The 576716-nt window shown below is 44.2% G+C and overlaps 1 protein-coding gene across 1 annotated transcript; it reads right to left on the bottom strand.

Moving 5' to 3' along the window:
• Positions 1 to 167917: 167917 nt before the first annotated feature.
• LOC126092637 (uncharacterized) lies at positions 167918 to 543271 on the bottom strand. The gene is made up of 2 exons (XM_049908360.1): positions 543073 to 543271; positions 167918 to 168147 (listed from the first exon to the last, which is right to left on the bottom strand). The coding sequence occupies exons 1-2, from the start codon at positions 543269 to 543271 to the stop codon at positions 167918 to 167920; spliced, it is 429 nt and encodes a 142-aa protein (XP_049764317.1).
• Positions 543272 to 576716: the final 33445 nt, after the last annotated feature.

The following is a 576716-nucleotide window of genomic DNA, read 5'->3' as shown; positions in this document are numbered from 1 at the left end:
GAAGCAAATTCTCATCGCCAGAGGGCAGCACACAATTGGAAGAGAAGAAGAGGTGTGCAGAATCTACTGACTAGATGGTTACGAATATTGCTCCCTCAGTACTGACTCAAAGCAAGGTACACTGTCAGCGAAAACTCACAAATATTATTATTGTTATTGACAATAGGGCTCTACTGTGCCCCCAAACAAACAACTCTGGGAATTTTCATAGTTCTGTTAAAGATTTTATTTCGGCCCATATTAATCTCAATCTCTCGGAATGGGCTGTATCCCGCATGACAAACCAAATACTTTTCTGCCAAGCAAGTTGTCACGTTGTCAATTTTCTGCTGAAATAATTTTTATGTCTGGTAAATCAGGTTATGTTTTTCTTGCGTTCCTTGGACTTCTTTTACTGCATCGATCTATGTTACCGTTTCTATTTTACCGTCACTACGAGTGTCGTATCCACAACCTGTCGTGTTAATCTGCTTGGTGTCATTGTTTTCATGTGTCCATAAAATATTAGACTGAGTTTTTCTTCATACTCGAATAAACAAATACTGTTAAACTTGACATTTTTTTTCCCTCCTAGCCTGTATGTTTCTTCAGCAGTATAACTTTTACCTAAATTTCCTGATTACTTTCCGTTCTCTCTTTTGGATTCCCTGTGTATCTTTCTTTCTGTTTTAAGATCAGTGTCTCAGCCCCATAAACATACTCGGGCTTCACGGCTGTGTTCTTTTGTCTCATTTATGTACTTAAAGAAGCATTTCTTGTTATAGACATCTTTCGTATGACCGAAGGGGGAACGTACATGAAAGCGAGAAAAAATGTGAAAAGCTTTTTATTAGATCTTCATTTACTAAATGGTACTGAAATTCCAATTCCTGAATATTACGTTTCAGTTTCGCAGCTAAGTGTGATGCAAATAATAATTAACAAAAGCTTGCACGTGGCCACGCCCCTCTGTTGTTCTGTGTTTTCTCTTATTATTTTATTCCTGCGGTGTTTTATTGCAGTTTCATGAAGTCACAATGTGGGGCATATTTCGTTGTTTAGGAGGTCCAGAAATTATACTGATGTTTTTGCACGGAAAAATACGAAATCCTAATGAAAGCTACAACTTTCTGATAGGAAAACTCTGCTCCAAGACAACATTTGTTCCCACAACTACTGATGGAAGTTGTGGCGTTTGATTCTTGTTCAGTTTTTAATTGTGCTAATCTTGGCAGACTGCAGACTCTACAGAGGCTATTATTTGATCCAGGAACTTTCAGACTGTTGATATTGAAGGAAGTCGATAACAGGAGAATTGATGCAGCTGACATTATTATTAATGAATTTGAAAATCAGTTTAAACTGAGAGGATAAGCAAAAACTGAGTACTTGATGATAAAGAGGAGAATGCATATGGTTTCCACTAGATTGCCCAGATAAGGCGAGGCCTAATATAAACTATGTCAAAGTTTTTATTCAGGTTTCCCGTAAATTAAGTTTTCGCAACTTTATATATCTTTTCCTCACAAACCACTGACATTACACTATCCAAATTTGCCATGCAAATAGTCAATATTATAGTCAAATATTCTGTGGAAGGAATTTTCATTTTCATTTCCTACAAAAGTAAGGCATTTAAGTCAGATAAAAGACCTATTTTTATTTGTACAGAAATTTGGAGAGCTGTAAAAATGTAGCAAAAGAGGATATCAATATTCTGTTCCACAGATATTTGTAATAATGGTATATCAAACTTTGTACAAAAATACTTTAGTTCTTACAGATTTTTCCAAAAATATACATTTGTACTCATCTTGTTGACAAATTTCAATTGTTTGTAATTATGAATATATAACTTCAATATGCATGAAAAAGTATTTGTGTAAGCATATAACTTTCTTAACAACTGGGCCAAATTTAGTTACATTGCCTTAAACTTGAGTCTTTATAAGGTTTTCTTCAAAGTATTGCAAGTTTTCATTTTATAACAACGAATTTCGAAAGGACTCTTTTCCTTGGCAGTTTACTTGATGGTTTCGCTTCAGTCTTTGAACAAAGAAATTGTTGACGAATTTTTCATGTAAACTTTTTAGATTTTTTTGGTTCTGGGTTTATCATAGACATGCTTTTTGTTTTTTAAATGATATTTGCAGGCCTACTCTTTCGACTTTATCGTTAATAATTTCTATTTGTTTTTGTGTTGTTGGAATGTCCTGACATAGAATCACTATGTCTTCTGGAAGAACAAAGCAGTCTCTCTTACTGCTGGTTCTCTCTAATTTGACTGGTTCGTCACTTTTAAGATTTGATTTCATTATTCCCTAAAACACAGGTGAAAAGTAAATGAGAAAGTCGATCTCGCTGTTCATTACTGGTTTTATTGCAAAATGTTCGGAAATTTTTCCCTGAAATTTAGTTCAGATTTTGCATCATTTAGTGTTTCAGAAATAAGTGCAGTCATTTTGCGGTGCTGACCTTATTCTGTCATATGTTGGAAGAGAGATTTCTGGTGGTTGGGGTCGAAAGCTTTATTAAAATCTATGTACGTACAAACTACTTTCTTATTGTAAAGTTTTCGATATCTAAGGGTTAGTTTCAGAAAATTAGAACTGATATTTGCTTTGTGGAATTTCCACCAACTTTGTCTTAACGTTGTTGCTATATTCAGTCCAGGAGACGATGATGGGACACGAAGAAAGAAAATCCTTATATAATTTCTAACATCCGTTCTGCCTCCCTTCTTACGTGGTGGATGTATGAATGCAGTTTTCCAGTAACACAGAATTTTCTATTTCCCAAATGTTTTGGTGAATCAGTGCAAATTCCTGTAACATATTTGTGGCATGTCCATTATAATTATCCGGGCTGTTATGCCGTGGTCGGTTGATGAATTCTGAATCACCACAGCATTCATCAACCGACCACGGCATAACAGCCCGGATAATTATAATGGACATGATATTTCCGGCCGTGAAAGTCTACATTTTAGTATATTTGTGGCTGCTGATTTAAGGATTTCTGCAACAATTCCATCCTGATCAGTGCTCTGTTATTTTTTGAAACTTAATTTGTGTACGTGAATGTCGATTGGTTTGTAGATTTTCTAGTGGTAATCGTTCTGTGGGCTCAGGACAATTTAGAACCTCCCTAAAATACCAGCAAATTACTCCGCTATTTTCTTGATTGTTAAGTGCCAATTGTCCATTTTCGTCCTTGAAGCAGAAAATTCACCAGTTAAGCTCCATTCTAAATATATTACAAGAGTCCGTGAAGTTCTTTAATTTCTTCTCCGATTTTACGGATTGTCTATCCTCTCATACTTTTGTTTTCTCAATTAATTCTGAATATTTTTTTCTTGTTACCAGGAACGTGATGTAATTTGGGCATTTTGCAACGTAAGATGCAGCGCGCTCATTAGCTACAAGCGTCAGTTTCGTGTTTTGTAAGCAAACTTAGAGATTATAAAGCACAGCATCTCTACATTTAACATTTTGTATGAACATTATGACGTAGAGGCACGGTATTTAGAGCCCACACCCATGTCGTAATCGTGAAGTGAACGAGGCAGCAACTTTACGTCGCAAACCCCGAGACTGGAAAAGCTTCGTGCTTCAGAAGCGGTCGTCAAGATCGATGGATCCCTCACCGCGTATCCAAAGGCAACGGCCGTCCATTCCCCCCCCTCTCCCGTTTTCCTTCTCTTAGTTCTATATTGGTGCCCAGGAAATCAGAATCGGTATCGAGACGTGGCACTGGGAGTTGGCACATCACCCAGGGCAAGAGGCACGTGAAACTAGCGTGAAATAAAGACACTGAGCCAAGTGCGAATCGCTGTTCGTTTTGCTAGTGAATCCACCTACCTGAGAATTCCAAGTCCTATTTTAACTTATCGTAATGACAGTGACTGCTTAATCGCTGCCAAACTCTTTTTATATGACTATCACTACTTCAACTGGCCCAATCTTATACCAAGAATACACATGTACGAGGGCAGTTCAATAAGTAATGCAACACATTTTTTTTCTCGGCCAATTTTGGTTAAAAAAACCGGAAATTTCTTGTGGAATACTTTCAAACATTCCCGCTTCGTCTCGTATAGTTTCATTGACTTCCGACAGGTGGCAGCGCTGTATGGAGCTGTTAAAATGGCGTCTGTAACGGATGTGCGTTGCAAACAACGGGCAGTGATCGAGTTTCTTTTGGCGGAAAACCAGGGCATCTCAGATATTCATAGGCGCTTGCAGAATGTCTACGGTGATCTGGCAGTGGACAAAAGCACGGTGAGTCGTTGGGCAAAGCGTGTGTCATCATCGCCGCAAGGTCAAGCAAGACTGTCTGATCTCCCGCGTGCGGGCCGGCCGTGCACAGCTGTGACTCCTGCAATGGCGGAGCGTGCGAACACACTCGTTCGAGATGATCGACGGATCACCATCAAACAACTCAGTGCTCAACTTGACATCTCTGTTGGTAGTGCAGTCACAATTGTTCACCAGTTGGGATATTCAAAGGTTTGTTCCCGCTGGGTCCCTCGTTGTCTAACCGAACACCATAAAGAGCAAAGGAGAACCATCTGTGCGGAATTGCTTGCTCGTCATGTGGCTGAGGGTGACAATTTCTTGTCAAAGATTGTTACAGGCGATGAATCATGGGTTCATCACTTCGAACCTGAAACAAAACGGCAATCAATGGAGTGGCGCCACACCCACTCCCCTACCAAGAAAAAGTTTAAAGCCATACCCTCAGCCGGTAAAGTCATGGTTACAGTCTTCTGGGACGCTGAAGGGGTTATTCTGTTCGATGTCCTTCCCCATGGTCAAACGATCAACCCTGAAGTGTATTGTGCTACTCTTCAGAAATTGAAGAAACGACTTCAGCGTGTTCGTAGGCACAAAAATCTGAACGAACTTCTCCTTCTTCATGACAACGCGGCACTACGCGGATGATGAGGAAGTTATTGATGCAGTACGACGTTGGCTCCGACATCGATCAGTGGAATGGTACCGTGCAGGCATACAGGCCCTCATTTCAAGGTGGCGTAAGGCCGTAGCATTGAATGGAGATTACGCTGAAAAATAGTGTTGTGTTGCTAAAAGATTGGGGAATAACCTGGTGTATTTCAATGCTGAATAAAACAACCCCTGTTTCAGAAAAAAATGTGTTGCATTACTTATTGAACTGCCCTCGTATGTGGCAATCCCGGCGTATTAGCTAGGCCACTGAAGTAGGTAATAGTGATCTATGATATCGTAATAAATAGAAAAATATGAAGGTGTACACAACTAATTAGTGACAGTGTTCAAAGAATATCGTTTCAGTCTGTAGAGAAGTGATGAAAATTAAAATAACGGGTGACACCTTCATACAGAGTCTTTCTCACTTTACTGACACTCTCAACTTCAAACATAATGCTAGCACGTTGGAACCATGGAGTGAGGAAATAAATTTCTCACAGATTTTGACAATTTTGTAAGAATTAAATCTTTGAATCGGATGTTCCCGCGGTCAGGAGCACTTCTGCCAAGAAGTGGCGGTGCACTGAAGTAATGGACTGTAGTGTCAGATACAATTACAGAATGAAACTCTCGAACTTTTTAAAATGAGCCTTCACTTAAAGAGCAAACACACTTAAAGAACAAACACGTTATAGAAGCGAGCAGCTATTGTGATACAGTACATGAATGTCACATCATTGTCCTGGATTGGGATGTCCTTGAGCATCTTAGCAGCTCAGTTTCCCTGCATGCGGGGCCATTTGCGCTGACAACACTTCTTCCAAAGTCGTCACAGACAGCTTATACACAATATCCTTTTTTTGTCATTTCAGCTTATTTTCAATCCAATGAAGTATATAGTTAACCCAGATCACCTTTTAGGTTCTGGTAATCCAGTGGTTGAGCACCTCTCCTCAATCCATCAGTCATACTGCGGCACAATACAGTACGTTATTCGAATATTGTATGGTTTCTTCATTATACTAAACCACTCTAGCGACTCTACCAGACGAAGTTACGCAAGGTGAAGAATCACTTCATTCACTGACTTCGGCAAATAGGCGTTTGTTTCCCCCGTAGTATACAGCAAGAAAAAATATGATATTCCAACTGTAAACGTAAAGCTCCAGAGGGCCTCTATAAATATACTTTTCCTTCATTATTTTGTTTTATTAATTGTACTAAGTACCAAGTGTAAATATATTCAAACATTACATCTCTCAGGACGTAAATTTTACGTTGTATGTATACAAGGTGGTCCATTGATAGTGACCGGGCCAAATATCTCACGAAATCAGCATCAAACGAAAAAACTACATAGAACGAAACTCGTCTAGCTTGAAGGGGGAAACCAGATGGTGCTATGGTTGGCTCGCTAGATGGCGCTGCCATAGATCAAACGGATAGCAACTGCGTTTTTTAAAATAAGAATGGTTTAAAATAAGAATGGTTGAAGGCGTAGGCGGCCGAATTTTACGACGAAGGAATTTCCAAGCTCGTCCATCGCTACGATAAGTGCCTTAATTTAAATGGCAACTATGTAGAAGAGTAGTATTTGAGTGTGGCTTTCATCTGTATATAATTAAAAAAAATTCCAATACTTTATATATTTTTAATTCCAAAACGTAATGTACTTTGTGGATAGCCCTCGTACACCATGCTGTGATTCAAGAAGCTACAGTACAATTTATTTAAACGTAAGGAGGACAGACTCGTAAGTGGGCGAACGGTCACAGGAGCATAATCCCTAAATGTCCTGAGAATGTTACGGGAGGCCTCCAAGTCAGTGCCTCACAAGCAGATATTGAGGGAGGTTTTTCTGTTCCACGACAACGCCCAAACTCATTCTGCTAGAGCCCAAGTCACACATATTTCTCCTTCGAGCTATCAAATTTTACCTCAAGCCCGCATTGTCCTGACTTAGTACCCAGCAATTTCTTCTTCCTTTCTCGGATGAAGAAACCATCTCGTTCCAGATGTTTCCAGAACGAGGTGATTTTCGGGATATAACGTTCCCAGAATAGACACCCTCCCTCCCCCCTCTGAAGATACCACCACAGGACGATATGGATATTTTTTCCTTTTTCCTCTGCTTTCTCTTTCCTTGTCTTCTTCTTTATCTTCTTGATACGTTGGAAGATTTATTTTGGGATTAGTTTTCCAACTTTTTTCCTTTGTGTAAGTTTGTTTTCGTGTACGTCATGGAACTGCAGTTATTTTTTCTAATATTGTGTGTTCGCACGTCTAAAATTGCTCAAAATGGTTCAAATGGCTCTGAGCACTATGGGACTTAACATCGGAGGGCATCAGTCCCCTAGAACTTAGAACTACACAACCTAACATCACACACATCCATGCCCGAGGCAGGATTCGAACCTGCGACCGTAGCAGTCGTGCGGTTCCGGACTGAAGCGTCTAGAAGCGATCGGCCACCGCGGCCGGCTTCGCACGTTTAAAACATTACTTAAATTTTCCACGGACGTAATAATGCGAAGCTTTAGCATTATGTAAAATTTTAAATTGATGTACTCGGAAATTTGAAAGTGTAGTGTTAAGCCAAATGTATTGAGCAGTAAAAACATATCCATAGGTCGACTGAAAATAACACCAACAAAGAGTTTGGAGCGAGGAGAGGAAGTGACTGTCGTGGTGCGAGCGAGCAAGTGTACTGCGTCGTGGCCAATGTTAAATACACTCTAAGAAAAAAAGAAAAAAAAGACGCACCACGAACGAATTTTAAGAATGGGTCGGAATTCGGTAGATGTTATATAATGTATAGACAAACAAACGATAACAAGTACTGAAAAATTTGAAGATTTTTTCAACAGAAAGAGCTTCAAAAATTGAGCAAGTCAATAGCACGTTGGTCCAACTCTGGCCCTAACGAAAGTAGCTATACGGCTTGGCACTGACTGATAGAAATGTTGTATGTCTTCCTGAGGGATATCGTGCCAAATTCCGTCCAACTCACTCGTTAGATTGTCAAAATCCCGAGCTTCTTGGACGGTCCAACCCATAATGCTTCAAACGCTCTCAGTGTGGGAGAGACCTGGCGACGTTTTTGGACAAGGTAAGAATGTTTGTCTTTCAGTGTCTGACAAGAATATTATTATTATTATTATACTTCGCTTATATACTATTTGTCATGAGCAGTATCTATTAGAATATGTAGTACTAATTTATGCTTTTGCAGTTTGTGATCGCGCGTTTGTGACCATGGAATCGATCTACTGTGTTGAAATTTACTCACTGAAGATTCAGTAATTTTTAATTAGGGATTATTTCCCATCAATATGAGTTCCACTGGATAAAACAAAAAAAAAAAAAATTGGCGATCTCTTGCATATCAACAGACCCCAGAAATTTACAGTAATTTTACTCTAATGAGCGCTGAAAGTCTTAGCCAGATGACATCTTTAATAAAAACATCTTCTAAACTACTAATGTGTGGGTTAATGTAATACTTAAGTGAATAGTGGAAAACAGCTCTTCAAATTCCAAGTGATATTTCCTTCCGAATGTACTTATGAACTCATAATATTTTTCCTATTGCTAGAAGTACAAAACTTTATAATTAGAATAACTTTTGATTCTATTCATTTCCGGCGAAACTAATTAGCTCATTCCAACTAGCACAACAAATGAACTATCTGAATAATAAAACTTTATGCGGGAAATACGCTTTTACCATTCTGATAAGATGGGTGCTATATGCTAACATAAGGCATAAGAGTGGAGGGGCATGGCAGGGAAGCAGTGGTTGGGAAGGGAGTGAGACAGGGTTGTAGCCTATCCCCGTGTTATTCAATCTGTATATTGAGCAATCAGTAAAGGAAACAAAAGAAAAATTCGGAGTGGGTATTAAAATCCGTGGAGAAGAAATAAAAACTTTGAGGTTCGCGATGAAATTGTGATTCTGTCAGAGACAGCAGAGGACCTGGAACAGCAGTTGAACGGAGTGGACAGTGTCTTGAGAGGAGGATATAAGATGAACATCAACAAAAGCAACACGAGGATAGTGGAAAGTAGTCGAATTAAGTCGGGTGATGCTGAGGGAATTAGATTAGGAAATGAGACACTTAAAGTAGTAAAGGAGTTCTGCTATTTGGGGAGCAAAATAACTGATGATGGTCGAAGTAGAGAGGATATAAAATGTAGACTGGCAATGGCAAGGAAAGCGTTTCTGAAGAAGAGAAATTTGTTAACATCGAGTATTGATTTAAATGTTAGGAAGTCGTTTCTGAAAGTATTTGTATGGAGTGTAGCCATGTATGGAAGTGAAATGTGGACGATAAATAGTTTAGACAAGAAGAAAATAGAAGCTTTCGAAATGTGGTGCAACAGAAGAATGCTGAGGATTAGATGGGTAGATCACATAACTAATGAGGACGTATTGAACAGAACTGTGGAGAAGAGAAATTGTGGCACAACTTGACTATAAGAAGGGATCGGTTGGCAGTACATGTTCTGAGGCATCAAGAGATCACCAATTTAGTATTGGAGGGCAGCGTGGAGGGCAAAAATCGTAGAGGGAGACCAAGAGATGAATACACTAAGCAGATTCAGAAGGATGTAGGTTGCAGTAGGTACTGGGAGATGAAGAAGCTTGCACAGGATAGAGTAGTATGGAGAGCTGCATCAAACCAGTCTCTGGACTGAAGACCACAACAACAATAACATGCTAACAACGGGACTTTGAAAAGGAATTCAGCGGAAACTTTATATAGACTTCAATACACTAAACAGGAGTACACAAAAAGTAGGAGGGTGGTGTTCGAACTGCTTTGTCACACGATGAATAGAATTCTTTCATTAGCTTTTAGAAATAATGATTAAAAATCATCTTCATTCACTAAATAAATTGCTATTGCAGATGTCCGTATACTGCAAGCGCATTTTCTTTAGACATGTCCTCATTATTGCTAATAACGTCAGTTACTATCAATGAGACTAAAGTTATTCAGTCTTAACTTTTATTTGATTTTAATCGCTTATTTATATTTATCTGTGTCATTTGCGGGTACAGCGTTTCTGAATTTATATGTTGTTTTGTTTAGTGCCAAATTTCCTGTTAATTACTGTCAAGCTCTGAGCAAATCCATGCACTGTTCGTGTTCGCCATTACGTAGGCAGTTCGCAGCACCCACGTGTAGTCATTTGGTTGATTTTAAATGCGGTTACAATGCCCAGGTCAAGCGAGCGTCGCAATGGAGAGGAGTAATATAGGGGAAGCACGTTTTGTAACAAGTGCCCACCCTCACTGTGGGTAGTTAGCTTTCTTTCGTGACAAGAAGTTGTGGGTAGCATTTGCGATGCACCATGAACTCCTTGGTCTTCATTCTAACACACACACACACACACACACACACACACACACACACACACACACACACTCAAACTAAATATCATTCATCTTTCATCATTTTGAAAGCAAAAGTGATCCAAGCAATTTCTTTCATTCTACAGTTTTGTTAGGTACTAATGTTGGTGATAATGTGGGGGTAAACAGACGACAGGGGGGGGGGGGGGTACTAACTAATGAAGAAATGTTGGGAATCACTGATGAAGAGGATGAGTACTAGTCAAGATTAATAGACGCTGCCTGTGCTTTTCGAGCTGATAACTACACTACTGGCCATTAAAATTGCTACACCACGAAGATGACGTGCTACAGACGCGACATTTAACCGACGGGAAGAAGATGCTGTGATATGCAAATGATTAGCTTTTCAGACCATTCACACAAGGTTGGCGCCGGTGGCGACGCCTACAACGTGCTGACATGAGGAAAGATTCCAACCGATTTCTCATACACAAACAGCAGTTGACCGGCGTTGCCTGCTGAAACGTTGTTGTGATGCCTCGTGTAAGGAGGAGAAATGCGTACCATCACGTTGCCGACTTTGATAAAAGTCGGATTGTAGACTATAGGGATTGCCGTTTATCGTATCGCGACATTGCTGTTCGCGTCGGTCGAGATCTAATGACTGTTAGAAGAATATGGAATAGGTGGGTTCAGGAAGGTAATACGGAACGCCGTGCTGGATCCCAACGGCCTCGTATCACTAGCAGTCGAGATGACAGGCATGTTATCCGCATGGCTGTAACGGATCGTGCAGCCACGTCTCGATCCCTGAGTCAACAGATGGGGACGTTTCCAAGGCAACAACCATCTGCACAAACAGTTCGAAGAAGTTTGCAGCAGCATGGACTATTAGCTCGGAGACCATGGTTGCGGTTAGCTTGACGCTGCATCACAGACAGGAGCGCGTGCGATGGTGTACTTAACGACAAACCTGGGTGCACTAATGGCAAAACGTCACTTTTCGGATAAATCCAGGTTCCGTTTACAGCATCATGATGGTCGCATTCGTGTTTGGCGACATCGCGGTGAACGCACATTGGAAGCGTGTACTCGTCATCGCCATACTGGCGTATCACCTGGCGTGATGGTATGGGGTGCCATTGGTTACACGTCTCCGTCACCTCTTGTTCCCACTGACGGCACTTTGAACAGTGGACGTTACATTTCAGATGTGGTACGACCCGTGGCTCTACCCTTCATTCGATTCCTGCAAAACCCTACATTTCAGTAGGATAATGCACGACCGCACGTTGCAGGTCCTGTACGGGCCTTTCTGGATACAGAAAATGTTCGACTGCTGCCCTGGCCAGCACATTCTCCAGATCTCTCACCAACTGAAAACGTCTGGTCAATGTTGGCCGAGCAACTGGCACGTCACAATACGCCAGTCACTACTCTTGATGAATTGTGGTATCGTGTTGAAGCTGCATGGGCAGCTGTACCTGTACACGCCATCCAAGCTCCGTTTGACTCAATGCCCAGGCGTATCAAGGCCGTTGTTACGGTCAGAGGTGGTTGCTCTGGGTATTGATTTCTCAGGATCTATGCTCCCAAATTGCGTGAAAACGTCAGTTCTAGTATAATGTATTTGTCCAATGAATACTCGTTTATCATCTGCATTTCTTCTTGGTGCAGTAATTTTAATGGCCAGTAGTGTAATATAATTACGCGTCGTACTTCAAGGTAGCTAACCGAGCACAGGATCGGATTTTAAGGCAAACCTAGATTCCATCAGTTGTGGAGCTGTCGATCGCCAGGAGTATTCCTAGCAGCCATCTTTGCGTCATTAGTTCGGCATGTCGCCGAACGGAGTCGTCAAGGAGGCAGCGGCAAGTGTTTGGGACTTTAATCAATGTTCGAGCTGGGGCCGCCATTGAAAAACTCATTACGGCGTGGAGGCCGCGACCGGGCTGCCCCATCCCTCTCCGCCGACCCAGACGTCTCCCGGTGGCCCGCGATTCGCTTCCTAATTACTGGAGTCCCCTCACGGGCCAGGAATCAGAGCGGTCCTCTCAGCCATAGTGTCTCTTGCCGTCTTGAAGCAGCTCTCCAGCCTCTTCCTTGTCGAAATGAACTGCAGCTCTTTCGCTTTGTGTAGCTCTCCTTGGGTCTTGGGAAGTATTTGAGATCAATTCGTATGTCTTCCCGGGGTCTGATGAGGACATTTAATATTTTAAACGCAACTTCTGGCGATATAGATCTCTAGTTGCACCGTACACTTGATAGTTTACTGCTGCAGATGCTTCGTTAAATATTTTCTGTTGAGTACTACTACGTCTGCCTACGTTGCTGTGTGTATCATAAATACAGCGAAAAAAGACAGTGGCGGAAATGTGCGATAGTGGAACAGCATTCCAGTAACGTGGGGGAGTTGTAAGATGTGTAATATTTAAAAAATTGGGAATTTAGTGCAGTAGTCTGGTACTTAAATTATTACCTTATGAATGTAAGAGTGTTGCCCAGAAAGTAATGCACCGCATTCTTTCTTCAACAATTCTTTATTGAACATCTACATCTACATCTACATTCATACTCCGCAAGCCACCCAACGGTGTGTGGCGGAGGGCACTTTACGTGCCACTGTCATTACCTCCCTTTTCTGTTCCAGTCGCGTATGGTTCGCTGGAAGAACGACTGTGGGAAAGCCTCCGTGCGCGTTCTAATCTCTCTAATTTTGCATTCGTGATCTCCTCGGGAGGTATAAGTAGGAGGAAGCAATATATTCGATACCTCATCCAGAAATGCACCCTCTGGAAGCCTGGCGAGCAAGCTACACCGCGATGCAGAGCGCCTGTCTTGCAGAGTCTGCCACTTGAGTTTGCTAAACATCTCCGTAACGCTATCACGGTTACCAAATAACCCTGTGACGAAACGCGCCGCTCTTCATTGGATCTTCTCTATCCCTTCGTCAACCCGATCTGGTACGGATACCACACTGATGAGCAATACCCAAGTATAGGTCGAACGAGTGTTTTGTAAGCCACCTCCTTTGTTGATGTACTACATTTTCTAAGGACTCTCCCAATGAACCTCAACCTGGCACCCACCTTACCAACAATTAATTTTATATGATCATTCCACTTCAAATCGTTCCGTACGCATACTCCCAGATATTTTGCAGAAGTAACTGCTACCAGTGTTTGTTCCGCTATCATATAATCATACAATAAAGGGTCCTTCTTTCTATGTATTCGCAATACAATACATTTGTCTATGTTAAGGGTCAGTTGCCACTCCCTGCACCAAATGCCTATCCGCTATAGATCTTCCTGCATTTCGCTACAATTTTCTAATGCTGCAACTTCTCTGTATACTACAGCATCATCCGCGAAAAGCCGCATGGAATTTCCGACACTATCTACTAGGTCATTTATATATATTGTGAAAAGCAATGGTCCCATAACACTTCCCCGTGGCACGCCAGAGGTTACTTTAACGTCTGTAGACGTCTCTCCATTGATAACAACATGTTGTGTTATGTTTGCTAAAAACTCTTCAATCCAGCCACACAGCTGGTCTGATATTCCGTGGGCTCTTACTTTGTTTATCAGGCCACAGTGCGGAACTGTATCGAACGCCTTCCGGAAGTCAAGGAAAATAGCATCTACCCGGGAGCCTGCATCTAATATTATCTGGGTCTCGTGAACAAATAAAGCGAGTTGGGTCTCACACGATCGCTGTTTCCGGAATCCATGTTGATTCCTACATAGTAAATTCTGGGTTTCCAAAAACGACATGATACGCGAGCAAAAAACATGTTCTACAATTCTACAACAGATCGACGTCAGAGATACAGGTCTATAGTTTTGCGCATCTGCTCGACGACCCTTCTTGAAGACTGGGACTACCTGTGCTCTTTTCCAATCATTTGGAACCTTCCGTTCTTCTAGAGACTTGCGATACAAGGCTGTTAGAAGGGGGGCAAGTTCTTTCGCGTACTCTGTGTAGAGTCGAATTGGTATCCCGTCAGGTCCAGTGGACTTTCTTCTGTTGAGTGATTCCAGTTGCTTTTCTATTCCTTGGACACTTATTTCGATGTCAGCCATTTTTTTCGTTTGTAGGAGGATTTAGAGAAGGACATAATGACAATTACACACACGAAAGAATGGTGTTTTATCTACACACCCTATTTCTTCAAGGCCTTCCTCCAGCGCGTAACGTCCGCAGCTCGTGGTCTCGCGGTCGCGTTCTCCCTTCCTGAGCACGGGGTACCGGGTTCGATTCCCAGCGGGGTCAGGGATTTTCACCTGCCTCGAGATAACTGGGTGTTTGTGCTGTCCTCATTATTTCCTCATCATTCATGAAAGTGGCGAGTTCCGACCGAGCAAAGGTTGGGAATTTGTACGGGTGCTGATAACTGCGCAGTTGAGCGCCGCACAAACCAAACATTATCTTCATCATCATCATCATCATCATCATCATCATCCAGCCCGTAACAAGAGCGTGTATGCCCCGCCGGCACCAATCCTTCTCCTGGTGGCGGAGCCAGTGCTTCACTGTGCGAATCACCTCCTCATTGTCCTCAAAATGTCTTCCACGAATGGTATCCCTTAATGGCCCAAACAAGTAGAAATCCTAGGGGGCTAGGTCAGGGCTGTAGGCCGTGGATGGTCTCCCCGACCGCTGCAAATCGAGGAGCTCCGTAGAACCACCTTCTGATGACCTCACCCTACGTACCCAGCGACTAACTGTATTTCTGTCGACAGCTGATGTTCCATATACTTTGCACAAGCGTTAGTGAACATTCACCACAGTTTCTTTCTCAGAAGTGAGAAATTCTATGACGGCACGTTGCTTGTAACGGACATCACCTACAAACGCCCTTTTGAAACTGTCCTGCAACTACACTATCTGTCGGAAGTGACGGAAACTTGGCGCGCTTGCTCACGAGACTTAAAAGAACACATACGTAACGTTTCGCATTCGTAGCATTATATTTCGACTGAGAAAAAAATGCGATGCATTACTTTCTGGGCAATCGTACATGTGACAGATCATGTAAAATGAAAACGAGTGTTTTTTCAGTCAGCGCAAAAGTTATCTTCCACAACCGACCAGAATCTCTATAGGAAGGTTTTCAGGATTTATTGATAACGAGCATTACACAAGTAAAGAAAACCATTAAACACATTGTTGTATGAACAAAACTCACTAATTTCAAAAACCACTGTTCACTTATTGCAGTGATCAGTAATAAAGTACAATATACTTTCTTGGTCTACACAACCAGCATGTGCCCATCCTTTACATTTAGCACATTGTAGGCATCCTTCTTCAAACGATTCACAGCATATTGTGCCGTGGTCCGTAGTTAGTGTGTCCCCGCCAAATTCAAGCTTCTTTTGACGCATCCTATTTGTTGCATCACTATTTGCGCTGTTTACTTGACTGCTTCTGTTAGATGCATCTGACGTTTCTCTATTGAGAGCACTGAGCGCTTGATCGGACTCCCAAGTCTCTTTCTGGCTTCCTTTTCTCTGCTCTCTGACTTTTATTCGATCACCTCAAGTGCTCCTCGGGACAGGAAAAGATTCACCTGCCTGTCTTGCTGTCATTTTCCCCAATATTACTTCATTTATTGCCAACCTCATATTATCTTCAGTCCATTTGCCTTTCATTTTCCCCCTGTTCTCAACCATTTCACTCTGGAAAGTGAAGAGACAGAGTTATTATTATTTTCCCCCTAACGTTCTGACCCGTCAGTACTGAAGACAACGAGGTGGTCGGTACTGTGTCATTGGACTCGCATTCGGAAGGATGATGGTTCAAACCAGTGTCCGCCCATCGTGATTTAGGTTTTCCGTGATTTCCCTATAGCGCTTCAGGCAAATGCCAAGATGTTTCCTTTGGAAGGGCACGCGGACTTCCTTCCCCATCCTTCCTCAATCCGATGGAACCGATGACCTCACTGTTTGGTCCCTTCCCCCGAATCAACCAACTGGACTGTGCGATGATGATTTAATAAAAACGATAGCGGTTGCGTATTGTTTAATACACGATGCCTTGAAAGTGATATCCTTAAACAATACAGCTGAGACGAATGTAAAATATAATTCAATTACTCATCTCGTAAAGGTGTACCACAGTTCTGAAGGTAATTTCTTGCGTGTTCCTCTCACACAAACAACATTAAACACTCACATCTCACAAATAAACTAAAGCAGGACGCAGTGAACCACGTATCTGGGCTGTGATCATGGCGCCTTTCAGCTCACTCGTTGTATGTGCTGACACCTAATACTAGAAACGAGAGCTAGCTATGGCCGGTATTGTAAGACTGTCGGTCCTGTAGGACTGTCCTCTACAGTATCTGTTAAATAGTTTACGGACAACTATCAGTGGATGTTAATATGGGGTGCGTCCATTTATCATCTTCATGACGACTTCACCTCTGGTGGGGACCTGCTGCGGTGGCCGAGCGGTTCTAGGCGCTTCAGTCCGGAACCGCGCTACTGCTATGGTCACAGGTTCGAATCCCGCCTCGGGCATCGATGTGTGTGATGTCCTTAGGTTAGTTAGGTTTAAGAAGTTCTAAGTTCTAGGGGACTGATAACATCAGATGGTAAGTCCCATAGTGCTCAGAGCCATTTGAACCATTTTTTCACCTCTGGTGGGATCATTTTCAGTGAGGGGTCTGAAGTTATTCAGTGGAGGAACAGTAGCCTATTCTTCCTCAGAATCCAAAACCAGAGAAAGTAGTGCTGTTGAACGCTAGGGTGTGGGGCAAAGTCGACGTTCCAATGCATACAAGAGGTGTTCCATTGGGTTCAGGTCCAGACTCTGGAAGGTCGGTCCATTTCAGGAATGTTATTGTCCATAAACCACTGCCTCACGGGTGATGCTTTATGACAGGGTGTACTGTCATGTTGATGTAAACAACCATCGTCCCCTAACTGTTCTTCTGCTGCACGCAGTATGCAAGCTGTAAAATGTGTTCGTGTCCTTACGAATTTAGAGTTTTCTTAAGCGCAGTTAGAGGATCACAACATAACCATGAGAAACACTTCCACATCGTAACATTAACTCCTCATTATTTCACTGATGACACTACACACAATGGCAGTTACAGTTCTCCAGGTACAGGGTGGCGCACGAAATGTGTTACCAATTGTTTCTTTCACAATTTACGACGCACATTAGATATCCCGCTGGGATCTCTACAGCAGTACCAGCAGAGCTTGGAAAAACAAATGAGTTACGAAATGACGTATAATTCACGATACTGCCGCTAGGAGACTAGTAAGCAGCAACGGCTGACAATGGAAGACTGATGACACAGTAACGATCGGCAATTGTGTTACTTTTTCATGAAACGAAAAGCCTTGTTGTGACTCAGAGGCGTTTCCGACAACAGTTTAACACACGATGGGTCCCTTGCAGGAAGACCATCCACAGGTCGTACGATAAACTTCTACAGGAAGGAACAGTATTGGGAGCGAAGCGACCTCGGCCTAAGCCTGTTTGTTCGCCGGAGAACATTGAAGCGGTACGAGTTGCTGTACAGAGAAGTCCCGGAAAATCGTGTAGGAAATCGTGTAGAAAGGCAGCAATGCAACTGGGAATGTCCAGACGCTCCGTTCAACGCATTCTTAAAAGTAACCTTCATATGTAACCATACAAGATGACCTGTGCACAGAAGCTCACTGAAGAACACAAGCAGCAGAGACTACTGTTTGCTCAGTGGGCGGAGGATAGGGAAGAAACTCTCATCAACGTTTGGTTTTCAGACGAGTCGCATTTTCATTTAGACAGCGTGATTAACAAACAAAATGTACGCTTTTGGGTCACTGAAAACCCACAAGTGCTTCATGAACGACAACATTATGCTCCGAGGATTACAGCGTGGGCAGCAATTTACAGTCACGGACTTATTGGACACTTTTTCTTTGAAGAAACTGTGTACATTGAGCGTTATTTGAGCTTGCTTCGCAATAGCTTCATTCCACAGCTTCTTTCATCTGCCTTGCCCTTCAACACACAGTGGTTCATGCAAGATGGAGCAAGGCCACTTACTGCAAACACTGTGTTGGAGTTTTTACACGAGCATTTCGACATGCGGATCATTTCACTCAGGTTCCCAGGTCGCTTCAATGACGGACAAAATTGGCCCCCCAGTAGTCCAGACCTCAATCCATGTGACTTTTTTCTTTTGGGGGTACCTAAAGGAAAAAATTTTCCCGAAACGTCCACGTGATTTAATGGAGCTCAGAAGACTTATTCTTCAAGCTTGCAGTGATATTACGGAAGACATGTGCCGTAGGGTAATCACTAACTTCAGTGTTCGTTTGAAGGAAGTTAGGAAACGAAATGGTGGACATATTGAGCATGTGCTGAGTTAGAACAAATCTCCATGGACGGCTCTTCTTTGTAGTATATGTTCCTTTCAGATTGTATTGACAATAAAGTTTATATTAAAAAACAAAATGGTAACACATTTCGTGCGCCACCCTGTATTAGCCAAAATCAAACCCTTTCACTGGACTGCTATGGGATACATCGCGCTTCATCACCCCAAACCAGTCGTTTCCTGTCATTCACTCTACAGTGACGTCACTCTTTACTCCACCTCAAGCGTCGCTTACAGTTAACTGCAGTAACATGTATCATAAGAGGAGTTGCTAGGCTACTATATCCCATTCTTTCTCAATTCCTAGGCTCAGTCATTGCGCTAGATGAACTGCTGGTACCACATTAGCACTCGTGAATGATTCATACTGCGGATTTCGTGCGGTTTTCACTATCACCGTCCTCAGAGGTCTACGGTCCGTGTCCGCTAGTACATAATGCCTACCTGGACTTGCTTTACCTGCGGTTGTTGCTTCGCATTTCCACTTCTAGTCACATCACTAGTATTCGGCTTTGACAGCCTTAGAAGGTTTAAAATGTCACTTTGGATTCGTTACTCAGGCAATATCCAATGACCGCTCCACGTGGTAAATCTCAGAACTCTACCGAACTGTTCTCCTATTACTGCTTCTCTGCTTAAATTCTTTTTGGTTAATTCTTAAATTTCATTCATGGCCCAAGGTGGTATCTGTGAACCAAGCATGTTGGAGCAGCGACACACTTTGCTGTTGGCGTAAGACTTCTTTTTGTCCCCTTGTTCCAAACAAAAAATGCGTGAAGAGCGACTTCAATCACCTTACGAAGCAACTGACTCTTAAAGAACCATGGTTTAGCAATACTAACATCATACCAAATAAATGTTACTGGGATTATCTTCGATATAGGTGAAATATTATAAACGTTTAAGGCGAATATTTTGAGAAAGAGTTTAACTATTTGGAACAACAATATGTAATTGTTTCACCATTTTTGCAACCTGTTAACTGGGCAGTCCTAGTATTTGGAGCGGTAGGACCTCTTGACTGAGCAACAAGTGTGAGTGAAGCCAACGTTTTTAGAAGTGTTAGTTATAAAGTTTTAGTTATCACCTCGAAAAGATAGATGTAAATAATTCTGGTACCACCGGTAAAACAACGCCACAGTACCATATACAGTACGCCAGTAGAGGAATCGAATCAACATGGCAAAGCCCATTCATAAAGTGATTCTCTACGTGATCAAAAGTATCTGGACACCTGGCTGAAAATGACCTTCAAGTTCGTGGCGCCCTCCATCGGTAATGCTGGAATTCAGTATGGTGTTGGTCTCCCCTAGCCTTGATGACAGCTTTCACTCTCGCAGGCATACGTTCAATCAAGTGCTAGAAGGTTGCTTGGAGAATGGCAGCCCATTCTTTACGTAGTGCTGCGCTGAGAAGAGGTATCCATGTCGGTCGGTAATGCCTGGCACAAAGTCGGAGTTCGAAAACATCCCGGTGGTGTTCTATAGGATTCAGGTCAGGACTCTGTGCAGGCCAGTCCATTACAGGAATGTTATTGTCGTGTAAGCACTCCGCCACAGGCCGTGTATTATGAACAGGGTGCTCGCTCGTGTTGAAAGATGCAATCACCATCCCCGAATTGCTCTTCAACAGTGGGAAGCCAGAAGGTGCTTAAAACATCAATTTAGGCCTATGATGTGATAGTGCCACGCAAAACAACAAGGGTTGTAAGCCCTCTCCATGAAAAACACAACAACACCATAACACCACCACCTCCAAATATTACTGTTGGCACTACACACGCTGGCAGATGACGTTCACCGGGTATACGTCATACCCACACCCTGACATCGGATCGCCACATTGTGTTCCATGATTCGTCACTCCACACAACGTTTTTCCACTGTTCGATCGTCCAATATTTACGCTCCTTACACCAAGCAAGGCGTCGTTTGGCATTTACCGGCGTGATGTACGGCTTATAAGCAACCGCTTGGCCATGAAATCCAAGTTTTCTCACCTGCCACCTGTCATAATACTTGCAGTGGATCCTGATGCAGTTTGGAATTCCTGTGTGATGGTCTGGAGATGTCTGCCTATTACACATTACGACCCTCTTCAACTGTCGGCGATCTCTGTCAGTCAACAGACGAGGCCGGCCTGTACGCTTTTGCTCTGTATGTGGCCCTTCCCGTTTCCACTTCATCATCACATCGGAAACGGTGGACCTAGAGATGTTTAGGAGTGTGGAAATCTCGCGTACAGACGTATGTCGCAAGTGACACCCAATCGCCTGATCGCGTTCGACATCCGTGAGTTCTGCAGAGAGCCCCATTCTGCTCTCTCAGGATGTCTAATGACTACTGAGGTCGCTGAAATGGAGTACCTGGCAGCAGGCGTCAGCACAATGCACCGAATATGAAAAACGTATGTTTTGGGGGTGTCCGGATACTTCTGATCACATAGTGTATGTCCTACTGTAATGCCGGAAATGCATATCCTCCTATTTCCATCTATTGCACTGCAAGTTTTTTTCCTTATTTTGTCACCTGATGATACGACATTTCTGTCTCTTTATATATTGTAATTGCTTTACTCTTTATATATATATATATATATATATATATATATATATATATATATATATATATATATATATATATATATATATATATATATATATATGCATTTATGTTGGTTTGTTTTGTGAATATTATTTGTATTTATACGCTGGGTCTGGCCTAGGGAAAACTATGCTATCGAACGAATACATCGATAGGTCGTGTGGAGAACCAAAGTGTTTAGGATCTTTGGTAGTGTTAACTCTGTCGCGTGGAGCGCGGGCAGAGGGGGAGTCTGGCTGGGGTGGTGCAGTGGAGCAGGTGTGTTGTGTGAAGCTCCCGCGAGTTGCCGCGCTTTCGGGGTTTGGCAGCATGTAATTGCGCTCGACTTGCGACGATAGTTTCTGACATGGTGTCGCGGACGGGAAGCATTAGCTGGCGCACATCAAGAGCCCGTTTCGCCTGGTGACCGTGTCGAGAAGAAGGCGCGCCAACATCCAGCTTCTGCAACAGTGACGGCCGACAATGAGTGACTGTCGCCACCTCCTCGACCGACGGTTTCAAACCTTCAATCAACCAACAAGGAAGACTGGAAGCACGTAAAGTTTTAGAACTGTATGGCAGACCTCAGCTTTTCAAACTTTTAAAATTGTTGCATCACAAAATTACAGCAACGTAGCATGAACCTTTGTTGCTCATTGTCCCAATTGCATTACCAAGCAGGGTCCCTTCCTTTCCCAGAATGAACCCGAGTGTCGTTGAAATTAAAACGCCAGCATCATTCGATTTCACTGCTTTAATTTCAAAGTTCAGTTAAGGTATTCATAGCTGGCTACAATATTTAGATTACACAAGCACAAATTAAGAGTGCGAGTTTTGTTACCGTATTTTAGCTTATCTGTGACTGCAGCTCAGCTTGGTACGTACTAAATTTTACTATTGTTACTTGTTCAGAATCATTTAATTCAAGTTCAAAGTTAAATCTCTTATTTCTAAATTGCGTAGATTCAAGTAGCTTTTGAAATGATTGTTGAGGTAGTCCAAGACTAACCATATTTTACTGAATTTCGATGTGCTTCAGAAAGAAAGCTGACTATTAACTTCAGTCACTAAATTAACTTTCGATTTTCCAGTTTTATTAATTCTTTTGCTAAATTAAGTCAGAGTGTAGCGAAATTTATTACTTCTGACAAACTTTCAGTTTTCACACTACACGTGTCAACCTTCAGTTGCCACACTTCTAGTGCTAATTATATGTGTAATAACCTTTCTTTTTCAGTTACTATAGTAATTGTCCTTAGGACTGGCGACCGTAATTTCTCACAGATCTCAAATATCTAATTACCGCTAGTTAATTGTTAACGTAACGGCCGCACATTTACTTTCTTTATTAACTTTACCCCTTTTCAAAATTAATTTCCACCAGTTTCATTGGCATTTTCCTTTCATTTAGATGTAACCCTTTCCTCCCTCTTTACCGACAGATTAACTTCGGTGACGATTGCTTTTCCCAAATTTCCATTAGGTACACGCGGTTTAATTTTTCACTGTCATTAAGGTCGTTAAGTGAGGGGAGGTTACGCTACGGTACTGTGGTTTCAGCAGCAACGGAAATGTCTTTAAACGTCTGGATTGGTCTCAGACAGTGTAACATTTTCACTGCTGCCGGAAATAAATTACCGCCCCATACTCCAGTACATAAAAGGGCAATGCCATTTTGTCTAGGGCCGTGCTATGGTACAGTGACGCGACGATTTGTGTGTTTACCACTTCTGCAGACTTGTAACAGCGGAGAAACAAAAGTTAATAACGAAACGATGGTTTTCAGATGGTTATTATTAAAATTTTATTAATATCCCCTGGAAAATATGTTTATGTGTCATCGCAAACAATACCTCAGGTACGGCTGGAGTGAAACTCGGTCTCTCCTCACACAAAGGAGTCCAATTACGTTAACTGCTGTAGTCAGAGAGAAACACTGCACGTATAAACCCCCTGTAAATTTATTGCACAGAATAGTAATGCACGACACTTTATGTATCGTCTGGTGTATTTCTGGATAGGATTTCTCTCTTCCTGGGGCGTGCTCGATATATAGCTGCGATACATATTCATGCGAATAGATGAGATCAGGATCAGCATACGAACGCGTAGACAGCACACGCTCTTTGCTCGTTAGCCATATCTGAGCGTTTGGCGCTTTCTACTGTACGTTGTGGGATTTGACGACACTTCCTCCTAATTGAACCTATGCTACAGCGAGACTTTACGAAAACGTGCTCCAGCAATATAATTCACATTCCAGTATACAAAACGTTTATTCACTGACACTCGCTGCTCGCAACATATCTCATTCGTAATACCACTTAAATTCTCAGGAAGCTTCTTCAGTCGCATCACCCACCAAGACTGTTTTATAACTAATTCAATCTGCAGTTTAGTATTTTCTACAAAAGTAAAAAAGAATGAGAACATTGTCCATTCATTTACATCCAAAGCCGTAGTCCTACTTTGAGCATTTGCTATAGCTTTAAAATTAGTCAGCTGATGTCACCGTAATAGCGTAAGCGAGTCATGGTACGGTGTTTCCAGAATATTGTGGTAATACGCAACTGCGTGTATGCATTTCTCACCCGTACATCTGCCAACAGGCAGAAGAAACTTCTTATTTGACGGTACACAAGTTTTCCAGAATTCTCCGTAAGAAGATCAAGTAATTCCATGTGCACTTGCACACGATTCGTAACCAAATAAAGCCTAAACCAACACGTGTATTAGGTAATTATCTGAACAAATAACAGTTTTATAATTTAAAAACTTAGTGATAAGACTATACACAAACGCACTATTTTCATTTCTATTTTTTTTCCGCATCGGCACTCGACTTTGTACAATACTGTTTGCAAAAAGTAAAACACTCACAAGCAGATTAAAACTGTATGCCGGACCGAGACTCGATCTCGGGACCTTTGCATTTCGTGGGCAAGTGCTCTACCAACTGAGCTACCCTAGCACGACCCACGCCCAGTCCTCATAGATTTGTTTCTGCCAGTAACTCGTCTCCTAGAGCACTTTTTCGCGAAAGGCAAAGGTCCCGAGTTCGAGCCTCGGTCCGGCACACAGTTTTAATCTGCCAGGAAGTTTCATATCAGCGCACACTCCGCTGCAGAGTGAAAATCTCATTCTATTTTCAGTTTTATTATTTTTTTTCTTACATCGGCACTCCACATTGTGTATCGCTGTTTGTAAGAAGTAAAACACTCAGAAGCAATTTCCTGCAGCATGCTACGATAAGGGGACGTGTAGAGAAGCGGAAGTGTAATAAGTGATTTAAATGACAGAGAGGTGGAATGCACATTGGCCCAACAGCTCCCTCCTTTGTGTGAACGGATATCTGAGTGTTACTCAACGCTCAGTAGCTGCGGAGTAGTCATACGAAGGAGAAACGCGTAATCTAGTGCCACTGTGCTTTGCCGACATCACAGGATGGTCTATCGGCATGCGAGTGCATTCGAACAGGGCCTAATGATTGGTCGCCGGGAGGCGCGTCTGTCGTTCCGTGACATTGCGGCTCGTACAGGGCACGCTGCTTCAATAGTGAGGCCTGTGTGGAACCATTGAGGAGAAGAGGGCCATACTCAGCGCCGGCAGGGTACTGGAAGACACAAAGTGACCATAGTGCAAAATGAACGCCATCCTGCGCACTTGGCCGTAACAGACAGAACAGCTTCACCCACTGTGTTGGCGCGACGTTGGAGCACTGCAGCAAGTGTGAACATGTCTGCGTCGACGGTTCGACGCCATCTTCTGCGGGCTTGACTACTATCAGGCACGCCATTGAGTTGGTTTCCACTCACCAGAACCCACCAAAGCCTCAGACTGCAATGGGCACGTGAGCGCCGACGCTGGCGTGCTGAGTCACTAAATTTAGTGTTTTCGGATGAGTCCGGCTCAAACTTGTCCTACATTGATGGCGGCATACCCAATGACACCGTCGTTAACAACGCAATCGGACAGACTATATTGCTGAGCGGCATAGCGTACAAACGCCAAATGTGATGGTTTAGGGCGTCTTTGCCTCTTACACGCAGTCTCGCCTCTTACGTCTTGGGGGCAGTCTGAACAGCTAAAGTGCGCGCCATTTACTACGGCGCCCGATTTTAGGTTCGTTCTGGTCGAAGTAGAGAGGATATAAAATATAGACTGGCAATGGCAAGGAAAGCGTTTCTGAAGAAGAGAAATTTGTTAACATCGAGTATAGATTTAAGTGTCAGGAAGTCATTTCTGAAAGTATTTGTATGGAGTGTAGCCATGTATGGAAGTGAAACATGGACAGTAAATAGTTTGGACAAGAAGAGAACAGAAGCTTTCGAAATGTGGTGCTACAGAAGAATGCTGAAGATTAGATGGGTATATCACATAACTAATGAGGAAGTATTGAATAGGATTGGGGAGAAGAGAATTTGTGGCACAACTTGACCAGAAGAAGGGATCGGTTTGTAGGACATGTTCTGAGGCATCAAGGGATCACCAATTTAGTATTGGAGGGCAGCGTGGAGGGTAAAAATCGTTGGGGGAGACCAAGAGATGAATACACTAAGCAGATTCAGAAGGATGTAGGTTGCAGTAGGTACCGGGAGATGAAGAAGCTTGCACAGGATAGAGTAGCATGGAGAGCTGCATCAAACCAGTCTCAGGACTGAAGACCACAACAACAACAACAACAACTGCGCATCTGACGTCACAAAACACAGTCAGCCAATGAACAGAGAACGACGTTGCCAGAGCTCGACTGCAGTGCAGAGCATGGACGAGTGTCTTCAGTTTTAGAAACGTTCAGTCATAAATAAAGTAATTGAACAAAAGCAATGTCTTGATAGCAGAATTTCTTTTATAGAAAGTTTGGATAAAGCATTCTTTATACAGATTGCTTGATATTCTATTAATTAATTAAACCAAACAAGCAATAAGCCTCCTAATTCAGGCGATAACAAGGAAAGGTGTTTGTATTATTCTCACTAACCGCTTTTTCGCAATAAAGAACAGTGGTTATTGTTTATTTCCTATTGTACTTCAACGAAGCGTGAGTAATTCATAGTCATACCAACAGTGATTGTCGGTATTTTGCGTCATATTTTAAAATACTCCAGGAAGTCAGTTGGATGACGAGCTGCGTTAGCGTAATGGTTAAAGTGTTTGGCTGCTGAGCAAACTGTTCTGAGTTCAAACCTTGTTTGGTGCTTAATATTTTCTTTATTTAAGAACAATATCGAAGTGTCTTACTTCATGAATTTTATGCATTTGAATGTAATTTTTTGAAATTTCTAGTGGCAATTAAAATTGACAGTACAGGAAGTATATGCTATGGACGTCTTGGGGGCAGTCTGAACAGCTAAAGTGCGCGTCATTTACGATGGCGCCCGAGTTTAGGTTCGTTCTGCGCATCTGACGTCACAAAACACAGTTAGCCAATGAACAGAGAACGACGTTGCCAGAGCTCGACTGCAGTGAAGAGCATGGACGAGTGTCTTCAGTTTTAGAAACGTTCAGTCATAAATAAAGTAATTGAACAGAAGCAATGTCTTGATAGCAGAATTTCTTTTATAGAAAATTTTGATAAAGCATTCTTTATACAGATTGCTTGATATTCTATTAATTAATTAAACCTCTGCAAACTCTTCAAAATTTCGTGCCATGGTTTACTACATTTAATGCTGCACAATAACTGCGTTGAACATCGAAACAAAATTAAGTCATTTATGGGGGAAGATATCAGTCAAGAAGAGGTGTAAAAATCAAATTTTTGGACCAAATATTTTTTGTGAAATCGAATGATAAGTGTGTCAAAGCAGTCGGAACACCATGTGTCTGCACAGGCGAGCAGTGCAGTGATGATAAAATCGCGCACAGCGCAGAATGCAGGGAGCACGTCTGTGTAGCAGGGAAAGGGTTAATGCGGCTGAGATGGCTTTACTTCATAAACTGTGCGCTCCCCCCTAAATGTAAGTTTGCTTGGCACGTGCAACTGGCAACGCAGCAATCTCCCGCGTCTGGGCGGGCATGCGCGAACCACCAAGATAAAAGAATTGAACTATAACGCTACATCGTGGAGATATTACAGCTGGAGGCACTGCAGCTTCTGCAGACCGTTACATATGCCATATTTCAGGATGATAATGTTCGACACATGTGGTGAGGAATGTGCAAGCCTTCTTTGAAGAGCGATGGTCACCACTGCTTCCCTGGCCTGTCTGTTCGAGTAACATGTCGCCCACTGAACATATCTGGGATATGGTAGGTTGGAAACTGCCTCCTGCAGCCACAGTTGATGCTTTGTGTACGCGCCTACAAACGGCGTGGCGGAGTATTCTTCAGTAGCATATTCAGGCGCTCTTTGCTTCCATCTCATGATATCTAGCGGCTCTGATGCAGCACGTGGGGGCGCTACTTCATACCGAATTTCCACAATCACAGCGCATGTACAAGTGTGTAATGCTAAACATTTCCCGAGAGAGTCATGTCCCTAATCACTGAAAACATTTTATTGTGGTCACACGCGTCGGTCATGGTGTTTCACTTTCTCCAAACAGTAGAGTATAATTAGCTCATACCTCCACACAAATACGCTCGTTTTTCAAGAGTTAATATGTGTGATAAATATTAATTTTTTACCTACTGAGGCACTTTGTTTAGTGCTAAATAAAAGCCAGTTTAAAATATCTAGCATCTGGCCTTACGCAGTATGATTACAAACAATCAGATAGGCCTATGCACCTATGCATTAGAATACGTCCCAAATAGTGAGATACAAACATTTTATCACAGCAAAAATCTGTGTGTTTGTGTTTGCATCATGCAACTTGTAGTGTAAAAGACTACATTATACTCGATCGAAAGATTCTTGAAAACTGCTCTCAAGTTGGGTCAAGGGATCCAAAGAAGAGCGGAGCATTTCTTCACGTGTTAGTACGCGCAATACCATTATCGAGATGGTCATCAAACTCCAGTGGAAGACGCTACATTCAGTAAAGGTTTACAATTAAATTCCAATGCGAACGTTGCAAGAACAGCCAGGTATCGTATTACTTCCTCCCATTTACATCTCGCAAGAAGATCATTACGGAAAATTCACAGAAATTAGAGCCCATACGAAGTCTTACTGGAAGTCAGTCTTTCCGGGCACCATTCGATAATGGAGCAGGAAAGGGAGGGTGTGGGGGGGAATGACACTGCTATCTTAAGTACACCCTGCCAACAAGGAAGGTGACCGGCGGAGTACAGGTGTAAATAACTTTCTTCCTGAATACTATTCATCGTGGCCTTTTAGGCTGATTTTGCAGCTAGTAGTCAACGAGATAATATTGGAAAGCAGCAGCGCGCCAAAGAAAAATACGTAACTGGATCCTTAGCAAACTGAGAACCACTTCGCAGACTGAATGCCGAGAGCTTCTTTCGATGGACGGAAACATGAGATGGTACTCAAAGAAAGAGGCAAGTAAAATTTTTTCATGTTTGAAGTTCTCGTGTTGTCTATAAAGCAAGTATCAACATACCAGATGGAACATTTGTGAGAGAGCTTTTCCTGTAAAGTGTGCACGCCAATACTGTTGCCATGTAGCAGCAGCTGACGAGGGTGGATACAAAATCCTTCGGAGGAAGAGTGTGCCACGAACAGCCGATGTTGGAGTCTGACTGGAAAACATTTTTTTCTTGTGCAACAATATAATTCTGAACTCGTGATGTCTGAAAGTTCTGTAAACTGTGTGTGAAGAATGATAGAGTTCTTGTGTTTACATTTCAGTCGTTCCCGCTGACCTGATCTGGATTGATCACCTTCCCGGGATTTATTTTGAAATATTCATGTTTCAAATGGTTTTATGTCGCTTTTCATCTTTCCCATACTATACATTACGATGGGTAATAATGTTGGTGATGATGACGATGATTGTTACTTTACACCTTCCTCGACGGCGGTTCCTGCGACTGCGGAATGCTCACCAATCGCCTATAATCCAAAGCAAAACCAATGTCTGTTTTCCCCACCAGGAACACGATGGCGAAATGTTCAAACAAATTGGCTCTGAGCACTATGGGACTTAACTGCTGAGGTCATCAGTCCCCTAGAACTTAGAACTACTTAAACCTAACTAACCTAAGGACATCACACACATTCATGCCCGAGGCAGGATTTGAACCTGCGACCGTAGCGGTTCCAGACTGTAGCGCCCAGAACCGCTCGGCCACTCCGGCCGGCCAAATGATCAAACAGATCCAGTGAGCGGAGCGGAGTGAAATGGAGGGTGGCACATTGTCTGATGCAGTGCAATAGTAGGAGTGCCTGGGGAAGGGAAGAATGCGGGAGTGATGCGCTCTAGGTTGAAACTGCGGGGAGGTTGTCACCCTACAAGCCCACTGTGTGCATCACCATAGATGTAGATGGACAAAATAGTTGTGCAGTCATGGACTGTGCGGCTGGTCCCGGAAGAGGTTCGAGTCCTCCTTCAGGCATTGGTGTGTGTGTTTGTACTTAGGATAATTTAGGTTAAGTAGTGTGTAAGCTTAGGGGCTGATGACCTTAACTGTTAAGTCCCATACAATTTCACACACATTTGAACGACTAAATAGTTGGACTAAATAGATGGACTAATTAGTTCATGATAATAACAACATGTCGTCATAAAATGCAGGATACCTTTTGCAGCTATGTCATTAGTCCCAAGTATGAGATGTAGGGAATCATCCACTCCAGTTCCTCCGTCATGTTGACCAAAACGGCCCCTTAAACTGGTTCGTGCATCCCTCACGGGAGCACCACACTGACATCGGGATCGATCTTCTAGTTTTAGGATTCTATTATTGGTGCACCTGGTGAGCCCAATGTGTAGTCTGCATAGCACAACAGATTTTTTTCCGAGAGCCTCTTTGTAAAATTGTCAATGAAACTGTGCTCTCCTTAATCAGTCTTAATAATTTGCTCGTTGCAGACTGCCATTCCTCTTACTGTACTTTTAAAATTGTCAATGAAACTGTGCTATCTTTAATCAGTCTTAATTATTTGCTCGTTGCAGACTGCCATTCCTCATACTGTACTTTTAAAATAAGATGATTTAGCTGAATGAGTACAGCGTTAGCAAGTATTCTAACGTCTAATTGATATTTTGTCGCAGCATTCTTGGTATTTTGATCAACCAGATCACGTGGATTGGATTCCTATAAACGTGACGTAGATTCTAGCACCACGTAGCTCTACTAATCACTCCTGGTTGTTAGATACCAATAAGTTACGTAGTGTAACAATTGCCAGTGGTTTGTAGGCATCTCGTTGGATTACATCACAAAAGGAATGGAGTTCCTGGGTGGGGGACGCAAGTTACGCTCTCAATACCATACAATCATTCAGTGGAGACCTCTGTTCAGAGTCACCAGTGCAAATGAAAATGAAGCCAACATGGTTGTTGATTCCGGAGCTGTCAATGTAGACATTTTGGGATAGCTATTGAAAACAAGAGCGAAATAGACGGCTGGAGATCGCCACATTAGTATTCTCCTTTGACCTTCAGTACAGGTCTAGATGATTGATCGCAGATTATAAGCCATGAAGGGATCTGAGGGAACAGATTTGTGTGCAAGCGTTTCACTAGTTCTTATTGATCAACTAAACATTTTCTCATGGCTATATATTGAACACATCTACTCTCCTTCTTTGTCTCATTTTCCGCCTCTATCTGTTTATCTCCTCCTTCCCACTCTCTGTGTCTGTTCACCTCTTCTTGACCAGTTCTTTATCTATTTCCTCTGCCCCCTCTATCTGATCATATCTTTCTTCCCCACCCACTGACCATATCCTTCTCATCTTCTCTCTTTCCATCTCTGCACCTCCTTCTTCGTTTTCCACCTTACCACTAACCCTCTACACCTTCCACATGCCTCATGCATCTCCCTTTTCTCCCTTCCCTCAGTCCATTTCCTCCTCCTCCTCACTCTACTCATCCCCTCCTCAATCCATCTCAACTGGTCCTCAGCCATACTCATCAGCACATGTAGCGCCTCTAATACAGTTCAGTAAATCAGGCTGTTACTACTCCATTATGACACACCTGTAATGCAGAACAGCCTATATTTTGGGGCCTGTAAATCAGTTTCCAGCTCCTGACATGTGGGCTGACCTGCAAAGCAGTTTGTTTGGGCAGGCTAATAATGTTGCCATGTTATATGCTTGTCATGCAGGGTAGCCTATATTCCACAGGTAGGAAAAAACACATTCTTCACCATATCTCTGCTCCTACTAGAGCTATGAGATTATATAGCTCGTGATGCCGATATACCTGGTCATGCTGCCTGCTGTTTCTGAGCCAAATTTGGTCGAAATTTATCCAGCGATTTGGGAGGAGATCCTGGTAATTCATACATGGACCCTTCTTTATTTATATAACAGACACAATCTCTCTTTTGGTACAACTACACCACAAAGACACAATGAAGCTCCACACTTAAAATTCATGAGGGAGCCTTAAGACAGAGCTGTCACTCTTCCATAGTGTGTCGTTATTGTTGTTATTGGTAGTGGTGGTGGTGCTAATGGTAATGGTTGTGGTGATGTAGTGAGCAAGCTTCTACATCACTAAATATACATTTGAAGGTGCTTGTTGTAGTCTACCTTTGCTATCCCTCCGTATTTTTTGCCATCAAACAGACACATCCATTACCAAATTAATATTTCTTGATGTCTCAAGATGTTCTGTATCAACTTAATCTATCTTTTAGCCAAGTTAAGTCATAAACGTTTTCTCCCTCTACTACAACTCAGTACCTCTTCATTAGTGATTCGATGTATTCTTCTAATTGTGTAATGCCACATATAACAGCTTCTTGTTTGTACCTTTTCTTCCTATAGCCAATCTGTATTTGATATACCCTTTACTGCCGCCTCCGTCAGTTACTTTATTGATCAAATAACAAAACTCGTCTACATCTTTCAGTGTCTGCGTTCTAATCAAATTCCCTCAGAAACACCTGATTTGATTACACTACACTGGTTTACTCTTGTTTTACTTCTACTAATGTTCAGCTTACAAACACTTTTCAAGAGATAATCTATTCTCTTCAACTCATCTTTCTAGTCCTTTGCCGTCTCCAACAGTATTAAAATGTCACCCGCACACTTAAAGTTTTTATATCTTCACTTTCAATTTCAATTCCTTTTCTGAATTTCCCCTCGATTTCCCTTACTGCTTGCTTTGTGTACAGATTAAATAACATGGAGGACAAGCTACAACGGAGTCTCATTTCCATCACAATAAGAGTCTTAGTTGCATCTCCTTCGACACTTTATGTCTGCAGTCTGGTTTCTGTAGAAGTTGAAGATAACTTTTCGATCACTGTGTTTTATGTCTGATAACAACAAAATTCTATAGAGGGCATTCCACACATGCATATAGATACAATCTACATCTATATACAAACTCCCAAAGCCTCCATACAGTGCATGGTGCACGGTACCTAGTTCCACTGTTAGTTATTCCCTTTCCTATTCCACTCGCCAATGGAGCGAGAGAGAAACGTCTGATTGTATGCTTCCGCAAGAGCTCTTATCTCTCGTATCTTCTCTTCGCGGTCCTTACGAGATATGTAACTTCTGCAGTAAGCCGAAAATGCAGTTTCCTTAAGTTTTCTCAATATAATTTCACGAAGAGATCATCATCTTCCCTTCAGGAATTCTCGCAAGAGTTCATGAAGCATGTTCGAAACACTCGCATGACGATCGAACCTACTAATAACAGATGTCGAAGAACGCCTGTGATGTATTTCGATGTCTCCCTTTAATCCGACCTGATAGGGGTCAAAAACACTCGAACAGTACTCAAGATTTGGCCACACTGGTGTTATGTATGCAGTCTCCTTTATGATGAGAGACGCCTTACTAAAATTCTACTTTGAAACTGAAGTCGACAATTCGCATCCCATACTACTGATCCCACAAACTCGTTCCATTTGATGTCGCTTTGCAACGTTATGTCTACATATTTAATCGACTTGACTGTTTGACTGTGTCACACAGCGCACCACTAATACTGCATTATACCATAAAAGGATTGTTTTTCCGAGTCATCTGCGTTCTTTACTTTTTTCTACATTTATAAAAGCTTCCATTCATCACACCAAACAGAAATTCTGTATAAGTTATTCTCTGTAATTCTACATCCACCGCCGCGCGGGATTAGCCGAGCGGTCTGAGGCGCTGTAGACATGGACTGTGCGGCTGGTCCCGGCGGAGGTTCGAGTCCTCCCTCCGGCATGAGGGTGTGTGTTTGTCCTTAGGATAATTTAGGTTAAGTAGTGTATAAGCTTAGGGACTGCTGACCTTAGCAGTTAAGTTCCATAGGATTTCACACACATTTGAAGATTTTTTTCTACATCCACCGAACGACGATATCTTCCCGAATAATGCAGCGTTATCAGCAAAAGTTGCTAGACTCTGGTACATCCTATCCGTCAGACCACTTATGTATACAAAGAATACCAAAGGGGGTATCGCACTTTCACGGTTTATTCCTGACGCCCTTTGTCTGTGATCCCGTCCAGAACAAAGTATTAAGTCCTGTTACTTAAGAAGTCTTCGAATCTGTCATAAATCTGGGAACCATTATCGTACGATCGTTAACGTTCCGCCGGCCGTTATGGCCGAGAGGTTCTAGACGCTTCAGTCCGGAACCGCTGACTGCTACGGTCGCAGGTTCGAAACCTGCCTCAGGCATGTATGAGTGTGAGGTCCTTAGGTCAGTTAGGTTTAAGTACTTCTAAGTTCTAGGGGACTGATGACCTCAGATGTTAAGTCCCATAGTGCTCAGAGCCATGTGAACCATTTTCGTTAACGTTCCGCACTGGGACAGTGTGTCAACCGCCCTCCGGAAATCTAGGAGTATGAAATCTGCCTGTTTGCCTCTCTTCCATGCTTCACAGGATATCATGCGAAAAAAGGCCAGCTGAGCTTTGCAGGAGCGATGATTTGTAAATACGTGGTGATTTGTGGTCAGAGGCAAATACGGTGGTTATTTGACTGATAGTGACGTACGTTTACTAATAAAGTATGAAGTACATTTTTTTTTTGTTTTAATTTGAAGGTCTCCGTCAGATATAGTTGTATATCAAAATTTCACAATTTTCCTGAAGTGAAAGTAATTGTTATTTTCCTTTGGTATTATTTATATACTCCTGGAAATGGAAAAAAGAACACATTGACACCGGTGTGACAGACCCACCATACTTGCTCCGGACACTGCGAGAGGGCTGTACAAGTAATGATCACACGCACGGCACAGCGGACACACCAGGAACCGCGGTGTTGGCCGTCGAATGGCGCTAGCTGCGCAGCATTTGGGCACCGCCGCCGTCAGTGTCAGCCAGTTTGCCGTGGCATACGGAGCTCCATCGCAGTCTTTAACACTGGTAGCATGCCGCGACAGCGTGGACGTGAACCGTATGTGCAGTTGACGGACTTTGAGCGAGGGCGTATAGTGGGCATGCGGGAGGCCGGGTGGACGTACCGCCGAATTGCTCAACACGTGGGGCCTGAGGTCTCCACAGTACATCGATGTTGTCGCCAGTGGTCGGCGGAAGGTGCACGTGCCCGACGACCTGGGACCGGACCGCAGCGACGCACGGATGCACGCCAAGACCGTAGGATCCTACACAGTGCCGTAGGGGACCGCACCGCCACTTCCCAGCAAATTAGGGACACTGTTTCTCCTGGGGTATCGGCGAGGACCATTCGCAACCGTCTCCATGAAGCTGGGCTACGGTCCCGCACACCGTTAGGCCGTCTTCCGCTCACGCCCCAACATCGTGCAGCCCGCCTCCAGTGGTGTCGCGACAAGCGTGAATGGAGGGACGAATGGAGACGTGTCGTCTTCAGCGATGAGAGTCGCTTCTGCCTTGGTGCCAATGATGGTCGTATGCGTGTTTGGCGCCGTGCAGGTGAGCGCCACAATCAGGACTGCATACGACCGAGGCACACAGGGCCAACACCCGGCCTCATGGTGTGGGGAGCGATCTCCTACACTGGCCGTACACCACTGGTGATCGGCGAGGGGACGCTGAATAGTGCACCGTACATCCAAACCGTCATCGAACCCATCGTTCTACCATTCCTAGACCGGCAAGGGAACTTGCTGTTCCAACAGGACAATGCACGTCCGCATGTATCCCGTGCCACCCAACGTGCTCTAGAAGGTGTAAGTCAACTACCCTGGCCAGCAAGATCTCCGGATCTGTCCCCCATTGAGCATGTTTGGGACTGGATGAAGCGTCGTCTCACGCGGTCTGCACGTCCAGCACGAACGCTGGTCCATCTGAGGCGCCAGGTGGAAATGGCATGGCAAGCCGTTCCACAGGACTACATCCAGCATCTCTACGATCGTCTCCATGGGAGAATAGCAGCCTGCATTGCTGCGAAAGGTGGATATACACTGTACTAGTGCCGACATTGTGCATGCTCTGTTGCCTGTGTCTATGTGCCTGTGGTTCTGTCAGTGTGATCATGTTATGTATCTGACCCCAGGAATGTGTCAATACAGTTTCCCCTTCCTGGGACAATGAATTCACGGTGTTCTTATTTCAATTTCCAGGAATGTATATAGGTTTTGTTGTTTTACTTTGGTACTATTCATATGTATTTGTGATCAAGTGATACAGTACGTACGTATTACACAACAGTAACTTTTATTAAGCATATTTTATAATATTTAGAGAGTTATCTTAATTTCTATGTATCTTTCCATGTAAGAATGGATATTCTGTAAAAGTGCAATGGGGAATATCGTTGTATCTTACAACGGCAAAAATAATGGGAAGTATTGAGAGAATATATTATCTGACCTACTGAAATACCGTACTGAAACTAGAAGAAGGGATCGGTTGGTAGGACATGTTCTGGGGCATCAAGGGATCACCAATTTATTATTCGAGGGCAGCGTGGAGGGTAAAAATCGTATAGGGAGACCAAGAGATGAATACACTAAGCAGATTCAGAATGATGTAGGTTGCAGTAGGTACTGGGAGATGAAGAAGCTTGCACAGGATAGAGTAGCATGGAGAGCTCCATCAAACCAGTCTCTGGACTGAAGACCACAACAACAACAAGTGAAATAATACGGTGATCTTATATAATCAGCCATAAAAAACGCTAGTTCCATACAGGACAAGAAACTATCACAAAGAAAAAATTAAACAGAGGAAAAATAAACTGAGCCCCTCATTTTCTATGTCGATAAAGGAGGAAGCTCTTTATACAACAAAGGAATTTAGGACTAACGGATGTCATCGAAAAAGTTCGAAGAAGGACAGTTTGTTTTGTATTACCACAAAACAGGGGAGAACGTGTCACGTGTAAATTACGCGAGTTGGGGTGCAGTCATTAGAACAATGGCGTTTTTTATTGCGGAGAGATCTTTTCATGATATTTCGGTCTCCAACGTTCTCCTGAGTGTAAAAATATTTTATGGCACTCATCTACATAGCGAGATGTAATTATTGTAACGGTGGGAAGGAGCGCCTGGTCCCCGGCATGAATCCGTCCGGCGGATTTGTGTCGAGGTCCGGTGAACCGGCCAGTCTGTGGATGGTTTTTAGGCGGTTTTCCATCTACCTCGGCGAATGCGGGTTGGTTCCCCTTATTCCGTCTGAGTTACACTATGTCGGCGATTGCTGCGCATACAAGTTCTCCACGTACGCGTACACCACCATTACTCTACCACGCAAACATAGGGTTACACTCGTCTGGTGTGAGACGTTCCCTGGAGGGGGGGGGGGGGGTCCACCGGGGGCCAAACCCCATAATAAACCTGGGTTCGGTGTGGGGCGGCGTAGGGGTGAAGTGGACTGCGGTATTCGTTGTGGGGTTGTGGACCACTGCGGCTGCGTCGGGGACGGAGCCTCTCCGTCGTTTTTAGGTCCCCGGTTAACAAACAATACAATAAAATACATCTATTATAATAAAATAAGAGACATCAGTGCTCTCAAGGGGGGATTTAAGTGTTCGTTTTCCCTGCGTGTTGTTAGAGAGCGGGAGGGTACAGGAACAGTGTATAACTGTTTGGATGAACCCTCTGTCAAGCACTTAAGTATGAACTGCAGAGTATTCATATAGATGCCGATGTAGGAAACCAGTTAACAGGTACAGCGATGTTAACTTGAGGTTGACTTTCTATCTTATTTTTAGCAGAGAATGACGTGGGCTACGGTGAATCACATTATGACTGAAACGCCGATAAACTGAATTTCTATCATCTGCATTGATATTCAACCTTGTAAATAGTAATTTTCAGGTTTGGGTCACACTTCCTAATTCATTCAAGAACAGTGACAGGTAGTTATACAAAACTGGCGTCCCGTTGTTGTTTTGCCCGTACCAACGGCAGACCAGACAAACTGACATACAACGTTCTTGCACATACCAAGTTTGATGCACTTTTTTCAGGCACGTCTTTTACAGCTGTATAGAAATATAACATTTTCCACAACTCCTCCTACTTTTCGTGACACTCTGATTCCAGTTTTATTGATCTGATGTCTTAACAGATGTTCTATCATCCTGATTCTTCTTCTAGCCTATGTTTTCCTTATACTGCTTTCCTCTCTGATTCTGCGGAGAACCTCGTCATTCTTTACCTCATCAGTCGACCTAATTTCCGACATTCTTCCGTAGCACCACATTTCAAGGGCTTCGATTCTCTTCTGATCGGTTTTCTCACAGTACATGTTTCACTACCATACAATGCTGTGCTCCAAACGTACACATCCTCAGAACATTTTTCCTCGCATTAATAACTGTGTTTGATACTTGCAGACTTCTCCCGGCCAGGAATGCCATTTTTGCCAGTGCTAGCCTTCTTTTTATGTCCTCCTGGATCGGTTCGTCATGGGCTACTTTGCTGCCTAGGTAGAAGCATTCTTTAACATCATCTACATCGTGATCACCAATCCTGACGTTAATTTTTACGCTGTTATCATTTATGCTACTTCTCATTACTTTCATCTTTCTTCGATTTACTCTCAGTCCATATTCTGTATTCATTAGACTGTTCATTCCATTCAACAAGTCCTGTAGTCCTTATTCGCTTTCACTGAGGAAAGAAATGTCGTCAGTGAATCTCTATCACTGATATCCTTTTACCTTAAATTGTAATACAGTTATTAAACCTTTCTTTAATTCCGTGATTGCTTCTTTGATGTATAAGTTTAACAGCAGGGGCGAAAGACTACATTCCTGTCTTACGTCAATTTTAATCCGAGCACCTCGTTCTTGGTCTTCCACTCTACTTGTTCCCTCTTGGTTCTTGAACGTACTGTTTTTCACCCGTCTTTCCAAATACCTTATGTGGTGTCAGCGCCAGACACCACACTTGCTAGGTGGTAGCCTTTAAATCGGCTGCGGTCCGCTAGTATACGACGGACCCGCGTGTCGCCCCTGTCAGTGATTGCAGACCGAGCGCCGCCACACGGCAGGTGTAGAGAGACTTCCTAGCACTCGCCCCAGTGTACAGACGACTTTGCTAGCGATGCTACACCGACAACTACGCTCTCATTTGCCGAGACGATAGTTAGCATAGCCTTCAGCTACGTCATTTGCTACGACCTAGCAAGGCGCCATTACCAGTTTATATTGAGATTATATAATGTATCAACAAGAGCGATGTTCACCAATTATGGAATAAAGTTAAGTATTACTTCAACTACGAACTTTATTTGCTATATTAATTACATTGGAATGTTCCAGACCTCACGCCAGTCTGCGTGAGCTTGACGCGTGCCTTTCGGCATCCTCGCATAGTGACTTGGCTGCGTTGCCAGGTCACAACACCTTACCCTATTTTTCTCAGAATTTCGAACATCTTACATTATTTTACATTGTCGAATGTTTTTCCAGGTTGACAAATCGTGTGAAAGTGTTTGATTTTTCCTCAGTCTTGCTTCCATTATCAACCATAACATCAGAAATGCTTCTCTGGTGCCTATACCTTCCCTAAAGCCAAAATGATCGTCATCTAACACATCCTTCATTTTATTTTCCATTATTCTGTATAATATTCTAGTCAGCAATTTTTATGCATGAGCTGATAAGCTGATTGTACGATAATTCTCGAACTTTCCGGCTCTTGAATCTTGCTAACTGTGTGTATGACGTTTTCCGAAAGTCTGATGGTACATTGTCACTCTCATACATTCTACACATCAACGTGCATAATCGTTTTGCTGCCACTTCCACAAATAATTTTAGGATTTCCGATGGATGTTATCAATCCTTTCTGCCTTACTTGGCCTTTAGTCTTCCAAACTCTCCTGAATTTGATTCTAATACTGATTCCCATCTCTCTTCCCTGTCGACTCCTATTTCTCCTTCTACCACGTTATTTAACAATACAATATCCTTCTACATCTACATCTATACCCTGCAAGCCATACAACGGTGTGTGGCGGAGGGCACTTTACGTGCCACTGTCATTACCTCCCTTTTCTATTCCAGTCGCGTATGGTTCGCGGGAAGAACGACTGCCGGAAAGCCTCCGTGTGTGCTCGAATCTCTCTAATTTTACACTCGTGATCTCCTCTGGAGGTATAAGTAGGGGGAAGCAATATATTCGATACCTCATCCAGAAACGCACCCTCTCAAAACCTGGACAGTAAGCTACACCGCGGTGCAGAGCGCCTCTCTTGCACAGTCCGCCACTTGAGTTTGCTAAACATCTCCGTAACGCTATCACGCTTACCAAGTAACCCTGTGACGAAACGCGCCGCTCTCCTTCGGATCTTCTCTATCTCCTCTGTCAACCCGACCTGGTACGGATCCCACACTGATGAGCAATACTCAAGTATAGGTCGAACGAGTGTTTTGTAAGCCACCTCCTTTGTTGATGGACTACATTTTCTAAGGACTCTCCCAATTAATCTCAACCTGGTACCCGCCTTACCGACAATTAATTTTATATGATCATTCCACTTGAAATCGTTCCGCACGCATACTCCCAGGTATTTTACAGAAGTAACTGCTACCAGTGTTTGTTCCGCTATCATATAATCATACAATAAAGGATCGTTCTTTCTATGTATTCGCAATACATTACATTTGTCTATGTTAAGGTCAGCTGCCACACCCTGCACCAGGTGCCTATCCGCTGCAGATCTTCCTGCATTTAGCTGCAATTTTCTAATGCTGCAACTTCGGAGTGAAACTTACACCATCAGCCATATCCGCCATTTTCGTTGATATACAAAATGCATTCGAGGTGGGCAGCTTAACAACTACAAGTAGCTCAACTTTTAAACAGAAAAAGACACGTCCATCGCTACTGTAGCACGTCTAATGTGATCTACCTCTTTATCCCAGTGAAAACTCAATGTTGCCAAAAATGTGTTGACAACCATCTTTGAGGGAGATCTAAAAGTCGTGAAACTAACATGTTCCGCTACTGAAATCTATGAATCGTATGACGCAGAAAGGTAAAAGAATTTTGTGGAAAGGTTTTAGGGTAGCGCGGTGGCGACGGCACATCTCCTATTGCGATAGGGGGGCTTGCCGCCTTATCGCCGTATCGGCGCTGGCGAGACCGTGGTCGGACCTTCCAGCTTCCTGTATTCCCCGCGGACGCAAGTTGGGCCGGCGGGTCGGCGGCGGCCTGCTACGGCCTCCGATAACCAGTTTTGCGACGCAGGTTCCCCTCAGGCTCGGCGGAAGCGGGGGCTAGCCAGGGAATTGCTAATAACGCCAGCGCCCCTGACCAGTGGCCGGGGGATCGCCGCACGCATGCGCACAGCCGATCTGAAAGTGTCGACAGCGCCGCTCTGAGGCGCGGAATATTCTGCCAACAGGAGGAGGACTTCCTACTGCCGCGCACAGTATCGTAGTAAACCAAATGCTGAGGCAGTCTTGACGATGTGCTGCAAGGGAGTCAGACAGCAAAATTAGGGATAAACGTTTGGTCGATGACAGAGCAAATGCGAGGTGCGGCTAGAAAAAAACCGGACTGATGCTGGAAAAAACATTTATTTACAATTATTTACAATTTCATATTATCTCCTTCAATGTACTCTCCTCCTCGGTCTCTACACCGCTCCATACGAATTTTCCAGTGTTCATAGCAATGCTGCAGATCATTTTCGGTAAGTCCATATATTACTTCCGCCGCTTTTTCTTTTACTGCTTCAACAGTCTCAAATCTAGTTCATTTCAAAGCTGACTTGACTTTAGGGAAAAGAAAAAAGTCACAGGGGGCCAAATCAGGTGAGTAGGGTGGATGATCTAAGATGGGAATGTTGTGTTTTGCCAAAAACGTCTTCACTGACAACGCACTGTGAGCTGGGGCATTGTCTTGGTGAAGGATCCATGACTTTTTTCTCCACAAATCGTTCCGTTTTCTCCGTACTCGCTCACGTAGGGTAGCCAGGACGCTAATGTAGTAATGCTGATTCACTGTTTGTCCCTCTGGTACCCAATCAATGTGCACAATCCCTTTGATGTCAAAAAAAAAACAATCGTCATTGCCTTGAATTTCGATTTTGACATTCGTGCTTTTTTTTTTGTCTTGGAGAACCAGGAGTTTTCCAATGCATCGATTGGCGTTTAGTTTCGGGATCGTAAGTAAAAAACCACGATTCATCGCAAGTAATTACATTTTGTAAGAAGGTGGGATCACTTTCAATGTTTTCCAGGATGTCAGAACAAATCATTCTTCGGCGTTCCTTCTGTTCAATTGTGAGACACTTTGGAACCATTTTTGAACACACTTTGTTCATGTTGAAACTTTCATGAAGAATCTGCCTAACACTTTCCTTGTCAACTCCTGTTAACTCGGACACTGCTCTGATTGTTAAACGGTGATCTTGTCGAACAAGTTTACCGATTTTTTCAATGTTTGTATCAGTTTTTGCTGACAATGGTCTGCCAGTGCGAGTGTCATCACTGGTGTCTTCGCGGCCATCTTTAAATCGTTTAAAGCACTCAATGTCCGCCGCTTGTGGTCTCGCGGTAGCGTTCTCGCTTCCCGAGCACGGGGTCCCGGGTTCGATTCCCGGCGGGGTCAGGGATTTTCACCTGCCTCGAGATGACTGGGTGTTTGTGTTGTCCTCATCATTTCATCATCATCCAGGAAAGTGGCGAAATTGGACTGAGCAAAGGTTGGGAAATTGTACGGGCGCTGATAACCGCGCTGTTGAGCGCCCCACAAACCAAACATCATCATCACCATCTAAACCACTCAAACACTTGTGTTCGCGATAAACAATCATCGCCGTACACTTGTTGTAACATTACAAACGTTTCACTTGCAGATTTTCCTAGTTTGAAACAAAATTTGATGTTAACACGCTGTTCTTTCTGTACACTCAACATTTTCCGACGCACAGACAAAACGTCAACTACTTGAAACAGACGCCACGGGCAGACTGAGTGCAGGAGGCAGATGAAACTTGAGCAGTAGGCGGAGCGAGAGTCACGTGACAGGCCACGCGACTTTCAGCCTTATTGCATTCGTTTTATTGTTTCACCAGTACTAGTCCGGTTTTTTTCTAGCCACACCTCGTAGAGTACACGAACGATTCATTGGATAGAGTCAGCAGCAATATGAGACTGTTCACTGAAGATGCCATTGCCTACAGCATATTATCGCCGTTGGACGTGGAACAAAAATGGTTCAAGTGGCTCTGAGCACTATGGGACTTAACATCTTAGGTCATCAGTGCCCTAGAACTTAGAACTACTTAAACCTAACTAACCTAAGGAATCACACACATCCCTGCCCGAGGCAGGATTCGAACCTGCGACCGTAGTGGTCGTGTAGTTCCAGTCTGAAGCGCCTAGAACCGCTTGGCCACACCCGCCAGCGGATGTGGAACACAAATGTTTTATACCACCCAGATGGTGTTACATCAACATTGTATACTATAGTCCGATTAAAATTACTTGATATTTGACGTCTGTCACCTGTCGATACAGTATTGCCACATCAGCTTCTAGCTAAAGTTCAGTTGTAGGTTGTAAGGAGGCTATAATTTCGCACCTTGCGAGCACTCATCTACATACTTTGCCGTGATTCACAATCACAATTAGGAACCATTTGATAGGCTGTACATCGTATATTTGAATATTTAAAGAAGACTGGCATTGTCACATACACTTTGTAAATACTTGATCACACTTATTGCATGAAAGGTGACGGAGTGTCTTTATAATCAAAATGGCGTAATTAATGATTACCTATACTAGTAGAGGTGGGAACGCCAGTGCAAATGAAACGGCAGACCCTGGGTGGAAAAGCCTGTACAGGTGTTTTGGTACTGCTTCACACAGGAAGTAGCCAAGACGGACCGTCGGGGCACCTGGGCACTGAAGCACAATACAGCGGCGGCCGGCCGGCTTTGTAGCGGGGCCGAAAGGATAACCGGATAATACTTCGGAACTCTGAAAATCTTGGACGCAGCAGGGGGGAACGAGGAAGCGTCACCTCGGAAATCACGCAAGCTGGGTTATTTCCAAGGATTTTTACTCTGAGAAGTGTACTATCATATATACGAGGTGCATTCAAGTTCTAAGGCCTCCGATTTGTTTTCTCCGGACTGGAAAGAGATAGAAACACGCGCATTGTTTTAAAGTGAGGCCACATTCATTGTCAATACGTCCCAGAGATGGCAGCACCGAACAGCAGATGGAATTTTACCGCCAGCGGCGAGAATTAGAACTGTTTTAAATACTTAAAATGGTGACGTTTTCCTTACTTGAACATCGTGCACTCATTCGTTTTCTGAATTTGAGTGGTGTAAAACCAATTGAAATTCATCGACAGTTGAAGGAGACATGTGCTGATGGAGCTATGGATGTGTCGAAAGTGCGTTCGTGGGTGCGGCAGTTTAATGAAGGCAGAACATCGTGTGACAACAAACCGAAACAACCTCAGGCTCGCACAAGCCGTTCTGACGACACGATCGAGAAAGTGGAGAGAATTGTTTTGGGGGATCGCCGAATGACTGTTGAACAGATCGCCTCCAGAGTTGGCATTTCTGTGGGTTCTGTGCACACAATCCTGCATGACGACCTGAAAATGCGAAAAGTGTCATCCAAGTGGGTGCCACGAATGCTGACGGACGACCACATGGCTGCCCGTGTGGCATGTAGCCAAGCAATGTTGACACGCAACGACAGCATGAATGGGACTTTCTTTTCGTCGGTTGTGACAATGGATGAGACGTGGATGCCATTTTTCAATCCAGAAAGAAAGCGCCAGTCAGCTCAATGGAAGCACACAGATTCACCGCCACCAAAAAAAAATTTCGGGTAACCGCCAGTGCTGAAAAAATGATGGTGTCCATGTTCTGGGACAGCGAGGGCGTAATCCTTACCCATTGCGTTCCAAAGGGCACTACGGTAACAGGTGCATCCTACGAAAATGTATTGAAGAACAAATCCTTTCCTGCACTGCAACAAAAACGTCCGGGAAGGGCTGCGCGTGTGCTGTTTCACCAAGACAACGCACCAGCACATCGAGCTAACGTTACGCAACAGTTTCTTCGTGATAACAACTTTGAACTGATTCCTCATGCTCCCTACTCAACTGACCTGGCTCCTAGTGACTTTCGGCTTTTTCCAACAATGAAAGACACTCTCCGTGGCCGCACATTCACCAGCCGTGCTGCTATTGCCTCAGCGGTTTTCCAGTGGTCAAAACAGACTCCTAAAGAAGCCTTCGCCGCTGCCATGGAATCGTGACGTCAGCGTTGTGAAAAATGTGTACGTCTGCAGGGCGATTATGTCGAGAAGTAACGCCAGTTTCATCGATTTCGTGTGAGTAGTTAATTAGAAAAAAAATCGGAGGCCTTAGAACTTGAATGCACCTCGTATTCCTAATCGACGAGGATAGGTATTTCCTCGCAACCTTTCCGCCCTGGTCATCATTCGGTAGAGTCTGTAGAGAGGGAGAATATTCGGTGGTTTTGAGAAGATGATACGCCTTCTGCAGTTAAGAGGGAGGGGAGCCGTGCTTCGCTGGGAAGCCAGCGGTGGAGAGAAAGGGGTCCTCCGTTTTGAGCGCCTGTGTCTGACGGTCGCCCAGTATCAGCTTTATTGCTACAGACGGCCTTGCTGTCTTTGGTCTCAGGAGATTTTATAGTTATAACGGTTGGGCACAGTACCATTGCGAACTTATACGATTCTGGACTTTGCCTCCAGGTAGGAAGTCATCGTTGAGTATGCAGCGTTCAGTGACTGAGAGCACTTCTTCTGCCTATACTCACGTTGAGACGTTACCTGAACTCTGTCCTTGTGGCTGGGAGTTTACGTTTCTCGTCTGTAGAATACAGAGAGCAGAAGACAGCATTAGATTATGCTAGTCAGAGGATCGTATTCTGCCGTACTAGTGTTTGAATGACTTGTTTACATATTTTGTGGCTGGTGTTTTTCTGTCGACGCAGACGAGTACGAGAATCAGCACTCCGACGCACCAGACGCAGTAGATACGGTGATATAGCTAACTGCTTCAGCTTATTAGGCTTATTAGTGCTATAAAGCTAAACAGCTGTGATCACGTACCTAGCCGGCCGTGGTGGCCAAGCGGTTAAAGGCGCTACAGTCTGGATCCGCACGACCGCTACGGTCGCAGGTTCGAATCCTGCCTCGGGCCATTGATGTGTGTGATGTCCTTAGGTTAGTTAGGTTTAAGTAGTTCTAAGTTCTAGGGGACTGGTGACCTTAGAAGTTAAGTCCCATAGTGCTCAGAGCCATTTGAACCATTTGAACCATCACGTACCTATATTTCGCGTTATTTATATTAGATCACATAGCCATAAAACGGTACAGATTTGGACAATTGATCACTAATACTAGTTAGGAAATTCATATGTATCTCTTTATGTCCATTGGACATTAATATATAAACATTTGTAATATATAAAGGGTTTTTAATCCACAATTAATGTATAAGCAGAACCAGCATTTTTCATTTTGTAGTTACTAGTTCCCTTAATCATTCATTTAAGTTTATGTTGTAATTTATATGTTAAAGAGAAAGAAGGAGATCCTAAAATCTGCTTCAAAGGGTTGTCAGACAGCGCCAAATCTTAGTTTTCGCGTTTTTCGCGTTCAGTATTTTCCGTTGCGCACATTTATTTTACACCCTCCTGGAGTGGCATCTTGGAAGGTGACACAATCACGGTGTATCACCTCGCATGTGGTGTTAATGTATAGCGCGGACCAGTGTCGGAAGTGGTCGCTGCGCGATATGCCGGAAATGCGATATGCTCTTTTGACTTCTGCTTTTAAGTGACCAATGACTGAACTGCCGCAGACGATGACGCATTTTGTAGCCTTGAATTTAAACTCATGTCCTAAGCTAACCACAACCTCGTGATGTGCAATGTATACCAGAAAACGGCGGTCAACAATATACGGTGGAACTAAATTCACAATCGCTTTATTCGCGCCGATTGCGGCTAACCTCTACGAGCAAAATCAAGTCAGAAAAAGGTCAGTTTCACAGCTAAAGTCAAACTGTGATTTCCCACTATCACTGGTTGCCTAAGACTATCCTCACACTCACTACACGCGCTGCCGCTTTACCAACCGATGACCAGTCCTGGGCGCCACTTGGCTGCAGATTATAGGCGAGGCAAGCAGTTACAAGAAAGAAAAAGAATAATAGGTCGAAAAATGAGAGCAAACAAAAAAGTGAATATGATGATGAAAATGACGCGGTAAAGAATCAGAAAAAAATACTTTAGACCAATTAATTGAATGAAAATAACAATCAAACTCTTTGGATTAGCCTTTTTTATGGGATCTTCAGTTACTTGTTGGTAGAACAATTCCATACTTAAGCTTGAATAAGCAGGGCAGTGTTTAGGTTCTACTGATTTTTGTTTATTTCAAACTAGTTTTTGGCTTATTAGCCATCTTCAGAAAACAACCGGCTAACGTGTATAAGGGGCACTAGTTCTTAGGTTACCAAACATTATAATCAAGGATACAGTCCATTTGCATCAAACTTGTTTCTTAACGTTCAAATTAACCTTTAGCCAGTAGACAATAATTAAACTACAAAATATTGTAAGTTACATGGTTATAACACTACGGATTGTGAGGTCTCGACATAGGCTGAGAAACTGTTAAAGTTTTGATTAGATATAGAAATGAAAAGAAAAATTCGCTAGATTTGACTAGATTCGAAACTTGTGAGATGCCGTAACCCTGGGTTGAATGCGTGTTACTCGTATTATGACTGAGGTGACGAGTCGCAACGATGAATTGCAGCCTTCAAAGTTTCGGCTTCACGCAATGTCGTGCGAAGCTTACCTAATGTAAGCCGATCTCTGTGATTATAACAGTAGATGTAATGCTGTATCGCGTCTTATTCAGAAGTATCTAGTAATGTTTGGTTCGTGTTTAGTATGATATGTACTTCCTTAGCATCACTGTGTGCGTTTGTTGATTTTCGTGCGATGATCATGTTTGATAAAATATGAAATAAATGTGCCAGACCCATTATTAGGGATCCAAAAACACCAAGAAACGATTCCGGACGAGGAACTGGAAGTGAACCGACCAATTGTTGTGGTATTCTGCAACGGCCAAACGTTCGGGCGTGATGTTGAGCACTCTGATTGGAGGAAATCAGCTCCATTGCGTGAAGTGTCAATTATCATGTAATTTCATTCAAACTGTATTTATTTAAATAACAATTTACTGTGAATTATGAAACTTTCTGGCAGATTAAAACTGTGTGCCCGACCGAGACTCGAACTCGGGACCTTTGCCTTTCGCGGGCAAGTGCTCTACCAACTGAGCTACCGAAGCACGACTCACGTCCGGTACTCACAGCTTTACTTCTGCCAGTACCTCGTCTCCTACCTTCCAAACTTTACAGAAGCTCTCCTCTCGCAGGAGAGCTTCTGTAAAGTTTGGAAGGTAGGAGACGAGGTACTGGCAGAAGTAAAGCTGTGAGTACCGGACGTGAGTCGTGCTTCGGTAGCTCAGTTGGTAGAGCACTTGCCCGCGAAAGGCAAAGGTCCCGAGTTCGAGTCTCGGTCGGGCACACAGTTTTAATCTGCCAGGAAGTTTCATATCAGCGCACACTCCGCTGCAGAGTGAAAATCTCATTCTGGATACTGTGAATTATGATGGTTTTTATATTTATGTATCCATATTACTGATGTGTTGGCAGAAGAGCCAACACCGTATAGCTAGAGGAGGCCGAAATGCACGCGTTAAAGCTCACGCAGGCTGGCGTGAGGTCTGGAAAATGACAATAAATTATAGTAGCCAAAAATAGTACATAGCTTCTGGAATACTTAACTTTAATCAATAATTGTTGCACATCGTTTTTGATGATACATTAGTGCAATCTCAATATACACTGGTAATGGCGCCTTGCTAGGTCGTAGCAAATGACGTAGCTGAAGGATATGCTAACTATCGTCTCGGCAAATGAGAGCGTATTTGTAAATGTAGCTTCGCTAGCAAAGTCGGCTGTACAACTGCGGCTAGTGCTAGGACGTCTCTCTAGACCTGCCGTGTGGCGGCACTCGGTCTGCAATCACTGACAGTGGCGACACGCGGGTCCGACGTATACTACCGGACCGCGGCCGATTTAAAGGCTACCACCTAGCAAGTGTGGTGTCTGGCGGTGACACCACAATTACTGAATGTTATTACGAGATGTATTTCCTTTAGCATCTTAAATGTGAGAAACATTTTATACACTCCTAGAAATGGAAAAAAGAACACATTGACACCGGTGTGTCAGACCCACCATACTTGCTCCGGACACTGCGAGAGGGCTGTACAAGCAATGATCACACGCACGGCACAGCGGACACACCAGGAACCGCGGTGTTGGCCGTCGAATGGCGCTAGCTGCGCAGCATTTGTGCACCGCCGCCGTCAGTGTCAGCCAGTTTGCCGTAGCATACGGAGCTCCATCGCAGTCTTTAACACTGGTAGCATGCCGCGACAGCGTGGACGTGAACCGTATGTGCAGTTGACGGACTTTGAGCGAGGGCGTATAGTGGGCATGCGGGAGGCCGGGTGGACGTACCGCCGAATTGCTCAACACGTGGGGCGTGAGGTCTCCACAGTACATCGATGTTGTCGCCAGTGGTCGGCGGAAGGTGCACGTGCCCGTCGACCTGGGACCGGACCGCAGCGACGCACGGATGCACGCCAAGACCGTAGGTTCCTACGCAGTGCCGTAGGGGACCGCACCGCCACTTCCCAGCAAATTAGGGATACTGTTGCTCCTGGGGTATCGGCGAGGACCATTCGCAACCGTCTGCATGAAGCTGGGCAACGGTCCCGCACACCGTTAGGCCGTCTTCCGCTCACGCCCCAACATCGTGCAGCCCGCCTCCAGTGGTGTCGCGACAGGCGTGAATGGAGGGACGAATGGAGACGTGTCGTCTTCAGCGATGAGAGTCGCTTCTGCCTTGGTGCCAATGATGGTCGTATGCGTGTTTGGCGCCGTGCAGGTGAGCGCCACAATCAGGACTGCATACGACCGAGGCACACAGGGCCAACACCCGGCATCATGGTGTGGGGAGCGATCTCCTACACTGGCCGTACACCACTGGTGATCGCCGAGGGGACACTGAATAGTGCACGGTACATCCAAACCGTCATCGAACCCATCGTTCTACCATTCCTAGACCGGTAAGGGAACTTGCTGTTCCAACAGGACAATGCACGTCCGCATGCATCCCGTGCCACCCAACGTGCTCTAGAAGGTGTAAGTCAACTACCCTGGCCAGCAAGATCTCCGGATCTGTCCCCCATTGAGCATGTTTGGGACTGGATGAAGCGTCGTCTCACGCGGTCTGCACGTCCAGCACGAACGCTGGTCCAACTGAGGCGCCAGGTGGAAATGGCATGGCAAGCCGTTCCACAGGACTACATCCAGCATCTCTACGATCGTCTCCGTGGGAGAATAGCAGCCTGCATTGCTGCGAAAGGTGGTTATACACTGTACTAGTGCCGACATTGTGCGTGCTCTGTTGCCTGTGTCTATGTGCCTGTGGTTCTGTCAGTGTGATCATGTGATGTACCTGACCCCAGGAATGTGTCAATAAAGTTTCCCCTTCCTGGGACAATGAATTCACGGTGTTCTTATTTCAATTTCCAGGAGTGTATAAGCTCGCTGATTCATGCAGAGGAAATCACAGAACTGTAATCGATAGGAAAGATGGAGGACAGTCCCTCACTGCTTGGTAACTGAAAACACGCGAGAGGGAAAGGTGGATGGTTGTGAATGAGAGAGTCCACACTATGACGGCCATTAGCCTGTGGCCAGCTATTCAAGTGGGCCACAATTTGGAGTTGAAGGAGAGGCTAAATTGTCTACTAATATCAGATCACCTATATATTTTGTAAGGTGGAGTTTTGTGGAATGCTCTAAATTATTCTGATGTCACCAACAAGCAGATCGTATGAAGAGCTACAGTTGCATATTCCTGTCCGCCGCCATCGCAGGCAACTTAATCAATTATCAGAAGTGCAGTAATGCGTCAATCAATGGTTTCATTGCATTTGATTAATGGAAGAAAAAAGTTAAACCACACGTGCTAGGTGTACATGATCGACCTACGTCGCATTACCTGTGACAGGGTCCTGTTCATAATCCATGAATATTTCCAAGTGAACGTAAAAGTGAAGGTCTTTATTTGAGAAGTTAATCACATTAAGCGCTGAAGTGTTGAAAATCTTGTATGAAATCATTCTTTCAATCTGACAGGTAATGCAGTCAGCTACACCCCGTCCACTGAAAGTTAAATAACTGCTCAAAATATAATTAATTTGTTTGCTTTTGTTTAAATAAATATTAAAAGGATTTTTTATGTGCTTTATGTCTATAAGTAAGGAAAGTGAAGCTTAGAGAGTTGTTGAAAGTCATATAAGATTTAGGGGTTTCATATTCTATGCACTGCGTTCATCAGAAATTAATTACTTTCCACGAAAGAATATTGTGTTTTCATAATGAACCATTACGCATAGGAAAAGTGCTCCTAAAAGTAGTACTGAAAACCAAAGCACTTTCGGAGTTCCCATTTTCTGTAAGCTTTGTGGGTCAGCAATTAATCGACTTTCATTCACAAGTATTATGTTTGTAGTATGTTTGTTTGTGAATTGGAAAAGTGCTTATAAAAGTATAGTTAAACGCTTCCAGAGTTTGCCACACACTGTGCTATTCAGCAATAAATTAATTCTGATTAAAGAGCAATTTGTTTACTAGACTCACCAGCTAGTAAATGTTACAGTGTGATAGGGTTTGTTGCTTCGCTCATCATTAACCATAGACAACTTATGGTGACAGTAACTGAGTGATGCGGCTAGTATGGTCTCATCTAATCCCAGATGTATTATGCATTTTGAATTTAAAGAACGTTAAAGCTTTAAATTTCATTTTCGAAGTTTGAAAGCTATTAACATTTTCCAGAATGAACTTTTTATTCTGCAGCGGAGTATGCGGTGACATGAAACTTCCTGGCAGGTTACAACTTTTTGCCGGACCGCGACTCGAGCTCGGGACACGGGCATGTGGTCTACGGACTGAGGAGTGCTTGTCCCGCAAGTTACGCAGGACCGTTTCTGTGAAGTTTGGAAAGTAGGAGATGACGTACTGGCGGATGTAAAGCGGTGAAGACGGGTCGTGAGTCGTGATTTGGTAACTAGGTCGGTAGAGCTCTTGCTCGCGAAAGGCAAAGGTCTCCACATCGGACCTCGCTCTGAATCACAGTTTCAATCTGCCCGGAAGTTTCATTTACTAATATTTTTTCTGAGACCATTTGAGCAATATGGGCCGTCGGCCGTTTTCATATATTTTGCCCTATAATATTAATATTCCGTGAGAAGACTTGGTTCTAATCCCGTTAGTCGTACACTCTCTATCTTCTTAATACGATGCCATGTTAGGAAACCAAGTTCACAGTCCAGTCGCTTACACCCTTCAGACACACAATAACGGCGTAAAATTGGATAACGCTGATGTATTTTGCATATAGTAAAAGACAGCAGTGAGTGTTACACAAGATCCCTGCGTGTTTGCATACAGTAAGTTAAGCCACAGTATTATAAAAGATGGTAAGGAAATGCAGGAATACCTTGAAAACATTCTCACTTAGTGTAACCAATGGCAACTACACTACTGGCCATTAAAATTGCTACACCAAGAAGAAATCCAGATGATAAACGGGTATTCATTGGACAAATATATTATACTAGAACTGACATGTGATTACATTTTCACGCAGTTTGGGTGCATAGATCTTGAGAAATCAGTGCCAAGAACAACCACCTCTGGCCGTGATAACGGCCTTAATACGCCTGGGCATTGAGTCAAACAGAGCTTGGATGGTGTGTACAGGTACAGCTGTCCATGCAGCTTCAACACGATACCACAGTTCATCAAGGGTAGTGACTGGCGTATTGTGACGATCCAGTTGCTCGGCAACCATTCACTAGACGTTTTCAATTGGTGAAAGATCTGGAGAATGTGCTGGCCAGGGCAGCAGTCGAACATTTTCTGTATCCAGAAAGGCCCGTACAGGCCTTGCAACATGCGGTCGTGCATTATCCTGCTGAAATGTAGGGTTTCGCAGGGATCGAATGAAGGGTAGAGCCACGGGTCGTAACACATCTGAAATGTAACGTCCACTGTTCAAAGTGCCGTCAATGCGAACAAGAGGTGACCGAGACGTGTAACCAATAGCACCCCATACCATCACCCCGAGTGATGTACCAGTATGGCGATGACGAATACACACTTCCAATGTGCGTTCACCACGATATCACCAAACACGGATGCGACCATCATGATGCTGTAAACGGAACCTGGATTCATCCGAAAAAATGACGTTTTGCCATTCGTGCACCCAGGTTCGTCGTTGAGTATACCATCGCAGGCGCTCCTCTCTGTGATACAGCGTCAAGGGTAACCGCAGCCATGGTCCCGAGCTGATAGTCCATGCTGCTGCAAACGTCGTCGAACTGTTCGTGCAGTGGTTGTTGTCTTTCAAACGACTCAGGGATCGAGACGTGGCTGCACGATCCGTTACAGCCATGCGGATAAGATGCCTGTCATCTCGACTGCTAGTGATTTGAGGCCGTTGGGGTCCACCACGGCGTTCCGTATTACCCTTCTGATCCCACTGATTCCATAATCTGCCAACAGTCATTGGTTCTCGAGCAAAGCGAGCAGCAATGTGGCGATACGATCAACCGCAATCGCGAAAGGCTAAATTTCGACCTTTATCAAAGTCGGAAACGTGATGGTACGCATTTCTCCCCCTTACACGAGGCATCACAACAACATATCACTAGGCAACGCTAGTCAACTGCTGTTTGTGTATGAGAAATCGGTTGGAAACTTTCCTCATGTCAGCACGTTGTAGGCGTCGCCACCGGCGCCAACCTTGTGTGAATGCTCTGAAAAGCTAATAATTTGCATATCACAGCATCCTCATCCTGGCGGTTAAATTTCGAGCCTGTAGCACGTCACCTTCGTGGTGTAGTAATTTTAATGGCCAGTAGTATACCTTAAAATGTGCATATATCTAATTTAATTATTGTCACAAAGAGAAACAACATGTTCGTATATGTGTGGAACATCACCTGAGAACCTTCTGAGTATATTACACCTTGTGAACTTTTTCGGGTAGTACAAAGAAGCGATATGAAATGGTATAGTCACGTAAAATAATCACGAGGGAGTGCTGGAAAGCAATGCCTCGAATATTTTCATGAAGACTCTTAGCTTTTTAAATAAAACTAATCTTATTAACATTCTGCATATTTATTCTTCATGTCTAGATATAAAATTTCTCAATTTTGTCACATTGGAGACGAAAGCATTTCTCCCATCGCGAGACCAGTTTGATGATAGCATCACTGTCGAATGTTTGACTTTAATGTCGGAGCAACAACCACACCTCTGCTTGCAGCGCTTCATCACTGTCAAAGCAAAGTCGTCGAAGGTCTTCTCCTTTTGGAGACATATGAAAACCAGATGGGGCCAAGTCGAGACTGCATGGAGAATGATCGAAGATAGCGAAGCCAAGGTGTCGGACTGTTGCAGCTGTCGCAGCGCACGTGTGTGGTCTGGCATTGTCCTGCTGAAAGAGAGGGTGCTTCATGTGTGGACAACCTCTTCGAATTCGAAACTCGGCTACAGCTCGCTGTTTCTCGCGCACCGACGTAACTACGTTACATGTTGGCAAGCTACACTCTGCTGTTTTGAGGCCTCTAGTGGCAGAGGGTTCCAACTTTCGTCAGTGAAGCAGGAAAGTCGACGGAGTAACTTCGATGGCATATAATACCTCAAACGATATTGGGAATAGGCTAATAAATTCGCAGGCATTACTTTTCACCAAGCCCTCGTACTATGAAAACGATAGGAAGAGTTAACCTTTTTGGGAGTTTTCTGGGAATGAGCAATCCATTTATACATTAAATCCCATGCACGACGCATGTGCGACCAATTAGAGAGAGACGCTTTCGTGTGCTATAGTCAAAAACAACAGAACCAAACACGACTGTAATAAGAGATCAACCCCTTGCTAACGCGAGATGCGGATTCAAAAAGGACATTGCTCCTCTTAATTGTAATTGATGGTTCATTACGGTTTCGGTCTTTTTATTTGCGACTAACCTCCTACTTCCCAACAATTACAGCGTGTAGTGACGAGGGCGGATTAGCAGTATTAACGTTGCGTGCAGAATCCACAAGACTCTAATTTGTCTGTGTCTGAGGGGCTCGTGGCATGCTAAAAGCTGTTAGATTGTCATCGGCACGCAATCTGCCCTGCGTAATTAATAGCGTGGCACCTACGCACTCAAGTAACTGGACGCTGCCATCCTACTGGAGCAAACTATAATACCTTCACATTTACATTTTATGTATAGAAAGGCATTCTTCGATTTACTGTGATATCAAGGTGGGATTAACTACTGTTCTCAACAACCCCCGAACGCTGCTGCCTTCCAGTACACGCTAGCTAACACGCCGTAGTGTTACACTAATGCTTCTCATTGCTGGCAATTGTCCCTCCCACCCTCACTCGTCTGACCCAAATAGAAACCTACTAAATATCACAAGATTTTCATGTCGTAATTACTTTCAGATGAAGTCTTCGTTAACAAATGAAACTTGATTATCAATGGTAGCGCACATAACCTCCGATTTCAGATTAAAATATTTTGTTGCGCGTAAATTTTTGGTAAACAAAATAAACTGCTTGACAAGAAAAGGGAAGCCCCAGAAAGGGGAGAGCGAATAAAATGGAACCTGACGAGTTGAGAGGGTTTGTGACGTCATTTCAGTGATTACAATGTCGAGCCAAATTTAGAAGGGACTTGAGAGTATGGGCCCTCTCATCAGTATGACGTGTCACCCGTTTCGCCTCGGTGTATGCACTTATTCGGTTGGAAAGGGTCTCATTAAGCCGTTGTATCCTCGCATCAGCATATCTGGTCCACAACTGTTGTATCTGGTCCCTGGTATTCTGAAAACTGGCACAGGGACGGTCTCTCGATGTCTGAGATGCTCCCACACATGTTCCACTGTTCCACCAGAGACGATCTGGAGATGTTGTTGGCCATGGGAGTACCTTAACATCACGCAGGCAGTGCATAGAGATGTTCCGTCTGGAAACGAGCACTTCCCTATTAAAAAGTGACAGCACGTTACTGTCGCAGGAGAGGTGACACCAGGAGGCAACCTGTCCGTGAGGTACCGTTGAGCCATCATGGTTACCTCAGTCACTACCATCCAATACCTGCAGTCATACCTGATGGCTCTCCGTGCGAAGACGGCAGGAGCAATACCGCTGTTTCTCCGTTACACATTGGAGAGATGGTACCTGTCCGCGGATTGCCACCACACTCGCCGATGATGGTCATCCGGTTCAAATGGTTCTGAGCACTATGGGACTAGCCAAAAGACCCGCCAACATGAATAGAGAGGACGGGTACAAGCTTCCGAGGTCTTGGCTGCCTGCAATAGCAGGGCTCAGGGCTACGGAGCGGCGGCAGAGCCGTGGCGGCCCATGCAGACACGCGGAGAGCCGCAGTAGCGGTCGCGAGCACACAAAGCAATGGCACGCCGCAGCCGGCTTCTGGACAGCATGTAAACAGTGTGACGTCACAGCCATCACCTCTTCGATATTCGTCCGTCTCCTCCAATGGGGTGGATTAATATAAAGACCAATAGAAAACAGCTATTTCAGCCAATGACAGATAATAAAGGAAACACCAATAAAACATACCTTTCACCCCTCCTCCTCCTCCTTTTACAGCCAATCAAGTAACGACACGGTTTTCTCGTGCAGCTATTTAAGGAACCAAGTAAGTTTCATTTAGCAGTTTAACGTAAGGCCCTGATGAAGGCTAGCTGCAACGCTGGCCGAAACGTTGGCGCATTTTAAATTATGACGATGCGGTCTGATACCCTGAAGAATTTTATTGAAGATGACAACGGCCGCGGAAGCCTACGCTTACGTCACTTGGTTCCTTAAATAGCTGCACGAGAAAACCGTGTCGTTACTTGATTGGCTGTAAAAGGAGGAGGAGGAGGGTTGAAAGGTATGCTTTATTGGTGTTTCCTTTATTATCTGTCATTGGCTGAAATAGCTGTTTTCTATTGGTCTTTATATTAATCCACCCCATTGGAGGAGACGGACGAATATCGAACAGGTGATGGCTGTGACGTCACACTGTTGACATGCTGTCCAGAAGCCGGCTGCGGCGTGCCATTGCTTTGTGTGCTCGCGACCACTACTGCGGCTCTCCGCGTGCATGCATGGGCCGCCACGGCTCTGCCGCCGCTTACATCTGAGGTCATCAGCCGCCTAGACTTAGAACTAATTAAACCCAACTAACCTAAGGACACTACAAACACCCATGCCCGTAGCAGGATTCAAACCTGCGACCGTAGCAGGCACGCGGTTCCGGACTGAAGCGTGTAGAACCGCTCGGCCACAGCGGCCGGCGGACATCCGGGGTAGCTCAGAACCGCAATTAATCGGTTAACACATTAGGATCTCATTCACCTGCAGTCTGTGGTTCCTTGTCACGGTACCGGACGCAGCCGTTTGTTACGTGGCGTCTTTGGCAGCCTACGCATATGCTGCAGTTAGATGACACGTTCGGAAGACGCTAGATGTTACCGCATTTGGCTCCAAGCAGTTGCTGCCTAGAGCCTCGTTGCAGTTTTACTGTTAATAACCTTGCACAAGGAAGGCGTAATCACGCCCGCGGTTAAGCGCTACCGTTTTAATGTGACGCGAGCAGCTGCTTCCGGTTGGAGCGCTGTAGAAGCCGCTTAAATTTAGCTCCTAGTGCAACGGCATGTTGTCTGCCACTCTGTAACCTCTACGTGTTTAGTAAATGACTCACAACGCCTATTTCTTTTTAAATTTCAGCTCTTTGCATATGTTTGTCTCCAGTGAATTATCGACTGCAACCGTTATGTTGTGAATGGTGGTTCTAGTGTATGAATTGTTCTTTGTAAGGGAACACCAAGACTAGTACGGAAAAGAACGGATTTAGGTGGCTGATGATCCGTGAAACAATATTTTAGCTCTGTATGCTTCCGCTTTTGTTTCAATAAATTACAAAAATTATGTACATCATGCTTTAGTGTTTACGCCATATTCAAATATTAACCTCACTTAACAATCGATACTTACGTTTATAGTTCGTTACTTTAAATATTCCTTAATGACCACTTCCTTAAAAATCTGGTATGAAACCTTCTCTACTGTTTGACGGTCTTGAGACGCGCAAGTGTGGCATTGTTGAAGATAAGCCCCACCATTGGATCGAAACGTTGAATTAAGAGTACGAGGACGTGCTCAAAAGTAATGCGTCGGATTTTTTTTTCGTGAAAACTATTACACAATTTTAAATAAAAGTGACGTAGTTAACACTTTAAATCTTTATTCTTCAGTCATGTATCTAATCTTGATAATAGTCACCCTGGCGACGAGCACAGTTCCCCCAACGAGAAACCAGTTTGTTGGGACCGTGGCCGTAGAATATCTGACGCTGTTGACGGAGCCACAACCTCACCTGTGCTTGCACCGTTTCATCACAATCAAAGTGAAGTCCTCGAAGGTGTTCTTAAAGATTTGGAAACAAATGATATTCGGATAGGACGAAGTCGGAGCTGCATGAAGAACGATCGATGACATTGAGACGGAGGCGTCGGACTGCTGCTGACGTCGTAGCGCTCGTGTGTGGTCTGGTACTGTCATGCAGAAGGAGATGGTACTCCATTTGTGGGCGAACCCTTTCCGTTAGAAACTCGATCACAACATGCGGTTTTCTTCCCACACCCACATTGTTACGTTACACACCGCCATGTTACACAATACTGTTCGGAGCCGTCTAGCGTCAGAGAGCTGCAAATATGAAGACATGGAGTATAAACATGTGTGATGCTAGTAATGTTTGTTTTATTTAAAAGGCATCAAGAGTTTTCACATAAAGAAATTAAGAGGCATTACTTTCCAGCACGTCCTCGTACACTACTGGCCATTATAATTGCAAACACCACGAAGATGAAGCGCTACAGACGCGAAATTTAACCGAGAGGAAGACGATGCTGTGATATGCAAATGATTAGCTTTTCAGACCATTCACACAAGGTTGGCGCCGGTGGCGACGCCTACAACGTGCTGACACGAGGAAAGTTTCCAACCGATGTCTCATACACAAACAGCAGTTGACTGGCGTTGCCTGATGAAACGTTGTTGTGATGCCTCGTGTAAGGAGGAGAAATGCGTACAATCACGTTTCCGACTTTGATAAAGGTCGGATTGTAGCCTATCGTGATAGCGGTTTATCGTATCGCGACATTGCTGCTCGCGTTGGTCGAGATCCAATGACTGTTAGCAGAATATGGAATCGGTTGGTCCAGGAGGGTAATACGGAACGCCGTGCTGCATCCCAACGGCCTCGTGTCACTAGCAGCCGAGATGACAGGCATCTTATCTGCGTAGCTGTAACGGATAGTGCAGCCACGTCTCGATCCCTGAGTCAACAGATAGGGACGTTTGCAAGACAACAACCATCTGCACGAACAGTTCGACAACTTTTGCAGCAACATGGACTATCAGCTCAGAGACCATGGCTGCGGTTATCCTTGACGCTGCATCACAGATAGGAGCGCCTGCGATGGTATACTCAACGACGAACCTGGGTGCACGAATGGCAAAACGTCATTTTTTCGGATGAATCTAGGTTCTGTTTACAGCATCATGATGGTCGCATCCGTGTTTGGCGACATCGCAGTGAACGCACATTGGAAGCGTGTATTCGTCATCGCCATACTAGCGTATCACCTGGCGTGATGGTATGGGCTGCCGTCTCGGTCACCTCTTGTTCGCATTGACGGCACTTTCAACAGTGGACGTCACATTTCAGATGTGTTACGACCCGTGGCTCTACCCTTCATTCGATCCCTGCGAAACCCTACAGTTCGGCAGGATAATGCACGACCGCATGTTGCAGGTCCTGTACGAGTCTTTCTGGATACAGAAAATGTTCGACTGCTGCCCTGGCCAGCACATTCTCCAGATCTCTCACCAACTGAAACCGTCTGGTCAATGGTGGCCGAGCAACTGTCTCGTCACAATACGCCAGTCACTACTCTTGATGAACTGTGGTATCGTGTTGAAGTTGCATGGGCAGCTGTACCTGTACACGCCATCCAAGCTCTGTTTGACTCAATGCCCAGGCGTATCAAGGCCGTTATGACGGCCAGTGGTAGTTGTTCTGGGTACTGATTTCTCAGGATCTATGCACCGAATGTTATCACTTGTCATTCCTAGTATAATACACTCCTGGAAATTGAAATAAGAACACCGTGAATTCATTGTCCCAGGAAGGGGAAACTTTATTGACACATTCCTGGTGTCAGATACATCAAATGATCACACTGACAGAACCACAGGCACATAGACACAGGCAACAGAGCATGCACAATGTCGGCACTAGTACAGTGTATATCCACCTTTCGCAGCAATGCAGGCTGCTATTCTCCCATGGAGACGATCGTAGAGATGCTGGATGTAGTCCTGTGGAACGGCTTGCCATGCCATTTCCACCTGGCGCCTCAGTTGGACCAGCGTTCGTGCTGGACGTGCAGACCGCGTGAGACGACGCTTCATCCAGTCCCAAACATGCTCAATGGGGGACAGATCCGGAGATCTTGCTGGCCAGGGTAGTTGACTTACACCTTCTAGAGCACGTTGGGTGGCACGGGATACATGCGGACGTGCATTGTCCTGTTGGAACAGCACGTTCCCTTGCCGGTCTAGGAATGTTAGAACGATGGGTTCGATGACGGTTTGGATGTACCGTGCACTATTCAGTGTCCCCTCGACGATCACCAGTGGTGTACGGCCAGTGTAGGAGATCGCTCACCACACCATGATGCCGGGTGTTGGCCCCGTGTGCCTCGGTCGTATGCAGTCCTGATTGTGGCGCTCACCTGCACGGCGCCAAACACGCATACGACCATCATTGGCACCAAGGCAGAAGCGACTCTCATCGCTGAAGTCGACACGTCTCCATTCGTCCCTCCATTCACGCCTGTCGCGACACCACTGGAGGCGGGCTGCACGATGTTGGGGCGTGAGCGGAAGACGGCCTAACGGTGTGCGGGACCGTAGCCCAGCTTTATGGAGACGATTGCGAATGGTCCTCGCCGATACCCCAGGAGCAACAGTGTCCCTAATTTGCTGGGAAGTGGCGGTGCGGTCCCCTACGGCACTGCGTAGGATCCTACGGTCTTGGCGTGCATCCGTGCGTCGCTGCGGTCCGGTCCCAGGTCGACGGGCACGTGCACCTTCCGCCGACCACTGGCGACAACATCAATGTACTGTGGAGACCTCACGCTCCACGTGTTGAGCAATTCGGCGGTACGTCCACCCGGCCTCCCGCATGCCCACTACGCGCCCTCGCTCAAAGTCCGTCAACTGCACATACGGTTCACGTCCACGCTGTCGCGGCATGCTACCAGTGTTAAAGACTGCGATGGAGCTCCGTATGCCACGGCAAACTGGCTGACATTGACGGCGGCGGTGCACAAATGCTGCGCAGCTAGCGCCATTTGACGGCCAACACCGCGGTTCCTGGTGTGTCCGCTGTGCCGTGCGTGTGATCATTGCTTGTACAGCCCTCTCGCAGTGTCCGGAGCAAGTATGGTGGGTCTGACACACCGGTGTCAATGTGTTCTTTTTTCCATTTCCAGGAGTGTATATTTGTCCAATGAATACCCGTTTATCGTCAGCATTTCTTCTTGGTGTTTTAATTTTAATGGGTAGTAGTGTACATTATTGGACTACGCGACCTGACAGGTCAGTGGTTTTTAGACTTTGGTATATTTATTTTTATACCTCAGTGGCAGGCATTCTCTCCTCCAGTTCTTTCTATGCTATGGTAAAGTTTCAGTCTATTTGGCTTCGGGTTGCATTTTTATTAATTTACACTGTTTTCCGTCATGCTTTTTTCAGAAATATAGGCAATCACAGTTGAAAAACCAGACGATAATGGAGATGGTTACGAATTAGAAAGCATTGACAACTTCGACAGAATTTCAGTGCTGTAATAGCTACCATAACAAATCTAACTAATTTCTGAAGTAAAAGTGAGAGATCTCGATTGTTGGCAGACCGACTGGAAGTATAGTTTTTGTAAATGGCAAGGATTCCTAACGTGTTGTCCGTCGCCGTTAGCTTAGTCGTCAGCCCGGCGGAATGCCACACCAAGGGGCCCGGATTCGATTCCCAGCTGGGGCAGGAGATTTTCTCCGCTCAGGGACTGGCTGTTGTGTTGTCCTCATCATCATTCCATCCCCATCTCCGACGCACAAGTCGCCCCATGTGGCGTCGAATGCAGGAAGTAGTTGCCCTCGGCAGTCGAACTTTCCCGAATGGTTGGCTCCCAGCTACCAATACCGTTCGCTCATTTCCATTCACTAACGTATTAACGATGGCACTATTTCTACGATTTTCGTGTCATCATATGTAATGTATAACAATTCGTTGTACACAGTAATTCAATAAGAAAGATATATTTTCTGAGAATGAAAGAAAGATGGCCATGTTCGTTAGGCGGCAGAGCTAGTTCGTTGGTGATTAGTACGCGTAACTTGATGCACTGAGACCACTGGAACTTCTGATCAGTATAGTGCTCAAATAAAATGATCAGAAATTCCTGGAGCACACCACGCTACCACCATGCGAAACTCAAATATCTTATCTACATCTACATGGATACTCTGCAAATCACATTAAGGGGCCCCGGAAAGGCTCAAAATCATGAAAAGTTCGATTTTTACTTTTTTGCGTTTTCTGAATCTGCAGACTATTACCTTTTAATAGATATATAATTTATTCAATTCCGAAGACTACAACTATTTTTAAATTTTTTTTGAAATGTGTTCTACATGGGCGTGACCCACTGTGGCGCTGTTAAACTGCTGTCAAATGGTGTTATTATTAACGTCCGTGTTCATCAGGTACATTTTAGTGATGTGAGATAAAGTATGTGTTGTGGCTAACCTGTGATGGTTCAATATATATCGCTGGTGTCATTGTCGATTGTTTCATGTTTATTTACTCTGTCGTTATCTCGAAAATATTCGTAATTAATTCTGTTTCTTGAGTCTCTGTTTTGTTGAAGTATAATAATGAGTAAAAGTAAAGTTATTATAAATCTTCTGAAAGCTTTTAAGAAAAGGAGAAATGTTGGAAAGCCAAAGGTATGTGTTATTACTGTAAATAATAACATTCTAACATGGTACGAGCGATGCTTGCTTTAGACAAGGAACGCCTTCGGGCTGCAGACAGGGCTGTAAAGAGTCTACAAATACAAGCAAGAGTAAACAGGAGGAGGAACAAGAGGAAGATGGAGGAGGAGTTTGCAGAGGATGAAGATAATCCTTCCTATGGACCTGGAATGCACTAAAAAGTTAATCCAATCTTTGTCGCTCGATTCCCAAAACTTTTATTTTCTCATACTAATTACATGTTTTCTAAGGATCTTCCAAACATATTTGTTTCAAACTTGCAGTAAATGTTACACAGTACCTTCTGCATGATTTAACACTGGCTTTTTCCAAAAAACTGTATATTTTTGAATATATAAATAAAAAATTGCAAAAAAATGTTGTGAATTTTCATTACAATTGAAAAAAATCTTTAAAGCTGAACTAAAATTTTGTAAAATCCCTGTGTTAAGTTGTAGCCCATATTCCAATAAATAATCTGTAAAAAGTTCAACTTCCTGCCTCAAATACTTTGTGAGGAAAGATGTAATTTATAAGCGTTATTTTAACATTGCAAGTATAGGGAGTTCCGGAGCCACTTAAAGTGCCCGGCAGTGGGTTCATCGAACCACCTTCACAATTCTCTATTATTTCAATCTCGTATAGCGCGCGGAAAGAGTGAAAACCTATATATTTTCGTACGAGCTCTGATTTCCCTTATTTTATCGTGGTGATCGTTTCTCCCTATGTAGGTCGGTGTCAACAAAATATTTTCGCATTCGAAGGAGGAAGTTGGTGATTGGAATTTCGTGAGAAGATTCCGTCGCAACGAGAAACGCATTTCTCTTAATGATGTCCTGCCCAAATCCTGTTTCATTTCTCTGACACTCTATCCCATACTTCGCGATAATACTAAACGTTCTGCCCTTCTTTGAACGTAGGTATTTAGTTGAATTTACGGCTTTTAGATCAGACTGATTTGTCTTGTAACCGAAGTTTAACGAATTCCTTTTAGCCCTCATGTGGATGACCTCACACTTTTCGTTATTTAGGGTCAACTGCCTATTTTCGCACCATTCAGATATCTTTTCTAAATCGTTTTGCAATTTGTTTTGATCTTCTGATGACTTTATTAGTCGATAAACGACAGCGTCATCTGTAGACAACCTAACACGGCTGCTCAGATTGTATCCCAAATCGTTTACACAGATAAGGAACAGCAAAGGGCCTATAACACTACCTTGGGGAACGCCAGAAATCAGTTCTGTTTTACTCTATGACTTTCCGTCAATTACTACATACTGTGACCTCTCTGACAGTAAATCATAAATCCAGTCACATAACTGAGACGAGATTCCATAAGCGCGCAATGTCACTACGAGTCGCTTGTGTGGTACAGTGTCAAAAGACTTCCGGAAATCCAGAAATACGGAATCGATCTGAAATCCCCTGTCAATAGCACTCCGGAACCGTTTCTGAGAAGGAAACGGACAATAATTCGAACGAAGCAAACGGCAGTCGTTTCACACTGGTACAGTTGTGTGCAGAGCTCAAAGGCTAAAATAACTTTCACATTATCTGTCTCTACAGAGTACCATAGTTCGAAGAAACTAGGACCATACAAAATTGTTCAGGCTTTCGTGGCCACTTGTTGACAAACTGCCTATTGGCTTCTGTCTCGGGTTCTTCGGACGACGTGCATCTAATGATTTTTCTGACGTTTCGCCAGCACGAGTGGCTGGCATTGTCAAAGCTTCACCGTCCATTGTCGGTGGTGAACTGGAGGCGAGCTCGCGGCCGCAGACTATATGTACCTGGCGCGCCAACGTCCGAGGGCTTCTCACCGGTCATTTCCGGTGCGGTTCTCCTCTTGCTACCTGCGACGGTCGTTCGCTGCAGTACAGGAAGCCAGGATCCGTTTACCTTAAGGCTTTCCTCCTTCTTGTTGAAACTGTTCGCGTGTTTTTGGATTTCTACAGCTTCTCTGAACAAGCGCGTGTGATAGTGCTTCTCTACAGCCAGAACTTCCGTGTCGTCGAATTTTATTACGTGGTCGGTCTCATTCGAAGCACAGGCACTGGACTCGGCACTTGCAAACCTAAGGTGTGGTACAGGTACGTCGATGATACTTTCGTGGTGTGGAGCCATGGTGAAGAACAGCTCGGTGACTTCCTAAGACACTTGAACAGCCTCCATGCCAACATAACGTTTACCATCGAAGTAGAAAAGGACAAGAAACTGCCATTTCTAGATGTGCTGGTCACCAGGGACGGCGAAAACCTGGGACACAGCGTGTATCGAAAACCGACACACACGGACCGATACCTGCACAAACTGTCAAACCACCACCCGAGCCAGAAAAGAGGCATGATTAGTACGCTCGTAAAGAGAGCAGGACGAATATGTGAGCCTCAACACCTCAAACGAGAAATGCAACACCTGGAAACTGTTCTGAGGAGCAATGGGTACTCCACAAATTACATTAGAAGTGTAACAGAGCCAAACACTCGGCGAAGTAAGGAACCAGAAAAAGAAATGTCGGGTACGGCTTTTCTGCCATACATTCCCAGAGTGACGGACAGAATCGGCCGTATATTGCGCAAAAACGGCGTAAAGACGATTTTCAAACCGACAAGGAAGATCAAAGAGTGTCTTAGATCGGCGAAGGAGAAAAGAGACCCACTTGCAATGTCGGGAATATACCGTATACCTTGCACATGCGGAAAAGTTTATGTCGGAATGACTGGACGATCCATTAACACCAGGATCAAAAAGCATAAGCGACATTGCAGGTTGGGGCAGGTGAAGAAATCGGCCGTGGCAGAGCACGCACTGAATGAGACCGACCACGTAATAAAATTCGCCGACACGGAAGTTCTGGCTGTAGAGAAGCACTATCACACGCGCTTGTTCAGAGAAGCTGTAGAAATCCAAAAACACGCGAACAGTTTCAACAAGAAGGAGGAAAGCCTTAAGGTAAACGGATCCTGGCTTCCCGTACTGCAGCGAACGACCGTCGCAGGTAGCAAGAGGAGAACCGCACCGGAAATGACCGCGGAGAAGCCCTCGGACGTTGGCGCGCCGGGTACATATAGTCTGCGGCCGCGAGCTCGCCTCCAGATCACCGCCGGCAATGGAGGGTGAAGCTTTGACAATGCCAGCCACTCGTACTGAAGAAACATCAGAAAAATCATTAGATGAACGTCGGCCGAAGAACCCGAGACAGAAGCCAATAGGCAGTTTGTAAACTAGGACCATGTTCGATAGTTCTGGACGTGCTCTGATATGGCGAAAAATGGGAACACGCGATGCGCCCAGGAACGTTTTCGAACATGATTATTTTACTGGTCGTGGTGCTACGGCGTGGGGAGGCTTGATGTTGCCTGGGCGTACTGACTTCAAATCGGTGAACACGGTACATTTACCAGTCACAGTTACTTTGACACAGTGTTCGTTCTCTGTGTGCTTCTTTCCATCGGTGCTTTCGGTCCTGGCTACATTTATATTGATGACAATGTGCGACCGAATGGAACGGCTATGGTGAGGGAGCTCTTGGGACGAGGGGATATTCTTCGAATAAACTAGCCTGCCCCTTCTCCTCCGTCTTAAATGCCATCCAGCACATGTGGGATGCATTCGGGAGACATCCCGCAGCAAGTCCACATGCACCAACGAATGTCCAGCAATTGCCAACCGCGCTGGTGGAGGTTCAAAATGGTTCAAATGGCTCTGAGCACTATGGGACTTAACATCGGAGGTCACCAGTCCCTTAGAACTTAGAACTACTTAAACCTAACTAACCTACGGACATCACATACATCCATGCCCTAGGCAGGATTGGTGGAGGAATGGAACGCGCTACCACAGGAAGTCCTCATCAACATTGTGACATGGGAACACGTTGCAGAGCATGTGTTGCTGTTCGTGGTGGTCACATACCCTATTCAGAAGCATGTCCCGCAGTTTTTAATGTCCAGAGGACCATCATGAATCGCGATTAGTGTCATTGAATAAAAGTGGCATTTCTGTTCGTCTCTTTGCGTATTTCTTTCAGTTACCAGATGCACAGATCTTCTCTGTAACAGTTCTTTATGTGTACGGTCCAAGTTTCTTCGAGCTATGGTACGTGGCAGCGACACATCGTAAGTTACTTTCGTCCTTAAGTTTTGCACACCCCGTGTACCTTTAGACCCATTTCCTGCTGGCGTACTGGTACATATATGGGGAGATAAAAATCAAAAGCTTTCGGCATCTCTCTTTCTATACTTGTTGTCTCCTCTACCATACCTCCCCTCCGTCCCACATCGTCTATGAGCTAATATGCACATTTATGCGGCGTAACGTGTTCTACAGAATATACAGTACCTATCTACTATATACGTGAAAACTAAGACGGGTATTGCCGCCACTAACAGGTTTCCTCCACTCAGAGTTCTGTCCTGCGAGACTAACCTCCAGCACATCTGCTGGCTAGAGGCACAAATTTCCCAGGAGAGTCGCAGTCTGAAGGAGAGCTGGAGAACTCCACGAAATTGGTATTCTAGGAACGATAAAGCTTTTCCATCCGTTCAGATTTAAGGACACTGGGTCTTTCTTCCGTCGGACATTTAATCCATAACGACTGCCAGCAACCATTACGCACTTATAGTGGTACGTAAGAGATTAAAATTTCGTACCAGAGTGAGAGTCGGACCCGAATCGTTTCCTTTCACCATACGTGTTACAACCTTGGGGAGCTAGGAAAGCAGGAGAAAGACACTGCGAAACGTGTCTGTTAAACGGCACTTTCAATTTTTCGAAAATTTTTCTTTCAATAATTCGCGTACAGGTCTTTGCCGATACTTTGCGAATACTTTCTGTAACCAGCTATCGATATTTCTGAATGGGTTCTTTGAGTTCTGTGCCTGTCCTTCTCTGAGGTGTTGTGGAGGAAAAATGGACACCTTTTGGTCACTTATGCACCCTTTCGCCCAGTCACAGTAGTGGCGGTTAAGAGGGCATGTTTGCTGATAATTTCGAGACACACACGTTCTGGTATACCTGTTACGTACAGCCGGAGGTCAGATGCGGTGTGACGTGTTCGCAGCTATTGATGAGAACGTTTCTATTATTCGAAATGGTTGTTCATAGGGAAGGTTTTCCCAACAGTTCAGTCGCAGGGTGTTTGTCTCTTGCGACTTATTTTGAGCAGGTTTGCACGTTAAATTTGCTACGAAAATGTACCGACATTATGGCATGGTATTACAAACTTACGAGTGTTTCTGCTTTCCGTGATCTTGAAGTTGGTTACAGGATCGTGTTCTAGTGATTAAGTGAGAAATATTATGCAGTCACATCTACTTTCAGTGCCAAGCGGCTTGTGTTCTCTGTTTGCTTGAGTTGTCAATATATCTCTTAACTGCACCTGTTGTTTCTCGGTTCCATGTTCCTATATCATTTATTTAGTATTATGAGTATTTCGTGAGCGTGCACTGTCTTACGCCATTTCTTAGTTACGCACTGTAGGTCTACTTAATTGCTGTGCTTGGAAAACAAGCGAAGTTATTCAGTTCTAAGGTGCACTGTCGGAAAAAAATTACTGCATCTTTTTAGATGTTTTCAATTCACTCTACACACATTGTTGCAACAGTGCAAATGGATTACATGAAATGATTAGATTTACAGATCAGTAGTACAAGCGTTTGTGAGATGCCAGGGCCGGCCGTAGTGGCCGAGCGGTTCTAGGCGCTTCAGTCCGGAACCGCGCGACCGCTACGGTCGCAGGTTCGAATCCTGCCTCGGGCATGGATGTGTGTGATGTCCTTAGGATAGTCAGGTTTAAGTAGTTCTAAGTTCTACGGGCCTGATGACCTCAGACATTAAGTCCCATAGTGCTCAGAGCCATTTGAACCATTTGAGATACCAGGTATCGACCCACGCTGAAACACCGACATTAGTATGTGGTGTAGCCTCCTAAGGCGGCAGCGCGGGACCTGACTCTGGCATCAACGCGATCGTGCAGATGGCGAATACTGGGATCATTACACCACGCCTGTTCGATCTATTGACGCTTACTGTAACAGTTGTTGGCTGACGAGTCGCACGAGACCCACTTCTCGTCCAATCGTATTCCGCACGTGCTCGATTGGAGACAAGGCCCGAGATCGTATTGGCTAGCAAAGTTGCTGCAGGTCATGCAATCACGTTGAGTTTCGCTGGCAGTGAGTGGTCGAGCATTATCCTGTTGGAACAACACATAAGCTACCTGTTGCAAGACCGGGAAAAGGAAAGGTCTAACAACATTCTGCACGTATTGAGCTCTGGTTAGCATCCCCACAAGAAAAACCAAAAGTGAAAGAGAGTTGTAGTTAACAGAACCGTAGACTATAAGGTCTGGGATGGAGTCAGTGTATTTTGGACGGATGTACTCTACGAGACAGCACTCACCAGGCCTACCTCGCATCGCTGAAGACCACGGCGCGCCTTTCTCTCTTCCAAGCGATTTCCTGACGGCACCAGACAAGCCTGCTTGTTGAAACTGTAGGATGGAGCGGAAGCTGGGATAGAGGTGTGCTTGTCCATAGTCCCGCTGCTAATAGCCGGCTCGCAACAGTTCGTGTTAATACGTTTGGGCTCGCAAATCCTCTTATCTGTGCTGACGTAGCGGAACGATCTGACACTGCTGCCCTTACGACGATCCTGACGGACGTCTGTTCTACTCGTATGTCCAGAATCTCGTCTAAAGGTGTGAGAATGATCACGTGACCACCGATACCAGCATCTTTTCACAACTCACACAGCATATCCAACCTGTGTGGCAGGTCTCTGAAGTGACTATCCCGTCACTTGGAAACACACAATCTGACCCCTCTCAAACCCGCTCAGTTGGCTGTAGGAAGCACGACTGCAGCGAATTGACGCATGGTGCAGGGAATGGCAATTGAATCTCAATGTAGACAAGTGTAATGTGCTGCGAATACACAGAAAGATAGATCCTTTATCATTTAGCTACAAAATAGCAGGTCAGCAACTGGAAGCAGTTAATACCATAAATTATCTGGGAGTACGCATTAGGAGTGATTTAAAATGGAATGATCATATAAAGTTGATCGTCGGTAAAGAAGATGCCAGACTGAGATTCTAACAACGCTACCACAGCAAAGGTCAAAATTTAATAACGATTGTGGTGTTGTTCACGCTGCTGAATACAGCATTTTCGGGCAACAACTAGGTTATTATGTGGCAGGTGTCATTAGAGCACACTTAATAAAGTCATTTCATGTAATAATGAAAAAACTAGGCACTCATCTTTTCGTGTTTCCCACGCTGGTCTCGTAGTAAAGTCATGGCTCAATCGTCGAAAATCTAGGTGGTTAAGATTCCAAGCTCGGATGCAAAACGGCCTAGGTTTTATTCTGCTATATTCAAAAGTTTTGTAGATGTGCTTCACAAACCATTCTTGAAGATTAAACCTTTCAAAATTAGCACAATAGTGATGTAAAAAAAATAATCAGTGCTTCGAATTTAAGTTACACTTCCTTTTATTGCTTTTGTTGCAATATCACGCAACACACAAAACATCACTTCACAATACAAAACACACTTGAAAAAATTTTCCTCACAGTCACTGTTAAACTTCACATTTTATAAGCTGACTACGATATGCGTCTTTCCAACATGACGTCCAAGATTTGACTTTTTCAGGGTCCGACTCTCTGACAACTAACTAATAATGGCTTACGCGCCCAAAAATCAGAGTTACAAGTACGTCAAACATCATAGTGACAAAAGAAAGAATACACATAAGAATAATATCATTGCAATATATAAATATCGATGTATCACAAATGAAATCAAATCTGAATGTTGTCAACTACTTTACATAAACACAGTAAAATATTGCTGGTATCGAGAGGTTCAGGTGAGGTACCATTATGGTTACGTAATTCAAGTACCATTACAAGATTCATTGGAAGAGTCCTAAGGAAATGTAATCCGAAAACAAAGGAAGTTGGTTACAGTACACTTGTTCGCCCACTGCTTGAATACTGCTCGCCAGTGTGGGATCCGTACCAGATAGGGTTCATGGAAGAGACAGAGAAGATCATACGAAGAGCAGCGCGCTTCATTACAGGATAATTTAGTAATCGCGAAAGCGTTACGGTGATGATAGATAAACTCCAGTGGAAGACTCTGCAGGAGAGACGCTCAGTAGCTCGGTACGGGCTTTTGTCAAAGTTTCGAGAACATACCTTCACCGAAGAGTCAAGCAGTATATTGCTCCCTCCTACGTATATCTCGCGAAGAGACCATGAGGATAAAATCAGAGAGATTAGAGTCCACACAGAGGCATACCGACAATCCTTCTTTCCACGAACAATACGAGACTGGAATAGAAGGGAGAACCGATAGAGGTACTCAAGGTACCCTCCGCCACACACCGTCAGGTGGCTTGCGGAGTATGGATGTAGATGTAGATGTAGACTGCGTCTTCGTGGTATGGATGCCTGTTTGTTTCGCACATTAACACCACACTGATCCTTCTGGCTGTGAGCATTCCCCACTAAAGGGCAGATACAGATGGCGCTCTTGCAGTTATGCCACTACGCTATCTGTTGGTGACCGACGTTTAAACCGTTTTCAATACGTCCACTATCCCCTAGATGGTATACACCGTTATCGGACCAAAATCAACATCTCTTTGCAGGTTTACTGTATTTTTTCCGGCTGTGTAGTTTCTCATTATTTCTAGTAATAAATACCCAGTTATTTGCACGCAAATTTTCAGCTGTGAAAGATATCAGCGGTTGCTGAGTGAGAAATTGCTGTGGGTAATATGCGCGAAACGCTGTATTGATGGGTTCTGGTTTACATAATACTTCATGCATATTCAATGCCGCCTCGTCATTCAAATGATTTGGAGAAGCACGATCAGGAAGCCGGCCGGTGTGGCCGAGCGGTTCTAGGCGCTTCAGCCTGGAACCGCGCGACCGCAACGGTCGCAGGTTCGAATCCTGCCTCGGGCATGGATGTGTGTGATGTCCTTAGATTAGTTAGGTTTAAGTAGTTCCGAGTTCTAGGGGACTGATGACCTCAGATGTTAAGTCCCATAGTTCTCTGAGCCATTTGAACCACGATCAGGAGTTGGTCAACTTTCTTATTTGAGTATTGTGGTCTCAAACAGGGGCCACGGTACCACTGCACAGTGTTCGGTTATAAGTTGAGCACTATTACACACTTATAATTTTGTTGATAGGGTCTTACTAGTGATTTTCACTTTCCACTGTGTTCAAATATATTCGTGCTATGCCTGTTCCCCATTAATTGCGCGATTTCTTGTATGTGGTACCTATTTGTCTACCTTCCTTTTTTTCAATTTTCGAAATCAGATAGCGTTACACAGTTGATTACTAAGTCATGAATTTGTTCATAACAATACGTAGCTTCACGAAATAAGGATTAGTGCTACTACTTGCATAAGTAGTTCAAACACGGAAGCTTAGCTCAAAAATGGTTCAAATGGCTCTGAGCACTATGGGACTTAACTTCTAAGGTCTTCAGTCCCCTAGAACGTAGAACTACTTAAACCTAACTAACCTAAAGACATCACACACATCCATGCCCGAGGCAGAATTCGAACCTGCGACGGTAGCGGTCGCGCGGCTCCAGACTGTAGCGCCTAGAACCGTTCGGCCACTCTGGCCGGTAAACATGAAAGCATTAGCTCACGTAAAACTGATATGAAATTGCCTGGCAAATTAAAACTGTGTACCAGACGGGGTCGTTAATGCGAACTTTAACTTTCACTTATTATGCAGTCCACACATGAGCTATCCAGACGTGAGTAACGACCCGCCCTCGTGGCTTAGCTTCTGCAAGCCACTTTCTACTGCTTTCCAAACGCTACGCTCTCTATGGATTTGTTTCCAGTCTCTAAACAGTTCACCGTCCACTGAAGAGTAAGAAATTCATTCTGGAATCTAGCCTCTAGGCTGTGTTTAAGCTACTTTTCCGCAAAATCTTTCCTTCCAGGAATGCTAGTCTAGAAAGGTACGGAGGAGAACTTCTGTGAAGATTGGAATGTACCAGATAGGTACTGCCAGAAATGAAGCTCCCAGAGTTGGTCGTGAAACATCTTTGAATTGCCCAGTCGGTAAGATCGTTGCCCCCTAAAAGGTAAGGAACCGGGGTTTCATTCCCGGTTCCGTACACAATTTATGCAGTAATGAGCAAAAACTTTATGACCACCTACTTATCAGAATGCTGGTCCACCTTTTGAATGCAGTACAGCAATGATACTTGCGCAGCACGGATTCGAAATGTCCTCGGTAGGTTTTTGGAGGTACATATTACCAGATTGCACATGTCACGCAATTTATGTATATTATGGGACTGTCGTTCGTGGGTGCGGAGCTGGTGGCTGATATGGCTCCAGATGTGTTCAATCTCAACCAAGGGCGAGTAAAATTTGATGGGCAAAACATCAAGATGAGTTCACTAATGCACTCCTGGAGTCACAGTGGGACGATTCTGGCCTTGTTCCATTCTGTTATCCTGCAACAAAATGCCATCACCTTCAGAAAAGACATCATGCATGAAGGAATATGGGTGGTCCTGCAATAAAGTTCACATTGGTCACAGCCGTCAAGCTGCCTTTGATTACCACTGTAATCCCATGAATATATATATATATATATATATATATATATATATATATATATATATATATGTGTGTGTGTGTGTGTGTGTGTGTGTGTGTGTGTGTTTGTGAATGCCCTCTGCATGTGTGCTGCATGGGAAGAGTATAAGAGTATCGGCATGCCAAATAGACCTGCTTTGCAAGGCAGCCTACATGTCAGGGCCAATAAATGATTTTCCTGGCCCCAACATGTAGGCTGCCCTGCATGACAGACATGTTATGTTGTAATAGTATTAGACTGCTTTATTGACCTGTTTTGCAGTGTCTACAGGTACTGATGATCACAGCTGGGGACAGGTTAAAATGGATAAAGGTTGAGGTGGACAGAGTGAGAAGGAAGAGACAAAGGATAGAGGAGGAGAAGAGAGGGAGGTGCATGAGGCAGGTGTAAGGTATAGAGTGATTTTGGGCAGTTGGAAAAGGAAGATGGGGAGACCAAGGTGGAAAGAGAGAGGAGGAGAAGGATATAGTCAGTGGAAAGATGCGGGGAATATATAGTCAAAGAGAGGGTGTGGAGGAAATGGACAAAGTCAGGGCAAGGAGAAGATGAAGAGACAGAGAGTGGGGAGGAGGAGATAGATAGACAAAGGTGGGAGGACAAGATGGATAGACAGAGGGACAAAGAGGTGGATGCAAAAAAAAAATGGTTCAAATGGCTCTGAGCATTATGGGACTTAACTTCTGAGGTCATCAGTCCACTAGAACTTAGAACTACTTAAACCTAACTAACCTAAGGACATCACACACATCCATGCCCGAGGCAGGATTCGAATCTGCGACCGTAACGGTCACGCGGTTACAGACTGTAGCGCCTATAATCGCTCGGCCATCACGGCCGGATAGGTAGATGCAGAGAGGGGGAGGAAGTGACGTGTTCAGTATGTGTGTCAAGTGCATATGCAGGTGAAGCTGTGGGCAGAAGGCTAGTTGTTTAATACATCTCTCATTGGAGTATGTCCATGGTGTGGTGCATGTTTCAAGCAGCCATTTATCTGGGTGACCATATATCCAGATACGATCATCATATTGATGTAACAAGATATGTGATTTGTCACCAGGCAACACAGTTCCACAGCTCCATGTTCCAATCCCAGTGATGTCATGCACACTACAACCGTAAGTGACTATGTCATTGAGTCAACACGGGAATGCCTAGGGTACCTTTATTTCCATCACTGGGACTGGTCGCAATTAACTAAAACTAATACACACCACTGATGCTGTTATTGCATCTACACATTAATGCAAAAGCATTGTACTGTATCGTCAGATCAGCCACTGGCCGCCTGCTGTCCTGTGTTACAGACTGGGAAAGCCTCTGAACTCCATGCTCTCTGATGAGGCTCCACTTTTTTAGAGATGCTCTTTCCCAGGTGCCGGGCAATAACGAAGGAACCATTCGTCCATTTTCCTGGCGCTATTTAGGAAAATCACGAAAATAAATTTCAATAGCTGGATGGGGGTTCCGAACCGCCATCCTCCCGAATGTGAGTCCAGCACACTACCCACTGCACCACCTCGCTCAGGCTTTTGTTTCACGTAAGAATTCTATATTACGAATGTTCAAACCAGTTACAAACATCAACCCTAATTTGGCTATTGTGAATTGGAAGATCTGTGACGACTAAAGTCCACAATAAGAGCGGGGTGGGGGTGAGGGGGGGGGGACATATTCGTTTGGCTAGTTGCAAAACTTTCTCAGATATTAACGAGACAACTTAAGATGCGATACTGAAATTAAGTTAAACTACTGTTTTCAAAAGCTAGTTTCAATCAACTGACGATACAGGACAAAACATTATGTTTTACACACACAACTGTAGCCCACATATATCATTTGAATTAATATTAATAAATTGTTGACTGTAATATTAAATCTCTCACAATTTCGGAAATCATAAAGACTAGCACCACATTTCCTCTAAGATGATACTTTTGCATATCAATTTACAATTATTTTAAATTACGTAAGAACCACATTTATTTTATTTTGCTAAGATGGCAGGAACAGTTGTGGAGGGAACAGCTGACTGAAATACTTCGTCTACAGCCTTTCAGTTAATTTATACACAAGGAACAAACTTCTTGATTTAAAAACTAACACAACATAGTGCTAGCTATGAGGCAGCTTAATTCTAGTATGAAGTACATATTTATGCTTCGTTTTTGTGACTTTACATTCCTTAAACTGGACTGGAGGGGCATCTTTATATATAGGTTCTTAAGAGACGCCACAGGCAGTTCAGCGGAGGTTGATGCTGAGCTAGGTCACTGTGACGGACAGTATCTGCAATTTTGTGAAAGTCTGCCAAAGTTAAGTTTGGAATTATGCGAAATCGCAGCATATGTCTCTTGAGATTGTTATTGTATGTGTGAACTGTATGTACATAACTAATGTAATTGTATAGAAACGTACGTTGACTTACTCCTTGATACAAGGAACTCAATGCCAGGCCTAGGCCCAAACTCCTATAATGGACTACAAGCGCTTTAACTACAGGGTGATTCAAAAAGAATACCACAACTTTAGGAATTTAAAACACTGCAACGACAAAAGGCAGAGCTAAGCACTATCTTTCGGCAAATTAAGGGAGCTATAAAGTTTCATTTAGTTGTACATTTGTTCGCTTGAGACACTGTTGACTAGGCGTCAGCGTCAGTTGATGCTAAGATGGCGACCGCTCAACAGAAAGCTTTTTGTGTTACTGAGTACGGCAGAAGTGAATCGACGACAGTTGTTCATCGTGCATTTCGAACGAAGTATGGTGTTAAACCTCCTGATAGGTGGTGTATTAAACGTTGGTATAAACAGTTTACAGAGAATGGGTGTTGGTGCAAAGGGAAAAGTTCTGGACGGTCGAGAACGAGTGATGAAAATGTAGCACGCATCCAGCAAGCATTTGTTCGCAGCCCAGGAAAATCGACTCGCAGAGCTAGCAGAGAGCTGCAAATTCCACAATCAACTGTATGGAGAGTCCTACGAAAAAGGTTAGTTATGAAACCTATGGATCGGCCGCCAGGCAGCCTGTGACAGAGCACTTCATCACTGGCCTCCAAGAAGCCCTGATCTTACCCCCTACGATTTTTTCTTATGGGTGTATGTTAAGAATATGGTGTTTCGGCCACCTCTCCCAGCCACCATTGATGATTTGAAACGAGAAATAACAGCAGCTATCCAAACTGGTACGCCTGATATGCTACAGAGAGTGTGGAACGAGTTGGAGTATCGGGTTGATATTGCTCGAGTGTCTGGAGGGGGCCATATTGAACATCTCTGAACTTGTTTTTGAGTGAAAAAAAACCTTTTTAAATACTCTTTGTAATGATGTATAACAGAAGGTTATATTATGTTTCTTTCATTAAATACACATTTTTAAAGTTGTAGTATTCTTTTTGAATCACCCTGTATTTCATCATTAACTGTCGATGAAATCCATAATATGGATTTGTGACTTAATAGCGTGTGGACTTATATTTAATTGTTTATTGAACTAGAGTATAGAAAATGCCACAGTGTCCAAGACCTTATGAAGAATGGAACTCCATTCCTCAAGGTTTGATTCATGTGCCTTAACCTCTGTCATAACCTTATGTGGTTTTGTCAGACAGACCAAATTTTAGCTATGTTTCAATGTATTCGAAAATAAGCCATAATATGCACTTTTCTCTCTAGCACCAGTGAAGTTATTTACCGATCTCTTAACAAATGCCCACCCATCTTTTCTGTACATTGTTTCAGGAACAGTACAGTTGAGGAAATGGTTGAGTCTCATTGACAATATCTTACTACCATTTAACAATGATTCATAGTAATAAATTTAGAAATTCTTTCATTATTTGCTTCGAAAGATAATTCCCTAATTTTAAGACAGTTTTCTGTCTGACTTTGTGAATTATTTTCATTCAAATAATGCAAGCATAGTGGAAAGTTTGTCCGCATGCAGATATATGAAAGATATCTTCTTAAGGCATCATGGGGCAAGCCAATCTGCGTTGATGAAACATGTTAAACACCTTTACCTCCGATCCTCCCTGCGTGAAGAGCCAACTGAAAGCTAGCCAAATTGCGTGTTTAACGCCACTGTCCTCAGTTATTTCGTCGTCAACTTCAGCCAGTAATTTAACTATAGTGGTAATATTGCGTCCAATTAAGTGAGTTCAGGTGATCTTCTGAGACACATTGCTCATATTTCCTTAAATTTGCTACATACATGAAGTTTCATAACTCAACATCTAACTTTCAGGACCAGTAGGTTGCATACAGATGAACTGCCTTCTCTTTTCTTTATGGAACATTCCGTTCTAAATTCGGCGGTTATGAGTGACGCATGTCATTAATGGTTCACGAACTCAAGGGATCCGTGTGGTTGTTACCACAGAAGAGTGTCAACGGCGGGAATTTGGTGGATTCAATTCCGCCACACTATTATTTGCCAAAACATGCGTCTTAAATTTGTGTACACCGCCTGCCAGTGAATAGTACAAAATTTCGCAAGCGTGTTTCCATTTTTAATTATATCTGTATTGTGTTCCTGAGGAGGGTACTTGATGTTGGACACCATCTAAATATCCCACATACTCGCTGACGAGCCAGACAAAACGTCATGTATTCACCTCGCGGTAGAAAGCGATTTACGAGAAAAGTCATCAATCTTCTGGTTTGATGCTGCCCGTCACGAATTCCTCTACTGTTACAACCTTTTCATCTTAAAGTAGCGCTTGTACCCTATGTCCTCAATTATTTGTTGAATGTATTCCAATCTCTGTTTTCCTCTGCAGTTTTTACCCTCTACAGCTCCATCTAGTTGCATGGAAGTTTTCCATATATTCCTTTGCTCGCCGATTCTCCGGAGAACATTTTCATTCTTTCCTTGTCAGTCCGCCTAATTTTCAACATTCTTCTGTGGCGCCACGTCTCAAACGCTTCGATTCTCTTCTTTTTCGGTTTTTCCACAGTCCATGTTTCACTACTATCCAATACTTCGCTCCAAACGAACATTCTCAGAAATTTCTTCCTCACATTAAGGACTATGTTTCTCACTTGTAGACTTCTCATAGCCAGGAATGCCCTCATTGCTTACGCTAGTCTGCTTTCTATGTCCTCCTTGCTCCTTCCGTCCTGGGTTACTTTGCTGCCTAGATAGCAGAATTGCTTACCTTCATCTACTTCGTGATTACCAATCCTGACGTTAAGTTTCAGGCTGTTTTCATTTATACTACGTCTCATTACATTCGTCTTTCTTCGATTTACTCTCAATTTATACTCTGTACTCATTAGAATGTTCATTCCATTCGGCAAACCTTGTAATTCTTCTTCGCTTACACTGAGGATAGCATTGTCACCAGTGAATCTTACCACTGACATCCTATCGTCCTGAATTTTAATCCCACACGTGAAAGTGTCTTTTATTTCCATCATTGCTTTTTCGATATATGGGTTGAACACTTGGAGTGAAAGACAACATCCCTGTCTTACATCCTTTTTAATCTGCGCACTTCGTTCTTGATGCCCTCTTGGCTATTGTACATATTGTATATTACCGGTCCTTCAGTATAGCTTACCCCTATTTTTCTCAGAATTTTGAACGTATTGTAACATTGTCGAACGCTTTTTTCAGGTCGACAAATCCTATTAACATTTCTTGATTTTTCTTTAATCTTGCTTCCATTATCAACCGCAACATCAGATTTGCCTCTCTGGTTCCTTTAGTTCCGTTACCTTTCATAAAGCCAAACTCATCGTCATCTATTACATCCTCAATTTTCTTTTCCATTCTTCTGTTTATTATACTTTTCAGCAGCTTGGATGCATGTGGGTTAAGCTGAATGTGAGATAAGTCACACACTTAGTGGCTCTTGCAGTCTTCGGAATTGTGTTGATGATGCTATTCCGAAAGTCAGATGGTATGCGGCCATACTCATACAATCTACACTTCAGCGTGAGTAGTCGTTTCGTTGTCACTTCCCCCAGTGATTTTAGAAATTGTGATGGAATGTTATCTATCCCTTCTGCCGTGTTCGAGCTTAAGTCGTCTAAAGCTCTTCTAAATTCTGGTTGAAATACTGGATCCTCTATCTCTTCTATATCGTTTCCTGTTTCTTGTTCTCTCACGTCATCAGACAAGCCTCCCCCTTTAGAGAACCCTTCAATGTACTTTTTACTCCTACCTGCTGTATCGTCTGGATTTAACAGTGGAATTCCCATGGCACTCTTAATGTGACCAATCTTGCTTTTCATTTCACCGAAGGTTGTTTCACTTTTCTGTACGCTGAGTCAGTCCTTCTGACAACCATTTCCTTTGCGATTTCTTGACATTGTTCAAGCAGCCATTTCGCCTTAGTTTCCCTGCTCTTCCTATTTGTTTCGTTCCTAAGTGTCTTGTATTTCTGCATTCCTGAATTTCCCAGAAAATTTTTGTACTTGCTTCTTTCATCGATCAACTGAAGTACTTTTCCTGCCACCCATTGTTTCTTCGCAATTATAGTCCTTGTACCTATACTTTCCTTCCCAACTTCTATGAATGCCCTTCTCATAAATGTCTACTCCTCTTCAGCTGAGCTGCCTACTGCACTTTTCCTTCTCGCAGTGTCTGTATTCTCAGAGAACTTAAAGCGTAACTACTTCCATAGCCTACTTTCGTACTTCTTTGAGCAATGATTCTACCTGACTAGTCTCTCAAATTTCAGTCTACTCTACATCACTATTAAACTGTTATCTGAGTCCGTACCTGTTCCTGGGACCGCGTTACAATCGAGAATCTAATTTCGGAATCTCTGCCTGACCATGATGTAATCCAACAGAAATCTTCCCGTATTTCCCATTCTTTTCCAAGTATACCTCCGCTTATTGTCATTCTTGAGCAGGGTAGTAGCTTTTACTTGCTGAAATTTGTTGATTAACTCAATCAGTCTTTCTCCCCCTTCATTTCTAGTCAAAAATACGATATTCTCCCGCAACCCTTTCTTCTACAACTTCGTCTTCAACCACAATCTAATCCTCAATGATTATTAGATTTTTATCTCCTTTTACTTACTGAATCACTCGTTCAACATGCTCATATACCTTCTTTGTCTCTTCGTCTTCAGCTGGCGACGTCTGCATATGTACTAGAGTTTTGCATGACCGAGTAAGCGAGCACAAAATACGAGGTGGGGCGAGCACACCCTAACCAGATAGGCTACCCGCACTAGTTCTGGTTACCGAGCATAGAAGCCGTGACCGAATACGTAGCACATAACTTCAAACACATTACACGTGTTATTATCCGTGAGACACTGCAGCCAGTACGGGCTTCTCATTTGTGGTGTCTCTCTCTCTCTGTAATCAAGCAGCGCGAGGAAGCCAGTGTAGTAAGACGTAAGATTGAAACCAATGTTTACACATTAAAGAAACGGGAAGGTCTAAAAAGCCAAGTAAGGAGTATATTTCTGTTGGTTGTAGATGAAAACAGTGGATCTGCTGGGTACGTATCGTTCATAAACTGCTCCACTTTACTGTTTTTCAGTCGGGAACCACTCATTTAAAGAAACACAGTTGCAGGAAACCTCACAAAGATCGTTTCTTTGGCCGTCCTTCCGTGATCTTAGTATGCTTGAAATAAGTGAAAAGCAAGAAATTCTTAGCAATGTGCGACAATGTGTGCTACGTACTCAGGTACAACATGCAATCATTAACATAATCGTTTTTGCATAGTTAGTGGAAAGTGTATTATAGAGAAACGGGAATGTTGTGACTCGTATAATATTTCATTAACGTAAAACATCTCGTTTTTATGGGAACGGGGGTCGGGTTGTTTAGGGGAGAGACCAAAAAGGGAGGTCTTCAGTCTCTTACGGGAACTTTTCGACGATTTCCATATCAGTTCTGTATTACTTGTCTCTTTTGTTTATTATCATAGATCCTTCAAGTACTGTGTCATCACCACCCAGAAAGAGAGATCGTTTCAAGGAATGGAGGAACAACAAATCATCCGCAGCAGATGAAGTAGATCTGTACATTTTAATGCACTCCGGAGATGATGATGACATCTTAAAGTGGTGGAGCAGACATGAAACAGATCTGCCAGGTTTGGCTGCAGATGCAAGACGTATTTTATGTATCCCAGCAACAAGCGCACCTAGTGAAAGATGCTTTAGTAAAGCCGGCATATTACTAACAAATTGCCGCAACCAATTAAATCCGGAACGCGTTAGTGATTTACTGCTGATCAACAATAACTATAATTTTGTTTATGTTGCAAACATTTGAAAAGTATGACAAGTAACTTACGTCTGTAAATGTTTAGTGTTCTTTGTATGCTTTCTTTATGAAGATGGTTGACTTCTTGATTACAGGGAAAGCACTTATTTAATGTTTCCTATAAATGAAAGGAAAAATATATCTTTTGTTTGGAAATGAGACTCGTCTTCAGTCCGCGATTGTATTGAAATATCATTTTACTTTCCTGATGCTTTATGAATTTAGCTGTCTCACGTACCCGTTCTTGGAAATGTTACTTTTGTATTAAAAGAGAGAGAGAGGGAGAGAGAGAGAGGGAGAGGGAGAGAGATAAATACACTGTGTGTGTGTGTGTGTGTGTGTGTGTGTGTGTGAGAGTGAGTGAGTGAGAGAGGCGTTGGATTTGTACAGTACAGTACAGAGCAGCGAGGTGAGGCGAGACGTCAGCGGTGACCGGTCATGCTCGGTTATCCGCGTGTCCGGAAACCGGGCAACAGACATGGGTCGAGTACGTGGCCGAGCCGAGTGGTGTGGGGCCGAACACGAGCGGCTCGGCTCGTCCCCCCCCCCCCCCCCCCCCCGTCAACAGGCGAGCCGTGACCGGTCAAACACTGAGCGTTGCAGCACTCTAATATTTACATGAAATACAGTTTCCGGTGTTGGTTTGCCGTCGATTTGGATGAGAACAGCCGTATCACTTAACTGTTCACATTAACTCACTCTCCGCCTGCCCGGTTAGCCGTGCGGTCTAACGCACTGATTTCCGGGCGGGAAGGCGTGCCGGTCCCCGGCACGAATCCGCCAGGCAGACTAGTGTCGAGGTCCGGTGTGCCGGCCAGTCTGTGGATGGTTTTTAAGGCGGCTTTCCATCTGCCTCAGCGAATGCGGTCTGGTTCCCCTTATTCCGCCTCAGTTACACTATGTCGGCGATTACTGCGCAAACGCTTTCTCCACGTACGCGCACACCACAATTACTCTACCACGCAAACATTGGGGTTACACTCGTCTGGTGTGAGACGTTTCCGAGGGGATCCATTGGTGGCCGAACCGCACAATAACCTTGGGTTCGGTGTGGGGCGACTGTGGGGTGAGTGGACTACAGTAGCCTGCTGTGGGGTTCTGAGAGTAAACAATGAAAAAGTTACTTCCTGTTTCTTCCCGTAGTCGTATTTAGTTTTGATAAATAATCACACTTGATGATGAATTTTAATATTTCATAGTAATCACAGGCTATGGTCTATACAAAGAAAGAATTTTCAACATTCACATTACATAATGCAGCTACATGCTAGTATTGCTGCCACGCAATGCAGAAAAATTTCACTCGCCACGGGCGTGGCGAAATCCGTTGCGCCACCTACGTTTGATTTTGGTACCTACGTTTTGGAAAACAAAAGTTTCGACGCGCATTTCACTGTCATTTCAAAGTGCAGTGAATGAACTGCCTACACCGACGTTCAACGGCACGGGCCCGAAACAAACGCATTAATATCATTATTTCCTTCCAATCAGGTCTTTCTGTGCGCCGTTGCCCATTCCACTGTAACAGTTAATCGAATGCTAATGGACAAAAAGCGAATTCGTAAGCGCTAATTTTTTATCTGTACGACTTTGCGCATACAGAGCCAGATTTTGGTGAGGAAAGCCATGTTGCAGAACTTTAATATTGCGGACCGAATTTCGCGCTGACCAATCAGCAGGGAAAACAACTGCGACGGGCATTTAAGCCTTTTTTCCCTTTTTGCCAACAAAGCGATTATTCGGAACAATACTAGCTATTTGTTCCGTTGGACTGTGTTCCCAATAAAGCGCAAAAAACTGCTAGCCAGATGGAGGGCTGCAACTTGGCTGACAGGTGAATGACTTGCAAATTACGGACCATGCGGATAATAGGAAACTATTCAACAGCCATGATTAAGTCAGTGACGGTATTTGCATTGTCTCCAATTAATACTACCTCGAGTGTCAAAAGTCCTACGTATAAACGGAACAAACCGAATAGATTAAATGTGAATGGAGAATTAAATAAATTACAGTCCCCATGAACCATAGACCTTGCTGTTGGTGGGGAGGCTTGCGTGCCTCAGCGATACACATGGCCGTACCGTAGGTGCAACCACAACGGAGGGGTATCTGTTGAGAGGCCAGACAAACGTGTGGTTCCTGAAGAGGGGCAGCAGCCTTTTCAGTAGTTGCAGGGGCAACAGTCTGGATGATTGACTGATCTGGCGTTGTAACACTAACCAAAACAGCCTTTCTGTGCTGGTACTGCAAACGATGGAAATCAAGGGGAAACTACAGCCGTAATTTTTCCCTAGGGCATGCAGCTTTACTGTGTGGTTAATGATGATGGCGTCCTCTTGGGTAAAATATTCCGGAGGTAAAATAGTCCCCCATTCGGATCTCCGGGCGTTATTAGGAGAAAGAAAACTGGCGTCCTACGGATCGGAAGGTGGAATGTCAGATCCCTTAATCGGGCAGGTAGGTTAGAAAATTTAAAAAGGGAAATGGATAGGTGAAAGTTAGATATAGTGGGAATTAGTGAAGTTCGGTGGCAGGAGGAACAAGACTTTTGGTCAGGCGAATACAGGGTTATAAATAAAAATTCAAGTAGAGGTAATGCAGGAGTAGGTTTAATAATGAATAAAAAAATAGGAATGCGGGTAAGCTACTACAAACAGCATAGTGAACGCATTTTTGTGGCCAAGATAGATACGAAGCCCACACCTACTACAGTAGTACAAGTTTATATGCCAACTAGCTCTATGCCAACTAGCTGTGCTGTGTGCAGTCTGTGGCTAGTTTGCATTGTTGTCTGCCATTGTAGAGGGGCAGCTGGATGTTAACAGCGCGTAGCGTTGCGCAGTTGGAGGTGAGCCGCCAGCAGTGGTGGATGTGGGGGGGGGGGGGGGGGGGGGGGGGGGAGATGGCGGAGTTTTGAAATTTGTCATGAACTGCTATATATATTATGACTATTAAGGTAAATACATTGTTTGTTCTCTATTAAAATCTTTCATTTGTTAACTATGCCTATCAGTAGTTAGTGCCTTCCGTAGTTTGAATCTTTTATTTAGCTGGCAGTAGTGGCGCTCGCTGTATTGCAGTAGTTCGAGTAACGAAGATTTTTGATGAGGTAAGTGATTTGTGAAAGGCATAGGTTAATGTTAGTCAAGGCCATTCTTTTGTAGGGATTTTTTAAAGTCAGATTGCGTTGCGCTAAAAATATTGTGTGGCAGTTTAAGCACAGTCTTGTATAATTTTTCAAAGGGGACGTTTCACTGTCACCCTTGATACTGTACGCTGTGTTACACCGTTCCTCTGTTGCACCAGACCTGAGGAGGTCGCAGATCTGTTCTGGAATGACATTCGGATGATGTGCGGATCTTCTCGGGCTGGTGGTCTGGGGGATGCGACCTGTTCCATCTCATCGTGTTCTACGCCCTTCCGTGAACAATTCCGCACACCACCGGTTGCACTGCCGAAAACTTTGTCCCACACGAGCAACAATTCCGGGTGGATGCAAGACATTATCTCGTGCCAATAATGCGCCCGTCTTCCAAACTCACTGATTTGACGGTATGGTTCGCGCTCACGCCTGTGAGACATCCTGCACGTTTGCTAAAGTCACACTGATCCATCATCTTCGGTTTACAGCGACAACGTGGGGCGCAGGCACATTTTACCGGTATGTGGTTTTGCGCAGCGACATCGATGCTGACCTTGAACCCGCGGGTCGACAGGATTCAAATGCTAATCATTTCTCCAGAACATACACTACTGGCCATGAAAATTCCTACACCACGAAGACGACGTGCTACAGACGCGAAATTCAACCGACAAGAATAAGATGCTGTGATATGCAAATGATTAACTTTTCAGAGCATTCACACAAGGTTGGTGCCGGTGGCGACACCTACAACGTGCTGAAATGAGGAAAGTTTCCAACCGATTTCTCATAAACAAACAGCAGTTGACCGGCGTTGCCTGCTGAAACGTTGTTGTGATGCTTCGTGTAAGGAGGAGAAATGCGTACCATCACGTTTGCGACTTTGATAAAGGTCGGATTGTAGCCTATCGCGATTGCAGTTTATCGTATCGCGACATTGCTGCTCGCGTTGGTCAAGATCCAATTACTGTTAGCAGAATATGTAATCGGTGGGTTCAGGAGGGTAATATGGAACGCCGTGCTGGATCTCAACGGCCTCGTATCACTAGCAGTCAAGATGACAGGCATCTTATCCTCATGGCTGTAACGGATCGTGCAGCCACGTCTCGATCCCTCAGTCAACAGATGGGGACGTTTGCAAGACAACAACCATCTGCACGAACAGTTCGACGACGTTTGCAGCAGCATGGACTATCAGCTCGGAGACCATGGCTGCTGTTACCCTTGACGCTGCTTCACAGACAGGAGCGCCTGCGGTGGTGTACTCAACGACGAACCTTGGTGCACGAATGGCAAAACGTCATTTTTTCGGATGAATCCAGGTTCGGTTTACAGCATCATGATGGTCGCATCCGTGTTTGTTGACATCGCGGTGAACGCACATTGGAAGCGTGTATTCGTCATCACCATACTGGTGTATCACCCGGCGTGATGGTATGGGGTGCCATTGGTTACACGTCTCGGTCACCTCTTGTTCGCATTGACGGCACTTTGAACAGTGGACGTTACATTTCAGATGTGTTACGACCCTTCATTCGATCCCTGCGAAACCCTACATTTCAGCAGGATAATGCACGACCGTATGTTGCAGGTGCTGTATGGGCCTCTCCGGATACAGAAAATGTTCGACTGCTGCCCTGGCCAGCATATTCTCCAGATCTCTCACCAATGGAAAACCTCTGGTCAATGGTGGCCGAGAAACTGGATCGTCACTATACGCCAGTCACTACTCTTGATGAACTGTGGTATCGTGTTGAAGCTGCAGCTATACCTGTACATGCCATCCAAGCTCTATTTGACCCAATCCCCAGGCGTATCAAGGCCGTTATTACGGCCGTAGGTGGTTGTTCTGGTTACTGATTTCTCAGGATCTATGCACTCAAATTGCGTGAAAATGTAATCACATGTCAGTTCTAGTATAATATATTTGTCCAATGAATATCCGTTTATCATCTGCATTTCTTTTTGGTGTGGCAATTTTAATGGCCAGTAGTGTACTAATGTACATGTCCTGTGAATATGAACGTCCTATCTGTAGTCGTTCAAGGTGTTCTGTTTCTTTCTGCACATGAGAGTGGAGTGAAATGACTAAGGTTTCGAATACGTGTCTATTGTTATCACTTTAGAGTAGCAATATTTTATGAAAGCAGTCTCAGCAAACACAGCTCCACTTCCATTTTAAGGAAGATTGTTGGATTTTACTTTCTCGTCGCCAACGATGTCGCTGGTTACGGAACAATAGTTCAGTAGGAAAAGAACAGGCGAGAAGGTTACATTCTAGCATTTACTGCAGTGACTAGTGCACTTACTGGGAAACAAGTTGAGTATAGCTGGACATGGGTTTAAGCCCCAACTATCGTAAATATGAGTCAAACACCTGAGTTACTTCGCCGTTTCTTTCGGTGTAAGTATATGTACGAGATCCGTGAACATACGCGTATACCTTGTAAAAATGTGGATGAGAATACTCTCGCACCCATGGTCCATTAAATTTCTGACAAGAGCCGTGGGAATGTCATCTCTTCTACTGACATTTATTTTAAATTCGGTGGTGTCACATAGCAACATACACTGACAACAGATGTAGACTCCTAGTTTCTCTAAGATGTCGATAATTTGCAGCAAAGGAACTGTAGTGTTGAACGTCTGCATTTTGAGTAAATTCTCGTGGATTCGCCGATGTTCTTTTTCAGTCCTTCTAAACTCAGTAAACTTTAACATTAAGCTCAATTATAGTTCGCGCTGGACCTAGAAAGTTACACGCAAGCATCAGTTGGTAATGCACAGTAAGGGTAGAACACATTCTTACAAAAGAACTGTTTCATCTTTCTCTCTCTCTATCTGTCCCACTGAAATCTCCTCCGGTACCTTATAGAAAAGTAACATTCTTGACACTAGAGTTCAAACGTGCAGTACATATAAAACACCATAATTGTAGACGAGTCGTACACTAAAACCCAATGATATGAAACAGCATTTTTCACAAGATAAGGAAAATTTCCCTAGTTTAAGCCGTTGCTGAACTCAGTATCTCATATTCATCTACATTCGCACAACGAAATTTTAGCTACATGGAAAAATACGAGGTTGTTCGAAATTTAGTGATTCGTGATTCGCATCTTTCTTAGAATTGAAACCAAAATAAAGACAAAGAATCGAGGTAAGAGGAAGGTAAACTCATTTACATTCGCATGGTGAGAATATTAGCTGAACCTTCACCACCTTGGATATCGACCAGTAATACCGAAATTAGAACTAAATTCTAGTCGGCGATGGACGTTTAGGGAACGAGTTGTAAAATGCAGTCACCACCGTACCTGATATGTTAGAGCCGTAGCTGAAAGCCGTCTGCACTGAATGCTTTCTGATGACGCTTTCGTGCTTCACAGGCGTGAGACAGCTGCAGTTCTAGTCCTTTAGCCGTTACTTAGAAACGGCTAAACAATGACAGTCAACGACAGCGCATTTCACATAAGTAATACCGTTGGTGTATTATGATCTTTGGCAACAGCTTCCAAAACGTTTCTCTACGCTCACTGGCGGTACTAACGAGCTAATGTGCTGGCAAGATAACAGTTCCTGAAGACGCTGAGGTGTGAGACTTAAGAGAAACGTTATCCAGTATTACAATGTCCAGCCTAGTATCTACAATCGTTGTTTCTAGATTTGACTTCCTGACTTCCCCCAGACGGTACCTTTTGATTATGTACTACTGAGGAGATACAGCTAACAAAGTAAGGCTTCACTCACGTCCCAGAGGTTTCGATGCGACTTGACTTGTTGACAGCGCGTCACTCCAAAGCGGCATACGTGACAGGATGTCTGTTACTGCACTTTACTTTTCGGAAGGTTTAGTTGCTTATTCATTTTCCGTTTGACACAACAAATCACAGGCGTGCATTTACATACTTACTCAGCAAGCCACCGTACGTTGCGTGGTGGAGGATGCCCTGTACCACTAACCGTCACTTCCTTTCCTATTTCAGTCGCAAATAGGGCGAGGAAAAGACGACTGTCTGTATGCCTCAGTACGAGCTCTAATTTTTCTAATATTATCTTCACGGTCGTTACGCGAAATGTACGTTGGCAGCAGTAGAAACGTTCTGCAGTCAGCCTCAAATGTCGGTTCTCTAAATTTTCTCAGTAGTGCTCCTGGAAAAGAACGTCGCCATCTCTTCAGTGATTCCCATTTAAATTCCCGAAGCATCTCCGTACAGACGACAGTATACTTAAAGCAGGAAGATTACTTAATAAAAGTAATGACAAAAATCTAAAAAAGGAGGAAGACAACAATCTGGTCACAAACGAACAGATTCTACATGTGTGCGGTTTCATCTTGGAGGTTACATTGTTATCTGCTGAAATGGGTGCCGAAGAATAGGTGAGTGCCGAGGAATAGAAGGGTGCTTCGACAGAAAGCAGAAATATTAAGAGGTACACGTAATCTGAGTGGTATTAGTGTTCACTTAACTTTCAGTCAGCAAGTGCAGTTGTATTCCAGAAATCAGTTAGCCAGAGACAAGTAGTGTGTGTGTGAGTTCCTAACGGACCAAACTGCTGAGGTCATCGTTCCCTATACTTACACACTGCTTAAACTAAATTATGCTAAGAATAACACGCGTACTCATGGCCGAGGGAGGACTCTAACCTCCTGCGGGAGGGGCCGCGAAATCCGTGACATGACGCCTCTAACCTCTCGGCCACACCGCGCGGCAGCCAAGTAGTCATAAACAATGAAAGTGCAGAGAAGCTACGAAAAAGACTGATAATGTAGTCGAGAAATTCCGTTATCAAACTGAGCGAGACCGGTGCTGCGTCTTCCTAAGCCGTCTAGGTAGTGGCGCTGCTCTCCCATACAGCAGGTGTGGCTTCAAAGCCAGGCGCGGATTGGCGAGGCCGTCACATGATCTACTGTCATCCTCGGATTGGGTTCTGCCTGGTGTGGTATCGATGATGTACGACACCACATTTGCAATAAAGTGCGAGCTGTTTTGAATATGGTAGATAGTTTGTCTACTGATATAACATGGGCAACCAGGTGAAACGTATTTTTTCTCCCCATCGGTACAACAGTTACGCACGTCCACTGTTGTTTGTTCTTATCCCCCTGTCAGTCCTTATTTTACGGCCCAGACTTTTTCTGCAGTACATTGAAGATCTGAGGCACATACTGATGATGACTCATTTCACTGTTTTTGACACGCTGTGGATGTATCGAAGTTGTTGGTAGATACAGGGTGTTTCAAAAATGACCGGTATATTTGAAACGGCAATAAAAACTAAACGAGCAGCGATAGAAATACACCGTTTGTTGCAATATGCTTGGTACAACAGTACATTTTCAGGCAGACAAACTTTCGAAATTACAGTAGTTACAATTTTCAACAACAGATGGCGCTGCGGTCTGCGAAACTCTATAGTACGATATTTTCCACATATCCACCATGCGTAGCAATAATATGGCGTAGTCTCTGAATGAAATTACCCGAAACCTTTGACAACGTGTCTGGCGGAATGGCTTCACATGCAGATGAGATGTACTGCTTCAGCTGTTCAACTGTTTCTGGATTCTGGCGGTACACCTGGTCTTTCAAGTGTCCCCACAGAAAGAAGTCACAGGGGTTCATGTCTGGCGAATAGGGAGGCCAATCCACGCCGCGTCCTGTATGTTTCGGATAGCCCAAAGCAATCACACGAGCATCTAAATATTCATTCAGGAAATTAAAGACGTCGGCCGTGCGATGTGGCCGGGCACCATCTTGCATAAACCACGAGGTGTTCGCAGTGTCGTCTAAGGCAGTTTGTACCGCCAAAAATTAACGAAGAATGTCCAGATAGCGTGATGCAGTAATCGTTTCGGATCTGAAAAATGGGCCAATGATTCCTTTGGAAGAAATGGCGGGCCAGACCAGTACTTTTTGAGGATGCAGGGACGATGGGACTGCAACATGGGGCTTTTTGGTTCCCCATATGCGCCAGTTCTGTTTATTGACGGAGCCGTCCAGGTAAAAATAAGCTTCGTCAGTAAACCAAATGCTGCCCACATGCATATCGCCGTCATCAATCCTGTGCACTATATCGTTAGCGAATGTCTCTCGTGCAGCAATGGTAGCGGCGCTGAGGGGTTGCCGCGTTTGAATTTTGTACGGATAGAGGTGTAAACTCTGGCGCATGAGACGATACGTGGACGTTGTGGGCATTTGGACCGCAGCTGCAACACGGCGAACGGAAACCCGAGGCCGCTGTTGGATCACCTGCTGCACTAGCTGCGCGTTGCCCTCTGTGGTTGCCGTACGCGGTCGCCCTACCTTTCCAGCACGTTCATCCGTCACGTTCCCAGTCCGTTGAAATTTTTCAAACAGATCCTTTATTGTATCGCTTTTCGGTCCTTTGGTTACATTAAACCTCCGTTGAAAACTTCGTCTTGTTGCAACAACACTGTGTTCTAGGCGGTGGAATTCCAACACCAGAAAAATCCTCTGTTCTAAGGAATAAACCATGTTGTCCACAGCACACTTGCACGTTGTGAACAGCACACGCTTACAGCAGAAAGACGACGTACAGAATAGCGCACCAACAGACTGCGTTGTCTTCTATATCTTTCACATCACTTGCAGCGCCATCTGTTGTTGAAAATTGTAACTACTGTAATTTCGAAAGTTTGTCCGCCTGAAAATGTACTGTTGTCCCAAGCATATTGCAACAAACGGTGTATTTCTGTCGCTGCTCGTTTAGTTTTTATTGCCGTTTCAAATATACCGGTCATTTTTGAAACACCCTGTAGTTACCTGATTTTTAAGTCCTAGTGCATTAAGGAATGTAACTTGTTGATTTCCACAACAGTTGAGGTATTGGGGTAAAGGATTCCTTTATATTTTGGTGTATTCTCCGACACCTAGAAAACTTTCCCGTCGTATTTGGGGCCAGTAGCCCATAGATAGGTGTACACATCGTTATAATTCCTATCCACTTCGAGCATTTTAGTTCTACGTCGGTTTTGTCTGCACAGGCACCATTTAGAACGCTGTATTCTACAGCAGAGTACAGCAGACTCGGAGCTGAAATTCGGAGAGGAGAGTCACGGGAACCTCGTGTGCTGTCACTCCTGTATCGGAGTTCCGCCACGGCCTACATTATGTGTTAGCAATAGCTTCAGGTTCACTCCAGCGTGTGTTGGAGCCCTTTTGCAGAGAATAATGCAGATATGAAACGTAACGCAAATTTGTGGTTAGCTATTCTGTTGTTTAAGTGGAAACGTGTCACAGCAGAGGAACTATTGGCGAAGCATTTGAGCACCGTTCTACAGTACGTTCCCGAATGTGGCTCCAACGTAGCCCAGTTTTAGGAAGAAATAAATGGATAGCTATTACGTTTATTACCTCGAAAAAAGTAGAAATTAAGTCATCAATTTCTGTTTGTCGTAGGTACATGTCTGCAGACAGGGTACATACTGAAATTCCTGCTCCTCAGTAACGTCGCTCGTCGTAAGAGGAGCAGAAACTATGTGGCCAGCCCACCGATAAAGTGGAACATCGTGCTCCATTCGTTCTCTGCATTTGAAGGGAACAGCAGTGCAACATTTAATGTTGCGTTGTGGGAAGTTTATGGCAACCGTCGAATCACACAGAGGTTGTTCTGGCAACCGGTTCTGCAGAAGATGGAAACCCACCGGAGGTAATACACCTAGATGGCCTCTAGAGGGCATGGTCTCACCGCAGAGCTGCGCTCCAACGTCAGCGTGCCAATCGTCTCGCCAAGCGAATATGACGGCCATTAGCGGTCCTCGAGGCTGGTCTAAATACAGCCGCCCAGTGAACGTTCAGTCCGGCAGCTAACGTGAAAACCTCATCCGCTAACCATCCAATTGAAACCCCACAACAGACTAAAACTACTACATGGCCGAACCTGTGGATTGCATCCCTCCACTGTCCTCCGTACTACCGAGCGAGGTAGCACAGTGGTTAGCACACTGGACTCGTATTCGGGAGGACGACGGTTCAATCCTGCGTCCGGCCATCCTGATTTAGGTTTTCCGTGATTTTCCTAAATCGCTTCAGGCAAATACCGGGATGGTTCCTTTGAAAAGGCACGGCCGACTTCCTTCCCTCATCTGATGAGACCGATGACCTCACAGTTTGGTCTCCTCCTCCCAACTCCTCCACACCTATAATACCTTGAGGTGGCCCATCCTCTGCTATGCCAACTTTGCATGGATATCCACCCCACCACCCTCCCTCCCGCCCACTAAATTCTGTAAATCGTTGCAGATCCTTGAATGTTGTGCACTCCGCCTCGCCCCTTCTACATATTTCTACTTTTCCCCACATGCATCCCTTACTAACTCATAATATTCCCACCTCTCCTCGCTCATACTGAATACCGTTCAACAATCTATACCATCTGCAGACTCGACTCCAATAATCCCATTGGTTCCCCTTGCGCGCTGCCACACCTCTACCAACCCTACCCTTACACATCGTCCACATGCTCTCACGTTTCCCGTGATTTCCCTAAATCGTTTCAGGCAAATGCCGGGATGGTTCCTTTGGAAGGGCACGGCTAACTTCCTTCCCCATCCTTCCCTAAACCGATGGGACCGATGACCTCGCCGTTTGGTTTGGTCCCGTCCCCCATACCAGCCAACCAACGGGATACCAGCGCACCCGTCAGAACCCAGGACAGAAACACCTGAAGTCGCAAGGCGGAAGGGTCGCCGTCGGAAGAGACCACGACACCGAGCGGTAGCGGAACTAAACACAGCTAACTGTCGGCGGACAGGATACAGACAAGACCAAAGCAACCTATATAAATAACGAAGTGCAAAGCGGAAAACTGTGCCACAACGATGTCAAAAGGCCAATCCTAATCGCAACCACACAGAAAGACCAAGTGCCAAGCGAGGTTGTTATCCAGTAGTCCGTAGCACAGATATGATATTAACCGACTGTATCAGACGAGAGTACAGAAATGGGTGACCGTTCTTTTTTTCCTTTACCGTTTTTTCATCTACCCTTGCCCCGTATTGGCGGGGGATGGGCTGTTTGCGGTACAGTCAATCCGCTCTTCCCCCGATAGGCAAGAAAATCTAAATGAGATGAAAGAATAATAAACAGGAAGGTGATATATTTACAACTAATTTAAAACTTTTCGAAGACGAAAATGAAATGGTAGTCATCAGATACGACTTCCTTCATTTTTGGTCAAAAACAGTTGTAAAAAATCGTAAACACTAGACGATTACATTTAAAACATGCCTGTGTTGTTATGAAGAAAGATATTATGTTCCTTCGGGCATGCATGTAAGTTCCAAGGAACAAGCACTGCGACGACTATAACTGTTATGAAATACAGGGCTATTACAAATGATTGAAGCGATTTCAAAAATTCACTGTAGCTCCATTCATTGACATATGGTCACGACACACTACACATACGTAGAAAAACTCATAAAGTTTTGTTCGGCTGAAGCCGCACTTCAGGTTTCTGCCGCCAGAGCGCTCGAGAGCGCAGTGTGACAAAATGACGACAGGAGCCGAGAAAGTTATGTCGTGCTTGAAATGCACTCACATCAGTCAGTCATAACAGTGCAACGACACTTCAGGACGAAGTTCAACAAAGATCCACCAACTGCTAACTCCATTCGGCGATGGTATGCGCAGTTTAAAGCTTCTGGATGCCTCTGTAAGGGAAAATCAACAGGTCGGCCTGCAGTGAGCGAAGAAACGGTTGAACGCTTGCGGGCAAGTTTCACGCGTAGCCCGCGGAAGTCGACGAATAAAGCAAGCAGGGAGCTAAATGAACCACAGCCGACGGTTTGGAAAATCTTACGGAAAAGGCTAAAGCAGAAGCCTTACCGTTTACAATTGCTACAAGCCCTGACACCCGATGATAAAGTAAAACGCTTTGAATTTTCGGCGCGGTTGCAACAGCTCATGGAAGAGGATGCGTTCAGTGCGAAACTTGTTTTCAGTGATGAAGCAACATTTTTTCTTAATGGTGAAGTGAACAGACACAATGTGCGAACCTGGGCGGTAGAGAATCCTCACGCATTCGTGCAGCAAATTCGCAATTCACCAAAAGTTAACGTGTTTTGTGCAATCTCACGGTTTAAAGTTTACGGCCCCTTTTTCTTCTGCGAAAAAAAAGTTACAGGACACGTCTATCTGGACATGCTGGAAAATTGGCTCATGCCACAACTGGAGACTGACAGCGCCGACTTCATCTTTCAACAGGATGGTGCTGCACCGCACTTCCATCGTGATGTTCGGCATTTCTTAAACAGGAGATTGGAAAACCGATGGATCGGTCGTGGTGGAGATCATGATCAGCAATTCGTGTCATGGCCTCCACGCTCTCCCGACTTAACCCCATGCGATTTCTTTCTGTGGGCTTATGTGAAAGATTCAGTGTTTAAACCTCCTCTACAAAGAAACGTCCCAGAACTGCGAGCTCGCATCAACGATGCTTTCGAACTCATTGATGGGGACATGCTGCGCCGAGTGTGGGAGGAACTTAATTATCGGCTTGATGTCTGCCGAATCACTAAAGGGGCACATATCGAACATTTGTGAATGCCTAAAAAACTTTTTGAGTTTTTGTATGTGTGTGCAAAGCGTTGTGAAAATATCTCAAATAATAAAGTTATTGTTGAGCTGAGAAATCGCTTCAATCATTTGTAATAACCCTGTACGTGAAATGTATTCGCAGTTGCAAGAAAGAATAACCAACAGCTGTGTGATGGAACCATTGTAATGAAAATTTGCTCTGGACCGGAACTCGAACGGGGATCTCCCGCTCTACGCGAGCCGTCACCTTAACAGCTGTACGACTCACGACCATACACAAACTCCCATATGTCGTCGTTTATGGGTCACAGCCCGTTCTCGTAGATACACTGTCTAATTTTCGTCCTGGAGAAGAGATTTTAAATGAAAGTCCTGCATGGATAGCCAAAGCGGTTAAAGTGACCACTCCCGTAACGCGGGAAATCCGGGTTCGCGTCCGGTCCGAAACAAATTTTCAGAGTCGTCGTTCCCTTACGTCGCTGATGATTGTTCAGGTATTTAAAAATATTAAAAGAACTTTGAAGGAGAACGTCGATGTTAAAAAGAAGCACTTCAAAGACCTGCCCTGGAGTAGGTAGCCTGACGCTGAAAGGGAAAGGTTGGTCGTCGAGGAGGGTGAATATAGGTGCTATATGGATGGAGGGCGGGTGCGCATGTAACGATGGGGAAGGAGTGGCTGTTGGGATACAAGATGCATTGGGGTATAGGGTTATTAGTGAGGCTAAAATTTAATCATGGAAAGGTGCTAGGGAAAGAAGGATGGAACGGAAAAGAAAGCTGGGTAGGGAAAATATGGGGAAGGGAACGAGAGGGAGCAATGACGAGCCGGAACGAGTGGGGCGAGTTTAAACTTAATAAGAGGGATACATGTGATATGGGAGGGGATGGGTCAAACTCTAATCATTTCTGCAGAACATATTAATGTAAATGTCCTGTAAATATGAACGTCCTTTCTCTAGTCGTTCAAGGTGTTCTGCTTTTTTTATGAACATGAGTGTATTTCGATGTGATAATTAACACTGTAATACTACACCTAGTAATTTGTAATTAACATCTGTGGCGTATATACCTAAGAAGTTTTAGTACTTTCAGACGAAACCATGGCGCAGCCTTCAGCGCGGTCACCTAGCGAATGGGACTTGCCCGTCCGAAGGATGAGTAAGATGGGGTCCCTAGAGGAACGGAAGGTTCCAAATCATTGGAAAAGAGCACAGGTAGCCCCAGTCTTCAAGAAGGGTCGTCGAGCAGATGCGCTAAACTATAGACCTATATCTCTGACGTCGATCTGTTGTAGAATTTTAGAACATGTTTTTTGTTCGAGTATCATGTCGTTTTTGGAAACCCAGAATCTACTATGTAGGAATCAACATGGATTCCGGAAACAGCGATCGTGTGAGACCCAACTCGCTTTATTTGTTCATGAGACCCAGAAAATATTAGATACAGGCTCCGAGTTAGATGCTATTTTTCTTGACTTCCGAAAGGCGTTCGATACAGTTCCGCACTGTCGCCTGATAAACAAAGTAAGAGCCTACGGAATATCAGACCAGCTGTGTGACTGGATTGAAGAGTTTTTAGCAAACAGAACACAGCATGTTGTTATCAATGGAGAGACGTCTACAGACGTTAAAGTAACCTCTGGCGTGCCACAGGGGAGTGTTATGGGACCATTGCTTTTCACAATATATATAAATGACCTAGTAGATAGTGTCGGAAGTTCCATGCGGCTTTTCGCGGATGATGCTGTAGTATACAGAGAAGTTGCAGCATTAGATAATTGTAGCGAAATGCAGGAAAATCTGCAGCGGATAGGCACTTGGTGCAGGGAGTGGCAACTGTCCCTTAACATAGACAAATGTAATGTATTGAGAATACATAGAAAGAAGGATCCTTTATTGTATGATTATACGATAGCGGAACAAACACTGGTAGCAGTTACTTCTGTAAAATATCTGGGAGTATGCGTGCGGAACGATTTGCAGTGGAATGATCATATAAAATTAATTGTTGGTAAGGCGGGTAACAGGTTGAGATTCATTGGGAGAGTCCTTAGAAAGTGTAGTACATCAACAAAGGAGGTGGCTTACAAAACACTCGTTCGACCTATACTTGAGTATTGCTCATCAGTGTGGGATCCGTACCAGATCGGGTTGACGGAGGAGATAGAGAAGATCCAAAGAAGAGCGGCGCGTTTCGTCACAGGGTTATTTGGTAACCGTGATAGCGTTACGGAGATGTTTAACGAACTCAAGTGGCAGACTCTGCAAGAGAGGCGCTCTGCATCGCGGTGTAGCTTGCTCGCCAGTTTTGGAGAGGGTGCGTTTCTGGATGAGGTATCGAATATATTGCTTCCCCCTACTTATACCTCCCGAGGAGATCACGAATGTAAAATTAGAGAGATTAGAGCGCGCATGGAGGCTTTCAGGCTGTCGTTCTTCCCGCGAACCATACGCGACTGGAACAGGAAATGGAGGTAATGACAGTGGCACGTAAAGTGCCCTCCGCCACGCACCGTTGGGTGGCTTGCGAAGTATAAATGTAGATGTAGATGTAGGCGGCCTTATTATGCATGGTCGGTTCAGAGTTTCATTCTGAAGGGATGTAGGGACACTGCTGAAAAGGTAAATCAGAATCTACTAGACGACGACGAACAAAATTACTCACTGCCATAAAATGCATTAACAAATCCAGTTATCCCAGCACAACGACGGGAAGCACTTACAGTGGTCTCGCAAGATTTTTACCTGTGGAAATGCGAAACACGAACAAGACGATAAGTCCTTGTTCGCAGTGCATCCATGCGTGTAAATGTTAAGAAGTCATAACGTTTCACTCAAGTGCGTGTATTCTGACCAGGCGCCTCTTTTGTTCGGAGCGTTCTGACTTTGCTACTGCTGCTGCTACTGTTGCCTGCGCTAACTGGCGGAGGCCGACGTCTCCGCTGTATAATCGGGCCCTTGTCTTGCCGTGCCCCACAGCCCGCTCTGGCTGCCGGCATGAAGTAATTTCCCGCGGTTGGCGGCGGAGCCGCCGGCTGGATATTTTGCGGTCTCGGGCGGGGACACAGACAAGAGCGGGTAATAACGGGTCACCGCTTGCGACGGACCTGCCACAAGAGGCGGGTAATTCTTTCACTCCGCTGACGGCTCGCGAAGCCCCTGCAGTTGACTCGCTGGCCTACTGACACGCTGAACACGACGAGAATGCGTCGCACTATCTTCCCGTCTTTCGGTTCTTACGTCTCTCTTCCTATATTCCCTCGCAAAAATTATTTCAGCTACTGTACGAAAGTCAACGATGTGCAAAATTAGTTTTTTTTTCCATCACGAGTTTTTCGCGTGGTTTTACTCCGTCCGTTAGTTTTGTCTGGCCGGCGCTAATTCATATCTTCTCAGGCACCTTAACGAATAGGTTTTTACATTTACAGTGACACAGTGCGTCTCCTAAATTTCTTACGTCAACATTCCCAACATATGTCAGTTAATGAACAGTTATTGAATAAAATTACAATGAAATGAAAACCCGTAGCTGCATACAGGCGTTGATATAAGTCTTGGGGAGAGTTGAAAATGTGTGTCCCGACCGGGACTTGAACCCGGGATCTTATATGGCAGACGCTGTTCCAGTTTTTTTTTTCGGTATACTTCGTTGCGTTTGGTCTGGGTGGACGTCGCAAGACATCCGTTCAAGTAGATCGTTGATTCCTTGACTCAGTTTTTTTAAGTACAGAGAGCACGCAGCCCTCTGACCGAACACGCTGAGCTACAGTGCCGGCGTCCATCTGAGCCACCGAGGACACAGAGGATAGTGCGAGTGCAGGGACTTATCTTTGGTACGCCTCCCGTGAGACCCACATTCCCAACCCGCGCTATATTCATAGCACCCCTGGCCCACTATACTCATTACTCGCGGCTTGCTGCCGATTCCTGTAAGAGTTCGGGCGCTTTTTGCGCATCCGCACAGAAGAAGATGGTCAAATGGCCGGTGAACCTTAAGACGGTATCTGTTCTTTCTGGCTCAGATGGATAGAGCGTCTGCCATGTAAGCAGGAGATTCCGGGTTCGAGTCCCAGTAGGGGGGACACATTTTCAACTGTCCCCGTTGACTTATATCAACACCTGTATGCAGCTAGGGGTATTCATTTCACTGTAATTTCATTCTAACAAGCTTTACGGTCACCATATGTTATCTGTTCTTTCGGACATGTCCGAAGAGAGTTATTGAGTACATTATACAAGTCGCATATTCACTTTCTTTATCATGTGATGTTTCTCATGCACTTGCGTCTCCGCCTATTTATTTCGCACTTTACTTGTCGTTTTCAATTTTTGGCAGAACCCAGCTATTGCTTCTGTTTCCCTTGTTTCGTTCATTTTCTGTGTTGCTGCTGCAAGTACATGAAATTATTTTTCCTGATTTTTGTTGTTTAAGCAATGGCCGCACTCGATCATACTACTTTTCGTTGCGTTTCTCCTTGTCCCTTTCGCTCTTAACTGGAATCCGTTCTAAGTAACTTATATTGTAAGCAAGGTTCCAATATCACTGCATAAAACATTTATTGATTATACAATAACTCTTTCGGAAGATTTCCATTTTCAAGTACATCTACGTACATATATCATAACATCTGGTGTGACTGAATCTGGTAACTGTTCTCGCTATATTTCACGTGAAATTCTAAAATATCGATTTCACGTCGATTTTGTACTGTTTTATACAGTCTGGCGTATTATTTTGATACAATATTGTAGACGTTTTCCGTAATTTTTTTACCGTTCACAAAATGGTTCAAATGGCTCTGAGTACTATGGGACTTAACATCGGAGGTCATCAGTCCCCTAGAACGTAGAACTACTTAAACCTAACTAACCTAAGGAGATCACAAACATCCATGCCCGAGGCACGATTCGAACCTGCGACCGTAGCGGTCCCGCGGTTCCAGACTGAAGCGCCTAGAACCACTCGGTCACAGCGGCCAGCTACCGTTCACACCACAGTGGTTAATATAAAACATGTATGATGTGAACTGCTCTTTTGACAGTACACATCATAGATGTTCTATATTTGCCACTTGGTGTGAAGTGTAAAAAAATTACAGGAAATATCTACAATAATATACAAAAATATTACGCCACACTGTATAACACAGCACACAATCGACGTGAAATCGATATTTTAGGATTTTTCGTGGACTGTAAAGAGAACAGTCGCCAGATACAGCCACACCAAATGTTATATACACGCCAGGAGAACGTAGACGTACTTGAAAATGGAAATCTTCCGAAATAGCTGTTGTAATAATCAATAAATGTTCTAACCAGTGATACTGGAACCTTAATTACAGTGTCCTTTCAAGACTTATATTTTACTGCAGGAAGTAAATTACACTGAGGAGCCAAAGAAAATGATACACCTGCCTAATATAGTACAGGGCCACTGCGAGCACGCTGAAGTGCCGCAACAAAACAAAAAAAAAAAAAAAAAAAAAAAAAAAAAAAATGGTTCAAATGACTCTGAGCACTATGGGACTTAACTGCTACGGTCATCAGTCCCCTAGAACTTAGAACTACTTAAACCTAACTAACTTAAGGACAGCACACAACACCCAGCCATAACGAGGCAGAGAAAATCCCTGACCCCGCCGGGAGTCGAACCCGGGAACCCGGGCGTGGGAAGCGAGAACGCTACCGCACGACCACGAGATGCGGGCGAAGTGCCGCAACACGGCTGAAGTTGTGATGAGGGGATTGACATCATGAATGCTGCACAGCTGTCCATAAATCCGAAAGAGTAGGAGGGAGTAGAGTCCTCTTCTGAACAGCACAGTGCAAGGCATCCCAGATATCCTCAATAACTTTCATGGCTGGGGAATTTGATGGTCAGCGCAAGTGTTTCAATTCAGAAGAGTGTTCCTGGAGCCACTCTGCAGCAATTTTGGACGTATGGGTTGTCACGTGGTCCTGCTGGAATTGGCCGACTCCGTCAGAATGCACAATGGACATGAATGGATGAAGGAGATCGGACAGGACGCTTATGTACGTGTCACCTGTCAGAATCGTATCTAGACGTATCAGGAGTGCCGTGAGATGGTCGTACGGGAAAATCCGTACTTCATAGCTGCCTCGAAGATGCTGTGTCCCACCTTTCGTGCGACGACTATAACACCCGTTCAAACCCACTTAAATCTTGATAACCTTCTATTGTAGAAGCAGTAACCGATCTAACAACTGAGCCAGACATTTGTTGTCTTATATAGGCGTTTCCGACGGCAGCGCCGTATTCTGCGTGTTTACATATCTCTGTATTTGAATACGTATGCCTATACCAGTTTCTTTGGCGCTTCAGTGTAGTTTGTTCATGTAACAGTTAGTGTAATACTTCCATAGTACAATCTGTTACACAGAAGAATAGTAGTTAAGTGCAGGAATAAAATTTTGTTACAACCGACAGGGATGTCGCTAAGTGTAACACGTCCGTTGGGTACGCAACGGTAGCTTTGTCATCGTCAACACTCGCAGGAAATGAAGTACAGAGACTGAGCTTATTGCCCCATAGTGTGCGAGAGAGGACGTCAGCATCCCCTGATTCAGCACTTAGACAACAGTGCTGAGGAGGAGGATATTAGGAGGATATTAGTGTTTAACGTCCCGTCGCCAACGAGGTCATTAGAGACGGAGCGCAAGCTCGGGTGAGGGAAGGATGGGGAAGGAAATCGGCCGTGCCCTTTCAAAGGAACCATCCCAGCATTCGTCTGAAGCGATTTAGGGAAATCACGGAAAACCTAAATCAGGATGGCCGGAGACGGGATTGAACCGTCGTCCTCCCGAATGCGAGTCCAGTGTGCTAACCACTGCGCCACCTCGCTCGGTGACAACAGTGCTGAGCAGACAAAACGTTCTTCTGTAACTCTACCTGTGGATGTCACAAGAACGCCTTTCAGGGTGAAAAATTTGCACAAGGAACTCTCTGAAGCCATGGAGTTAAACATTAGGCCAGTTAAGAGCGCTGACAGGTTCAGAAAACAGAAACAAATTCGGTCAATCGTATTACGTAACTGACTGCTGCAAAACCCTTGTCTTGTGCCAACGGACTCGCCGCAGTGGTAAAACTGGTTCCCGTCAGATCACCGAAGTTAAGTGCTGTCGGCCTGGGCTATCACCTGGATGGGTGACCATTCGATCTGCCGCGCGCTGTTGGCAAGTGGAGTGCACTCAGCCGCTATGAGGCAAACTGAGGAGCTACTTCATTGAGAAGTAGCGGTTCCGGTCTCGTAAACTGACATACGGTCAGGAGAGCGGTGTACTGACTACATGCCCTTCATACGCGCATCCAGTAACGCCTATGGGTGAAGGACAACATGGCGGTCGGTCGGTACCGTTGGGCCTCCTCACTCTCAGAGTTGGGCTGTTTCATCTGCATCACGGATACCGATGGAACATCAGCTCTGCTAGATGCAGAATGCTCTGATGAATTTAATGACGTGTCTACATCTGCTGACAGCTTGGAGTCTACTGCTAAGAGTCCTCAGTCATCTGGCGCTGGAGGCAACTTCAAATCTGCGAGCTGTACTCTTGGTTACAACGGTGACCGATGGGAGACAAGGGCTGGGCCGATCATCTGTGGTTGAAGGACTGATGTACCCATCTGCAATCTGCTCACCTTGGGAGCAGGGTATTTGCGCTGCCAGTTCCACGCAGTGTAAGTATGGCCGTACCGGCTGTGTGCTGGTACTGCCTCCAGACTTGTCCTTCGTGTCACTGTTAGGGCTTCCGCCTATACGCCATCTTGACAGCCGACGACAGGGGAAATGCCATTTTTTGGGCCTAGCCTTAGCACAGCTTTACTCAGCCGGAGCGCTGAGGCCCTCGTAGCCGTCCACAGCGACGTCGGGGTGTAGCTGCGCGCCAGCCGTCGCTCCCTGGTACGGTGGGCCCACAGCACTGAACCTCGGACAACTTGAGAGCCCGCGCCTGTAAATTCCTCGCCGGGAACTGAGCCGGGAACTCAGCATTACCACTTCTAAGCAGACTCTACATCTTCATCTACATGACCCCTCTGCATTTCACGTGTAAGTTCCTGGTTCAAATGGCTCTGAGCACTATGGGACTTAACATCTGAGGTCATCAGTCCCCTAGAACTTAGAACTACTTAAACCTAACTAACCTAAGGACACCACACACATCCATGCCCGAGGCAGGATTCGAACCTGCGACCGTAGCGTAAGTTCCTGGCAGAGGGTTCTTCGAACTATCTTCAGACCATCTCTCTACCGTTCCACTCTCTCACAGTGTATCGGGAAATGAATGCTTAAATATTTCTGTACGAGCTCTGATTTCTCTTATTTTATTGAACTGATAATTTCTCCCTATGAAGCTTGGCGACGGTAAAATGTTTTCTTATTAAGGGGAGGTTTACTATCTTTGGCCCGAAAATAGCATGTCCTTTGAGAATTTTTTTCTCGTGATGTGTTACAGATATCAATGTCAAATTTGCTCAACATGTTTATTTATATTTCCTCTACAAACTGGAATTTTTTCGACCAGAAATGTCGAAGAGCAAAGGAGATAGTATCGACGGAACGAAACAAAATTTCGATGTAGACCTCCATGCGCGGTATGTAACACGTCAGCCGGCTCGTCTGAAATCAAAATAGAGTTGACGTTAGCGAAGTATATAAGATTCTTTAGAAGTTGTACCTCACTTATGTTATTTCGACCATAGGAAACAAAATGGCGACCATCTGAAAAAATAAGGTTTTCTTCAACGATTTTTCTACTTCGTCGGCCAAGTAAAAATATTTATCCAGAATGAGATTTCCACTCTGCAGCGGAGTGTGCGCTGATGTGAAACTTTCCTCGCAGATTAAAACTGTGTGGCGGACTGAGACTCGAACTCGGGACCTTTGCCTTTCGCGGGCAAGTGCTCTACCAGCTGAGCTACCCAAGCACTTCTTACGCCCCGTCCTCGCAACTTTACTTCCGCCAGTACCTCGTCTCCTACCTTGCAAACTTTACAGAAGCTCTCTTGCGAACCTTGCCCGCGAAAGGCAAAGGTCCCGGTTTCGAGTCTCGGTCCGACACACAGTTTTAATCTCCCAAGAAACTTTCAAAAATATTTATAGTTGGTGGATCGGAATAAAAGTGGTAAAACTCCTAGACAATTTAGTTATCTTCCTTGTTGTTGTTGTGGTCTTCAGTCCTGAGACTGGTTTGATGCAGCTCTCCATGCTACTCTATCCTGTGCAAGTTTCTTCATCTCCCAGTATCTACTGCAACCTACATCCTTCTGAATCTGCTTAGTGTATTCATCTCTTGGTCTCCCTCTACGATTTTTACCCTCCACACTGCCCTCCAATGCTAAATTTGTGGTCCCTTGATGCCTCAAAACATGTCCTACCAACCGATCCCTTCTTCTAGTCAAGTTGTGCCACAAACTTCTCTTCTCCCCAATCCTATTCAATACCTCCTCATTAGTTACGTGATCTACTCAACTTATCTTCAGCTTTCTTCTGTAGCACCACATTTCGAAAGCTTCTATTCTCTTCTTGTCCAAACTAGTTATCGTCCATGTTTCACTTCCATACATGGCTACACTCCATACAAATACTTTCAGAAACGACTTCCTGACACTTAAATCTATACTCGATGTTAACAAATTCCTCTTCTTGAGAAACGCTTTCCTTGCCATTGCCAGTCTACATTTTATATCGTCTCTACTTCGACCATCATCAGTTATTTTACTCCCTAAATAGCAAAACTCCTTTACTACTTTATGTGTCTCATTTCCTAATCTAATTCCCTCAGCATCACCCGACTTAATTTGACTACATTCCATTATCCTCGTTTTGCTTTTGTTGATGTTCATCTTATATCCTCCTTTCAAGACACTGTCCATTCCGTTCAACTGCTCTTCCAAGTCCTTAGAAACAAAGAATCATGCGAATCGGTTCAGTATATTTGAAGTTACCATACCGCGCCTTAAAAAAATAGTCATTTCGAGAAAACACCTTTGAAGTTTTGACTACATATAAATGCAATATTACGCAACGTACGTTCAATCTGCTATTCCGGGTCCATAAACTAGTCCTTCCTCTTCCTCGTAGAGGGTGTTCTGATCGATCTGGGCCATCCTCCGCGCGGCTGCTACGGTCGCAGGTTCGAATCCTGCCTCGGGCATGGACGTGTGTGATGTCCTTAGGGTCGTTAGGTTTAAGTAGTTCTAAGTTCTAGGGGACTGATGACCACAGCAGTTGAGTCCCATAGTGCTCAGAGCCATTTGAACCATTTTTTTGGGCCATCCTGCACTGCTCCAGAGCCGCTAGTACGGCCGGTGACAAGCGGTTTTCGACCGCTTGAATCCGGTGGTCGTCCGAATGCTTGCCGAACTGCGTCGAATGGAGAGTCCCTGGGTGACGTCCATCGCTGTCATGGTCTTGAGAATTGATGGATGCCCTTCGTTGAACCTGCTCACTGCCAGGAAAGTCGCAATCTCGACAGTCTTCGCCTCAGAATGCAAATGCTTGGGGGCTAACTTCCAAACACACGCGTTCAAACTTTCATTTGAATTTTCTTTGTTTCCTCCCAAGCACTTGTACAATAACTCGTCCTCCTAAAGAAAAAACCTGGTGCTTGAAAAAGGCCAATTTCAGGCACGTGCATTTTTTTTTCAACCGCGAATAACAAACATTTGCGTTCCGTATTCGGAAAAACCGTTTCAGGGGTGGATTCCAACCACTTTTATGGATCCAAAAACGAAATTTAATAAAATCGATTTTTTGAAACAAAAGATAGTAAATCTCTTAGAAGAAAGCTGGTGACTGACATTCGTGAGAAGAACTCGCCTCAGTGAAAAACGCCTTTCTTTTAACGTTTGCCATCCCAGCTGGCTTATCAAATCCGTGATGTTCTCTCTCCTATTTCGCGATAATACAAAACGAGCTGCCCTTCTTTGAACTTTTTTGATGACCTTCATCACTTGGATCTAACAGGGATTCCATCCAGCGCAGCAGTACTCTTGCTGAAGACGAACAAGCGTACTGTTGGCAGACGCTTTAGTAAACGTCATCTAAGTGTTCTGCCAATAAAACGTTGTCTTTGGTTTGCCTCTGCAGAAGATTATCTATGTTATCATTCCAACAGCCATTAAATTTGTACGATTTATCATTTAATCGAAATTTAACGGATTTCTTTTTGTACTCATGTGGATGAACTCAGACTTTTTCTTATTGAGTGACAACTGCCATTTTCCGCACCATTCAGATATGAAAGGAAATGAAACACTGCCAATAAAACGTTGTCTCTGGTTTGCGTCTGCACAAGATTATCTATGTGATCATTCGAACAGCCATTAAATTTGTACGAGTTATCATTTAATCGAAATGTAACGGATTTATTTTTGTACTTATGTGGATGACCTCAGACTTTTCCTTATTGAGTGACAACTGCCATTTTTCGCACAATTTAGATATGAAAATATAATGAAACACTGCAGTCTTATGATGTCATTTATTGTGTGGCTACCAGTTTCGGTGGTTCAGTGCACTAGGCCAGAGCTGATGCTAAAAGGGTTAACACCGGCTGTATACACGATACATCGGTGGACAACGTAACTGGTTTGCGCAGACTACCTGTAACTGTGATGTTGTTTCTCCAACCGTCAACTATCAACTATGAGTGGATAGTTGATTGCTTCGCCACACCGAGATATCTGCTTGTAAGTTAATCATGTTGACAACTATTCTCGCTGCGCGGGGTAGCCGCGCGGTCTTGGACGCATTGCCACAGTTCGCGCGGCTCGCCCCTCGGAGGTTCGAGTCCTCCCTCGGCCATGGGTGTGTGTGTGTTGTCCTTAGCGTAAGTAGGTTTAAGTTAGATTAAGTAGTGTGTAAACCTAGGGACCGATGACGTCAGCAGTTTGGTCCCATAGGAACTTACCGCAAAAAGTTGTTCTCAATTAGAATTCCGGAATATTTTTTTCGTCTTCTTCGGTGAAGGAATTTCGGAAAACTGTATTTAATAACTCTGTCTTAGTGTTCCAAACACTGGATTACGGACCGGTATCACTAACGTCGATTTGAAGTACGATTTCAGAACATGGATTGTGTTTGAACATCGCTAATACTACCTTTAGCACTGTGCGGTGAAGGTATTGATTGTGCCTTGCCGTGTCTTTAAAATATGATCAGAAACTCTTTCGATTTTGTGTTATATTTTGAGATAGAGTTTCACTGTGAGAGTTATTAACAGTATCTCGCATTGAAGTTCAAATGGTTCAAATGGCTCTGAGAACTATGGGACTTAACATCAATGGTCATCAGTCCCCTAGAACTTAGAACTACTTAAACCTAACTAACCTAAGGACAGCACACAACACCCAGTCATCACGAGGCAGAGAAAATCCCTGACCCCGTCGGGAATCGAACCCGGGAACCCGGGCGTGGGAAGCGAGAACGCTACCGCACGACTACGAGCTGCGGACTCGCATTGAAGTCCGAGCGTCAGTAACCACGACGAGTCTTGGAGATTTTCTGTTATTTTAAATTATGCTTTCTTTTTTTTTGCTTCTGTAACATTGTTCAGGCCTGTTTTGTGCACCTTGGGGGATCGTAACCATTATTTATTTAGTATAAATCTCCCAAATGCCCCAGATACTATTTCTCTGCATTTAAGTTACATATCGTCCACACTTACAGAATTAGTTGGGAAGGACTGGAGACTGTCTCTTAGGAAGACGTCAAACGAATCTTTTTCTGCTTTGTTAAATATGAGTAGATACATTTTGCGTTTCCTTTTGGTGGATTTGGATGTTAAGCTGGTCAGTCTCGATACAGTGATCTTGTGGTCACTAATGCCTGTATCCGTCATGATGCTCCCTATTTGCTCAGGATTGTTACTTTTTATATTATTTTTATTTCGACATGAATATCGATATTAGAGGAAAACAAGTTCTGCGTACAGCTGAAAATGAAATACTGTGAAATGATTAAGAAAAAACAAAACAAAAAACCTGAAAACGTTATGTTTGTTTTTGCTGCAGCCACCCAAGGTTTCCTTTTATTTCTTTTTTTTTCACGGGGAGTGTCGGGAAGCGATTCCTGCTCTCAAATACGTTTATCATGTGTTACGGCAATAATTAGTATGATTTTTTTCGATATGCGAGTCCTTATACACATTGAAAACATCGTAAAACACGATGAGCGCACTTGATAAAGTGAATTATTTTCGGAAACGGTTCCCGTATGAAATAAATATAACAAAACTGTGACTGGCGGTAGCCAAACTTTTGCATTAACGAACAAACCCATTGTTTTTACAGTCGCAGGCTCTAGCTAACTATTTTAAGGGATAAAATAAAATTGGATTCTTTTTCTCATTTTATGCTAAGTATTTGCTTTATGTCGAAATTTGAAACGTGTTGTCGAGATGTGACTGTTCACAATACGCAGAGTTGGTTAGGATTTGAAATAACCAATATTTATGTGTCTGAAAACAAGTCCGAGAAAATTGTTGCGCCGTTTAGCCTCTCGGACTGGTATATCAGAGAGGGTGGGCAGCAATCTGTGGATGTTCGCTGATGACGCTCTGGTGGAAGAGAGCTGTGTTGTCGTTGAGTGAGTGTACGAGGAAATTTCTAGTTGCCCTGATGGATGTCAGCCTGCAGTAAATGCAGAAAAATTTAACTTAATGCAAAAAAAATGGCTCTGAGCACTATGGGACTCAACATCTTAGGTCATGAGTACCCTAGAACTTAGAACTACTTAAACCTAACTAACCTAAGGACATCACACACACCCATGCCCGAGGCAGGATTCGAATCTGCGACCGTAGCAGTCCCGTGGCTCCAGACTGCAGCGCCAGAACCGCTAGACCACCGCGACCGGCTAACGTAATGAAGATGAGTACGAAAAACAATCCCGTTATATTCAAATACAACATTACTATTATGCTTCTTGACATAGTCAGTCGTTTGATTAACTGGGCGTAATGTTGCAAAGCGATATGAAATGAGACGAGCACTTAAGGGCGGCCAGTAGGAAAGATGAGTGGGTCACTCCGGTGTATTTGGAGAATTTAGGTAAACGTGGCTCTTCTTCAAAGGAGACCGCGTATAGAACACTAGAGTGTCGCATTCGTAAGTATTGCTCGAATATTCGTAATCTCCATCAGGTGGGTTAATGGAAGGCAATGAAGCAATTGACAGACGGGCTACTAGATTTGTTACCGGTAGATTCGATCAAAAGGCGAGTATTACGGAAATGCTTCGTGAACTCAAATTGGAATCCCTTGAGGAACGACTGACATACCTTCTGCAAAATATATTGAGAAAATTTAGAGAACCGGTATTTAACCGGAGAACGAAACTACTGTCACCAACGTAAATGTCGCGTTAGAACCACAAATATTAGAGAAATCAGTTGTTTTTCCATCGCTCTATTTGCGAGAGGAAATGGAAATAAAATGACTGGTAGTGACACAAGGTACTCTTCACCACGCACCGTACAGTGGCTTGCGGAGTACCTATGTACACTACTGGCCACTAAAATTGCTACACCAAGAAGAAATGCAGATGATAAACGGGTATTCATTGGACAAATATATTATACTAGAACTGACATGTGATTACATTTTCACGCAATTTGGGTGCATAGATCCTGAGAAATCAGTACCCAGAACAACCACCTCTGGCCGTAATAACGACCATGATACGCCAGGGCATTGAGTCAAATAAAGGTTGGATGGCGTGTACAGGTACAGCTGCCCATGCAGCTTCAACACGATGCCACAGTTCATCAAGAGTAGTGACTGGCGTATTGTGACGAGCCAGTTGCTCGGCAACCATTCACTAGACGTTTTCAATTGGTGAGAGATCTGGAGAATGTGCTGGCCAGGGCAGCAGTCGAACATTTTCTGTATTCAGAAAGGCCCGTACATGACCTGCAACATGCAGTCGTGCATTATCCTGCTGAAATGAAGGGTTTCGCAGGGATCGAATGGAGGGTAGAGCCACGGATCGTAACACATCTGAAATGTAACGTCCACTGTTCAAAGTGCCGTCAGTGCCAACAAGAGGTGACCGAAACATGTAACAAATGGCACCCCATACCATCACGCCGGGTGATACACCAGTATGGTGATGACGAATACACGCTTCCAATGTGCGTTTACCGCGATGCGACCATCTAGATGCTGTAAACAGAACCTGGATTCATCCGGAAAAATGACGTTTCTCAATTCGTGCACCCAGGTTCGTTGTTGAGTACACGATCGCAGGCGCTCCTGTCTGTGATGCAGCGTCAAGGGTAACCGCAGCCATGGTCTCCGAGCTGATAGTCCATGCTGCTGTAAACGTCGTCGAACTGTTGGTGCAGATGGTTATTATCTTGCAAACGTCCCCATCTGTTGACTCAGGGATCGAGACGTGGTTGCACGATCCGCTACAGCCATGCGGATAAGATGTCTGTCATCTCGACTGCTAGTGATAAGAGGCCGTTGGGATCCAGCACGGCGTTCCGTATTACCCTCCTGAACCCACCGATTCCATATTCTGCTATTAGTCATTGGAACCCGACCAACGCGAGCAGAAATATCGCGATATGATAAACCGCTATCGCGATAGCCTACAATCCGACCTTTATCAAAATCGGAAACGTGATGGTACGCATTTCTCCTCCTTACACAAGGCATCACAACAACGTTTCACCAGGCAACGCCGGTCAACTGCTGTTTGTGTATGAGACATCGGTTGGAAACTTTCCTCGTGTCAGCATGTCGTAGGTGTCGACACCGGCGCCAACCTTGTGTGAATGGTCTGAAAAGCTAATCATTTGCATATCGCAGCATCTTCTTCCTGTCGGTTAAATTTCGCGTCCGTAGCACGTCATCTTCGTGGTGTAGCAATTTTAAGGGACAGTAGTGCATCTATTCCAGTCTCACACATGCTGTACGGTTTCTAGATAAATTGTGAATTACAGTTCGCTCTCTGCATTTTATCCTATGAGAATTTCAGTGTCTTATTGCAGTCAACGATACTGAAAATTTCCTATAAATCTACAAATTTAGGTTTGCTATCTTTCAGACTGTCTTCTCATGTGTGGCAGAGTCAGAATGGTCACGCGTATTCCTACCCTTCACGGAAATAAAACTGATCATCCCCGGTATCGTCTTATATCAGTCTTCCCATTCGTCAGTAAATAATTCATGTTATCCCACATAACTATAACCAGGGCGAAATGTGGCACATCCCGTCTTATCTTTTTTTTATATACTTTGAGTCCTTCCGTCTACACGTGCAGGGAGATTTCAGCAGTTTAGTTTAAATATTCTAGAAAGGATTTGGCTTTGATTTGTCTGCAGAAACCAACATTCGATGGCAGTCAATAAGTCATCATCAGTGTTCTGCAGGTTTTCACATGTTAGTTCTCCGGGCTGTCCGGTCTTCTGCCATCCTCTTCAGGTCTGCATAATTTCCTCTTCCCTTTATGTCGTCTGTCATCTTGTATCTCCTTCTTCCTCTCAGTCTTCTCCCACAAACCAATCCTTCCCAATCATCTACTAGCAAGCACTCCCTTCTCAATGAATGTCCCAACCAGTTATTTTTCCTTTCTCTTACAACCTTCAGTACACATCTTCTCTCATGAACCATTTACAATACTCTTTCATTACTCACTCTTTACATCCAGCTTATTCTCTCCATTCTCCTCCACATCCACACCTCAAATGCTTCTAACCTTTTTTCATCGTTTCGTCTCAGCGTCCATGTTTCTGCCCCATATAGTGCCACACTCCAGACAAAATATTAGCCAAGCCTTTTCCTTAGTCCTTTATCTAATTTGCCACTTTCTGTTGAATGCCTCCTTCGCTATGGCAATTCGAGTTTTCATCTCCTGGTGACATCTCAAGTCTTTAGTTATTGTGCTTCCGAGATATTTAAATTCACTTACTTGGCTAATGGTAGATTGTCCCATTTTAATACTGGACAGTCTGCGTCCTGTACTGATGAGCATGCTCTTTGTTTTTGCTGTGTTTATTTGCATCTCGTATTCAAGTAATTCAACACTTTTTTTCTCCGCCAATTTCGGTTGAAAAAGCTACAGGATTTGTTGTGGGACATCGTGAAATATTCCCACGTCAACCCCCATAGTTTCATGAAGTTACGATAGGCGGTGACACTATGCGTAGCCTTCAAAATGGCGTCTGTAGCGGAGATGCGTCCCGAGAAGAGTTTATTTTGACGGAAAAAAAAGAGTTCCGAAAATATTCATAGGCACTTGCAGAATGCTACGGAGACCTGCCTGTAAACAAAAGCACTGTGAATCGCTGGGCGAGGTGTCTGTCATCATCGCATCGCAACAATGTCGCGCAAACCCGTCCGAAATCCCGCGTGCCGCAGGACGCACACAGCTCTGTCTCCTGCAACGTTGGAACGTGTGGACACTCTCATTCGAGGTGATCGACGGATCACAGTCAAACGCCTCGCTTCTCAACTGGACTAACAAGAGCTGGCACACTCGTCCACCATTTCGGGTACTCAGAGGTGTGTGACCGCTAGGTTCCTCGCTGCCTTTCAGAAGACCATGAAGAGCAACAAAGGATCATATGTGCGAAATTACTTGCGTGTTACGAGGTTGAGCGTGACAATTTTTGCCGAACATCGTTACAGGGGACGAAAGATTGGTGTATCATTTCGAACCAGAAACAAAACGGCAATCTATGGAGCGACGCCACACCACAACTTCTCTCTGAAGGAAAAGTTGAAAGACGCGCCCTCAGCCGCTAAAGTCATGGGGACGGTATTCTGGGACTCTTGTAGGGCTCATTCTGTTTGATGTCCTCCCTCATGGTACAACGATCTACTCTGAAGTGCTCTATGCTATTCTGAGGAAGTTGAAGAAACGTCTCCAGCGTGCTCGATGTCACAGAAAAGCAAATGAACTTCTCTTTCTCCACGACAACGCAAGGCCGCACACAAGTATGTGCACCCACGAGAAGCTCACACAACTTGATTGGAACGTCTTTCCTCATCAACCCTACAGTCCGTATCTCGCACATTCCGACTTCCGTTTGGCCCAATGAAGGATGCACTTCACGGGCGGTCGTACGTGGATGGTGGGGAGGATACCGATGTAGCAAGACGTTGACTCGTCGGAGGATACGTGCCGCCCCAGTAAGGTGCCACAAGGCTGTTGTATTGAACGGAAATTACGAGGGCAGTTCAATAAGTAATGCAACACATTTTTTTTCGGAAACAGGGGTTGTTTTATTCAGCATTGAAATACACCAGGTTATTCCCCAATCTTTTTGCTACACAACACTATTTTTCAACGTAATCTCCATTCAATGCTACGGCCTTACGCCACCTGGAAATGAGGGCCTGTATGCCTGCACGGTACCATTCCACTGGTCGATGTCGGAGCCAACGTCGTACTGCATCAATAACTTCTTCGTCATCCGCGTAGTGCCTCCCACGGATTGCGTTCTTCATTGGGCCAAACATATGGAAATCCGACGGTGCGAGATCGGGGCTGTAGGGTGCATGAGGAAGAACAGTCCACTGAAGTTTTGTGAGGTCCTCTCGGGTGCGAAGACTTGTGTGAGGTCTTGCGTTGTCATGAAGAAGGAGAAGTTCGTTCAGATTTTTGTGCCTACGAACACGCTGAAGTCGTTTCTTCAATTTCTGAAGAGTAGCACAATACACTTCAGAGTTGATCGTTTGACCATGGGGAAAGACATCGAACAGAATAACCCCTTCAGCGTCCCAGAAGACTGTAACCATGGCTTTACCGGCTGAGGGTATGGCTTTAAACTTTTTCTTGGTAGGGGAGTGGGTGTGGCGCCACTCCATTGATTGCCGTTTTGTTTCGGGTTCGAAGTGATGAACCCATGTTTCATCGCCTGTAACAATCTTTGACAAGAAATTGTCACCCTCAGCCACATGACGAGCAAGCAATTCCGCACAGATGGTTCTCCTTTGCTCTTTATGGTGTTCGGTTAGACAACGAGGGACCCAGCGGGAACAAACCTTTGAATATCCCAACTGGTGAACAATTGTGACAGCACTACCAACAGAGATGTCAAGTTGAGCACTGAATTGTTTGATGGTGAACCGTCGATCATCTCGAACGAGTGTGTTCGCACGCTCCGCCATTGCAGGAGTCACAGCTGTGCACGGCCGGCCCGCACGCGGGAGATCAGACAGTCTTGCTTGACCTTGCGGCGATGATTACACACGCTTTGCCCAACGACTCACCGTGCTTTTGTCCACTGCCAGATCACCGTAGACATTCTGCAAGCGCCTATGAATTTCTGAGATGCCCTGGTTTTCCGCCAAAAGAAACTCGATCACTGCCCTTTGTTTGCAACGCACATCCGTTACAGACGCCATTTTAACAGCTCCGTACAGCGTTGCCACCTGTCGGAAGTCAATGAAACTATACGAGACGAAGCGGGAATGTTTGAAAATATTCCACAAGAAATTTCCGGTTTTTTCAACCAAAATTGGCCGAGAAAAAAATTGTGTTGCATTACTTATTGAACTGCCCTCGTATGTTGCAAAATACGGATTTGTAGCCAAAAGATTGGGGAATAATATGGTGTATTGGAATCCGCAACAAAAGAAACCTGTTTTCAGAAAAAAAATGTGTTTCTATAATTATTGAAGGCTCCTCATGTAAGTCTACTTGCGGAACTACTCGCTGATGTTTATTCGGAGAATGATTTAAAGGCAGATCTGTTGTACCTTCCAGGATTTGGATGTTTGTCTCCCATTCCTCCAGTATTTTAGTAAAATTGCTTTAGATACACTGTGCTTACTTTTTCAGTGTGTAAGACATTCTGTGTCTATGAACCGTTTCTGATTAACAGACATGTGTCGTGCCAGAAGTTTGAATGATGATTCTCAGACAGATGAAGCCTATGGTTTTCTTCCTTGAGTTAATTGACGACTCTAGAGGCAGGAAGTGCATCCGGCTTCGAAATTAAAAGAAAGCAATGTACGCAGCGGATTATCCCCTAGGAAATAGAGAGAATCACAGTGTGTGTGTGTGTGTGTGTGTGTGTGTGTGTGCAAGGATAGGCAAATGAAACTGCAATAAACCAGTTGTTTGTAAAAAAAAAAAGCATTCATTTTCAAATTAAAATAATAGTGTTAAGCGTGACCATATTCAACTTTTCCAAATACAGATTTTTATTTTGGAAAATTTAATAATGAGTTCCGTCTACTTTCTTTTCGATAGCAAATTTTCTTCGTTCATGAACATCACGGCGTTAAAGGGTTTTGAAGGACCTAATTACGATGTCCACATGCCAGAAACGTGCTTCTATGAATTTTGCTGGTTTCTGTTGTATACGATCACAAAGACACATCTTCTACAGGCTGTTTTTGCTCTCATCTTAAAGCACCAAGAAAAGAGAACAAAGAGAACTAAACGATCTGAAGTGTAAAACCCGTCTACTCTCTTTTCAATAAGATATGACCGTCGACGTAACTTCGTACACGTACACACACCATCGACTGGTACACTATGTGATCAAAAGTGTCCAGACACCTGGCTGAAATGACTTAAAAGTTCGTGGCGCCCTCCATCGGTAATTCTGGATTTCAGTATGGTGTTGGTCCACCCTTAGCCTTCATGACAGCTTCCACTCTCGAAGCCAAACATTCAATCAGGTGCTACAAGGTTTCTTGGGGAATGGCAGCCCATTCTTCACGGAGTGCTGCAGTGAGGAGAGGTATCGATGTCGGTGGGTGAGGCCTGGCACGAAGTCGGCGTTCCAAAACATCCCAAAGGCGTTCTATAGAATTCAGGTCAGCACTCTGTGCAGGCCAGTTCATTACAGGGATGTTATCTTCGTGTAACCACTCCGCGACAGGCCGTGCATTATGAACAGCTGCTCGATCGTGTTGAAAGGTGCTATCGCCACCCCCGTATTGTTCTTCAACAATGGGAAGCAAGAAGGTGCTTAAAACATCAATGTAGGCGTGTGCTGTGATGGTGCCACGCAAAACAATAGGGGGTGAAAGTCCCCTCCATGAAAAACACGACCACACCATATCACCACCGCCTCCGAATTTTACCGTTGGCAGTAATACGCCGGCAGATGACGTTCACCCACACCCTACCATCGGATCGTCACATTCTCTACCATGACTCATCAATCCACACAACGTTATTCCACTGTGCAATCGTCCAATGTTTACTCTCCTTATACCAAGCGCGGCGTCATTTGGCTTTTACCAGCGTGGTTTGTGGCTTATGAGCAGCCGCTCGACCATGATATCCAAGTGTTCTCACCACCCCCGTAACTATTATAATACTTGCAGTGGATCTTGATGCAGCCGGCCGAAGTGGCCGTGCGGTTCTAGGCGCTGCAGTCTGGAACCGCGAGACCGCTACGGTCGCAGGTTCGAATCCTGCTGCGGGCATGGATGTGTGTGATGTCCTTAGGTTAGTTAAGTGTAACTAGTTCTAAGTTCTAGGGGACTAATGACCTCATAAGTTGAGTCCCATAGTGCTCAGGGCCATTTGAACCATTTTTTTTTTTTTTTTTTTATCCTGAGGCAGTTTGGAATTCCTGTGTGATGGTCTGCACAGATGTCAGCCTATTACACAATGCAACCCTCTTCGATTGCCGGTGGTCTCTGTCAGTCAACAGAAGAGGTCCACCTGTACGCTTTAGCACTGTACGTGTCCCTTTACGTTTACACTTCACTATCGCATCGGAAACAGTGGACCTAGGGATATTTAGGAGTGTGGAAATGTCGCGTACAGACGTATGACGCAAGTGACACCCAATCACCTGACCACGTTCGAAGTCCGTGAATTCCGCAGAGCGCCCGATTCTGCTCTCTCACGATGTCTAATGACTTCTGAGGTCGCTGATATGGAGTACCTGGCAGTAGGTGGCAGCATAATGCACCTAATATGATAAACGTATGTTTTTGGGGGTGTCCGGATACTTTTGATCACATAGTGTATGTAAATGATTAGATTTACTTCTCTGTGACCAGTAGAACAGAGTACCTTGATGCTCTTCATCTTTGGTGCTGTTGCCAGGCCTAGGATGATATACAATAGGTGTGAATGGTGTCAGGTGTTGAATGTTCACTGTGAATGACGTAGAGATGACGCGTACGCATGTGGAACATTGTTATCAGCAACTGGCAGCGTCTGGAAGGGACCTCATTGTGGGTATGAGTTTGGGCGTCCGGTCGAATTGTACAGTATACAGATTTATGGGGCCATTCAGATGTGACGATGGTCCGATATTGGGCTGCATGGGAACCTGAGTGCAAGCACACTCATCATGAATGTTCCAGTCAACCAAGTCTGACCGCCACACTGGAGGATCACCATATTGTGCATCAAGCACAGCGATTCATATCGGCGCTTGCTATCAGCGGACAAGCAACGGACTCAATACAATGTCCTGTCCCATCCTGCACCAGAGACTCGAGGCTAACAGGGAATTACTCTCCCAACAGCAGGCGGCTGTTACCATCACAACACAAACCGCTGGGCTTGGAGAAGTACCGTGACCGGAAAGATGGACTGCTGATGAATCGAGTCGCATTCTGTTCAGCCATGATTCGAGGTTCTGCACTACCTTGGTTTGCCGTTGTCGACGAATACGGTGGCGACCTAGGAAGAGGTTTCATTCTTCCACTGTTTTGGAGAGTAGTGGTGTTATTTCTGGTGGTGGTGGTGGTGGTGTTTAACGTCCCGTCGACAACGAGGTCATTAGAGACGGAGCGCAAGCTCGGGTTACGGAAGGATGTGGAAGGAAATCGGCCGTGCCCTTTCAGAGGAACCATCTCGGCATTTGCCTGAAACGATTTAGGGAAATCACGGAAAACCTAAATCAGGATGGCCGGAGACGGGATTGAACCGTCGTCCTTCCGAATGCGAGTCCAGTGTGCTAACCACTGCGCCACCTCGCTCGGTTGTTATTTCTGGCGCCTTGGTGTGGGGATGCATCGGGTATGATTTCAGGTTACGGCTAGCCTTGTGTGATAGAACTCTAAAGGCACAAGCATACATGATGGAGATCTTGCGTCTTCTTATGTTACATATCATGTGACAATATCGAGGTATCATATTTCAATAGGACAGTGCCAGTTTAGAAATGGCAAGCTATATAACCGTCTGTGTTATGTTGAGGTATCCCAGTGGCCAGTAAGCGCCCCAGTTCTGCCGTAGTGCCAATAGATGGGACATAAATAACCGGTTGGAGCAACTGACGACCAGATAGCCTCAGAAGAGGAATTAAGAACTGTATGACATCGTTGTCAACGAAATCACACATATTTTTTAATGGAACACGCCGTTTTATCGTTTATTTAAGTACAACTTGGGTTTCGGCCTTTTATGCCATTTTAAAGTATCTGATGTCTTTAAAATATATTGCAGGACACTTAACATGTTGTCAAGCTCACAGTTGACCATAAATTATGAAGCCTTTTTTAACTGCTTGGATCCTGTTTGCCGTTTGTTGTGTGAACTGTAAATGTGTTCCATTCCGCCTGTGAACTGTAAATGTGTTCCATTCCGCTTGTCTGCGTGGGTAGATTCTTGATCAGTACTAGATCAAGCATTTTACAGCTTCTGTACGGTGACTGGTGCTGGCAGGCATGCCTAATTGTCGTCATATTGCTGTTTATCATCTGGTAATAACATGGTCGAATCGGTCGGTGGGACATGGCTCAACGCCCTAAAAGCTCCATAAACGTTCACCACGACGTTGTCAAAAACGAAGTCAGTCCAGTATACCACAATAGGCCAACAAGGCGACTATTTCAATGAACCGATACTTAGGTCCCTATTACATGTTACAGCACTTTTAACGAGTTTGACTTTACTGCAGCTACATATTCCTTAATTTATTGTAAACAATTCACCGAGTTTCAAAAGCATTAATGTCTAAAACTGTAAATCTAGACGAAAGAATAACTTTAAATTCCTTTTTTTTCGCTTTAAGGGCAAGTGCTCACCTGTTATTTACCAACGCAAGCCTGTTCTTACTAAATACGACGTGCCCCCACGATTATTTACTGATCTGACACAAGATGGTGTTTTTACGTCCAGCATTTCGCGGGGAGCCAATATTTTTCTTAATTTGTGGCCAACTTTACGCTTGACAACATGTTTCATGTCTTGCAATATATGTTAAAGACACAAAATAAAATACTTGAAAATAGTATAAAAGGGTGAAACCTGGGTCGTACTTAATGCACAATAAAACACTCAAATGGCGATGTGTTCCTTTAGATTATATTGCCAAGTTATTTGTAAATCTGACTCGATTCTCTAATGACTGAAGTTACATCACCACATTCTCAACCAGTGAAGTTTGCTTCTCCCCTTCTGGGTGCTTGACTTTTCTTGTCAGCAGCTTATTATTATAATCTTCTTTCCACAGCCTCTATTATTAAGCTTTACATTCGTTACCCTGTCTCGGTTTCGCCATAAATGACTACTCAGAAGCATTTTGTTTTATTAATGCAATTCCATTCTTAGAATTTCTGAGTCGAATATTGCAAAACTTTTCTCGCTAAATTATGGTCGTGGAATACCAGTAGGGACGCGTTGCATTCCTTCCGGTAGTTTCGAGCCAGTGAAAGAAATTTTCCTCAGCTTGAATGGAAACGTCACCTGCGCTCGGAGACGCCGGCTACTGTTGACCTGCAAAACGCGGAAGCGAGTAGCGTAGTCGTAAGTAGCGCATAATGAACGCAAATGAGAAAGAGAGGAGGCGGATCTCTATTTCAGCGTCGTGGGCGGAGGAACAGAAACGCTTCCCGCCGTGACTGCAGTGGAAAACGCGGACATAATTCCCTGCCGTCGGGCGTAAGGCAGCGTGACTGCCGCAGAGATGCCGGTTCCAAAATTAGGGGTTTTTTTCATTGCAGAGGGCAGCCAGTTACCCTACAGCAGGCGTTATTAATGCAGGACCGGCGCGGATTGAAGAGTAAATAGCAAAGTGGAAAGTTGGATTTGTAGTAGCACCAAGGAAAATAACTCAAAAATATCTGCGTGACACGGGCAAGTCGTACACCATCAAGTGCACATTTAACACATACAAACTCTTTTCTTGGAGTAGCTTTAATCATTACTTTCATAAGGAATAGCGTAGAGCGACAATTCAGTCACGGTTCAGTCCCGACCATCGGAAAGGAACTACAGTTAGGTAAAAGGGGGTTCAGTACTTAATTCAACACATTTTATGTCTGGGCCAATTTCGACTGAAGAAAAATGCTGAATTTGTTATGGCACATTGTGGAATATTTCCGCTTCAACCTCTGTAATTTCAAGAAGTTCCAACAGGTCGTGGTTATACATAGCTTTAAAAATGGCTTCTGCAACCGAGGTACGTTCCAAGCAGAGATCCCATTGAGTTCCCTTTGGTGGAAAAACAGAGCATCGCAGATTGGTTGATTGACTGACTGAGAGGGATTATGGGACCATGTGGCAGGGTTAACAGTTCCGCGGTTCCGAAGTCAGTCACAGAAATGTTCAAATGTGTGTGAAATCTTATGGGGCCTAACTGCTAAGGTCATCAGTCCCTAAGCTTACACACTACTTAACCTAAATTATCCTAAGGACAGACACACACACACCCATGCCCGAGGGAGGACTCGAACCTCCGCCGGGACCAGCCGCACAGTCCATGACTGCAACGCCTTAGATCGCTCGGCTAACCCCGCGCGGCGGTCACAGAAGAAAGCTAAAAGTGGACAGGTCCAGTCAGGGGTGCTAAATCATAAAATAATAAACATTAAACACACACAGTAAAAGGCATAAAAGGTGAAACCAAATCTAAAAACTGGAAGAAAGGGGCGGTCATGGGGTCACAGACCGAGAAGATTGTGAAAGAAGTCCCAACCACAACCAGAGGATGGCAAAGTAAACGCCTTTCGGTCACCAGTTTTCAACCTTATTTTATTGACCTACTAGTTTCAGCGTTTTACTACGCCATCTTCAGGTCCCTGATGGACGTGTAGGAATAATCTACCTCACTGCCCCTGCTTCAACACTAAACTAGAACCTTATACCTGGAAATAAAAACCACTTTCACGGAGGAATCTGAGGACCAGTTCAATCGTCCGTGAATCGTCTGCTAGTATTAAATTTAACGAATCGGGAAGACGATACTTAGCACGAAGGGCCGGAAGAATGGGACATTCTGCCAATATGTGGGATACCGTCAGTCTGACTGCACAACCACATTGTGCGGGTGGGTCGTTACGTAGGAGGAAACAATAGGTGGGTCTGGTATGACCAATGCGTAGACGGCATAAAACAGAGAGGAGCGAAAGCAAGAGCGCCAAACTGCAGTAGACTTCTTGATTTTGCGGAGTTTACTGCTGTGAGGAGTAGCGGACCGGATGTCTTTCCATGTTTGGGCAAAGAGAGATTTGACGTAGATCCGCATATCCACAGCTGGAATCTTGAAAGGAAAGGGGTTAAGTATCTGCTTCTCTAGCCAGACGGTCAGACAGTTCATTCCCTGGGATGCTCACATAACTTGAGACCCAGAAAAGACAACGGAATTGGCGTCACAGCCAAGGGCAGAGAGAAGTCATGGATAGCAGACACATCGCAGATATTCACAGGCGCTTGCAGAATGTCAAAGGAGACCTGGCAGTGAGCAAAAGCACGGTGAAGGTCACATCATCCCAACAATGTCGGGCAAACCAGACCGATCTCCTGTAGGCCGACTGGCCGTACACACGCTAAGGAAATTGAAGAAACGACTTAAGCGTATTCGTCGCCACAAAAATGCAAACCAACTACTCCTTCTCCATGACCACTCAAGGCTTCGCACAAGTCTATCCACCCGAGAGCAGTTCACAACACTTCATTGCACTGTTCATCATCATCCACCCTATAGTCCGGATGTCGCACCTTCCGATTTCCTTCTGTTTGGCCCACTGAAGGATGCTTTCTGCGGAAAGCAGTACGTGGATGATGAGGTGGCTATTGATGCAGCAAGACATTGGCCTCGACTTCGGTCAGTAGAGTGGTAACACGTAAAGTAGCGCAAGGCCGTCGCACTGAACTGAGGTTATGTTGAATAATAGGGTTTTGTATTCAAAAGAGAGGGGATTAATATGATGTATTGGAATCCTGAATAAAACCAACCTACTCTCACAAAAAATGTGTTCTGTTACTTATTAATCACCCCTCGTAAATCAGTAATTTTTCCTTTCTTCTCTACGTGATTAATAAAAAAAATTATGTTGCAATATGCCCAACAAAATTGAAGATTCTGTTTTCGGTGGCAACGTTTCAACAAATTTATTGAAAGGCAATATTTTCACCTTAGACTTTAGTTTATACAATATTATTGCGGTTTTGTAGTACGCATCCATTAAGAAATGTAAACTACGTCCGACATAAATAAACACATCATGCCATAATTAACACATGTGAAGCAGTGGAACACGCCATCAGTTGCGCAGAAACATCACAAATATAGGCAAACCTGTGTACTCAAGTTATTGAAAGGCATAGTTTCTTTTAAAGTGACTGCACAGTCTTCTTCTTCTTCTTCTTCTTCTTCTTCTTCTTGTTTTAAATCCGAAAGTTCTTGAAGAGTACCACCGTTCATGGCAGACTGGATGAAAAAGATTGATCAACTATATGATTGTGCATCAGTCCCCACCAAACATTGACTTTGGCACTGTCTCTCTCCATTTGACACGTAACATGATACGACACGAACGCCGTTAGCATTGAAAGTCTACCTAAGAGTACCCTAAAACGAGCTAAAATTGAAAATCAAGGCTTGACGGAGTCGGCTGTTGCGGTGTGAACAACGCCACGAAGAGCCCTCACACCAGGCTCCGTCGATACACGTAGCCAGAAGACAGGCGTGCGTTATTAAGACTACGCATACTGCCCCTTGGCGTTACTTTATGCGGCCAAGATACGTAACCCGTTACGGTAACTATAAAGAGAACCACATGTTAACTAATAATACATCAGAAAAGGCTTAGGAACTCCAATCGAAAAGATAGAAACTGAAATATTCAGCACTAAGGTTCCACTAGAATATTTATTTTATATAGAATGGCACTAAGCACTACGGGACTTAACATCTGATGTCATCAGTGCCCTAGACTTAGAACTACTTAAACCTAACCAACCTAAGGACATCACACACATCCATGCCCGAGGCAGGATTCGAACCTGCGACCGTAGCATCAGCGCGGTTCAGAACTGAAGCGCCTAGAACCGCTCGGCCACAGATGTTTTATATAGAGGTTTCCCATAGTTAATCTTTACAACTTACGACTTCAATAACTTTAAAACTATACTAAATGTTAACAAATAATTTTCAACACGTTATATGGATTATATGGAAACTCACAAAGCTTTTTACGTCCCATGAGAAGTAATTTTGATGGAAAATTGAACTTGAAAACCTGAAAAAATTGGACACCACAGAAGGAAGCTCAGTGTGTGGTCTCCTTCATAAAGATCACGTCCGACACCCAAGTGCAACAAAACATTCGAACACGATATGAAAGGCAACCGCCGCCCCGGCCAACTATTCAAGTCTGGCATACGTCATTTATGGAAACAGGTTTCGTTTTGGAAAAGATTTGATTCACGGATGAGGCAACGTTTTCAGTATGCAGCAAACTGAATCGTCATAACGGTCGTATATGGGGTTCACAGCATCCTCATGTTACGGGTGAAACGGAAAGAGACAGTGCCAAAGTCAATGTTTGGTGCAGACTGATGCACGGCTATATAATTCATCCATTTTTTTCATCGAGTCTGCCATCAACGGTGTTATTTACCTGGACATTTTACAAGAGTCTGGTATGCCACTATTCGAACACCTGCATGATGACATATTACAGCAGGATAGGGCACCACACCACTGGTCCCAAAGTGTCTCTCAGTGTTTAGATGATAAGTTTCCGAGTAGGGGGATTGGACGAGATCGTCCAATTCGATGGCCGCCACGATCTCCTGACCTCACACACCAGACTTCTTCCTGTTGGCTTTTGTAAAGGATCTGGTGTACGTAACCAAGGGTAGGGACCCACAGGACTTGAAGACACACATTCACAACGCATTTGAACGTGTCACCGTGAAGATCTTGAGTCGTACGTGGTGAGAAAAGAATTCTGACCAGACGTTGTCCGTGGCACTGAGGGTCCACACACTGATGTCTTTGAATGAGGAAAGAAAATTTTACGAGTTAGCTTATCACATATATGAAAACCATTTGTTAATATTTTGTATTGTTTCAAAGGTATTAAAATCTTAAGCTGAAAAGATAATTTATGGACACACTGTATTATATTATGCGACATTAATACAGTCTTGTTTGTCTTTTGTCTTCATCTCGTACCTACACCCCTCGTACCCTGTTGCCACCCTCTTACGGCCTGCCTTCCTCCCTCATCCCCTCTCCGCTACCCACCTCCTCCAAGGGCAGAATTTGCGCACCCGAATTCTCTGTGTGCGACTTTACCCATTTAAATGCGCGTGGATGTTTTCTACATGTTTGCGAAACGCGTAACTGAGGCGGTACGTGAGTACCAGCCCAGTATTAGCATAGTCGGATGCGAGAAACCGCCTAAAAATCACATACAGGCTGTCTAGCACACCTGCCCTCGTCGTTAATCCATCAGGCGGATTCCATCCGAAGCAGGCGCGGCCTGCCCAAATCCGGAAGTTGAGTGCTAACACGCGCGGGTCACGAACCGTAATGCTGTGTATTTCACTTTTTAATCCGTCGATGATCCTCCAAGAACCGAGGAAATATACCGTAAATGTTATCCTACATGTATGTTCGTACTCATGTTTAAGTGAACAGCTTCTCTCAAAAAAGTAAATGTTCAAATTCAACGACTTATTCGGACATGAGACGCCCACACAGCATCCATTACACTGCAGCACCTGCTTCTGGCAACCTTGTCTTCCAATATTCGCGCATTTGTCAGCTATTTTTGTGAAAAGCTTCTAGATCAACATCAGCCACAGATACATCTCTGTACTCGTCTTCTGAAAGGGCTTCGAATGCTGTTAAAAATGTATATCGTTCGAGTTAAATTAACCATGCTAACTTCAGTATCTCTATTGATACAAGAGTTAAGAGGATTAAATACAGGCGAAAATCACGAGTGCTATTCGGAAAGTAAGGAACGATCGGTGGCGAAATGAAAACAACAGTGAAAATCCGATGAAGCTTTGGACAGATGTGTTGTGCAGGGTCTCTAGTTTGCCCACGTCGCAGTTCAGAGCGCACAAAGAGCGAATATAGATGACCACAACATAGTGTCTCCCACCATGTGTGGGTGCCTGCCGAGAGATTTCGCCTGATTTCATGCAATCCCGCATAACGTAACTGTCAAGCAGTTCCTTCTTTATGTCACTCCTCTGCCACGTCGGGGCAATAAAGCAGCTCTTGCAGCGTTTTCGACAGGAGTATTCGCTCATCCACCATACAAATGAACCGCTGGTTATGAAGACAACATTTAGACACAGACAACAAACTGCAGTCCAGGGTAGAAAATTGTTGGAAAGCACAAGATGCTGCATTCTATGACGAGGGTATTGGAAAGTTAGAACAGCACTACGAAAAATGTCTAAGTCGAAGCGGCGACTACGCAGAGAAGTCGCTGCAAGGTAAACTGTTGCAAATAAAGCAGTTCAATATATCTACTGTGGTTTCCACTTCGTGAGCAAGCGTTTCATAGCTTCCGATCAGCTCTCATTGCGAGCTATCGTATGTCGAAAACCTCGTTTCGGTATCTGGAACTAGTCATGAAATAAACTGTGACACGCTGTTTACCGACGCAAATATCTTGTCTTCATCTTTTCATTTTTTTATCAGTATCTGGGAAGTATGTATTTACATTAACCCATCCCTTGACCAGTAGATACGGGAGCCCAGGATGACGAAGTCTTCGTTGAGTTCCAGAAGGCATTCGGTAGAATTCCTTAATGCGGCCTAAAGAATAAAGTGCAAGTTTTCGGAATGTGACACCTGCTGTGTGATTACACCGAAGAGTTAAGCAGCAGACAGAACACAGCAAGTAATTCTCAACGTAAACGCAACTTGGGACATTTGGGGTGTACCCAAAGGGGGTGTTACGGCACTTTTCACAACATGTATAAACAACAGTGGATAACATCGTACAACCCATGAGGCTTTCCACGGACGAAGCAGCAAACGTCGACGTGCACGTAGTGGAATACCCAAAGTCACGAGACATGCTCCGTCGGCAAACGAAACGATCTGGTTAACGTGATTTGGCGCTCTCAGCTCTTTCCAGCGACAGTTGTCGGCTTCATTTAGCTCTGAAACAATTCAATTTGGTCACGGAACTGGACGGGCAAGTATTTCCTACGCTAGCTCTGTTAAAACGCACATTTCCTCCCTTGTCCATATGCTGGTCATGCTGTTCTGCTCTGGTATGCATAAATAAAAACTCTGATATCAGTAAAGATGTAATAAGACAAAAAGGAAATATACATCTCCATCTAGCTGAACATCTGTTTACCAACTCGAACAAACTTATTCCTGGTAGAAACGTATTTATATTTACATAATATCAAGTATTGCAGGAATTATTCCTATTAATTTCGTAAGAATGCCCGACAAGATTTTAGAAAACATTAAGATTTAAAAAAATGTATACAGCAAAATTCGAACCGTCAGACGACCTACCTTCGTTTCTAGAAAAGTGATACCTGTTCCCACTACGCTAGGCTATAGCGTCTCGGTAAGTGCCTTTGAATTTAATATGTGTTTTATAGGCTTTAATCGCCGAAATGCTACAGGTTTACATTTGACTGTAATAAGTCTAACAAGAAAGACAGATTTCACATGAATTTTGGATGCGCCGTTGACTTAGAACCACTTACTCTCATAACATGCGAACTATAACGCGGTAACAACGAAATACGCAAATTCCTTAACCACCAATGTGACGTTTCCTGTCGTTTTATTACAACGAATCGTACCAATTACGGCTGGCTCTAGAGACATTCAATTTGCTGGTGTTCAGGATACAGCATATATTCATGGGGAGGCCGCGCGGGGAAGCCGTGCGGTCTTGGGCACCTTGTCACGGTTCGCGCGGCTGTCCCCGTCGGAGGTTCAAGTCCTCCCTGGGGCATGGGTGTGTGTGTTGTCCTTAGCGTAAGTTTAAGTTAGAGTAAGTAGTGTGTAATCCTACGGACCGAAGACCGCAGCAGTTTGGACCCGTCGTCCTTACCACAAATTTCCAAAATTTATTCATGGGGTATGAGGTATAACTGAAGCCCCACTGAGCATGGGCTTCTACTGAACGCAACAAATACAATATGGAGTCTTGCTCTGCGGACCTCGAGCTTTCTTCTTGTGACATATGGAGTTCTTTACTTTACGTGACACGTCGCCGAAATAACGCAGAACTTATTTTGTGTTTCACGTAACTAAATGGCTTCTCAACACGAAATAGTAGGAAGTGACGTCACAAAACTTGTAGAGTGCCACACCAGCTTTAACCAACTCGTCCGTGTGCCGACGGCTATAGCCACCACCTTCGGTGCGGACGGGAGCGGGAAAGGAAGTGACCGTGGTACAGAAAATTCCGTCCGTCACACAGCGTACGGTGCTTTGCTTTATTGTACACGTAGATGGTCTATGGACCGTAGGAAAGAATGAAATAAAGAATAAAAAGTTACGAGTAAAAGTGTTTTGCAATTTTCTAACCAAAAGTCGCGATTTGAGAAGCACCCTCCAGGGACAGCCCGCCGCTGGCGGTGGAGACTCCTTCCTCTGGCCGCCGGCGCATAATTAGTGTTTACAGCCGGCGTGTCCGCCTAAAGTGGACTAAGTGAGAGTTAGAGGAGGCACAATTAAGGTGACGTCAGCGGGCACGGGGGCCGCGGCCTTTGCCGCCCGCCGCTTCTCGTCTCCGCTCGTCACGTCCCCTCACGTCGCCGCAGTGAGACATTCGTGCCTCCGGCGACGCACAGAGACTGTAACGCCGGAAATGCATATCCTCCTATTTCCATCTATTGCGCTGCAAATTTTTTTCCTTGTTTTGTTACCTTAAGATATGACATTTCTGTGTCTTTATATATTGTAATTGTTTTACTATTTGTATATATATATATGCATTTATGTTGATGTATAATTGGTTTGTTTTGTGAATATTATTTGTATTTATACGCTGGGTCTGGCCTAGGGAAAACTATACTATCGAACGAATACATCGATAGGTCGTGTGGAGAACGAAAGTGTTTAGGATCTTTGGTAGTGTGAACTCTGCCGCGTGGAGCGCGGGCTGAGCGGAGAGGGAGTCTGGCTGGAGTAGTGCGGTTGAGTAGGTGTGTTGTGTGAGGCTGCCGCGAGTTGCCGCGCTTTCGGGGTTTGGCAGCATGTAATTGCGCTCGACTTGCGATGATAGTTTCTGAGATGGTGTCGCGGACGGGAAGCATTAGCTGGCGCACATCAAGAGCCCGTTTCGTCTGGTGACCGTGTCGAGAAGAAGGCGCGCCAACATCCAGCTTCTGCAACAGCGACGGCCGACAATGAGTGACTGTCGCCACCTCCTCGATCGACGGCTTCAAACCTTCAATCAACCAACAAGGAAGACTGGAAGCACGTAAATTTTTAGAACTGTATGGCAGACCCCAGCTTTTCAAACTTTTAAAATTGTTGAATCACAAAATTACAGCAATGTAGCATGAACCTTTGTTGCTCATTGTCCCAATTGCATTGCCAAGCAGGTTCCCTCCCTTTTTCGAAATGAACCCGAGTGTCGTTGAAATTCAAACGCCAGCAATAAAGTAACATTATAGCATTTCACTGCTTTAATTTCAAAGTTCAGTTAAAGTATTCATAGCTGGCTACAATACTTAGATTACAGACGCACGAATTAAGAGTGCGAGTTTTGTTACCGTATTTTAGCTTACCTGTGACTGCAGCTCAGCGTGGTACGTACTAAATTTTACTATTGTTAATTGTTCAGAATCATTTAATTCAAGTTCAAAGTTAAATCTCTTATTTCTAAATTGCGTAGATTCAAGTAGCTTTTGAAATGATTGTTGAGGTAGTCCAAGACTAACCGTATTTTACTGAATTTCGAAGTGCTTCAGAAAGAAAGCTCACTATTAACTTCAGCCACTAAATTAACTTCGATTTTCCGGTTTTATTTATTCTTTTGCTAAATTAAGTCAGAGTGTAGCGAAATTTATTACTTCTGACAAACTTTCAGTTTTCACACTACACGTGTCAACCTTCAGTTGCCACGCTTCTACTGCTAATTATATGTGTAATAATCTTTCTTTTTCAGTAACTATAGTAATTGTCCTTAGGACTGGCGACCGTAATTTCCCCCAAATCTCAAATATCTAATTACCGCTAGTTGATTGTTAACGTAACGACCGCACATTTACTTTCTTTATTAACTTTACCCCTTTTCAGAATTAATTCCCACCAGTTTCATTAGCATTTTTCCTTTCATTTAGATGTAACCCTTTCCTCCCTCTTTACCGACAAATTAACTTCGGTGACGATTGCTTTTCCCAAGTTTCCATTAGGTACACGCGGTTTAATTTTTCACTGTCATTAAGGTCGATAAGTGAGGGGGAGGTTACGAGACAGCGTAACGCTGCGCCCGTCTCAGCATCGACGTTGGGGTCTGACCCTTCGTGCACGCCACACCACGACTAGGCATCGGATCCACGGCGCGGAAGTGTCACGCACTTCTATTCTGACCGGCGCTTTGGTTATACACTGATCAGCCAGAACATGATGACAACATACCTAACAGCCGGTATGTCCAACTTTGGCACGGACAACAGCGGCGACGAGTCGTAGCATGGAAGGAAAGAGGCCTTGGTAGATTGCCGGACGTAGCTGGCACCACATCTGCACACACGAGTCACCTAATCCCCCCTAAATTCCGGGGAGAGGGGGGGGGGGCGATGAGCTCTCTGGCGTCACATTCAATCACATCCCAGATGCGTTCGATCGGGTTCAGATATGGCGAATTAGGGTTGGGGGGGGGGGGGTCAGCACATCAATTGGAACTCGCTACTCAGTTGCCTGAACCACTCCATCGAACTCCTGGCCTTGTGACATGGTGTGTTATCTTGTTGAAAAATGCCACTGCTATCGGGGAAACACGATCGTCATGAAGGGATGTACAGGGCTATTACAAATGATTGAAGCGATTTCACAGCTCTACAATAACTTTATTATTTCAGATATTTTCACAATGCTTTGCACACACATACAAAAACTCAAAAAGTTTTTTTAGGCATTCACAAATGTTCGATATGTGCCCCTTTAGTGATTCGGCAGACATCAAGCCGACACTCAAGTTCCTCCCACACTCGGCGCAGCATGTCCCCATCAATGAGTTCGAAAGCATCGTTGATGCGAGCTCGCAGTTCTGGCACGTTTCTTGGTAGAGGAGGTTTAAACACTGAATCTTTCACATAACCCCACAGAAAGAAATCGCATGGGGTTAAGTCGGCAGAGCGTGGAGGCCATGACATGAATTGCTGATCATGATCTCCACCACGACCGATCCATCGGTTTTCCAATCTCCTGTTTAAGAAATGCCTTTTCCGTAAGATTTTCCAAACCGTCGGCTGTGGTACGTTTAGCTCCCTGCTTGCTTTATTCGTCGACTTCCGCGGGCTACGCGTGAAACTTGCCCGCACGCGTTCAACCGTTTCTTCGCTCACTGCAGGCCGACCCGTTGATTTCCCCTTACAGAGGCATCCAGAAGCTTTAAACTGCGCATACCATCGCCGAATGGAGTTATCAGTCGGTGGATCTTTGTTGAACTTTGTCCTGACGTGTCGTTGCACTGTTATGACTGACTGTTGTGAGTGCATTTCAAGCACGACATACTCTTTCTCGGCTCCTGTCGCCATTTTGTCTCACTGTGCTCTCGAGCGCTCTGGCGGCAGAAACCTGAAGTGCGGCTTCAGCCGAACAAAACTTTATGAGTTTTTCTACGTATCTGTAGTGTGTCGTGACCATATGTCAATGAATGGAGCTACAGTGAATTTATGAAATCGCTTCAATCATTTGTAATAGCCCTGTATATGGTCTGCAAGCAGTGTATGATACTCCTTGGCCGTCATAGAGCCTTGCAAGAGTTCAACTGGACCTATGGAATGCCCACGTGAATGTTCGCCAGAGCATAACGGAGCCACCGCCAGTTTTTCTCCGTTCCGCTGTACAGACATGAAGGAGCTGCTCCCCTGGAAGATGGCGGATTCGCGCCCTTCAGTCGCCATGATGAAGAAGGTATCGGGATTCATCAGACCATGCGCCATCGTTCAGTGCCGATGGTCACGTGCCTATTCCAGTCACAGTTGCCCGTATCGCGCTGTTGCCATTTCTATATGCGTGGGTCGTCGGCTGCGGAAGACAATCGTTTGGAGTGTTGGGTGCACTGTGTGTTCAGACACACTTGCACCCTGCCCACCATGATGTTAGTTCCAGCACAGTTCCCCGCCTGTCCTGTTTTACCAGTCCGCCCTGTGCACGAAGTGCGACATTTGTAATGAAGAGTGGCCGCCCAGTCTCACGACTTCTGAATTGTGATGGCGCCATCACATTCTGCCCGTAGCCAAACTTAGATAGATCGCGCACCTTCGACGCTCTACACAGGGGCCGGCCGGGGTGGCCGAGCGGTTCTAGGCGCTTCAGTCTGGAACCGCGCGACCGCTACGGTCGCAGGTTCGAATCCTGCCTCGGGCATGGATGTGTGTGATGTCCTTAGGTTAGTTAGGTTTAAGTAGTTCTAAGTTCTAGGGGAGTGATGACCTGAGAAGTTAAGTCCCATAGTGCTCAGAGCCATTTGAACCATTCTACACAGGGACAGCACGCCCACTGACACTACAAGAACCGTGCGTGTATTGACTAATAGCCATTCCTCTCCAGGCGACGCTGCTACCGCCTGGACGGGTTTATATCGATAGAAAATTTTAGTCGTCATAATGTTCTGGCTGACAGTGCAATCTGTTGGTGATCGGAAAGGGTTTTTTATCACCCAACACATAACACTACTACACTCTTCTTCACTATACGTCGAATTCTACCCAGGGTGTCTCATTCGTATTTACCACGCCTAATAAATTTTTGTCCAGAAGCCAAATAAAAAAGGTATCAAGCAAATGTTGTTAGAAAAAACTTAAAAATTTTCAGCAGGTAACCATATGCCACGAGAGTATAAAATACTCGTACCACATCATTACGATTTATCGTGCAACATGATCCTTGGAACATGGAATTAAGTAAATAACTATGACCTGCTCAAAAACATATCACGGCGCACATTTACGTGAACATGACGTAATTGAAAACTTAACAGAAGATTCAGTTTGACTCTTCTGTTCTGACGCACAAGGATAGTATTCTAGTAACGTAACTCGTTCACTTGCTGGAGCTAACATTAAAAAAATGGAAGCTCAAGGATAATGTACGCATTATTCCAATTACTGCTCTGCTAATTTACATTCTCCATAGGTGAGTATCAGTTCTTGCATTTTCTTCGCTGATGTACACTGTACTCATTCAAACATTAAACTGAAAACAGTTGACTGAATGACTGGTGTGCATTTTCCTAGTGTCTTCATTTATTAAATGACTTAGGAGAAAGTAGAAATTAATGCACCTTAAAATAGGCAGCTTTCATCATCAGTCCCTTGTGTGCGGCATGAAAGTTGTGTTGTCTATCTTAACGTGCATGATATAATTTGCGGGCCATTTTTATTTTATCAATCCCATGCTCTCCAAACTTAACAGAAATTCTGCTTCATATCTTGCAGGATTAGCATCACTGTCAGGATGAAGGTTTTTCTGAATGAATCTTTCAGACTGCAGTGGACCTAGTCTTGTTGCTATGGTATTCGGCAGATCAGAACTGGTAGATTAACTTACTAGTGCGTAATTCGGTAGACTGAACCTACATACAGTTGTTTCCACCAGCACCATAATCTCAGTGGATAAGTTCACATCGTGTATAGTATAGAATTCTACATCTACATCTACATCAATACTCTGCAAATCACACTTACGTGCCTGGCAGAGAGTTCATTGAACCACCTTCAGACTAATTCTCCATTATTTCATTCTCGAACAGCGCGTGGAAAAATGAATTTCTGTACCTTTCCGTGCGAGCTCTGATTTCCCTTATTTTACTATGATCATCGTTTCCCCCTAAGTAAGTCGGTGTCAACAAAATGTTTTCGCATTCGGACGAGAAAGTTGGAGACTGAAAATTCGTGAGAAGGTCCCGCCACAACGAAAAACGCCCAAACGCCTTTCTTTTAATGATTTCCACCCCAAATCCTCTATCGTGTAAGTGACACTCTCTTCCCTATTTCCGGATAATACAAAACGTGCTGCTCTTCTTTAAACTTTCTCGATGTACTCCATCAATCCTATCTGGTAAGGATCCCAGACTACGCAGCAGGACCCCAAAAGACGACGGACAAATGTACTGTAGGCAGTCTCTTTTGTAGATCTGTTGCATGTTCTGAGTGTTCTGCCAATAAATCGTAGTCTTTGGTTAGTCTTCACCACAACATTTTCTACGTGTTCTCTCCAATTTAAGTTGTTCGTAATTGTAATTCCTAGGTATCTAGTTGAATTTACAACCTTTAGGTTTTATTGATTTACGTGTATTCGAAGTTTAAAGGATTCCTTTTAGCAGTCAAGTGGCTGACCACACACTTAATTATTTGGGATCAACTGCCAATTTTCGCACCATACAGATGTCTCTTCTAAGTCGTTTTGCAATTTGTTTACTAGACGATAGACGACAGCATCATCTGCAAATAATCTAAGATTGCTGGTTAGATTGTCTCCTAAATCTTTCATATAGATAAGGACCAGCAGATTGCCTATAACACAACCTTGGGGAACGCCAGAGATCACTTGCGCTTTACTCGATGACTTTCCGTCAATTACTACGAACTCTGATCTCTCTGACTGGAAATCACAAACCCAGGCACACAACTGAGACGATAAATCCATAAGCATGCAATTTAACTACAAGCCGCTTTCGTGATTACCTTCTGGAAATCTAGAAATACGAAATTAATTTGAAATCCCTTGTCAATAACACTCAACGCTTCATATGAGCAAGGAGCTAGTTTTGTTTCACAAGATCGATGTTTTCTAAATCCGTGTTGACAGTATGGCAACAGATCGTTCTCTTCGAGATAAGTCATAATGTTCTAACACAATGTATGTTTCAAAATCCTGTTGCATATCGACTTTAATAAGGACCTGTAATTTAGTGGATTAGTTATTCATCATCATCTTGTTATGTGCGTGCAGTGGCTGAATATCATACGCTATTTTATCCACTGTCGTGGAGTTTATCGTCCAGAATGGATAAGGTAAATTTCGATTATAACTTTGAACCGGACTCTGGACCATTGGCTTTCGAGGGAAATGCCTTTACCGGTCGCGGTATCCTGGAACGACAGACGATCAGCCCTAACCGCTTCTTTCCTCACGGCGCTTCTCGCCGGATTTTTTTTTTTCCTGGAATCAAAAACTGGTTTCTGGCTAACGCATTTCTCGGAATTGTTCTTCCTTCCAGGAGTACTTGTCTAGCAATGTATTTAGAAGTGTTATGCCGAGACATTTCAGTCAGTAGGACATTTATGATGAAAGGCAACGTTCTGAGTTTGAGTCCCAGACTGTCACAATTTTAATGATCATGCAGCTGCAAACCAGCACACAGTCCACAGCAGACAAAATGATTTATGGTGATACGGAATGTTATTTTATCATTGATGAGCTTAGTAGCCTTATCACTGATATTCTTTGTTTTTTGGTGGACCAATGTCTTAAATGGTAGTGAATATAAAACTTGGAAGAAATGTCTGCCCCTCTACTGGATCATTAGGTAGTAATGTGTGTACTATCCGACATTTTATAGACTTCCGCACAATGGTTAAGTTAAACCTTCTCCACAGACGATGCTAGAAAGTCTAGCTGATGGCTGTGCCACCGCAGTGACCACTGCGGGCTACGTAGGAAACTTTCACACAATTTGTCAACGGTATTTTCTCTCAACGTGACCTCCGAGCGAATACTTTCCTTGATGCTGAGTGCGTCCCGTGCGAGAAGCTATTTGCAACACCTTGAGACTGGCATCACTGGTAAACTAAAGAATTTAATCTCATTAAAATCATTTTTATTGTACTGGCTCATCACGTTACAAAATGCTTAAAGTAATAGAATAAACCGACGTTTAGGCCTACTTACAGGGCCCTGCCTCAGGGCAAAGTCTTTTTGCTAAGGTAGGCCGGTGCACCTCGGGCGAAAGATGAACATCAACCAACAAAAGCAAGAATGTAATCGAATTAAATCAAGCTATGCTGGGTGAATTTTTTTACGAAACGAAACATCAAAAGTAGTAGAATGTTTAGTAATTTGGTCAGCTAAAATAACCAGTGACACAAGAAGTAAAGGTGATATAAAATGCTGCCTGGCTACAGCGATTCAATATTCTGTGAAAATGAGAATTCTGTTGGCGTTTTGCCGGCCGGGGTGGCCGAGCGGTTCTAGGCGCTACAGTTTGGAACAGCGCGACCGCTACGGTCGCTGGTCCGAATCCTGCCTCAGGTATGGATGTGTGTGATGTCCTTAGGTTAGATAGTTTTAAGTAGTTATAAGTTCTAGGGAAGTTATGACCTCAGAAGTTAAGTCCCATAGTGCTCAGAGCCTGTTGACGTTTAATAAAAATTCAAGCGTTGGTAAATCTTTTCCGAAAAGATCTGCTGGAACACAGTCTTATACGAATGTGAAAAGTGGCTTATAAACAGCATGAGCAGATAGAAAATAGACGTTTTTGAAATCTGGTGTTTCAGATGACGAATGAAGAGTATATGGATAAATTGAATAACTAATGAAGATGACTGAAGTAAAAATTGTGTCTCAGATCGATTAAACAGAGAGATCTATTGATAAAACTCATCCTGAGGCGTCAGGATTTCGCGGCCGGTGTGAATCCCGTTTAAATCCTGCCGGATATACTGACGTGCCATCTTATAAAATACTTAGAATATTAAAATAAACCGACATTTTGTCCCAGTTTTAGCGGCCTTCTTCGCACAAATATTTTTCTCTGAAGAAGTACTACTTTAGTATTGTAAGTATTTTATAAAATGACGCGCCTGCACACCCAGAAGTAGTTTCATGTGATTTTCACCGTCTGCGGAATCTTACATATTTGTATAAGTTATTTAAACTGTCGTCTGTATCCACATCGAACTCAATAAAGTTGTGTCTTCGCGTATATTATACACTAACTGCCATCCATTGGTTACAAAACCAACAGCAAAATCCACGTTTGCCGCAGATAAGAGATGTGGTAAAATTGTCAACGTAAAAAGTTTAAGTTGTCCTTTTCCATATACCAATAAGATTGTGTATTTCTGATTTTTGGCCAAAAATATACCGTTCGGAAATACATAGATTTTGTTGGAAGGTACGTAACTTAAAGTTATCTCTGTATCCGTATCCACCCAATGTTCTAGATAACACGAGCATCTTATTGGATATCCACTGGTATGGTATAACTGAAATCTATTTATGTTTCGTTGTCATATAAAGTAGCCTCTCTGTTCCTATTCTCGCTCCTGTATCTTTCGTTCGGACCTATCTAATTTTTCGCCCCTCCTGAAACAATAAATTAAAAACATTTCATTTCAACTCGTCACTGTTTTCTTTGTTTAACGATCGTAAAACTGTAATAACTGAGGCTACACCATTTGTCGTTTATATCATAATCTTTACTGTTGTCCTATTTTATTATTTCTCTTTCACTTAATTGTTTCAGTATTTTTGTACTTTCCTCTATCAGTTCTCATTATTTGATAAATTATATTATACTGCACACTATAGTGGCCTTTTTCGCTGAACGTAGATTACTCCAAAGCACTACAATGTTCCTAAGGACTTCCGTTCATTTCCAGTATACAATAAGTGTACACAATAAGACTTGGAATGAATCATCCACAATTATCTTTCCAAAATTTGTTTACTTCATAATAGAAAATTACACTAATGTAGTTACATGAAGTCCTGACTAGCTCGTACTTAGTTAAGTGTTTTGAATATATCTCATGCTCTTCTGTTTCATAGGTACCAGACGTTGAACGTATTCGCGGTAGGGTTTCGTTGTGTTTCGTAGCTATGAAGATGTACTCCTTGTTTTAGTTATAAGTAACAGCATAAACTGGAGCCAGATATGAGTAGCTTTCTGAGGAATAAGGGCCACTTCGATTGATGAAAGCATCAAAAATGCCTTAGAAAAGAAATGCAATGGAATAAGCTGTGTGTAATTCGTTCTGCTGACACGCTACTAACCGCTAGAATTGACAACAGGTCCCTAGAGGCAAGCGACGGAACATCAAATCTGTTTGGAAATGCAAATCCTACATTCTTCTTGAAGTCTATTATACCCGTCTCACACGTCTTGTATACCAGACGCAACAGTTTTGTAATGGCATGTTCTCGGAAGGACCTCAGTGATCGCGAGGAAATGTCGTGTGATACAGGTGCCTTGTTTCGATGTAATTATTTCAGTGGTTTGTTAAATTCACAATATCATATTTCCCATGTCATCTTCATCTCCTTTTTGTTCCATTTCCACAAACCTGTTTGCGGATTCATTTCTCTTGTACAGTCTTTAGATATATTACTTCCACCTTTCAGCTACCCCTTCTATCTTTAGTTCTACGAGGGGTGCCCAGAAAGTAATGGACCTCATTCTATTACTCAGCCGAAAACTTACCGTCACTTCCGACTGATAGTGTAGCTGTAGGACAGTTGCAAAATGGCGTCTATAGGTGATTTACGTTACAAGAAACGTACCGTCATTGAATTTATCACTGCAGAGAAAGAAACTGTGGGATATACTCACAAACGCGTGTGCAAAGTCTATGGAGCATCTGCTGTCTACAGAAGTACAGTTAGTCGCTGGCCACGGAGGGTGAGGTCATCAGAAGGCGGATTGGCGGAGCTCCACGATTTGCAGCGGTCGGTGAGACCATCAACGGCTGTCACACTTGACACACCTGACCTGGCCTCCTCTGACTTCCACTTGTTTGGGCCATTAAAGGGTGCTATTCGTGGAGACACTTTGAGGATGATGAGGGTGTGATTCATACAGTGAATCACTGGCTACACCTCCAGCAGGGACAAGGATTGCTATCAACAGGGCATACACTCCCTTGTTTCGCGCTGGAGTAAGACCCCATAGAATGTGATGGAGATTACGTGAAAAAACAGGGTGAGTAGATAAAACACCATTCTTTCGTGTGTGTAATTCTCATTATGTGTAATAAAGAATTGTTGGAAAAAGGAATGCGAAACATTACTTCCTGGGCAACCTTCGTAGCTTGCCAGCTGAGCTAATATTCGTAGAGCTACTTCTCTCTCTTCGAAAGGCCTCTTCATTTTTCCTATTAGTGGCATCTGTCTTTCCCAGACTCGAGCACGCTTCTAAAACTTTGCGCTTCTTCTTCCTTCATTCCTGCTTTACCATTTAGCACTCTCTGTCAGTTTCTGTATTCTGTTTAACCTGCTTCATTTCATGTATTTTCCTTCCTTCCATTAAATTAAGATAGATGGTACCATTCTGTAACACCTTTTTTAATTCGCTTTCTCAATAATTTGCAATCTCAATGAGGTTAGGAATCTGTATGGTATTAGAAGAAATTATTTTATACGTTTTAGTCCTTTTTAAAAACGTGTTACATTAAAAAGTTTTTATTTAAATAATAGTTTGTAGTAAGGATAAGCACGCTACACACAACGCTTACACCCAATTTTCGTTGAAGATTGCAATTTGATAGTCACTGTCTCACCCAACCTTAACAGACGTAAAACCTCAATACCTGCATATATATAACCCACACTTACATAGCAGGTCTTTTTGAATAAGCCGAAAAACTTCATACCACCAAGTACATGGAAGTGGTTAACAAATCATTTGACTTTCATAGCTTGCAAGTCGCTGTTTTTTAAATAAAATCGAGAAAAACGGCCATTACGGCGTATTATCGGAAACAGTACGAACTGTAATGTTCAAAGTGATGCGCACGTACAGGGTTCGCTAACTTAGATGGAAGAGTTGTAAGGTATGGATCACTTACATGCGAAGCCGTCGGCCGTTTCTCATGCGTCAGGCAGTAGCTGCGTGCAGCAGAATGCCACCGCGTAAATACCCCCGTGCAAGACGTCCGCTTTAACGCAGCTTCTTCTTTAAGAAGAAATGACACCCCGGAGCGCACTGCAACAAAGGCTGCACCTCTCTTTGAAGGAAGTTGAGCTCGGTTTTTCCCCTCGCCTGGAAATATCAGCGGCCTCGCGCGAAATATCAACGGCGTTGGGCTGGAATAGAAGGAACTCGGAAAGACTCTTCCTCCTCATGCAACCCACGCCCCTTCCCCCCCATCCATACAACAAAGCTGTTGTTCATAGTATGGGACATGCAAAGCGCTCCTAGCAATGTAGGGCGTAAAGTAACTCGGAGGGTTAGAGTTGCTGCGGAGTGAGTGTTCAGTAGCCAGATATGATTTGGCAGCACGAGCGTTGAGAACCGAAGGAACGATGTGTGGCTAAAGTACAGTCCTCATGAAGTAGCCACACACCTTAGCGATGTTGTTGTTGTTGTGGTCTTCAGTCCTGAGACTGGTTTGATGCAGCTCTCCATGCTACTCTATCCTGTGCAAGCTTCTTCATCTCCCAGTACCTACTGCAACCTACATCCTTCTGAATCTGCTTAGTGTATTCATCTCTTGGTCTCCCCCTACGATTTTTACCCTCCACACTGCCCCCCAATACTAAATTGGTGATTCCTTGATGCCTCAGAACATGTCCTACCAACCGATCCCTTCTTCTGGTCAAGTTGTGCCACAAACTTCTCTTCTCCCCAATCCTATTCAATACTTCCTCATTAGTTATGTGATCTACCCATCTAATCTTCAGCATTCTTCTGTAGCACCACATTTCGAAAGCTTCTATTCTCTTCTTGTCCAAACTATTTACCGTCCATGTTTCACTTCCATACATGGCTACACTCCATACAAATACTTTCAGACACGACTTCCTGACACTTAAATCTATACTCGATGTTAACAAATTTCTCTTCTTCAGAAACGTTTTCCTTGCCATTGCCAGTCTACATTTTATATCCTCTCTACATCGACCATCATCAGTTATTTTACTCCCCAAATAGCAAAACTCCTTTACTACTTTAAGTGTCTCATTTCCTAATCTAATTCCCTCAGCATCACCCGACTTAATTCGACTACATTCCATTATCCTCGTTTTGCTTTTGTTGATGTTCATCTTATATCCTCCCCTCAAGACACCATTCATTCCATTCAACTGCTCTTCCAAGTCCTTTGCTGTCTCTGACAGAATTAGAATGTCATCGGCGAACCTCAAAGTTTTTATTTCTTCTCCATGGACTTTAATACCTACTCCGAATTTTTCTTTTGTTTCCTTTACTGCTTGCTCAATATACAGATTGAATAACATCGGGGAGAGGCTACAACCCTGTCTTACTCCCTTCCCAACCACTGCTTCCCTTTCATGTCCCTCGACTCTTATAACTGCCATCTGGTTTCTGTACAAATTGTAAATAGCCTTTCGCTCCCTATATTTTACCCCTGCCACCTTTAGAATTTGAAAGAGAGTATTCCAGTCAACATTGTCAAAAGCTTTCTCTAAGTCCACAAATGCTAGAAACGTAGGTTTGCCTTTCCTTAATCTTTCTTCTAAGATAAGTCGTAAGGTCAGTATTGCCTCACGTGTTCCAGTATTTCTACGGAATCCAAACATCTTCCCCGAGGTCAGCTTCTATTAGTTTTTCCATTCGTCTGTAAAGAATTCGTGTTAGTATTTTGCAGCTGTGGCTTATTAAACTGATTGTTCGGTAATTTTCACATCTGTCAACACCTGCTTTCTTTGGGATTGGAATTATTATATTCTTCTTGAAGTCTGAGGGTATTTCGCCTGTTTCATACATCTTGCTCACCAGATGGTAGAGTTTTGTCAGGACTGGCTCTCCCAAGGCTGTCAGTAGTTCTGATGGAATGTTGTCTACTCCGGGGGCCTTGTTTCGACTCAGGTCTTTCAGTGCTCTGTCAAACTCTTCACGCAGTATCGTATCTCCCATTTCATCTTCATCTACATCCTCTTCCATTTCCATAATATTGTCCTCAAGTACATCGCCCTTGAATAGACCCTCTATATACTCCTTCCACCTTTCTGCTTTCCCTTGTTTGCTTAGAACTGGGTTTCCATCTGAGCTCTTGATGTTCATACAAGTGGTTCTCTTATCTCCAAAGGTCTCTTTAATTTTCCTGTAGGCAGTATCGATCTTACCCCTAGTGAGATAAGCCTCTACATCCTTACATTTGTCCTCTAGCCATCCCTGCTTAGCCATTTTGCACTTCCTGTCGATCTCATTTTTGAGACGTTTGTATTCCTTTTTGCCTGCTTCATCTTAGCGATACGGGTAGCTAAATAGTTATCTCGCGACAGCTACAAAATACAATAAAGAGCCAGAGAAACCAGTACACCTGCCTAATATCGTGTAGGGCCCCCGCCACCACGCAGAAGTACCGTAACACAACGCAACTATCTTAAGTAGTGATGGACTGACACAATGAATTCTGCAGGACTGTACATAAATCCATAGGAGTACGAGGGAGTGGAAATCTCTACTGAACAGCACGTTGCAAGGCATTCCAGATACGCTCAATAATGTATATGTCAGGGAAGTTTGTCGGTCAGCGGAAGTGTTTGAACTCAGAAGGTTGTTCCTGGAGCCAGTCAGTAGCAATTCTGGACGTGTGGGACGTCGCATTGTCCTGCTGGAATTGCCCAAGTTTGTCGGAATTCACAGTGGGCGTGAATGGATGCAGGTGATCAGACAGTGCTTACGTACGTGTCACCTGTCAGAGTCGTATCTAGACGTATCAGGGTTCCCCCTCCCCCCCCCCCACACAATAACTGCGCACGCCACACATCATTACTGAGCCTCCACCAGCTTGAACAGTCCCCTGCTGACATGCAGGGTCCATGGATTTATTAGGTTGTTTCCATATTCGTACACGTCCATCCGCTCAATACAATGCGAAACGAGACTCGCCTCACCAGGCAATATGTTTACAGTCATCAACAGTCCGACGTCGGCATTGAGGGGCCCAGGCGTGGCGTAAAGCTTTGTGTAGTGCAGTCATCAGGGATACACGAGTGGCCCTTCGGCTCCGACAGCCTATATCGATGATGTTTCGTTGAATGGTTCTTGCACTGACACTTGTTGATGGCCCAGCACTGAAGTCTGCAGTAATCTGCGGATCGGTTGCACTGCTGTCACGATGAACGATTCTCTTTCGTCGTCATTGTTCCAGTTCTTGCAAGATATTTTTCCAGCCGCAGCGATGTCGGAGATTTGATGTTCCACCAGATCCCTGATATTCACAGTACACTCGTGAAATGGTCGCACGGGAAACTCCCCACTTCATTGCTACTTCGGAGATACTGTGTCCCATCGCTCGTGCACTGGCTGTAACTCTACGTTCAAACTCACTTAAATCTTGATAACCTGCCACTGAAGCAACAGTAACCCATGTAATAACTGCGCCAGACACTTGTTGTCTTATATAGGCGTTGCCCACCGCAGAACCCTATTCTGCCTGTTTACATATCTCCGTATTTGAACACGCATGCCTAAACCAGTTTCTTTGGCCCGTCAGTGTAGGTGGCATTTATTACACAGAGTGTTCCATTAAGTTTCGGATGCGCAGCCGCAAGAAATCTTCTTCTTTTTCTAATATTTCGGCTGTGTGACGTACAGCCATCTTCAGAGTGGGCCGTAAGACTCTTGCGGCTCACTCTGAAGATGGATGAACGATATACAACCGAAATATTAGAAGAAGGAGGAGATTTCTTGCGGCTGCACACCCGAAACTTAATGGAACAGTCTTTGCGCCTCCAAATCCTGAAGATTCACATTACACAGAGTGTTTGGAAATAACCGTTACATACTTCTATAGTTATGTAAGTCAAAAGTCACCTTTCTTTTGCAATCTCTCTTTCATTATCCTAGCGTACTGATGTGTCTTCATCAATTCGTTTCCAGTGGGCAAGCTTACGATCGAAACGGGAAAAAGATCGTGGTTTAAAATACCGAAGAGGAGAAGGTTATCTGGCTGCGGAGGAGTGAGTACATAATATTGTGAATAGGAGCCCATGTCCGGAAAAGTGCCGTATCCATTAAATGGTGGTTTTACTTCAGAAGTGTAACGCGTCCACGTGTGCTGAGGGAAAGAGTAAAGTCTCGTAGTTGCTTGTCCTGGTGTGCAACAAGGTAGACAGGATGACGTGTAATACGTCAGACGGTCGCCTGCTGTCACTTAACGTCGTATGAGAAATTAAATATACGACACTCCTGTAGAGACAGAGGAATATCTGCTGGCATGAGTACTGCCCACTGCACTATAAACCGAACAGACACCACCAGGTGGGAGGGAAAGTATGTACGAGAACATGCTTCGTAGGTACAATGTCTTTAGCAACGTTGGTGGTCGCCACATCGTGCCGCTGTTGTAATGCATCACTACTGTTCCGTACATACAGTATCTGGATTCTTTTCTGTTTTGGAGTAATGTAAACATGTATAACTTTTAAATGTTAACACACTATGTGATCATAAGAATCCGGACACCAGGCTGAACATGACTCTTCTGTTCCTGACGTTTCGTGCAGGACTGCGCTGGACATCCTCAGAGACGCTCAGACTCAGCGGAGAAGCGCCTCTGAGGATGTCCACCACACTCTTGAACGAAACGTTTCATGGACCACGATCTCATATCCCGATAAATTTACCAGCAGCTAATACTTTCGCAGTTACGGACGGCTACAGAGGCAGCATGGCTCAATATTTCTGCAGGGGCTTCCAACTACTTGTTGAATCGTTCCACTTCGAATTGCTGCATTACGCTGGACAATAGAAGGACGAAGACGACTTTAGGAGATACACCATGAGTGTTGCCACCTCACTGTTTCCCTTCCGACTTCGTGATACACACACCAAAAAAAAGTTTTCCATCACATCGATTGCCAGAGTTCCGGAACCTGTACATAAAATTGGAATACAGATCATTTCCGCCCTTTTTATTGCTCATGAGAACCACACACTGCATGTTGTACCAGCATACAGCGTGACCTTAAGAGGTGGTGGTAATGATTGCTGTAAACACCGGTTCCTCTAATAGCAGTAGGATGACCTCTTGCACTGATGCACGCCTGTACTCGTCGTCCACAAGTTCATCAAGGCACGGTTGGTCCAGACTGTCCCACTCCTCAACGGCGATTCAGCGTAGATCCTGCAGAGTGGCTGGTGGGTCAGGTCGTCCACAAACAGCCCTTTCCAATCTATCCCAGGCATGTTCGATAGGGTTCATGCCTCAAGAACATGCTGGCGACTCTAGTCGGGCGATGTCGTTATCTTGAAGGAAGTCTTTCCCAAGATGTGCACGATGGAGGCGCGAATTGTCGTCAATAAAGACGAATGCCTCGCCTACACACTGTCGATATGGATCCACTATCGGTCTGTGGATGGCATTCATGTATCGTACAGCCACTACGGTCCCTTCCATGACCCCTAGCGGCGTACGTCGGCCTCACATAATGCCACCCCAAAACAGCAGGGAACCTCCACCTTGCTGCACTCGCTGGACAGTGTGTCTAAGGCATTCAGCGTGACCGTGTTCCCTCCAAACTCATCTCCGACGATTGTCTGGTTAAAGGCATATGCGACACTCATCGGTGAAGAGAACGTGATGCCAATCCTGAGTGGTCCATTCGGCATGTTGTTGGGCCCATCTGTACCGCACTGCATGGTGTCGTGGTTGCGAAGATGGACCTCGCCATGAACGTCGGGAGTGAAGTTCATCATGCAGCCTACTGAACACAGTTTGGATCGTAACACGACTTCCTGTGGCTGCACCAAAAGCATTATTCAACATTGCGGCGTTGCTGTGAGGGTTCCTCCGAGCCATAATCCGTAGGTAGCGGTCATCCACTGCAGTAGTGGCCTTTGGGCGGTCTGAGCGAGGCATGTCATCGGCAGTTCCTGTCTCTCTGTATCTCCTCCATGTCCGGACAACATCGTTTTGGTTCACTCCGAGACGCCTTGTTACTTCGCTTGTTGAGAGCCCTTCCTGGCACAAAGTAACAACGCGAACGCGACCGCACCGCGGTATTAACCATCTAGGCATTGTAGAACTACAGAGATCACGAGCCGTATACCTCCTTCCCGGTTGAATGACTGGAACTGATCGGCTGTCGGACCCCCTCTGTCTAATAGGAGCTGCTCATGCATGGTTGTTTACATTTTTCGGCGGATTTAGTGACATCTATGAACAGTCAAAGGCACTGTGTCTGTGATACAATATCCACAGTAAACGTCTATGGTTCAAATGGCTCTGAGCACTATGGGACTTAACTTCTGACGTCATCAGTCCCCTAGGACTTAGAACTACTTAAAACTAACTAATCTATGAACATCACACATATCCATGCCCGAGGCAGGATTCGGAACTGTGACCGTAGCGGTCACGCGGTTCCAGACTGTAACGCCTAGAACCGCTCGGCCACCCCAGCCGGCTAATGTTTATCTTCAGGAGTTTTGGGAACCGAGGTGATTCAAAACTTTTCTTGATGTGTGTATTTCAGGAAATCTGTTGTTTCCTTTACTCGTTTAAGCACGTCATAATTTCTTTCTCTCTTTACCCATTTCTTATTTTTTTTTCGTTCTACCGTTTCGTAGATAAATAGTTAAATCACTCAGGATCTGATGTATCTCGGCAACAAACATTTGAGGACCACCTATTCCTTATGTCATATCACTCCGCAAATATTTCTTAACAAAGAATGATAGTTTTTCAACAAAGCTTTACATCACACGATATACGTAAAGTTTATTCGGTTTAAAGTACAAGACGTTTCCACTTTACATTCTCATTTCTGTTTCTTCCACAGAGTATGAATATTAGTGCATTACATGCAAGAATACTGCTGGTTATTCACTCGTAGTCTTGTCTTTCATTTCTAACGAGACTTGCTTTAACTGTAGCGACTGTAAACAACGTCGTCTGCAGAAGACAACCCCTCCGACCAAAGTGGCAGTAACCACAAGTGCGTAGAAAGAGTGGCTCGAAACGGTCACAGCTCTCCCGACCAATGCATAGTAATTAAAATCCGAAACTGGGCTTTTTTGTCCAAAGAGTCCAATTAAAACCGTGCGCGGAAATTGAGCGTATAGGTTATACGCTTGCTGCAGAGAGCAGTCAATTGGACTCATTCAAATACATCGTTGCTGAAAGCTTTCACTTTGTACCTCCCGTGGAGAAAATTGGATTACCTGGTGTAACTGCGCGATACGCACCAAACAGATGAGGTTTTAAAAAATGCCGCCTGTCCACTTTGCCGTCTCTGGCGCTGATTCGGGCAACACCGAAACTGTGGCATTTCTCTTCACCGCTGTCACCCACTTTCCCTCAGATGGAATACAATTTGTTACGACGCTTCTCTTAGCCTATTTAGACTGAATGAAGATTTCTTACGCTGATGGTTTCAATGTTATTTTTAAGTTTCAATATAGGAATCATACAGCCAACCTGTTGTAAATAACTAGTTGCTGTATTGACCTAGGTACGACGCCTCTATGAATGTCTTCATCAGAATGAAATTTTAGGAAACCGTAAAGCTACAATGCAAGAAAGTAATGTTCAAAATTTGGAGCAGATATGCTCAAGTCAAAAATTAAAATTAAACACGTTCCAGTCTTTGCCACGTATGCCTTTCTAGGAGCAACAGTTTTAAGTGTTATCAGGCCAATGTTCTCACGTTCCGGCTGGTGACATTGATTTTTAAATGAAATATCCAATAAATCTCTTACTTGAAATAGCAGATGTTAAATGCTTGCCAGAAAAAAATTCTTCGAAAGAGGAGTTACAGTTTAGATGCTAGTATCCCACACTGCCGGACGGCAGAAATATTTATGAAGAGTATTAAATAGCAGCAGATTATTACATTAATGCTGTTCGTTGATAAGAAAACATTCAGTCGTACAGCGTTAAGAAAACGAGAAACTTATTATTTGTGCAGCTGAAGGTCAGCTGATATTATTCAGTCGCATTGTAAGCAATGACTAAAGATAAACGTATGTCGTCATTGTGACGGACAACAAGCGAATGATGTCTTCCAGTTTACACGCAGGTTGAGTCAGCTGCCCCTATCTATGCGTTTTATGCAACCTGCAATGCCTTCCGAAATCAAGTACGAGATTTTCGTTTTCTCTTACACGCTACACGCGAGCTATTAGTCATACAGGAAAAATGAACAGAACCATTTTGTAGGAAATGCAATTTAATTATTTTTGTACTAGAAAATGTCTTTGCCGGAGGCCACAGTTCTCGTGTTACCAAAAAAAAAAAAAAAAAAAAAAAAACTACAGCTTTCAGCGGAAACATATCCAGTAAAAAATTTAATGCTATTAAATTTCCTATAGAAATGTGTTCATTTTTTCTGTAGTGCTGGTAGTTCGTGCATAGCGAGGGGGAGAATATGATAATCTTGCTCATGGTATTGGAGTATGTTGTAGGTTGCATAAAACCCATAGGTAGGAGTAAAGTACATGCACCCTTCACATATACTTGTTTGAAAAATGAGCTGTACTATTGAATAATTTTCCTCTGTATACCAGACATGTGGACTATATCGTCCTTCGAACGCTAGATCAGTCGCAAGTGTTGCGTTCTTAAGTTAATCCACTCTGATTGTCTTACATCAGTATAAACTGTCATGCTTTAGGTTGATTCGAAGACAAAATTTTGTTGCTTTCTTCAAACAGTCAATAACAAGAACCACACAGCAGTAGAGTATTTTATTCAAATAGCCTGACACCTCACAGTATAGGGTAGTATAATGTCAGCAGTCTGATAGACTGTATGCATATCAGGGTGTCCACTAGACAGAACTCGTTCATCGATATAAACGTATGGAAGTTTTGACAACACAAGTCATAATAAGATGACTGCAAGTGGTGCACGCAAATGAAGTTGTTGGAACAAGAAGAAAGCCGTGACGGGACGCCTCCAACAAATCGAATGAGTGATGACTAAAAAATGTTTACAGGATATGTATAAACTCACCTGCCATTTTCTAATTTATTTAAAATAATATATTTATTCAGGTTGAACGTGACCGTGGTAAAAATCTCACGAAATATGCGCTAAACGAAAAAACTACAAAGAACGAAACTTGTCTAGCTTGAAGGGGGAAACTAGATGGCGCTATGGTTGGCCCGCTAGATGGCGCTGCCATAGGTCAAACAGATACCAACTGCGTTTTTTTAAATAGGAAACCCCATTTTTAATGCATATTCGTGCAGAACGTAAAGATGTATGAATGTTTTAGTTGGACCACTTTTTTCGCTTTGTGGTAGATGGCGCTGTAATAGTCACATGGCTCACAATTTTAGACGAACAGTTGGTAACATTTAGGTCTTTTAAATTAAAATACAGAACGTAGGTACATTTAACCATTTTATTTCGGTTGTTCCAATGTGATACATGTAACTTTGTGAACTTATAATTTCTGAGAACGCATGCTGTTACAGCGTGATTACCTGTAAATACCACATTAACGCAATAAATGCTCAAAATTATGTCCGTCAACCTCAATGCATTTGGTAATACGTGTAATAACTCTCAACAGCGAGTAGTTCGCCTTTCGTAATGTTCGCACATGCATTGACAATGCGCTGACGCATGTTGTCAGGCGTTGTCGGTGGATCACGATAGCAAATATCCTTCAACTTTCCTCACAGAAAGAAATCCAGGGACATCAGATCCGGTGAACGTGCTTCGACGACCAATCCACCTGTCATGAAATATGCTATTCAATACCGCTTCAACCGCACGCGAGCTATGCGCCGGACATCCATCATGTTGGAATTACGTCGCCATTCTGTCATGCAGGGAAACATCTTCTAGTAACATCGTTAGAACGTTATGTAGGATATCAGCATACACTGCCAATTATCCTTCCTCCCATAATGCCGCACCATACGTTAACACGCCAAGGTCGCTGATGTCCCACTTGTCGCAGCCATCGTGAATTTTCCGTTGCCCAATAGTGCATATTATGCCGGTTTACGTTACCGCTGTTGGTGAATGACGCTTCGTCGCTAAATAGGACACGTGCAAAAAGTCTGCCAACATCCCGTAATTTATCTTGTGCCCAGTGGATGAAATATACACGACGTTCAAAGCCGTCGCCATGCAATTCCTGGTGCATAGAAATATAGTACGTGTGCAATCGATGTTGATGTAGCGTTCTCAACACCGACGTTTTTGAGATTCCCGATTCCCGGGCAATTTGTCTGCTACTGATGTGCGGATTAGCCGCGAAAACAGCTAAAACACCTACTTGGGGATCATCATTTGCTGCAGGTCATGGTTGACGTTTCACATGTGGCTGAACACTTCCTATTTCCTTAAATAACGTAACTATCCGGCGAACGGTCCGGACACTTGAATTATGTCGTCCAGGGTACCGAGCAGCATACATAGCAGCATACAATTTTGATCATAATAGCCATACATCAACACGATATCGACCTTTTCCGCAATTGGTAAACGTTCCATTTTAACACGGCTAATGTATCAAGAAGCAAATAGCGTCCGCACTGGCGGAATATTACGCAATACCACGTACTTATACGTTTGTGACTATTACAGCGCCATCTATAACAAAGAGGAAAAAGTGGACAAACTAAAACATTCGTATTTCTTATGTACTTCACGAATATGTAATAAAAATGGCGGTTCCTATTTTAAAAAATGCAGTTGATATTCGTTTGACCTATGGCAGCGCCATCTGGCACGCCAACCATAGCGCCATCAGGTTTCCCCCTTCAAGCTAGACGAGTTTCGTTCTTTGTAGTTTTTTCGTTTGATGCTTCTTTCGCGAGATATTTGGCCCGGTCACTATCAATGGACCACCCTGTATATTCTATATATTTCCAAACACATAAAAAGTTTTCGTCAAATCGGTTCCGAGAGTTCCAGAACGTGTGCAGAAAATTCGAGTAGAAATCAACATAAACATCATTTCCGCCATTTTTATTGCTCACGAAAACCACACATTGCATGTTGTATTACCATACAGCGAGACCTGCAGAGGTGGTCGTCCAGATGGATGTACACACCGTGACCTCTAATACCCAGTAGCACGTCCTCTTTCATTGATATTTGCTTGTAGTCATCGTAGAAAACTATCCACAAGTTCATCAAGGCACTGTTGGTCCAGACTATCCCACTCCTCAACAGCGATTCGGCGTAGATCCCCGCGTGGCTGGTGGGTCACGTCGCCCATAAACAGCCCTTTTCGATCCATCCCAAGCATTTTCGATAGGCTTCATGTATGGAGAACATGCTGGCCATTCTAGTCGAGCGATGTCGGTATACTGAAGGAAGATGTGCACGATGGGGTTGTGAATGGTCGCCATGAAGACGAATTCCTCTCCAATACGCTGCCAATATGGTTACACTATCGGTCGGGGGATGGCATTCACGTATATTACAGCCTTTCCGGCGCCTTCCATGACCACCAGCGGCGTACGTCGGCCCCACATAATGCCACCCCAAAACAGCAGGGAACCTCCACCTAGCTGCACTCGTTGGACAGTGTGTTCAAATATGGCTCTGAGCACTATGCGACTGAACTTCTGAGTTCACGAGTCGCCTAGAACTTAGAACTAATTAAACCTAACTAAACTAAGAACATCACACACATCCCCGCCCGAGGTAGGATTCTAAGCTGCGACCGTAGCGGTCGCTAGGCTCCAGACTGTAGCGCCTAGAACCGCACGGCCACTCCGGCCGGCTGGACAGTGTGTCTAAGGCGTTCAGCCTGACCGGGTTGCCTCCAAATACGTCTCCGACGGTTGTCTGGTTGAAAGTATATGCGACACTCATCGGTGAAGAGAATATAATGCCAAACCTAAGTGATCAAATCGGCACGTTGCAGGGCCCATCTGTATCGCGCTGCATGGTGTCATGGTTCCAAAGATGGACCTCGCCATGGACGTCGAGAGTTGAGTTGCTCATCATGCAGCCTATTGCGCACAGTCTGAGTCGTAACACGACTTCCTGTGGCTGCACCAAAAGCATTATTCAACATGGTGGCGTTGTTGGCAGGGTTCTCGGAGCCATAATCCGTAGGTAGCGGTCATCCACTGCAGTAATAGCCCTTGGGCAGCGTGACCAAGGCATGTCATCGACAGTTCCTGTCTCTGTGTATCTCCTTCATGTCCGAACAACATCGCTTTGGTTCACTTCGAAACGCCTGGACACTTCACTTGTTGAGAGCCCTTCCTGGCACAAAGTACGGAGACGATCGAACTGCAGACAACACGAGCGGCGTGGCTACTTCCTGGTGGAATGACTGGAACTGATCGGCTGTCGGACCCCCTCCGTCTTATAGGCGCTTTTCATGCATGCTTGTTTACATCTTTGGGCGGGTTTAGTGGCATCTCTGAACAGTAAAAAGGACTGTGTCTGTGATACAATATCCACAGTCAACGTCTCTCTTCCGGAGTTCTGGAAACCGGGGTGACGCAAACCTTGTTTTGATGCGTGTATATGTTTGTATACAGGGTTAGTCACCTAACATTACCACTGGAAACATCTCCCAAACCACAACCAACACTGAATAATAAATTCCACAGACCGAAAGTGCGGAGAGGGACTGGTGTAATTGGTTAATACAAACTACTGAGAAATGCACGGAAGTATGTTTTTCAACACATACTTATGTTTTTTTTAAATGGAACCCTATGATTATTTGTAGCACAGCTGAAAATAGAAACAAATACTTAATCAATGCGGTTTGTTACATTGTAAAATTTTAAGTACACCCGGAGTAATTTGTAACGTACAGTTGACGCTTGAAACCCCAGTCGTTCAGTCGCGTGTTGTAATGAAGAAAATCTGTAGGGGTATGTTTACGAAGACTACGATGTTTACGAGTTTGGCTGTCTCAGTGTCTGCATGTAGCGATTGCTGAATTAGTTCTTGTACTCAGAGTGACTGTAGTACACTGTGTTACCGGACGTCTGTGATATTGTACTGTACACAAGTGAGAACAGAAGTACGCCCAGTATAAACGTGGGAAGGTCGCAAGTACAACACTGTGTACAGTGTTGCAAGAACTGTGAAAATGGTTTATTTTAACTCTAAAAAGGCAGACATGATACTCATCTTTGGCGAGTGTAGACAAAATCCAGCTGCAGCGTGCAGGTTGTATGCAGAAAGGTACCTAGACAGAGATTGTCCAACGAGCCGCACATTTGAAAGTATTTACAAACAATTGTATGCAACAGGTATGGTGTGAACGCGCTAACGGGTCCGTAACAAACCCATCACAGGAGAAGCAGGTACCGTTGGCGTGTTAGCTGCTGTTGGCGTGAATCCACACAGGAGTTCACGTGACATCGCTAGAGGCAGTGCAGTAAGTCAAAGTAATGTAATGCGCATACTTCATCGTCGCAAATTTCACCCGCGTCATGTGTCGCTGCATAAGCAATTACATGGAGATGACTTTAGTTGCCGGCCCGTGTGGCCGAGCGGTTCCAGGAGCTTCAGTCTGGAATCTCGCGACCACTACGGTCGCAGTTTCGAATCCTGCCTTGGGCATGGATGCGTGTGATGTCATTAGGTTAGTTAGGTTTAAGTAGTTCTAAGTTCTAGGGAACTGATGACCTCAGATGTTAAGTCCCATAGTTCTCAGAGCCATTTGAACCATTTTTTGACTTTAGTTATCGAGTGAATTTCTGTCAATGGCCATTAAAATAGAATTCGTTTTAGTTCTACCTGTTTACCGATTAAGCCGGTTTCACAAACCACGGTGCAGTGAATTTACGAAACGTGCATTACTGGTCCGTGGACAATCCTCGCTGGCTTCGACAGGTAGAGCGGCAGCGACCATGGAATGTAAATGGATGGTGTGGAGTAATTGGTGACCATCTTATTGGTCCTCACGTCATTGAAGACACCCAAATAGATGCCAAATACTTCGAGTTTCTACAAAATGATCTGCCAATATTGCTAGAAAATGTCACGCTGGAAACGCTTAGACGTATGTGGTATCAACATGATGGTGCTCCTGCACATTCTGCAATGAACACTAGGCTGACCCTTGACAGAATGTTCGACGAGCGTTTCATAGAACATGGCGGACGAATAAATTGGCCAGCCCGTTCTCCTCATCTTACGCCTTTAGACTTTCTGCTGTGGGGTACTTTAAAGGAGAACGTGTACCGTGATGTGCCTACTACCCCAGAAGATATGAAACATCGTATTGAAGCAGCCTGTGGCAACATCACACCAGATATACTGCGTCGTGTAATACATTCATTGCGCGGTAGATAGCACATGTGTGCAGAAAATGACGGGCACCACTTTGAACATTTATCGGCCTGAAATGTCAGGACCCACTCTTTTACATTCTGTAATTGAAAACAAGAAACAAATTTGTAAGTTCATCTACATTCGGATGTTAATGTACATTTTCTTCTAACACATCAGTGCCGTTTAGTATTCTTTAGAGAAGACGACTAATAAAAATGCTAGCATGTGGACGTAAGGTGCTATTCATCTCTCTTCTGTATCTAGGTTACATAACTGTTCTTTCTATATCTTTAATAATTCGGTTCTCTCTGATACACACGATTGAACTGCTGAGGAGTTACTCAAGCGTCAACCTTACGTTACAAATTACTCTGGATGTAATTAACATTTTACAATGTAGGAAATGGCATTGATTAAGTATTTTTTCTGTTTTGAGTTGTGCTAAAAATAATAACAGCTTCACATCAGCCCCTCTCCTCACTTTCGGTCTGCGGAATTGGTTATTCAGTGTTTCTTGTAGTTTGGGAGGTGTTTCCAGCGGTAACTTTAGGTGACACACCCTGTTAGGTTAGGTTCGGTTAGGTTAGTGTTTAACGTCCCGTCGACAACGAGGTCATTAGAGACGGAGCGCAAGCTCGGGTTAGGGAAGGATTGGGAAGGAAATCGTCCGTGCCCTTTCAAAGGAACCATCCCGGCATTTGCCTGAAACGATTTAGGGAAATCACGGAAAACCTAAATCAGGATGGCTGGAGACGGGATTGAACCGTCGTCCTCCCGAATGCGAGTCCAGTGTGCTACCACTGCGCCACCTCGCGCGGTCGACACACCCTGTATATAATATATTTAATTAAGAGACATGACGGAAGGAAGGAAGATTCACTAAATCTGGCATATGTTTAGAGTGTTTTGCACCACGTGTTGGCTCCAAGATCCAGAATGTGACTCTGATAGTCATATTCACGACAATTAACAGTTCGGGAAGTTACTTCGACCTTTTACAGATACTTCTTGTGAAGAGAGATATTGCACAGTGTCCTCGTATTAAAATGGCACTCGTTCTCTCGAACCTACACGTAGCTAACCAAGCAAAGTGGCGCAGTTGTTAATGAGGAGTTCATGAGAAACGCAGCCCAAACCTAATTCTCACCAATGAGATTTAGATTGTCCAGTGATTTTCTAAATCACTTCAGGCAAAGTGGGGAAGGCTCCAGACAAACGGATACGGCCAATCCATCCTTCTCCGATCCAAACATGGCTTTATTGTGTAATTACTTCGTCGTCGACTGGATGATAACCAACGTCATTCCTTTCATACAGTCAGGCATGTAGTTACGTAAGTCAAAAGTTACCTTTCTTTTGCAAGCCAATTTCCTCTGCCTCGTGATCACTGGGTGTTGTGTGATGTCCTTAGGTTAGTTGGGTTTAAGTATTTCTAAGTTCTAGGGGACTGATGACCGTAGATGTAAGTCCCATAGTGCTCAGAGCCATTTTTTTTGCAAGCCTATTTTAGTTATTCTAGCGTACTGGTGTGTTTTCTTCCTCATTTCGTATCCAGTGATCACGCCATAAGATCGAAACGGAAGGAAGATTACGATTTAAATGCCGACGAGGACAAGATCATTTGACTACGCCGTTCTGCTTCTCAGATCTGATGATGACTGCAAAGACAGAACCGGTTATCAATAAAGTATCATGTGACCAAGATATTAACTAATCTAACATCAGTAGAGACGGATAAATGAAAGAATTCCAGGATAGAAAGAGGAGGCAATCGGACGCGTTCTTTTAAAGAGAATAATCCCGGTATTTGCCTTAGGCAATTAGGGAAATCGAAATCTAGATTCCAGGACTCGGATATGAACCACTGTCCTCTCGAACGCGTGCCCAGTGTCTTAAAAAAAATGCACCGTCTCGCTCGATGCACACGTTTGAGTGTTGTTGGTATACAACAATAATTTCTTGAGGCTCAAATTCCAGGTGCAAATCTTTCAACTCAACGCCATTTCGGCGCCTTTCGTACCGCTATCCTTCCCCAGTTATCTAAAAATTGTTCAAATGGCTCTGAGCACTGTGGAACTTAACATCTGAGGTCATCAGTCCCCTGGAACTTAGAACTACTTAAACCTATCTAACCTAAAGACATCACACACATCCACGCCCGAAGCAGGATTCGAACCTGCGACCGTAGCTGTCGCGCGGTTCCAGAATGAAGCGCATAGAACTGCTCGGTCACATCGGCCGGCCCCAGTTATCGAATAAAAGAAAGGGCCCCCTACAGTTTAAAGTCGTCCTGGTGACTCCTCACATCGTTGAAAGGTGCAGTGCATACCAAATTTTCATGATCTGACCAGTACTGGGTCCCGTAACATCTTTGTTTCCATGCACGCTCGTAAGCACTGGAACACCTTACGATTGTAGAACACACACATACACACTCTGCGAATCATACACATTCTCATACTACACTTAAAACCTACACCCTTTGGAACTCACGAAATTTGCTTCACGAACTAACAACGTGATCTCGAGACCTCGAAGGCTGGCAGAATATTGTTCTTAGACCACAGGAGAAGCTATTAAGGGGCTCCGGAACGCCCTATACTTGCAATGTTAAAATAACGCTTATAAATTACATCTTTCCTCACAAAGTATTTGAGGTAGGAAGTTGAACTTTTTAAAGATTATTTATTGGTGTATAGGCTACAACTTAACACAGGGATTTTACAAAATTTTAGTTCAGTTATTAAAGATGATTCTTTTCAATTGTAATGAAAATTCACAACATTTTTTTGCAATTTCTTATTTATATATTCAAAAATATACAGTTTTTTGGAAAAAGGCTTGTCAAATTATGCAGAAGGTACTGTGTAACATTTACTGAAAGTTTGAAACAAATATGTTTGGAAGATCCTTAGAAAACATGTAATTAGTATGAGAAAATAAAAGTTTTGGGAATCGAGCGACAAAGATTGGATTAACTTTTTAGTGCATTCCAGGTCCATAGGATGGATTATCTTCATCCTCTGCAAACTCCTCCTCCAGCTTCCTCTTGTTCCTCCTCCTGTTTACTCTTGCTTGTATTTCTAGACTCTTTACAGCCCTGTCTGCAGCCCGAAGGCGTTCCTTGTCTAAAGCAAGCATCGCTCGTACCATGTTAGAACCTATCTTCATTCCCATATTTCTAAATACCTTGCACCTTACAATGTTGCCATCATTGAAAGTCGCAACAGCATCGTTCACACTGCTAAGTCTCTGAAAATAGGTTTTATCACCTCCATTATTGCATGAGGCAGACTATGCTTATGAGTGTACACTTCACCAGTTAGCAGTCCTTTGTTATATTTACACCAACTGTCTTCTTCTTTGGGACACAAGCTATGTTGGGGATTTTCATCGGTTGAAGAAGTATGAAAAAAAAAAGAGCCCAAACAGCCTTCTTCATTTCGTCGACACTTTGTGTATGTTGCGTAACAGCCATTCCATAATAGTTCTGTATTTTGTCAATTACACTGTCAGTTAACCTTCCCTTCCCATCCAACCCTTTACCATCACTGAGTTTTTGTTTTTTGTACGAAGCTTTCAGTCGCCGAAGTCTTGTTCCCATTCGCTTCTGTACGTGTCCAATACACTCAAATTTCTGCACTACAACATCATCACCATAGGGCTTCAGTCCTTGAACATGTTTGAAACTTTTAAAATCACCGTCGCCAAGGAAATTAACATATCGCACAGTGCCACAGTGGGTCACGCCCATGTAGAACACATTTCAAAAAAAATTTAAAAATAGTTGTAGTCTTCGGAATTGAATAAATTATATATCTATTAAAAGGTAATAGTCTGCAGATTCAGAAAACGCAAAAAAGTAAAAATTGAACTTTTCATGATTTTGAGCCTTTCCGGAGCCCCTTAAGGCACTTTGTGTATTTGTAGTTTGCCTTTCACACGGGCTTTTCAAGATAACGAAATGTCAGTTGAAGAAACGAGATAGCAGCAGTGGTACGAGCGCACACGCGCACGCGCCTGTATCTGTGTCTGTGTGTTTGGGCGCTCGTGCTGTCCCTGCAACGCCTCAGCGGCTGCCGCCTTTGTCTGCGCAGCAGCCAAGCGCATCAAGTCCTGGACGCGGACGAGCTGCAGTCAGCAAGGCGAATGGGACCGGCCCAGTTCCGGAGGGCCGCGTCGCCGCATCGATGCCTCTTGCGGTCTGCGCGTTCGCCAGGACGAGAGGAATTTGGAAAAGTACAGACTCCGCCCGCCTCCTTCCACAAGAGGAACAGCAGCGTCGAGGAAAGCAAAACAGCGAAACCCAGGACTCCCCCTCCCACTTCATCTTCCGCTACTGTTTTGGCGAGCAGCACGCACGTGGAGATTAGAAAGAAATTTTTCGAGGCTACTCACTTCTTTTTTTTAATTTCTTTATTCAATCCAATAATATCATACATCACAACCCACCACCTTAATATCTACAATACAAAAGAAAAATTTGGAGTATGTATTAAAATCCAGGGAGAAGAAATAAAAACTTTGAGGTTCGCCGATGACATTGTAATTCTGTCAGCGACAGCAAAGGACTTGGAAGAGCAGTTGAACGGAATGGACAGTGTCTTGAAAGGGGGTATAAGATGAACATCAACAAAAGCAAAACGAGGATAATGGAATGTAGTCGAATTAAGTCGGGTGATGCTGCGGGAATTAGGTTAGGAAATGAGACGCTTAAAGTAGTAAAGGAGGTTTGCTATTTGGGGAGCAAAATAACTGTGATGGTCGAAGTGGAGAGGATATAAAATGTAGACTGGCAATGGCAACGAAAGCGTTTCTGAAGAAGAGAAATTTGTTAACATCGAATATAGATTTAAGTGTCAGGAAGTCGTTTCTGAAAGCATTTGTATGGAGTGTAGCCATGTATGGAAGTGAAATATGGACAATAAATAGTTTGGACAAGAAGAGAATAGAAGCTTTCGAAATGTGGTGCTACAGAAGAATGTTGAAGATTAGGTGTGTAGATCACGTAACTAATGAGGAGGTGTTGAATAGGATTGGGGAGAAGAGAAGTTTGTGGCACAACTTGACTAGAAGAAGGGATCGGTTGGTAGGACATGTCCTGAGGCATCAAGGGATCACAAATTTAGCATTGGAGGGCAGCGTGGAGGGTAAAAATCGTAGAGGGAGACCAAGAGATGAATACACTAAACAGATTCAGAAGGATGTAGGTTGCAGTAGGTACTGGGAGATGAAGGAGCTTGCACAGGATAGATTAGCATGGAGAGCTGCATCAAACCAGTTTCAGGACTAAAGACCACAGCAACACATTTTAGTGATGTTAGCAGCATTTTTACTTTTTAATTCTAGTTTTAGTATGCTCACATGCTACAGGAAATAATGGGTTAGTTTCTTAATGGGTAAGATCTACTGTCTACTCTTAACTAACTATTATAAAGGCTACTTCCTGCAGCGTTACAGGCGTACCAGTTGTAATATAAACCTACTATGTAGCTGTGCCCACCGAGCTAATCCCAGTAGGCATGCCCCTGGCACCGGACTGGCCCTTTGGAAAATCGCTGCAGGTTCTGTCTGTGTGTGTGTGTGTGTGTGTGTGTGTGTGTGTGTGGGAGTAGTCTCTCGTGGTTTCAAATGGCTCAAATGGCTCTGAGCACTATGGGACTTAACATCTGAGGTCATCAGTGCCCGGGAACTTAGAGCTACTTAAACCTAACGAACCTAAAGACATCACACACATCCACGCCCGAAGCAAGATTCGAACCTGCGATCGTAGCGGTCACGCGGTTCCAGACTGAAGCGCCTAGAACCGCTGGGCCATATCGGCGGCCCCAGTTATCGAATAGAAGAAATGGCTCTGTTTAGGGATGTCGTTTCTACTATCTACTGAGAAATTAACTAACTGCTAGGTCACTATCAGTGTGCAGTTGTCGAATTCGGCTGTTAGCGCACCTTCCCCCTATTCCAGAGCGTGGCGGATCCCTACCGTCACGGCGATTGGCCAGTCCACGGCCTGGCGGAATGGGATGGGTCGCATTGACTCATGTCATGTTTAGTGGTTCATGTATTTTCCCTTCGATACTCTCGCAGCACCTTTGCTGATACCCCGCTGGCAAGGCGGTTTATTATGTCGAATGTGGTCGGGTTTCTGATTAGCTGATAGGTGTCGTTGTTTGGTAGCTGGTTTCTTAAGTCGCTGGCTACATCATCGAAGACAGGGCACTCGTAGATCACGTGACCCGGAGTACCCTGTTCGGCTCCGCAGTCACGCGAGGGGGGTAGCCCTTTTCCCGAACCGGCAAAGATATGGGACCGCCGGCCGCGGTCGTCTAGCGGTTCTGGCGCTGCAGTCCGGAACCGCGGGACTGCTACGGTCGCAGGTTCGAATCCTGCCTCGGGCATGGGTGTGTGTGATGTCCTTATGTTAGTTAGGTTTAAGTAGTTCTAAGTTCTAGGGGACTTATGACCTAAGATGTTGAGTCCCATAGTGCTCAGAGCCATTTTTTTGTTATGGGACCATTGCTTTTCACAATATATATAAATGACCTAGTAGATAGTGTCGGAAGTTCCATGCGGCTTTTCGCGGATGATGCTGTAATATACAGAGAAGTTGCAGCATTAGAAAATTATAGCGAAATGCAGGAAGATCTGCAGCGGATAGGCACTTGGTGCAGGGAGTGGCAACTGACCTTTAACAAAGACAAATGTAATGTATTGCGAATACATTGAAAGAAGGATCCTTTATTGTATGATTATATGATAGCGGAACAAACACTGGTAGCAGTTACATCTGTAAAATATCTGGGAGTATGCGTCCGGAACGATTTGAAGTGGAATGATCATATAAAATTAATTGTTGGTAAGGCGGGTACCAGGTTGAGATTCATTGGGAGAGTCCTTAGAAAATGTAGTACATCAACAAAGGAGGTGGCTTACAAAACACCCGTTCGACCTATACTTGAGTATTGCTCATCAATGTGGGATCCGTACCAGATCGGGTTGACGGAGGAGATAGAGAAGATCCAAAGAAGAGCGGCGCGTTTCGTCACAGGGTTATTTGGTAAGCGTGATAGCGTTACGGAGATGTTTAACAAACTCAAGTGGCAGACTCTGCAAGAGAGGCACTCTGCATCGCGGTGTAGCTTGCTCGCCAGGTTTCGAGAGGGTGCGTTTCTGGATGAGGTATCGAATATATTGCTTCCCCCTACTTATACCTCCCGAGGAGATCACGAATGTAAAATTAGAGAGATTAGAGCGCGCACGGAGGCTTTCAGACAGTCGTTTTTCCCGCGAAGCATACGCGACTGGAACAGGAAAGGGAGGTAATGACAGTGGCACGTAAAGTGCCCTCGGCCACACACCGTTGGGTGGCTTGCGGAGTATAAATGTAGATGTAGATGTCCCCCACCCGCACTCCCAAAATGCTCTCAGTTTTTTCTACATCTCCTCTTTTCAACCAATACCAGGCCGCCTGTTCCCGGATTTTGATGTCCAGGGGACACACCCCATGAGTGTTAGTAGTGCCCCTCCCGTAGATGTTCTGTATGCTCCAATGGAGCATAGAAGCATGTTGCGTTGCACCCTCCTCACAGCCATAGCAGGCAAGACCCCCGTGAGCCTGTGTGCCCAGACGCTTGATCCGTAACCTACGATGGAAGCAAGAATGGTGTTGTGGTACAGTTTAATGGGTTCCGGTGGAAGATGAAATCTGCTGTGCCCTATCATCATAAGACTGTTCAGAGCTTCTAATGATCTCTGAGTTGCAGTTTCGATGTGTTTGGCGAAATTCCACCTTTCATCAATTATCACTGGCGACGGCCTTGCAGCAGTGGATACACCGGTTCCCATGAGATCACCGAAGTTAAGCGCTGTTGGGTGTGGCCGACCCTTGGATGGGTGACCATCCTGGCCGCCATGCGCTGTTGCCATTTTTCGGGGTGCACTCAGCCTCGTGATGCCAATTGAGGAGCTACTCGACCGAATAGCAGCGGCTCCGGTCAAAGAAAACCATCGTCACGACCGGGAGAGCGGTGTGCTGACCACACGCCCCTCCTATCCGCATCATCAACTGAGGATGACACGGCGGTCGGATGGTCCCGATGGGCCACTTGTGGCCTGAAGGCGGGCTGCTATCAATTATCACTCCCAGATACCGGTCCTCGCGATGCCGAATTACTGGTGAGCTCTCAATTCTTACTGTTGAATTTCTGGCCAATTGGCCTTTCAGTTAAAGGTACGTCGACTTGTTAGGCGCAATGGTCATTCTCGTGTTGTGGCACCACTGTGTGACGATTGTTAGTGTCCTATTGATTTTGGGTTCGAGATCTTCGGCCCGCAGAAGGATCAGCTGCGTGATGTTGCATACCTTGGGTTGGTTCATCGGTATTGGTAACTCTCTATATGCATCCCTGAATTGACGAATTAAATCGTTAAGATTTGGCTTATAATACCAAAGTTCTTCAAGTACAATAATGGCTGCTGAATAATTTATTTTGTTTCCATAAAAGGTAATAGCTAATTCATCAATCCTTTCTTGGTTGGCAGGAACAAGCAAGGCGAGGCGCAGGTCGTCCGGATAATTTCTGATATGGTCCCAGTTGCCATAAAAAAACTCCAACGCACACATTAGCTGTAAACAACAAGCTTTATTCAGAAAGTAACAGTACCCTTCATTTTACAAAAAGTCATATAAACTCTATTTCTAACAACAAATGTTACATATTTAACTTCACTCTGTACTGCATCATTCTTCGCAGGTTCATCACCGGCAATTTGAAGGCCAATATAAAAAGGATTAATACCTTGAAACAACTTATTTTTAGCTCGACATTGGGTTTCCAAATCGGTCCACGATTTTACTTTTGATATATCAGCACTTGTCTCCGGCTTGGAATACGTTACAAACTTAAATCTATTTTTTCTACTATATCTACTCCATGGTACACCAGAGGAACGTTCGGGATTAAGACTAAATCCACCAATCGTATTACTACATGCTATACGCACTTTCTCCAAAGCACCTTGATCCTCAAATATTTTTTTATTAGCTCTATCATCCAATGTCAATCGTTCTATTCTAACATTAATCCTATACACATACGTAACAACTTTATTAATTATTACTGAGGAATACTTGTTAGAGAAAAACTTAAATTCATCTGTAATATCGTAGTGTTGTAATTTTGATAAGTTCATAGCAGTTTCATCATGCTTCTCAACAGCGCCCATTTTTCCATACTCGAACCTAACACCATCTGCCTGTGTATATTCTGTACGCCATCTGCACATACGACCGAAGTAAGGCCTACTCAGATTCGTCCGTCGGCGTATCCAACGCCTCGGGCGTGCAGCGCGAACCCTGCGGTACATCCTCATCCGACGATATGCAAACAACTTCCTCCGGGGTTTCCACATCCGACGTGTCCGACGCATCCAATTCCGGCCGCCAATTCCGGCCGCCAACCAGACAACTCGCATAAAAGCATTCTTGGACTTGACGAAAGATTTCACGGGTGAACAGCCGGGTCTTGGTGTCCAACGGGCACAGTATTTCGGCAAGCGACCACGTTGCCAGCAACATGTGCGCTGAAGAACTGAGCGCCGGGGCGCCGGCGCCGGGCTTTTATCTCCTCCCCCCCCCCTTCCCATCAGGTGTTCCGTACGCGGTCCGCGCCCAGATTTTTAATCAGACTCAAAGATGGTTCCCACGTCTTATTAACGATGTAAACGCTATCTCGATTGATCAGCTTTTCCCGTACTCGAATCTCGATGGATTCTTTAATTCTTTAATGAGACAGTCCCAGTATTTGGACGTCTGTGTCAGAACGTTGGTCTGGTCGTAATTCATTGTGTGTAATTCCGAGAGGCAATGATCAGCAGCCGCCGACTTTTTAGGCTGCTGCAGCCAGGTGTGCCGTTGATGTTCTTGGCGTCGATCTCCGATAGTACGCACCGTTGGACCTATGTACGTCATGACACATTTGCAGAGGTTCTGGTAGACTCAGGGATTTCCGTAGTCCTAGATCGTCCTTGACATTACCAAGCAGTACCTGTGTCTTAATTGGTGGGCGGAATACAGTCTTCACTTGATGTATTTGAAGAATTCCCGATAAAGCGCCACAGAACGGGATAAATGCTATGCCCCCATCCTGCTGAGGTTCCTCTTCTGTTTCCTCCGATTATGCAGTCGGTGTGAGACGTAAAGCTCTCCGAATTTGCCTGTCTGAGTAGCTGTTTTTTTCTGGAAAACCGACCTCAGATGTTCAAGTTGTTGGTTAAGGCTCTCTTTGTCAGGCAGGGTACGGGCCCTGTGAGCCAATGTTTTGAGGACGCCGTTCCTCTGCGCTGGATGGTGGCAGCTGTTTACATGAATCATACATTGGATTATCTCTGGACAATAGTAACAATAGTAGTTTATTCCACATTAATATTAAAGGGAATAATTGTCAACGGACAAAACATCGCGCTATGTTAAACGAACGCTGTAACTGTTGTGGATTGACAGGAGAGCCAACCCCGTGTTATTAGAGGAAGCCGAAAGGCACGCGTTTTAGCTCACGCAGACTGGCGTGAGGTCTGGAACAGGTCAAATAAATTAGACTTTAGCAAAAAAAACGTACGTTGCTGCTGGAATACTTAACTTTAATCCATAAATGGTGAACATCGCTCTTGATGGTACATTATTCATAATCTCAACAGTAACTGGTAATGGCGCCTTGCTAGGTCGTAGCAAATGACGTAGCTGAGGGCTATGCTAACTGTCCTCTCGGCAAATGAGAGCGTATTTTGTCAGTGAACCATCGCTAGCAATGTCGGTTGTACCACTGGGGCGAGTGCTAGAAAGTCTCTCTAGACCTTCCGTGTGGCGGTGCCCGGCCTGCAATCACTGATAGTGGCGACACGCGGGTCCGACGTATACTAACGGACCGCGGCCGATTTAAAGGCTACCACCTAGCATGTGTCGTGTCTGGCGGTGACACCACAGTAACTTTTGAAGAAATTAAGTCGGTGCTTATCCGCTACGCAAATCATGGCTGTCAATCCATTTTGAAACGCGAACCGGCCACTTAGTAAATGTTAATGAGCATCTATGGCGGCAACCACTAAAGAGCGAAGCTAGCCGATAGTAATAATTTGAATCTAAACTTATTAATGAAATTAGAGCAAGGAGCAGACCTAATCAACAAACGCTGACTGCAATGACAGATAGTGCTTTCACATACACTCCTGGAAATTGAAATAAGAACACCATGAATTCATTGTCCCAGGAAGGGGGAAACTTTATTGACACATTCCTGGGGTCAGATACATCACATGATCACACTGACAGAACCACAGGCACATAGACACAGGCAACAGAGCATGCACAATGTCGGCACTAGTACAGTGTATATCCACCTTTCGCAGCAATGCAGGCTGCTATTCTCCCATCGTGACGATCGTAGAGATGCTGGATGTAGTCCTGTGGAACGGCTTGCCATGCCATTTCCACCTGGCGCCTCAGTTGGACCAGCGTTCGTGCTGGACGTGCAGACCGCGTGAGACGACGCTTCATCCAGTCCCAAACATGCCCAATGGGGGACAGATCCGGAGATCTTGCTGGCCAGGGTAGTTGACTTACACCTTCTAGAGCACGTTGGGTGGCACGGGATACATGCGGACGTGCATTGTCCTGTTGGAACAGCAAGTTCCCTTGCCGGTCTAGGAATGGTAGAACGATGGGTTCGATGACGGTTTGGATGTACCGTGCACTACTCAGTGTCCCCTCGACGATCACCAGTGGTGTACGTCCAGTGTAGGAGATCGCTCCCCACACCATGATGCCGGGTGTTGGCCCTGTGTGCCTCGGTCGTATGCAGTCCTGATTGTGGCGCTCACCCGCACGGCGCCAAACACGCATACGACCATCATTGGCACCAAGGCAGAAGCGACTCTCATCGCTGAAGACGACACGTCTCCATTCGTCCCTCCATTCACGCCTGTCGCGACACCACTGGAGGCGGGCTGCACGATGTTGGGGCGTGAGCGGAAGACGGCCTAACGGTGTGCGGGACCGTAGCCCAGCTTCATGGAGACGGTTGCGAATGGTCCTCGCCGATACCCCAGGAGCAACAGTGTCCCTAATTTGCCGGGAAGTGGCGGTGCGGTCCCCTACGGCACTGCGTAGCATCCTACGGTCTTGGCGTGCATCCGTGCGTCGCTGCGATCCGGTCCCAGGTCGACGGGCACGTGCACCTTCCGCCGACCACTGGCGACAACATCGATGTACTGTGGAGACCTCACGCCCCACGTGTTGAGCAATTCGGCGGTACTTCCACCCGGCCTCCCGCATGCCCACTATACGCCCTCGCTCAAAGTCCGTCAACTGCACATACGGTTCACGTCCACGCTGTCGCGGCATGCTACCAGTGTTAAAGACTGCGATGGAGCTCCGTATGCCACGGCAAACTGGCTGACACTGACGGCGGCGGTGCACAAATGCTGTGCAGCTAGCGCCATTCGACGGCCAACACCGCGGTTCCTGGTGTGTCTGCTGTGCCATGCGTGTGATCATTGCTTGTACAGCCCTCTCGCAGTGTCCGGAGCAAGTATGGTGGGTCTGACACACCGGTGTCAATGTGTTCTTTTTTCCATTTCCAGGAGTGTAATTTGAATGTAAACTTATTAATGAAATTAGAGCAAGGAGCCGACCTAATCAACAAACGCTGACTGCAATGACAGATAGTGCTTTCACATATATCGACGAAGTGAAGAATACTGGCTGGGCACAGAAAAAGGTCGATACACTTTCGTTGATCGTGGAAGTGCCAGTAGGCAGCAATAGGAGACGTCACAACGTGTTATCGTTCTGGAGATTCTCGTTCGCGCACTATGTGAACAGAGCTGTTCAAGGTCAATTCGCAGTTAAATTCATAAGCCATGTACTGAATTTGTTTTTGTGATGAGAGTTTGAAAGTAGGCTACACTGAGTCACAGCGCCAGAGATTGCGCCAAAGATTATTATTGTGTGTGGTTGTGTGATTCAACGTACATGTATCTGGCACGGTTCTTCCTCAGTACGACAAGATATTTTAAACACCATTTATAATGAACTAATTGAAAAACCAGAAATACTATAATTGCACATAGAAACCAGAATTGCAAGTCTAATACATGAACACGAGCCAGATGCTTTGTTGACTGAACCTGTGACCAAGAGGCATTGTCATTAAGGAAAGCCCGCATCTCGTGGTCGTGTGGTAGCGTTCTCGCTTCCCACGCCCGGGTACCCGGGTTCGATTCCCGGCGGGGTCGGGGATCTTCTCTGCCTCGTGATGGCTGGGTGTTGTGTGCTGTTCTTAGCTTAGTTAGGTTTAAGTAGTTCTAAGTTCTAGGGGACTGATGACCATAGATGTTAAGTCCCATAGTGCTCAGAGCCATTTGAATCATTAAGGAAATGTGAAATAAATTTTTTTTGTTACCTCCATATATATATAGACGAAAAATACACTGTGACCATTGCATCATCTTCCATCTATACATTACACCAACCGAACAGCATCTACTCTCTCGCCCAACAGAACAACAACTGCACACGACATGCTCTGAAGAAGTTCTGCTCTCGACATCCTCTCAACAAGCACTGCCCAAGGAAACCTCTAAACTACTACTGCACCAGTGGAGGCGGCGGAATAATAATCTTTGGCGCAATCTCTGGCGCTGTGACTCAGTGTAGCCACCTTTCAAGTTATAGAAAGAACTTGGATCTAATAATGATAAATTAAAACGTACGGCAGCCTTCATTATAATGTGACCACCCAGATAGGTGACTCACCTACGCTACCCGCCACGGCGTCAAACTGCTGGAAGGCTAAGATGCACTCACCTGTGGCGACGAGGCGCTGCGTGAGCGACAGGTCGGGGTTCGAGTCCAGGCGCGTCTTCTCGGCCCGCAGCTGCTGCACGTACGTGTCCATGTCAGCTGGGGACGCGGCGGGCACCGCGGAGGCGCTCTCCTCCATCATGGCAGCACCTGCAACCACACCACGCGCTCACTTAGATAGCCGTCTGGAGCTGCCAAGTGTTGTGGAGAACCGGCCATCCGAATGTTTCCACGGAAACGCCTGCCATGATAGGGGTTCGTTCTTCAGTTTCATTTTATAGGTCGTTCTATCAGTGAAGTGTCAGATGAAATTAGAAATATACATCAGCAGTCGTTATTATTGGAAAATATCCATACCCTGCAATGCAGAATAACACAAATGGCCTATGAGAAACTTGTGTTCTGATATTGTGTACCAATGTACCGGGTGATTAAATAGTCAGTATAAATTTGAAAACTGAACAAACCACGGAATAATGTAGATAGAGAGGTAAAAATTGACACACATACTTGGAATGACATGGGGTTTTATTAGACAAAATAAAAAAAGTATTGCTAGACGCGTGAAAGGTCTCTTGCGCGCGTCGTTTGGCGATGATCGTGTGCTCAGCCGCCACTTTCGTCATGCTTGGCCTTCCGGGTCCCCATACCTCAGTCCGTGCGATTATTGGCTTTAAGATTACCCGAAGTCGCAAGTCGACAGACATCTCTAGCGATGCTGAAATTCAACATCCGTCGCCATTTACTCACCATAACTCCGGACATGCTTTACAGTGCTGTTCACAATATTTCGACTACAGCTATATTTGAGGAATGATGGTGGACATATTGAGCGTTTCCTGTAAAGAACATCATATTTGCTTTGTCTTACTTTGTTATGCTAATTATTGCTATTCTGATCAGATGAAGCGCCATCTGTCGGACATTTTTTGAACGTTTGTATTTTTTTGGTTCTAATAAAACCCCATGTCATCCCAAGCATGGGTGTCAATTTGTACCTCTCTATCTACATTATTCCGTGATTTATTCAGTTTTCAAATTCATACTGACTTTTTGATCACACAGTAAATGTAAAATAGCCCAGGTACCTATATTAATTTTACTAGTGCTTCTTTTATCGGGTTGGAATGATCCTGCCGATAAAGAACGTTGAATTTGTCCGTAAAACGCAAGTCTCAGAGTTATACATACAATAACTTCACCACATGATACAGTAACATTTTTCACACTACATTAATTTTTGATTTGATAGAACTGCCCCTACCGATATATTGTGCAACCCGCAACATCTTCAAAATTCAGGTACGAGGTATTCGTATTCTACTGGTCGCTCTTGGTCGCTGTGCGTGAACTATTAGTCGTACAGTCCTCGTATATACAAGGTTACTGGAGCATTTAAATTCACATAATTTGCTGTCAAATGTTCAGTTTGGTTTTAGAAATGATTTAACAACTGAAAATGCTATATTCTCTTTTCTCTGTGAGATTTTGGACGGATTAAATAAAAGGTTGCGAACGCTAGGTGTTTTCCTCGATTTAACGAAGGATTTTGACTGTGTTGACCACAAAATGTTACTGCAGAAGCTGGACCATTATGGAGTAAGTGGAGTAGCTTACAATTGGTTCGCCTCTTACTTTAAGAACAGAAAGCAGAAGGTAATTCTCCGCAATATTGAAAGTGGTAGTGATGTTCAGTCCCAATGGGGCACTGTTAAGTGGGGCGTTCCCCAAGGGTCGGTGCTGGGGCCACTGCTGTTTCTTATTTATATAAATGATATGCCTTCTAGTATTACAGGTGATTCAAAAATATTTCTGTTTGATGATGACACCAGCTTGGTAGTGAAGGATCTTGTGTGTAATATTGAAACAGTATCAAATAATGTAGTTAATGAAATATGGTTTTTACATTTCATTTTATCTGTTTCTAATATTGTGTTAAAATTTCATGTATTGGCTCGTTCCATGACCATGGAGACTTCTCCTTAATTTGGTCCCACGGAACAATAAATAAGTAAATAAATACAGAAATATGAACAGAACGTCTTTTTAGGAAATTTAATGTACTTAAATTTTGTACTGCGATACGTTTCGCTGGAGAATAAGGTTTTCGAGTTATTAAAGACGAACGTACAAATGTGCCCTTCAAATGTTCCTCCACCCCCCCCCCCACCCCTCCCCACTCATCTCATATCAATGGGATTTTCTAGTATGCTGTTCAGGGCCCTCTCTCCTACCACTGTACAAAACATTACGACTGTACGAGCTATTATAGATATTTGACCTGATTTTAGTCTCTATTGTTTTAGCTGTTACCCAACAACATAGCCGCCTATTACGTCAACATTATTAATTTACATGTGCCCTTGAGGGTAATGAAGGAAAAATGAGTTCTGAAAACGTTATGCTAAAACTAATTACGGTGGCAATTCGACTCAAACTTAGCCTTACAAGCAAGGTAGTTACGTAATCAGATGACCTGAAGAATATAACGATGTAATTGTTTATTTCATGCTGCGACAATTCACAAAATTCCGACAAGAAACTTACGCAAACGTCAAATTTACAACTGGTAAGTGCTCGACGCAGCTGGTGGCATAATGAGGCCAGCCAATGGACATAAAAAAATGGTGAATGTGGGAAATAATTCGTGAGTCGCAGACTTTTGTGCACTGGCAGAAGAGAGTCCCTTGAACAATAGACTAGAAATCCTGACCAGTTGGGGCTGAGTGTGGGAGTGGGGGTATATTTCAAGTTCACGTTTGTAGTTTTATCTTGAATAACTCGAAAACTACGGTCTCTAATGAAAAAGTATTGCAATTCAAAATTTAACATTGAATTTTCTACAGACGTGTCCTGTTTCTTTCCCTGTATAACTAATATCTTGTGCATAGCGAGAGAAAGAATATGTAAACCTTCCGTGTGGTATTTGAAGGTGTTGCAGACTGCATAAAACCCGTCGCTAGGAGCTACTGAATTACCATTTTATTTTCAGTGAAATGTCGTACTACTAATTTGTCTCCCATAGATTTGCATTTTCTAAAAACCGGTGATATCTATTATTATTATTCATAATTATCATTATGATAACATTGAATTTAAAACTGTTGAAATCGAAATAACAGATTGTGAATTACAAATATCCAAAGATAATTACGTTTGCATGTACCGATCATATTGTTAAATATTATCTTTTTCTAAGTGATCTTTGTTCACGTTTTGCGCGTGGTGTGGCCGAATCAAATTTTGAATAAGCTGTTATTGTCTTGAGGTAGACACGATTTTCCGAAAGATTTACGTTATTTCAAGTAAATGTTCTTTGTGAACAGTTATTGAAAGGAGCGTATTAAAATGGAGAAAATTACTAAAAAGGCTTTTAACGCTTTATTAAAAATATTAATACATATCAGCAAATACAACCCAAGATTTTTTTCTTCAATCAGAAATCATCATGCCGCCAGACTAGCTGTATCAAGAATACGAAAAAGCTGTAATGGACATGGATATTTCTTCTTCTGCCACTGTAGAGCATTCTCTTGAGCCTCTTCAATGTGGAAAGTGAGGTTTGCCAAATATTACTTTAATTTCAAAATTGTCGTTATTAAAACTTATTAGAATCCGTGACGTAATGATGATATGGTGCGAGAATCAAACAGAACACTGATAATATGTATTTTGCTTCTCTATTATTATTTAGCATGTAGCTAGTAGGAACACCCTGACTTGTAGCAGTTAGGCTAGGTTGGGAGCTGGCAGTCTGCTTGTGAGCCGGCCAAGTCAATGAGTTTGCTGTCATGAGAATAACTACAACTATTATTAGGCACATTTTTCATGAATCCTGAATTTCGATTAATGATTTATGTCCATTAGATCATGGATCAAATCAGACGAATGGTATAGGTAAGTAGATTCATGATTCTCTCTCTCTCTCTCTCTCTCTCTCTCTCTCTCGCTCTCTCTCTCTCTCTCTCTCTCCATTGATAGTGACCGGGCGAAATATCTCACGAAATAAGCATCTAACGAAAAAACTACAAAGAACAAAACTCGGCTAGCTTGAAGGGGGAAAACAGATGGCGCTATGGTTAGCCCGCTAGATGACGCTGCCATAGGTCAAACGGATATCAACTGCGTTTTTTAAAAAATAGGAACCCCCATTTTTTTATTACATTTTCGTGTAGTATGTAAAGAAATATGAATGTTTTAGTTGGACCACTTTTTTCGCTTTGTCATAGATGGCTCTGTAAGCGTCACAAACGTGTAAGTACGTGGTGTCACGTAACATTACGCCAGTGCGGACGGTATTTGCTTCGTGATAGATTACCCGTGTTAAAATGGACCGTTTACCAATTGCGGAAAAGGTCGATATAGTGTTGATGTATGGCTATTGTGATCAGAATGCCCAAAGAGCGTGTGCTGTGTATGCTGCTCAGTATTCTTGACGAGATTATCCAAGTGTCCGAACCGCTCGCCGGATAGTTAGTTATTTAAGGAAACAGGAAGTGTTCAGCCACATGTGAAACGTCAACCAAGGCCTGCAACAAATGATGATGCTCAAGTAAGTGTTTTGTTTTAGCTGCTGTCGCGGCTAATCCGCACATCAGTAGCAGACAAATTGGGCGAGAATCGCGAATCTCAAAAACGTCGGTGTTGACAATGCTACGTCAACATCGATTGCACCCGTATCATATTTCTGTGCACCAGGAATTGCATGGCGACGACTTTGAACGTCGTGTACAGTTCTGCCTCTGGGCACAAGAGAAATTGCGGAACGATGACAGATTTTTTGCACGCGTTCTATTTAGCGAGGGAGCGCCTTTCACCAACAGCGGTAACGTAAACCGGCATTATATGCACTACTGGGCAACGGAAAATCTACGGTGGCTGCGATAAGTGGAACATCAGCGACCTTGACGGGTTAATGTATGGTGCGGCATTATGGGAGGAAGGATAATTGGCACCCATTTTATCAATGGCAATCTAAATGGTGCAATGTATGCTGATTTCCTACGTAATGCCCTACCGATGTTACTACAAGATGTTTCACAGAATGGCGATGTACTTCCAACATGATGGATGTCCGGCACTTAATTCGCGTGCGGTTGAAGCGGTATTGAATAGCATATTTCATGACAGGTGGATTGGTCGTCGAAGCACCATATCATGGCCCGCACGTTCACCGGATCTGACGTCCCCGGATTTCTTTCTGTGGGGAAAGTTGAAGGATATTTGCTATCGAGATCCACCGACAACGCCTGACAATATGCGTCAGCGCATTGTCAACGCATGCGCGAACATTACGGAAGGCGAACTACACGCTGTTGAGAGGAATGTCGTGACACGTATTGCCAAATGCATCGAGGCTGACGGACATCATTTTGAGCATTTATTGCATGAATTTGGCATTTACCCGTAGCCACGCTGTAACAACATGCGTTCTCAAAAAAATGGTTCAAATGGCTCTGAGCACAATGGGACTTAACATCTTTGGCCATCAGTCCCTTAGAACTTAGAACTACTTAAACCTAACTAACCTAAAGACATCACACACATCCATGCCCGAGGCAGGATTCGAACCTGCGACCGCAGCAGTCCCGCGGTTACGGACTGCAGCGCCTAGAACCGCACGGCCACCGCGGCCGGCTGCGTTCTCAGAAATGATAAGTTCACAAAGGTACAAGTATCACACTAGGACAACCCAAATGAAATGTTCAAATGTACCTACGTTCTGTATTATGATTTAGAATACCTATGTGCTACCAACTGTTCGTCTAAGATTGTGAGCCACATGTTTGTGACTATTACAGCGTCATCTATCACAAAGCGATAAAAGTGGTCCAACTAAAACATTCATATTTCTTTACGTACTACACGAATATGGAAAAAAGTAGGGGTTCCTATTTACAAAAACGCATTTGATATCCGTTTGACCTATGGCAGCGACATCTAGCGGGCTAACCGTAGCGCCATCCGGTTTCCCCTTCAAGCTAGATACGTTTCGTTCTTTGTAGTTTTTTCGTTTGACGCTTATTTTGTGAGATATTTGGTCCGGTCACGATCAGTGGACCACCCTATATATATATATATATATATATATATATATATATAGAGAGAGAGAGAGAGAGAGAGAGAGAGAGAGAGAGAGAGAGAGAGAGAGTGAGAGAGATGGCATATTAGCGTTGTCGTCGCCAGGCACAGATCTGACTTTGTAACTTGATCTAAGCATATTATTGTGATTAGCAACAGACATAACACGAGATTCGCACTTTCGATGACTCAAATGGCTGAGAAATACATTTCACTGTATTCAGAAGCGGTGATTGTAGATCTCGATCGCACTCTTTGAGGATTCAAACGTCGTAACTGAACAATTTTACAGTGTTGCTAATTATGTATGTATATGTTCACCACTTCATCAGAACCGTTTGTAACTCACATTACGCTCACATTAAGTAAATATTGCTATAGGGCTAGGTGCTTAATGACGTAATCTCAAGTAAATTTTGACTAGTTAAGGATATTTGTAATCTCTTTTAACGTAGATAAAGAGTAACTGTGGACTCGTAAAATGAATACTCCAGATTAGTGACGCCAGGTGTCTCGCAAAATTTTGTTCATTACTAAGAACGCTCTTCGGCACAAGTTTTCGTAGCGACTGGCATAAAATACACTGTCCAGTCACGTTAATGGGACCACCTGTCAAAATACTGAACAACCACCTACTGCAACGAGGATCGCTGCCAGACCTTCTAGAAGGAACCGACTGGGAAGTGGAACAATGCCGACGCGAGTGCTGTGGCCACCTGCGCTAGGTTTCTCGGTTGAGAATCCACTGCTCGATCGGGGTGGTTCCATAAATTTTCGATTGGGTACAAGGGTTTGGTGGCCACGCGAGAACGGTTAACTCACCCTGGTACTCTTCGAACAACGCTCGTAAATTATGAGCTGTGTGACACGTTGCATTGTCCTGCTGGTAGATGACAGCATGCCGAGGAAAAAAACCTGCATGTAGGTGCGCACATGGTCCCTAACGACAGAGGCCTACGTGTTGATCCATTGCCCCATCCTGGATGACGAGGTGACCCAGGGAATGCCACGAAAACGTTCTAAAGACGATAACCGTTCTTCCTCCGGCCTGGTCCCTTCCGACGATTGGTGCAGGGCGCTTGTTTTCAGACTTTCCACGCCAACGAAGCGTAAAATATGATTCACTTGTTTGAAATAGCCAGCTGTCACCATCAGTGGACGTTCAGTTGCGGTTCTGGTGAGCAAATTCCAGTCTTCGTCGCCAATGAAGAGCGGTCAGCAAGGTTGCATGGAACAGGTGCTTGCTGCAGAGGTTTATACGCAGCGACGGACGTCGAGGAGGCACTGTTGGAAGCCATTTGGTTCATCTCGACTGCCAGTTGTTCACAGTTGCACGCCTATTTGCTAGTACACAACTGTGCAGCCACGGTTCATCCCTGTCATCTATGTCCTGTGATGCATCACAGGTGCCACGGCGCCGTTTTTGGATAGCGCCATTTTGCCAAATGGTGCAAATGGCTCTAAGCACTATGTCACTTGCACACTGGACTCGCATTCGGGAGGACGACGGTTCAATCCAGTCTCCAGCCATCCCGATTTAGGTTTTTCCGTGATTTCCCTAAATCGTTTCAGGCACATACCGGGGTGGTTCCTTTGAAAGGGCTCGACCGATTTCCTTCCCAGTCCTTCTCTAACCCGAGTTTGCGCTCCGTCTCTAATGACCTCATTGTCGACGGGCCGTTAAACACTAACCACCACCACCACCACTATGGGACTTAACATCTGAGGTCATCAGCCCCCTAGAACGTAGGACTACGTAAAACTAACTATCCTAATGACATCACACACATCCATGCCTGAGACAGGATTCGAACCTGCGACCGTAGCAGCCGCGTGGTTCCGGACTGAAGCGCCATTTTGTCATGCATGGTGCGCTTTACGCACGGCGGCATGAGAACCGTTTACAAACTTAGCCCTTTCGGAAATGCCTCCGCCCCTGGCCTCAAAGCCAGTGATAGTAACCTTTTCGATGTCAGATAAATCGCTCCGTTTTCCCGTTACGACAAGACTACACTGCCAACTGGCCGCACCCCAAACGCTTTACATACCCTCCATTGCTAGGGCTACCACTTGCTGTCTGTGAGTGGTTATTGCTCGTTAAAGCTGTTGTCAATGTATGTTTACTACGTAATAAGACCTACATAAGAGACAAATGGTTCAAATGGCTCTGTGCACTATGGGACTCAACTTCTGAGGTCATCAGTCCACTAGAACTTAGAACTACTTAAACCTAACTAACCTAAGGACATCACACACGTCCATGCCAGAGGCAGGATTGGAACCTGCGACTTAGCGGTCGCGCGGGTCCGGACTGAAGCGCCTAGAACCGCTCGCCCACCACGGCCGGCATAGCAGTTTATACTGATGTAAAATAATCAGAGTGGAGTAACTTAAGAATGCAACACTTGCGACTGATCTAGCGTTCGAAGGATGATATAGTCCACATGTCTGGTATACAGAGGAAACTCATTCAATAAAAAAAATGGTTCAAATGGCTCTGAGCACTATGGGACTCAACATCTTAGGTCATAAGTCCCCTAGAACTTAGAACTACTTAAACCTAACTAACCTAAGGACATCACACACACCCATGCCCGAGGCAGGATTCGAACCTGCGACCGTAGCAGTCCCGCGGTTCCGGACTGCAGCGCCAGAACCGCTAGACCACCGCGGCCGGCGAACTCATTCAATAGTACAGCTATATTTTCAAACATGTGTATGTGAATGATGGATATACTTTACTCCTACCTATGTGTTTCATGCAACCTACAACACATTCAAATACCACGAGCAATGTTATCGTATTCTCCCTCTCGCTATGCACGAACTACCAGCACTGCAGAAAAAATGAACACATTTCTGTAGTAAATTTAATGTTATTAAATTTTTTGCTGGATATGATTTCTCTAAAAGCTGTATTTTTTTTTTTTTTTTTTTTTGTAACACGAAAACTGTGGGCTCTGGCGAAGACATTTCCTAGTAAAAAATTAATTAAATTACATTTCCTACAAAATGGTTCTGTCCATTTTTCCTGTATGACTAATAGCTCGCGTGTAGCGAGTAAGAGAATACGAAAATCTCGTATCTGATTTCAGAAGGCATTGCAGGTTGCATAAAACGCATAGATAGGGGCAGCAGACTTACGTAGCGGTCGCGCGGTTCCGGACTGAGGCGCCTAGAAGCGCTCGGCCACCACGGCCGGCCATGAGAGACATCACCGAGTTTTACCCATCGGTACCTCCTATTCTGATGTCGAAAACGGTTATTGTCTTCATCAGGATACTTAATAAAGCTACGAAACCGCGTTTGTTCTCATGTTATCAGTCCCTGGTCTCTGTTCATCTACTGTGTGACATTCTTTTTGGTACTTCATTACGACACCTTTCAGCATTGAGGGTGCTGGTAGATACGTAGTTACGCCAGATACGTATCACATGTATGTATGACACACAAATATGTATAGAAATCTCAGATCTCCAACGCCCCCCCCCCCCCATCCCAGCGCTTCTAGGCGCTACAGACTGGAACTGCTACGGTCGCAGGTTCGAATCCTGCCTCGGGCATGGATGTGCGTGATGTCCTTAGGTTAGTTAGGTTTAAGTGGTTCTAAGTTCTAGGGGACTCATGACCTCAGAAGTTAATTCCCATAATGCTCAGAGCCATTTGAACCATTTGAATTGCTTCACTAGGAACCATAATTAAGTGAAAATATCTACGATGTAATCTGAGTCGCTACAGAAATGTACTTAATACCTGTCTCCATATTACATGTTTCAGGAAAGCCTGAAACTGTGTCATTCATAATTTAAATAATGAAAACTGTACCAGTTACTTATTTTCTGAAGGTTAACAAAACCCGTTTCGATAATTTATTCTCATTTTCAAGTGCATTTAAACACTTGTTTACGTGAGAATGTTTGGTGATGTTTGCATGTGTGATTTTCTGCCTCTGTCGAGTCTTCTTTGACATCAGAGTAGCCGGTATCGGTGGTACAAATTCAGAGATGTACTCTCCTATAGGCCTCATAAGCAACTACGCAGTAAAAATACATTGAAAACAGAGGATTTTGTTGTTGTTCTATGGTAGTATGAAAGGTAGGACTCGAAATACGTAGTCCAGTCACATTTTGTAAACACTGCCTAATTTTCCGATTGCAGTCTGACTTCAAGAAGACGCAAGTGAGGCAGAAAATCACACATGCAAACATCACCAAACATATTTATGTACAAAAATGCGCAAAAGCACTTGAAAATGAGAATAAATTCTCGAAACGCGTCTTGCTCCGCATCGGAAAGTAAATAACTGATACAGTATTCATTATTTAACTCATGAGCAAAAATAACGACTTTCACACACTTGACATGAGTTATTTCTCATAAAATTTACAATGGTAACTGTCGCCTTCGAAATTCATTTAGTGTGCTGTTTTTCTGTAAAAATACAACTTAATTGCTCAGCAAGTAAGTTGTGACATTTAATTATTAGAACAGTGATTAAAGCCAGAAGCTCATTTGCCCTACTGAATTAAATTACACCCTTCAACACTCAACGTCACAAAAGGGAGTGTCTGCCAACCAGAAAGAGCCTGTGATGTTTTATGTCGTTTAGCTTGTTTCTTTTTTCTTTTTTTCCTTTTTACTTTGTACGGCTGTCCCTCCTGTTCTTGAATAAAGCTACGACCAAGGATCCCGTCGTTAAGCAAATATTTCAATGGTAACCTTAATTAAATTGAAGCTATTACTGACGGGAAGTCATATAGCGTCCCATTTTCTTTCAAAGTGATGACAAGAGTGTAGTCGCTAAGTAACCACAGGGACGCCGCTGATTTGAAACGTCTCTTTGAGAGACAGAGCGACAAACGCGTTTGTTATTGGATGTCTAATTTAATTACCTTAATGGCTGTCGTCTTACGTTTCACATCTAGAGTAAAGAGGAAGCTGGAATATACTGGAGTGTACCTCTTACAATAGTTGGCAGTTACCAGACCGAAAACTTAAATTATTTTCTTTTGATGGCATAATGTGTAAAAAACGACGAACATTCTCTTCTTCTGTTCATTTACCCCACTGTTTAGTGGTATCGTGTATATTAACGTTCTTTGCTTTGATTAACTCCCAACTCCTCGCTATATAATCTCATAATTCTTGATAATAATGGCATTGTTCAGTACAGTTACTACCGCTTGGGGTTTTTGCTATCTCCAGTGTAATCACCGAGACTGATGGTTACAAGACTGAAGCACTAGATTCTTTAATATCTTGTCATCGACCGTTCGTTAGATGATATCTTCTTTTTTCTTTATCCAAACAGATTCTTGGTTGAGAAACAGTAATCTTTCACATCGTTCTTTCAAGCATAACGACAATCAGTCGGGTAATCCCATTCAACAAGAGGATGGACTTGAAACTGGGTCGAGCTATCGATTAAATTTTGAAACTATATATAAATTTTCTCGTTACCAGTCAGAAATGATAGCTAGCAGAGGTAGAGTGAAAGTTTGTCCTAATATCTCCCATCACAGACCACACATGGAAGAATTCACTGCGAGTACTTTATTTTTTATAAACATTGTAACATCAGTACAGCAATCAGCCACAATTATGGACTTCACATTTAACCGTTACAGGTATCGAATTTCTTAAAAATCCATTGCCAGCTGTTATGCTGGGAGTCTCTTAGTGCTCGTCACTTGTGTGGTGCTCTAAGATAACACAAAAAGTTGTTTAAAATTCAGTAAACGTACGAAAAAGATTTATAATTTTAGGAACCACAAAGGACACTGATTATTCGGGCTTGGTGGTCTACTGATGAGGCGCATGTTTGGAAGCCGAAAGGTCGCAAGATCGAATGCCGTTTAGAACAGGAAACTTTTCAGTCTGTCTTTACCATGTCAGTCAGTGAAGATACGTCAGGAACGACACGTGATTCAGATTCGACGTTTAACTGTACATCCTCTTTCCCATTTGGATAACTTGAGTCAGTTAGGGACATTTGAGTCGCCGAACTGAAGCCCAATTGAAAGGCGGCTGAAAATCCCTCTAGAGGGGACTCTCATACCATACGACTGTTTTTATGGTATTAAGATTGTGGTGTCACCGCCAGACACCACACTTGCTAGGTGGTAGCTTCAAATCGGCCGCGGTCCATTAGTACATGTCGGACCCGCGTGTCGCCGCTGTCAGTGATGGCAGACCGAGCGCCACCACACGGCAGGTCTAGAGAGACGTACTAGCACTCGCCCCAGTTGTACGGACGACTTTGCTAGCGACTACACTGACGAAGCCTTTCTCTCATTTGCCGAGTGATAGTTAGAATAGCCTTCAGCTAAGTCCATGGCTACGACATAGCAAGGCCCCATTAACCATTTCTAGAGAGAGTCTCACTTGTATCATCCAGAATGCTATATACAAATGATGGATTAAAGTTAAGTATTCCAGCAGCTACGTACTTTTCTTTATAGCATTCATTACGTATCCTGTTTCAGACCTAACGCCAGCCGGCGTGTGTAAACGCGTGCCTTTCGGTTACCCGTCACTGTGGACTGGCTGTCTTGTCAGTCCACTACAAAGATTCTATTGATTAACTTGTAATTTGGCGGAAACGTACCTGATGTTACTTCCTGAGAAAGGCATACGTCGAATATTGCTATTGTACTCTTTTCTTTTCCTTTGATTTCTCTGCTTTGCGCACGCAGATTTTATAAGTCATGTGGTTCACTAATAATTGAACTAGCGACTCCCGGTTTGTGAAGGGGTACCTCAAAGTCACAGTATTTTCATCGCTACTAGTAAGGAAGAAAGAGAGGGAACACGGGGTGTCGTATTAATGAATAATGTATAACAATATTAGAAATGGCTCATAGATATGAGTAGGGGAGATAGTTGTACTTAGAGGATAATGTAGTTAGGGGCACATAATGTTGTTTGGTCGGTACAGCAGTCTACTGACTGATATTAGAATCGCATGAAGGAATGCGCACTAGAAACCGCCATAAGCAGTTACCGCCATTTTCCACAGTTTTCGGTGCTGTTAGACATGAGGTTATATTTTGTGGACCAGTTGTAATTATTTCTCGTTAAAAGCTTTTAAGCGTTGCATAATATTATTAAAGCTATTTCCAATATATTGTTAATTCTTCAGGTGCGGAATTTTATGGTGAGTAAAATTCTATATATTTTAGAATTGTTTATATAACACGTGAACATGTAAATAATAGATTTCAGCTATCCGTCGTCGTTTTGAAATTTTATTGCCAGATCTATATTTCAGCTAGAAAATAGCCATTCTCAATGCACTATCATTTTTGATCAATGCATGTAATGCCTGCTGATCGGGCTTCATCCACAGTTCATCAGTATTCAATGAACTGTGGATGAAGCCCGACCAACAGTCATTAAAAGCGTTGTTCAAAAACGATAGTGCATTGAGAATGGCTATTTTCTAGCTGAAATCTAGATCTGCCAATAAAATTTCAAAAGTACGCCGGATAGCTGAAATCTATTATTTACAAGTCAATATAACAGTCGCTGCGTGCAACAGCGTTCTGTATGGATGGTAACCTGATAACACGTGAACCGTTAAGTCATCCTTCATCGGTCATGCACCATTTTGTACCTTGAAACAGAATGTCTTTTATCATGGAACACGCGATACATGCAAGAAAACTGAGTTTCTTTAACAGTTTTAGCTGTCTTAAAAACAGAAATTAGTTCTGATATCGAGTAGTTTCTATCTTAAAATGTATTTTACTTCTAGGCCGTTTTTGACAATACTTATGCCTAATTTCACTGCAATTACTGATTACTGATGTGTAGCAGAGTAGTAGTACATCAGACAAACGATTACATACAATACTGACAAGATTTTTGCAACGGCAACGCTTTTATATGGCAATAGAATATTTGTTCCTAGGTACTTGATAATATTGCAGCTTGGAACACGTTTTCACATATGCGAAAAACTTAATATTGCGTAGTAATTTTTATAATTTCAGAAAAGGCTCCAGCACATTAAAAATTGATAACATTATTAAAATATGGAATGTGAAAGTATAGTGAACTTCTAATACAGGGCGGAAGTCTCGAAAGATACAACTCTTTCCCATGCTGCGCGATATTCCAAATGTAAAATTAAATGCGTTTCATACAACAGTAGAGCTAGTAACTACTACCATCTCTGCTACTTCACACGCAAGCATCTCCTCACCTGGTCTCTCGAAGCTGAATCTAGAGAATTATAGTCCTTCTAACAAAACCAATGTCCGTAGCAATATTAGGAGCTTAGTGGGGTCTACTGCATGACACTCAGATGCGTCGGCCGCCTAGCTATGGAGCGGGACTGTGTGTGATGGCGAAGGGGAATCCCCGAGAAAATCAGTTCCTTTGCAGAAATCGATTTTTCCTCATCGATACGTGTGTAATATTACATGCATCCAAATTTAAAAAGCTCTTATTTAGTACACTAAGGGGAAGTACTAGCCTAAATAGTTCTCCTCCTCCTTTCGATAATCCAGTATATCTTCAGAATCGGCAAAGAAAGGCACAATTGGAACATACTTACTTAAGGAGACAGCTGATAGAACATATTTTAAGACGTATGGGAATAACTGACATAATATCTGGAAGAACTGTAGAGAGCAAAATTAGAGAATAAGTCAGAGATATGAATATAAAATAAGGGTTTTTTAAGAACATTAGATTCCCAATTATTCTTCCTTGGAAACATTAGCTTCTAAATGAAATATTTTCTCTTTTCAAGCTGCTTCAATTCGGATTCAAACTGGTGACAAATTTGTTAGGATACTTCCCAAGAACAGTATCGGTTACTAGTCATTAATGTGTAAGGGTGTTTTGTAAATCTGGAAGGGAAAAAAGTACTACTATTTGCAGAATATCGTAAGAGAAGAAAAATCGAACTGTATATCAGATGAGCTCCTTTCCCGATTTAAGACACAAGTGCACCGATCTTAGCACCTTACGACCGCTGATGGTAAACCCATGTTCCCGTAAAGTAATAATCATGTGTTTGTACAAAATGTGTGATTTGATGTCTTTGGTAATAGATGTATGTTTTTGCACGCCTGTTCTGAGGCTTCAGCTCAAACCTAAAACCAGGGTAACGGACTTATGATAAAAGGGAGCTTTCATTCCATTAAACTGTCATGCTGAAACTGGTTGTGGAAATAATTCCTCATTGCAGATAGTAAACTGAAACACTAAGGCGATCGTTGTTCTCTGTAAGAAATGTCTCCCTTGCTGTATGATGTAGTTTTTAGCTCGCTGTGCAATCTACTGTATGGGGTCTTATGCGGCTGTGGAACAGTAAAGGAATGATATTAAGCCGTATCTAGTCAATACTGACATTAGACCACATCTAGTCAAAATATCGGCGTTACAGACAGTCAATAGCGTTATTTTTAAGGCAGCATTCAACGACTGTCGATATGCTGCACCAACCTCCGTATCACTTACATTTATTTTTCTTGTTCTCAATTCAAACGACTGCGAACTCGTAATAACTGCTGACTGTGATCAGTCATAAACAACCTCTGTGTCCATCCTCACCATCAACGCGCACGCCGTGGTTGTCTTCTGCCGTACCGTTGAGAAATTTGCCTAACAGCAAGCAGTGGCAACTTATTCCGAACCAGGCGGCTGAAAGCAGTGGCGCGGTGCTATTCCGCAACAGTTACTGCCGCCCACATTCTCGTGTTGAACGATGTGGTGTCGTAGCCAAGGCAAGTGACATTTACGAACGCGGCGACAAATTATGCTGATCACTCCCTAGTGGTCCTGGTTTCGTTCCCCGACTGAGGTGTCTGATGCCAGCGTGGTAGCTGAAGATACCTAGAAGGAGGTGGAAATAGTAAAAATAGCCCTGCGAGTGCGACTGGCTTTTAGTTTATGAGCAATATACTTAAATGCGAAAACTTTTGAGTTAGACTTTATCGTGACTGTTGTTGATACCGAATGAAACAACAGATTTACTGTAACCAGTAATAATTTCCGTATTTCCATAACGCAAGTGGATTTACGTGGAGAAATGTGGCATATACGTGATGTGTTACGAATCTGGAATAAACTGTGACACTGTGTACAAGTATCACAGGCTCCTTTCTTTGTCGTGAGTGAAACACCATAACACTGAGTGTTTCCTGTTTCATCCGCTGAAGAACGTCGCCAAACTTTTGCTTGGCGAGATACATCCACATGGAGTGCAAGAGGTAGATAAAAATAATGGACAAACAATTACGGCGACTACACAGTCCAACAAAGGCTAAAAGCAAGGGGAAACTACGGCCGTAATTTTTCCCGAGGGCATGCAGCTTTACTGTATGGTAAAATGATGATGGAGTCCTCTTGGGTAAATTGTTCCGGAAGTAAAATAGTCCCCCATTCGGATCTCCGGGTGGGAACTACTCAGGAGGACATCGTTATAAGGAGAAAGAAAACTGGCGTTCTACGGATCGGAGCGTGGAATGTCAGATCACTTAATCGCGCAGGTAGGTTAGAGAATTTAAAAAGAGAAATGGATAGGTTAAAGTTAGATATAGTGGGAATTAGTGAAGTACGATGGCAGGAGGAACAAGACTTTTGGTCAGGCGAATACAGGATCATAAATACAAAATCAAATAGGGGTAATGCAGGAGTAGCTTTAATAATGAATAGGAAAATAGGAGTACGGGTAAGCTACTACAAACAGCATAGTGAACGCATTATTGTGGCCAAGATAGACACGGAGCCCACGCCTACTACAGTAGTACAAGTTTATATGCCAACTAGCTCTGCAGATGACAAAGAAATTGAAGAAATGTATGATGTAATAAAAGAAATTATTCAGTTAGTGAAGGCATGGGTGACTGGAATTCCGTAGTAGGAAAAAGGAGAGAATGAATCGTAGTAGGAGAATGTCGATTGGGGCTAAGAAATGAAAGAGTAAGCCGCTTGGTAGAATTTTGCACAGAGCACAACTTAATCATAGCTAACACTTGGTTCAAGAATCATGAAATAAGGTTGTATACATGGAAGAACCCTGGAGATACTGACAGGTTTCAGATAGATTATATAATGGTAAGACAGAGATTTAGGAACCAGGTTTTAAATGTAAGACATTTCCAGGGGCAGATGTGGACTCTGACCACAATCTATTGGTTGTGAACTGTAGATTAAAACTGAAGTAACTGCAAAAAGGTGGGAATTTAAGGAGATGGGACCTGGATAAACTGAATAAACCAGAGGTTATACAGAGTTTCAGGGAGAGCATAACGGAACAATTGACAGGAATGGGGGAAAGAAAGTAGAAGAAGAATGGGTAGCTTTGAGGGATGAAGTAGTGAAGGCAGCAGAGGATCAAGTAGGTAAAAAGACGAGGGCTAGTAGAACTCTTTGGGTAACAGAAGAAATATTGAATTTAATTGATGAAAGGTGAAAATATAAAAATGCAGTAAATGAAGCAGGCAAAAAGGAGTACAAACGTCTCAAAAATGAGATCGACAGGAAGAGCAAAATGGCTGCGCAGGGATGGCTAGAGGACAAATGTAAGGATGTAGAGGCTTATCTCACTAGGGGTAGGATAGATACTGCCTATAGGAAAAATTAAAGAGACCTTTGGAGAAAAGAGAACCACTTGTATGACTATCAAGAGCTCCGATGGAAACCCAGTTCTAAGCAAAGAAGGGAAAGCAGAAAGGTGGAAGGAGTATATAGAGGGTCTATACAAGGGCGATGTACTTGAGGACAATATTATGGAAATGGAAGAGGATGTAGATGAAGATGAAATGAGAGATATGATATTGCGTGAAGAGTTTGACACAGCACTGAAACATCTGAGTCAAAACAAGGCCCCGGGAGTAGACAACATTCCATTAGAACTACTGACTGCCTTGGGAGAGCCAGTCCTGACGAAACTCTACCATCTGGTGAGCAAGATGTATGAGACAGGCGAAATCCCCTCAGACTTCAAGAAGAATATAATAATTCTAATCCCAAAGAAAGCAGGTGTTGACAAATGTGAAAATTACCCAACAATCAGTTTAATAAGCCACAGCTGCAAAATCCTAACGCGAATTCTTTACAGACGAAGGGAAAAACTAGTAGAAGCTGACCTCAGGGAAGATCAGTTTGGATTCCGTAGAAATATTGGAACACGTGAGGCAATACTGCCCCTACGACTTTTCTTAGAAGCTATATTAAGGAAAGGCAAACCTACGTTTCTAGCATTTGTAGACTTAGAGAAAGCTTTTGACAATGTTGACTGAAATACTCTCTTTCAAATTCTGAAGGTGGCAGGGGTAAAATACAGGGAGCGAAAGGCTATTTAAAATTTGTACAGAAACCAGATGGCAGTTATAAAATTCGAGGGACATGAAAGGGAAGCAGTGGTTGGGAAGGGAGTGAGACAGGGTTGTAGCCTATCCCCGATGTTATTCAATCTTTATATTGAGCAAGCAGTGAAGGAAACAAAAGAAAAATTCGGAGTAGGTATTAAAATCCATGGAGAAGAAATAAAAACTTTGAGGTTCGCCGATGACATTGTAATTCTGTCAGTGACAGCAAAGGACTTGGAAGAGCAGTTGAACGGAGTGGATAGTGTCTTGAAAGGAGGATATAAGATGAACATCAACAGAAGCAAAACGAGGATAATCGAATGTAGTCGAATTAAGTCGGGTGATGCTGCGGGAATTAGATTAGGAAATGAGACAGTTAAAGTAGTAAAGGAGTTTTGCTATTTGGGAAGCAAAATAATTGATGATGGTCGAAGTAGAGAGGATATAAAATGCAGACTGGTAATGGCAAGGAAAGCGTTTCTGAAAAAGAGAAATTTGTTAACATCGAATATAGAGTTAAGTGTCAGGAAATCATTTCTGAAAGTATTTGTATGGAGTGTGGCCATATATGGATGTGAACATGGACGATAAATAGTTTGGACAAGAAGAGAATAGAAGCTTTCGAAATGTGGTACTACAGAAGAATGCTGAAGATTAGATGGGTAGATCACATAACTAATGAGGAGGTATTGAATAGGATTGGGGAGAAGAGAAGTTTGTGGCACAACTTGACTAGAAGAAGGGATCGGTTGGTAGGACATGTTCCGAGGCATCAAGGGATCACCAATTTAGTATTGGAGGGCAGCGTGGAGGGTAAAAATCGTAGAGGGAGACCAAGAGATGAATACACTAGGCTGATTCAAAAGGATGTAGGTTGCAGTAGGCACTGGGAGATGAAAAAGCTTGCACAGGATAGAGTAGCATGGAGAGCTGCATCAAAACAGTCTCAGGACTGAAGACCACAACAGCAACAACAGTCCAACACAAGTTTACCTTTGGTCATTCCCTCTTCAGGAGCTTAATCCGACGTCCGATGTAACGTTACACCTGGGAGGTTCCTAGCACTGCTCCGAATCACGTTGCAATACTCAAGAGTTGTGTGGGAATATAAATAGTGGTACGTAGGATGGTTTCGCCTTAAGTTTGCCTTTCGTCTACACCGGGACTTTCCTCCGAAGCCTTTTATGACAAGACTCGACGATCGCTGAACCAAAAAATTCGAGTTACACGAGACTGAATCCACAGTGAAGTCCCGACCACCGTAAATAAGACAGATGGAACATTAGTAAGTTTTAAACTCAACCACAAATTGATAAGAAGAAACGAACAGAAAAGGTAGCCTGAAGTCGGTTCCCAACTAGCATCCCTCAACTCATGTTGAGTCGTCTCTAAGTTCAACACTAGTGCTTGAAGTTGGCACTGATTTTCAGTTCCCGTCCTAATTATCACCACTGTCACGATATTATTCTTCATCTTGTACTGAATCCATTGCTATTTTTAATTCCAAACTGTGTTCACTGGTAATCTGATTCTCGACACCGTCATTTGATTGGTACACAGAACTAACGTTCCTTTATATGATTTCGCCCATTGGTTTTATTGCCTACGTATCGTGCGATTCTGGAAAAAGGCTTGCTTATTTCTAACATTTCATCATAATACCACTATACTTTCCGAAACGAAGTCTGTCAGTTCTTTCATTTGAATTTTATCAAGCATTGAACTGATGGCAGGACATTGGTAAACTACAGTTTCTCTTTTGGAGAAGAGATTGATTACTAACTCTTGTACAGGCGATTGGGAAATATTGCTGAAGTATGCGTGACCGATACAACATGGGACCAACAGCAGACGCCTAGAGTACACGTACAAGCGTGGAGCGAGTGGTCATGGGATTAAATCTGAAGAACCAGAAATTGGGTACAATAAGCATAGAATCTCTCGAGGAAATAGTTAGAAAAGACTAAGAAACTGTTGTCACGGTGACTTGTACAATTAACAAAGTTCGGCACAGATAGATCCAAAGTAACAGTGAGGCAAATGTCAGACACATAACTTGTACGTTGTCACTTACGCAGATATCCTATTGGAACTCCTTACATGAGAGGATTAAGAGCCAATTCTAACAGGTAGTACAATTAAAAATAGTTTTTCCTACGTTTTGACTGGATTTGCAACGTTAAAAATTACAGAAGCTAAAAACAACTTTTCCATGTTCTGTTCGACATTCAAGACGCGTAGTAATCTAATGTACACTCCTGGAAATGGAAAAAAGAACACATTGACACCGGTGTGTCAGCCCCACCATACTTGCTCCGGACACTGCAAGAGGGCTGTACAAGCAATGATCACACGCACGGCACAGCGGACACACCAGGAACCGCGGTGTTGCCCGTCGAATGGCGCTAGCTGCGCAGCATTTGTGCACCGCCGCCGTCAGTGTCAGCCAGTTTGCCGTGGCATACGGAGCTCCATCGCAGTCTTTAACACTGGTAGCATGCCGCGACAGCGTGGACGTGAACCGTATGTGCAGTTGACGGACTTTGAGCGAGGGCGTATAGTGGGCATGCGGGAGGCCGGGTGGACGTACCGCCGAATTGCTCAACACGTGGGGCGTGAGGTCTCCACAGTACATCGATGTTGTCGCCAGTGGTCGGCGGAAGGTGCACGTGCCCGTCGACCTGGGACCGGACCGCAGCGACGCACGGATGCACGCCAAGACCGTAGGATGCTACGCAGTGCCGTAGGGGACCGCACCGCCACTTCCCAGCAAATTAGGGACACTGTTGCTCCTGGGGTATCGGCGAGGACCATTCGCAACCGTCTCCATGAAGCTGGGCTACGGTCCCGCACACCGTTAGGCCGTCTTCAGCTCACGCCCCAACATCGTGCAGCCCGCCTCCAGTGGTGTCGCGACAGGCGTGAATGGAGGGACCAATGGAGACGTGTCGTCTTCAGCGATGAGAGTCGCTTCTGCCTTGGTGCCAATGATGGTCGTATGCGTGTTTGTCGCCGTGCAGGTGAGCGCCACAATCAGGACTGCATACGACCGAGGCACACAGGGCCAACACCCGGCATCATGGTGTGGGGAGCGATCTCCTACACTGGCCGTACACCACTGGTGATCGTCGAGGGGACACTGAATAGTGCACGGTACATCCTAACCGTCATCGAACCCATCGTTCTACCATTCCTAGACCGGCAAGGGAACTTGCTGTTCCAACAAGACAATGCACGTCCGCATGTATCCCGTGCCACCCAACGTGCTCTAGAAGGTGTAAGTCAACTACCCTGGCCAGCAAGATCTCCGGATCTGTCCCCCATTGAGCATGTTTGGGACTGGATGAAGCGTCATCTCACGCGGTCTGCACGTCCAGCACGAACGCTGGTCCAGGCGCCAGGTGGAAATGGCATGGCAAGCCGTTCCACAGGACTACATCCAGCATCTCTACGGTCGTCTCCATGGGAGAATAGCAGCCTGCATTGCTGCGAAAGGTGGATATACACTGTACTAGTGCCGACATTGTGCATGCTCTGTTGCCTGTGTCTATGTGCCTGTGGTTCTGTCAGTATGATCATGTGATGTATCTGACCCCAGGAATGTGTCAATAAAGTTTCCCCTTCCTGGGACAATGAATTCACGGTGTTCTTATTTCAATTTCCAGGAGTGTATTTGTCACCTATCAACACTCCACTGTGTATGCGGTCACAGCTGACACAGTCTGAACTCTGGTAAAAAGGAGTAAGAAAATAAAAACGGACAATGTCCCTGTTACCTATTCAACACCTTCTTGAATAAATTTGTCACGGTAGAGGAATGCTGCTGACAGCTCATTGGCATCACATTTGCTCTATTATTCAGTGCCTTACAGAACTGCTAAATTTAGACAAAGCTCTTAAGTCGAATACAGTCTCTAAAATTCTAATACTAGCAGGTATAAAGTGCAGAGAGCGAAGGTTTAACGAGGCTGCATTTACAAGAGTCGAAGAACACGAACGGAAAGCAACACTTAATATGAAAGTGAGACGGGGTGGCAGCATATCCCGGATGTTATTCAATATTACATTGGGCAAGCGTTAAACGAAACCTAGAATTTACGTGGAACGGGAATTAAAGTGAAGGGAGAAGAAATAAAAGCTTTCAGGTGAACCGAAGATATTGTATTTTACAATGGTCTGCTTATACATACCGCATTAATTTACTTTGCTACCCAGTCGTTAACGGTGTTGGTTTTCTGTTGATTCTGATAAGAATAACTCTATCATTTAACTGTTCACATTAACACACTCTGTGCCCTACCTTCCTATTCATAATGAATCCTACTCCGGTTACATAACGTTGTGGACGAGCGATTCTAGGCGTTTCAGTCCGGAACCGCGCAACTACTACGGTCGCAGGTTCGAATCCCGCCTCGGGCATGGATGTGTGTGATGTCCTTAGGTAGCTGAGAAAGCAACGATGGTCTATAATGAAGGGAAATTTCTGTCTCAGATCGTAGCAGTAAAAATAAAAATAAAAGAAGAAAACGTTTCACAAAGAGCGATTTATAAATCGGCACCGCTGTGTGCGTTCACCCCGTCGGCCGGTCTAGTGGACCAGGCCACTAAAAGCGTGCAGCCGACGTCGCGGCGAGAATGAGGCAGCCGTCAAACAAAACATTACTTCGCGGCTCGTAGAATGAGTTTATACAAAATACTGTAAAATAAAACTCCTCTGTTGTACGTGGTCTTGTAGGGACATACGTAAGTACCAAGTACGAAGTGATTTCTAATTGTAACTTCTGAGTGAGTTCACGTTAGAGAATAGTAACGGCGCACTGCTGCATAAATAAAAGAGAATATAGTGATGTGTATTTAAACTAGTGTCGACTTTCATTCGTATTCTAAATTTAGAAAATAGTTTAGATGAATTCATGGGATGAGTGCCTTTTCAATAGGGAGTCGAAATATTTGAAAGTTTTTTATGTAAGTGAGAAGCTGTTTATTCTGTGGAAGACTGTTAGTCGGTGGTTTTGATGACCTTTGATAGTGCAGCTATAGGCTCTCTTATCCTTCGACCCAGAGTACACAGACAGATTTTGATTAATTCAAGACTGAGTTTCCTGTTATTAGGTAGAATTTGTGCATGGGATTTGTGCAAGTCCCTTTATTGTGTGGCATTTCCCTGGGTCCATGACTCGTACATGGTGCGTCTAGATGCAGTGAGCTAATTAGTGGATCAGATATCTGCCACCCAAGTACAGTAAGCGTTTCAAGGACGGGAGAACCGCCACAACTTAAGTTAGAGACGGCAAAGCAAAGAGAAGATAGTGCCTTGGAAGGAGGTTAAAGACGATTATCAGTAGTATTAAAATAAGAGTAATGGAATATACGCAAACTGAATCAGGCTATGCTGATGGGACTATACTAAGAAATGTGTCCTTAAAAACGGTATTGCTATTTGGGCAGCAAGATACATCACTATGGCCGAAGAGGACTGGGACTGGCAATAGAAAGATGAGCGTTTCTGAAAAACATAAATTTGTTAACATAAAATATCAGTGTAAATCTTATGATCCCTTCACCGAGTACATTTTTTTGGAGTGCAACCTTGCGCAGAAGTGAAAAGTGGAAGATAAACAGTTCCATCCAAGATGAGAATACAAGTATTTGGGCGCTACAGATGAATGCTGAAGATTATATCAGTAGATCGAAAGACAAATTAAAAGGTACTGAATGAAATTGTGGAGAAAAGAAATTTATGACACAACTTGAATAATAGCGGGTAATAGTTCACAGGAGGCAGTTTGACGCATTAAGTAATACGGTTGGAGTAGACTCTAGCCTAAAACCTCATTTTTTTTCAAAACAGAGTGTAATAACTATTTCACATCTTTGGAGTGTTTAGATTCGGATCCCAAAACGATTTGGCTGTTACAAGTACGTCTAAGAGATAGTAGCAAAATGGATTGCACCAGGGGCTGCGGCACTGACAGCTGACAAAGTGATTAAGATGGCACCATTTGTCAGAGACGTGCATCTTATGCACTACTGACAAGACGCTCTGATAGCAGGACACAAAATTCAAATGAAAGTTTGCATAATTTCATTTGCCTCAAGTGTCCCAAAGGAAACAAAGGTCCTTTGGGTGTAGCAGAAGCCGTTTCTCAGTTCAATATCGACTGTTTGAAGAGTGAAGAAAGCACGAGTCCAGCACTCCTTTATTACAATCACAAAAGGAGATCAATGACAAACCAGGTAATCCACAAGATGCTGCCTGGGGAAGTAAAAATTCATTAAAGGGCTAACCTAGGCTCAAAATTACAAGAAAACGAAGCCCTACAGGAGCAGTAGTGGAAAATGTATGGTGCTGGTGAATTTTAATGGATATTTATCGTGTGCTAGTATTCATATTTAACAAAATTTTTAAATCCATATTGCGTGAATTTGTTTTACTAACTATGTTATCTTAAATATTAACCAATCTCAATGAAATTTTTGCAGGAAGTAGTCTTGGTGTATTTGCATACCCCTTTCCATTAATATACCGGTAACGTGGTTTTGCTATTATCACATTTATGTACCGATACTTAAAAAAAAATTTAAGTTTGAAACTCGGAAAATGTGCTGAAAATGAACTAATAACATTTCCCATAAAATGAATACATAGAACTGATGAACAATATCTTCTGAATGTATTTAAAAATCTGGAACATGAAAACTAGGTGCGAGTATCAAAAGCTCAAAAATACTGTTGAAACTGATTTTAATTTTAATAATCAACAGCCTCATTTGCACCGTTTCCCTAGAATTTACCTAGGTATCAGTCGGGATAGCCCAACCTTCTTCAGAATAACAGTAATTACAGTTTGTCCATAGTGGAGATCGTCAAGCTAAAGCTACAAATCCATAAATTATCGTCAGACTGTAGAAACTTATCTGAAACTGCCTCGGCCCCACTTCGCGACCGCGATGCGGCAGCCATAAGTGCTGTATTGGAACTGAAGAAGGTCGGGTTATCCCGACTGAAACCTAGGTAAATTCTAGGGAAACGGTGCAACTGAGGTTGTTGATTATTAAAATTAAAATTAATATTTATACAGTTGCTGACAGGGCCGCGAAATGTTGAAGCTATTTACTGTTTAAATTCATATGAAATATCGAAACTCAAAGACCAATGAAGTACTGGAATTGAAAGGTTGGGTACTGCAACATCTTTACGTAATAGACATGATATAATTCGGTTGAAATCGTCAAAACAGAAGAAAAGTTATATATTTGGGTGAAGTCTCCCGTTAAGTATAAGGGTAAACATTGTGGAAGCGACCAAAGCTTAATTATTCGAAACAGGTTCAAATGTATTTTAAGGAACCATTTGCACTCGAGCACAGACAATATTTAATTTAGTTAACTTAGATTATATGTGTCGATTTTTTAAGACAAGAGAATGCAAAATAAAGCAATTAACACCGCTCTCTTGTCACAGCCAGTAGGCATCAGCACACTTTTATGTCATTCGTTGTCCTAGAAGGACGTAATATTTTGTGTGGCTCCACAGTTAGCCATTTCATACTTATTTGCAGAAAAGAGGCGCAGAATTAATAAGTCGCTCTCATTTTTGAATTATCTGCCATTATTTATCTAGAATTTCACGTTAGTGTAATTTATATCGTAATGTATATGTTAAAATGAATATATCTTTATTTAATCGTATGCTTTGCTTTGTTTTAGTAGTTTTAGTCACTCCATTTTCATGATTGATGCTGAGGTCAGATATCAGACTTTGTCTACAAAAAATATACAATGAGCCCTGGCTACGTTCCGTACATCTTCGGACGTGCGAAGCTCGATAAATTCACGGCGTAAATTTTAATCTCTCAATTACTTACTCAACCAAACAAACAAGTATTATTATTATTATTATTATTACAAATTATTATTATTATTACATTATTATTATTATTTTAATTTTTTTTTATTTGCTAAAGTATGTAGGCTTCACTAGTTACGCAGAAATGAAAAGGCTGTCATAGCGCAGACTTAGCGTGGAGATTTGCATCAAGCCAGTTTTCGAACTGAAGGCCACTGCAGGAACAGGAATAGATGCATTAATCTAAAATTGTGATTGCTTATGTCAATTGCTGTTGGTCGCACGTCATAAGATATTCAAGCTGTACAAGCTGATTCTTCCAAGAAGCTATGAAGTTCATCTGCCAAATACCGTAATGTTTTCAATCATTTGAGCGCTGCCTCCAGCACCAAATTTTATTTACATCTTTTTTTCCCCTTCTCTTTCTCTTTCTGCTTCATTTGTACAAATATTCAACACATGTTCTGCCCGCCTGTCTTCACAGTTGGAGTCATTCGCAGTTGGAGTAACATCTTTAATAACTCACTTAATTACTCTTCATTATCCGCTCCATTATTCTCGTGCGCTTTTCCTCAAGCGCAAGCAACATCGCGTGACGGTTTCCGCTATGTCTTAGCGGCAACCACCGGGTTCCCACACTAGCAGCCGGCAGTAGCTGCTGCAGAAAGGAAGATTGTATCTCAGGAGGGTAACAAACGATTCTCCGCACACCACGACTGACGAGCGTCACTGCACGAAACGCCGCGGCGGTATCTTATAAAACCCTACTGCGGTTGTCGCAAGTATGAAGACTAACACGCCAGGTTCTCTTCAGTAATATAACGGGGGATTAAGAAGAATCTGTTAGAAAGCCGTGTAGTCCAGGATTTGTATGCCTATCTGGCAAAACTGCCATGAGCGTTAAGGCACTTATTCCACAGACACACCAGGTTGAAGATAACCGTTTGGTGAAAGACCGTGTCTTGCTGCGTGAAGAAGTGCATAACTGCCTCCTGCATATCCTCGTCCGATCCTGCAAGGCCTTTTTTAAGGTACCCAATGCATCATATCCGTATAAGGAGAGATAAAAAAGTGTAGAACTGGTGCTCGAGTGCCTACCACGTGATACTGTAAGTGCGACTCAAAGTCGTGAGTTAGGCGTGCGACTATTTTTATTGATTTTTATTATGAATCTGAGAAAGGTGATAGGTCGCGTAAAGTGGTCACTAGATGTTAAAGGTACTCCCTTATTTTCATAACGCGTTTCGGGCGTGACCCATCATCAGATGACCTGCACACACTGCAATATGAGTAAAATTCTGTGACAAAAAATAGTTCAAATGGTTCTGAGCACCATGGGATTTAACATCTGTGGTCATCAGTCCCCTAGAACTTAGAACTACTTAAACCTAACTAACCTAAGGACATCACACAAATCCATGCCCGAGGCAGGATTCGAACCTGCGACCGTAGCGGCCGCTTGGTTCCAGACTGACGCGCCTAGAACCGCTCGGCCACACCGGCCGGCTATTCTGTGACAAAGAGGTCTTTCGAATTACAAGACGCGAAGTTACCACATCGTTTGCTGTCTATATGTCATATCAGTATTTCTGTTCTTCTACGAATAGAGTAACTTCGTGTCCAATATGTCGTAGAAACTCTTTGTCGCAGCAATGTGGTCTTATTGCATCGTGCAGGGCATCTGATCATGAATAACGGCGGAAACGAGTTACGAAAATAAAGTGTAAGAGGTGCATGATTAAGGAATTTGTTGCTAGCGCACTCGAGCAGATGTAATTTCGATGGATTGCTCACGCGCTGCCTGCGATATGTAAGCTGTAAGAGAATCTCAGACCAGAGAGCAGTGTTGACTGCAGTAGGAACTGTGTAGCAGTAGGAGTAAGTAGTTGCTAGCGAGCAGTCTGGTCTGGTGTATCGTGTTGGCTGGGCCGGTCGTGGTGGAGCGATGGCGGAGCCTGAGCGATATAATATAGGGTACAAGCAGCCTCGCACATATGTAGTATTGTTATGTCAAGCCCCATGTAAATGTTTTTAAAAAATCTCTTAATAATAATCTTTCTTATAAAAAATTAACTTTTGATAATCATTCATCTCAGTTTAAAGAACTTACTAATTTCTCCAATCCATGGTCATCCCGATTATTGTAAAGAAAAATCAGTTGTTTCTTTTTATACATCACAAATCTATCGGGCAGCATTGCACAGGGCTGTGCCAGAAAAATTTCGTATAGGAGCAGATATATACGCGTTATCCGGCGACCTTAATGAGGAAAGAATTTTCAATTTATTCAGAATGATCTTTCAGGGCCATGACGCAGCACTGCTGACGTCCAAAATTTACCAGTTTAAATTCACAGTCAATTATTGAAAGGTAATAACTGAGCGACAATTTTATTGAGAAGTTAGTCACATTGTATTATTGGTAGGTTACGAAATTTTACTGTTGGGATGTATCTGTTGGAAGGTTACGCTGAATGTGAATCATATACTTATATCTTTAACTGTTGGGAGGTTATTAGACCTATTATTTATCTATGGGGAGGTTACAAAAGGAGTTGCTTTATCGTCTAATACCTACTTTTGGTGACCTGTCAGAAGCAGATTAAAAGTTTTCCCACTTGAGTTGGCATAATTTCTGTGTTACGACATTTGTGATATTGGGAAGAGCATTATTATGAAGCTGTAGAAACCCTTGGAAACATGACGCATCATTCCACAACGGTGATGTTTGACAGATACATTCTTCATTCTCCAATGGATGCCCACCGACGTTTGTGCTTCAGCTGCCAAGAACAGAAATAACAGCACATTGGTCCCGTTTCAACGCATCTGGTAATTACGTCGTCATAGTCCACGTTTCTGCATTTACTGCATGCACTTCGAAAAGACACGAATGTCGCTGTAATCTTTTTCCTACACGTCGCTGCTTATATACCCGCACCGAAGTCCCGCTGTGTTGCATATGTGCTGCACCAAAGCCCTCAAATGGAAACTTTTTGATCGCCCCTTGTATTTTTCACCAGCTGTGATAATCGAGGAGCGAGAACCTGTGATTTTCAGCATAAGAGGGAAACTTGTTACCTTTTTACTAAACAAGTACATTCCCTTTCATTCTCAGTACGTAACGTCGTATTCAGGACATTTTAGGTTTCCCTGTATCATTGTAGGCGAATGCCAGGTGGTTCGTTCATAAGACGTTGACCGCTTTTTTGCTCCATCCTTTTCTCAACATAGGTAAATCTCTCTCCCAAACTGCCCCTGACGACGTTTTGTATCCCTGCTTGCTTCCTTCCTTCTCTCCTGAAATATACGGTTCGAATCCCCGTAGCAGAAGAAATTTTCAGCCCTAGATTACACAAGGAAAGGAGAAAATTTCGAGATGAACGCTTCGCTGTCAGCAATGTCTTGCGCTAACTGGTTCGAATTTCCCTAGTAGAAGAAATTTTCGACCCTAGATTAGACAAGGAACGGAGAAAAACTTCGAGACGAACACTTCGCTGTCATCAAGGTCTTGAGCTAATACCGTATGTCTTCGTACTCTCTTTTTGACTGAGGTCATACAACATCGCTGATTATGAAATTTTATTTGAGCGGAATAGGTTTCCCATTGCCACATGATATGTTTACTTTCAACTTCGCAGTCAGCCACAGTGTCAAAAGCCAAATAGCAACCATCTTAAAAACTAACAACAATAGTCGCCAAGACTTATATACACGCGTGACACAGTAGGAATTAATTCGTCAATATTACACAGGTAGTTCCAGTCTTCAAGAAGGGTCGTCGAGCAGATGCGCAAAACTATTGGCCTATATCTCTGACATCGATCTGTTGTAGAATTTTAGACATGTTTTTTGCTCGCGTATCATGTCATTTCTGGAAACCCAGAATCTACTCTGTAGGAATCAATATGGATTCCGGAAACAGCGATCGTGTGAGACCCAAGTCGCTTTATTTGTTCATGAGACCCAGAAAATATTAGATACAGGCTCCCAGGTAGATGCCATTTTCCTTGACTTCCGGAAGGCCTTCGATACAGTTCCGCACTGTCGCCTGATAAAAAAAGTAAGAGCTTACGGAATATCAGACCAGCTGTGTGGCTGGATTGAAGAGTTTTTAGCAAACAGAACACAGCATGTTGTTCTCAATGGAGAGACGTTTACAAAAGTTAAAGTAACCTCTGGCGTGCCACAGGGGAGTATTATGGGACCATTGCTTTTCACAATATATATAAATGAACTAGTAGATAGTGTCGGAAGTTCCATGCGGCATTTCGCTGATGATGCTGTAATATACGGAGAAGTTGCAGCATTAGAAAATTACTGCGAAATGCAGGAAGATTTGTAGCGCATAGGCACTTGGTGCAGGGAGTGGCAATTGACCCTTAACAGACAAATGTAATGTATTGCAAATACATTGACAAAAGGATCCTTTATATGATAGCGAAACAAACACTGGTAGCAGTTACTTCTGTAAAATATCTGGGAGTATGAGTACGGATCGATTTGAAGTGAAATGATCAGATAAAATTAATTGTTGGTAAGGCGGGTGTCAGGTTGAGATTCATTGGGAGAGTCCTTAGAAAATGTAGTCCATCAACAAAGGAGGTGGCTAACAAAACACTCGTTCGACCTATACTTGAGTATTGCTCATCAGTGTGGGATCGGAACCAGGTCGGGTTGACGGAGGAGATATAGAAGATCCAAAGAAGAGCGGCGCGTTTCGTCACAGGGTTATTTGGTAAGCGTGATAGAGTTACGGAGATCTTTAGCAAACTCAAGTGGCAGACTCTGCAAGAGAGGCGCTCTGCATCGCGGTGTAGCATGCTGTCCAGGTTTCGAGAGGGTGCGTTTCTGGATGAGGTATCGAATATATTGCTTCCCCCTACTTATACCTCCCGAGGAGATCACGAATGTAAAATTAGAGAGATTCGAGCGCGCACGGAGGGTTTCCGGCAGTCGTTCTTCCCGCGAACCATACGCGACTGGAACAGGAAAGGGAGGTAATGACAGTGGCACGTAAAGTGCCCTCCGCCACACCCCGTTGGGTGGTTTGCGGAGTATAAATTTAGATGTAGATATTTCGACACATCCCACAAACACCTGCGAATGTAGAACGGAGCATCGGGTTCTGAGGTTTCACTAATGCGAGCGCGGTGAGGAAGTATGAGCAGAGCAAGTCGAAAAACGTGTAAAAGCTAGATGTCGTCCAAAAATTAAATAAAAACGTTCAAACGAGTTCTAAAAAGCACTGCACTTGCGCTTGAGTCCACGTACAAACTGAGAGAAACGCGGCACGTAAAGACTTTTTCCGTAGGAGCCAGGAAAGCAGAAAATCTTCTCTGGGGTAACTGAATTCTTGGTGTTACTGGATGCCGGTTCGGTGTAGATCCAATCAGCACTCCGCTGACGACGCTCTTGGTCTTCGTGCTTCGTCTCAGACGAAAAAATAGAAGGAAGAAAGACTGCAAGAAAAGCCGCAGCGCTAATTACTTGGCTCTTGGCGTAAAACAAGAACCCGATACGGCTGTTCGTCAACGCGATAGGCCACGGAGGGCAGAGTATATGATGAGTAATTGCACACGAAGATTCATTGCTCCTTATTTACGCAACTAGATTCTAAACATACGAAACTCGGTTCTGCAGTGAACAGATTACACCAGCACTAACAAAAATTTTAGTGCTTTTGAGTCACGCCGTCAAATATCAACTACAGCGAGTTTCAGATCTATGAACACAATAAGTGAAACTAAGAAAAACTAACGTAACAACAATAAACTTACAACAGGTGTGTTACTTTTTTAAAAACTCGATTGCGTTTAGAATCTGATTTGCTTATAGGCTTCGATTGTCAGCTGGTCAAATAAATGAAAGTAACTGCATAGATCACACAATTTCTCCGAAAGGTCAATGATATAGCATTTAAGAAATAGCACAACCTTCACAGAATTTTTACTGTCAATTCTTCTTCACCGTCGCTGAATATGCTCAAAATAATCGTCTGGATGTTGAATGGAAGCATTCTGTACATATTTTGTAGAGTTGTAGAGTACCACATACTTTCTGATTCGAATGGCCGCAAGTTTTTAAGGAAAATTTGCTCGATAAGTGGACAGAACTTGTAACAATCTGTATATAGCTTTACATATAGATTATTATTCGTGTACTTTTGGAAGAAAAAGCATATAAAGATGTCTCATACAACACGGCAGCAAAAAAAAAAAAATCTATCTTAGACTATGTCAATGCGATCCAAATTTCGGCAAAAGCTGCACTTCAGTTTATTTATTTATAGCCGGCCGGACTGGCCGTGCGGTTCTAGGCGCTACAGTCTGGAACCGCCAGACCGCTACGGTCGCAGGTTCGAATCCTGCCTCGGACGTGGATGTGTGAGATATCCTTAGGTTAGTTAGGTTTAAGTAGTTCTACGTTCTAGGGGACTGATGACCTCAGAAGTTGAGTCCCATAGTGCTCAAAGCCATTTGAACCATTTTTTGAACCATTTGAACCATTTATTTATGATTTCACCGGAATTGTGGTGGAACAGAGCTCAATCTTCAGCTGAAATTATAAAAGTTTTTACGTTTTATGCTATACATAGCGCGGTGTGTGATCAGGATTTGCATGGGTGTCGAACATCGTTCCAGATCACGTGACGGATTGTGCACACTAAAACATAAGTAGCTTCGAAATAATGAAGTTTTATGCTGAAGACTGGCATTTAATTCGATACTGGTCCGGCTTACTTGTTAATAAGATTCATATGACGTTGGCCGGCCGTTGTGCCCGAACGGTTCTAGGCGCTTCAGTCTGGAACCGCGCGACCGCTAAGGTCGCAGGTTCGAATCCTGCCTCGGACATGGGTGTGTGTGATGTCCTTAGGTTAGTTAGGTTTAAGTAGTTCTAAGTTCTAGGGGAATGATGACCTCAGATGCCAAGTCTCATATTGCTCAGAGCCATTTGAACCATATGACGTTGTCCAGGCTGAAGAGCGCCGGGTGTACAGAAGAAACCTGACTAACTACTAATATCAAGATTAAATAACTGAGTGAATGTGCAGTGCCTTACATAATAGCTGTCACTGTACAATGCTAAATGAACGTTTACCAAAGATTATGGTTAGTGACGGATGAATCACGAATTTCACACAGTCATGATGATTCGCATTGCAACCACGTTGGCAATAATGAATAGGAAGATGGAATTTTTGCATTGTTTTCATACGATCATGATTAATTCAGAAGATTTTGCTTCTCGTCTACGTGCGAGTTTAGCAACCGTCTTGCGCCATATGCTGACAAAGTAACACACTGTAACTGTGAGATGCAAAACAGGCGTCGTTTCCAAATTAAACTTCATCCCAAACTTTGGATATCGCATGTATGGAAATGAATCAAAATGAGGTCCGTTTACATTTCTGTATGTGTTTTACAACACACGTCCACAGCTCGTGGTCTTGCGGTAGCGTTCTCGCTTCCCGGGCACGGGGTCCCGGGTTCGATTCCCGACAGGGTCAAGGATTTTTCACCTCCCTCGAGATCACTGGGTGTTCTTGTGTCGTCTTCATTATCATCATTCATCCCCATTACGGACGGAGGGAGACAATGGCAAACCACCTCCACTAGGACCTTGCCTAGTACGGAGGTGCGGGTCTCCCGCCCCGTTCCCCTACGCTCTGTCAAGGAGTAATGGACTTCATCATCATCACTGCAACACACTAAATTCTAATTTTCTTATAGTCGTATTGTGAAGTCATGACTGTTGTGCATGAAACCATCTCTTTGGTTCGTGAACATAATACAAAAGGGAATATCACTGCGTCCATCTGAATGTGTACTCTAGTTTTCTTTATGAAATCGGTTTATCTTCTGCCATTGAATACAATACCTGCGACTCTTCTGAAGCGCTATCTTGTTCGATTTCTTAATGCGAAGGTCGGATAAAGAGATGATTCTAATAACTAATACAATACGTGGTTTTTATAATGCAGGTGAGGATGCATTTTCCTCTGGAGTTTCTATAAATATCAGTCTCCCATGCTTCAAGAATTTCCAGTGATCATCACGATTGCCATTTCTGACGCCTATTATTCTTTGCGTCTTGTCATCACAATCTCATGATGTCAACTGGAGTAAGCAACTTCGGGAAAAGGAAAAATCTGCCCTACAGGACGTGTCATTAAGATTTCCGCTTTGTTTCCTCTTCATTCAACAGGTGTTTCCTATGTGTAGAGAAGCGCTTTTCAACTTCGGTTGTGTTTTACCGAAATAGCTTTAATTATTCCTAGTCGTGGAATCAGTTACAACTTTTTTTTCTCTCATTTCTGCTTACTCTTCATTTTTATGGTAATCTAGTACCTCTTGTTGCCCTTAAATTGTATTAGTTAAGTTGCTACGTTTTCCAACATATTCTGTGGTACAATTCGTATTATTTCCCCTAGCGTATCCCACTCCCTCTCGACTTTCAAACGTCTGCATATTTTATTAATTTCTGAATTTTCTCGCGTACGCTATTTTGTCACCATAATCTTACGACATAAACATGAAAGGCTACACAGAGAAAATACTGTGCCCGTTGTAGTAGCTCGTTTTCTTAGTTACCACCATTTTCGTACCCTTTCGAGAATAAGTTCGTCAATCATTGGGGCTGCAGAAATTATCCTGAAATTGCCATGACAGAGGGTCCATTTTTTTCTCTCTACATCCTAATTACCGTTCTTTCTCTAATTCACCCAACTTCCTCTTCAGGTTTTTGACTTCAGAACTTCTAAAACTCCACGTACTCAACTGTAGAACCTCATTAACGAAGATCATTATTATGTATTCCCTTCCGATACTGAACGGTGCCCTCCAGGCTTTTCTGAAATTATTTGTGTGGAGTATAGACACGCATGGAAGTGAAATACGGTCGATAAACAGTTTACGCAAGAATAGAATCGTAGTTTATGAAATGTGGTGCTACATAGGAATGCTGAAGATTACATGTGTATTAAGTAACTAATGAGGAGGTACTGAATAAAATCGAGGAGAAAAAAGTTTGTGGCAGAATCTGACTAGATGAAGGGATCGGTTGGTAGGACGCAGTCTGAGAATCAAGGGATCACCAATTTAGTATTGGAGGGCAGCGTCGGGGTAAAAATCGCAGAGGGAGACCAGAGATGAATACACTAAGCAGATTCAGAAGGATGTAGGTTGCAGTAGTTACTCAGAGAGGCTTCCACTGCATACCGTAGCACGAAGAACTGCATCAAACCAGTCTTCGGCCTGAAGACCATAACAACAACAACAGTATGTATAGTACAACAAACTGCTATAAAACTAGTCATCATCTTTACATTATTGAAGTACGAAGCTACTATATAAGCAACGGAAATCTATGGGACGCACTACGTCTTCATTCTGTCGGTTCCGACTGTTCAGAAAGAAAGTTGAAAGTTACTGATTCTCCATCTGTTTCTATTATTGCGTTTATTTATTTGCTATGATCTGTTATTTCGATTCAACAGGTCCTTTTACTAATGTGTTTTCACTTTAATGTAGTTATTGTAACCCTGAGTCCCCCCTTCCAATTTTAGAACGATGGGCAAAGGGTCATTTTTTTTTTCCAAAACTTCGATCTTGCCTGCAAAATTTGGTGGTGCGCCATTACCGCTGCCTTTTGTTCCGGCAACAACGGAACTCTTTATGTAATTTTTACATCTGTATGATAATACTTGTATTGTATTCTCAACAGTGCTAAGACAACGTTAAATCTATAATCTCAGAAACATGCTCTCATTATTTTTACCGATGTGTTTAATGGTCCAAGTACTGCACAGTGTTTTCCTAACAATCCTTTGCATTAATGGAACTTTCGCGAGGCTCTTGACAGGTGAGTAGATATGGGTAAAAAATTACTTAGGTGTATTGACTGTTTATGTTAATGAATTCATAGTCTAGGTATTTCCTCTGCTTTTCTACACAAACAGTTTCCAGCTCGGGAATCCAATAAAAAGAGTAGTAATATTTGCGAGCAGTGATTTGCCACGTGCCTCTCACAAACGTCGCACACGAGTGTGGAGAATGTAACTCACTCCGCACGGCCACTAAACAACCCTGCCACGTCACAACAGAGAGAAAATGTTCTTTACACGTAATTATCTCGAGGTTCAAGAGGTACTGTGCTGGGCGTCCTTCAAGCGATGTGTTTTCTTAAACTGTTTTACGAGCGCTTTCTAATGGCGCATTCGGCAGTCATCGCGAGGCTCTTTTCTTCCACTTTAACCCAGACGAGAACTGGGAAAAGCTAGTTTCACTCGTCGTTTAGTTTGAAATGACGAGTCTTCCATAAAGATCGATACGACCACAAAACTCAATAGTAGTCGAATAACGAAGAACTTGAGTGATGGCATATTGGATTTCGCTGTTTTCGTACTATTATATAACTTGAGTATTATGACTGTGTGTCGTTTCAAGACAGCGACACGTCGAAGCTATGTCACAAACACGTCACTCTCGATGCTACTTGTTACAACGAAAAGTCAGTTAATGACGCATCGGTAGCAAAAGCCTTCAGGAGATCGTAAGATGACAGACACTGTTGTTGAAAGCTGCAATGATTAGAGAGACACGGAGTAACAAATTTGAATGAAATGTTTTTCAGGCGTGCTATGTTCTAATAACGTTTTGAACATTTTCGCGTTTGTAAAAGATCATGAGACTTTCTAACTCTGCAATATTCGATATTATTTGTACATACGAGTACGTGCGATCTCTTTCAGGATGAGGACTTCGTATGACTTTGTGACTTCAGTCCGATTAAAAAACATATGATTAAATTGCTGAGACTGGAACGAGTAGCAATCACATATTTTTTCTTGCTTGTGACAATTATATTCCTGCTTGGCACAAATATTTCGCCTGTTCTTGCGAATCTGTCGCGACTGTCGAGGATCCCCTCACATACCTTACTTCTTTAAAACTCGATGGCAGTCAGCCATGTGGTAGACAAATACACGTCATTTTGAGGTAATTTTCAGACGAAACAATCTCCCCTCTACAAGAAAAGAGTCAGTGTTTGTCGGTACCCACGTAACCAGCTACACCGTTCCGTATCGTGAAGTACATTGCATTTTACGGAACGTGGCAATCCTTTTACTAATGTTTTGTTACAATGTGGTTCGAAAATTTGAAGAATCGGGGGAAAATGTATTAATAGAAGTGTCCCCCACTCGCTAACAAATGAGAAGTTGAACGCTACCAAACTGAAATTCGCTTTTTGTGTACAAACGTGTTTACCGCCAACAGGTAACGAGTACTTATAAACTTCATCCGTAAACCCCTGATTCTCTAAAGAATCCAACTCTCATGTATTAGGCAGATGCGTAATACAGAAGCGTTTTTATTTTGCATGTTGGTATTCTGAGCCGGCCGGAGTGGCCGTGCGGTACTAGGCGCTACAGTCTGGAGCCGAGCGACCACTACGGTCGCAGGTTCGAATCCTGCCTCGGGCATGGATGTGTGTGATGTCCATAGGTTGGTTAGGTTTAATTAGTTCTAAGTTCTAGGCGACTGATAACCTCAGAAGTTAAGTCCCATAGTGCTCAGAGTCATTTGAACCATTCGGTATTCTGGTTGTTATGAGTTTATTTATTGATCGTAATTTTTATTTGTAGTTCACTGTTACCATTAGACATGGGTATTGTAATTTTGTCATTTGGAGACAGAGAGTGGAGCTGTCGATGCCAGAAAATGGAATGCCAACTGGAGAAATCGGAACATTTCCGACATACTCTTCTGAGTTCAGCAGCGGGGTGACAACAGCGGAGATAGCCAGAAACATTTGCGAAGTGTATGGGGATAATGACACTGGATAGAGCACGTCAAGAAAATGGTTTTATGCAATGGGGAAGGTTCAATAATAGAGTGTTTCGGTACCGCATGCTCAAAGCCAAAATCACAATCTTCAGTGGGTGTCCACAAGTGCATCTCTGCTTACTCTGCTTATACGTCATCAGTTGACTCGTGAACAATACGTATTCTGTATCGTTAATGGTGACGAGAAATGGTGCCTTTGTCCTAACATGAAAAAAAAAGGAATGGCTGAACCCAAGCAAAGCAGCAACTCCTCGTACAAAGGCCTTCACGGGTTCACAAAAGATAGTGTTACGCATCTGGTGGAACAGAAAGGGTGTGATGTACTGCCGACCGGAGTGGCCGAGCGGTTAAAGGCGCTACAGTCTGGAACCGCACGACCACTACGGTCGCAGGTTCGAATCCTGCCTCGGGCATGGATGTGTGTGATGTCCTTAGGTTAGTTAGGTTTAAGTAGTGACTGTTCAGTGCTGTTTTGTCTTTTCCCGAGTTGCGAACAGAAACAATGCTGTCGCTGGGTGTGAATTTCATGTCTTTTGCGAACAGAAACCACACTTTCGCCGTGTTTTTTAATTGTCGGTCTATTATTTTACCTGTCTGCTTCATATTTTATTTTATTACCATCATCATCCCTTTGTTCTCTGTTTTAAGTTCCACGATTTTTTCGCCATGTTACCCTTCGTCTCTGATTTTGTCGCCTGTTTTTTATTATATATTACCTTCTCCTTTTTTTAATACACAGTCTGTAGGCTGAAGAGCGGCATACTAAACTGCTGCCAGCCCGAAATTCAATAAAGAAAAGAAAAATAAAAAGCCCATGGGGGTAGGCACGGAGTTTGGGGATGGCGGTAGCGTGGCGACAAGAGGTGGCCACGAGGCCCGAGCGGCCGAAGCCACGAGCTGCCCAAGGAGGGCCTGCGCAGAGCGAAGAAACCGGAGTGCTTCACCGGGGTCAGCGTCGACTACAAGCAGCGGGCCGACATCCCGTCGGTTGGTTGGCAACAATCGTGCTGTACGGCCGCTCGTGGCCTGGCTGCCCTCTTCTACCTGGCTTTCATCGGCACCGCTCAGTAACCGCTGCGACGCACCGTGGATCCATGGAACTGCTTGCTGATAAAGGAGAGTAACATTCTGTAATCCTCGTGGTGATTTGTTCCATATTCTACCTGCCCTCCTTATTATTTGTTCAAAATGTGTGTGAAATCTTATGGGACTTAAATGCTAAGGTCATCAGTCCCTAAGCTTACACACTACTCAACCTAAATTATCCTAAGGACAAACACACACAGCTATGCCCGAGGGAGGACTCGAACCTCCGCCTAGACCAGCCGCCCTTATTATTTTCTGGTTTGAACCCAACCCTCAGAGTTTTACTCTGTCGGCTATTTGATGGTAAATATAGGCAGTAGTATGTACTAAGTTGTCGTTTAAAAATTTGTCCCGGTATTGTATTTTCTTCCCTCTCTGGTTTCCCTCTCGCCTTAGATAAGTTCGTACCGACTAAGGTCCAAAGCGAGGGGAAAGATCCACCGTGGTATAACAATCATGTACGAAAGGTACTACGGAAACAAAGAAAGCTTCATCATAGGTTTAAGAGTAGTCGAATCATAGCTGATAAGGAAAAGCTGAACGAAGCGAAAAAGAGCGTAAAGAGAGCAATGAGAGAAGCATTCAACGAATTCGAACATAAAACATTGGCAAACAATCTAAACAAGAACCCTAAAAAGTTTTGGTCATATGTAAAATCGGTAAGCGGATCTAAATCCCCTATTCAGTCACTCGTTGACCACGATGGCACCGAAACAGAGGACGACCGAAGAAATGCAGAAATACTGAATTCAGTGTTCCGAAACTGTTTCACTGCGGAAAATCGTAACACGGTCCCTGACTTCAGCCGTCGCACGGACGCCAAAATGGAAAATATTGAAGTAAACGATATCGGAATTGAAAAACAACTGCTATCACTTAGTAGCGGAAAAGCATCCGGACCAGACGAGATACCCTTAAGATTCTACAGCGATTATGCTAAAGAACTTGCCCCCTTTCTATCAGCAATTTATCGTAGATCGCTGGAAGAACGTAAAGTACCTAGCGACTGGAAGAAAGCGCAGGTCGTTCCCATTTTCAAGAAGGGTTATAAATCAGATGCGAATAATTATAGGCCTATTTCGCTTACGTCAATCTGTTGTAGAATAATGGAACATGTTTTGTGTTCTCGTATTATGACGTTCTTAGATAATACAAATCTCCTTCATCATAACCAACATGGATTCCGCAAACAGAGATCATGTGAAACTCAGCTCGCCCTATTTGCCCAAGAAATTCACAGTGCCGTAGACACTGGCGAGCAGATTGATGCCGTATTCCTGGACTTCAGGAAGGCATTTGATACGGTTCCGCACTTACGTTTAGTGAAAAAAATACGAGCTTACGGAATATCGGACCAGGTTTGTGATTGGATTCAGGATTTCCTAGAAGAAAGAACACAACATGTCATTCTTAACGGTTCAAAATCTGCGGATGTAGAGGTAATTTCGGGAGTACCGCAAGGAAGCGTGATAGGACCTTTATTGTTTACAATATACATAAATGACTTAGTTGACAACATCGGTAGCTCCGTGAGGCTATTTGCAGATGACACGGTTGTCTACAAGAAAGTAGCAACATCAGAAGACTCGTACGTACTCCAGGAAGACCTGCTCGGGCGCTGATAACCACGCAGTTGAGCGCCCCACAAACCAAACATCATCATCATCAGGAAGACCTGCAGAGGATTAATGCATGGTGCGACAGCTGGCAGCTTTCCCTAAATGTAGATAAATGTAATATAATGCGCATACATAGGGGCAGAAATCCATTCCAGTACGATTATGCCATAGGTGGTAAATCATTGGAAGTGGTAACGACCGTAAAATACTTAGGGGTTACTATCCGGAGCGATCTGAAGTGGAATGATCACATAAAACAAATAGTGGGAAAAGCAGGCGCCAGGTTGAGATTCATAGGAAGAATTCTAAGAAAATGTGACTCATCGACGAAGGAAGTAGCTTACAAAACGCTTGTTCGTCCGATTCTTGAGTATTGCTCATCAGTATGGGACCCTTACCAGGTTGGATTAATAGAAGAGATAGACATGATCCAGCGAAAAGCAGCGCGATTCGTCATGGGGACATTTAGTCAGCGCGAGAGCGTTACGGAGATGCTGAACAAGCTCCAGTGGCGGACACTTCAAGAAAGGCGTTACGCAATACGGAGAGGTTTATTATCGAAATTACGAGAGAGCACATTCCGGGAAGAGATGGGCAACATATTACTACCGCCCACATATATCTCGCGTAATGATCACAACGAAAAGATCCGAGAAATTAGAGCAAATACGGAGACTTACAAGCAGTCGTTCTTCCCACGCACAATTCGTGAATGGAACAGGGAAGGGGGGATCAGATAGTGGTACAATAAGTACCCTCCGCCACACACCGTAAGGTGGCTCGCGGAGTATAGATGTAGATGTAGATGTAGATTAATGTCATAATTAATCAGCTCTTGGTCGTAAATACAGCCGGAACAATTGTACTAAGGAACAGGTTGCCTTTAAACAAAGAGGGACCTTGCGGTTAGATTTAGCTCTTAAACGGTTCAGTTCTTTGATTGTCATTGCATTTCTCAGCCATTATCTATAATCTGAAAAACCTGTTGTAACAAGCAGTTCGTTTCTTTGTTTGAAAGACCAGTTCATTATTGGTGTATTTTAGCTGGATCTTAGGCTCCGCCGAGTGAGTTCTCTTGTAATAAGTGTTCACGAGTAATGTTTACCGGCTGGGTCGCGGATTTTCTCCGCTCAGGGACTGGGTGTTGTGTTGTCCTGATCATCATCATTTCATACCCATCGACGTGCAAGTCACCGAAGTGGCGTCAAATCGAAAGACTTGCACCCGGCGAACGGTCTACCCGACGGGGGGCCCTAGTCACACGACATTTAGATTTACAAGTAATGTTTTAAGACGTTCCTTCACAGCGGTCTTAATAAGTAACTATCAGTTTAACTTTGAAAATTAGGGTGTTTCAAAAATGACCGGTATATTTGAAACGGCAATAAAAACTAAACGAGCAGCGATAGAAATACACCGTTTGTTGCAATATGCTTGGGACAACAGTACATTTTCAGGCGGACAAACTTTCGAAATTACAGTAGTTACAATTTTCAACAACAGATGGCGCTGCAAGTGATGTGAAAGATATAGAAGACAACGCAGTCTGTGGGTGCGCCATTCTGTACGTCGTCTTTCTGCTGTAAGCGTGTGCTGTTCACAACGTGCAAGTGTGCTGTGGACAACATGGTTTATTCCTTAGAACAGAGGATTTTTCTGGTGTTGGAATTCCACCGCCTTGAACACAGTGTTGCTGCAACAAGACGAAGTTTTCAACGGAGGTTTAATGTAACCAAAGGACCGAAAAGCGATACAATAAAGGATCTGTTTGAAAAATTTCAACGGACTGGGAACGTGACGGATGAACGTGCTGGAAAGGTAGGGCGACCGCGTACGGCAACCACAGAGGGCAACGCGCAGCTAGTGCAGCAGGTGATCCGACAGCGGCCTCGGGTTTCCGTTCGCCGTGTTGCAGCTGCGGTCCAAATGACGCCAACGTCCACGTATCGTCTCATGCGCCAGAGTTTACACCTCTATCCATACAAAATTCAAACGTGGCAACCCCTCAGCGCCGCTACCATTGCTGCACGAGAGACATTCGCTAACGATGTAGTGCACAGGATTGATGACGGCGATATGCATGTGGGCAGCATTTGGTTTACTGACGAAGCTTATTTTTACCTGGACGGCTTCGTCAATAAACAGAACTGGCGCATTTGGGGAACCGAAAAGCCCCATGTTGCAGTCCTATCGTCCCTGCATCATCAAAAAGTACTGGTCTGGGCCACCATTTCTTCCAAAGGAATCATTGGCCCATTTTTCAGATCCGAAACGATTACTGCATCACGCTATCTGGACATTCTTCGTGAATTTGTGGCGGTACAAACTGCCTTAGACGACACTGCGAACACCTCGTGGTTTATGCAAGATGGTGCCCGGCCACATCGCACGGCCGACGTCTTTAATTTCCTGAATGAATATTTCGATGATCGTGTGATTGCTTTGGGCTATCCGAAACATACAGGAGGCGGCGTGGATTGGCCTCCCTATTCGCCAGACATGAACCCCTGTGACTTCTTTCTGTGGGGACACTTGAAAGACCAGGTGTACCGCCAGAATCCAGAAACAATTGAACAGCTGAAGCAGTACATCTCATCTGCATGTGAAGCCATTCCGCCAGACACGTTGTCAAAGGTTTCGGGTAATTTCATTCAGAGACTACGCCATATTATTGCTACGCATGGTGGATATGTGGAAAATATCGTACTATAGAGTTTCCCAGACCGCAGCGCCATCTGTTGTTGACAATTGTAACTACTGTAATTTCGAAAGTTTGTCTGCCTGAAAATGTACTGTTGTCCCAAGCATATTGCAACAAACGGTGTATTTCTATCGCTGCTCGTTTAGTTTGTATTGCCGTTTCAAATATACCGGTCATTTTTGAAACACCCTGTATTAACTGCTCACTGTGACCGGGGCTTTAGTTATTTGTCAGAAGGGAGGGGTTGGGGTCCAGTCGCACCTTGGTTGCCGATTGACTTTAAAAGGTTGGTTGCTTTGAATTAAGCCTTATCATTGTCATATTGTTTGCTAATCTGTTTAACCTTGAAGCACAGGTGCGCATCTTTACTCCCGATTCTTTCGACATACAGCTTTCAAATTAAAAGTTAAGTCATCTGTTTTGAGTAACTGAATCACTCTTGTCATCAATGGTGCTTATGTAGTTTTCATGCGTTGCAGAAAGGCATTGTAGACTGTGTCCAGCGCGATAGCGAACACCGCCGTTTCACCCGATAACGGGTGAGCTGCAGGTCCGACCGTCTTGTAATCACTGTCATATTGTTTTCTGTTTTGCAATACAACACTTTAGATTTCATTTGCAAAGATTAAAAGCTTATTCGACTTAAGGTTTAAGGTCAACAGACTTTTGCAAAGTTGTTCATTTTGTTGAAGAAAATTTTATGGTTAAATGCTTCGATTATCTGTAAAACACAGTTTCTATATTGTTAATTAAACAGGTTGTGTGAAAGGGAAGTTATATTTGTGGGTCCCCCCCCCCACCCCGTTTTCCTTGATTCCACTAAGTACCACGCATCACTACATATTTAAAACTTTTCATCTATGGTTTAACAGTGTGTGGACAATGGGAGTATGCAACCAGTGTGCCACCGAAAGGTGAGTGACTGCAACAAACTGTGTCGTGCTCCGGTTGGCCAATAGCGAATATACAAATGCACGAAGCACGCTTTTATTTCGTATTGCGCCTGTTCAGGTATAGGCTACGCCATCAAATATTATAATAATAAACAATACCGATATGGCATTAATTACTAGAGGCGCCTACGTAGTGGCTTCACCCAGGATGAACTTCGCACAGTGGGGGGAAGTAAGATACACACTCCTGGAAATGGTAAAAAGAACACATTGACACCGGTGTGTCAGACCCACCATACTTGCTCCGGACACTGCGAGAGGGCTGTACAAGCAATGATCACACGCACGGCACAGTGGACACACCAGGAACCGCGGTGTTGGCCGTCGAATGGCGCTAGCTGCGCAGCATTTGTGCACCGCCGCCGTCAGTGTCAGCCAGTTTGCCGTGGCATACGGAGCTCCATCGCAGCCTTTAACACTGGTAGCATGCCGCGACAGCGTGGACGTGAACCGTATGTGCAGTTGACGGACTTTGAGCGAGGGCGTATAGTGGGCATGCGGGAGGCCGGGTGGACGTACCGCCGAATTGCTCAACACGTGGGGCGTGAGGTCTTCACAGTACATCGATGTTGTCGCCAGCGGTCGGCGGAAGGTGCACGTGCCCGTCGACCTGGGACCGGACCGCAGCGACGCACGGATGCACCCAAAGACCGTAGGATCCTACGCAGTGCCGTAGGGGACCGCACCGCCACTTCCCAGCAAATTAGGGACACTGTTGCTCCTGGGGTATCGGCGAGGACCATTCGCAACCGTCTCCGTGAAGCTAGGCTACGGTCCCGCACACCGTTAGGCCGTCTTCCGCTCACGTCCCAACATCGTGCAGCCCGCCTCCAGTGGTGTCGCGACAGGCGTGAATGGAGGGACGAATGGAGTCGTGTCGTCTTCAGCGATGAGAGTCGCTTCTGCCTTGGTGCCAGTGATGGTCGTATGCGTGTTTGGCGCCGTGCAGGTGAGCGCCACAATCAGGACTGCATACGACCGAGGCACACAGGGCCAACACCCGGCATCATGGTGTGGGGAGCAATCTCCTACACTGGCCGTACACCACTGGTGATCGTCGAGGGGACACTGAATAGTGCACGGTACATCCAAACCGTCATCGAACCCATCGTTCTACCATTCCTAGACCGGCAAGGGAACTTGCTGTTCCAACAGGACAATGCATGTCCGCATGTATCCCGTGCCACCCAACGTGCTCTAGAAGGTGTAAGTCAACTACTCTGGCCAGCAAGATCTCCGGATCTGTCCCCCATTGAGCATGTTTGGGACTGGATGAAGCGTCGTCTCACGCGGTCTGCACGTCCAGCACGAACGCTGGTCCAACTGAGGCGCCAGGTGGAAATGGCATGGCAAGCCGTTCCACAGGACTACATCCAGCATCTCTACGATCGTCTCCATGGGAGAATAGCAGCCTGCATTGCTGCGAAAGGTGGATATACACTGTACTAGTGCCGACATTGTGCATGGTCTGTTGCCTGTGTCTATGTGCCTGTGGTTCTGTCAGTGTGATCATGTGATGTATCTGACCCCAGGAATGTGTCAATAAAGTTTCCCCTTCCTGGGACAATGAATTCACGGTGTTCTTATTTCAATTTCCAGGAGTGTAGATACGAATCCTTATTACGCATATAATTCCTTACGCCAGTGCAATCACTGATCGACACTCCACCACACATGACTAATATCCTAAACGGAACACAATATGCTGCATGGAGAGGACGGCTTCTCCCCAAGATCTGCAGCATAAAGGCTGTATTTGTGATGTTCCTGGCAGTCTTGTTCGCCACAAAGTAAGCAGTTTAGTAAGGGGAAGCGATAGTCACTTCCTATGGAGATTAAGCAATGCAAAACTGAAAACACAATAGGTTAAATAATAATCGACATACTGAAATAATACAGCCATTTCCACTATATTCCCTAAATTTTAAAAATATTTATTTTCTTCCAGAACAAACTTTCACTCTGCAGCAGAGTGTGGGCCAACGTGCTACTTCCTGCCTGACAAGATTAAAACTCTGTCGGACCGGAACTCGAACACGGCACGTTTACCTTTCGCGAGCAAGTGGTCCACCCAGTGAGCTACCCAAACACGATTCACGACCCGCCCTCGTAGCTTTATTTCCGCCAGCACATAAGCTCTTATCTTCGAAACTTTTTTTTTTAGTAGGCTGTCAAATGGTTCAAATGGCTCTGAGCACTATGGGACTTAACATCTATGGTCATCAGTCCCCTAGAACTTAGAACTACTTAAACCTAACTAACCTAAGGACAGCACGCAACACCCAGCCATCACGAGGCAGAGAAAATTCCCGACCCCGCCGGGAATCGAACCCGGGAACCCGGGCGTGGGAAGCGAGAACGCTACCGCACGACCACGAGATGCGGGCAGTAAGCTGTCATTTCGGTCGTACTGAGACATCACTATTCGTTCAAATGCTTGTTTCGAAAATGCTTCATTTTTCCACCACAATTACACAAAATATAAACAAGGAATTATCGGTTTTTTCTGTTACCTGGTTTCTCTGTCGTTGCAGTGGATTACTGAATACGTCTTACGATATGAAGAAGGGTAATGGCAGACGTAACCAGTAATTTCTTATTGAAATTGTGTGTGGCTGTACCGAAAAAAAATCCAAAGAAGAAAATAATTCTTTTCTATACTTTTCGTATTTCTCCTCAATTGCTATGGTCCTCAGTCCAAAGATTGGTTTGATACACCACTCTTCTCTAGTCTATCTTGAGCAAGCCTCTTCATCGCTACATTGCAACTCAAACTTACAACTTCTTCAGGCTGCTTATTATTGTCAAGTCTTGCCTCTATCTGCAATTTTAACTCACTACACTTCAATGCGAAAGTGGCTATTAATTCATGCCTCGGGATGTGTCCTGTCAAGGGAACCCTTCGTTTGGTCAAGTAGTGCCTTAAATTTCTTTTTCCCCAATTCGATTCTGTGCCATTTGTTACTCGGTTACCCATGTAACCCTTCAGAACTCTTCTCTTGCGCCACGTCTGAAAATCTTCTGTTCTATTTTTGTCCGAACTGCTTATCGTCCACATTTCACTTCTGCTCTGCTACTCTCTATAGAAATATCTTCAGTAAATTCTTCGTAACACACAAATTTATTTTCAGTGTTAACAAATTTCTCCTTTTGCATTTTATATCGTTTCGACTTCGGGCTTCATCAGTTATTTTGATGCCTAAATAACAAAACGTAACTATTACTCTTAGAGTCTCATTTACTAAACTAATTCCCTCAGTATCGCCTGATTTGTTTCACTTCTGTTGATGTTGATCTTACAATCTCGTTTCAAGACAATATCCATTCCGTTAAACTGCTCCTCCACGTCCTTTGCCGTGTCTGACAAATATTTTGTCTTCGGCAAGTCTCAACGTTTCTATTTCTTTTCACAGATCTTAATTTCTTCTTGCATGTTTGCATGCTCAGTGTACAGATTGGATAAAATAAGACTGAGGCTACAAATCTATCTCACTCCTTTCTTAACCACGGCTTCCTTTTTATGTCCTTTGACTCTTTATAACTGCAGTAGGATTTCTGTACAAGTCGTAAATAGCTCCCCGTATTTTACGGTAACCGTTGAAAATATTGAACCTTGCCCAAATTTTGAGTCTATTAACGCACACTGCCTCGGTCTGTCCTAGGCCACTCTTCCGCTACGTCGAGAATGCAAACCCGGTACTCTCCAGGGAAATGGGTCAGGCCCGATCTGCGCGGTAACGCCTTCTGAACGACGTAATCGCCTCAGACGCGGCACCGGAACCGAAGCTGGGGTGACGCCTCCTTTCATTACGGTCTAGCGGATCCGGCTGTTGGCGCCGTTAGCACGATCTCTGACTTCGTTTTTACGTCTTATTTTTCTGCCTGTAGCTCAGTACTGGGTCGAATTTATTAAAACGGCGCCTCCGTTCCCAGATAGCAGGTGTGCACGTCTCTCCAACACAGGATTGTGGTTCCCTCGTTCAACATTGTACCGTTACAGTGTTGATTTCTGTATGCAGGGAACTTTAATTTTATAACTTCAAAGTTGTACAGACAGTAGACGATTCTAGGGTAAGGAGGTAAGGAAGGAGCAGCTGCTACGAAGTGCTGCGTCGAAATTGCGTGTGAAGCACCTGCTTGTGAACTTCCCAACTTGTTTTTTCTTGCAAATAACTGCCCTCATATGAGAAATGGTAGTATTCCGTTGGAAAACAGCACATCATTATGTTATATATCCACACACCTATTAAAGTATATAAATGTGGTGGGTATCCACCGTTCGCTTTTATGGTGGCTTGAGATCCGCTGGCGACACTTCCAGTGAGGTTTCTGAACATCTGTGCAGGAACTCCATACCAACTTCCTCAAAACCCGAAATCAGAAAAAGTTTTTCTTGTGGTCTTCAGTCCAGAGACTGGTTTGATGCATCTCTGAATGCTACTCTATCCTGTGCAAGCTGCTTCATCTCCCAGTACTTACTGCAACCTACATCCTTCTGAATCTGTTTAGTATATTCATCTCTTGGTCTCCCTCTACGATTTTTACCCTCCACGCTGCCCTTCAGTACTAAATTGGTGATCCCTTGATGCCTCGGAATATGTCCTACCAAGCGATCCCTTCTTCTAGTCAAGTTGTGCCACAAATTACTCTTCTCCCCAATTCTATTATGTTATTCAATCTGTATACTGAGCAAGCAGTAAAGGAAACAAGAGGAAAGTTCGGAGTAGGTATATAAATCCATGGAGAAGAAATAAATACTTTGAGACAGCAAAGGACTTGGAAGAGCAGTTGAACGGAATGGACAGTGTCTTGAAAGGAGGATATAAGATGAACATCAACAAAAGCAAAACGAGGATAATGAAATGTAGTCGAATTAAATAAGGTGATGCTGAGGGATTAGGGAATGAGACACTTAAAGTGGTAGATGAGTTTTGCTATTTGGGGAGCAAAATAACTGATGATGGTCGAAGTAGAGACGATATAAAATGTAGAGTGTCAATGGCAAAGAAAGTGTTTCTGAAGAAGAGAAATTTGTTAACATCGAGTATAGATTTAAGTGTCAGGAAGTCTTTTCTAAAAGTATTTGTATGGAGTGTAGCGATGTATGGAAGTGAAACGTGGACGATAAATAGTTTAGACAAGAAGATAATAGAAGCTTTCGAAATGTGGTGCTACAGAAGAATGCTGAAGATTAGACGGGTTGATCACATAACTAATGAGGAGGTATTGAATAAACTTGGAGAGAAGAGGAGATTGTGGCACGACTAGGAGAAGGGATCGATTGGTGGGCAATATTCTGAGGCATCAAGGGGTCACCAATTTAGTATTGGAGGGCAGCGTGGAGGGAGACCAAGAGATGAACACACTAAACAGATTCAGAATGATGTAGGTTGCAGCAGGTACTGGGAGATGAAGAAGCTTGCTCATGATAGAGTAGCATGGAGATTTGCATCAAACCAGTCTCAAGACTGAAGACAACAACAACAAGAACACTGTTGACAACTTCCATATCAGCTCGACGCTACCACGTTCTTCTGACTGATTTGATGCGGCCCGCCACGAATTTCTCTCCTGTACCGAACTCTTCATCTCAGAGTACCACTTGGAACCTACGCCCTCAACTATCTGCTCAATGTATTCCAATCAAAATGTTTTTACCCCCTACAGCTCCCCCTCGTGCCGTGGAAGTCATTCCCTGATGTCTGAACAGGTGTCCTATCATCCTTTCCTTCTCCTTGTGAGTGTGTTCCACACGTTCATTTCCTCTCCGATTCTGTGCAGGATCTCCTCACTCCTTACCTTTTCAGTCCACCTAATTTTCAATACTCTTACGTAGCACCACATCTCAAATGCTTCGATTGTCTTCTATTCCGGTTTTCCCTCACTCCATTTTCACTACCATACAATTCTGTGCTCCAAATGTACATTCTCAGAAATGTCTATTCTTTGTGTTCATTCTGGTAGCGGCACTCCGTTTCTTGCTGTGTTACTTATAGTGAGTATTAGTACGTTTGGAAAAGTGCAAGTAAATCTTCTACTTGCTGTGTTACTTGTTCGCTAATCGTTTCTGCTCCTGTTCAGATTTTCTACGACGACAGTTGCCAAACCAGTCTGTACCTTACGAGGGCTTACTGAAGAGTATTGCCTCCGCATTTTTTATGTATAAACTCACTATGCTCTTTCAATAAAAGAAACGTTATTAACTTTCTACATCTTTATTCCTCATGTCGACATATCTATTTCTCAACTAAGTCACCCTGGCGTGAACACATTTCTCTCAATAATAGACCAGTTTGAGACTGTCAGTGTTGAACGCTTGCTATTGTTGACAGAACCACAACCTCACCTCTGCTTGCACCGCTTCACGACCATCAAAGTGAAGTACACGAAGGTAATTTTTATTTTTTAAGTTTTGGAAACAGATGGAAATCGAAGAAAGACGAAAGTAATGAGAAGCAATAGAAATGCGAACAACGAAAAACTTAACGTCAGGACTGATGGTCACGAAATGGATGAACTTACGAAATTCTACTACCTAGGCATCAAAATAACCAATGACGGTCGGAGCAGGGAGGATATCAGAAACAGACTAGCACTGGAAGAAAGGGCATTCCTCGCCAACAGAAGTCTGCTAGTATCAAACATATAGGTCGTAATTTGAGGAAGACATTTCTGAGAATGTACATTTGGAGCACAGAATTGTATGGTAGTGAAAATGGAGTGAGGGAAAACCGGAACAGAAGTCAATCGAAGCATTTGAGATGTGGTGCTACCTAAGAATATTGAAAATTAGGTGGACTGAAAAGGTAAGGAATGAGGAGATCCTGCACAGGATCGGAGAGGAAATGAACGTGTGGAACACACTCACAAGGAGAAGGAAAGGATGATAGGACACCTGTTCAGACATCAGGGAATGACTTCCACGGCACGAGGGGGAGCTGTAGGGGGTAAAAACATTTTGATTGGAATACATTGAGCAGATAGTTGAGGGCGTAGGTTCCAAGTGGTACTCTGAGATGAAGAGTTCGGTACAGGAGAGAAATTCGTGGCGGGCCGCATCAAATCAGTCAGAAGACTGATGAGTAAGAACGTGGTAGCTTCGTGCTGATACGGAAGTTGTCAACAGTGTTCTTGTTGTTGTGGTCTTCAGTCTTGAGACTGGTTTGATGAAAATCTCCATGCTACTCTATCATGAGCAAGCTTCTTCATCTCCCAGTACCTGCTGCAACCTACATCATTCTGAATCTGTTTAGTGTGTTCATCTCTTGGTCTCCCTCCACGCTGCCCTCCAATACTAAATTGGTGACCCATTGATGCCTCAGAATATTGCCCACCAACCGATCCCTTCTCCTAGTCGTGCCACAATCTCCTCTTCTCTCCAAGTCTATTCAATACCTCCTCATTAGTTATGTGATCAACCTGTCTAATCTTCAGCATTCTTCTGTAGCACCACATTTCGAAAGCTTCTATTATCTTCTTGTCTAAACTATTTATCGTCCACGTTTCACTTCCATACATCGCTACACTCCATACAAATACTTTCAGAAAAGACTTCCTGACACTGAAATCTATACTCGATGTTAGCAAATTTCTCTTCTTCAGAAACACTTTCTTTGCCATTGACACTCTACATTTTATATCATCTCTACTTCGACCATCATCAGTTATTTTGCTCCCCAAATAGCAAAACTCATCTACCACTTTAAGTGTCTCATTCCCTAATCCCTCAGCATCACCTTATTTAATTCCACTGCATTTCATTATCCTCGTTTTGCTTTTGTTGATGTTCATCTTATATCCTCCTTTCAAGACACTGTCCATTCCGTTCAACTGCTCTTCCAAGTCCTTTGCTGTCTCTGATAGAATTACAATGTCTTCGGCGAACATAAAAGTTTTTATTTCTTCTCCATGGATTTTAATACCTACTCCGAATTTTTCTTTTGTTTCCTTTACTGCTTGCTCAATATAAAGATTGAATAACATCGGGGATAGGCTACAACCATGTCTCACTCCCTTCCCAACCACTGCTTCCCTTTCATGTCCCTCGACTCTTATAACTGGCATTTGGTTTCTGTACAAATTGTAAATAGCCTTTCGCACCCTGTATTTTACCGCTGTCACCTTCAGAATTTGAAAGAGAGTATTCCAGTCAACATTGTCAAAAGCTTTCTCTAAGTCTACAAATGCCAGAAACGTAGGTTTGCCTTTCCTTAATCTTCTTTCTAAGATAAGTCGTACGGTCAGTATTGCCTCACGTGTTCCAACATTTCTACGGAATCCAAACTGATCTTCCTCGAGGTCGGCCTCTACCAGTTCTTCCATTCGTCTGTAAAGAATCCGTGTTAGTATTTTGCAGCCGTGGCTTGTTAAACTTTAATTTTGGCGAGTTGATACTGTGAAAGATTGCGCAAGCACATTTCCATTCAAACCGTTACCGTTGCGACTGTTTACTAATAAAAACTCGTAACGCCAGAAATGCATATCCTCCTATTTCCATCTATTGTACTATAAATTTGTGTTCCTTAATTTTGTTACCTGAATATATGACATTTCTGTGTCTTTACATATTGTAATTGTTTTACTATTTGTATATATATATTAATGCATTTATGTCGATGTATAATTGGTTTGTTTCGTAAATATTATTTGTATATTTACGCTGGGTCTTGCCTAGGGAAAACTGCTATCAAACGATTACATCGATAGGTCGTGTGAAGAATCAAAGTGTGTAGGATCTTTGGTAGTGTTAACTCTGCCGCGTGGAGCGCGGGCAGAGGGAGTCTGGCTGGATTAGCGAGTGGAGCAGGTGTGCTGTGTGAAGCTCCCGCGAGTTGCCGCGCTTTCGGGGTTTGGCAGCATGTAATTGCGCTCGACTTGCGATGATAGTTTCTGACATGGTGTCGCGGACGGGAAGCATTAGCTGGCGCACATCAAGAGCCCGTTTCGTCTGGTGACCGTGTCGAGAAGAAGGCGCGCCGACATCCAGCTTCTGCAACAGCGACGGCCGACAATGAGTGACTGTCGCCACCTCCTCGATCGACGGCTTCAAACCTTCAATCAACCAAAAAGGAAGACTGGAAGCACGTAAAGTTTTAGAACTGTATGGCAGACCTCAGTTTTTCAAACTTTTAAAACTGTTCAAATCACAAAATTACAGCAACGTAGCATGAATCTTTGTTGCTCATTGTCCCAATTGCATTACCAAGCAGGGTTCCTTCCTTTTCCGGAATGAACCCGAGTGTCGTTGAAATGCAAACGCCAGCATCATTCCACTTCACTACTTTAATTTCAAAGTTCAGTTAAAGTATTCATAGCTGGCTACAATATTCAGATTACACAAGCACAAATTAAGAGTGCGAGTTTTGTTACCGTATTTTAGCTTACCTGTGACTGCAGCTCAGCTTGGTACGTAATAAATTTTTCTATTGTTAATTGTTCAGAATAATTTAATTCAAGTTCAAAGTTAAATCTCTTATTTCTAAACTGCGTAGATTCAAGTAGCTTTTGAAATGATTGTTGAGGTAGTCCAAGACTAACCGTATTTTACTGAATTTCGATGTGCTTCAGAAAGAAAGCTCGCTATTAACTTCAGTCACTAAATTAACTTTCGATTTTCCGGTTTTATTAATTCTTTTGCTAAATTAAGTCAGAGTGTAGCGAAATTTATTACTTCTGACAAACTTTCAGTTTTCACACTACACTTGTCAACCTTCAGTTGCCACGCTTCTAGTGCTAATTATATGTGTAATAATCTTCCTTTTTCAGTTACTATAGTAATTGTCCTTAGGACTGGCGACCGTAATTTCCCCCAAATCTCAAATATCTGATTACTGCTAGTTGATTGTTAACGTAACGGCCGCACATTTACTTTCTTTATTAACTTTACCCCTATTTCAAAATTAATTTCCACCAGTTTCATTAGCATTTTTCCTTTCATTTAGATGTAACCCTTTCCTCCCTCTTTACCGACAGATTAACCTCGGTGACGATTGCTTTTCCCAAATTTCCATTAGGTACACGCGGTTTAATTTCTCACAGTCATTAAGGTCGATAAGTGAGGGGGAGGTTACAAACTGGCACGCAAGGTGCTCTTCGGAGTGTGTTGAAATACACGAAATGCCTGTGTGACGTACGATAAGAACGGGGAGAAAAACAGAGGAGAGACTCTGGAATTTGGCGGCTCTATAATTAAAATAAAAGTGAGCCTCGTTGAGCGTAGCGCGTCCCTTGAGCGGCGAGTTGCTGCGGCCCGTGAGCGCAGAAGGCGCGTCGGCTTCTTACGGCGCAGAATAGCGGACTTGACGGCGGTCGTTACTGTCGGCGGCGAGCAACGGTGGGAAGGGCCGCAACGGATCGTCATTAATAACTCTGGATGGCGCTGGTTAATGAGCGCCGACGGATGCGCCGCAACGGCAGGGACCAGCAAAAACTTGCGCGGTGACGCGGAGGGCCTCTGGCACCCAAAGATCAAGGACAGCCGATGCGGGGGCGGACGGGCTGTAAGCCGCGTCGGGCACGCTGGTGCAGCCGCCGATGCGTGGACACACCGTCCGGTATTGTCTACGGGGGCGGAAGTGTGGGGCGGGGGGGGGGGCGAGCGGAGGGGGGCAGGGAGACCAGGTGTTTGGTTCGGTCCATAACTGGCTTACGAGGGCGCCACACCGCGGTTCTACATCTACGTGATTACTCTGCTGTTCATAAAGTGCCTGGCGGAGGGTTCAATGAACCACCTTCAAGCTGTCTCTCTACTGGTGCGAAATGTGGCAATTGACCTTGTATAAGGCAGAAGTAAAGCTGTGAGTACCGGGCGTGAGTCGTGCTTCGGTAGCTCAGATGGTAGAGCACTTGCCCGCGAAAGGCAAAGGTCCCGAGTTCGAATCTCGGTCGGGCACACAGTTTTAATCTGCCAGAAAGTTTCATATCAGCGCACACTCCGCTGCAGAGTGAAAATCTCATTCTGTCTCTCTACCGTTCCATTCTCGAACGGCAAGCGGGAAAAATGAGCACTTAAATTTTTCTGTGCGAGCCCTGATTTCGCTCATTTTATCGTTATGATCATTTCTCCCTATGTAGGTGGGTACCAACAGAATTCGCAATCGGAGGAGAAAACTGGTGATTGAAATTTCATGAGAAGATCCCCTCGCAACGAAAAACGCCTTTGTTTTGATGGTTGCCACTCTAGTTGACGTATCATGTCTGTGACACAATCTGCCCTATTTCGCGATAATACAAAACGAGATGCCCTTCTTTGTACTTTTTCGATGTCATCCCCACCTGATGCAGATCCCACACCGCACAGCAGTACTCCAGAACAGGGCGGACAAGCGTGGTGTACAGTCTCTTTAGTAGACCTGTAGCACCTTCGAAGTGTTCTGCCAATGAATCGCAGTCTTTGGTTTGCTCTACCCACAATGTTATCTATGTGATCGTTCCAATTTAGGTTATTTGTAATTGTAATCCCTAAGTATTTAGTTGAATTTACAGCCTTCAGATTTGTGGGACTTACCGCGTAATCGAAATTTAGCTGATTTCGTTTAGTACTCATGTGAATAACTTCACACTTTTCCTTATACAGGGTAAATTGCCACATTTCGCATCATACAGATATCTTATCTAAATCATTTTGCAAGTCGTTTTGATCATCTGATGACTTTACAAGACGGTAAATGACAGCATCACATGCAAACAATCAAAGACGGCTACTCAGATTGTCTCCTATGTCGTTAATATAGATCAGGAACAATAGACGGCCTATAACACTTCCTTGGGGAACGCCGGATATTATTTCTGTTTTACTCGATGACTTTCCGTCAATTACTACGAACTGTGACCTTACTGACAGGAAATCACGAATCCAGTCGCACAACTGTGCGATACTCTGAAGGCACGCAGTTTGGTTAGAAGACCCGTGTGAGGAACGGTGTCGAAAGCCTTCTGGAAATCTAAAAGTATGGAATCAATTTGACATCCCCTGTCGATAGCACTTATTAGAGCTAGTTGTGTTTCACAAGAACGATATTTTCTGAAACCGTGCTGACTATATGTCAATAAATGGTTTTCTTCGAGGTTCTTCATAATGTTCGAATACAGTATATGTTCCAAAACCCTACTGCAAATCGACTTTAGTGATATAAGACTGTAATTCAGCGGATTACTCCTGCTTCCCATTTTGGGTATTGGTGTGACTTGAGAAATTTTCCAGTCGTTAGGTACGAGTCTTTCTGTGAGCGAGTGGTTGTATATAATTGCTAAATATGGAGCTATTTTATCAGCATACTCTGAGAGGAACCTGACTGGTACACAATCTGGACCGGAGGCCTTGCCTTTAAGTGATTTACGCCGCTTTATTACTCCGAGGATATCTACTTCTATGTTTCTCATCTTGGCAGTTGTTCTTGATTGGAATTCAGGAATATTTACTTCGTATTCTTTGATGAAGGAGTTTCGGAAAACCGTGTTTAATAACTCTGCTTTAGTGGCACTGTCATCAGTGACTTCACCGTTGTTATCGCGCAGTGAAGGTACTGGTTGCGTCTTGCCACAGGTGTGCCTTATGTATGACCAGAATCTCTTTGGGTTTTCTGCCAAATTTCGAGACACAATTTCGTTGTGGAAATTATTAAAAGCATCTCGCATTGCAGTACGCGCCATATTTCGAACTTTTGTAAAACTTTGCCAATCTTGGCATACTACATTCCTTGCATACTGAGAGTACATAAATGTCTAACAAAACCTTGCACTCTTTGTATCTGACGATCAGATCTGATGATGCTGTAAAGCGAAACGCGTCATAAGGAGAGGAAAATAAAGAAACTTTGCGCCGCAGACAATAAATATATCTGAGGCAAACATGGTCGTAGTAGACGCCCTAAAGGAATTCCTAGGCGCTTCATTCTGGAATCGCGCGACCGCTATGGTCGCAGGTTCGAATCCTACCTCCGCCACGGATGTGTGTGATGTCCTTAGGTTAGGTTAGGTTTAACTAGTTCTAAGTTGTAGGGGACTGATGACCTCAGCTGGTAAGTCCCATAGGACTCAGAGCCATTTGAACCATTTTTGAAGGAATTCCTGTCCAAAAGAAAGTAAATAATTTTGAAATAGCAAATGTTCATTTCAAAATAATAGAAAATGTTTGTGTTTTTCTTTTTCTTTAATGTCCAACGTGGGCCATGGCATCGACGAACGGATCTTCTTGCGTGGTTAGTAGAATTCGAGATGGGCGACAAATTATTGCCGATTCGGAATGCATTTGTCACAAGCAGAAGAGTTTAGCTGCGACAACAAGCCGCTGGTTATTGTTGTATCAGTTCTTTAGCGACTGCACATTACTGACAACTAGGCTGCATACTGCCACTCAGCAATAAAATTATTGGAATAGTTAAAATTTGCGCTGTTGTTGTGTGATTATATTTTATGGACACATTTTACCTAAAATACTTGAAAACTGTCTACTGAAGAAATAATTGTTCGTGCTTTTGACAGTACTGACTATAAAAATCTATTAAAAATACGCTGCTGAAGTCGTTGCCGTCGTTTTTGTTTCCCCTTCAGCCAACCTCAGCCCCGGTTGGGGAATTTATGATGCTTCTTCACTTCTCTCTGTCTTTCTACGACTCTTCTAAAAATATTTTGTTGTCTTTTTATACTTATCCTCCATCATTCGTTTTGATATTCGTACATTCTCTTTACGTGTTAAGAACATTTGACCCTCTTCTTCCTTTTCTAAATCAGCTTTACTGCTCCTATTTCTTTCCCAACACGTTTATTTCCCACTCTTTTTCCCCTCCATTTCCATAACATACATCTGACGAATTTCATTTCACAGGGTTGGATTCTACTCTCACCTCCTCGTCATTATCCAGGTCTCCGACTGTCAGCATGGGTCACAGGGTGTCGAAATTGTGAATAATTCTAAATATTTAGAAAGTGTGGTAATGGTTGGTTGGTTTGAGGAAGGAGACCAGACAGCGTGGTCATCGGTCTCATCGGATTAGGGAAGGATTGGGAAGGAAGTCGGCCGTGCCCTTTCAGAGGAACCATCCCGGCATTTGCCTGGAGCGATTTAGGGAAATCACGGAAAACCTAAATCAGGATGGCCGGACGTGGGATTGAACCGTCGTCCTCCCGAATGCGAGTCCAGTGTCTAACCACTGCGCCACAAAGTGTGGTAATGGAGAAAGCAAGAATGGAGGCAGGTATTAGGAAAATGGTACAGAAGAGTGTCGATTTTACCACTGTGTGATGAGGTCTGTCTGAGAAAGGGAGGTGCCAATGAAGTGTAAGAAAGTGGTCTACAAAACGTACTTTATACTCATGCTTACGACGGTGAAGTGTTACTGCAAATGTGAGTCTGTTTTTACCAATTTAGGACAACTTGAGTTTACAACAGCAGATTTTAATGTGATATGACATAAAAAATCTACAAGTTATCTGTTACTGAAGTACGACGTTAATGACCTCCAAGCCATCAGTCATTCAAAAATTCTAAAAGTGAAAAGATTAATGTAAATCATTTGAGTAACCAGTCTAAGACACTGAGGTTATTTCAAGTCGCTGCAGTGCAGTCACTGAACGTCTGCGGTGTCATAGCAAGTCATAAAACAACAGCATAAATCCAAAGCGACTTCGATGCAAAATTTGTAGATGGTATGCTAACCTCTTTGGTATACGAGTAAGTGAAAGTCGAAAACGTGGTGTATGACAGTACAAAGGTTTAGTGGCGTACGGGAATCTGCTGCTTCTTAGTGAGGGCGATAAGGAGCCGTAATGCCGAAAGGCAAATACCTAAGTGACAACGTCAGGAATATTATATGCATGCCATTCTAGGTTTTTACTGTCAAGAACAGAAAGCACACAGTAAGCATGCCTCATTTCTCAGTTCATTACGCCATTCACAAGTTCAACTTCTGAGCATCGATAACGCATGAAAAAGTAACGTCGCATACGATTTGAAGTGAGACAGAAGGCGTTTTATTCAACACACAGAAGAAAGAACGAAGCCGTTTCTTATCTGTAATGTTTGTGACAAAACTTGACGTCCACTAGAGTCACTGAATAAGAAAATTCGTAGTGCTTCATCCAACTGGTCGGAAACGGATCTATTTAAGGATTCACAGATTATTGTTTACGAAGAAATTGTTTAACACATGGTTCAAATGGCTCTGAGCGCTATGGGACTTAACATCTGAGGTCATAAGTCCCCTAGAACTTAGAACTACTTAAACCTAACTAACCTAAGGATATCACACACATCCATGCCCGAGGCAGGACTCTAACCTGCGACCGTAGTAGTCGTGCGGATTCCGGTCTGAAGCGCCTAGAACCGCTCGGTCACTGCGGCCGGCAATAATTTAACAATGTCAAGGCATTCTGAGGCAGTATTATGCAAAAACAGCAAAACACTTTCTCGAATAATGGAATATTTGGTTTATTGAGAATGACCGGCGTGAAAAGGGAAGTGACGAAATCATTTCCCACAGGGTAACAAGGAAATAAATTCAGAGGTAAACCTCCTTAAAACAATTTAAACTGGAAAATTATCGCAGTTCGGACAAAAACCCACTAAGCTTAACAAGCATTTTATGGACATGGTTCATGGAAAGTAAGGAAAGCGAAAAGCAATAAAGAACATCATTGGAGAACATGTGGAGAAACGAAGGAATGTAGGGAAAGTTCAGACACAAGACAAGAAGTGAATCGTTGCAGTAGTAAGGCACTGCCTCTGGAAAATATGCTATCCATTACGGTGATAATGATAGAGGTTGATGGTTACGATGAGATTATATTAAGTAAATTATGTAACTCGTGCAATATGCGTTTCGTATCGTTATATTAGGAAAGTGCAACATATGGTACCGGTATGCATATTATTTTAGCCTACGGAGCTTCACTAATTAACAAGAATAAGTGTAAAACAGCCTTACTAATTGTCCTCTAAGGAAAATGGTTTCCAAGCAAAGAGTTGTCATTCAGTTTCTTTTGGCGAAAAATCGTAGCATCGCAGATATTCACAAAAATGTTTACGCAGACCTGGCAGTGGACAAAAGCACGGAGAGTCGTTGGGCGAGGCGTCTATTATCATAGCAACAAGGTCGCGCAGACCTGCCGCATCCATCCTACAGCCCGGATACGGCACCTCCGAACTTCCACGTGTTTGGCCCAATGATGGGTGCGCCCCGCTGGAAACAGTGCATGGACGATATGGAGGTTATTGATACAGCAAGACATTGGCTCCGACCTCGACCAGTAGAGTGATACCGTGCCGGCATACAAACCCTCCCAGTATCGTGACGTAACACCGTCGCATAGAACAGAGATTATGTTGAAAAAATAGGGTTTTTTAAACGAAAGAGTGGGGGATAATGTGACGTATCCCATTACATACAGATCGCAAGTCACATAAACGCTTTTATTATTACTATTTTTACACCTCAGGGGATCTTTGGACCTGCAACTGTTGGAGCTACGTTGGATCACTAGTTAAGGGGCTCCGGAAAGGCTCAAAATCATGAAAAGTTCAATTTTTACTTTTTTGCGTTTTCTGAATCTGCAGACTATTACCTTTTAATAGATATATAATTTATTCAATTCCGAAGACTACAACTATTTAAATTTTTTTTAAATGTGTCCTACATGCGCGTGACCCACTGTGGCGCTGTTAAACTGCTGTCAAATGGTGTTATTATTAACGTCCGTGTTCATCAGGTACATTTTAATGATGTGAGATAAAGTATGTGTTGTGGCTAACCTGTGATGGTTCAATATATATCGCTGGTGTGATTGTTGATTGTTTCATGTTTATTTACTCTGTCGTTATCTCGAAAATATTCGTAATTAATTCTGTTTCTTGAGTCTCTGTTTTGTTGAAGTATAATAATGAGTAAAAGTAAAGTTACTGTTGCGACTTTCAATGATGGCAACATGGTAAGGTGCAAGGTATTTAGAAATATGGGAATGAAGATAGGTTCTAACATGGTACGAGCGATGCTTGCTTTAGACAAGGAACGCCTTCGGGCTGCAGACAGGGCTGTAAAGAGTCTAGAAATACAAGCAAGAGTAAACAGGAGGAGGAACAAGAGGAAGCTGGAGGAGGAGTTTGCAGAGGATGAAGATAATCCATCCTATGGACCTGGAATGCACTAAAAAGTTAATCCAATCTTTGTCGCTCGATTCCCAAAACTTTTATTTTCTCATACTAATTACATGTTTTCTAAGGATCTTCCAAACATATTTGTTTAAAACTTTCAGTAAATGTTACACAGTACCTTCTGCATAATTTAACACAGCCTTTTTCCAAAAAACTGTATATTTTTGAATATATAAATAAAAAATTGGAAAAAATGTTGTGAATTTTAATTACAATTGAAAAAAAATCATCTTTAATAACTGAACTAAAATTTTGTAAAATCCCTGTGTTAAGTTGTAGCCCATATTCCAATAAATAATCTGTAAAAAGTTCAACTTCCTACCTCAAATACTTTGTGAGGAAAGATGTAATTTATAAGCGTTATTTTAACATTGCAAGTATAGGGCGTTCCGGAGCCCCTTAACCAAATGCCTAGCCGAGCATTTTGTAGCTGTGTTTTATTTATATTGTGAACGTGTTCAGTTTAATATTTTTGTTGTGATAAATAGTTCAGTAGTTTTATAGTGTTGTTTTATGTATTCTGCATAACAGATAATGGTATAACAAAGTGATACTACACACACAGCGTCAAGCTGATTGCTGGAAAATCCGGTTCCTTGCATCGCGTAGTCCATCCGCAGTGCGACCTACGACATCGACGACGTAAAGTACGCCACTTGTCACAGACAATGTATTCTCAGTACACGGGTATAGCCTTCCAGCTCTGTTTACACGAGAGTCAGAGATAATAGATTCAAATGGTTCAAACGGCTCTGAGCACTATGGGACTTAACATCTTAGGTCATCAGTCCCCTAGAACTTAGAACTACTTAAACCTAACTAACCTAAGGACATCACACCCATCAATGCCCGAGGCAGGATTAGAACCTGCGACCGTAGCAATCCCGCGGTTCCGTACTGCAGCGCCTAGAACCGCATGGCCACCGCGGCCGGCAGAGATAGTAGAGTAGCTTCCATTACATAGTAACAGGAGCACCGTCTATGTGAGCACAGACAACTGCGTATCCTCGAGTCCTAATACACGCTCAGAACATAGAGCAGGCACATCGCCCATCATTTGCATTACTTAAGTGGAATAGTAAATGACGTAGTATTTCAGTTAAAAATGCAAATATTTTTACAAATAATTCACTACCTTAACGGAGTCCGCGGCTCGCTTCCCGCGCACGGGGTCCCGGGTTCGATTCCCGGCGGGGTCAGGGATTTTCTCTGCCTCCAGATGACTGGGTGTTGTGTCTCTTTCATCACCATTTCATCCTCATTCACTCGCAAGTCGCTGTAGTGGCGTTAAAGAACTTGTGGAGCGGCGGCAGAACCGCCCCGCGAAGGGTCTCCCGGCCACCAATGCAATACGCTAATTATTACAATAACGGAAACAGTGGGACCATAGCAAACATTCCCATGGAAAAGAATAATACTTAATGTTAAGATCCACTTAAGGCAAAATGATTTTTTTTTTAAATTTTGTTCATGGGAGCCACTCAGTATCATGGATATTAACAACTGTTATATTCAATACTTCTACAGGTCAGCAACATTCTCTGTCATTCATTTGCACGACTCGCCTCATTATTTTGCTGTAGATTTAAGTCTCTTCACAAACACTGGACACACTTAACTGCAGCTGTAAAACTGTCAGGGATCGCTAAGAAGTAGTGTAAGATGCCTTACAAACGATGGAATCTACTGTAATATCTGCTGCACTATGTTAGCGATTTACACATGTTCATCGAGATTTTGTACTTCTGCAGTTTGGGAAGCATTCTATCGAGAGCGGAACTGATTTGTACCAAACAGAAAATGGAGAAAGGGGGGAATATTAACAAAAGGAAATACGAATATAATAAGCCACGCGTTTCTATGAGGGAAAAAAAGAAGTTAAACATAATACAGAAAAGTGGTGTAGAATAGTTACATAAGCCGAAAGGAGATTTACTAAACCATAACCGGCCGGAGTGGCCGAGCGGTTCTAGGCGCTACAGTCTGGAACCGCGCGACCGCTACGGTCGCAGGTTCTAATCCTGCCTCGGGCATGGATGTGTGTGATGTCCTTAGGTTAGTTAGATTTAAATAGTTCTAAGTTCAAGGGGACTGATGACCACAGCAGTTAAGTCCCATAGTGCTCAGGGCCATTTGAATTTTGAACTAAGCCATTCCTAATCAAAGAAGTTACTATAGAAAGTTTACAGAATTGCATCAAGAAGACGCAGTATACGAGGGCGTGAAATGTAGTGCCTCTGAATTTTTCATGTGAAAAACCTTCAAGCTTTTTAAATAAAACAAATGTTATTAATATTGTACTTCTTTGTTCTTCATATTTATGTCTCACCATAATCGCCCTGGCGACGAACACATTTCTCCTAACGAGAGACCAGCTTACTGACGCCCTCACTGTACAATGTTTTACTCTGTTGATGGAGCCACAGTCTCATCTCTGTTTGCACCGCTTCATCACAACGTAAGTAAAATGTTTTTTAAGTTTGGGAAACAGATAAAAATCAGATGAGTCCAAGGCGGGACTTTATGGAGGACGATCGATGACAGTAAAACCAAGGCTGAACGTTACAACTCGGGGCCGTCTTGTGGCAGAGTGCTCGCAACTCACAACCAGTTAACACCATAGAAAAGGAGAAAAAACATCCTTGATACACAGATTACAGCGTCATTGCTTTAGAAGAAGCATTCCACAACAGGAATAAAAACAGAACTGTGAGATCCTGTACTAATTATAGTCCAATCCTATGGTAGAATACGAGGTGCATTCAAGTTCTAAGGCCTCCGATTTTTTTTCTCCGGACTGGAAAGAGATAGAAACATGCGCATTGTTTTAAAATGAGGCCGCGTTCATTGTCAATACGTCCCAGAGATGGCAGCACCGTACGGCAGATGGAATTTTACCGCCAGCGGCGAGAATGAGAACTGTTTTAAATACTTAAAATGGCGAAGTTTTCCTTACTTGAACAGCGTGCAATCATTCGTTTTCTGAATTTGCGTGGTGTGAAACCAATTGAAATTCATCGACAGTTGAAGGAGACATGTGGTGATGGAGTTATGGATGTGTTGAAAGTGCGTTCGTGGGTGCGACAGTTTAATGAAGGCAGAACATCGTGTGACAACAAACCGAAACAACCTCGGGCTCGCACAAGCCGGTCTGACGACATGACCGAGAAAGTGGAGAGAATTGTTTTGGGGGATCGCCGAATGACTGTTGAACAGATCGCCTCCAGAGTTGGCATTTCTGTGGGTTCTGTGCACACAATCCTGCATGACGACCTGAAAATGCGAAAAGTGTCATCCAGGTGGGTGCCACGAATGCTGACGGACGACCACATGGCTGCCCGTGTGGCATGTTGCCAAGCAATGTTGACGCGCAACGACAGCATAAATGGGACTTACTTTTCGTCGGTTGTGACGTTGAGACGTTGATGCCATTTTTCAATCCAGAAACAAAGCGCCAGTCAGCTCAATGGAAGCACACAGATTCACCGCCACCAAAAAAATTTCGGGTAACCGCCAGTGCTGAAAAAATGATGGTGTCCATGTTCTGGGACAGCGAGGGCGTAATCCTTACCCATTGCGTTCCAAAGGGCACTACGGTAACAGGTGTATCCTACGAAAATGTTTTGAAGAACAAATTCCTTCCTGCACTGCAACAGAAACGTCCGGGAAGGGCTGCGCGTGTGCTGTTTCACCAAGACAACGCACCCGCACATTGAGCTAACGTTACGCAACAGTTTCTTCGTGATAACAACTTTGAAGTGACTCCTCATGCTCCCTACTCACCTGACCTGGATCCTAGTGACTTTTGGCTTTTTCCAACAATGAAAGACACTCTCCGTGGCCGCACATTCACCAGCCGTGCTGCTATTGCCTCAGCGATTTTCCAGTGGTCAAAACAGACTCCTAAAGAAGCCTTCGCCGCTGCCATGGAATCATGGCGTCAGCGTTGTGAAAAATGTGTACGCTGCAGGGCGATTACGTCGAGAAGTAACGCCAGTTTCATCGAATTCGGGTGAGTAGTTAATTAGAAAACAAATCGGAGGCCTTAGAACTTGAATGCACCTCGTAACAATTATTTTTCACAGCTATGTTGAAGTGGCAACAGAAAAACCCCTAGAATCAGAGTAAAAGTACACAGGAAACAAATCGTAACCCTATGTTTCGAATATGGTGGTACCCTTATGTCAAACATTACTCAAATTGAATAAAAAGACTATTCAATACATAATTCACATTATGAATTAAGAAAACAAAGCAAAGGATGAAACAAATCCCAGACAGTAGATAAAAACTTGCTGAATGTAATACTTGTGTAAATAATAGGAGTAAATCTGTAGTACGTATGCAACGGCATCCAAAGATAGTTAACCGAATATAGAGGGAATAATGAAAGGTAAACTGCAGATGCGATAAAGATGAGAATGTCTTGTACCTATTATTGAGAAACTCTCATGAGAGAATCAAGGAAAAATAACAGAAGTAGATTTTAATAATGACATGACGGACGATAATTTGAATCCTGCCATAGAATAAACACAAATATTTACAAAGAAATAGATACCAGAATAAAACTGTGCGTGTCCAGTATAATCATCTTTGTGTGATTTCAGCCATGTGTGGTAACTAGCAGCAGGTGCGAGGATGATCTGTTCTAAGTAATAATAAAGTAGCATCATGTACACAGTTCAACAACATAGTTAACAACAACCGTGCATCCCAAGTGGAAACTAGAATTTCATACCCACATATGACGAGGTTGAGCAATCGAGGGAAAAAATCGATCACAAAAATTGCTTTGGTGAAAATTAAACACAGTTACCTTCATTTCCACGTAACTAGAAAATCTATGGAAATAACTGAAGTGTAGAATAAAGAGGCTTAAGAACGACTATGTAACATCGTCTGTATACTGCCGTACATCAGTTCTAAGGCATCTCTTAACCCTTTCAGTCCGTGTGACTACAATCATTTACATTAACTTTTACTGTATCTTAGTTGCAAGGAAAGTATTTTTGCCTGAGGTACACATTTGTGGATGTTCAACCTTTTCACCAGGATCAAGTGATAACAACTGTTAGGCATCACTATGAAAACATCACTAAGTCAATGTAGCACTGCGCAGCAGTTAGTGACCCCCAGAATACACGGATATGCTTGGTTCGCTATATTTCACGTACAACTAAATATTGTTATTGCTGTACTGCGCCGGCCGCGGTGGTCCAGCGGTTCTAGGCGCTCAGTCCGGAGCCGCGCGATCGCTACGGTCGCAGGTTCGAATCCTGCCTCGGGCATGGATGTGTGTGATGTCCTTAGGTTAGTTAGGTTTAATTAGTTCTAAGTTCTAGGTGACTGATGACCATAGATGACTTAAGTCCCATAGTGCTCAGAGCCATTTGAACCATTGCTATTCTGCATGGTAATTATTGAATGATCATTTTACTGTTTATTACAACTGAGAATATTCCGTAATTAGTTATTTTAGTCTATAAAAAATGAGGCCAAGTGTACAAAGTATGTTTTGAAAACAGGTATATATTTTGTATAAATCATTAAAAAAGGGGTCACATAAAGAAAAATTTTCCTTCCTCCAGGTCTGAAAGCGTTAATACATTTTCATGGCTACATTGACTGGTTGAACATCGTAAGGGGCTGCCGCATGTATGATTCAGAATAACAAGCAATCAGCTAAACTGGCCAGCGAGAACATGCACGTCATGTGTAGTCTACGGCATATCATTTTACAAAGGCGTACACATTCTCAGTCAGTGTCTGTCTCAATACAGTCGTACTGGGTATAATTTAATACAATGATATTCGAAGCAGGGGACATTTTCATCCAGTACAGAGTTCTTCACTTCCAAGAGATTTAGTTTGGCTGTGACTAGTGGTTATGCGTGGTTCCAGTCTTACTGCTTGGGTGAGGGCAGAAGTGATTACTAACACCGAAAGTAATCGCTGAGAACGAAAGATAAATAAAGTAATTTTCATTCAAATATAATGGCGAACATCTTGTGAAGTTGATTGGCGACTCCATGTTGTCCTGTGCACTACGTCCAGATAACAGGTATACTTGAAAAAAGAGACAGCATTGGTCGTATATTTTTTACTATCGCAAAATCGATTTTCTGTCACTGAGTGACCATCTTCAGTGCTAGAAGTTAAAAATTTTTCACATTACGATCAGAGAGTATAACATAGAAAATCACAATTACATCTGCATATGAGCATAACACTTGTTAGAAACAAACCTATATTGTATAACTTAAATTAGGATGCACTGTTGTCACTAAGCTTGCGGCAATCACATAGACTGAGGTCGCTGTTTACCTGCACTCTCTGATCGTAATGTGAAAAAATTTTAACTTCTAGCACTTAGGATGATCACTCAGTGACAGAAAATCGATTTTGCGATAGTAAAAATGTAAGTTGGCTGTTTAGGTTCTTATATTGGTAACGCCGCCGCCACGTAGCGCTCTCTGTATGAATATCACTGGCTGTGCTGTGTGCAGTCTGTGGCTAGTTTGCATTGTTGTCTGCCATTGTAGTGTTGGGCAGCGGCAGCTGGATGTGAACAGCGCGTAGCGTTGCGCAGTTGGAGGTGAGCCGCCAGCAGTGGTGGATGTGGGGAGAGAGATGGCGGAGTTTTGAAATTTGTAAAAATGGATGTCATGAACTACTGTATATATTATGACTTTTGATGAATATTAAGGTAAATACATTGTTTGTTCTCTATTAAAATCTTTCATTTGCTAACTATGCCTACTAGTAGTTAGTGCCTTCCGTAGTTTGAATCTGTTATTTAGCTCGCAGTAGTGGCGCTCGCTGTTTTGCTGTAGCTTGAGTAACGAAGATTTTTGTGAGGTAAGTGATTTGTGAAAGGTATAGGTTAATGTTAGTCAGGGCCATTCTTTTGTAGGGATTTTTGAAAGTCAAATTGCGTTGCGCTAAAAATATTGTGTGTCAGTTTAAGCACAGTCTTGTATAATTTGTTCTAAGGGGACGTTTCAAAAAATATACGACCAATGCTGTCTCTTTTTTCAAGTATATCTTGTGAAGTTCTTCCTCGAATCTTACATGATAAAGCAATGATTTAGGTGCTACTTATGGTTCGGATCGTTGTCAGAAACATTCGACACCTCAGATGTTCCTTCGGTGTAAATCACAGTCACGGTGGAATGGCTTCCGCTTACCGTAAAGCCGCAGTAAGAACTGCACAGCGCCATGTCGCAGCTTACACAATACTTTCCCAGGTTCGTTCCAGAAACGTGGACGGCCTGAATTTGCCAGCGCACACACACGGCGCCGTTGTAACGTCCCACCGAGCGAGAAAAGACGCCGGGCGACGTGCGCGTGGCAGGCAGCGAGCAGGTTGTTCCCCTCAGGTGTCGCCCACAGGCGCCGCCCACCCGCAGCCGGCTAGGGCCACGTCATGGGCGGCAGCGTTCGGGCGATTTCTATCACGACTGTCGAAAACGGCGCTCCCTCTTGCATTCACGGGACAGCGTTTTCAGACGCGGACACGTGGCTCGTGGGTAACAATATTACCGAAAACATCAAAAATAACCATTACAATAATCAGTTGTACGAGGAATGTAGAGAACCAACCACATCCGTGTATGCTTCTGGTCACGAATTGCTGCGCAATGCCACAGTCATTTACTGATATCTTTTGACTGATCTGTTCAGAGTGCCGACCTGGACCCAGTGGAACACCTCTGGGATGAGTTAGGATGTCGACTACAGACCCTGGCCTCCAGCATCACTACCTTCCCTGGTTTCGGCTATTGGGGAAAAAGGGGTTTCTGTGCCTCCATTGTTGTTGTTGTTGTGGTCTTCAGTCCTGAGAATGGTTTGATGCAGCTCTCCATGCTACTCTATCCTGATCAAGTTTCTTCATCTCCCAGTACCTACTGCAACCTACATCCTTCTGAATCTGCTTAGTATATTCATCTCTTGGTCTCCCTCTACGATTTTTACCCTCCACGCTGCCCTCCAATACTAAATTGGTGATCCCTTGATGCCTCAGAACATGTCCTACCAACCGATCCCTTCTTCTGGTCAAGTTGTGCCACAAACTTCTCTTCTCCCCAATCCTATTCAATACTTTCTCATTAGTTATGTGACCAACCCATCTAATCTTCAGAATTCTTCTGTAGCACCACATTTCGAAAGCTTCTATTCTCTTCTTGTCTAAACTATTTATCGTCCATGTTTCACTTCCATACATGGCTACACTTCAAACAATTACTTTCAGAAACGACTTCCTGACAATTAAATCTATACTCGATGTTAACAAATTTCTCCTCTTCAGAAATGCTTTCCTTGCCATTGCCAGCCTACATTTTATACCCTCTCTACTTCGACCATCATCAGTTATTTTGCTCCCAAAATAGCAAAACTCCTTTACTACTTCAAGTGTCTCATTTCCTAATCTAATTCCCTCAGCTTCACCCGACTTAATTCGACTACATTCCATTATTCTTGTTTTGCATTTGTTGATGCTCATCTTATATCATCCTTTAAAGACACTATCCATTCCGTTCAACTGCTCTTCCAAGTCCTTTGCTGTCTCTGACTGAATTACACTGTCATCGGCGAACCTAAAAGTATTTATTTCTTCTCCATGTATTTTAATACCTACTTCGAATTTTTCTTTTGTTTCCTTCACTGCTTGCTCAATATACAGATTGAATAACATCGGGGAGAGGCTACAACCCTGTCTCACTCCCTTCCCAACCACTGATTCCCTTTCATGTCCCTCGACTCTTATAACTGCCATCTGGTTTCTGTACAAATTGTAAATAGCCTTTCGCTCCCTGTATTTTATCCATGCCACCTTCAGAATTTGAAAGAGAGTATTCCAGTCAACATTGTCAAAAGCTTTTCTTTAAGTCTACAAATGCTAGCAACGTAGGTTTGTCTTTCCTTAATCTAGCTTCTCAGATAAGTCGTATGGTCAGTATTGCCTCACGTGTTCCGATATTTCTACGGAATCCAAACTGATCTTCCCTGAGGTCAGTTTCTACTAGTTTTTCCATTCGACTGTAAGGAATTCGCGTTAGTATTTTGCAGCAGTGACTTATTACACTGATAGTTCGGTAATTTTCACATCTGTCAACACCTGCTTTCTTTGGGATTGGAATTATTATATTCTTCTTGAAGTCTGAGGGTATTTCGCCTGTCTCATACATCTTGCTCACCAGATCGTACAGGTTTGTCAGGACTGGCATTCCCAAGGCTGTCAGTAGTTGTAATGGAATGTTCCCTACTCCCGGGGCCTTGTTTCGACTTAGGTCTTTCAGTGCTCTGTCAAACTCTTCACGCAGTATCATATCTCCCATTTCATCTTCATCTACATCCTTTTCCATTTCCATAATATTATCCTCAAGTACATCGCCCTTGTATAGACCCTCTATATACACACATTCACAAACTTTATGAAAAGTTTCCTCAGCACAGTTCAAGCCATCACCAAGGCGAAGAATGGACACAGACCATGGTAATTCCCACTAATAAGCGCTCAAATAGTTTTCATCAGATGAAAGTTACACTTATATTAGTTGTCTGACGTCACTTTACCTCTGAACGCTGATGTCGATTAATACGGAAGTCGTACTAGCACGGAGAGAGGTACAACTGCAGGACTGCTCCATCTCGTAACTACATCGACGCTTAGAATGTACACTACCCGAACAAAATCATCTGCACACCACTATATTATGCAGAATTGACCTCTAGATGATAAGAGGGGAGGGCCCGCCAGAGTAGAAGGTGGCGGGGATTACTGTCTTGTCAGTACGCAAGCAGAAACAGCAGATGGGTCGGACAGGATAGCTCAATGGCTTCGAAAGTGGAGTAGTCACTGTATGTCATCTCGGTTACAAATCCATCACAGACATTTCAGCTCTTTTAACGCCACCCAAGTCGATTTTTGCTGATATGACGTGGAGTCTAAGCGCAAATGAACAAGGAAAGGAAACCAAGACCAAACAGACATCATGCTCTGACGCACACGGACCGCCGAGACTGTCGAGGGTGATTGTTTCGCTTGAAATGAGCGAAAGAAACCAGTTGTGAGGTCCACGGTGCCCCAGTAGTCCAGTTAGTACAATGAGTCTGCATAGGGTTTTAAAAATGATCAGGTACTGCACATAAATACATGCACCGCAAACCAAAGTGCGGTGCACGGGGTATGGTACGTTGCAACACTAATAATTTCCTCTCCTGTTTCTGAAGTCAGTGCTAAGACAAGCTAGAGGCAGTGTATAGATCGACACCACTGGATTGGATGACTGGAAGCGAGTAATCTGATGAATTACCCTGTAACCAGTAGAAATCAGACGTATGTGCCCGCCCCTGGCCAATCCCTGGAGACCATTGCCTGCCGTCATATGTAGCGGCAACAATGAAGTACAGAAGCCGCTTCAGTCAAGAACCGTGCGACCGCTACGGCCGCAGGTTCGAATCCTGCCTCGGGCATGGATGTGTGTGACGTCCTTAGGTTAGTTAGGTTTAAGTAGTTCTAAGTTCTAGGGGACTGATAACCCAGGTGTTAAGTCCCGTAGTGCTCAGAGCCATTTGAACCATTTGAAGTACAGAGGAGGTGGTGTTTCGGTATGGGAGTGTTTTTCATGGTTAGGCTGTGGTCCCCTTATTGCACCTAAGGAAACGTTAAATGCGGAAGGATATGAACACTTTGTACAGCATTTTGTACTGTGTACAGTAGAGAAACAACTCGAAGATGACGGTTGGTTTCAGCCTGAGAATGCGCCCTGTCATTTTCTGTGAGGCTATTATCTGTGGACAATAAGTATCTTGAAATGGACTGGTCTAGCCAGTGCCTCGATATCTTCCCAATAGAACACCTTCGGGATCACTTAGAGCGTCATCTTCGTTTTAGGCCCCTGTGACAAACGTGAGTACTTTCCCTGTTTCGAGTCTTGAAGGAGATTGGGCTTACATTATTCCACAGACATTCGGGAAAAGTGTCCCCAGCATAGATGAAGGAGTCATAAAGACGAGGGGAGGATGTACTGCATATTAATGTCCACTAACAGATGTCCGTATACTTTTGATCGGATAGTGTATAAGCGCACATATACTGCGGCTTACCAATAATGCTTTTAATTCTTAAAATATTTAGTAAATTTTAAGTCCTGAAACTGTGATCAGCTTCATCTTTGCTACTGTAAACATATCTCTTAAAACAAAGGTTCGTAGCCATTAAGATATACATTTTGGAGCCCATGTTTAATTGATAATTTCTTTCTTGTTTTAGTCCATGCTACCTGCTCCTAAAAGATGGAAAGCAGAAAGCTTCCAGCAGAAAATGTTCACTGTCAGAGGTATCAGAACAGTTTTCGTAAACTTTCGACTCTGTCTTTCTGGTAAAGGGCCCCTTAGTTCAAAATGATACAGTTACCTTTTTCCACCACCCCTGAAAGTCTATAACATCAATACGGAATCACCCTGTAAATGAGGTTCAGTTAGGGTTTTGCCGTTCGGTGCTTGGTTTAGGCTGCCCTGCCTGAAAATGCGTAAACAACAGGAGCTGCATGGCATCTCACATATGCAGTAACCATGTACCACTTTGTAAGGAATGCACAAATGTGCATGAATACCAGTCCCGCGACAATGTTCTATTTGGGTTAAAGTAGTTAATAAATAACACCTATGAAAATATGCCCCCCACACACACACACACACACTATGACGACAGGAGTAACAGCACTGTACTTGTCCAAAAGACTGGACGAATGGAACCTTTCTTCCAGTCGCCACCATAGTCTGGGACGGTGGTTATGATTGGTAGTGCACAACCAAGATTCATCGCTAAAATGAATGCGTCGCCATTAATCAACAGTCCCTGCTTCCAAGTCACAGCACCACTCCAGACACAGCCGCTTGTGCTAACCTGCTGTCGAAGCTACACAAAGTGTGGTAATTCCTTCGTCCGGCTGCCAGAACAACGGCGTGGGACACCTCAAAATGTTGTGTAGAGTCATTACTTGTTCCCAGAAGACAGGTGCAGTTGTGAAAAGGTTAACGTGTGCTTGGTGCACAATACGGTGATCCCCACCACCTTGAATACGAGTACGCCGGTTCTCACGCAGTGTAACATCAGGCCTTCGAATGTCCCACAAATCTGGATACTGCGCGATTTGGCCAGCCGACTAAAAGGAGATACACAGAGAGGCAACCTCCAACTGTCAAATGATGATGAAGCTGTCTCTAACAAGTACGTGGGATCTCAGCATCTGACGCTGTTACCGCCATTTATGTACCCTTATAGGCCTGTGAACAACGCTGATGCACTCTGGTTGAACTTCTGCTTGTCACAGACAGCTGCAACACTAATCATTGACATATCCGCCGATGGTGTGTACGAGTGGGAACTTACGTTGATACCCGCCTCGCGGTTAGAGGCTCCATGTCACGGATTTCGCCTGAGGTTCCAGTCCTCTCTCGGGCATGGGTGTGTGTGTGTGTGTGTTTTGTTCTTAACATAAATTAGTTTAAGTAGCATTTCAGTCTAGAGACCTGTGACCTCAGCAGTTTGGTCCCTTAGGAATTCACACACACATTTATGTTGAAATAGGATCACATTCGTGGAAGTGGAAAAAATGGTCAATAGAGTGCAGTGCAATAAAGAGGCCGGGGTGGATGAAATTAAGTCGGAACTCATCAAATACAGTGGAATGTCAGGTCTTAAATGGCTACACAGGATAATTGAAATGGCCTGGGAGTCGGGACAGGTTCCATCAGACTGGACAAAAGCAGTAATCACACCAATCTTTAAACATGGAAACAGAAAAGATTGTAACAACTACAGAGGTATCTCTTTAATCAGCGTTGTGGGTAAAATCTTCGCAGGTATTGTTGAAAGGAAAGTGCGAGTATTAGTTGAGGACCAATTGGATGAAAATCAGTGTGGGTTTAGGCCTCTTAGAGGTTGTCAGGACCAGATCTTTAGCTTACGGCAAATAATGGAGAAGTGTTATGAGTGGAACAGGGAATTGTATCTATGCTTCATAGATCTAGAAAAGGCATATGACCGGGTTCCTAGGAGGAAGTTATTGTCTGTTCTACAAGATTATGGAATAGGAGGCAAACTTTTGCAAGCAATTTAAGGTCTTTACATGGATAGTCAGGCAGCAGTTAGAGTTGACGGTAAATTGAGTTCATGGTTCAGAGGAGTTTCAGGGGTAAGACAAGGCTGCAACCTGTCTCCACTGTTGTTCATATTATTTATGGATCATATGTTGAAAACAATAGACTGGCTGGGTGAGATTAAGATATGTGAACACAAAATAAGCAGTCTTGCATATGCGGATGACTTAGTTGTGATGACAGATTCGATTGAAAGTTTGCAAAGTAATATTTCAGAGCTAGGTCAGGAATGTAAGAACTATGGTATGAAGATTAGCATCTCCAAAACGAAAGTAATGTCAGTGGGAAAGAAATATAAACGGATTGAGTGCCAAATATGAGGAACAAAGTTAGAACAGGTGGACGGTTTCAAGTACTTAGGATGCATATTCTCACAGGATGGCAACATAGTGAAAGAACTGGAAGCGAGGTGTAGCAAAGCTAATGCAGTGAGCGCTCAGCTACGATCTACTCTCTTCTGCAAGAAGGAAGTCAGTACCAAGACTAAGTTATCTGTGCACCGTTCAATCTTTCGACCAACTTTGTTGTATGGAAGCGAAAGCTGGGTGGATTCAGGTTACCTTATCAACAAGGTTGAGGTTACGGAAATGAAAGTAGCTACGATGATTGCAGGTACTAGTAGATGGGAACAATGGCAGGAGGGTGTCCACAATGAGGAAATCAAAGAAAAACTGGGAATGAACTCTATAGATGTAGCAGTCAGGGCGAACAGGCTTAGATGGTGGGGTCATGTTACGCGCATGGGAGAAGCAAGGTTACCCAAGAGACTCATGGATTCAGCAGTAGAGGGTAAGAGGAGTCGGGGCAGACCGAGGAGAAGGTACCTGGATTCGGTTAAGAATGATTTCGAAGTAATAGGTTTAACATCAGAAGAGGCACCAAAGTTAGCACTGAATAGGGGATCATGGAGGAACTGTATAAGGGGGGCTATGCTCCAGACTGAACGCTGAAAGGCATAATCAGTCTTAAATGATGATGATGATGATGATGATGATGATTTATGTTGACATCCGACCATGTCTTTTGTGTGTTTCACTAGCTTTGTCAGGCAGCGTAAACTGATATTCGGTAATTCAAAATTCTCACCAGTTACACTAAGAGCCTTTGAATGAAATGGAAAGACGAGTACGGTGAGCAGTTAGTCCAACACGAAATACTGGACCGGCCATTTCCATCAAAGACAACTTTTAATATTTGTGGAAACAAGGTACTGCAACCTTCAGATTATAAAAAGTAATGAGAAGACCTACGGTTTTTCTATGCAGGACGCTCGAAGAGCTCCTGACCAGCAACGCAACTGCGGTTTTGCGTGGCAAGTTTCCTCGCGCGCCAACGGAGACAGTGCTTGCTTTAAACGTGAAAGCTGCTACGCTATTGGTTCTTCTGTACCGGGGGAGTACCTCGAGTGTGATACATACTGCAAAACAGAATGAAAGAATAATGACGTTCTTGCGGCAACGAAAACGACGTAGCAGCTCGGCGCGGCCGTACAGCAAGTACGTACGTCACCTGTGCTTTACGTCCGTTGTGTAAAACTCCGAAGGATATGCACACGAGCGTACGACTTCGGGAGCCAGCACAAGAAGCTGGGCTAGGTGGACGAGTTAATTATGCAGCACGCATTCGCTTCGCAAAGGACAGGCCACGGAGGGGCGCCCAGTGCTCTTCTTGGTGGAGGGGGACAGGAGGGGGGGCTTTCCCTCGCCGCCCCCCCCTCCCCCCGCCATCCTTCTGCCGGCAACATCCGATGTAAATATTTGAGGTCGGAAGCCGCCGGCCGTCCGGCGCGTGACCCGACTGCAGAACCAGCGGCCATCCCTCCCGTGACGTCTACCGTCTGTTCCAGTGTGACACGACCTGACGTCTCTCAGGGTCTGTACGCGGCAGGTCAGAAATGAGCTCCGTGTATCCGTCTTAAACGCGCCAGCGAGTCCTACGACATTCTCTCCAAACTCGCTGTCTCCGTACTCGGAAATTCCACTCGCCGGTCTCCATCGCTGACCATTTAACTGAAAACAAGGCCGGACGCCCTTGGTGATGCAACCACTTCCCCCTGGGATGGTGTTTTCTAAATGTTTGCGAATCGTGTAAATGAGATGGGATATCGGTACCAGACCGGTATTCACCTTGTGGGACCTGGGAAACCATCTAAACACTACATACAGGCCGGCTGACACCATGACCGTTGTTGTTAATTCACTGGGCAGACTCGATCTGGGGCTTGTGCAACTCCCTGTGTTGCAGGAGCCACCCTATGCTATATGGATGGGTCAATATACAGGGTGTCCCAGCTATCTTGTCCACACAAAATATCTCTGGAACAATAACAGCTATTGGAAAACGACTTTCACCGGTATCAATGTAGGGCTGGGTCCCATGAATATACATACACTCCTGGAAATTGAAATAAGAACACCGTGAATTCATTGTCCCAGGAAGGGGAAACTTTATTGACACATTCCTGGGGTCAGATACATCACATGATCACACTGACAGAACCACAGGCACATAGACACAGGCAACAGAGCATGCACAATGTTGGCACTAGTACAGTGTATATCCACCTTTCGCAGCAATGCAGGCTGCTATTCTCCCATGGAGGCGATCGTAAAGATGCTGGATGTAGTCCTGTGGAACGGCTTGCCATGCCATTTCCACCTGGCGCCTCAGTTGGACCAGCGTTCGTGCTGGACGTGCAGACCGCGTGAGACGACGCTTCATCCAGTCCCAAACATGCTCAATGGGGAACAGATCCGGAGATCTTGCTGGCCAGGGTAGTTGACTTACACCTTCTAGAGCACGTTGGGTGGCACGGGATACATGCGGACGTGCATTGTCCTGTTGGAACAGCAAGTTCCCTTGCCGGTCTAGGAATGGTAGAACGATGGGTTCGATGACGGTTTGGATGTACCGTGCACTATTTAGTGCCCCCTCGACGATCACCAGTGGTGTACAGCCAGTGTAGGAGATCGCTCCCCACACCATGATGCCGGGTGTTGGCCCTGTGTGCCTCGGTCGTATGCAGTCCTGATTGTGGCGCTCACCTGCATGGTGCCAAACACGCATACGACCATCATTGGCACCAAGGCAGAAGCGACTCTCATCGCTGAAGACGACACGTCTCCATTCGTCCCTCCATTCACGCCTGTCGCGACACCACTGGAGGCGGGCTGCACGATGTTGGGGCGTGAGCGGAAGACGGCCTAACGGTGTGCGGGACCGTAGCCCAGCTTCATGGAGACGGTTGCGAATGGTCCTCGCCGATACCCCAGGAGCAACAGTGTCCCTAATTTGCTGGGAAGTGACGGTGCGGTCCCCTGCGGCACTGCGTAGGATCCTACGGTCTTGGCGTGCATCCGTGCGTCGCTGCGGTCCGGTCCCAGGTCGACGGGCACGTGCACCTTCCGCCGACCACTGGCGACAACATCGGTGTACTGTGGAGACCTCACGCCCCACTTGTTGAGCAATTCGGCGGTACGTCCACCCGGCCTCCCGCATGCCCACTATACGCCCTCGCTCAAAGTCCGTCAACTGCACATACGGTTCACGTCCACGCTGTCGCGGCATGCTACCAGTGTTAAAGACTGCGATGGAGCTCCGTATGCCACGGCAAACTGGCTGACACTGACGGCGGCGGTGCACAAATGCTGCGCAGCTAGCGCCATTCGACGGCCAACACCGCGGTTCCTGGTGTGTCCGCTGTGCCGTGCGTGTGATCATTGCTTGTACAGCCCTCTCGCAGTGTCCGGAGCAAGTATGGTGGGTCTGACACACCGGTGTCAATGTGTTCTTTTTTACATTTCCAGGAGTGTATTTGGAAACATTCTAAAACGAAAACACATGTGTTTTTTACGACCAACTTATGCTTTTTTAAATGGACCTCCTATATTTTTTCTTCAGCAATCCATAGCATGACAAAGCACATACACAATGGCGTTGATTGCATCGCAATATTCCCATTACATCCCGAGATATTGAGACGCGAAGTTGACGCTTGAAACACCCGACATGCGCTGCTAGCGCACCGTCTGAGGCTCTGGCGTGAACCCCGTGCTGCTCGTAATCGCGATGGTCCGAAGCGAATAATACGATCTGCTGCCATCCTCTTGATAAGTATGGAGGTGTGATTACACATTTCAATCACATCGCGATTACGGGCAGCATGGGGTTCACGCCTGAGCCTCAGGACGTGCGCTAACAGCGCATGTCGGGTGTTTCAAGCGTCAACCGCGTCTCAATATGTCGGGATGTAATGGGAATATTGCGATGCAGTCAACGCCATTGTGTATGTGCTTTGTCATGCTATGGATTGCCGAAGAAAAAAATATAGGGGGTACATTTAAAAAAACATAATTTTGTGTTAAAGTCACATATGCTTTCGTTTTAGAATGTTTCCAAATATGTACATTCATGGGCCCCAGCCGTACATTGATACCGGTGAAAGTCGTTTTCCAATAGCTGTTATTGTTCCAGAGATATATCGGGTGGACAAGATAGCTGGGACACTCTGTATATACACTCCTGGAAATTGAAATAAGAACACCGTGAATTCATTGTCCCAGGAAGGGGAAACTTTATTGACACATTCCTGGGGTCAGATACATCACATGATCACACTAACAGAACCACAGGCACATAGACACAGGCAACAGAGCATGCACAATGTCGGCACTAGTACAGTGTATATCCACCTTTCGCAGCAATGCAGGCTGCTATTCTGTCATGGAGACGATCGTAGAGATGCTGGATGTAGTCCTGTGGAACGGCTTGCCATGCCATTTCCACCTGGCGCCTCAGTTGGACCAGCGTTCGTGCTGGACGTGCAGACCGCGTGAGACGACGCTTCATCCAGTCCCAAACATGCTCAATGGGGGACAGATCCGGAGATCTTGCTGGCCAGGGTAGTTGACTTACACCTTCTAGAGCACGTTGGGTAGCACGGGATACATGCGGACGTGCATTGTCCTGTTGGAACAGCAAGTTCCCTTGCCGGTCTAGGAATGGTAGAACGATGGGTTCGATGACGGTTTGGATGTACTGTGCACTATTCAGTGTCCCCTCGACGATCACCAGTGGTGTACGGCCAGTGTAGGAGATCGCTCCCCACACCATGACGCCGGGTGTTGGCCCTGTGTGCCTCGGTCGTATGCAGTCCTGATTGTGGCGCTCACCTGCACGGCGCCAAACACGCATACGACCATCATTGGCACCAAGGCAGAAGCGACTCTCATCGCTGAAGACGACACGTCTCCATTCGTCCCTCCATTCACGCCTGTCGCGACACCACTGGAGGCGGGCTGCACGATGTTGGGGCGTGAGCGGAAGACGGCCTAACGGTGTGCGGGACCGTAGCCCAGCTTCATGGAGACGGTTGCGAATGGTCCTCGCCGATACCCCAGAAGCAACAGTGTCCCTAATTTGCTGGGAAGTGGCGGTGCGGTCCCCTAAGGCACTGCGTAGGATCCTACGGTCTTGGCGTGCATCCGTGCGTCGCTGCGGTCCGGTCCCAGGTCGACGGGCACGTGCACCTTCCGCCGACCACTGGCGACAACATCGATGTACTGTGGAGACCTCACGCCCCACGTGTTGAGCAATTCGGCGGTACGTCCACCCGGCCTCCCGCATGCCCACTATACGCCCTCGCTCAAAGTCCGTCAACTGCACATACGGTTCACGTCCACGCTGTCGCGGCATGCTACCAGTGTTAAAGACTGCGATGGAGCTCCGTATGCCACGGCAAACTGGCTGACACTGACGGCGGCGGTGCACAAATGCTGCGCAGCTAGCGCCATTCGACGGCCAACACCGCGGTTCCTGGTGTGTCCGCTGTGCCGTGCGTGTGATCATTGCTTGTACAGCCCTCTCGCAGTGTCCGGAGCAAGTATGGTGGGTCTGACACACCGGTGTCAATGTGTTCTTTTTTCCATTTCGAGGAGTGTATATGAGGATTATTCAGGAAGTAACGTCTCATGGGGTGCGAAAAATCCGATGAAGCTTTGCACAGATGCGTTGGCCAGTGCCTCTAGTATGCCTGTCGATCGCGTCATGTCACTCTTTTTAGGTCTGAGCACACAGTGATCATGTACAGATACTTAGAACAATAGTGTCTTAGTGTCTCCCATGAAGTATGAGAGCCTGATGTGAGATTTCGCCTGAAGTCATGCAGCCCACATAACATAGCTGTCATGCGTTTCCTTTTGGATGACAATTCTCAGCCACACTCTGCAGGGGCAATGAAGATGCTCCTGCAGTGTGTTCGGTGGGAAGTGTTTGATCGCCCACAATAGAGCCTGCAACTGACTCTCTCTGAGTTTCATCTCTGCTCACATAAACCACTGGCTATGAAGACAATAGTCTGGCGCAGACAACGAGCTGTAGACCAGCGTGGAGAATTGGAAGGAAGCACAGGAGGCTGCCTTCTATGACGAAGGTATTGGGAAGTTAGTACAAGGCTACGACCAATGTCCAAATCGGAGCGGCGACTATATACAGAAGCAGCTGAAGACAGAGCTAACTGTTTCAAATAAAACATTTGTGATTTTCACAGTGGTCTATATTTTGCGACCGGTTTGACCGGACTTTCCGAATAGGCCTCGTATTATGTGATTGTTTTCTCTCTCTCTTTCTCCCTTTTTTTTTCTTTTGTTCGGAACCCATGTCTGTGTCTGTACGAACGGGAAATCCCCAAATCATCTCTGGCTCGCCCCTTGCACCCCTCAACCGCTCTTTGCTAGCACTGATCTTTGTTTTGAACTGTATTTTGCATCGACGAGTGCGCGTGTTAAGTTGTTGGTTGCGTTTAAAAGATTTTATTATAATCCTAGTATAATTACTGTGAGGCATTTCATCATGGATGCGTCTTTCGTAGTAGACAAGCCAATGAAAACCTGTGGAGAGAAAAGTTTCTGGAGGAAATTCTGCAGAGTAAAGCCAAAAAGAGTTATCATTATAATGCGTTATCAGTAGACGAAGACGCGGATTTGGTTAAACAAGTAGAAGACGCGGAAAAGCTGTAAAAAAGAACATCATTACAAAAAAGAAGACTGAAACGATTTGATAATTTGAAAATTGGTGATGTGAAAAAACTCATTGCATGGTATGAAGAGCATATAACAATACTTTGTTCCAGCTGATGAACTTTATGATGTGATTAACGCAGCTCATGTAGCTGTGGGTCATGGCGGTCGCGATAGGATGTTAGCCGAGACATCAAAAAAATAGGCCAATACCAGAAAGGAAATGATATGCCTCTATTTATCATTGTGTGATGTTTGTCAATAAAATAAGACAAAAAAGAAAAGAGGGCTAGTTTCAAAGCCAATTCTCCATTCTGAAATGAATAGCAGATGCCAAGTCGATTTAATTGATTTCCAAACACAACCAGACGGGAAACTAAAATTCATTCTGGTAGTTTAAGAAGACCATCTCAGAAAATTTGTTCTTCTTCGTTCGGTAACATCAAAGAAGGCTGAAAAAGTGGCGTATCATTTGAATGACATATTCCTTACTGTAGGGGTGCCGTGCATTCTTCAATCTGATAATGGCGAATTTGTGAATAATGTTATAAGTGAACTCGGAAATCTTTGGTGGGAACTGAAAACTGTGCATGGAAAACCAAGGCACAGCCAAAGTCAGGGTTCTGTTGAACATGCCAACCAAGACATTGAAAATATAAGTTGTTGGTTAAAGGACAACAATTCGACGAAGTGGTTGGAAGGTATGTCCAGTTCATGAAAAATCGAGCTTACCACTCTATCATAAAACAATCACCTTACAAAACATTATTCGGAATCGAACCTAGAGTAGGACTTTCCACTTCCTCGTTGTCTCAAGAAATAATAAATGTCACTCAGGATGAAGGTGACCTAAGGAAAGCAATCGAAGATGACAGCAGTACTGAACAGTAGAAAACAGTGATGTTGATAACATGGTGAAAATTGACACAAACGGCATTCAAAATGCTACAAAAATTGCGACAGAAAATTTAAAAAACAAGCTAAAAGAATGAAAGCTTCCTCTGACAAATCCCATCTACAAGCTGACATTGGGGACAACGTAACCACACCTATTCCAGATGCAGATAAAGGCAGGGGTGACTTTCGAAACATAATTGGAGTAATAGTTCAAAAGACTGATGAGGGCCTCTACAAAGTTGGCACCAAACATGGTGTACTTCAAAAATATTATTGCAGGTACAATTTTGTTAAAATTTTCCATAATTTTTTGTAATAAAATATTAAAAAGTATTTGTTTTAACATCTTTTTTTATTTTTTTGGATGTGATTTCGACGCCTGCATTCAGAAATTTTTAGATATGGGAGATATTAACCAGGGTATTTGAATATCTTTAAGGGCTGCAGCGACAAAACATTCTGTTGGATCAGGATAAGGCTTCATGAAATGCAGTTGCATGAAAAACTGTACAACAAACAAATGCAGTTGCAAGATAAACAAAGTACTCTGCAATTCTAAGAGCCACCAAAGTTAACCTAGGAAAAATAAGTAAATAAGCTAACTGTACATAAGGTAATTTCTATGGATGGATATGTGTAAGTTGATCTAGTGATAGATATGAAATTAAATAACTTTATTGAATTATATTGACTATTTTATTGCTATTCCTTTATTCAGTTTACTTTGAAAAGCTTATAGAAGATACAAACTAGGTGAAATTAGTTAAACTAGGACGTACCATTTTATCCTAAAGCAGATAAATTCTGACTAGGATAAACCGACTCGACCTAGGCTAAACTGTTTTATCCTATCGGTAACAGGATGAACGAGTCTGACCTATATATATATATATATATCAAACACACACACACACACACACACAGAGACATATATATATATATATATATATATATATATATATATATATATATATATACTCATGGAAATGGAAAAAAGAACACATTGACACCGGTGTGTCAGACCCACCATACTTGCTCCGGACACTGCGAGAGGGCTGTACAAGCAATGATCACACGCACGGCACAGCGGACACACCAGGAACCGCGGTGTTGGCCGTCGAATGGCGCTAGCTGCGCAGCATTTGTGCACCGCCGCCGTCAGTGTCAGCCAGTTTGCCGTGGCATACGGAGCTCCATCGCAGTCTTTAACACTGGCAGCATGCCGCGACAGCGTGGACGTGAACCGTATGTGCAGTTGACGGACTTTGAGCGAGGGCGTATAGTGGGCATGCGGGAGGCCGGGTGGACGTACCGCCGAATTGCTCAACACGTGGGGCGTGAGGTCTCCACAGTACATCGATGTTGTCGCCAGTGGTCGGCGGAAGGTGCACGTGCCCGTCGACCTGGGACCGGACCGCAGCGACGCACGGATGCACGCCAAGACCGTAGGATCCTGCGCAGTGCCGTAGGGGACCGCACCGCCACTTCCCAGCATATTAGGGACACTGTTGCTCCTGGGGTATCGGCGAGGACCATTCGCAACCGTCTCCATGAAGCTGGGCTACGGTCCCGCACACCGTTAGGCCGTCTTCCGCTCACGCCCCAACATCGTGCAGCCCGCCTCCAGTGGTGTCGCGACAGGCGTGAATGGAGGGACGAATGGAGACGTGTCGTCTTCAGCGATGAGAGTCGCTTCTGCCTTGGTGCCAATGATGGTCGTATGCGTGTTTGGCGCCGTGCAGGTGAGCGCCACAATCAGGACTGCATACGACCGAGGCACACAGGGCCAACACCCGGCATCATGGTGTGGGGAGCGATCTCCTACACTGGCCGTACACCACTGGTGATCGTCGAGGGGACACTGAATAGTGCACGGTACATCCAAACCGTCATCGAACCCATCGTTCTACCATTCCTAGACCGGCAAGGGAACTTGCTGTTCCAACAGGACAATGCACGTCCGCATGTATCCCGTGCCACCCAACGTGCTCTAGAAGGTGTAAGTCAACTACCCTGGCCAGCAAGATCTCCGGATCTGTCCCCCATTGAGCATGTTTGGGACTGGATGAAGCGTCGTCTCACGCGGTCTGCACGTCCAGCACGAACGCTGGTCCAACTGAGGCGCCAGGTGGAAATGGCATGGCAAGCCGTTCCACAGGACTACATCCAGCATCTCTACGATCGTCTCCATGGGAGAATAGCAGCCTGCATTGCTGCCAAAGGTGGATACACACTGTACTAGTGCCGACATTGTGCATGCTCTGTTGCCTGTGCCTATGTGCCTGTGGTTCTGTCAGTGTGATCATGTGATGTATCTGACCCCAGGAATGTGTCAATAAAGTTTCCCCTTCCTGGGACAATGAATTCACGGTGTTCTTATTTCAATTTCCAGGAGTATATATATATATATATATATATATATATATATATGTGTGTGTGTGTGTGTGTGTGTGTGTGTGTGTGTGTGTGTGTGTGTGTGTGTTTGAGAAATACATTTAAGGAAATTACAGGGTAGGTTGTACTTAGAATTTAAAGAAAAAATTCGAGACGTTGCACCGTTTCCGAGATAATTAGCATTAAAGTTATACAACCAGGCCGTTGGGTGGGCAAATTCAAGCGGCGCTCCAGATACAGTTACCGTCAGTTGTTCTCACAGAGAACGTTAGAGTGCCAGAGACAGCTCAGCCTTTGGCTCGGGTTCGATCCTTACTACCGTCCCATCAAATTTTAGTATTGCTCTCTTGTCTGGTCTTAGGGAGCCAAATAAAGAACACGTTTGGCAACACTGTCTGTGACGGGCAGGCTTGAATTTGCGCTCGCCACGGCCAGACTGTCTAACTTCAATGTTAATTAACTCGGAATCGGCGCAACGTATAGCATTCTTTTCTCTCAATTATTTTTCCTCACAAGTTAGCCTGCTTGTTTCTGGTGTTTCAACGGATATTTGAAGGAGTCAGCCCTATCAAACAGTGCTCATCAGCTCTTCCATGCGATGCCCATTAATGACGAAAAGCTTCAGTGTGTTTCCCACTACACACAAAATGATTTTTAAAGCTGAAATTTACGTGTGCATTCGGCAGAGTAGTAACAGATTAGTGTAGTCCCAATATTTGCTTTATCAATATTTGTTAACAGGGACAGTAAACACAAAGAATAAACAGCAATCCAGCAGCGATTAAGCATCGCTCCATACTTGGAGATAGCAGTCGGCGCGGTACAGGACAGTGTTGTCGCTCCTGGAGTACTGGGTAGTCTTCGAGTTTTGCTGTCTCTGTTAATACGGGGTGTTCAAGAAGTCTCTCCGCAGTGCAGTATGATTGTTCGCCTGCCTGGGTTACTTTCCTTCAAGTGGACTCTCCCAGCATTCCACTGTTGCGTTTATCTCAGCCAGCGTCAGTAGTATCGTTGGTGTGTGTCGTTACGTGTTGACGTGAACGTTTAAGTTCTTTGTTCGTCTGTTTCGTTTTTGTCACTGTTAAAATGCTAACCGTTGAAGAACGTGAGTTTTTAGTCGAACAAGTGTTCTAGCTGGCGGCAAATACACAGTTTCAGTTCGTCAAACATTTAATTCAGTTTTCCCAGAGGCAACACTCGCGATACTGTGCGAGAGTTGATTAACAAATTTCGAAGTACGGATTCAGTGACAGATGAAACGAGAAGTGGTCGTCCTAGCGTTTTGTCTGAGGATAAACTACTCGATATTTGGAGTCTGGATTGCAATTTCTAGACGTCGGATTGTGGGTCCCATATTTATCAACGAAACAATAAACCCACAACGATACTGATGTGATATTCTGTACCCATTCACAGGAGAACGCGTGTTAAGTGAAATGCTGAACGGTTATTTTCAACAAGATGGTACAACCGCACATACAGCTCGCGTTTCAATGTCACTGCTTGCTGATGTTTTTGGTGATCACATAATTTCACAGGGACTTTGGCCTCCACGATCGCCTTACCTAACAACTCCTGACTTTTTCTTCTGGGGTGCACCCGAAAGTAACTGTCTATAAAAACCATCCAAATTCCGTCGGTGAATTGAAAACTGCAATATCCACTTTCACTGCTACTGTTACAGAGCAAATGTTACAGCTTGTGTTTGGAAACATGATTACACGAATTGAATTGTGTATACAACAACAGGGGGGACACTTTCAACATTTAATGCGAAAATGTATCAGAAAAAATGAATATTCAATAAATTAATAACTTGTATTTCACTGAGTTTCATTTCGGTATATTCACTGTGAAAGATCTCTGTTGGATTCGTTTCATGTTAATTTCTTAGATCTGTTGTCATTTACGGCATAAATTCCTCTTCTAAATTTACTGCGGTGTTTCTGACTATCTGGGAGGAGACTGAGTAGTGGAACGTGTTACTTTTACACATAAACAAGAACGATCTGTCACACTACTACACTTTAAAACACAGTTTATATGTAATTCATGTCACACAGTCTCATACGGAACCTACATCCGCTTTCTTTTATATACTGTATATGATAAGATACTGTCATCCCCATTCCCTTCTGTGTGAGAGGATGAATGAGCAAATGTATTTCTAGTTGCATGCCTCAGGGTAGCAGACAAGCCTGTCTGCTAGACAACAGTAGGACCAAAGTCGGAACAGGTAGCTACGCTTTCTAAAAGCAAAGAGGTTTCTATCCTTAGTATGGTCCTGTCCGTCTCTTGTCATGTTGGTATAGGAAGCTGCCCCTCTGGCTACTTCCGTTTGTATTTGTGAGCCACCCTCAGAAAGGGACCAGTCAGTCTGTCTGTGGCGAGCGTCTGAAGTGGTAAGATCTCCGGCTAAGCGCGTGTCTGCTAAGTCCGTAGGACAATGGATTTCTTAAGTTCAGCCTAACTGAAAATTTAATCACCTTTATTTCAGGTTTAGCTCTAAAATATCTAATGTTATCTTAAATTGCAACGCAGTGTAATTCGCGTGTGAATTTCAGATTATTTTCCGGTTGTTGCTTTGTCACAACTTTGTGAGTAAAGTGGAACCACGTGTTGATCAGTAACTCTAACTAAGATCATCAATCTTGAATGCGAATGTGCGTGAGATTATAACGTCTCGTCTTGACAGTATTTTTCAATATAGCAACTTTTCTTTATGTTCAACCCACGTGGGGTGTACTTTGTGAGACCAGTACCACGTGCTTATACAATTGTTTGACCCATCAGGTTAATAGTAAGACGTTAGTAACCAGTTCGAGGTTTTTCTTTCGTAAATTGCTTTTCGATCTAATTTATTTTAATTATCAAAATTATTGTGGAGTTACACTCTTTGTGTAAACCAAGTTGACCACGTGAAGCATGTGGTGCAATCATCAAAGTAGCCCTCAGCTATTCTTTTCGGGATGATTTCACAGAGAGTTAGTATGAATTTAGTATACCAGTGTGTGGTAATTACATGAATGACAGGATTGTGCTACGAACGTAACTTCTTTGGGTGAAAATTGAATCGGTTGGTAGTGGTTAATTTTCTCTTGCATATGTTTCAACGTTCTTTGTGTGTTGTTTTATGAATGCAGTGTTGTATGCAGTCTCCCAATCTTGGCTTCATATTTGATGTGTTCTGTAAGATTACAATCTCACATTTTCACAATCCTAACTAAGGCACCAGTTTATTTATGAATCAAATTTAATATGCGGAAATTTCAATGATCAATGTTAAAATAAATTTCCAAATATAAACTGATTTATTTCTTTTCATTTAAATTCTCTCTTTTATATATATATATATATATATATATATATATATATATATATATATATATATATATATATATATATATATATATATATATATATATATATATAATCACCGGTTGTCGTATGACTATCAAAAGATTATAATTATGTTAGTCTGGTTGGGAATTTGGTAAGCTAGACTTGATACCTGGTGAAACAGTTGCGCAGTAATGCAAGGTTAACTTCCCCAGGCAGCTCACAGCTTTTAACCCACTTTTATGGTCTTGAATAGCAGCACCGCTTACATAGCAAATTAAAGCAACAACGTTACAACTGTGCCATACGACACGAGCGGCTAACAATCATACGGCACTGCGGAGAGAATTTTTGAACACCCGGTACATATCGATAAAACAAATATCACACTAGACTAATCTGGGATCACTCTGTTGAATGGGCACGTAAAATTCATCTTTAAAAACCATTTCGAGTGTAATGGTAAACATACCGGCGCTGTCCGTCGACAACGGGAGTCGCGTGAAGGACTTGACAATTGTTGTTTGTTTCAACTGACTCCAGCTGCACAATACCGGAACCAAACTGCAAGTATCTGCTGAAACACCAGAGAAAATTCGCCTGGCGACCCTTAGGAGTGTGTGACTGTGTGAAAATTTCGGAGACAGTCGCAAATTTAGTAAAAGAGGGTACAACCATTGCACTGGACAAATTTTATGGTTTTCTTCCGAAGTGTGACCATTTTGAGACATCACTCTTCCTTTTTAAGGGGCTCCGGAACGCCCTATACTTGCAATGTTAAAATAACGCTTATAAATTACATCTTTCCTCACAAAGTATTTAAGGTAGGAAGTTGAACTTTTTACAGATTATTTATTGGAATATGGGCTACAACTTAACACAAGGATTTTACAAAATTTTAGTTCAGTTATTAAAGATGATTTTTTTTCAATTGTAATGAAAATTCACAACATTTTTTTGCAATTTTTTATTTGTATATTCAAAAATATACAGTTTTTTGGAAAAAGGCTGTGTTAAATTATGCAGAAGGTACTGTGTAACATTTACTGAAAGTTTGAAACAAATATGTTTGGAAGATCCTTAGAAAACATGTAATTAGTATGAGCAAATAAAAGTTTTTGGAATCGAGCGACAAAGATTGGATTAACTTTTTAGCGCATTCCAGGTCCATAGGATGGATTATCTTCATCCTCTGCAAACTCCTCCTCCAGCTTCCTCTTGTTCCTCCTCCTGTTTACTCTTGCTTGTATTTCTAGACTCTTTACAGCCCTGTCTGCAGCCCGAAGGCGTTCCTTGTCTAAAGCAAGCATCGCTCGTACCATGTTAGAACCTATCTTCATTCCCATATTTCTAAATACCTTGCACCTTACAATGTTGCCATCACTGAAAGTCGCAACAGCAACTTTACTTTTACTCATTATTATACTTCAACAAAACAGAGACTCAAGAAACTGAATTAATTACGAATATTTTCGAGATAACGACAGAGTAAATAAACATGAAACAATCGACAATCGCACCAGCGATATATATTGAACCATCACAGGTTAGCCAAAACACATACTTTATCCCACATCACTAAACTGTACCTGATGAACACGGACGTTAATAATAACACCATTTGACAGCAGTTTAACAGCGCCACAGTGGGTCACGCCCATGTAGAACACATTTCAAAAAAAAATTAAAAAATAGTTGTAGTCTTCGGAATTGAATAAATTATATATCTATTAAAAGGTAATAGTCTGCAGATTCAGAAAACGCAAAAAAGTAAAAATTGAACTTTTCATGATTTTGAGCCTTTCCGGAGCCCCTTAAGAGAAAATATTGAATTGTATACGCTGCATTATTTAAGTTTCGTTTTACACCTACTCAAAACACAGCTTCAATAGAAGCCATCCGATTCCAAAGTATATCATTTTCGTTTTGTCTGTGCTACACTACAAAAACCAGACTATGCGTTTGGTTACGGTGTTATTCACATGCTAGGTTTAATAAGAGGAAACGAGTCGATGAACTGGAGGCTATCGCAACCCCTCTGTTTTGAGACTCCTCATATTTGCAGTACCACAACGGAAACGAAGGAAGGCTGATATAAAAGTGGCATTTTGAATCCTTTTTGTATGCAACCCGCAATGAAGGACTCATACTCGCTCTTTTTTCTGATCTCTATTGTCCAGCTAACAGCGGATGCCGCTGACTCACCCCCTGCATCCCAGCGATTTGGCTAAATCATGTTACATTGCGGATGTCACTTGGGAAAGCTATTGTCCAGCTGGTACACAGCAGGCTCGCAAGCGTTGTTTATTATGCGTGAACAGAAGAGTCAAAAATGAATACGCTGGGTGAGACAGCCTAAGGCATGCTACCCCCAGATGTACGCAGAATGAGAAAATATTTCGGACTGTAGTATTCGCTACATTATAGCAGATAATGCAATGAATTTTATGGTGAAGGGAAGTAATTTTTCAAAAAATGGTTCAAATGGCTCTGAGCGCTATGGGACTTTAACTTCTGAGGTCATCAGTCCCCTAGAACTTAGAACTACTTAAAGCTAAATAACCTAAGGACATCACACACATCCATGCCCGAGGCAGGATTCGAACCTGCGACCGTAGCGGTCGCGCGGTTCCAGACTGTAGCGCCTAGAGCCGCTCGGCCACCCTTGCCGGCAGTAATTTTTCATGTTTATAGCTTTCGAAATAGTACTCCGATCAAAATGAGAAACGATAAGATACAGGATGATTTTGCTAAATGGGCACAAACTTTATTAAACAATCCCCGAGAAGAAATGGAGCAACAGAAGGTCTTACCGACATATGGTGTCCCAAGTGTGGTATTTTTGCTTGGAGACAGTGGAGAATTCAGACGACCATGTGCAACATTCTCTGACAGCTGAGACCTTCCGTATCACTTGCGGTGTGCAGACATTGTTACCAGCAGACCTGCCACTGCGCTAGGATTTCTGTCATCCACCCTATTCACACGTGAAACAATCTCCGTTGGTGGCGGTACCGCTAACCTCGAAAACACCCACATGTATGGTGGCAGTGAACCATCAACACTGGTTCAACCTCAGTGTGTGGATGGGGATTATTGGCGACCACCTCGTGGGACCAGTCATCCTTCCACACCACTTCACAGTCGAAGCATATCTATACTTCCTGCGGGTGACTCCGCCTCCCCTGCTGGAAGACGTCCCTTTTGTGATACAGAGGATAAGGTGGCTAATACATGATGGTACTGTAGCTCACTGTCCTCTTGAGCTAAAACGCTAGTATAGACAGAGCATTTCCAATCGCCTGGTGCGTTCTCAAGCGCGGTGTTTATCATTGAAACACACAGTGCCAAAGGACTTTCACATTCACCTTCAAGCTGGTATATCTCTCTTGGAACACCATGTGGTCGTATGACCCGTTTTACTCATTATCCTGTCAGGATTCGTTTCCTACAGTTTGTTCCCTTTAGTAAAACCACCCTGTGTGTGTCCGACACTGACAATGTTGAGTGTTAATGGAAAAAGTTCAAGGCAATCGTAAAATGCGATTTAGACAGGTACGTGCCGAGTAAAACTGTGAGGGACGGAAAAAACCCACCGTGGTTTAACAACAAAGTTAGGAAACTACTGCGAAAGCAAAGAGAGCTTCACTGCAAGTTTAAACGCAACCAAAACCTCTCAGACAAACAGAAACTAAACGATGCCAAAGTTAGCGTAAGGCGGGCTATGCGTGAAGCGTTCAGTGAATTCGAAAGTAAAATTCTATGTACCGACTTGACAGAAAATCCTAGGTAGATCTGATCTTACGTTAAATCAGTAAGTGGCTCGAAACAGCATATCCAGACACTCTGGGATGATGATGATGGCATTGAAACAGAGGATGACACGCGTAAAGCTGAAATACTAAACACAGTTTTCCAAAGCTGTTTCACAGAGGAAGACCGCATTCCAACTCCTTCTCTAAATCCTCGCACGAATGAAAAAATTGCTGACCTCGAAATAAGTGTCCAAGGAATAGAAAAGCAACTGAAATCACTCAACAGTGGAAAGTCCACTGGACCTGACTGGATACCAATTCGATTCTACACAGAGTACGCGAAAGAACTTGCCCCCCTTCCAACAGCCGTGTACCACAAGTCTCTAGAGGAATGGAAGGTTCCAGATGATTTGAAAAGAGCACAGGTAGTCCCAGTTTTCAAGAAGGGTCGTCGAGCAGATGCGCAAAACTATAGGCCTATATCTCTGACATCGATCCGTTGTAGAATTTTAGAACATGTTTTCTGCTCGCATATGATGTCATTTCTTGAAACCCAGAATCTATTGTGTAGGAATCAACATGGATTCCGGAAACAGCGATCGTGTGAGACCCAACTCGCTTTATTTGTTCATGAGACGCAGAAAAAGTAGATACAGGCTCCCAGGTAGATTCCATTTTCCTTGGCTTCCGGAAGGCGTTCGATACAGTTCTGCACTGTCGCCTGATAAACAACGTAAGAGCCTACGGAATGGATTGAAGAGTTTTTAACAAACAAAACACAGCATGTTGTTCTCAATGGAGAGACGTCTATAGACATTAAAGTAACCTCTAGCGTACCACAGGGGAGTGTTATGGGACTGTTGCTTTTCACAATATATATAAATGACCTAGTAGACAGTGTCGGAAGTTCCAGGCGGCTTTTCGCGGATGATGCTGTAGTATACAGAAAAGTTGCAGCATTAGAAAATTGCAGTGAAATGCAGGAAGATCTGCAGAGGATAGGCACTTACTTGATGCAGGGAGTGGCAACTGACCTATAACATAGACAAATGTAATGTATTGCGAATACATAGAAAGAAGGATCCTTTATTGCATGATTATATGATAGCGGAACAAACACTGGTAGCAGTTACTTCTGTAAAATATCTGGGAATATGCGTACGGAACGATTTGAAGTGGAATGATCATATAAAATTAATTGTTGGTATGGCGGGTGCCAGGTTGAGATTCATTGGGAGAGCCCTTAGAAAATGTAGTCCATCAACGAAGGAGTTGGCTTACAAAACACTCGTTTGACCTATACTTGAGTATTGCTCATCAGTGTGAGATCCGAACCAGGTCGGGTTGACGGAGGAGACATAGAAGATCCAAAGAAGAGCGGCGCGTTTCGTCACAGGGTTATTTGGTAACCGTGATAGCGTTACGGAGATGTTTAGCAAACTCAAGTGGCAGACTCTTCAAGAGAGGCGCTCTGCTTCGTGGTGTAGCTTGCTGTACAGGTTTCGAGAGGGTGCGTTTCTGGATGAGGTATCGAATATATTTCTTCCCCTTACTTATACCTCCCGAGGAGATCACCAATGTAAAATTAGAGAGATTCGAGCGCGCACGGAGGGTTTCCGGCAGTCGTTCTTCCTGCGAACCATACGCGAGTGGAACAGGAAAGGGAGGTAATGACAGTGGCACGTAAAGTGCCCTCCACCACACACCGTTGGGTGGCTTGCGGAGTATAAATGTAGATGTAGATGTAAAAGTAGCAGTCGAGGAATAGGCGGAAAATTTACAAAATCGTTACTGGAATGAAAAATATCAATGTGCACTGCTACAATAAAGCTGATTTCGGAAGTATCAAACGACAAAGCGAAATGACTAAAATACAGGGAAGTGATGGTCAGTCGTTCCTTACAATCTAATAAGGAACATTTACTCATGTTTCTCTCCGATTAATAAGAGAAGGACAAAGAGTATGGCGAGAAGTGCAAGAAAAGTAAAGAACACTATGATGTTTGTACGGAAAGACACAGCATAAGTTAGTGCTTTCAGACATCTGGGAAGTACAATAGCGGACTACATGAGAAGTAAGAAGGTGAAAACGGGTATAGGAGTTGCAAAGAAGGCTATGTGGGTACATGGACAGTGGCATGAGGAAATTACTTGCGAAGTGCTTTATATGGAGCGTTGCATTATATGGAGCTGAGACACAGACGCAGGGAAGAGGAAGAAAGAAGAATAGAAGCATTTGGGATGTGAATTTTGAGGAAGGGATGAAATGGGTAGATAAAGTGAGAAATGAGATGTTGAGAGGAGTGGGGGAGGAGAGAGAAATTTTAAAAGTTATCAGGAAGAGGAAACACAATTGACTTGGACACGAGATGAGAAAGTTTACTGATGGATGCTGTGGAAGGAACGATGAGTGAGAAGAGAAGAATAAAAAGAAGAATAAGAAGAAACGCACAAGATACCAGTTGCTGTGTAGCATAAGGACAGAAAATAATTCTGAGAAAACGAAGAGTGTAGGAAATGACAGGACTGTGTCCGACAGCTATATGTGAAGACCTGCCCTTGGGCAGAACACTGATGACGGCGGTGATCGCTCTGATCTACTGTAAGTTTCGGAGCGAAAAACATATGTACGGACAGAAACCATCAGCTTTTTGACAGTAACGCAGCAGGTACGAAAGTATATTCCATTCTGTGAGAGAGCAGTTAGCAACTTAATGGAACTTGGTTAACGGATCGCAGGAAACGCTGCTGTGCGCCGTTGTAATTGTGTGAAAACTAGCGGCAAAGTGCGCCCGAGATCCGTGCGACGACTTGCTGGGAGGTTCAGCTGGTCGTTTCATCTCTCTCTCTCTTTCTCTCTCTCTCTCTCTCTCTCTCTATTTCTCATGGTTCACGCTCTGGCTTGTGAAACTTCAGAGGCACGAGCGCGCTGCGGAGCATTTCGCTTCTCACGACCGCAGCACTGCTCCGCCGGATCAGTAAATCCGGCTGTGGCACCGTTACTCGATGCGGGATGCGGCTTTCGCAGTCCCTCCGGTAGCAGTTTCACTAACGACGCTCACCCGGCAAATCGACTACAGCTGAAAACGATTCACACAACCAGTAGGAGGAGTGGTTAATGACTGCTTCGTGCGACGGAGCATCGATGTTGGAGTAGACAAAGGGCGGAGATTTAAGACAGCTGTACGTATGCTTCCATTACGAAGGCGTAAAGTGAGTGCAAACTACAGAACGAAGGTAAAAATTAAATGGCCCCTCGACTTCGAGGTCGTTCATGATATGGCGTTAGATCATGGAATGTCACACGGGTCTCAAGGAAACGCACCGGCATTTTGAACAGATGCTTTTAGAGCAAAAAATTACAACTTGAAGATAAAAGTAACGACTATTGTAATTTATTTGCTTAATTTAATCGTATGGCAAGGAGACATTAATTATTGTATAATTTTGGATATGCTGCGACCCATGCCTCTTACACTGATTGTCATCCGACGTCGAAGCCGGCAAACCCGCAGCGGAATATCATCTTCACAGCAGCCTGTCTGTAACAGCCTGTTCATATATCTTGTACAGGAGAGAGAAGCACTGAAATCAAAAGTTTTCATGCAAGATGGAGCCCCACCCCACATAGCTGGTGAAGTTCACCTGCTTCTCCGAAACGCGTTCGGAAACGATCGACTTATCAGCCGATCGTTTCCAAATGCTTGAGCAGCACGATCACCTAATCTCATTCCCTGTGATTTTTGATTGTGGGGCTACCTGAAGGACAGGGTTCACCAGGGGGACATTCACACATGTGCTGACCTGAAGCGCAGCATATCAAGAGAGGTAGCCACCATACTTACGCACACGCTTCGTTCTTCTGTGCAGAATGCAATCCTGCGCTTTCAGACTATTCTGGACACCGATGGGCGCCATATTGACCTCTTTTGTAGCGGCAATGGTAGCGGTATGTAATGGTATAATGTACCGTAGCAGCAAGTTAAGCCGGCCGCTGTGGTCGAGCGGTTCTAGGAGCATCAGTCCGGAACCACGCGGCTGCTACGGCCGCGGGTTCGAATCCTGCCTCTGGCATGGATGTGTGTGGTATCCTTAGGTTAGTTAGGTTTAAGTAGTTCTAAGTCTAGGAGACTGATGACCTCAGATGATACGTCCCATAGTGCTTAGAGCTATTTCGTTTCTGCAAGTTAAAAGTGTTCAGCTGAATTGATTCCGCATTATTTCTCTTACCCATGTCCTGCGCGGCTTCCCCAATCGGAGGTTCGAGTCCCCCCTTGGGCATGGTTACGTGTGTCTAACTTAGTTTAAGTTAGATTAAGTAGTGTGTAGGCTTAGGGACCGATGACCTCAGCAGTTTGGTCCCATGGGATCTTACTACAAATTTTCTTACCCACGTCCCTGACATTAACAGTATCAAGTTTGGTACTCGTAAGGTAATTAGTTTCCGTGTTATATCGTTTTAAATAGGGAAAATTTAATCACCCGGTACTATTACATCACATTCCGTGTCAACCCGTGAATTTTAGTTTTGTTTCCTCCTCCACTTCTGGGTACTTCAGTCTTGTCAGGCAGCCTGCATAGAAGTATACACAGATATCGGTAGGGTTCTTAGGGCGTCGCGAGTATATAACACACAACTGCACCGTTGTGTCTCATGGACAAACCTGCTGACCATCAAACTGTGTCAACAGACAGCCGTTGTCAGGTAGTGTTAGTGCTGTGCTCCAACTGCACTTTCGATGCATATTCACTACGACTGCGGATTTGACGCTGGCTTTTCAATATTTGTAGTTAGGTTGGGGACGGGCTTTGGCAATACACACAAACTATCTTATTTCTCTGCAGGACAAGACGGAACCTTGAAACTTCCTGATGGGCTAAAACTTTCGGCCCGACTGAGACTTGAACACGTAACTTGTCATTTTACAGGCACTTCTCTTACCAGCTGAACTATCCAAGCATCACTCACTACCTGGCCACACAGTTTCTGTTCTGCCAGTATCTGTCACCTACTTTCCAAACTTTACAAACATTCTCCTACATAACTAGCAAAGTCGCATGTTATACTCTCAAGTAAAGTTCAGTGCAACGATTAACGTACATTACTATCAGCTATTATCGCTGATAACTGATACGTTCTCAAACTAAGAACATGCTGAAGGTACCGCATTTCAGTTCCGGCTGCTATGCAAACTGTTGTTACTAAACCCAAACATAGTTCGGCATATTTGTGTCATCCATTTATTCATTATTTAAATAATGAAAACTGCACCAGTTAATGCTTAGCACAACGCGTTTCGAAAGTTTATTCCCATTTTCAAGTGCATTTGTGCATTTGTTTGAATGAATTTCAAGCTCCTTCATTAAATCCATTGTATGAGATTTTTGGTAGTGATTGTATATCTTTCAGATCTTCTTCTATGCTTTCGAATGAGTGTCCAGAGTTTTTTATGTGTGTTCCTGTTGCCGATTTTGTAAACTGGTTGTGTGCGTGTCAGTTGATGTTTTCAGTGCATTTAATTTGAAAATTCCTGTCAGTTTGTCCCACGTAGTATCTGTTACATGTTATTTTGTTACATTTGAGAATTTATCTTTTTTATTGTTTGAGGTGTCGACTAATTTCTGTTTGTTTATTTTTTGTGGAGAAAGCTACTTTCACTTTATGTGACATAAGTAGGTTTTTTTTTTTTTTTTATAGAAATGTTACCTACGTAAGGTATGCTAGCCATACATTTGATTGCATTATTGATTCCTTCTGAAGAGCCAGGGATTTCTTTCTTTTTTGTTATTCGTCTTTGAATAGTGTCTACAATTGAGCTGTGGAAGTCATTGGCCACTGCAATTTGCTTAATGGCGTCTAATTCTTTCTCTCTTTGTTCGTTGGGATTTTAGTTGCTCTGTGTATCTTCGTTTTGTATGCAGCTTTCTTGTGGACATGTGGGTGACATGACGTGGCAGGGTTTGTGTTGTTAGAGGTTTATTTCTCTATATATTTTGAAACTGTGCCTGTTGTTTTTGTTTTCTTTCCCGAAACATCTGATATGATGAACATAATTAAGTCTCTTTATTCAGTTTTAATTTTCCTACGTTGCGGCGTTTTGTAAGACCTTCCGTGCATCATTGTACACTGACAGCTTGTGTAAGATAGTTTCTAGATGTCCGTTCTCATGTGCATTGTCATCTGTTGTTGAAATGCACAAACACATCATATGTTATTTTTGCCGAATTTCATTCTCAAGTAACACTTTTTCACTTTTAGAAACACAGTGCTCCTGTGACTGACAATGCCACAAATCTGCTGAAACATGTTTGTGTTATGTAAAAAACAGCTGTTTGCATAACAGGCGGATGTGAAATATAGTAATTTTGTCTGCAAACAAGGACCCTGAAAGAGGTTGAGAATCAAACTTTGGAGATTATGCCTAAATTCCTCAAGAAAAATGCATTAGTTCATAGAAAGCCTCGAAGATATCAGTATCATTCTGGTTTTACATATTTGCGTGAAAACCTACATGTAGTGTCGCTTACCTGCTCCTATGCTTCACATCGTGCGCATGTTAATATTTCCGCACGTCCTATCCTCAGTCTGCAATGGAAAATTACAACAATCCTCTTATGTCTTCCTCCTAAACGTCTGCCATCTCGTCAGCTATTATATTAAAATCCAGATACGCTTTGTGCGTTTAGCCTACTAAGGAAACGAGACTTTAAAAGTCTGTCTTCACTTAACCAGCCAACAAACAATGGGTCCGGCCCTTTAGAAAGCTGGCGTGAACGTCTCCATTGTATTCAGAAACGGAGTCAGCGCCATGAGACGTTCTCCAGCCGTGCAACCACAGACGGACGTTCTCTTCTCAGTGCATACCGGATGTGACGTTTTTATTAGCTGTTTAAAAACGAAAAACGATAAAGAGAGGATTAGAGCTTATCCTGTCGACATAGCACGCTGCTTTAAGAGTGCTCGCAAATGTAACACCACCGGTTTGGGGAGGTCTGGGTATATTCTAAATCTGACCCTGAGTGGCAGAAACCGGTTATGTTTTATGTAATCACAGAATGAAAGATAAATTAAATTACTTTAATTCATATATCTGAGTGTAAATACTAAAATTCACACACACACACTGAATTTTAATTTTTGTCTGACACAACTGATAGCATTGTCTTCGAAACAAAACACAGTGCCCAATTTATTCAAGATTTATTGTTGCAACACTGCTTACGGATTACATGAAATAATTACATTTACAGATCAATAGCACAAGCGGTTCTGAGGTGCCAGGTATCTACCACGCTGAAAGGCCATATTAGGACGCAGTGTATCATCCACGTTAAACCAAGCCTGCTCTATCTGTTCTTGCAGTCCTGTAAGAGTTGTTGGTTGGCGAGTCGTACGAGCAACTTCTCGTCCAATTATATCCCACACATGCTCGGTCGCCGGCCGGGGTGGCCGAGTGGTTCTAGGCGCTACAGTCTGGAACCGCGCGACCGCTACGGTCGCAGGTTCGAATCCTGCCTCGGACATGGATGTGTGTGATGTCCTTAGGTTAGTTAGGTTTAAGTAGTTCTAAGTTCTAGGGGACTGATGACCTTAGATGTTAAGTCCCATAGTGCTCAGAGCCATTTTAACCATTTGAACATGCTCGATCGGAGACAAGTCCGAAGATCATGCTGGGCAGGGAAGTTGCCACAAGTCGTGCAGAAATGATCAAATGTGTGTGAATTCCTAAGGGACCAAACTGCTTAGGTCATCAGTCCCTAGACTTACACACTACTTAAACTAGCTTAAAGTAACTTATGGTAAGAACAATACACACACCCATGCCCGAGGGAGGACTCGAACCTCCGGTGGGAGAGTCATGCAGAGCACGTTGAATTTCCCGGGCAGTGTGCGGGCGAGCGTTATCCTGTTGGAACAACACATCACCTTCCCGTAGCAAGAACGGCAAAAGAAAAGGTCTAATAACATTCCGCATATACCGAGAGGTGGCCAGGAGAGTATGGTAAATTTATCCTGGTGCTCTTCGAACCACATACGTATCCTGCGACCTGTGTGACACGTTGCATTTTCCTCCCGGCAGATGCCATCTTCCTGAAGAAAACGAAGTGTACTTGTGGATGGGCATAGTCCCCAAGATTGGATGCGTACTTTTGTTGATCCATTGCGCCTTCCAGAATGAAGAGGTCACCCAGGCAACGCCACAAAAAGATTCCGTAGACAACAGCGCTCACTGCCCCTCACCCAAGCCTGGACTTTTACGATAGTTGTTCAAAATGGTTCAAATGGCTCTGAGCACTATGGGACTTAATTTCTTAGGTCATCAGTCCCCTAGAACTTAGAACTACTTAAACCTAACTAACCTAAGGACATCACACACATCCATGCCCGAGGCAGGATTCGAACCTGCGACCGTAGCGATCGCGCCGTTCCAGACTGTAGCGCCTAGAACCGCTCGGCCACCCCGGCCGGCTACGATAGTTTTTGTGGGGCGTTTGCGTTCAGACGTTTCACGTCGATGGAGCATGAAACGTGACTTATATAAGAAAGGCCACACGTCGGCACTCAGTGGACGTCAAGCTGCGGTAGTGGCGTGTAAATTCCAGCCTTCGTCGCCGATACGTAGCAGTCAGCACAGGTGCATTGGCAAGGCGCCTACTGAAGAGTCCTATCGCAGCAACGTTCGCTGGACGGTCGTAGAGGAGACGCTGCTGGTAGCCCCTTCGTTCATCTGGGAGGTCAACTGCTCAACATTTGCATGTCTGTTCCCTAGTACACATCTACGCAGCAGTCGTTCACCCCTGTTATCTATGGTCCATGGTTCACCAAAGTACCTCGGCGCCAGTTTTGGATAGCGCCCGCCATTTTGCAATGCACGGGTACTTTAACCACAACGGCACACGAACAGCTTCCAACTTAGTCGTTTCATAAATGCTTCCACTCTTGGCCAGAAAGGCGATGATCGTGCTCTTCTGGACGTTAGATGAATCTCTCCGTTTGCGCATTACGACAATGACTGCACTGATTTCCGCGTTCCCCGACACGTTTCCCATGCCCTTCACCACTATTGCTGCCATCTGCCGTCTGTGAGAGGTTATTGTACGCTGACGTCGAACATAAGCGACGATCGCATTAATGTGTCTGTACAGTGTATTTGGCTGAAAAGAACCATAGTTCTACTTTGCACCGGATCTCGGACAGCCCGTTCTATCCCTTGGGTAGAGAATGCAAAACGAAAAAAAGAGTTACATCTAAATGCCTTTTTGTACATTTTTACAACATCTGCACTCGTCCTTATTGGCAAAACGAGATGATGTGGGCTGGGTGTAAGAGCCAGACAGATCACACCGGTGTTGCAGGTGCACATGCCCACTGCAGGCAGGCATCACGAATTTGCATGTACGTATAAACACCTGAGGATGGGCACAAGCCCGAAACCGATAGTGTGACGAATGAATAAATAATATTTTATTGTGACTGGTAGCGGAAACCTTTCGAAACCCTATAAAGAAACAGTCACGGATTTCAACAGTATCCACTATGGATAAAATTCACGAATTTTCTTTACTCTCTTCTTTGTGACGAATCGCCTAATACGACAGTCTTGATTTATTCTGATAGCTGTCCTCACCATCACCAAATTTTCCGCCTGGCGAACATTTTGTGTATGAAGTAAATTCCTTAGGTTCCTTTCAGAGTATGCCGATGCAATGGCACCATACTTGACAATCACATACAACCACTCGCTCGGCAAAAGATCCGTAACCAAAAACTGAAAAGTTTCAGGCCTCACATCAATATTCTAGAAAGGCAACAGCAGTAATACAATAAATTACAGGCCACTATCATTAACGTAATATGTGGCAGGAATTTGGAACACATATTATGTTCGAACATTGTGCATTACCTACAAGAGAACGGTCTATTGACATACAGTTAATACGGACTTAGGAAGCATCGTTCTTGTGAAACACAACTAGCTCTTTATTCACACGAAATGTTGATTCCTATTGAAAAGGTATTTGAAATTTATTCCGTAGATTTCCTGAACTCTTTTGACACTGTACCTCACAATTTGATTGTAATCAAATTACATGTTTATGGAATATCGTCTCAGTTATGTGACTGGATTCGTCATTTACTGTCGTAGAGGTAGCTGCTCGTGGTAACTGACGGAAAGTCATCGAGTAAAACAGGAGCGATTTCTGGCGTTCCTCAAGGTAGGTTCTCTGCTGTTGCTTATCTATGTAAACGTTTTAAAAGACAATCTGAGCAGTCGTCTTGGGTTATTTGCAGGTAATGCAGTCGTTTATCGTCTAGTAGTCATCAAAACAAGATCAAAAAAATTGCAAAAAGATCTCTGCATGGTGCAAAAATTGCAACTGACCCTAAATAATGAAAAGTGTCAAGTCTCCACACAAGGTATCTGTTAAACTTCGGTAACACGAGAAATCAGTCAAATCTAAAGGCCGTACGTGCAACTAAATACCTAGGAATCACAACTACGAACAGCTTCAATCGGAAGGATCAATAGAAAATATTATGGGGAAGCCGAACAAAAGACTGCGATTTATTGGCAGAAAGCTTAGTAGAGGCAACAGATCTAGTAAAGAAAATGCTTACATTACGCTTGTCCGTCCTCTTTTGGTGTATTGCTGCGTGGAGTGGGAACCTTGCCAGCCAGGATTAGCGAAGTACATCGAGAAAGTTCAGGCAAGAGCATCACTTTTTGTATTATCGCGAAATAGCGGAGAGAGTGTCACGGACATCATACAGGATTTGGGGTGGACATCATAAAAACAAAGGCGTTTCACGTTGCGGCTCCATCTTCTCACGAAATTTGAATCAATAATTTTCTCCTCCGAATGCGAAAATAATTTTCTGACGCCGAGCTACATAGGGAGAAACGATCACCATAATAAAATAAAGGAAATCAGAGCTCGAAAGATATAGGTGTTCCTTTTCTCTGCGCGGTGTTCGGAAGACGAATAATAGAGAATTAGTATGAAGGTAGTTCGACGAACACTCCGTTCCATGAACCCCATGTCAGGCACTTAAGTGTGATTCGAAGTATCGTTTAGATGCAGATGTAGTTGTGAAAATGTTGTGATCATCAGTCCAGAGACTGGTTAGATGCAGCTCTCCATGCTACTCTGTCCTGTGCGAGCTTCTTCATCTCCCTGTACCTACTGCAATCTACATCCTTCTGAATCCACTTAGTGTATTCATCTCCCCGTCTCCCTCTACGATGTTTACCCTCCATACTGCCCTCCAATACTAAATTGGTGATGCCTCCGAATATGTCCAACCAACCCCAACCGATCCCTTTTTCTAGTCAAGTTGTGTCACAAACTTCTCTTCTCCCCAATTCTATTCAATACCTCCTCATTAGCTGTGTGATCTATTCGTTTAATTTTCAGCATTCTTCTGTAGCACCTCATTTCAAAAAATTCTATTATCTTCTTGTCGAAACTATTTATCGTCCACGATTCTCTTCCATACGTGGCTACACTCCATACAAATACTTTCAGAAACGACTTCCTGACACTTAAATCTATACTCGATGTTAAAAAATTTCTCTTCTTCAGAAACCCTTTCCTTGCCATTGCCAGTCTACATTTTATATCATCTCTGCTTCGACCATCATCAGTTATTTTGCTCCCCAATTTTACTACTTTAAGTGTCTCATTTCCTAATCTAATTCTCTCAGCATCACCCGATTTAATTCGACTACATTCCATTAGCCTCGCTTTGCTTTTATTGATGTTCATCTTATATCCTCCTTTCAAGACACTGTCCATTCCGTTCAACTGCTCTTCCAAGTCCTTTGCTGTCACTGACAGAATTACAATGTAATCGGCAAACCTCAGAGTTTCATTTCATTTCCATGGATTTTAGTTCCTACTCCGAATTTTTCTTTTGTTACCTTTACTGCTTGTCAATATACAGATTGAATAACATCGGCGACAGGCTACAACCCTGTCTAACTCCCTTCCAACCAATGCTTCCATTTCATGCCCCTCGACTCTTTGTAAGTGCCATCTGGTTTCTGTACAAGTTGTGGATAGCCTTTCGCACCCTGTATTTTACCCCTGCCACCTTCAGAGAATGCTACAGAATACTTCAAGTGACTGGGCTCTGCTGCCACTGCTGCGCCGATTAAAAAAATGGTTCAAAGTGGCTCTGAGCACTATGGGACTCAACATCTTAGGTCATCAGTCCCCTAAAACTTAGAACTACTTAAACCTAACTAACCTAAGGACATCACACACATCCATGCCCGAGGCAGGATTCGAACCTACGACCGTAGCGGCCGCGCGGTTCCAGACTGTAGCGCCTACAAGCTGCGCCGATTCCTGGCAGCGGGCAACGACATCATGGTGATAACGTGGGAGACTTCACGAATCATTACCATGCTGTCGGTTCTGTTCTGTACGACCTTCGGTACTGAAAACTACTCAGACCATAGCCACATTTGATTAATATCACCTTTGAATATATAGGGGTCAGTCAAATGAAAGTGGGACAGATATATAAAAGAATAAGTAAACTGTTCGTTATTTCGAACGTAAACGCCATAACTGTTAACAGAATTTATCTCACTGTGCGGCAAGACGGACAATGCCTTCATGGAAAAATATTTGCGGTTGCCTACGGAACCGTGGTTGTATCCAGGCTTGCACCTCTAAGTTCGAAACACAACGACGGATTCGAATGTCGTTCTTCAGGGATCCAAAAATGAGGACATTCGGTGGGGAGGATGTGTAAGGCCTTCCCAACTGAACTTCTGCAGCGTATCGAAACAACCTTGGCAGTATTTGGGCGGGCATTATCCTGGATCGCAATTCTTCATTTCGACTGCAGAAGTGTCCTTGGAAGTCATTTACGCTCCTCCATACTGTCCCAATCTCTCCCCAGGCGATATCCACATTTTGGAACCCTGAAGAAAGACATTCGTGGCCGTCGATTTGCATCCAACGAAGAGGTGCATGCCTGGGATCAGTCATGGTTCGACAGGCAACCGCACACATGTTTTGAGGAAAGGATTGGCCATCTTGTCTTAAAGTGGAATAATTCATTAAGTTACTATAATTGCTATTGAAATAATAAACAGTTTACTTACCTTTTGTGCATCCATGTCGTTTTCATTTGATTGCTACTTACATTTATACTACCTCATGACAGCTAGGGACAGAAATGGAGCTATGTATGTATAGAATTGGAAAAATCCGTCATTATGTATAATTTGGTGACTTGTGATTGCTTTACTGAAGTGACTTGACTACTGTGTATACTGTGTGGAAGTTAGGTTTAAGCAATTCGAGTTCATTTGTGATTTAGAATCATCAAGACGAAGTGACTGTTTATTTTCTCTTCAGAGAGGTTAGATACACTATGGAAATTGCGAATTTTGCAATCATGACAGTTACGAGTACTCTCCGCATTTAAGTACGGTAATTCGAAAAATATTCAGGGGTTGTTAACTGAGACAGTTAGCAATTACCAGGAGATAACGTTTTGGACGCTTTATGGGGAATGTGTTGTGTACAACTTCATACATAAAGTTAAGGAGAGGTGGACTACAGAGTGGCGTGGCCACGGTCGTGTCCCGTCACACCTTTAAAAATTGGAAATATGTTCCTGATTTTATGTAACAGTAAGATTTGATGTGAATTTTGATATTCTATTTCTAGTTCAGATAGTTTGTACTTTCATATCCTTTGGGGGTCGATTATTCTGTTAGTTCAACAATCCAACAGTCAACAGTGAGGAATGATAATACATAGAACAAAATCAGTAGGGCGTTGGAGCTCGACGCACCTCGCCGATCATTTTGTGGACGTGAGCGTATGCCAACGTTTTCCTGTCTCACAGTCGTGTGGCGGGATAATCCCGTATTGCGTGTGTATCATTCCTGTTTTACAAATTTTTATGTAAAGAAGTGCAGCTACAAGTAGTGAGAACCGTTCATTGATTCAGGCAAAATGAATTTCTGTTCCCTTTCACGAGCACGAAGGAAGCAACATGAAAGGGAACAAACTGTTGCGTACAGTCTAAAAATGTATTTTATCGACGTCACCGCATTTTCATTTAACGCCTTGTCCATATGCTGTGAGAAAGACTTTTTTCATTGTGGGGCGGTGATTTTCTTCGGAAAAACATTAGAGTCTGCCACTTTTAATTGAGTTTTGAAAACTATACCTACCATATAGTGACCTGACAGATGACTTTACGTGTGTTGCATGGTGAGAATTTATGGATTTTGTGTTCTGCGCTGTCGCAGAACGCACAGCAGCCTATTATATTTTAGCCTACCGCCAGCTGAAAATTATCTCTTTGGTACTTGCTGAGATGTTGAATGGCTTCATCAGAAGTCAGAATTGCGACAGTGGATGGGTTGGGCTGGGTTGTTTGGGGGAAGAGACCAAACTGCGAGGTCATCTGTCTCATCGGATTAGGGAAGGACGGGGAAGGAAGTCGGCCGTGCCCTTTCAAAGGAACCACCCCGGCACTTGCCAGGAGTGATTTAGGGAAATCACGGAAAACCTAAATCAGGATGGCCGGACGCGGGATTGAACCGTCGTCCTCCCGAATGCGAGTCCAGTGTCTAACCACTGCGCCACCTCGCTCGGTCTAGCTAAAACAGTATCAATAACGAAGAGGCTCTCTGAGCTGCAGCATGAACGATGGTGTCAGAGCCATTATTGGGCAGCGTTGGTATAGCGTCTCACAGCGAAGTTCCTCCGAGTGTGAGTGGGCTGTGTGGCTGCCGCGGACATCCCATCTGGTGGTGGCAGAGGGCGCTCGTGGTTCTGAGCTGCGGGAGATATGGCTCAGCAGGCACGCCCCATTGGGTCCGCCAAATTCCACACCACAGCTTTCGGCAGCTGACGGAAATTTGCAATTCCACTGCCAACGTTTGAAATACCTGTGGGTTGGTAATGTTACGTAATACTACAGAGTCTCCTTGACCGATGACACTAGCTAGGTGCATCCAAGTTCGTATGGATGTTGTAAACTGCAAAGCCAATCATCCAGAATAATTTATAGCGCAATCAATACGTGATCTGCTAGATCTTGTGTAGCATAGAACTGCGTCCTTTATGTAGAAAACGTGTCAATGATCATAGCTCCACTGATAGCACAAACGTTAACTGCAATGAGAATCACTACAATTGGCAACTCACTTTTAAATAATTTTTTTAGGGGCAGCATGATGCTTTTTATTCGTCGCAAGAACTACTGCTGTGAAATCACCTGTAATCACTGGTTCGTCGGAAACAATGACACACAGCTGAAACAGAACGAAGTATAATCTTGCAGTATGTTCATTCTTATGAATGCACGTACACCCTCAGGCTGAAGCCGACCTTTCACGCCACGCTATTCTGCAGTCTCTGTTCTCAGAAATTAGTCAGAGGACACAAAGGGCAACGCTTATTTATATGGGCGTATTCTGGACGGCATATGGAGACGTGGAAACATATTTTACAGTTGTTTCATTGGATCGAAGCACCCAGCCCGTGATCTGGACGCAGTGCTCTGTTTATCCCACATTGGACAACATTAGCCTCTCCATATACCGCATTCTTTCGGCTGGAGTAACTGTCTCCAAATAAACGAACATCAAAAATGGCTCCAAGCACTGAGGTCATCAGTCCCCTAGGCTTAGAACTACTTAAACCTAACTAATCTAAGGACATCACACACAAACATGCCCTAGGAAGGATTCGAACCTGCAACCGTAGCGGTCGCGTGGTAAACGAACATCATACACTCCTGGAAATTGAAATAAGAACACCGTGAATTCATTGTCCCAGGAAGGGGAAACTTTATTGACACATTCCTGGGGTCAGATACATCACATGATCACACTGACAGAACCACAGGCACATAGACACAGGCAACAGAGCATGCACAATGTCGGCACTAGTACAGTGTATATCCACCTTTCGCAGCAATGCAGGCTGCTATTCTCCCATGGAGACGATCGTAGAGATGCTGGATGTAGTCCTGTGGAACGGCTTGCCATGCCATTTCCACCTGGCGCCTCAGTTGGACCAGCGTTCGTGCTGGACGTGCAGACCGCGTGAGACGACGCTTCATCCAGTCCCAAACATGCTCAATGGGAGACAGATCCGGAGATCTTGCTGGCCAGGGTAGTTGACTTACACCTTCTAGAGCACGTTGGGTGGCACGGGATACATGCGGACGTGCATTGTCCTGTTGGAACAGCAAGTTCCCTTGCCGGTCTAGGAATGGTAGAACGATGGGTTCGATGACGGTTTGGATGTACCGTGCACTATTCAGTGTCCCCTCGACGATCACCAGTGGTGTATGGCTAGTGTAGGAGATCGCTCCCCACACCATGATGCCGGGTGTTGGCCCTGTGTGCCTCGGTCGTATGCAGTCCTGATTGTGGCGCTCACCTGCACGGCGCCAAACACGCATACGACCATCATTGGCACCAAGGCAGAAGCAACTCTCATCGCTGAAGACGACGCGTCTCCATTCGTCCCTCCATTCACGCCTGTCGCGACACCACTGGAGGTGGGCTGCACGATGTTGGGGCGTGAGCGGAAGACGGCCTAACGGTGTGCGGGACCGTAGCCCAGCTTCATGGAGACGGTTGCGAATGGTCCTCGCCGATACCCCAGGAGCAACAGTGTCCCTAATTTGCTGGGAAGTGGCGGTGCGGTCCCCTACGGCACTGCGTAGGATCCTACGGTCTTGGCGTGCATCCGTGCGTCGCTGCGGTCCGGTCCCAGGTCGACGGGCACGTGCACCTTCCGCCGACCACTGGCGACAACATCGATGTACTGTGGAGACCTCACGCACCACGTGTTGAGCAATTTGGCGGTACGTCCACCCGGCCTCCCGCATGCCCACTATACGCCCTCGCTCAAAGTCCGTCAACTGCACATACGGTTCACGTCCACGCTGTCGCGGCATGCTACCAGTGTTAAAGACTGCGATGGATATCCGTATGCCACGGCAAACTGGCTGACACTGACGGCGGCGGTGCACAAATGCTGCGCAGCTAGCGCCATTCGAGGGCCAACACCGCGGTTCCTGGTGTATCCGCTGTGCCGTGCGTGTGTTCATTGCTTGTACAGCCCTCTCGCAGTGTCCGGAGCAAGTATGGTGGGTCTGACACACCGGTGTCAATGTGTTCTTTTTTCCATTTCCAGGAGTGTATTTAAGATTTGGCAGATCTCAGCGTAGGGTGTATTAGCCATACATATTGCACAGATAGCCCGCTCTGTCCGTTGGAGCAGCGAATGAAGAGTGGAAAAAGTAATACATCCAAATTCCTTTATGTATGCTGCCTTCTGTACTGAAGCGTTTCATTCTTTACGCTGCCACTGGGCTGTGGTGCGTCATTCAAACAAGGTTTGTGCGTTACCCTCCGTGTTCCTGCGTGTAACGACGACTGCACTTCTCCGGTCGAATAAATTGCACTCTGAACAAAGCGGCGGACGTGGCGAGTACTTTGTTTGGCGCAACAACTTGCTAGCCGCTCTCGTTCTCGCCTCTCGTCGGACAATGGTTCGGATGCGGCGTAAATTCCGCAGGCGAAGGCCGGCAGAGCGGCGGGTTAAGTAACAAATTGTGCTCAATGGAAAGGCCAATGCGGCGCGTGACGTGGCGCGCTGCGTGCTGAGTTGAGCCCTTCTGTTCTGTTCTGTTCCGTTCTGCGCCGATCCCAGCGGGGGGCAGGCGCCGCAGGAGCGCTTCTCCCCGTGGGCAGTAACGGCGGAGCTCTCCTCGCCACGATGCCATACTTGAGACCAGTTTGCTCAAGTGCTGATATTGACATCGTGGAGCGGCACACCTGGCCATATATGCCCCGATCTTATTATCTATAATTGGTAATCAACATAAATTAGTGTGTTATGAGCCCCGAGCAGGCAAGCTATAGTAAGCGAGCAATACCTTTACCGCTTACCGAAGTGTACTAATCACTAAGGGCAGATGTAGGGCAAAATTCGTGAAAAAAATTGAATTTTTTCTATGTAATTTATTAGATTGTTTCTTTAAGAATAACATCGTAAAGTTTCATAATCGAATTCTGGCTAGAAATACGTTTTAAGAAAGTACGCTTGGGCGTCTACGCCTGGTACACTCCCTCTTTTTTTCGTTAATTTTTCGTTCACACAATTGAAACGAACTGCAGATATGTCTAGAAGGCTGTGAGAAAGGATATCTTTGTTACTTCCTTTTTTTACAACATGATTTTTTTGGTTCAAATGGTTCTACGTCCTACAAACCTATTTCAATTTTTATTTTGCATATATAAACATGTTTAGAAATGTATTACCGAAAAGCTATCAGGGATTAGTGTGAAAACAATGCAGTAAGCTATTTGGGCAATATTCTTTCACAAACTTTCCACATACGATTATCCTCAACATTCCCTTTATGACATATCGTGGTTCAAATCTCTCCAGGCAGAAGCCAGCGGAAAGCCATACACCCAAAACCATGTTTGTCACTTTCTGTTTTAGATGTTATGAAACCAACTATCAGGCACCTAGCCAAACCGGAACTGCTGAAAAAATGTGTACGTGGGAAAACACAGAATACAAATGAGAGCTACAGTCACCTGATACGAAAACAGTATGTGTGTCCTCAATTGTCGTGAAGATAGCTCCATGTCATGCCTGTCAAGTGTTCAATAGTGGAAATGTAAATAGGATTAAGTGCCTGCAGAAACTATGCTTCCATTTAGCTGCATTCACACTGAAGATGCTGAAAAGCATCGATAAAGCGCGTCTGGACAAAGCTCAAGCAGCAGAAGAAAAACTGCAAAAGTTGGCTAGGCAAAGGAAGCAGGGGAAGACATTATTCCAGGAAGACGAGGAAGAAAATAAAGATTGTGAATATGGGCCACATTAATCACTAGATTTATAGCAATAATCTCGAAAACTGAAATAAAAACTTTAAATGTGAATTGCTATAAACTGACTTTTTTGAGCTATAATGTAACCATTTCTCAGGAACTATAAAACTAACAACCTGAAATTTGGCATAGCTCATAAGAACTTATTACTGAATGATCCTGTGCAGCACTTCTCGTTATTTTTCTTTGAGAAAAGTTCTGCTTTTAAAATTTGATAAAAAAATAGGGCAGTCCCGGGTAGCACAGAACTGATAAATTAATTTCAAAGCAACTATGACCTTAAACAAAAATGTGTCCCACACGTTTTGTTAGCCTCTTGTGCAGATGTAACCTGTGAAATTCCAGTTTTATCTCTTGATTAGTTTACAAGAAAAGGTACAGTATAGAAACAAAGGTAATTAAAAATTCAAATCCTTGTAAAATGTATGTCGATGCCCATTTTCAAACAAAAATTGCACAGAATATCAAGCATTATATTGTACACAAAAGCCTTAAGTCTCACTATTTTGCCGGCCGGTGTGGCCGAGCGGCTCTAGGCGCTTCAGTCTGGAACCGCACGACCGCTACGGTCGCAGGTTCGAATCCTGCCTTGGGCATGGATGTGTGTGATGTCCTTAGGTTGGTTAGGTTTAAGTAGTTCTAAGCTCTAGGGGACTGATGGCCTCAGATGTTAAGTCCCATAGGGCTCAGAGCCATTTGAACCATTTTTTACTACTTTAGTGTAGTAGTTTTGAAGATACATATGTTTACGTACACGAATGCATTTTGCCCTACGTCTGTGCTTAAATGTCGACACCATTCGGCACACTTCGTGCTGACTTCCCTCTGTTCTAGGTGATTACCTGCCTCACCGACCCCAATACTAAGACACTGTGATTGCCTGACGAAGGATTGTCGTATCGTCTTTGTGAACTGATGATTAATTGATTAGTAATAGTAACTGTAATTTATTTAAAAGCATTACGCAACATGTCATACGATCACAAATGTTTACTAAATGTTTTGAATGTCATTTTTCTTCCATTCATTGCATTGTTCTAAAAAGCTTTACTTTTAAGCATACCCCTTGCTACAAATATGTACTGCATTTGCAAATGACCGTCTCTGTAATGCACCTTCACGAATCCATGTTACATCCTTGTGAAAAATTTATTCCACAGCAGCTGATCCGTACGAGCAACGCATGCCTGTGAGTTGTCAGTACTGGAAAACAACCAATAAAATATTCCTCCCTCTCACATCCTCTATCCCTGCACTGGCCGTCCTCCTAAAATGGGAAAATCCCCATCGCACCCCCCTCAGATCTAGTGGTAAGATGACACAGTGGATAGTCAGTCAGATACTGAACACGAAAACAGGAAGAAGGTATACTACGAGGGCAGTTCAATAAGTAATGCAACACATTTTCTTTCTCGGCCAATTTTGGTTGAAAAAACCGGAAATTTCTTGTGGAATATTTTCAAACATTCCCGCTTCGTCTCGTATAGTGTCATTGACTTCTGACAGGTGGCACCGCTGTACGGAGCTGTTAAAATGGCGTCTGTAACGGATGTGCGTTGCAAACAACGGGCAGTGATCGAGTTTCTTTTGGCGGAAAACCAGGGCATCTCAGATATTCATAGGCGCTTGCAGAATGTCTACGGTGATCTGGCAGTGGACAAAAGCACGGTGAGTCGTTGGGCAAAGCGTGTGTCATCATCGCCACAAGGTCAAGCAAGACTGTCTGATCTCCCGCGTGCGGGCCGGCCGTGCACAGCTGTGACTCCTGCAATGGTGGAGCGTGCGAACACACTCGTTCGAGATGATCGACGGATCACCATCAAACAACTCAGTGCTCAACTTGACATCTCTGTTGGTAGTGCTGTCACAATTGTTCACCAGTTGGGATATTCAAAGGTTTGTTCCCGCTGGGTACCTCGTTGTCTAACCGAACACCATAAAGAGCAAAGGAGAACCATCTGTGCGGAATTGCTTGCTCGTCATGTGGCTGAGGGTGACAATTTCTTGTCAAAGATTGTTACAGGCGATGAAACATGGGTTCATCACTTCGAACCTGAAACAAAACGGCAATCAATGGAGTGGCGCCACACCCACTCCCCTACCAAGAAAAAGTTTAAAGCCATACCCTCAGCCGGTAAAGTCATGGTTACAGTCTTCTGGGACGCTGAAGGGGTTATTCTGTTCGATGTCCTTCCCCATGGTCAAACGATCAACTCTGAAGTGTATTGTGCTACTCTTCAGAAATTGAAGAAACGACTTCAGCGTGTTCGTAGGCACAAAAATCTGAACGAACTTCTCCTTCTTCATGACAACGCAAGACCTCACACAAGTCTTCGCACCCGAGAGGAGCTCACAAAACTTCAGTGGACTGTTCTTCCTCATGCACCCTACAGCCCCGATCTCGCACCGTCGGATTTCCATATGTTTGGCCCAATGAAGGACGCAATCCGTGGGAGGCACTACGCGGATGATGAAGAAGTTATTGATGCAGTACGACGTTGGCTCCGACATCGACCAGTGGAATGGTACCGTGCAGGCATACAGGCCCTCATTTCAAGGTGGCGTAAGGCCGTAGCATTGAATGGAGATTACGTCGAAAAATAGTGTTGTGTAGCTAAGAGATTGGGGAATAACCTGGTGTATTTCAATGCTGAATAAAACAACCCCTGTTTCAGAAAAAAAAAGGTGTTGCATTACTTATTAAACTGCCCTCGTAAATAGTGAAAAAAACAAGCAAAATGTAAACAGTGATCGGTCCAACTTCAAGATGAGCAACATCGAGAGAAGTACAGGACTTGCGGATCCTGGTTGTATGGTCACGGTGTTGTGTTGCAAAGCCGGAGGTCCGTGTTCAAACCTCCCTTATGCCCCCCCCCCTCCTTTTGTTTTTACAAAATTGTGAACTTTCCATCCTGGCACTGACGTGTCGGTTCTCCTTCTGTAGTCCTCTCAATCGTCATATTATACACTGGTTACAGGATATGAGTCACGTGATAAGAAGATATTACCGTCGGAAGTAAATGTGATGAATAGTGGGAGCAGGCGAGCTGCCGCATAGACCCCTCACAGAAATGAAAACAACAAATAAATGGGTATAAACTATGTTACAACAAAGGAATTCAAGAGTCAAAACTTCCAAAACGAAACGCAAGAATCATAACATGTGGTACTTACGTAGAACAGGAGGTACGTACGTCTGGAGGTCACTCCCTTACACCTCGCTGTTGCAAATGGACGTTACACCACGACACAGACCCAAATCTGAACACAGTGAATGGACCCGTCAATGACCTGACGGGCAGTTCATAATTTTGTGAGAAAAAGGGCTGTAGAGAGCTTCGAATACGGATATCCCGGTTGGCAGTGCAACATCGTGACCACATAAGCACGACGCCCTGTCTCAAACAGTTCCCTCAATGTTGCACATTTATGGCTTGGACCTTTTCCTTTTTCTGTTTTACTTCTTCTGTTCAGTATATCTTCTTCCTGTTTTCATGCTTGATCTGTGTTCAGCATATGACGGACCATCCACTGGGCCACTTTTCCACTAAATCTGAGAGCGGTTGCGATGGGGAGTTTGCCTTCTTGTCAGTTATCCGGCCGCTGTGACCGAGGGTTTCTTGGCGCTTCAGTCTGGAACCGCGCTGCTGCAACGGTCGCCGGTTCGAATCCTGCTTCGGGCATGGATGTGTGTGATGTCCTTAGGTTAGTTAGGTTTAAGTAACTCTAAATCTAACTGACTGATGACCTCAGATGTTAAGTCCCATACTACTCAGAGCCATTTGAACCGTTTGTTAGTAGTTACCCCTCTGCCGCAGAGGTAAGCGGCCACCTACGGCCTACGGCCGAATTCACCAACGTCAGTTAAAATTAAGCACGTCTTAAAATATTACTGTCTACGTAAGTAGGAAGCTCTTAATGTTTGTTGATATTATTTGAAGTTCCTTCCGCGCTTCTTTCAGTATCTCAGAACCTGTTGTAGGGATTTTGATCCGCTTTTGACACTGATTCAGGAGAGAGGCTTGGTACACAATTTGTGAATCTTTCGTGACAACTGGGTCAACCACGATGAATTAAATTCCGCTACCGCTGTGACACCGAGGACTTTACCATCTAGCGGTACAGCTGTCCCAACTCCAGACAGCCGCGAAGCTTGACGAGAAACCGAGTTGGACCTCCTGGGTGTCTAACGCGTGACTGACAACTGGGAAGTTGTGGGATCGAATTCTCGTCCGAACACTCCTCAATGACGGTGGAGATTTGCAAGAAATGTGTTTCACGTTCCGCTTTCAGCTGCAGGTCACATTTTCCCCCTTGGATAACTGGGTAAGGAGACGCAAATCACCGAAGTGACGTCCGACTGAAAGACTTGCACAAGGATTTTGAGCCACCTGATATTATTATTATTATTACCAAAATATGAACATATATACATACATTCTCCTTCTATGTATGCTACAAGTGAAAGACACCGTTCTGTTTTACGAGAGTGGTTTAAAAAGTTATCTGTATCACCGCAAGAGGTCAGCGCCAGCGCAACTAGTTGTTCACGTGATATTCATTGGACTATTGCCTGTAAACCCGTGCCATGTCAGTGTTCTTGGACGAGAGCTATGGCGGTGACGTGGCTCTGTTGTTGTTGTTCCCGTGTAGTGATTTGCGAAGATGGAAAAAATCAAGATTCGAGCATTGATTAAGTACATCATAAAGAAGAGTATTAAAGCAAAGAACATTCATGCCGATTTCCACAATACACTGGCGGACTCTGCTCCTTCATATTAAACTGTTGCCAAGTGAACAAATGAATTTAAATCTGATCGGGAGAGATTGGATGACGATACGCGCAGTGATGGGCCAAGATGTGTCACTACTCCAGAAATCATTGCAAAAGTGCACAAAAAGAATTATGGACGATCGCCGATGAAAGTGCGTGAAATTGCTCAAACTTGCAAGATGTCACCTGAAAGGGTATATCACATTTTAACTGAAAAATTAGAAATGGAAAAAAAAATTATCTGCAAAAAATGGTTCAAATGGCTCTGAGCACTATGGGACTCAACTTCTGAGGTCATTAGTCCCCTAGAACTTAGAACTAGTTAAACCTAACTAACCTAAGGACATCACAAACATCCACGCCCTAGACAGGATTCGAGCCTGCGACCGTAGCGGTCTTGCGGTTCCAGACTGCAGCGCCTTTAACCGCACGGCCACTTCGGCCGGCAAATTATCTGCAAGATGGGTGCCGCGACTCTAGATGCTGGATCAAAAACGGACATATCGGAACAATGTTTAGCCAGGTTTTGGAGAAACGAACAAGATTTTTTGCACCGGTTTGTGACCACAGATAAAACTTGGGTGCACTAATATACACCAGAGACAAAACAACAATCAGAGCAGTGGAAACATGCTGATTCTCGGCCACCAAACAAAGGAAAGACAATCCTTCGGCGGGAAAGGTCGTGGCATCAGTGTTCTGGGATGCGGAGGGAATTCTGTTAGTAGATTACCTCCACACTGGCCAAACAATTCGTGGAGAATACTCTGCTAACCTCCTGAACAAATTACAACAAAAGATACGCGAAAAAAAGGCCAGGTTTAGCAACGAAGAATGTCATCTTCCATCAAGACAATGAGCGCCCACACACATGTGCCGTCACCATCGCAAAATTACATGAACTAGGGTATGAATTATTGCCACACCCGCCTGATTCACCTGATTTGGCTCCGTCAGAGTTCCATCGCTTCCCAAAAGTGAAGCGAAGATGAAGCTGATTCACTTCAAAAGAAGAATTGATAGCCGGATTTGACAACTATTTCACAGGCCTGGAGGAAACTCGCTTTCGAGATGGGATCAAGGCACTGGAAAATCGTTGGGCCAAGTGCATTAATATACAAGGAGACTACATTGAAAAATAAAAAAAAGTTTCAGAGATGTAAGTACTTTTTCCGTTCCGAGAACTTTTCAAATCATCCTCGTAAGTCTGTGTGTGTCTGGAATCGGCTGCTAGTTGCTATATGCGTCTCTTCCCTTCTCTGCGTATATAAACTGAAGTTCCCAGCTCGCTCCTGTCTGTATGTACGGTCTAGTCTCGGGAACTGCTGTAGGGATGTCGACACCCGTGGTGGACTGACGCAACCGCCCCGCATTTGATGCACGGCTTGCATTGTTAGCAGGTTGCGGTCGGGTGGTCCACTCGTGCCTTCAGACTCTGCAGTAATATTTATTTCGTTGTAACAATTGGCTTATCCTCCACAAATAGAATACCACCCGACTGCAACTATTTACCACTTGGGCCTACTAATGGCAGCAAATACTCGTCGCATCTGGAAGCTCCATACCCATAGCTGGCCATAGCCTTGCGTAGGTGTCTGACATTAGGTAGTTCGTTAAAATTCGGGAGGTGGAACAGTTTTTCATCACTACTATTAGGCCAGTGAAGGGGACCGAAACCTCCTGCCATTCATTTCGTACGAGCCTCACACAACTGGGTCTCTCACGAGCCTTAGGAAAATAATTATACTTGGAAACTGAAAAGTGACGAACTGGTTTAGCCACTTTCTGCAGGTATTTGACTGCAATAAACGTTATTGTTTAAAGAAATTTGTTCCTTGTTGTTCTCTGCAAGTAACACGGCAAACATGATCAGCCTTGACGCTAATTACTAACACTGGATGGTGCATAAACTGGTGCGATCACAGCGGTAATTACAGTTCAAGACTTAAACACTGTGTGGTGAGAAACGGCTTGATTTTACGTTTCTCTGAGCGTCCTTACTCGAATGGTACGAGTACAAATTCAGACCAATCCTGGGATTCTCCCTGGCGTAAAAACCATTTACTTTGCTAATAATGTATAAAAGAAACAAGTTACTATAGCGGAGATACTGGCACGTTCCCAGGGCTGCACAACATGTAATATGCTGCGGTCAGAGAACCCCGCGTCTGGAAACATGGTCAGAGAACCCCAAGTAAAGTTCGCGTCTGGAAACAGAATACTAAACTAGACAGCTGTATTAGCTTTCTTCTCTGTTACTCGAAATTACACTTTGTGGTTCACATCCAGGTGTAAAATTCTGAGGCGCGCCGTCGAGACTGTAGAGTGCAAGCAGAGACCGTACTGGGGCTGGTGCGGTGTATACACATACACACACACACACGTTAACACCAAACGGGGACACCGTGGTGAGAGCACCACCACGGGAACACTGGCCGATAAGATTCCGCCCGCATTAAGACGTTGCCCGCATGAATATGTACTCGGAACACGTGGGGGCGCCGGGCCGCAAAATAAAGGCGTCGTATCGATTACTTCCAAAAGTGACCTCGTTACGTCTTGCAGCGCAGCTACTGCAGTAAGCTGGGCTCACAGCTGCAAGTAAAAGTCTCTGTAATGTGTCAGAGACAGATTTTGCACTGCTGTGATAAATGTTGAGTGGAACAGATTCAAAAGCGTTTCTCGACACAGGACTTCTTACATACATGCCACGGCTTACCCAGAAGTACTTAAAAGGAGCAGGAAGATGTAGGATACAAACCAAAGGTTTAGTCTGATATTTAAATACCTCGAAGAGACATACTTATTCTCATGAAAAATAGAACTTGACTGGAAGGATAGAAGAATGCTTAAACAATTGTATCAGAACCAAAGCACAAAAATAAACATCAATAAGATGGAGGCAGAGGCCAGGGTTAGAAAAGAAGTTAGATACAAATGTCCCCTTCCCCCACATTTAATTAATATTTTCATAGAGGTAGCTATTCATCCCATGAAGGAAAAGACTAAGGGAATAAAAGCCAAAGGTGAAATATGAACATTGTTGACGTCAGAATTGATGAGGTGAAACAATTTTGCTATCACGGTACTATAATCGCAGAGGACAATAGATGCTTAATGAAATGAAGACAAGGATTGCATTGGCAAAACAGGTATTTATGACTAAGAAAAATTGTAACCTTCCATTATATTTGTTTCAGTATGAGATTTAGCAAAGTTTTGCTTCCCGCTCTACAAAAGATCTTCGTATTAGCAAAACAGTGCACTCACAAACTGTTATCCAACCTAAACTCATATGCTAACCCTTGACTAAAGAGAACCTAATTTGAATTGAACTTTAACTTGTCTCAATATAACTTCTCTTTGTATTAAGTGTGCAACTGAAGTAAAACAATAATTTGGCCCCAATCAAAATTTCCGCTTACCTCCCATTTTGACAACATAGTTGCAGAGTTGTCGAAGGCACGATAGCAAACAGCAAGCAGGCAACGGCTAATCTAGATTTCTATAACTTAATAAAATTTCCAAACCATATTCAAACTTTTGCATACCACATGGTGGCAATGCGGTAATGTGTAATGACAAATAGCTGGATGGGGAGAATAATCATTCCTATGAAATGATATTCCAAGACAACGATTTTAGAATGAAGTAGGTATTCAAAAAGACTGAGTAAAACGTCATGTGATCTTCACACATGACCTTGGTCTGAAGAATACTATGCTTAACGAAGTGGACAATGATTTAAAGACGATACAATGTTAACGGAGAGTTTCTATAAAAATGAAACAGCTTGTCGATTTGATATCTTAATGCATGACTGAGGGAGGTGGGGTGGTCTTTCTCTCAGCTTTGAGCAAGTGAACTCAGTTAACCAACTGCCAGTAATAATTTCTACAAGTAACAATTCAACACGGGTGGTATATCGCATTGACCTGCTGGAATTGTAAGAGTCCGTCGAAATACACAATGCACGTGAATGGATGCAGGTGATCAGACAGGACGCTTACGCACGTTTCACCTGTCAGAGTCGTATCTAGACGTATCTGGGATCCCATATCACTCCAACTGCATACACCCCACACCATTACAGAGCCTTCACCAGCTTGAAACAGTCCCCTGCTGACATGCAGGGTCCATAGATTCATGAGGTTGTTTCCACATCCGTGCACGTCCATCCATTCGATACAACTGGTAAGGAGAATCGTCCGACCAGGCAACATGTTTCTAGTCACCAACAGTCCACGTCAAGCTTTGTCACGTGCAGGCATTAAAGGTACACGAATGGGACGTCGGCTCCGAAAGCCCATATCGAAGATGTTTCGTTTAATACACTCCTGGAAATTGAAATAAGAACACCGTGAATTCATTGTCCCAGGAAGGGGAAACTTTATTGACACATTCCTGGGGTCAGATACATCACATGATCACACTGACAGAACCACAGGCACATAGACACAGGCAACAGAGCATGCACAATGTCGGCACTAGTACACTGTATATCCACCTTTCGCAGCAATGCAGGCTGCTATTCTCCCATGGAGACGATCGTAGAGATGCTGGATGTAGTCCTGTGGAACTGCTTTCCATGCCATTTCCACCTGGCTCCTCAGTTGGACCAGCGTTCGTGCTGGACGTGCAGACCGCGTGAGACGACGCTTCATCCAGTCCCAAACATGCTCAATGGGGGACAGATCCGGAGATATTGCTGGCCAGGGTAGTTGACTTACACCTTCTAGAGCACGTTGGGTGGCACGGGATACATGCGGACTTGCATTGTCCTGTTGGAACAGCAAGTTCCCTTGCCGGTCTAGGAATGGTAGAACGATGGGTTCGATGACGGTTTGGATGTACCGTGCACTATTCAGTGTCCCCTCGACGATCACCAGTGGTGTACGGCCAGTGTAGGAGCTCGCTCCCCACACCATGATGCCGGGTGTCGGCCCTGTGTGCCTCGGTCGTATGCAGTCCTGGTTGTGGCGCTCACCTGCACGGCGCCAAACACGCATACGACCGTCATTGGCACCAAGGCAGAAGCGACTCTCATCGCTGAAGACGACACGTCTCCATTCGTCCCTCCATTCACGCCTGTCGCGACACCACTGGAGGCGGGCTGCACGATGTTGGGGCGTGAGCGGAAGACGGCCTAACGGTGTGCGGGACCGTAGCCCAGCTTCATGGAGACGGTTGCGAATGGTCCTCGCCGATACCCCAGGAGCAACAGTGTCCCTAATTTGCTGGGAAGTGGCGGTGCGGTCCCCTACGGCACTGCGTAGGATCCTACGGTCTTGGCGTGCATCCGTGCGTCGCTGCGGTCCGGTCGCAGGTCGACGGGCACGTGCACCTTCCGCCGACCACTGGCGACAACATCGATGTACTGTGGAGACCTCACGCCCCACGTGTTGAGCAATTCGGCGGTACGTCCACCCGGCCTCCCGCATGCCCACTATACGCCCTCGCTCAAAGTCCGTCAACTGCACATACGGTTCACGTCCACGCTGTCGCGGCATGCTACCAGTGTTAAAGACTGCGATGGAGCTCCGTATGCCACGGCAAACTGGCTGACACTGACGGCGGCGGTGCACAAATGCTGCGCAGCTAGCGCCATTCGACGGCCAACACCGCGGTTCCTGGTGTGTCCGCTGTGCCGTGCGTGTGATCATTGCTTGTACAGCCCTCTCGCAGTGTCCGGAGCAAGTATGGTGGGTCTGACACACCGGTGTCAATGTGTTCTTTTTTCCATTTCCAGGAGTGTAGTTATCACGCTGGCCCAGCATTGAAATCCGCAGCTATTTGCGGAAGGGTTCCACTTCTGTCACGTTGAACGATTTTCTTCACTCGTCGTTGGACCCGTTCTTGCAGGATCTTTTTCTGGCCGCAGCGATGTCGGAGATTTGATGTTTTTCCGGATCCCTGATATCCATGGTACACTCGTGAATTGGTCATACACCGAGCGAGGTGGCACACTGGTTAGCACACTGGACTCGCCTTCGGGAGGATGACGGTTCGATCCCGCGTCCGGCCATCCTGATTTAGGTTTTCCGTGATTTCCCTAAATCACTTCAGGCAAATGCCGGGATGGTTCCTTTGAAAGGGCACGGCCGACTTCCTTCTCTAATCCGATGAAACCAATGAGTTCGCTGTTTGGTCTCCTCCCCCATATCAACCCCCAACCCCAACTGGTCGTACGGGAAAATCCTCGCTCCATCACTACCTCTGAGACGCTGTGGCCCACCGCTCGTGCACCGACTATGACACGAAGTTCAAACTCACTTAAATCTTCATATCCTGGCATTGCAGCAGCAATAACCTATCTAACAACTGCGCCTGACACTTGACGTTTATAGGCATTACCTACCGCAGCGCCCTATTTTGCCTGTTTACATTGTTTTTGAATACGCATGCCTATACCAGTTTCTTTGGCTCTCCAGTGTGTTAGAGACATTGAAACATTCTCGATAATCTTGGAATCCCTCGAACCCGTATCTTGCCAATATGAATGTCAATAACAGGTGAAAATGGTCGAGATTCTCAGTTCCCATAATGAATAAACTGCCTGTACACATAATTAAGCTTGTACAGAACCCTCAGTGGGCGAATCCTATTCAGACTTACCCCGTTTTTTTCTGTCATGCACTTCCTTTTCACCATTCAGTTTTTCTTGCATAAAGTCAGCGGAAGCGACTTGAAATGATATATGAAGTCTTCACGGGTTGTCAGCCGAGTAGCGTCGTCGTATCGTAGTAAGGTTTCGGTGGAATGCGTCTCAATCATCTTTGCCTGAAGATGATGGAGACGCATTCCATCGAAACGTTGCTACGAGACGACGACGCTACTCGGCTGACCACCCGTGAAGACTGCATACATGAAATTCGCCGAGAAAGCCTGCACCCACATATGACTTCACATGAGTCAATGTTGTTTCCATGACGTTAATGGCTCTGAGCACTATGGGACTTAACTTCTGAAGTCATCAGTCCCCTAGAACTTAGAACTACTTAAACATAACTAACCAAAGGACATCACACAAAATGGCTCTGAGCACTATGCGACTTAACTTCTGAGGTCATCAGTCGCCTAGAACTTAGAACTAATTAAACCTAACTAACCTAAGGCCATCACACACATCCATGCCCGAGGCAGGACTCGAACCTGCGACCGTAGCGGTCGCTCGGTTCCAGACTGTAGCGGCTAGAACCGCACGGCCACTCCGGCCGGCGGACATCACACACGACCATGCCCGAGGCAGGATTCGAACCTGCGACCGTAGTGGTCGCGCGGTTACAGGCTGTAGCGCCTAGAACCGCTCGGCCATGACGTTAACATGTGCGTGCAAGGTAGAGAGATCAGGGAGGGAGGGAGGGAGGGCGGGGGGTGGGAGGGAGGAAGGATAGGTGGACTGGTTGGGTGAAGAGATACCCACACACACAAACACACACGCACCCACGCATTTTGTCTTTCTGTGTGTGTGTGTGCGCCAGCCAGCGCCGTCAAGTTTCTTCCTCTGTTGTGACGACGATAGGCCTCGTCTGACTGGCTCTCTAATAGCGCGCAGCTGCTGCTGGAATGAGTGACAACCCGCGGCCGCGTTGCAGACGTCACGTGGACGAGAACGCTTTTCTATTTGCGTCCGCAGTAAATTACTCGGCTCTGCTCTCGCAGTGGCATCCGCAGCTAGATTTCAAGACAAAGAGAGCAGGAGCGCCTATTATTCCGAGTTGTACGCAAATAACAGATGCAAATAAAAAGATACCTCCAGCTACCCCTACGCCGCCCTCACCGACTGGATCGTCCTAGGACGGCATACAGTTTGCTGTTCCAGCGTAAATAAATGTTACACAGCAACAAAGGAGTGACGGCTAGCACTCACACAGACGGCTGAAAGTGCTCCGGCACTAATCTTAAGTAATACACGGAAAATCCTATATGGCACAGTTACCAGCTCTAATTCCAGAGATTCGCATCTACATAAGAGCAAAATATGGCTCGATCTTTCATTAGACTGCGTTTTCTGTGTGCAGAAATACGGAAAGTTAAACAATACATTAGCAAAGACTGCGTTCTCTGCCACCCACAAATCTTTAGTGTTGTTTTAGGGTACTACGGAGTAAGTATTAAAGGCTAACGCAAAATCTAAGCCATCTCACTAATAGCAAAATCTGAGATCATAGCGTAACTCTGATGAATGTGTTTCACTGTCAAACAAATGCTCCTTTTGTTGCTCTTCAAAACAATTTTGGGTTTTCATCATTTGGATTTGCAGCTCCTTGTGTTTCCCGTGTTTGCAGTTAAAATCGTAGGATGTGAGGTCCACCAGTTATGCAAAACACTTTTTTTTCGAGTATCCAAATATGTTTCAGCACCACTGTTGCATCATCAGTGGGTTTCCGTTTTACTTAATCTTTACACTTGGTGTGCTTGTTTTTTCAGGACCACTTGTGTGTTATTTATTACGGGTAGCTTGTCATGTTTTCGTGTGGCAAGCCCTTTTATTCTCAGCATCATGGTGAGGTGTCGTGATGCACACTTAAATATAGCACGTATTTTCACAAATAAGGTCGTAAAAGCACTTTGCACTTCACCAAAACATAGTTACACAATATTTAAAGTTCTGTTGACTCTTTATTGCCACTAAGACTCATGAAATGGCTCTCAAGTCCGTATTTACTTCTGCACTAATATTGTATCTGTAAGTTCACAGTTATAAAGATGTATTTCACATAGTCGTACGAAAGTAACCAGAATTTTGCAAGTTCGGTTCAACTTCACGCAAGTTAAATGTTCGGTCGATTCAGGGGCCATCCTTAACAGAAGTGGTCGTCATACTATTTCGTCACGAATGCAAAACATGCACGTGAATTTTCTAAGTTAGACCAGAGTATTTCACAAGCGATTACCTTTCACGCGGAAGTGCATAAAATTCAAAGCTTCACTAAAATGCTTCCCACTCCAGTCACTCTCTGTTAGCGATAACTGAACCGAATTTACGTTTCGAATTCTTCATTTTGCATACTATTTCCGAAGAGTCCTCTAACTTGGTGGTTCGGAAGCGAATCCCCCAGGTAGTGTCCTCGTACAGACAACACTCCTCTCTCCCCACGGAAAGCTCTCAATTCTGATTGGCTATCGATCTGGATGATCAACCAAAACATTCGTTCTAGATAATTCTCACGGCAAAGTCCTCTCTTATCCAATCACAATTTAAAAACTAATTTTGAGCAAACAAAACTTCAATTTATTATATTAGATTTAATTAGAAACCAAATAAAGTATCAAATAATTCCAAAATTAAATAAAGAATTTATTCCGTTCCTAACTTCTTTACTGACTGCCTATACGTGATGTGACTCGTCGTTGTTCCCAGGAATTTTTGCCACGGTTTCGATTTCACATAGATCTTCACAAATAAAAGATTTAGAATGTTCATATGTCCATCATTCACTCTCCCAATCACTCCTACGCGCTCAAATAACAAAATTTAACTGAATATTGATTTTAAAAGGTTCCAATATTATAAAATTACAAATGTTGTAAAGTGAAAGATTCTAGTTAGTCGATTTTTAGGAACTGAACTCCTAATGACGTTGGAAGCTAATCTATTGCTGTTACTAAATCATTTATGAAATACCAGAATGGGTTTTTGTTATTTGTAGGTAAAATTTTCTATCTTCATTCCCAGCAGGGTCAGGGATTTTGCCGGCCGCGGTGGTCTAGCGGTTCTGGCGCTGCAGTCCGAAACCGCGGGACTGCTACGGTCGCACGTTCGAATCCTGCCTCGGGCATGGGTGTGTGTGATGTCCTTAGGTTAGTTAGGTTTAAGTAGTTCTAAGTTCTAGGGGACTTATGACCTAAGATGTTGAGTCCCATAGTGCTCAGAGCCATTTGAACCATTTTTTTTTTTCAGGGATTTTCTCTGCCTCGTGATGACTGGGTGTTGTGTTAGGTTTAAGTAGTTCTAAGTTCTAGGGGACTAATGACCATAGATGTTAATTCCCATAGTGCTCAGAGCCATTTGAGCCATGTTTTCTATCTTCGAAACTATGATAAATATTAAAATGAAATTTGAACAGTATTATTTTACGAATAACAAAAAGCAGTGTGTAAAGTTTCGACAAAATCGGAGAATAACTAACATAGTTTATTTAGATTAATTAAGCCAAAAACCATCCGACCAGGCCTTGAAGGCCCAACGAAGCCGATCGGCCACTGTGTCGTCCTGAGCCCTTAGGCATCACTGGATGCGGATACGGAGGGACACGTGGTCAGCACACAGCTCTCCCGGCCGTTATCAGTTTTCGTGATGGAGCCGCTACTTCTCAGTCAAGTAAATACTCCAATTGGCCTCACAGGGGCTGAGGACACCCCACTTGCCAACAACACTCGGCAGATCCGGACGGTGACACAAGTGCTAGCCAAGCCCGACACGCTTAAGTTTGAGGGTCAGATGATAACAGGTGTTACCACTGCGGCAATGTCTTTGGATATTTACAGGGTGTTTCAAAAATGACCGGTATATTTGAAACGGCAATAAAAACTAAACGAGCAGCGATAGAAATACACCGTTTTTTGCAATATGCTTGGGACAACAGTACATTTTCAGGCGGACAAACTTTCGAAATTACAGTAGTTACCATTTTCAACAACAGATGGCGCTGCAAGTGATGTGAAAGATATAGAAGACAACGCAGTCTGTGGGTGCGCCATTCTGTACGTCGTCTTTCTGCTGTAAGCGTGTGCTGTTCACAACGTGCAAGTGTGCTGTAGACAACATGGTTTATTCCTCAGAACAGAGGATTTTTCCACTGCCTAGAACACAGTGTTGTTGCAACAAGACGAAGTTTTCAACGGAGGTTTAATGTAACCAAAGGACCGAAAAGCGATACAATAAAGGATCTGTTTGAAAAATTTCAACGGACAGGGAACGTGACGGATGAACGTGCTGGAAAGGTAGGGAGACCACGTACGGCAACCACAGAGGGCAATGCGCAGCTAGTGCAGCAGGTCATCCGACAGCGGCCTCGGGTTTCCCTTCACCGTGTTGCAGCTGCGGTCCAAATGACGCCAACGTCCACGTATCGTCTCATGCGCCAGAGTTTACACCTCTATCCGTACAAAATTCAAACGCGGCAACCCCTCAGCGCCGCTACCATTGCTGCACGAGAGACATTCGCTAACGATATAGTGCAAAGGATTGATGACAGCGATATGCATGTGGGCAGCATTTGGTTTACTGACGAAGCTTATTTTTACCTGGACGGCTTCGTCAATAAACAGAACTGGCGCATATGGGGAACTGAAAAGCCCCATGTTGCAGTCCCATCGTCCCTGCATCCTCAAAAAGTACTGGTCTGGGCCGCCATTTCTTCCAAAGGAATCATTGGCCCATTTTTCAGATCCGAAACGATTACTGCATCACGCTATCTGGACATTCTTCCTGAATTTGTGGCGGTACAAACTGCCTTAGACGACACTGCGAACACCTCGTGGTTTATGCAAGATGGTGCCCAGCCACATCGCACGGCCGACGTCTTTAATTTCCTGAATGAATATTTCGATGATCGTGTGATTGCTTTGGGCTATCCGAAACATACAGGAGGCGGCGTGGATTGGCCTCCCTATTCGCCAACATGAACCCCTGTGACTTCTTTCTGTGGCGACACCTGAAAGACCAGGTGTACCGCCAGAATCCAGAAACAATTGAACAGCTGAAGCAGTACATCTCATCTGCATGTGAAGCCATTCCGCCAGACACGTTGTCAAAGGTTTCGGGTAATTTCATTCAGAGACTACGCCATATTATTGCTACGCATGGTGGATATGTGGAAAATATCGTACTATAGAGTTTCCCAGACCGCAGCGGCATCTGTTGTTGAAAATTGTAACTTCTGTAATTTCGAAAGTTTGTATGCCTGAAAATGTACTGTTGTCCCAAGTATATTGCAACAAACGGTGTATTTCTATCGCTGCTCGTTTAATTTTTATTGCCGTTTCAAATATACCGGTCATTTTTGAAACACCCTGTAGATTCATAGGGTGAACAAATATTTGTAGCGTTCGACTGGCAGGCTTGGTCACTGCCACAGGCGGCATCTGATACAAATGCATGAGTTGCGTTCTGACTAAAAAAAAAAAGAGCAAATCTCCTGCAGCTAGTGGATCAGAGGCGCTCACAGTTCCATACATTACTGCACTTATAATAACACAGTATAACTTGCTGCGTTACACGCGGTATAAATCTTCGATACGGTGCCTCTTGAATCATGAAAGACTTCAGTTCCCTTGGTTCTGGAGATGCCCACCATTACCATACGAGCACTTAAAGCTCGCCCACGTTTGAATTCACGTCGCTCCAGCATAATACACTCACAACTATGCAGAATACTGTTCTGACCACCAGTGACACGTGCAACCAGTGGTGGCTGTTGTGTAACAGCACAACAGCTCATGAACACCTTAAGTTTCGACGCCTTGCGGATTTATTGGTTATTTTTCTTTGAATGCTGTTAAACGTAATGTAGATGGGATAATGTGGAATACACGGCACTAAATCTACCACGATTTCGTACACTGCTACTCCTCTAGACTCAATGAAACTTGGCATAAGGGTTGCGAGCACACTTTCAGTTCGGACAAGTCCAGAAGAACAGACAACAAGCGTTCATATAAGTGATACGTCTACATGGGCAACGGATCCACCTTCTTCAGTGCGGCTGCACAAGACGTTCGACCTCCTGAAGGAATCTCAGAGATGCGAGCTTCGAGGAAATGGACAGGGACTGCGGACAGGGGCCCTCCGTGGGAGTGTGGGTCGACCGTGACACGTGCAAAGACAGTCCGCGCATGTGCGATAAACACTGTGTCCAGGCTGGATCAGAGGTTAACGTAACTGACTAGTAAGCAAGGTAGCCCGGGTTCGAATCCCTGTGACCACTGATTCCATGTGATGTCCAGATGCAGGTGATATCACCAAACCCTTTCCATTCTCTCCCTTCCCTCTCCTTCAGTTTAAACATACGGAATTGATAAACAATGTGCACGGTTCTAGGATTGCACAGCTCACCACTCAGCTACAAGTTTACATCAGTGCCACCAGGTGATAGCACACTGCAGCAGGCTTTATCCCGGTTCACTTGGCATAAATCCCGCTAGACCGTTGCACGCTCCTCAGATATGCCAATTCACTCACTGTGTAGTAAAATTAGGCCCAACGTCAGTATATGTTATTGTTATAGTAGCATATAAACTTATACTGTGAGATTCTGAATGACATAAATGTTTGGAAGGTAGGAGACGGGGTAGCGGCAGAACTGGAGCTAAGAGGACGGGTCGTGAGTCGTGCTTGGGTAGCTCAGATGGTCGGGTTCGATTCGCGACATGGTCAGGGATTTTCGCCTGCCTCGAGATGACTGGGTGTTGTTGTGTCGTCTTCATCATTATCATTCATCCCCATTACGGTCGGAGGAAGGCAATGGCAAACCACCTCCACTTGGTCTCCCGCATCGTTCCCCTACGCTCTGTCAAGGAGTATAGGACTTCATCATCATCTATTGTCCATGTTTCACGAAAATGTAAGTCAATTCGCATTTTGCCGACACAGTAGCTCAGCGTGTTCGGTCAGAGGGTTTATTTACCCTCTGTAATAAAAAAAAAAACTGAGTAAACGGATCAACGAACAACCTAAACGAGTGTCATTGGACGTCAGCCAAGAACAAGTTCAACGAACAATACATAGAAAAAGAAAAATTGTAGAGCACTTGCCCGATAAAGGCAAAGGTCCCGAGTACGAGTCTAGGTTCGGCACACAGTTTTAATCTGCCAGGAAGATTCGAGATAAAACGTCTTGGGTTTTATCAAACAGTAATCCATTTAAGTCGCTGAGAACCATTAAGCACATCATCGTCGAATGTGAGACTCTAGTATTTATTCATGCATCTGACACCTGTTGATCTTATAGTGGGCCATGTTTATCTGTGCTCTAGGCACACAATGTATATACGAACTTTCACGAAAAGCTGTCAAGCAAGTTTCTCTAATATTCACTTAAATGTGGAACCGAAGAAGTAGTGCTTTTGGCGCTCAAAACATTGTTTAGATTCCAGTCAAGTGATCATATTGGTAGACAGCACTACTTCAGTTTAATCATTTCCAGAAACGGCAGTTTGTGTTTGCAAGTGATTTTTTACTGCGCATGAATCGGCTTTCGAGTGCAATATCAACATGAACTCAATTGAATATGTTTTAAGTGCTAACAGAAAAGAAAAGGTCAGGAAAAGTTAGCACCTAAGGACCTAGGGCCTCCCAAACCAGATCCAGTCACTGAGAAAGTGACGAAATATGTGTGACTGCAAGCGAACATTTAACAAACAAGTGCATAATAAGTGTAAGTTGTGTGGGTGCAATGTCAGAAGGTCTGATTTTCAGCCCGCAAGTTAATTCGTCAACTAATACAGGTTTTAGGCATCTTTTACATTTCCGAAAAAATAAAAAGCACGGAAACTCCGACTTTCACTAAAATGTAAAACGGGGAGTAGCGAAAGCATAAACATTATTTCGTTCCTTCCCTAAACTGTACTTAATTATGTACAAAACAACAAAATTCCACATAAACAATTCTTATTCAGACAAATTATGCAAATTATTATTATTATTATTATTATTATTATTATTATTATTATTATTAGCTTTAGTTGACAAGTATGTTGATTTGCCTAACAGTTACATTGCAGATGCTGCTACATTTACACTTTCATTATTTATTTGAATTCCAAAAATTTCCGAACACCCAGAATGTATATTTACGAGCTACCATTTCTTGCAACGTATTGAGGACATAATACAGGTGCCGTTCGTGGACAAACACAACAGCGAAACCCAAAGGCTTGTTTAGTATCTGCATTTAGAGTGTGACAATTTTTGAACTATACGAAGAAAATGTAAATTGGCTACAAACTATGGCGTGCACACGTTTTATTCAACATATAAACGTCGCTATAGATTTTTGGATTTAGGTTATGAAATGTTCGATATGCCAGCCATAATTGGCGATGATGTGGCGCAGACGAATGGCGAAATTCTGCATGACTCGCTGAAGTGTCGGAACATCCATGTTGTTGATGACCTCCTGAATGGCTGTTTTCAGCCCAGCAATGGTTTTGGAATTATTGCTGCACACTTTGTCTTTAATACAGTCCCACAAAAAGAAGTCGCATGTGTTTAGATCCGGAGAATATGGCGGCCAATCGAGACCCCTGCCAGTTACCTCTCGGTAATCCAGAGACAGAACGCGGCCCCCAAAGTGCTCCTCCAGAACATCAAACACTTTCCAGCTTCGTTGAGGTCGTGCTGCTTCTTGCATTACCCACAACTTGTCGAAATCACTGTCACTTTCGATAATGGGGATGAAACCATCTTGTAGACTCTTCACTTGCCGCTTAGCAGTCACCACGCTATCAAGGAATATCGTACCGATTATCCCGTAACTGGACAATGCACACCATACATTCACCCGCTGAGGTTGAGAGGACTTCTCGATCGTGTAATTTCCATCCAAATGAAAGTGGGCTTCATGGCTAAAGCCTAAACGCTACAAATACTAATTCCCATCATGCCCCACGGTTAACATGAAGTTTGAACGTCCTAGCGCAAACCGTTCAGAAGTTGCGATAATTTCATTTAATATACACTACTGGCCATTAAAATTGCTACACCAAGAAGAAATGCAGATGATAAACGGGTATTCACTGGACCAATATATTATACTAGAACTGACATATGATTACATTTTCACGCAATTTGGGTGCATAGACCTGAGAAATCAGTACCCAGAACAACCACCTCTGGCCGTAATAACGGCATTGAGTCAAACAGAGCTTGGATCGCATGTACAGGTACGGCTGCCCATGCAGCTTCAACACGATACCACAGTTCATCAAGAGTAGTGACTGGCGTATTGTGACGAGCCAGTTGCTCGGCCACCACTGACCAGACGTTTTCAATTGGTGAGAGATCTGGAGAATGTGCTGGCCAGGGCATCAGTCGAACATTTTCTGTATCCAGAAAGGCCTGTACAGGACCTGAAACATGCGGTCGTGCATTATCCTGCTGAAATGTAGGGTTTCGCAGGAATGGAATGAAGGGTAGAGCCACGGGTGGTAAAACATCTGAAATCCAACGTCCACTGTTCAAAGTGCCGTCAATGCGAACAAGAGGTGACCGAGACGTGTAACCAATGGCACTCCATACCATCACGCTGGGTGATACGCCAGTATGGCGACGACGAATACACGCTTCCAACGTGCGTTCACCGCAATGTCGCCAAACACGGATGCGACCATCATAATGCTGTAAACAGAACCTGGATTCATCCGAAAAGATGACGTTTTGCCATTCGTGCAGCCAGGTTCGTCGTTGACTACACCGTCGCAGGCGCTCCTGTCTGTGATGCAGCGTCGAGGGTAACCGCAGCCACGGTCTCCGAGCTGATAGTCCATGCTGCTGCAAACGTCGTTGAACTGTTCGTGCAGATGGTTGTTGTCTTGCAAACGTCCCCATCTGTTGACTCAGGGATCGAGACGTGGCTGCACGATCCGTTACAGCCACGCGGATAACATGCCTGTCATCTCGACTGCTAGTGATACGAGGCCGTTGGGATCCAGCACGGCGTTCCGTATTACCCTGCTGAACCCACCGATTCCATATTCTGCTAACAGAATCTCGACCAACGCGTTCAGCAATGTCGCGATACGATAAACCCAATCGCGATAGGCTACAATGCGACCTTTATCAAAGTCGGAAACGTGATGGTACGCATTTCTCCTCCTTACACGAGGCATCACAACAACGTTTCACCAGGCATCGCCGGCCAACTGCTGTTTGTGTATGAGAAACCGGTTGTAAACTCTCCACATGTCAGCACGTTGTAGGTGTCGCCACCGGCGCCAACCTTGTGTGAATGCTCTGAAAAGCTAATAATTTGCATATCACAGCATCTTCGTCCTAGCGGTTAAATTTAGCGTCTGTAGCACGTCATCTTCGTGGTGAAGCAATTTTAATGGCCCGGAGTGTAGTTCAATAATTGTCACCCTGTATGTTCAAACATGCGTTCCTCGCGGTGTTTCCGTTGTTTTGTACGTAATTTTAAGCTGGAATTCACGTTTTTTGCTCTGCTCAGGTGGCCAGCCTGCGGACCGGCGGGCAGGTCTCGCAGCAGCGGCACGTGGGGCCGAGCGGCGCTGCCGCGGGCTGCGGCCGGAGCCGTCCTCGGCGGCCCTCGAGCGGCCTAGCGGCGTCGCGGCGGCCATTCATTGCGGCTGGAGGGCCCTGCTTACGGGCCGGCACTCCACGCAGACGAGTGCGGCGGTCTCGCAGCCACCGCCTCCCGCCTACACCGCCGCCTGCACCTCCACCTCACGCTGCGCAGCGCCTGTGCGCGCCACGCAGCGGCGAGACGTCGCCTGTAAACACTTTGCCCTGGCTTGGCGACCGTGCCAGGACTGCGTCAAAGCGGCAGAGGAGCGATTTTGTTACCTGTGCTTCAGTTGCTACCGCAACGCTGGAGTGGATACTCACACACTTCAGCACCCGCTTTACAGCGCATCCCTCCGGGTAAAACAAAATTCCATGCTGCCAAAAAAACGCTCTTTCGTAGCACGGCACGGTACTGATGAGTCTTTTGTTTAAAAATGGCTCTGAGCCCTATGGGACTTAACTTCTGAGGTCATTATTCCCCTAGAACTTAGAGCTACTTAAACCTAAGTAACCTAAGGACATCACACACGTCCATGCCCGAGGCAGGATTCGAACCTGTGACCGTAGCGGTCGCGCGGTTCCAGACTGTAGCGCCTAGAACCGCTCGGCCGCCCCGGCCGGCTGAGTCTTTGGTGAGTGGTTGGTTGGCTGATTAAGAATGCGGATGCACTCAACGACTGTGATATGACTTTCAAAATGGTGGAGCACAGCAATGAGTCGTTATTTTCTTTCGTTCATTAAGCATATCTAGATTTCGGCTCTTGCCTAGCCATTATAAATGCACATTTCATAGTACAGGGTGATTCAAAAGGAATACCACAACTTTAGGAATTTAAAACTCTGCAACGACAAAAGGCAGAGCTAAGCACTATCTGTCGGCGAATTAAGGGAGCTATAAAGTTTCATTTAGTTGTACATTTGTTCGCTTGAGGCGCTGTTGACTAGGCGTCAGCGTCAGTTGATGCTAAGATGGCGACCGCTCAACAGAAAGCTTTTTGTGTTATTGAGTACGGCAGAAGTGAATCGACGACAGTTGTTCAGCGTGCATTTCGAACGAAGTATGGTGTTAAACCTCCTGATAGGTGGTGTATTAAACGTTGGTATAAACAGTTTACAGAGAATGGGTGTTTGTGCAAAGAGAAAAGTTCTGGACGGCCGAGAAAGAGTGATGAAAATGTAGCACGCATCCAGCAAGCATTTGTTCGCAGCGCAGGAAAATCGACTCGCAGAGCTAGCAGAGAGCTGCAAATTCCACAATCAACTGTATGGAGAGTCCTACGAAAAAGTTTAGTTATGAAACCTAAACGTCAACTACCCGAGGCGATGGATCGGCCGCCAGGCAGCCCGTGACAGAGCACTTCATCACTGGCCTCCAAGAAGCCCTGATCTTACCCCCTGCGATTTTTTCTTATGGGGGTATGTTAAGGATATGGTGTTTCGGCCACCTCTCCCAGCCACCATTGATGATTTGAAACGAGAAATAACAGCAGCTATCCAAGCTGTTACGCCTGATATGCCACAGAGAGTGTGGAACGAGTTAGAGTATCGGGTTGATATTGCTCGAGTGTCTGGAGGGGGCCATATTGAACATCTCTGAACTTGTTTTTGAGTGAAAAAAAAACCCTTTTTAAATACTCTTTGTAATGATGTATAACAGAAGGTTATATTATGTTTCTTTCATTAAATACACATTTTTAAAGTTGTGGTATTCTTTTCGAATCACCCTGTATTTTCAACATTTTGCGGCCCTGTCAGCAACTGTAAAATTATTTATTTCAATTTCAAACCAACAGCCTCAGTTGCAAGGATTACCTAAATTTACCTTGGTTTCAGTCGGGATAACCCAACCTTCTTCAGAATAAACGTAACTACCGTTTGTGCATAGTGGACATCGTCAAGCTAAAACTACAAATCCATAAATTATCGTCAGACTGTTAAAACGTATCTGAAACTGCCTCGGCCCCACTTCGCTACCGAGATGCGGCAGCCTCTAGTTCTGTACTGGAACTCAGTGCAGCACTCGTAGCTGCCACATCTCGGTAGCGAAGTGGGGCCGAGGCAGTTTCAGATACGTTTTAACAGTCTGACGATAATTTATGGATTTGTAGTTTTAGCTTGACGACGTCCGCTATGAACAAAGGGTAGTTACTTTTATTCTGAAGAAGGTTGGGTTATCCCCACGGAAACCTAGGTCAATCTAGGTAATCCTTGCAACTGAGGCTGTTGGTTTAAAATTAAAATAAATATTTCGTAGTATCGGTGCGTGAGAGTCTTGAAAGAACTGTGACCGAAGCCCGATCAACAGGGGACTGACATATTAGGACATGCATTACTACTATGAAATAGTGCACTGATAGTAGCTAGACACTAGCCGAAATCCAGATTTCCTTATTAAAACCTGAAAGAAAAGGACGACTGATTACAGTGCTCCATAATTTTTAGAGCGAGGTCATCGGTCCCATCGGATTAGGAAACGATGGGAAGGAAGTTGGCCGTGCCCTTCCAAAGGAACCATCCCGGCATTTACCTGAAGCTATCTATGGAAATCACGGGACACCTGTAGCAGGATGGCCGGACGCAGGTTGTAATCGTTTTCCTCCCGAATGCGAGTCCAGTGTCCTAACCACTGCGCCACTTCTGTCGGTTGAGTTTTTGCTCGACTAACATTTTCCACTTGTTTCTCTGGCCAGATACCCTGCCTGAAGCTGCAACTTCATTGTAGTCTCATACAAATGCCACGTACGTCACCAGTTCCGGAATTGTGTACAGGTAGCTATGTATCCCCAGCCAATTTTTTACCCTGAGCTAGTTGTGACATTACTATCACATAACACTAAGCAATATTGTTTCATTTTCTGCCATTATCTCGTCGTTATTTTATTGCGATTACTGGGATGGCGAGCTTGCGAGGAACGCTTTGCGCTGGGAATGTGCACTCCTGGTATGGTCTCACGGCCCTATTGCCTGCAGAAAGCAGTCAGGGAATCTCATTAGGGGAGGCGAGTTATCCCAAAGAGACGAGCAGTTCGCACAACAGTGAGACTACGTCCTGCTTACAAGGGAACCTTCCCATTGCACCCCCCCTCAGATTTAGTTATAAGTTGGCACAGTGGATAGGCCTTGAAAAACTGAACACACATCAATCGAGAAAACAGGAAGAAGTGGTGTGGAACTATGAAAAAATAAGTAAAATACACAAACTGAGTAGTCCATGTGCAACATCAGCAACATCAAGGTTAATATGAGCTGAGGAGCACCGTGGTCCCTGGTTAGCGTGAGCAACTGCGGAACGAGAGGTCCTGGGTTCAAGTCTTCCCTTGAGTGAAAGTTTATTTTTTTTATTTTCAGTCAATTATCAAATTTCAAGCACTCACACATAATCAACTTCGCTCTCCAAAATTCCAGGACATGTTCAGATTTGCTTGGACATATGTAGGATTTGACGGTCTACACACGGAAAAATTTGAAAACTTTAAAAACATGTTTTGGCAGAGCACAGAGACTGTGAAACTGTTGCATTCATTTGTTGCAGTTTATGTGACAAACTCTTATGTTTTCATCACTTTTTTGGGAGTGATTATCACATCCACGAGAAAACCTAAATCGGGGAAGGTAGAAGAATCTTTTTACCCATTCGCCAAGTGTACAAGTTAGGTGGGTCGACAACATATTCCTGTGACGCACATGCCGTCACCAGTGTCGTATAGAATATGTCAGACGTGTTTTCCTGTGGAGGAATCGGTTGACCTATGACCTTGCGATCAAATTTTTTCGGTTCCCATTGGATAGGCACGTCCTTTCGTTTACTAATCGCACGGTTTTGTGGTACGGTCGCAAAACACAGACACTAAACTTATTACAGCGAACAGAGACGTCAATGAACGAACGACAGATCATACCTTTGCGAAAATAAAATTTGCACTCGGGGGGGGGGGGGGGGGAAGACTTGAACCAAGGACCGCATATCATCCTTGATGTTGCCTATCTTGCACATGGACTACTCAGTTTGTCTATTTTGCTTATTTTTTTCATAGTTACACACAACTTCTTCCTGTTTTCCCGATTGATGTGTGTTCAGTTTTTCAAGGCCTATCCACCGTGCCAACTTATAACTAAATCTGAGGGGGGTGAGATGGGGAGGTTCCCTCGTTAGTGCTTTCGTGGCTAGAGCCGACACCTGGCCTGTCGGAGGGCAAGGGATGCCTTGACAACACTGCTGTTCCCAGAGAATGATAGAGCACGACATCTTTGTCTTTTCTCCATAAACATCTGAGGTCGCGACGCTGCAGCGCTGCCTAGCTGGCTGATAAAAACTGTCGTTTTCGATCCAAAATTTGTGCATTCAGTGAAACTAAGCAACCCCACCGTCATGCTCGGCGCAAAGAGGCCAACCAAGCGAGGGACACTTGATAGTTAAGTACCAACTTCGTTTCTCTTAATATGGATTTTATTCGCCAAGCATCCCCCTGTTTTTTTATGAAATAAGCCATGTTCTGGTATGTCACATTGGCACTAGAATTGATTCATCCCCTCCATGTAGAGTTCTGTGAAAGCAGGGAGCTCAGGACGGAGAAGCATGCTTCATGGCGTTTACATTCTGGCCTTTTGATTCCTGGCCACGGCGTGATGTACATGGGTGCACACTTTCCGCACTCTGGGGAAATGTAAGTTTCGCAATCTGCGGCAGTGTGATGCATAATTGCTAGCTACTTACTTGTTCTAGCATGGAACTTGTGTTGCCCATTTGATCATAATTTATGATTTTGTCACATTTTGAGTTTGCGAGCAGCTCAGACAAGGATAACTCACTGCGTTGTCACCAAGCAGTTTCGAACATTATTAGGTTCCTCCTGCAGTGTTAGCGTCATTTTTGTGCCAATTCAATCCAGATTTCAGAGAACTTTGCTCTCTTTTAACTACACTCACGCTCATAAATTAAGGATGATGCTGATGCATGGTGAAACAATGCTCTGGTGGGCAGTTTGCGATTTTAAATCACCTCAGGGTATGACCATGCGGTGCATTTGACCTGCGGTCATCGCTCGGTGGCGCTGGCAGCAGTCACATACGCAGAGGTGTGTTGGTGCATGTCAGAGTACGGTGCAGCGAGTAAGTGTGCAGACGTTTTCAGAAGTGCTAATGGTGACTGTGTGTTGAAAATGGCTCAAAGAACACATATTGATGACGTTATGAGGGGTAGAATACTAGGGCGACTGGAGGCTGCTCAAACACAGCAGGTCGTAGCAAGGGCCCTCCGTGTGTCACAGAGTGTGATCTCAAGACTATGGCAACGATTCCAGCAGACAGGAAACGTGACCAGGCGATACAGTACGGGATGTCCACACTATACAATACCACAAGAAGACCTATATCTCACCATCAGTGCCCGCAGAAGGCCACGGAGTACTACAGGTAGCCTTGCCCGGGACTTTATCGCAGCCAATGGAATAGTTGACTCCAGACACACTGTCTACAGACGACTGAACAGACATGGTTTATTCGCCCGGAGACCTGCACGGTGCATTCAACTGACCCCTGGTCACAGGAGAGCACGTAAAGCCTGGTGTCACGAACACAGTACATCGTCATAGGAACAGTCGTCCTGGTTATGTTCACGGACGAGTCCAGGTATAGTCTGAACAGTGATTCTAGCCGGGTTTTCATCTGGCGCGAACCAGGAACCACATACCAACCCCTTAATGTCCTTGAAAGGGACCTGTATGGAGCTGCATTGCTGCGAAAGGTGGATATACACTGTACTAGTGCCGACATTGTGCATGCTCTGTTGCCTGTGTCTATGTGCCTGTGGTTCTGTCAGTGTGATCATGTGATGTATCTGACCCCAGGAATGTGTCAATAAAGTTTCCCCTTCCTGGGACAATGAATTCACGGTGTTCTTATTTCAATTTCCAGGAGTGTATTTCAGTGACGCGCTGCTCCGATCCCAACGAATCGGTATAGCTCATACAAAAGTGTAATAGAATGGTTCGTGAAAACAGGGAACGATTTGTCGTTAGATGAAGACAGTTTGTATTCGAAGGAGACTGTGCTACAGATCTTCTCCCACCATCGCATATCTCTCGTAGGGATAATAAGAATAAGTTGGGAGGGATACAGGCAGTTATTTTGTTCAGGCTCAAAACGACAGCACGATGATGCTTTAAATTTGTATGGGTACGTGATGAGATAATAGGATAAACGGTGATCGAATAAAGTACTATGCCGCAACCGACACGCGAGAGAAAAAGACAGACCATGTGCAGATCGCAAAATCAAGTGGAGGAGGATACGCAATAAAGGAATTTGAAAAAAAAGCTATACATAGATCGAGAAGCTAGGACAAGAGCTTTTGAGAAACGGCCCAAAGAGCTGCAAAAATAAATAAATAATAGAGCGAGCGATAAAGACAGCGGGAGGGAGGGAGGGTGGAAGGGAGGTAGTGAGAGGGGGGAGGGGGGGAGAGGGAGGGAGGGAGAGAGAGAGAGAGAGAGAGAGAGAGAGAGAGAGAGAGAGAGAGTCAGAAGTGTGAGGAATAAAAAAAGGAAATCGATTTTATTGGCGCGATGTACGCTTCGCCATGCACATTACGGCGACTTGCGCAGTGCATATGCAGATTTTGCGTAATTTATCTGTTACGGAACTTCGAGACAGATTACACTACAGGCCATTAAAACTGCTACACCACGAAGATGACATGCTACAGATGCTAAATTTAACTGACAGGAAGAAGATGCTGTGATATGCAAATGATTAACTTTTCAGAACATTCACACAAGGTTGGCGCCGGTGGTGACACCTACAACGTGCTGACATGAGGAGAGTTTATAACCGATTCCTCATATACAAACAGCAGTTGAGCGGCGTTGCCTGGTGAAACGTTGTTTTGATGCCTCGTGTAAGGAGGAGAAATGCGTACCATCAGGTTTCCGACTTTGATAAAGGTCGCATTGTAGCCTATCGCGATTGCGGTTTGTCGTATCGCGACATTGCTGCCGCGTTTATCGAGATCCAATGACTATTACCAGAATATGAAATCGGTGGGTTCAGGAGGGTAATACGGAACGCCGTGCTGGATCCCAACGGCCTCGCATCACTAGCAGTCGAGATGACAGGCATCTTATCCGCATGGCTGTAACGGATCGTGCAGCCACGTCTCGATCCCTGAGTCAACAGATGGGGACGTTAGAAAGACAACCATCTGCACGAACAGTTCGACAACGTTTGCAGCAGCATGAACTATCAGCTCGGAGACCATGACTGGAGTTACCCTTGACGCTGTATCACAGACAGGAGCGCCTGAAATGGTGTACCCAACGACAAACCTGGGTGCACGAATGGCAAAACGTCATTTTTTCGAATGACTCCAGGTTCTGTTTGCAAGCATCATGATGGTCGCATCAGTGTTTGGCGACATTGCGGTGAACGCACATTAGGAGCGTGTATTCGTCTTCGCCATACTGGCGTATCACCTAGCGTGATGGTATGGGGTGCCACTGGTTAAACGTCTCGGTCACCTCTTGTTCGCATTGACGTCACTTTGAACAGTGGACATTACATTTTAGATGCGTTACGACGCGTGGCTCTATCCTTCATTCTATCCCTGCGAAACCCTACATTTCAGCAGGATAATGCACGACCGCATGTTGCAGGTCCTGTACGGGCCTTTCTGGATACAGAAAATGTTCGACTGCTGACCTGGCCAGCACATTCTCCAGATGTCTCACCAATTGAAAACGTCTGGTCAATGGTGGCCGAGCAACTGGCTCGTCACAATACGCCAGTCACTACTCTTCAAGGACTGTGGTATCGTGTTCAAGCTGCATGGGCAGTTGTACCTGTACACGCCATCCAAGCTCGGTTTGACTCAATGCCCAGGCGTATTAAGGCCGTTATTACGGCCAGAGGTGGTTGTTCTGGTTAGTTATTTCTCAGGATCTATGCGCCCAAACTGCGTGAAAATGTAACCACATGTCAGTTCTAGTATAATACATTTGTCAATGAATAGCCGTTTATCATCTGCGTTTCTTCTTGGTGTAGCAATTTTAATGGCCAGTAGTGTAAAATTGTACTGAGCTGGAATTTCAATTCTGGCACTTGGCATTCATTGGCAATACGTTTGTTACCAGAGACTATTCAAGCACGCATCATAGTTTACACAGTTCATACCGCCAGAATCTTTATCGTGTATTTTAACGTCCTTAGTGGTTCTCATGCCATATTGTTCGGCCATCAGCCTGCACTTGGACACTAACTGAATATGTAAATATTTTATTAAGACGCAGTAAACGATGTTCCATCTGCTCTGTGGTAAACGGTGTAACTTGGGGGGATCACACTGGTGTTTCTTGTGGTGACTGAACTGATCGCAGACGGGAATTTTTGTGCTCTATGCTCACAAAAGAAATTTTCTTGCCCTTTCATGCTAAGAGACACCAATGTAATCGTTTTTAATATGTGTTAATGATCGTCTGACGACTTCGTGCTGACAAGTCGCCATCAGACTGCAACGGAAACATAAACATACAAGCAGAGAGTCAATCAGGTTTTACAGCAGACTTTATTCAAGATACACTCCTGGAAATTGAAATAAGAACACCGTGAATTCATTGTCCCAGGAAGCGGAAACTTTATTGACACATTCCTGGGGTCAGATACATCACATGATCACACTGACAGAACCACAGGCACATAGACACAGGCAACAGAGCATGCACAATGTCGGCACTAGTACAGTGTATATCCACCTTTCGCAGCAATGCAGGCTGCTATTCTCCCATGGAGACGATCGTAGAGATGCTGGATGTAGTCCTGTGGAACGGCTTGCCATGCCATTTCCACCTGGCGCCTCAGTTGGACCAGCGTTCGTGCTGGACGTGCAGACCGCGTGAGACGACGCTTCATCCAGTCCCAAACATGCTCAATGGGGGACAGATCCGGAGATCTTGCTGGCCAGGGTAGTTGACTTACACCTTCTAGAGCACGTTGGGTGGCACGGGATACATGCGGACGTGCATTGTCCTGTTGGAACAGCAAGTTCCCTTGCTGGTCTAGGAATGGTAGAACGATGGGTTCGATGACGGTTTGGATGTACCGTGCACTATTCAGTGTCCCCTCGACGATCACCAGTGGTGTACGGCCAGTGTAGGAGATCGCTCCCCACACCATGATGCCGGGTGTTGGCCCTGTATGCCTCGGTCGTATGCAGTCCTGATTGTGGCGCTCACCTGCACGGCGCCAAACACGCATACGACCATCATTGGCACCAAGGCAGAAGCGACTCTCATTGCTGAAGACGACACGTCTCCATTCGTCCCTCCATTCACGCCTGTCGCGACACCACTGGAGGCGGGCTGCACGATGTTGGGGCGTGAGCGGAAGACGGCCTAACGGTGTGCGGGACCGTAGCCCAGCTTCATGGAGACGGTTGCGAATGGTCCTCGCCGATACCCCAGGAGCAACAGTGTCCCTAATGTGCTGGGAAGTGGCGGTGCGGTCCCCTACGGCACTGCGTAGGATCCTACGGTCTTGGCGTGCATCCGTGCGTCGCTGCGGTCCGGTCCCACGTCGACGGGCCCGTGCACCTTCCGCCGACCACTGGCGACAACATCGATGTACTGTGGAGACCTCACGCCCCACGTGTTGAGCAATTCGGCGGTACGTCCACCCGGCCTCCCGCATGCCCACTATACGCCCTCGCTCAAAGTCCGTCAACTGCACATACGGTTCACGTCCACGCTGTCGCGGCATGCTACCAGTGTTAAAGACTGCGATGGAGCTCCGTATGCCACGGCAAACTGGCTGACACTGACGGCGGCGTTGCACAAATGCTGCGCAGCTAGTGCCATTCGACGGCCAACACCGCGGTTCCTGGTGTGTCCGCTGTGCCGTCCGTGTGATCATTGCTTGTACAGCCCTCTCGCAGTGTCCGGAGCAAGTATGGTGGGTCTGACACACCGGTGTCAATGTGTTCTTTTTTCCATTTCCAGGAGTGTAGTTGCTCAGAGTAGACAAATTATATCCTACTACCATGTCTGCGATGTATTTCCGTCTATAACATTCTGTGTGCCGCTAACAAAACTCGCCAAAAGCTGTAACATAAATTAAAAATCATGTGAATTTGTGACTAGTTGACATCTTGTGTGGTCACGTTTGATTTTTATGATACTTAAATTTAAAGAGATTCTAGCGCATAACCAGACTAATAAAAATTTAGTTAGTTACACCCTCTAGGAGAAATACTTAAATTTAAAGAGATTCTAGCGCATAACCAGACTAATAAAAATTTAGTTAGTTACACCCTCTAGGAGAAATGAAGTGGTTAGTGAATTTCACGGAAAAAGAGTGGGTTAAGAATTTAAGGCTGTAGTGGCGCGAATTTTTAATCTTTTAGTGGGTTTCATAACGGTATTCACTGCGCTACTGAATGAACGATTCATTTTAGAAACAAACTTCCTCCCATGGGCGTCATTCTAGCTGTCTGTGCACGAGAACCTCTGAATGACCTACGTAATAATGGAGCAAGGACGACAATAAATATTTCCAGGTGTATTCAAAAACTACGAAATTAACTTGACGCGGAATTATTCGAAGTCGCCTCCCATACATCGTTCACACAGGGTATCCTGGAAGAATGGCACCACCGAGCACTTCTTAAAATTCCTGTAACTGCTTTTCACTTTCCTCCAACTTCTTCCCAATCTGTCGTACACGTGTGAGAGTCACAGTAATAAAATGAGCATACAGCTTACGCAGAAATCCACACAGAGTATTACTGATTGTGTACGGAAGAAGAATGTATTATGCGAATGCGGCGAACGCTTAACAGTCTATAGACTACAGACACAGATGTGAAATTACCCTTCAGTCAAGAAAACGTGATGAAGTAAACAAGCAGAGAGTTAATAAAATAGTTTGAAAGTTATACCAACTAGTTCGGTTCAATATTTGATCCACACATCTAAAAAAAACCTGTATCTGGTTATTGTGTCACGAAGAAGAAAGTTAACCAAACGAGAATTATGCGTTCTACAGAGACGCGCGTTTTCCAAGATTGACGATTTTTCTGTGTATCTATCTGCGTTTTAAAAAACTGCCTTTAGTAAAAGAGATCGTCGACACTTATCCTTGCTCTATTCTCTTACAGAAATAACATTAAACCACTACAGATTTTCACTGTTAACAAAGATGTCTTTAACACCGTGTGTTTCATATGAAATATTTAATTGCCAGGCCGGTAAGCGGGCATTGGAGTCCATCGCCAGTGACATATTTTGTGTACCTCCACATCAAATTACGTGCGTGTCAATTGTACATTATTTATGATGTCAAAATCGATGTTGATCGTGCACAGATGGTTCAGCAAATATCACCCTTTAACTTTTGACACGACCGCCTATGTACTGTGAGATCAACATCGATTTTGATATCATAGAGAATTTGTAACTGACATTGACTCATTTGCTATTGTCGTACATAATGTACGGCACGGACGATAGGCGCTATACCTGGATGCCGCTCGGGCAGTTAAATATTTTATATGCAACACGCAGTGCAACACCAGGCAAAAGCGTGTTCACTTTATTAATGCATTTATGCAACAAACGTGTACCGTGAGGTATAATTATTTGTACAAAAACATGATAACAATGTTAAATGCTAAGGAATTAACGGTGCCTTGTACGTATAAATATCAGATAAATGAAAAGATTTTGACATTTGCTGAAGGACGTTTTCGCAGTACTTCGTAAGAGCCAAACGGCCCTAATTGCAATAATGGATTTTACGAAAAATTGGTGCGTTAAATTTACATGACTGTTAACGCCAACCAAAAGAGGTTCAAAAAATTGTCTGTTACTGGAAATGAATTGCCTTGGAAAGCTTTGATCATAGATTTCTCAATCGAGAAAAAATGTTAATACGAGGGCAGTTCAATAAGTAATGCAACACATTTTTTTTTCTCGGCCAATTTTGGTTGAAAAAACCGGAAATTTCTTGTGGAATATTTTCAAACATTCCCGCTTCGTCTCGTATAGTTTCATTGACTTCCGACAGGTGCCAGCGCTGTACGGAGCTGTTAAAATGGCGTCTGTAACGGATGTGCGTTGCAAACAACGGGCAGTGATCGAGTTTCTTTTGGCGGAAAACCAGGGCATCTCAGATATTCATAGGCGCTTGCAGAATGTCTACGGTGATCTGGCAGTGGACAAAAGCACGGTGAGTCGTTGGGCAAAGCGTGTGTCATCATCGCCGCAAGGTCAAGCAAGACTGTCTGATCTCCCGCGTGCGGGCCGGCCGTGCACAGCTGTGACTCCTGCAATGGCGGAGCGTGCGAACACACTCGTTCGAGATGATCGACGGATCACCATCAAACAACTCAGTGCTCAACTTGACATCTCTGTTGGTAGTGCTGTCACAATTGTTCACCAGTTGGGATATTCAAAGGTTTGTTCCCACTGGGTCCCTCGTTGTCTAACCGAACACCATAAAGAGCAAAGGAGAACCATCTGTGCGGAATTGCTTGCTCGTCATGTGGCTGAGGGTGACAATTTCTTGTCAAAGATTGTTACAGGCGATGAAACATGGGTTCATCACTTCGAACCTGAAACAAAACGGCAATCAATGGAGTGGCGCCACACCCACTCCCCTACCTAGAAAAAGTTTAAAGCCATACCCTCAGCCGGTAAAGTCATGGTTACAGTCTTCTGGGACGCTGAAAGGGTTATTCTGTTCGATGTCCTTCCCCATGGTCAAACGATCAACTCTGAAGTGTATTGTGCTACTCTTCAGAAATTGAAGAAACGAATTCAGCGTGTTCGTAGGCACAAAAATATGAACGAACTTCTCCTTCTTCATGACAACGCAAGACCTCACACAAGTATTCGCACCCGAGAGGAGCTCACAAAACTTCAGTGGACTGTTCTTCCTCATGCACCCTACAGCCCCGATCTCGCACCGTCGGATTTCCATATGTTTGGCCCAATGAAGGACGCAATCCGTGGGAGGCACTACGCGGATGATGAAGAAGTTATTGATGCAGTACGACGTTGGCTCCGACATCGACCAGTGGAATGGTACCGTGCAGGCATACAGGCCGTCATTTCAAGGTGGCGTAAGGAGGTAGCATTGAATGGAGATTACGTAGAAAAATAGTGTTGTGTAGCTAAAAGATTGGGGAATAACCTGGTGTATTTCAATGCTGAATAAAACAACCCCTGTTTCAGGAAAAAAATGTGTTGCATTACTTATTGAACTGCCCTCGTAGAACACGAAATTGATGTCACATGTTGCAAGCAGTAATATTTGTAAAGAGGATTCGTATATACACTGCTGACAAAGAGGAGTCAGGCACCCAGAATACGTGGTCAGGTATCAATGTAATGTCGCACACGTACACACCATCGGCGGGTATGTAAATGATTACAGAGTTGCAATGTTCTGTGACAGGTAGAACGGCCAACATAGTACACTGGTGTTGTTCCTGTTTGGTGTTGTTGCCAGAGCTGGTAGGGCTATTACACCCTTGAACAGCGTTAGATGTACAAAGAGATGTAACGTCTCCTTATGGGAGTGCGTTAAAAGCACCTGGCGAAATATTGTGAAATTACATTTGGCCGGCTGGTCGGCTGGTCGAACAGCGCAACATTCAGATTTGTGGAGCATTCGGATGTGTGCTTGGAGACGTGAGGGTAGGCTTTTTCATAACCAGGCTCAGGTTGATTACATAGCCTCCTCCCATCTGCGCCTGAAATCCCGGAACAGTGAACTCTCTACAGTATTTTAAGAAAACCGGCACAATTGGTCGGAGACGAGCCACCGTCGGCCTAGGCAGTTACTGCCCCAAGCGCAGGCTGCCTCCACAAACTGCAGCGTTCGGAGTCGTTCTACGACCGGGAAGGATGGACCTCCGAAGAAAGCCGTAGAATTTTTCAGCGGTGAATCGTGGCTCTGCGCTGTTCTTGATGCCCGTGGCCAGCTAGTATGGCGGCGACATGGGGCAGTCGCATTCTTGAAATGTTTTTGAGAACCACAGCAGTGTTCCCCGTGGCGTCATGGTGTGGGAAGCCGTCGGGTATGACTTCGCGGCTGGTAGAGATTGAGGGAACAACTATATACACGGTCATGCCACGTCGTCACGTGTTACATTCAATGCGACAGTTCCGTGGTACCATTTTCCAACAGGACAACGCTCGTCCACATATAGTAATTGTGTCCATGAAAAATCTACGTGACGTTGAGGTACCCGCGTCCCGGACACAGCATGTGTGGGACCAGTTGCCATTATACGCGATATCAAGGGCCGGTTTTAACAGTTACGGGCCAGTTTGCTCCAGGACAGAACACAACGCCTTTGTGACACCATTCTCAACCGGAGCAGTGCCTGCATGCAGCACGAAGTATGTGCAATATCATACTGATTAGTGGGCTCATACTGTCAGCTTCTGCGTAAATATCACTGGAGCTTGTAATTACGGGAGTAACATCAAGTGTCGTCTCAGCCTGTGAAGTTTTATTTCGTTCCTCCTTACAGTATGGGTGCTTCCCTGTTTTTACTACCCAGTGTGATTAGTAACAAGCGCAACGTCACGTTAAGCCTTATGGTATTTTATGCCACAAATTCAGAAATTTTGATGACATTATTTAAACAAAACAGCCGGTCGAAGGTGGCGCTGGCACAACTGTCAAAATATACTCTCTCTCTCTCTCTCTCTCGGTAACTGGCTCCTCCAAGCGTATCATCTGAGAAACAAGGGAAATGTGAGAACAAAGATAAAGAAGAGAGCCACAACCAGGCTCTGTTTGAACAGAAATTGTTCACTTTGCAGTGTCAGTGATGCCACAAATGGTTCAAATGGCTCTCCGCACTATGGGATTTAACTTCTGAGGTCATCAGTCCCCTAGAACTTGGAACTACGTAAACCTAACTAACCTAAGCACATCACACACATCCATGCCCGAGGCAGGATTCGAACCTGCGACCGTAGCGGTCGCGCGGTTCCAGACTGTAGCGCCTAGAACCGCTCGTCTACTCCGGCCGGCGATGCCACAAAAGTTATTTTTCTATCAGAATGTAAAAGTGATGAAAGTCGTTTAATTTTATCACAGGAGTTCAGTCGTTTTGTCTCCAATGACTCAGTCATGGTTTCACATGTTTTATTCTACGAAATATACACTCCTGGAAATTGAAATAAGAACACCGTGAATTCATTGTCCCACGAAGGGGAAACTTTATTGACACATTCCTGGGGTCAGACAGAACCACAGGCACATAGACACAGGCAACAGAGCATTCACAATGTCGGCACTAGTACAGTGTATATCCACCTTTCGCAGCAATGCAGGCTGCTATTCTCCCATGGAGACGATCGTAGAGATGCTGGATGTAGTCCTGTGGAGCGGCTTGCCATGCCATTTCCACCTGGCGCCTCAGTTGGACCAGCGTACGTGCTGGACGTGCAGACCGCGTGAGACGACCCTTCATCCAGTCCCAGACATGCTCAATGGGGGACAGATCCGGAGATCTTGCTGGCCAGGGTAGTTGACTTACACCTTCTAGAGCACGTTGGGTGGCACGGGATACATGCGGACGTGCATTGTCCTGTTGGAACAGCAAGTTCCCTTGCCGGTCTAGGAATGGTAGAACGATGGGTTCGATGACGGTTTGGATGTACCGTGCACTATTCAGTGTCCCCTCGACGATCACCAGTGGTGTACGGCCAGTGTAGGAGATCGCTCCCCACACCATGATGCCGGGTGTTGGCCCTGTGTGCCTCGGTCGTATGCAGTCCTGATTGTGGCGCTCACCTGCACGGCGCCAAACACACATACGACCATCATTGGCACCAAGGCAGAAGCGACTCTCATCGCTGAAGACGGCACGTCTCCATTCGTCCCTCCATTCACGCCTGTCGCGACACCACTGGAGGCGGGCTGCACGATGTTGGGGCGTGAGCGGAATACGGCCTAACGGTGTGCGGGACCGTAGCCCAGCTTCATGGAGACGGTTGCGAATGGTCCTCGCCGATACCCCAGGAGCAACAGTGTCCCTAATTTGCTGGGAAGTGGCGGTGCGGTCCCCTACGGCACTGCGTAGGATCCTACGGTCTTGGCGTGCATCCGTGCGTCGCTGCGGTCCGGTCCCACGTCGACGGGCACGTGCACCTTCCGCCGACCACTGGCGACAACATCGATGTACTGTGGAGACCTCACGCCCCACGTGTTGAGCAAGTCGGCGGTACGTCCACCCGGCCTCCCGCATGCCCACTATACGCCCTCGCTCAAAGTCCGTCAACTGCACATACGGTTCACGTCCACGCTGTCGCGGCATGCTACCAGTGTTAAAGACTGCGATGGAGCTCCGTATGCCACGGCAAACTGGCTGACACTGACGGCGGCGGTGCACAAATGCTGCGCAGCTAGCGCCATTCGACGGCCAACACCGCGGTTCCTGGTGTGTCCGCTGTGCCGTGCGTGTGATCATTGCTTGTACAGCCCTCTCGCAGTGTCCGGAGCAAGTATGGTGGGTCTGACACACCGGTGTCAATGTGTTCTTTTTTCCATTTCCAGGAGTGTAAATCGTCTCTAGAAGAAGCAGTTCGCGAGAGAAGCACTGTAGAGTTGTACATTGTATGTATAAAGGTAAAAATTAACGGTCTTTAAATTCAGAGCTGGTTTAATTCACGCAGGTTTTCAAGCGGATCATGGTAAAATACGATGTATTTCCGTCGGACAGCATAGAAAGACCGACTCCATCCGCAACCAGTTGCTGTTTACTCAAATATTCGGAAATTCTCCTGAACTGAATATCTAGGAGAGCTGTATTTCACTGTCGTAGTAACGAGTCTATGTGTAGCCTAACACAATACACCTTACATAATAAACTTGGCTACATATGTAAGTAAATAGACGATATGCAAGTACTTCAAAGTCGTTGCATCTTAGCGTAAAATCGAAATAATCCTTTTTTAACTTTTAGTATTTTTTTAATACAGATAATGTATATATAGTTACTGATCTGTATTACAAGACACTGAAACGGATCGATTAATTGCTACAGAAAGGAGACAAAGTGAAAGAAATGGACTTAACATGTTCGGTATGAGCACGTGTGATATCACATTCTCTGTGATGTTCATATCCCTCCTTCTTTCGAGGAGCCTGAGCGCAACGAATTTATACTTCTCTTACCGCACCTTTTTTCAGCGTCTGTTTGTTATCGCATTCTCTTTGTTTGCTTGCCTTGGGCACTTCTTGACGGCAATACTCTCAACAAATACACAGCCACTCCATTACTCCCAGCTACCCACCTCTCGCGAACAGTTTTTACGCCTTATGTCAAGCTGAAAGCTGCTCTACGTTTTCTAGCTGGGCCCTTTCTACTAGGAGCGTTCTCCCAATAGTTTCTGAAACTCTTCTGATGCAAGTAACAGAATCCTATCACTTCCTTCATGAGTTGAAATTCATGCAGGTCTAGGGAAATTTATAATACTTTTCTAATAAACATCGTGCATGTCAGTCACTGTGACATTTATAAACAGTAACACATTAGATGTAATTATTAGAGCACTAGCCACTTACAGACAAAATTAAATATTCATCTAGCCACAGAATACAACCTAAGGACCTAATTTCCTAATAACATTTAATTTAATGTATCCATAAAGAGCGAAACCACCAGCTGTAGAAAGCAGAAATAAAATACTTATTGAAGTAAGTCCAAGGCAGGATGGTTAAGTTGACAGTGATGCACGCGGAATATGAAACCGATCTTCACGAAAGATTCGGAGTGGACTGGCTGATAGTGGGAGGATGAAGGGTGGAACAAGGTTGGAGGTGAAAATAGCGCGCGCACGCACGCACGCACACACACACACTCACACACACACACACACACACACAGAGAGAGAGAGAGAGAGAGAGGGGGGGGGGGGGGGGAGAGAGAGAGGACAGACAGCATAATTTGATATCGAACACGTCTTCTGCTGGATTAGTGTCAGAATAAGTATAAAATGGTATGCGTGGCGGATACCTTTGCTAAATTTCGCAGACAACGATGCTACTCGGAGATAAAGTGTGGAGGACTCGAAATAGATCGTAAAGGGAACTAACCGATAAATTAACGAAGAATTCAAGTGAAGACACACCAAGACTGACATAACGAAGAAAGTGCGCAACAAGCTTCATCAATATTAGAAACCTCTTTTTAGCAGGAAATAGACAAAAAATCTCATGGAAATACACCTAAGTGTATTTCAGTTCCCGTTCGTGTCAAATTGATTATCTTACAGTAAGTTGTATCTCTGTCTATAGGAAGCCAACGTTGATACCTTTATATCTTTATACTTTGAAGTTCTATCATCTCTCTGCTAAAGGGTATGGATCGAACATGGTACGACACACGGGCAAAAGTCGTTTATTTTTAACGGAGGAACAGAAATCCTTTAAGCCACAATTTCAATACTAGTGCTCTAGCAACTACGGGGAGATATATCTCTTGCCTTACCGCTATCGAACTTCTAATAATGTAGAAAAGTCCGTTTATTTGTGTAGGTCGCTAGACTACAGCATGCAGAAGATATAGCTGCACAAAGAATATGACTGTAAAACTCAGTATCCCGTCGCAACATTTAGAAGTAAATTCGCTTGCTAGGAGTACTCCTATTTACTTATTCAGCGTACAACTCTACTGTACGGAAGCCCATCTGCAGTTCGTGTGCTTTCTCGCCAACGTGGCTTGAAAACCATTAACGTGCTTCTTCCAGGAACCCGATTATTGACCATAAAAAGGAATTTTCGTGACCATAACACACGCTCAGTTCTACCACATACATCGTGGCTATCTGCTTACAATTGGACCCAGCATGATGTACAACCGTTTCTACTCCAGTAACACCACTAACACAGCAGTTATTAAACAAACAATTAGACAGTATAGTTCTAAGTAAAAAATTTAAAACGTCCATACTGCTTCTGTGACAATAACAAATCCATGGGAAAGTGGCCAGAATCCACAAATTGTGCATATTTACCACACGGCATTAGTTTCTCAAGTCTCCATCTATAGAACCAATACGAATCTATTGTCTCTTGTAAATGAACAGTAAAAGCCTTCAAATTAATATTGCTAATGCCTTGCGGCTGCAATATATCTGATAAATATGTTGTTATTTCTGATAGAATAGATTCCTTGGTGAATCTTCTCGAGTTATCAGCCGAGTGGTGGCGTCGTCTTTACGCAACTTTTCGATAAGTTCTTACCCATTATCTTCACCAGAAGATGATGGGTACGAAACTTATCGAAACGTTACGACGAGACGACGCCACCACTCGGCTGATAACCCGAGAAGAATCCATCATTGCAAGACGCCGAGAAAGACTGCAGTCGCATAAATAAACCCCTTACTACTCCAACTTTTAGCATTAAGTGCATCTTGTAAAGCCAGCCTTAGTGGTCGAGCGGTTCTAGGCGCTAAAGTGTGGAACCGCGTGACCGCTACGGTCGCAGGTTCGAATCCTGACTCGGGTATGGATGTGTGTGATGTCCTTGGGTTAGTTAGGTTTAAGTAGTTCTAAGTTCTAGGAGACTGACGACCACTGCAGTTAAGTCCCATAGTGCTCAGAGCCAGCCCTCTTGTAAACTACCAACAAATAAATTAGCGTCGGAGTATTCGCTCTACCAGTGAGAAATATGCCTATTACTATTTAAACTATAATTCTCCTGAAAAACGAAGCGAATTGTTCACAGCTCTGTCAAAGCACTGCGATGAAAATTGAAGCTGCTTTCCATAATACCTACGGCCACAGCACGATCGCCACATTGTAAAATGGTTCAAATGGCTCTGAGCAATATCGGACTTAACATCTGAGGTCATCAGTCCCCTAGAACTTAGAACTACTGAAACCTAACTAACCTAAGGACATCACACACATCCGTGCCCGAGGCAGGATTCAAACCTGCGACCGTAGCAGCCACGTGGTTCCAAACTGAAGCACCTGTAACCGCTCGGCCACCGCGGCCGTCGCCACATTGTACCGATATAAGTTAAAACAAATGTAATTATTCCGAGAACTTCCTGATATTTTGTGTCACTTATTGTTTCCATAGATCTATATTCAATATAATGTTAAAATCGTAACTATATTGGAAATCAAACAGTAACTCTCACGAATAGGAGAAAATAACTGAAATGATAATCGAGACGCTTCACATCATCTAACGGAGAAAGTTGTGCATCAAATACTGACTTATTGTTGTGGCAACAGGTGCTTTGTAACTGCACGATCTAGCGATTATTATAATTAATTGAAACCCCTAATTAAGATTACATATTTGTGATGGTCTAAATTATGATACTTTTGCCACTGAACTAACTATCCTGTCATTTCATTTTGAAGACTGCAGCCATTTTCAAGTGCTTCATTATCATCCTATGGTAATTAGTCACATAAATGTCCCAGCGCTTGTCATTGACACCATATGCAACACCTGAACATGTAGGGAACACCATGTAGAACCCACTTATATGCTATGTGAAACCAGCATTGGCTCCCCAATCCAGCAACGGTACGAGTTACAACGTAATACGAGGCGCATTTGCAGAATGAATGAACAGTGAGAGCCTTGAAATGGTTCAAATGGCTCTGAGCACTATGCGACATAACTTCTGAGGTCATCAGTCGCCTAGAACTTAGAACTAATTAAACCTAACTAACCTAAGAACATCACACACATCCATGCCCTAGGCAGGATTCGAACCTGCGACCGTAGCGATCGCTCGGTTCCAGACTGTAGCGCCTAGAACCGGACGGCCACTCCGGCCTGCTGAGAGCCTTCAAAATAATATTGTCAATGCCTTGCACCTTCAATAAATCTGATATATGTTTTGTTATTTCAGAATTCTATACAAGTATAACATCGCTGACACAGTATATTGTTAATGTATCTTGTAGGTATCATGCGGAGTTGTGGACAACCTACACCATACCTTCACTTAAAACTGTGTCAGTGATGAAATATGTCAATAGTTGTGCCTGAGGTTAAAGTTTTCAGTTGGACTGATGTTGGATTGGGAACTAATGTTGGTCTGACCATTTTAGTGGCGCTGTATGGTCAAATGTTGCATATGATATTCGTGATATGTGCTGTGGCGCCCAGTGTGACTAACTGCGACTGGATAATAATGAGTAACTATGTAATGGCTACAGAGTCGAAATTGTCGAAATTGTCCAAAATAAATAAAAGAACAGGTAAATGAAGAAAGCACTTAATTTAGAAAATTCTACATGATTATGACTCCAAAAAACAGGAGAAATTATTCCGTTCTGGGAACACCACTGAGAAATGAAAACAACTGTTACACTCTTATAGCAATGTTCTTATTAGGTATGATAATAATGGATACTAAATGTTTTAAAAATTGATAAAGTATTTGATACATGTTGTTTGTAGTCGCAGACGAGTTGATTGGAGCAGCAGCAGGTATGACAGGCTAAGGAGTAAGGTCTGTGTTGGGCATTATCATCAGAGAGCTGGTCTCAAATTGAATTTAACTACAAATTTCATTCACTAGTTCATGAATAAAGGATTCTTCTAATCGATATTCCTATACTTGAAATTTCAAGTTAGCAGTCTTTACGACCAGCGAGTGAAAACTTCCGATTTTGTTAAAAAGTTTGCTCTCCTGCATAATTTTTGTCTTACTCAATGACAAAAGTACACCGTCGAAACCCTTTGATTTATGCTGCAAGACGTGATTGCTTTCTGCGACCAAAATTCTGTAGTTGGAGGAATTCTGTGAAGGTTCATTTGCACGAATTACATATGGGGTTAGTGGAAAATAAATACAGGGCGATCTTATAACTGGATATTAGATACTTGCAACAGATCTAGATTTCTGTGTCGCGAAAGTAGTTTTCTTCAGGGTAGGTGGAGAAGTATATTGATGCGCTTCTTGTCTTAGAAATATGCAGATAACTGCATGGCATAAGGTACGGTAATTCAATAACTACACTTTCATATTTCTGACCATTCTGCAAGTACTCGCTGCCGAATGTCTGTCTGGTGCTCACTAAAATCGGTCTTGAGCGTATCAGTGCATCCATGCGATGGTCTTCAGTTCTACACACAGGAATCCAAAACGGTAAAACAGGGTTCAGGAAGGCTATCTCTCGGGTTTTCTCGAAGTAATTGATTAATGATGTGCTTTTAAACATTCACGAGAGGCGTTGATTCCGATTTCCCGCACGATATTTCGACGAATTACACAATCGTTTTGTTGAGGTGCTGCGAGTAACTTTACTATGGGTACTCGCTGCCACGATTCGAACCAGAATGTTGTAAATATCACTTTAGTTCATTCACTATCCGTTCTTTTATTATTATTATTATTATTATTATAACGATTGTTCCCCTTTAGGAGAGCGATTGAACTTGAATTCATAATTTCATCTTTGGATGTTTTTCTTCTTTGCTTCCCAAAACCTCCTCATCCTCTCAGAATCCTCCTTCTTCCGTTCCTCTGTCCATTTTTTACCAGGCTGACGCGATGTTCTTTCCCCAAACTTCACACTTGCGATTTTATGCCGGCACTCGGTGCGATCTTCGAGATTTTTTATGTCGATCTGCTGTAGATCCCTCTGGACTTCTTTCAGCCATTCTGTGCCACATTTACTCCTTGTTATTATATTGAATAATTTCTTTGCTGTTCTGGAGTCTTCCATCCTGTAGATGTGTGTATAAAATTTGGCTCGGCGCTTTCTGATTTCATCTGTTACTATGTTGATCTTTCTATAGAGCTCGTTTTGTGGTCTCTTCATCCAAATGCCATTTTTGTTGATTGGACCGTAAATCTTCCTGAGAATTTTTCTTTCTTGCTTTTCTATTTCCTTAATTTTAGAATGACCGTCAATCACCATTGTTTCAGCTGCATAGATTGCTTCTGGAAGAATCACTGTTGTATAGTACCTTAATTTTGCGTCTGTCGAAATGCACTTCTTGTTGTAATGCGTCCATGTTAGCTTGTAGGCTTTCTGGAGCTTGGTGATTCTTTGTTCATTGGCAATTCGGTTTAATCCTGAGGACTGTATAGTTTCACCGAGGTATTTAAAATGGCAGACTTGTGCAATTTTACCATATTTTGTTATTAAAGGGGATTTATTTTCTGGCTGCCTTTCCATATATTGGGTTTTTTCATAAGATATCTGTAGTCCGGTTTTTTGTGAAATTCCATGTAGTTTTTCCACTGCGTGAATCGCTTCTGTTCTGTTATTGGTGATAATTGCAATATCGTCAGCGAAAGCAAGGCACATGACTTTAATTCGGTTCTCTTTCTTGATACCAATTTGGATACCCTTTACGTGAGGTTCCCATTCCCTGATTATCTTTTCTAGAACAATATTGAAAAGGATTGGGGATAGTCCGTCCCCCTGTCGGACTCCAGATTTGATTTAGAAGGGTTCTGATACTTCGCCCATGAATTTCACTTTGGCCGTTGTTCCTGTGTCTGTTCTGTGATTTTTCGTGTCTTCCGGTCGATCCCAAATTCTTCCATGATTTTAAACAGGGTTCCACGGTCCACTGAATCATATGCTTTCCTGAAGTCGATGAATGTAACTACTGTGTTTCTGCATTTCCCCATTTGTAATATTGTCTTTAAGCACCAGATCTGTTCCGCACATGGCCGTCCTTTTCTGGATCCGGCCTGGTATTCACCAATTAGTGTATCTGCTGCGTTTTTTTATTATTATTATTATTATTATTATTTTCGATTATTCCCATTTAAAGAGAGCGTTTGCACTTGAATTCCTTTATGATGATTGTTTATGTTTTTTTCTGAGCCCAAATATTCTTCATGTGTTCACTGTGTTGTTTCTTTCGTTCCGCTGTCCATTTGTATCCTGGTCTCTTCTGTGTAGTGGTGTCAAATTTATGTTTTTTGATGATGTTCCTGAATTCAGTTCTATTTTCTGCATCGTTTACTGTTATGTGTGTTTGTCTGAGGTCCTCTTCAACTTCTTTTATCCATTTTGTTCTTCCCCTGCCTGAGTTGATAACTTTAAGAATTCGTTTTGAAATTCTGTTTTCATTCATCCTGTGGATATGTCCGTAGAACAGCGTTCTTCTTTTCCTTATTGTATCAGTAATCTTGTCTGTGTATTTATATAATTCTGATGTTGGTGTCTTCTTCCAGATTCCTTACTCTTGTATCGGGCCAAAAATGTTCCTGAGAATTTTCCTTTCTTGTTTCTCTATTTCTTTGATTTTAGTTTGCTCACCTATTTGTGTTGTTTCAGACGCATACAGTGCCTCCGGAAGTACGACAGTGTGTATTTGTATTATTATTATTATTTTTAGAGGTAGTAGTATTACTAATCATTTTCGTCAAGCACATCTGTGTTTTATTTTCTGTTTATTTATTTGCAGTATGTATCACATCACGTTGTCTTCTACCATCAGTTCCTCGCGTCTTCTTCCAAAGCTGATATCACAGATACTTCTGTCGATTTGCCTACCAACTGGGGCAGTAACTATGAAATTAATTGCACAATCAGGCCTAAGGAACCGGTGCTGCCTTAAGGTTGTTTAGTTTTGTGCCATAAATCGTCTCGTGAGTGGCTTGTGTTTACCGCTCTGGCGGTTATACCGGTTGTTGCAACTGATTAAACTACCCGGCGTTATAATTAAACTGACGGCGCTCCGAGTGTTTCAATGTGGGATGTATACGTCGCAGGGGGCTGAAACATAGTAGGTGTGTTCATTAATAGGAGCACTCGTGAAATAAGCTGAAAAAAATAATAAAAATAATAGTACCACTTTATATCACCAGGTAGGAATATGGCGATTTAGGCAACCAGAATGTGAAACGTTTTTCTGTTTTGACGTCAGTATCCTGTTTGTCACCTGGCAATACGTGTTGAGTTCTTCTGTGAAGTGACTGTAAAGGGTTAAGAAAGTTGGAGTTTCCTTACGAAACGCAGTGGTTATTGAGAAGGAAAACCGTACATTGCAGGTAATTCTTTTAATCAGAACGGCATTAATAGTAGGCACTGAAGGAATGTCGCCATTAGAATCAGCTGCGAAGAGGCCCCACGTTAAAAAACGAGCTAAGAAATATAACCAAGAAATTTGAAGTAACAGGTGAATCAGCTGGTGCAACAAAGAAAGGGAGGCGGCCCAATCCTATGGTAGTTGCTGATGAAGTTGGTGTAACTACACGCGACTGTGCAACACATGCCTCAGATTCTGCAGCCAGTGCTCGAGCTGTGTTACGGGAACTGTCTCTCCTGTTGTGAACAGTTAGAAAGATTTTGCGGCGCATTTTACACTGGTATCTCTACAGGATTGAGAATATAAGCCAATTGAAGCTCAAGGTAGCCTACAACACCATGGCTTTGCCCTTCATTTTTTGGTAAGCATGGAACAGTATGACACGTGCTCAGGAAATATTCTTTGGACGGACGAGGCACATTACTCGGCATGGTGTCGTTTACGCACAGGACTGTTGCGTATAGGGTTCTAATCCACCACCTATTGTGCAGGAGCGTCCACTGCACTCAGCTTATGTGACGGTGGGGTGTGGTTTCACAAGATCCTTCATTCTGGGTTCGTCTTTCTGCGACGAGAAGACACGTCACGGGCCTGTTAGGTGTACAGTGACTTCTGCACTTTATAACGACCTCCTTGGGCAATATGTGTTTCTACAGGGTGTTTCAAAAATGACCGGTATATTTGAAACGGCAATAAAAACTAAACGAGCAGCGATAGAAATACACCATTAGTTGCAATATGCTTGGGACAACAGTACATTTTCAGGCAGACAAACTTTCGAAATTACAGTAGTTACAATTTTCAACAACAGATGGCGCTGCGGTCTGGGAAACTCTATAGTACGATATTTTCCACATATCCACCATGCGTAGCAATAATATGGCGTAGTCTCTGAATGAAATTACCCGAAACCTTTGACAACGTGTCTGGCGGAATGGCTTCACATGCAGATGAGATGTACTGCTTCAGCTGTTCAATTGTTTCTGGAATCTGGCGGTACACCTGGTCTTTCAAGTGTCCCCACAGAAAGAAGTCACAGGGGTTCATGTCTGGCGAATAGGGAGGCCAATCCACGCCGCCTCCTGTATGTTTCGGATAGCCCAAAGCAATCACACGATCATCGAAATATTCATTCAGGAAATTAAAGACGTCGGCCGTGCGATGTGGCCGGGCACCATCTTGCATAAACCACGAGGTGTCCGCAGTGTCGTCTAAGGCAGTTTGTACCGCCACAAATTCACGAAGAATGTCCAGATAGCGGATCTGAAAAATAGGCCAATGATTCCTTTGCAAGAAATGGCGGCCCAGACCAGTACTTTTTGAGGATGCAGGGACGATGGGACTGCAACATGGGGCTTTTCGGTTCCCCATATGCGCCAGTTCTGTTTATTGACGAAGCCGTCCAGGTAAAAATAAGCTTCGTCAGTAAACCAAATGCTGCCCACATGCATATCGCCGTCATCAATCCTGTGCACTATATCGTTAGCGAATGTCTCTCGTGCAGCAATGGTAGCGGCGCTGAGGGGTTGCCGCATTTGAATTTTGTATGGATAGAGGTGTAAACTCTGGCGCATGAGACGATACGTGGACGTTGGCGTCATTTGGACCGCAGCTGCAACACGGCGAATGGAAACCCGAGGCCGCTGTTGGATCACCTGCTGCACTAGCTGCGCGTTGCCCTCTGTGGTTGCCGTACGCGGTCGCCCTACCTTTCCAGCACGTACATCCCTCACGTTCCCAGTCCGTTGAAATTTTTCAAACAGATCCTTTATTGTATCGCTTTTCGATCCTTTGGTTACATTAAACCTCCGTTGAAAACTTCGTCTTGTTGCAACAACACTGTGTTCTAGGCGGTGGAATTCCAACACCAGAAAAATCCTCTGTTCTAAGGAATAAACCATGTTGTCCACAGCACACTTGCACGTTGTGAACAGCACACGCTTACAGCAGAAAGACGACGTACAGAATGGCGCACCCACAGACTGCGTTTTCTTCTATATCTTTCACATCACTTGCAGCGCCATCTGTTGTTGAAAATTGTAACTACTGTAATTCCGAAAGTTTGTCCGCCTGAAAATGTACTGTTGTCCCAAGCATATTGCAACAAACGGTGTATTTCTATCGCTGCTCGTTTAGTTTTTATTGCCGTTTCAAATATACCGGTCTTTTTTGACACACCCTGTAGCTTTGCAAGAACCTAACTGTGTCCACACCGCTATTTTCTTGCAAAATGGGGAGACCCCCAGTGTCGTTTACCAAGTGAAAGATTTGCTTAGAGAAAACTTCGGTAACGACGGCATCATCTCTAGGAAATTTCAAGACGTGTGGACTTCCAGATTTCGTTACCTAAGTTCATTTGACTTTTGGTTGTAAGGATATCTGAAAGATCGTGTCCATCAGTGATGTACCCGGCCGCTTCATGATCTGAAGAACAGCATACGACGACGTATCGCTCTGATTACACCGCGTATGCTGCGAGCAGCTGTCGACCATGCCGTGTTACGAATGCAGCGTCTTGCTCAGTCGGAAGACCATATCGAACACATGTTGTGACTTGTGCCAGAACCGCCGTTATCATGTGTTCGCTAGTTCCTCCTCTTTTGCTGCACCCGTGCCACCATCTTACTGCTTACAGCGCCATACTTTCACCTGGTGGCGGAAAGTGGAACTGTTATTTTATTCACCATATCGATTAAAGAATATACCCTCGATGTTTCAGCGTCCTACGATGTGTACACCTGCAGTGCAGCACTCAGAACACAGTCTGTTAAATTACAGCCTCCAGGTAGTTTTCCTTGTTTTAATTGTCCATATGACAACAAGAGAACCCGGTTACGGTACTTCCATAAGATAAACTTGCTAAGCAATATCAGGTATCGAAATCAGGTTAACCGTGTGGAAGTCCGACATTGACTGCTAGACTTCCCAGTCGTATACATGTGTGGCACAAGGAGTAATACTGAATTTCACGGGAACGTTTGTTATTGACCGAAGAATATCACCTTTTGCATAGCTGGTTCAAATGGCTCTGAGCACTATGGAACTTAACATCTTAGGTCATCAGTGCCCTAGAACTTAGAACTACTTAAACCTAACTAACCTAAGGACATCACACACATCCATGCCCGAGGCAGGATTCGAACCTGCGACCGTAGCAGTCCCGCGGTTCCGGACTGCAGCGCCTAGAACCGCACGGCCACCGCGGCCGGCTGTCGTCTTCGTAGCTGCAAATTAACTACATAAAGCCTAACAACCTAGAAGGGAAACAAGTCCGCTACAATATGACAGCACCGTCGTTTTTACGCACGGGCAACAGAAGGGGTTAGAACCAGCACACACTTCAGTATTCTTGCATGCGGAGAGCTCTGTAACCTGATAAACAACTCTTGACAATTAGATGTTCGTCAGCACTTTCTTTCGAGTTGCTCCTAATAATATACAGGGTTATTACAAATGATTGAAGCGATTTCACAGCTCTACAATAACTTTATTATTTGAGATATTTTGAAAATGCTTTGCACACACATACAAAAACTCAAAAAGTTTTTTTAGGCATTCACAAATGTTCGATATGTGCCCCTTTAGTGATTCGGCAGACATCAAACCGATAATCAAGTTCCTGCCACACTCGGCGCAGCGTGTCCCCACCAATGAGTTCGAAAGCATCGTTGATGCGAGCTCAAAGTTCTGGCACGTTTCTTGCTAGAGGAGGTTTAAACACTGAATCTTTCACATAACCCCACAGAAAGAAATCGCATGGGGTTAAGTCGGGAGAGCGTGGAGGCCACGACATGAATTGCTGATCGTGATCTCCGCCACGACCGATCCATCGGTTTTCCAATCTCCTGTTTAAGAAATGCCGAACATCATGATGGAAGTGCGGTGGAGCACCATCCTGTTGAAAGATGAAGTGGGCGCTGTCGGTCTCCAGTTGTGACATGAGCCAATTTTCCGCGGGCTACACGTGAAACTTGCCCGCACGCGTTCAACCGTTTCTTCGCTCACTGCAGGCCGACCCGTTGATTTCCCCTTACAGAGGCATCCAGAAGCTTTAAACTGCGCATACCATCGCCGAATGGAGTTAGCAGTTGGTGGATCTTTGTTGAACTTCGTCCTGAAGTGTCGTTGCACTGTTATGACTGACTGATGTGTGTGCATTTCAAGCACGACATACGCTTTCTCGGCTCCTGTCGCCATTTTGTCTCACTGCGCTCTCGAGCGCTCTGACGGCAGAAACCTGAAGTGCGGCTTCAGCCGAACAAAACTTTATGAGTTTTTCTACGTATCTGTAGTGTGTCGTGACCATATGTCAATGAATGGAGCTACAGCGAATTTATGAAATCGCTTCAATCATTTGTAATAGCCCTGTACTTATGAGCATCAGCGCTATATACGTTAGGGTTCAACGTTGCCTCGACGACAGTGTCATTAGAGAGGGAGTACAAGCTCGGAAAGGAAGTGGAAATCAGTAGCATATTTTTAAAGGAACCAACTCGGTATTTTTTATTAGTCTGTTTAGGGACGCCATAGCCAAAATAGCCGGACGGGGATTTGAACATCGCACCTGCCGAAAGTGAGGCCGTTTAGACACCTTCCAAACGGAATGGGCTGATTTCTTCCTTTTCTATACCTTCTGAACTGGAATCACATTTCCTCCTAAGTCGTGTCACTCCTGTCACTTGTATATCTTATCCACTCAACAGAAATATTTTTCAAGTCTGTTCATCACTTCGTCCTTTGCCACCCTCGTGCTTATATTCCTCTAACTATCAACAGGTTTAGTAACTACTGCAGCAAGCCGTGGCGCCTGGTCACAAGGCTTTCTTTACTGTAAAGTAACAGTGCGCACTTCTTTGAACTCGAACATACCTATGCCTCATAACGAGGTCAAGTTAGTGTTCACTACGATCGAGTTCGTTGTTTCCTGGGGTACTGAAGAACAGTTGTTCGGATGGAGAGGCTGTTAGTGGATCAGTCTGCAGGTGCAAATGATTTTCCTATATAATTTCACAAGCGAAGAATTGCTGAAAATTTGAAACTGAGAGAGACAGAGAGAGAGAGAGAAAGAAAGAGAGTAAGAGAGAGAGAGAGAGAGAGAGAGAGAGAGAGAGAGAGAGAGAGCGTGTGAGCGAGAGAAAGAGAGAGAGAGAGAGAGAGAGAGAGAGAGAGAGAGAGAGACTCTAGATGAGATGCTAGGTTGCTATTATGAAACTTCCTTGAAGGGTAACACGTCGAACATTCACTCATTCACATTCAACTTCAAAGAAAGCGAATCTATATTTCCTAATGCTATCACGACTCTAAAAGGTCTTCCTCATTTAAGCAATGTTGCCTTCACACAAGTAGGAAACTGGGTATTTGAATCATTCTCCTGCACGGCTCGTAGTTACGACAGTAGCCTTGGCACAAACATCTTGCGCGAAAATGTGTATTGTTCTTATTAGGCTAACTTCAGTTCACATGATGAAGTCGACATAGCCCTTAAATAAAGGCGGCGTTACGTTCACTTCAACCCATCGTCTCCAACGCGCTTATGACACAAATTCCTGCCGTGAAAGAAGCTGTAGACAGAAGATGCTCTATGTCGGTCATTCCGCTTTGTCATGTCTTTCTAAGTAAGATCATATTCGGATGGAAGCTCAGAACCTATGAAGCTCCATAAACGTAGAACTTCAATTTAACACTTTTCATTCCACTGTGTTTTAATCACTTTGCACTTCGATGAAGTGAAGGACGTACGACAACACACGAACTATTAATTACTGCATGAGTTAACATGTGTTATTTGAAATATACGTTTAGTTTCTTCCCAAGTAATACTTCATTTACGACTCTTCTGAATCTGCTGGTCGTAACTGTCTGCTAAGGGGTGCTATTTCTTCAGCGACCCGTGTTAGGATATCTTCAGAGTTGTAAACCTTCAGCATCTATTGTACATAAATGCGGCATTTCAAAATCACATAACCCTGACCCGTGGTAGGAAACACTTATCCGTATTTTAAAACCATTTTTATTTGTTATTAGTCCTCGGAATTGTGATACTCCTCCTATGAGACGGGTGGGATAAGTGTCCTTTATATTATTTTCAAGTATTTACAACCGATACTGGTATTTTAGTTCTGAATAATCGGAATATTAGATGTTTATGTGGTCTCGGTTAAAACAGGTGTTTTTCATTTTTTAGAAATATGCGAATAGAAATACCCCAATATCATTTAGCCACAGCAGCAGTGCTAAAATTTTTCGTTTCTAAATAAGCCATTTCTTAAAAAGGTGTAACTTATATTCGTAAAATTTGCACTGGTTTGGAATAATGCGTTATTATAGAACACGACAAAAGCGATGAGTGCTATTTTAATAACAATTTCGACAGAAACGACAACGAACTTACGGCATAAAAATTGGTACAGTATTGCTGAGACGATGATATTCATGTTTCTGTGTGTCGTGCCATAAATTACGCGTGTCTGTGCAGCGTGCAGGGCTTGCCCCTACTTGGTCTATACGGCAGTTTCTCGCTGTCGTCACCGAACATCCGTTGCATTGTACTCTCCTGGAAATGGAAAAAAGAACACATTGGCACCGGTGTGTCAGACCCACCATACTTGCTCCGGACACTGCGAGAGGGCTGTACAAGCAATGATCACACGCACGGCACAGCGGACACACCAGGAACCGCGGTGTTGGCCGTCGAATGGCGCTAGCTGCGCAGCATTTGTGCACCGCCGCCGTCAGTGTCAGCCAGTTTGCCGTGGCATACGGAGCTCCATCGCAGTCTTTAACACTGGTAGCATGCCGCGACAGCGTGGACGTGAACCGTATGTGCAGTTGACGGACTTTGAGCGAGGGCGTATAGTGGGCATGCGGGAGGCCGGGTGGACGTACCGCCGACTTGCTCAACACGTGGGGCGTGAGGTCTCCACAGTACATCGATGTTGTCGCCAGTGGTCGGCGGAAGGTGCACGTGCCCGTCGACCTGGGACCGGACCGCAGCGACGCACGGATGCACGCCAAGACCGTAGGATCCTACGCAGTGCCGTAGGGGACCGCACCGCCACTTCCCAGCAAATTAGGGACACTGTTGCTCCTGGGGTATCGGCGAGGACCATTCGCAACCGTCTCCATGAAGCTGGGCTACGGTCCCGCACACCGTTAGGCCGTCTTCCGCTCACGCCCCAACATCGTGCAGCCCGCCTCCAGTGGTGTCGCGACAGGCGTGAATGGAGGGACGAATGGAGACGTGTCGTCTTCAGCGATGAGAGTCGCTTCTGCCTTGGTGCCAATGATGGTCGTATGCGTGTTTGGCGCCGTGCAGGTGAGCGCCACAATCAGGACTGCTTACGACCGAGTCACACAGGGCCAACACCCGGCATCATGGTGTGGGGAGCGATCTCCTACACTGGCCGTACACCACTGGTGATCGTCGAGGGGACACTGAATAGTGCACGGTACACATCCAAACCGTCATCGAACCCATCGTTCTACCATTCCTAGACCGGCAAGGGAACTTGCTGTTCCAACAGGACAATGCACGTCCGCATGTATCCCGTGCCACCCAACGTGCTCTAGAAGGTGTAAGTCAACTACCCTGGCCAGCAAGATCTCCGGATCTGTCCCCCATTGAGCATGTTTGGGACTGGATGAAGCGTCGTCTCACGCGGTCTGCACGTCCAGCACGAACGCTGGTCCAACTGAGGCGCCAGGTGGAAATGGCATGGCAAGCCGTTCCACAGGACTACATCCAGCATCTCTACAATCGTCTCCATGGGAGAATAGCAGCCTGCATTGCTGCGAAAGGTGGATATACAGTGTACTAGTGCCGACATTGTGCATGCTCTGTTGCCTGTGTCTATGTGCCTGTGGTTCTGTCAGTGTGATCATGTGATGTATCTGACCCCAGGAATGTGTCAATAAAGTTTCCCCTTCCTGGGACAATGAATTCGCGGTGTTCTTATTTCAATTTCCAGGAGTGTAGAATGGTACCAACTCTATTCGGGAAATATTTTTAGCAAGAGAGGTAGTAACGAAGTACAACGCCATCATTTGCTTTAGAGGAGTAAATCTTTGTTTGTCATTTCTAATAAAAGAGGAAGGAAACTATAGTAACAGTAATAAATTACAAAGTTAACAGCAATTTGTTCACAGTATCCAATAAAACTAAAAGTCATCTGTTGCGCGTGTGTGTACAATCTGCTTTAGCCCTTGAAAAAGGACAAAGTAACACGAAAAATAGAGTGCATCAACCTCAGTGCACATTCTTTACCACTGGCTATTCGTAATGCCGAAATAATGATGTGATCCACATTTACAACATGATTTTTCTAGCTAAGTTTTGATAAATTAGAATGAATAGGAGAATACTGGTGACTTTTTGTGGTATTAAACCACTTATCATTTTTCGAGACAAGCAACGTACCGTTTACGGACTAAGTTTTGTTTTGTTTGAATATATAATTTATTATTTTCATTGTGTGTATCTTTAAACTGAGAGAGTCAAAATTTTTCGATCTTTGTTCGATTTCTACGTTTATTACAGGAAATAACAGGAATAAAAAGCCGAATATCGGTTATTTTAGAAACCGGTTATATTGAGCGGTTTCAACAGTCGGGTTAAACTGGCATGGAAGAAAATCGATGTACCGTAAACCGGTTGTTTGAGCGATAACCCCTATCCCTCGTAAGTTCCAATAACAACACTATATGCGCAATAGTGAGAGCCAACCATCAGGGAAAACCTTTAACGTCGATATCTCCAGGGCGGTCCATTGATAGTGACCGGGCCAAATACCTCACAAAATAATCATCAAACGAAACAACTACAAAGAATGAAACTCGTCTAGCATGAAGGGGGAAACCAGATGGCGCTATGCTGGCCCGCTAGATTGCGCTGCCATAGGTCAAACTGCGTTTTTTTTTAAATAGGAACCCCCATTTATACTATATATTCGTGTAGTACGTAAGGAAATATGAATGTTTTAGATGGACCACTCTTTTCGATTTGTGATAGATGGCGCTGTAATAGTCACAAACGTATAAATACGTGTTATCACGTAACATTCTGTCAGTGCGGACGGTATTTGCTTCGTGATACATTACCCGTGTTACAATGGACCGTTTACCAATTGCGCAAAAGGTCGATATCGTGTTGATGTATGGCTACTGTGATCAAAATGCCCAACAGGCGTGTGCTATGTATGCTGCTTGGTATCCTTGACGACATCATCCAAGTGTCCGGACCGTTCGCCGGATAGTTATGTTATTTAAGGAAACAAGAAGTGTTCAGCCACATGTGAAACGTCAACCACGACCTGCAACAAATGATAATGCCCAAGTAGGTGTTGTAGCTGCCGTCGCGGCTAATCCGCACATCAGTAGCAGACAAATTGCGCGAGAATCGGGAATCTCAAAAACTTCGGTGTTTAGAATGCTACATCAACATCGATTGCAACCGTACCATTTTTCTAGGCACCAGGAATTGCACGGCAACGACTTTAAACGTCGTGTACAGTTCTGCCACTGGGCACAAGAGAAATTACGGGACGATGACAGATTTTTTGCACGCGTTCTATTTAGCGACGAAGCGTCATTCACCAACAACGGTAATGTAAAGCGGCATAATATGCACTATTGGGCAACGGAAAATCCACGATGGCTGCGACAAGTGGAACATCAGCGACCTCAGCGGGTTAATGTATGGTGCGGCATTATGGGAGGAAGGATATTTGGCCCCCATTTTATCGATGGCAATCTAACTGGTGCAATGTATGCTGATTTACTACGCAATGTTCCCCCGGTGTTACTACAAGATGTTTCACTGCATGACAGAGTGGCGATGTACTTCCAACATGATGGATGTCCGGCACATAGCTCGCGTGCGGTTGAAGCGGTATTGAATAGCATATTTCATGACAGGTGGATTGGTCGTCGTAGCACCATACCATGGCCCGCACGTTGACCGGATCTGACGTCCCCGGATTTCTTTCTGTGGGGAAAGTTGAAGGATATTTGCTATAGTGGTCCACCGACAACACCTGACAACATGCGTCAGCGCATTGTCAATGCATGTGCGAACATTACGCAATTCGAACTACTTGCTGTTGAGAGGAATGTCGTTACACGTATTGCCAAATGCAATTAGGTTGACGGACATCGTTCTGAGCATTTATTGCATTAATGTGGTATTTATAGGTAATCACGGTGTAACAGCATCCGTGCTCAGGAATGTTAAGTTCACAAAGGTACAAGTATGACATTGGAACAACCGAAATAAAATGTTCAAACGTACCTGCGTTCTGTATTTTAATTTAAAGAAACCTACCTGTTACCAACTGTTCGTCTAAAATTGTGAGCCATGTGTTAATGATTATTACAGCGCCATCTATCACAAAGCGAATAAAGTAGTCCAACTAAAACAATCATATTTCTCTATGTGCTACACGAATATGTAATAAAAAATGGGGGTTCCTATTTAAAAAATGGTAGTTGATATCCGTTTGACCTATGGCAGCGCCATCTAGAGGGCCAACCATAGCGCCATCTGGTTTCCCCCTTCAAGGCAGACAAGTTTCGTTCTTTGTAGTTTTTTCGTTTGACGCTTATTTCGTGAGATATTTGGCCTGGTCACGATCAATGGACCACCCTGTATACTTCGCAAGCCAACTTATTGTGTGTGGTATAGACACTTCGTGTACCAATGTCACTTCCCCTCCCCTCCCCCCCTCTCCAGCCGTGGTCCCTGGTCCCCCGAACCCACATTTTCTACAACAGTAGCGAACGGTGAGCGTGAAAAGCGGTTGTCTGTAAGTCTCTGTGTTATCCTGAAAATCTCTAATTTTGATTTAATGGTGTTTTGGCATGACAGACGTAGAAGAAAACAATGTATTAGTTGGCACGTCTAGAACCTTACGTTCTCTGAATTCCAACAGTAAATCACGCCATGGTGCGAAACGCCTCTCCTGTAGCGTTGTAGTTGGTTGAAAATTTCCTTGACGCTTTCTCACTTACCAAATGTACCTTTTACGAAACGTGCTACTCATTTTTGTAGCTTCTCTATTTCCTCTGTCGGTCGCATCTGGCAGATCGCCGAAAAACATTCAGGTAATCGTCAAACAAACCCTTTGTAAGCTACCTCCTTCGTGGGTGGAGTACACTTCTGACGGTATTTCAGTGAACTTCAGTCTGCCATCTGCTTATCTTTTGATTAATTTTATGTGGTATTTCCAATTAAATAGCTCCGAAAGCATACTCCCAGGTGTATAATGGATGTGACGATTGTTTTGCAAACGTGTAAGCATTCATTAATGCTTATTTCCATCTATTTATGCGTAATACGTAACATCTGCCTTTTAGCTTAACTACCAGTCACTTCTCCAAGCTTTGGAGGTCTTTCTGCATTTCCTTACAGTTTCCTAGAACTGTGACTTTTCTTATACAGCTGCGTCATCCAAGAGTAGTCTCAAGGAACTTCTGACTTTACCCACTAGGTCATTTACATATATATTGTGAAAACTAATGGTGCTGTAACACTCCCAAGGGTTACGACCGAAGTTACTTTTATGTCTAAAGCTAACTGCATGGTAAGCATGACCGTTCTGAAAAATTTTACTACGTCGCCACGGCATGTTAAATTCAATTCTAAGATGACAGTATTATAATCCTAGTGGTTAACTGCCGAAGCTTTCACAACAAAGGCCCAGAATTTGAAGCGCCCTAGAAACAGTGAAGCTCACGTAATACTTGGTGCAGAAAGCTGGTTAAAACCTGAAATTGAGAGTAGTGAAATCTCTGGGAAAAATTTAAGCGTCGCCGAAAGGATAGGGAAATGGCAAACAGAGGTCTTGTGTTTGTCGCAATAGACAAAAAACGTAAACCCACCGAGACAGAAATCGAAGCGATGTGAGATCGTTTGTACGATACTAAGTGTCAACTGCGGGCATAAAATTATAATTGGATCGTTCTATTGACCACCAGGTTCACTTCCTGATGCAGCCGGAAACTTTCGAGAAAACCTTAGTTCGCTTGTACAAATGTTCCCTAGTCGATACATACTATGTTATAAAAATGAATATATATATATATATATATATATATATATATATATATATATATATATATATATATATATATACAGGGTGTCCCAGCTATCTTGTCCACCCAAAATATCTCTGCAACAATAACAGCTACTGGAAAACGACTTTAACCGGTATCAATGTAGGGCTGGGGCCCATGAATGTACATATTTGGAAACATTCTAAAACGAAAGCATATGTGTTTTTTAACACAAACTTATGTCTTTTTAAATGGACCTCCTATACTTTTTCTGCAGCAATCCATAGCATGACAAAGCACATACACAATGGCGTTGACTGCATCGCAATATTCCCATTACATCCCGAGATATTAAGACGCGAAGTTGACGCTTGAAACACCCGACATGCGCTGCTAGCGCACGTCCTGAGGTTCAGGCGTGAACCCCATGCTGCCCGTAATCGCGATGTGATTGACATGCGTAATCACACTTCCATACTTATCAAGAGGTCCGAAACGAATAATACGGTCTGCTGCCTTCCTGCATTAACTCGTACATGCCAACAGGTATTTATCCCATAGGCTAGGGGCGATGCGGTTCTGTAACATATCTGTGTACCGCAACGTTAGTCACAAAGTAACGGATGAACGATAAGCGAAGTTAACTTTGTGCGGTTGCATTTGGACTCGTTTAACTCATACAAAAACCTGAGTGTTAACACCTTGTAGGAACATGAAATGGTTGGTTGGTTATTTATATGGGGCAGGGACCAAACATCGAGGTTATCTGTCCCATCGTATTAGAGAAGGATGGTGAAGGAAGTCAGCCGTGCCCTTTCGAAGGAAACATACCCGAATTTGCCTGAAGCGATTTAGGGAAATCACGGAAAACCTAAATCGGGATGGCCGGACGCGGGTTTGAACCTTCGTCCTCCCGAATGGGAGTCGATCATGCTAACCACTGCGCCACCTCGCGCGGTACATGAAATAGAACGATCACGTAAGCTCAGACACGGGGAAGGCAGGTAGCAGACTTCAGTTCATCGATAGAATTCTAGCAAAATTCAGTCAGTCTCCAAAGAAGATTACTTACAAATACCTAACCTAGAATGCAGTTCAAGTGTGTGAGACCCGCACCAAATAGGAATAACAGTGGTGCTGAACTCGTACAGAGAAGGGCAGCACGAATGGTCACAGGTTTGTCTGACCCGTGGTTGTGAGTCACAGAGACGTTAAAAGAACTGAACTGACAGACACTTGCAGAAAGACGCAAAATATCCCGCAAAATCCCACTTAGAAAGTTTCAAGAACCAGCGTTAAATAAGGACTCCAGAAGTATACTAAAACGCTCGCTAGAATATGGCGATTCGACCTTTGGATTTCCTTCCTTTTTCAAAGATTCGAGCAAAGTGTTATAAGTTTGCTTCAGTTTCGAAACAGTGAAGCACCTGTTACGTAACGTATCTGATAGTGTGACCCGATACATCAAGGAGGACTTCTAAGATACTGTATGGCAGTGTGGAAATGTGGTGATAATTCCTGACTGAAGGGGTCTGGTGCTTGCGGCGTTGCGAGAGAGAAGGGGGAACGCACCCATCCACTGCAGGATGTCCGCAGGCCACTGTCCGCATAACGCACGCGTTGCCGGCCGGCGTCGTGTGATTAGATATGCAGATGGCTACCCACGTGAAGCACACGTGCGAACACGCGCCGCGCCTGCTTGCGTTGTGTGCAGTTACTGACACGAGAGAGTCCGTCCGCTGCGAGGGGCGTGTTGTTATTTCATATCCTGCTCAGTAATCAGGAATTATCTGCGGAATTCTCGATGTTGAACTCCCGAGCGACGGAGACAGTCAGAGTGTAGTCACTAAAATTCTACAGCGTGATAGTTTCCCAGGAAGAGACGAATGGAACAGGCGCTCTCTATTTATTTCCGAAGCTCAAATATTTTCAGAACATGCAAACCTCGATTTAGCGGTCAACAAAGAGCGACATCATTCATCGGTATTCAGTGCACCACTCCAAACGCAGCCGTTTGTTGGTGGTGTTAACAGTACCCTATTCACTGGACGTTAATTACTTAGACTGTGCCGGCCGTGTGGTCGAGCGGTTCTAGGCGCTTCACTCTGGAACCGCACTGCTGCTACGGTCGCAGGTTCAAATCCTGCCTCGGGCATGGATGTGTGTGATGTCCTTAGGTTAGTTAGGTTTAAGTAGTTCTAAGTCTAGAGTACTGGTGACCTCAGATGTTTTAAGTCCCATATTGCTCAGAGCCATTTGAACCTTTTGAAGCTTAGACCGGCTGCTGACAGTCTCCTACTAGTAGTGAAGAATGACACAGAATGTTTCTGGGAGCCCTTTCTTTGTTCTCGGATGATACGCACAGACACGATCGGCCTAAGAAGGGCTTGGAGCAGAATACGGTCACCCTACACTGTGGTGGTGAGACTTGGTCGACAGGAAGCTTCGTCTGCCAAGTTCCCATTCACCCAGTATCGGACAACTGTCACCTTCAATTGCCCCACAAATCCAAATGGAGTCTCATGATGAGGCCTGTTTCTAACTCTGTCAGCTGCTGATAACGCTACCTCACACGAGAATACTTCATCGTCCTGTTCTAACCTTTCGTCCATTCTACGTGTCACAGAAAATTGTAACTCTATAATCATTTACGGAGCAGCCAATGGCGTATACGGGTACAAAGTTACAGTGCCATAGTTACAGTGCCATCGGCCCATCTCACCTGTGTGCTTCACTTTTTTGGGCCGGCATTGTATCAAAATCGACATTTCGGGTGTCCGACTTATCACCTCGCAATTTAGTCGCATATCTCCCCTCAATCAATCAATCTGTTGTCTTTACAGAGGTCCTTTTCAAGGCGTCTTGGCCACTCAACGTTTTAAAATGTAGCTTGCTATTGCTCAAAATGATTTTACTCTAACTGAAACTGCACGCGGAAGCTTACGCACTAAACTCTGTGCCTAATCTCAAGGGTGCGGCAGAATTTTGAGCGGAGATACCTCAACTACACGAAAGCTGGGGCCACCACTTTGATCTATTGTGAAGAATCAGCTGGAGAAAGCTGGGTCGATGAATTAAATTACTGCAACAAAAAAGACTAATAACTTTTCTACTTCAGCAGACCAAAGATAAAACTGAAAGTTTGCCATTTTTCACTTACACCTTTTAACTAAGTCTTTTCTAGGCCGCCGGCCGGGGTGGCTGAGCGGTTCTAGGCGCTACAGTCTGGAACCACGCGACAGCTACGGTCGCAGGTTCGAATCCTGCCTCGGGCATGGATGTGTGTGATGTACTTAGGTTAGTTAGGTTTAAGTAGCTCTACGTTCTAGGGGACTGATGACCTTAGGAGTTAAGTCCCATAGTGCACAGAGCAGTTGAACCATATTTCTAGGCCACTGCTGCCTAGTCAGCGGCAAGTTGTTACTTTTGACATTCTCCATTACCGTCCATGTTGTTGTTGTTGTGGTCTTCAGTCCTGAGACTGGTTTGAAGCAGCTCTCCATGGTACTCTATCCTGTGCAAACTTCTTCATCTCACAGTACCTACTGCAGCTTACATCTTTCTGAATCTGCTTAGTGTATTCATCTCTTGGTCTCCCTCTACGATTTTTACCCTCCACGCTGCCCTCCAATACTAAATTGGTGATCCCTCGATGTCTCAGAACATGTCCTACCAAACAATCCCTTCTTCTAGTCAAGTTGTGCCACAAGCTCCTATTCTCCCCAATTCTATTCAATACCTCCTCATTAGTTATGTGATCAACCCATCTAATCTTCAGCATTCTTCTGTAGCACCAAATTTCGAAAGCTTCTATTCTCTTATTGTCTAAGCTATTTATCGTCCACGTTTCACTTCCACACATGGCTACACTCCATACAAATACTTTCAGAAACGACTTCCTGACATTTAAAACTATACTCGATGTTAACAAATTTTTCTTCTTCAGAAACGCTTTCCTTGCCATTGCCAGTCTACATTTTATATCTTCTCTACTTCGACCATCATAAGTTATTTTGCTCCCCAAGTAGCAAAACTCCTTTACTACTTTAAGTGTCTCATTTCCTAATCTAATTCCCTCAGCATCACCCGACTTAATTCGACTACATTCCATTAACCTCGTTCTGCTTTTGTTGATGTTCATCTTATACCCTCCTTTCAAGACACTGTCCATTCCGTTCAACTGCTCTTCCAAGTCCTTTGCTGTCTCTGACAGAATTACAAAGTCATCGGCGAACCTCAAAGTTTTTATTTCTTCTCCGTGGATTTTAATACCTACTCCGAACTTTTCTCTTGTTTCCTTTACTACTTGCTCAATATACAGATTGAATAACACCGGGGATAGGCTACAACCCTGTCTCACTCCCTTCCCAACCACTGCTTCCCTTTCATGTCCCTCGACTCTTATAACTGCCATCTGTTTTCTGTACATATTGTAAATAGCCTTTCGCTCCCTGTATTTTACCCCTGCCACCTTTAGAATTTGAAAGAGAGTATTCCAATCAACATTTGCATGCTTTCACTAAGTCTACAAATGCTAGAAACGTAGGTTTGCCTTTCCTTAATCTTTCTTGTAAGATAAGTCGTAGGGTCAGTATTGCCTCAAGTGTTCCAGTATTTCTACGGAATCCAAACTGATCTTCCCCGAGGTCGACATCTATCACTTTTTCCATTCGTCTGTAAATAATTCGCGTTAGTATTTTGCAGCAGTGGCTTATTACACTGATAGTTCGGTAATTTTCACATCTGTCAACACCTGCTTTCTTCGGGATTGGGATTATTATATTCTTCTTGAAGTCTGAGGTTATTTCGTCTGTCTCATACATTTTGTCAGGACTGGCTCTCCCAAGGTTGTCAGTAGTTCTAATGGAATGTTGTCTACTCCGGGGGCCTTGTTTCGACTCAGGTCTTTCAGTGCTCTGTCAAACCCTTCACGCAATATCATATCTCCCATTTCATCTTCATCTACATCCTCTTCCATTTCCATAATATTGTCCTCAAGTACATCACCCTTGTATAGGCCCTCTATATACTCCTTCCACCTTTCTGCTTTCCCTTCTTTGCTTAGAAATGGGTTTCCATCAAAGCTCTTGATATTCATGCAAGTGGTTCTCCTTTCTCCGAAGGTCTCTTTAATTTTCCTGTAGGCAGTATCTATCTTACCCCTAGTGAGATAATCCTCTACATCCTTACATTTGTCCTCTAGCCATCCCTGCTTAGCCATTTTGCACTTCCTGTCGATCTCATTTTTGAGACGTTTGTATTCCTTTTTGTCTGCTTCATTTACTGCGTTTTTATATTTTCTCCTTTCATCAATTAAATTCAGTATCTCTTCTGTTACCCAAGGGTTTCTACTATCCCTCGTCTTTTTACCTATTTGATCATCTGCTGCCTTCACTATTTCATCCCTCAAAGCTACCCATTCTTCTTCTACTGTATTTCTTTCCCCCACTTCTGTCAATTGTTCCCTTATGCTCTCCCTGAAACTCTGTACATTCTCTGGTTCTTTCATTTTATCCAGGTCCCATCTCCTTAATTTCCCACCATTTTGCAGTTTCTTCAGTTTTAATCTACAGTTCATAACCAATAGATTGTGGTCAGAGCCCACATCTGTCCCTGGAAATGTCTTACAATTTAAAACCTGGTTCCTAAATCTCTGTCTTACCATTATATAATCTATCTGATACCTTTTAGTATCTGCAGGGTTCTTCCATGTATACAACCTTCTTTCATGATTCTTAAACCAAGTATTAGCTATGATAAAGTTATGCTCTGTGCAAAATTCTACCGGGCGGCTTCCTCTTTCATTTCTTAGCCCTTATCCATATTCACCTACTATGTTTCCTTCTCTCCCTTTTCCTACTGACGAATTCCAGTCACCCATGACTATTACATTTTCGTCTCCCTTCACATTCTGAATAATTTCTTTTATCTCATCATACATTTCTTCAATTTCTTCGTCATTTGCAGAGCTAGTTGGCTTATAATCTTGTACTACTGTAGTAGGCGTGGGCTTCGTGTCTGTCTTGGCTACAATAATGCGTTCACTATGCTGTTTTTAGTAGCTTACCCGTACACCTATTGTTTTTATTCATTATTAAACCTACTCCTGCATTACCCCTGTTTCATTTTGTATCACCGTCCATAGTTTGTCTCATATTGACGCATACACTGTGTAAATTTATTTACTTCACTGTCCTCATCACTACGCCATTTTCTTAAGTGTCAGGTTTTCAATATAATTACCTACTTCTCGAAGGTGACTGATGGACCGTAGGACGCTAAAGGCGCGCGAGCCATTCTGGAGGACGTATTTTCTTTAGATTTATCCAAGAGAAGGAGGGAGGTGCTCCCAGAAAGAGCAGCGGCCGTCCCCTCCTTCGACCCCGCCGCCGGGAGCAGGCGGGTTAACCCGAGGCGCGGCTGTTCTGACACGGCACGTTCACGCCGTCCGTCACTTGAGCCCAATAGCCTTTCATTTGATTCTGGCGACCTCTCTGGACGCCGCCCACTGTGCTGGGTAGTTCTGAGCGTGTGGGTGCTAACAGAGCTGAGGAATCATCACTCAAAACATGGTGGATATCTGATAACTTGTTTGTTATTAAATATGTTCATTTCGGACAGCTGTTATTTTGTTTGTTATTAAGTACATTCATTTCTTAGCAGTCTTGTACAGTAGTTCCCTACCTGGGGGTAATTACCCCCTGAGGGGTAAAATGAAATTTTTTGAGGGTTAAAAACCAAACTATTCGATTCTGTTTCAGTCAGTCATTGTAAGACTCTAATGATGATTGTATAAGTTGTCGATAATAACTTTTTCTCAATTAGTAGCATTAATTTGATGGAGGTTACAACTTCCTAACATAGTCCACCCACTACATACATATGTTAGGCTTTGTCCCGTATATGGTTGATGATAAAAGTGAGACATATACGTAACAAATGCTAATATCTCAAGAAAACGTCTTCTCCGAGTTATAGATAGTGCCTACAGTAGCCCAGAACTTGCTTCATTACTCGCTTCGAATCAGATAAATGAATTAATTGACAGCAAGACACAGCAGTAACTGCGGAAGAGCTACTATAGTGTTGTACACAGTACAGGGCTATTACAAATGATTGAAGCGATTTCATAAATTCACTGCAGCTCCATTCATTGACATATGGTCACGACACACTACAGATCCGTAGAAAAACTCATAAAGTTTTGTTCGGCTGAAGCCGCACTTCAGGTTTCTGCCGCCAGAGCGCTCGAGAGCGCAGTGAGACAAAATGGCGACAGGAGCCGAGAAAGCGTATGCCGTGCTTCAAATGCGCTCACATCAGTCAGTCATAACAGTGCAACGACACTTCAGGACGAAGTTCAACAAAGATCCACCAACTGCTAACTCCATTCGGCGATGGTATGCGCAGTTTAAAGCTTCTGGATGCCTCTGTAAGGGGAAATCAACGGGTCGGCCTGGAGTGAGCGAAGAAACGGTTGTACGCGTGCGGGCAAGTTTCACGCGTAGCCCGCGGAAAATTGGCTCATGCCACAACTTGAGACCGACAGCGCCGACTTCATCTTTCAACAGGATGGTGCTCCACCGCACTTCCATCATTATGTTCGGCATTTCTTAAACAGGAGATTGGAAAACCGATGGATCGGTCGTGGTGGAGATCACGATCAGCAATTCATGTCATGGCCTCCACGCCCTCCCGAATTAACGCCATGCGATTTCTTTCTGTGGGGTTATGTGAAATATTCAGTGTTTAAACCTCCTCTACCAAGAAACGTGCCAGAACTGCGAGCTCGCATCAACGATGCTTTCGAACTCATTGATGGGGACATGCTGCGCCGAGTGTGGGAGGAACTTGATTATCGGCTTGATGTCTGCCGAATCACTAAAGGGGCACATATCGAACATTTGTGAATGCCTAAAAAAACTTTTTGAGTTTTTGCATGTGTGTGCAAATCATTGTGAAAATATCTCAAATAATAAAGTTATTGTAGAGCTGTGAAATCACTTCAATCATTTGTAATAACCCTGTATTATTATTATTATTATTATTGCTATTAGCGGCTTTTGTCAACACAAGGCATTAACAGCCTGAAGTCTTTCAGCTCTGCCAGTACTGAAGTAAGGAGTGCTGCAATCAAGTAAGTTACGAACAGTAACTATAGTGCACGCATTTTAATTTTGTTGTAAATGGGGTTGTAGGGTGCACGTGAAGCAAGCGCCGCAGTGGAGAAGAGTAATCCAGTTGAACTACACTGTTGTTGTTGTTGTGGTCTTCAGTCCTGAGACTGGTTTGATGCAGCTCTCCATGCTACTCTATCCTGTGCAAGCTTCTTCATCTCCCAATATCTACTGCAACCTACATCCTTCTGAATCTGCTTAGTGTATTCATCTCTTGGTCTCCCTCTACTATTTTTACCCTCCACGCTGCCCTCCAATGCTAAATTTGTGATCCCTTGATGCCTCACAACATGTCCTACCAACCGATCCCTTCTTCTAGTCAAGTTGTGCCACAAACTTCTCTTCTCCCCAATCCTATTCAATAACACCTCATTAGTTACGTGATCTACCCACCTTATCTTCAGCATTCTTCTGTAGCACCACATTTCGAAAGCTTCTATTCTCTTCTTGTCCAAACTAGTTATCGTCCATGTTTCACTTCCATACATGGCTACACTCCATACAAATACACTACACTATGTGACCCAAAGTATCTGGACACCACCAAAAACATACGTTTTTCATATTAGGCGCATAGTGCTGCCACCTACTGCCAGATACTCCATATCAGCGACCTCATTAGTCATTAGACATCGTGAGAGAGCAGAATGTGGCTCTCCGCGGAACTCACGGACTTTGAACGTGGTCAGGTTACCGGGTTTCACTTGTGTCATACGTCTCTACGCGAGGTTTGCACGCTGCCAAGCGTCCCTAGGTCCATTGCTTCCCATGTCATAGTAAAGTGGAAACGTGAAGGGGCACGTACACCACAAAAGCGTACAGGCCGACCTCGCCCGTTGACTGACACAGACCGCCGACAGTTGAAGAGGATCGTAATGTGTAATAGGCAGACACCTATCCAGACCATCACACAGGAATTCCAAACTGCATCAGGATCCATTGCAAGTATTATGACAGTTAGACGGTAGGTGAGAAAATTTGCATTTCATGTTCGAGCGGCTGCTTATAAGCCACACACCACGCTGGTAATGCCAAACGACGCCTCGCTTGGTGTAAGGAGCGTAAACATTGGACGATCGAACAGTGGAAAACGTTGTGTGGAGTGACGAATCATGGTACACAATCTGGCGATCCGATGGCCGTGTGTGGCCTAGGCGAATATCCGGCGAACGCCATCTGCAGCGTGTGTAGTGCCAACAGTAAAATTCGGAGGCGGTGGTGTTATTGTGTGGTCCTGTTTCTCATGGAGGAGGCTTGCAGCCCTTGTTGTTTTGCGTGGCACTATCATAGCACAGGACTACATTGATGCTTTAAGCACCGTCTTGCTTCCCACTGTGAAGAGAAATTCGGGGATGGTGATTGCATCTTTCAACACGATCGAGCCCCTGTTCATAATGCACGGTCTGTGGCGGAGTGGTTACACGTCAATGACATCCCTGTAATGGACTGGCCTGCACAGAGTCCTGACCTGAATCGTAGAGAACACCCTTGGAATGTTTAGGAACAGCGACTTCATGCCAGGCCTCACCGACCGATATCGATACCTCTCCTCAGTGCAGCACTGCGCGAAGAATGGGCTGCCCTTCCCCAAGAAACCTTCCAGCATCTGAATGTATGCCTGCGAGAGTGGAAGCTGTCATCAAGACGAAGGTTGGGCCAAAACTACACTCCTGGAAATGGAAAAAAGAACACATTGACACCGGTGTGTCAGACCCACCATACTTGCTCCGGACACTGCGAGAGGGCTGTACAAGCAATGATCACACGCACGGCACAGCGGACACACCAGGAACCGCGGTGTTGGCCGTCGAATGGCGCATTTGTGCACCGCCGCCGTCAGTGTCAGGCAGTTTGCCGTGGCATACGGAGCTCCATCGCAGTATTTAACACTGGTAGCATGCCGTGACAGCGTGGACGTGAACCGTATGTGCAGTTGACGGACTTTGAGCGAGGGTGTATAGTGGGCATGCGGGAGGCCGGGTGGACGTACCGCCGAATTGCTCAACACGTGGGGCGTGAGGTCTCCACAGTACATCGATGTTGTCGCCAGTGGTCGGCGGAAGGTGCACGTGCCCGTCGACCTGGGACCAGACCGCAGCGACGCACGGATGCACGCCAAGACCGTAGGATCCTACGCAGTGCCGTAGGGGACCGCACCGCCACTTCCCAGCAAATTAGGGACACTGTTGCTCCTGGGGTATCGGCGAGGACCATTCGCAACCGTCTCCATGAAGCTGGGCTACGGTCCCGCACACCGTTAGGCCGTCTTCCGCTCACGCCCCAACATCGTGCAGCCCGCCTCCAGTGGTGTCGCGACAGGCGTGAATGGAGGGACGAATGGAGACGTGTCGTCTTCAGCGATGAGAGTCTCTTCTGCCTTGGTGCCAATGATGGTCGTATGCGTGTTTGGCGCCGTGCATCTGAGCGCCACAATCAGGACTGCATACGACCGAGGCACACACGGCCAACACCCGGCATCATGGTGTGGGGAGCGATCTCCTACACTGGCCGTACACCACTGGTGATCGTCGAGGGGACACTGAATAGTGCACGGTATATCCAAACCGTCATCGAACCCATCGTTCTACCATTCCTAGACCGGCAAGGGAAATTGCTGTTCCAACAGGACAATGCACGTCCGCATGTATCCCGTGCCACCCAACGTGCTCTAGAAGGTGTAAGTCAACTACCCTGGCCAGCAAGATCTCCGGATCTGTCGCCATTGAGCATGTTTGGGACTGGATGAAGCGTCGTCTCACGCGGTCTGCACGTCCAGCACGAACGCTGGTCCAACTGAGGCGCCAGGTGGAAATGGCATGCCAAGCCGTTACACAGCCAGCATCTCTACGATCGTCTCCATGGGAGAATAGCAGCCTGCATTGCTGCGAAAGGTGGATATACACTGTACTAGTGCCGACATTGTGCATGCTCTGTTGCCTGTGTCTATGTGCCTGTGGTTCTGTCAGTGTGATCATGTGATGTATCTGACCCCAGGAATGTGTCAATAAAGTTTCCCCTTCCTGGGACAATGAATTCACGGTGTTCTTATTTCAATTTCCAGGAGTGTATATTGAATTTCAGCATTACCGATGGAGGACGCCACGAACATGTATGTCATTTTCAGCCAGGTGTCCGGATACTTCGGATCACATAGTGTACGTTTGTCACTACGGCAGTATTGTTATTTATGTCGACGACTGTGGAAGATTGTGCTCCTTCGAATCTACAAAGTCTGCAGGTACATATTTAGATGACAAACGCACATTGTATACATCCACACAGGGTGACTATCTAGAATACGAGTAAGCACAAACGTCAAAATCAGCTGATCAGGAGGTATATATAGGGTGGTACACTGATAGTGACCGGGTCAAATATCTCACGAAATAACCATAGAACGAAAAACCTACAAAGAACGAAACTCGTCTAGCTTGAAGGGGGAAACCAGATGGCGCTATGGTTGGCCCGCTAGATGGTGCTGCCATAGGTCAAACGGATATCAACTGCGTTTTTTTAAAAATAGGAACCCCCATTTTGTATTACATATTCAAAGCGTTTGACTTTGTCATCGGGTGTCAGGGCTTGTAGCAATTGTAAACGGTAAGGCTTCTGCAATAGCCTTTTCCGTAAGATTTTCCAAACCGTCGGCTGTGGTACGTTTAGCTCCATGCTTGCTTTATTCGTCGACTTCCGCGGGCTACGCGTGAAACTTGCCCGCACGCGTTCAACCGTTTCTTCGCTCACTGCAGGCCGACCCGTTGATTTCCCCTTACAGAGGCATCCAGAAACTTTAAACTGCGCATACCATCGCCGAATGGAGTTAGCAGTTGGTGGATCTTTGTTGAACTTCGTCCTGAAGTGTCGTTGCACTGTTATGACTGATTGACGTGAGTGCATTTCAAGCACGACATACGCTTTCTCGGCTCCTGTCCCCATTTTGTTTCACTGCGCTCTCGAGCGCTCTGGCGGCAGTAAACCTGAAGTGCGGCTTCAGCCGAACAAAACTTTATGAGTTTTTCTACGTTATCTGTAGTGTGTCGTGACCATATGTCAATGAATGGAGCTACAGTGAATTTATGAAATCGCTTCAATCATTTGTAATAGCCCTGTACACTGTGATACGTTTTTGAATAGGTCTTGAGGAGATGAAGTGGATTACCGGAGCGACGTTTTGAGATAAAGACGTCAAGTAAATGCCTAGTTTGCCGTCTGTGGAAGATATAGAAGAAGGCAGACACGTGATAAATGCGCCAGGAACGTAGGCCAAGCAGTGGCCAGCGCCTTCTTCTGTCGCGACCTAAGTCTCGGATTGGGCTCTTCCTCGGCCGCGCATGCGCACGCCGGACGTGTTTTAGCGCTCGTGCGCAGGGAGCTGTCTTCATAAATCACGGGAGGACCACGCTGCCCGCGGCCGGCCGCACATCTCTTTCCATCCGTCTTCTTTGCGCCCTCTTCCCGCAGGTCGGCACCACGCATTATGATGGCGCTCCAGCGCTTCCAGCCTGTCCGGAGAAGGCTGCCGCTATCAGCGGACACTGCGGACTCCATTTTTCAGCCACACCCGAAGCAATCTCATCGCAAGCCGCGGGAAGCCACCAGATGCGACTCGGAAATTTCTTCCGCCGTGAAGTTTGCGGTTGCAACATTTCCCGAGGATGCTCTCCTCGGAGCTATAGCGAATCCCAAAGACCTACTCACGATAGCTAGCAACACAATGTCGTAACACTTACGCGATTACCTGAGAACGCTCTTTGCATTGCTTCGGGCCGCTAAAAAAACAATAATCCACCTCTGATATGAACGTCGTTAGTGTACAAATCTAATACAGAGTATTCTGAGAATTGGTAAATCTGCATACGACTAGACGATTACTCTGCAATTCACACTCAAGTACTTCGCAGAGGGTTCATCGAACCACTGTCAGAAAATTTCTCAACCTTTACACTCTCGAGTAGCAAGTGGGAAAGCAAACACCTAAATCTTTAGGCGCGAGCTTGAGATTTTCCTTACTTTACTACAATGAAGAACAGATAATCACCTTGAAGTTAGTTATGGATATCTACAAAAGAAGGCAAAAACAACTAGTCATAACCTTTGTAGATTTCAAAAAGGCGTATGATGGCATCCATAGATCTTCAATGATGAAAATATTAAGGAATTTTGGACTTCATCCTAAATTAATAAAAATGATACAGTTAACCTAAACAAACACCAAATCCAAAGTAAAATTTAGAGGAGAAATATCTGAACCATTTACGATTAAAACAGGGTTGAGACAGGGAGATTGTTTATCACCATTGCTATTCAATTGTGCTCTTGAATATGTAATGAGAGAATGGTACAAGGAAAATCCTATGAATATTAAAATTGGAACTAAGAAAGATAAAATAAACCTTAATTGCTTGGGATTTGCTGATGACCTAGCATTACTAGCTAATAATATTCAGGAAGCCACGAAACAAATAACAAGCTTACAAAATATAGCACAAAAATTAGGACTCCAGATATCATTTGAAAAGACTGAAATAATGGTAACGGATCCACTTGTAATAGATCACATCACAGTGAACAATAGGGAAATTAAAATAGTGAAACAATTTAAATACCTGGGTGAAATTATAACACATAAATTGGACGAGAAACCTGCATGGCGAGCAAGAACTAATAAAATGATAAAAGCTCAAAAACTAACATGGTCTACGTAAAATAAAAAATGTCTATCAATTAAACAAAATTAAAACATTACAAGACGGTGGTTCAACCAGAGGTTACATACGGAAGTGAAACTCTTTTTAAAGTCACCCAGAAAAACAGAATTGACAAAATTTTAAAATTAGAGAGAAGAATTGCTAGAACATGCATAAATAAGAAATATCAAAAAGCTGGGCAATGGCGGATAGTTCCAAATGAAGTGGTATACAGAGAACTGGAGCCCATCACCGATACTATACGAAAGAAAAGGATCTCGTCACATTCTGAGGACACCAGAAACCAGATTATCAAGGAAAATTATTGAGAAACTCTGGAATTTGAAACAACAAGGAGGATGGCTTAAGGAAATAAGAGATGATATGGAAGAACTGGAAATAGCTCTGGATGATTTGCAGAACAAAACGCCAAATTTAAAGAAGTTGAGGGACACAGAAATAAGATTTAAACCAAAAATTGACAAACGACATACAATGAAAAGGGTATTTACAGATGAGGAACGACGAAAAGCAGCGGAACGAATGAAGAGATACTGGGCCACTCGGAAGGGGAAAATACTAAAGAAGAGGACCAGAAATGATTGACTGAAGTGGTCCAATGAGGCCGTAAAAGCAGAAGAAGAAGAAGGACTATTATGACTGAACTTTTGTGAGAAGATGCCGCTGCAACAAAAACCACGTTATTTTAATGATTGCACCACTGTTCGCGTATCACATTCGTGACTCCCTCCCCCCGCCCCCACTGTTTCTTGAAAATGCATTCCTTCACTGAACTTTTTCTATGTCCTCCATTAACCCTAACTATTGAGGATCCCATATCGTGCAGCAGTGCCTCAGAAGAGGACCAATAAGCGCAGTATAGACGGTCCCTTCGGTAGAAGTGTTCTGACACTAAGATACAGTCTTCGGTTCACCATCCGCACTACAATTTCTTTGTGATGACTTCAACTTAAGTTCCTACTCGTGATCCGTAGGTATTTAGCTGAATCAACACCTTTAAATTTGTGTCATTTGTCGTGGAACCGAAATTTAGCGGATTCCTCTAGAGAACCTCGTAGATTTTATTATTGAGAGTAAATTGCAACTTTTCGCACCATAGACGTAATTTGTCTACATATTTTTCAACTGGTTTTGATCTTCTGATGATTATACTAACAAGGGGACCTCCCCATCGCACCCCTCTCAGATGTAGTTATAAGTTGGCACAGTGGATAGGCCTTGAAAAACTGAACACAGATCAATCGAGAAAACAGGAAGAAGTTGTGTGGAACTATAAAAAAATAAGCAAAATGTACACTGAGTAGTCCATGCGTAACGTAGGCAACATCAAGGACAGTGTGAGCTCAGGAGCGCCGTGGTCCCGTGGTTGGCGTGAGAAGCTGCGGAACAAGAGGTCCTTGGTTCAAGTATTCCCTCGAGTGCAAAGTTTATTTTCTTTATTTTCGAAAAGTTATGATCTGTCAGTTCGTTCATTGACGTCTCTGTGCTTAGTGTCTGTGTTTCGCTACCGCACCGCAAAACCGTGCGATTAGTAGACGAAAGGACGTGCCTCTCCATTGGGAACAGAAAACATTTGATCGTAAGGTCATAGGTCAACCGATTCCTCCACAGGAAAACACGTCTGATATATTCTATACAACACTGGTGACGTCATGTGCGTCACATGACAGGAATATGTTGTCGACCCACCTAACTCGTACACTTGGCGAATGGGTAAAAAGATTCTTCTACCTTGCCCGATTTAGGTTTTCTTGTGGATGTGATAATCACTGCCAAAAAAGTGATGAAAACATAAGAGTTTGTCACACAAACTGCAACAAATGAATGCAACAGTTTCACAGTCGCACAGTTTCCCTGTGCTCTGTCACAACATACTTTTTTAACGTTTTCAAATTTTTCCGTGTGTAGACCGTCAATTCCTGCATATGTCCAAGCAAATCTGAACATGTCCTGGAATTTTGGAGAGCGAAGTTGATTGTGTGTGAATGCCTGAACTTTGATAATTGTCTAGAAAAAAAAATTACAATTCTCACTCGAGGGAAGACTTGAACCAAGGACCTCTCGTTCCGCAGCTGCTCACGCTAACCACGGGACCACGGCGTTCCTGAGCTCGGCGTATCCTTGATGTTACACGTGGACTACTCAGTTTGCATATTTTGCTTATTTTTTTCATAGTTCCACACAACTTCTTCCCGTTTTCTCGATAGATCTGTGATCAGTTTTTCAAGGCCTATCCACTGTTCCAACTTATAACTAAATCTGAGGGGGGTGCGATGGGGAGGTTCCCTAGTAAGCTGTAAATGGGCCAGCCCGGTTAGCCGTGCGGTCTAACGCACGGCTTTCCGGAGTGGGAAGGAGCGCCTGGTCCCCGGCACGAAGCCGCCCGGCGGACTTGTGTCGAGGTCCGGTGAGCCGGCCAGTCTGTTCAAAAATCAAATGGCTCCAAGCACTACGGGACTTAACATCTGAGGTCATCAGTCCCCTTGACTTAGAACTACTTAAACCTAACTAATCCAAGAACATCACACACATCCATGCCCGAGGCAGGATTCGAACCTGCGACCGTAACAGCAGCGTGGTTCCAGACTGAAGCGCCTAGAACCGCTCGGCCACAGCGGCTGGCCGGGCCAGTCAGTGGATCGTTTTTAGGCGGTTTTCCATCTGCCTCGGCGAATGCGGGTTGATTCCCCTTATTCCGCCTCAGCTACATTATGTCGGCGATTGCTGCGCAAACAAGTTCTCCACGTACGCGTACACCATCATTACGCTACCATGCAAAAATAGGGGCTATACTCGTCTGGTGTGAGACATTCCCTGGAGGGGGGAGGGGGGGAGGGGTCCATCGGGGGCCGAACCGCACAATAACACAGAAATATTGGTCCGGTGTGTGGCGGCGGAGGGGTGAAATGGACTGCGGTAGTCGTCGAGGGGTTGTGGACTACTGCGGCTGCGGCGGGGACGGAGCCTCTGCGTCGTTTCTAGGTCTCCGGTTAACATACAATTCAATACAATACAAGCTGTAAATGACAACATCAACTGCAAACAGTCTAAGAGGGTTGCTGAGATTGTCTCCTAAATCGTTTATGCAGATTATGAGCAGCTGAAGGCCTATAACACTTACTCGGGAAACGCCAGATTTATCTTCTGTTTCACTTAATGACTTTCCGTCAATTACCTTTCTGACAAGAAATCGCGAATACACTCTCACAACTGCGAAGATATTCAGGAGGCACGTAATCTGACCAGAAGCCGCTTGTGAGAGTTTTGCGGGATGTGTAAGCGGCGAGCAAAAAGTTTCCGTTCGAAGGTCGTACAGACCAGAATCGGTAAGCCATTCAGGCAATATCGCCGTTATCATTGAAGCAATCATATCGGTGTTTATACACCCACATCGGAGACACGATGGGTTCCACATACGCTGCGGCATCGACCTCAGACAGAAACTTTTTGATCGTCCCTTATGATCAAACGCAATATGTTCCAAAGCCCTACTGAGAATTCGTGTCAGTGATGTGGGTCTGCAGTTCACCGGATTACCTCTATTTCCTTCCTTGCGTACTGGCATCATCTGTGCCAATTTCTAACCATTAGGTACTTATCTTTCATGGAGCGAGCTATTAGCGGCGTTGGACAACTATGGAGAACCGGTATGTTACTTGCATCACGTTCCTTTCTGATTCTGAAGATGGTCAACACCCTAAACGCTGTAATAAAGCTTTCATACACAAATGGATTCTTAGTATTTTGTGACCCGAAGTAAAGGTAAGGCTCAGTTAAGCAACAGAATAGTTATCGAGAGGGAAAAAAGTTATCGTATGCTAAAACGATACTTAGCGAGACATCCAGTAAGGAGGATACGAATTTCATGTAACAGCAGACTGGTGGACATGCATTGGCATGGAAACTTGTGAAGCGTGGCCACCGGCATAGGGCCCAAAAAGCATTCTTCTCGGAAGGAAATACTTGTGAACACTCAAACTGACTCGTTACCAGTAATACTGGGGCAGCTACAATAAGCTTCGCAAATCGGTCAAAGGCTGAATGTGTGCATTAAAACAAGAGCAATTCGATAAAATTATGGGAATAACTGGTCGATAAATATTTAGCAAGAGGAATATTCAACAGACATTATGGTGAAGTTCTCATACTGGTCACAGATCTTTCGAAAAATTTTCATGGTGCACTTGGGGCGGTCCATTCATTAACTAATCCTGCCCAACATTCCGTACATACACAGCAGACAGCAAACATAACTACAAGTGTTATTCTGAATAGACGGAGGAGGCCCCTTTGTGCATTCAGTCATTCTCAGGTAGAAATACTGGTTGTCTGACACAGAATTATGTGTGTATTGTGGTGCCAAGTGGTGAAGTTCCCAGTCCATGTGGTTAAGAGTTTTCCTTGGTGCAGGCAGCTTCCTTAATCTTTCATCCCCATATGTGCGCTGAGGCGCAGATTCGAAATGCCACTGAGTTGCATCTTCACAGCCAGTCTGTTTGGCATAACTTGCTATAACGTAACAACAAAAGGCATTTGGCGTTCTCCTGTTTCAACAGGTTCAATTTGGTTAAGGCAGTGCGGTGTAAGTTTAGCCGATGGTAAGATCTGCACCTCATCCAGCTCATAAAATTCGGCAATGGGGCAATATGTTTGAAGATCCTGGCTCTTTATGTAAGAGGAAATCCCCGTGTAGCACATGTGTGGTCGTCCAAGATATCGACATTGGTTCGTTGATCCGTAGGAGGGGACCAAACAGCGAGGTCATTGGTCGCATCCGATTAGGGAAGGATTGGGAAGGAAGTCGGCCGTGCCCTTTCAAAGGAACCACCCCGGTATTTGCCTAAATCAGGATGGCCGGACGCGGGTTTGAACCATCGTCCTCCCGAATGCGAGTCCAGTGGCTAACCACTGCGCCACCTCGCTCGGTAGACGTAGAGGAAATGCAGCGGTACTTCGCTCGTGGTCCCTAAGATACCCGTCGCTCCACTCCTGAGCTAGCCTTTCCTTACACGTTATTCACATGTTTGTAAACAACGGGCTACAAAAAAACCATACAGTTGCACGAGTGATAGAAAATGAATGCACCACAAGAAGACAACCATTTTTGATTAACAAAGATGACTATAACACAAGCAAAGGCGGGAAATTATGCCATTTGCATGTTTCCCTGGTTGTGCGGTCACGGTTCGGAACATGATGAAATATTAATTAATTCAAGCAAGTGAACAAAGAATTGTGTGGTTATGTGGCCTTAGAAAACACTGTTTGTAATTTTTAACAACCAGTCATGATCGAATAACAGCCTAACAGCCAATATGGCTTTCAACAGAAGCAACTACTTCACTCAGATTCAAGCTACACAGTTGCTTGTAGAAAATTTTTAGAACTATAGCACTATCGAGGGCCAATTTATGTACTATATGAGGGCAACATGTAACAATACTAAAGGTAAAGAAGAAGTAGCACACTTGACCTAATATTGTAGACTAACCAGCAGCAGGTGAAGCCGACGCATGGCTGACGAAGTATGGAGAATACAAAAACTAGCACCGACAAAGAAATCATTCCTCGCTTGTAGAAGTGTGCTAGTGTCAAACACAGGTCTTAGTTTGGTGAAGAAATTTCTGGGAAAATAGAACTTAACACCGAATGGAAGTAAATTGTAGATTGTAGAAGAACAGGAAAGAAAAAATAGAAGCTTTTGAAATTGGGTGTCGTAGAAAGATGTTAAAAGTTAGATGGAGTGCTAAGACCAGAAATGAGGAAGTTCTCCACAGAATTGGCGAGGAAAGGAATATATAGAAAACACTAATGGAAAACGCTAACCAGAGGATAGAACGTGTTCAGACATGAAGGAATAATAAGTTAAAGAGGGCCAGATTTCTTGCAAGAATACTTTTCTTTTGTTTAATCCCCAAACATGTTTCATCACAATTAGGGAAACTTCAGTGGATTTTTCTTTTACTGTTACCGAAATATTCAGGTTTGTAAAAGGTATTTCATATTTTGAGAGATGCTAGTATGAACCAAAACAAAAATGTCCGATAAACATGGGCTCTAAAATGCATACCTTAAGACATATGAGCACTTGTTCAGTAGAAGAGACGTGTTTCCCAGTAACGAAGATGCGCAAGCGCTCATTGATCTTAAATTATGCATCTTATGGCCCATGTTTACCGGCAATTTCTCACTTGTTTTGGCACATAGTCACACCTCTGAAAATACGGAATATTTCTTTCTTAACACACTGTATACATCTACATTTTAAGTAAGGAATATGTTGACATCAGATGTTTTTGTTTGGATTACGTATGTGTATTACCTCTTTTAGTATTCAATTGGGAAAAACGGAGTCCTGGTAGGAACACATTGTTGCATGTCTGTTGAGACCCCATTTATTTATTTACAAGGAGAGGTATCAAGTTGAAATTTACGCCGGCCGCTGTGACCGAGCGGTTCTAGGGGCTTCAGTTCGGAACCGCGCTGCTGCTACGGTCGCAGGTTCGAATCCTGCCTCGGGCATGAATGTGTGTGATGTCCTTAGGTTAGTTAAGTTTAAATAGCTCTAACTCTAGGAGACTGATGACCTCAGATGTTAAGTTCCATAGTGCTTACAGCCATTTGAACCATTTTTTCTTGAAATTTTCGTCAAATACTAACATCCTTGATTGTGGCACCATACACAATCATTAACCCGGCTCCAGGGAGGTAGGGTGCCCTTCGCTATTCCTTCACTGGAGTAATTCCTGTCTGGCGCGTCCACGTCGCGGGGGTGGGAATCCCCGTTTTCAAGAAGGGACGTCGAACAGATGTGCAGAACTATAGACCTACATCTCTCACGTCGATAAGTTGTAGAATTTTGGAACACGTATTGTGTTCGAGTGTAATGACTTTTCTGGAGACTAGAAATCTACTCTGTAGGAATCAGCATGGGTTTCGAAAAAGACGGTCATGTGAAACCCAGCTCGCGCTATTCGTCCACGAGACTCAGAGGGCCATAGACACGGGCTCACAGGTAGATGCCGTGTTGATGTCGGTAAAGCAGATGCCAGACTGAGATTCATTGGAAGAATCCTAAGGAAATGCAATCCGAAAACAAAGGAAGTAGGTTACAGTACGCTTGTTCGCCCACTGCTTGAATACTGCTCAGCAGTGTGGGATCCGTACCAGATAGGATTGATAGAAGATATAGAGAAGATCCAACGGAGAGCAGCGCGCTTCGTTACAGGATCATTTAGTAATCGCGAAAGCGTTACGGAGGTGATAGATAAACTCCAGTGGAAGACTCTACAGGAGAGACGCTCAGTAGCTCGGTAGGGGCTTTTGTCAAAGTTTCGAGAACATATCTTCACCGAAGAGTCTAGCAGTATAATGCTCCCTCCTACGTATATCTCGCGAAGAGACCATGAGGATAAAATCAGAGAGATTAGAGCCCACACAGAGGCATACCGACAATCCTTCTTTCCGCGAACAATACGAGACTGGAATAGAAGGGAGAACCGATAGAGGTACTCAAGGTACCCTCCGCCACACACCGTCAGGTGGCTTGCGGAGTATGGATGTAGATGTAGATGTAGATACACTTCAGTAGGCCGGAGTGCTAGGATGGCTGAGTTCAGGCAAGGACCCAATCCCGTGGGGTGTAACACGGAACCCTTGCCCAGGGTTACGGGTGAAGACCTTAATGCCAACGACGGCGGAGAAGGAAGAGTTTGTAACGGCGTAGCTGGCAGATGAGGCTACCCTCCTTTCTGGGGATTAAATGAGAAGGGAACCACTTCCTTGTGGTGGAGGAGAAACTCCAAAGGCTAAGGGAGAAAACCCCAACAGAAAATCCTTTCTTGCGTTATGCCTAGCAAGCCAGTAGGAAAGTTTTCACATATTGCTTTCAAATCACAGACGAGTCTCGGCACGAACATGGAGAGGACTCGTCAACACCCAGACCCGGCAGTAGCTGGAGCGGGATGCGGATATAGATAGATAGACTAACATCTATAGTCCCATGTCGAAGTAAATAATTCAAGCCTCTTAGTCAATACAGTGGAAAGATATGTAAGTTATTTTGATATCCGCAGGCTATCTCATTAAAACCCGCGCGTGAATTATATACACACCTGTCAGGTCTGGTGGTCTAGCAGTGAAGCTTGTGCCCGGAAACCGAGAGGTCGCAGGACAGAATTTCCATGAGGCCACAAATTTTCCAGCCTTCGTTTTAGCACACTCTCCATCTTTCAACGATATGAGGAGTCGCCAGTAACAAGACGTGGTTCGAATTCCTCGTTAAACGGTAGGTCTTCTTTCCCCAGCTGGATAACTGGGCTAGGTCCGAAGTGGGATCCAATTGAAAGGCTTTAACCAGGTCACTGCGCCATATGAAATTATTACTATTATCTATATACATAATTGAGTTTACACGAGTCTTACTAGCACTTGTGCTTTTTTATTTGTTTTATTTTGATTTTATATTATTACTTTTTACATTGCACGTAACGACGTAAGGTGAAGTGCTAATATGGGGTGAAGACGTTGGCACAGTAGAAGAAGTCATGGTGAACCGCAACAAACTTGCCGGCCGCGGTGGTCTAGCGGTTCTAGGCGCGCAGTCCGGAACCGCGCGGCTGCTACGGTCGCAGGTTCGAATCCTGCCTCGGGCATGGATGTGTGTGATGTCCTTAGGTTAGTTAGGTTTAAGTAGTTCTAAGTTCTAGGGGACTGATGACCACAGATGTTCAGTCCCATAGTGCTCACAGATATTTTAACCATTTTCGCAACAAACCAGTGAGAAGACTGATCAAAAAGGACATTCAAGTGGTACCTACTCAATAGAGTGTCACCGGAAATTACATCTATTTATTTTGAGCCCAGTTTTTGGTCCGCACCTTGTGGAATAGTGAAGAAAAACAGTGTGGCGAGACGCTACTGCGATTCTAATTTAGGTATGGAAAGAAGTTTATACGTTCAGAAATTTGGCTGGTTATTTCGAGGTGGAAGGGGTAAAACGAGTTATCCTAGCTAAGAAGCGCTGTTAAAAGGCGAGACCAAAACAATGACGAGATCGGATGTAGAACGGCACAGGTAAATAAAGTTTTCTTCAAGAAAACAGCTCTACTGGTACCAGATACTGTAACAGAAATGAAGAAAAAGTTCCTGAAAGTAACACAGCATTCTACGGACCTGGAACGTAGACCATCGGAAATACTGATAAGAGGATGGAAGGATGTGCAAAACGGTGCTACAAACTGTAAACCGGGGACCCTTGCGTGATATATCGCCCCCAAGTATGGAGGCCACCGCAGTTGCGTCGTACAGCCCTTACAAGAAAAGCGTACTTAATTATTCGTTTCACATTATTTCCAATCATGCATTCATAGGAGAGATACAATAAAAAATGCATTGACCGTGATTGTGGGCCAACTGTGTGAATATCGTAATTCCAAATTTCTATTAAAATATTAATATTTTTCAGTTTTCTAGATCCACCAATGTGTTGCCTAGATATAGGACCGTCAGATGGTGAAGGTGAATTAATTTTTATACCAGTCGAACAAATAGGTTAACAAAGTCCCAAGGTGTCGTAAATTCATAAAGAAAGGATCCATTACGCTCAACTTGAAGTTACAAACGCACCAGAACGGAAAAGGGCGTTTCTTTCATTTTCCACGAACGTCGCGCTTCTGGAGCCACCACAGAATGACCAACTTAAATCCCAGGGAGTTTTCTCTCCACCTACGGCCAAAAAGCTACAGGCCACACAATGGTAAGTGGTCTCCTTCCCCGTCCCCCTCACACTAAGGTTAGCTACAAGAACTTTCCAGAGCAGGGACTCCGCTCGTTCTTCCTAGGCAAAAAAAAAAAAAAAAAAAAAACATTAGACAGCCACTCTCCAGCTATACTTCGATTGCAGATTTCAGGCGCAGCCAATTTAGAAGCATGTTCACGAAAGTGTGTTAAATTATTAGTGTGGAAGCCGCTACCATCTTTAGTTAACATCAATTGGCTAGCATTAGTTTGGAATCACACGGTTAGAAATCCACTCACGCGGCGGAATATGCACGCAACTTCCTCGGCCGCCGTAATTACGCGTGCACGCAGTTTCCTTTGCGAGCTGTCTGCACACCACTCATCAACGTTGTTGAGGTAAGAATTTCCGTGTTCACCGACCTTTATATTGGAATTTCTTACCTCTCATTGTCAACAAAAATATCTCCTATCTGTTTCTTATGATGCTTTCCCATATTTCAACAACCAGGAATATCTACGGTCTGGACGAACTTCGTTTCTTGTTCGACTGTTTGTAACTTTTAATTACTGCAGAGCACTGGCCATCCAACGAACAGTGCCGAACTGTGGTTTGATGTCATCCTATGTTCCAACAAGGCTACCTCTCATTCAACTGTGTTTTTAATAATAAATACACAGGGTGGTCCATTGATAGTGACCGGGCCAAATATCTCACGAAATAAGCATCAAACGAAAAAACTACAAAGAACCAAACGAAAAAACTACAAGGAGTGAAAATCATCTAGTTTGAAGGGGGAAACCAGGTGGCGCTATGGTTGGCCCATTAGATGGCGCTGCCATAGGTCAAACGGATATCGACTGCGTTTTTTTAGATAGGAACACCTATTTTTTATTACGTATTCGTATAGTACATAAAGAAATATAAATGTTTTAGTTGGACCACTTTTTTCGCTTTATGATAGATGGCGCTGTAATAGTCACAAACGTATAAGTACGTGGTATCACATAACATTCCACCAGTGCGGACGGTATTTGCTTCGTGATACATTACCCGTGTTAAAATTGACCGTTTACCAATTGCAGAAAAGGCCGATGTCGTATTGATGTATGGCTATTGTGATAAAAATGCCCAACGGGCGTGTGCTATGTACGCTGCTCGGTATCCTGGACGACATCATCCAAGTGTCTGGACCGTTCGCCGGATAGTTACGTTATTTAAGGAAACAGGAAGTGTTCAGCCACATGTGAAACGACAACCACGACCTTCAACAAATGATGATGCCGAAGTAGGTGTTTTAACTGCTGTCGCGGCTAATCCGCACATCAGTAGCAGACAAATTGCGCGAGAATCGGGAATCTCAAAAACGTCGGTGTTGAGAATGCTACATCAACATCGATTGCACCCGAACCATATTTCTATGCAAAAGAAATTGCATGGCGACGACTTTGAACGTCGTGTACAGTTCTGCCACTGAGCACAAGAGAAATTACGGGACGATGACACATTTTTTGCACGCGTTCAATTTAGCGACGAAGCGTCATCCACCAACAGCGGTAACGTAAACCGGCATAATACGCACTACTGTGCAACGAAAAATCCGCGATGGTTGCGACAAGTGGAACATCAGCGACCTTGGCGGGTTACTATATGGTGCGACATTATGGGAGGAAGGATAATTGGCCCCCGTTTTATCGATGGCAATCTAAATGGTGCAATGTACTCTGATTTTCTGCGTAATGATCTACCGATGTTACTACAAGATGTTTCACTGCATGACAGAATGGCGAAGTACTTCCAACATGATGGATGTCCGGCACATAGGTTGCGTGCTGTTGAAGCGATATTGAATAGCGTATTTCATGACAGGTGGATTGGCCCGCACGTTGACCGGATCTGACGTCCCCGGATTTCTTTCTGTGGGGAAGGTTCAAGGATATTTGCTATCGTGATCCACCGACAACGCCTGACAATATGCGTCAGCGCATTGTCAATGCATGTGCGAACATTACGGAAGGCGAACTACTCTCTGTTGAGAGGAATGTCGTTACACGTATTGCCAAATGCACTGAGGTTGACGGACATAATATTGAGCATTTGTTGCGTTACTGTGGTATTTACAGGTAATCACGCTGTAACAGCATGCGTTCTCAGAAATGATAAGTTCACAAAGAGGTACATGTATCACATTGGAACAACCGAAATAAAATTTTCAAACGTACCTACGTTCTGTATTTTAATTTAAAAAACCTATCTGTTACCAACTGTTCGTCCAAGATTGTGAGCCATATGTTTGTGACTATTACATCGCCATCTATCACAAAATGAAAAAAGTGGTCCAACTAAAACATTCATATTTCTTTGCGTACTACACAAATATGTAATAAAAAATGGGGGTACCTATTAAAGAAAAACGCAGTTGATTTCCGTTTGACCCAGGGCAGCGCCATCTAGCGTACCAACCATAGCGCCATCTGGTTTCTCCCTTCAAGCTAGACAAGTTTCGTTCTTTGTAGTTTTTTCGTTTGACGCTTATTTCGTTAGTCATTTGGCCCGGTCACGATCAATAGACCACCCTGTACATTTATTTCATTGATTTACTGCTTATCTGTTGGGTGTTTGAGGTCTTCCTCCTGCTTCTTAGAATATAAATTCTTCTAGAGGAAACATCTAGTGCAGGGTCGACTTCCGATGCTGCCATGGCCACGGGACAGACGATCCGCAGGTAAGATATCTTGTCTGCTTATACGCATGTGGTAACATACAGGACAACCAATTTAACTAATCATTGTTACCAATCTCCCCTCACCGAATGTTCCAAATTAATGGGAGAGATAAAGTAAGAAATGAAGACGTGCAAGTAAGAACACACATAACTGAATAAAGGACACGTTTATAGTCTGTTTTCTATGGGGGGGGGGGGGGGAATGAAGGGGTTGATAGGGACTAGTATATGCAAAACAGGTTATAGATACAGGATGTTGGTTGTAGTAAACATATACGTTTGAAAAAAAACAATCCAAGATAGGAAAAGACAAAAAATAGCGTAAAACTAGCCGAGAGTCAACTAACTTGAAAAGTTAGCTGTTAGTTACCAAACTGTTTGAAGCTCTAATGGCTATTTCAGTCCGCCCCCGGTTGCTGCGTGGTCAGCGTGACAGAATGTCAATCCTAAGGGCCGGGGTTCAATTCCCCGCTGAGTCGGAGATTTTCTCTGCTCAGCGACTGGGTGTTGTGTTGTCCTAATCTTCATCACTTGATCCGAAGTGGCGTCAAATTGAAAGACTTGCACCCGGCGAACGGTCTACCCGACGGGAGGCCGTAGTCATACGGCATTTACATTTATGACTATTTCAAACATCTCGGCCCTGTTACACGACAGAATTGTCAAGCTTGGCGCGTTCGTCGAAAATGGGCGTTAAACACTGTCTGGCTTGATTTTTTTCTCAGCGTATGTGCTTATGAGATGACGCAGCATTTCTCTCTCTTCCTTACTTTCAGTCCACACTCATCCACACAAATGCTGATTCATCAACGCTGACACTTCAGAACGTGATGAATGACCCGCTGGTCAGAAGAAACGAGAGGGAGAGCACTTTCACTAACATTGCGCCAAGAAAGCATTTCAGTAACTCCGGGCTGCTGTGTTTCTTTATCATGAAGAATCGGCCTTTCTATATACATCAAAACCACGAGCATTGTGTGCTAATAAGTTTTTTTTATATCGAGTGCAACAGCAACATATTTATTAAAAGGCAATTCTATTTTACACCGTGACTGGATTAGGACCATATTTATTTCTTCTGATCAGCTGTTTTTGACGTCTGTGATTTTCAAGTCCTTACCCGTATCCACGCAATAGTAGATAGTCACCCTATATCGGTGTATACAATGTGCGTGTGTCATTGAAATATGTAACTGCAGACGTTGTATATTCGAACGAGAACAATCTTCCACAGTCGTCAACGATTTAAGTAACACTACCACCCTAGTGACATACGTATGTTCATAAAATATCGTGTTGTATAGCACGGTACACTAGTTTCCGCTTGTTTATTTTGTAAGTAGGCTGTTTAGATTTTTATATTGGTAATGGCACGTAGCGCTCTGTATGAAAATCACTGGCTGTGCTGTTTGCAGTCTGTGGCTAGTTTGCATTGCTGTCTGCCATTGTAGAGGGGCAGCTGGATGTTAACAGCGCGTAGCGTTGCGCAGTTAGAGGTGAACCGCCAGCAATGGTGGATGTGTGGAAGGAAATGGCGGAGTTTTGATATTACATATATTATGACTTTTGATGATATTAAGGTAAATACATTGTTTGTTCTCTATTAAAATCTTTCATTTGCTAACTATGCCTATCAGTAGTTAGTGCCTTCCGTAGTTTGAATCTTTTATTTAGCTGGCAGTAGTGGCGCCCGCTGTATTGCAGTAGTTCCAGTAACGAAGATTTTTGTGAGGTAAGTGATTTGTGAAAGGTATAGATTAATGTTAGTCAGGGCCATTCTTTTGTAGGGATTATTGGAAGTCAGATTGCGTTGCGCTAAAAATATTGTGTGTCAGGTTAAGCACAGTCTGTCAGGTTAAGCACAGTCTTGTATAATTGTTCAAAGGGGACGTTTTAATTTGACACTGTTCAGTCGACAATATTGTCTTTTAAGTGGAGTGAGAAGATGCGTAAGCAATTTTTTTTTCAGAAACTACAACGACGTTTCCAACATAAACCCTATGTCGCTCGCCGTATTTTATCCAGCGACATTCTATCTTTACTTAGGGTATCTCATCAGATTTGTGTCTGACACTGTGTTTCTCTTGTTTACGATGTAGAAGACCGTTTCGTCCGATGGAATTATCTTTGCAGTATGTTTTTTGTTGAGGTCAGGGCATGCTAAAAGAATTTCTTCGCCCAATTTTGCGAATTCTTTTTCGAAGACAGCCTTCTCAAAAGCCGATATGTGATCACGTACATTGCGCTGATGCATCAGCAAAGAAACCGTAATACTGAATGGCTCAGGACGTTGCCAAGGCAATCAATATGTCACAAACTTTAAGTTTTTTCCTGATATTCTTCGAAAATAAACCACACCATTTAAGAAATATTTGAGGTGTAGAAACGACGTACGATACACTGCACCTTTTTTTGCATTATTGTTGCATTTATGTAATTTTATAATTAATTCACAGACACTGGAAAGTTAGTTTTACCCCGGGGCGTAAAGGAATTCGAATCATATTCGTACCACTCTATGTAGTTCTCGGAGTTCTAGCAGGTTAAGCGCGCAGAAAAGACATAACATTTGCGATGAATGTCACTATTATCACCTTTTGGCGTAGTGCAACCAACATCCCAGACAACAATGAGTGTGACGTTCATCAGCACGCTGCGCCTTTTCGACATGCTTACCAGCCAAGAAAAATGAGTACTACGCACTAGTTTAATTGTACGGGGAAGACAACACGATTGTAAGTCAAATGAGTCATATTCGGGTCGCCTTCCTTTGTTATTGACTGTTTTATTACTTTGCTCATACAAGAAATTTGCCGGCTACAGTTATGCCTTTAAGCTTCCACGGTGCATGGAAACAGTAATTACGACAGACTGTCATTACTCTGCCACACGGAACGCTTTCTGTGACCCTGAGCGACGGCTTACGACCTCTTAAAGAGGAAGCGGCTTGCTGCAGAGATCGCGTGAATCGGATGGAGGGTGCGAGAGCCTTGGTGCCAGCTGCCCAGTTGGACTCGCGTATAGGTCAAACAGAAGACGGGAATGAAGCCACTGTCGTGTGCAATTCGAAATATCTCAGTCCTCACCCACGTCCACTACAATGTGATGTCTATTGCCACTGGTTTCTTCGTTCTTCTCTTTTCTTTTCCTTCCGAGTAGGAACAACTGGGGTTGTATGGTTCAAATGCCTCTGAGCACTATGGGACTCAACATCTTAGGTCATAAGTCCAATAGAACTTAGAACTACTTAAACCTAACTAACCTAAGGACATCACACACACCCATGCCCGAGGCAGGATTCGAACCTGCGACCGTAGCAGTCCCGCGGTTCCGGACTGCAGCGCCAGAACCGCACGGCCACCGCGGCCGGCAACTGGGGTTGATGACGACGAGAAATGTGTAGGAAATTTGTGGTACCTCTACTGAAAGTATGTGGCCCTCCACATTTCTCATAGTGTAGAGATCAAATTGAAAAATCAACATGAATGGAGTGACGGAAATATGACACCATTACGTAGATTGTGTATGCGGCATTAGACGGCAATAGGCTACGAATGCACTTGCTTGTCCTTGGGAGTTACATCTCGTAATATTTCACTGGAATTAGATATTTAACACTTCGGAATACAGACATCTCTTCAATCACCTGTTCGTCATACAGAGACTTAGCATGGTAATAAGCACTTAAAGCCACAAAAAATGGACATGTGGAGCTGTTTGACATTATTTACGCTAATAATGCCAACAACACCAAACGTCCATAAATTTGTCCAAGTTGCAATAATTTCGATCACGTTGTCGACTGTTCTGCTAAATTCGTAAAATAACGTTTTATCATCTGCGGTCACGTTTGCTTTTTAATATTATTGGAACGACGTGTTTCGACAGCGTACTACCATCATCAGGTACCTAACGTTTGCTTATACGCTGTGTGTGACGGCGAGATTATGTTCCGAAACGTTGTTGTACTGCCAAGAAACATTCCAGAAAACAACCTCACACAGAAAACAACCATACAAAGCAAAAATAACTGTTTAGCCCCTTATGATGGCAGCATACAGCGCCGCTACGATAAATATTACAAAATTATATAATCAGCATAAGGATCTGATGACACCATGTATAAATGTCTGGTATCATAAAAATTTTCACATATACTAAAGCAAAAACTTGGCGGTATTATACTTGAAAACAACTTAATGGTCGAAATGGCGGTAGTGAGTTCTGTAAATAATTAATTTTAACAACCAAAGGCGACGACGATATAATTATAAAACACTGCAACTATAAAATATTAAAAAATGTATTATGAAACAGGCAACTGTACCACTAATTATTTTTATTGAAGAGTATCGATGTTGGTCCAACTACAGGCGGTCCTAATGTTTTCTGCACCAAAAGGAGGAAACCAGACGACAAATGTGCACAGTTGTAGTCCGTAATAATTATGTGTCTATACATTGCATGTAGACCATCGTGTACAAACGCAAAGAGTACTTACAAAAGCAACTCAGCTACGTATTCTCATAGTTGAAATACCAACCGTAATTTGCAGACTGTTACGTTAACTATCATTAACTGCCTGTACGTAACCTTTACGTCCAGTTAACAACAGATGTAGTTGTGTGCGCCCTGTTATCATGTTCTGAGATGAATACGCCAAAGATCTTACGTCGTAAGCTTTAAATTCCGGAGACATAACGATAACTGATCCAGTCGAGCTGTCACTATATCACAGATGGCCACTAATACTCATAATTCGAGTAATGAAAAAATGAACCTTTTTTTATGGTAACTAAATAGCGTTGATAAAAACTGTTTGAAACAAATAAGCGTAACTATTACTAATTAAATAAAACTTCCGATTTTATAAGGTGACAGATGCGTCAAAGTTTTTTGTCATACTGTACAAATTGCTTTATAGTTATTTTGAATAACACGGATGTATCTGTGTTGTACAGATACAATCCTATATCTTCACAAGTTAGTGAATGTAAGAAAATATAAGTGATGTCCAAAAAGCAATGCCATAACACTATGAACACTAACAACAAATGCAATCCTAATGCAGTTTTTAACCTTCCTAAAAGCTGATCAACACCGCCTACACAAAATATGTTTAAACGATTAGTTACGACGGTTCGGTGGACAAACAAAGCAGTGTGTCACCAAACTATCTCATCACTCAGTTCACTTCCTCATTTAACCCAGTCCACCACTATCAACTTGCATTACGTAACGATTCCAATGCCCGTCTCTTAGTCTCCTATTATTTCAGAAGTTGGAAACATTAAGGACGGTAGTTACTAACCAGCTGAAAAGCTGTAATGTGACAGTTAGTTATGGTTCAATCAATACTCCGCAGTAGGGATATCTGAATTTTCTGCCACACTTATTATATTGTCTTCCCTGCAAAATCTTCGACTTTACTAATTGGATTTTTCCATATTCATCGACAAAATATTCAGTCCGATAAAGTTCCAGCCAACTCAAACGTCAGCTAGCGAGGTGGGACCATGATTAAATGCTTGACAACCTTTCGGAGGAAACGCGGATCTAATACCCGCCTTTGCATCCTGCTCTAGGTTTTTCGTGGTTTTTTTTTACATTGCTTGAGGCAAACGCCTTGGTCTTTGCCTTGATGAGGAGATGACAGATTGCTTTCGTTATGCTTGTCCATTCCGAGTTAGTAATCCGCCTGTACGACTTCTCCATCGCTGATACAATAAACCCTTACATTCTTTCTTATTGTTTCAAAACAGTTGTGTAATACATACTCCGAAGTACCTGCAAGTTTCTGGGTTTATCGGCATTATTCTGGGCGCATTTGAGGTACGATGAAAGGCTCCATGGTCGTCAAGTTCCACGAATACCGCGGAGAAACTTGGGGTGGTCCCCGATCCTGAGATGGCCCATCACGACTGCATGCAGTGCAAGTGAAAGCAGGAAGGCCAGACTCTTTCCAAAGTTCACCGGCGCTTCCTAACCGCGGCGCCTCGCAGCTTATTAACCTGCTGTCCATGCTGAGAGCAGCCTGCACTCCGTAGAAGATTAACAAGATTAAAGAGAATTTCCATAAAGTAATCACCTGCAATATACTTTACGCTGAAATAGGCGTTAAGGCAGTTGCAGATCACGAGGCCTACGTTTTTAACTTCGCAAGTTTCAAGTATTGTTGCAAATATTTCCCTCTAGTCTAGGCGTACAGAATACCCCGGCCTAATCTCAGTCCTTCATATCTCTCTCTATCTTTTCTCCCCATATTCCTTCATTCTGTTATTGTGTTGCTTTTTCCTCTCCTCAGTTCATTTTGAACCTGTAGTCTTTGCCTTCCAGAATTCTTTTGTTTGTAACACTCGTCTTTTAAAACTGCCCCTATCTCCTGTTTCTTCTTATTTTCTTTGTAAATCTTTCTTGACCTCTTCAATCCAGCTTGTAGTTGACCTTTTGTGCACAAAGGTATTCGATGACGTCTATTTGATTTGTCTTTGATGCTGCACAAATGACCAAAGAGCATCAGTCTTTCTTATTGTTTCTGACATGTTTTCTATGCATTTCTGATAAATATCCCCATTACTTCTTAATGTTCAAGGATAAGTCGTTTTCAGTTAACTCAGTATTTTGCTTATAATCCTTCTCTCCAATGTTTCTTGTTCATTCAACTCATAATTCACTGGCATTCCACATGTACCACTTTTATTATAGTACTTTCTTTCAAGGTACTTAGACGAACATTAAGTGTTGTGAACGTTCTTCGCGATACTAGAAGCTCTTTTTATCTTACGGGATCTTTCCTGTTTTTAGGACTGATAATTTGTTTTAATTATTACTGAATTGTTTTACTTGTCTTTGTTGGATTATTACTGAACTGTTTTACTTGTCCTACTTGGACAATATCTAGTACTAAATTATTTGGTGGTAGGTGTTATTATTATTATTATTATTGTTATTATTAGGTTTGTAAAAGCCATGATGTTTCTTCGATGTTGAATGGAAAATCTTGAGATCTGTCCCAAAAAATTATTTTCGAGTCTCTAGTCTGTCTAAATTCTTGCAAAATACTTTAATAACTGATAACCTGCATTTTACGTTGGCACCAAAGAGTGGTAAGCTCTTCCGTTTTGCTTTGATGGCGCTGTCTGCTGGTGTTCTAGTGACATGCGCTATCCATCGCAATCTTTTGGTCTTTCTTTGCTACTCTGACAGATTCATTGTGTGATTATTGATCTCTTTTACAGGTCCAATAAATATAACAACAACAATTTAATTAACTCAAAGACGTTTTCTGTAAGGAAATGATACCCGATAGCGGAAGCAGATTCTCGCTAAACCGCGAAAATGAATGTCAGGCCATCAGGGCTAGAAAATTGTAGTTTTAGTTGTCAAACGGACAATCAGAAATTTGACATCTACTTCAAAAATTGAGTTTCAGATGAATCTTTACCTGGGATTTACCCATTTCGAGATGGTATCCATCTCTGATTGAACAAATTGTATTCCTGCGATATTTGAGAAGTATGGAATCTTACCAGTACACTTCAACTATTACACAGCATCTACAAGTAAGGTCATGGCTTCAAGAAACTCCATATCATTGTGCGTTTGATCACAAATTTCGAAGGATTTCCTTCGTCCAACATAAAGAATTTGTTTCTCTGCAGCATATACATAAAAAGAAAATCAGCTACATATGTCTTAATAATTGCATTAATAGAATTACTGTATGAGTTACGGTTCTTCCATACGTAGCGTTGTGGGAATCAGTTAACAAATCATGTCGTGGTACTACACCTGGAGCCGACCGCGGTGGCCACGCGGTTCTAGGCGCTGCAGTCCGGAACCGCGCTGCTGCTACGGTTGCAGGTTCGAATCCTGCCTCGGGCATGGATGTGTGTGATGTCCTTAGGTTACTTAGGTTTAAGTAGTTCTAAGTTCTAGGGGACTGATGACCTCAGATGTTAAGTCCCACAGTGCTCAGAGCCATTTGAACCACACTACACCTGGAAATACGTAACTGGTGCAATAACTATAGTGTTGTTTCTGTTGTCTTCAGTCCGAAGATTGGTTAAATACAGCTCATCGCGCTAGACTGTCCTGTACAGCCTTAATTTTCACGTAACTACTGCAACCTACGTTCATTTGAACTTCTTTATTTTACCATTTTAACCCTCACACTTCTTTCCATTAACGAATTAGCAATTCCTTAATGCGTCAGGATGTGTCCTGTCAAGTACATCTTCTTATAGTCATCTTATGCCACATTTTCTTTTCCTACCTAGTTCTCCTAAGTACTTCCTCATTAGTAATACGAGCGACTTTTCCGAATAATTTTGTAACTACATGTTTCAAAGGCTTCTACTGAGTTCTCTTCCTCTCTGACTGGTTGACATCGAAGTTTCACTTTCTTATAAGGCTACACTCGAGGCACATAGTTTCAGAAAAGACTTCCTAGCATTTGAATTTATAGTCGATGTGAACAGAATTTTCTTTCTGAGAAACGTTTTCCTTGCTGTTGATAGTCTACATACGCACTTTACTTCGACTATCGCCAGTTAATTTCCTGCCAAATTTCAAAATTAATATATTATTTCTAAGAGTCTATTACCCTAATCTACTTCTCTCAGTTTCCATTACACTCGATTTCTTTTCACCTCCACTATGTCCGCACTTGTGACGTAGTGTTTAGCGCGAACCTGAAAATCGTAAATTCGTGGAATCGGATTGTTTCAGTCTGCCTGTGACGTTAGCCTTCAACTATGAAATACGTGAAGATCTGCTGGGAACGACACGTGTTTTGGATTTCACACTAAACTGTAGGTCCACTTTCCCTGGTAGGATTACTGGTGTAGGGTAAGGACACGCTAGTCGCCGATGCAGCGTCCAATTGAAACCGAGCGAGGTGGCGCAGTGGTTAGCACACTGGACTCGCATTCGGGAGGACGACGGTTCAATCCTGCGTCCGGCCGTCCTGATTTAAGTTTTCCGTAATTTCCCTAAATCGCTCCAGGCAAATGCCGGGATGGTTCCTCTGAAAGGGCACGGCCGACTTCCTTCCCTAATCCGATGAGACCGATGACCTCGCTGTTTGGTCTCTTTCCCCGAAACCAACCAACCAACCATCCAATTGAAAGTACTTGCACCAAGCGGCTAAACATCCCTCTTGATGTACTTTAACAAGGCGATCGCGCCTACACGTCGTCACTGAATGTAAAATTAGAGATTCGAGCGCGCACGGAGGCTTTCCGGCAGTCGTTCTTCCCGCGAACCATGCGCGACTGGAACAGGAAAGGGAGGTAATGACAGTGGCACGTAAAGTGCCCTCCGCCACACACCGTTGGGTGCCTTGCGGAGTATAAATGTAGATGTAGATGTAGAATATAAGCTAACATAAATGGCTCACGTGTCGGCCCACCCGTGCCAAAGAGGCTATTTTTTTCGAGACGCTTCACCGTCTGTAGTTCCCACTTCTGTTACTTTCATTTCTCACCAAGCCACGCATATACTATAATTTTGGACAAGATCAGTGGTGAAGTGTCGGCGCTCTCCTCTTGTCATCCAGTCACGTCACACGCATTTGTTTTTATCCCTATTATAACAACTTCAAAAAGAAAACAGTCTTGGTCACTAGTTACTAATTGTTTAATAAAACGTATCACACTTTTGGGATATCATCAGATTATGTAGTATTCTGCGAATAAGTATTCGTCAAAACGTGCGGCATAGACCCAATGCTTGTTGGCACAACACTACGTAATCTGATGCACCAAAACGGTTAAATGTTTATTAAATAATCATTCTTACTGAAATAAATTTATTTCAATTACGGCTGGTCCCCGCGGAGGTTCGAGTCCTCCCTCGGGCATGGGTGTGTGTGTGCGTGTTTCTCCTTTGGATAATTTAGGTTAAGTAGTGCGTAAGCTTAGGGACTGATGACCTTAGTAGTTAAGTCCCATAAGATTTCACACATTTTATTTCAATTATAGCAAAAAGTTTGCCAACGGCCTTGCCGCAGTTCCAAAACTGGTACCCGTCAGATCACTGAAGTTATGCGCCGTCGGGCTGGGCAAGCACTTGGATAGATGACCAACCGGTCTGCTGTGCGCTGTGGGCAAGCGGAGTGTACTCAGCCCTTGTGAGGCAAACTGACAAGGGAACATCCCCATCGCACCCCCCTCAGATTTAGTTATAAGTTGGCACAATGGATAGGCCTTGAAAAACTGAACACAGATCAATCGAGAAAACAGGAAGAAGTTGTGTGGAACTATGAAAAAATAAGCAAAATATACAAACTGGATCGTCCATGCGAAAGATAGGCAATATTAAGGGCAATGTGAGGCGAGGAGCGCCGTGGTCCCTTGGTTAACGTGAACAGCTGTGGAACGAGAGGTCCTTGGTTCAAATCTGCCCTCCACTGAAAATATTGCTTTCTTTATTTTCGCAAAGTTACGATCTGTCCGTTCGTTCATTGACGTCTCTGTTCACTGTAATAAGTTTAGTGTCTGTGTTTTGCGACCGCACCACAAAACCGTGTGATTAGTTGACGAAAGGACGTGCCTCTCCAATGGGAACCGAAAACATTTGATCGCAAGGTCATAGGTCAACCAATTCCTCCACAGGAAAACACGTCTGATATTTTGTATATGACACTGGTGACAGCATGTGCGTCACATGACAGGAATATGTTGTCGACCCACCTAACTAGTACACTTGGCAAATGGGTGAAAAGTTTCTTCTACCTTGCCCGATTTAGGTTTTCTTGTGGATGTAATAATCACTCCAAAAAAAATGATGAAGACATAAGAGTTTTTCACATAAACTGAAAATAAAAAGTTAAAATTTTCGGTCGAGGGAAGATTAGAACCAAGGACCTCTCGTTCCCCAGCTGTTCACGCTAACCACAGGACCACGGAGCTCCTCGCCTCACATTGCCCTTAATATTGCCTATCTTACGCATGGACGACCCAGTTTGTATATTTTGCTTATTTTTTCATAGTTCCACACAACTTCTTCCTGTTTTCTCGATCGATCTGTGTTCAGGTTTTCAAGGCCTATCCACTGTGCCAACTTATAACTAAATCTGAGGGGAGTGCGATGGGGATGTTCCCTTGTGAGGAGCTACTTGATTGAGAAGTAGCGGCTCCGGTCTCGTAAACTGAAAAAACGGCCGTTAGAGTGGTGCGGTGTGCTGACCACATGCGCCTCCATATCCGCATCCAGTGACGCCTGTGCTCTGAGGATGACACGGCGGCCGGTCGCTAACGGCATACCTTCATGGCGTGCTAGGGCAGAGTTTAGTTTTATAAAAAGGAAGTTGGGGACCTATTTTTCACCTGCAGCTTGCTGCAAGTTCGTAAATCGTTATTACGCAACCAAAACAGTTTTCTTTTTTTAAAATAATTCGTAACAGTTGCTGTAGCAGTCAGCTAATGGAGTGGAAAATATTTTTGCTGTAGTCACCCTCCGCAGCTGAGTGGTCAGCATAGGCAGCTGCCAAGGTCAGGAACCGTGGACGATTCCCGATACTGCCAAGGGTTCTGCCTTGGTGGGAGGTACGGGGACCACTCAGCCTCGTGATGCCAACTGAGTACATCTACATTTATACTCCGCAAGCCACCCAATGGTGTGTGGCGGAGGTCACTTTACATGCCACTGTCACTACCTCCCTTTCCTGTTCCAGTCGCGTGTGGTTCGCGAGAAGAACAACTGCCGGAAAGCCTCCGTGCGCGCTCGAATCTCTCTAATTTTACATTCGTGATCTCCTCGGGAGTTATAACTAGGGGGAAGTAATATATTCGATACCTCATTCAGAAACGCTACACTGTAGCTACATGAGCGAATAGCAGCAGTTCCACAATCAAGAAAGTCTGCAAAACGGCCGAGAGGTTACATTAGATTTACGTTCATTCCAATTGATCCGTAGTGAGGAGGTCCTCCAGGATGTAGAACATGTCATAAAAACAATACTACATGACAGATATTTACAACTGAAACAAATAAGCTAATGTACAATTCCACACGTCCCAAGTGGAATGATCGTCATTTTTAATGAACACTACGTGAAAGAATCATTTTACAAACACTAATGCACTGAATTTCAAATAAAAAAGTTTTTTTTTTCTCTTATAAGGTAATAAACGTGTAATAGAACTACTATAATACTTATTTACAATGAACACATTACTGCACTGAAATGGTGCAGAAGTCATATTGTACTTACACACACACACACACACACACACACACACACACACAGACACACACAAATCAGTTGGTTCTACTGAGAAATTCATCAATGGAGCAGAAGGAGTTGGCCACCAATAAATCCTTTAGGCTTCTCTTAAACTGAATTTCATTGGTTGTTAAGATTTTTAGGGCTGTTGGCAAGTTATTGAAAATGTGTGTTCCTGAATAATGCACACGTTTTTGTACAAGAGTAAGTGACTTCAAATCCTTGTGAAGATTATTGTTATTTCTAGTATTGATTCCACGAATTGAGCTGTATGCTGGCCACAGACCACTTCGTATAGCATCCGCATGACACCGCGAGGAAGGGGATGACACGGCGGTCGGTCGACATCCTTTGGGGCTTCACGATCTGGACGAGGAGCGCTTTTCTGTTATTATAATCATCGATACCGTTGCAGGCATTCCAGAAGCATGAGGGATGAATTTAGTGCGCCCGTCTTAAGGGACTCCGGAACGCCATACACTTGCAATGTTAAATTAACGCTTATAAATTACATTTTTCCTCACAAAGTATTTGAGGTAAGAAGTTGAACTTTTTACAGATTATTTATTGGAATATGGGCTACAACTTAACACAGGGATTTTACAAAATTTTAGTTCAGTTATTAAAGATGATTTTTTTTCAATTGTAATGAAAATTCACAACATTTTTTTTGCAATTTTTTATTTATATATTCAAAAATATACAGTTTTTTTTTGAAAAAGGCTGTGTTAAATTATGCAGAAGGTACTGTGTAACATTTACTGAAACTTTGAAACAAATATGTTTCGAAGATCCTTAGAAAACATGTAATTAGTATGAGAAAATAAAAGTTTTGGGAATCGAGCGACAAAGATTGGATTAACTTTTTAGTGCATTCCAGGTCCATAGGATGGATTATCTTCATCCTCTGCAAACTCCTCCTCCAGCTTCCTCTTGTTCCTCCTCCTGTTTACTCTTGCTTGTATTTCTTTACTCTTTACAGCCCTGTCTGCAGCCCGAAGGCGTTCCTTGTCTAAAGCAAGCATCGCTCGTACCATGTTAGAACCTATCTTCATTCCCATATTTCTAAATACCTTCCACCTTACAATGTTGCCATCATTGAAAGTCGCAACAGCATCATACACACCAAAGTGAAGTGTTTCTATTCCAACAAATACAGTCTTGGGGATTCTCGACCATATAACACTATTTACACTTTCATTGGGGTTTTGAGTTTTTCCGTGAATACACTTTTTCAACAGTTCAGTTATTATTATTATTATTATTATTATTAATTATTATTAATAATTATTATTAATAATTGGTTAATAATAACACAATTTGACAGCGGTTTAACATCGCCACAGTGGGTCACGCCCATGTAGAACACATTTCAAAAAAAATTTAAAAATAGTTGTAGTCTTCGGAATTGAATAAATTATATATCTATTAAAAGGTAATAGTCTGCGGATTCAGAAAACGCAAAAACGTAAAAATTGAACTTTTCATGATTTTGAGCCTTTCCGGAGCCCCTTAAGCACTTCTTTCACTTGTTGTGACGTAATAGAGAGATACACCACAGTCGCGGATGGTGGTGACGCTGCTCTCGTTGTTCCGGGCCCAGGTCCCCGCTCAGCTCGATACGGCGGTGTAGGCTACCGTGCAGCTACGGTGTTTCAGGTAACAATGGCCGTACAAAGGCGTGACCTGATCAAAGGCCCTACTCGATGATGTCCCCGGAGGAACAACGCACGCCAGTTTGCACGCACTCTCCGGCGTCTGCGCGGCGCGCTCTGGGGAGAGGTGCTGGGCGGCGCACAATGGGGCGGGCCGCCAGGTTGCAGCGCGTCCTGCGTTGCTGATTCGAGCTCTGTTTGCCCGCGGCTGGCGCTGTTGTTGCTGTCGCTTTGTTCGTCGGGTGCGCCGTGATGAGCGCCGAAAACAGCCGCAGAAATGTGTTGCCTCCGCAGGTGCGGTGTCAAGCGTCGGCGGGCGCCGCCGAAATTCAATGCCTCTGGGGAACATCCACCTGCAGAAACGGCCGTTATTGGTTTTGTATAATAATAAGCAAACAACAGCACGTCAATTGGGCAGATATTACTCTGCCGAGCGAACCGTCAGTGCGGTCGCGGTGGGAACTAAGTTCGTCAGCCGGTTTCCAATTCAAACTAGAACGCGCTGGTTAGCTTGCGGAACTAGCGCGGAAAGCGATTCCGGGAAATTTCAATTTCGGGCAACCTCGATGGCTTGCTGCTAACGTGAATAATTTTATTCATGATGAGGCGGAGAGAGGGTTGACAACGGTAAACGGGAAAGGTGAAAAACGGCAAATTTTAAAATCTGTAAACTCGATTTTGTGCAAATTGTGGCAGAAGGTAGGTAGGTAGGTCGTTAGTGTTTAACGTCCCGTCGACAACGAGGTCATTAGAGACGGAGCCCAAGCTCGGTTTAGGGAAGGATTGGGAACGAAATCGGCCGTGCCCTTTCAAAGGAACCATCCCGGCATTTGCCTGAAACGATTTAGGGAAACCACGGAAAACCTAAATCAGGATGGTTGGAGACGGGATTGAACCGTCGTCCTCCCGAATGCGAGTCCAGTGTGCTAACCACTGCGCCACCTCGCTCGGTGTGGCAGAAGGTACACGATGCTCAGTGGAATGGTATTCAAATATATATCCATAGAAGATGGAAAAAAAGTATCCGGCCGCTGTGGCCGAGCGGTTCTAGGCACTTCAGTCCGGAACCGCGCTGCTGCTACAGTCGCAAATTCGAATCCTGCCTCGGGCACGGATGTGTGTGTTGTCAAAAACAAAAAATGGCTCTGAGCACTATGGGACTTAACTTCTGAGGTCATTAGTCCCCTAGGACTTAGAACTACTTAAACCTAACTAACCTAAGGACATGTGCGTGATGTCCTTAGGTTAGTTAGGTTTAACTAGTTCTAAGTCCTAGGGGACTGATGACCTCAAATGTAAGTCCCATAGTGCTCAGAGCCACTTGAACCATTTGAAAAAAACTACATGTAATAAATATTCGGCTTACGATATGCATAATACAAGGCAGCAACTGATGAAATAGTGTGAGTAACACAAAGAAATACGAGGGCTATTCGGAAAGTAAGGAACGACAGGTCGCGAAATGGAAACCGCAGTGAAAATCAGAACTGTTTTATTTGCAACAGTTAGCTACACCTTCCTGCTACTTCTCCACACAGTCAACGCTCAGGCTTCGACATATGTCGTAGCGTTGTACCAACTTTTCAATTCCCTCGTTATAGAAGTCAGACGCCAGTGCCTTTGGACAATATTCTAACCTGGACTGCAGCTCGTTGTCTGGCTCAAAATATTGTCTTCACAGTCAGTGGCTCATTTGAGCAGAGATGAACCTCAGGGATAGCCAATTACGGGCTGTATTGTGGGTGATCAAACGCTTTCCACCAAAACGCTGCAGGAGCTTCTTCATTGCCCCTGCAGAGTTCGGCCGAGAATTGTCGTGTAGAACAAAGTGCATGACAGTTTTGCTATGTGGATTGCATAGCTTCAGGCGATATCTTTCGCCAGTATCACATACTTTGCGGGAGACGCTAATTTCTAGCCATCTTTATGTTCTCACTGTGAGCTCAGAACTGAAAAGGGCTACATGAAGCGATCGATGGGCGTACTAGACACAGTGCCCAACATATCTGTGCGAAGATTCATCAGATTTTCCATTTCGCGACCGATCGTTCCTTACTTTCCAAACAACCCTTGTACATACACTGCAGGACAAAATAGAGAAGTATCCAGAAGACATGGTCAGTTTTCAATGTAAGGTCATGTACCCCTTGAATAATAACCACTTGGCTACTATAGTAAATGACTTATTTAACGACCGGTTTCATAGCGTAGAAGCCACATCATCAGGTTACATATGATCACAAATGACATTAAAGTTGCTACATTGACAGTACCGAACATTCGTTGTCTATGAATAAATGAAGCAATTAGCGGATCGTCGGTAAGCGGAGAGTATGGGATGACAGTTCCTCAAGCTTGCATGAATCCAAATGGACAACAGTAGGCCGATCTTAACCAGTTACCCATTAGATATATGGACGATCTGCTGCATCTATGGCACTGTGGTTGGATTGTACCCCTATATCTAACTGTCAGCCTCTTACGTTCGGCTTCATGACACTCTTCAGGTAGCATACTTTCCGCTTACCTGATGGTCCGCTTCGTTTCTTCACAGACAAGAAGTGTTCGGCCTCTTCCACGTTGCAACTTTAATGTCATGATTTACCATATTTAATCAGATAATGTGGCTACTAAACTACGAAACCGATCGTTAAATAAATTATTTACAGGAGCAGCAAAGCGCCTATTATTCCAGATGTCTAATTATGGCTATGGCTGTCCCTCCTACAAGATAGTGTGTAAAAATAGTAAATGTTCATACCGTCGACGGGTATATAAACGATTAGTTGCATTTCTCTGTGGCAGGTACGATCATCACCACAGTGCATTAGCGGTGTTCGTGTTTAGTATTGTTACCAGGCATGGTGGTATGATAGAGTATATAAGTGGCGTGATCGCCATCTCGTCAGATGTTGAATTATCAATGTGAAGGACACGGAGATGCCGCGTACTCGTATGAGAACTGATTTATCAAAATAAGATACAGCGGTTTTATGACACTCTTGCTAATCAATCAGGCCTGACAGGGGTACAACGCTACAATTGTAAGTGGGCTCATGAGGCCTAGTTCTTTGCAAATTTGACTTTATTTTGTAATACTTGAAATAACATCACATATCCTCTCAGACGGTAAAGTTTCATTTCGTTTTCTTCTCCCCTTGTGCGTGCTTCATGTTTTCCTTTTATCAGACTGTGTATTTTGCGAAAATTTCATAGTTTTCGTCGCACAGAAATGGCTTTTAGGCTAGCATGCCAACGCTTAGAAGAATTGTTGGGATTTAGCTTGGAAGACCCCACATAAAGGAATCATCATTTGCAGGCGAGACATCACAGTTTCAAAAATATCGTACCACCTTAGATTTTTACGGTGCTTTATTCACACGAAACGCGGATACATAAACATTACGTCGTTAACAAATGGTTCAAATGGCTCTGAGCACAATGGGACTTAACTTCTGTGGTCATCAGTCCCCTAGAACTTAGAACTACTTAAACCTAACTAACCTAAGGACATCACACACATCCATGCCCGAGGCAGGATTCGAACCTGCGACCGTAGCAGTCCCGCGGTTCCGGCCTGCGCGATAACATGTGTTGTCAAAGTGACAGAGTGCGAGGCATATTCTCAAACAGTATTGCAAATCAGTGGTTTGTTGTTGTTCTATGTTGAACATTAGCGAACGGACCTGTAGAATGTGACAGCAGTCTTCTGGTAATACCATCGGAGGGTACACTACTACTACCTCGAGCACCTGTTTCGTGGGTGAAAACACGACAGTTGGGTCACCCTGGCCAGGTCTTCAGTTGGCTTGGCCGGGCATACCAAAGGTATCCGGAAAGTACTGCTTCAGAGCAACAGGTAGACATCGGTGTTTATTTTCGGTGAAAACCATGGATTGTGCGGCTGATACCAGCGGAGGTTCAAGTCGTCCCACGGGATGGGTGTGTGTGTTTGTCCTTAGGATAATTTAGGATAAGTAGTGTGTAAGCTTAGGGACTGATGACCTTAGCAGTTAAGTCCCATGAGATATCACACACATTTGAACATTTGTTTTCGGTGAAAATGAAGTTTTTCTCTTTCATGGTCACTTCTATTGGAAGCCTACTAAAAGTTGTTGAAGCACTGTATTCTGAAACATCAACACACTATAGACACTTTTGCTATGGAAGCAATACGTCCATAAAATGTTTTGCTCTATTTTGTTTATAGACAATTCTTCAGTCATGTACTCGTCCAGAGCCTGATGAATAACTTGCAACAGTGCTTGGTGACGAAATCCAACAATCTTCATCTGTAGTTAAATATACGTACTGAATTATCAGCTTTTGATATCATGGCGATCAAAATATTTCCGGTTGAGGCCGTTGGTGCAGCGTACATGCAACGTAGCGCGATGCCGAAGCGGGTACATAAACAGCGACGTGAAGGCAAGGGATTGGTGGGAAATCTTCCTGAAGCGACTCCAGTAAACACATAAAGATGGACAATGGCGACGTCATTACCAAGTGTGTCCAAACAGGACCAGCGTGCTACTATTCTCTTCTTGGCTGCTGAAGGACGAACACCAGAAGAGACCCATGAGAGAATGAAGAATGTGTATGGGGCAATATGTCTGTCGAAATCCGCTGTTGTGGAATGACGCACCAAGGGGTGTTGCTGCTTCAAGCCAACTCAAGACTCCATACTGCAAAAATCCTTATGCAGAAGTTACGCCAATCCAAGTGGGACATTTGGGCACCCGTCCTAAGGCACTCTATCTCTTATCATGCCATTATCAAGCCTTGGGTCCCTTAAAAAAATTATCTTGAAGGATCGACGATTCCTGTCGAAAGAGGGTGTGCATCAGGCAGTTACGCACTTCTTCACACAGCTGGTCACAGTGTTTTACCAAAATGATATTTTCAACCTGTTGCGTCGGGGACATGATTTCCTATATGCTCATGATGATTTTGCCTGTTTGGCATACGGATTCTGAACAGTTCGACATTCGAACTGGAACTTTTTGATCGCCCCTTATAGTTTCCATGATGTTGGTCACCTTTAACAGTCGGCAATATATGTACCAGTGAGAACATATAATCTTACTCAATGCAGATTGTATACTACCTCGATTCTGTTTTAACTTTCCATGCACAATTTTTTACTATCGTCAGAGCTCATCACTAGCGAAACCTTGGTGAATCTCGTGATGGTTTCTTGTCTGGAATATTCATGTAACATTATAATTACCGTAAAAAGGAGGAGGTGTCACTACATACGCAGATGATGATGATGTTTGGATTTTGGGGCGCGGTTATTAGTGCCCATAGAAATTCCCAACCCTTGCTTAGTCCAAACTCACAACTTTCATGAATGATGATGAAATGATGAGGACAACACAAACACCCAGTCATGTCGAGGCAGGTGAAAAATCCTTGACCCCGCCAGGAATCGATTCCCGGCGGGGTCAGGGATTTTCTCTGCCTCGTGATGACTGGGTGTTGTGTGCTGTCCTTAGATTAGTTAGGTTTAAGTAGTTCTAAGTTCTAGGGGACTGATGACCATAGATGTTAAGTCCCATAGTGCTCAGAGCCATTTGAACCGCCAGGAATCGAACCCGGGACCGTGTTACATACGTAGAGTCACCACTTTCAGGATACTTCCTGAGTTGCTGCTGTGCGTAAGAGCAAACAGAACAACCACGCTCGCCTCTGGATTTCTGCTAAGGCCAGCAGATAACAACAATGTCATCGTTAAGGGCATATGATGTTTTCTTAATCATGTCTGCTATTTAGGTGGATATATGTGACATTTAGAACACACACTTTATTGACTATCTGTTTTGCGATGGAAACACTAAAACAACTGAACAATAATCAACAGGAATTTTGCACACTCCACTCTGAAAACTTGTATGTTGTCTGAGGCATAACGTATCAATTGGTAATGCCTTCTACTAGAATGGGTGTCAGAAAAAAAAACAGTTTCCGACTGCTGTAGCTGTAATATGTTTCTATGAACAATTAAAACAGAGTCGGTGAAATGTTCTGCACTGATGACATTGCACAATATTTGAATAAAAAATTTAAGGTTTAAATAATGTGTATGCATGCATTAGGGCACTTTTGTATTTTAATTCTTGCTGAAAGTTACCATTCTGAATTTTTATCCCCGCTCGTCTCTTAAAAATAAAAGTACGGACGCTAATACCTAGTTACCGTGCACCCTGACTAACATAATAACCACAACTACCACCATATACATAGTGCCGTTGATCGAAGGTAACGATCTCTTCAAATTATGGGGTATCAGCATAGTTCCGATCGTAGAGAATACAAAACCGAGTATTGTACCGAAGTAATCATCAGATATATATATATATTCAAATTTTTGTAATATGAAACAGCTTTTTGCAACGAATTAACCTCATAGCATCTGTCCAATGTGACGACCGTCATCCCTTATCGGATGCGTTAATGCGGGACATAAAATTCTGAGACTCATTCTCACATATTCTTGCTGTATGCTTTTGCTGCATGTTTGACACTGAGACATGCAGCTAGCTACTGTTTTGCCAACTAGTTGCTCTTCTGTTTCTATTGAGATCTCATATACCTGCTACCTCATGTAGTGTCTTAGGAAAAAAATCTACAACATCACATTATAGACTATTCCATATTCATTTTATCAATGTTGGGTGACGAACGTCGGTGTTGAAATTTTAAAAGTCTACAGTCACGCTTTGCTCATTCAAGATGTCGTGTACCTGCTGAAACACACCCTTTCGCCACTTGGTCCTTACCGAAAATTATTAGTTCCAAGGCCTCTACAGTCTTACTTTGACATAAAAAGACGACGCTAAATGCTTCACAGAAAAAAAGTTCATGTAATGCGATTGATACAGTAATATACACTCAAACAGATCAGCGTTCAACGCGCTATCATTTCGTGGATGCAGCACCTGATGGCGGAAGAAAATACGAACCACACGAAAATTTCAGTGTCTCACCATCCTTTGAGGTTGTATCTCAGAAGTTGAGATGCACTGCTTCAGTGAAAGTCGAGACGAAAAGCTACTTCTGAAGAAAATCCCTGTGCATATACCAGTCACGCTATATTATGTTTGCGGGCTAAAAATTATTCTTGGTGACTTGCATAGTGAATTCAAGTTCGAGAAAAATCCTTGAATGGTGTACAACTGCTTTTCATCTTTTCCTTTTTTTAAATGAAATTACTTTGTCCTAGACGCTGCAAAGTGCTTGATTAATGCTGACACGTTAATCGCAATCATCGCGCGTACAGTACGTGCCTTGGTCATCACAGAGGAGGAGTGACGCCATGATGTCAGAGGCACGAGCCATAACCAGGGATCCATTATTACAAGGAATGGCGCAACCGCGACGTACGCTTTAGCTCTGGTCAAGCAATCAGTGGTGCTTCCGCAGATCTTCCGCGAAGGACGGAGTATATGCAGATTCTTACGTCACACGTAAATGCATACTTGTAAGGTCACCCGAGTTTTCGTACGGCAACTATCGGCAAAGCCAATAGGTAATTTTGTTTGTAGATAAGATATCTTGGTTTTTCCACGACCTCTACTTCTACCTAAGGATATCCTCTTATTCCGCCTGATACAGAGTCTTTCTTTTTGTCACCTCTAGTCATTCAAACAATAGTAATAAAGAGATAACGCCCGTTGTCCCTCAAATATGTATTATTAAAGTAAACATAACATAGCCACATTAACATTACTGCCAAAAACTGCAATTTATCGGTGTCCTAGTGTCGCTCGTGAATCAATCTTGAATAGTGTGTAAAAAGTGTAATAATTATTTAAATAAGAACATTTTAATGTAACACTTTTTTAAAACGGACTAGAAAGTATAAAATAATTTTTCCGAGCTCCATATAGGTTCTTAACCCCACACAGATAGTCCTGAAAATATGTGCTCGTGAACTTTTAATAGCTACGATAAAAGTTGCAAAATGTGAAACGAAAAGTTTGGGATGCAAGCACTACACTACACTACTTACGTAAATTATCTAGAAGTCTGCATACGGAGCGCTTTTCACCAGAACGACAACATAAAATCAATCGCAGGTAAGGCATAAACCAAATCGAGATTCACTGGACGAATCCTTCGGAAATGTTATCGATCAGCAAAGGAGGTAGCTTAAAGTCACTCGTTCGACCAATAATTCAATACTGCTCGTCAGTTTGGGATCCGTCTCAGATAGTATTGATCCAAAGATCCAAAGAAGAGCAGCACATTTTGTTACATGTTCATTCAGTAGCCACAAAAGCTTCATAGAGATGCTCAGCAAACGTTGCAAGACAGACATGGTGTTGTTTACAGTTAAAATTCCGAGAGTGCACGTACCTGGAAGAGTCAACCAATATGTTGCTTCCTCCTAGGCATAGCTGGAGAAAAATCCATGAAGATAAAATAAGAGAGATTCGAGACCATCAGAGCCTTACTAGTTATGGTTCTTCCTGAGAACCATTCACGAGAACCATTCACGAATGGAACAGGAAAATGAAAATTAGTGGTACACAGATACCCTTCGCCACATACCAAACACGAAAGCGAGTTAATATTTCATCGTATTTCGGTAGTTAGCTATGTTGAAAGTTTAAGGCCCCCAGCTCATCGGAAAGTTAGTTTCAAACCAAATGCAAAATTTGTACCGAAGAGACAAACGGACAAAATGAGCGACCTAATAAAAACATGTCAAAATTGAAGAAAAGAAACGCTGTAGCTAAATATCTGCCGATAGCAAAGTCTTCGGATACCAAGTGTTTGTTCTGCTAAGCAAGAATCGCGACAGAGATGTGACGTGGACTTGCTGAAAATTACTTCACGCCGTCTGCCACAAAAACGTTCAGGAAATTTACGAAAAACCTTCATCTGAGAGGACGGAATATCATTTTAACAACATTAGTTATGCAATTTCATTTCCTGAGTCAGTTAATTACTTTCGCCAGATCTGTGTGAAAACCATATCTAGGGCTGCCCCAAGTTATCGTCTGCTGTGAATTTCCTGTTCACTGCATAATCCATTGCACTCCTGTGTTGATTACTAACGCTATTTTCTACGTTTTAACATCAGCTACTCGAGGTCATTGCGTTCGGCAGACCACATCGAATTCAAAAGGTTTGTTTCAACACAGAAATCTGTGTAGTTGACAACTCCAAGCATTGGTCAAAGCCACTGGAATCGCATTCAGAAGGATGAACTTTTAAATTCTCGTGTATCCATCCAATATAACCAATTCGTGCAACAATAATTTCGTGTAAATACTGAAATGGTTCCTCGCGCAGACGCATGTCGTTCCTTCCACCACACATCTCCAGTTACCTCTAGCTTTTCCACTAATTGCCTCTGTGTCGACGACGTTCAAATTTTACAGGCCAGAGTTACAAACACACTGAGATGTGAGGGAGAGAGATAGCCGGCCGGTGTGGCCGAGCGGTTCTAGGCACTTCGGTCTGGAACCGCGCGACCGCTACGATCGCAGGTTCGAATCCTGCCTCGGGCGTGGATGTGTGTGATGTCCTTAGGTTAGTTAGGTTTAAGTAGTTCTGAGGTCTAGCTTTATGAGCAAATGGATGGCGTGGCTATGGGAAGCCCCCCAAGTCCCGTAATTGCAAACTTCTTTATGGAGAAATTCGAAGAACAGGCCTTAGGTACTGCCAGCAAAAAAACAAATGTATGGTTCCGATACGTGGATGACACGTTTGTGCTGTGGAGACATGGTAGGGAGCAACTAAGCCGGTTCCGCGAACATCTAAACAGCATAAACTCGAGAATTCAGTTTACAATGGAGGAGGAGGTAGACGGCAAATTACATTTCCTCGATGTGCTTGTTTTTTAGTTTACGCCACTCAGTATACCGCAAACCCACGCATACGGACCGTTATTTGCACCGGGATTCGAACCACCCCCCCCACAACAGAAGCGGGGTGTTATCAAGACGTTAGCGGTCAGAGCTAGAAATATTTGTGAATCTGAGTTGCTCGACGCTGAGATGGAACATCTCCACAATGCACTAATGAAAAACGGATATTCGTCCGCCGAAATAAAACGTGCGTTGAGGCAGCCACGCAGAAATCATACTGACGCACAGGCTACTGCAAAATCTAAGGTTTCCTGCCGTTTGTTAAAAATGTAACAGAAAGAATAGGGAGGATTTTGACGAAGCGGAATATTACCGTAATTTACAAGCCCACCAGGAAGATACAGGAATACCTTAAGCCTACCAAGGACGCTCGCAAACCTTTGGAAAAAGCTGGAGTGTATAGGATCCGATGCAGCTGTGGTGATGTTTATGTGAGTACAACTAAAAGAACTGTTTCTAAACGTTTGGAAGAGCACATGGGAGATTGTAGAAGAGAAGAAACGGAACGATCAGCTGTTGCGGAGCATGCTTTCCAGCCAGGGAACCACAATATTCGTTTCGAGGAGACGCAAGTACTAGCGGCCCCAAGCGGATACTACGAAAGGCTCTACAGGGAGGCAATCGGAAATCGCTAAATACCCAAATAATTTCAACCGAAAGGAGGAGGGCGTGAAATTAAACGATATATGGATGCCGGTGTTAAAGAAGATGTGTACCACCCGTCCACTACTGGGTGATGGCAACGGCGATCGACGGCGACGGACAGCGGCCAATTGCACTGACGTTTTCAAAACACGTGACGTCACACCGCGGCGCGGGAGCGCGCGGACACGGAATTTAGCGGCAGTCAGTAGCGAGCCAGTCGGTGTGTTGGACCTTCCATCGACCTTCATCAACCGACCACGGCATAACAGCCCGGATAATTACAATGGACATGATATTTCCGGCCGTGAAAGTCTACATTTTAGTATCAGCAGCGGCGTTTGCATGGAGTTGTCAGCGCTAACAAACAAGCAACATTGCGTGAAGTAACCGCAGAAATCTATGTGGGGCATATGGCAAACGTATCCATTAGGAGACTGCGACAAAATTTGGTGTTAATGGTTTATGACAAAAGATTGACATGAGTACTCACGGCGTCTGTCCTGGACCCTAGATGACTGGAATACTGTAGCCTTTTCATATAATTTCTGTTGGTGAGAACTGATGGTTGGGGTCGAGTGTGGCGCAGACCCGACGAAGCCATGGACCCAAGTTATCAACAAGACACTGTGCAAGCTGATGGTGCCTACAAAATGGTGTGGGCTGTGTTTACACGGTGTGGACTCGGTCCTCTGGTCTGTCTGAATCGTTCACTGTCTGGAAATGACTGGGCTTCGTTCGGATATTCGGAGACAGTTTGTAGCTTCACGTTCGCAAACAATGACGGAATTCATATGAAAGACAAAGCGGCCTGTTCTGGATTGTTTGGGGAAAGAGACCAAACAGCGAGGTCATCGGTCTCATCGGATTAGGGAAGGACGGGGAAGGAAGTCGGCCGTGCCCTTTCAAAGGAACCGTCCCGGCATTTGGCTGGGGCGATTTAGGGAAATCACGGAAAACCTAAATCAGAATGGCCGGACGCGGGATTGAGCCGTCGTCCTCCCGAATGCGAAAGCGGCATGTCACTGGGTCACAATATTGTTCACGATCGGTCTGAAAAAAACATCCTGAACAATTCGAGCAAATGATCTGGTCACGCAGATATCCAGATAATGATCGCATCGAACCTTTACGTGAAATAATCGACAGGTCAGTTCGTGCACAATATCAAAGCATCGCAGCACTTTCGCAATTAAGGACGGCTATAGAGGTAGAATGCCTCAGTATATCTGACTCACGGCCAGCAGATGAATCCTGATTATATCACTGCTTATCATCTGGCATGACGAGGTTGACTGGGACCCGTTCCAGAATCCTTTACCTCAGAAAAATCCGAGGGGGAACCGGGATTCCAACCCAGTCCCTTCCTCGCCGAAGGCATAAGGGGGCGTGGGAAGACGAATGATTGTCGGTAAACCTCTGCATTTCCTCCAATTTCTCGAATTTTCTTGTTGTTGTTGTTGTGGTATTCAGTCCTGAGACTGGTTTGATGCAGCTCTCCATGCTACTCTATCCTGTGCAAGCTTCTTCATCTCCCAGTACCTACTGCAACCTACATCCTTCTGAATCTGCTTAGTGTCTCCCGCTACGATTTTTACCCTCCACGCTGCCCTCCAATGCTAAATTAATGATTCCTTGATGCCTCGGAACATGTCCTACCAGCCGATCCCTTCTTCTGATCAAGTTGTGCCACAAACTTCTTTTCTCCCCAATCCTATTCAATACTTCCTCATTAGTTATGTGATCTACCCATCTAATCTTCAGCTTTCTTCTGTAGCACCACATTTCGAAAGCTTCTATTCTCTTCTTGTCCAAACTATTTACCGTCCATGTTTCACTTCCATACATGACTACACTCCATACAAATACTTTCAGAAATGACTTCCTGACACTTAAATCTATACTCGATGTTAACAAATTTCTCTTCTACAGAAACGCTTTCCTTGCCATTGCCAGTCTACATTTTATATCCTCTCTACTTCGACCATCATCAGTTATTTTGCTCCCCAAATAGCAAAACTCCTTTACTACTTTAAGTGTCTCATTCCCTAATCTAATACCCTCAACATCACCCGACTTAATTCGATTACATTCCATTATCCTCGTTTTGCTTTTGTTGATGTTCATCTTATATCCTCCCTTCAAGACACCATCCATTCCGTTCAACTGCTCTTCCAAGTCCTTTGCTGTCTCTGACAGAATTACAATGTCATCGGCGAACCTCAAAGTTTTTATTTCTTCTCCATGGATTTTAATACCTACTCCGAATTTTTCTTTTGTTTTCTTTACTGCTTGCTCAATATACAGATTGAATAACATCGGGGAGAGGCTACAACCCTGTCTTACTCCCTTCCGAACCACTGCTTCCCTTTCATGTGCGTCGACTCTTATAACTGCCATCTGGTTTCTGTACAAATTGTAAATAGCATCCGCTCCCTGTATTTTACCCTTGCAACCTTTAGAATTTGAAAGAGAGTATTCCAGTCAACATTGTCAAAAGCTTTCTCTAAGTCTACAATTGCTAGAAACGTAGGTTTGCCTTTCCTTAATCTTTCTTCTAAGATAAGTCGTAAGGTCAATATTGCCTCACGTGTTCCAGTAATTCTACGGAATCCAAACTGATCTTCCCAGAGGTCAGCTTCTACTAGTTTTTCCATTCGTCTGTAAAGAATACGTGTTAGTATTTTGCAGCTGTGGCTTATTAAACTGATTGTTCGGTAATTTTCACATCTGTCAACACCTGCTTTCTTTGGGATTGGAATGATTATATTCTTCTTGAAGTCTGAGGGTATTTCGCCTGTTTCATACATTTTGCTCACCAGATGGTAGAGTTTTGTCAGGACTGGCTCTCCCAAGGCCGTCAGTAGTTCCAATGGAATGTTGTCTACTCCGGGGGCCTTGTTTCGACTCAGGTCCCTCAGTGCTCTGTCAAACTCTTCACGCAGTATCGTATCTCCCATTTCATCTTCATCTACATCCTCTTTCATTTCCATAATATTGTCCTCAAGTACATCGCCCTTGTCTGGACCCTCTATATACTCCATCCACCTTTCTGCTTTCCCTTCTTTGCTTAGAACTGGGTTCCCATCTGAGCTCTTGATGTTCATACAAGTGGTTCTCTTATCTCCAAAGGTCTCTTTAATTTTCCTGTAGGCAGTATCTATCTTACCCCTAGTGAGATATGCCTCTATATCCTTACATTTGTCCTCTAGCCATCCCTGCTTAGCCATTTTGCACTTCCTGTCGATCTCATTTTTGAGACGTTTGTATTCCTTTTTGCCTGCTTCATTTACTGCATTTTTATATTTTCTCCTTTCATCAATTTTCTTGTCGTAGTCTTTTCGCGAATTGTATGTGGGAAGAAGTAGTAACACGTTGTCCGACTCTCCCCGGACAACAGAGAAGCTAATTATTCAGCTACTGTTTTTATTGTGGTGGTGGTCTTTAGCGAGAGACACTCAGCATATTCTTCGAGGAAAAGTCCAGTTTGTGTTGGAAGCTTACGTGACCGTTGATATTTTGTCTGTGAAACGAGCACGGTGCGGGCACAAACGGATGCCGCGCACCTGCGGAGCATAAACACGTACGAGAGAGGACCCGGGGGCAACCGGACGGCGCCATGGATTTAGCTCGCCCTCAAGGACGGCGAGTTCCTCTTCGCGTTAGTGACACACACCAAGGACGGTTTCACATCTCACAAGTGCTAGCGGCGCGTCAAAGTAGGCGCGTCGCCTTATTTGCACACGCGCTGTTAATCTCTCTCAACGTCGCTGCCTGCTAATTCTCAAGCTGTTGCCGGGTACCACTTGCTAAGTAATTGTTGTCCGAGTAGTGACGAATGTAGGCTGCGCGTCGCTGAGCGATGTCTTTTGCGCAGATGAAATGCCACTTCAGTTCACGATCGCCTAAATTCGGGTGCTCAGTGAGCCTTTCTCGTAGCACTTCCTATACTCCTGGAAATGGAAAAAAGAACACATTGACACCGGTATGTCACACCCACCATACTTGCTCCGGACACTGCGAGAGGGCTGTACAAGCAATGATCACACGCACGGCACAGCGGACACACCAGGAACCGCGGTGTTGGCCGTCGAATGGCGCTAGCTGCGCAGCATTTGTGCACCGCCGCCGTCAGTGTCAGCCAGTTTGCCGTGGCATACGGAGCTCCATCGCAGTCTTTAACACTGGTAGCATGCCGCGACAGCGTGGACGTGAACCGTATGTGCAGTTGACGGACTTTGAGCGAGGGCGTATAGTGGGCATGCGGGAGGCCGGGTGGACGTACCGCCGAATTGCTCAACACGTGGGGCGTGAGGTCTCCACAGTACATCGATGTTGTCGCCAGTGGTCGGCGGAAGGTGCACGTGCCCGTCGACCTGGGACCGGACCGCAGCGACGCACGGATGCACGCCAAGACCGGATGATCCTAGGCAGTGCCGTAGGGGACCGCACCGCCACTTCCCAGCAAATTAGGGACACTGTTGCTCCTGGGGTATCGGCGAGGACCATTCGCAACCGTCTCCATGAAGCTGGGCTACGGTCCCGCACACCGTTAGGCCGTCTTCCGCTCACGCCCCAACATCGTGCAGCCCGCCTCCAGTGGTGTCGCGACAGGCGTGAATGGAGGGACGAATGGAGACGTGTCGTCTTCAGCGATGAGAGTCGCTTCTGCCTTGGTGCCAATGATGGTCGTATGCGTGTTTGGCGCCGTGCAGGTGAACGCCACAATCAGGACTGCATACGACCGAGGCACACAGGGCCAACACCCGGCATCGTGGTGTGGGGAGCGATCTCCTACACTGGCCGTACACCACTGGTGATCGTCGAGGGGACACTGAATAGTGCACGGTACATCCAAACCGTCATCGAACCCATCGTTCTACCATTCCTAGACCGGCAAGGGAACTTGCTGTTCCAACAGGACAATGCACGTCCGCATGTATCCCGTGCCACCCAACGTGCTCTAGAAGGTGTACGTCAACTACCCTGGCCAGCAGATCTCCGGATCTGTCCCCCGTTGAGCATGTTTGGGACTGGATGAAGCGTCGTCTCACGCGGTCTGCACGTCCAGCACAAACGCTGGTCCAACTGAGGCGCCAGGTGGAAATGGCATGGCAAGCCGTTCCACAGGACTACATCCAGCATCTCTACGATCGTCTCCATGGGAGAATAGCAGCCTGCATTGCCGCGAAAGGTGGATATACACTGTACTAGTGCCGACATTGTGCATGCTCTGTTGCCTGTGTCTATGTGCCTGTGGTTCTGTCAATGTGATCATGTGATGTATCTGACCCCAGGAATGTGTCAATAAAGTTTCCCCTTCCTGGGACAATGAATTCACGGTGTTCTTATTTCAATTTCCAGGAGTGTAGTTCTGGTCGCCCTTGCAGGACAAGGAGACACTTGGCGTTTGAATATCCACATCAGACGAGAAGTAAAAGGTGAAAACTACACCAAGGAAAGGTAACGCGATGACACGCGAGAATTGTAGTTGTGTTTCGCCATTTCTTTCGCACTGTGGTTGGATAAATTCCAGGAGGAAGGAGATTAACGGAGAAAGTTGACTTACCTCACGTGTTCCTGGCTATCGAAAGAAAAGCGGAACAACGATTGAAAATTTATTTATACGTCCATTCAGACATGAAGATATGTTCTACAGTTTGCTTATGAAAAGAATGATGAATCTGACCAATAATTAATTCGTTGTACTAATTATGGAACATGTTATACGGCACCGTCAGAAACAGTCTTAAAATTTTGTAAGGGTATTGCAGGGTAGGGTGCGCTGATAGATAATTGCTAACAAGGGAACCTCCCCATCGCACCCCCCTCAGATTTAGTTATAAGTTGGCACAGTGGATAGGCCTTGAAAAACTGAACACAGATCAATCGAGAAAACAGGAAGAAGTTGTGTGGAACTATGAAAAAAATAAGCAAAATATACAAACTGAGTAGTCCATGGGCATGATAAGCAACATCTAGGAGAGGGTGAGCTAAGGAGCGCCATGGTCCCGTGGTTAGCGTGAGCAACTGCCGACGGAGAGGTCCTTGGTTCAAGTCTTCCCTCGAGTGAAACGTTTACTTTCTTTATTTTCGCAAAGTTATGATCTGTCCGTTCGTTCATTGACGTCTCTGTTCACTGTAATAAGTTTAGTGGCTGTGTTTCGCGACCGCACCGCAAAACCGTGCGATTAGTAGGCGAAAGGACGTGCCTCTCCAATGGGAACCGAAAACATTTGATCCCAAGGTCATAGGTCAACCGATTCCTCCACAGAAAACACGTCTGATATATTCTATACGACACTGGTGACGGCATGTGCGTCACATGGCAGGAATATGTTGTCGACCACCTAACTTGTACACTTGGCGAATGGGTAAGAAGATTCTTCTACCGATTTAGGTTTTCTTGTGGATGTAGTAATCACTCGAAGGAAGACTTGAACCAAGGACCCCTCGTTCCACAGTTGCTCACGCTAACCACGGGACCACGGCGCTCCTTAGCTTACACTTTCCTGGATGTTGCCTATCTTGTGCATGGATAACTCAGTGTGTATATTTTGCTTATTTTTTTCACATTTCCACACAACTTCTACCTGTTTTCTCGATTGATCTGTGTTCAGTTTTTCAAGGCCTATCCACTGAGCCAACTTATAAATAAATCTGAGGGGGGTGCGATGGGGAGGTTCCCTTGTAAGAAAAACTTCGATACTTTGCCCTCTTCACGAGTTAATTAGCATTGAAGTTAGCCAATCAGGGTGTCGCGCGCGCAGATCGAAGCGGCCCACCAGAGACGGAGCCGCCAAACGTGTTCTTCACTTGGCTTCCTAAAACCTGACAGCAGAGTGATACAATTTGGACATGGAACGTTAGAAAGGATTGGGCTAGAGGCTGATCAGCCCCGTGCGCTATCATCTATGCTGCGAGACCAACTGTCACTAATTCTATCTGACTGGTCGCTTGAATTTATGCATGCAATGGCGTGATTGGCTAACTTCAATGCTAATCAACTCGAAAACGACACAAAGTAACGAATATTTTTCTCAACAGTTATTTCTCAGCACAATCTACCGCTGCAACACCCGTACAAACTTTTCAGTCTGTTTCTGACTACCCTGTATACTGTATTTTGTTGTGGTAAATTCTCAGTTTATTGTACAGTACTGACGCAAGAGTTTGGAAAAGACCCAGCGAGATGACGCAGAGGTAGAATACTGAACACTGATTCCGAAAAACGCCGATCGAAATCCCCATCCCACCATTCACATTTAGAGTTATCATAGCTTCCACAGGTTGCTTAAGGGTAATGCAGGTATTTTTCATTTAACACGGATGTGGGCGATAGTCTTGCCCCATTCGAGTTTATGCCGAGTCACTAATGACGAGGACAAACCACAATTCTCCTCCCTTTTCCTTAGTGAAAATAAAATAAATTTCACACCAGCTAAGCCTCAGTGATTGAAGTACCTTCCAAGTGGGCCACTGTTTTAGAAACTGGACTACCTTAGCCAACAGTAACGTTAGACACATTCAGTTAAAGTGCGCCGTATCAATAAGCTCATGATCCAGTAATGCATCCTGAAATTCAGTCTGACATCGAGAAGGAATCATGAAAGAATCAGTACCATTTTTTTTTTTCGTAGAAACATGAACATACACACATTGCACAGAAATTCTGACACTACAGTTCTACGTGTAGGAACTAGCGTCAGAACTTATCTTGACACTCAAAATTTATAACTGGAAAGAACGGTATATTTAAGGGCAAGAGGTATACCAACTGACCTCATTCTCTGAACTCCTTGGACACATTGAGTTCGACAATGACAGTAACATATATTCGTAGAAATATACAGTAAATGATGTAGGAAAACGAAATGTAAGTGACAGAATACGGAAATGGAGTATATATATTGACTTTAGATCAAACAATATTGTACCAAAACCAAGTGGTTTTTGCAGTACATGTGAGACAAAGTCAAAATTTGCACATCACAGATACTTTGATTTCCACCAAAGCGTACAACCTGAAGTGCGTGAGAGAATGACAAAACCGAATGTATAATACTTCGGACTGAATGACTGCAACATGATCTAGTAACCAGCTTCAACTTAGGAATAGCACAATGACTCTGAATCTCGGTAATATACCGGTCCTGTCGATTCACATCCACAATTCATCACTATACAGCACACGAAGTGATAGCTAAATATACCTTGAGATTCGAATGTCACACGAACGAAATCAGTGAAACTATCTCACCAATTTCCTTCCCGCTGCCGCCACCTCTCAACTGCCACAACAACTCGCCCGACGATCCGGCAGAAAGTTTGATGTTAAGTTACTCCAAAGTGTGGGCCAAGCTGTCTGTCAAACTTTCTCGTTAGTAGGATGTGTGCAAAACTAACCAAAGTTAAATACGGTATCTGGCAGTATATTAGAGAGACACAACTCAAAGAAGTGAAAATTAAAACTGCTGCACACTTTCTTTTGCATTTAATTTATTTACGCAACCTGTTTCGGTGTTCTATTACACCATGTGACACACATAAATTCGGAGGAATCCAATCTCGTGTGCAGTCATTAAAGGGGCGAATATTAAATACTCGGTGTCAGTAGATCTCTCGTTTACACAACACTATCACTTTGTTCATCAACCGATGGTCTAATGGGACACAGAAACTGATTGCATAAATAAATTAAATGTAAAAGAGGCGGCTGCAGGTGTTTTAACATCCATTTCATATTGATACCTGGAGTCCTTATAACCTTCTAATACAAGGATGGACATACAAAGAAAACTCAAAGAGTCTACAATACATGACGATACTGGTTACCGAATCTTTTTTCTTTTTCGAAAACATGCGAAGACTAGATCGCCAATTACAGAAACAAAAATGTAGCAAGAACTGAGAGAGTAGTTTAACACGCAACTTTCAACAGGATGATGAGCAATTAAAATCATAGATATATATAGTCGGAATGGAACAATGATAATGTTGGAGCCGGCCGGTGTGGACGTGCGGTTCTAGGCGCTACAGTCTGGAGCCGAGCGACCGCTACGGTCGCAGGTTCGAATCCTGCCTCGGGCATGGGTGTGTGTGCTGTCCATAGGTTAGTTAGGTTTAATTAGTTCTTAGTTCTTAGTTCTAGGCGACTGATGACCTCAGAAGTTAAGTCGCATACTGCTCAGAGCCATTTGAACCATTTTGATAATGTTGGAATGTCCTTAATTAAGGTGCATTTTTACTTTTTGCAGGCAAAGGAATTTTGTTAAACTGTCGTCAATGGTTTCTTTAATTCTGAAAATACGGATAGTGCGTAAGTCGCATATTGAAGAAAAGCCAACAGTATCTCTATGACTGACGCCCTATCGGTGACGAGGTGATTCAGTTAAGCTCAACAGAATGGTTACGCCATGTATTGTAATACAGTTTCTAATTTTACTGTCGGGCATGGTCCCTTATTCGTTTTAGATCATCGTAATAGCTTTTCAATTGCAGATGTGCTACTACCAGTCGCTACCAGTGCGGCGGCCAAATATTGTTACGATAGAGTAAATACATTTTTTTTAATGGAGAATTTAATAATTCGGATTTCTGTATTCGTAAAAATAGCTTAATTGCTAATTGCTTAATTGCTGCTAATGACACAAAAGCAAATTACGTACACCGTCTGCCATGAATGGAAGATGTACCAGCACCCGTCGGCTGCGAGCGCAAATACGTTGGTAGGAAAGAAAGTTGTCGGAACAATAAGGGCCGTTGCTGTCCCACTTCCCTCGCGCGAAGTTCGCAACAGGTAGTGAGGCAATGGGATTGGTAGTGGGGGAAGTTGCGGGCGGGAGAGGGGGAGTGAAGAGGTGTGGGAGGGACTGCGAGTCGCGACCTCTGACAGCGGACCGTCCCGAGCAAAGCCCGCAGATAGGTCAGATAAACGGACGCGCCCAGAGAGCGGCCACGAACAATGTTATCTCTGCCCTGGCAATTAGTGCTTATCTTTGGCATAGAAAAGGAATGCCGTAATGGACAGTATCCTGCGGAAGAGCGGTCGGTACGCGTCTTCTTAAATGATCTCTCCGCAGGTGGTCTTCACAAAATGTAGCTACTGCGGGAAGGCCCTCTTAGCGCCAGTTTCTTAGACTGATGTCATTCGCAATACTTAGAAGCCATTTTTACCATTACTGTTACCATTACTGTTGCCATGACCGTTTCAGAAATTTGAAAAGGTAGCGGTATTTGAAAACTTTTTCATATCAATCGCAATCACCGGAAAATGAGTGCTGGTGTTCTGTTGAAACAAAGAGAGATGCTACTGGTCCATATATTCAATTCGACAATCTGAACGCCTTCGAAAATTAATGTGTACAAGTCTGAAATATTTGCAGTCAGTTCATGAAGGAAAGCACTGTGGAGCTATGGTAAGTATTTTTCCTGTAAATAACAATCCCACAGCAATCCATTCCATTATATCGTTTCAGGCCAAATAAAGACCACGTTAAGATAATTGTTTATTGCTCTTTTCCTTCATACTTCTGTCCTTCTCCTAAACTCCTGAAGTTTTTTTCGGTAAGAGGTCTTTTTCTCTAACCTGACGATTACAGTCTAGTCTTCCTTTTTGTTTTATCTTCTGAAGACCTTTGAATTTCTCGACTTCTAGTCTGTATTTGTCTTCCTTTTAACACGCTTCTTTTAAGTCTTTTCTGTAGTGCCTCCTCATCCATTTTTTTGTCTGTTTTCCCATTTTGGGAGAAAGTATAGATATTGCTTGTTAATCTGTCTTTCTCCATTCTCTTTAAATGCCCATAGAGTTAACATGTAATTTCCTGATCTCATCTGTTATTTTAGAGCAGAATGAGTATATTTCCTTATTTAGTCTCAAGATCCAATTGCCACCATTGTTCTGTAGCAGATCTAATATTTTTCGAAAGATTTTCTGCAAAGGCCAAAGAATTTATTGCCTCTTTTTATCTTTTCCAGGCCTTCTAACGCCATATTACATTCAGGTAAAAGTAGTCTTCCCGACCCATAGAGGTTTTCCGGTTTTACAGCCGTATTATAGAGCCTTAATATAACATGTCTGGAGAACAATTTTTTTGTTGTACAGGTTTTTCACTTTCACGTATGAATGCTCTTTTCATTTTAATCGTTCTGATTTTAATTGATTTTTTTCGCTTCTTGTGTTTATACTCTCACCCAGTCCATTTTCTTCCTGTATCTATACTTGATTTTTTAATATTCTTGCTAAGTTCTCTTCATTGGTCACGTACGAGTATTCTGTCTTTTCAAACGATGTTTGAAGGGATGCCTTTTCAGCTGCTTCCTTCAGACGTTCCAGTCCTTTCTTGGTACTGCCGAAGGCTCCATCCGGTGATAACCCCGCCGTTGAGTACCCATATGCTCCAATCACACACATGGTTCCGTCTATTATCACAAGAGAGTCTGCAATGGCTAAACATTTTATTCCTTCTTTCGATCTAGCCACATTTATTTAATCATATTTTTGTTTTTCTTCTTCTAATTGCTATTCTATTACAACGTTTTTCAGCATATAGTTGAACAATAGTTGTGAAAAACCGTCCCCTTCTCTGACAGGTGATACAATTTGGAAGGGACTAGAAGTTGTTCCACGAAATTTATTATTAGATTGTTCGTATGAATTTGTCTAGTTATTATCTGAGTTTTCCCATCTACTGAAAATTCTTTCAAGGTTTCGATGACGCAGACTCTGCCTATCGAATCACATTCCGTTTTGAAGCAATTTGTAATTTTTAATTATTCGTTCACTAGTATTTTCACGATCGTAGCCCTATCCTCCAGTTGCAATGTGCCAGTAATAATGCCAGACTTCAGCATAACAGCTTGGCTGATATAGACGAGACTGAGTGCTGTAAATCTGGAACTGTTGTTTGCAGGTTCGTCGGATGGTTGGTTGGCTGATTGGTAAGTTAGCTAGTTAGGAGGGGGTTAAGGCACTAAATAGCGACGTCATCAGTCCCACTGTCCAGTGGTAGTTAATCCGTTTTTGTCACATAAGCCAGAAATTTGATCGAATTGTGATAATGTGCAGGAGTTTCATTGAAGGTAATAATTATATCATAGATAAATAATTTAAAGAGAGGTAAGAGCGTATGATTCGAACATTCTGCAGGTCAGTGAGGGATAAATACTTTATCAGCTACCGTTCCACATAAAACATGTTCCTTCTAAAATGATGGGGAAGATCATGACTATAGAAGGCATGGCAAGTGATTTAACCTCACAAGCTACATAATAAATGGTGTGAACAAATACATGAGCTAAAGAGCAGTTTGCATCTGCAGAAAGCACCTGCAAAATACCAACGAACAGCTATCTCTTCCCTTGCCATGATTAGTATTTATTTTTAGGTTAACTGGATAGAGGACTTTATTGTTACAGGTAAGGGCAAGTCGTTATTAACTTTGGCAAAGTGAAGCCATTTAATTGTAATTAACTTGGAATTATTGTTTTAGTATACTTTTAAGTAAATGCATAGTAATGTCAAGTTCATTTTTAAACCAAAATGACCAAAAATAATAACTCTTGTTTGACAGGTAATTGTTAATTCAGAAAAAGACATGACTCAATGTTCCAGGGCCAAGAACCTCACTCAGAAATGAATCACTAAATGCCCTTGAGCATCAAAGTTAATGATTCATTGTCAACAGTGAAGTAATGTCATTGTACTGCGTGGCATTATTGAAGTCTTATTTACTTATGGCCCTGTCTTGACAGAGATATTAATTTTTTTGCTATTGCGGTTGCAAAATGTGAGCGCGGGAAGTATCGTATTCCTCAGCGATTATTTTCGATCGTACTGATGGCATAAATCTAATAGCACAAAATACTTCATAATGGTAGGGACGCAGAAGCGTTTTTATGTACCAGAAACATATTGAAAAGACTATGTATTGCTTCTAGAGCTGAGTTCCACTCTGCGTTTGATTTGAATAATAATCAACTATAAGACGAAACGTAACATTTGCAAAATATGTGAGTTGGAAATCTACGGTTACCTTTGGAAAATAACGTAAAATATGTTATGTAAAGTTATGTATATTTCTGATATGCTTCAGCCTAAGTTCCAAATTCTCTCCTATAACCTCGAGCCTGCTAAATTATTCACCATCCGATGTAGTGTTACTTTGTGCTACCCAACATAAATAGCCTACGAACGAAACGAAGCAGTAAGGGCTATGAAAGGTGAAATTAACTGGCACGTTCACGCGCCTGGCATGTTGCACGGGAAAAAATGGAGTTACGCACTCGCAAATTGCCGCTCAATTCAGTGTAAATCACTTTTGATGGAAAATTTGTTTCAGCCAATAATACTAATTTTAATGTGATTTTTATTTTGTTTCGTAGAGGAGAAAGTATTTTTAATGCTTCATTTGAGCTCACAGTACGCAGAACAGGAGCCTTTTGTATCAATGACCCCTCCTACGTCCTAAGCACACATGTTGACATCTGTAAGTAGGCTGTTTATGTTTTCTTATTGGCAACGTTACGTAGCGCTCTGTATGAAAATCACTGGCTGTGCTGTGTGCAGTCTGTGGCTTGTTTGCATTGTTGTCTGCCATTGTAGTGTTGGGCAGCTGGATGTTAACCGTGCGTAGCGTTGTGCAGTTGGAGGTGAGCCGCCAGCAATGGTGGATGTGGGAAATGAGATGGCGGATTTTTGAGTACAGAATGGATGTCATGAACTGCTATATATATTATGACTATTAAGGTAAATACATTGTTTGTTCTCTATTAAAATCTTTCATTTGCTAACTATGCCTATCAGTAGCTAGTGCCTTCCGTAGTTTGAATCTTTTATTTAGCTGGCAGTAGTGGCGCTCGCTGTATTGCAGTAGTTCGAGTAACGAAGATTTTTGGTGAGGTAAGTGATTTGTGAAACGTATAGGTTAATGTTAGTCAGGGCCATTGTATTGTAGGGATTATTGAAAGTCAGATTGCGTTGCGCTAAAAATATTGTGTGTTAGTTTAAGCACAGTCTTGTATAAATTGTTCAAAGGGGACGTTTCACATCTACCCCAGACAGGTTAAAATGCTACAGAAAATGGGTGTCAGTGAAGTGAGCAGTAATTTATAATATTCTGAAGCCAGTAGGACACGATATCAGCTTCCACTCAGAATTACTAACCGAGTTACAGTTTAAATGAGAGAGGCGTATTCAGACCGATGAGAGTTCATCTTGAGAAAGGTATTTTGAAAATGTCTCTAAACGACGGAAATGACACTTTCTTCCACAAGGAAAACGCACATTTTCTTCCATGGTCTTGACCACATAAGCTAGTCCGCAGTCTCCAATTAACTTAATGCAGTGTTATAAACTGCAATGTTGTACTATAGCAGAAGCTCTAAAACTGTCTGACTGTGGCCATCCTGTACTGCTAGGTACCTTGTAAACTATATTTGAGTGATAACATAGTGTTCAGTGTACCAACAGAAAATTCCTGAAAGTGAATTATTGATCGGCAGGGGAAAGCAATACATTAGAAGACGAATGGGTAGCTTTTAGTAGTGAAATAGTGAGGGCAGCAAAGAAACAAACAGGTGAAAAGACAAGACCTAGCAGAAGTTCTAGAATAACACAGGAGATACTGAGCTTCAATCATGAAAGGAGAAAACATAAAAATGCAGCAAATGAAGCAGGCGAAATGGAATACAGATGTCTATAAGCTGATACTGACAGAAATTGCAAAATGACGAAGCAGGAATGATTGGAGGAGAAATGCAGAGCTGTAGGATCATGCCTGACTATGGGAAAAATAGATGCCATCAATAGGAAAATAGAAGAAAATTTTGGTGAAAAGTGAAATACACTGCACAAAAGAAAAACAGGTCACTTTTTTGAAACCCCGTCATTTTACTCCAGTGCGCAACGCAGTAGTGAGAGATGTGGAACAGAGGTGCCCTAGAACCTTTCTCTATGAGGATGCAAAAGCTTGGCGCCCTACAACATCACCCACGGGTTCGGTGACGCTTAAACAGCAAGGTGTTGATAAATGCGAGAAAAGGGGAGAGCTCAGAAACTGTTATGAGGTGGGTTGTAGCGTGAGTTAATGATGTCACATTGGCACCAAACTTCACCACAATTCCTTCCAACGCCACCGTGAATGTATCACACGATGAGAAGGTGTTGACCCCAACTCATTACCCACATCTCACTCCTTATCTTGGTGACACTGCAATGGAGGCCAGAACCGAGACCCGCAGCGTCAAAATCACGCGGTTATCTTGTAAGGTGTCAGGCAAATCCATATAGCTCCGAATAAATCCTGACATTAAATTAACGAACATAATACGATCAACGAGTGAGCAAATGGAATACCGCAGACTAACACAAGAACGCCAAAATGCATGTCATACCTCCCCACCGTGAAACAGACGCAGTTCAGAGGGGAGAAACGAGAACAGAAGCCGAGAGCAGAACCGTGTTAAGCTAGAAGGCCCTACGATAAGGGACGGACACCCACATTTCCGGCCGACCGCCAAGACCACCCACCCCCCCCAGCCCATGTTAAAAGATAGAGCCCTCCAGAAGAACAGTATAGATCGTACAATAACACTAAAAGGGCCACACCAGCTGCAAGTTTTAGCTTGAGACTATATGCGTCTCTGTTACGTAGCAAACATTAAAAACATTGCCCCACCACAAAAAGTACACTCCTGGAAATTGAAATAAGAACACCGTGAATTCATTGTCCCAGGAAGGGGAAACTTTATTGACACATTCCTGGGGTCAGATACATCACATGATCACACTGACAGAACCACAGGCACATAGACACAGGCAACAGAGCATGCACAATGTCGGCACTAGTACAGTGTATATCCACCTTTCGCAGCAATGCAGGCTGCTATTCTCCCATGGAGACGATCGTAGAGATGCTGGATGTAGTCCTGTGGAACGGCTTGCCATGCCATTTCCACCTGGCGCCTCAGTTGGACCAGCGTTCGTGCTGGACGTGCAGACCACGTGAGACGACGCTTCATCCAGTCCCAAACATGCTCAATGGAGGACAGATCCGGAGATCTTGCTGGCCAGGGTAGTTGACTTACACCTTCTAGAGCACGTTGGGTGGCACAGGATACATGCGGACGTGCATTGTCCTGTTGGAACAGCAAGTTCCCTTGCCGGTCTAGGAATGGTAGAACGATGGGTTCGATGACGGTTTGGATGTACCGAGCACTATTCAGTGTCCCCTCGACGATCACCAGTGGTGTACGGCCAGTGTAGGAGATCGCTCCCCACACCATGATGCCGGGTGTTGGCCCTGTGTGCCTCGGTCGTATGCAGTCCTGATTGTGGCGCTCACCTGCACGGCGCCAAACACGCATACGACCATCATTGGCACCAAGGTAGAAGCGACTCTCATCGCTGAAGACGACACGTCTCCATTCGTCCCTCCATTCACGCCTGTCGCGACACCACTGGAGGCGGGCTGCACGATGTTGGGGCGTGAGCGGAAGACGGCTTAACGGTGTGCGGGACCGTAGCCCAGCTTCATGGAGACGGTTGCGAATGGTCCTCGCCGATACCCCAGGAGCAACAGTGTCCCTAATTTGCTGGGAAGTGGCGGTGCGGTCCCCTACGGCACTGCGTAGGATCCTACGGTCTTGGCGTGCATCCGTGCGTCGCTGCGGTCCGGTCCCTGGTCGACGGGCACGTGCACCTTCCGCCGACCACTGGCGACAACGTCGATGTACTGTGGAGACCTCACGCCCCACGTGTTGAGCAATTCGGCGGTACGTCCACCCAGCCTCCCGCATGCCCACTATACGCCCTCGCTCAAAGTCCGTCAACTGCACATACAGTTCACGTCCACGCTGTCGCGGTATGCTACTAGTGTTAAAGACTGCGATGGAGCTCCGTATGCCACGGCAAACTGGCTGACACTGACGGCGGCGGTGCACAAATGCTGCGCAGCTAGCGCCATTCGACGGCCAACACCGCGGTTCCTGGTGTGTCCGCTGTGCCGTGCGTGTGATCATTGCTTGTACAGCCCTCTCGCAGTGTCCGGAGCAAGTATGGTGGGTCTGACACACCGGTGTCAATGTGTTCTTTTTTCCATTTCCAGGAGTGTATAACGTTTCTCATTGGATAGACTGAATTTTTGTAGGCGGAGCTTAAGGTTAAAATTGAGACCCTGATTGGACAGTTGAAAACACTGACAGATAGCTTTCCTTAAACCAACTTCGGTAAATTGTAGTAAGGAGAAGTTAGAACTGCCCACTGACGCTGACTAACCACCGACAAGGCAATGAACGCACGCGATGCCGCAAGGCTTCACTCAGAACAGCAGAAGTCTCATTTGTTACAGCCCCTTTTTGCGTAATACTAGTGTCGATCCTCAATTAAAGCTCATGGTATTCACATTTGCTACTCGAAATTAAAATCTGAAACGTGATGATTTTTCTGTTATATAATTATTGAGAAGCCACATCAGCCATTGTAATTTACGACAAGTTAAATAAATAATTAAAGATAATTGAGGGTCACTGTAGACCATTTTTGATAGTTTTCTCTTTTATGAAACTTAACTTAAACCTAGATTATAGATGTTATATGGCATAGGTCATCCTTTGATCCAATGTAGAACTTGGAAACCCATTCAGGGAATATTCGTTCACATTTTTGTTGAACGCAGTTGGTTTTTATCATCCTGTATTAAAATGCTTCCTTTTATCAATGTCTGCAGCTCGTGGTCGTGCGGTAGCGTTCTCGCTTCCCACGCCCGGGTTCCTGGTTTCGATTCCCGGTGGGGTCAGGGATTTTCTCTGCCTCCTGATGACTGGGTGTTATGTGATGTCCTTAGGTTAGTTAGGTTTAAGTAGTTCTAAGTTCTAGGGGACTGATGACCATAGATGTTAAGTCCCATAGTGCTCAGAGCCATTTGAACAATTTGGAACCTTTTATCAATAGTGCAATTTATGAACAATATTTTGTGAGTAGAATAAAAATTCCGATGGTAAACTTAACTGCTTTTTCGACGTTATTTTATCAGCTAATTACAAATAGGAAAGCCTTGAACCCCTTCCACTAAATTCAGTTAGTATTAAGACTCTTTTACAGGGAGTGCAGAGTCCGCCGCTCGTGGTCTCGCGGTAGCGTTCTCGCTTCCCGAGCACGGGGTCCCGGGTTCGATTCCCTGCGGGGTCATGGATTTTCACCTGCCTCTAGATGACTGGGTGTTTGTGTTGTCCTCATCATTTCATCATCATCCAGGAAAGTGGCGAAATTGGACTGAGCAAAGATTGGGTAATTGTACGGGCGCTGATAACCACGCAGTTGAGCGCCCCACAAACCAAACATCATCATCATCATCATCAGGGAGTGCAGTGGAGCTGACGCTGAAATCATTAAGTATTTGATTATGTCATCGGTAGTCTCACTGAACTCTTCTGAACTCTATATGTCATGTGTGGTCTGACGTCTCCTTACCAGCAACAGGTCCCATGTTCAACTTAGTGAATTCCCTAAAAAACACACTCAGAGCGTCGTTGCGCGAAAGTGGTAGGGAGACACGACTTAGAACAGACAGACACCACGCAGAATGTGACACTCAGAAACGGCACGAAATGGAGTGGTATAAAGGGCTACAGTGTAACCAATTCTTTCCTTGGAGCGTCCATTTACACACTGAGCCGCGCACGACTCGTGTTCACGCCATTTATTGTTTGTCATCTTCTATTACGATACTGCCGCCTCGTTTCCTTATTGCATTTACTGCCGTCACTAACTTCCTGCCTTCCTTGCCCGTAAGTGGCAGCAGCAGCGCGTATCGATGAGTGCACTGCCGTGCACCATATCTGGAGCGACCGATAGTATTTCGGGGTCTTCGTGTGTCTGGCAGTCAGTTGGAGACGGACCTGCAGTGAAGTCGGGACGCGGCAGCTGTGAAGTCGGGGACGGAGCGCCGGTGAGGCGCCGACAGCCAGTTCTCGCCAACCGCTGGCGACACACTTGAACCGTCCAACGGAGGGAGATTGGAGAGGGACGACCGTTGGTTGGTCGTTCGGTTGGTCGTCTCATCGGCCGACGTATATTTGGTCCTTTCACCGTTTCCGGGCCTGGGAGTTGGTCGGCTGGCGTGGAGCAGCGAGGAAGTCTCCGTGGCGCGTGTCTGGCTGGGGGCCGCTGGCGGCGACCACGCTCGGTCGGAGTGTGGGGGCTGTTCCCATTGCTACGAGGTCCGTGGCTCACCGATCCCGGACACGAAAGTTGAGTCTTTACTTAATCTACCAGCAAGCTCCAACTATTCACATTGTCTCGTTCGAATTTCGTTGTGGGCTGTTGGGACATTCCCGCGAGCAACAACGTGTGTTTTCAAGTGGCGAAATTCTAGCCTCCCTCCTGTGTAGTTTAAGGGGCTCCGGAACGCCCTATACTTGCAATGTTAAAATAACGCTTATAAATTACATCTTTCCTCACAAAGTATTTGAGGTAGGAAGTTGAACTTTTTACAGATTATTTATTGGAATATGGGCTACAACTTAACACAGGGATTTTACAAAATTTTAGTTCAGTTATTAAACATGATTTTTTTTCAATTGTAATGAAAATTCACAACATTTTTTGCATTTTTTATTTATATATTCAAAAATATACAGTTTTTTTGGAAAAAGGCTGTGTTAAATTATGCAGAAGGTATTGTATAAGGAATTTACTGAAAGTTTGAAACAAATATGTTTGAAAGATCCTTAGAAAACATGTAATTAGTATGAGAAAATAAAAGTTTTGGGAATCGAGCGACAAAGATTGGATTAACTTTTTAGTGCATTCCAGGTCCATAGGATGGATTATCTTCATCCTCTGCAAACTCCTCCTCCAGCTTCCTCTTGTTCCTCCTCCTGTTTACTGTTGCTTATATTTGTAGACTCTTTACAGCCCTGTCTTTCCACCCGAAGGCGTTCCTTGTTTAAAGCAAGCATCGCTCGTACCATGTTAGAATGTTATTATTTACAGTAATAACACATACCTTTGGCTTTCCAACATTTCTCCTTTTCTTAAAAGCCTTCAGAGGATTTCTAATAACTTTACTTTTACTCATTATTATACTTATACAAAACAGAGACTCAAGAAACAGAATTAATTACGAATATTTTCGAGTTAACGACAGAGTAAATAAACATGAAACAATCGACAATCACACCAGCGATATATATTGAACCATCACAGGTTAGCCACAACACATACTTTATCTCACATCACTAAAATGTACCTGATGAACACGGACGTTAATAATAACACCATTTGACAGCAGTTTAACAGCGCCACAGTGGGTCACGCCCATGCAGAACACATTTCAAAAAAAAATTTAAAAATATTTGTAGTCTTCGGAATTGAATAAATTATATATCTATTAAAAGGTAATAGTCTGCAGATTCAGAAAACGCAAAAAAGTAAAAATTGAACTTTTCATGATTTTGAGCCTTTCCGGAGCCCCTTAACTTAACTTGATTATTTCTGAATTGAAATGCACCAGTGGAACCTTTTGCCTTGTGGCCATTAACGTTCCAGTTACCTGCCCTCGCCGTTGACATAAATTCAGGCAGTGTATTTTCTTATCCAGCATGGCGTGTAGTTTGACAGCTGAATGTGTAATTGGTTGTGGGCGCTGTTACCATATGCGTTGTTCCATTGAACTCCCTGTTGTATGCTGGTCGGGTGGAGCGGGAGTTATCCTGTCGGTTGGTCCGTTGACTGTCTGTCGGTTGGGTTGCCATCGGATTGTTAATTGTCGGGCCGACTGCCAGTGTCACCTAAGAGAGCGTTAGTGTTTGAACTCCAGGCCAACCCTTGGAAACGTTTGAGCGCCGTTTGATGTGCTGCGTTTTCTTACTTGTCCTTGTTGTTTGTTTATGTATGGCTTGTAGCCGATTTTAAATTAAAGTTGTTTTGCCCTTAAGGCGAGAGATTGAAACCGAGCGAAGTGGCGCAGTGGTTAGCACACTGGACTCGCATTCGGGAGGACGACGGTTCAATCCCGTCTCCGGCCATCCTGATTTAGGTTCTCCGTGATTTCCCTAAATCGCTTCAGGCAAAAGCCGGGATCGATCCTTTGAAAGGGCACGGCCGATTTCCTTCCCCATCCTTCCCTAACCCGAGCTTGCGCTCCGTCTCTAATGACCTCGTTGTCGACGGGACGTTAAACACTAAATCTCCTCCCGCCCTGAGATTGAATGGCGTATTTAGCCGGGAAGTAAGTCTTAATGTTTGGCTTGGTCTGTTTTTAATGTTTCCTTTACTCTTGTTAATGTTTGTCAAAAGAATAAAGTAATATGTTCGAGTGCAACTGACAGCCACTCATTTTGGCCCCTTTCCACAAATTGGCCGGCGCTGCAGTCCGGAACCGCGGGACTGCTACGGTCGCAGGTTCGAATCCTGCCTCGGGCATGGGTGTGTGTGATGTCCTTAGGTTAGTTAGGTTTAAGTAGTTCTAAGGTCTAGGGGACTTATGACCTAACATGTTGACTCCCATAGTGCTCAGAGCCATTTGAATCATTTTTTTCCACAAATTAAACTATCTGTCCTGTCCTGTCCTGCGGGTAGAAGCAGGCCGAAAACAACGGTTTGCTGTGTCGTGCGCAACAGGACAACGTTCTTCACAACCTTCAACACTGCCTATATCTCTCTAAGAACAATGAGTGGCTGCAACTCCAATGAATATGGTCTGACCTCTCTGACATTATGTGGGACCGCAGTTTTTCCTCTCGTGTACACGAAGAAACCACTAGGGGCCATTAAAAACGATTCGATTTGAACTTCATATCCGAAGCAGAAAAGGGTGTAAATGATTTTGCAGCTACCTTATTTCGCAACATCCTGAGACAAGTATGCGACACACGTGTGAATAAAATGACACAGGGTTCCTCTAAGACCGCCCAGTCCGCGACCTTCCCTGGTGCCATCTGCACACCTTTGTGGAGCACTTTGAAAATATACCTTTAGAATGACAACCATCCACTGACTCCCAGGCACCTGTGGGGCAGGCATCTCCTGCTGCGATCTCCAGCTGAGTGGTGCTGCATTGCTTCCCTAACGTCTGGTTACGGGTATGTGCAATCTGAGGGGAACTTAAGGGGTGGCCAGACAACAAGGTCCTTCGAATTGGTCAAGGGTTGTCTCTCTACAGCTACGTTTTTCAAGTGCTCAGAAAAGGTGCTTGGGTGCCACTGGGGGTTTTACCGAATTGGAGGCCTTAGAGGGGCCGTTCGACAATTTATTTACACATCTGCTAATATTGTACCCCCCTCGTTCTCATATCAATATGGTAGTGAAACATGAGGACCACGAAAGCATTAACATCTTTTGCTCCTCCGGATCACGTTCACATTTCGCCGAATGGGTTTTAACGGTCCCTAGTAGCTTCTCCCTGTACACTAAAGCAAAAATTGTAGTCTTAGTCCACTCTAGAGGGCTCAGATCATGTTCACTGCGGTTGCAGCAACACTGTATCCCTGTTGCTCATCAGACTGTAATTTGCTGTTTTCGGTCGCAAGATGTGTGTAAACGAACGCCCTAGGGGAAGGTCTGATTTCGTTGACGCCTTCTATGCTAACTCCTGAAGCCTTTTGTATCGATTTTGAGCCGCGCGGGGTAGCCGATCGGTCTGAAGCGCCTTTTCACGGTGCGTGCGGCTCCCCCCCCCCCCTCCGCCCTCCCCACCCCGTCGGAGGTTCGAGTCCTCCCTCGGGCAGTGGTGTGTATATTGTCCTTAGTGTACATTAATTTAAGTTAAATTAAGTAGTGCGTAAGCTTAGGGAGCGATAACCTCAACAGTTTGGTCCCATAAGACCTCACGACAAATTTCCAAAATTCTCGATTTTGAGCATCGGCGTGTCTGAAACGTTTTCCTAGGCCACCCGTAAGAAAACCACGCGATTTCAGCGCTGGGTGTCGCGGTTGTAATCTGCATTCCGGAGCGGTCAAGATAAGGAGTCAGATGTGGGTAGGGGAGGAGGGGGGAGGGGAAGTTCACGACCTCTCCAACTGTATGACACGTCCGTGGTGGCGTTGGACAGAATTGTTCTTATATTTGTTGCCAGTGTGACATATCTTTGACCCACCCTACACCTCACATGAACTTCTGAGCTCAGACGTTCTTTTCGCATATGTAGACAATACCCTGTTGTTTGGAGCTTCGGCGCGTGACATAGCGTGGCTCTACACTTTTACACCCAATTGCAGGCCATCTTTTGGGTACAATGGAGGAAACTGACGTGAATAAGAAATTTTTGAGATCATTCCTCTTGGAGAGCAGTCTGTTTTGTCACTTAGCATTTGTGGAGTCGTAGTGCCTGCTCCGTTCACACCCATCGTCTACCATCATGGTGTGAGGTCTGAAGATGGTCTAAAACGGCCCGAAACTGGTAACCTCATATAGAAAAAGAAATTTCTCGCGGTTGTGACCGTTCGTTTTTAAGAAATTGACGGCGTTTAAAAAAAAAATTACCCTATGCACGGTGTAACTCAGTGAATATCAAGAGTTTTAGAAGATAGCCAGTCCTAAGCAGAGAAGGGAGGGATTAAATGTTGAAGTGATGCACAGAAAGGACGTATAAAGGAAATAAGCTGGGGTAGACGGGCGAGATAAAAGGTATAGATGCACGTAACACCATAATGCAGATATAATAGGAATGCTCTTTTTACTTTTTAATATTTGAAACTAAAAATGTAATGTGCAGGGTCACAAATATTGAACTACATGAAAATAAACGTGAATTAGTTACAAACTACGACTGTAGACACTTTATTCAACATGTAAACGCCACTACAGATACGCGGAGTTAGGTTATGACATGTTCGATGTGTCTGCCATCATTGGCGACGATGTGGTGCAGACGAACAGCGAAATTCAGCAAGACTCGCTGAAGTGTCGCAACATCGATGCTGTCAATGACCTCCTGAATGGCTGTATTCAGCTTAGCAATGGTTTTGGGGTTATTGCTGTACACCTTGTCTTTAATACAGTCCCACAAAAAGTAGTCGCATGTGTTCAGATCCGAAAAATATAGCAGTCAGTCGACACCCACGCCAGTGGCCTCTGGACACCCCAGAGCCAGTATGCGGTTCCCAAAGTGCTCCTCCAGGACTTCAAACACTTTCTAGCTTTGATGGGGTCGATCTCCGTTTTGCATGAACCACATCTTGCTGAAATCAGGGTTTCTGTGGATATCGGGTATGAAATCATATTCCAAAGCCTTCACGTATCGTTCGGGAGTCACTGTGCCATCAAGGAATATCCGCATCGATTACTCCGTGACTCGATATTGCACACCACATAGTCACCCGTCGAAGAGACTTCCCGATTGCAAAATACGGATTGTCAGTCCGACAAACGCGCCAATTTTTCTTATTGACGAACCCATCCAAATGAAAGTGGGCTTCGTCGTTAAACCGAATCTTGCATGCGCGTACTAAATCCCATCATGCATCACCAGAAAATATGATGATTTGATGTGATATAATTCAGTCATTGTCACCCTGTAGAAAAATGTAGGAAACACTATAGGAAACAATACCATACCTATGTAGATCACTACAATTTTCTTAGTGTTATAATCTACACCGAAGCGTCAAAGAAACTGGTATAGGCATGCATATTCAAATACAGGAATATGTAAACAGGCATAATACGGCGCTGCAGCCGGCAACGTCTTGTATAAGACAACAAATGTCTGGCGCAGTTGCTAGATCGGTTATTGCTGCTACAACGGTAGGTTATCAAGATTTAAGTGAATTTGGACATGTTATGGTCGGCGCACGAACGTTGGGACACAGCATCTTCGAGGTAGCGATGAAGTGTGGATTTTCCCGTATTGTGAATAATATCAGGAATCCGGTAAAACATCAATTCTCCGATATCGCTGCGGCCAGAAAAAGACCCTACAACACCAAAGACGACTGAAGAGAATCGTTCAGCGTGATAGAAGTGCTACCCAACCGAAAATTGCTGCAGATTTCAATGCTGGGCCGTCGAGAAGTGTCAGCGTGCGAACCGTTCAACGAAACATCATCGATATGAACGTATGTAACCGAAGCCACACTCGTGTACCCTTGCTGGCTGCACGACACAAAGCTTTACGCCTCGCCTGGGCCCGTCAACAGTGACATTGGAATGTTGATGACTGGAAACAAGTTGCCAAGTCGGACGAGTCTCGTTTCAAATTGTATCGGGCAAATGGGCCTGTACTGGTACGGAGACAACATCATGAATACATGGATCCTGAATGTCAGCAGGACACTGTTCAAGCTGGTGGAAGAGTGGGGAGTGTACAGTTGGACTGATATGGAATCATTGAAACGTCTAGATATGACTCTGACAGGTGACACGTACGTAACATCCTGTCTGATCACCTGCATCCATTCATGTCCATTGTGCATTTCGACTGACTTTGTAAATTTCAGCAAGACAATGCGGCACCCCACACTTCCAGAGTTGCTCCAGGAACACTCTTCTGAATTTAAACACTTCCGCTGGTCACCAAACTCCCCAGACATGAATATTATTGAGCACACCTGGGATGCCTTGCAACGTACTGTTCGGAAGAGCCCTCGTACTCTTACGGATTTGTGGAGTATCCTGCAGGATTCATGGTGTCAAATTCCTCCAGCGCTAGTTCAGACATTAGTCCAGTCCAAGTCACGTCGTGCTGTGGCACTTCTGGGTGCTCGCGGACACCCTACAAGATATTAAGCAGGTGTACCAGTTTCTTTTGCTCTTTAGTGTATATTTACCTTAAATGTGAGATGTTAGGCTCCAGTTTTTGCAATACTATCGCCGAATGAATAAACTGTACTCAGAATGAATCAAGTATTTCCCCGTTTCTTTAAATGCGAATAAAAAAAAAAAGTTCAAATGGCTCTGAGCACTATGGGACATAACATCTGAGGTCATCAGTCCCCTAGAATTTAGAACTAGTTAAACCTGACTAACCTAAGGACATCACACACATTCGTGCCCAAGCCAGGATTCGAACCTGCAACCGTAGCAATCACGCAGTTCCGGACTGAAGCGCCTAGAACCGCTCCGCCACCGCGGCCGGCGAATGCGAGTAAATTGATGAAAAAAATTTCAAAGTTGTAATATTATTGGATATGATTTTTGAGTACTCTGTCGAACCAATGATGTGTTAAAATCTTGTCTACGTGCAAAACGCAAACCTGGAGCTCAACATTTCGTGTAGAAACCTGAATGTGAATCTTTTGCAATGGAGATACGAGTACTGCAGATTCGTGTTGATTCCTATGCCTGTCGCCCCGTACCGTTCTGTCACAAACAAGTTACAATGTGCACCGATCCACTGCTAACTGAGAATTACTCCATCCGCAATGCGCACGCATTATGCGAGTGCCCTACGCCAGACATGCAGCACCGCTGTTGACAAGTTGGGGATATGACGCAAGTGAATGCCGCATCCGCGGGGTCTGTCCTTCATGACAAGTGAAGGCAGCCTTACCATTAGCGGAATGAGATGAGGGCACGCTTCTGTGTAATTGTAGTACCATGTCAGCGATCTGCTGTGGAAGCGCTGGGGTGTTGTTCAGTCATTTACTGAATGCGTTCAGGCAGGCGGGCACGCGCCGAGGCACTTGAGTAAACAGGTCGCCGCTGTCTTTCAGAGAGGAGGAAGATGCGGAGAAGCGTAACCTTCGCAATGTCACTTGCATCATCTCTGCCACACACGAGCACTAGTATGGTAATTAGCAGGATAACAAGAATGTTTAAGAAACTTTATACCTGAGAAGGAAATTTCACACGACATTTCTTGGATAAGATATACTCGAAATCCTGGCCAAGCTAGACTTGAGTAAACCTCAGACTTTAAACGATTTCTTTCATCGTAATTATGTTGTTGTTGTCTTCAGTCCTGAGACTGGTTTGATGCAGCTCTCCATGCTACTCTATCCTGTGCAAGCTTCTTCATCTCCCAGTACCTGTTGCAACCTACATCCTTCTGAATCTGCTTAGTGTATTCATATCTTGGTCTCCCCCTACGATTTTTACCCTCCACACTGCCTTCCAATACTAAATTGGTGATCCCTTGATGCCTCAGAACATGTCCTACCAACCGATCCCTTCTTCTGGTCAAGTTGTGCCACAAACTTCTCTTCTCCCCAATCCTATTCAATACTTCCTCATTAGTTATGTGATCTACCCATCTAATCTTCAGCATTCTTCTGTAGCACCACATTTCAAAAGCTTCTATTCTCTTCTTGTCCAAACTATTTACCGTCCATGTTTCACTTCCATACATGGCTACACTCCATACAAATACTTTCAGAAACGGCTTCCTGACACTTAAATCTATACTCGATGTTAACAAATTTCTCTTCTTCAGAAACGCTTTCCTTGCCATAGCCAGACTACATTTTATGTCCTCTCTACTTCGACCATCATCAGTTATTTTGCTCCCCAAATAGCAAAACTCCTTTACTACTTTAAGTGTCTCATTTCCTAATCTAATACCCTCAGCATCACCCGACTTAATTCGACTACATTCCATTATCCTCGTTTTGCTTTTGTTGATGTTCATCTTATATCCTCCTTTCAAGACACCATCCATTCCGTTCAACTGCTCTTCCAAGTCCTTTGCTGTCTCTGACAGAATTACAATGTCATCGGCGAACCTCAAAGTTTTTATTTCTTCTCCATGGATTTTAATACCTACTCCCAATTTTCCTTTTGTTTCCTTTACTGCTTGCTCAATATACAGATTGAATAACATTGGGGAGAGGTTGCAACCCTGTCTCACTCCCTTCCCAACCGCTGCTTCCCTCTCATGCCCCTCGACTCTTATAACTGCCATCTGGTTTCTGTACAAATTGTAAATAGCCTTTCGCCCCCTGCCACCTTTAGAATTTGAAAGAGAGTATTCCAGTCAACATTGTCAAAAGCTTTCTCTAAGTCTACAATTGCTAGAAACGTAGGTTTACCTGTCCTTAATCTTTCTTCTAAGATAAGTCGTAAGGTCAGTATTGCCTCACGTGTTCCAGTATTTCTACGGAGTCGAAACTGATCTTCCCCGAGGTCGGCTTCTACTAGTTTTTCCATTCGTCTGTAAAGAATTCGTGTTAGTATTTTGCAGCTGTGGCTTATTAAACTGATTGTTCGGTAATTTTCACATCTGTCAACACCTACTTCCTTTGGGATTGGAATGATTATATTCTTCTTGAAGTCTGAGGGTATTTCGTCTGTTTCATACATCTTGCTCACCAGATGGTAGAGTTTTGTCAGGACTGGCTCTCCCAAGGCCGTCAGTAGTTCCAATGGAATGTTGTTTACTCCGGGGGCCTTGTTTCGACTCAGGTCTTTCAGTGCTCTGTCAAACTCTTCACGCAGTATCGTATCTCCCATTTCATCTTCATCTACATCCTCTTCCATTTCCATAATATTGTCCTCAAGTACATCGCCCTTGTATAGACCCTCTATATACTGCTTCCACCTTTCTGCTTTCCCTTCTTTGCTTAGAACTGGGTTTCCATCTGAGCTCTTGATGTTGATACAAGTGGTTCTCTTATCTCCAAAGGTCTCTTTAATTTTCCTGTAGGCAGTATCTATCTTACCCCTAGTGAGATAAGCCTCTACATCCTTACATTTGTCCTCTAGCCATCCCTGCTTAGCCATTCTGCACTTCCTGTCGATCTCATTTTTGAGACGTTTGTATTCCTTTTTGCCTGCTTCATTTACTGCATTTTTATATTTTCTCCTTTCATCAATTAAATTCAATATTTCTTCTGTTACCCAAGGATATCTACTAGCCCTCGTCTTTTTACCCACTTGATCCTCTGCTGCCTCCACTACTTCATACCTCAAAGCTACCCATTCTTCTTCTACTGTATTTCTTTCCCCCATTCCTGTCAATTGTTCCTTTATGCTCTCCCTGAAACTCTCTACAACCTCTGGTTCTTTCAGTTTATCCAGGTCCCATCTCCTTAAATTCCCACCTTTTTGCAGTTTCTTCAGTTTTAATCTACATCGTAATTATAAGGAACCAATTACTGTGGCGGCTGTTAAAATATATGAGGGATAGGGGCGGTAGGGTCTGACTTTAATAACGAATGATTGTGATAAGTCTCGCCTACCTACGTCATTGTAACGTAACGAACAGTTCGCAAAAGTCGCGTCTGCTTTCCCAGATTATGTAACTGTCTGCTATGGAGGAACTTTTATAGCCCAACAGCACCCTGTGGAAACGAGTGTCTCTCTGAAGGCTCCCAACGTCGAGGAATCGATTCCACGTAACAGCAAGGCTGCAGAGGCGGTCGCCGTTGAAACTGTTATTGCACAATTTGACATTCAAGACCTTAAAATTGCTGTATCGCATTGGAGGGCTGTGAGTGCTTTCTTCAAGCATATTTTTTATGGTTTCTAGGTGTTTTAGGTGAAGCTAAAACAGACTTAGGTGATTGATGTGAAGCGGTTTCCGGCGTGATTATGGCCGCATGACGGGAATTAACAGACTTTGAAAGCGGAACGGTAGTTGGAGCTAGACGCATAGGAACATTCCATTTCGGAAATTGTTCAGGAATTCAATATTCCGAGATCCACGATGTCAGGAGAATGCCAAGGATACTAAATATCAGGTCGCCCTCGCCTCGTCCCCCTGCCTGCAGCTGCTGGGCCCGTGGCGTCGCTGGGAACGACAGCAAGATCCAGAGCCTTGACACGAATTACATATGACACCATTCGGCATGGTGCAGCAGAGTCAGCAACTGTAAAATATAATTATATTAAATTTCAGCGTCCAGTTTCATACGCAAATAAACTTTACCTAGGTTTCGGATACAATAATCTAGCCTTCTTCAGAATGCCATAATATCATTACCTTTCATGAAGGACAACGGAGTGGCCGACGGCCTTCACGTAACGACCGAGAGTAGCAGCGTTTGCATAGAGTTATCAGTGCTGACTGACAAGCTGCACAACATGAAACATCCGCAACAATAAATCGAGTGCCTATGTGAACAAAAAAATGGTTCAAGTGGTTCTGAGCACTATGGGACTTAACATCTGAGGTCATCAGTCCCCTAGAACTTAGAACTACTTAAACTTAACTAACCTAAGGACATCACACACATCCATGCCCGAGGCAGGATTAGAACCTGCGACCGTAGCGGTCGCGCGGCTCCAGACTGAAGCGCCTAGAACCGCTCGGCCACACCGGCCGGCTTTGTGAACAGCATGACAGCGCCTCTTCTGGGCTCGTGACGATGTCGGTTGGGCCCTAGATGACTTAAAAACCGTGACCTGGTCGGATGACTCCCTATTTCACTTGGTAAGGGCTGATGGTAGGATTCGAGTGTGGCGCAGACCTCACTAAGGCCATGGACCCCAGTTGTAATCAAGTCATTGTGCAAGCTGGTGGTGGCCCCATAATGCTGTGGGCTGTGTTCACATGGAATGGACTGAGTCCTCTGGGTCCAACAGGACCGATCATTTACTGGAAATGGCTATGTTCGTCTGATTACCATTTGCAGCCGTCCATGGACTTCATGTTCCCAAACTAAGATAGAGCTTGTAAAGATGGTAATGCTGCAAGTCCCAGTGCCACAGTTGTTCGCGGTTTGCTTGAAGACCATTCTGGACAGTTCAAGCGAATGATCTTGCCACCCAGATCGCCCGACATAAATGCCATTGAAATTTTAGTGAACATAGTCCAGAGATCAGTTCGTGCTCAAAATTCAGCACTGGAAATACAGGGTGATTTAAAAAGAATACCACAACTTTAAAAATGTGTATTTAATGAAAGAAGCATAATATAACCTTCTGTTATACATCATTACAAAGAGTATTTAAAAAAGTTTTTTTTCACTCAAAAACAAGTTCAGAGATGTTCAATATGGCCCCCTCCAGACACTCGAGCAATATCAACCCGATACTCCAACTCGTTCCACACTCTCTGTAGCATATCAGGCGTAACAGTTTGGATAGCTGCTGTTATTTCTCGTTTCAAATCATCAATGGTGGCTGGGAGAGGTGGCTGAAGCACCATATCCTTAACATACCCCCATAAGAAAAAATCGCAGGGGGTAAGATCAGGGCTTCTTGGAGGCCAGTGATGAAGTGCTCTGTCACGGGCTGCCTGGCGGCCGATCCATCGCCTCGGGTAGTTGACGTACAGGTAGTTACGGACAGATAAGTGCCAATGTCGTGGCGCTCCATCCTGCTGAAATATGAATTGTTGTGCTTCTTGTTCGAGCTGAGGGAACAGCTAATTCTCTAACATCTCCAGATACTGTAGTCCAGTTACAGTAGCACCTTCGAAGAAAAAGGGACCAAAAACTTTATTGGCTGAAATGGCACAGAAAACGTTCACCTTAGGCGAGTCACGTTCATACTGAGTTGTTTCCCGCGGATTCTCGTCGCTTCACTTCTGCCGTACTCAATAACACAAAAAGCTTTCTGTTGAGCGGTCGCCATCTTAGCATCAACTGACGCTGACGCCTAGTCAACAGCGCCTCAAGCGAACAAATGTACAACTAAATGAAACTTTATAGCTCCTTTAATTCGCCGACAGATAGTGCTTAGCTCTGCCTTTTGTCGTTGCAGAGTTTTAAATTCCTAAAGTTGTGGTATTCTTTTTGAATCACCCTGTACTTTCGAAACTATGGACGGCCTAAGAGGCAGCGTGGCTCAGTATGGGATAAGAAATTTCGCCTTATGCAAGACATATTTTTTCCCTGTTTTGTTTCACCCATACATGTTTCATCAGTGGGTTTAATTTTTATTTTTAAGTTACATGATGCTATGGTCCATTTATTTTGGTAGCTATTCTGCTACACAATATACATCTTGTCATAGTTTTGAAGTTTTGGTGGGTCCTCCTGTGTTGTTGGCGAAGTAAGTAGGCTTACTTCGTGACCTATGGTCGCTTGGTACTGCACTTTTTCGATTTCTCAAAACATAGGCAGAGTTGTATACACACAAGTTGTATATTGCGTAGTAGAATAGCTGCCAAAATAAATGGACAATAGCATCATGTAAGTTAAAAATAAAAATTAAACCCACTGATGAAACATGTATGGGTGAAACAAAACAGGCCGGCCGGAGTGGCCGGCCGGTTCTAGGCGCTACAGTCTGGAACCACGTGACAGCTACGGTCGCAGGTTCGAATCCTGCCTCGGGCAAGGATGTGTGTGAAGTCCTTAGGTTAGTTAGTTGAAGTAGTTCTAAGTTCTAGGGGACTGATGACCTCCGAAGTTAAGTGCCATAGTGCTCAGAGCCATTTGAACCATTTTTTTTAACCAAAACAGGAAAAAAAGGTCTCGTGCATAAGGTGGAATTTCTCATCGCATTTTCGTAGCAAGCACGGATATAACAAGAAGAACTGCACCTCAAGACGATTATGGCTCAGTATTTCCGCAGAGGAGTTCCAGCGACTTGTGGCATCCATGCCACGTCTCACTGCTGCACTACGCCCAACAAAAGGAAGTCCGACACGATATTAGGCTGTTGTCGCCTCAGTGTAGTTCTTACAGAGCTCCATACCACAGCGAACCGGAAAGAAGCATTTAACACGCGGTAAGCTCTTCCATGCACTTTAGGATGGTTTACAGAGTTTGGATGTAGGTGTGGTTGTAGATAACATGGTAGAGAGCGGCTTCAAATATCAGTTTGAAACGTCCTCTTTGAAAAAATTATACATGACTGTGCTTAAACTGACACACAATATTTTTAGCGCAACGCAATCTGACTTTCAATAATCCCTACAAAACAATGGCCCTGACTAACATTAACCTATACCTTTCGCAAATCACTTACCTCACAAAAATCTTCGTTACTCGAACTACTGCAATACAGCGAGCGCCACTACTGCCAGCTAAATAAAAGATTCAAACTACAGAAGGCACTAACTACTGATAGGCATAGTTAGCAATTGAAAGATGTTAATAGAGAACAAACAATGTATTTACCTTAACAGTTATAATATATATAGTAGTTCATGACATCCAATGTTACAAATTTCAAAACTCCGCCATCTCTCTCCCCACACCCACCACTGCTGGCGGCTCACCTCCAACTGCGCAACACTACGCGAACTGCCCAACACTACAATGGCAGACAACAATGCAAACTAGCCACAGACTGCACACAGCACAGCCAGTGATTTTCATACAGAGAGCGCTACGTGGCGGCGGCGTTACCAATATAAGAACCTAAACAGCCTACTTACGTAGCCTACTTACAAGCTATTAGTAGTCTTTCAGTCTTAAGATTTCTGCAAATAAATACAGTGATACACTGATCTACCAGAACATTATGACCACCACCGTACAGTACTGGCCATTAAAATTGCTACACCAAGAAGAAACGCAGATGATAAATGGGTATTCATTGGAAAAATATATTATACTAGAACTGACATGTGATTTCATTTTCACGCAATTTGGGTGCACAGATCCTGAGAAATCAGTACCCAGAACAACCACCTCTGGCCGTAATAACGACCTTGATACGGCTGGGCATTGAGTCAAACAGAGCTTGGATGGCGTGTACAGGTACAGCTGCCCATGCAGCTTCAACACGATACCACAGTTCATCAAGGGTAGCGACTGGCGTACTGTGACGAGCCAGTTGCTCGGCCACCATTGACCAGACGTTTTCAGTTGGTGAGAGATCTGGAGAATGTGCTGGCCAGGGCAGCAGTCGAACATTATGACCACCAGTGTATGAGCCTTTATAGACACATCTAGCGCGGATAATAGCGGCGATGCGTCCTCGCGTGGAAGCAATGAGGCCTAGGTAGGTCGCATGAGGCAGTTGTTACCACATCTGCACACAAAACTCATCTAATTCCTGTAAATCCCAGGGAAGGAGCTGGTTCAGATCTGGGGTTTGGTGGCGTGAGAAAGGAGCGGTGGGGGTGCCGTGGTGGGGGGGGAGGGGGACAGCACATCAACTGGAACTCGCCATAGCGTCCCTCTAACCATCATACTCCAGGCTTTCTGACATTACGCATTCCGTTGTTGAAAAATACCATATCCGTCAGAAACATGATCGTCATGAAGGGGCGTACGTGGTCTGCAACCATTGCATGATTTTCGTTGGTCGTCATTGTGCCTTGTACGAGCTCCAATGGACCCACGATGCCCATTAGAATGTTTCATAGAGCATAATGGAGCTCCCACCAGCTTGTCTTTGTCCCGCAGTACAGGTATCAAGGAGCTGTTCCTCTGGAAGACGTCGGAATCGCGCCCTGCCTTCTGCCTTCGGCTTCATAAAGATGGTATCATGATTCATCTGACCATGCCGCACTCTGCCACTGCGTCAACGCCCGGTGTCGATGTTCATGTGCCCATTTCAGTCGCAGTTGCCAATGTCGTGGTGTTAAAATTGGCACATGAATGGGTCGTTGGCTGTGGAGGCCGGGTGTTAGGAGTGTTCGGTGCACAGTACACTGTATGTCCAGACACACTTGTACTCTGCCCAACGACGTCTGGACGAAGTTTCACCTTGGTTTCGCCATGTGTTCACGACACGCACCACAGCTTTCTTCGAAGACCCGAAAAATCGTGCAGGTTCCGAAATATTCGTGCCTAGCCTCTGGGCCATCACTCGGATAGATCGCGCTCCTTCCCCATTGTACACACAGACAGTATGCTCAGTGGTACTTCATGCACCATACGTGTGTCTGAGTAGGAGTCATTCCTCTCCAGATGACACTGCTATCGCCTGGGCGGCTTTATATCGATTGTAGGATCGGTGGTCATAATTGTTCTGGCTGACCAGTGTATATCTAGTTTCAACAGTTTCTGACAAGGACTATCTGGATTTTGAATTAAAATATGAAAGACGTATTCCGAAGCAATATGTATAGTGGACGGGACAGCGCCGCATACGATACAAAATTGCGAAGGTGTTCAGCAACCACATCTAGCGGTCACGCAGAAAGCAAGGAGTGCTGTAGACGGATAACGTTGTGATTTGTGATTGTGTGGGGATACATCTGGCAACACGTAAGGAATTCTGAAATGATCGGTCTTAAAAAATAAGAGGTGGTAGATTATTTACGACAAACGAGGAAGGGAACTACAGTGATAAAGAGTCTGAGGATATAGGAGGCATTCTGTATTTGGGTAAAGGCGTAACGTAGTCTTGCAGAACATCCCACACGTCATCGTTGTGCACATAAAGAAAACAGTAAATGGAAATAAGAGGAAATTTATAAAAGGATTGAAATTTCACGTAGAAGAAATAAAAACTTAAAGGTTTCCGGATGCCATTTGTAATTCTGTCACAGATAGCTAAGGATTAGCAAGATCCACTGAACGGAATAAGTGCCTTCTTGAAGAAAGGTAATAAGATAAGTATAAATAAAAATATAACAACAGTGTTGGAGCAGAATCGAAAACATTCAGGTAGGTAATGACACACACATTAGATTAGAAAATAAGATTTTAAAAGGAGTAGACGAGTTTTACTGAAACAGCAAAATAACTGACGGCGCCAGAAGTAAACAGAATATGAAACGCAACCTGGCCATAGCAATAAAAGCTTTTCGGAAAAAGAGAATATATTGATACTGAATGCAAATGTGTTGACAAGCCTGTTCTGAAATTTTTGTGGAGTGTTGCGTCATATGGGAGTGAAACGTGGACTATAGGGAGTATAGAAGAGAACAGAAAATTTCGAAAGATTGTGATACGGAAGAAAGCTGAGTATCAGATAGATCAAATAGTCAAAGAAGAGGATTTTTTTTTTATGTAGCCCTTCCCTCAACTACTCCGTTGTAAAACTTCACTTAAGTTTTCTTCATAGAAATTTTACTTCGCATTCAGCTCTTTTGAAATCAGTATAAATGAACATACAAAATAACAGTACTGAATGCAAAACAGATAAATAAACTAGTGTTAAGTGCTGCAAAACTAAAGTGGAGAGCAAAGAAAGCAAATACAGCAAAACGAAAGAAGGCCTCCTTAAAGTTACATTATTGCGAAGGGTGAAAATAAACCAAATGTTTTTCGACTACAATGTCTATTACGACGGGGGGAAAAACTCGAAGGTATGTAAACGTATAACAGGAATAACATACTTCTTATAATGAACGACCTGCCTCAGCGATACAGCTAACCGTACCATAGGTGCAACTACAACGGAGGGGTATCTGTTGAGAGGCCGGAAAAACGTGTGCTTCCTGAAAAGGGGCAGCAGCCTTTTCAGTAGTTTCAGGGGCAACACTATGGTGATTGACTGATCTGGCCTTGTAACACTAACCAAAACAGCCTTGCTGTGCTGGTACTGCGAACGGCTGAAAGCAAGGGGAAACTACGGCCGTAACTTTTCCCGAGGGCATGCAGCTTTACTGTATGGTTAAATGATGATGGCGTCCTCTTGGGTAAAATATTCCGGAGGTAAAATAATCCCCCATCCGGATCTCCGGGCGGGGACTTCTCAGCAGGACATCGTTATCACGAGAAACAAAACTGGCGTTGTACGGGTCGGAGCGTGGACTGTCACATCCCTTAATCGGGCAGGTAGGTTAGAAAATCTAAAAAGGGAAGTGGATAGGTTAAAGTTAGATATCGTGGGCATTAGTGAAGCTCGGTGACAGGTGGAAAGAGATTTCTGGTCAGGCGAATGCAGGATTATAACTACAAAACCAAATAGGTATAGTGCAGCAGTATGTTTAATAATGAATAAAAAATAGGAGTGTAGGTAAGTTACTACGAACAGCATAGTGAACGCATTATTGTAGTTGAAACAGACACGAAGCCCACACCTACCATAGTAGTATAAGTTTATATGCCAACTAGCTCCTCACATGACGAAAAGATTGAAGAAATGTATGACGAGATAAAAGAAATTATTCAGACAGTGAAGGCAGACGAAAATTTTGTAGTCATGTGTGACTGGAATTCGATAGTAGGAAAAGGAAGAGAAGGAAAAGTAGTAGGTGAATATGGAATGGGAGTAAGGAACGAAAGAGGAAGCCTCCTGGTATAATTTTGCACAGAGCATAACTGAATCGTAGCTAATACCTGGCTTAAGAATCATGAAAGAAGGTTATATACGTGGAAGAGGCCTGGAGACATTGGAAGGTTTCAGATAGATTACATAATGGTAAGACAAAGATTTAGGAAACAGGTTTTAAATTGTAAGATATTTCCAGCGGCACATGTGGACTCTGACCACAATCTATTGTTTGTGAACTGCAGATGCACCACAGGACGCACAACGACCTGTTGACTTCGCTCTCCGGAGTGCCCGTGCGGTTCTAGGCGCTACAGTATGGAACCGAGCGACCGCTACGGTCGCAGGTTCGAATCCTGCCTCGGGCATGGATGTGTGTGATGTCCTAAGGTTAGTTAGTAGGTTTACTTAGTTCTAAGTTCTAGGCGACTGATGACCTCAGAAGTTTAGTCGCATAGTGCTCAGAGCCATTTTTTTTGTCACGACATGGTGGGGCTTCACGTCTACGTTCATCACAGGCCTATTCTTTTTTGAACAGGTTGGCGCTCAAGGACCAAAGACGTGCAGTGTGACTGACCAGCGTTAGTACGACATGCTTCGGCAGCATGTCACACCCTCCCTGCAGGAGAGAGACACATTGAACTCAAAAGTTTGCCGGCCGGAGTGGCCGAGCGATTCTAGGTGCTACAGTCTGGAGCCGCGCGACCACTACGGTCCTAGGTTCGAATCCTGCCTCGGGCATGGATGTATGTCATGTCGTTAGGTTAGTTAGGTTTAAGTAGTTCTAAATTCTAGGGCACTGATGACCTCAGCAGTTAAGTCTCACAGTGCTCAGAGCCATAACTCAAACGTTTTCATGCAAGATGGGGCCCCACCGCACATTGCTAATGAAGACCACCTGCTTCTCCAAAACGCATTTGGAAACTATCCAATTATCAAAAATGCTTGAAATGGCTCTGAGCACTACGGGACTTAACAGCTCAGGTCATCAGTCCACTAGAACTTAGAACTAATTACACCTAACTGACCTAAGGACATCACACACATCCATGCCCGAGGCAGTATTCGAACCTGCGACCGTAGCGGTCGCGCGGTTCCAGACTGAAGGGCCTAGAACCGCTCGGCCAATGCGTCCGTCTGATCCAATTATCAGCCGATTGTTTGCAATAGCTTGGCCGGCATGATCACCTTATCTAGATAGGGAACATCTAGATAGGGAACATTCATTCATGTACTGATCCGAAGTGCAGCATATCAAGAGACATATCCAGTATACCTAGGAACATGTTTCGTTCTGCTAAGCAGAACGCAATCCTGCGCTTTTAGACTCTTGAGGATTCTGAGGGAGCCATATTGAGAGCCTTTTGTAGCAGTTGTGTACCGGTATATAATGGTATGATGTACTGTATTAGGACATTAAATGTGTATGAGTTGAATTGATTCTGCATTATTTCTCTTCCCCTAGGCCTTGAAATTAATGCTGCCAAGTTTGGCAATTGTATGGTAATTATTTTCCATGTTATAACGTGGTAAACAGGGAACGTTTAATTATAACGACTCGGTGTAATGAAGTTTGTACGGAATCCCTCAGAGAACAAGTCTTACTCGCACTTCTCTGGCCTATATATAATATATATATGATGATGATGGTTTGTGGGGCCCTCAACATCGTGGTCATCAGCGCCCATACAAGTTTCAAATTCTTCCGTTTCCAATCTTGGCACTTCCCAAATGATGATGAGATGATGAGGGCAACAGAAACACCCAGACACCTTGTCTCCGGTGGGGAAAATCAGCGACCCGGCCGGAAATCAAACCCGGGACCTCGTGATCAGCGACAGCAACGCTAGCCAGTAGACCACGAGCTGCGGATATGTACAAGGTGTACAAATTTGCTTCCGCCGCCTGCCGATAGGTAGCGACAACGGCAAGTAGCGGTCGATAGAAACAGATCGCAGAAGTCAGGCAGTTCGCTTGAACCTCGCTCAACATAACCTCATTCAAACATTAGTCGATCTGTGTCTGCATCATGAAGTTGTTCTTGATTGAAAGTGTCAGTTTACGAGCCTAATTCTCGTCATTTGCGGGAGTTGTTACTGTTTTGTTTCAATATTAAAAAAAACATCGGCTGAGTCTCATCGAATACTCTCAAGTAGGTATGGTAAGGACGCTATCAGTGAAAGAACGTGTCCCTAGTTGTTTCACCGCTTAAAGAACGGTGATTTTAACGTCGTAGCCCCGCATAGTGGTGGAAGAGAGAATGTTTTCGAAGATGCAGAACTCGAGATATTGCTGAGTGATGACTCGCGTCAAACTCAAGAAGAACTGGCACGATTAGTAGGAGTGACACAGCAAACCATTTCAAAACGTCTCAAGGCTATGGACATGATTCAGAAAGAAGGAACTTGGGTCCCGTGTGAGATGAAACCAAGAGACGTTGAACGGCGTTTCTGTGTTTGTGAACATTTGCTTCAGAGGAAAAAACAGAATGGATTTCTGAATCGCATTGTGACCGGGGACAAAAAATGGGTTCATTACGAAAACCCTAAACGCAAAAAAATCATGGGGATATCCCGGCCAGGCTTCCACGTCGACGGCCTAACCGAATATTCACGGCTCCAAGATCATTCTCTGCATTTGGTGGCAGCAACTCGGTGTCGTGTACTATTAGGTGTTAAAACCAAGTGAAACAATCGCACGTGCTCGTTATCGAACGCAAGTAACGCGTCTGAGCAGAGGATTAAAAGACAAACGGCAGCAATACAGCGAGAGGCACGATAAAGTGATTTTGCAGCACGACAACGCTCGATCCTCCGTTGCAAAAGAGGTCAAACGTACTAGGAAACTTTAAAATGGGACGTCCTACCGCACCCGCCGTATTCTCCAGACATTGCTCCCTCTATCACCTGTTTAGATCTATGGCACATGGCCTGGTTGTCCAACACTTCATATCTCATGAAGAAGTCACAAATTGGATCGATACGTGGATAGTTTCAAAAGATGAACAATTTTTTGACGCGGGATTCGTACACTGCCTGAAAGATGGGAGAAAGTAGTGTCCAGGGATGGAAAACACTTTGAATGATACATGTGTTACCAATTTGTTCCATTAAAGCCTTAAATGTTTAGGAAAAAACGCCGGAAGCGAAGTTGTACGACGGACATACAACCTGCTGCCCGGAATAGTGTGCCGGCCGCTATGGCCGAGCGTTTCTAGGCGCTACAGTCTGGAACCGCGCGACCGCTACGGTCGCAAGTTCGAATCCTGCCTCGGGCATGGATGTGTGTGATGTCCATGGGTTAGTTAGGTTTAAGTAGTCCTAAGTTCTAGGGACTGATGACCTCAGAAGTTTAGTCCCATAGTGCTCAGAGCCATTTGAACCATATGAACCGGGAAAGTGTGTGTGTATGTGTCGCAAGGGATTCTTAACAGTTTAATGCAGCTACAAGAGCGAGATATCCTGGCGTGAGCTACTTTTCGAAAGTGGTTCAAATGGCTCTGAGCACTATGGGCCTTTACATCTGAGGTCATCAGTCCCCTAGAACTCAGAACTACTTAAACCTAATTAACCTAAGGACATCACACACATCCATGCCCGAGACAGGATTCGGTCCTGCGACCGTAGTGGTCACGCGGTTCCAGACTGAAGCGCCTAGAACAGCTCGGCCACACTGGCCGGCGGCTACATTTCACAGTCCTGCTGAGTGCAGCGTCGGCGCTGTGGCCACTGTCAACAGGTGCCGGCGTGTGCGCGGAGGCGGCCGCGGCGGCTGCGGTGGCGTCGGAGGCGGAGGCGGCGTTGCGACAGGACGGGCCGGCGACCGCCTCATCGCGCGCCATTAGCGACCGGTGACGTCAGCGCCGCCTGACCCAGGGGCTCCCCGCGCTACCGCCTCGCCTCGCGCTGCCTCGTGGCGACAGGTCACCGTGTCAGCCCGTCCGACGCCGCTGGAGGTGAAGGGCTGCCGCCGCGGCCGCTTGTCAACTACGCACAGGCGTACTGCCTGTCTGTCTGTCTACACAGTGCTACCACGTACAATAGCGGCTAGCAAAATGCGGAGATAACGGATAAATTTCAAGAACTGTGTGCAAGACTGTGTTTCTGCAACTACACACACACTGAAGCGCCAAAGAAACAGGTGTAGGAATGGGTATTCAATTATAGAAATACGAAAACGGGCAGAAAACGGCGATACGGTCGGTGACGCCTATATAAGACAAGTTCAAAATGGCTCTGAGCACTATGGGACTCAACTGCTGAGGTCATTAGTCCCCTAGAACTTAGAACTAGTTAAACCTAACTAACCTAAGGACATCACAAACATCCATGCCCGAGGCAGGATTCGAACCTGCGACCGTAGCAGTCTCGCGGTTCCAGACTGCAGCGCCAGAACCGCGCGGCCACTTCGGCCGGCTATAAGACAAGTGCCTGGGGTGTTGTTAGATTGGTTACTGCTGCTACAATGGCAGTTTATCAAGATTTAAGTGAAACATCCCGTCAGATTAAAACTGTAGCGCCCAGAACCGCTCGGCCACTCCGGCCGGCAAGCATGAAGACAGGAAGAAGGTGTACTGGTGTACTGAACTGTGAAAAAAGAAGAAAAACAGAAACAGTGAACATGCAAGATCAAAACCTGCAACACTGGGCGAACTGGAAAAGACACGATGCCGTGGATATGTGGTCACGGCGTTCGACTGTAAAGCGGAAGATGCGTATTCACCTCTCGCTTGTACCCTTCTTTTTTACGCAAAACTCTGAACTGATCGTCCGATCATTGGCGTATCTGTTCTCTTTCTGTAGTCTTGGTAACTGTCAAACTACAAAGGAACTCAAGAGTCAAAATTTCAAAAACTATAAAAACGTATTTTTTGATAGATTAGTGAGGAAACCGTGTAATTTTCAAACGGTTGCGTTTGTTTGTTGCAGCTTATGTGACAAGCTATTGTGTTTTCATCATTTCTTTGGGATTGATCGCATTGACATTCATTCGAACACCGGACGGACAGTTGATATTTTTGTGAAAAGAAAGATGGGGGGCCAGGGAGTTGGACATGGACCTCCCGCTTTTTATTCCAACGACGTGACCACATAAGCACGAATCCAGGGCCGTTGGGATTCGCTCGATGTTTCACATCTCGAGCTTGGAGCGTTCTTTGTTGGCTTTTTTTCACAATTCAGTACACCTTCTTCCTGTTCAGTGTTCAGTGTTCGGCGACGTATCCACTGGGCCATCGTACCACTAAATCTGTGGGTGGAGCGACGGAGAGGTTCCCTGGTCACCAACGTTTCTACCCCAACTTCTCCGGCAATAATCTCTGCTACATGGATACGAGATGATCAGTAGCGACCCACTCCTACCCTCTCACACACTTTGCTAGTGCAATGCCCCAACAAGAATGAAGTTCCTCCATCCTGCCATCAGGTTAGCTAAGGATCTGCACTCTACCAATTTTAAAGTCCAACGTGAGTGGGCAGATGTTTGGAGCAAAGCATTATCAATTATTAGAGGCCATATTAGGATGGTTAACAAACATAGCGGCTGCCAAGTAAAGTAGGGAAAATCGTCAGTAGAATCCGCACAGGTTTGGGTGAATTGCTTATTTATTGTTTAAATGGGCTGAACTGTCTACACGCCAATGTGACTCTGAAGCGGAGCGGCAGATATTGATCCATACTGCTCAACAGTGCCAAAAATGAGCCTATGAAGGTGACAGGACGGACATGCTCAGTTTATCTCCAGCTGCGATGAAGTGCATTGAACCATTAGATATTAGTATATACCTTGACGCCTGTACTGTATTTTATTTGTGACTTTACACTTGCTTGTCTTTTATCATTGAAATGTACCTGCATTAGCAGTACTTCTTCTTTATATATGTGTATGCCATTGTTGTTGTTGTGGTCTTCAGTCCTGAGACTGGTTTGATGCAGCTCTCCATGCTACTCTATCCTGTGCAAGCTTCTTCATCTCCCAGTACCTACTGCAACCTACATCCTTCTGAATCTGCTTAGTGTATTCATTTCTTGGTCTCCCCCAACGATTTTTACCCTCCACACTGCCCTCCAATACTAAATTGGTGATCCCTTGATGCCTCAGAACATGTCCTACCAACCGATCCCTTCTTCTAGTCAAGTTGTGCCACAAACTTCTCTTCTCCCCAATCCTATTCAATACCTCCTCATTAGTTATGTGATCTACCCATCTAATCTTCAGCATTCTTCTGTAGCACCACATTTCTAAAGCTTCTATTCTCTTCTTGTCCAAACTATTTATCGTCCATGTTTCACTTCCATACATGGCTACACCCCATACAAATACTTTCAGAAATGACTTCCTGACACTTAAATCTATACTCGATGTTAACAAATTTCTCTTCTTCAGAAACGCTTTCCTTGCCATTACCAGTCTACATTTTATATCCTCTCTACTTTGACCATCATCAGTTATTTTGCTCCCCAAATAGCAAAACTCCTTCACTACTTTAAGTGTCTCATTTCCTAATCTAATACCCTCAACATCACCCGACTTAATTCGACTACACTCCATTAACCTCGTTTTGCTTTTGTTGGTGTTCATCTTATATCCTCCCTTCAAGACACCATCCATTCCGTTCAACTGCTCTTCCAAGTCCTTTGTTGTCTCTGACAGAATTACAATGTCATCGGCCAACCTCAAAGTTTCTATTTCTTCTCCATGGATTTTAATACCTACTCCGAATTTTTGTGTATGCCATACAGTTAATAAAAAAATATAAATTACTCCGCAAGCAACTGTAGAATTCATGGACAGAGGCACATAGAACAATTCTATCGATTTTCTTTCCAGTTTCATCCACGTATTGACCGAGCGAAAATAACTGTCCATGGAGGAGGGTAGAACCTACCAATACTCTCGATTTTCTTTAATATTCCAATCGCGTACTGACCTGGCAGAAAATAACTCTCTGATGCTCTGCGGTCTAACGTTTCTTGTTTGTTTCATTTGACCCCCGGGGGAGATATAAGCTGGTGAGAGCATAATGCTCACACTTTCTTGGAATACAGGTTTTCTAACTTCACCCAAGAGGGTTTCGCGAAAACGTCATTTTGCTTCCTAAGATTCCCCTTAAATATTCCCGAGCATTTTTCTTGCACACTCGTATTGGCTAAACCGACCAGTTGCAATCCTCCTTGTGTTGCTCTGAAAACTGCAGGTGTCCCAGAACCCTTCCAACAAATCTAAGAGTTCCACTGGCCAATCTCAACACTGATTTTATGTAATGCTGGCGTTTAGTATTGTTCTTAGTACTATTCGATTATTTCAGAAGGTAGTAACATTAGATCACCATCATAGGGGTAGAGACTACCAATTGTAACTGTAGTACAATAACACAATGGCGTCATATTTTTAAAATCATTCAATCGCTCGCTTTAAATGGAAATTTAATTAAAAAAAGATTATGATGTAACGTGCCTTCTGAAGAAACGGGCGCAGCTTTACCACTGCACGGTCTTAAGTACTTTTAAGCTGCACGGTAATTTTGATAGAAATTATACGTCTATATTTCTATTGTCATGTATTCGTCATTCGCTATCCAGTGTTATACACTGTACCACTTCCTCCCTACACGTGTTCCTATTTTCACAGTTCTAATGGCGGCGATTCCAAAATTTTAAAATATAATAATCGCAGTCTAGACCAAAGGTCTCGGTATAACTATTACTGCTGAGTTACTTACATCCTTATCGATTTGGAAGGTACGTAGATGCTGCAAAAGAATGTCCCCTCCCCCCCTAATATGCAAGCTTTTTTTCGGAAGTGAGTTATTTAATTTCCATGTAGTCGATACAACATGGACAGTGTTTATGTACAATATTTTCAGCATAGCACCACATGGCGCGGTTTTAATCGTATTTCCTTTGTGTCCCATATTTCGTAATTGTTGGTATCCGAGAATAATTAGAACAATTCAAGGGATGAAACTTCCTGGCACCTCAAAACTGTGTGTGCGCCCGGGACTCGAATCTGGGACCTTTACCAACGCAAGCAAGTACTCTACCTAATGAACTATCGAAGCACGATCCGCCCTCATTCTGCCAGAAAGGCATCAGTGAGTTTCTGGGTTCACATTTTGATCTGCCAGGAAGCCCCAAATCAGCACACACTCCGATGCAGAATGAAACTTCATTTATGAACAAAGGGATGCAGAGTATGTTCAAATGTGTGTGAATTCCTAAGGGACCAAACTGAGGAGGTCATCGGTCCCTAGACTTACACACTACTTAAACTAACTTATGCTAAGAACAACGCACACACCCATGCCCGAGGGAGGACTCGAACCTTCGGCGGGAGGGGCCGTGAAATCCGTGACATGGCGCCTCAAACCGCACGGCCACTCCGCGCGGCGATGCAGAGTATGAAAGAGTATTTGATGCAAGGTTAAATGAGGATATACGATATGAAACCATAGGAAGCATGATACATTCGAGACTGCGATCCGTCATGTCTATGATAAACGTGAGCGTGTTATAACTGCCGCAACATTTCGCTACGGACTGGCAAAAATGTATAAAAAAAGAAAACACGCGACACATCTTAAGCCTACTCGCTAGCATTTCCCTATGCATGTGCACACCTGCTGGAAAAATATGGCTTTAATATGTATGGGCGAAATATGCAAATGCGCTATTAGCATGAGAAGCGCCTCGTGGAAAGTCGCTAAAGAGTAAGGTGAATGGTGATACGAACAGCTCTCGGTTTCAAGTTTGTAACGCTTGCTCGCCCACTGAAACGTCCACTGTGGCAGCGTGAGTCTCAACGTAGCCATCACCTGAAGTCGAGACGTTGCTGAGCTACAAAATTCAAATGCGCCTCCAGTAAACTTAGAGCACTATTCTGAAGTATTTTTTACATCACTGTTACGACAACGATAAACCGGGGATACTAAGATAGCGCTATCCACTCCCCCTTTTAAAGGATTTGGACCATCCTGTATCATGAAAATTTCGAGATAATTCGAAGTGAATAAATAAAAACATGCAAATTTCTTCTTCCAGCCAAAAATGTGATAACTGACACTAAAAATTTTCCTGCTGTGGGTATAGTAACTATATTACCTGTTATCGGGCATATGACGAAACAGTTTCTTTACTGCGACAATGAGAGGCACCAGTCGAATTTTTCACTGATGCACAGTGCAGTGACACAAGTGCATAACACTGTTGAATGAAATTGAGAACTAACAAAATAATTTTTTTTAATCAACCGATTTAATTGTAGCTAAGCGCAATCAAATTTCAGAGCGGTAATTAAGTTTCTTCTCGAATTTAAGCTACAATCAAGTAAAACGTGTATTACTACCGTGTACTACTTCAATTTGAATAGTCCAAGTTATTTGTCGAAATGAAATGTTAATCGTTTTCTAAGATATCTAGTTTCTTAAGAAAAAATATTTTTTTCAGTTAATTTGTTTATACTTAATTTTTTTTAAATATAATATTAACGTCTTTATTCTTTATAAACCTGAAAGTTTTTAACCTATAATTTATTATTTATTTTAAACCACAGGAAGAGCTTGAAAAAATGCTTTTAACACTGAGTGCTGAATTACTTAGATATAAAGCTGAGACAGCCTGAGAAGAACAAATGCTGCAGAAAACTACCTTCAGGAAATAAACTACGATGGAACATGAACGGATGGCAGAAACGTTGTGTTTCTGCGATAAAATGCATGTGTAGCTGTTGAAACGGAGATAGCGAACAAAATAAGTGTTTTAACGCATCTAATATAACGGCAAACAAGATAACCATCAGAAACTACGACAAACTGTATAAGGGTACTCTCCCACTGTTTTTCTTTCACTTTTATGTTAGTTGTCTTCTACGATTCCCACGGTAAATGAACTATGGGGCGTCTAAAGAAGTCAAGAATGCAGATTCAATTTCTTTTAGGTGCAGTACAGTGAAATAGCATTACATTACTGTTTTACAATGCTTATTCTAATTATAAATTAATCGAAAGCAGTTGTCCAATAGAAATTTATTTAAGTCAGTTGTAAGACTCGTCTGAGCCATGGTTTCTGATCTAATTTATTTCCAACCGATTTCGAAGCAAGTACGACTTCATACATTTTTCAGACACTTCAGCACTGTTGTCGATGTGACATACGTCCACAAGTATATCCTACTAGTGTCTCCCCAGTAGCCTCTATTGCAAAGAAAAAACGGTATGGATTTCAAATATTTTTTACAGCAGCCATTTAATACGAAGTTGGTAGTCTTATAGTTCGAGCACCAGAAGTTACTGTGGTACATAACAGCATACAGTTGCGACGGTATAGCATACCGATAACAGTGCCAAACTGCTTGAAAGATGAAACCATAGGTGCTTCGAAATCGATCGCAAACAAATTAAAGCAATATACACACCTGACTGCAAGAGAAATAGTAAGAGAACACACGTTGTTCACCATTACAGAACATTTCGCAGCTGTCGTATCCAATTTCCACTGCTATGGAAGTAACAAGAATATTTTATACGCGTGAAGTATGGTACATATGAAACTACAGCACAAAATACCTGGCAGCGTCACGTAACTCTGTAAGGTACCTAAAACCCCCTGAGAATGACACGCACAGTGGTGGACCTTCTTGGTGAAACAAATGTAAACACGCTGCGACTTCCATAACATGTAAATTCTTTCCAGTATTAAAGTCTGATGCACGCCACGCATTACCGGGATTCAGTATTCAAGGACGGCGTAAGCGAGTTACCTGTGTCCTGGATACTTAAACGACACAGCCGTTTTACCTGGAGTGTAGCCTGGAGCAGCATACTGGCTGTAGAACGCGCATAACAACATCAACACTTCACTTATGGCAGTGGCAACCGCAATCTCTTCTCGGTCTCGTGAATACTGACATACAGCCGTGAGGGGTCGCGGCTGGTCATTCCTTATTGGCCGCCGTTCAAATTTCTCGAGAGTATCTGAATGGCTACTGGAGATTGTAATGTTTCTGGTTCTCCAGCCACCACATTCAGGTACAAGAAGCTCTTCGTAGGGCAGTTGAGAAGGCAGCAGTGGCAAGATGACGTAACGTGGTGTGAGGTACCGATGACAGATGGTTTTTTCGGTACGGGTATCGTGAGAAAGATCGCCTAAATTGTGGTCCTCCTCCACGATTGGCTGCTGCGTTCAGAATTTGCACGCCAAAATGATAATTTTCTACTATTAACATCAGAAAAACAAAGTAGCATATTTACTTGCATATCATATACACTCCTGGAAATGGAAAAAAGAACACATTGACACCGGTGTGTCAGACCCACCATACTTGCTCCGGACACTGCGAGAGGGCTGTACAAGCAATGATCACACGCACGGCACAGCGGACACACCAGGAACCGCGGTGTTGGCCGTCGAATGGCGCTAGCTGCGCAGCATTTGTGCACCGCCGCCGTCGGTGTCAGCCAGTTTGCCGTGGCATACGGAGCTCCATCGCAGTCTTTAACACTGGTAGCATGCCGCGACAGCGTGGACGTGAACCGTATGTGCAGTTGACGGACTTTGAGCGAGGGCGTATAGTGGGCATGCAGGAGGCCGGGTGGACGTACCGCCGAATTGCTCAACACGTGGGGCGTGAGGTCTCCACAGTACATCGATGTTGTCGCCAGTGGTCGGCGGAAGGTGCACGTGCCCGTCGACCTGGGACTGGACCGCAGCGACGCCCGGATGCACGCCAAGACCGTAGGATCCTACGCAGTGCCGTAGGGGACCGCACCGCCACTTCCCAGCAAATTAGGGACACTGTTGCTCCTGGGGTATCGGCGAGGACCATTCGCAACCGTCTCCATGAAGCTGGGCTACGGTCCCGCACACCGTTAGGCCGTCTTCCGCTCACGCCCCAACATCGTGCAGCCCGCCTCCAGTGGTGTCGCGACAGGCGTGAATGGAGGGACGAATGGAGACGTGTCGTCTTCAGCGATGAGAGTCGCTTCTGCCTTGGTGCCAATGATGGTAGTATGCGTGTTTGGCGCCGTGCAGGTGAGCGCCACAATCAGGACTGCATACGACCGAGGCACACAGGGCCAACACCCGGCATCATGGTGTGGGGAGCGAACTCCTACACTGGTCGTACACCACTGGTGATCGTCGAGGGGACACTGAATAGTGCACGGTGCATCCAAACCGTCATCGAACCCATCGTTCTACCATTCCTAGACCGGCAAGGGAACTTGCTGTTCCAACAGGACAATGCACGTCCGCATGTATCCCGTGCCACCCAACGTGCTGTAGAAGGTGTAAGTCAACTACCCTGGCCAGCAAGATCTCCGGATCTGTCCCCCATTGAGCATGTTTGGGACTGGATGAAGCGCCGTCTCACGCGGTCTGCACGTCCAGCACGAACGCTGGTCCAACTGAGGCGCCAGGTGGAAATGGCATGGCAAGCCGTTCCACAGGACTACATCCAGCATCTCTACGATCGTCTCCATGGGAGAATAGCAGCCTGCATTGCTGCGAAAGGTGGATATACACTGTACTAGTGCCGACATTGTGCATGCTCTGTTGCCTGTGTCTATGTGCCTGTGGTTCTGTCAGTGTGATAATGTGATGTATCTGACCCCAGGAATGTGTCAATAAAGTTTCCCCTTCCTGGGACAATGAATTCACGGTGTTCTTATTTCAATTTCCAGGAGTGTAGAAGCATATCTCAACAGCGTGCTATCATTCCATTATTTCACAGGTATTAATAACCAGCAGAATAATGAACAACTGCAAAACGAAAAGCCAGAAGAAGCATTTCGGTGATTTCCGGATAGCGCCTAACAAGGATGGAGGACGAAGTAGTTCGGCTGTAAGATCAGAGCTGGTTCGGCAGCCTCGGAGGACGGACAAGTTGTTTGCCGCGGTTGGTGCCAGTTAAGGCTTTATTAGCAGTTATGGTTATTTGGACAAATAGTTGACAACAGTGTGATAGTTACAGAAATGTGCAGTTCATTATTTTGTTGAAGAATGGAAATTGTTTGCGACTCTAAAGTGGAATGTAATTGTGCAGTTTCTCGTGTTCTGCTAATAAAAAGCGAGTGTCACCATGTATAAACAAAATAATTGGAAATTTAATTATTCACATAATATTAGTTCCTTGCCAAGAGTTTCTTACAGCCTCAACATAACGGATTCACGACCTAAGTGCTGTTTTCTGCGCAAGAGACAACAACTATAAAGACGGAACATAGAAGACTGGACATTTATTAGAACTTATCCATTCCACTCACGGGGTGGGAGCAAATAGGCACCTTGCGTATACTGCAATCTTAGTTCAAATGAGATCAGTGACACGTCATCTGTGGTAACACAGAGGAAGTATGAAGGAGAGAAATTTTCGAGGGAAGGGGTTTATCATACGCACATATATACCACTCACTCACTCCCTCTCTCTCTCTCTCTCTCTCTCTCTCTCTCTCTCTCTCTCTCTCTCTTTTTCAATTTGCTGTACGATCGGGTGTTAACAGCGGAAAATACCTGTGACATATCGAAGGCATCGAGGTACATGCTGTTACATTTTCATGATAATGTTCATCGAAAAGTGGAATTATAACATGAATTCTGAGGAAATGTAGGCAAATCAAATTACCTGTCACTTCCTAACGCTAACTTTGGCGCTACGAGTAACTCCATGTTTTACGTGGGTGAGCTTTAGACTCCCCATCCAATATACGAACCTTTCAAGCGCTCTTAATTCCTGTAATGGTTTTCTGCCTGGTTTGAAACGACACGGACTGGAGGCGCTGGGGTACTCTCAGACTCTCCCGTCTGTACATTCCAGGGACCATACGGCTTCTGCCTTCAAATATGGAGCAGCCAGATTTACAGAAAGAGTTCTCAAAAAAATCACAGATGCGTTTCGCAATTTTTCGTGGTCTTGGTCCAGCTTACACGTCACATGAACTAAAATCTGAGCAGGAGTGAAGAGGAGTGTCGAAGACAAGTAACTGCAGTGCATTTCGGAGTATTTGTCATAAGGCAAGCGTACTATTAGACAGCTTAACATGAAAAGAATTCACAAATAACAAGAAAATCAGAGAAAAACTGCCATACATTCGCTGTGTTTAGAATATATACACACTATTATCTAAATAGCATGCTCATCAAGGTGGCACAGTGGTTACCACACTGGACACACATTCGACAGGACGGCTGTTCAAATCCCTAGCCAGACATCGAAATTAAGGTTTCCCGTGGTATACCTAAATGTGATTTTTGTAAATCGGCGTGGTTCCACCGAAAAGCGAGCTACCGATTTCTTTCCCCATTCTTCGGCGATGTCAGAACGAAAACCCTAATCTCCTCTCCTTCTCAAGGCAGCGGAAGAAAACAATACAGGGTTATTACAAATGATTGAAGCGATTTCACAGCTCTACAGTAACTTTATTATTTGAGATATTTTCACAATGCATTGCACACACATACAAAAACTCAAAAAGTTTTTTTAGGCACTCACAAATGTTCGATATGTGCCCCTTTAGTGATTCGGCAGACATCAAGCCGATAATCAAGTTCCTCCCACACTCGGCGCAGCATGTCCTCATCAATGAGTTCGAAAGCATCGTTGATGCGAGCTCGCAGTTCTGGCACGTTTCGTAGTAGAGGAGGTTTAAACACTGAATCTTTCACATAACCGCACAGAAAGAAATCGCATGGGGTTAAGTCGGGAGAGCGTGGAGGCCATGACATGAATTGCTGATCATGATCTCCACCACGACCGATCCATCGGTTTTCCAATCTCCTGTTTAAGAAATGCCGAACATCATGATGGAAGTGCGGTGGAGCACCATCCTATTGAAAGATGAAGTCGCCGCTGTCGGTCTCCAGTTGTGGCATGAGCCAATTTTCCGCGGGCTACGCGTGAAACTTGCCCGCACGCGTTCAACCGTTTCTTCGCTCACTGCAGGCCGACCCGTTGATTTCCCCTTACAGAGGCATCCAGAAACTTTAAACTGCGCATACCATCGCCGAATGGAGTTAGCAGTTGGTGGATCTTTGTTTAACTTCGTCCTGAAGTGTCGTTGCACTGTTATGACTGACTGATGTGAGTGCATTTCAAGCACGACATACGCTTTCTCGGCTCCTGTCGACGTTTTGTCTCACTGCGCTCTCGAGCGCTCTGACGGCAGAAATATGAAGTGCGGCTTCAGACGAACAAAACTTTATGAGTTTTTCTACGTATCTGTAGTGTGTGGTGACCATATGTCAATGAATGGAGCTACAGTGAATTTATGAAATCGCTTCAATCATTTGTAATAGCCCTGTAGAATATTAGACGAATCCCGGCACAGTTCTAACTACTATTTTACACGCTGTTGCCTTGATTATGATTTGAAAAATCCGGTATCAAAATAACAGTTTTCCAAGATTTTGTACCGTCAGTACGTAAAACTAAGACTGCAGCAATTGCCTTCTAGGATAAATATGCTCTATGTTTGGTACTAGTACTTGAAGAGCATGCCGTCATGCAAGTATTATCCTGAAAGGAAATTGAGTGTTTTACTGATGAATTGTCCAAAGTGTAAAACACTGTAGAAGTTTCTAATGAAGAAAACGTAAAAGCAGTGGAAGAAAGCACCGTCTCTGCTGTGACTAAATACGACTCAAGAGGATGATGATTAAATGCGGCTGTTGTATTCCTCATGAGGCATTTACGTACTAGTTGGTTTCTTGCCAGACCACAGAGTTGCGAGTGCACACTTACGTCGACATCCAACACGGGAGTGTCAGACGAAGAAAATGTGAAACTGCTCCGGCAGGCGTGACTAACAAGGGAATGGTCAGACTTGTCATGCCGAAACATGTATTGATTTTTTTAGCACTGTTATTTAACTGTGCAAAAGGTCCATTTGCAAAATTGTAGCTGCTGACATGAACTGGAAGTCCCTAAAAAAGAATCACGAACATGGCTGTGTTTCCTGCTTGGCGCTTGCAGTGACGGCTGGCCACCCCTGGAAATGGCGAGTCGCGAGCGTTGTGCGCATGGTCTGGAAGTGCGGCCGTCTTATCGCGGCGTTCACTAAAGAGGAATATCGCTGCAAGGTTTTGGTGGAAAGGGGAAACGAATATTCATTTCTGTGGCATGCACGTCCTTTTAATTTCTGGTATGTATTTCGAAACATACCGTCCTGAAACTGGTTAGAGATATGAAAGATGTTCTGTACATGTTCATCTATACTCCGCAAGCCACCTTACGGTGAACATTCAATCTCCCCTCACAGGTGATGGCGAACCCTGTAAATGTTTTGCTGCTTGCCATGGAGATATACCACAGTCGCCAAATGAAGCAATCAACAGAAAACACGCGTGAAGACTATGTGTTGTGCGACATGGTTGTTAAACTTCTAGACGAGTATGTAAATGGCGCAGACATGCGGCTAGAAACAACTGGAACACTCGATATTGCAGACTGTGACTCTACAGACGGCGAAGACACCGACGAAAGTTGCACTCATGAAGGCTCTTCGAGTGATAGTGCCACGTACCATCATCAATTATCTCCGAAAGTAACACCAGCAACTACAATTACCTTATCAGACAAAGAAAAAGCGGTGACGTATTGGTTGAACGAAAGTGGTAAGAAACGCCTACGTGTCAGTACTGTTCAAAATAGGTATCGCTTTGTCCGTTCTGAACGTGAATTGTATAGATGGAACAAGCAAGACGCTCGACGACGTAATAGTCGACTGGAAATTGCGACGGAGATAAATGCGCGACTTTTTGAGTTATTTACCGATGCCAGACAACAGTCATTTGGTGTGAGCAATACAACTTTGCGTGATTGGGCGTTAGAGATTGCCAACGCGAGAGGCGCTACAGAATTTACAGCTTCTCAAAGTTGGACTAGTCGCTTCAAAAGATCACATAAAATTGTGGCAAGAAAAATAACAAAATTTGTATCGAGAAACAGGTCGGAAAATGAAGTGACACAAATCGAAATGATAGAAGCTTTTCTTACGAAAGTAAAAAAATAAGATCGCTAGTTTTACTGAATCGTACGTCTCCAGTGCAGATCAATCAGGTTTTAAAAAAGAAACGCGTGCGAAAAGAACACAGTCATTCAAAGGGGAAAAACATATTGAGGCGATTGCACAGTCCACGACTGCACTCACCCATTCATACTCTATAATGCCCATAATTAGTCTGGATGGTTCATTGCTGCCTAAAATATATGTGTGTCTTCAATAACCAACTGGACGTTTTGGACCACGTGTCAAAAGAACAATGTTCTATGCAAACAGTCTTGTAGTAGACGCATCGAAGTCTGGAAAAATGGGAAACGAAAACGTTACACTTTTCATGCGTCATGCTTTTCTTCCGTTCTGCGGGAACAAATCTCTTCTTCTTCTAGATTCGTGGTCAAGTCATAAAAGGTCTGATTCATTAAAAGCTGTATTTCGAGCCCACCCTGACAAAGAAGTAGATATGCTTCAGATTCCACCAGGCACGACCAACGTAATTCAACCTTCAGACAGAGAATTTTTCCGCCAGTGGAAGACATTTTACAGAAAACTAACAGAGAAATATTATTGTGTGCTGATCACTGCAATTTCCAGTCTATCACCGTGACAATATTCTCAAGCAGCAATCAGAAGTACATTATCGATTTTCCTCTCCACGATTTCAGAATTTGATTAAATATGCGTGGCACTCCTCGAAATATGCTGATATTAGGTCTGATTCATTCCTAACACCAGCCCAGTTTTGTCTACGGACATCTAACAACGTCTGTGATTCGCAGGGCTGTCATATGTCGTCTTTGCTTGTATGTTCTTGGTGCACAAAAAACCTATGTTTTGAACATTGTATCAATGTTTTGCATTTTTGTGGTAATTACAAGAAATAAAATTTGGACGTGTTCTAAATCGTATATTTATTTGTGTCTATTTCATAGCTATTTGGAAAGAATGTCGTAGATAACATATCAGCCATATTTGTCAACGAATGTTTAATTATCATACGATCGATTTCACTGGGGGAATCAGCTCTCTCACCGCTGTGGCAAGAGAGCGGCCCGTAGCTAACGCCACCTTGTCGCTAGATGGCGTTGGTATAACGTAGCGAGAGAGGTCAGGGTTGTACAAGAGGCAGTTATAAGCGTGGAAACCATGCGACAATAATGTCTTACTTCATAAAATTGTTTACAGACTTCCAGGTCATGTCATCAGCTAAAATTTTGCATACAGACTTCTAGCAATGTTAACTCACAGTGGTAAAAAAAGCAACACAGGTTTCGACATGACAAGTATGACCATTCCCTTGTAAGAAGGAGCGAGTCACCGGTTCACGGAGGACCTTTCGGACAAACCAACTGGCGTGACGTCAGGGAATAATCGGCCGGTAAACAATGGCAGAATTGCGTTGAAGGAAACATTATAGTCCCCGTAAGTGCGTTCTCAGTGTAGTGTTTTGCAGTTAAAGAGCCACCACCTTGTGTACCAGGGAGAATCGCAAGCATCCGCCGATACCCTGAAGCGTGGTTGTGGGCGATGTGCCAATACGTCGCTGCTTACTTGGTACTCTCCGTGAAATTACGGACCCTCATCGCGCTTCTTCAATGAGCTGCTATTTATACCCAAGGTCGGGCGGTGCTACGCAGACGTTGCTGATGGCCAGTCACTAGAGTGAAGACACTATTAGCGTTATCACCTCTGGAGGTTTGGTCGTTAGTTACTTACCGAGGTAACTTCACGCGTTAAATAGCGCTTCTCTTAGCGCACGCAATTTTCACTAGCAGCGGTGTGCGGCCGACTTCACTCTGAAACGAAATAGCGGGCAAGTAACGAGAAATTGTAGAAAGGCTTCTACAGTAAGCAAACAAAATTTAGAAAAAAGAGTTCGTAAAGAAGAAGAACGGATGTGTTTTAGTTACCAGTGCCTGTTACCCTAACTAAATGGGAACGCACTACATCGATAGATGAACTATAACACCCGTAAACAAAAGAATTAGGTCGTTCATTGCGGTCGGAAAAGGAGAAGCATATGAGGAGAAAAACAACACAGCCGATTAGAGAAAGAAAATGGTATTCCTGGCCAACAACTGGCGTTACAATGGCCACTGGTGTAGAATTTTAAGTGTTACAGGATTTAGGTTAGCATCTCACTTTTGTAGAGAAAAAATGGAGATGGAGGAGTTGCCACATTCATCAGGAACTGTCATAAATTTAAGAACATAGACATTCATAAATTTTGCTTAGAAGAACATTCGGAAGCACTTGCAACAGAAGTAGAATTTCATAAAAAATCCTTCATAATATTAAGCGTATATCGAGCACCTGCAGGTAACTTTAATATGTTCATAAATCACTTGAAGCTGTATTGGCCCATTTAACAACCAATAGCAAAGACACAGTGGTTGCTGGTGACTTCAGTGCAGATCTCCTTAAAGATTCTTCCAATAAGAACTTATCTGATTAGTAACACTATCATTCAACTTAATTCCCACTGTAGAGTTCCCAAGTATGATAGCCAATTGCTCACAAACAACCATTGATAATATCTTTACAGAAAAGACCAATTAACAAAATTATATTACAAAACCAATAGTCAGTGGCCTCTCAGACCATGACATGCAGTTCCTTCTGTAAAATGTTAATACTGAACAGGATATAAAATATGTTAAATATGAACTCAAGAGGGTAATCAATAAGCCAAAAACTGATTATTTTAGTACAATCCTCAGAGAAATTCACTGGAGTGCTCATGGCATGAATAAAAAATATAGCACTTTTCTACTAAAGTGCCTTATTTGAACACTGGTTTCGCCCAAATCTAACCAAGGTTAAGGCAGAGTTTACAAAGAAGCCATGGATTACTCAAGGAATAGAGGTATCTTGTAAAACAAAAAGAAAACTGTATGGTCAATCCGAAACAATTCTGATGTTGATGCTATAGCACATTACAAGAAATACTGCAAAATATTAAATACTGTGATATGGACATCAAAGCAAATATATTACAAGGTAAAGATATTCATATCAGATAAAAAAATAAAGACAATATGGGATATAGTGAAGGAGGAGACTGCAGAACCAGACATGAAGAGGGGCAAATAAAATTAATAGTAAATAATACATTGGTGACAGATGTGTATAGTGTTGTTGAACTTTTTAACAAACATTTTATAACTGTTACTGAAAAGATGGGGTTGTCAGGTTCTGTAGATGCTGCCACGGGATATCTCAGACCAGATATTTCAAGTAACTTCCATAATATGAATTTGATCCTCACTAAACCAGCAGAAGTAATGACCATCATAAAATCTTTAAAATCATCTAGTGGTGTGATGAAATATCAACAAAGTTAATTACAGAATGTGATTCTGAGTTAAATAACATATGGAACTATGTGTATAACCGTTCGTTTATAAGTGGAATATTTCCTGAATTGTTGAAATATGCTGACATTAAACCACTGCTTAAGAAGGGAGATAAAGAAATAGCGTAAAGTTTCTGTCCAATTTCACTTTTGCCAGCATTCTCAAAAATTTTAGAAAAGGTAATGTACAATCGGCTTTACAACCATCTTATCAAAAATAACATACTGTCAAAGTCGCAGTTCGGATTTCTGAAGGGTTCTGATATTGAGAAGGCTATCAACACTTACAGTGAAAATGAACTTAATTCATTAGACAAAAAATTGCAGGCAACTGGTATATTTTGTGATCTGTCAAAGGTATTTGACTGTGTAAATCACAATATCCTTTTACGAAAATTAGAATATTATGGTGTAACATGAAATGCTGCAAAATGGTACAAATGTTATATCTCTGGCAGGAAACAAAGGGTGTTATTGGGAAAGAGATATGTATTAAGCTATTAGGCATCATCCAGCTGGGAACTAATTACATGTGGGGTCCCACAAGGTTCCATCTTTGGGCCCTTACTTTTTGTTGTATATATCAATGACCGTTCATCAGTAACATTACCGGATGCCAAATTTGTTTTGGTTACGATGATAAAAACAATGCAAAAAATAGCAAATCAAGTATAGTCTCCGAAAGAACGGCTAATAAAATATTTGTGGACATTAATCACTGGTTCCACACACTACATGCATTTCAGAACTTGTAAGGGGTGTCCCGCGACTCTATGCCTAACACATGATGACAAGCAGATAGAAGAAGTGGGCAATGTTAAATTCTTGGAATTACAGCTTGATAATAAATTCAACTGGGAGGAGCACACCACAGAACTGCTGAAGCGCCTTAACAAATCTCTATTTGCAATGTGAATTCTGTCAGACATAGGGAATAGAAAAATGAAAAATCTGGCATACTATACCTACTTTCACTCCATAATGTCATATGGGATAATTTTTTGGAGTAGTTCATCACGCCAAGTTAAAGTTTTCCGAGCAAAAATACGTACAATAAGAGTTATATGTGGTATGAACTCAAGAACATCCTGCAGAGGCCTGTTTAGGGGACTAGGGATACTAGCTGCTACTTCCCAATATATTTATTCCTTAATGAAATTTGCAATTAAAAATTTATCACTTTTTCACACCAACAGTTCAGTTCATGGAATAAATAGTACAAAATAATGGATCTAAAGTCACTCACTCTTTTTCAAAAAGATGGGCATTATTCAGGAACATACATTTTTAATAACTTGCCAGCAGCCATAACAAGCTTAACAACCAATGAAATTCCGTTTACGAGAAGCGTAAAGAATTTACTGTGTGTGTGTGAAATCTTATGGGACTTAACTGCTAAGGTCATCTGTCCCTAAGCTTACACGCTACTTAACCTAAATTATCCTAAGGACAAACACACACACCCATGCCCGAGGGAGGACTCGAACCTCAGCCGGGACTAGCCGCACAGTCCATGACTGCAGCGCCCAAGACCGCTCGGCTAATCACCCGCGGCGATTTATTGGCGGGCAACTCTGTCTACTCCACTGATAAATTTCTCAGTAGAGCCTACTGATTCGTATATATATATAACTACTACAATACTTATTTACAATGAACACTTTACTGCACTGAAATGGTGCAGAAGTTAAATTAAATCTAACTTCTGCACCATTGTTCATTGTAAATATGTATTGTAGTAGTTCTATTATATGTTTATTACCTTTCAAATAAAAAAAATTTTTTTTAATTTTAATTTCAGTGTATTAATGTGATCTTAGTAAATGAGTGTTGTGAAATGAATCTTTCATATAGTGATGACGTAAGCAGTTTGGTCCCATAGGAACTTACCACAAACTTCCAAATTTCACAGAATCAATTATATCTAGATTGAGCCTTATCATTTCTCTTTTGACATTTTCTAGCTTTCCTATCGCGTTTAAAGTGCTGAAATTAAATGCCCCGGCTGATAGAACGTTATGTTTCGCTTGTTACTCAATATTTTTCTCGTGGTCACCTCCCCCTTGGTAGTCCCCTCCCGGAGATACGTATAGAGTACTATTTTGCCAACGGAGAGGTCATCAGAACACTTTTTCAATTACAGGTTACATGTCCTGTTGATACACATTATGTCTCTCTAATGCAGTGGTTTCCGTCGCCTTTGTTTCCTCATGCCGCAGATCACTGCTGATTCTTCCGCCTCTAGGAGAAGTTTCCTTCCCCAAGGGCAAGAAAGTGTCCTGAACATCTGCCGGCTTCTCCGCCCTTTTTGACAGGGCAGTTGGCAGAGTGAGGGTGATTTCTTATGCCGAATGTCTTCGGCAGTGACTTCTAATGATTTTTGTTCAAATCACAAGCGGCGGCAGTGTTCGAATCCGGGACCGAGGACGTTTTGATTATGAATCAAAGACTCTATCCCTAGACCACGGACACTCTCTTAAGGTTGTACAATAAAGGTCTAAGGTCAGTTCAGTAATTTGTTTGTTATTTTATTGAAAAACATTATCAATATCGGTTCTTAAAAAAAATGGTTCAAATGGCTCTGAGCACTATGGGACTCAACTGCTGTGGTCATAAGTCCCCTAGAACTTAGAACTACTTAAACCTAACTAACCTAAGGACAGCACACAACACCCAGCCATCACGAGGCAGAGAAAATCCCTGACCCCGTCGGGAATCGAACCCGGAACCCGGGCGTGGGAAGCGAGAACGCTACCGCACGACCACGAGATGCGGGCATCGGTTCTTAATTCGTCGCCTTGGTCTATCCTCTCAAACGACGGTCTAAGTACCCATTCCTTCAGAACACTATTGGTAGAAGTTGTAATTCTTTAGATCAATGGTCCACAGTCTTTATTACCGAATTTCTTTGTGATCAGTGGTGGTGGATCGTAGCATGCGTAGGTTTCCAGTATACACCGTCGCCCAAGGGTGGAAGCACACCACCGCTGAATACAGAATCAGCTTAACCTGGTTGATAAACGGCGGCAGACGAACGTGTATCCATTGTCTCCAACCACGCTAAAGGACAAGAAGGGGGGGACCGGAGGGGGGGGGGGGGAGTGGCGAATGTAAAGAAAGTTTTGTGAGTGAAATCGGAAAACAAACTGTAGTTATGTATACATACCACTTTGATGCAACTATGACTTAAGACACAAGGAATTAGAGGCACTGGCTGCGAGGTGGCATTGAAAATTCACAGTATATGCAAGACTGGAATTCGAACCCTGGTCTTTTGCTCACTAGGCAGATGCACTGACCACTGCGCCATCCGGATGGCGCATATACATCTACATCTACATCCATACTCCGCAAGCCACCTGATGATGTGCGGCGGAGGGTACCTTGAGTACCTCTACCGGTTCTCCCTTCTATTCCAGTCTCGTATTGTTCGTGGAAAGAAAGATTGTCGGTATGCCTCTGTGTGGGCTCTAATCTCTCTGATTTTATCCTCTTGTTCTCTTCACGAGATATACATAGGAAGGAGGAATATACTGCTTGACTCCTCGGTGAAGGTATGTTCTCGAAACTTTAACAAAATCCCGTACCGAGCTACTGAGCATCTCTCTTGCAGAGTCTTCGACTGGAGTTTATCTATCATCTCCGTAACCCTTTGGGATTACTAAATGATCGTGTAACGAAGCGCGCTGCTCTCCGTTGGATCTTCTCTATCTCTTCTATCAACCCTGTCTGGTAAGGATCCCACACCTGTGAGCAGTATTCAAGTAGTGGTCATCGCAACTGCACTGACTACCCTAGCTCGCCACCCGTCAGCCTGTCCACACACTACGGATGTAGTGCCCCTTGCCCGTTGCTCTCATTAGTCGCAGCATATCCTCGATTCTCATAAGAGTTCGAGCCTGGTGTCATCCGCACTGGCCGTCCTCGCCTTAATTATATGTACCTGGTGTCTGTTCTCTCGGACATGTCAACTGAGCGCCATTTACGTTTTTCAAATGGTTCAAATGGCTCTGAGCACTATGGGACTTAACATCTATGGTCATCAGTCCCCTAGAACTTAGAACTACTTAAACCTAACTAACCTAAGGACAGCACACAACACCCAGCCATCACGAGGCAGAGAAAATCCCTGACCCCGCCGGGAATCGAACCCGTTTACGTTTTTAGAAGCTCATATGTATCCAAGGTCTTAAAGGTAAAACTTCTAAAGGTACATCGTCCTACACGTGCCTAACGCAAAAGTTCTCAGGTCTACAGGCCACGTGTACAGGTGAAGGACAACTTCGGCGTATCAGACACAGACATATGACGGCCTGTGCTTAGTGAGACCGCGGACAGTGGGTGGGGAGTTGCACAAGCCGACACAAGTGGTGAGGAGCCGCCAGGACTTGGCGCCGTACCAGGCGGGCGCTGCCCGCGTCTACTTGCTGCGCCGCCTCCTCCTCCGCAGCCTTGGCTGCTGCGGCGGAGCTTCGCTCGGCCCGCGCCCACGTGCGCGGCGTAAACATCTGAACACGCGCTGCCACCTTTCGGTCGAAGGACGCCGTCACGCCCACACCGCCAAAACGGCGGGCATTAAGCGATAGCTGTCCGACTGAGATTGATGTTGCTGCTGCGTGGAACCCTCTCGCACGCCCATACGAAAACCAGGAGTAGTGAATCATCCGGTTACACTTCCTCCATGATTCTGCAGGACGTCGCTTAATAGCCTGTCCTATCCTTTACAACATTTATTTCCAGTTTTCAATGGAAGTGCGCTCCATTTTCTTCCGCTGTTGCTGAACACCTCTTGACGCATGGTACAGGAAATGGCGATTGAATCTCAATGTAGAAAAGTGTAATGTGCTACGAATACATAGAAAGAAAGATCCTTTACCACTTAGCTACAATATAGCAGGTCAGCAACTGGAAGCAGTTAATTCCACAAATTATCTGGTAGTCGGCATCAGGAGTGATTTAAATGGAATGACCATATAAAATTAATAGTCGGTAAAGCAGGTGCCAGACTGAGATTCATTGGAAGAATCCTAAGGAAATGCAGTCCGAAAACAAAGGAAGTAGGTTGCAGTACACTTGATCGCCCACTGCTTGAATACTGCTCACCGGTGTGGGATCCGTACCAGATGGGATTGATAGTAGAAATAGAGAAGATCCAACGGAGAGCAGCGCGCTTCGCTACAGGATCATTTAGTAATCGCGAAAGCGTTATGGAGATGATACATAAACTCCAGTGGAAGACTCTGCAAGAGAGACGCTCAGTAGCTCGGTACTGGCTTTTGTTGAAGTTTCGAGAACATACCTTAAAATTGTTCGAAGGCTCAGAGTACTATGGGACTTAACTTCTGAGGTCATCAGTCCCCTAGAACTTAGAACTACTTAAACCTAACTGACCTCAGGACATCACACACATCCATGCCCGAGGCAGAATTCGAACCTGCGACCATAGCCGTCCATGGGTCCAGACTGTAGCGCCTAGAACCGCTCGGCCACCCTGGCCGGCAACATACCTACACCGAGGAGTCATGCAGTATATTGCTCCCTCCTACGTATATCTCGCGAAGAGATCATGAGGATAAAATCAGAGAGATTAGAGCCCACACAGAGGAATACCGACAATCTTTCTTTCCACGAACAATACGAGACTGGAATAGAAGGGAGAACCGATAGAGGTACTCAAGACATCCTCTGACACACACCGTAAGATGGCTTGCGGAGTATGGATGTAGATGTAGATATAGATGTATACAGGAAACACATCACATAGTTTAACATGATGCACTGAACATGTATATGACAGAATCCTCAGGAATAGCCTATAGAATGCACTGTGTGACTTCAGAATCCCTGAGGCTAGTGAGGATGGTGCAGGCTTGTATGGATGGGTCAAGGACAGCAGTGCGTTTCCGAAGCATCACGTCAGAAACGCTCGAGGTTGAGATACGTCTCATATCTGTCTCGCGTTCTGTTATGTGTCATCTTAGAGAAAGTAATAGGGGAATGTAGGCAATAGGAATGGGCCTGAGTGCAAATGAATGGTAATTTCAACTGTCTCGAAAATGCAGATGACATATACCACTGACCATTAAAATTGCTACACCAAGAAGAAATGCACATGATGAACGAGTATTCATTGGAAAAATATATTATACTACAATTGACATGTGATTACATTTTCACACAATTTGGGTGCATAAATCCTGAGAAATCAGTACCCAGAACAACCACCTCTGGCCGAAATAACGGCCTTGATACGCCTGGGCATTGAATCAAACAGAGCTTGGATGGCGTGTACAGGTACAGCTGCCCATGCAGCTTAAACACGATACCACAATTCATCAAGAGTAGTGACTGGCGTATTGTGTCGAGCCAGTTGCTCGGCCACCATTGACCAGGCGTTTTCAGTTGGTGAGAGATGTGGAGAATGTGCTGGCCAGGGCAGCAGTAAAACATTTTCTGCAGCCAGAAAGGGCCGTACAGGACTTGCAACATGCGGTCGAGCATTATCCTGCTGAAATGTAGGGTTTCGCAGGGATCGAATGAAGGTTAGAGCCACGGGTCATAACACATCTGAAATGTCACGTCCACTGATCAAAGTGCCGTCTATGCGAACAAGAGGTGACCGAGACGTGTAACCAGTGGCACCCCATACCATCACGCTGCGTGATACGCCAGTATGCCGATGACGAATACACGCTCCCAATGTGCGTTCACCGTGATGTTGCCAAATACGGGTGCGACCGTCATGATGCTGTAAACAGAACCTGGATTCATCCGGAAAAATGACGTTTTGCCAATCGTGCACCCAGGTTCGTCGTTGAGTACACCATCGCAGGCGCTACTGTCTGTGATGCTGCGTCAAGGGCTGTGATGCAGCCATCGTCTCCGAGCTGATAGTCCATGCTGCTGCAAACGTCGTCAAACTGTTCGTGCAGATGTTTGTTGTGTTGCAAACGTCCCCATCTGTTGACTCAGGGATCGAGACGTGGCTGCACGATGCGTTACACCCATGCGGATAAGATGCCTGTCATCTCGACTGCTAGTGATACGAGGCCATATTCTGCTAAAAGTCATTGGATCTCGACCAATGCAAGCAGCAATGTCGCGGTACGGTAAACCAAAATCGCGATAGGCTACAATCCGACGTTTATCAAAGTCGGAAACGTGATGGTGCGCATTTCTCCTCCTTACACGAGGCGTGACAACAACGTTTCACCAGGCAACGCCGGTCAACTGCTGTTTGTGTATGAGAAATCGGTTGGTAACTTTTCTCATGTCAGCACATTGTAGGTGTCGCCACCGGCGCCATCCTTGTGTGAATGCTCTGAAAAGCCAATGAATTGCATATCACAGCATCGTCTTCCTGTCGGTTAAATTTCGCGCCTGTAGCACGTCATCTTCGTGGTGTAGCAATTTTAATGGCTAGTAGTGTAGTACTGCTAAGCAATGTGATTTGAAAGAAATGTGCCAGAAAATGGACAACTACGCACAGAACATTGGGCTAAAAGTTAATCAAGACGAACCGGAGTTCATGCAGTTAGGAAGAAGACAAGAGTAGCTTCTTCGAATCTTGCTTTACCAGCTGGATATGTATGTAATGGACGTACATATGACCAAATATGAAGTCTATCACGCTGTGTCATAGATCTGTGTAGTAGCTATATTGACATATGCGATGAATAAATTTAAAATAAGTTTTTAAAATAACTGAAATAACTATGGCTATAGAAATCTGTCTGTTCATTTTAATCCAGTTTCATTAACTTTATGTAGGTATATTTCCAGTACTTGTAATAGATTTAGGGTTTGGTTTCATTGCATAGTACTATCAAATTGTTTTCTGTGGCGTTAATAATGCTTTTGAATTTTTGGGCACCTTTTTTCATGATGTCTAGCTCGAGTGTTAGCCTATTGCCAGTGGAGAATGCATTTGTTAAATTCTTTTCTAAATAGGTTACCAGTTTTTAGTGATATATCGGCCTACGTATGGGATGCTGGAATTTTTTTCTTTTATTTCTCAGTGTGGAAAGTTCTTTTCTTATTTTTGTTTATTTCTCTGTCTAACTTATCAAATTATTTTGGCTATGTAGCCACTGTGTATTGCATCCAGTTCTGTCCTAATGCTGGTTTCTTCCAATTCAAGTGAGCGTGCTCAGTGTAAGATGGATCTAAATGCATCATGTTTATCTGCAAATGTCAATTTAGTTAATATTCATATCTCTGAAACTACGCCACAAATTTCATCTTTAATCACATTATGTTTAACTACAAATGGTTCAAATGGCTCTGAGCACTATGGAACATCTGAGGTCATCAGTCCCCTAGAACTTAGAACTACTTAAAGCTAACTAAGCTGAGGTCGCGCAGTTGCAGATTGAAGCGCCTAGAATCGCTCGGCCACACCGGCCGGCTAAACTACATCTGTGAAGCGTTTTTAAAATGTATAAACAAATGTACCTCCACGTGATATGCGGTGACAGAAACGATAAATTAACGTCTACTGTTATTAAAAGGTTAAAAATTTACTTCTCTGATTATTCGGTAAGGTTTTCACTTTTTTCTTCACTGTTTTTCACCATATTTTCTGCAGTTGATTCACGAAATAAAAACCTAACATCTCACCTTCACATAACAAGAACATACGTTTCCATGTCTAAGCAGAACTCAGTTACGTACGAAGATGACCTGCACCAGACGATGAACCCCAAGGACTACAATAAAACAGGAAAGAATTGTGATAGCAGGCGTTTGTATTCATATTTCCTGTGCACTGAACACAATCATCTTCACAGCTGCAAAATGCGGAAAGAATTAAACACCTATTAGTTCGTTTCACCAGACTAGCTATTTTTTTTACCACTTACAGTTTCAAGGGGAACTACAAAATGTTCTTCGCCTACCGTTCTGTTTACTACAACAAACAGAATATCAAAGTGTGTAAAAATCTACTCATCGCTCTCTTGTTTGTTGCTTTATCGGCGTGATAAATCAAAGTATGCGTCGTAGTCCACGGAACACAAAGTTATCTTAGGTCTCTTATCGGAATGCTCCATTTATTTCTTTTAGCGAATATTATCCTTGCAATTCTGGATGTAGCAGCGTAAAAAGAAAAGGATCGACAGGTTATCTACACTTTGTACAGAGATAAAATTGCATTTGAGGGCACGTGAAATGGAAGTCGTAGTTGAGATGCTAGTGTAACAGGGCAGCGGCCTATCCTAGATGTTACTGAAGCTGTGCACCGAATAAGCAGAGAAAGAAACTAATGAGAATTTTGGAAAGAGTGTTAAAGTTCCGGTGGTAGTTATTAAAACTTTGATATTTGCCGAAAGCATTGTAATTCTACCAGAGACAGCAAAGTACTGTGAAGATCTGTTCAACGGGATGAATAATGTAATGAATGGATGGTTTCTGTTCTCTTGGACATGTTCGAAAGAACACACATCACGCGAAATCCGCACCTCTGGTACATATTATGTAAATTCGCCTCGATGGGCAGAGAGTCCACAAACTTCAGTGTGGATGCACAATAACGTTCGAACTCCGGCGGGAATCTAAAATTAGCAAGCATGGAGGGCACGGACGGGGCTGCGGGTAGCTGTTGCTGGGTGGGAAGTGGGTTCGGCCGAGCGGGCCGAGGTAGTCCACGCAATTGCGATAAACACTGTGTCCGGATGGCGAGGTGGTTAACGCAGCTGCCGAGTAAGCAGAAATTCCGGGATTCGAGTCCCGATGCAATACACATTTTCACTCATCGCCGCCCATTACCCATAAAGTCTTCAGTTTATATTCCCCCCCCCCCTTTTCAACCCTCAATTTATATGGAATGTATAGTATCTTGAGGAGATATTATACCAGATAAAATAAAATAAATGAAAACCTATTAAGTAAAGTTAGGGTGAGGGAATTAGACTAGGAAATGAGTCTCTGAGAGTAGCAAAAGAATTTTGTTATCTGGCTAGTTGTAAGTAGGCTATGCAAGTAGGCTGTTTAGGTTCTTATATTGGTAAAGCCGCTGCCACGTAGCGCTCTCTGTATGAAAATCACTGGCTGTGCTGTGTGCAGTCTGTGGCTAGTTTGCATTGTTGTCTGCCATTGTAGTGTTGGGCAGCGGCAGCTGGATGTGAACAGCGCGTAGCGATGCGCAGTAGGAGGTGAGCCGCCAGCAGTGGTGGATGTGGGGAGATAAATGGCGGAGATTTGAAATTTGTAAGACTGGATGGCATATATATTATGATTATTAAGGTAAATACATTGTTTGTTCTCTATTAAAATCTTTCATTTGCTAACTATGCCTATCAGTAGTTAGTGTCTTCAGTAGTTTGAATCTTTTATTTAGCTGGCAGTAGTGGCGCTCGCTGTATTGCAGTAGTTCGAGTAACGAAGATTTTCGGTGAGGTAAGTGATTTGTGAAAGGTACAGGTTAATGTTAGTCAGGGCCATTCCTTTGTAGGGATTTCTGAAAGTCAGATTGCGTTGCGCTAAAAAATATTGTGTGTCAGTTTAAGCACAGTCATGTATAATTTTTCTAAGGGGACGTTTCATGTTAGGGTGAGGGAATTAGACTAGGAAATGAGTCACTGAGAGTAGCAAAAGAATTTTGTTATCTGGCTAGTAAAGAAACTGAAAATTGACGAAGTATATAAAATGTAGACTTGTAATAGGACTAAAAGCATCTCCAATTAAAAAAAGAAGAAATCTGTTAATATAAGCGTTGGTGCTAAAAAGCATTTTCTGAAGATTTTTGTTTGGAATGTAGTCTTGTCGCGAAGTGAAACATGGACAATAAATAGTTCAGACAATAAGATAACAAACGCTTTTGAAATATACTGCTACAGATGCTGGAGATTAGATGGGTCGGTCGGAGGTAGTGAATCGAGTTAGGGGTATAAGAAATTTGTGGTACGACTTGACTAAAAACATTAATCGGTTTACAGATCATATCCATAGGCATTACGGAATCGTAAACCTGGTAATGGAGAGAACTGTGGAAGAGGGGTCTAAACTATAGAGGGAAGGCTAAGGTTTGGTTACACTAAGCAGGTTGGAATGCTTGCAGTTTGGAAATAGCTATGCAAAAATGAAAAGGTTCGTACACGGTAGACTAGCCTGGGAAACTTCATCAAACCTTTCTTCTGAAATGAAGGCCACAATAAGAACATAATTAAGAAAAGATTAGGCATATCTAAGAGGCATTTCTCAATTAAAAGAAAAAAATCAGTTGATAACCGATATCATACCCAGAAATTTCATTTTGGCAGTAGACAACCGAATATTCCCCTTTCCATGTGCGAGAAAATAGACAGACTATAGTATTATGCGAATCATCAGAAGCTCGATAAAGGAAAACGTAATGCGCACACTTCCATGCAGGCAGAAAACTTATTTCATCGGAGGAACATTGCACTTCTCAACTTTACCTCAGAACTGAACGAGAATTTCTTCAAATTGTACGTCTGGATCCCAGCATTTTGTGGAAGTTAAACACGAGCGGCGAGAAAAACAGCGAAGAAGAAATTTGTATTAATTTTAAGTGTGGGTCGTTACAAATTACGTCTCTGTTTTTAATACAGCCATGCTTTAAACAACAGAAATAAGCTACAGACATACGAACTAGAATATTGGTTGGACCGTAAAGTATTTAGCTACGCCTTTTCGTACTGGAGATGTTATGGCAAGCTGTTCTTCCAGCTGTAAAACTGCTCGTCAAACCAATTACAGAGAACGTGAAGCTCAGCGACCTGGAATTCTTCCCGCACAGGAAGTCTGGGCCGAAGAGAAAGTCACGCCCAGTGCCGGAGAAAATTCTATGTCGCAGTGGAGTTCGAACCTTGGACTACTGGATGACTACAGTGATGTGTTTGCTACGGAATCGATAATCATAATTTTTAATAGCAGTAGGCATAAATAAACTGTACTGATAAGGGGATAACCAACTCATTTTAACTTCTTTCATGATATGTTATTTTTATTTGCTTTCGTGAACATCGTTCGTTCCCTAGGGCTCGCAGGCAGCCGCAATAATCGTAACAAAAATGTTTTAACAATTTTAGCTTTTTATTCCGGTCTTATTTCGCAGAATTACTATTTTTTACATACACGCTGGTGTGCAGAACTTAAGGATGGAAATAACTTTCGCATTATATGTCACTGACGAGTAACGTAGCTGCTGAAACTTGGAGCATATATGCAAATAACTACTACAGTATAGTGAAGAAGATAACTGAAAGAAATAGAGGGTCGTTGCTATCGATTGGCCACCTAAAGAGATTGTGTAATGAAATCCTCTGACATTATTTTCAGAGTAAATTGAACATTATATTTTGCATTCCACTATAATAGACACAAAAGTCACAACAATCAGTGTTAATAAAGCTATGAAAAAAAAGAACATGTGTCATCGGCCCAAAACATGGACCGGTTTCCTTCATTGGGCCATGCAGGTTTCGTGAATAGGCTATAGCGCAATAGCTTTTAAGTACTAAAGACTTCTAAATAAATATCAGTACATTTATATTTTTATTATTTTAAGCACATTTTTGTTGGCATCCGAAAAAGAATAACTTGTATTCGAAAACAAAAGGCTCTAACAGCAGAAATGTCGCCTTGTAAGAAAACAAACACATTTGACTGGTTATCAACGCACTTACTATTAAAAGACATATAGTCATGGAAATAAGTATTCATACAGTAGGTGGTGACAAACTACGATGGTGTGTTGGGATGTAAATAACCCACAGCGCGAATACGTATAAGTACGATGGTGTAGCGTCAGATAACCATGTTCTTGGTAATGAAGCTTCCCGTACGCCATGAATCTATTCTGGAAAAATAAAATATGTTACACTACGCACGGTCTACGACAGGGCAAAATGTATTCATACAGCGGACTACTTTCAACCAAACAAAAGGCTAGCGCAGGCCCGGAGTGCATGCCACACTTGTGTAGTCGTGTGGCGGCCGTGAAGCAACAGCATGTCGGACGTGGGTATCGTGGAACAGCAGAATAGGCCGCAAGGGGAAGGAAACGACCATTGAGGAACGAAACGTCGTTGTCACCCAATATCTTCAACAGAAGTCGTTTGCCGAAATTGCGAACATCATAGGACGAAGCCGAGCGACTGTGCAATTTATCATTAAGTGACATAAGGACAGACATGTAGTAATAAACAGTGAACGACACGGTAGTCCACAGAAGCTTACAACGAGGGAGACCAGAATGCTACTAATAATCATCAAGAAAAACCCGAAAACGACAGCGTCGGCACTATCCGCATATGTACATGACCACTTCCGAAAGGACATCACTCTTAGGGCAGTTCGTACCTTTCTCAATCGTTCGGGCTACAGAGCCAGGGTCGCGAGACGAAAGCCCTACATCAGCAAAAATAACAGGAAGTGGCGGATGGAATTTGCGAAACAGCATGTATTCAAGACAGCAGGCTTCTGGGATACTGTATTGTTTAGTGATGAAAGCAAATTTAATATTGTGCACAATGATGGCAGGATCTTCGTCTGGAGAAGACCGAATACAGACCTCGACCGAAACAACATTCAACCCACGGTGATGCACTGGGGTGGTGGAGTGATGGTATGGGGGCTGTATGTCAGCCTCCAGTGTCGGAAAATTAATGTTTGTGGAAGGTACCATGGACAGATTTGTGTATATGAACATTCTCAAACAGAACTTACATCAGAGTATTGATGCCTTGGGTCTTCCTAGAAATTATTACTTCCGACAGGACAATGACCCCAAACATACGGCGCAAATTGTCCGGCTGTGGTTGCTCTACAACACTCCACACACTCTTAAAACACCAGCTCAGAGTCCGGACCTGAATCCCATCGAACACTTGTGGAGTGAGCTGGAAACACGAGTGAGACAACACGACATCCGTAGTAAGGCCTCTTTGAAAGAGGCTCTCCTTCGAGAATGGGGAGGTATCACGTCGGAAACTACAAGAAAAGTGGTCCATTCCATGCCACGGAGGTTGCGAGAAGTAATACATCGGAAGGGTATGCTTACGAAGTATTAAACATGTTCTGGCTTTGATAGAAGTGTCAGTTTTTGTTGGTGTATGAATACTTAATTCCCAGCACAGTGGAGAACTTGGCAGACGTTTTTGTATTTTGTTTTGTAAAGGCTTGTTCATTCTCGTTCTATATACCAGCATAGCTGCATTGGCGACTGGCCAATGTGTAAGGTACATATCCAATTAGTGTTTTTGGTTTCGTATTGTAAATAAAGGCAGTATACTTTTCCACGCTCTAGTGTATGAATACTTATTTCCGTTAATGTATAACGAAAAATGTTACATAAATGTTCTCCACTGTGGTCTACTTGGGCCTACGTTTAGACATAATTCGAAGTGGATAATTCAAGGCAACTCGCACTGTGTCGATTAACAATACCTGGTCTCCATGCACAGCACGTAATTTTGTAATATGAAAGACAAAATGACATGAATTGCTCGTGCTTTTCAATGATCGCTGCAGAACTTCAATCATTATTACCCTACCGCAAGTACGTTACAATCATTTATCCTAGTCAACTGCCAGACCGTAGTGGAAATCTTACCTTTTTTCACCCTTGCTTTGTGTCTTCGTGGTACAAATCACCGCTAAGATGGCGAATCTTCGACAAAAGGGGTACACTTATTGACCGCTAGCATACCCACAAAGAAATCGAACCGGTCCATCGATGGCAACCATACCCTACGCACTGAGACGAACGGAATTGACACATTTATTCAAATGCAAATACACTCCTGGAAATGGAAAAAAGAACACATTGACACCGGTGTGTCAGACCCACCATACTTGCTCCGGACACTGCGAGAGGGCTGTACAAGCAATGATCACACGCACGGCACAGCGGACACACCAGGAACCGCGGTGTTGGCCGTCGAATGGCGCTAGCTGCGCAGCATTTGTGCACCGCCGCCGTCAGTGTCAGCCAGTTTGCCGTGGCATACGGAGCTCCATCGCAGTCTTTAACACTGGTAGCATGCCGCGACAGCGTGGACGTGAACCGTATGTGCAGTTGACGGACTTTGAGCGAGGGCGTATAGTGGGCATGCGGGAGGCCGGGTGGACGTACCGCCGAATTGCTCAACACGTGGGGCGTGAGGTCTCCACAGTACATCGATGTTGTCGCCAGTGGTCGGCGGAAGGTGCACGTGCCCGTCGACCTGGGACCGGACCGCAGCGACGCACGGATGCACGCCAAGACCGTAGGATCCTACGCAGTGCCGTAGGGGACCGCACCGCCACTTCCCAGCAAATTAGGGACACTGTTGCTCCTGGGGTATCGGCGAGGACCATTCGCAACCGTCTCCATGAAGCTGGGCTACGGTCCCGCACACCGTTAGGCCGTCTTCCGCACACGCCCCAACATCGTGCAGCCCGCCTCCAGTGGTGTCGCGACAGGCGTGAATGGAGGGACGAATGGAGACGTGTCGTCTTCAGCGATGAGAGTCGCTTCTGCCTTGGTGCCAATGATGGTCGTATGCGTGTTTGGCGCCGTGCAGGTGAGCGCCACAATCAGGACTGCATACGACCGAGGCACACAGGGCCAACACCCGGCATCATGGTGTGGGGAGCGATCTCCTACACTGGCCGTACACCACTGGTGATCGTCGAGGGGACACTGAATAGTGCACGGTACATCCAAACCGTCATCGAACCCATCGTTCTAACATTCCTAGACCGGCAAGGGAACTTGCTGTTCCAACAGGACAATGCACGTCCGCATGTATCCCGTGCCACCCAACGTGCTCTAGAAGGTGTAAGTCAACTACCCTGGCCAGCAAGATCTCCGGATCTGTCCCCCATTGAGCATGTTTGGGACTGGATGAAGCGTCGTCTCACGCGGTCTGCACGTCCAGCACGAACGCTGGTCCAACTGAGGCGCCAGGTGGAAATGGCATGGCAAGCCGTTCCACAGGACTACATCCAGCATCTCTACGATCGTCTCCATGGGAGAATAGCAGCCTGCATTGCTGCGAAAGGTGGATATACACTGTACTAGTGCCGACATTGTGCATGCTCTGTTGCCTGTGTCTATGTGCCCGTGTTTCTGTCAGTGTGATCATGTGATGTATCTGACCCCAGGAATGTGTCAATAAAGTTTCCCCTTCCTGGGACAATGAATTCACGGTGTTCTTATTTCAATTTTCAGGAGTGTAATTACACTGAAGTCAGCGCTATTTATGTTGGTCTCGTGGACATTAGAAAAAGTGTGAGATGGTTCTTAATAGGATGTGTGATCACCGGACAAGAATGAATCTTCTGCAACGAGTTCCCATGCTGGCCGCAAGGTTGGTAAGCAGTCCTTGCGGTGGAGCGTTTCATCCCCCCATCAGCGCGGCTGAGAACTGCTGTGTTGTCATTGCTGTAATGCGTCTCCCCAACGCATCAAACACATGCTCGATGGAAACACGTCGGGCGAACGGGTGGGTTAGTCCATTCGTCGAATACCCTCACGTTCCAGGAGTTGCTGCACCAGCCCTGTTCGATGCGGTCGAACATTGCCATCCATGAAGTCAGGGCCGAATGCAACCCAGAAAAGATGCACGCGGGGATGACGTACAGTGTAACAACAGCGTTGACCGATGAGTGTGCCGTGTTTAAAGATTTGGAAGTCAGTACGCCAGTGCAACATTATGCTTCTACACACGATTACAGCCGGACCACCAAAACGATCATGTCACACAGTGTTTCTGGGCCATTATGTTTATGGCGAGAGGTGGGAACGCGTAATGCATCCAGATACATTGTCGAATATGATGGTTTCGGTGGCGCTTGTGTTATAGTGCGGGAATGCATAATGTTATATTGGCCTACTGAGATCCAAATCTTTGAGTGAGGAATACTCACCAGTCAGCTTTACTGTGACACTGTACTCCATCTCCATGTGCCTCTCTACAGTGCTGCATTTGGCCCTGACTTTTTATGGATGAAAATGCGCGACCGCATCCAACTGCGCAGGTGAAGAAGTTCCTGGAACGAGAGGATATTCGACGAATGGACTAGGCTGCCAGGTCGCCCGACTTAAATTCCAAGGAGCACGTGTGGGATGTGTTGGTGAGGCGTTGCCATTGAGAATCACTTGTCAACCTTGTTGGTGGAGGAATGGAACGCTTCAGAGAAGAACTCCTTACCTATTTTGTGGTCAGCATGGAAGTACGTTACAGAGCATCCGTTGTTGTCAGTGATCACACACCCTATAAAGAACCATTCTCGCCTTTTGCAGTGTCTAAGGGACTATCGGAAATCGCAGTGATTTCAGTGTAATTATTGTCTTTGGATACAAGTGTCGTTTATTTTGGTCTCATATCGTATGTCCTTCAGTTACGGTCAGTGCTGTACTGTAGTAAAAAAAAATGGCTCTGAGCACTATGGGACTCAACTGCTGTGGTCATAAGTCCCCTAGAACTTAGAACTACTTAAACCTAACTAACCTAAGGACAGCACACAACACCCAGCCATCACGAGGCAGAGAAAATCCCTGACCCCGCCGGGAATCGAACCCGGGAACCCGGGCGTGGGAAGCGAGAACGCTACCGCACGACCACGAGATGCGGGCGTACTGTAGTAGCTCTTTGTATGTCCCAGAGAGAATTCAGTCGTGGTTGCAAGAAAGATGGCTTTATTAGTTCATTTGCGACGCGTTTCGCCTGTATTTGGACAGACAATCGAACTCATGAAATGAGATGATTATTTAAGGATGTACATATATGACAGATGCAAACAGGCCCTATTTTGTAATTAATAGGCTTCGTCCCCTTGTGATGATTTTCTTATGCTGTTATATTTTTAAAAAGTCATTTATCACCTTACCATATGACAATTCTCCTTTATTAGCGTTGCTTGCTGGTGGTGTATCACCACACTACTGTCACCTCTACAAGCTACAATTTGCGACTATCAGCAATGTTCCGTATTTTAGCGTATTACATGCACCTGGCCCATTTTTGCCTCGGTGTAATTTTGTACGTTTGACTACTCATTTCATCGTTCAAATGGCTCCAAGCACTATCGGACTTAACATCTGAGGTCATTAGTCCCCTGGGCTTAGAACTACTTAAATCTAACTAACCTACGGACATCACACACACATCCATGCCCGAAGCAGGATTCGAACCTGCGACCGTAGCAGCAGCACTGTTCCGGACTGAAACGTCTAGAACCGCTCGGCCACATGGGCCAGCTACTCATTTCATGAGATGATTATTTAACCATAGCTCGATTGTCTGAAGATGCCTTCAAATGCAGGTAAAACGCGTCGCAAACGACGAACTAATAAAACCATCTTATTTTCAACCACGACTGAATTCTCTCTGTAATATTACGACGACCGCTATACCAGTGCCACAGGGTTTGAGAATGAAGCGCAACGACTTTTGTTTGTATGTATGATCCAAGTCTCATCGAGCTCTGTTACCTGGCAGTGACACATCACGCAGAAGCTACTTTCGTCTACAAGTTTTGCACACCAGTTTACTGGCGTACTGCTGTGAGTGAAGAGTGGCCATTTGGCCGCTGCTAGTCCGTCAGCAAAACGAAACACGTAAGTGATTGGTGAATAAAAAGTAATAAAAGGGCATGAATACTCGTACGTCATATCTTTGTCTGCCATATGTTGATGAATGGATAATTTGGTGGTATCTTATGAAGTTCACGTCAAATAAGTATCACAGTTTCAGTTTATTGTGTAAGCGACACTTCTTGTAATCTGCTCCATCTTTTATCTATTTCTTTCCTTCTTTGTCACCATCGCCTGCAATTCCGGTCCGGTCTTTACAGCTACGGCTTGGAATTTACACAGCAGTCAGATTCGGTCAAGAGTAAATAGTCCATATGCTCCTACTTTGTTTAATGAACAAAGTAAGAGCATATGGACTGTCAGACCAATTGTGTGATTTGATTGAAGAGTTCCTAGATAACAGAACGCATCATGTCATTCTCAATGGAGAGTAGTCTTCTGAAGTAAGAGTGACTTCAGGTGTGCGGCAGGGGAGTATCGTATATACACATGACCTTCTGGATAACATCGGAAGTTCACTGAGGCTTTTTGTGGATGATGCTGTAGTACATCGAGAGGTTATAACAATGGAAAATTGTACTGAAATGCAGGAGGATATGCAACGAATTGACGCATGGTGCAGGGATTGGCAATGGAATCTCAATGTAGACAAGTGTAAGGTGCTGCGAATACATAGAAAGAAAGATCCTTTATAATTTAGCTACAATATAGCAGGTCAGCAACTGGAAGCAGTTAATTCCATAAATTATCTGGGAGTAGGCATTAGGAGTGATTTAAAATGGAATGACCATATAAAATTAATCGTCGGTAAAGCAGATGCCAGACTGAGATTCATTGGAAGAATCCTAAAGAAACGCAGTCCGAAAATAAAGGAAGTAGGTTACAGTACACTTGTTTGCCCACTCCTTGAATACTGCTCACCGGTGTGGGATCCGTACCAGATGGGTTTCATAGAAGAGATAGAGAAGATCCAACGGAGAGCAGCGCGCTCCGTTACAGGATCATTTAGTAATCGCGAAAGCGTTACGGAGATGATAGATAAACTCCAGTCGAAGACTCTGCAAGAGAGACGCTCAGTAGCTCGGTACGGGTTTTGTTGAAGTTTCGAGAACATACCTTCACCGAGGAGTCAAGCAGTATATTGCTCCCTCCTACGTATATCTCGCGAAGAGACCATGAGGATAAAATCAGAGAGATTCGACCCCACACAGAGGCATACCGACAGTCTTTCTTTCCACGAACAATACGAGACTGGAATAGAAGGGAGAACCGATAGAGGTACTCAAGGTACCCTCCGTCACACACCGTCAGGTGGCTTGCGGTGTGTGGATGTAGATGTAGATAGTACGAATGATCACAATCGTAGTCAGAAAATTTGGCCGCATTACACGTGTTGTACGACCTCCAAAAGAAACGTAAATGAATGCATCATAATTTTACCACTATTTCCGATCCTCTTTCTCTTTATAAACGAGGACTCCGATCCCCTCATACAAAGACCTTACTTTCGACGTACTAGTACCTTGTGTATTAACAGTCTGAAACACGAACTAGTGCTACGGGATGCAAAAGTTCCAGCACTGGCACGATGAGCTGTCCAATGTGTGTGTTTTCCCGGGCGCGCTTCACCGCCTCCCACGCCGCCCGCAGTAACCCATTAACCTCCTACGCAGCAATTGTTACGAGCCTCGTCCAGCGTGGACGCAGCAGCTGCGCAAAGGCAGAAAACCTCGTCAGAGTACATCAGCGATACAGGTGGCTATTTGTGGGTAATCTGCCTGCCCATATTTGCTAACCCTCTCTCCCTTCTCAAACAGGACTACAAAATAACACGAGTGTATGTCAAGTATCGGGCTTAGACAATCATCCTAAAAAACGACATTTACAATTCTCCTTAGTAGCGCCACTGCAGTGTACTTAAGATCGATAAAACAGATAAGAAATCACAAATTAAGAAATTATCTCGCTACATCGACTTGAAAAGCCTCCTGAATTTCCGTTTTGCAGCAACACAACTGCTAAATGTAAATGTCGTGTGACTAGGGCCTCCCGTCGGGTAGACCGTTCGGCGGCTGAGAGTCTTTCGATTTGACGCCACTTCGGCGACTTGCGCGTCGATGGGGATGAAATTATGATGACGAGGAAAACACAGCTCCCAGTCCCTGAGCGGAGAAAATCTCCGACCCAGCCGGAAATCGAACCCGTGCCCTTAGGATTGACATTCTATCGCGCTGACCACTCAGCTATCGGGGGCGGACGATAATTTCTATGAGGAGGGAAACTACTCATGTACTCCGATCACCTGCGCTGGGTCTCTTGTTTCTCTGTAGGGAAGTCTGGAGCACCAGTTGGGGAGTGTCGGTTCACACCAGGAAAGTCGACGTGGCCTTAAATCAGCCCCCTCAGTTACAGGATACTCGAGAGCAACCCCAGGCTAAAAGACCCACCCCTTTTCTGGCATTGCATCCCCATCCATAAGACATAGATTGGTGGCCGCAACGGGATGGGAGATGCACACTGAAAACCCGAGACACTTGATGTACAATTAGACACCTCCAACATGTCTCCTCGCGTCTTGGAAAAGCTTTTTTGTAGCGAACGTTACCATTAGTTGTGAAGTGATACGTCAGACGTTTTTTACTGTATCAAGAAAGTAAGGCTTTTTCCAACGGAACACGTTAGCTGCGGTACACTTTACGCGAACTACTCGGAGAACCCTTAATACACACCTCGAAATTGAAATAAGAACACCATGAATTCATTGTCCCAGGAAGGGGAAACTTTATTGACACATTCCTGGGGTCAGATACACCACATGATCACACTGACAGAACCACAGGCACATAGACACAGGCAACAGAGCATGCGCAATGTCGGCACTAGTACAGTGTATATCCACCTTTCGCAGCAATGCAGGCTGCTATTCTCCCATGGAGACGATCGTAGAGATGCTGGATGTAGTCCTGTGGAACGGCTTGCCATGCCATTTCCACCTGGCGCCTCAGTTGGACCAGCGTTCGTGCTGGACGTGCAGACCGCGTGAGACGACGCTTCATCCAGTCCCAAACATGCTCAATGGGGGACAGATCCGGAGATCTTGCTGGCCAGGGTAGTTGACTTACACCTTCTAGAGCACGTTGGGTGGCACGGGATACATGCGGACGTGCATTGTCCTGTTGGAACAGCAAGTTCCCTTGCCGGTCTACCAATGGTAGAACGATGGGTTCGATGACGGTTTGGATGTACCGTGCACTATTCAGTGTCCCCTCGACGATCACCAGTGGTGTACGGCCAGTGTAGGAGATCGCTCCCCACACCATGATGCCGGGTGTTGGCCCTGTGTGCCTCGGTCGTATGCAGTCCTGATTGTGGCGCTCACCTGCACGGCGCCAAACACGCATACGACCATCACTGGCAACAAGGCAGAAGCGACTCTCATCGCTGAAGACGACACGTCTCCATTCGTCCCTCCATTCACGCCTGTCGCGACACCACTGGAGGCGGGCTGCACGATGTTGGGGCGTGAGCGGAAGACGGCCTAACGGTGTGCGGGACCGTAGCCCAGCTTCATGGAGACGGTTGCGAATGGTCCTCGCCGATACCCCAGGAGCAACAGTGCCCCTAATTTGCTGGGAAGTGGCGGTGCGGTCCCCTACGGCACTGCGTAGGATCCTACGGTCTTGGCGTGCATCCGTGCGTCGCTGCGGTCCGGTCCCAGGTCGACGGGCACGTGCACCTTCCGCCGACCACTGGCGACAACATTGATGTACTGTGGAGACCTCACGCCCCACGTGTTGAGCAATTCGGCGGTACGTCTACCCGGCCTCCCGCATGCCCACTATACGCCCTCGCTCAAAGTCCGTCAACTGCACATACGGTTCACGTCCACGCTGTCGCGGCATGCTACCAGTGTTAAAGACTGCGATGGAGCTCCGTATGCCACGGCAAACTGGCTGACACTGACGGCGGCGGTGCACAAATGCTGCGCAGCTAGCGCCATTCGACGGCCAACACCGCGGTTCCTGGTGTGTCCGCTGTGCCGTGCGTGTGATCATTGCTTGTACAGCCCTCTCGCAGTGTCCGGAGCAAGTATGGTGGGTCTGACACACCGGTGTCAATGTGTTCTTTTTTCCATTTCCAGGAGTGTAGATTTAAGAGTCTCAAATTGCGAAACACATTTGGTCACACGAGGGTATTATGAGGACGTCAACTGCAGCTGCGGAGCATTCTGGACACCTGATCACCTACTAATATGCCAAAACTTGCACGAATACTGTATTCAGGAAGCTGTTTCAAATAACATCATAAAGTGAATAAAGTTGCCGAATTCTGAAGAGGACAAGTGAGCTGGTTGCACCACTTGGCGCCGGAAACAAAAAGGCAGTCCATGGAGAGGCATCATCCTCATTCACCACAAAAGAAGAAATTCAAGACAACATCCTCTGCCGGAAAAGTCACAGTGACAGTCTTCCGGGATTGTGATGGCATCATTCTCGTCTATGTGATGTCAAGAGTGTCAACCAGCAACTCTGAGGCGTGCGTAAAGACTCTGAATAAACTCAAGAACCGTTCCCGACTTGTTCGATCAGACAAGAATCCAGCAGAAATCTTGCTCCAACATGATAATGCACGCCCACTCACTAGTCTGAGAACCCAGGAACTGATCACCAAACTCGGTTGGACGTCATTCCCTCATCCACCCTACAGTCCAGACCTGGTATCCTCAGACTTCCGTCACTTTCGGCCGCTTAAGTATCTCTACAGGGAACACACATAGAAAATGACGAGAGTGTCAGTCATGCAGTGAAAACATGGCTGCGCCTACAAGACAAGAGCTTTGACCAGCAGGGAATGCATGCTCTTCCAGAACGTTGGTGTACGGCCATAGAACGTAATTGACACTGCGTAGAAAAATAGGACATGGACAAGACATGTTGATAGATATTGTCACCATATTCTGACTTAACAATAAATATATTCTGAGAAAAATGTGGGGCATTATTTATTGAACGACCCTCGTAATTTTCTGCTATTAATAATTTTTTGTTATAACAGATGTAGCAGATATTCTACTCCTAACAGGCCACTAAGTATAATTGGCTACCTGCACGTTGGCGAGACACAGGTGACGGTGCGCTTTGTCGAAACGACTCATGTAGGCCGAACAGAAGCAAAGGTTAGAAGACCTTGCGGCTTGCAACGACGCGCCGTAAAGATACAGACGGCAGGTCATAAAGCACGGGTAGCAATAAAAGGGAGTACAATTATTTGCGTACATGTCAATTTCGCAGTACCTTACAGCTGCCTCAGAAGTTGCTGTCCTCCGCCTAAAAGAATTTTACTGTAAGCTTACAGTAGCAGGTCTGCACGCCAGACATCTGGTTGTTACTTGTCTCACTCACGGAGCGGCAGTTCAAAGAATACTGCACTTTTAGATAAAATAATCTGAGAATCAGATGTAAGGCATAAATTAGTAAATTTAATTCATAAACACTTACTACATCCACAGTACCTAAATTAAAAAATTATGGGAGAAATATCTCAAACCTTCGAAATAAGTACAGGTGTAGGGCAAGGTGATTGACCATCCCTAATCCTTTTCAGTTGTGTTGTAGAAAAGAAACTATGCAAAGTTGGAAGTTACGAAGTACGACTAAATTTATTCGAACTTAGAAAACATTGTTCAGAGATGCTATAGAAATACACAAACACGAAAATAGCTTTAGCACGAAAGAAGAAAGACTCTAGATGAACGGTCCTGGATTTACGTGCCGCAACGAACGACCGTTGCAGGTAGCAAGAGGAAAATCGCACCGGGAATGACCACGAAAAAGTCCTTGGACGTTGGCGCGCCAGGTACATATATAATCTGCGGCCGCGAATTAGCTCCAGTCCACCACCAGCAGTAGAGGATGAAGCTTTGACAATGCCAGCCACTCGTGTTAGCGAAACGTCAGAAAAATCATCAAACAAACGTCGGCCGAAGAACTCGAGACCGAAGCCAACAGGCAGTTTGTCGATATCAGAAATAATTAGAAAAAGGAGATTGGTATTTGGTTGAGATTTATATTGAATGTGAGACAGTAGATTAACTAAAAACATCTTTAAATAATTGTGGGATAAGAAGTTAGCAACAAATTGAATCCACAAAATAAGGAACGATTTATAGAAAAATAATATAAAATCTGAAGAAACAATTGACAGTGACGTGTTTAGGGAAAAAAAGATCAATTGTGGAAGGATTCCATTGCAGGTTGTGAAAAAAATCTAGTCCGGTGTGGTTAAAAGGGTGGAATAAACATCGTAGTGATGAGACACTATAGCACGAAAATAAAAGAACAACGAAATTTAAATTGACATGTGCTCCTCTGATGGCCTATTCGAGAAGGAAGAAAGTGCTCTTCAGTTCTGAAGAATGTTTTTCGTCGCACATTCATCTGCAGGGAAAGTGGTATTCGGTACAATCATAAGAACATCTTTGAAAGAGGCCCGTTTGATGATGGTGGATTCTGGAATGAGCACAAATCCCTAGGGCTTTTTTTAGTGATGGGAAGAAAATTATTAATTTTCCTATGTTCGTTGATAAGGTACAGCCACCATACGTGCAAATTTTCAGAGGTGCACTTGGCGCTGAACTTGTCTCCATGGACGATAAAGTCCGTCGGCAAGTGAGTTACTCAACCACATGCATTTCTCGCAGGTGAAGATGTACGCCCCATGAACCGGCCATTAAGGTCTACAGAACCCTATGCCCTGGAGAGAGAAATTGCAGCTTCTTATCAACAACAGATAATGAACCAGTTTCGGTTGTGATCCGTGGAAGTGTGGTAGTAACACTATTTTTCAAGTTGTTCATTAATGAGACAGCAGACACGATTAGCTGCAAACATATTTCGATGATGATGCGCTCATTACGAGGAAACGTTATCCAATAACATTGTGATACTATCCAATGGCATCTGGAAAAATACGTCAGTCCGGTGTAGAGAGAAAGGTAAAGCTTAGTGCTACTAAGAACGGTGTGATAACTGTGGAGACATGGCGAACGACTTATAACTCGAGTCATACTTAAAGATGTCTATGAATTGTAACGAAGCCATAGGCTTAGTTGTTGCATGTAAGATGTTCAGCTTTGCTTTCGAGGAACTGCAGTCTTTATACAAGATCGCTTTGGTGTCAGCTGATCGGCTTATACCGAATTACTGTGTGGGAAACTTATTTTTTATTTTATTTATTTATTTATTTATTGTTCCGTGGGACCAAATTAAGGAGAAGTCTCCATGGTCATGGAACGAGTCAATACATGAAACACGGTATTAGAAACAGATAAAGTGAAATATAAAAAAAAACATATTCAGGTGACAAGTCGTAAGTTTAAATGAAGACAATCAACAATGTAACACTGGAATTTGCTTAATTTTTTAGCTCTTCCAGGAGCTCTTCGACAGAATAGAAGGAGTGAGCCATGAGGAAACTCTTCAGTTTAGACTTAAAAGAGTTTGGGCTACAGCTAAGATTTTTGAGTTCTTGTGGTAGCTTATTGAAAATGGATGCAGCAGAATACTGCACTCCTTTCTGCACAAGAGTCAAGGAAGTGCATTCTACATGCAGATTTGATTTCTGCCTAGTATTAACTGAGTGAAAGCTGCTAATTCATGGGAATAGGCTAATATTGCTAACAACAAACGACATTAAAGAAAATATATACTGTGAGGGCAATGTCAGAATTCCCAGATTTTTGAATAGGGTGTCGGCAAGAGGTTCTCGAACGTACACCACATATAGCTCGAACAGCCCGTTTTTGAGCCAAAAATACCCTTTTTGAATCAGAAGAATTACCCCAAAAAATAATACCATACGACATAAGCGTATGAAAATATGCGAAGTAGACTACTTTTCGTGTTGAAGTGTCACTTATTTCAGATACTGTTCTAATGGTAAATAAAGCAGCATTTAGTTTCTGAACAAGATCCTGGACATGGGCTTTCCACAACTGAAGCGCCTATCCGAACGCCTAGGAATTTGAACTATTCCGTCTCGCTTATAATATGCCCATTCTGTCTGATCAAAATATCGGTTCTTGTTGAATTGTGAGTTAGAAACTGTAAAAACTGAGTCTTACTGTGATTTAGCATTTATCAAAGAGCACTAAGCGATGACATCGAGCGTGTAAAAAAGGGTGGTAGCGTGGAAGAGAAAAGTCAACTGGCTTAAGTTCCACGAAAGACGGACGATGTCTCCCTCAAACCCGTTTACAGATTTCGAAGAACTTTGTCTAAGTCAGAACGAGTATATTTTGATTCCTTACATACTGCTCCTCTAGAGATACAATTCTATTTATGACAGCAGGCACAGAAGCGTATATGTGACGCCTGCCTGTAATGGTTTCCACTCGCGAATGGAGCGAGAAGAAATCTCATTATATAGAGAGAGTTGGCTACGACGGATCATGCTAAAAGTGTTTACAATGAGTAAATAAATCCAGGTACCGTTTCCACTGAGCCATACACAAGTGATTTTGAAAATCTGTAGTAGCTGCCTCCCATGAACCATGAACACGTGGGAAGAGCCGGCCATAATAAAGCTATTCCACATGACGTGCCAGATGTATGAGGCAGACTAAATATCCTCAGATATCAAGGAGAATGCAATAAATTCAATTTCTAAGAAACCAGGTGCTTACAGGTGTGAATATTACCGAACTATCAGTTTAATAAGCCGGGTTGCAAAATACTAAAACGTATTATTTACAGACGAATGGAAAAACTGGTAGAAGCAGACCTCAGGGAAGATCAGTTTGGATCCCGCAGATACGCAGGAACTCGCGAGGTGTACGTTTGTAGCTTTTGTACGTTTTGAGAATGACATCTGGAATACACTAATTGTACACTCGTAAAATTGTCGTACTGGAAAATCTTCACTTCATCGCTATCTCGGAGGTTCTGTGTCCCGTCCCTAGTACGCCGACTATAACACCACGTTCAAACTCACTTAAATCTTAATAACCTACCATTTTAGAAGCAGTAACCGATCTAACAACTGCGACAGACATTTGTTGTCTCATATAGACGTTTCCGACCGCAGCGCTATATTCAGCCTATTTTCACTTCTCGTACTATAGTACGCATGACTATACCAGTTTCTTTGGAAATGGCTCTGAGCACTATGGGACTTAACATCTGAGGTCATCAGTCCCCTAGAACTTAGAACTACTTAAACCTAACTCACCTAAGGACATCACACACATCCATGCCCGAGGCAGGATTCGAACCTGCGACCGTAGCGGTCGCGCGGTTCCAGACTGAAGCGCCTAGAACCACCTAGAACACAGGCCGGCCAGTTTCTTTGGAGCTTCAGTGTAAAAGATACGATCTATAATAAGGTCTACTACAATTCCGAAGAATTTTTTGTGCGTCAATCATAATTAACTAGCATTAACATTTTTCAACACAAAAGTAGGGCCGGCCGGTGTGGCCGAGCGGTTCTAGGCGCTTCAGTCTGGAACCGCGCGACCGCTACGGTCGTAGGTTCGAATCCTGCCTCGGGCATGGATGAGTGTGATGTCCTTAGGTTAGTTAGGTTTAAGTAATTCTACGTTCTAGGGGACTGATGACCTCAGATGTTAAGTCCCATAGTGCTGAGAGCCATTTGAACAAAAGTAGACCACTTATATTTTTAATATTTGCTCGGGACTGAAGAGGGTAGAAGAGATATTTTTCACACTAAGAAGAAGTGGTCATAGCTCTTAAAGGACGCATTTTGGAGCCAATGTTTACTAGACTATTTTGCTTTAATGATCGTTCCTTTCATACCGCCGAATACTAACCATCCCACCTGGCACACTCCGTACACAGACCGAGGTCAGCTGCATGCCGTATTTATGGTACTGGGGTCATAATGAGCAGCTGTGCAGACAGAGACGCGAATGCGCTGTTCGTTGACGTGCGTGCCTCGTGGGGTTCGCTTCCCCGCTGCGCGACCCGGGCGTGGGAAGAAAAAACCGCCCGGATGGTAGTGTACGACCAGTGCTGCTTAGTGAAAGGGAGAAATGCTGCGAGCGGCGAAGGCCGGCCGCGGAGGAAGCGGATATGAGTCTTAGTGAGTCTGCCGCTCAGCGGCGCATTGCGACAGGAGCGCTCAGCAAGGACCGGAGCCCCTCCCACAAGCCAGTAGCGGCCCACCCAGGGGCAGGCAGCGTCGTGACCCGGCCGAGTCACGGCACCTGTAAGGCACGGCGAAGCCTCGCCACAGACCGAGCCGCCACCCCGCCACTCCTTCCTAGCCGTGCCTGGCCTGTTGGTCGCTGTGCGGTTACCTCGTCCCAGATTTCACGTTTTGAATCCTGTGCTCTGGGAGCTCCTCTCTATAAGAGATCAACAGCACTGTGCTTGCCAACACTGTAAACCGATAACACTACATACACGCCCAATACGTTTCCGAGAGAAAGTCAGATACCTTGGTGTCTGGCTGGACCGGAAACTTACATGGGGGGACCACATCGAATACGTTGCCAACCGAGCGCACGCGAGGCTCAAACAGCTCTACCCAATGCTCAACAGGGAAAGCACACTGAATAGGAGGGTGTCGAGGTCCTTATACATGATACTGATTAGACCTCTGATGACGTACGCAGCTCCCGTCTGGTGATATGCAGCTCCCACACGACTGCGCCGCCTGCAGATCATACAGAACAAAGTGCTACGAATCATTAGCAACGCTCCACGCTACACACGCACCGTGGATCTTCACCATGAATACCGCCTTGATACCCTCAAGGAAGTATTCAAGAAACACGCCACACGACTATACAGGAACTCGAGACACTCGAACAATCCTTTCATCCTCACTCTGGGAAACTACGATCACAACCACAGGTGGAAGCACAAGCGGCCAAAGACACTGCTAGCTAGGGCATAGCCAGCCACCTATGGTAAACTAACATACACAAACAGCGCTAAACGTCGGTAAGCCCCTGCATATCAGCAACACTGACTGGCAACTACCAGCTGCTATTAGAGCCGACCAACAGGCCACAGCAGGGACACCGACGAGCTCGCCCACAGACGCACGAACAATCTGCCAGCACTCCCTCACACTGTGGCTCCGGTATATGACCTATCGGACACAAGACCGATAACAAACCTAACTGTTGCAGGTTGCAGGACGCTGAACGAGGACTCTGTACCAGCACCCAGCGCCAGCCGCCGAGCAGCACAAACGCACAACGTCAAGGTATCGACATGCATGATACCCACTACTAACAAAGCCTATCCTTGCACAACCTATCGCAGGCAGCAAGACAACCGCTACTGCTCTTGCCGCCCGACCTAACTTTCGCAGAGGTTTTTTTCCCTTGGCTCTTGCTTTGGCACTTTTTTTCCTCTGCCCTTCAAACCGCTACCCTTCCTCAGATTTCGACCAATCTATCTCCAGATTAGCGCGTATTAATGGTTAATCCTAACCAGACGTACGCAAACATCGTAGTACCCACATCCTGCGACACCTCACTTTAGTGAATACTAACCCTTATGCAGAGATGGCAGTAGACGTTTTGTGTTGGCCATCATGCCGGCTTGGGCGTGGAGGGGCTCCACCTCTATTTAAAAAAAAAGTGCTTGCTGTCTGTTTCTGCGCTGTTCTCACGTGTGCACTGAAGAGCCAAAGAAACAGGTACACCTGCCCAATATAACGTAGGGACCCCGCGAGCACGCAGATGTGCCGCTACTCGACGTGGCATGGACTCGACTAACCTCTGAAGTAGAGCTGGAGGGCATTGACACCGTGAATCCTACAGAGCTGTCCACAAATCCGTAAGAGTACCAGGAGTGGAGATCTCTTCTGAACAGTACGTTGCTAGGCATCCCAGATATGCTCAATAATGTTCATGTCTGGAGAGTCTGGTGGCCAGCGGAGGTGTTTAAACTCAAAAGAGTGTTCCTGGAGCCACTCTGGACGTATGTGGGTGTCGCACTGTCCTGCTGGAATTTCCAGAGTCATCGGAATGCACAATGGAAATGAATGGATGTAGGTGATCACACAGGATGCTTACATACGTGTATCTAGACGTATCAGGAGTCCCATATGACTCCAACTGCACACGCCCCACACCGTTACAGAGCCTCCCCCAACTTGAACAGTCCTCTGCTGACATGCGGGGTCCATGGATTCATGAGGTTGTCTCCACAACGTACACGTCCATCCGCTGGATGCGATTTGAAACGACACCCGTCCGAGCAGGCAGCATGTTTCCAATCATCAACTGTCCAATTCCGGTGTTTATGGGCCCAGGGGAGACGAAAAGCTTTGTGTCGTCCAGTCGTCAAGGGTACACGAGTGGGACTTCGGCTCCCAAAGCCTATATCGATGGAGTGTCGTTGAATGGTTCGCACGCTGACGCTTGTTTATGGCCCAGCATTGAAATATGCAGCATTTTGCGGAACGGTTGCATTCCGGTCACGCTGAACAATTGTCTTCAGTCGTCGTTGGTCCCGTTCTTGCTGGATCTTTTCACGGCCGCAGCGAAGTCGGAGATTTGTTATTTTACCGGATTCCTGATATTAACGAAACACTCGTGAAATGGTGGTACGGGAATATCCCCATTTCATCGCTACCTCGGAGATTCTCTGTCCCATCGTTCGTGCGCCGTCTATAACACCACGTTCAAACTCACTTAAAAGTTGATGACCTGCCACTGTAGCAGCAGTAACCGATCAAACAACTGCATCAGACACTTGTTGTCTTACATAGGCCTTGCCGACCGCAGCGCCGTATTGTGCCTGTTTATATATCTCTGTATTTGAAAACGCATGCCTATGCCAGTTTCTTTCAAGCTTCAGTATACACTCCTGGAAATTGAAATAAGAACACCGTGAATTCATTGTCCCAGGAAGGGGAAACTTTATTGACACATTCCTGGGGTCAGATACATCACATGATCACACTGACAGAACCACAGGCACATAGACACAGGCAACAGAGCATGCACAATGTCGGCACTAGTACAGTGTATATCCACCTTTCGCAGCAATGCAGGCTGCTATTCTCCCATGGAGACGATCGTAGAGATGCTGGATGTAGTCCTGTGGAACGGCTTGCCATGCCATTTCCACCTGGCGCCTCAGTTGGACCAGCGTTCGTGCTGGACGTGCAGACCGCGTGAGACGACGCTTCATCCAGTCCCAAACATGCTCAATGGGGGACAGATCCGGAGATCTTGCTGGCCAGGGTAGTTGACTTACACCTTCTAGAGCACGTTGGGTGGCATGGGATACATGCGGACGTGCATTGTCCTGTTGGAACAGCAAGTTCCCTTGCCGGTCTACGAATGGTAGAACGATGGGTTCGATGACGGTTTGGATGTACCGTGCACTATTCAGTGTCCCCTCGACGATCACCAGTGGTGTACGGTCAGTGTAGGAGATCGCTCCCCACACCATGATGCCGGGTGTTGGCCCTGTGTGCCTCGGTCGTATGCAGTCCTGATTGTGGCGCTCACCTGCACGGCGCCAAACACGCATACGACCATCATTGGCACCAAGGCAGAAGCGACTCTCATCGCTGAAGACGACACGTCTCCATTCGTCCCTCCATTCACGCCTGTCACGACACCACTGGAGGCGGGCTGTACGATGTTGGGGCGTGAGCGGAAGACGGCCTAACGGTGTGCGGGACCGTAGGCCAGCTTCATGGAGACGGTTGCGAATGGTCCTCGCCGATACCCCAGGAGCAACAGTGTCCCTAATTTGCTGGGAAGTGGCGGTGCGGTCCCCTACGGCACTGCGTAGGATCCTACGGTCTTGGCGTGCATCCGTGCGTCGCTGCGGTCCGGTCCCAGGTCGACGGGCACGTGCACCTTCCGCCGACCACTGGCGACAACATCGATGTACTGTGGAGACCTCACGCCCCACGTGTTGAGCAATTCGGCGGTACGTCCACCCGGCCTCCCGCATGCCCACTATACGCCCTCGCTCAAAGTCCGTCAACTGCGCATACGGTTCACGTCCACGCTGTCGCGGCATGCTACCAGTGTTAAAGACTGCGATGGAGCTCCGTATGCCACGGCAAACTGGCTGACACTGACGGCGGCGGTGCACAAATGCTGCGCAGCTAGCGCCATTCGACGGCCAACACCGCGGTTCCTGGTGTGTCCTCTGTGCCGTGCGTGTGATCATTGCTTGTACAGCCCTCTCGCAGTGTCCGGAGCAAGTATGGTGGGTCTGACACACCGGTGTCAATGTGTTCTTTTTTCCATTTCCAGGAGTGTATAATTCCTCTGACATGCTGTTACATCTACAGCTACAGCCTGTTTACATATCTCTGTATTTGAAAACGCATGCCTATACCAGTTTCTTTGAAGCTTCAGTATATAATTCCTCTGACATGCCGTTACATCTACAGCTACAGCCTGTTTACATATCTCTGTATTTGAAAACGCATCCCTATACCAGTTTCTTCGAAGCTTCAGTATATAATTCCTCTGACATGCCGTTACATCTACAGCTACAGCCTGTTTACATATCTCTGTATTTGAAAACGCATGCCTATACCAGTTTCTTTGACGCTTGAGTATATAATTCCTCTGACATGCTGTTACATCTACATCTACAGCTAAATATAGTCTGTGCGGTACGGTAATTGGCGTCTTAATCGTCATATAGCGATTTCAATGACTATTCTGCAATACATTTGCACTGACATACTACGAATACAGAGACACAAGTATAATCGTTTCCTTTGGTCGGCTTTTAAAGAAGCCTTTTGCATGTCGTGGACCCGATTTGTTTCACACCACTGCATCTACTAGATTCCAAACCTGTTTTCTGTGTACCCTCCCGCCAATTGTGGCGCATGGAGCTATTTACTAAATAGCGTGTGCTTACCAGACTCGTTGTTGAAAGGCATAATTAGAGTGGTTCCATGATGATAATACATACAAATGGTAACCGAGTTTGGAAATTATTTGCAAGATGATGATGATGATGATGTTTGGGTGGTGAGGCGCTCAACTTCGCGGTTACCAGCGCCTGCACAAATTCCCAACCTTTGCTCAGTCCAATCTCGCCACTTTTATGAATGATGATGAAATGATGGGGATAACACAAACACCCAGTCATCTCGAGCCAGGGGAGAATCCCTGACCCCGCCGGGAATCGAACCCAGGACCCCGCGAGCACGCAGAAGTGCTGCAACTCGACGTGGCGTGGACTCGACTAACGTCTGAAGTAGAAGTGGAGGGAACTGACACCGTGAATCCTACAGGGCTGCCCATAAATCCGTAAGAGTACGACCGCGAGACCACGAGCAGCGGACAGCCCTACAGCGGCTCTATCGAAATGTAATGGACCTAAACGTGGCAAGAATTATATTTTGGTACTAATCGATGGGACTACGGGGGGAGGGTACGCAGGTAACGGGTTTAGAATCTAGAAGATACAGTGGTGCGAAACAATTCACTTCCACAACTTGCAAAAGTCTTCTTTAAAAGCTGACCAATGAAAAGGATTACACTTCCATAACTGTGTTCATATTATGTAGGTGCAAATGTTTTGTAAAAGACCCACTGTGATCACTGTATGACGACCAAGACGCCAGATACCACCCAGTCTACATTTAGCAAATAAAAACAAATACTCCTCCACCCAGAACCGAATATTCGACCTCCTGCATGCTAACCCAAAATGTTATTCCCGCTGCACCAATTGCACAGCAAGATTCCGGTCTCCTCACAGAGGCCATTTTCTGACTGACATTTTGTGTTAATGGTATGTGAGGAATCGTGCTTCAAAGTCTGAGTACGTGAATTTTTCTTCACCCTGTATACGCGGACATTCCAGGATAACATTACACTCCTTCGATGATGAAGGAGAAGTATAACTGTATCATTTGAGGTAAGGGTCTCTGTAGCGCAAATGAAAGAGTCTAAAGTTACAAGCGAAAACCGTTCTGATACCTCCGACAGTGGAATACATGTAAGGATTCTATTGTCGCCAAGGCAACTTTCAGAGGTGGTAGTAATGAGCAAAACAAGGTAAAGTACCTAGTAAATACCTTAAAAGCTATGAGCACTTGTTCAGTACAGGAAACGAGTTTCACCCGAGTGAAAATGAACAAGTGCTCATAGTTCCTCAGATATTCATTTTACAGCCCATATTTACTAGACATTTTTTCCAGTCTTGTTCCCACTACCACCTCTGAAAGTTTCATACCCTACAATCTTAGTACCAACAGTGTACATTTATTCCACTCTCAGAGATTTCAGAACGGTTGTTTTGTGACAGCCAGAGCGAGAGCACCAGCAGCAGCGAGTACTGTTTGTATAAAGCGTTTATTTTGCATTTTGTTTACGACCTTCCACTAAGGAAGGGATTCTATTTGTGTTTATCTGCTCTGCATAGTAACTAACAGTTCTTGATAAAACTTTACGTAGTTTTCGTGTTAGATTTCTTAGTGTTTTCTTGATCGTTTGGAACAGAAAGCGCCCGTCTTTTGTTTGTTTCGCGGCCGTTAGCCACTAGTCACTTGAATCAGCAGTTGTCTTGTGACAGCCAGAGCGAGAGCACCAGCAGCAGCGAGTACTGTTTGTATAAAGCGTTTATTTTGCATTTTGTTTACGACCTTCCACTAAGGAAGGGATTCTATTTGTGTTTATCTGCTCTGCATAGTAACTAACAGTTCTTGATAAAACTTTACGTAGTTTTCGTGTTAGATTTCTTAGTGTTTTCTTGATCGTTTAGAACAGAAAGCGCCCTTAAACCGTCTTTGTTTGTTTCGCGGCCGTTAGCCACTAGTCACTTGAATCAGCAGTTGTCTTGTGACAGCCAGAGCGAGAGCACCAGCAGCAGCGAGTACTGTTTGTATAAAGCGTTTTTGTACTTATTTGCTGCACTTAGCTTTTAAATAGTTTTTCTGGGAAAACCTAGCGTAGTTTTCGCGTCTCGTATTTCAGTGAGTGTTTCTTGATTATCAGAGTAGCTCATCAGAAGATTATCTTGGGAATTTGTCACCGTATAGGGTAGGGTAAACATAGTCATGTGTAGGGACTGTGGTTGTTGTGAGCGGACGCAAGGAGAATTGGCCACTCTTCGGGGGCAGGTGGAGGCTTTGTCTGTTAGGCTCATCGAGCTCGAGGCGCAGGCGTCGGCTCGTAGTGGCGTTGGGGCAACTGTGGTGAGACCTATGCCTACTTCGGTGGCCTTGGAATCACATGGAACCCCTGATGTCGCTGCGTCTTCCGGCAGTGAGCATCTTACCGGTCAGCCATCACTCCAGGGTGAATGGCGGACAGTGGTGGGCTCGCGCGTGCCTGGCCGAAAGGCGAAGGTGGGATCTGGCCGCGTGGCAGCTGCCTTACCCCTTTCCAACAGGTACGGGGTGCTTCCTAGTGGTGATGACATCGTTTCCGAGCCACCACAGGATGCCTCGCCTGTTGGGCCAGTGGCCGATTCTCCGGCAAGGTCCCGACAGTCACAGAGGGCGGGCCTATTAGTTATAGGGAGCTCCAACGTTAGGCGGGTTATGGAGCCCCTCAGGAAAATAGCGGGTAGGTCGGGGAAGAATGCCAGTGTGTACTCGGTGTGCCTGCCGGGGGGTCTCGTCCGTAATGTGGAGGAGGCCCTTCCGGCAGCTATTGAACGCACTGGGTGTGACCGGCTGCAGATAGTAGCACATGTCGGAACGAATGACGCCTGCCGCTTGGGTTCTGAGGCCATCCTTGGTTCCTTCCGGCGGCTGGCTGATTTGGTGAAGACAACCAGCATCGCACGCGGAGTGCAAGCTGAGCTTAATATCTGCAGCATAGTGCCCAGAGTCGATCGCGGTCCTCTGGTTTGGAGCCGTGTGGAGGGTCTAAACCAGAGGCTCAGACGACTCTGCGACTATAATGGTTGCAAATTCATCGACCTCCGTTATTGGGTGGAGAACTGTAGGGCCCCCCTAGACAGGTCAGGCGTGCACTACACACCGGAAGCAGCTACTAGGGTAGCAGAGTACGTGTGCCGTGCACACGGGGGTTTTTTAGGTTAGAGGGACCCCCCCTTGGGCGAAACGATAAAATACCTGACGGCTTACCAGAGAGGACATTATCATCGTTGATAAAGAACGTCCGTCCTCAGAGACCAAAAACAGGAAAAGTTAACGTAATATTGGTAAACTGCAGGAGTATCCAGGGCAAGGTTCCTGAATTAGTATCTCTTATTGAAGGAAATAGTGCGCATATAGTATTAGGAACGGAAAGTTGGTTAAAACCGGAAGTGAACAGTAACGAAATCCTAGACACAGAATGGAATATATACCGCAAGGATAGGATAAACGCCAATGGTGGAGGAGTATTTATAGCAGTAAAGAATTCAATAATATCCAGTGAAGTTATTAGCGAATGCGAATGTGAAATAATCTGGGTTAAGCTAAGTATCAAAGGTGGGTCAGATATGATAGTCGGATGCTTCTATAGACCACCTGCATCAGCAACCGTAGTAGTTGAGCGCCTCAGAGAGAACCTGCAGAACGTCGTGAAGAAGTTTCGTGATCATACTATTGTAATAGGGGGAGACTTCAATCTACCAGGTATAGAATGGGACAGTCACACAATCAGAACTGGAGCCAGGGACAGAGACTCTTGTGACATTATCCTGACTGCCTTGTCCGAGAATTACTTTGAGCAGATAGTTAGAGAACCAACTCGTGAAGCTAACGTTTTAGACCTCATAGCAACAAATAGACCGGAACTTTTCGACTCCGTGAATGTAGAAGAGGGTATCAGTGATCATAAGTCAGTGGTTGCATCAATGACTACAAGTGTAATAAGAAATGCCAAGAAAGGAAGGAAAATATATTTGCTTAACAAGAGTGATAGGGCACAAATCGCAGAATATCTGAGTGACCACCATCAAACGTTCATTTCTGAGGAAGAGGATGTAGAACAAAAATGGAAAAAATTCAGAAACATCGTCCAGTACGCCTTAGATAAGTTCGTACCGACTAAGGTCCAAAGCGAGGGGAAAGATCCACCGTGGTATAACAATCATGTACGAAAGGTACTACGGAAACAAAGAAAGCTTCATCATAGGTTTAAGAGTAGTCGAATCATAGCTGATAAGGAAAAGCTGAACGAAGCGAAAAAGAGCGTAAAGAGAGCAATGAGAGAAGCATTCAACGAATTCGAACATAAAACATTGGCAAACAATCTAAACAAGAACCCTAAAAAGTTTTGGTCATATGTAAAATCGGTAAGCGGATCTAAATCCCCTATTCAGTCACTCGTTGACCACGATGGCACCGAAACAGAGGACGACCGAAGAAAGGCAGAAATACTGAATTCAGTGTTCCGAAACTGTTTCACTGCGGAAAATCGTAACACGGTCCCCGACTTCAGCCGTCGCACGGACGCCAAAATGGAAAATATTGAAATAAACGATATCGGAATTGAAAAACAACTGCTATCACTTAGTAGCGGAAAAGCATCCGGACCAGACGAGATACCCTTAAGATTCTACAGTGATTATGCTAAAGAACTTGTCCCCTTTCTATCAGCAATTTATCGTAGATCGCTGGAAGAACGTAAAGTACCTAGCGACTGGAAGAAAGCGCAGGTCGTTCCCATTTTCAAGAAGGGTCATAAATCAGATGCGAATAATTATAGGCCTATTTCGCTTACGTCAATCTGTTGTAGAATAATGGAACATGTTTTGTGTTCTCGTATTATGACGTTCTTAGATAATACAAATCTCCTTCATCATAACCAACATGGATTCCGCAAACAGAGATCATGTGAAACTCAGCTCGCCCTATTTGCCCAAGAAATTCACAGTGCCGTAGACACTGGCGAGCAGATTGATGCCGTATTCCTGGACTTCAGGAAGGCATTTGATACGGTTCCGCACTTACGTTTAGTGAAAAAAATACGAGCTTACGGAATATCGGACCAGGTTTGTGATTGGATTCAAGATTTCCTAGAAGAAAGAACACAACATGTCATTCTTAACGGTTCAAAATCTGCAGATGTAGAGGTAATTTCGGGAGTACCGCAAGGAAGCGTGATAGGACCTTTATTGTTTACAATATACATAAATGACTTAGTTGACAACATCGGTAGCTCCGTGAGGCTATTTGCAGATGACACGGTTGTCTACAAGAAAGTAGCAACATCAGAAGACTCGTACGTACTCCAGGAAGACCTGCAGAGGATTAATGCATGGTGCGACAGCTGGCAGCTTTCCCTAAACGTAGATAAATGTAATATAATGCGCATACATAGGGGCAGAAATCCATTCCAGTACGATTATGCCATAGGTGGTAAATCATTGGAAGCGGTAACGACCGTAAAATACTTAGGAGTTACTATCCGGAGCGATCTGAAGTGGAATGATCACATAAAACAAATAGTGGGAAAAGCAGGCGCCAGGTTGAGATTCATAGGAAGAATTCTAAGAAAATGTGACTCATCGACGAAAGAAGTAGCTTACAAAACGCTTGTTTGTCCGATTCTTGAGTATTGCTCATCAGTATGGGACCCTTACCAGGTTGGATTAATAGAAGAGATAGACATGATCCAGCGAAAAGCAGCGCGATTCGTCATGGGGACATTTAGTCAGCGCGAGAGCTTTACGGAGATGCTGAACAAGCTCCAGTGGCGGACACTTCAAGAAAGGCGTTACGCAATACGGAGAGGTTTATTATCGAAATTACGAGAGAGCACATTCCGGGAAGAGATGGGCAACATATTACTACCGCCCACATATATCTCGCGTAATGATGACAACGAAAAGATCCGAGAAATTAGAGCAAATACGGAGACTTACAAGCAGTCGTTCTTCCCACGCACAATTCGTGAATGGAACAGGGAAGGGGGGATCAGATAGTGGTACAATAAGTACCCTCCGCCACACACCGTAAGGTGGCTCGCGGAGTATAGATGTAGATGTAGATAACTTTCGACTCATTCGTTTCCGGTACAGGGACTCTCACCTTAAACTGATACATTTTCACTCTCCATTGCCCTTTAAAGCTTGTAACATCGCCACGGAATCACCCTGTACATCCACACATTTACAGGCGCCGTTGCCTATATGTTCGACGCTCTGTGATGTCATTGGATGACGTTTCTGGACATGAGTTCCTACGTAATACCTGATCTACTAAGTCGACGCTACAACCTCTACAATTTGTGTAACATGAATTGTGAAACAACCTGTATACTGTACATGCCATCTCAGTGTGTGTGGCGGAGGGTACTTTGTTTCCCACTGCCGCTTCCCACTTCTTCTGTTCGAATCATGAATTGTTTGAGGGAAGAACGATTGCTGGTAACCCTCCACGTGAGCTCGAATACCTCTAATTTTACCTTGGTGGTATCTTCGCCGGAAATACTTAGGAGGAACCAATATATTGGTGGACTCGTCTAGGAACCTACATTTTCGGAACTGTAATAATAAAGCGCCCTATGATGCAGAAGACCTCTCTTGCAATGACTGTCACAGGACTTGGCTGAGCATCGCCATAACGCTTTCGGTCTTACTGCATGAATCTGTAATGCTTTTGTTTCTTGCCAGAAACGTCTGAGAATTGTTGCCTGGTGTTTTTTGTTTCGATAAAATTTGTTAAGAATAACCCACATAGTCAACCAGCCTAACGCTCCCTTTACTCTGGTATAAAGGAGTATATAGGAGCTGAAAAGTTTGTGGGACAAAAGTTGCATGGTATAACAGGGAGCATAATATGACGTTGGTTTTTTGTTGGTAGGTGGGGTCGCTTCAGAGATATGAAGGTCAACTTGGTATCAATGCAGTGCTACAAGCTTTGTATCAAGGACTGAGTCGTGTTCCTTATCACATCGGCACTTATCGAAGCACATGCTCTGACAGATCTCTCTCGCATATCTTCAGTTGTAGTTGGAACGTCTTTATAAACAGTGACTTTCACGAATCCCCACAAGAAAAAAAAATCGAGAGGCGTCAAGTCTGGCGAACGAGCCGGCCACGACATATCTCCTCCGCGTCCAATCCAACGATTTCGGAATTGTCTCTTCAACTCATTTCTAGAGAAAAATGTGACGTACACTCATCGTATTGATACCACATTCTGTTCCTTGTTCCTAAAGGTATTTCTTCCAATAACAGACCTAATGTTTCTTGCAGGAATGCGGTGTACTTCCTATCATTAAGATTTCCTTCGATGAAATAGGAGCCTATATTGCTGTCCTCCAGAATCCCACGCCATACCTTCACCGATTAGGGTTTTTGGTGTGAAACTTGCAGCAGCCAATATGGATTTTCAGTTGCCCAATAACGCATGTTATGCAAATTAACATTTTCTTTTAAAATGGACGTTCATGCCAGCTTTATGACCTTCGTTCATGTTCAAAGGCCTTACTGTAACACATTATTGGATTCGTCTCGATAGCCGCTATCAGAAGAAAGTACCAAGCTATAGCATCCCACTAAAAAAAAAAGTTGAACTTCATATCTCTGAAGCGACCCCACCTAGCAACAAAACACCAACGCCATATTATGGCCCCCGTTGTCCCATTAAACATTTGTCCACAAACTTTTCAGTTACTATCATAATTTCGGAGTTATTCTAGGTGGCCATAGTTAGTGACTCACCTATATCAAGTTGGTGCATCAGTTCGTAGCTTTTGTGTTTAACATGTTGGTATTCCGGTTACTACAGGTTTATTTATTGATTGTCATTTTGTATTTGTAGTTCACTGATGCTATTTGAGTTTACCTATTGTCATTTATCATTTGGAGGTGGTGAGTGGAGCTGACGACGCAACAAAATGGAGTGCCAAGTGCAGAAATCGTAACGTTTCCGACATATTCCTCTGTTTGGGTTCAACAGAGGGATGACAAAAGCGGAGGGAGCCGGAAACATTTGCACCGTCTATGGAGATAACGCCATAAAAATTAAAAGGCTGTCTTTCGTTCGCTTCTCTGCCGCCTCTATGAAGTATCCCTAACCCTCCAGGTTTTCGACCGAGAATACCAGGTCATATAAAGTATTGCACTTGCTAATTATTACTATATAAATTTTGTTGTCAATATTAATAAGGAAGTACTGAAAAAACAACTTCTTCCAGTAACCACTCCACGCTGTCTACACTTTGTTATGTGTTAGGCAGAACAACAAGATCTACCACCGTATTTCCTACTAAGACGACATTTAAGAAAGAATAGGCAAACGTTTAAGAAAGAGTAACATAAAATCCTGCGTGTTTTTATTCCACAGTATAAAGGTGCCAAGTATACACACAGAAAAAAAATCAGCAAACCATATAAGAACACAGTGGTTTATTCAATTTCCTGTAATAACTGTTCTCAGAAGTATATTGCGCAAACGGGTAGAGATTTCGAAATTCGCTTTAAAGAACATCTCAACATGAGCATTTAGAAATCCGCGTCAACATCTCAACTACGTGATAATCAGCACTCTATTTCCGATCTCCGCAATAATTTGCAGATACTACATAAGGAAAGAAAGGGAGGTTTTTTTAACGTGCTTTAGGAGATATATACACTCCTGGAAATGGAAAAAAGTACACATTGACACCGGTGTGTCAGACCCACCATACTTGCTCCGGACACTGCGAGAGGGCTGTACAAGCAATGATCACACGCACGGCACAGCGGACACATCAGGAACCGCGGTGTTGGCCGTCGAATGGCGCTAGCTGCGCAGCATTTGTGCACCGCCGCCGTCAGTGTCAGCCAGTTTGCCGTGGCATACGGAGCTCCATCGCAGTCTTTAACACTGGTAGCATGCCGCGACAGCGTGGACGTGAACTGTATGTGCAGTTGACGGACTTTGAGCGAGGGCGTATAGTGGGCATGCGGGAGGCCGGGTGGACGTACCGCCGAATTGTTCAACACGTGGGGCGTGAGGTCTCCACAGTACATCGATGTTGTCGCCAGTGGTTGGCGGAAGGTGCACGTGCCCGTCGACCTGGGACCGGACCGCAGCGACGCACGGATGCACGCCAAGACCGTAGGATCCTACGCAGTGCCGTAGGGGACCGCACCGCCACTTCCCAGCAAATTAGGGACACTGTTGCTCCTGGGGTATCGGCGAGGACCATTCGCAACCGTCTCCATGAAGCTGGGCTACGGTCCCGCACACCGTTAGGCCGTCTTCCGCTCACGCCCCAACATCGTGCAGCCCGCCTCCAGCGGTGTCGCGACAGGCGTGAATGGAGGGACGAATGGAGACGTGTCGTCTTCAGCGATGAGATTCGCTTCTGCCTTGGTGCCAATGATGGTCGTATGCGTGTTTGGCGCCGTGCAGGTGAGCGCCACAATCAGGACTGCATACGACCGAGGCACACAGGGCCAACAGCCGGCATCATGGTGTGGGGAGCGATCTCTTACACTGGCCGTACAGCACTGGTGATCGTCGAGGGGACACTGAATAGTGCACGGTACATCCAAACCGTCATCGAACCCATCGTTCTACCATTCCTAGTGCCGACATTGTGCATGCTCTGTTGCCTGTGTCTATGTGCCTGTGGTTCTGTCAGTGTGATCATGTGATGTATCTGATCCCAGGAATGTGTCAATAAAGTTTCTCCTTCCTGGGACAATGAATTCACGGTGTTCTTATTTCAATTTCCAGGAGTGTATAATAAAGTCCATAAAAAGGTCCCCTACTAATACTCTCGATAACCAAACAGATGTAAGGGGCTGATCTTTACTGGCCAATTTTGACTATCTGAATTTTTGAAATTACAGATTCCAGCATCTGACTAGTTAGTTGGCTTGTTACAGCTTTTTTATGTTAATATTCATGTTTACTCCCTCTGCAGGTCCACTTGGACGATGATGACGATGTCTGGTTTATGGGGCGCACAGCTGCGCGCTCATCAACGCCCGTACGAAGTCCCAATTTTTTCACACTCCAATTTTGTGCGCAGTCCCATCTAGCCACTATCGCGAATGATGGTGATGAAATGATAAGGACAACACAAACACCCAGTCCCTAGGCAGAGAAAATCCCCAACCCGGCCGGGAAACGAACCCGAGCCCCGCGATCCGAGGCAGCAACGCTGGCCACTGGACCACTCGCTGCGGACGGTCCACTTGGAGGTCATCTGAGCCATTTCAAGTATACACTGTTTTAATGGTTCAGTAATAAGTAGTTGCAAGACAACCGAGCCTAATAGTTCGGGCGGTGACCGCAATTGCCCAGCAGAGCACTAGCGTCTCGCTTCTTTTACCTTCCGTGTTGTCCACGTTAGTTCAGTTGACGTCACCGTCTCAGCACCCGGACGGCAGCCCAACGCACATGCTTCGACGACACACGGGGACGCCAGTAGGTTATGTTGTGAAGCTGCTCTGTTCGTGACAAAAACATGAGGGTGTCGGCTTTCGGTAAGTTTAATCAGCAGCATAAGTTTCTTGTTTTCGGTCGTTAGTGGCCCCCAAAACAGTTAAAATAATTTTCAGTTGGTTTTAATACTGGGTGATTCAAAATGAATACCACAACTTTAAAAATGTGTATTTAATGAAAGAAACATAATATAACCTTCTGTTATACATCATAGCAAAGAGTATTTAAAAAGGTTTTTTTTCACTCAAAAACAAGTTCAGAGATGTTCAATATGGCCCCCTCCAGACACTCGAGCAATATCAACCCGATACTCCAACTCGTTCCACACTCTCTGTAGCATATCAGGCGTAACAGCTTGGATAGCTGCTGTTATTTCTCGTTTCAAATCATCAATGGTTGGCTGGGAGAGGTGGCCGAAACACCATATCCTTAACATACCCCCATAAGAAAAAATCGCAGGGGGTAAGATCAGGGCTTCTTGGAGGCCAGTGATGAAGTGCTCTGTCACGGGCTGCCTGGCGGCCGATCCATCGCCTCGGGTAGTTGACGTTCAGGTAGTTACGGACAGATAAGTGCCAATGTGGTGGCGCTCCATCCTGCTGAAATATGAATTGTTGTGCTTCTTGTTCGAGCTGAGGGAACAGCCAATTCTCTAACATCTCCAGATACTGTAGTCCAGTTACAGTAGCACCTTCGAAGAAAAAGGGACCAAAAACTTTATTGGCTGAAATGGCACAGAAAACGTTCACCTTAGGCGAGTCACGTTCATACTGAGTTGTTTCCCGCCGATTCTCAGTGCACGCTGAACAACTGTCGTCGATTCACTTCTGCCGTACTCAATAACACAAAAAGCTTTCTGTTGAGCGGTCGCCATCTTAGCATCAACTGACGCCTAGTCAACAGCGCCTCAAGCGAACAAATGTACAACTAAATGAAACTTTATAGCTCCCTTAATTCGCCGACAGATAGTGCTTAGCTCTGCCTTTTGTCGTTGCAGAGTTTTAAATTCCTAAAGTTGTGGTATTCTTTTTGAATCACCCTGTATATTAATTTTATTAGTTTTAACCACTAACACTATTTCACCCTTCAATCACTATAGTACTCAGAACTTTCCTGGTTCAACATCTATGAGGGGCATTGTCTGCTTCTTGACAAGAACAAATTTTAATCGGTAGAGTGATGACAGTTTGTGACTTTAACACAGATCGGTCCCGTTTTTGGGAGTTGTTCAACGTTACTTGGGGGACCGTCTCATCTCTTTTCCAATTGAGTTACTGCTTCACTGTTTTTTAATCAAGTACCAATTCCGATCCCTAATTCTATTCTTTCGTTTTCAGACACGACGTTTATCATTGATAATGGTTTTTCTATTAGTTGGGCATGGCTGAGAACTTTGCCTCGCCAAGCCAACTGTTACTCTACCGCATTCTGTAACTTCTCCCTATACCATATGACACAGCATTTGAAAATGACCTTCTTTTGTTATGGAATTGCAAATCTTATTTATTAAACATGTACAGGCCCGTTCTTTTTGGGGTGTATGTGATCAACACCGAGCTTCTTAACTGAGTGTGTAATATTTTGTTCCATGTTCAAGTCCGTTAAGTACTTTAAGATACCTCATTTAAGTTCAGTTCATTATCAAAGCAATAACTTAACCAGTTCAGTGTAATCGAGAAATGGCAAATATAATGAACTGTGATCATTCCACCATCGTGCGACATTTGCATGCAGTGGGGAACGCCCAAACGTCGGGTGTATGGGTACCACATACCCTAAGACCAAACCACAAAAATTAACGGGAAGCCGTATGTGCGTCTCAGCTGCCCTTCATCAATTGGCTCGTGAACAACACTTATCATTCCTATCCTGTATCGTTACTGGTGACAAGAAGTGGTGTCCTTAAGCCAATACAAGGAAAAGAAGGGCATGATTGAGCCCAAACAAAGCAGAAACTCATCGTACAAAGACCTGCGCGCACCCGCCAAAGATAATGCCTATATCTACATCTACATGGATATTCTGCAAATCACATTTAAGTGCCTGGCAGAGGGTTCATCGAACCACCTTCACAATTCTCTATTATTCCAATCTCGTATAGCGCGCGGGAAGAATGAACACCTATATCTTTCCGTACGAGCTCTGATTTCCCTTATTTTATCTTTGCGATCGTTCCTCCCTATGTAAGTCGCAGTCAACAAAATATTTTCGCATTCGGAGGAGAAAGTTGGTGATTGGAATTTCGTGAGAAGATTCCGTCGCAACGAAAAACGCCTTTCTTTTAATGATGTCCATCCCAAATCCTGTATCATTTCTGTGACACTCTCTGCCATATTTCACGATAATACAAAACGTGCTGTCTTTCTTTGAACTTTTTTGACGTACTTAGTCAGTCCGATCTGTTAAGGATCCCACACCACGCAGCAGTATTCTAAAAGAGGACGGACAAGCGTAGTGTAAGCAGTCTCCTTAGTAGGTCTGTTACATTTTCTAAGTGTCCTGCCAATGAAACGCAGTCTTTGGTTAGCCTTCCCCACAACATTTTCTATGTGTTCCTTCCAATTTAAATTGTTCGTAATTGTAATTCCTAGGTATTTAGTTTAATTTACGACTTTTAGGTTAGACTGATTTATCGTGTAACCGTAGTTTAACGCGTTCTTTTTAGCACTGATGTGGATGACCGCACAGTTTTGGTTATTTAAGGCCAACAGCCACTTTTCGCACCATTTCGATATTTCTTCTAAATCGTTTTGCAGTTTGTTTTGATCTTCTGATGACTTTATTAGTCGATGAACGACAGCGTCATCTGCAAACAACCGAAGACGGCTGCTCAGATTGTCTTCCAAATCGTTTATATAGATAAGGAACGGCAAAGGGCCTATGACACTACCTTGGGGAACGCCAGAAATCACTTCTGTTTTACTCGACGACATTCCGTCAATTACAACGAACTGTGACCTCTCTGACACGAAATCACAGATCCAGTCACATAACTGAGACGATATTCCGTAAGCACGCAATTTCACTACAAGCCGCTTGTGTGTTACAGTGTCAAAAGCCTCCCGGAAATCCAGAAATGCGGAATCGATCTGAAATCCCTTTTCATTAGCACTCAGCACTTCCTGTGAATAAAGAGCTAGTTGTGCATCTGGTCGAACAGCTAAGGTGTGGTGTAGTTCGAATTGATTCTCCGAGGTGTACTCATCATTTTTGACTTTCATTGCGAACAAGTGAGATGTCCGGCAGACGCAATCAAGAATAGCGACCAGGAAGACTGCGTGAAGTGATGCTACTCCAAGATAACTCCTCACTCACCCCCCCCCCCTTCCCCCACCGGCATTCTGCTATACTGACAGAAAACACTATACAGGAATTGAGTTTTGGAGTCATTCTGCAGCCTCCTCATTCACCTGCCTTGCGCCCTCCGCCTCCGCTCTCTATCGAACAATGGATAAAACGGCGCTCAGAAGATGGCTCGGCGAGTTCTTCGCCTCAAAAACACGTGATTTCTAATTTCTACTGCTGCGGAATCGAAAATTTACCCTAGCGTTGGCAGACTGTTGTCAGTAATGAAGGAGAACATGATGAATAAAGTCTCTGTAATGTGTACCTGTTACATTTATTAAAACGTATGGACAAACGCTACAAACTTACGCACCAACAAAACAGTTTAGAAAAAATATCTGAATGGTGCGAAAATTGGCAATTGACCCTAAATAACGAAAAGTGTGAGATCATCCACATGAGTGCTAAAAGCAATTCGTTAAACTTCGGTTACACGATAAATCAGTCTAATCTAAAAGCCGTAAATTCAACTAATTACCTAGGTATTACAATTACGAACAACTTAAATAGCAAAGAACACATAGGAAATGTTGTGGGGAAGGCTAACCAAAGACTACGTTTTATTGGTGTGTGTGTGTGTGTGTGTGTGTGTGTGTGTGTGTGTTGGGGCTTATGGGCGCTCAACATCGAGGTCATCAGCGCCCTGACACACATTAAAAGGAACGAATGTGGACAGACCTAAGAAAACTAAAGCACACACTCAAAGAAAGCAGGAAAAGAAGGAAAATGCTACATAAGAAAGTAAAACCTAAGGAAAGGGGAAACATAGCAACAAAAATGTCACAGGAAATTGTTATTGGCTGGCCACTTACATAAAAAATGGGCGAGCTTGTCAAACAGTGAGCAAATTAAAATCCTCTCCCTAAAATCTTTGTAAAAACATTTGACAGGGCACAGAACTTTAAAACTTTAACCACATTCGTCCGAGTGTTGCCTAAAAGAGATGGCAGGTCCGCTGGCAAGTCAGCCGCGACCCGCTGGTCAGAAAATAAAACGCAATCCAATAAAACGTGGCGCACAGTGACCTGGACGCCACAAGCACCACACATTGGAGGGTCCTCTCACCGGAGAAGGAAGCCATGCTTCATAGGGCTGTGGCCTATTCGAAGCCGAGTGAGGAGAACCTCGTCCCGTCGATGGGGCTGAAAGGAAGTACACCACACACGCGTAAGGGCTTGACTATACGGAGCTTATTGTCAGTCACTTCCAGTCACTCATCCTCCCAGCGACGCATGACCCGTGAGCTCAACAGCGAGGTGAGTGCGTGCAAGGGGATAGCACACTGAGATACTTGTGGATCGAGACACGCCTCCTTGGCTGCGAGATCTGCCCTTTCATTCCCAGCAATGCCGACATGCCCCGGAACCCAGCAAAAAGCTACAACCTTCCCCAGTCGCTGTAGCCGGAGGAGGGCATCCTGGATGGTCTGGACAATTTTGTCTGCCGGATACAAACGTTACAATGAGTGAAGGGCACTGAGTGAATCGGAACAGACAAGAAATTCTGGAGAGGAAGAATGTCTCATGTGCTCCAGTGCCCGCACGATCGCAGACAATTCTGCATCAAAGACAGTAAAAGTCTGAGGCAGTCGGACCTTGAGGTCATGATATGGAAAAACAACTGAGCAACCAACAGAATCCCCTTGTTTCGACCCATCCGTAAAAACAGCTACATAGTCGTGGTGCTCAGACAAAATGGCGGAAAATGCTGCATTAAAAACGGTGGCAGGAGTGCAATCTCTCCTGTACTGCAATAAATCTAAAATCACTCTGGGCCTCTTCAGTAACCAGGGTGGCAGGCGGTTAAAACCCTGGATTTGAGGTTGTATAGACTCCACACCAAGCGACTCTAGTACACGTTGCACACGGATCCCAAATGGCAACGTAGCCCGGGGACGGCGGGAAAAAAGGCGGTCCAGAGGTGGATGGGCAACAAGATGGTGAGCAGGCGAGCTGGGAGCTGCAAGAAACTTTGGACACTTCGAAAATGTAACAGACCTACTAAGGAGACTGCCTACGCTACGCTTGTCAGTCATCTTTTAGAATACTGCTACGCGGTGTGGGATCCTTACCACAGAGGACTGACGGAGAACATCGAAAAAGTTCAAAGAAAGGCAGCACGTTTTCTATTATCGCGAAATATGGGAGAGACAGTCACAGAAATTATACAGGATTTTGGCTGGAAATCATTAAAAGAAAGGCGTTCTTCGTTGCGACGGAATCTTCTCACGAAATTCCAATCACCAACTTTCTCCTACGAATGCGAAAACATTTTGTTGACACCGACCTACATAGGGAGGAACGATCACCACGATAATATAAGGGAAATCAGAGCTGGTATGGAAAGATATAGGTGTTCATTCTTTCCGCGCGCTATACGAGATTGGAATAATACAGAATTTTGAAGGTGGTTCGGTGAACCCTCTGCTGGGCACTTAAATGTGATTTCTAGAGTATCCATGTAGATGGAGATGGATCTAATAAAAAGGAGTAGTTACTACAAATGAACAGCAGTAGCCTAGAAATGTTGATTCTAACCTTCTGAAATAAATAAATAGCTTAATTCTGTTGTGCTCCCCACATTAAAAATTCTTCGTTAACAACGGGTAGCAGCTGTGTGTGAAGAATGCAAGCGCTTTGTACGCGCTAAGATACCACCCGTTGAACAACGGCACTAAAACGGATCCATTCACAGTGGCGCGACTCTTGTCGTGACTAAAGCACGGTAAAAGAGCTGAGCGGCGCTACCTGGAAAGGTGTTTCGCGCCTGTTGATGCCCGCAGTGAACACGCAAACACACGCACACACACAGACGCACAGGGAACGGCAGGAAAGCCGGCAGAGGCGCAGGCGCCGCTACAGCCGCGGGCTCTGTCTGCCCAGGGCTCGACCCTAGCAGAGCTGCGTAATTTCCGGCCACACAAATTGGTGCCATTGTGGGCGTGCGCTGAGCCCAACATGCGGAAGGCGTGCTGCTCTCTCTCTCTCTCTCTCTCTCTCTCCCTCTCTCTCTCTCTCGTTCTCTCCTCTCTCTGTCGATGACTCCCTGCTTGTTGAGTTTACTCTCCGAACTGCCCCACTGAGAGCTAACAATACTCGCTGCGCTGTAGCCTCCGGTTGCTGGCATCGTAGCAGTCAATGGCAGACTTAGGGAGGTGTGTGTATCTTTCAACATTTCTGGCTCTTGGAACCATTGTTTTATTCCCACGTATGACGTCGTAGTTCAGAGTGGCTTCTGTTACAGGCGTATAACGCCACAAGGCAGGATGAGGCGAACGCCACAGAAACTTGTAAAACTTTCTCTGGCAATGAAATTCGCCTATAAGGCCTGGGTTCCCATATGTGAGGTGCTGCTACAGTACTGATGGAAAACTCCACAAACAGAAACCACACTCCATAGGATGGTTGGTTGTTTGTGGAAGGAGACCAGACAGCGTGGTCATCGGTCTCATCGAATTAGGGAAGGATGGGGAAGGAAGTCGGCCGTGCCCTTTCAGAGGAACCATCCCGGAATTTGCCTGGAGTGATTTAGGGAAATCACGGGAAACCTAAATCAGGATGGCCGGACGCGGGATTGAACCATCGTCCTCCAGAATGCGAGTCCAGTGTCTAACCACTGCGCCACCTCGCTCGGTCACACTCCATATATGTAGTGTCTGTTCTTTCGGACATGACACAAAAGAATTACAGACACTGGCTGCGAGCGTGCATTGATTTAAATCAATGGAGAAAGTAAAACAGAAGTGTGTTACCTCCATCTGAATAACCGGTTGGCGAACGTAAAACTGGAAGTAAGTTTCAGAGGCAGAATTCTTCGTCATAATTGGAACCCAAAATATCTTGGTGTCATCTTGGATCGTACACTATGCTTCAAACAACACCTTCTTAACTTAGCTCAAAGGTTGAGGACTCGAAACAACATCCTCCATGAGCTATGCGGAACTACCTGGGGATCTTCAGCAACCACCCTGCGATCTTCAGCTCTGGGCTTGGTGTACTCAAGTGCTGAGTATTGTGCACCTGTTTGGACGAACAGTCATCATACAAGGCTTGTTGATACCCAGCTGAATACGACAATGCGCATAATATCTGGCGCTATCGGATCTTCTCCAGTTTATTGGCTTCCACTGTTACCCGGTATAATGCCTCCTGATCTACGGAGATGTACTGCCCTTATGAGAGAATTCCACAAGATCTCCAGGAATTCTAACCTACCCGTGCATAGCGACCTGCCACTTTTAAATCGTAAGAGACTGAAATCACGCCATCCAACTCTGTGCGATGCTGCTGACATGGTTGCTAAGCATTTCAAACCTCTTGAAGAATGGAAAGGTTGGTGGGAAGCAGTGACAGATGTGCACCTGCATAACATCTTCTCAGGTGCTAAACTTCCAAGTGGATTCGACCTACCACGCAAGACCTGGACTACTCTGAACAGAATCCGTACCGGCCACGGCCGATACAGAATGCTCTCTTTAAGCGGAAGAAGCTGCCTGATCCAGCCTGTGACTGCGGGGCTCCATACCAGACTGTTCACCACATTGTCAGTGAATGCAGGATTCGAGCCTATCACGGCGCCAAAGAGGACTTCCTGCTAGCAACTCCAGATGCAGTGCGCTGGATTGAAGGAATGGATATTCAGTTGTAAAGACAAAGTTAAGTTTCTTGTGTGTCAATATGTACATATGTAAATGTATTTTAATTTCATGATATGTCTCTATTAGACATACGCTCAATAATAATAATGGAGAAAGTTGAAAATTTGTGGGGAACCCGGGTCTCCTGCTTACAAGGCAGCGTATATGCGCCGATCACTACGCCATCTGGACACAGTGGTCTTTTCAATTGCACAGTATACCCTAGCACGCCTCCCATCGGACTCAAATTCTCAGTTTATACACACACACTAGTAATGTAGTGCCACTTACCCATTATCCTCATTACTCGTGGCATTTGGCCGATTCCCGCAAGAGCTAGAGACTGATGTGCACCAGCAGCGAAAAAAGCCGGCCAGTGACCTCTTCAGTCTAGATGCACACCAGGCTCGAGGTCTTATGGGAATTGGAGAAATGCCACGAATAATAAGGATAATGGGCAAGGCGCACTACATTATCATTGTGTGGTGAGTTGAGGCCGACGGCCTAGCCACAGTGGTAACACCAGTTCTCGTCAGATCACCGAAGCGCTATCAGGCTTGGCTAGCACTTGGATGACCGAGCGAGGTGGCGCAGTGGTTAGCACACTGGACTCGCATTCGGGAGGAAGACGGTTCAATCCCGTCTCCGGCCATCCTGATTTAGGTTTTCCGTGATTTCCCTAAATCGCTTCAGGCAAATGCCGGGATGGTTCCTTTGAAAGGGCACGGCCGATTTCCTTCCCCATCCTTCCCTCACCCGAGCTTGCGCTCCGTCTCTAATGACCTCGTTGTCGACGGGACGTTAAACACTAATATCCTCCTCCTCCTCCTCCACTTGGATGGGTCACCGTCCAGGTATGCCGAGTGCTGTAGGCAATCGGGTTGCCAATTGAGGAGCTACTTGCTTGAGAAGTAGCGACAGTGGACACCTGCCAACAGCTGGGACAGCAGTGTGCCGACTACGTGCTCCTCCGCATCCGGTGACACCTCGGGTCTAAGGAAGACACGGCGGCCGGTCGGTACCGTTGGACCTTCAAGGCTTGTTTGGATGGTAGCCTTTTTTGGATAAGCTGTGAATTTGGATCCCACGGGAGGCGTGCTGGGGTAATCATGCAGTTGCGACGACCACTGTGGCCGGATGGCGCAGTAGCCAGTGCACCTGCCAAGTAAGTACGAGACCTGCTTTCGAACCCAGTCCAGGACAAAATTTTCAACTTCCTCCATTTACTTAAATCAATGCCCACTCGTAGCCAGTCTCTGTAACTTCTTTGTGCCTTAGAAACTACACTGCTCTGAATTAAAGTGTTTGAGCCTGTTGACAGACGTCTCCCAGTCACAGAGCGTGAGGTCAGTGTGACTTTAGGGGCAAATAGGGGTGGCTCCGAAAAACAAGGCAGCTGAAAGAACAGAAAACGACAGTGTGCGTCAATCAGCGAGCAGGCACGGTGGACTGTCGTGTCATTCTTTGTTATTCAAAAAAACGTGTCCCGGAGACAACACTGGGTGACTTCACATGAGCAAGGATCATTGGGAAACTGGAAGAAGGATGAATTGAGACGAGTGTATCCCATGAGTTTGGTATTGATCACAGTATTGTTTTCCGTGCATGGGGAGCGTTCCAAACCACAGGCACTGCTGCCCATTGGAGAGCAGGTGTTCGACTACGGTGAAGTAGAGCAGCAGATGTCCGTTACACTGTGCAATGGGCAAGAAAAGACCCAAGTCAAGCAGCGGACGCAGTTGCAACCGCATTTAACAAGACTACAAAGCACGCAATCTCACCCTCCATAGTGGCGGGGTAGCTGCATGCGGTTGGTGTCTTTGACCGAAGTCCAGTGCGTTGTGTTATGGTGCCAAGAACATAAGCTCTGGACCAAGTAAGAGCTGGGTCGCCCGGTTATCTCAGATGAGAGCAGATTCAGTCTGTGATTCTGGACGTCCCCTCATATGGCGAGAGGAAGGGACATATTATGCTGCTAGTAACATTGTCGACGGGGTCGTTTCAGTGGTCCACGTGTTATGGTATGGAGAGGCTTAATATTGCAGGAGAGTACTCGTCCCCAAATCTTTGAGCACGGTACACTCACAGATCAACGTTACTGTCACACTGTACTACTTCCCCTGTGCGTCTTTTCAGGGGTGCATTGGCCCTGACTTCAGTTTTGTAGATGACACCGTGCGACCTTATCGAAGAGCGCCGGAGGGGGAGCTCTTCCTACGTGAGGACATCCGTCAAATAGACTGGGCTGCCGTTGCTGCGACCTAAATTCCAACCGAGCACGTTCGTTACGCATTGGGGAGATGTATTGTAGTACGTTCACTTACACTGACGACCATCCATCATTTGTCAACAGCGCAGGAATGAAACGCCCTGTCATGTGGCCAGTATGGAAGCACGTTTCAGAGCATGCAAGGTGATCTCACACCTTATTAAGAACTATTTCTTGCCTTTTTTAAACCCCAGGGGACCATCAGAAATCGCGGTGGCCTCAATGTAATTATTGTCTTTGGAAAAAAATGCCAGTATTGCCTCGTTTTATTTCGTATTTCTCTCATGTATCTTCTGTTCTATACTGTAGCAGTTCTACGTATGGTCCAAGTTAAATCGAGCTACATTACTTGGCAGCGTCACATCATGCAAAAGTTACTGTCGTTTTTAAATCCGCACGTTAGTGTACTAACGTTATTGTTTGGTTGCTATGAAGAAACATAAAGGGGATCAACATCTTGCCTGCGTGTTAAACTTTATATTTCCAATTTTTGATTAAAAATTAAATAATAGTCAGATTTTGTATACAATATTATGGGAGGCCCTCTCACTACTGCTCTATCACGACCTAATTATAAAAATGGAAATTTGTGGTAATGTCTTATGAGACCAATCTGCTGAGGTAATCGGCCCCTAAGCTTACACACTGCTTAATCTAACTTTTACTTATTCTAAGGACAACACACACACCCATGCCCGAAGGAGGACTCGAACCTCCGACGGGGGGAGCCGCTCTGACCGTGACAAGGCGCCTCAGACCGTTTGGCTACCGCGCGCGGCCCCTAATTATAACATTATTTTGTTGTGAACTTTACCTGTGCAACTGCATTGCTGTGGAGACATAACTCACTAATGGCATTAAGTTCAGGCACCCACGACCATTGCTACGTTCTCGATTCTAGATCCATTTTCAAGTTAACTTAACAGAAGAGAAACAAAGGAAGCAAAATCGAGCTGAATGATTCGTCACGGGTTTAAGAGTGTGACGAGAATGTTCAACAAATTGCAGTTGAACAAACAGCACCACAATAGAGACTATGCGCATCTGATTTTAGTCACAGTATTCGCGCACAACACATGACAAACTGTTTTCAGAAAAGAAACATACTTCCTTTAGTCCAGCACACATTTCGCTTAATGAAGACGACGCTAGAGCAGTCCAGGCCACTACGAAATGGAGCCAACACTACATTACATTACCGCACAACATTCTTGAATGGAATAGAAGGGCGTTGTTACCGGTTAGACTCAGTAATTCGGTTTGGCAACCATATTTTAGATTGATGTGGAAGCGAATCGGCCGTTGCCTTTTAATGGAGCCATCCGGCGTATTACTAACCAAAGGGTTCTGGGTTGAACTTCTGGCCAGGTCGAAGATTTTTTTTTCTCCGCTCAAGGACTGGGCGTTGTGTTGTCCTCACACTGTTTGCGTCGTCAGTGACATTCAGAGATTGAAATGGCTGTGCGGGCACGTCCTGAAAGCCAGTAAATTAAAAAATGAAGGAGTCATCCTCGCATTTGTCTTAAGGGGCTCCGGAAAGTCTCAAAATCATGAAAAGTTCAATTTTTACTTTTTTGCGTTTTCTAAATCTGCAGACTATTACCTTTTAATAGATATATAATTTATTCAATTCCGAAGACTACAACTATTTTTAAATTTTTTTTTGAAATGTGTTCTACATGGGCGTGACCCACTGTGGCGCTGTTAAACTGCTGTCAAATGGTGTTATTATTAACGTCCGTGTTCACCAGGTACATTTTAGTGATGTGAGATAATGTATGTGTTGTGGCTAACCTATTTTCAGAGACTCAGCAGCACCTGAACTGTTGAAAAAGTGTATTCACGGAAAAACTCAAAACCCCAATGAAAGTGTAAATAGTGTTATATGGTCGAGAATCCCCAAGACTGTATTTGTTGGAATAGAAACACTTCACTTTGGTGTGTATGATGCTGTTGCGACTTTCAATGATGGCAACATTGTAAGGTGCAAGATATTTAGAAATATGGGAATGAAGATAGGTTCTAACATGGTACGAGCGATGCTTGCTTTAGACAAGGAACGCCTTCGGGCTGCAGACAGGGCTGTAAAGAGTCTAGAAATACAAGCAAGAGTAAACAGGAGGAGGAACACGAGGAAGCTGGAGGAGGAGTTTGCAGAGGATGAAGATAATCCATCCTATGGAGCTGGAATGCACTAAAAAGTTAATCCAATCTTTGTCGCTCGATTCCCAAAACTTTTATTTTCTCATACTAATTACATGTTTTCTAAGGATCTTCCAAAAATATTTGTTTCAAACTTTCAGTAAATGTTACACAGTACCTTCTGCATAATTTAACACAGCCTTTTTCCAAAAAAAACTGTATATTTTTGAATATATAAATAAAAAATTGCAAAAAAACGTTGTGAATTTTCATTACAATTGAAAAAAAATCATCTTTAATAACTGAACTAAAATTTTGTAAAATCCCTGTGTTAAGTTGTAGCCCATATTCCAATAAATAATCTGTAAAAAGTTCAACTTCCTACCTCAAATACTTTGTGAGGAAAGATGTAATTTATAAGCGTTATTTTAACATTGCAAGTATAGGGCGTTCCGGAGCCCCTTAACCATTTTTGGGGAAAACACGAAAAGCCTAATTCTGGATGGCCCGGAAGGGATTTAAACTGTCGTCGTTCTGACTGAGTCTAGCAACTGCGGCATCTCGCTAAGTCCACCACGAATACTGCCACGTACCCTCACTCAATAGGGAACTGCAGATGATACTTAGTTTAACCCAGAACATTGGCCAAACAGTGCGGTAGCTGAAAACTTCGCAGTCTATCGTCTTCCCCCTCATCGTCGACTAATTGCCTGTGAGGAAACTTTTTCCCACCATCTGGACACGAACAGAGACCTCCCCGGTTAGATGCGAGCTCATTAACGGGAGCTAGTGGCCTCGGCTTGAAAGTGAAACACTACGATGTGACGTTTCTGCGCAGTAAGATATCAGGGAAAAATATAATAGTGGAAGTAACTGTATACCGGTCCCGACACGTTTAAAAAATGTGCAGTATATTGGGGAAGAAGAATCCTTTCAATTTCCCATTACAAGATATTTTTTCTGTCTAATATGTTACCAGTTTTTGACCAAAATTAGGGACTTGCATGCGGGTTCGAAGGGTCATTGCATCGTACCTCTTCACATCATAGGCAGAATTATTTATCGGCAGATAACGAGCTTGTGACTTACAAATAAAATGTGTCCGCTATACGCGATTAACATTAATGGGATGTACAGGGTGTTTCAAAAATGACCGGTATATTTGAAACGGAAATAAAAACTAAACGAGCAGCGATAGAAATACACCGTTTGTTGCAATATGCTTGGGACAACAGTACATTTTCAGGCGTACAAACTTTCGAAATTACAGTAGTTACAATTTTCAACAACAGATGGCGCTGCAAGTGATGTGAAAGATATAGAAGACAACGCAGTCTGTGGGTGCGCCATTCTGTACGTCGTCTTTCTGCTGTAAGCGTGTGCTGTTCACAACGTGCAAGTGTGCTGTAGACAACATGGTTTATTCCTTAGAACAGAGGATTTTTCTGGTGTTGGAATTCCACCGCCTAGAACACAGTGTTGTTGCAACAAGACGAAGTTTTCAACGGAGGTTTAATGTAACGAAAGGACCGAAAAGCGATACAATAAAGGATCTGTTTGAAAAATTTCAACGGACTGGTAACGTGACGGATGATCGTGCTGGAAAGGTAGGGCGACCGCGTACGGCAACCACAGAGGGCAACGCGCAGCTAATGCAGCAGGTGATCCGACAGCGGCCTCGGGTTTCCGTTCGCCGTGTTGCAGCTGCGGTCCAAATGACGCCAACGTCCACGTATCGTCTCATGCGCCAGAGTTTACACCTCTATCCGTACAAAATTCAAACGCAGCAACCCCTCAGCGCCGCTACCATTGCTGCACGAGAGACATTCGCTAACGATATAGTGCACAGGATTGATGACGGCGATATGCATGTGGGCAGCATTTGGTTTACTGACGAAGCTTATTTTTACCTGGACGGCTTCGTCAATAAACAGAACTGGCGCATATGGGGAACCGAAAAGCCCCATGTTGCAGTCCCATCGTCCCTGCATCCTCAAAAAGTACTGGTCTGGGCCGCCATTTCTTCCAAAGGAATCATTGGCCCATTTTTCAGATCCGAAACGATTACTGCATCACGCTATCTGGACATTCTTCGTGAATTTGTGGCGGTACAAACTGCCTTAGACGACACTGCGAACACCTCGTGGTTTATGCAAGATGGTGCCCGGCCACATCGCACGGCCGACGTCTTTAATTTCCTGAATGAATATTTCGATGATCGTGTGATTGCTTTGGGCTATCCGAAACATACAGGAGGCGGCGTGGATTGGCCTCCCTATTCGCCAGACATGAACCCCTGTGACTTCTTTCTGTGGGGACACTTGAAAGACCAGGTGTACCTCCAGAATCCAGAAACAATTGAACAGCTGAAGCAGTACATCTCATCTGCATGTGAAGCCATTCCGCCAGACACGTTGTCAAAGGTTTCGGGTAATTTCATTCAGAGACTACGCCATATTATTGCTACGCATGGTGGATATGTGGAAAATATCGTACTATAGAGTTTCCCAGACCGCAGCGCCATCTGTTGTTGAAAATTGTAACTACTGTAATTTCGAAAGTTTGTCTGCCTGAAAATGTACTGTTGTCCCAAGCATATTGCAACAAACGGTGTATTTCTATCGCTGCTCGTTTAGTTTTTATTGCCGTTTCAAATATACCGGTCATTTTTGAAACACCCTTTAAGATTACATGTGTGACACATGGATGGCGACGTATGGAAGTCTGGGCCTAGTCGTGAGTTGTGCTCTGATAGCGGATGTGGTGAAAACGGAAATCCCGAATCCCAGTCCGACATAAATTTTCATTGACCTTATTCTATTATATATCCGGAAGGGTTTTATACTCGCAACTGCTATCACATTTCACGTCTCTCAGACAGTAAGTTACACGTGTGGTCTCGTGCTAAAACCATTTCTCAACAAGTCATCCATTGTCAGAATAGAATACATGTTCCAGATTTTCTGCAGACACAGTTCTGCTGCGCTTGAAGTTATCAGGACAGGACGATTCTTGTGGGAGAAACGTCTGATTTGTACGCAGAGTCACCGTGAAATTCTGGCGATATAAGGACCAAATGACACGTCGCGTCCAGCTGTAGTGAAATGTGCCAACACGTGTAGACTTTACCGATGCTGATCGCAAAGTTTAGGTCTTGCACCACGCGATTTCCAACTCTTCGGCAAGCAGGAAGAACATTTGGTGGTGCTGGTGTGTTGTGTGTGTGTGTGTGTGTGTGTGTGTGTGTGTGTGTGGGGTGGGAGGGTAGGAGGGGGGGGGGAGGCGTAGAGAGATTTTCCAACGATGAACTAATTCGTAGAACGGATCCCGGATGGCATAGCCACCAAGGAGCAGATTCCTGTCGTCGAGGAACTCAGCTATTGATAGAACGTTCCAACTGTTGTTTACAACGACTTGATAGCCATGTTCAAATTTAGTATAATGTGCCAGTGTTTGATGTTTTGTGTAGCATTCAATAAAAACTACTTAGTCTGCCGTAGTAAGGTGTAACTTTCAGTCGACTGGTACATATAGCGAGGAATAGCCATCTGCGTAATTACGTATTATAAACTAGTAGTCGGCAATGAATATTTGGTTATTTTATTAATAGACAATTTACACCTTACGGCAACAATTTAATCTCATGACAGACGCGGAGAGTATCGATCGTGAATGGCAATGCGTGCATTACAACAGACTGTGGAGTCACAATCATTTGGCCCCTTTGCTTGCACGACATATTTGCGACAGAAGGATAGTTTATGCCCAACTATACTGTACTCTTAGGAGTTTGGATTGCGTGGTACTTATTGACGACTTTTATTCCATACGATCTAAAACAGTATAGTAAAACTCTTTTGAGTGAATAATTCCTCCTCGAGGAACTTTGCCACCTCTGTACCTTAAGGAACTCAGTTCAATATCCAGGGCGATAAATTTCTGTCAGTATCGACGACACCTGTTGCGAAACTTTTCTTTGTACGTTCGCTCACTTTCCGAATCCATCATAGTAGCTGTATCGCCCATTAAATCTGTGTATAACTTTCACTATCGAGTAACGTTCAATCTTCTTAAGCAGTCATGATCTGTGAAGCCTCGTAAACCACACCGAGTATACATCACAGACGAATGTGTATTGTTTTTCAGAGTTGCTACCATTATCAGTTCGGTACGCAGCTGACCGCGATGATACATTATCTTCAATATAACTGAAATTAGAACGATGTGGGGCAGCTTGTATGAAGTGATTCACCTGGTGAATCTGCAATCGAGATTCGGCGACAGAGAATTTTGATCAGTTGCGGAATGAGGTATGGTTTTCAGTAGAGATTTGGGCACATAGCACTCCCTTACTCCTACATTACTACGTAATTTTAAACAGATAACGATACAGCACGGAATAAACAATACGTTACGAAATGGCATGTCTCTTTACGCGTTGATATTAATATGGACGACTTGATCTTTGCAGGGAACACTTTCAATCTGGTGTCTAACTATCTGTAGGCAAATGGCAACCCGTACTATCTTAACGCCCGAAACCAGAGATGTTAGACGATGGGGTAAGAAGCGAAGCTAACATTATAACCCACTCACAGATGTTCATTTGGGTTCAGGCCGAGAATGTGGGCAGGCCAGTCCCTTTGAGGAATGTTATCGTTCACAAAATATTGCCTGACTGATGCTGCTTTATGACACGTTTTTCTACCGTTTGCATTACGCAATGCTGTAAAACCTCTTCATATTCTTCGCCATACAGCATTTCCTTAAGCGCAATATGGGAACCACACCCTAACCACGAAACACATCCCAATGCCATTACAGCGCATCCTCCGTCCTTCACAGTTGCCACTGAACATGATGGAGGGTAACGTTCACCATTCATCCGCCAAATTCCAACCCTTTCATCGGATTTCCGTAGGGTATAACGTGATTCATCACTCGAAATCACTGTCCAGTCGTCCCTCTTTCCATCACCGAGAGCGTCGCTTAGTGCGTAGCTGAAACCTGCTAACTCTATGGGAGTCACTAGTGATTCCTTCCGCTGGTTCCATGAGATTTTTTACAGCCACCCTTCCAAATGTACAACAGTCCCTGTCTGTCAGCACGGTTCCTTTCTATCTGCTCATGAGGTCTGCCTCGTCTTTGTTTAGATTTAGATGTTCGGTTTCTAATCCACAGTCACATCATCAACACCTGACCTGGGCAGCTTTGGATGGGTTGAAATGTCCCCGAAGATTTTGTTACTCGGGTGGGATCCAAGGAGTAGTCCAGTTCTCCTGACTGATCTACATCTACATCTGCATACATACTCCGCAATTCACCATACGGAGGGTACCTCGTACCACAACTAGCATCTTCTCTCCCTGTTCCACTCCCAAACAGAACAAGGCAAAAATGACTGCCTATATGCCTTTGTACGAGCCCTAATCTCTCTCATCTTATCTTTGTGGTCTTCCGGCGAAATATAAGTTGGCGGCAGTAAAATTGTACTGCAGTCAGCCTCAAATGCTGGTTCCCTAAATTTCCTCAGTAGCGATTCACGAAAAGAACGCCTCCTTTCCTCCAGAGACTCCCACCCGAGTTCCTGAAGCAGTTCCGTAACACTCGGTGATGATCAAACCTACCAGTAACAAATATAGCAGCCCGCCTCTGAACTGCTTCTATGTCCTCCCTCAATCCGACCTGATAGGGATCCCAAACGCTCGAGCAATACTCAAGAATAGGTCGTATTAGTGTTTTATAAGTGGTCTGCTTTACAGGTGAACCACATCTTCCCAAAATTCTACCAATGAACCGATGACGACTATCCGCCTTCCCCACAACTGCCATTACATGCTTGTCCCACTTCATATCGCTCTGCAATGTTACGCCCAAATATTTAATCGACGTGACTGTGTCAAGCGCTACACTACTAATGGAGTATTCAAACAATACGGGATTCTTTTTCCTATTCATCCGCATTAATTTACATTTATCTATATTTAGAGTTAGCTGCCATTCTGTACACCAGTCACAAATCCTGTCCAAGTCATCTTGTATCCTCCTACAGTCACTCAACGACGACACCTTCCCGTATACCACAGCATCATCAGCGAACAGCCGCACATTGCTATCCGCCCTATCCAAAAGATCATTTATGTAGATAGAAAACAACAGCGGACCTACCACACTTCCCTGGAGCACTCCAGATGATACCCTCACCTCCGATGAACACTCACCATCCAGGACAACGTACTGGGTTCTATTACTTAAGAAGTCTTCGAGCCACTCACATATTTGGGAACCAATCCCATATGCTCGTACCTTAGTCAGGAGTCTGCAGTGGGGCACCAAGGCAACAAGGCAAACGCTTTCCGGAAGTCAAGGAATGTGGCATCTGTCTGCCACTGTTCACCCATGGTTCGCAAGATATCATGTGAAAAAAGGGCGAGTTGCGTTTCACATGAGCGATGCTTTCTAAAGCCGTGCTGATGCATGGACAGCAACTTCTCTGTCTCAAGGAAATTCATTATATTCGAACTGAGAATATGTTAGAGAATCCTGCAACAAACCGATGTTAAGGATATTGGTCTGTAATTTTGAGGATCCGTACTTCTACCCTTCTTATATACAGGCGTCACCTGTGCTTTTTTCCAGTCGCTCGGGACTTTACGTTGGGCAAGAGATTCGCGGTAAATTCAAGCTGAGTAAGGAGCCAGTGCAGTAGAGTACTCTCTGTAAAACCGAATTGGAATCCCGTCAGGACCTGGCGATTTATTTATTTTCAACCCATTCAGCTGCTTCACAAACCCAGGAATGTCTATCACTATGCCCTCCATACGGGAATATGTACGAGACTCAAACGGCGGTATGTTTGTACGATCCTCCTGCGTGAAAAATTTCTCAAATGCTAAACTTCCATTCTGCTAATCTAGTGACAACAGAGTACTCCCCCCCCCCCCCCCCCCATTCGTTTTACACTCGCGAACTCGCATCTCGTGACGTACATCATAAGTTCCGCATTACAGAAACGGTTCCGGATACTTTCGATCAGATATTGTGTATGATGGCTTTAGGGTTGGATGTGCAGTTAGTGCTGCCGCTTCATATTGTTACGAATGGGAAAAAGTATGATATGAATGGAAGCGTTGTATGGATAATATCGTGATCACTGCGTAGCCAGTGAAACTGTCAATCGTGTCGGAGAAAATGAAAAACAAACGGTATATGCACATCCATTTCGGTTTTGAATGCAAATAACGATTTTTTAATTGTTCTCGATCAAAAAAAGTATAAGTTTTATTTAAATATGGGAAGATACGTGTTTACACTCATAACAGAGAGTGCTTAGCAAATAACTGCTTAGCAAATAACAGGAGTATTTGTTCACAAACGAAAATTTGGCAACAAGACTGGTTTTTCATCAGTCCCTCTGTTTATTTCACATTTTTATTTACTGCATGGTACACACTGGCACGACTCGAAGTTGCATGCTATTACTTTCTGCTTTAACCTCTCATTTGGTACTGATGAATACAGTTACTTGTTTGTATATTTACCTATTTCATGGCATGCAGTATAAGGTGAATATCTAACGTAGTCAAGCAATTACGCCTTATGAGCAACTTAAACGAGCAGTTTTTAAGTACTATATCCGTCTGTAGCCTCGTTTCGGAACAAGTTCTGTATGTCTTTAATTGCTTTCATAATAAACAGTATTTTAGGATTCTGTCTTTTTCTTTTACTGCTCCTTACGTACTTTTCAATTTGTTACACAATCCTCATTGCGTTTCTGTTTTCCACAGTAAAGGTAAGGGAATTTGTTAAAAACTACATATGAGTAGGGTTATGATATGAGTGACAATTATTATAAGGCATTGCAGAAGGAACTACAAAAATCGGGTAGCGTTGATTTCGTAAAACCCTGAATTCTTCTCAGTTTCTTCCACCAGAGGTGATGCAGAACAATTTTCCGGCCGTCAGTGGGTTTTTGGTTTTATTTTGTCCCTTAATTACTGGTTTGTTCGGTTTCTAGAACAGTCATTCATTTTTATTGCGTAGTCTCTCATGGTTTCAAATGGTTCAAATGGCTCGCAAACAGAGAGGGTGACAAATACATTACTTCGTAAAATACAGTGTTTATATTCTTCAATAGAATATCGATTGTAATCACTTACATACACGAGGAACGTGGATTCCATGAAGCTGTTCTTTAGAAGCCTGAGTTTCTCTGATAAACTGACAAATGACATAAGCAGTACTTCGTCATTCTATCTTAAGGTGACGAAGTTGTGCTCAAAGAAAAAAACAGCGGTAGAATCATGACGGGCTACCCAACCAAAATAACTAGTAATCTCTTCTCATCGTATGCTTCACAATATAGGCCAAATGTCTGTTCTGTTTTCATACAGAGAGTTTAGAGTAGCAAGAGTCCTTAGTACATTTCGTTGATATAATCTTTATTAAGACGCACTATAAAAGAAAGAATCCACCGATCATTCCGAAAATATTTGTGGAATACAATTTACGAGAACTAGTGACGTCACTTCTAATCTGACTCACAGTTAACAAAAGAATTCTTTAAACAATGCCAATTCTAAGCATACTTGAAAGAACAAAATTGCAAGTAAGAAATTCCCTTGAAGATAGTACATAACGCCATTACAATTCGATGTCGTGCTAATGAACTCCTGTCCTAATAGCTTGTCATTCAACGTTAACAGAGAGTGAATGAATGTTCAAAGAGGCTTTGGGGGAGGGTGGTATCGGTGATTCTGATCAAAAGATATGGACATACGAGTACGCCCTATTCCGAAAGGTTTCCGAGACAGAACACATTTAATGCACATTGTTAATTATTTTCTGTATTATACAAACATTGTCATTGCTTGAAACGTTCCACAGTAGTGCAGAGGAAGTTGAGACGAACAGTTTGATGCAGGACGCTTGGAGTCTATCAAGTAGGGAAACTACCTCAATCTGACCTACATGAACTATATAAGCTATAGAGCATGTGCGTCGCGTTAGATTCTCAATATTCTCGCGCTCTCTTCGTGCAAGCTGTTAGTCCTAAAGAAAAACAATATATAGGACCTTCTCTGCAGGAAATTTATCACGCGAGAGTTTCAGCATTCTCGCTCTCTCTTCGCACAAACTAGTATTCTTAGATAAAAAATGAATAGACCTTTTTTGTAGGAAATTTAATGTAGTTTAAGTTTGCACCGCGACACATATTCGCTTTAAGCACCGTTTTCCGTGTTATTGAAGAAAAAGTGCCAAGTGATATTAAATATGTTATATCTTGGAAACCATTCAGAACAGGGCGTATATCCAAATGAAGTTTTTTGTTAAGAATCACTAACACCTCCTTATTCACCCTGTGTATGCTGTTTGTGCCCCATTTTCCGCATGATAAAGTTATCTGTTGATGATACAATTCACGACCTAGTATTTCTACTACACTACACTTCAATCAATGCGATACGTGTCTAGTTGACATAATACTTGGAATGTGATAACGGTAGTTGATGTTCCCTTTAAGTGATAACTGAAAACAGGAACGTTCTCTACGTTACTTCTTTCATTATTTTTTTTCTTATTTTTCTCTTTCCTTCTTGCTTGCCGCATTCTTGGAGCGTCCGCCAGGCGCCTGGGGAACACTTCCGGGTGTTCATTGGACAGAAAGCCGAGCAGCTTCCAGAGGCGTCCTGAGGGAAGCCGCGGCAGAAGGAACAAATTATTGCGCCTCTGGGATCCACGTCAGGCCGCGGGAGGGGTCCTTAGGCCTCGTGATTTACCGCTACACTTGTGCTGCTTGCTGGATTCCGCGTTTATTGTGTTGCAGTCTATCATTTCAACGACGCCGCACGAAAGCCGGCTGGTGTCCCGAGGCGATGAAGGAAGTAATACAGAACGGCCCCAATACTTCATCTTCCGCATCCTGGTATTCAGAGGTAAACTGTTCGACAATTACGTGGCGTTAAAAAGAACTCTCCCCTTCCTTTCCAGAAAAGCTTAAAACTAATCGTAGATAAAATCTGTGATTCCGGAGGCAAACTGACATCAGTCGAATATAAGCTCCACCCAGTACTCTATAACTGCTTCTACATGATTATACTGCAGTTTACAAATAAGTGCCTGACCGAGGGGTCATGAAACACCACTCTAGAACATTCTAGAACAGCGCGGGAGTGAAACGAACACTTAAATCTTTCCGTGCGAGCTCTGATTTGTCTTATTTTATTTTGATGATTATTCTCCCTACAGGGTTATTACAAATGATTGAAGCGATTTCACAGCTCTACAATAACTTTATTATTTGAGATATTTTCACAATGCTTTGCACACACATACAAAAACTCAAAAAGTTTTTTTAGGCGTTCACAAATGTTCGATATGTGCCCCTTTAGTGATTCGGCAGACATCAAGCCGATAATCAAGTTCCTCCCACACTCGGCGCAGCATGTCCCCATCAATGAGTTCGAAAGCATTGTTGATGTGAGCTCGCAGTTCTGGCACGTTTCTTGGTAGTGGGGGTTTAAACACTGAATCTTTCACATCACTATGCGTGAAACTTGCCCGCACGCGTTCAACCGTTTCTTCGCTCACTGCAGGCCGACCCGTTGATTTCCCCTTGCAGAGGCATCCAGAAGCTTTAAACTGCGCATACCATCGCCGAATGGCGTTAGCCGTTGGTGGATCTTTGTTGAACTTCGTCCTGAAGTGTCGTTGCACTGTTATGACTGACTGATGTGAGTGCATTTCAAGCACGACATACTCTTTCTCGGCTCCTGTCGCCATTTTGTCTCACTGCGCTCTCGAGCGCTCTGGCGGCAGAAACCTGAAGTGCGGCTTCAGCCGAACAAAACGTTATGAGTTTTTATGTAGTATCTGTAGTGTATCGTGACCATATGTCAATGAATGGAGCTACAGTGAATTTATGAAATCGCTTCAATCATTTGTAATAGCCCTGTACATAGGTGGACGCCAACAAAATATTTTCGCACTCTGAGGAGAAAGTTGGTGATAGCAATATCATGAGAAGGTCCTGTGGCAACGAAAAACGCCTTTGTTTTAATAATTGCCACCCCAATTCCCGTATCATATCCGTGGTACTCCGCCACCTGTTTTGCGATAATACAAAACGAGCTGCCATCCTTCGAACTTTCGCGATGTCCTCTGTCGATCCCGTCTGACGCGGATCGCACGCCACAAAGCAGTACTCCAGAAGAAGGTGGAAAAGCTTTGTGTAAGCAGTCTCTTTAGCAGATCTGTTGCATTTCCTAAGAGTTCTGCCAATAAGTCGCATTCTTTCGTTCGCTCTGCCGACGATATGTTGTATGTGATAGTTCCAAGTTAAGGTATTCGTAATTGCAATCCGTAGGTATTTAATACAATTCACAGCCTTTGGATTTGTGTGTGGTCCGCAGCTTGTGGTCTATTAGCTAGCGTTGCTACCTCTGGATCACAGGGCTATGGGTACGATCCCCGGCCGCGTTGAGGATATTCTCTGACCAAGGACTGGGTGTTTATTCTGTCTGGCTAGACTGCACTGTGTATAGATCGCGAATGTGTACGGGCGCAGATGGCAAAGCAGTTGAGCGCCCCACAAACCAAACATCATCATCATTATCGTGTAAAATTTATATATCCCTAATGGCCATTACAATTGCTACACCACGAAGATGATGTGCTACAGACGCGAAATTTAACCGACAGGAAGAAGATGCTGTGATATACAAATGATTAGCTTTTCAGAACATTCACACAAGGTTGGCGCCGGTGGCGAGACCTACAAAGTGCTGACATGAGGAAAGTTTCCAACCGATTTCTCATACACAAAACAGCAGTTGACCGGCGTTGCCTGGTGAAACGTTGTTGTGACGCCTCGTGTAAGGAGGAGAAATGCGTACCATCACGTTTCCGACTTTGATAAAGGTCGGATTGTAGCCCATCGCGATTACGGTTTACCGTATCGCGACATTGCTGCTCGCGTTCGTCGAGATCCAATGACTGTTAGCAGAATATGGAATCAGTGGGTTCAGGAGGGTAATACGGAACGCCGTGCTGGATACCGGCGGCCTCGTATCAGTAGCAGTCGAGATGACAGGCATCTTATCCGAATGGCTGTAACGGATCGTGCAGCCGTGTGTCGATCCCTGAGTCAACAGATGGGGGCGTTGGCAACACAACAACCATCTGCACTAACAGTTTGATGACGTTTGCAGCAGCATGGACTATCAGCTCGGAGACCATGGCTGCGGTTACCCTTGACGCTGCATCACAGATAGGAGCGCCTGCGATGGTGTACTCAACGACGAACCTGGGTGTACGACTGGCAAAACGTAATTTTTTCGAATGAATCTAGGTTCTATTTACAGTATCATGATGGTCGCATCCGTGTTTGGCGACATCGCGGTGAACGCACATTGGAAGCGTGTATTCGTCATCGCCATATTGGCGTATCACCCGGCGTGATGGTACGGGGTGCCATTGGTTACACGTCTCGGTCACGTCTTGTTCGCATTGACGGTACTTTGAACCGTGGACGTTACATTTCAGATGTGTTACGACCCGTGGCTCTACCCTTCATTCGATCCCTGCGAAACCCTACATTTCAGCAGGATAATGCACGACCGCATACTGCAGGTACTGTACGGGCCTTTCTGGACACAGAAAATGTTCGACTGCTGCCCTGGCTAGCACATTCTCCAGATCTCTCACCAATTGAAAACGTCTGGTCAATGGTGGCCGAGCAACTGGCTTGTCACAATATGCCACTCACTACTCTTGATGAACTGTGATATAGTGTTGAAGCTGCATGGGCGGCTGTACCTGTACACGCAATCCAAGCTCTGTTTGACTCAATGCCCAGGCGTATCAAGGCCGTTATTACGGCGAGAGGTGGTTGTTCGGGTACTGATTTCTCAGGATCTATGCACCCAAATTGCGTGAAAATGTAATCACATGTCCCGCGAGGGATTAGCCGAGCCGTCTAAGGCGGTGCAGTTATGGACTGTGCGGCTGGTCCCGGCGTAGGTTCGAGTCCTCCCTCGGGCATGGTTGTGTGTGTTTGTACTTAGGATAATTTAGGTTAAGTAGTGTGTAAGCTTAGGGACTGATGACCTTAGCAGTTAAGTCCCATAAGATTTCACACACATTTCAACACATCTAAATCATTCTGCAGTACATTTTTATCATCTGATGACTTTAAAAAACAGTAAGTGACATCATCACCTGCACAAAGTAAGATGACTGCTCAGGTTACATCGTAAATCAGGAACTGATCAGGAACTGCAGAGGGCCTACAGCACTTCCTTGAAGAACGTCAAATATTACTTCTGGATTATTCATAACTTCCCGTGAGTTACTACAAACTATGACGTTTCTGAGAGGAAATCACAAATATAGTCACACAAACGCCTTAGGCACGCAGTTGCTTTAGAAGTAGCTTGTGAGGAATGGTGTTCAAACACTTCTGGAAACCCATAAACATTAAATCAGTTTGACATCTCCTGTCAATAGCACTCATAACTTCGTGAGACTAAAGAGTTAGTTCTGTTTCATATGTGTTTCACGCTTTTATACAGCAGCTCACTATGGATTACTCTACGCGAAATAAATTTGTAAGCCTGTGAAACTACAGTATAAAATTAACGTTTGCACGAATCATCGTACAAAATCAAGCATAATTTCAGTACAGCGAAGAACATGGTACAGATAAGGCATCACGGCTTCTGAGAAAGAGGAGGATAGTAAACCTTTAAGATGTCGTAGACATTAAGGTCAAAAGAAATGTATTATGGTGAGCGATATGCAGCAAATAAATGACAATTCCCTTCTTAAATAAACCAACCCCACGTTTATATTGGCTGGACGTGTTTGTACCTGATGCTCCCCGAAACATTGCACTATTTCATTCAACTGTTTTGTAATACTGAGGTAAGTCTTTCAGAATATTATACAATAGGCTAAGAACTATTACTGAATAACAATTATTGTTATAACTGCACAATAAATGGCACAATAAACTGTGAAATAAAAGACCAACTCTTCTCAAAGTGACTACAAGACTAAGCTGGCTAGTTTCCTCAAACAATACGCAGGCCATGAAATTTTCTTTTAATGTAAGCTAAAGCAAATCTAAACAAATTAATAATTATCGAGCAACCAAAGAGAAGATAAAATAGAGATAAGAAATAATTAATTTGAATTTACGCTAAATTCATTGTTAGCTACTGAAGTTATTGTTATTTCATAAGGTGGGCTTGTATGATCTACCAACATCAGTACATTTATTAATATTAGTGCTGCGTTTCAGAGTATTCCAATAATGCTGTTAAAACAGAACAGCTTCAGTCGTAATAGTCTGTCTGAACTTCCCATAATGTGGTTCGGATCGACAAAATCACGCTCACAGCGTCTAAGAGCTCGGAACTTGCGGTGCAGATAACTCTAATGTGCAGCTAATATCTCCTGAGGCTGTAGGAATGCAGTTTGCTAGAAACTAAAGATTTTATTGTATTACTGATATTATCCATTCGTTCTCAATTGCTACTTCAACTATGTTTATCATGTAGTTAAAAATAAATGTTATCAGTGTATTGTAACTGGAGATTTGTTTCGTTTTCAATCAAAGATGTTTCACTTAGTTATATTAGGTATCATTAGTGGCGTATAATGTGAAAGATAATACTGTAGCTAAACACACTTTGCTATGAGACATGTAGTGTTCCCTGGCATCACGTTAATTTTATCTTATTATTTACAGTTATCGTGTTGTCAATGTCACTTGCGTTTATGTTTCCTATGAATACACTAAAAATACGAAACACAAAAATTAGTGGCAAATCACAATTCTAAGACTGTAAATACTTAATAACCTGCTGCCAGGAAACACTAGATATGTCATAACAAACTACGCTTAGTTATAGAATCATCTGATGTTGCCTAAGTTTAACTGGTGGAACATGACTGATTGAAAAAGAAAAAGAAATATTCAATTACAAGTAACAGATGATATTATTACCTACAAGATAAACGTAATGTTATTGTAACAATATAATTGATTTCTACTTTGGTTAATATTGGAATATCCACCTAGTATGGTCAGGCCACAGCTGTGAACGGTAAATCCTGCCGGCACAACGCCAGTCCTAAATCACTGTATCGTGTAATCTACATCTACATTTATACTCCGCAAGCCACCCAACAGTGTGTGGCGGAGGGTACCACCCGCTCCGAAAGTAATTACGCTAATAATTAGCAGCATTCAAACGTATTTTTGACGTATACACAGCTCACCATCGCGTTTAGGAAACAATGCTCTCATCATCACATTGTAAAATTTATATTTATATGAAACAGAGAATGAGGAAAGACAAGAGGGGGATGAGTGGTAATTTGTGACTTCCAGCCGCACAGGGAATTGTGGTAATGCAGTGGCGCAAGTTGAAAATCTGTGCAGGGCAGGATTCGAACTCATATTTACCGCCTTTCATAAGCGAATCCCTTAACCGCTCCCCTGACTGACCTAAATTTCCTACTTACCGCACGCTACAACGCGGCTCCCCCATTCCATTAACCCCCTACCGCAAATTATTGACTGCCGTAGGAGTTCGGACAATATTAGTGTTTCCGCACTGAAACAAACGTCAAGGAGCCGTCGTACTGTTACAGAAATATAAACGTAGGCTTCTGAGGCCATTGACACAGTCAGTAAAATTTTTTGGGTTTGTGGCCGCATTGTCAATATGCAAACCTATCGACGTTTCGGTCACTGTTGCAAGTGACCTTCTTCACGGTGTTCTTGTTTGCTGACAGCCTTAAGGAGATCACTTGCAACAGTGACGGTAAAGTCGGTAGTTTTTCGTATTGACTCTTACAGAAATGTACAAATGTATCTGAGTGGCGTTTGTTCTGTGAGATATGTCCGATGGAATTGCATTCCAGCGTGCGATAAGATGCCAAACAGAATAGGCAGCTATCAAATGTATACATTTTTGTAAAACTTTGCTCAGGAGGTTGAAACGCTAAAAACTCTACTAACGTAGCAGCGGCATTCATAAAATATTTGTCGCTATGTGTTGACGAAAATACTGTTGAATGCTATCAATTATTACTGTAAAAATCTACAGAAACTCACATACGCAATGGGTAACGTTAAACCGAAAGTAATTCGGGAGGACGACGGTTCAATCCCGTCTCCAGCCATCCTGATTTAGGTTTTCAGTGATTTCCCTAAATCGCTTCCGGCAAATGCCGGGATGGTTCCTTTGAAAGGGCACGGCCGATTTCCTTCCCAATCCTTCCCTAACCGGAGCATGAGCTCCGTCTCTAATGACCACGTTGTCGACGGGACGTTAAACACTAACCACCACCACCACCGAAAGTAATTGTTTCCGAAGTTTCCAATGTACTGTGAGAATTTAGTATTCGTGTATAGTAAAATCAAGTTGCTCGGTGCTTTTATTGTCATACACTGCCCGACCACAAAATTGTTGAAGCTGGCCTCCCGTGGACGTCATCGGAAACACGCGGTGAAATTTCAGTACACAAGTGCAGTGGTGGCCAAGGAAAGCGCTCCGCGATCTGAATGGTTTCGAGATTATTGCGCGTATACACATATCAAAAAAGTATTGCATCACATCAATTGGAATAGATATCAACAAAATGATTCAAATGGCTCTGGGCACTATGGGACTCAACTGCTGTGGTTATAAGTCCTCTAGAACTTAGAACTACTTAAATCTAACTAACCTAAGGACATCACACACATCCATGCCCGAGGCAGGATTCGAACCTGCGACCGTAGTGGTCGTGCGGCTCCAGACTGTAGCGCCTGTAACCGCTCGGCCACTCCGGCCGGCCAGATATCAACATAAACACCCCTTCTGCCCTTTTTATTGCTCATGAAAACCACACATTGCATGTTGTACCACCATACAGCGAGACCTTCAGAGGTGATCGTCCTGATTGCTGGACACACTGCTACCTCTAATACCTAGTAGCACGAGCTCTTGCATTGATGCATGCCTGTATTCGTCGTCGCGTACTATACACAAGTTCATCAAAGCACTGTTGGCCCAGATTGTCCTACTCCTCAACGGCTATTCGGTGTAGATCTCTCTCGTCCATAAACAGCCCTTTTAAATCTATCCCAGGCATGTTCGATAGGGATCATGTCTGGAGGACATGCTGGCCACTCTAGTCGAGCGATTCGTTTTCCTGAAGGAGGTCATTCACAAGATGTGCGCGGTGGACGCGCGAATTGTCGTCCATGAAGACGAATGCCTCGCCAATATGCAGCCGATATGGTTGCGCTATCGGTCGGAGGATGGCATTCACGTATCGTAAAGCTGTTACGGCGCCTTCCATGACCACCTGCGGCGTACGTCCGCCCCACTTAATGCCACCCGAAAACAGCAGGGAACCTCCACCCTGCTGCACTCGCTGGACAGTGTGTCTAAGGCGTTCAGCCTGACTGGGTTGCCTCCAAACACGTCTCCGACGATCGTCTGGTTGAAGACATGTGTGACACTCATCGGTAAAGAGAACGTGATTCCAGTCCTGAGCGGTCCATTCGGCATATTGGTGGGCCCATCTGAATCGCACTGCATGATGTCATGGTTGCAAAGTTGGACCTCGTCATGGACGTTGGGAGGGAAGTTGCGCATAATGCAACCTATTGCGCATAGTTTGAGTAGTAACAAGACGTCCTGTCGCTGCACGAAAAGCATTATTCAACATGACGGCATTGCTGTCACGGTTCCTCCGAGCCATAATCCGTAGGCAGCGATCATCCACTGCAGTAGTAACCCTTTGGCGGCCTGAGCGAGGCATGCCGGCCGGGTGACCGAGCGGTTCTAGGCGCTACAGTCTGTGACCGCGCGACTGCTACGGTCGCAGGTTCGAATCCTGCCTCGGGCATGGATGTGTGTGATGGCCTGAGGTTAGTTAGGTTTAAGTAGTTCTAAGTTCTACGGGATTGAAGACCTCAGCAGTTAAGTCCCATAGTGCTCAGAGCCATTTGAATCATTTTTCTGAGCGAAGCATGTCATCGACATATCCTGTCTTTCTCTGTATCTCCTCCATGTCTGAACAACATCGCTTTGGTTCATACCGAGACGCCTGGACACTTCCATTGTTGCGAGCCCTTCCCGGCATAAAGTAACAATGCGGAAGCGATCGAACTGCAGTATTGACCGTCTACGCATGGTTGAACTACAGACGACACGAGCCATGTACCTCCATCTTGGTGGAATGACTGGAACTGATCGGCTGTCGGACCCCCTCCGTCTAATGGGCGCTGCTTATCATGCTTGTTTACATCTTTGGGCAGGTTTATTGACATCCCTGAACAAGCAAAGGGACTGTGTCTGTGACGCAATATTCACAGTCAACCTCTATCTTCAGAAGTTCTGGGAACCGCGGTGATGCAAAAAATATTTTGATGTGTGTACTACCAGCTGGTTCAATGCGTCCTCGTAAAATTTCAGGATAAAAATTCGCGATGGGCAGACCACAGCGCCTTCGCTGCCAGGTGGAGTAATGATGTGGTCAACTAGTAGATAAACATGCATATGCCCTGTTTATCGTATATGCTTCAGCATTTGCTTTGATCGCAGAGGTCTTAGAAGGTTATGCGGAAAACGGTTTTCACGTAGTCCACTCAGGCAACAGCAAGCATGCCAGACCATCAGAGATGGCGCAGCTCGTGTTTAGGAAGAGCGCCTGGATTCTGTCCGCCTGGGCTAAAAGTGGACGCCGCACAGTAACTACTGCAGGTACGCCAAACAATAACAAACTCCGTGCAGTGTCTGCCCTCAGTGGGATTCTCGATTCGCTTTCATCCCAAAACAGAAGCTGGACACAAATTATCAGCTACAGCGTTTACAGGACTTCATTGTTTTTAAGAGATGAAAGAGAAGCCAAGCCCGCTTCGTGTTCCACTCACGGATGTACAGACGTGTTCCGAGTTCAGTGACGGGTTCGATTGCCATCGAAGTAGTTTCAGGAGAAATTTTGTTTCCATCTACAGAAATAAGAGATGAATTGCTTCATCGTCTTTCACACGTCAGTTTCGTGTCAGAATGGCACTAATTTATTTGGATAGTTCTTTATCACTTTGGAAGGCTGATCCGTCAGGTACTATATCAGAATGTGATGAGAGTATTGAGCGTCCCAGTACCAGAGGGAGATATCCCGAAATATATGGAAAAAAAAGATTTTGTGGCAATTTGGAAGTTTATGCCGTCAGTTGACAAATACTAAGTGATATCCACAACTGTTTACACAAAACCAATCATTTTGGGTTTTTAAGAATCTCAGTGACAGATGAAACTATCGTACATTTGCATACATTCTACAGAAAGAGGCTGGATTGCCACCAGAATTACGCTTTGAACTTTATTTTCAATTCCGCAATACCAGAATGTACGCAGTATATTATACTTCTTTCATGTCAACACTGTTTTAGAGCCTTTTAATATCAAACTAACGTAATCTCATTCATAATCATAATAATGAAAATTTAAAATACTCCAAGTATTAAATAAAAACTATGAAATTTCGGGTTTAAAATTGTTTTACTCACGCAATATCGTCGCAGTTTCCCGACTGCATTTGTGATTTTTTCTCAGAATCGTTAGAGTTAGTAGCAATTAATGGAAAGTAATAGAGTTAAACAGAAATGATATCTTACGTTCTCCAAGGAAGCGTTGTAGGCCTTCCGCTGTTCCTAGTCTACATAAACGATTCAGGAGACAATCTGAGCAGCCTTCTTAGACTGTTTGCAGATGATGCTGTCATCTAACGCCTAGTGAAACCATCCGAATATCAAAGCCAATAGCAAAATGACTTAGACAAGGTATCTGTATGGTTCGAAATGTGGTAGCTGGCTCTAAACAACAAAAAGTGTTAGGTCCTCCACATGCGTACTAATAGGACTGTGATAAATTTCGGTTGCGTGGCGAATTACATAGATTTAAGAGTTATCGACTCAAATACGTAGGGATTGCAGTTACTAACAACTGAAATTGGAACCATAGTATAGAAAATGCTGTAGGGAAAGCGAACAAAACCTGCGTTTTACTGGCAGAATACTTGGGAGATTCGACAAATTTACTAAGGAGATGCCTACATTACGCTTGTATTTTCTCTTCTAAAGTATTTATGCGCTGTAGGGGACACATACCAGACAGGCCCGACAGAGGACATCGAAAAGGTTCACAGAAGGGCTGCAGGTTGTCTGTTACAGCGAAACAGGGGAGTGTGACGGATATGGTACGCGAGATAGGGTGATAGTCATTAAAACAAATGCGTTTCTCTTTGCGGCGAGATCGTTTCACGGAATTTGATCACCGACGTTCTCCTATGAATACGCAAATATTTAGTTGACTCTCACCTAAATAGGGAGAAACGACCTCAGTAGTTATAAAAAGAAAAAAAAGAGAGAAATCAGAACTCACATGGAAAGATTCAAGTGTTCGTGTTTCCCGTGTGCTATTCGAGAGTGGAACGGTAGAGAAATAGTCTAAAATTGATCCTATGAAACCTCCGTCAAGCACTTAAGTATGAATTACGGAATATTCATGTAGATACAGATGTAGATGTACGCGTAAGAACATTGTCTTACCAATGTTAATGAACTGTCAAAGGAGCGCCATCAAACATGTGTGAATGGATAGCTCAGCCGGTAGAACACTTCCCTGCAACAGGAAAAGGTCTCAATTTCGAGTTCCTATCTAGTACGCACTTTTAATGTGCCAGGAAGTTTTGAAATAGCGCACGTTCTGCTACAGAATGAAAAATTCATTCTGGAGACAGCTTTCTTTATTGATACACGACATTTTGAGAACAGTAGATACAATTGAGTTGGTTAAGTCAGTTTTTGCAGACTTCTGGGAGGGTTTCACGCTTAACCACACGTCAGTGTTAACCAAGATACGATCACAGGGAGTGATCGTGAACGGGTCGATGAATATTTGACTAAGTTAAACTGGGAAGTTATACTGGACGGTGAATTCTCTACAGAAGTGAAAGTGATGGGTCAAGGAAACTTAATACGATCTCTGATTTTCTGAGTGTAAGTGAACGATGTATAATATAGGATCAGCAGCTCTGTAAGATTGTTCGTTGGCGATCCTGTTACGTACAGGAAAGCGCTGTCGTTGTGTGATTATTTGGAAATGCAGAATGACTTGATAAAATTTCCACTAGTGAAAACATGTCACTTCTCTTTGAATTCAAGTAATCTCAAGATAATGCCCATAACAAAGTGAAAGAAACCGATTGTATTCGATAACAAGATTAGTACTAAAGTTCTACAGCATGTCACACCGTGTAAGTATTTACGGGTAATACAAAGAAGTAATATGAAATGTAATTTATACTAATAATTAATCTGCAAAACTGTAGTATCTGTCCGTCTGCCTGTTTGAACGCTTCTCCAAATGTAAGACGAACTATCATGGGATTTCCGCAGATAACTTGAGCATAGTTTGCACCACCGTATAGGCTTTATTTTATGAAAATCGGATCACAGGAAGAAAGATATCGTAATTGAAAGTTTTATCTATGCTAAGGTTGTAAATTTAAAACCACCTCCATCTGTTAAGTTTTCACGACCAACCAGACCAAAAGATTTAGTGGAAATTTGGTATGGACGTAGCTTCAGTGATGATAAAGCGCATAGGCTAGTTTACAAAGTGTGTACAACAAGATACTTTTTATCTGAAGAGTATTACGCGAATTATGGAAAATATTTACTCTTTGAGAAAGCTGTTTACTCTTGTTTGAATTTTGATCTCTATCATATTTATGTAAGCGTTTTGCTGGTTAATGTGTGCTACATGGTACGATTCAAAATAATGACTGGAACTCTTATGTGTTTAATGCATACTTCCACACGGTGGGGTCCTGCCCACTCGTCTCTTATAGAGTGCCTAAAGGATGCTGCTTTCTCAGGTAGCCATACAACAATTCAATCAAATCACATTAATGGATTTTATTGTAATAAAGTAGATTGACAGTACTTAACTTCGTATTTGCAACGAGTTGTCGCAAGCGATACGCGACATACAAATAAGTCAGTGTCCTTCACTGTATACAGCGTACATTTAAGCAATGGATATGGATCACTAATGTCCGACTTCTGTTCTCTTCTGGGATAGCTTGTAAAGGGGGGGGGGGGGGGACGCACATGAAGAGCTATGGTTATCCAGACTGGCAGACACGTGATGATACTGCAAGTACAGTAGTTTACTTACTCAACATCGCTCATCATAACAAAACTGATAAGTGAGTGCAGCCATGGGTAAGAGCTGGTAACAATATAACACCTGTGTTAGGGAAGGTAGGTGGAATGTTTTGGTTTCGTGGAAGGGTTATGGGAAAGTGTATGCATCTCTAAAGAAATTCACAAGCAAGCCATTAGTGTGACCAGTTCGAGAATATTGGCCTAAGAAAACGACAGAATCTCAATTAATGTGAGCATGTACTGCTGGGTTCGTAATTAATCCATATGTTGTTGTTGTTGTTGTTGTTGTTGTGGTCTTCAGTCCTGAGACTGGTTTGATGCAGCTCTCCATGCTACTCTATCCTGTGCAAGCTTCTTCATCTCCCAGTACCTACTGCAACCTACATCCTTCTGTATCTGTTTAGTGTATTCATCTCTTGGTCTCCCTCTACGATTTTCACCCTCCACGCTGTCCTCCAATACCAAATTGGTGATCCCTTGATGCCTCAGAACATGTCCTACCAACCGATCCCTTCTTCTAGTCAAGTTGAGCCACAAACTTCTCTTCTCCACAATCCTATTCAATACCTCCTCATTAGTCATATGATCTACCCATCTAATCTTCAGCATTCTTCTGTAGCACCACATTTCGAAAGTTTCTGTTCTCTTATTGCCCAAAATATTTATCGTCCACGTTTCACTTCCATACATGGCTATGCTTCATGCAAATACTTTCAGAAACGACTTCCTGGCACTTAATCTATACTGGATGTTAACAAATTTCTCTTCTTCAGAAACGCTTTCCTTGCAATTGCCAGTCTACATTTTATATCCTCTCTACTTCGACCATCATCAGTTATTTTGCTCCCCAAATAGTGAAACTCCTTTACTACTTTAAGTGTCTCATTTCCTAATCTAATTCCCTCAGCATCACCCAACTTAATTCGACTACATTCCATTATCCTCGTTTTGCTTTTGTTGATGTTCATCTTATATCCTCCTTTCAAGACACTATCCATTCAGTTCAACTGCTCTTCTAAGCCCTTTGCTGTCTCTGACAGAATTACAATGTCATCGGCGAACCTCAAAGTTTTTATTTCTTCTCCATGGATTTTAATACCTACTCCAAATTTTTCTTTTGTTTCCTTCACTGCTCGCTCAATATACAGATTGAACAACATCGGGGAGAGGCTACAACCCTGTCTCATTCCCTTCCCAACCACTGATTCCCTTTCATGTCCCTTGACTCTTATAACTGCCATCTGGTTCCTGTACAACTTGTAAATAGCCTTTCGCTCTCTGTATTTTTCCCCTGCTACCTTCAGAACTTGAAAGAGAGTATTCCAGTCAACAATGTCAAAAACTTTCTTTAAGTCTACAAATGGTAGAAACGTAGGTTTGCCTTTCCTTCCTTATGTCACTTATAGATTATGTAAATGGGCTTTGCTATCGGCTGCTTTTTTTAGGAGTCTACTCATTCTCTGTTAGCCTTCTTTCGTAAACACTGTCTTTTTTGCGGTCATAATACAAGAGAAATGTAAATGCTCTCGGTGTCGTTGATATTAATGAAATCTGTTTCGTATGTTCAGCATCATCAGTTGGTCGACATCCACCGACGGACAAAAGCGTCCTCCTCACTTTTCCATTCAATTACAGTCTTAAGCAACTACGTTTTATGTGCATCTTATATTAAGCCGACTTCTTTTGTGCGTAGTGGATTGCTGTTTTGTGTCAAGTATTGGCAACTTGTTAACTTCTACTGCAGTGTCTCTCTCAACTCAGAACTTCACAAGTGACATACGGAATTCTTAAGCAATCTTACTGCCGCATTGTCGCACATTTGACCCAGTTTTTCAGAACTTTTACTTACTATGGGCTCGCTGATAACATAATACCTGTCGCCAAAGACTTCCGACTGATACGTGGAATACGAGTATTTCAACTTCGCTTTTGTCGAGTGCAACAACTGATCTTATTAACACTGTAAGAACATGTATGTCCAGAGAAGCTCTATTACGTACTAACATCTGATAGTACGGTAATGTAGTTAATTCATGGGTGTGAGACGTTTAAGTCCACTGACATATGCTGCCATTCTTCGCGAACCGTTTGAAGATGATTCTGCCTTTAGCTATCGTAGTAATGAGATGTATCACGCCATTCTCTGTACCGTTTTCAGTCTCCAGACGGCCTCTATCATTATGGAAAACGGAGGAATCAATTTGATCCTTACTTTTATATCTAACACAGGCTCGTATAGCTATACGTATTAGTGTAGTAGCTTCATTATCAGTGATAATCGTGTGTAATCTATACATCCATAAGTGGTGTCGACATCCTAATGACGTTCAGATATTCTTGCCAGAATACGACAAGCAACTGCGGTGCCAGCTTCTGGTTATATATGAGAACGGTTAAAATGTAGATATAGATAATAAAGCTATTTCTATTTAAATGCGTTATCGAAGCCAGATATAGCTTACAAATCATACGCCAATATGACCGATAATATATTTGAAGAATTTAAGTCAAGGGGACTGAAGATACTCCGTCGGCATGACATCCTTGGACTTGGAAATACGTTACGGATCACGATGGAGCAGTTGCGAACTCTCATTTTGGAATAGCTGTGCGCAGAGTCCAACTGATTGACCTGTTTAGCAGTTTGTCCATGTCAGAGATAGCGCCCCGTCAAAATCGCTTGAAATACTTTCCGTTCTTCCTTTTGGACACATGTTTCGTGTACAGGCATGACCTGCTGAGAAATGTACGTTGATTCTCAATCAAATTTTAAAACTATGTGCTAGATGAGGTGCCGAGTTCGGACATTCACCTTCTCATTGCTCAGTACGGTGAGCTCAGTTAATAGTGTTACCTCGGCGCAACACGAGTCTACATTCGAATCCCGCTACTACATACAGTTTTAATCAGCCGAGTGGAGATCTTTTTTTCTTTAAAAAAAAGTCGGCAGCCCTTGAATTTGCCATTTCTTGCATTAGCAGCACCTCGCTGGCAGCCACAATGCAGCATATTCACCTCTGAGCGTGGCTCTTGTGAGCTGCGTGAATTATTTAGGCCCTGGCTGCAGCTGCTTTATGGAGCGCCCAGAACGAGGGCCCTGTTATTGTCGGTATTCCTGCCTGCAGATTTTCATTCAGGCTTACAACTTGCTGAAACGCGGTTCTGACACACTCAAGGTAATATGCATAGCCCTGCAGATATACACTGGTTACTATAAAAAGTATAGCGCAGACTTTTTTGTTTTTCTTTCGGTGTGAAACTGCAGTGGAGCTATCACTTGTGAGAAAGGAAGAGATAGACAGAGGTGTCAACAAAAGAGTCATAAGCACTGCAGCCATACGTATATCATTTGATACTTTTCTTTCCACTTTTGTGTACAATTCTCTCCTCTTTAATATAAAATGGTGTGTTCAATCTTGCTCGTTTTATTGTCACGCGCTGTATCACGGGCTCTGTAACTGCTGACAGCGGTACCCAGTTGTTAGTTTTCTATGTTCTCGTAAGATATGACAGTTGTACGCTGAGATGGTAGGTGCAGCAACATCTGGAACATAAGCCGGGCTCCCTCCACAATGAATGAAAGTCCCACCTGGTTTATCATGTTGATCCCCTTCATTGCTAAAGTTATGTGTCAGCTTCATTTTATATATTTGCTATTTTCATTTCAAAGACTGTTAAGTAAAGTGACTAGCTCCAGGTTCATCTTGATAAATATTTAGTCAATGAATCATTTCTTGCATCAGAACAAGTAAATTAATACTTCGTTACTTTTATAACTACTAGCGACTCTTATCATCAAACAAAATCCTGTCAGAAGGAAATTCATTCGCTTTCCTCCAAAAAGCTCACTGTCACAGATAAATGAGCTATCCGCTAAGACGTTTTGGTGATATTACATTTAATAAACATAGTCGTGGTCCCATAATATAGCTTATTATTCTTTATGTTTTGATGACCGTTTCGATCCACTACCGAGAACCTCATCAGATCTACATTCCATGGAGCAGACCCGTCCGTGCTGGGGTGGAGAACAAGAGCAGGATTCCCCAAGACAGAACGGACTGGTCTGCTCCATGGAATGTAGATCTGATGATGTTCTCTGTAGTAGATCAAAACCGGTTATCTAAAAATAAAAAGTAGCAACTTATATGCGGCCACGACTGTGTGCACTAAATAAATCATAATATTATTACATCGCTGTTTCTTGTAACAGTGTTCCAAAACATTCTAGGTGACATTTACAATACAGGGAGAGGTGTGACAGTGATCCTACTACTTCCCAATATATTAATTTTGTTGTTTTGTTTTTGTTGTTCATGGGTTCAAATGGTTCAAATGGCTCTGAGCACTATGGGACTCAACTGCTGAGGTCATTAGTCCCCTAGAACTTAGAACTAGTTAAACCTAACTAACCTAAGGACACCACACACATCCATGCCCGAGGCAGGATTCGAACCTGCGACCGTAGCGGTCTCGCGGTTCCAGACTGCAGCGCCAGAACCGTGCGACCACTTCGGCCGGCGTTGTTCATGGGATAAAATGCTTTTTCCAGTCAAAAGTTATGTCCATACGCAGGGAACGCCAAAGAAAGTGAGGAGATCTGAGGCGCGTTCAGATTAAAAAGATGTAGGGATGTAATTTACGGATCAATATCCCGGGAAATCAGACTCAAAAGGGCAAGGTTTGCTGGACACGTAGTTAGGATGAGTATGGACAGAATGACTAAGAGAACGTGGGAAACAACAGGGAAGACAAGGGGAAAGCCGGCTGCTGTGGCCGAGCGGATCTAGTCGCTTCAGTCAGGAACCGCCCGACCGCTAAGGCCGCAGGTTCGAATCCTGCCTCGGGCATGGATGTGTGTCCGTAGGTTGGTTAGGTTTAAATAGTACTAAGTTCTAGGGGACTGATGACCTCATATGTTAAGTCCCATAGTGCTCAGAGCCATTTGAACTATTTGAGCAAGGGGGAAAACAGGAACCAAGTGGGTTGTTGAACTTTGGAAGGACTTCAAAAATGGTTCAAATGGCTCTGAACACTATGCGACTTATTTTCTGAGGTTGGTTGTTGGTTGTTTTTGGGGAAGGAGACCAGACAGCGAGGTCATCGGTCTCATCGGATTAGGGAAGGACGGGGAAGGAAGTCGGCCGTGCCCTTTGAAAGGAACCATCCCGGCATTTGCCTGAAGCGATTCAGGGAAATCACTAACTTCTGAGGTCATCAGTCGCCTAGAACTTAAAACTACTTAAACCTAACTAACCTAAGGACATCACACACATCCATGCCCGAGGCAGGATTCGAACCTGCGACCGTAGCGGTCGCTCGGCTCCAAACTGCAGTGTCTAGAACCGCTCGGCCACTCCGGCCGGCTGGGAAGGACTGACTGGAAATGGGGATCAAGGTCGATGGAAAGGAAAATTAGAGGAACGAATATACACTGACCAATATACTGGAGATCAACGACAGAGAAGAATACAGGAAAATATTAGAGTGTCACCAGTGGAGCAGACAGGAAAAAAGGACACTGAAGTTCTCGGAAGAAGAGCGGGAGAGAAGACGAGAAAGAATGAAGAGGTTCTGAGAGAAGAAGGGGAAAACGCAGTCCACGAAGGGGCTACCCGTGATCCTACAGAGGCCGTAACGCGACAAGGAGGAGATGTAATTTACGGATCTGAATTTTTCGCGTCAGAATGGTATATATGTACGCAGAACCCTACTATCTTACGACTGCAATATCAGTGAGGCACTCATATAAATAACCGGGTACGACAATTTGTTGCAGTACGAAATGTAAAGATCACGTAGTTCAGTATTAGGTAAAGCAAGTGGCAAACTGTAATTTACTGGCAGGATGCCGGAAAAATAAAATCAGTGTGCAAAGGAGATTGGTTACAAAAGACTTGTATGGCCCAGCCTAGAATATTGCTGATGTGAGACTCGTACCAAATACTACTAACAGAAGATTTTGGACGTATCTGACGAAAGGCAACAGGAAAAGTCACAGGTTCGTTTGAGTGACGGAAGAGTGTCTCGGAAATGTAGGAGAACCCGAACTAGCAGATGCTTGCAGACAGACGGCAAATTTATCGTAAAGAAAAGGGTGCTTAAAAATGTTCAAGAAGCAATATTAAATGAGGAGTAAACTAAAATATAGTAGAGTCTCCAGTATATCGGTCTTCAAGGGACAACAAAGACAAGATTAGACTAATTACAGCCCCTACAGAAGAATTTCGGTAGGCTTTTTTCCCCGCATTCAATATTCGCACAGAATGGAAAAATGATTTGGAATGGGAAGCATCCTTGCAATGCTCGTACCCATGGGCATCCGCAACGGGGTTCGAGTGAGCGGAGGGTCGACGCGGGGGGGCAGAGGGGGGAGGAGAGGGAGAACTTGCCCCCTCCTGATATCTGTGGCAGACTCTCATGTGTTTCTACGTGGAAATAATTTTCCCAGATTGTGCTCAGCCGCGTGAATGGGTTAAGACAGTCGATTTAGTAAATATTGCATTGTTTGGTTATGAGGCTGTCTGCGAGAAACTGTACCGTTTTCTTATAGTGGCAGCGGTCTTGGCGTTGTTTTGCAATATTGTAAGTCTTTAATGAGCTACATAATTGGATGATTGCAGCCCCTAGCAGAGCACAAACATGACTGAATTATGCTTCCCCGCCACCCGTCCTCAATTCCCTGACGTAGAACCCCTTAACTTGCACAAATTTTAATCTCAATAGTAAATTTGCACTTGACCAGTCAAGGCTTGCTAACACTTCATTCAAATCTACACGTTAGAGCAATTGTAGTAGAGTGTGGGAAACACTGTCATCCCATACCGTGGATGTATTCACCCACGATTCGTCTGCGAGCCTAAATACCATCAAAAATACAAATATCTGCAAGAGATTAGATGAAAAAACGGTGAATTATCAAGACTTAAACTATATGGCTCTTAAACTATTTAGTGCGCAACCCTACACGACATCTAGATCTACATGTACATAGATACTCCGCAAGCCACCGTAGGGCGCGTGGGGGAGGGAACCCTATACCACTCCTAGTCATTTCCTATCCCGTTGCACTCGCAAATAGAGCGAGGGAAAAGCGACTATCTATGTGCCTCCGTATGAGCCCTAATTTCTCGTATCTTATCTTTGTGGTCCTTAGGTGCAATGTACACTCCTGGAAATTAAAATAAGAACACCGTGAATTCATTGTCCCAGGAAGGGGAAACTTTATTGACACATTCCTGGGGTCAGATACATCACATGATCACACTGACAGAACCGCAGGCACATAGACACAGGCAACAGAGCATGCACAATGTCGGCACTAGTACAGTGTATATCCACCTTTCGCAGCAATGCAGGCTGCTATTCTCCCATGGAGATGATCGTAGAGATGCTGGATGTAGTCCTGTGGAACGGCTTGCCATGCCATTTCCACCTGGCGCCTCAGTTGGACCAGCGTTCGTGCTGGACGTGCAGACCGCGTGAGACGACGCTTCATCCAGTCCCAAACATGCTCAATGGGGGACAGATCCGGAGATCTTGCTGGCCAGGGTAGTTGACTTACACCTTCTAGAGCACGTTGGGTGGCACGGGATACATGCGGACGTGCGTTGTCCTGTTGGAACAGCAAGTTCCCTTGCCGGTCTAGGAATGGTAGAACGATGGGTTCGATGACGGTTTGGATGTACCGTGCACTATTCAGTGTCCCCTCGACGATCACCAGTGGTGTACGGCCAGTGCAGGAGATCGCTCCCCACACCATGATGCCGGGTGTTGGCCCTGTGTGCCTCGGTCGTATGCAGTCCTGATTGTGGCGCTCACCTGCACGGCGCCAAACACGCATACGACCATCATTGGCACCAAGGCAGAAGCGACTCTCATCGCTGAAGACGACACGTCTCCATTCGTCCCTCCATTCACGCCTGTCGCGACACCACTGGAGGCGGGCTGCACGATGTTGGGGCGTGAGCGGAAGACGGCCTAACGGTGTGCGGGACCGTAGCCCAGCTTCATGGAGACGGTTGCCAATGGTCCTCGCCGATACCCCAGGAGCAACAGTGTCCCTAATTTGCTGGGAAGTGGCGGTGCGGTCCCCTACGGCACTGCGTAGGATCCTACGGTCTTGGCGTGCATCCGTGCGTCGCTGCGGTCCGGTCCCAGGTCGACGGGCACGTGCACCTTCCGCCGACCACTGGCGACAACATCGATGTACTGTGGAGACCTCACGCTCCACGTGTTGAGCAATTCGGCGGTACGTCCACCCGGCCTCCCGCATGCCCACTATACGCCCTCGCTCAAAGTCCGTCAACTGCACATACGGTTCACGTCCACGCTGTCGCGGCATGCTACCAGTGTTGAAGACTGCGATGGAGCTCCGTATGCCACGGCAAACTGGCTGACACTGACGGCGGCGGTGCACAAATGCTGCGCAGCTAGCGCCATTCGACGGCCAACACCGCGGTTCCTGGTGTGTCCGCTGTGCCGTGCGTGTGATCATTGCTTGTACAGCCCTCTCGCAGTGTCCGGAGCAAGTATGGTGGGTCTGACACACCGGTGTCAATGTGTTCTTTTTTCCATTTCCAGGAGTGTATGTTGGCCGCAGCAGAGCCGTTCGGCAGTTAGCTTCAGACGTCGGTTCTCTAACCTTTTCTCAATAGTGTTGCTCGAAAAGAATGTCGCCATCCGTCCATGGATTCCCATTTGAGTTCCCAAAGGATTTCCGTAACACTTACGTGTTGTTCGAACCAGCCGGTAATAAAATCTAGCAACCCGCCTCTTAAGTGCTTCGATGTCCTCCTTCAATCCGACCTGGTACGAATCCGATACAATCGAGCAGTACTCAACAACAGGTAGCACACCAGCGTCGTATGTGCGGTCTCCTTTACAGGTAAATCACACTTTCCTAAAATTCTCCCAATAAACACAAGTCGACCATTCGTCATTCCTACCCTAGTTCTCAAATTCTCGTTCCGTTTCATGTCGCTTTCCAACGTTATACACAGATATTTGTATGCGAACATTACGGGTTTATCCTTCCTACTCATCCGCATTAACGTACATATTTCCACATTTAGAGGCTACCTACCATTCATCACAGCGACTGGAAATTTTGTCTGAGTTATCCAGCAGTAGGGCTATGAGTTCCGTAGTCCAAATGCCGTGTCCACATAATAACGTACCCAACCAGGGAGACGAAGTTCGTTTTGATTGAGTCCTAGGCTGCTGAAAGCTAGTTCCGCTGACAGACCACTGTTCAGGGTTTCGCGAATATTAACCGCAATCCAGTCTTTTTCATTGGACTTTGGCAAACTCACAGCTCGATAATGAATTAGTTTTATTTTTGTTATTGCCCGTGGTTATTGTGATACTTTTTTACAAACAAGTAAAACATTGGGCATATTTTGAAAACTTTGCAGTGAAGAATGTAGTTGCTGTTCAGCTCACGTTTGGTGGGTCTAAGTACATAGGTTGCTGCGTACGAAATGCAGCTAACATATCGAAATTGTTTTTTAACGATAGGAGCAGAGCGATGCCTCTCTTCATTCCCGAGTAAGTAGTGGATTCACTTTGACGTTTGGCTCGACGCGCTACGACGCGCAGCACTCGATGTTATGACCGCGCCCTATGCGAATTTGTGGCTCGTGTTTCTCTTTCGCACGTGATTCATGAAATCAGTTACAACCGCATTTAAGTTACTATTGCACTAAGAGTTATTTTCATTTTAAAACTAGAAACAGACAGTCGCAGATCCAGCTCCAGAATTAGCTATATACTGTATATTTATTGCTTCTTGACTACACTAACAGTTTCAATTGCGAAACATTCAGCAACTATTTTCATTCACATATTATCGAAGAAACATCGTGTGTTCCAGTGAGCAATCTGTGAGAAATGGGATTTTGCTATTGATGTAACAAAAGTGTTCTGTATTCTGGATGTTTTATGTTTACCTATTTGTTTACTTATCGTGTGCTTGCATATTTGGGCATTCTTGGTTCAGGCCGTGTGTATGAGGCAAACGAAATTTCGCATATTTTTATATCAATTACACAATTACTTAAGTCATCTTTCAAAAAATAGAACTCTCTTTTTTATTTTCCTGGACGGCGAACGACATTGAATCTGTACAGTTAGATCGTTGTGCTGCTGAAATTCTTTGGTTTTTCTGAGGTACTTATTGCAGGAATGGAAACGTTATTTTGAGAAAGTACAGCAACACAGATCAAAACCCATAATGTTTACTGCAATACAAATCTGCACATGGAGCAGCAGAAGATGCGGAAAAATTTAACACTATTCCTGTTGCAGTTAAACATGTCTAGTCAGCATTTTCGTCCTCAGTCAATTGGATTTTCCAGACAGGACTTGCACATCCACTTTTCACTTGGTGGTTGCTCACAGAAGCTTCGGTTTCCAGCTAGGATATACTGTCACATGTCAAGTAAGAATTTTGTCACACAAGCTAGGGGAAACTGTAAAGTTACCTAGTAGCATATTTCCTTTCCCCGCACCTGTCGGCTTCTTTTCAATGGTTTCACAAATGTGCAGTTACTGGATGTCATTACTTTTCCTTCCACTTAATGTAGTACCTTTGTCAGATGAAACGTGTAGCCAGACGTACTCAGTTATTTTCGATGAGCATCTGTGCAGCCCAAAGGTCTAGTACGCTCAGATCCCTGAAATCCTTTGGTTCCGCATTGGACAGAAGCAATCGGTTGTCTTTGCTGCTGATAATGACTGGAATCCAGTTTCCTGAGTGAAAGGACATTTTGTTACTTTCTAGAAGGGCAAAACTTCTGTCTCTTGTTAGGAAACTGTGCCCTGCAACGAGGAATTTCTGGTCTGCCGCTGTGAAATATTTGCCAACGGCCTTGCCGCAGTGGTAACGCCGGTTCCCGTCCAATCACCGAAATTAAGCGCTGTCGAGCTGCGCTAGCACTTGGATGGGTGACCATCTGGTCTGCCGAGCGCTGTTGGTAAGCGGGATGCACTCAGTCCCTGTGAGGCAAACTGAAGAGCTACTTGATTGAGAAGTTGCAGCTCCGGTCTCGGAAACTGAAATACGGCCGGGAAAGTGGTGTGCTGACCACATGCCCCTCCGTATCCGCATCCAGTGATGCCTATGACCTGAGGATGACACATCGGCCGGTCGGTAATGTTGGGTCTTCATGGCCTGCTTGGGAGGCGTTTAGATTTTTTTTTTCAGCTGTCAAATATTTACGCGTGATCAGATTTTGGAAAAGTGTCGTCATATTTTGAAAATCCCTCACAAAATCAGCAATGCTTAGGCTTACGTTCAAATGAAAATCATGTGAAAAATGGGAATTATGATCAGAATATTTCGTTACTTTTCTCTGGATGCTGTCCTTCACTTTGTCTAGCGCAATACAGAAACACTTTTCAGGCATTCTGTAAAACTGCTGCAAACGATCAAGAAACATGTTCAGTTCTTTCATTCCGTCGAAAGTGCCATTTCTTTTTTCCTTTTTTCAACCATAACGGATGTATCGAGTACCTTTTACACTGCTCAGCGTTTACGAGTTACAAAAGATTCAGTGCATCTACGTCTTCGACTGATAAAGACGATATATTTTGATCTATCCGCAGCACGACCGTTTCGCATCTCCCAGACAGCGCTACATCAGTGCGAATTGCTCACGTCCAGTCCGCGCCAGGTACCTGACCAGCCGCCACCAGGCGTCCGCGCTATGCCATTTCTGTGTGCACTGGGCCTAAAACTTCCGTACTGGACGAATCACACGGCTGCTTGGGGCGGAGGCAGAGAGGGGCGCCAAGGGGTGTCTAAGGTGAAAATATGTGTACACTGTGCCTCACAATTGTTGTTGTTGTTGTTGTTGCGGTCTTTAGTCCAAAGACTGGTTTGATGCAGCTCTTCATGCTACTCTATCCTGCGCAAGCCTGTTCATCTCCGAGTCACTACCTACATCCTTCTGAATCCGATTACTGTACTCATCTGTTGGTCTCCCTCTACGACTTTTACCCTCCACACTTCCCTTCAGTACTAAATTGGTGATCCCTTGAAGCCTCAGACTGTGTCCTACGAACCGACCCCTTCTTCTAGCCAAGTTGTGCCACAAATTTCTCTTCTCTCCGATCCCATTCAGTACCTCCTCATTAGTTACATAATCTACCAACACAGTCTTCAGCATCCTTCTGTAGCACCACATTTCAGAAGCTTCTATTCTCATCTAAAATGTTCACCGTCGATGTTTGACTTGCATAAATGGCTACGCTCCATATAAACACTTTCAGAGAAGACTTCCTGGCTCTTGAATCTATATTTTTCTCTGCTTCATAAACGCCTTTCTTGCCATCAGCAGTCTACGTTTTATATTCTCTCTACTTCCACGATCGTCAGTTACTTTGCTGCCCAAGTACCAAAACTCATCTACTTCTTTAAGTGGCTCATTTCCTAATCAAATTCCCTCAGTATCACCTGATTTAATTCGACTAGATTGCATTATCCTCGTTTTCGTTTTGCTTTTGTTGATGTTCATTTTATAAAGCAGTGAAAAATATTGTGCAACCGGCCCTGAGCACAGGAGGGCATATTCATCTGAGTGAACACTGTAGGAAGTAATATCCTGTGTCAACAATGCAGCAACATACAGGTGGCAGCTGCCACTGAGCGCCAGCGCCGCTTCTGTTCCGAGTTCCCTTGTGCAAATTTTCGCTGTCTGTTGTCTTGTCCTGGCACGCTTTTGGTTTAAAGTTAGAGTCAGCGCCGTAGTTGTAAATATTCGTAGGAAAGTTGCTCTGTCAGCAGTTGTTCAGTGACACGTGATATGGAACTGTGTGACGAAAATGTGTTAATAAAAGTGACAACTCTATTTGTATCTCAGAGCTGCTGCTGTTAAACAATGGACGAATGCTCAAAACTCAAGTGATGCACGTTACAAATCAACTTTTTGCGACACCCTCTGGACGTAACCTATGTATCTGGAAGGAGAAGATTGTGTTACGCCCAAGGATAGGGTATTGAACGCTCATCCTCCAAACGATTCATAGGAGTATTTTAACCAGGTTATCAGCTGGGTTAGTAGGGAAAAGTCAGGAAGCGTACATGCAGCGACAACAAGTAGTCTTCTACAAGAGAAATGTGTTAGTGCTGATCTTTGATACGACTGGTTGATAGATCATCTAGAATTTGTTTCACAAGCGTGTGCTTCAAATGGAACCAAAACCGTGGGAATTATCTGAAAGGAGGTGTATAAATAACATGTCAAAATCCCAGTGACACAACAAAATGTGGAACAGTGTGCAGAGCGAACGAGAAAAAATGGAGTACTTCTTTAAAGCCTCTACTGAAAGGAAGGGTGTCTTCATTGCTTGAAGAACAGTTATGCAACAGGTATATCTGAAGGGAAATGGGAACGTTTCAGACCTGACATTAGCTTCAGTACAGATATTGGGAAGAAGAAGGGACAGGATACATATCACGATATCTACTAAATGATTTATCTGTTACTAACGTGTAGAGACGATTAGATTGGTGTCGAGCACGAAGAAATACAAGGTTCTATTGGTAATAAAGTGCTTCATATTCGTACAGAATGCTGGTCAAAAGCAGGAAGAAAACGTCCTACAAACTCCTGTTTGGAAGCAAATTCTTGTTGAGAGGTAGGCCATTGTACTTGTGTCGTAAAACGCCAGCACCCATTTATGTAAGATGCCTTACTATTGACGTCAATTACTGATTTCCTGTTGCTTGTTTTTGCCTCCGTGCTTAGTCCTCTCACTGTCATGCTGATGTTAGACACAGCACGTACATCTGTGTCCGTATGCATCGTTTTGAGGTTGTGCTGGGGCCATGACAAGATTGGTGATTTTAGTGATTCCCTGGAGTGCTAACAACATTGCGGCTGGTCCCGGCGGAGGTTCGAGTCATCCCTTGGGCATGAGTGTGAGTATTTGTCCTTAGGATAATTTAGGTTAAGTAGTGTGTAAGCTTAGGGACTGATGACCTTAGCAGTTAAGTCCCATAAGATTTCACACACATTTGAAAATTTTTGAGCTAACAACATAAACAGTGAAACGGAGTCCCGTTGTTTCATTCTGGAAATGGCAGAAATACAACGGGTAAGGTTTCTGCACGAATGGGAGCACCCGATTCTCTACACCTGAAACAATCATGAGTGATGGATTGATCGAGGATGTCCAGTAGTATGACTTCCCCGTTCACCTGACCTTAGTCCCCGCGTCTGATGGATATAAGGACATTTTAAGTCACTGGTATGCTCCCACAACCATTGGCAACATGCACACGTTACTGAAGCGTGTGGCCCATGCATGACCAACTCCGAGGCAACTGGATGTGTGTACATGAGTTCTTGTTTAACTGAAGTTGAGGGCTGAAGAATGAGAGAGATTAAAAAGTAGCCACATTGAGCACTTCTAGTAGCTTCAACAGACAGATGACATTCAACAAGAATTTGTTACGAGACATATGTTTGTAGGCTATTTTTAGATTTGTAATTTATATCCTGTAAGAATACATGACACTTTTTTTAAACAGCTTGTATACGGTTTTATTACACCAGCCAAAACCTTATAACACAGAAATTCTAAGCTTCAGTTTGAGTGCCATAGGAACTGTTGTGCTCAGCGACTGTGAAAATGTTGTGATATGGGAATGAACACACCAATCAGTCCCATACAAATCTACATTTTATTGCACAGCAACCGGTCGCATATACAATATGTGTTTTATTGCAGAGCTAGCTACATTTCAGTTACAGTATGGGCATCGAAACTACTAAAAGAGTAAGAAACATGGCGATCAGACATTTGAGCGGGATACAGCAGGACGCGTTTTAGCAGTTGTACAGCTAAAATGTGATATGACAAGACAAACATAACGTTTAGTAGCGAGAAGCAGACCCAGAAAGCTTAACGTACATGTTGCTAAAACGACTTTTATATGCCCATAGTCCTGTTCACACTGAGGGTGCTCTTTACAATCCTACACAGCAAGCAAAAGCGTTCGTCATACATAGAATCTCAAGTGCCCCTTACACTTGTTGCCAGTTCGTTATAAATTACAATACACATCAAATCCAAATAAATTTGATATATAAATTTTCTCTTATAAATAATACCAGACTGAAGTATTGTTGGAATGATGTGTAGGTAATATTGAGCTGTCAGCTTAATGAAAAGTGCGAACTGAGATTTAAAAAACAGGTCTCACGTCATATTTAAAAAAAAAATACCTTATTGCACATATGAGAAACACTATATAAGAGGAAATGACAAGTGCCAGAATACATAAGAAAAGGCTAGTTTACAACTTAAAAAAAAAGTGATAGGATGAAGTTTTCATTTAGAACTTATAGCTGTCATTTATTAGCATAACAACATATGTTGAACGGACTTTTTCTCTGTAAGCCAGAGACAAAATTGCCGGTAACACTAGTTCAGTGAGCGGAACAAACAGCACTGATGCACTCCCTCAATTTCTGCTGGCAGATTTGTTTCCACGCTGATAGTCTTGTCAGCTGTTATTTTATACTAACAGGAGGACTCGGTTTTTCCACCTGCGGTAGACCGCAGGATTTATAACCTCAGGCATCAATTGTTGACAACGTCAGTCAAATGAAGGGATGTATGTTCTCCTCCTGCTGCATCCCTCACCCCTCCGAAGGCCACTCACTCCATCCGTGTGTGTGTGGCGTACACACTATTCTCGTACCAATGCCGCAGCAGATCATTCATTTCGAACAGAATTGTTCACTTGTTACTTACTCCAGCCAGCTGATTTAATAATAATGCGGCATTAGAGAAACATTTACAAATCAGGTGTCGTTTTGTGAAGTATGAGATACCCATTAACATTTTTTTCCACCAAAAAACTTTTCTGCAGGGAGCAGTATCATTTAATGGCTAAAACACGAACAGGCTTAAGCGTTTTCGACGCAGACGCAACAGTTGGCAGATGATAATTAGCAATTAGGACGGCCGCGTGGTGGAGCGTGCTGCCATTGGTCGGTCTTCCACGCCGTTACAGAATTCAACCGCATCGCAGAAACAAGCATAATTTTTTTTTTCAACTCTATGGTAAGATCAGAAGTCTATAAAAATCATAACGAGAGACCATAATAACTGTTTGGTTCTTCTTATTACTTACAGCATATCGTATTACCGATCGCCTGCGACGAGAGGTTTGTATTCCAGTTCTTCAGCGACAGCAGTAGCTATTATTTACCACACAACGTCAGATGCTGTAGCTACCAGCAGCGTTTTAAAGTTATTTCCGCCCGGTGGCAAAATCCCAGTATTTTGATGATTAAATGACCGTTGTCATCGAATGGCGCTTTTCAGCCTGAATGCTATAATTAAATACTGTATGGTTCAAAGTCGTGAGTTCAACTCGTGTGTCAAGTTTTTAGCAGAATTGTGCGCTGAATATTATTAACTGGGATACTATGTTACTGTTGTACAATCTCTAGCAATACCCGTAAATATTCACTCGATACGGACTCTAGTTGACAGAAACTCTAAGTTCATATAGAACTACAAGCGTTTATGATGATGGATAGCTGTATTATTGTGGGCTGTATGTCTTTAATGAGTGCTTCACTTGAGGAATACTTGGGAACCAGACATCAGAATTTTGTATTTGTACTTTCATTCTTGTACGTATGATGTTCACAAGAGCGCATGTACTTTTTACTGGTGGCTGATTGGTCGGTGTTTTGGTATGACAGTAGTACGACATTTGTAGAACCCTAAAGCAACGAAATGAATTCTCTCATTCTAAAGAGATGTACACTGCTCTGAAATCTGTATGCAAACAAACAATTCAGTAAAAGCCTAGAAGATACTTAAGGACAGTTAATTCACGTAATAGCAAGCAACTGTCACATTTGACTTTACAGATGACATATGTATCACGTTATTGTGTTCTTTCTCCATCCATGGAAGATAAATTTTATCCTCATTATGGAAACATGAACTGGTTAGAACCTGCCTATTTTCTGTCAGAATTTTCGACACGTTTCCTGAAACCTCATGACTTTCTACCATAAAATGTAATTGTTTAGTAATTTTCTTAGTGATAAGTAAGTTAGCAATAATATCCAACATTATTCTAAATAGAAAACTGTGATTAATATCATGTGGATACTCTTTCTCACGAAATGTAAATAATAACCTTATCTAAGGGCCGACGTGTTACTTACCCAGTCACGTGACTTTAAGTGTGTGACAGTACCAGTGAAAGAGTCCAGATCTAGAGACAAGAGATGACAAGCGCCCCCAGTAAGCTCGGGAGAAACCGCGGATGCGCTCACTTTTTACGAACATCGTTGTTGACATTCCCCGCAAGTTGAAACGTGGATGAAGATATAAGGAAGTGAAATTCCCTACGTTCATCCCGCCAGCACACCACAAAAACACGTTTGAAACAGGCTAAGCCTGGTACAACCTGAACGATTGGAAACAAGATAGTCTTGAGGTACGATGTCTTCGATTAAATGCACTGTTATGGTTTATAAAGTCCAGGCACGACACAGTAGCAGAATCACAAGGAGCAACAACGTCGAACCTTAAGTCTTCCATATTAGATTGCGAATTGCGAACTGCCACTGTTTATAATGTAAAACACAAACGAAAACAAATACATGTGTCACTAACTTTTATTTTATTCTACGATGCGTTTCGAGGGTGTACACTCCTCATCTTCATGGTAGACCAGTGAACCACACTAGATTTTTTTTTTGGGTTGCCACTTGTTATCATATTATGGCACTGGGTTCATATTATAAACAATGTCAGAACTACTTACAAGGTATTCCACTGGAAAGAACAGAGGGTGGTCTACGACTTTTGCGTGACCTCCAGACTGTTCGTGATTTTGTTTCGTGGTTTTCTGCCTTATATTTACGACGATACACATCGTAAATTTTATTGGAACATCTATTAAGTATCTTCCGTATTGTAAATAATCTATGACTTCGGTGCAATAATACTATAATAAGTGATACGCGGTATCTTATTTGTTGCGAAATGATGGTAAGAGAGACAATTTACTACAGATGAGAAAAGGAGTAATAATTTAATGCACTGTCCCACCGAAGGTAGTGGATGTAAACCCTCGAAAAGAGTCATGAATGAAAATAAAAGTTGTTTTAATGTTTCTGTTCTAACAACATCGAAGCGTAAAAAGAAGACGTAGTTTCAGGTTTGCTGACAGAGAATTCGCGGTGCGACGTGCGTGGCCACGACTGGAGACTTGGATGGGAGCTGTGAGTCTACTACGCAGACGCACTCTCTGGAACAACAACAACAACAACAACAACACAGTGCGTCGCCGTACTCACGTGCAGAAGGGGGCGCGATTCCCGACAGCAACCTCTGGGCGGGCACGTGGCGGTCTGGCAGAGGACGCGGCGAGTTCGCACGTGGCAGCGGACACACAAACAACGGCGGCAGCGGCAGGTAGACTGACAGACAGACAGACGAGAGCGAAAGCACAGCACAGGTGGTGTCGCCGGCTCGGAAGACGCGGTGCGACTGCATACAGGGCCGGCCGCTGCGCCGCGCCGCGCCGAAACGTGTCCCCCCCTCCCCGCCCGTCGCGAACCCCCATCCCCCCCCCCTTCCGCCCACTGACCCACCTACTCCTACTCCTGCTCCTGCTCCTACTCCTACTCCTCCTGCTGCTACAACTCGTGCCACCCCCACCACCGCGCCACCTTTCCCCTCGTGCTTCCCGGTCGGCGCAGAAGTCAAGGAGCAAGGCTGAAGGGCCCGCGCGGCCTACTCGGGCACAGAGGTCGGCTAGCAAGGGCCGTGGCAGCCGTCTAGCTGTCTACGTAGACGGAGTGCGGAACTCGACGTGCGGAGCAGTTCCCACACCTATCGATACAGATAGCGTCGGATGAGGGCGCCGTTACGACTTGGGCGCCGTTTGGTACCTCGGTAGGCACGATTATTACCTTATTTCACCACTGCCAGAAAAATAGATACGCTACGTGAACCCAGGAGGCTATAAAAGCGTGGTTCACTAAGATATGCAAATACAAGGTGGTGCACGAAATGTGTTACCAATTGTTTATTTCACAATTTACGATGCACATTAGATATCGCTCTGGGATCTCTACAGCAGTATCAGCAGAGCTTGGAAATACAAATGAGTTACGAAATGACGTGTAATTCACGATACTACCGCTAGGAGACTAGTAATCAGCAACGGCTGACAATGGAAGACTGACGACACAGCAACGATCGGCAATTGTGTTACTTTTTCATGAAACGAAAAGCCTTGTTGTGACTCAGAGGCGTTTTCGACAACAGTTTTACACACGATGGGTCGCTTGCAAGAAGACCATCCACAGATTGTACGATAAATTTGTACAGCAAGGAACAGTATTGGAAGCGAAGCGACCTCGGCCTAAGCCTGTTTGTTCGCCGGAGAACATTGAAGCGGTACGAGTTGCTGTACAGAGAACTCCCGGGAAATCGTGTAGAAAGGCAGCAGTGCAACTGGGAATATCCAGACGCTCCGTTCAACGCATTCTTAAAAGTGACCTCCATATGTACCCATACAGGATGGCCTGTGCGCAGAAGCTCACTGAAGAACACAAGCAGCAGAGACTACTGTTTGCTCAGTGGGCGGAGGATAGGGAAGAAACTCTCAACAACGTTTTTCAGACGAGGCGCATATTCATTTAGACGGTGTGGTTAACAAACAAAATGCACCCTTTTGGGCCACTGAAAACCCACAAGTGCTTCATGAACGACAACATTATGGCCGACCGCGGTGGCCGTGCGGTTCTGGCGTTGCAGTCCGGAACCGCGGGACTGCTACGGTCGCAGGTTCGAATCCTGCCTCGGGCATGGTTGTGTGTGATGTCCTTAGGTTAGTTAGGTTTAAGTAGTTCTAAGTTCTAGGGGACTTATGACCTAAGATGTTGAGTCCCATAGTGCTCAGAGCCATTTGAACCATTTTAAATCGACAACATTATGCTCCGAGGATAAAAGCGTGGACAGCAATTTCCAGTTACGGACTTACTGGACCTTTTTTCTTCGAAAAAACTGTGAACAGCGAGCGTTATTTGAGCATGCTTCGCAATAGCTTCATTCCACAGCTTCTTGATACTGCCTTGCCATTCGACACGCAGTGAGTCATGCAAGATGGAGCAAGTCCACATACTGCAAACACTGTGTTAAGAGTTTTTACACGAGCGTTTCGACATGCGGATCATTTCACTCAGGTTTCCAGGTCGCTTCGATGACGGACAAAATAGGCGCCCCAATAGTCCAGACCTCAATCCATGTGACTTTTTTATTTGGGGGTACCTAAAGGAAAAAATTTTCCCGAAACGTCCACGAGATTTAATGGAGCTCAGAAGACTTATTCTTCAAGCTTGCAGTCAAATTACGGAAGACATGTGCCGTAGGGTAATCACTAACTTCAGTGTTCGTTTGAAGGAAGTTAGGAAACGAAATGGTGGACATATTGAGCATGTGCTGAGTTAGAACAAATCTCCATGGATGGCTCTTCATTGTAGTATATGTTCCTTTCAGATTTTATTGACAATAAAGTTTATATTGAAAAACAAAATGGTAACACATTTCGTGCGCCACGCTGTAGTTTAATATGTTGTTCTACAAGTAAAACTAAAGAAAAAGTTCATATAAAAATAGGTCCGCAAATGGTTACGGAGTTACGGCTAATAAAAGATTTTTAGAAATTTAGCAAATGTTAAAAAATGGGTCAAATGGCTCTGAGCACTATGGGACGTAACAGCTGAGGTCATCAGTCCCATAGAACTTAGAACTACTTCAACCTAACTAACCTAAGGACATCACACACACCCATGCTCGATGCATGACTCGAACCTGTGACCGTAGCAGTCGCGTGGATCCAGACTGTAGCGGCTAGAACCGCTCGGCCACTCATGCCGGCGCAAATGTTCAAATGTGTGTGAATTCCTAAGGGACCAAACTGCTTAGGTCATCGGTCCCCAGACTTAGACACTACTTAAACTAACTTATGCTAAGAACAACACACACACCCCTGCCCGAGGGAGGACTCGAAACTCCGGCGGGAGGGGCCGCATAGTCCGGCACATGACGCCTCAAACCGCGTGGCCACTCCACGCGGCTGAAATTTAGCAACTTCGCTAATATGGAGCCATCGCAAAACTGTACGAGGTTAAAGTGAAGCAAAATTTTCATTTATTTTTGTTGTCACTGATATGGTGAATCTAATAAAAACATGTCCCAGACGTGTATCTGCAGTAGTTTTCCACAACATCCAGGGAAGCAAAGAGGTGATTTCGTAAAATTTTTAATTTATTAACTACTTGGCCCAATCTGTTTTTTAAATTCCAGACAATTGCAGTAAGTTTTCAACAGAAATCGTAGAGAATTTAATTTTGGAAAAATGACGTTAATAACGTTAACTGAAGCTGCATGAATGTGTTAGGTAATCTTCAAACTGCAACCGTTAGTATGTGGTTTCACACTGTTGTTATTATGTTCTTTCACTGAACAATACAGCAAAGTTACTCGCTTCAAGGTTAGGAAACGACTGAAACAACTCAGTAACGGTTGCCAACAATGACATAAACGTTTCTACATTCTTGACGGAAAGTAAACAAATTTACTTGTACAATAATCTTTGCTTCTCTGGATGTTCTGGAAAACTACTGCAGATACTCATCTGGGACATGTTTCATGGCATTCATCAGACCAATAACAACAAAATAAATGGAGATCGTACTTTAATTTAACCTCGTACAGTTTTGCGATCGCTGCATATTAGCGAAGTTGCTACATTTGAGGCAAAATCTTTTATTAGGCGTAACTCCGTAACTAAACATTTGCGGACCGATGTTTGTATGAACTTCTTTTCTCTAGTTTTACTTGTAGAATAACGTATTAAAATTTTGGCATATCTTCGTGAATCACCCCGAATAGTGCGTTTAAAATTAGTTACAACTTTTGACAGTTCAGTGCGGAGGGAGTCGAGGGAAGCATAGTTGCCAGCGTGTGCTGAACGTGTCAGCAGATGATGATAGTTCTATCCCTACTCGGAGCTCAAGCATGCCTGTCAGCGTGAACTGCAAGCTGTGAAAACTTGCCAGTCTGTGATCTTTCTCAAACAATTTTAAAGAAACTATTTGGCAATAAATTCTGATTCTCACACATCTTACTTTGTGAGCTTCATGATGAACTGCCTATCACACCACTGGTGATCACAGTTATTGCGATATTTCCATATTAGGTAAAGCACTGTAAGAAATTCTCAAAGTTTGCAGTGAGAAATGAGGGTTACTATGAATTTGGGTTTGGTGCATGTAACGTCATATGTTGCTGCGTTATGAAATGTAGATAACATATTAAATTGTTCCTTAAACTTTGAAGAACATCGCTGTCGCCAGTCTCGAGAAAATGGAACGTGTCTTTGTAAAGAGCGCTCTGTCATGATCGCAAGCGCCAGTGACAAAACCAGAAAGAAATATTCACAAATCTTTTATCTTCAAAGGGCGTTCAAAAAGGTTTCCACAGGCGTCTCTAATTTTTTTATATTTTGCAGGAGGAGAATGAAATTTTTTGTGAACATTTAGCTATACATTAAGCCTACTCAGTGTAGTCTCCATTAGTTGTGACGCATCTGGCCCAACGTTCTTTCCATGATGTAAATGCACTTTGGTAAAATTCTGGGAATTGATTTTTACACCATCGCTTGACACAGGAAATAAGGTCTTTCTCACTATCAAATGTCTTACCTCGCAGGTGGGCCTTCAGACGACCAAAGAGGTAAAAATCAGGCGGAGCCAAGTCCGGACTGTAGAGAGGATGACGAACAATTTTCCAACCCATTTTCCTGATTTCCTCCTGCGCAATAAGGGCTTTATGGCGTTTGGCATTGTCATGGTGAAGTGTGATGAGCTGACCATGAAGCTGTGGTCTGTGGGTCTTGATGGCACGTCGAAGTTGTCGTGTCGTCACACATCTGTCATTTTGGGTGATTTGATCAATTTATTCACATCACTTACTGCCGACGGCGGTCTACCGCATCGTGGATTGTCCGGTAAAGAATTATTACCTTCTTTTAAACTCTGCAACCACCGCTGGATACGGCTGCGATCCACTGTGTCCTTCCCATAAACAGGGAGCAACTTCCTGTGAATCGATGTGGCAGAGTCATCGCCGGTCTTGAAGAGGAACTCCATCGCTGACCGTTGTCGCAACCTGACATCTACTTCACGGTCCATCATGGCTCACCTGTAAATAAGAGAAAATACTTCTATGTGCCAACTTATAGCCAAATGTTCCAAGTATGTTCACAAAAAATTTTCATTCTCCTCCCGCAAAAAATAAAGAAGTTAGGGACCACTGTGCAAAACTTTTTGAACGCCCTTTGTATATAGAGAACAAAAGTGGTCCTAACACACTTCTCTTGGGCACACCTGATGATGTCTCTGATGAACAATCGCCGTCGAGGACAATATACTGTGTTGTATTATTATGCTTACTTTTGTTGAAGGCTAAAGGTTTTCTGTCGAAAGACTGGGTCGTGGCACTACATAGTGTACACAAATGGACATAAATAGTTTGCCTTCACGGGTATTAAATGACTATGGCGTCAATCAAACTGCGTTCTTCATTTCTCACACATTGTCTGAGGACTAAAACGTATGCAGTTATTGTGACTTTGGAGGACTTGCACAATCTGCGCCTTGCCTGGATAGTCGTGTAGTTCATTCTTCAAAATTGTTCTCACTGACTGACTGCCGACACGAAGCTCTGTGATGTGCCATCCAGCTGATTTTCACAGACTCCCTTGTAATGCTTCATGCACACGATCAATATCCTCTTGGGTCCTGCGCCACTTTTACACTTCGTCTGTTCTCTTTGTGGTGTTACAGTGGCTTCGAAGTTACTCGTCCAAAGATTCATAGCGTTGGAACATAGCACAGGAGCCACTAGGGTAAATTAAATTCTAACAGAAGGGTGTTGAGTTCCAACAAATCTATCCGAGTTTTTTTAGTATCGTTTCGCCCCAAATTTAAATCCGTTCTTGAAGCTTTCTGTTATTCCTGTCATTACTTCGTCGATGTACGAGGTGCATTCAAGTTCTAAGGCCTCCGATTTTTTTCTAATTAATTACTCACCCGAAATCGATGAAACTGGCGTTACCTCTCGACGTAATCGCCCTGCAGACGTACACATTTTTCACAACGCTGACGCCATGATTCCATGGCAGCGGCGAAGGCTTCTTTAGGAGTCTGTTTTGACCACTGGAAAATCGCTGAGGCAATAGCAGCACGGCTGGTGAATGTGCGGCCACGGAGAGTGTCTTTCATTGTTGGAAAAAGCCAAAAGTCACTAGGAGCCAGGTCAGGTGAGTAGGGAGCATGAGGAATCACTTCAAAGTTGTTATCACGAAGAAACTGTTGCGTAACGTTAGCTCGATGTGCGGGTGCGTTTGCTTGGTGAAACAGCACACGCGCAGCCCTTCCCGGACGTTTTTGTTGCAGTGCAGGAAGGAATTTGTTCTTCAAAACATAAACGAATAATTGCACGCTGTTCAAGTAAGGAAAACGTCGTCTTTTTAAGTATTTAAAACAGTTCTCATTCTCGCCGCTGGCGGTAAAATTCCATCTGCCGTACGGTGCTGCCATCTCTGGGACGTATTGACAATGAACGTGGCCTCATTTTAAAACAATGCACATGTTTCTATCTCTTTCCAGTCCAGTGAAAAAAAATCGGAGGCCTTAGAACTTGAATGCACCTCGTATAGATTGAACAGTAGGGCATGCCTGTCTCACGTTTTTAATCCGACCACCTCGTTCTTGGGCTTCCAGGCTTATTTTTTCCTCTTGTTTTTTGTACATGTTGCATATTACCTGTCTTTCTCTTCAGCTACTTGTCTGAGAATTCAGAACATTTTACAGTGTCGAAATCTTTTTCCTGGTCTACAAATCCAATGAACGTGTTTTGATATTTCTTCATTCTTGTTTCCATTACTGGCGGCGTTACGAGGTTGTAAAGAAAGGAAGGATCCGCCAGCACACGCGCAGGCAAAATTGCGATCGTAACGGTGAGTTGGCCAACGTGAAAGTTCACGACGGAAATGCAAAAACCGCTCTGTGTACGGGAAAAGCGAGTACGGCTGTTTTATTGGACTGTCAGAGTGTCAGCAGTCTGACCACGTCCAAGAGAGTAAGATAGCGACTGCCTACTGTTACGAGACGTCACTGCACTGCTCACAGAGTTTGCTGCATATGAGTTTTTTGCTTTCTGAACTCAGAAGAAAATGAAAATTGGCTTGGAGAGGAAAAATTATCGTCGAATCAGTTTAACTGACTTCTGAAGTGTATAATTCCATTGGACCAGATTTATTTTCTAAGCGAATAAAAGGGTTGGAAACATGGTCAACCAAATGCTTTGATTTCAATTGACATAATATTAAACATTATTTTTATACTTGCAAAAACAATTATTTACTATGAATGTTATCGAGCTCACCAAACAGTTCCCAGATACAGGGTTATTACAAATGATTGAAGCGATTTCACAGCTCTACAGTAACTTTATTGGTTGAGATATTTTCACAATGCATTGCACACACATACAAAAACTCAAAAAGTTTTTTTAGACATTCACAAATGTTCGATATGTGCCCCTTTAGTGATTCGGCAGACATCAAGCCGATAATCAAGTTCCTCCCACACTCGGCGCAGCATGTCCCCATCAATGAGTTCGAAAGCATCGTTGATGCGAGCTCGCAGTTCTGGCACGTTTCTTGGTAGAGGAGGTTTAAACACCGCATCTTTCACATAACCCCACAGAAAGAAATCGCATGGGGTTAAGTCGGGAGAGCGTGGAGGCCATGACATGAATTGCTGATCATGATCTCCACCACAACCGATCCATCGGTTTTCCAATCTCCTGTTTAAGAAATGCCGAACATCATGATGGAAGTGCGGTGGAGCACCATCCTGTTGAAAGATGAAGTCGGCGCTGTCGGTCTACAGTTGTGGCATGAGCCAATTTTCCGCGTGCTACGCGTGAATCTTACCCGCACGCGTTCAACCGTTTCTTCGCTCACTGCAGGCCGACCCGTTGATTTCCCCTTACAGAGGCATCCAGAAGTTTTAAACTGCGCATACCATCGCCGAATGGAGTTAGCAGTTGGTGGATCTTTGTTGAACTTCGTCCTGAAGTGTCGTTGCACTGTTATGACTGACTGATGTGAGTGCATTTCAAGCACGACATACGCTTTCTCGACTTCTGTCGCCATTTTGTCTCACTGCGCTCTCGACCGCTCTGGCGGCAGAAACCTGAAATGCGGCTTCAGCCGAACAAAACTTTATGAGTTTTTCTACGTATCTGTAGTGTGTGGTGACCATATGTCAATGAATGGAGCAACAGTGAATTTATGAAATCGCTTCAATCATTTGTAATAGCCCTGTATATCATTAAAGGTCATATACAGTACAACAGTAACATAAGGAGCGTAAATGGACTCTCCACGACTTTTGTGTGTGTGTGTGTGTGTGTGTGTGTGTGTGTGTGTGTGTGTTTTGTTGGAGAGCGGAAACCAGCTGTCGTGCATCAGTTTAGCTGCATATGCAGAATCTCCTTAACGGTTAGGGTCAAAATTCAACGTACACTGAGGTGACTAAAGTCATATCATAGCGATGTCAACTTATACAGATTGCGGTAGTATCGCACACACAAGATATATTGCCGGTGCTGCCGTTTGTACACAGGTGATTCATGTGAAAACGTTTCCGACATTATTCTGGCCGCATGATGGGAATTAACAGACGTTGAAAGGGGAGTGGTAGATGTACAGGGTGATTCAAAAAGAATACCACAACTTTAAAAATGTGTATTTAATGAAAGAAACATAATATAACCTTCTGTTATACATCATTACAAAGAGTATTTAAAATGTTTTTTTTCACTCAAAAACAAGTTCAGAGATGTTCAATATTGCCCCCTCCAGACACTCGAGCAATATCAACCCGATACTCCAACTCGTTCCACACTCTCTGTAGCATATCAGGCGTAACAGTTTGGATAGCTGCTGTTATTTCTCGTTTCAAATCATCAATGGTGGCTGGGAGAGGTGGCCGAAACAACATATCCTTAACATAACCCCATAAGAAAAAATCGCAGGGGGTAAGATCAGGGCTTCTTGGAGGCCAGTGATGAAGTGCTCTGTCACGGGCTGCCTGGCGGCCGATCCATCGCCTCGGGTAGTTGACGTTCAGGTTTCATAACTAACCTTTTTCGTAGGACTCTCCATACAGTTGATTGTGGAATTTGCAGCTCTCTGCTAGCTCTGCGAGTCGATTTTCCTGGGCTGCGAACAAATGCTTGCTGGAAGCGTGCTACATTTTCATCACTCGTTCTCGGCCGTCCAGAACTTTTCCCTTTGCACAAACACCCATTCTCTGTAAACTGTCTATACCAACGTTTAATACACCACCTATCAGGAGGTTTAACACCATACTTCGTTCGAAATGCACGCTGAACAACTGTCGTCGATTCACTTCTGCCGTACTCAATAACACAAAAAGCTTTCTGTTGAGCGGTCGCCATCTTAGCATCAACTGACGCTGACGCCTAGTCAACAGCGCCTCAAGCGAACAAATGTACAACTAAATGAAACGTTATAGCTCCCTTAATTCGCCGACAGATAGTGCTTAGCTCTGCATTTTGTCGTTGCAGAGTTGTAAATTCCTAAAGTTGTGGTATTCTTTTTGAATCACCCTGTAGCTTGACATTTCGAAAATCATTGGGGAATTCAATATACCGAGAGCCACAGTGTCAACAGTGGGCCGGGAATGCCGAATTTCAAGCATTACCTCTCACCACGGACAAACCGGTGCCCGACGGCCTTCACTTAACGACGGAGAGCAGCGGCGTGGCGTAGAGTTGTCAGTACTAACAGACATCCAACATTGCGTGAAATAACCGCATAAATAAATGTCGGACGTACGGCGAACGTATCCGTTAGGACAGTGCTGCGAAATGTAGTGTTAGTAGGCTATGACAGCAAACGACCGACGAGAGTGCCTTTGCTAACAGCACGACATCGCCGGCAGGGACTCTGCCAGGTTCGTTACCTTATCGGTTGGACCCTAGACAACTGCAAAACCGTGGCCTGGACAGATGACTCCCAATTTTAGTTGGTAACAGCTGATGGCAGGGTTTGAGTGTGGCGTACCCCCAGGAAGTCATGGGCTCAATTTGTAAACAAGTCACTGTGCAAGCTGATGGTGGCTCCATAATGGTGTGGGATATGTTTACGTGGAATTTGCAGGGTCTTCTCATCCAACTGAACCGATTATTGACAGGAAATGGTTATATTCCGCTACTTGGGGACCATACTAAAATGTATACTTTCACGGCCGGAAATATCATGTTCATTATAATTATCCGGGCTGTTATGCCGTGGTCGGTTGATGGATTCTGTGGTGATTCCCAACGTTTTATCTCCGACTGCGGGAGACATCTTCAAGGGGGTCCGTAGTTTGATGGAAGGTCAGTAGCGAGTCAGTAGCGAGCCAATGTGTGTGTTGGACCTTCCATCAAGCTACGGACCCCCTTGAAGATATCTCCCGCAGTCGGAGACGAAACGTTGAGAATCACCACAGAATTCATCAACCGACCACGGCATAACAGCCCGGAGAATTTAAATGGACATACTTGGGGACCATCTGCAGCCATTCATGGACTTCATGTTCTCAAACAAATATGGACTTTTGTGGATGACAGTGCGCCCTGTCACCGGGCCACGCCTGTTTGCCATTGGTTTGCAGAACATTCTGGACGATTCGTGCGAATAATTTGGCCACCCAGAACGCCCGACATGAATCCCACCGAACATTTATGGCAAATAATCAAGAGGTCGGTTTCTGCACAAATTCCTGCACCGGCAGCACTTTCGTAATTATATAATGGCATCCGTCCATCCTTGAGGGATGATGGTGTAGCATACTTGGTTTTTTGTTGGTAGGTGTACTATATCAACCAGCTTGTCGAAGATTACTTCTAAGCTTCACACACCCCGTGAAGCAGGCGGATAGTGGCGGGACAGCACCTTATTGGCTGGGGGCTGCCCAGCTTGAGGCGGGCGGTAGCTGTCCAATGAGATGCAATGATGTCTCCCACCGTTGGAAGTGGCCCCTGGCACTCGAGTCTTACGCCAATCAGACAGAGCTTATAACCGGTAACTGCCTCTTCCCGTGTTGTGCCGAAGTCCTTGGACGTCGCTGAAGTGTCCTCTCCAGGATGCTACAATGTTGAATGGTACTTAAGGAAATAAATTAGTGAAATCAAAGTGAAGCAGAAATTAGAATATAAATGAAAAACTTGGTTTAGTTTAGAGAGTTACATACTGGCTTTCAGCGGGCAGAACAGCAGAACAGAAGAGACAATGACCGTGAAGTCAGCAAGTTCCACATAAGCGGGCGCTGTCGATTCAGCCGTCAGGGCATCGCCAGACCGGCTCTCGTGTTTCTCAGTTGTCGCATGTGCGCAAAGGCCCTCGCCTACATCCCAAGAGCCAATGACCGACGTTAAGAAGATTCTTCGAGAAGCTTTTCAACGTGACAGAAGAGGCAATGGCCGTGAAGTCGTTCACCTCCAGTGAACTGAAGTGAATAAATACGCGAGACGCGGTGGGCCCGACAGATGAAGACGAGACGAAGACGGAGACGAAGACGGAGACGAGCGACGAAGAAGACGAAGATGTGAAGAAGCGTAGCAGTTGTTTTAAGTCAGTTTCGGTGCTGAAGACCGTCATGCAAGAAGAGACTACATCATGCACAGACGTACCAAGTCCGCCGCTGTAATGGAATAGCAAGCAGCAGCCTAGGCGCCAGAAGACAGAAGTTAAAAGGTATTTGAAGTCTGACTTTTACGTACCCGGGTGACTCGTGAGGACGGGAAGGAGACGGCCTCACATCAGCAGTCACCTGTGAGCTGGGATGAAGATCTGACAGCCGAATACTGGCAAGCGGGAGTCCGTTGTTCGAGTCCGGGAACTGGCCTTCCCCCGCTACGCCGCTCCGCTGGCCGAGGCACAACACACGCGGCCGCTTAGAGAAGAGAGACACTGGGACGCCACATTCAAGGTATCACCATCCGATGCACGACGTCGCTCGCAATAATTAAACGGGCCACCTCGCGCTGCGCGTCTCCAGTCAGCTGGGCGAGACGGCGACGCGAGATACACACCGCTACGCGTAATCAGACGCCGCCGCCGCCGCTGCCGCAGCAGAAGGCTACGCAAACGACACAGCTGCCGCTCTCCACAACTTCCAGTAACATACAGTTGTACGAAACTTTCAATACAAGTTATCTTATGTAAAAATGCTGTTTCATTCTACCTCATACCCGAGCCAAGGAAGAACCCACCCTGCCCACATGTTGTTAACAGAAAAAAGTTAATTTATTTAATATTTTCACCCTGACAGAATGCTTTAGAATGCTAATCCTGCCAATTGACAGCATAAAAAGAGAAAACCCAGTTACATTTAGTGACAGAAGTGTTACATTTAGTATCAAAACTGTTACAACAAGCCTGAGCGATAAATATGAAGACACGTGAGTTGCCCAATCATCAGGGTCTCTCTCTCGACCCAAATGATGATATCTAGATGCAAAGGCAAGCCAATACGTCTGGTATCACTTCGGTTGCAGGAGCTGCCGAAAGGGGACGTAGTACGCCTTCCAACCGCCTTTGGGGCCCCACTCCAGATTTTCTTTCAGGTTTTTCTCCCTTAGCCTTCATCCCTCCCGAGACCAACCACAAGGCAGTGGTGTGTTGAGGTAATTAGAGAAAGAAAAGGAATGGTAACTGAGGAGAGGGTAGGGAATAGGATATATACACTCCTGGAAATGGAAAAAAGAACACATTGACACCGGTGTGTCACACCCACCATACTTGCTCCGGACACTGCGAGAGGGCTGTACAAGCAATGATCACACGCACGGCACAGCGGACACACCAGGAACCGCGGTGTTGGCCGTCGAATGGCGCTAGCTGCGCAGCATTTGTGCACCGCCGCCGTCAGTGTCAGCCAGTTTGCCGTGGCATACGGAGCTCCATCGCAGTCTTTAACACTGGTAGCATGCCGCGACAGCGTGGACGTGAACCGTATGTGCAGTTGACGGACTTTGAGCGAGGGTGTATAGTGGGCATGCGGGAGGCCGGGTGGACGTACCGCCGAATTGCTCAACACGTGCGGCGTGAGGTCTCCACAGTACATCGATGTTGTCGCCAGTGGTCGGCGGAAAGCGCACGTGCCCGTCGACCTGGGACCGGACCGCAGCGACGCACGGATGCACGCCAAGACCGTAGGATCCTACGCAGTGCCGTAGGGGACCGCACCGCCACTTCCCAGCAAATTAGGGACACTGTTGCTCCTGGGCTATCGGCGAGGACCATTCGCAACCGTCTCCATGAAGCTGGGCTACGGTCCCGCACACCGTTAGGCCGTCTTCCGCTCACGCCGCAACATCGTGCAGCCCGCCTCCAGTGGTGTCGCGACAGGCGTGAATGGAGGGACGAATGGAGACGTGTCGTCTTCAGCGATGAGAGTCGCTTCTGCCTTGGTGCCAATGATGCTCGTATGCGTGTTTGGCGCCGTGCAGGTGAGCGCCACAATCAGGACTGCATACGACCGAGGCACACAGGGCCAACACCCGGCATCATGGTGTGGGGAGCGATCTCCTACACTGGCCGTACACCACTGGTGATCGTCGAGGGGACACTGAATAGTGCACGGTACATCCAAACCGTCATCGAACCCATCTTTCTACTATTCCTAGACCGGCAAGGGAACTTGCTGTTCCAACAGGACAATGCACGTCCGCATGTATCCCGCGCCACCCAACGTGCTCTAGAAGGTGTAAGTCAACTACCCTGGCCAGCAAGATCTCCGGATCTGTCCCCCATTGAGCATGTTTGGGACTGGATGAAGCGTCGTCTCACGCGGTCTGCACGTCCAGCACGAACGCTGGTCCAACTGAGGCGCCAGGTGGAAATGGCATGGCAAGATGTTCCACAGGACTACATCCAGCATCTCTACGATCGTCTCCATGGGAGAATAGCAGCCTGCATTGCTGCTGAAGGTGGATATACAGTGTACTAGTGCCGACATTGTGCATGCTCTGTTGCCTGTGTCTATGTGCCTGTGGTTCTGTCAGTGTGATCATGTGATGTATCTGACCCCAGGAATGTGTCAATAAAGTTTCCCCTTCCTGGGATAATGAATTCACGGTGTTCTTATTTCAATTTCCAGGAGTGTAGGATATAGGATATAAGACGGGTCGTTGTGAGGCACACTTTGTCTGGCTCCTCTGCTGAGACCTGCCCGGCTAGGTTGAACCTGCCAGTAGCTACGCTACCGCCGATATAGCTCTCAGCCTCCTTGAAGCACACAAACTCTCCCGCCCACACGGACAGTGCTACGATAAGGCGGTGCCTCGTGGGAGAGACTTTCGTAATTATGGACTGCTATAAAGGATGCATGGCTCAGTATTCCTGCTGGGGACTTTCAACGACTTGTCGATTCCTTGCCGCGTTGAGACCGTGCCACACCGGGCAAAAGGAGATCCGGCTCGATATTAAAAGGAATCCCGTGAGTTTTGTCACCTTAGAGCATAGTTGAAGCTACTGAGTAAGCATGAGGCAAGGAAATAATGATCTGAAATTTATATATATTTTTTTATTACCATAAACAACTTAATAGCAACGAAAAGCGACAATTTAAGCTCATAGGAAGTGTTTAAATTGAAACAAGTGTCGATGCATGTATTGCAACGACGTGTACAAGTTTGTTACACTCTCTCAAAAATATCTGTTGTGCACTGCATGGTGGAGTATACATCGTACCATTATTCTCGGTTTTCTTTCCTTTTTTTCTTTGCCTACTGAGCGAGGGAAGAACGAATATCTTTATGGCTCTGTTTTCTGCTAATCTATCTTATTTTATTCCCATTTTATGTGAGATAAACCAGTACGTTATTGGCAGCACAGTGGTAGCACAACCGTCTTCGTAACAGGCTCTTCTGAATTTACCGAACTGGCTTTCCATTATATATTCTTATGGGCTACAACAACCTGTTACGTTTCTAACATCGCGTCTCAGCATTCTTTGGATGTCGAGGACTCCAAACACTAGAACAGTATTCTAGAACTGGCGTCTTGTACCCTGTTTCTTTTACTGATGCACCATGCTTATAACCGTCCAAAAAAAACTAAGCCTTCAGTTTGCTTTCCCTAATACTTCATGATTATTTCATTTCATATCGCATTTTAGCTGCCGGCCGCGGTGGTCTAGCAGTTCTGGTGCTGCAGTCCGAAACCACGGGACTGCTACGGTCGCAGGTTCGAATCCTGCCTCGGGCATGTGTGTGTGTGATCTCCTTAGGTTAGTTAGGTTCAAGTAGTTCTAAGTTCTAGGGGACTTATGACCTAAGATGTTGAGTCCCATAGTGCTCAGAGCCATTTGAACCATTTTAGCATTTTAGCTGTTGTCGTTGTTGCTGTTTGAATCTCAAGTCTGAAGACTGGTTTAATGTAGCTCTGTACGCTAGTCTGTCCTCTGCTAGCCTTTTTGGCTCTGCATAACCTCCTAAACCTACATCCTTCGGTACTTGCTTACTGTATTGATGTCAAATTCTCCCTCTACACTTTCCACGTAACCACCCTCCTTTCCATTGCCAAATTGACAATTCCTTGATGCCTCAAAATGTGTCCTATTAACTGATCCAATCTTTTAGCCAAGGTGTGCCATAAACTGATTTCTCCGCAATTCGATTCAGTACTTCCTCGTTTGTTATTCTAACTACCTATATAATCATCAGCTTTCTTCTGTAGCACCACATTTCTTGCCTGAATTGCCTCTCGTCCATGTTTCACTACTATACAAGACTACAATCCAGACAAATACCTCCGTAAAAGACTTCCTAAACCTTAAACTTATTATTTATTTATTTATTCTTCACAATACAGCCTGTTATCTGAAAAACTAAAATAGGCCATACAAATAACTTATTCTTGTATATTAATAAATTTATATATTAAATGTTTACCTGATAATTAATTTTTTATTCTACAACTACTTTTACAACTACAAAACTACGATAAAACCCTTAACTATTTATACTACTGTTAGCACTACAGAATCTATCCTGTTCCTTTTTAAATTATTTTGTTGCATTTAAGATGGAAATTGTTGTTTACGCTACTGGATCTGAGAGGTGGCATGAGCCCCCTCTCATATTTCTATCTTACGATTTTCCTCTCTAATTGCATGCAGTGAAAAGTCTCTATTCCTTCACACGTGGACTTCCAAAGCAGCGTCTCTCGTCACCCGGGTGGTCCGGTGACAGGCGGGCTCCGCTGATCTGGAAAGCGTTAAGCCGACGGGTGTGAGGAAGTCGAGTAAATGCTTTGCAGACGCCGACATTGTCAAAAGACACGCCTGGAGGGGTCTGAAGTAGCGGCTGGGCTAGAGGTTCTGTTACTTCGCAGAAACTTAGCGAAAACACTTTCTGGCGGGCTACCAGCGAGGTGTGGGAATGACTTGTGTACCCAGGCAGTTGTGGCGGGAAAATTCCCGCGCTTTCTGCAAAATAGTAACTGTGATTGGCTTGCTCAGGGCATAGCTCCATGACGTAGCAAAATCAGCGCAGAAATTGGCGCCAAGAATCTCCATTGGTGGAATGGTAGTGCTCCGGCAATAGAGGGGAATTTTCCGCCGGTTTTAAAGTTGCTGATTGGAACGTTTAACCACGGCCACTGTCGTGGGGGCGGGAATGTTCTGTGTTCGGCCTGTACGGGTGCTCTAGGTAGTCGGCTCTCGCCTTTCGGTCGAGGACGTCGAAGCAACCAGCCATCGCCTCCGGTACGCCAGATCGTGTTCTGGTAGTTAAGAAGACAGATTGGTAAGGTATGTCCGCAGCACCGGCAGACAGGGATTTTCCTAGGTGATAATCAGAGCTCAGCAGAGCGCGCCTGTTCGTCTTTTTCTAACTTTGTTCTGTCTTGGGTAGCAGCAATTAATGTTGGGTTGGCTATGTGTTTTCTCTAAGATTTGAGTTGCAAGGAATTGGCTGCACATACCACTTCGTCATAATCCTCACAATCTAGTTTAGGGACAACTTCACATTCACAGCGTTTGTTTGAGTATCCAATTTGAGCCAATTTGATGTATTGTAAATGTTTCATGTGTTTTTGTTTATTATTTTGTGTTTAGTCTTAATAAATCATATTGTTATTATGGACAGAACTTTCATTCTGTTAATCGGTAGAGCAAACCTAACATTCCTCACTATGTTAATGAAACCTTCGTTTATTTAACTTATTTATCAAATTAAATTATTGCAGGTGCCAAACTCTCTTCTACTCCACTGGCAGGGTTGATTAGAGTCAGTTCGCGTATTTTTTTATCCTTGTGCAACAGCAAAAGTCGGAGTTAGAATAGGGGGGGGGGCTTAGAGCATCATTTACATATGTAGATTCTAGAAGAATTTAATGTTAAATACACTGCTAGCCCCGGCACCTCGCAGATCTGCCCTCATACTACCGCGGTCAACTGCAGTTATCTGCTGGATTCCTTGGGCGTCGAGCAGCACTTCAGTAAGCGAAGTTCCACTACAACAAGCAGTTCCATTATTCACTGTTACGTCTCGGAGTCCACACTTCCATGATCACTTTCACCGACGCAGTGTAATATTCTCGAGAAACAATTTCATTCGGTGGTCGTCTCTCCTCAGTGCTGCTTTCGGATCCAACATCCGCAACTTCGTAGAGCGCGCATTCCCACAATGTGTGTTCTGCCCCACACTGCCGAAGGCGCAGCTATCATTGATCTGTCTTTTTATTTTGTATAGATTCGTGTCATAAGGGCCATGACAGTTCAGTTAATTTTCTAGTCCATTCGACTCATTAATAAGTCTCACTTTTAGTCTCCCATTGACGTTAGGGGAGAAGTTCGTATGTTCTCCTGCCTGTGCCTGAAGTGTCCTATTCATTTTGCCAGAGCTGTAATACGCTATGTTTTACTAACTTCCTCTTACTGGCCTCACTTTCAACCATCCTTCGTACTTCGGTTTCATGGCGTTTCTGTAGCCAGTAAAGGGCCCTCGTTATCCTATTTCCAAGTCCATTGAGGATATTCCTCGATACACGAACAAAGTATCATTCAGGGTAGTGCAGCAGGTGCCCGTAGCACTCCTCGCTGAATTCTTCTCACTAATGGAGACGGCTTCGCTAGATGCAATCTATTAGCCCAAACGCTCGCATCACATCCTACGACTGGTGCCAATACAGATTGGTGGTATGCTGTGATTGTTTTCAAGGGAAATCGGAATAATTGTGTGTTTGCAACGGCTATAATTTTATCCACCACGTTTGTACCTTTTCTACCTGGTTTCTCTACATTAGGTGCAAAGTTAAGACGTTCGTTCGTACCTCTAGCTTATATAGTACGGGCTCCAGTGCTACAACCGAAAACTCTATGGGACACACTGATTCTTGCAGAAATCTCGTTACTGCGCTTCTTCTAATAGTTACATTAATTTATTTTATTTTAGGGTTTCTTTCCAGCTCCGTTTCAAGGAGGTACGTAATTTTTTGAGGTGCTAGTGACGATTCGGCACTTAAGACACCAACCTTCAGATTCATGGAGCGACACGTTACATTTTTCCTCCATAATTCTCCTGGAATCACCGCTTTCAATGATCAGCACGCCATGCCTCCGTGTCCAGTCCAAGGATTTGGTAATTACAAACAATCCGGTTGGAGGAACATCCGCAACTGAGCATTATACCAGAGGTTGAAAATACCGCTTCAGTTGAAAAGTTCTTTTATTATGAGACGATCGGTTTCGGGCTCTTATAAGCCCATCTTCGGGTGTCGTAACTTGGCGCAGTAGCCCCAGAGCGCCGCGGTAGACGTGTACTAGGGGCAGTGTGCTACCTTAGCGCTCATAGGCAGAGCCTGAAGATGGGCTTATAAGAGCCCGAAACCGGCCGTGTCGTAATAAAAGAACTTTTCAACTGAAGCGGTATTATCAACCTCTGATTTGGGAATTGTCTGCAACTCATTTCTAACCATCAGCAAAAAATGTACCGAACACCCATCGTGTTGATACCACATTCTGTTCCTTGTTCCTAAAGGTATTTCTTCCAATAACAGACCTATTGTTTCTTGCAGGAATGTGTTGTACTTCCTGTCATTAAGATTTCCTTCGATGAAATAGGGGCCTATAATTCTGTCCTCCAGAAGAATCCCACACCATACATTCACCGATTACAGTTTTTGGTGTGCAACTTTCCGCAGCCAACACGGATTTTCAGTTGCCCAATAAAGCTTGTTATACAAATTAACATTTCCATGGTTCGTAAATGTAGCCTCGTCAGTAAATAAAATTAATAAATGTGTCATAACTCTGAATCCGAAGTTGAGCCCATAGGCAGGATTCTATGCGACACATAAAATCCGTACCAGTTAATTCTTGGTGGAGACTGATATGGTAAGGACGATATTTATGGTGATGCAGAACACGAAAAACACTACTCTGGTTCATGCCAGATTCCCTTGTGATTTGACTCGAACTGACATAAGGATCTATAACCACAGTGGCAAGAAACCAATTTACGTTACCTCATCAGTAACTTCCCTTTGCCGGATACGTGTCCGACGCGTTAAGGATTCATTCGTTCTCAATTAATCATACACATATTTCAATGTACAAGATGTAGGGTGAGACTTTCAGCGTGAATGTCTCTAGTTCTCACTGAATTTCGTTGGCGTTCTCCGTAAATGAGAAGCATATTGACTTATTCTTCGAAGGAATACATCATTCGCATTCACTTGATTCGACGATACTACTCTAACAGTTCCTATATGTGTTGTATTGCGAAACCGTCGAATGGTGTTTATATGCCGATGGCATGTTAGTTGGATACGCCGTATTCTTCGAATATTTCTATTTGCACGATATGTTGTTGTTGTTGTTGTCGTGCTATTCAGTCAAAAGACTCGTTTGATGCAGCCCTACATGCTACTCTATCCTGTGGAAGCTTCTGCATATCTAAGTAACTACTGCAACTTACGTCCTTCTGAATCTGCTTATTGTACTCATCTCTTGGCCTTCCTCTATGATTTTTACCTTCTACTCTGCCCTCCAATACTAAACAGGTGATCCCTTGATGCCTCAGAACATGTCCTACCAATAGATTCCTTCTTATAGTCAAGTTGTGCCGCAAATTCCTCTTCTCCCCAATTCTGTTCAGGATTTCCTGATTAGTTACTTGATCTACCCATCTAATCTTCAGCAATCTTCTGTAGCACCACATTTCGAACGCTTCTATTCTCTTCTCGTCTAAAGGATTTATCGTTCGTGTTTCCTTTACATACGTGGCTACATTCCATACAAATACTTTCGGAAAAGACTTCCTGACACTTAAGTGTATACTTGATGTTAACAAATTTCTCTTCTTCAGAAACGCTTTCTTTTCCACTGCTGGTCTACATTTTATAACCTCTGTCATTCAACCATCATCAGTTATTTTGCTCCCCAAATCGCAAAACTCATCTTCTACTTTAAGTGTCTCATTACCTAATCTAATTCGCTCCGTATCACCCGATTTAATTCTACTACATTCCATTATCCTCGTTTTGCTTTTGTTGACGTTCGTCTTATACCCTCCTTTCAAGACACTGTCCATTCCGTTCAGCTGCTCTTCCAGGTCCTTTGCTGTCTCTGACAGAATTACAGTGTCATCGGCAAACTTCAAAGCTTTTATTTCTACTCCTTGGATTTTAATTCCTACTGGAATTTTTCTTTTGTTTCCTTTACTGCTTGCTCAACATAGAGACTGAACAACATTAGGGAGAGGCTACAATCCTGTCTGACTCCCTTCCCAATCCCTGCTTCCCTTTCATGGACCTCACTTCTTACAATCTTACAACTGCCATCTGGCTTCTGTACAAATTTTAAATAGCCTTTCGCTTCCTGTATATGACACCAGCCACCTACAAAATTTGAAAGAGAGTTTTCCAGTCAACTTTGTCAAATGTTTTCTCTAAGTCTATAGATGCTAGAAACGTAGGTTTACCTTTCCTTATCCTATCTTCTAAGATAAGTCGAAGGGTCATATTGCCTCACGTGTTCCAACATTTCTACGGAATCCAAACTGATCCTTCTCGAGGTCGGCTTCTACAAGTTTTTCCATTCGCCTGTAGAGAATTAGTGATAGTATTTTGCAGCCATGACTTATTAAATTGATAGTCACGTAATTTTCACACCTGTCAACACCTGCTTTCTTTGGGATTGGAATTATTATATTTTTCTTGAAGTCTGACGGTATTTCGCTTGTCTCATACATCTTGCTGACCAGATGTAGAGTTTTGTCAGGGCTGACTCTCCCAAAGCTATCAGTAGCTCTAATGGAATGTTGTCTGCTCCCAGGGCCTTGTTTCGACTTAGGTCTTCAAGTGCTTTGTCAAATTCTTCGCGTAGTATCGTATCTCCAATCTCATCTTCATCTACGTCCTCTTCCATTTCCGTAATATTGCCCTCAATTGCATTGGTGTTGTATAGAACCTCTATATACTCCTTCCACCTTTCTGCTTTCCCCTCTTTCCTTAGAACTAGTTTTCAATCTGACCTCTTGATATTCATACGAGTGGTTCTCTTTTCTCCAACGGTCTCTTTAATTTTCCTGTAGGCAGTATCTGTCTTACCTGTAGGATATATGCTGTAAGTAGGTTGTTTAGGTTTTTATGTTGGTAACGTCACCTAGCGCTCTGTATAAAAATCACTGGATGTGCTGTGTGCAGTCTGTGGCTGGTGGGCATTGTTGAAATAGTCGCGATTGTAGTGTTGGGCAGTTGGCTGTTAACAGCGTGTAGCGTTGCGCAGTTGGAGGTGAGCCTCCAACAGTGGTGGATGTGGTGAGACAGATGGCGGAGTTTTGAGAGCAGATGATCTGAACGTGTGTCCATCAGAGACAGTAAATTTGTAAGACTGGATGTCATGAACTGATATATATATTATGACTTTTGAACACTATTAAGGTAAATACATTGTTTGTTCTGTATCAAAATCTTTCATTTGCTAACTATGCCTATCAGTAGTTAGTGCCTTCCGTAGTTTGAATCTGTTATTTAGCTGGCAGTAGTGGCGCTCGCTGTATTGCTGTAGCTTGAGTAACGAAGATTTTTGTGAGATAAGTGATTTGTGAAAGGTATAGGTTAATGTTAGTCAGGGCCATTCTTTAGTAGGGATTTTTGAAAGTCGGATTGCGTTGCGCTAAAAATATTGTGTGTCAGTTTAAGCACAGTCTTATACAATTTTTCTAAGGCGACGTTTCACTTAGAACTACTTAAACCTAACTAACCTATGGACATCACACACATCCATGCCCGAGGCAGGATTCGAACCTGCGACCGTAGCGGTCGCGCAGTTCCAGACTGTAGCGCCTAGAAGCGTTCGGCCATAGCGGCCGGCACACTATTCCGGGCAGCAGGTTGTATGTCCGTCGTACAACTTCGCTTCCGGCGTTTTTTCCCAAACATTTAAGGCTTTAATGGAACAGATTGGTAACACATGTATCATTCAATGTGTTTTCCATCCCTGGCCACTACTTTCTCCCATCTTTCAGGCAGTGTACGAATCCCACGTCGAAAGAATTGTTCATCTTTTGAAACTGTCCACGAATCTATCCAATTTGAATCTTTTATTTAGCTGGCAGTGTTGGCGCTCGCTGTAATGCAGTAGTTCGAGTAATGAAGATTTTTGTGAGGTAAGTGACTCATGAAAGGTATACGTTATTGTTAGTCAGGGCCATTCTTTTGTAGGGATTATTAAAGTCAGATTGCGTTGCGCTAAAAATATCGTGTGGCAGTTTAATGATGATCAGAATAAGTAAAGAGAGAAATGTCTGAGTACGTTCAGTTTAGCTCAGCTGTTTGAAAATCAAATAACGTAAGGGGTTTACCAGCACAGTAATTCAATAATTTTTCTAAGGAGACGTTTCAATGCCTCTACATCTTTTCGTTTGTCATCTAGCCAACCCTGCTTAGCCATTTTTCACTTCCTGTAGAACTCATTTTTGAGACGTTTGTATTCCATTTTGCCTGTTTCATTTACTGCATTTTTATATTTTCCCCTTTCATAAAGTCAATTCAGTATCTCTTCCGTTACCCAAGGATTTCTACTAGCCCTTGTCTTTTTACCTACTCGATCCTCTGCAGCCTTCCCTTTTTCATCTCTCAAAGCTACCCATTCTTCTTCTACTGTATGTCTTTCCCCTGTTCTTGTCAATTATTTCCTAATGCTCTGCGTGAAACTCTCTACAATCTTTGTTTCTTACAGTTTATCCAGGTCCCATCTCCTTTAATTCCCACCTTTTTGTTGTTTCTTCAGTTTCAATCTGCAACTGATAACCAGTAGTTTGTGGTTAGAGTCCACATCTGCCCCTGGAAATGTCTCACAAATTAAAACCTGGTTCCTAAATCTCTGTCTTGCCATTATATAATCTATCTGAAAGCTTCCGGTGTCTCCAGGCCTCTTCCACGTATACAACATTCTTTCATGATTCTTAAGCCAGGTGTCAGCAATGATTAAGTTATGCTTAGTGCACAATTATACCAGGCAGTTTCCTCTTTCATTCCTTACCCCCAGTCCATGTTCATCTACTACTTTTCTTCTCTTCCTTTTCCTACTATCGAATTCGAGTCTCCCATGACTATTAAATTTTCGTCTCCCTTCGCTGTCCGAATAATTTCGTTTATCTCATCAATCATTTCTTAAATCTCTACGTCATCTGCGGAGATAGTTGGCATATAAACTTGTACTATGGTGATAGGCGTGGGCATCGTGTCTAACTCGGCTACAATAATGCGCCCACTAAGCTGTTCGCAGTAACTTACCCGCACCCCTATTTTTTTTATTCATTATTAAACCTACTCCTGCATTACCCCTATTGGATTTTGTAGGTATAGCCCTGTTTTCGCCTGACCGGAAATCTCGTTCCTCCTGCCACCGAAAATCACTAATTCCCACTGTATCTAACTTTAACCTATCCATTTTCCTTTTTAAATTTTCTAACCTACATGCGCGATTAAGCGATCTGACATTCCACGCTCCGATCCGTAGAACGCCAGTTTTGTTTCTCCTGATAACGATGTCCTCCTAAGTAGTCTCCGCCAGGAGATCCGAATGGGGGACTATTTTACCTCCATAATATTTTACCCAGGAGGACGCCATCATCATTTAACCATACAGTAAACCTGCATGCCCTCGGGAAAAATTACGGCTGTACTTTACCCTTGTTTTCAGCCGTTCGCAGTACCAGCACAGCAAGGCCGTTTTGGTTAGTGCTACAAGGGCAGATCAATCAATCATCCAGACTGTTGCCCCTGCAACTACTGGAAACGCTGCTGCCCCTCTTCAGGGACCACACGTTTGTCTCTCCTCTCAACAGGTACCTCTTCCGTTGTGGTTGCCCCTACGAGACGGCTATATGTATCGCTGAGGCATGCACGATATAAGATATACGAAAGGGAATTGTCACGGCATGTGCTTCGATAAGTGCAGAAGTGATAAAAGTACCACTCAGTTCGTGATAAGAAGATTGCAGCACTGCATTGATACCAATGGACATCACTTCGAACACCTTCTGTAAATGGACGTTCGTACCAGCTTTTTTACCTTTGTTGACCAGCAAAGACGTTATTGTTACGCACTATTGGATTCGTCTCGAGAGCAGCTAACAAAAAATAAGTACCAAACTATATCATCCCATAAAAAAAAAACAAATTTGACCTTCATATCTCTCACATTATAGCCCCCGTTGTCCATGCAAGATTTGTCCCACAAACTTTTCAGCTACTATCATACTCCCGGAGTTATTCTAGGTGGCAATGGTTAGTGACTCACTCTATATAGTATGCGCTCCAGTGCTACTAAAGAATGGTTCAAATGGCTCTGAGCACTATGGGACTCAACTTCTGAGTTCATCAGCCCCTAGAACTTAGAACTACTTAAACCTAACTAACCTAAGGACATCACACACATCCATGCCCGAGACAGGATTCGAACCTGCGTCCGTAGCGGTCGCGCGGTTCCAGACTGTAGCACCTAGAACCGCTCGGCCACCTCGGCCGGCTCTAAACCCATACTTGTCAGGGTTTATCCGTGTAGCAGTCCATGATCTTGTAATCTCTCACATAATAGTTTTTCAAACATCTTGCAGAGAACATTCAAAAGAGAAATTCGTCTGTATGAGATGGGTATCATGGGATCCTTGTCTTCCCTTTTACTAATCTTCTCCTCTTCATCTGTCTTCCACGGTGCAGGGCGACAGACTCCCGTACTACAGTTCACACAGGAACATATTTAATTGGTCACATAGAGCTTGTACACTCTAAGACACAAAGAGAGAGAGCGAGAGGGAGAGAAAACGAAGAAACGACGCCCCATTAAGGGACTATCCGAACCGGACAAAAGTTGATAGATGAGAAGTACATGTACAGAGAAATAAATATTTACTAATTCAGAAAAAGTGTATGAATTATTCAAGAGAAAGAGCTTCACAAACTGAGAAAGACAATAAGGCGTTGGTCCACATCTGGCTCTTAAGCAAGACGCCTCTGGCATCGGTTGACAATGTTTTTGGATGCTCTCCTGAGAGTTATCATGCCAAAATCTGTCTAGATGCCGCGTTAGATTACCGAAGCTCCTAGATGGTTGAAGAGCCCTGCCCATAATATTCCAGACGTTCTCAACTGGGGAGAAATCCGGCAACCTTGACAGTCTAAGTAGGTTTTGGCAAGGATGAAGAGAAGCAGCAGAAACCTTTGCCGTGTGCGAGTAAGCATTGTCTTGTTGAAATGTAAGTTCAGTACGGCTTGCCATAAGGGGCAACAAAACGGGACGTAGAATGTTGTCGACGTACCGCTGGGCTGTAAGGGTGCCGCGGATGACGACCACCGCCGGCCGGGGTGGCTGAGCGGTTCTGGGCGCTACAGTCTGGAACCGCTCGGCCGCTACGGTCGCAGGTTCGAATCCTGCCTCGGGCATGGATGTGTGTGATGTCCTTAGGTTAATTAGGTTTAAGTAGTTGTAAGTTCTAGGGGACTGATGACCTCAGAAGTTAAGTCCCATAGTGCTCAGAGCCATTTGAACCATTTTGATGACGACCACTACTCCTGGTCGTCGGAACGTACAGCGTGCGTCACTCAGGCTGGTATTCCAACGCTGCCTGCGGCGTCTCCAGGAAAGTCTATGTCAATTGGAGCTCATTTCGGAACGGGACTCATCACTGAAGACAGCTCTACTCCAGCCAATGAGATTTCAGACCGAAGACGTGCCTGGAGACACCCTGGACAGCGGTGGGATATCAACTTGTCTGTCACCCCCAAAACGGCCCAACAACCTGGAGTGATGATCTAGGGAGCACGCAGCAAAGAGCGAGAGTTCCTACATTTGTCCTCGTACTTGCAAAATACCACTTCGGCCATCATGGTCACCGGATCTCTCACCAGCTGAGAACGCCTGGAGCATTTTGGGCAAGTTCCTACAACTAACTGGATAGAACTTGGCACGATATCTCACAAGAACACACCTACCAGTTCTATCAATCAGTGCTAAGACGAATAACAGCTTGCATAATGGCCAGAGATGGACCAACGCATCATTGATATTTCAGATTTGTGAAGCTCTTTTAGCTGAATAGGTCATACAGTTTTTCTGTAATTTCAAGAGAGTATAACTTCGGCTGGGGTCCCATTTGGTCTTGGAATTTTTTTCTTTTTCATAACTATGCTGATCTTCTATCTCGCCTTCTTCTCCGTCTCCAGGATGTAGTGTTTCCATTACCCGGGCAGCTGACTGTTCCTAGCTTTCTGTTACCGTCCCATCATTCCTTTCGAGCGTGGGTAAGGCTGTTGGTTATTTTATTTACGCGCTGACTGTTTTATATGGTATACCGCAGGGATCGGTTTCTAAGCTAGCTTCCACGAATTGCTTCTTTTGTTACATTTTTGTTTTCCAGACTTCATCCTTAAAACGTTGTTTAACATACATGTATCTATGCAGTCTTCGGATTCTTTCTTCTTGAGTAATGCAGCTCTGGCGTAGCTTCTTCGCTCTACACCTACACCCACATCCATACCCCGCAATCCACCTGATGGTGTGTGGCGGAGGGTACCTTGAGTACCTCTATCGGTTCTCCCTTCTATTCCAGTCTCGTATTGTTCGTGGAAAGAAAGATTGTCAGTATGCCTCTGTGTGGGCCCTAATCTCTCTGATTTTATCCTCATGGTCTCTTTACGAGATATAAGTAGGAGGGAGCAATATACTGCTTGACTCCTCTGTGGAGGTATGCTCTCGAAACTTCAACAAAAGCCCATACCAAGCTACTGAGCGTCGCTCTTGCAGAGTCTTCCACGGGAGTTTATTTATCATCTCCGTAACGCTTTCGCGATTACTAAATGATCCTGTAACCAAGCGCGCTCCTCTCCGTTGGATCTTCTCTATCTCTTCTATCAACCCTATCTGGTACGGATCCCACACCAGTGAACAGTATTCAAGCAGTGGGCGAACAAGTGTACTGTAACCTACTTCCTTTGTTTTCGTACTGCATTTCCTTAGGATTCTGCCAATGAATCTCGTATCTGTCATCTGCTTTACCGACGATTAATTTCATATGGTCATTCCATTATAAATCACTCCTAATGTCTACTCCCAGGTAATTTATGGAATTAACTGCTTCCAGTTGCGGACCTGCCATATTGTAGCTAAATGATAAAGGATCTTTCTTTCTGTGTATTCTCAGCACATTACACTTGTCTACATTGAGATTCAATAGCCATTCTCTGTACCATACGTCAATTTTTTGCAGATCCTCCTGCATTTCAGTACAATTTTCCACTGTTACAACCTCCCGATATATTACGGCGTCATCCGCAAAAAGCCTCAGTGACCTTCCGATGTTATCCACGAGGTCATTTATATTATTGTGAATAGCAACGGTCATACGACACTCCCCTGCGGCACACCTGAAATCACTCTTTCTTCGGAAGACTTCTCTCCATTGAGAATGACATCCTGCGTTCTGTTATCTAGGAGCTCTTCAATCCAATCACACAATTGATCTAATAGTCCATGTGCTCTTACTTTGTTCATTAAACGACTGTGTGAAACTGTATCAAACGCCTTGCGTAAGTCAAGAAACACGGCATCTACCTGGGAATCCGTGTCTATGGCCCTCTGAGTCTCGTGGACGAATATCGCGAGCTGGGTTTCACACGATCGTCTTTTTCGAAACCCATGCTGATTCCTACAGAGTAGATTTCTAGTCTCCAGCAAAGTGATTATACTCGAACATAATACATGTTCCAAAATTCTACAACTGTTCGACGTTAGAGATAAAGGTCTGTAGTTCTGCACATCTGTTCGTCGTCCCTTCTTGAAAACGGGGATGACCTGTGACCTTTTCCAATATTTTGGATCGTTACGCTCTTCTAAATATCTACGGTACACCGCTGCAAGAAGGGGGCAAGTTCCTTCGCGTACTCTGTGTAAAATCGAACTGGTGTCCCATCAGGTCCAGCGGCCTTTCCTCTTTTGAGCGATTTTAATTGTTTTTCTATCCCTCTTTCATCTATTTCGGTATCTACCATTTTGTCATCTGTGAGCCAGTCTAGAGAAGGAACTACAGTGCAGTCTTCCTCTGTGAAACAGCTTTGGAAAAAGACATTTAGTATTTCGGCCTTTAGTCTGTCATCCTCTGTTTCAGTACTATTTTGGTCACAAACTGTCTGGACATTTTGTTTTGATCCACCTACCGCTTTGACATAAGACCAAAATTTCTTACGATTTTCTGCCAAGTCAGTAGATAGAACTTTACTTTCGAATTCGTTGAACGCTTCTCGCATAGCCCTCCTCACACTACATTTTGCTTCTTGTAATTTTTGTTTGTCTGCAAGGCTTTGGCTATGTTTATGTTTGCTGCGGAGTTCCATTTGCTTCCGTAGCAGTTTTCTAACTCGGTTGTTGTACCACGGTGGCTCTTTTCCATCTCTTACGATCTTGTTTGGCACATACTCATCTAATGCGTATTGTACGATGGTTTTGAACTTTGTCCACTGATCCTCAACACTATCTGTACTTGAGATAAAACTTTTGTGTTGAGCCGTCAAGTACTCTGATATCTGCTTTTTGTCACTTTTGCTACACAGAAAAATCTTCCAACCTTTTTTAATATTTCTATTTACGGCTGAAATCACCGATGCTGTAACCGCTTTATGATCGCTGATTCCCTGTTCTGTGTTAACTGTTTCATATAGTTCGGAGCTGTCTGCCACCAGAAGGTCTAATATGTTATCGCCACGAGTCGGTTCTCTGTTTGACTGCTCAAGGTAGTTTTCAGATAATGCACTTAAAAAAATTTCACTGAATTCTTTGTCCCTGCCACCCGTTATAAGCGTTTGAGTCTCCCAGTCAATATCGGGTAAATTAAAATCTCCACTCAAAACTATAACATGGTCGGGAAATCTACTCGAAATATTTTCAGATCTTAATTTCTACAGCGCCTTAGTCCAGGTGCAAGTTACTCTCCTAGAGTGACCTCTTGTGATGTCTCCATTGTTCTATGTATCGCCACTGTCACGGCTTGCGCTTTAACATGTCCATCATGACCTAGCGATGTACTTCCCGGACACTGAAAGACATTTCTCAGCTCTTCTCAGCTAGCCCCCTTGTATGTATGTATGTATGTATGTATGTATTAAACAGGGGAGCTAGAAACGACGGAGAGGTTTCATCCCGCCGTAGCCCTCAGTGGCTCACAATCCCACAGCAGTCCACCCACCCCACCGCCGTCCCAAACCGAACCCAGGGTTATTGTGCGATTCGGCCCCAGTGGACCCTCCCCCCTTCCCCCTCCTCCGGAAACGTCTCATACCAGACGTGGCAGAATAATTACGATGTACGTGTACGTGGAAACGGTGTTTGTGCAGCAATCGCCGAAACAGTGTAACTGAGGCGGAATAAGAGGAACAGTTAGCCCCCTTGATGTTGTACTCAGGCCTTACACGTTTTCTGTGGCACCTTGGATTTCCGTTCAACTAATGGTATAGTGTGTGATACAGTGATCACTCGATGTCATTCCTTTCTCTTTAACACGGCACGCTGCTGCCGCATGTGCTAGAGTGACATCTACATTTGATGTTGCTCCCACGCTTCGTCATAAGCTGACGGACTGCGAGGTGTATTCAGTACCTGTAGGTTGAGTTTAAAAAGGGCTCCTTCTAGGTTTCTTCCATGGTCATCAGTCAGACGGATTTGCCACGATATTGACTTCGCATTTGCATCAGTAGAGTACACGACACTTAATTTGTCCTAGGTGACTAAAATCCTCGTCACTCTCGTCACTGAACTGAAAATACATGTGAACCAGGCTGCAACTCTCTTTTTCCGGTTAATATTTGCAAACAGATAACGAGTTGCAAAAAATATTGTGGTATTTTTCTAGTTATATGGATGCGTGGTGTCTGTTCAAAAATGGTTCAGATGGCTCTGAGCACTATGGGACTTAACATCTGAGGTCATCAGTCCCCTAGAACTTAGAACTACTTAAACCTAACTAACCTAAGGACATCACACACATCCATGCCCGAGGCAGGATTCGAACCTGCGACCGTAGCGGTCGCGCGGTTCCAGACTGTAGTGGTGTCTGTTCTTTTAGACATGTCCGAAAGAATAGACACCACGCACTCATATAATTGATACACCTAGCTGCGCAAAGGATCCACCTTCTTCAGTGCGGATGCACAAATATGTCCTACCTCCTGCAGATATCTCGGAGTAGCGAACAGTGAGTATAATGGACAGGGACTCGGTGAGAATGTGGATCTCCCGTAAGGCGTGACGAGATAGTCTGCACAGTTGCACTAACGTTGTGTCCCGCACGGTGCAGTGGTGAACGCACCTGACTGGTAAGCAGGAGAGCCCAGTTTCGAATCCTAGTCCGGTACACATTTGCGCTCGTCGGACCTAATGGTTCAAATGGCTCTGAGCACTATGGGACTTAACTTCGGAGGTCATCAGTCCCCTATAACTTAGAACTACTTAAACCTAACTAACCTAAGGACATCACACACATCCATGCCCGAGGCAGGATTCGAACCTGCGACCGTAGCGGTCGCGCGATTCCAGACTGTAGTGGTGTCTGTTCTTTTAGACATGTCCGAAAGAATAGACACCACGCACTCATATAATTGATACACCTAGCTGCGCAAAAGATCCACCTTCTTCAGTGCGAATGCACAAATATGTCCTACCTCCTGCAGATATCTCGGAGTAGCGAACAGTGAGTATAATGGACAGGGACTCGGTGAGAATGTGGATCTCCCGTAAGGCGTGACGAGATAGTCTGCACAGTTGCGCTAACGTTGTGTCCCGCATGGTGCAGCGGTGAACGCACGTGACTGGTAAGCAGGAGAGCCCGGTTTCGAATCCTAGTCCGGTACACATTTGCGCTCGTCGGACCTAATGGTTCAAATGGCTCTGAGCACTATGGGACTTAACTTCGGAGGTCATCAGTCCCCTAGAACTTAGAACTACTTAAATCTAACTAACCTAAGGACATCACACACATCCATGCCCGAGGCAGGATTCGAACCTGCGACCGTAGCGGTCGCGCGGTTCCAGACTGTAGTGGTGTCTGTTCTTTTAGACATGTCCGAAAGAATAGACACCACGCACTCATATAATTGATACACCTAGCTGCGCAAAGGATCCACCTACTTCAGTGCGGATGCACAAATATGACCTACCTCCTGCAAATATCTCGGGGTAGCGAACAGTGAGTATAATGGATAGGGACACGGTGAGAATGTGGATCGCCCGTAAGGCGTGACGAGATAGTCTGCACAGTTGCGCTAAATTGTGTCCTGCATGGTGCAGTGGTGAACGCACGTGACTGGTAAGCAGGAGAGCCCGGTTTCGAATCCTAGTCCGGTACACATTTGCGCTCGTCGGGACTAATGGTTCAAAGGGCTCTGAGCACTATGGGACTTAACTTCGGAGGTCATCAGTCCCCTATAACTTAGAACTAGTTAAACCTAACTAACCTAAGGACATCACACACATCCATGCCCGAGGCAGGATTCGAACCTGCGACCGTAGCGGTCGCGCGGCTCCATACTGTAGCGCCTAGAACCGCTCGGCCACTGTGGCCGGCGTCGGACCTAATTCCGCATAATGTGCCGCTGCAGCTGACAGCAATGATCCCCTTCAATTTACATGTATCGATTGTGTCACTATTACTGCTTTGTTATATACTGTTACTGCTGCCATAGAACGTTACTGTATTGCGATTATCTGGGCAGTTCCTGGCATACTGGGGACTTTTCCTGCCTTAGAATACGGCTCTTGGAAGCACGATAAATCTAACTACAACTCTACTGCCACTCTTCTAGTCTCATGCAATATGCTGGCACTTTTTACCGCATTAAACTGCCTTACTTTTATCTCCATCATGGATGACGAGTACATATTCTCTCTGCAATCCCACACTATATGAGCATGCGTCATCACAAAGTGCTTGTATAATGTATCTAAGGATAATGAATCATTTCTCATAGCAGATACCTGTTTCAGTAACTTGTCCAATTTTTCCATTTTTGTTGGCAGATTGTTCACTTCGAGATGGATTCTTTTTACGTAAACCGGTACAGGAAAAGTAACAAACTCTCCTTCTTAATGCATATTCCTTCCTAGAAAACGTTTTGAGAAAGAGTTATGGAAAACAAAAATGGAATGACCAGATGTCGTAATGCCCTTCCAGTCCAATGAGTTGCATCACAGTCTCTACGCTTTCCTAAACCAGTCGCGTGTCTTCAGCGGTCTGTGTTCCGTTACTTACCTCTCCGTACTAGGTGTTTGTTCAATGATTTTATCTTGGAACTCATCCATTTAGTCCGTGTTTGCATAGAAAAACAGTAATATCAGAAAATTGAGTGTCCCTTGAATCAAAACACCTTGTTATTCCTTTATTTCTTTATTCTCCCAAACTAGTTTCGGGGACAAATATCACCATCATCAGTGGGGTTTTCTAATCTAAAACATGCAGAAAATACACTCCTGGAAATTGAAATAAGAACACCGTGAATTCATTGTCCCAGGAAGGGGAAACTTTATTGACACATTCCTGGGGTCAGATACATCACATGATCACACTGACAGAACCACAGGCACATAGACACAGGCAACAGAGCATGCACAATGTCGGCACTAGTACAGTGTATATCCACCTTTCGCAGCAATGCAGGCTGCTATTCTCCCATGGAGACGATCGTAGAGATGCTGGATGTAGTCCTGTGGAACGGCTTGCCATGCCATTTCCACCTGGCGCCTCAGTTGGACCAGCGTTCGTGCTGGACGTGCAGACCGCGTGAGACGACGCTTCATCCAGTCCCAAACATGCTCAATGGGAGACAGATCCGGAGATCTTGCTGGCCAGGGTAGTTGACTTACACCTTCTAGAGCACGTTGGGTGGCACGGGATACATGCGGACGTGCATTGTCCTGTTGGAACAGCAAGTTCCCTTGCCGGTCTAGGAATGGTAGAACGATGGGTTCGATGACGGTTTGGATGTACCGTGCACTATTCAGTGTCCCCTCGACGATCACCAGTGGTGTACGGCCAGTGTAGGAGATCGCTCCCCACACCATGATGCCGGGTGTTGGCCCTGTGTGCCTCGGTCGTATGCAGTCCTGATTGTGGCGCTCACCTGCACGGCGCCAAACACGCATACGACCATCATTGGCACCAAGGCAGAAGCGACTCTCATCGCTGAAGACGACACGTCTCCATTCGTCGCTCCATTCACGCCTGTCGCGACACCACTGGAGGCGGGCTGCACGATGTTGGGGCGTGAGCGGAAGACGGCCTAACG

This window comes from Schistocerca cancellata, chromosome 7 (assembly GCF_023864275.1).
Source record: "Schistocerca cancellata isolate TAMUIC-IGC-003103 chromosome 7, iqSchCanc2.1, whole genome shotgun sequence".
NCBI lineage: Eukaryota > Metazoa > Arthropoda > Insecta > Orthoptera > Acrididae > Schistocerca > Schistocerca cancellata.
Note: the sequence above shows the minus strand (reverse complement) of the source record. Positions and strands in the feature narration are given on the sequence as shown.

Coding starts and splice junctions, on each gene's coding strand:
- LOC126092637 (XM_049908360.1), bottom strand. CDS start 543,271: ATGCAGTCGCACCGCGTCTTCCGAGCCGGCGACACCACCTGTGCTGTG. Junction 168,148..543,072: donor AATCGCGCCCCCTTCTGCAC/GTGAGTACGGCG, acceptor GTGTGGTTGCAG/GTGCTGCCATGATGGAGGAG.